The 576716-nt window shown below is 38.5% G+C and overlaps 7 protein-coding genes, 2 long non-coding RNA genes and 1 other non-coding gene across 45 annotated transcripts; 5 read left to right on the top strand and 5 right to left on the bottom strand.

The window, feature by feature from the left end:
* Positions 1–60888: 60888 nt before the first annotated feature.
* LOC146761504 (uncharacterized) lies at positions 60889–65650 on the top strand. The gene is made up of 3 exons (XR_014944880.1): positions 60889–60945; positions 63860–63982; positions 65423–65650. It is a non-coding gene; the product is annotated as an uncharacterized LOC146761504 (long non-coding RNA).
* Positions 65651–82579: 16929 nt separating this feature from the next.
* COL12A1 (collagen type XII alpha 1 chain) lies at positions 82580–176532 on the bottom strand. Of its 8 annotated transcripts, none has more exons than XM_032443437.2 (66): positions 176278–176532; positions 173152–173259; positions 165501–165617; positions 164213–164356; positions 163610–163666; positions 162653–162916; positions 162397–162561; positions 161784–161957; positions 161177–161467; positions 160365–160967; positions 158710–158982; positions 156760–157032; positions 155544–155816; positions 146054–146323; positions 143937–144203; positions 141557–141749; positions 140732–140853; positions 137895–138044; positions 137692–137811; positions 136990–137154; positions 136659–136805; positions 135881–136020; positions 134688–134817; positions 133582–133727; positions 133184–133313; positions 132199–132338; positions 131329–131458; positions 129862–130001; positions 129477–129609; positions 129349–129375; positions 128898–129040; positions 126787–126916; positions 125680–125819; positions 125083–125212; positions 124441–124583; positions 123683–123812; positions 123112–123254; positions 121361–121490; positions 121055–121174; positions 120398–120544; positions 119467–119583; positions 118889–119035; positions 118530–118604; positions 117870–118009; positions 116536–116659; positions 116214–116357; positions 114092–114256; positions 113177–113215; positions 112949–113087; positions 110730–110872; positions 110258–110367; positions 104649–104798; positions 103558–103635; positions 102888–102974; positions 101813–101866; positions 101249–101344; positions 99399–99452; positions 98148–98201; positions 96836–96889; positions 95837–95908; positions 90004–90039; positions 89827–89893; positions 88470–88658; positions 87342–87410; positions 86144–86314; positions 82580–83747 (listed from the first exon to the last, which is right to left on the bottom strand). In XM_032443437.2, exons 2-66 carry the CDS (start codon positions 173222–173224, stop codon positions 83566–83568), a joined length of 9369 nt encoding a protein of 3122 aa, XP_032299328.2. In that variant the 5' UTR covers positions 173225–173259; positions 176278–176532; the 3' UTR covers positions 82580–83565. The 8 variants fall into 8 exon arrangements, with proteins under 8 accessions (XP_032299328.2, XP_015714536.2, XP_015714537.2 ...); XM_015859050.3 differs by lacking the exon at positions 176278–176532 and adding an exon at positions 175707–176045; XM_015859051.3 differs by lacking the exon at positions 176278–176532 and adding an exon at positions 175604–175928.
* A 10635-nt stretch (positions 176533–187167) lies between these two features.
* On the bottom strand, positions 187168–189526 carry COX7A2 (cytochrome c oxidase subunit 7A2). Its single transcript, XM_015859049.3, has 4 exons — positions 189459–189526; positions 189186–189275; positions 187809–187893; positions 187168–187381 (listed from the first exon to the last, which is right to left on the bottom strand). Exons 1-4 carry the CDS (start codon positions 189474–189476, stop codon positions 187323–187325), a joined length of 252 nt encoding a protein of 83 aa, XP_015714535.1. The 5' UTR covers positions 189477–189526; the 3' UTR covers positions 187168–187322.
* A 3904-nt stretch (positions 189527–193430) lies between these two features.
* CDC50A (cell division cycle 50 P4-ATPase accessory subunit A) lies at positions 193431–206104 on the bottom strand. Its single transcript, XM_015859047.2, has 7 exons — positions 205819–206104; positions 200139–200255; positions 199384–199491; positions 198792–198879; positions 198271–198414; positions 197004–197210; positions 193431–194918 (listed from the first exon to the last, which is right to left on the bottom strand). Exons 1-7 carry the CDS (start codon positions 206080–206082, stop codon positions 194725–194727), a joined length of 1122 nt encoding a protein of 373 aa, XP_015714533.2. The 5' UTR covers positions 206083–206104; the 3' UTR covers positions 193431–194724.
* A 1799-nt stretch (positions 206105–207903) lies between these two features.
* On the top strand, positions 207904–207975 carry TRNAG-UCC (transfer RNA glycine (anticodon UCC)). Its single transcript has one exon. It is a non-coding gene; the product is annotated as a tRNA-Gly (tRNA).
* Positions 207976–210198: 2223 nt separating this feature from the next.
* On the bottom strand, positions 210199–334425 carry FILIP1 (filamin A interacting protein 1). 10 transcript variants are annotated; one of them, XM_085543732.1, is made up of 8 exons: positions 309607–309737; positions 288489–288544; positions 269969–270247; positions 253195–253368; positions 250654–250832; positions 226464–229269; positions 220364–220585; positions 211755–212566 (listed from the first exon to the last, which is right to left on the bottom strand). In XM_085543732.1, exons 3-7 carry the CDS (start codon positions 270239–270241, stop codon positions 220379–220381), a joined length of 3639 nt encoding a protein of 1212 aa, XP_085399858.1. In that variant the 5' UTR covers positions 270242–270247; positions 288489–288544; positions 309607–309737; the 3' UTR covers positions 211755–212566; positions 220364–220378. The 10 variants fall into 10 exon arrangements, with proteins under 10 accessions (XP_032299610.2, XP_085399863.1, XP_085399858.1 ...); XM_032443719.2 differs by lacking the exon at positions 288489–288544 and having other exon boundaries at positions 210199–212566; positions 220528–220585; positions 309607–310082; XM_015859040.3 differs by lacking the exons at positions 288489–288544; positions 309607–309737 and adding an exon at positions 332478–334425.
* On the top strand, positions 313614–317966 carry LOC146761503 (uncharacterized). Its single transcript, XR_014944879.1, has 2 exons — positions 313614–313715; positions 316591–317966. It is a non-coding gene; the product is annotated as an uncharacterized LOC146761503 (long non-coding RNA).
* On the top strand, positions 333230–408114 carry SENP6 (SUMO specific peptidase 6). 7 transcript variants are annotated; one of them, XM_015859044.3, is made up of 24 exons: positions 333230–333308; positions 363771–363864; positions 369315–369378; positions 371058–371200; positions 376022–376123; positions 379824–379844; positions 383342–383412; positions 384473–384615; positions 385481–385883; positions 386708–386940; positions 389408–389581; positions 390581–390623; positions 391851–392030; positions 394797–395023; positions 395383–395489; positions 395580–395696; positions 396555–396677; positions 396915–397007; positions 398419–398852; positions 401635–401738; positions 403447–403535; positions 405394–405462; positions 405540–405690; positions 406899–408114. In XM_015859044.3, exons 1-24 carry the CDS (start codon positions 333254–333256, stop codon positions 407106–407108), a joined length of 3450 nt encoding a protein of 1149 aa, XP_015714530.2. In that variant the 5' UTR covers positions 333230–333253; the 3' UTR covers positions 407109–408114. The 7 variants fall into 7 exon arrangements, with proteins under 7 accessions (XP_015714530.2, XP_015714531.2, XP_015714528.2 ...); XM_015859045.3 differs by lacking the exon at positions 333230–333308 and adding an exon at positions 346242–346399; XM_015859042.3 differs by lacking the exon at positions 333230–333308 and adding an exon at positions 346242–346471.
* Positions 408115–417710: 9596 nt separating this feature from the next.
* Positions 417711–511030, top strand: MYO6 (myosin VI). Of its 11 annotated transcripts, none has more exons than XM_085543725.1 (35): positions 417711–417979; positions 441630–441768; positions 448304–448373; positions 451876–451949; positions 453980–454109; positions 454496–454601; positions 456197–456252; positions 458059–458156; positions 458957–459121; positions 464778–464858; positions 467355–467535; positions 468564–468708; positions 473592–473749; positions 474760–474851; positions 475717–475789; positions 477134–477261; positions 478328–478423; positions 479298–479471; positions 483096–483134; positions 484129–484222; positions 485447–485577; positions 485683–485760; positions 486669–486798; positions 487607–487697; positions 488529–488679; positions 489541–489749; positions 490139–490217; positions 494112–494272; positions 497009–497038; positions 497480–497518; positions 500183–500286; positions 501619–501750; positions 503572–503598; positions 505692–505910; positions 507584–511030. In XM_085543725.1, the coding sequence occupies exons 2-35, from the start codon at positions 441652–441654 to the stop codon at positions 507781–507783; spliced, it is 3858 nt and encodes a 1285-aa protein (XP_085399851.1). In that variant the 5' UTR covers positions 417711–417979; positions 441630–441651; the 3' UTR covers positions 507784–511030. The 11 variants fall into 11 exon arrangements, 8 of the variants coding, with proteins under 8 accessions (XP_085399851.1, XP_085399854.1, XP_015714543.1 ...); XM_015859057.3 differs by lacking the exon at positions 417711–417979 and adding an exon at positions 418207–418257; XM_032443534.2 differs by lacking the exon at positions 417711–417979 and adding an exon at positions 418207–418375.
* Positions 511031–511545: 515 nt separating this feature from the next.
* Positions 511546–563587, bottom strand: IMPG1 (interphotoreceptor matrix proteoglycan 1). 4 transcript variants are annotated; one of them, XM_015859062.3, is made up of 17 exons: positions 563088–563587; positions 552432–552665; positions 547215–547381; positions 546983–547011; positions 545518–545585; positions 544658–544749; positions 542071–542217; positions 540461–540519; positions 538621–538641; positions 537504–537757; positions 535870–535946; positions 534843–535380; positions 522867–523435; positions 521755–521974; positions 517886–518096; positions 516055–516139; positions 511546–513637 (listed from the first exon to the last, which is right to left on the bottom strand). In XM_015859062.3, exons 1-16 carry the CDS (start codon positions 563152–563154, stop codon positions 516100–516102), a joined length of 2793 nt encoding a protein of 930 aa, XP_015714548.3. In that variant the 5' UTR covers positions 563155–563587; the 3' UTR covers positions 511546–513637; positions 516055–516099. The 4 variants fall into 4 exon arrangements, 3 of the variants coding, with proteins under 3 accessions (XP_015714548.3, XP_085399855.1, XP_085399856.1); XM_085543729.1 differs by lacking the exon at positions 538621–538641; XR_014944877.1 differs by lacking the exons at positions 511546–513637; positions 516055–516139; positions 517886–518096; positions 521755–521974; positions 522867–523435 and adding exons at positions 528872–528968; positions 529683–529777; positions 529874–530104.
* Between the last annotated feature and the right edge of the window lie 13129 nt (positions 563588–576716).

Here is a 576716-nt window from a genome sequence, read left to right as displayed (position 1 = left end):
CTTCTCTTGACTAATTTGATTGCAGTCTTGGATTAAGTCTACTGTAGTGGTCAAATCTGTTCAGAGTGTTGTATATATTTTCCCTCTTGTGCTTAGGCAGGCTGGAGCTTGAAAGACTGCAGCACAGCTTGCCACCATGGCAAACATTCTAGGAGCAGCTAAAAGATATCTAAATGAAAAAAGCAAACTGACTGTTCTCTAAAGCTCAAACTCATATCCTCTGACAATTTCTTCCATGCCATCAGTAGCCCAAGTCATTCTTTCATTTGTCTTAGAGTAGTTCTTTTTATTTTTTTTCCTCACCTGTATCTAACAGAAAACACAATATAGATTTTTCCTAAGAATTATCCAGTCTAGCCATTTTTGACTAAAATCTGGCTGTAATTTATTTTTTCCTCTCCCAAGGTCTCATTTCCTCCCTTTTCCCACTATTGCATTGTGCAAAAGATGATGTAACACGTCTATTCTTAACCTCAGCTATGTCTGTGACACAGTTCTTTTTTTCAGCTAAGGGGCTTAGTTACGTATGTTTGCTTTTTCCAGACAAAGGTCTATTTCTTTTCCTTCTTCTACTCATCCGTATTTTCTCAGAAATTAGGAATGTGACCTAAATGCCATTTAATTTTTTTTCTTGTATTTACTGAACAGTTGCCACATTAAACTATCTACTGTTATAGATGTTACAGTAATCCTCAGGAGCTCACTGAAAAAAAAGCAGTCTCCACACTACATTTGTTTTGTAAAACTGTCGTTTGTTCTCTAGCAACTCTGAATAGAAAGGAGAGACAAGGGACAGGACAGGCAGCGGGCTGTGCCCTGTGCAATTGGCTGCATTACCCCAGAAAGAGTCACTTCTTGTCTTCATTAACTCTGCTATGAGCAGAAGAGCACAACTCCGCTCACAGAGCCCTCACTAACACCCTTCTCAGTCACAGACATCAAGGAAAGCAGAGAAGGGCATGTGTACATTCTATCACATGATTGTTCCCATAAAAATTAGTGGTATTAAGCCAAGAATTTCTGAGTTCAAACATTTAAGCAAATATCCTCTACTTCAGTGTCTTAGGAAATGGGAAACTATTTCTCTGCAAGAAAATGATAAACCACACAAAGACAAACTAAAGTGCAGACGAGATTACAAAAAGCTAATACACAGAAGAATGTGAATTTTAGAAAGTGAAGTTCAGACAAATTGTGAACTCATCCATGAAGAGAGACACCACGTTAATTTTTTTTCTAAAGCACTAAGTGAAAAATTCACTGATATTTTCTAGAATGACTGCAAAATTTAGAGTGAAATACTACTTCTGCTATTTTAACCTTTTTGGTTCCAAAAGCCAGTTTTGTAACCAAAACAAATAGAAATCCTCTGCAACTGCTAGTAAATGAATGAATGAATAAAGCAACAAGAACAGCTAACTGAGCAAGCAGAACTGATTCCCACTCATGCAATCAGTGCCAGCAGCTCATGTGTAATGAAATATTACTGCATCATATATCAAGAAAATTTATGCACAAAAGCTTTAAAAGTTGATAATACGCAAATTGTCATCAAAGCTTTGAATTTTGTTAAGTGCAAAGAACTGAATCATGAATGATTCCAGGAGTTCTTTAATATGGATGCTGATTATGGGGACATCACTTTTCTGAAATAAGGAGCCTCAGTCAGGGAAAAATACTGTAAAGATTTTATGTTTTGTCATTTTATGGAATCAGAAGAAAAGTTTTATCCACAAGTTGAAGACGAAGAATGGCTCACAGATTTAGCATTTTTAGAGGATTTGACTCCTCACTCAAATGAGTTACATGTGTCTTCAAAGTGAAAATCAACTTATCAGTGCTATGTTTCAAATCATAACAGTGTTTGAAATGAAACAAATTATGACAAGTTCAAGTCATGGCAAGTAATTTTATGGATTTTGATACGTTGGCTAAACAAATCCTTGTGAAAAAAAAAAAACTTATTTTCCATTTTGATAAGGAATTTTAAAGTAGGTTTCAAGAATACTGAAAAAGTCATTAATTTCTTTGTATATTTAAGATTCAGCTTCCAGTCTATGTAAATATAATGGCTGCAAGTTTTCAAATAGAATGTATGGAGTTGCAGTCAGGTATTCAACTCAAAGAGAAAATTGATGGTGTTACTTTATCAGACTTCTATAAGACTTATCTTACCAGAGAAAAATATATTCCTCACTTCACAATCATGTCTTATTTGTGTCATTGAATTCTGGTAGTATGTACATTTGTGAACAACTGTTTTCAAAGAGGATGGAAATTTCAAGGAAATTTCATCAAAAATCTTTGGTAAACACCTTGAGAACTCACAAAAAATTACAACTTCTACAAATCAGACACTGATGCATTCACAAATAGAAGATGAAATAGCCCATTAATTTCGTGGTTTGTTTGCTATTTATTTTTTGAGCTTTAATAGAAAAATGTAAAAATGTATTAAGTTAATGTATATAATAGACTTAAAATGCAGCCCAAGACAGTTCTTCTTTGCTCAGTGCAGTGCTGGCAAGCCAGAAAGTTAGACAACAATGCTCTAAATAGTGCTTGGCCTATTCAGTTTTAAGAAACTGTTTTTAGTTCTCTTGAGAATAAAAAATTGTAGTTTGATATGGAAAAGCAAGAAAAAAACTTGCTTAGTGGAAAACTTCCTACAGCTGAGGTGAAAAATCATTCCCCAGAGAGGTTATAAATGTCACAGGAAATAAATCAAGTTGCTTTCTATTTTCTAACTTCCTTTACATGAACTTTACATGTTCATTGCATGTATCTGCAATATCTGTATCAAAACTGAAACTGGACAAATGACATCCCATGCAGTGTTAACACTAGACTTCCTTTTGCAGTACTCCAGCTATTTCTACCGTATGGATAACTTACTCTTTGCAAAATGGAGCCAGACTGTGAATATACTTCTGTTTGTTTCCATGATTACATCAAAACATACATCCTGAAAGAGTGACGACAGCTTACTAAAATCATTATGCAAGCCTCAAGACATTATGCCTTCTTTCTCTCTCTTCACTCTTTCACCCTTTATACACCCATTTCACCCTTTATACAAAACAAAAGCAACAACAACAAAAAAAAACAACATCAAAAAAAAACATCCATATTTCTGTGAAGTAATTTGTAAAATTAAATCAAAGTAGTTCCAAATAAAAATCACATAGTGCATTTCTGCTGAGTAAATAGGCTGCAGATAGATGCCTGAGTATAGAATCATTTTGTGGTCTTTATGTTATGTACAGTTAGGTTTAATTCCTGGCTGTAAAGAGCCAAAATTTTCCTTTCTTTACATTTGTTATGTAATGGTAAGCACTTTCCATGCCTAAAAAAGTTCATGACACGGGGTGATAAATGTAGGTTTCTTATCTCTACATGTCCAGTGAACCTGCCAAACTGCAGGGGTCATTAATATTGTGCAAAATGAGCTAATAGCCTCATGTAATTTTTATACTCAACCATGTTTTTTTATAGTATCTGTACTTATTCTGATAGGAAAAGAGATCTTGTACAAGCCTGCCTTGTAAAGGAGCACTTTATGGTAAACTTTTTATATCATCTATTTTACACCTCCCAAGTCATCTTTCAAATTTGAAAATGAACCTTTTCACCTCTTGGACTAGACACTCTCTATGAAGCTGATAGAGTAGCCTCCTGGTGTTCTCAGAAATCCCTTCTGATTTTCTTTACAGCAAAAGATAGTAAGACTTTACAGTTTACATCTAAAAAGAGCAATGCAAATAACATTGTCATTACAGAATATGCACTCAGCTATGTGCATGAAATTTTTGACCTTGTAATACTCTAAGGATAGAAGGAAGGCATCCTTCTTTATCATCTGTGTAGCAATGCTAGGAGTATGTGCAGTCACTATGAGGAATGTCACGAAGATGCCCTTATGTAAGAAGAGCGGGTAGAGCTGAAAAGTGACAAGTTGAATCCTATTGCATGAAAAGAAATCTCTTAGAAAAAGAGAATTACAAAAAGAGCTGGAAGAGGGATGGGAAAGAGGAAGTAATAGTTCATGACACTGCAGCCACAGAGAACTCCAAACATTGCACTGTGAAATTTTATGGACTGCAGGAAGTTTTTTTTTGTTACAGGCTTAATCTTACATGCGTATTGCAAACAGCTTCTTAAACTTCTGCTGAGATGGAGTAGGAAGAAATCTGTTGATGCCAAGAGTGATTTCAACTCAAGGGGTCTTTGCTGGGCATATTGAGTAGCCAAGAGCAGAGAGCATGACATAACTTGGTGTTTGGACACAATCCCTTCTGGCAGACATGTAGCAATGACTTACCTAAAAGAAAGATGTTTGTGACCTTAGTCTTGTTAGATTTCAGTTACAAGAATAGAACAGAGTATCTACCTATTATTTGCATATCTTAACACCAAAGCAGTCCATTTTACCAAATTTGAAGCAATTGATGATAACTGGTGAAGCAAATGTGACTAACGTGGAATATTTTAATAAAAGCCAGGACATATTGGGTATCCAATAAACCACAGGTCTAAGGACATTAAAAACAGGTTATTCTGGGTAGGAGGCCAACCTAGTAAAAAGAAGATGCTGAAACCCTGATGAAACAGAAGGAAAGCTAATGTTGAGAGGAATGGATTACAGGTACATGCAGATACAGATGGCTCTGGCAAAAACATGAACTGCAATGCAGAAATGGCCAAGAGTTATTTATGGGCTGTATGTGGAGAGAGGCATGAGGGTGTATGTATCCCAGATGCTGATGCTGCTGTAATAGCAAATTTACCATGTGCGGTAATAAAAGACATAAAGGAACATCTGTTGAAATTAGACATTTTCAAATCAACAGTCAAAGATAACTGAAACCCAAGTGCCCTAAGAAAGCCAACTGGGAGCTTTCAGATCATCTCATGATATTTAACAAGTCCTGGGAAACCGAAGAAATTCCAAATGATCGGATAACTACAAATATGGTTCCAACATTTAAACAGGATAAAGTGAATAATCTTGCGAAATACGAATAAGTTACCCTGACTTATAGAAAAGCAAAAGCAAGGAAGTGTAAAGACATTCATAGTCTGTGAAAATAAAGATAAAACCTGGAATTTAAATAAGTCAGCCTTGTTCACAGGCAAAAGTCTTGTAGGAAATGAACGGGAGGTCTATATGACAGCAATTCAAATCTGGTTTCCAACAGGAATGGTGCTGACATCATAGTATATTTGAAGGTTGTGCATTCTGATTTTTACTTTCTAGGTACTTCACTTATTACTATATGACATTTCTAATATTTTATTACACACTATCAATAGAACAAAAATCGACTCAAAAGCTGTTGACAGAGCTCAACATATAATTTACAGAGCTCATATATGAATGAAAAAAATATTAATAAGAAAATCTTCTGAACCAGTGCTAGCATTTTTATCTTATCAAATGCATAACAAGTATATACACAACAATGAATAAAAATAAATAATAAAAATAATAATGAATAAAAATGTAGTGACACTAAGCAAACAGGTTATTTTCTGAAATTGTTAGAAATCAACTAGATGTGTTCAGTACAAATGATCAAAAAGTATTAGTATTTTGAGGAACACATCATGTGAGCTATGCAAGGGGTTGCATTCCTTTCAGAGAGGAAACCAATGACATAAAGAAGTCAGATGCATGGGACTGCCACAGGGAATATTGCTCAGTTCACCTTGTTCAAGCAAACCAGAATGGAAGCAGTTTATTGATTTGTTAATGACACATCTGTCATCAGTGTATATTTGAGATCGGCATCGCCAAACCCTCCTATGGAGACACGGGTGCTCCAGCTACATCTGCACTCCTTCTGCTGCCTGCATCTCACTAGGGAAGGCTGTGGTGTCTCCCACAGCCCCACATGCATTACAGGTGGGTGGTTCAATGGCTGGGTGTGGACTGCTCCTTGGTTCCATGGGCTTGTCCCAGGCTGGGCTAGGGTTGTCATGGGGTGACAGAGGGCAGTGCCCAACTATTGTCACTGCTCCTTGCCCTTCTTCCCTGACTGCATAATAGGCTTTCATGCTTCTCAATCTGATTCCTACCTCATTTCCAATGCCTTTTTGTAATTTAGTGGATACTACTGAGCTGGTTTGTTTTTGTCTTATCTTTTAACATGATCAATTTAGGCCAAACAAGCTGTTTGGGTTGCCCTTTTGCACGCAGTTTCCCTTCCCTCCCTACTTCACCTGGCATTGTCACTTGGCCATTTTTTCCAGGGTTTTGCCAGAGATTTCAAAACTGCTATAAAAGTGATTTGGAATTATGGAAAACTTTTGTGAGGTAAGGAAGGACACCAGCAGGTGTGGTATTAAACACTGAGAGAGTCTGAGGGTGATAGTGGATGGGCCTTTGGTTGGGATTCTTAGGGCAAAATAAGAGTCTTGTTTTAAAAGATATGATTTGTTTTCTGCTTGCAACAGGTAAGGACAGAGCTGAGACAACTGGTTAAGATGGCCCTTTCCCACCTCAGGATTTGTGGCTTTATTATCCAATGATACTACTTAATCATTTGGTTCAGAGAGTTAGAAGTAGTTGCATAAGATGAGAATTTTGATCAGATAGGTTTATGTTTGTCTACAGCATCAGACATAGATCACAGTGTGCTACCCCTATAACTGAAGACAGCAGCGCTGTGAGAAAAACAGATTGGTCTCAGCAGTGCACACAGATGCCTCCCAGGTGCCTCGCTGAAGGATGCTGGATAAAATTGGTATTGATCACTGGTTCTTTCTTTTGGAAAGAGGGCTTTGTTTCTGTTTGGTTTTCATTTGCATGTATTTGTTTGTTTCTCTGAAAACAGGGTTTTCCTTCTTTCTGTAACCTGACTTACTTAGTAATCATTTAGATTTTCATCTCTGCCTTGCTTATACCACTTTTATAAAGCTCATCTATTTTGCCAGCAATGATTTAAGATTAATCTTTTCCGTTTTCAGTGGATGTTTACAGTTGTCCCATAGACAGTGGTGTACATTGAGTGAATTATCAAAAATAAATAAAATAAATTTAGGAAACTTTAAAGTTTATCTTTATACTAATTTTTAGGAAAAAATTCAATGAAAGCATCAGTAAGTTTAAAAATCAGAAAATAATTTAATAGCTTACATGAAAAAATAGTCAATATTACTGATGTCTGAAAATAAAAAATAAAATAGAATAAGTGTTGGGAAGCCTGGAATCTAAATCAGAAAAAGAAAGTTCTTGGTTTCACTTACATGAGCACAGATGATGGCCAAAGTAAGTGCTATTTTGTAAGGAAAACTTTGCCAGAGAAAATAGTGATGAAGCACTGTTTACACTATGATAGCACTTTTTTCTTTTTGTAGTTCTGCAAGAGCTTGTCCTTATTTGAGATTTAACCAGCATCTCATTAGAGATAACAAGTTTTTGAACAGACCTAAAATCACTGGACAGTAATGGCACTATTAGTTATTAATATTGTTCTATATATATGCAACAAGGATTGACAAGGGAAATATCTGGAAGAAGCAAGAGATCTTAGCAGGAATAGTATTATAGCAGTTTGTGTGATAGGGAGAGAATTGCCATAGACAGCAGGAAAAAAAGAACAGGATGTGCTAACTAAACAGCAGGGCAAACACAGTATCTGAAACTAGAAAAAAGAACAAAGGAAAAATAAAAATAAAAAGAATGAACAAACAAGCTTTTATAAGTCAATAAGCTAAGCTGGAATTAATTTGAATAAAAATTTGAAATTTAGTCATAAATATTTGGCTGAGTTTAAATATTTCTTATCTTACAATTTTTATTTTAACCTTTAAGTATCTCTCTGGAGAAAACAAAACAAAACAAAAAAACTTGTATGATAACAATATTAGCTAACACAATTGATGCTATTACATATGTAGTCTATGGGAGCCTTCTAATTTGAGAATATTTAATAACAAATAGAGATTCAGAGCCATTGATGAGATCTTTACTGTCAGAAATACTGTATGTTACATCCTAAAAGCTCAAATGAGTAGCCCACAGGGCACTTACAGTCGTAGAATCGCAGAATGACCAAGGTTGGAAAAGAGCTGCATGGTCATCTAATCCAATCATCCATGTCTCAGTACATCTACTTCCTATTCACATACATTTCACTGTAAACCCTGAGGTTTTTCCCTTCCACATTTGAAATTTGCATTTAAAAGCCTTCCTATTATCTTCTGCTCAGCCAATCATCAGTACGTTACCATTCTTCATTAATCATTAAATTAATTAATCATTAAACATTAAAAAAATGGATAATATCCATCCTAGGGTTCTGAAAGATGTCTGATGTGGTTGCTGAGCTGCTGTCCATCATATTTGAAAAATCTTAGCTGTCTGGTGAAGTCCTTAGAGACTGGAAGAAGGGAAATATTACTTCTGTTTTTAAGAAAGGGAGAAAGGAAGACCCGGGGAACTACAGGCTGGTGAGCTTCCCCTCTGTGCCTGGGAAGATCATGGAGCAGATCCTCCTAGGTGCTATGCTAAGGCACATATGAGACAAAGAGGTGATTCAAGACAGCCAGCATGACTTCACCAAGGGCAGATCTTGCCTGACCAATCTGCTGGCTTTCTATGATGGAGTGACAGCTTCAGTGGATGGGGAAAGGGCGATGGATGTCATCTACCTGGATTTCTGCAAAGCCTTTGACATGGTCCCTCACCACATCCTTCTCTCAAAATTGGAGAGAGGGTGGTAGCACACTGGAACAGTTTGCCCAGGGAGGTAGGTCATGAATGCCCCATCCCTGGAGGCATTCAAGGCCAGGCTGGATGTGACTCTGGGCAGCCTGGTCTGGTGGTTGGCAGCCCTGCATATGACAGGAGAGTTGAAACTGGATGATCATTATTGTCCTTTTCAATCCAGGCCATTATATGATTCTATGATTCTATAATTCTAAAAAATGTTTTTAAATGGTATGCATTATTTAAGTTTTCATAGAATCACCAAGGTTGGAAAAGACCTAAAAGGTCATCCAGTCCAACCGTTCACATATTACCAATAGCTCCCACTAAACCACGTCCGTCAACACAACATCCAGTTGTTCCTTGAACACCCTCAGGGTTGGTGACTCCATCACCTCCCCGGGCAGTCCATTCCAGTGCCTGAACATCCTTTCTGAGAAGTAATGTTTCCTAATATCCAGCCTGAATCTCCCCTGCTGCAACTTGAAACCATTCCCTCTAGTCCTATCACTAATGACACGAGAGAAGAGGCTGACCTCCAGCTCACTACAGCCTCCCTTCAGGAAGTTATAGCAATAAGGTCTTCCCTGAGCCTCCTCTTCTCCAGGCTGAACAATCCTAGCTCCCTCAGCCTCTCCTCATATGGCCAGTGCTCCAGACCCCTCACCAGCTTTGTTACCCTCCTTTGAACATGTTCCAGGGCCTCGATGTCTTTCTTGCAGTGAGGGGCCCAAAACTGGACACAGTACTCGAGATGCGGCCTCACCAGTGCTGAGTACAGGGGGACAGTCACCTCTCTGCTCCTGCTGGCAACACTGTTTCTGATGCAAGCCAAGATGCCCTTGGCCTTCTTGGCCACCTGGGCACACTGTCAGCTCATGTTCAGCCAAGCATCAGTCAATACCTGCAGGTCCATTACCTCTACACAGTCTTCCAGCCACTCTGCCCCAAGCCTGTAGCGTTGCCCAGGGTTGTTGTAGCTGAAGTGCAGGACGTGACATTTGGTCTTTCATACTCTTTCTCTCTTTTTAGAAGAATAGTTTCTTACCCAAAGTAAATTTTTACACTTGTGGTTTTGGGGTATCTTGTAGGATAAAATGCAAAACCTGATTTTCAATATTCTTCCCTATTTTAAGAACTCAGTCTGTTATGCTGTAAGCACCACTATAAAATGTGAGCAGCCCATATAACATTCTACTCTCTGTAAATCTTATTTGTTGGTGCTAGTGATAGCTTTATAGATTCTTTCTACACAATGTACAGAACAAAGAACTGCATCTACCCTGTCTTGCTGATGTGGAGTCTCCACACTAGTGGAATATTTTATTCGATAATCACATCAGTGTAACTTAGGGATGCTGGTGTTAGGATGCTGGCATCGGTTCTGACTGCCCCAATGATCTCACAGCCACTTGATAACTATTTCAGATGTTTTTCCCTCTTTAATGCACTCTGTTTCAATTTGTGTAACTACGTCTTTACAGTTCATATTAAACCAAAGTCAAACAAATTCAGCAATCCTGAATTCCTGCTCTTCATAATCTGAATAGAATTTCCATGTGTGATTTATGTTGAGGACATGGGTGTTGCTTGTACCCCAGGCTACCACTTTGGTCACTCGAAAAAGCGGAACTGGGCAATCAAGTCACTCTTGACCGAATCTCTGAAAAAAGGCAGGGTTGTATAGGCAGCAACGTTTCACCTTCCCACCCAGGTACTGGTCACAGTTCTGTGTCAGAGGGAGAAGTATTCCAGGCAGGATTACATCATCCTGTAGAAACTGGATGTACAGGAATAGGTCCAAAACATCTGGCTATCCTCAATAGTATCCCCAAGGTCATAAAAGAGTTCACTAGCTGTAGCAGGGCAATAGGCAGGATATGCATTGTCTGGCACACGGCACATGTGGCTGCATGAATCACAGTGATACTCAATCATACTGTAAGTTTCTGTTAATCATCACGAAAGATTAATTGCAGTGTAATAAGTTACACTGATGGAATACCTGACACCTGTTTCTGGAACCAGGGTGATTTCAGCACCATCAGTGCACCTTTATTTCAATATAAACCTCTCCAACTACATGTACTCCTCACTTTTAAGTGCTTAGTTAAAATATTCCTGGCAGATACCTGTTTAACCAATCCTTAATAGCCTCTAACAATGTAGACAAGTATTACACAACATTTTTAGGCAATCTATCTTGGTATTTCACTGTCTTTACAAAGTTTTTCCTAATGTCTAGCCTAAGTCTCCTTGCTGTGATTTAAGCCAACTATTTCTTAAACTACTCACTACTGATAAACTACCTTCAACTATGTGGTAGCTCTTAAATATTTGAATAGTGTAATCATGTCTCCCATCAATCTTCTCTAGACCAAATAACTGCAATATTTACGTCTTTCCTTAGCCATTGTATTTTCTAGGCTCTGACTATTTAAACTGATGCATAACTTTCTTAAAGTATAGTTCTATTACTGGAGACAGTTCTTCTGCTAATGTGGTGTTAATGCTAAATTCAGCAGAATTTTTTTGTATGTCTTACAAAAGACTCTTAACACAGTCCAGTATTTGGCTTGCCTTCTTTGCTACATGCTGTGATGCTGTGATCTATGATCTCCTTCTACCTCGGGATCCTTCTCAGGAACCAGTTGTTTTCTTTCTATCTTGTGCTTATGTAGCTGATAATTCATGTCTAAATATAGAGTTCTTTAATCGTCTTTATTGAATCACATTCTCCTTGCCTCTTATTGCCAACAACTTGTTTTCTGCAAATGTAATAAAGATATTTTTTCTTCCATCACTCGTGCCACTAATGAAAATGCTGACCAGAGCCAGAACTCTGGTCCTGGACACAGGACAAATCTTCCTTCTTTATTTAAGTGGGCTTTCAGACAGCTTCGATTACTGTCTATCTAGGTAAAGCACTTTTGTAGGTAGGAAGTATATTGTCTGAATTGACTATACTATTAGTAGTAAACCATATATACTCTCCTAAGCAGAATTTCCTTTTGTACTTGCTTAGATCGTGAGATACATCTTTTAGCATCACCACCTCTTAACTAAAACTTACAGTTCTTAGATTCATTAATAAGATTTGCAAGCCATACCAGCTGGAAAGGTTTTCCTGTGGGTGTTTTTGAGATATTCAAATTTCATATTTTCAAATTTAAAAAAAAAAAATAAAAATCCAAGACCAAATGGAATTTGGGTAGGAGCTTTAAAAAAACAAACAACTGATTTATAACTTTCTAAGAAGGCTGTAAGAAAGCTTAGGAAAAGAAAATTTGGAACTGTCCATTTCATCAGATATACAGTCTCCTTCATCTTTTGTCTAAATAATGCCCACAATATTTTTTGACTCTGTGTGTTTCCTACTTTGTCTCTGCTTTCTAGATAAATATACGTTTTCATTCCTTGAGTTATATGAAACAAAATTTCCTACACTTGTGTACTACATCACATCATGAAACCTTCCCAGTCATTCTGGTGCTTCACTGTTTCCTCTTCCAGCCTGTCAGTGAGTCAGAATTTGATCTAAATAATAATAACAGGGATCTTTTTCTCAAGATAATATTACAGATTTGCTTAGCTCATAGTAACAGAGACAACTGCACTTATGAGAACCTGGCACTCTCAAGAAGATAAATGCAGCTCTGAAGCAACCAAACAGCCAAAAAAACACATATCAAACTAGCAGAAGATAATCCTAAAGCATAATCAGCAGCTTAGACTACAACAGAAGTGAGCTTCATGATAAAACAAGATGCTAAATGCTTCAAATTCAAGTTAATATGCCTGCAGACCAGAAGTCTAAGGTTTTCATGCTACTGAAAGAAAAGTTTTACCATGATCTGATAAGAAAATAGGATATGTAGCTTGCAATTCATCAAATGGATGTCAGCCAAATAATGATAAGAAGACAAAAGAGGCTCAACAGTACATGAAAACAAAACCAGAGCTTTTCCCTGGCATATGATATTGATACTGAAAAAATTAGACAAGAAAAGAAGTTATTAAATAGCTAATGACTCTTTTCAATCTTCACAGCTTGACAAGGATTCCATAATTAGATGAACCACAGAGGAGTGCAAATTAGTTCATATACATCATACTTCATTGGTTTTTCTTTCCTTAGTATCATTTCTCAGGCTGAATACACTATGACTAGCTATATTCCTCTCTCTAAGTAATATCAGTTTCAGTAAGTGATTTATAGAAAAATTATTAAGAAAGTTTAAACTTGCACTGTTCACAACCTAGATAGAGCAACCCAAAACTATTTGACCTCTTCCATGTCAAATTCACTACATAGTTTCATACATTCACTACAAACAAATAAACAAAACAGAAGAAAATCTGTGTTTCCTATTATACTACTGTATTTCTATCCATTACTTTTAGTTGAATTCAAGGTTATCTAAGTTTGTAATGAAATTTCACTATAAACCTTGAATTTTCTTTCATATTGGCAATGGATCTCACAAACAACTGAACACTCCAACCAAACCCCCCAAGACATACAATAAAATCATGAGTTGGCAACACTCATGATCCATCCCATAAACTCTAGGTAAATACAAACAGATGTAGATATTGTAATTAAATTGACTGGGAAGTTCATTTCCCAATGAATAATTCTGGGAAACAAAATAAGACACAGACCTCTTGAAAACAAATTGATTTTTAAAACAACACAAAATACTACAAGGCTCTGATATACTACAACCCTCTGAGGTTTTTACTAATAGTACTTTCCTACACTGAAGATATTTTTCTATCCCTAGGATAGAAAAATAGGAAGTTTTCCTAAAAAAAGAAGGGAAATAAATTTGTTCCTAAGTCAGTGTCTTTTCCACAAATTTTAAATGTAACTCAGAGAAATTAATTGTTAAAAGACCATATCCTTTTAAGAAAAGGAAGTTGAAGTAACGATCAAGACCTGGAATGGAAGAGAGCCACAGGAAGACAGATATATACACTGTTGAAGCCACTGGAGCCATCTATTGAAACAGTATGTGCAATTGTGATTATCTTCACTGGGATCTGGACCCCAGACATTTTTAGGAACAGCCAATAATCCAGAGACAAGCTATTATAGAAATCTGCATCATCAAGTGATTGCAACATTCTTTTACTTAGCTTTGCCTGTAGATCAGTCATCTGAAGTCAAACTCAAAAAATGCTTTTAGCTTACTTCTTTCATACTTTTTTTTTTTTTTTCCCCTCCATGGTGCTTCTAAGGAAAGAGAAGAAATCAACATCTTAAACACCACGAAAGCATTAATTACAACATACCTAGTGGAAAGGCTTGTCTCTGTCTGATAAAGAAAATCAAAGGGTGAAAAAAAATGAAGATTTTATTTCCTCCATGGTATCTACAATTGATTAGAGAAATTGTAGCTGCCATTCAGAGTCTTCTTTTAACCAGATTTTTCATCCATTTCTCCCACACTCCGTTTTGTGCTTGCACAATGTGAGTATCTGACATTAGGAGAATTTTTTGTGCTTGTGGTTATGAGGCTGCCACACCTAAGCAAAAGAAATGTATAATAAATTTCCTGGATCCATGCTAACAGCTTATCTTTCAAGAATGCCTGGAAATAGTAATTAACAGTAGTCCAGAAAAGAACTTCTCATCAAAACAAGGCTGAATTTCACTGTTTCAAATAAAAAGCCTGCAGGAGACCACTCTCTTCCTTCCAGTAACAGTAAAAGAGCAAATGCTTAAATGTCCAAGGTTGCATGGGAAAAAAAACAACAAAAAGAGAGAGAGAGAGAGAGAGAGAGAGAGAATGAAAGCCATGGCCCAAACTGAACTGATGGAAAACACAAAGTCTGGGAATTAGTGAGGCTGTTTGTAATAATCTGTCAGAAGGAGCCAAAAGGTAGATGATGAACACAAACAAGCTGAAGAGACATCAAAACTATCTCTGAGAATGTAACCTTGAACAAATTAGGAAAAAGGAGTTTCTGGGCAGGGCCATACATAGGAATTTAGGTTATGAAAATGACAGAGAAATTTCCTTAGGTATCTTATTCCTACTGTTTTCCAGAGAATAGTTTTATGTATGGGATTTGGTAACCTATCACATCACATAAATAATCCTTTATACCATTTTCTTAATAGAAACAATAAACAAAGCCCTAGATATTTGCCAGTTTCTTGGGTGAAGTAAATACTTCAGAAGTCTGTGAAGAAAGGAAAAGGAGAAACGGCCAGAAAATGGAGCATAGGAAGTTTCACATGAATGTGTGCAAGAACTTCATTATGGTGAGGGTACTGAGTACTAGAACAGGCTGCCCAGGGGGGTTGTGGAGTCTCCTTCTCTGGAGATATGCAAAACCAGCTTGGACACCTACCTGTGCAACCTGCTGTAGGGAACCTGCTTTGGCAGGGGGTTGGACTTAATGATCTCTGGAGGTCCCTTCCATCCCCTACAATTCTGTGATTCTGTGATACTGCAATTTAATTCTCTTGGAGGTCTGCATTAGATTTCCATCTCTGATTCCACAGTGTCCAGTCTCAACTACTTTGGCTAGTTGTATGACTTCTGCTATTATCCTTCTGCCATTGTTCAAAATGGGAAGAAGTGGGGCCAGAGTGCTCTTCTCTGATTCTATGCTTCAACTGTGAGAAGGCAAGAAACAGTTCTGAAATAGGAGCTGCATACAGTGAAGTGAAAGATGACGAACTGCAACTTGTACACGGGAGGTAGTTACAGAAATGGTGTCTGCATATCTGTTGTTAAAGAAGGAAAGGACTGAAATGGAAACTTTTCCACATAATATTTTAATTTCAAGAAGTCTTTCTTTCTATTTCATATTATGAACAGTTAAGGACCTCCTGCTTCCACATACTTCATGAAGCTCTTATATTATTCGGTTGTTCAAGACAAAGTAGTCAGTGATTGACAGTACTCATAATTTGGAAACTATCAGGATGATAAGTTGCATGTAAGGGACCCAGACAAGTCTCTGCAATTCACTCTATCTAGCACATTGTCTTGTCCACGAAATAACTTCAACCTTCCCTAGTCAAGTGTTATCCGTACATAGGTGGTGGTACTTCACTATATGCTTGTATAGTGCATATCCCATGAGAAGTTCATGAAGAATCCCAGCCAATTCGAGTTTCACAGTGCACTAGTGATAATCACCTCCAGTGATTCACCAGTGCCTCCAGTGGCGCAGTGGTTAGGGATGCCACTTTGCAACACTGGAGACCCGGGTTTGAATCCCCTGTGACACAAGTGGTAGAAGTGCCACTCTGCTACACAGGAGGTTCAAATCCTGGGTGTTGGACTCAATGATCTCAAAGGTCCCTTCCAACCCACACAAGACTGTGATACTGTGATACCTTTGCCACACTATGCATACAATCTGCACTATCTCAGAAATGTGTGAGATGTCATTCTTATAAAAGGCTTCTTTATATGCTACAGAAATGTAGCATCTACGCACAGGATCATCTGTTTTGATGGCTTGCCAGCAACAGAGCTATGTGAGCTGTTTATCTCAATCTTGTTGCATGATCACCTCAGCATTCAGAAGTCAGATGCATTGAAACAAACACCTTTCAGAGTATCAATGAGACGCTCCTTGTCCTATTCCTAAAGTTTTATACTTCTCATCCTCAGTTCTCAGGACCTAGTCCATCTTCCTCCAACTCCTAATTTAAGTACTGATGTATCTTTATCCCTTGAAATTGCTTGTCCAAAATTCACACTGTCTATACTGAATGAGTGCAAGGACAGAATCCTAAGAGAATTATTACCTGTTCAAGTTATTAGCACAATTAGTGACTTATTACTTGTTCCAGTTAATTGGTCTTTGTAAATTAAACAATATAAAAATTTATTGTGGACATGTGATGGACCATCCTGTTATATGCCATTATTGTAAAAAGCATAATAATAATAATAATAATAATAATAATAATAATAATAATAATAATAATTTTGGAATTGTGAAAGTTTCATGCTATATTCATCTCAAAAGCTTGTTTTGTTTAAAGAACTGAGGCCTATTAATTATTTATTATTATTATTATAGGTATTAAAAAGTGTTTGTTAAGCTGTGGGACTCTGTAAGTAAGAATATTGTGGTGCAGCATAATAATGAAAGAAGATCTGTGGGAGGAAATAATCATTTCAACTTGTATTGAAGTTGGTAGTAATAGGCCCATGAGATGATATTTCCCACTTCAGAGGTAATTAGAAATTCCTGATCAAAGAAAAGTCTTTACCACAAAACTATGATTGCTTGTATCTCATCTAAGATGACAGTTGATTTTATTAAACTCTTTTGTGCTTTTGATCACATGACAAATTAAAATAGAATGTAATTTTAACAACTGTAGGTTCCCACAGATCTTTCATTCTGTTAGGCTGTGAAATATATCTTTTGAAAGTAAGTTAGTTAAGCTCACTGCTCGGTAAATGTTCAGGCAAAATTTTCTTCCAGCGTGTTCTTACGTGTGATCAGTGTTAAATTTGAAGATTCATGTGCTGAATATTCTTTCAAATAAATAGGTGAACTTCCTCTAAATTTTCCTTCTTTCTCTGTGCAAAAGCAACTAACTCTAATCCACTGAAACTAAGGCATATGTGAAAAGTTGACAGAAACCTTTTTGATACTGTAAATTTCAGCTGAGTCTTGTTCATAAGTAAAAATGTTTTGTTTTGTTTGGTTTTTTTTTGCTGATGAACTGAGCTGGTTATCAAAATCAGGTTAATCCACCATTTCATTGGACAAATGCCACTACTAATTCCACATAGCTCTTATGATTTTTGTCTCTGTCTATCTATCTAGTAAAATTCTAAATGACAGTATCAACCCAAAATGGAAGCCATCTTTCCTAAGACACCACTCTTTGCATATCTTCAAATGTAACTGACTAATCAGCTCTAGAATAAAGGTGAGAAATTATTTTCCATATTTTGAAAGTAAGAATCTCCTGAATTTCTTTAATAAAGATTTTCCTAATTTAATATATATTTCACTTGCATTTGAAAAACTGGATCCAAAGTGTACAACTGATGAAATAAGACAGATCTCTAGTTCTTTGATGGTGCTTTTTATTTTGGTTTTGTTTTTGGTTTTTGGTTTGTGTGTGTGTGTGCTTTTTTTTTTTTCTTCCTGCATTTCTTTCCTTGAAGAAAAGTGTCACAAAATCCTTCCTCCAGTCTCTCATAATGCTTGCATGAATCTTTTCATGATTTTGCAGAGGAAATCATTAATTACTCCATAGTCATGGGTTTCACCTGCTGCAAAAATACCTGTGAGTAAAATCCTAGGGCAGTGAGAAGTAGGCAGCATGCATTTTTCATAAACGACGTCATTATAAATAACTTCTTACAGTAAACACACCGTTTGCTTTCTGTGCCCACCAGCTTTCATAATTCTAATGGGAGAGGCTAATTAGACAAATCTTGGCAGGCCCCACCAATACTCATTAGGATGCCAGACAAAAATGTTTGTCAGGTCAATCAAATTTTCTTCTCTGACAGGATAATTGGCTTACAAGGTAGATAGGAAGCTGTAGATTGATATGATATGGTATGATGATACAATATGATATACCTAAACTTAGTAAGCTTCTGATAGTGCCTCAGGTAGCCGCATTATAACTGAGCAGGGAAATTACAGACTAGAGAAGCTGTTCCAAAACCCAAGCCACAACCCAGCTTCAGGTCATGACAATCATTAATTGGACTATAAACCTAACCCCAGTGCAATTTTTTTTGAAGCGTCTGAGATTCAAAAAATTATTAGTCTGCAATTAACTTCTTACAATCAGAGTAAGTTTGTACTTTGCTAGCCAAAATGAAATCATCATAGATTGGATGAATAAGCAGCTGAAATACCAAATCAAAATACTAGTTATCAAGGTCTCACTATCAAATCAAAAGTAATTATCCAGTATGATCTAAAAAAGGCTTCACCTAAGTAAAATCTCAATATTATAAAGTTGCTATAATCTGTTATATGAATAAAATCAGATAGTATTACACTTTATCATGTGTTATTTATTATGTGTTATGGTAAATAAGATCAATATTTACATGCACAGCTTGGCTGTGAAGAAAACTCATTTACAAATTTGGCACTTGCAAGCAAAATACCTAAGGATCGTCAGTAGGTGTCTTATATAAGACAGATAAAGTAATGTTGCTTATCTCAGCTGTGAATCTTCACATTGAAAATTTTCATTGGATCCTTTATTGCATTGCATTATCCACTGCAGAAATCTTCCAAAAAGTTGCAAACACTGCTCTAGTTTGTATAGGTAGCTCCTTACCCAAATTTGTATAAACTTTAATATCTGAATAAAACCATAATAAGGAAAGGTGAATGCTAAAATAGAAAAGCAGAAATTTAAGGTCAGGCTACAGAAGGAAAATAAATTTCCTTGGAATTTTTTCTTAGTCTGTCTTCTCTTGGGAGGAGAAAACAATACACTGGCAAACAGCCGTGGTGTAAGATGATCTTAAATTGTGCTGTGTATTATCTGTTTCACTATATGATGTGTTTGACTTTTAAAATACAGTAAATAAGTACACAAATAAGGCAGTGATTCAATTTATTAAAACTTCACCTCCCTAGACATCAATGAAATTTTCATTGGTATCCATAGTTTTAACTAAGGCACTGTTCACCTGACAGATATTTTTGAATCTTGTTTTTCCACAATTGCTATTTCATGGGAAAGTTTCAGACCTGGACTCCCTTTCCCTTCTTCCTATCAGTATTGTTCAAGCACGGGTGATTTCCTAAATCCCAGTCATTCCATCACTCTGCTTGTGAGCCAAATGCAAACAATGAGGCATTTCAACAAGAGAATGGGATTTGGACACCAGAGTGTATTAAGCATTCCCATTTACCCAGCAAGCAAGTCAAAACAACTCATTGATTAATGTACAGCTGGTTTTTCTTCAGTGATAAATGATGACCTATACTACCAGAATTCTAGCATTTCTATAGCAAAAAAGAAAAAAGAAAAAAAAAAAAGAAAAAAGAAAAAGGAAAAAAGGAAGCTCAGAATACACCTTAAATTATTAATTCTAGAAACTAGTCAGACAAAAAGAACTGTTATTCCATATCGAATACAGAAATCAATGTACTGGGAAAGGTAAACATGAGATAATCTCCCAGGTCTTAATACTCTGTGTTGTTGTTTTTTATCATATATTTCTCCACTATTGTCTTTACCACTCAGTTAGTAGTGCAGGACAAGAACTAAATCATAGAATCATAGAATCATAGAATTGCATCTCAACCACTTTGGGATATTTCAGGATCAGAAAATAGGCTGTTTGATCACTTTTGGTGAGTTAAATGGAAAACAATGACAAAGGAATCATCAGTTAAAAAAGCACCTGTGGTCACATGCCACCAGTTTCCATTGCAGATCAGGCCAGTCACAGCTGTGCATCTTATCCACGATTCCATGAGTAATACCAGTGACCAGGAAAGATACCAGGGCAGAATGGGCACACCATGAACTTTTAGCAAAGTGCTTTCAGGGATGCACAGTGTGATGCTGGTAATGGAAATCAGCCATTAGCTAACACTGTTTTGGATGGAGTTGGTCTTTTAAGAAGAGTAAGAAGGAAGAGGGCACCTGTCTAAAGAACTCTGGGTGTGTTGTGAAAAACAAAAAAATACAGGCAAGTGATTTGAAGTAATTTTTGTGACTAGCAATTAATGGATAAGTTTTCAATCAGCACATTTGCAGCACAGCAAGCATGAGTTGGCAACAGAACTCATATTTGTAGAAATTGGATGGGAATAAACTACCCCAAATCCAAATTTTCAAAAAGTAGTGTGTGAAAGTCTACAATTTCCACGAGCTGGTGTTGTCAGTCTCAGCACTCTCAGCAGCCATGCACATGAAACTACCTGCTTCAAGACTGAGAAAGAACAAGATGTTCTTTCAGAGAAAGCTGTGCCTAGCCAAAAGCAAAGAAAAGGAAAATTACATGGAAAGAAGTCAAGAAAATACAAGAAGTTAGGAATAAAAATAAAAATGTATAACTATAGAGTGAAATTACACTTGAAACTGGAAGCAATGAAAAATATTTGGAGTATGTCCTGGAGAAAACAGGCATGAAGGTTTTCAAACACATAGAGTCATCAAAGATTTCCTACACACAGCGTGGATATTTACATTCTTCTTTTCCTATTTTTTTTTTCCTTTCCAGTGTATATTTCACAATTTTTTGGACCACCAAGCAGCAGAAGAAATGGTAGTAGTGAATGAGTCATACCTAGACATTTCTGACTTATTAGTCATTATCAGTTACTGGAATAATTATTGATTCTGTGCCTGCCTGAATGAAAGATCTGGCTGATTGCTCATGGGGGAAGGATATTTGATATCCAGGGATCGTGGTTTTCTCCAGTAAAATGTCCATCTTTCCAGACTGAAAATCCCAGACTGTGCTGTATGTACTGCTAGTGGTGTTGGAAGAATTTCAGACTGGCTCTGCTCATGATGATCTCAAATCAATCAAATCCTGCTTGAGGTAGACTCAGTACAGCTTGATGGTGGCAGCCAAGGGAGAAGTTCTAACTCTGTCTATACCAAGGCTGTCTGTGGAAACACGTACACACAAGCATTTAACCAGCTAATCTTCAGTAATTTCCAGTCACAGAATTATAGGGGTTGGAAGGGAACTCAAGAGAACATCAAGCCCAACCCTCTGCTAAAGCAGGTACCCTACAGCAGGTTGCACAGAGAAATGTGGAGGTAGATGCAAAAGCCACAGACCAATTAACTCTCTGCTTGCTGATAGGTGGTATTTCCCTGTATGCAGATACTCCCATGATGATTCAGGGCCAGGGAAGAGGTGAGATACGATAAGCTCTGGTTTAGGAAAGCAGAGAGTGAGACAAGCAAGAGAAGCCTGTTGTGACAAAGGAGAGGAGGGGAAGCAGCAGAGTCAAAAGCTGTCTCTATTGGAGATGCTCAAGCAAATAAATTGAGAATCCCATTTTTGAGGCTCTAATCCCACTTTACTTTGTTCCATTTATTTCAAAGGAACCAGTCACATGCTTAGAGTTAAGCAAAGGCTAAACTGTTTTCCTGGGTCAGGATCTGAAGAGCTAAATGGTTAATAGGTGTTTATAACTTACTATACTGTGTTCTTTAATTATTGGCTCACTTACTGGCTAGCAGAATCTTGTACATTCAGTCCCATATGCTATTAACATTCCTTTCTGACTCGGATTTGTTCTTTCCATAGCTGAAAGACTTAACAGAAATTCTTGTTATAAAGGTCATAATGTCTTCTTAACCATTTGCATGTGAAGTCCTCACTGAAGTAAAGCAGCCTTCTCTTTGGACTTCTAGAGAGTTGGGAACCGCTACCATGAGAAGACAGAGTTTTTGTTGTGTTTTGTGGGGTTTTTTTTGTTTGTTTTTTGTTTGTTTCTAGCAATGTTATAAGTTTTATGTATACTTATAAGGCTTTATGTAGCTGTAGCTTCTGACATTTTTTGCTAAATGAAAAAAACAAAAAACAAAAAACAAAAAAAACAAGAAACAAACAAAAAAAAAACAACAACAAGTGTATGTTTGAACAAGATTTGGAGAGCCTGATAAAAAACACAAATTTTTATTTCAATCATAATTGTTTTCTCTTTCCGTTCAGCATTCATTATGTACTTGCTTCAGTGTCCTTTGTGAAATCAATCTGAGTTATCAGTATTTAAAACACAACTCTAACGAAACTGAAACCTAATAACAGAGAAATGGAAGTCAAGTCATGCTGTATACTACGAATCTTGTAGCACAAAGTATAAACCCATGTGTGTTCTTTGGAAGAAAGATGTTCTTCAATGTCACCCATATTAAGAACAAAGTGTGTGTGTGTGATGGCCATCTTTGCTTAGTTTCTTCAGCATTTAGAAAACAAACTGAAGGTACAGGCTTATGACAGGATCGAGTCAATGTGAGCTCAACTCTGGTTTTGGATGCTTCATACAGTTATTATGACTTCATATAAAAAATACGGTGCAATGTTACTTCCTCAGAAAATATCTTACTATATTTTAAGACAGCAATGAAAAAAGTGTATCTTCCAAACAGAATTCTGTGAAGCAGCCAAAACTTTACTTTCAGCCTAAGGATGAAAACAGCTGTCTTTCACAGAATCACTGGTTGAGGTTGAAAAGGACCTATGGAGGCCACACGGTAGAACTTCAGCTCTAGCAGATTGATCAGGACCATGTCCAGGAAGATTCTGAAGATCTTCAAAGATCTTCATAGCCTTTGGGTAACCTGTGCCATTGCTTGGTGACCCACCCAGCACAGAAGTGCTTTCTGGTTTTCAAAAGGAATCTGTATAAACAGTACTCAAGATATGATAAAAAATGGGAGCAACATTGCTTTTCTTCAGTCCTCAAGCATTTCTTCTGTTCTATTCTACTGTCTTTGGAAATAATTCAGAGTGGTCTTGCAATGTCATCAGCTTGTTCCCTCAGTACTTGTGAATGCATTTCAGTAGGATCCACAGACATGCAGATCTAGTTTGTTTAAGTATTCTCTGACCTGATCCTCTTTCTCCAAGAGTAAATCTTCACTCCAAATTTTCTCCCTGGACATTAGGACAGAAATCAGTGATTTCTGAAGGCCAGTCTTTACTAGAAAGACTGAGGTGAAAAAGGCATTCATTGAGTAACTCAAGATATTCAGTGTTCAGTAATTTGAGTTTTTTCACTGATTCCTTGCAGCATTTGGCTCTTCTGGGTACATTTGATAAGCCATTGGTGTTCCATGTTTTGAAGGATCTTGTATGCATGTATTAAGGAAACTATGGAAACCATGTTCTTACATATCAGGCAACATTTCAAGGAACATGAATTCTCACAGCCGACATCTCTCAAGATGCAAATGATGATTTAGAGTGAACAAGCCTCCCCTGATGGTTTGAAAGCTTGCTTCCAAGCCAGGCTTTGCATCTTCTGGCCAATTCACATGGCTGAATTATCTCATAGACTGTACAGTTATCCATAATGCTAAACATCATGGGGGAGTAGAATGCAGCTAACCCAGGGGATTAAATCTTACACTCTCCTTTCCTTGGGGGAAAAAAAAAAAAAAAAAAAAAAAAAGAAAAGAAAAAGAAAAAGAAAAAGAAAAAGAAAAAGAAAAAGAAAAAGAAAAAGAAAAAGAAAAAGAAAAAGAAAAAGAAAAAGAAAAAGAAAAAGAAAAAGAAAAAGAAAAAGAAAAAGAAAAAGAAAAAGAGAAAGAAAGCAGAGTACATTTCCAGGGAGGAACAAAGGACCAGAGGAGGTTACATTAAATGAATCATCAAGTCCATCCCAAGTCCACAACCAGGTAACTTACTGCTGGATCAAAGAACTTTACTCTTTCCCACACTGCAAAACCCTCAGAGTATTTCTCAACATCTCATAATAATTTTCAGACTTTTACTAGCTGAAAGCAATATTTTTGGCATCTCCCTACATTAGAGGTTTTGTACTTTCAGAAAACAAAACACAAAGATCATTCTTAATCTGACCTGGGGGAAATTCCTTCCAGAATCCATCACACTGGTCAGCATGACTCTTATTACAGGAACTAGAAAGAGCAGACAGGCAAGAGAGATGTCTTCAGCCCTTCACTGACATGTAGTCACAGAGTGAGGGAATGAGAGGCAAGGGAGATAATAGAAATTTGTCCTTCCACACACAAGGTGTGGTAGGGAGGTGAGAGAGGCACATACTTTTTGCCTCTTTGTCATTTTGGAGAGGAAAAAACCTTATATTCTCTCCCTGCTTAGACTGTTTTCTACAGTTCTCCACTATGAGTTACGTGCAGACCTCAGTAAGATGTGATGTCATATATGTTGCCCAATCTTTATCACTGCAGCTACATTTCACTGTGCTAATGAGAAAATCAAGATACTATACCTCTTGGCTACAAAAATATTAGTGCCAGGTTTAGACAAACAGCCTCGAAGTTATTCTGGAACCCCAACGAAATGGTTCATATCTGCTCCCAAACCCACTAGATGGCACTGTGTATGGCTGTTACCAGCCTTTACAAACCTGAGGAATAGCACGAGACCAGCTGCTCCAACATCAGTTTTAATTCCCAGCACAAGTCTCTCAGCTGGGAATCCTATGCAGCTGTTCTGCCCATTCAGCAATTTTTGGGTTCCCTCAGTCACTTTAAATTAATGCTCTTTCAAATGACTACCAGTACTATTTATTTTATTTTTTATTTTTTATTTTTAAGAAGCTCCAAAGTTCTATTTTTCCAGTTCCTGGGCCTTGCCCAAAACATTCCAGAGGTTTCTAGAAATATTTAGAAAGTCGGTAAGTCTGACTATCCTGTCTGGCTGTGCAGTGCGTATATGAGTGGAAGGGTACAGACTTTAACCAAGGCTCCCAAAAATACTGCAGATTACAGGAATTACAATTTGACCCTATCTTTCCATCTTGATTACACCAGTTCTGCTCTGTTGTGTCAGTTCAGATGGCAGGGAAATCGGTGATGGGTTCCATTAAGATCACTGGGGGCTGTGTAGGGGCCTCTGCCAGGTTTCTCAACACTGACAGTGAATGTGCTGACATTTGGGAAGTCTTTCCCCCTCTTCTCATCAAGGTTTCATCTCTTGCTGTGAGCAGCGTCTGCTGCTTTTTTGCTCTCATGAAAACTGATGGGACTGCTGAAAAATGGACAGGACTGCCATGCTTAGTCAGGACAGCAGGAGTTTTGCCATGTGCATTCTGCTAACTGACACAGGAATTAAAATCTCACTCTCACTTTCTCTGTCTCTCCACTTCTTGCTCTCTCTGGCTTTAAGAAGTTTGTCTTGTGTTGCAGCTTCAGCAGCAACCTGAACATAGTTTTGTGCTTTTTTTAGCCTTTGGAACACAGCTCTAAGCAAAAGTGGTATTTGAAACATCTCCTTTTTATCCTCGCACATCATTACTTTCTCTAGTAAAGTGAGGCATTTTCCAATTGTGCTATTCAAGACTAAGGTATAAGATGATCTATAAACCATATACAAAATGTGCAAGTTGAACAAACATCAACAATTCTTGTACCTCTCACATTTGAAGCTGTCCCTCACATGAAGCTTCCATGATCAGGTGGTGAAGATCAGCAAAGTGCTGTGAATAAGGTCATATGTCATCATCAAGCACATAGCTGTATGAAGGCTACTGCCTCCAGATCTGTCAGACACAGCAACTGAGTGTAGAAAGGTCTTTAGATCTCTCTCAAGTGGATGCTGTTGCCCAGGGGGAGCATGAGATAGAAGCAATGAATAGGAGATGTAAGTTGGACATCAAGCAAATGAGAGAGGCTAGAAATGGAGTTTTGTTGCCAAGTCACTGTCTGTAGCTAAAGCTTCTAAAAGGGGAGAAGATAGAAAAATGTCATTATTCTGTCTCCTGGTCTTTATAGTTTTCTGTCTGACTATCTCCAGCCCAAAACCCAACAGCATCATGAGGAACTCCAGAAATTTAGAGGTGTTTCTGTACACAGTGTGAGTTAGTACATTCTATATTGTGTCTTATAGATTGTTAGATATGGCATTTCTCTCAGCTTGACAACAAGACAATAAAATTAAAATTAAAATATAAATCAGTGTGTGTAGTCAAGTTTCCTAATGAAGAACAATTTGCTGTAGTGATTTCACCTAGTAATCACCAGATTTGTGTGTCATGATGTTTTGCAGGTCCAGATAAGCTGTATTCACTGTAGGACCTTAAGGAGGAGTTATAGGGATACTTTGATCTCCAAATGTCTTAGGGTTGCTTCAACTTATCAAATAACAAATTCTAGGGAGTATTAAACAATAGAATGTTCTGGATATTGTTGATACTACAGGATATGATTTACTGTCTCAGTACAGAAGCCAAAATCTGAACCCTGTACCTTCTATTTCATCTAAGCAATTATTTCTTCCCAATTATGTACCTATTCATTCCAAGCTTGATTGGTACATCTCACTTCTATGTCTTTCCTGAATCAGTAGTACATTATTTTTATGGTAATTTGATATTGAGCATTTGCAATTGCCAGATTGTTCCTTGCCTCTCTGAACACAAGAACTCTACAAAACAGAGTCAAAATAGTTTGCTTGAGTGTTCCTTTAAATCATGAAAACATGTATCTTGCAGCATTGTATTGTCTGCTGCAAAAGTTTGTTCCATAAAAAGACAAAACCAAAAATACAAAGAGCATTGCCATGATATCAGTAGTCCTTAAAAGAAAACTTTTCACAGATGCTGACAGCTGTGTGAGAATAGTTTATCCTCAACAATCTAGAAGTTAAATACTTATGTAAATAGAAGCTATGAAACATCAGTGCTGGTTTTCCATAAGATAACTAGTTGTACATCTGCAAATTCACATTTTGCTGTGTGACTTTTTCCTCTATAAATGACTCACATTTAAAATGTTCTAAATGTCTTCACTTCTCTTGTAAGTTCTTGTTTGGTCCTCTAAGAAAGTAATTAATGTGAGCACATGGTATTTTCAGGAAAGCTGGCAAATAAAAATCAAACAAGCTTTTGATGGTGTGCCTGCAGGAATCCTCCTGGAGCTCAATGTGTGCGTGGAGGTTTTATGAGCAATTAAACTCTATCCCTGAAAATCCTACATTTAAAGCTTTTGGATCACCTGTAGGCTTTTATGGTCTGCTGCAATTAATGAGAACATAGGCACTTGTAGGAAAAGCTCTAGTAAGGAAAAGGAACATAAACCAGATAAGCTCATATACATTTAGCCTTACTTCTGTCAGAAGGTTTCCTTTTAGGCAGCACTGACACAACTTCAAATAGGTGCTGCAAGGACTAGGAGGCAGCAGGAAAGGTGCTTGTTTCCTTTGTCACTTCCTGTGCTTCAGCAAGAGGTGAAGTTTAAGAAATATGACAAATGGCACAAAGTATCCTACAAAGCAACAGGATCTCCATTGGAACAAGAATGAACAAGAGGATATTTTTTCCTGAAAATAATACACTACAGTATTGAGGCAGTGGGTATAAGCTGTCAGCCATACTTCACTGCACATGCTGCATTGTACCACCTGATGTCCATCACTGCTTTCATCCAGGTTTAGCTGGCAGCAGTGCAGACAACCTTCAGCTTCCTCTGAATAACAGAATGACCTGGGTTGGAAGGGACCTCAAGGATCATGAAGTTCCAACCCCCCTGCCTGGCAGGGCCACCAAACTTCCTCTGCTCCTTCTCTTGTGACTGTTCAGCAGCAAATTGTTGTTCTCTGTGCTGTTCCTCCTAAAAAGATTCAAGGATTTTACTCTCTGACAGAAAGAACAGAAATGAGTTGCAACCTCCTATTGTTACTGCCCAGTACAGTGGATGTTTTGTAAAGCATGACAGGCATTGTCTGTTCTCCATTAAAACTATGACTGAATCCAGTTACGTTGGCCTTTGAACTGGGAGAGGTTGAGTACTGGGAAGATGCCTTTGCCCATTTGCCATGCCTGGACATGAGATCAAGAAGAAGCATGTAGAGAGGACAGAGTGTGCAGGCAAGGAGTGTTTTGCATCCTCATTTGCCCCACACAGGCATGGAGTCTAAGCCACGAGCTGGCCTGCTGCCCTTTAAGAAGAGTGTCCTCAATTAAACTTGAATGGACCTCATAGATCTGGCTATTATTTCCTTTACAGCAGCATAACACTGCTGAATTTAATATATCAAGTGAGAAAAAGTCACAGTCAGTTTGTCTGTGCTATCATTTTCCCATGGCTGCAAACCACAGTTACAAGGTTGCCTTTGTCAGCACTTAAACTTCATTTCAGTTTGTGTTCATCCTGGCAACATGCTTTGTTTGAAGAGTTTTGTATAACACAATTCCTGCTGAACATTTGCCTTCTCAAGGATGCTGGTTGTAATACAGGTCTGAGAGCAGCAATCGTGTTCCTTGCCTCTGGGGAGAGAACAGGGCAATGGGCTTTTCTGAGCTGTGTCTGCTTCTGTAAATGGAACAGGAGATGGTGCTGCTGAAACCATGCTTTGTGCATCCTCTCCCTGCCACAAGCAAAGCAAACACATGTTTTTCATAGTCCTACCAGCCTGCTATTCCCTTCATTCCTGAGGAGAGCCACATTCTGAGAGCACCAACAGTGATCACTGCAGAACCAGTAGGAGCACACATCACTGCTGAGCCAGCTGCCTGGAAATGTGAATGCTACTCTGTGGTTTCCTCCAGACTCTGAGCCAGCATTTACCTCACCAGATGTATCTTTCCTTTGCTGCCTCTTCCAGCCTGTGCTCTATTCACAGTGTAATCCATTTTCCACAAGTGACAAGTCTGGGGGTCCCCAAAGGTAATCAAAGCAAAGCAAGATGCAAAATGTAAAGCACAGAGTAGATGGGAAAAGGGGGGGAGGGTGAAGAAATGAAAAACACACTCACTACTGACACAAGAAATCCTGATCTGGGAGGAATAGGCACAAAGAATGGGAAAGGATCTTAACATAAGTGAGGAGGAGGTGTGTGGAGCAGAGAGGTAAGGACTGCAGTTCCAGCCAAAATTAATGAGATTGCACAGGAACTGAAGCTTAATAAATGTACAGAAACTACAGAAGCAAAAATAGAGTCCTGTAGCCTTTTTTTTCCACAGAGGCACTATTATCATCCATGTTTCACAACTGTAGAAACAAGATGCTTAAGTGATTTACCTTCAGTGGGTTTGGAGCCCAGGTTCTTCCAGCTCTCAGGCACAGACATAACCAAGGGATTTCCACTGTGTTTATTGCATTCAGGTGACTTGGTGAATGTCAATTACAACGTCTTCCACTCTGAAAGACTCAGTATTCATATATAGGACAAGGAGAGACTGTCTCAGATGCAACATTGTCTCTGACCTCCAGCTCACTTTTTCCTTTCCTAATTTTTTTTTTTTTTTTTTTTTAAAGAATATAATGCTAAAATGTGTGGAAGGAAGAAAGAAGGCTAGTCCTGGCCATTTTCCCATACATATGCAGTTTTTGGCCCAGTGATATTAGGTCAATTCCCTCAAAGGAGCAATAAATCTAGAGCTAGTTTGGATTACATGCAGATTACCTTCACTTTCTAGTTTCTGACTGATGTGCCAATCAGTTATCAAGGCGATCAACATGTATTTTGCCTTCAGCAACCAAAAATACTGGGAGAAGCTCTTAATCTGTCAGCCTGACTTGTTTTCATGTCACTGCTTGCCCCTCCATGGTAGACAATGCACTGCCTGTTCCTTTATGACAGTGCACGTGTTGGTAATAAAATTCCCATTCCTAGCCCAGCGCAACCTTATTATGTGGCTGATCATCAAACTAACCTTCTCCTTCTCTAACCTTTCAGAGTCTGTGGTGGTGGCTCCCTTTCCCACAGCAATTTCCCCTGCCTCATAAATAGCATGGGGGCAAAGAAAAAAAAGGAGATGCTGCAGACCCTTTGAAGCAACCACCATCTCATTGCCTTTGCAGTATAAACTCATGCCTTTGTGCTGCCGTGATGGTTCCTTGAAAAAGGACCTGAGTTTCATAATGATATATAGCAATATTTGCCTGACTAGCAACTACAATTGTGGTTGTTAAGCATCTATATGAAATCAGAAGAGCTAAGTAGTCCTTACAGTAATTAGGTCTCAAAGGATTTTCTCTTCCTACTGCAACTCCAAAAGAGACTCCACTTCAAGACACATATTAAATGCTTCAACTGTGGATTAGCTAAGGGTATTTCTCAGTAAAGGCTCTGAGGATTCAGAACATGAGGCTATCGATTACGTACTATTTTTGCTTTCCACAGAAGGTTTCCAAGAAGGTGGCTAACTAGAACTGAGTGCACAACCACATTTGTGCTGAATAGATAGAAAGTAAAGGAAACACATTATGTGGTTTTGAAAACTTTTGTGAATTATGGAAAAAGATACGTAATGTTTCTTCAAAATAAAAATTAAAAAAAAAAAAACAACCAACTGTCACAATTATCTATATTTTCTGTATTCAACTCCAAGAATTTTCAGTAATGAACATCTTCCTTGGGACCCTCATAAATAGAGAACCATCAACATTGCTGTCGTGGAATACATTTATAAATGAGCTTGCTGCTACAGAGCTGCTCTGAAGACTTCACGTACTGCTTATAAATGAGTTACTTTCCTCCACTGACAGGTGGGGTTATAAAAATGATTACTCTAAAATAAATAATGTTTGCTTGGGGGTTCTTTTTTCAGTTTTTGTTTTTGTCTTTTTTGATCAGGGAATTACAATGAACCATTCCACAGACACCTTTGGGCTTGCACAATGTAAGGCCCCATATGGTTTCACTTTCCAGAATTACTTCCAGACACAGAAAGGAACAGATGTGGAGCTGCCATTGCCTTGAGAGTTTGACCTGCAGCACAGGCACCTCGTTCTTATTACTCTTCACTTTCTACTGATCATGCATCAGTTCTTTTTACAGCTTCTCTTTTCTCACACATGCCTACTCATGTCAAAAGCAATTCTCTTTGATAATTACACTGCTCTTCAGATTCCCTTCATGACCAGAAAAACATTTTCTTTACTTTTGCCTTTCAGTTCACTGCCTGCTTTGGATAAAGCTGGGTATGGAAGTATTAAAATACCAAGGGAAAGCCTGCTGTCACAATGAGTTTCATCCAAAGTCCTTTGAAGTCATTCGTAAACTGTGGTTCCCAATTATTGATGTTGAGCTTTGGATCCACCCATGGCTTTCTTTCCAGCAAGAAGCATAAGTATTTAAAAATTTTCAAAAGATTCATCTGATGGGATCACCAGTTTGATTTCCGGAAAAAATACTCTCTGAAGATTGAGGTAAACATGTCACCACTTGAAAGCTCTTTGTATCACCTCAGGCCAGAATTTAAACTTTTCTGAAGCCATGGTGCCCAAAATTTCACAAACAATGGGTAATTTCCTCCTTACAAACAAGCCGCTCTTTCATCTCTCCAAACTGAGAAAGGATACGCTTACTTAATTCTTACACCAGAGCCATCTGCTTATTTTCAAATCGTAGTCTTCATGATCGGTGCAATATTACTGGAGCATTCTTGGCATTATTTTGTGCTCCAAAGAAGGTTTGTGGACAATTGCTCATTTGTTATTGCCATTCTCTTTTTCTAACCCACTGGTTAGTCAATTTATATTTTTAGGATACCATTTTAATTGTGTTCCTAAATTTTGGATCCAGTGTCATAGACAGAAGTAGCAGTTCATCTCCTATTAATAACTTACATAGAAGGTATACAAAATATATTTAAGATGTGCATATAACTGTTTACTCACAGCGTTTCTTTTCCCACAGTTTAGCCTCCCCCTAAGATACTTAACTTTGAAAACTTGAATTCCCTTTGGAATATTGCAGGAAGTACCACAGGATTCAGCACACTGTTCTTTAATGTGCCTCTGAATCTGAAACACTAGTACTACATGAGAAACTTCTTGGTTTTGTTAGTTATAATCTGATTCCCTTCGCTCATGGTTCAGTCTCTGCTATAGTCAAGTACATTGTCCTGCAGTTATGCATTCTGTACCATGTTTCCTTTTTGAACTGAATTCTAGGAAACACTGCACTGAGTCCACAGGATAAACAGGTATGGTCTGAGCAGGATATTCAGTAGTGGTATAGAAATTGCAAATATTAATCCAAGACTTGTTGTAACCAACTGGATGTAACTCCTATTCCCAGCTCTACCTGAATACCATATTTGGACTTACCTGTTCATTTTCCTTCTTTGAGAAGCTCTATTCTTTCAGAATATACAAGGTAAGCAGAACCACTGAAGGGACAGAGAAAGAAGTCAACTCGCTGGGCAGTCCTCTGAGCAACACCAAATGCACACGTGTGTATATGTTTATGAATACACATATTGTAGAACCTCCATCTACCTACTGCCGTCTTAAAAGAGAATGGACACGCAGTGGTGAGTGTGCAGGAGGCAGATGCAGCAGTGAGTGAGGAAAAAAGGAGCCCTGGAGGTGCTTGGGAAACAGCAGAAAGGGAGGACTGCCTGGAGAAATAAACCCTGAAGCCAAAATATCTTCCCATGAAAAGAATCAATTAGATTATGACCTTCCTCAACTTATTTAGAGTTTCCATGGAAGTGTTTAATGGGAACTTGAGAACAGTCGGAACACAAAATAACATTACAGGTTGATTGTAAAGATTACTTAGATGTTTTGTATTTCCTCATTCTGCTCTATTTAACCTTGTCCTAAAAATTGTGACAGTCTGGGGCTGACTTCTGACTGCTTTTGCATCTGGGAGGTTGGCCTCTATGTTTGCACGTGAGGCAATTCTCTGCTCTTGTCAAGGGCAGACAAACTGCCACAGGCATACAGGGTTTATTTGGCATTATGTAGAGGTCTGCCCTTCAAATAGCTGCTCCTCTCTTCTCCAAAAATAAATGTGTGAACATAGGAGCCTCAGACTAGAGCCAGCCAAGAGCTACTAGCCAGAATATTATCTAGTGATAAACATCTAGTCTCAAACTTTTGTTTAGTGTCAGTGATTACAAATTACAGCTATAATTCTCACATAATACCCTGAAGTAGGCAGTACATACTATTTGAGAATAAAGATTCATATAAACAATAGATATTTTAATGTTACTTGGATATTTATCAGGTCATAAACTCATAATGAATGAACTCCCAAAATATTTTGATTTTAAATGGCAGGTGGCTTTGATTGCTATACTCCTTTAATTAATAATTGAAGAGTTTCCACAAAAGAAGAAGAAAAATCATTTGACTGTCTTGTTTTGTTGTTTTGTTGGGGTTTTGTTGTTGTTGTTGTTTTGAAAAGGCAGGAACAAAGAGACACAATTTTGCATAATTAACAAGCGTTTCCTAGAAATAAATAGTTATGAAGGAACAATTAAGTTCAGGTGGGACGGTCCATTTGCCACCTTCCTACAATCATTCATATATCCCTGCTGCTCAGTGAATACAAGGAAAAAAGGATGTATTTTAGTGTCTCCAGGAAATCATATGTCACTTGGTAAAACTCAGGGTAAGCTGAGCAGCACAAGAAATCCTACTGTGTTTTTCCCACAATGTAAATATATTTTTATGATGAAATATTATTCTTAGCATTTTTACTATTTCTTCATTTAGTCACAACAAAAGAGACCGTATAATCAGCAGCTTCTTTTCCCTTCACCCTCAGTGGCATTGCTTATTGTTTTGTTGAGTTGTTCTTTTACTTGAAATCACTTTTGAAATTCTTTCCTGGTTCTTTTAACCAAGAAGACAGAAAATTATCATCCGGTACAATCAGTTACTCCAAAGAAGCAGAGCAAACAAATAGTTGTTAACTAATAACATCGAATAGCGATACTTCAAAGAAGTAAAATTTACACCCATGCCTTGTCTTGAGTAGAATGTTCAAGTTTAATTTAGCATACCACTATTTCCTGCTGGCTGTTCTTCTTAATTAGTAACAAACTCTCCTTAGAAATTGTTGATACGGAACACATGAAGCCAATTAAATCCTTAATGAAATTTACTTACTTGCAGTTTAAACACTGATGTGGTCTATGATTCATTCAGCAAAAGGTTTCCACTTACCGAATGAAATCTTTTCATTTGCAGTGGAACACTGAAGGGCAGAACCGCACACCCATTCTGCCAGAGTTACTGACATATACCATAGAGAGAACAAATTAGGTGACAAAATATCTTTTAACAGGGAGCATTATCTTGCATTTTTAGGCACTTAAATAAAATGTGATCACTAAGGTTGGAAAAGACCTCCAAAACATCTAGTCCAACCATCCACCTACCACTTATATTTCCCCACTAAACTATATCCCTTAGTACAACATCTTGATGTTTCTTGAACATCTCCAGGAACAGTGATTCCACCACCTCCACGCACAGTCTTTTCCAGCCCTGACCACTCTTTCAGAGAAGAAATTTTTCCAAACATCCACCCTGAATCTCCCCTGGTGCAACTTGAGGCCACTTACGCAGAAGAAGAGGCTGACCCCCAGCTCATCACACCTCCTTTCATGTAGTTGTAGAGAGCAACAAGGTCTCATTCAAGCCTCCTCCCTCCAGACTATACAGTCCCACTTCACTCAACTGTTCCTTATAAGACTTGTATATGGCCAGTCGTGAGTCCGGTGTTTGGATAAGAACATTCGTCAAATACTACTGCAATATACTAAATATACATATATAGACAGAATGTGTAATAGATGTAATGCCACTCCTGGTTAACTGGAGAGTTCCCAGAGGATTGGAGGCTTGCTGATGTGACTCCTATCTACAAGAAGGGACGTAAGGAGGATTTTGGGAACTACAGGCTTTGGTATGGGGAAAGTTATGGAGCAAGTCACCTTGGGTGAGATCACGTGTGTGGCATCCAGGGGATCCAGCCCAGCCAGCACAGGTTCATTAAAGTCAGGTTGTGCTTGACCAACCTCATCTCCTTCTATGACTGGGTGACCAGACTGGTAGATAAGGGAAAAGCTGTTGTTGTAGTCTACCTGGATTTCGGCAAAACCCTTGTCACTGTCTCTTACAATATTCTCCTGGGGAAACTGGCTGCCCATGGCCTGGACAGGTATACCCTCGTTTGGGTAAGGAACTGGCTAGAGGGCCATGCCCAGCAGGTAGAGTTTAGTGGAGTTAAGTCCAGCTGGTGACCTGCTAGAAGTGGTGTCCCCCAGGGTTCAGTACTAAGACCCTAAGTACAAAATTGTTGTACATATCTTCATTGATGACCTGGATGAGGGGATTGACTGTGGCCAGCAAGAGCAGGCAGGTAATCATACCCCTGTACTCAGTTCTGGTGAGGCCACACTTTAACTATTGTGTTCAGTTTTGGGCTCCTCACTACAAGAACGACATCAAGGACCTAGAATGTGTCCAGAGAAGGGCAGCAAAACTGGTGAGGGGTCTGGGGCACAAATCTTATGAGGGGCAGCTGAGGGAGCTGGAACTGTTCAGCCTGGAGAAGAGGAGGCTCAGGGGAGACCTCATTACATTCTACAACTTCCTGAAGGGAGGTTTTGATGAGGAGGGACTTGACCTCTTCTCCCAGGCAACAAACAGAACCGGAGGAAATGGCTGCAAGTTGTACCAGAAGAGGTTTAAATTAGAAAAAAGAATGGATTTTTTCTCTGAGAAGGTGGTCAGGCACTGGAATGACTGCCCAGGGAGGTGGTGGAGTTGCTGTCCCTAGCAGTATTCAAGAGGTATTTGGATGAGGAGCTCTGAGATATGGTTTAGTGGTTTGCTGTAGCTACAGTAATGGGAGGATGGCTGGACTGGGTGATCTTGTAGGTCTTTTCCAACTTTGTGATTCTCTGAGTCTATGATACACACTTTCACATCAGATGCCATTGCATCAAACTGCCTGTCCGCTGCCATCTGTCACATGGAAACAAAATGAAATGGAATATTGGTAGGAAGGTTCAGCCTCTACTGCCATATCACCAAGATCTACCTCTGGTGTAGTGGGCCAACACAATAACACAGGAGGTACTACTTTAAGAGCAGCCCTCAGACATGCTAGCACTCATGAACATTTTTATTAACAGCAAACAGATATTAAAGCAAAATTCATAACTGTCCCTATCCAGGGAACTCATGACCAAAAAGGAATCTGAAGAAAAACAATACCATATCACAAGAGTAATTAATGAAGAGAACGTGTTTCAGGTGATATCAATACTATTTCCTGTGAAAGGTCAATGACAGACCAAAGCTTTTGGAGTTTGTTATGCCTACAACTGAAGCAAGCAAAGAGGCAGCAAATGGAGCTGTATCAGGATGTGGCATGCAAAAAGACAGCATGAAATCAAAGCACCACCAGCAAGCTCCAGCAGGAAAGCAGAGCAGTTAGTTTATACTAGCGCACTGCTATTAATTACAACAAGCTGATCTCACTGATTTCTGAGACACAGCTGAACTGGCATGCATTCTACACCATTGGAAAGGGAAAGGTCTTGTGCATAGTTTATGATTATCTACACTCAAAAAGGGACACACCAGGTGGTGGTAATTGCCCATAAACTTTGGGATATGCAAGATCTTTAAAAGGTTTGATGTAGAATTTGCTTAATGAGTGGGAAGCTGAAAACTGGAAAAGTATTTGATTATTTTTCCCCTTAGATGCTTGATATTATAAGGCACTATTACTTTCCAATAGCTTATACAGCCTTGACCTAGCAGGAGACAACACAATCGTCTGTCTTTCACCCAAAGGCAAGAGCAATCATCCACTTAAAAATTAGATGAATAACAGTAAAATGCCACCCAACAAAATGAATTTTACTAAGAACACACAACAGAATGATTCCTTCCTTTTTTTTTCTTCCTGCTTTTTTCTCCACACATTTGTCTATTTTTGTATCTCAGTCCCTGAGAGAAAGCACCCTCTGTCCTAGGCTTCTGTTTTGTAGAACATCCAACTGCTGCTAAGTAAAGACAAACAAGAAAATAACCTTTCAGTTCAACTTGGAGGCCATTATCAGAGAACTAGTGGGTTTATTTTCTCCTACACTATTTATGTAGCACGCCAGCCTCTTATGGAACATTTTTTACCAATAGCCTGGCACTAAGCTTAAGCAAGTTGTTTTTCCATTATCATAAGTATCTTCTTTGCTTTCCTGAACAGAGCATTGCATTATGGGGCCACAGTGAGATTTTCTGGCTATTTATATTCTGGGTAGAAAAAAAAATCCCTCTCTTTGTTTGTTTGCCTTCATCACTGCTGTTTTGGTTTTAGAAGTATTTTTTGCTTATGTTTTTGGGTGTTTTTTTAATGGTTATACAGAATGCTTTTGCCAGTGAGTCAGGGTTGCGGTCTGTGGGGTGTCGGTAATGGATAGTCCTTACTGGTCTGCGCGCTCTTAATCTTTCATCTGAATGCCAAGTTCAGAACACAAGAAGAATACACTGGAAATGCTATTGGTCTGCAGCACAGGAATGTCTTTCTTTGCTGCAAGCAGTTTGCAAAAACATAATTGTTTATATGATACAGCTTACCTTGTTCTTTTTCTTTCCCCTTTTCTTCCATGTTCCTATCTTTAAAAGAAAAAGAAAAAGAAAAAGAAAAAGAAAAAGAAAAAGAAAAAGAAAAAGAAAAAGAAAAAGAAAAAGAAAAGGAAAAAGAAAAAGAAAAAGAAAAAGAAAAAGAAAAAGAGAAAGAAAAAGAAAAAGAAAAAGAAAAAGAAAAAGAAAAAGAAAAAGAAAAAGAAAAAGAAAAAGAAAAAGAAAAAGAAAAAGAAAAAGAAAAAGAAAAAGAAAAAGAAAAGAAAAAAAAAAAAAAGGAAAAGCTGCAAGAATCAACAAACTTATGCATTAATCTCTTTGAAAATTACCCATGATGCTAGAGAGGAAAAAATAAAAGAGAGGGAAGTAGTGCATGGAAAGACAGGTGTGCAAAAAGGTTGAAACCCAAAGTAAATTGAGCTGGCTTCATCTTCCCTGAAAACATACCCTGTCCATAATAGAGGTTTTGGCCAAAACTTGCTTTAAATAGATTTCATAAAGCCTTGCTGTGAGGTCCTAGAGAATTTACCAAAATAAGTGTCCTAATTATTTTAACAAGTACAATTTGTGGATCTCTTAGAAACAGAAGATATTTAGTGAAGTTAATTTTGCAAACAGGTGTCACCACTTACCATTTTTGAACTAGGAGAGTGAAGTGAAATTCTGAAGCTGACACTCTGTCAGCTTCACCTTGTAGGCATATCTATGCCAAAAGCACTTAAACATGAATGGCACATAAAACAGGAACACCTGTCATTATTGGGCATAATTACATGAAACTTCATGAAAATTGTATGCTTTCCTGTCCAGATCATATGGGTTTTATTGACAGTTCTGTTCAGAAGCACCCAGAAGAGCATTGTTCTACTCTCCTGGGAGGGCATTGGCAGCCCTGAAATCACACTCCTGGCCTCCTCTTAGTTGCCTTGTCACTGCCACCTCACCTCCATTCACACTTAGTAAAGCTGACTACCCTACAATGTGAGTGAGAAAGAAAATCTGTCACTAAGATCATATAACCTAGATTTTCAGCACTTACCCATCATCTTCCATCTTCAGCAGAGTACAGTAAAGCTCTGCTGAGATGCTGAAAGCAATTTTGCAAAGGTTATTCCTGCTCTGAGTTTATGCCAGTGTAGTATGAAGCTGACCCATCTTCATGCTGCTCTGTAACTAAGCAGTAGATCAGGCTTCCTTCACCTTTTTTGGATCATGTTATAATAGGATCATAGAATTGCTCAGGTTGGAAAAGACCTTAAAGGGCATCAGGTCCAACTGCAACCTGACCATACTACCCTAATTCTAACAACCTACTGCTATCATGTCCCTGAGCACCGCATCCAAATGGTTTTTAAACACAACCAGGGATGGTGAATCAACCACCTCCACAGGCAGCCTGTTCCAGGGCTTAACAACCCTTTCAGTAAAGAAGTTTTTCCTGATATCCAATCTACATCTCCCTTGGCACAACCTAAGGCCATTTTCTCTTGTCCTATCACCAGTGAGACAAGACAACCCTGCTCTCACTGTAAGCACGGTACAGGTATTTAAAGAGAGTTAATAAGGTCTCCCCTCAGCCTTCTCTTCCCCAGACTAAACAGCCCCTGTTCCTTCAGTAGCCCATTGTTGGCATATTCTTCAAACACCTTCACAAGCCTTGTTGCCTTTCTTTGGATCTGCTCCAGCACGTCAATAAGATTTGGTAAATGCCTCAAGGAAGTGCTCTCAAATTCCCTCCTGATTTGAGGTCACCTGACTCTAGGTGAGGCAATCTTTGAAATCAATATGGTGAGAGAACATACCCTTATGGAGCTCATGAACATGAATGTAGGAGGCATTGCTGTGGTAGTCCTCATTTCCCCTGCCCCCCTGTTACCCTGAGGTACAGTGACACTGTTCATTTCCTAGGCTGCTGATAGAGGATAAACTGTTTCCCTCAATAACCCTGAATTTAGCTGGTACTTGAGAACAAAGAATTCCTATCTGCAGAACACTGAAGTAAAGGTTTGCGTGGTGACACAGAGAACACAGTGGCAGAATGCAAACCAAGGGTCTAGAGAAGAAGGGGTGAATCACAATTTTAAGCTAGAGAAAGGTTATTTCTCTCAAGTTGGAGCTAGCTGCCCATACTCACAGAGAACTGTGTTTCAGAAGAAAGTGTACAAATGGAAGAAAAAATATAGTACAACAAAGAAGATGCTAATCTAAGCTCTAAGAATACCTGATGATAAGTTAGCAACGCTGAAATGAGTTCGCATTACCCATATCAACTACTGAAGTACAATCAGATTTCCCTTGCTACCCTGCAAACCTGATCTGTAGATGTTGCACGCTATACTTACTTTAATCATCTACAAAATGAACTAGTGAAGCCAGTGATCAGGGACTACTTACCACTTGGAGTGGGCTACTGAGAAATGCCATAATAGATGGTAAGGAGTGGTCTCTGTTTAATTTTGACATTTATATAGTTATACATACTGTGCTAAATTTTTATTAACAGGATATTTATTGCAATTACTCCACAGTTGTGCTTCCCCCCCTCCCCCCCCCCCCCCCGACAAAAATATGCAGCAGGAGAAGTTCATTAGGTTAATTGATTTTTAAAGTTGGTTAAAGTAAGATTCTCACTTTTTGGAGCCAATATTTCATGCTTAGTCCTAATGAATATAATAGTGGTGGTCTGGTTGTTTTTTTGTTATTAGAAATCCCTCAGAAACAAATCACTCTCTCCCTGGTGCAGGATTTTGCATTTGTTTTTGTGACCCTACTGTGAATTAACCACTTCAGATTATAAAAAAAAAGAAAAAAAATTATTGATATTACTGTAAAGATTACTTAAATAATTTCCATTTTCCCCTAAAACTAATTTAAAAAAAAAATAAAAGTACTGGATCTCAGCAGAAACATCTTGAGAGAACACTATCTCTGGGATTAAGATTAACTGAAGATTCATCTGTAAATCTTCCTCTTCTAGACATTTTCTTGTTGTTCCTTCATTGTCCAAATTGAAGAAAAAAAAGCAACAACCACATTGTATTCTGGTTTGTTAGTTCAGGAAAAACAATGAGCCAAATGAAATCTTTCCACTCTTTGTGTTTCCACAGTCAAATATTAGCCAAGTGCACAGCCAGTTTTGTGGCATGTGCTTACAGCATCCAAGGCTTCCACAGGTGGTCCCTCTGTCCAATTACCCACAAATCTGGGCTTAGTTTCTATAATAAGACAGAGGTGTCTTCAGTCTGGCACAGTAACAGGTAAAATGCAATACTATATGAAACGTATTTCATTCATTTATTAAGCAATGAATGTTCCCCAACTTCCTTTTTGGATTGCTACATAATTTCTGGAATAGAAAATTTATTAAAACTTGGTTTTAGTTTTGTCAAGATTTTTAAAGTTTTATCTTCAGACTCTGCATCTGTGATCTGCATTAGAACATATATATATAGATACACATACTCTTAGAGAAATCCATAAAACAACAGCAAAGAAGACAAACTACTCTCAGTTTCCACTGTGATGTTACTTTCATACTCACAGATGCTTCTTTCTGCATCGAAGCAGGTTTTCCCAAATTTGTTTCAAAATTTTATTTATAGTAGGAGAGAGGAAAAAAAGCATTTGGACTGGTTCATTTTATATTCATACATTTATAATATAAGTATTTCTCCAATATGTACTACCAGGAGATCCTAATCTGAAACAGTACTAAAGGATGCATGGGTGCCAACAATCATTTGTATGGATGGCCTAGGAAACTGATGTTGATTCATTACAGAAGAGCACTGCAGGCCCAAGATTCTTCTACATGCTGTTGTCACAAGTGCTGGGAGCAAGGAACTCAAATAGGATTATGTTCCTCATTTTTCCTCAAAAGAAGTTAAGGAAGGGCCTATGACTTTTATTTCACAACTGACTTACAGTAGAGGAAATTTAGCTTTTTATCTCCTCCGTTTGAGTCATAGATGACACAAAAATAGTCAGAAAATATTAATTTTATTTGCCTCTGGACTAGGATTAAAGAAAGGCCCTCTTCCTATATTTAGAACTGAAATTTGATGCCAAGACTCTTATTTAGTCTTGGTACAGCCCTGCACTTCATTATGAAGTGCTTGAAAAAGTTTTGTCTCTGCTCACAGTGCATTTTTCCCCAATAAAGCATGGCGATATATTGCAAACAAGAAGGCAAAGACTCCTCAAAACATATTCTTTACCCCACTTAGTGTCTTCACATTCTGCTCTACTCACATAGCCTTTAGACACAGTAGATTGTGTCTGAAGTACTAGCATGTGATAGCATAGCCAATGAGAAAGGACATGGTTTAAGATATTCAGATGATCACAGAACCCTAAGGGTCTTCACCAACCTAAGCGATTCTATGACAAGTACAGAAATAGGGGTGAATGCTACTTAGGTAAAAAGAACAAAGTTGTCCTTCGTTCAGAGAATAGGTAGTAACTTCAATAGAAAGAGGAGAAAACAATTTTAATTGTTCTTACTACATCTACTGTCATTAATTTTAAACTGGTTAACCATAAAAGGAACAGAAGTCTGTCCTAATGCATTACTCTCTTTGAAAGAGAGAAATTGCAAGGTCCTGCAGCTGGGTCAGGACACCCCCCCAGCACAGATAATTGCAGGGAGTGGCTTGAGAGCAGCCCTGAGGAGAAGGCTTTGGGAGCATTAGTAGACGAAAGAATTATCATAAGCAGGCAATTACACTTGCATCCCAGAAGGCCAAATATTTCATGGGTTGCATCAAACGAAACATGACTAGCAGGTCAAGGGAGGGGATTCTTCCCCTCTACTCTGCTCTCATGAATCCCAACCTGGAGTTCTTCATCCAGTTCTGGGGGCTCCGACACAAAGACATGGAGTTGTTGGAGTAGGCCAAAAAGAGGGCAGCAAAGATAATCAGAGGGCTGGAGCACCTCCCCTACAAGGACATGCTGAAAGATCTGGGGCTCTTCAGCATGGCAAAGAAACTAGGGAAACCTTACAGCAAATACCTGAAGAGATCCTACAGGGAAGTTGGGCAGGGATTTTTTTATATGGGCAGGTAGCAACAGGACAAGGGGAAACAGCTCTAAACTGGAAGATAGTAGGTTTAGGCTATATATTAAGAAGAAATTCTTTACTGTGAGGGTGGTGAGACACCGAAACAGGTTGAAGTTTTGGGTGCCCCCTTCCTGGAAGGTTGGATGGGGCTTTGAGCAACCTAGTCTTGAAAGTTTCTTTCAACCCAAACCATTCCATAAACAAATTTTCATAGGGCACAGATGCAAAAAAGGTAGGAGGAGGGTCTGAAGAAAGGAGAGGTAGAAGAAAGTTAGAAGATAGAGGGCTTCAAAGCATTCTTTGAGTTAATGAAAAACACTTCTTAAAAAAAAAAAAAAAAAAAAAAAAAAGAAATCCAGCGCCAATTCTCTGTTAAAGGGGGGGAAAAAGGAAAGAAAAGTCAACTACTTACTCACTTCTACATTCCTAACTTCTGAAAGTTCTTTTTTTGTTTTATTTTGCAACTGTTCTGGTACCACTTATCCCATGATGTGAAGGGGTTTCACCCTCTGGGCAACACTGATAATGAGACTGTGCAGATTCCAGCCTAAAATCTACAGCTTTAGTCTATTTGTCACAGTTCTTAATTGAGATGGAGGTCAGCCTCTTAAGGTCTACACCATTTTCCTTTATTATATGTTCTTCTGAAATCAGGTCATCAGACATTTCTGGATGGTTTTCTGCATACCTTGGTGCTGCAGACAGCCAGTAACATATATCCAGGTATTTATGCTATAAAAGGACCATGATGGCCTAGTTCCCAGTTTGAGCTCTGTCCAAGAAAGCTTCTTCCTTTTTTTAACTTCTAGGTAAGGGAGATTTTTTTTCTTCCCTCCCTCCCCCCATGAAATGCTCCCAGGAGCATTATAAAAGCCTGTGTTTTACATCATATTAATCCTTGAAAAAGGAATACTTTCTGAACTAGATTTCCTTGAAAAACATCATTTTCCTAAGGTTAGAGGGGAGAAGGTGTAACATGATACAGGAGAAAAAATAAAAGCAAACACTTCCCAGGCCTTTACCTCCCACTTCTCTGTAGTTCCTCCCCCCCCCCCCCCCAATAAATTGTGTGAATTTCTTTCCCATCGGTTTAAGGCTCTATGCAACCAGAACATGCAATGCATATGTGTAAAACTGTGGTTCACACACTACCACATATACCCATGCATTTTCTATTATTATTACTGGGGAGATACTGAAGTCAAGACCTGGGGATTTTAGTACAAAAATAGAAAAAAAAAATAAATCATAATTTAGTGTGAGAGTCACACAAGAAAAAAGGGAGTAATTGTTTTCTGTCTATTAGAAAACACAATGCTTTGTCAGCTCACCACTTCAACAGCATTGGCTAATGCAAAATATTTGAGCTTCCCAAATCCCTACATTACTCCCATCTAACGATATTAGTGATTGCCATTGGATTTTTGATGTAAAGTCCTTCAACTGTTTAGTTACGCTTCTCTTTGTAAAGAAAATCTTATTTGGTTTTATTACAGTCTGACATTATTTTTAATTCAAAACTGAATGCTATGTAAGTATTAAAAATTAACCTGCTCATTGGAAAAAGAAGATTAAAAGCTTTGAAAACCTACTCCTTTATGTGAGTCCAGTACACAACAGAAAAAAAAAAAAATTAAACCAGCTTATAACAGCCACCAGTTCCCTGACAAAAGATTCATTGAAATCCACGCACTTAATAAAACTTTCATCATGAGATTAAAATTGTTCTATAATGTTAGAGCTCTGAACAGGCAATTGTGCTTTCTTTTAACAACTTTAGGAGAAAGATCGATTCAGAACTTCATAATCCATTTTTCACCACAGGAGAGATAGACTGTTCACAGTTGTTGAACACATCAGGCTTCCTCTCACCACCACTCTCACCCAATCCACTTTCTTAGGCAACGTATACAAACAATGCAACCCAGATCACATCTCCACAGGGACTGAGGTGAGCCAGCAGCCAGCTGTGTTCTAGATCCTTTTTTTGCCTTTCTTGAATATGACTGTAATGTTCACTTTTTCCATTTACCACTGTTTTATTGTTTTTTTTAAACAATACACAGGAATCGTACAATCACAGCAGCTAGCAAGGCAGCTACTGCAGCCAACTCTTAGCACCTTTAGGTCAGTCCCAGAGCTGTGAATAAGTCCCGGTTAAGTAGAGTCTAACTTGTTCACCCTGTGCTGGTTCTTTTTCTATAGATTCTCTTACTGCCAGAAGTCAAGTGGAGGGTTCTTTTGTGTTGATCAAGGTAGAAAAGACCCCCTTGACAAGGGGATAGTGAACTCTCTCAGCAAGTTTGCTGATGATACGAAACTGGGAGGATTGGCTGACACACCTGAAAGCTGTGCTGCCATTCAGAGAGACCTGGACAGGCTGGAGAGCTGGGTGGTAAGAAACCAGAAGAAGTTTTAAAAAAGCAAGTGTAGAGTCTTGCACCTAGGGAGGAATAATTGCATGTACCAGTACAGGTTGGGGGATGACCTCCTGGAGAGGAGCTCTGCAGAGAGGGACCTGGGTGTTCTGGTGGACAACAGGTTAGCCAAGAGCCAGCAGTGTGCCCTTGTGGCCCAAAAGGCCAATGGCATTCTGGAGTGCATTAAAAAGAGAGTGGCCAGCAGGTTGAGGGAGATGATCCTCTCCCTCTACTCTGCCCTGGTAAGGCCTCATCAGGAATATTGTGTCCAGTTCTCGGCTCCCCAGTACAAAAAAGACAGCAATCTCTTTGAAAGAGTTTAGCAGAGGGCCACAAAGATGGTGAGGGGCCTGGAGCAACTCCCCTATGAAGAAAGGCTAAGTGAACTGGGTCTGTGTAGCCTTGAGAAAAGAAGACTGAAAGGGGACCTGATCCAAGTCTATAAATACCTGAGGAGTGGGGGGCAAAGTGGCAAGGCCAGACTCTTTTCAGCAGTGTGTGGAGACAGGACAAGGGGAAACGGGCAGAAACTGGAGCATAGGAAGTTCCACACAAATGTGTGCAAGAACTTTATAGCAAGAACTTGCTATAATTATAGCATTATAATTTCAATCAACATAAGTTTACTAATTACATCAGCCATTCATTTCAGTAGCAAAAAATTAGGTGCCACTCAATTCTATGCAAAACATTTTTAGATTTATAGAAAGGCACTAATTACGTACTTCTGCAGAAAATGAAAAGTTAGTTTCCTTCATATGACAAAACACCATTTCATTTCTTATAACCAGTAACTTATAAGCCAGTCTTCTTTAAGAGGTGGCGGATGGCAACTTCTAATAGAAGCCTTGGCATTTTACTACCATTATGAACCTCATCACACAGCTATTACCCTCATTGTGCTTTGGAACTCTTGACCACGTGTGGTTTAGAGTTAGCCTCCAGCTTTTAGACATGAAGTTGCTGTCAGAACAAATAGCGTCAGAAAGCTTTGTTCATAAAGGCCAAGATCAACAGTCTTTGCATAAGTAGATTCTAAAGAGAATTTTGTTCCTGACTCTGCCAACAATACTCCTTGTGAATGGATAGGCCATGTTCCTTACCCGTAATTTCTGTTTGACTACTTCCTCTGTATTCTCTTTGTGGCAGAGGTTGACTTTGGTGTTAGAACTGCACCTACACACCTGTTAAATTCTGGCCTTTCAAACTCCACTATGGTAACAGTGATCATTATGTAGTCTTTACTGGAATAATAATGATTTGTCCTTCATAGGAAATTGGAATTTCATCCTAGATGTGTTGCAGAAGTATCATCCTTCCTTTTTTTTTGTGAGAATTGGAGGAATAATCTTTAAAAGTCTTACTCAGTGTTCAAGTATGTCTAAGGTAAAAGGTGTTCCGTATGTTAAAGGAGCAGGGCTCATAAACTGTTTTATCTAAATCCATAATCTGTCTTCATACTAGCCCCTGAAGAGTGGAGTTAAATTTCTGTCTTTGAATCTTACACAGAAGTAATTACACTCTGCACCACCTCCAGCAACAACAGAAATTATCATATTGGCCTCCTCTTTAAAGGGTTTATATGAGCCATAAAAATATTAATAATAATAATTAATAACTTTCCAGGTACTCCAATTATATACAGAACTGTATAAAAAAGAATTGTAGAAAAAATAACTGTGATTATTTAATAAAGGATCAGCTTCAGATAGTTATTTAGCTGTCTCCTCACTCAGGTGCATGAGATCCTTGCTCTTTGCTATCTGTGTATCATGAAAAAAGGCCTGGTAATCCCCAGTCAGGCAGGAGTTTTGCAGAATAAAAATAAGTCTTCTTTCTTTCAGACCCACATCAAATACAAGGTCCAAATCATAAAAATTCAAAAAACTGCATCAATGGATACATTTAGGCCAGATCTAATTAGATATTTTCCAGCTCCTGACCCCAAACCTTTTCTTAAAACTTGAACTCTGCAAACTAAATTATTTTTAGCTTCAAAATACTTGGCTAATTTATTTTCATTTTGCTTAAGTTTTGTATGCCTTTGTGCTTCCTGTTTCTGGCAACGACCATGATAGAGAATGCCAAAGTGCTCTTTTCAAATCGTATGCTTGGCCAGATGAAAAGGGGAAAATACTCAAAATCATGCAAGGCAGTCTTTTCTCATGAGTCTTCTGTTCTCATGAACTTTGTAGGCCAATTTTGGAAATGCAAGTTTATAATTTAAGACACATCAGATAAAGAAACAAACTTCTGGAATTCACTCATTTCTCACTAATATTCCTCTTCCTTCTAGTGACAGAGAAGGACTGAAGGGAGAAGGAAACAACAAAAAAGGGAGAAAAGTTCAGAAATTTAGAAAAGAAAATGGAATAAAATGATTCCTAAGCAGACTTAAAGTCCTGGCAAATAAATAAAAAAATAAATAAATAAAATAATAAATAAAATGAAAAATGACAATAGGAGGAAGGGAGCTGTTATTCAGAATGCAAACCACAGAAGGGAAAAAGGAGATGAATTACCATTATGGACATCTAAGTGGATGGTCATTTGTACTTTGCCATTAGCAAAATACCTAAATACATAGATAGTTACCTTAGTTTGAACACCTATGTTTATATGGACAAAGCTGAGAGGAATGTTACTTAAAACAGTTACTGTTTTCCTTTTTCTTTTTTATGCCTTGGAATTTATTCTTTTCTGCAACCATATAGATAGATCTGTCTATTCCTACGCACAAATGTTTCATGGACTATTTATAATATGTCTAAATATTCTGCTCCCAGCGAATCTCTTAGTTATGATAAACAATATTATTAAAACTCCTAGATAAACACTGTAAATTCAAGTATTATACTATAACATAAAGGAACATAGTTGCAGGTAAGTCCAGGGAGGGAAAATAGAAAATGTATATATATTCAGGTTAGCGTACTTCATTTATACTCACACATTTATCTACCCATGCACTGCTGTGTCTTGCTGTGAACTCACATAATGTCCTGTGCACCTCTGTAGTTATTTCAAGTTGCTTGATATAGAGCCTTATACATTTCCACATGGTTGGAACTTGGAATTACAGACACTTCAATCACATGGTTCTTATGTCAACTGATGAAATGATCCTAATATTTTCAATTTTCACATCACTGCACAACTTTTAGCCACATGACTTTCATCATTTTTAGTGGATATCATGAAGTTAAACCTCACAGATCAGTTTCAAAATGCACTCCTTTAAAGTGCCATTGTTAATCATGTTCATGGGTACCTGCTGGGATTCTTTGCAGTGCTTTCTTAGACTCACAGATGGTTTTGATTTCTATGGATGATGCTAAGCTCTGTTCTTCTCATCAGACACTAACTTTATTTTCTTTGCTGTAGTCACAAGTCCTCAAAATCTGTATTTTTTTACTAAAAAAACCCACCTTTTTATGACTAGACTGATATTATTTTAGTTAGTGTTTGGTGCAAATACATGACATGTTTTATTCTTCTGTTCTGAAAATGATGAAAAATAGCTATTAATGAAGGAAAACACTCAATAGCAATCTAGTAAATGCACTTTAATCTGTCTATAATATATATGGTATATGATATGATATATGATGATATATTAAATATATAAAGGCCGATACAGAGACATTTGTAAATATTGCACATTTATACAATATATATCTTATATAAATATAGAAGAATAGGTTAAAAAATGTATCAGTAATATTGTAATAACTTTCTTCTGCAAACCCTGAAGACAAACAAACAAACAACTTTGCATTACTTTTTGTAATTCACAGATATGGTCCTACAGGCTTGAGGAGGAGTGGCTGGAAAGCTGCCTGATGGAAAGGGACTTTGGTGTGCTGATGGACAGTTAGCTGGATGTGAGCCAGCAGTGTGCCCAGGTGGCCAAGAAAGCCAATGGCATCTTGGCTTGTATTAGGAATGGTGTGGTGAGCAGTTCAGTTTCTATGCAGTTCTATGTTCAGTTTTGGGCACCTCAGTACAGAAAGGACATTGAGGTGCTGGAGCAGGTCCAGAGAAAAGCTGGGGAAAAGGAGGCTGAGGGGAGACCTGATTACTCTCTTCAAATACCTGAAAGGTTCTTACAGCAACAGCAGGGCAGATCTATTCTCAGTGGTGACAGGTGACAGGATAAGGGAAAATGGCCTCAAGTTGCACCAGGGTAAGTTTAGCTTGGATATTAGAAAAAACTTCTTTACAGAATGGGTTGTTAAGCACTGGAATAGGCTCCCCAGGGAGGTGGTTGAGTCACCATCCCTGAATGTGTTTAAAAACCATCTGGATGTGGTACTCAGGGACATTATTTAGTTTGGTTAGGTTGCGGTTGGGGTCAACAATCTTTAAGGTCTTTTCCAACCTGAGCAATTCTATGATTCTGTGATTTTTAGAGATACCAAAGTAGTGTTGCAGAAATAGAAGATACTGCATGAGTTCTAATCCCAACAGGGTGTTTATCTTCTTGTATCAATGTAATAAAATTCTCAGTAAGAAAAATCTTTTCTTGTGCAGATTCTCTTTTAGGCTGCCATAAATTCATGCACTTTCTTTTCCAAAAAACATTTTACTTTCTGAATACCCAAAGACAGATTCACTCCCTTAGAAGCCAGGAATGTAATCCACAGCACAGAAGGTGCTCAGGTAGTCAACAGGAGCAACAAGCCTACCCTGGTTCAGTCCTCCAACCCACTTCTCAAGTGCATGGAAAGGCATTTGTAGGAGAAGGCTTCCCTAAACATCTGTTTTTTCCATGAACTAGAGTTAGGAAAGGTTATTTCTTCCCTTAATTACTTCAGCTTTGTGCCCAATTCTGGATGGGATGAATCCAGGCCCTGCTGACTCTGAAAGGCTCATGAGCCAGCCACTGCTTTGAGGTGCATCTGTCTGTGCTTACTGGGACACTGCCAAAAATAGCAGAGTCTGGATCTCTGCAGTCTGTGTTCTAAAAACATAGACCAAAATCAGTAAGTTTTGAAGTCAGAATGAGCTGAGTCCAACAGATGAGACAGATTTAAGTAAAGGGTTAGAAAATAAAGCTGCCCTTTGGCAAGCTGGTCCTTTTTACCAGTCTTTTCTCTGGCCACTAGCCTTCTCATGGTGCCCCAGGTTGCAGCAAATTCTGGGAGGCCTTCTTGGGGTCCACTGGATAGGCTTTCTTCCAGTCACCTAAGAGACATGGTTTATCTATCTGTTCTGTAAGCCTTCTGTAAACGTTCCCACATCTAAACACAGCAGGATCATACTCTCAGGGTGGCAGACCCATCTTCTACTCCAGATGCTACTTTCAGATATGCATGTCTACGTACTCAAAAAGAAATCTCCTCCTCCCAGAAGCTTCATCTAATTAAGAGAGTGGCATAAAGGATAAAGAAAGTAGGGATCCCTATTTTTCTAGCAGCAAACAAACAAACAAAAAAAAAAAACCCCAAACAACAACAAAAAAAAAACAACACGCAGTACAACTACAGCAAGTAGAAAGAACATAAAGTGAGTGGTCTATTGCATTGCCTCTGTGAAATGCCGTATTCATTTTCATAGCTGAGGAATGCTTCTTATGAGCAAAGTAATTGTTTGAATTTCCAGAGAACCTGCAGAGTTACCTAGTACCTCATTTGCCACTTTCAACATGAACTGAAAAATTCTTCATGTTGAAGATTCTCAGCAAAGGCAAAGATTCTGGTATCACCAGCTGGAGCTCAGGATAGCCTTTCTTCTCTATTCACTTTTCATGTATTATTACTAACAAGCATTTAGAAGGAATCAAAGAACAATTTAAAAAATAAAAAGAAGGCATTAAGTATTCTACTTCCTTCTCAGTCTTTTTTTGCATCCTGTTTTCTGACAGATATTTGAAACTAGATCAACCAGAAAAAGGGAATTATTTGGGTTCAACTTGATTATTCCATGCAGAAAAAGACTGTGAGTTACCTATTGGATGTTAATATCCTGTTTTGGATTTTGTTCAGTCAAAATTCAATCTTTTTCCACACTTTTTGACTCTGGGCATAAACAGACTGTCAAATGTAGTTTATGTGTTCAAGGCTTCTAGTGAAAAGGGATAAGTCTCCTGTTGTTTGTTGTTTTTTTTGGGGGGGGGGAGGGGGTTCACAATTTTGAGTTTATATTAGTTTCATTGTAGTAAACTTTGATATTACAGACAAGTAAAAATATGAAGTCACCTAGTTGCTCAAATGTGCAAATGTTTTCTGTTTGCCTGCTTTTGATGCATGCTTACAGACACTACTCTGGCTTTTCTAAACTCAGTTGTAAAGCTCAATTATGCACTTCTATATATCTATATATACCACTATAACGTCTCTCTTTACCTTAGCATTTCTTGTCATGCATACATCTTGACTTAAATCAAGGAATGTATCTTTCTTATTTCTGATGACAAACTGCAGCTCTCCTTATGATTGTCAGCTTTAGTTTAAAGCAGATTTCTCAAATGCTCTATCTGGTCATAAATCAAAGTCAGTGGGTGTTTACAAAATGAATCAGTTCATGCTCAGGAATTCAAGAAGATCATTTTATTTTAAATATCAGAAGTGATTGAAAATGCTGCAAATAAATATGCAGAAAGAAGTGGCCAACATCCCCACAACCCTCTCTGATTTCTGCACCATTCCAAAGGCACCCTTCCTAATCAAACAGGAAGCCTTCTTCTTTCCCCTTGCTATAGAGGGAACTCCAACAATAAATCTAGACCTACCTAGAGCTTGATTCAACCCCACACATTAGGCCTTTTGGGTGTACAGTAGTACATTGTATCCACAGTGAATTAGATATAAGGACTATGAGTAGCTTTTACGAGACAGGAAAGATAGTCTATGGTATCTCCATATTGCCTAAATACAGAAAAGCTACATTCAGATGTCTTCATTCATGTGACTAAGAAATCACAAATTGAATTCCACTTCTTATTTTCTCTTCAGTTGCACAAGTTTTGATGACTATTGCTGTCTCTGACATTGTCTGATATTTACTCACCACATTTAACAAACGCTGTACCTATCAAATTTGTCAGCCTTCTGTTACAATAAAATAGCAGTGAAATGGTATTTTCATCACTCCAATGCACTTAAGACTTCTGAAGACTTCTCAATAAAGCTCCTGTGGGAGGCCTCATTATTAGAAATTCATGCTCTACTTCTAAAATGTTTACAACTGAAAAGATTTTCCAGCGGAAGCAACAACACAACAAAGTAAACTGAAGTGAAAGCTAAGAAAGCTTGCTACTGTTTCTCTTCTAGGAATCATGAAATTCATTGTCAAAAAAGAAAAGCCAGAATCCTTTCACAGCTGGATTAATGAGATCTTCAGGTTTGTGATGATCCAGTTGACTGCTCATTCATCAGCTTAATATGGTGGTTTTCTCAGCACTCCCGACTACCCCAAGACTGACCCAAGAACAAATTAACCTGAAGTGACTGTTTAATTATGCAATTAAATATGTAATTACTTTCAAGTTAGTACAGAGAGTTTCTCTTCTCAGACATAATCAAGAGGTTTTCCATCTGATTAGCTATTGCTGGCTAAAAACTGGAAGAAAATATACACAATAGCACTTGCACAGTAACTACGGAAGGCACTATGCATTCATTGCTAGTTGCTATAATTAGTCATAATAATTAATGAAGGCGTTAACGAGTAACAATTTCACATACCCCTCCTCTCTTTCCCGTGGAGAGTCTGCTTATCTGCTTTTTGTATCACACTGTTCTGCATGTCTGGTTTTCTTCTTTGATGCTGTCATGACCCATTGTTCCTCAGCCTGATTGAGGACCAAGGTCCTTCATTTCTTGTGCAAGGAACTTTGCCTCCAGTGTTTCATTTGCCTCAGCTGTTCCATGACTTGCTTCTGCAGATCTTTCCCTATGATCAACTCTGATTACAGGAAGATATTTTTTATTCCCTGTAAAGCATCATGCTGACATCTGACAATGAATTATTACTTGCTTAATCATTGCAAGTCATTCCCAGCTGACAGTGAACAGGACTACATAGCATAAATACTATTAGCAGTTGTGCAACAAGAGCAACATAGTGCATGAGACATGCTGTTGCTGAACAGAAAACCTGTGTCCTTATTCATGCTGGTGACCTGTTACTGCCTGTTTGCTCCTTAAAATTAAGAAGGTCTGGCTGGCAAGTTACATACATACAGTAAAAGAAACGCCCAGTGTCCCTAAGGGGTTTTCTCAAAAGACACCCTTCCTCTTTCTGTGTCTTGGCTCTGTGTAAGAGCTGTGTGAATAAGATTGAAATATATCCTAACAGTTTCTTGAGATTTGCTTTGTAGATCACTCAAAAGGCTGAAGAGGGATTTGAACTTGACTGCTTATATTGTCTATTCTGAATCCTTTTCGTCCCCAGATGTGATGAACATGTAAGTTAAATTCAGTCCTGTTATTAAAATGTTTATAACCATTGTGTCAGTGGAAGCTAATCACACTTCAGTATACACTGTGAAGGTCTTATTCATCTTCAAAGTCTCAGGGGGCATTAACTATTTGTACAACAGCTCACTTTGGAGACATTTAATCTTTGGAAGGTCTGACTCACCTACTGATCCATTCTTACCATAGTTTTCAAACAATTACAAGGTTTTCTTATCTAGAAACATTCTTGTTTATTTAAGTTAAACATGCAGGGTCTGTGGCAAATGGAAGGAAAAGGTAGGCCAGTCTTGCAAAGGCACTGTGCAACAGCACTTAAATCACACACTAAGGAGCCTGTGATGCGCTATTCCTGTTTTAAAATATTGAAGCTGAATCTAACTTTTATAAGCCTACTTTCTAGGCAAGTTAATAGTAGTGTGCAGTAGCAGAGCAGCATCTCTACAGAATCTTGAGTGTTCCCCTGGCTTTTCTGGCACAGACTTTGTGAAACCTAGCCACCCTTTATATAAAACTTATTTATCTGCTACAAAAGCAATAGCCCGTATTGTTGGGTCTTTCACATCTTCTTAGTTTAGAGATGTCTAAAACACATGCAGTACATCTCTGTTTCTTAAATTTCACATAAGCACCTGAAGCACATACTTGAGAAAGGCAAGAGTTGGCAGGAACTCTTCAGGAAAGAATTTTTTATGGTCCCTAAACTATGCTCTGTTGATGAAGGAATCTGAAAACAAACAAGTAAACTCATCTGGGATGAGAAACAGGAGTATTATCTGCAGAGGATATGAAAAAACACCAAAAAAACCCCACACAAACAAAACAAAACAAATAAAAAAAAACCCACATATTTACATTCTTACAATGACAAGAGTTTAGCTGGAGTACTTCATTTTAAGATGTTGCCATGCAAGAAATGTGTGGGTCAATTAGGGAGAGCCGAGATGAGAGCACTAGGAAGTCTAGAGAAGGCTAATCTACAGGAAGAAAATTTGACAGACACTTGAAAATTTGTGTGGTGTAGAAGAAAGCAGGGAGAAATAAAGCCCTTTCTTTGGCCACTAAAAGCAGACAGCCTCTTTTTAAGTGTTTCCATAAGGATTTGAGAACAAATAACCTAGAAAAAATGATAGGAAGTATGGATTTTGGCTTCCCTTATGCTATTCCTAGTAATAGATCTTGTCTAGCTGACTTTAAAAAGGACATTATTCTTCAGATTCTGCCCTGGATTAAAGGACAATGAACTCAGGAATTAATCTTCCACTTCTGTTCTGTTTCTTTGTAAATATAATAAGCTGCCAACTGCTACATTTAACTCCTTGACAAGAGAAGGAGACATCACTCTTCAAAAATGTTGTTGCTTATTGCTTGGCTTTTGATGGCTTTATTGTTATCCAGTTAGTATGTGATATTTTTTCCATTAATGTTGTTAACATCAAGCCAGTAAGGAATAGCACTAGTGCCAGAATACAATAATAATGTAATTTATGCCCGTGGAATCTTGTTGAGGGAGGACTTTGAATGTTTTTCCAAGGTCAGTAGGTCTTTGTATGTGTGTGTATTCATGTTATTGATATCCAGTGGGAAGAAAGAGGCATTTGCATTTCTAAACATAGTTTTCTAAAAATGCCTTTGAGCTAGCAGGTAACCCAAGATGTCCACATTGCTACAAGCATGGAAACTTTAATTCTAGGCTTTAAATACATTCCATGTCCCATCCCACTGAGCTTTTCAGATACTATTATTCTGGCTAAGAAGACCAATTAACTACCTCCCTTACACTCACATCCGACACTGTTCCTGTGTCTTTCCTTAAATCCTAAGTTTCAACACTACCTCTTTAAGACAGATAAGAAAAAAGTTTTCTAATTACTCAGTTCATAGAAGTACAACAATTTACATGAGCATAGGCCAAAAACTCAGAGAAGTTTAATCAAAACCTTAATGCACCTCAGTCTTTACAGATTTTTGTTTATATGGGAAAAGTAGTATTATAATGGATAGCAGTAATTTTGGCAGTGAGGAAATGATGGAAATAGTCCCAAAAGCTAAACATTTGAAAAATGCTTGTTAGTGCTCTGCTTTGATTACCTTTTCTTCCTGAAGTTCGTTTTCAGTCATTAGTCTCTGCCAATCACCTCACAAATCTTTCATGCTTTTTACTGAGCCAACTGCAAGATACTCATGCTCAGTCTGTTTCTATTAAAAAAACTTTGTACCTTTGTGTCCATGTACATATATACATGCAGTGGACTGTGGCAAGAAAGATAAAATGTATATATTTCCTCAGTTAGCGCTACACAAATTGCTAGTATAAGAAGCTTGTCTCAGTTTTCCACACAGACACATGTGATGTCCTTTGAGATCCTCTAAAGAGTTCCACCTGCCCTCCAGCAGCTGGTCTCAAAGGTCATCATCTCTTCTGTCTCAGATTTGTAAACATAAAGTAGAATTGTTGTAGCCAGACAAAGATCATTGAAACACTGCCAACAGCATGTCTACACTAGGGTAAAGAAAGCTGTTCTCTGCACACAGCTCATTGATCAGCTAGGCATATCTGAGATATCCTGAGAAAGCAAAACTTGTAAGGGAAGAAAGAAAAAAGTTTGTCTTCAATATAAAGCAACAGACCAAAAGCAAAGCCTGAAATTAGTTTTTCTCCAATAATGGATGCCTAAAAATGATGACAGGAGAAACTCTGTGCAGGTACTGAGCGGCAGCCTGTGGGAATACGAGAGAGAGTATTCAGAGCAGCAGCTGTGAAGCAAGATAAACAGCATGAGAAAGCAAAACTGAGAACTGTGCTATTTAGAGGAACCTTCAACAGACTTGAAAGTTGAGCCCAGGTGAATCTAATGAGGTTCAACATAGCAAAGTGCAAGGTTTTGCACATGGGCTGGAGGAATCCCAGGCTTTATACAGACTGTGAGGAGCAGTGCTTAAAAGCAGCCCTGCAGAGAAGGACCTGGGGAACCTGGTAGATGAAAGACTGACCACGAGCCAGCAATATGCACTTGCAGATTAGAAAGCTTCTCTGTAATAATGATTGCAATACAATTTATGGCCCTGATGTGATAGTAGCCTGTAGGGAAGAACAAGAACACAAAACAAGTAGATAAATCTGATCCATTGCAAAAGAGTCAGTGTTATTTCTGTAAAGAAAACCTATGTCATGAACCTACTAGCATTTGTAAAGGGCCTTGATAACCGTGTGAATAGTGGGAATCCACAGACATAATATAGCAGGACTTTTAAAAAGTCTTTTCAATACTTCACAGCAGGAGAAGGAGTTACATTGGTCCAGGAGAGAAGACTGAATGGGATGCTTGTGAAATTTATGAAATCATGGTACTGATGAATAAAAAGAGCATAAACTGTTTTTCACTATGATTCCCAGAATTGTAACTGCAAGCTCACTGAATTAGTAGGAGATTAGTTTAAAACAACTAAAATGAAGTACATCTTTTACACAAAGGGTAGTGAACTTCTGGAATTTGTTTTCACAGGAATTTGTGGAGGCAGACAGTATCAGCATGCTTAAACAGGGATTAAACTGATAGAAGGGCAGCAGACCCATAAACAAATACTTTTTGGCCACAGATTGTTCTAGGAGTAGAAAGTGGCTTTCTTTACTGATCTGTATGGAATTCTGATGTTTTTTGCCTCGAGGCATTGCCTTGAGGCATTGACAGGCTGAGGGAGCTGGGCTTGTCCAGAATGGAGAAAAGAAGGCTGTGGGGTGACCTCATTGCAGCCTTTCAGTACTTAAAGGGAGCATATAAACAGGAGGGGAGTCAACTCTTTACATGGGTAGATAATAGAAGGACAAGGGGAAATGAGGGAGTGGTGAGGTGCTGGAACAAGCTGCTCAGAGAGATTGTGGATATCCCCCATCCCTGTAGGTGTTCAAAGCTAGGTTGGATGGGTCCCTGGGCATCCTGGTCTAGAATCAAATGTGAATCAAAAGGAGGTTGGTGGCCTTGCCTGTGGTGGGGGGGTTGGAGCTTTATGTTCCTTGGGGTCCCTTCTATCCCAAGCCATTCTATGATTCTGTGATTGCCATTGGTCAGGCTTTTATAAACTGCAGTTTATGGTTACCTATAGAGTTTATACATTTGCTTATGATACTGTCATTAATCACAGAATCATAAAATGGCCTGGGTTGAAAAGAACTTCAGAGATCATCTAGTTTCAGTCCTCCTGCTGCGGGCAGGGTCACCAACCACCAAACTGCACTAAGACACATCCAGCCTGGCCTTGAATGCCTCCATGGATGGGGCATCCACAACCTCTCTATGCAACCTGTTCCAGCATGTCACTACCTTTTTACTGAAAAACTTTCCCCTAATAAAAAGCTAAAATCTTAACCTAAATCTCCCATGTCTTAGTTTAAAACCAGTCTCCCTTGTCCTATCACTATCTACCCATGTAAACTGTAATTCCCCCTCCTGTTTATACGTTCCCTTCCAGTACTGGAAGGCCACAATTAATGTCAGTATGAGTTGGAAGGAAAAGCTACAACCAGCTTCACAAAGCAATAAAAGATAGAAAGTTTACAAGTGAAAGAAACAACCTGCGACAGCATAGAGAACTATTGAGCAAGATGTACTTTTTCTAGGCCTCTACAATCCCCAAACTGCTGCATCAACATTGTATTTTACAAGTCTTCAGAGTATTACGTTTGAGTATTTTCTCAGGAAATTCCCTAGCCTGCACTAAGTTGGAGGCCACAAGAATACATGGGGAAAGTATCTCACATAGCTGCCCTATGGGCTTCCCTTCATGACAGCTGTTGTAAAAGAATGTTGTGCTAGCTGGAACCTTTAGTCCTACCTTGACCACTGCTCCCCCATAATTTTTATTTTGACCACAGTTGGCAGTATGTGCTAGTACTGACTTTGCAGTACAATCTACTGACTTATTGAAGCTATCCAATTGTTACTTACATTCATTTGTCCCAGACAGCTCTACCAGTTGGGATTGTTAAGAGTTTAGCCGTTTGTGGCAGTTTGTGGAAAAAGATTTTCATGTGCAAACTTCATTGGTTTTCTATCAGCAAATAAAATTCAGTTAGGTTCTGGTGGTCTGATCACTATGTGAAGGCTTTAAAAATGCAATAGTTATTCTGTTCATTGCTTTTTGATCCCCTAAAAGTCATATTCTGTGACCTAGTAATATACTTTTTTTATAGATAGCATTTTAAATTGCTCTGGTTTCCATCTGAATGTCATTGTGCTTATAGAAAGTGCTGCATATTGCATTTTTCACTGATTAAAAAACATTCAAACAACAGTTTCCTTTAAATCACACAGTTAAATATCTTACAGAACTCTCTATAATTACATGAGTTCTCTTATGTTTTGCATCAAGCCCTGCTAATTCAAACACCAGGTCTGGACAAAGTTTAAGAAAGAAGTGACTCAACATAATGACAGAGAGCCAAAGCTTGAAGATACTACGTGACTTGCTCAAAGTCACTCAAGAAGCAGTGGAGGAGCTAAATTAGTGCTAGATCTCTTGAGTCTTGAACCAAAACCTCATCTTCCTTCCTCCCACCACTTCTAGCTAACCCACAGTTTCCTACATTAATCTTCTATAACTGCATTCCTAGGGAAACCCAAGGGAATCTAATTTTCTTGGGCTTTCCTTCTGTGTGTAGGTGTGCTGGCAGATGGACAAAAGGGTTGCAGATGCTGTGTGTATGACTGGGTGAGACTGTGTGGTATCCAGAGAGCAAAACTGTCTAGCTGCTTCCCACAGATGAGGGTCTGAGTGATCACTTATCCAGAAAATATCCAAATTAGGATGTTAAGAAAGAAACTTCTACAGCAAGAGGCATGCAGCTGGGCTCTTCCTCTTCCCACATCACCAGAATGACTCTTCATGGCAAATCACACACAGAAAGAAACAGAAACACTGGACAGATATAAAAATACAGTTTTATCCACAGAAGTGTTTTCTGGACTTCCTCTGACTCGATGCAATAGCTGCTTGTTTTGAACAATACAGTTCCTAACAATTCAGATATTGTTTGAACAGTACAGATGCAGACTGAACAACTAATGCAGGCACTTAAACTGTTTGGCAGTGCACTGCTGGAGAAGAGAGCAGAGTTATTAGAAGTGAAATACACAATCATCTCAGATATTTGCTGAGAACTGAAAAGAGGTGTCAAAATCAGTATTCCCAAAAGCTAATTTTCATCCAGTAATGCCAGAATCCTTCTCTACAAGAGAGAAGTAGTTCCCAATGGCAAACTCAGCTACAACTAATGGGTCACTGAAGGAAACTGTCCCCTTTCTTTCATTATAGAGATGACCATTTAGGGAAAGCAGCTTCCCATGTGTTACATATGCCTTTGGACATAATCCCAAGGCTTCAGGGCTCTGTGGAGGAACGGAACATCAGAGCAGACCCTAGAAGAGATTTCAGAAAATGGAAGGATATGGATATGTTACTAGATTATGGATATGTTACTAGATAATGTCCTTTGGTTTGTAGGTGAAGTTGAGGTGAATTTTAGCTCAGGCAGACAAGGCTGATCTTTAAAAGTAAAGTGCTTCACCATGTAAACCGTATCTCAGATTCTAAGTACATTAAAATTCACTGCCATTTGAAAATCACACCCTGAAATAATTTTGTATTTGAAAAATTACTGTGTTAATAGGCCTTCCTTAGCTCAGCAGCTTGATAATCTGTTGCTGGTCATAAAATTAAAGGTCAATTAAGTACATATGTAAGCAAGTGTGCACAAATAGTTATGTTATATACACAACATTCAATCTACATTATGTATAGATTTATGTAAATACCATGTGCATGTGTGCTTTTGCATGTATATTTCTGTATGCAGACAGAGAGAACATAATTGCTTTTTAAAGACACAGGACTGGAAAGTGAATTTACAAAATGTCTACATAATTCTACCAACTCTCCAGAAATCTCAAGCTGCCTGTTTGCTATGTTTCTGTTAAACAGAAACACATCTTACTCAGTGGATTTACAAGTCACTTTTTATTCCAGTTTCATTTGGGATAGAGCTAATTTTGTCTTCATAGTTCCTGGTATGATACCGTATTTTTCTTTAGGAGACAATGTTGACACACACCAGTGTTTTAGTTGTTGCTGAGCAGTGTTGTATAGAGCCAAGGACACTTCAGTTTCTCAGCTTCTCACACTGGATGCGGGAGAGGATAGAACCAGGACGGCTGACCTGAGCTGGCCAAAGGGATATTGAGTTGCTTGTGACATCATGTGAAAAATGACTTGAAAAAACTGAGTTGGCTGAAGGGCAGCTGCTGCTCAGGGACTGGCTGGACACTGGTCAGCAGCTGGTAAGCAACTGCTCTGTGCATTACTTGTTTTAAGTAAATATGCATTATTAATATTACTATTAATTTTATCTTATTCTTCTTTCTACTTTATCTCAATCCAGCAATTCCACTTTGTTGGCTTTTTTACCCAATTCTCTTCCCTATGCTACTGGGAGGGGAAGTCATTTATCTCCCCTATGAGGAGAGACTTAGGGAACTGAGTCTGTTTAGCCTTGAAAAAAGAAGGCTGAGAGGGGACTTGATCCAGGTTTATAAATACCTGAGGTGTGGGAGCCATAGTGGTGAGGATGGTCTCTTTTCAGTAGTGCGTGGGGACAGGACTAGGGGTAATGGGATGAAACTACAGCATAGGATGTATGTGCGGAAGAACTTCTTTACAGTGAGGGTGACAGAGAGCTGGAACAGGCTGCCCATGGAGGTAGTGGAGTCTCCTTCTCTGGAGATATTCAAGACCCGCCTGGACACCTACCTGTGTGACATGGTATAGGGAGCCTGCTTTGGCAGGGGGGTTGGACTCAATGATCTCTAGAGGTCCCTTCCAACCCTACAATTCTGTGATTCTGTGAATCTGTGAAGTGAACAAACAACTGTGTGGTGCTGGGCTGCCCAATGCCTGAAACCACAACTCTTTCATCTCACCTTTCCCAAAGAACTTGTGCTTTCTCTGCCATAGCCTGCTTAAATCCACAGGCAATGTGATGCACCTCCTTTCCCTGTGAATGCAACCACTTCTCTTTTCTGTTTTTCTTCATCCTACCACCTATCCTGAATGGTGGAGTACATAGTATCTTCTATACACTCTCAGTTTCTGTTAAGTGAAAAATTAAGTTTACATCTCCCTTATGCCCTTTAACATGACCTCCCTGCCAGCTACATACCAAAGAGCTGACAGACCATCACTGGTGAGCAAAAAACGTGTGACCACTGTGTTTTGCTGCTCCCAAAGACAGCAATGAATTGTTCAATTGCACCTATAGTTCTTGTAGCACTTACCCTAACTGGAGAGCTGGAGGACTTCTACAGCAAATTGGACTGATGAAGACAGTGCAGAAAGCAGAGAAAAGCATGAAGCCTGGACTGAGGGCTGAGTCAAAGCTCAGCCCCCAGCAGAGAGGCAGTCTAAGAGGAACATATGACAAGGTCCATCAGACCAACACAACTAACTTCAAAGAAACCCAAGGGAAGTCACTGTCTGCAGCTGTCAGCAAAACAAAACAATATCGAATGAGCACTAGTGTCCTAACTGAACCGGAGTTTCACATTCATAAGACTAAGACTTACAGTTCCTAATTAGTGGTTCTAATTTGAAGATATATCATAAATGTGGAGGAAATAGAACACTGTGCTTTGACTTGACTCTAGCAGACTAGAAACAGCCAAAATGTTATGTTTTATGTGGCAAAAATTTGCCAAGAATAGCAGTCATATTTGTGGACTTACATTTTGATTCCTTCATTTTGAGACAGCAAAATAAGAGGTGCAGAAAATGATCAGGTTGCAAGCACCTACTCTGTGTGTACCAGTTGCCAAAACAAAAATGTGCTAACCTCAGAATTGCTGGGCTCTGTAGACTCATCCTAAGACTATGACTGTGTGGTCCTCACTATGCTTCCAGCTGCTGGCAGGATAAAGAGGCAATTGAAATCCTTAAATTACCTACAAGACAGATTAAACAGCCCAATCTTACAGTAGCATTAAGAAACTTATAGACCTTGAGATCACAAGGCTGAGCAGGAAAGTTGGACTTTGATTGCATCATATCATCATTAAATACATACAGTGGTACTGACAAAAGCCAGACATCCACAGATTGCCTACATTTCCTTCAGGCAATCCACTCCAGATGCCATCAAGTGATTTCTTACAGTGTCCTGCTTGGAAAGGATTATCTGGATGATCCCTGCAAAGGCCCCAAGTAATTCCAGCATAAAAAGAAATGTCACAGTATATAAAATTATTATAGGCAATATATAAAAATTATTTCAATTTAAAATATTTTTAAACTACATGATTACATAAATTAAGAAATACATCTAGGAAAATCCTAGAAACAATGATTTGATTAGATCAGAACACTAATATATTTTGCAGCTGGAAGGAATTACTGAGCATGCTGCCATGCACATAAAGCTTTGCTTTTGCTGACTAATGGCATCATTTTTGTTGGTACACCCCCAGAGAGCTTAAAAAATAAACTCAATTAGCTTTAAAAGGTATACAGCTTGGATTTTACTTCTGTAACTAAAAGATTAGAGAAGCGATAGGTCTAGAATAAGCAGTTCAAAATCTATCTTCAATATTAAACAGGACAGATTTTCCCAGAAATCCAGAGTCCAGATTGCTGTATTAGACGAAATATGGGAAACTTATCGGCATGTGACATGACAGGCCCTTCCCCATATTCTGGAAGAATCTTAGTGACGTGCAATTCAGTAGGCGTAGATGAAAAGGCGTAGGTTATATAAGGATGTGTATGTTTCAATAAATTGCCATTTTGTCACTCCATCACCTTGGTGTCAATTGGTAATTGGCCTAGCTGCTGCTTCAGTTGAAGGCAAGAGATCGTAAAGCCATTAACAATTGTAAAGCCTTCACCAGATTCACATGGCCACAGCTTTAGGAGCCAAATACTCTTCATTTCATGTAGGCATAGATTTAGGAGCTAAATACCCTTCACTTCAAAATGTCATTGTGATTTTTTTTAGACAATTCTGATTTCAAAAAGATAGACAATCTTGTACCTGAGCATGATAATAGAAAAACTTCCTCAAGGCTTGACTGTGATTGAAGTTAGTGACCTTGCATTCCCTTCTTTTCTGTTTTTTGCACTATTAACACCTCAAGGTCATGAATGTGTCAAAGGTAGGATAAAGATGCACATAACAAAGACAAATAATTCTTTTGTCCCACATAGCCTTCTGTCCATGGGCTCCTGTACACTGAGATCCCTTCCAACTATAACCATTATGTGATTCCATGAAGAAGTGGACAGGTCTCAGAGCAGGAAGAGGTACTGGTACCTCCAAAGAATTCATAGGTAACTCCTGGTGGAAATAAAATTGGCTGTGTGTCTTTCTTCTGTCCCATACCTGTCTCATGTATCAGTTGCACAGTGTTTTCCTTCTTCTTCCCTGCATTCAGCCATGGCTATGCCAGCACTACTCTCATAACAGCTAGACAAAAGGAATGGAAGGATCAGGTAATGCTGGAACCTTCTCTGGTTCTGTAGGCCATGGAAAAAGTCAGATTAGATCCACACAGAAAAAGGAAATCAGATGGGAGAGAGGAAAACAGAAAAGAGGAGAAATAGCCAGAGAAAGCATGTGGTAGAGAGAAGAATCATATCAAGAGGTGTACCAAGATATGTGCAAGAAAAGAATGAAGAGTTACAGACTCCTACAGCAGATCCAGTGGCAGCACATAGAGAACAGGAGCAAAAAAAGCCAGATAGAGAATGCAGGCATTTTTTTCTCCCGGGAACACCAGCATGTACCAGGCCTACCAGGTTGTCCTCTCAACCAAGGCCACAAAAACAGTGCTGCACCCTGAGTGGCCATTTCATAAAGCTGCTCTGTCTTTATGGGTTTAATGTCTACTCTAGAGAGTGCCAAAGGAGCTAGCATAATAAATCAGGATGGTACTCAACTTGTTATACCAAAAGCAAAGCCTACAACTGCAATTTGCTACTCAACCAGTTTGCCGCACATAGAGGGGCTTCCTGCCCTAAAACCACAACACAGATCACAGTAATTAATCAGAAAAGGGCAAACATACAATGAAGAGATATTAAAGTCTACTTTTAAAATCCACTGTATAATTGAAAGAAAATCCTTTCCTCAGATGTCCTGAGCATAGGTGCATAGGTCTGTCAGGGAAGCCAAGAGTCCAAAGCTGGGCAACATGGATGGGGTTTAACTTAGTGCCATTTAAAACTATGTCTTTCAAACAAGAAGATTCAAAAAAATTTTTTTTTTCTTTTCTTCCCCCCCCCCTCCCCTCCCCCCTCTCCCCTCCCCCCCCCCCCCAATTAACTTGCACAGACTTACCATTGTGCCTGCTGAGCTGGAGTCACAGGCACAGACTAGTCATGGGCTATAGCCTTTCAGATTAGAGTAAGACAACAATCACTCTGCTTTTTTTAGGACTTAGTGTCCTTAACTGGCTCTGAAAAAGGCACAAACCTCTGTATGCTGGTCTTTCTGCACTCTAAAAGGAATTCCTAGAACTCAGCCTAGTGGGTTTGTTTTGAACTATGGCTTTAAGGCTTATTTGAGATTCATGTGGTTTGGGTTTATATGTGGGAAAATGCATTTTCTCACCCCCACATTCACTCTATGCTCACGTATATTCTAAATCACCCATAAAAGGTCTGCAAAATGATCATTACACTGGTCAAATATGTAAGGCAGTCTTTCAAAATTTTATTCACCCACTCTGCTTGGTGAGTCACCTTTTTTTTTTTTTTTCTTTTTTTTAGACTAATAAGTAAAGAAGTATTTGTTTGTCATCATCATTTACGGAAGAAGGAATGAATAGAGTTTCTGTGACTGAAGCAATGTCCTTTTTCAGTCCTTCTATCTCGTGGAAAAGTCAACTCCATCCCAGCTGAAACCAGAACATTTTTTCATGACAGTTCAGCAAGCCTGAAGCCAAAGCATTTCCTTCTGGTCTTATTTTGTTTGGGTTTTTTCAACATCTAGTTGCTTGATAGAGATGAAGAGCACTCAGTGCAAATAAAAAACCTCAATTTAATTTTCTTGGAACTTTACTTTTCACGGTGTAATCAAATTATGATAATAACCAGGTATATTTCTAGGTAATTTTCATGAGTTACTAACATAATCACACTTTCAAATGGCAGAGTTTTGACCATGAACACAGGTTTCCCTTGACAGTGAATCTACTGTCAGGTAGATGTTGCCATTTCTGGTGTACCCAACCGTTGATACACTAATCTAGAACTCCTTTTAGCAGCAACAAGAACATTGGTAACAGCTAATAATTGGCAACAGTACAGGCTTGAGGAAGAGTTGCTGGAGGAATGTGGAGAAGAAGTAGACATGGGGGTGCTGGTCTATCCTCAGCTAAACACAACTCAGAAGTGTGCCCAGATAGCCAGATTGCATCCTAGTTTTTATCATAAATAGCACAGCCAGCAAGAGCAGGGAAGTAATTGCCCCCTGTACTCAACTCTAGCTGTACATCAAGTACTGTGTTTGGTTTGGGGCCCATCTCAGCAAGAAAGACATCGAGGCCCTGGAATGTGTCCAGAGAAGTGCATCAAAGCTGGTGAGGGGTCTGAAGCACAAGTCTTATGAAGACCAGCTGAGGGAACTGTGATCAAGTCTGGAGATGTTCAGGAAACGTGTAAATGTGGCACTAATTGACATAATTTAGTGGGAAAATATAGGCAGAAGGTGGACAGTTGGACTAGATGATCTTGGGGGTCTTTTCCAACCTTGGGGATTTTACTCTATACTAATCCAAGTTTAAAACTCTTATGGCACATTTGGAAAAGTGTAGTAAAGTTGAAAATAGCTTCTGTTTTTCTGAAGCTGAAATTGATAAGCCAGGTCATATTACATTACCCTTCAGAGCAAGTAGTTGTTCATAACTTTCAGGAAATCATAAGCAAAATGCAACATATTTCCCATTTTCTCAGTACTGTTCATTATGTGCTGTGGGCCCCTAGACCTTATTTCAAGTATTACCAGAAGTTGTTTTCTATTTTCTTAGCTAACCTCAGCAAGAGGTTACAGATGCTGAGTGGGGTTCACATCTGAATTAGCAGTGCCATTGAGTATGTTCACTTGGAATTGTAAACGGTGCCTCCTCACGATTACTCACAAAGAACTTGCCTTAAGTATAGCAAACTGTCCTCTGCACAACACCAAATTCATATTTTGTTTATATTTTTAATGCAGTGATTTCTACAGAACTTTTTCACCTGTACTTATAAGGATTCTTTAAAAATATTTATCAAATAGTGATGGGGTTTTTTTTAAGCTCAGAATCTCATTGCACTATTAATTTCCAGTCTAACTGTGTTTATGACCATTTTCATAATGGCTCTTCCCCTTTAATGAGATTTACCAGTTCTCCCCCAATATTCTCTTAGCCAACACTGTTTTCATTACTTTCCCCCACTCCCTTCCCACCCCCCAACCCCCAACCCTTATTTTATTTTATTTTTCTTACTTCTTCTTTCTTCTTTTTTTCCTTCTCAGGGAAACTCAGCACTCTGTAAGACTGCAGCAGATTGAATAATGACATCTCTCTTTTTGTTCGTGTGACTTGGAACTGAAAAAAAACTGTAACTTCAAACTCTGGCCCATTCCATACATTTCCTGGTAACGACAACAGACATGGACCATTTGTGAACAGCTCAGACCTTTGGACGCCACTTAAACACACAAGACATGTTCCAAAATCCAGAATAGTCAATGGAAAGACTTTTGGTTTACTTCCATACTCTATGGGCTAGGAATACTTCATTGGTCTAGAACATACATTCCATCTTTTACTGTCTTTTCTCCACGTAGTAGGAGAAAAATTGCCTCCACAAATCTTTTCCAATTAGTGCTCCAAAATAAAGACCCAAGTGGTTTAACACAAACTTTCCCTCTTCACAACAAACTTCTGAACATAGAGAGCAATTGCAGTCACCACAACAGTAAGTTGCAAATGTTAATAATGAATATAATACAGTATGTACAATGTGAAAAAACACAAACACGCACACACAAAAGCTTTGAATTAAGAATTCTGTTACAAGTATGTGAATTTTTGAAAATACTGACCCATTCATGAAACTTCATAGCAATCAGAATTGGCAGGAAAATAACATGAGAATTATGTGAGACTTCACCCTAGCCACCACAAGTGCAAAATTTCTGCTTGCATATAAAAAACCCAGTAAATTGTTTATGTCAATCTGTGGTGGGAGTCATTGATAGTTTTCATTGACAAAAATTGTTAGATTGTCAGAATTGCATAATCTCCACGGAATGTTTCATTAAGTATCAAATTAATCTGAGTCCCTGTAAGAATGGGAGAACTTGGCAGACCACTGCTTTTGCTCTCATGGCCTGTGAGGAAGAGATGTTCCCTGTGTATCTGTGTGTTTGAGAGAGAGAAGAGCATGGGAATCTCTGAGCCTGGCTAAGCTGGACAAATATGTTTTGTAGAGTGGCAGTCCTCAAGACTGTGGGCTAAACAAGCTTACCTGCATTAATAAAATTACAGAATCCCAGAGTCAGCTCAGCTGGACAAGGTCTTTGAGATCCTCGAGTTCAACCATCAACATGATTCTCATCACTAAACCATGTCCCTGAGTGCCACATCACACATCTCTTAAATACCTCCACTACTTTCTAAGGCAGCCTGTTCTGATGCTGAACATGAAGAACTTCCTAATATCCAATCTAAACTTCTCCAGACACAACGTGAGACTTTCTCAATAATACAGTATTGGTGTTGTGGACAGAAAAAATAGGCCTGCTGTGTTTACAACTCAAGTAGCCCTAGCAGTCTCAAAAGAAGTGTATCTTTGTGTGCATTAAGGGAATCCTCAGAAGTATAAGGAAAATTTAGGTGCTTTTTTTATGGTGTCTCATCAGAAAAAATAAGATGGTAAGTACGAGATTTAAAGAGATACATAGATACTGAATATTTGTTTTTCTTTTCAGTAAAATTCATTGGGGATCATACACTCTGCAAGTACAGTTTGTACTGTCACAAGCCAACAAAAGAAAGCAAGAATAAAAGTATTTTCAAACACATAAACAAAATCATCTCAAGACATGACATCGCAGCCTGTAAAATACTTCCAGTGTCTGGGCTTCATTCTTCTTTCAGAGCATCATGAGTATTATTTTTAGATATGACATCTTGAATAACACAGGGAGAATGAAAACAAGGAATCAGAGCTTTCCTATATTGATCAAAGAGCTCAAGGCATTATTTCTCACCAGCACACAAAGTATTTCAACATTTACCCTGGAGAGCAGCAAGAAACAGCTGTGGGGCATGGAAGTCCTCCTGGAAGCAATGAAAACTAATGCTTTCTCTTCTGAATGATGAGATGCATTTGTTAGTTGTCAGTGCACTGATGTAACAGAGTCAAGGAGGTGTGTTTAGACAAAGAAATGCAATTAATTCCTCCCAGAAGCTTTGTCATACGTTCAGGAAATAAACTAAACTCTTACTGAAAGGCCTGGGTCTGCTTCTCCAGAGGACAATTAAGTGACAATGTCATCTGACAATTAAGTGACAATGGCATCTGAACAGCAATCTGCCACAGAGTGACAGACCACTAAAAGATAGCAGCCAGCGATCTCCCCCAGACTGTTATCATAGAAAGGATACTTCTCAAAAAAATATCTTTTTAATGGCTGAGAACACTCAAATTAAGTGCCTGGGTCCATGTTCCAAAGCTTTCACTGAATGGCAACTAATAATTTATTTTAAAGCAGAACATTTCAGTGAGGTGACATTTTGATTTTTCCATTGCTTTTATTGCCTTACAATGAGGCAAGAAAATGATTGGAAGACATGAATTCAGTGTTGCCTTACTTTTCTCGTTTTTAAGCTCATAAGAAGGTCAACAAAAATCTTGCTTCCCTGAAGTGCACCTCCATTCTAGCTACAATTCTTTATTGTAACTCTTTATTAAGGTTCTGGGGAAAAATTAAAAGCAAGAGTTTGATGAGCACGGTCAAAATTCAACTGCTTTACCGTCTTCTCTTTCCATTGCACTTCATCAGTTCTGTGATAGTTCTTGTCCTAAAAGAGCCTCCATAGGACTGATTACCTTAATTTTTAATTCTACTCATGTACCAATAAAACCTGTTCTGGTCCAAATTCAGGACTGCCTAGACCAGCTCAGAACTGAATCTTTTCATATTATGGTGAATGTCGGACTCCGACACAAAGCTGCACTTTGTTTAGAAATATGAAATTCAGTTACCTGGGTTGAGTCATCAATTATGTCAGTCCTGAAACACTCACTGAGAACCTAGCAAAGATACTCAGAATCCACCTCTGCACACATCAGGCTTGCATCCTGTTCCAAAACCGCAGCTACTATTTAGTGCTCTGTAGTTTGCATACATAGAAACATTGCCTTCCCTAAAGGTTCACCTCTGAAAATGTTTTTCTAAATGTTTTGACAGTGACTGTACAAAATTGTGTGACTCATGTCACAATACTTGGAAACTTGCTATGCTGAACATCCATTAAGATGATGTTCAAGATTTCTTCTCAGTAAGTTTGCAGTGGGAGCTGCGGGGGAAGGCTAGACTGGAAAGGCTTCAAGATCTGAGGAGATCATAAAATAATGTTAATAATATCTTCATGCTTTATCTCAACAACTATTTAAACAGCATAAGAAAGCGTGACAGAAATTCAAATTACATCAATTGTATTATGCCTGGCCAAGTTTCCATGACAGCATGATCCACCCTGAGTAGCAGGAAATGCAAAGTGCCAACTACTGAAATCATAGAATCACAGAATAGTTGAGGCTGGAGTTTATCTTATCCTCTACTCAGCCTATCTAGACAACCTGCATTAGGTTACCCTGCTTCAGCAGGAGGTTGGACAAGATGACCACTGTAGATCACCAAAGTCAATGTCCTCCTGAAAACTATTCAATATGATCTTGCTTTCTACTGTGCTCCTTCTCACAACCATGAACTCCATCTATCTCACTGTCACAGCAGCTAAGGCTGCCTTTTGACTTTCGTATCCCCAGTGAGGCCGTCCTTGTTTGTAAGAATGAGGTCCAGTACAAGCCCTGTCCTCGATTGCTCTTCTATCACTCACAACAGGAAGTCATCATTGATGATCTGCAGGCAGCTCCTGACCTGCTTACACCCCGCTGTGCTGGCCCTCCAGCAGATATCTTAGTGGTTAATGTTCCCAAGAGAACCAGGGCCTGTGAACAAAAAACTATTTCTAGTGTATGTAGGTTTCAACTATCTGTTCTTCCCAGTCAGGCTGTCTGTAGCAGCCACCCACAACAATATCATGCATACTGATCTGCTCATTGAACCTTACCCATAAACTCTCAGTTAGCTTATCATCCATCCTCTGGCAAAGCTCTGTGGATTCCACTGCTGCCTCACACAAAGGGCAGCTCCTCCTCCATGGCCTCCTGGCCTGTCCTTCCTAAAAAGCCTCTATCTCTCCATTTCAGCACTCCAGTCATGAAAGCTATCCCATCATATCTCCATTGTTTCCACAAGATCATAGCCCTGCAACAGCACACACAACTCAAAATCCTCATGTTTACTCCCCCTCTCATGTATTAGCATAAAGGTATTTTGGAAAAACACCCCAAAACAATGATTTCCCAGAAAGGGTTTGGTAGCTTCCTTAAGGGGAACCCTAGCCTTGTTTACATGGTGATGCTTACAGTAATTAAGTTCATCAATTTATATGTACTTTGAAGACTTTGCAGTGTACGCTTACTCCAGCAAATGTGGGGGTGAGGGATTAGTGAAAAATTATTACTATCTAATAAGATGGATGAAAATTCTACTAAAATTTGACTCACTGTTCGATATCCATGAAGTCCTGACTGGATAAGTAGAAATTTATGAAGATTTAAATGCTGTTTCAATGCAAGAGAAAACAGGCTTAATTTGTTGTCTATTGCTTGTTTTTCTTTATGTAGCTATATCTACATTTCAGCTAAATATATATAATTGACAGAGAAACTTACAGGAATTAGAAAATTAATTTCTATTTGTAATACCTTAATATACTGAGGCTTTTAAACAACTTAGCTCAAATCTGTTCAGTGCAAGATATTTTTAGCAGATACGCTTTCTGTACTTCCTACCTATTAAGAAAGACGAATGGATATTTTTCACGTGAAAGAGTCAATCTCTAATTTCTTTCTCCTTGAAGCATTTTCTAGTTTCTATCTTGAAAATAACCCACAAGGAAATTACTCTGCATTTTCCCTTTATACAGTGTTAGTAGCATACATAGATAGAAGATCCAAATTCACCCATCCAAGAAAGATTTTTTCTCAGTTTCATGATTTCTGAATCCTACAGTTCCAGTGGCACAAAACACAATCTGGGCATGAGAACCAATCATGATGTAGCATTTGCTATGCAGTCTTTTCCTAAATGGCCTAGTTGGCTAACCAGGATGGAAGAAATTTTAATAAAAGGACTTCCTTCTTTGCTCTCGATTGTCTACATTTCTCTAGGCACCTACTGGTGTCCTGGAAGAAGCACTGGGGCACTTAGAGGTAGGGGATAACAATCTACAGTGAACAAGTTTACTAGATCTGTGAATAACAAAGTAAATTTCAATGACTTATCCTATCAGGTCTCCCATGATACTTTTAGACATTACAGCTGTCCCATTCTCCTGGCAATGCCATTCCCCCATATTTCTGGAGCTACCACCTTGATCCTATTCACTTGGCCTCTATGTTATGCAGTTTGAGTGCTGTAGACAAATGCTAACACTTAGTCTCCTGGAAACTCAAAGAGATATCTTCTATATTCAAATTTGGTAAAGCCAGTTTTTACATACTAAGCATTTTTGAAGATGTGACCATTCCATTCAGTGTGAGACTGCACCATCCTTTGAGAACAGACACATGTCAACCCTGCCTGCCTTGAACATGGGATGTCACAAGCTAGTCCCAAATGAGGGGTTACGTAGATACACTGTCTTAGCACTAAGCCCAGCACAAAGTGCAGTCTCAGCTAAGCTTGCCAGCTTGGACTAAGCACCACAACAAGCATGGCTAACCAGTCTCCTTCACAAAGCTGGTTCACAGCTGAACCCAAAGTGTAATTGGATGCAGTGCCTAAACAGAAGTTGAAGTTTCTAGGGAGGAAAAACAATTTTTGAAGTTGTCCAACTCTGTTTAACTCAGGGTACTGTGACCTATTGAAAATGTGACCATAATTCATGAAATGCAATACTGATCCATTTCCAAAGATTTTATTGAAGGCAAAACCATACTGGTTTGGAAGGAACTGTTTCTTCCTCCAGTGGAATTTCTACCACACTGAGATGTGGCTTTTCCAACAGTACAATACTCAATACTATAAATGTAAGAGAATGGCCATATTCCAGTGTGATGTGCCAAAAAACTAAATACTAAGAAAATGAAAAATTTTCCTTAAAAGTTTTGAATGCCAAAAATGAATTGATTCATGCACATTTAGAAATATGTATAATTTCACAGTATATTTGGCAAATTATGATTCTGGGGTAATAATAGCAAGAATAAAATCAGATTTAACAGATAAAGTTGAACGAACTTTAAATTGAAACAAAATACACACACTTCTGGTACTACAATAAAAGCCTCCCAGTTAATGTATCTGGGACCATTCTTCAGAATGGAAAATCAAAATAGGCTGAACACATAAAAGACTTATAACATCAAGACAAAGTGAGTATACATCCTATGAATCACAAAGCACATTTTATCATAGTGTACTGCATTCTCTTGACTACGTTTAGACAGAATGCAAAACACATCATTCTGTGTGGGAAATGGACATTATTTTGATCCTCCAGGATTCTGAAAGCACCATGGACTGGACCATCTTATCTGAATGTGTAATAGAGCACCTAAGTATTCCAAGGCTCTTCCTTCATACTGAACAACATTTTTATGAAACCTTTGGTGCTGTGAGTCACCAAAAGAACAATGTGCTATATGTTGACTTATACCCATTTGTGAAGCAGCACAATGCATGCAGAAGGACTGATGAAGCCTATTAACAGGTAATAAAAGATAAGAGAGCTCTATCTTCCCCAAGCCCTTCTGGGTAAGATCAATATCTAGAGCTGAAATGAAACTACCTCTACATGTGTCTGTGTAAATGCCAACATCTCTAACTTCAAATTGAACTCTTCCACATCTTACAAGCCTATCATAGAAGTACATCTAAAAAGAAACAGAACACGTTTGTCTTTGAGATACCAAAATCTCTTGAGCTACCCAAATACACAGGATGGATCTATTAAAATGTAAAATATTATTCAGAAAAAAAAGGAAAAGCTGCGTTATCTTGTGATATCTACCGATACATGGCTTTAATACTATACTTTCAACTTTAAATGAGGCAGAAATAATCCCAAATTTGAATGGGAAAATATATTTTAAGGAAGAAATTTAAATTCATAAGTTGAAAGTCTGAGTAATGCCACTAGACAGAAGTTGAGACATACTGCAGATGAACTGAGTCAGTCACATATCCAAATAAATTATTTCATGCAGGACTGTCAAATAAAACCTTTATTTCAGGAAACATCGCCTCTGACAATCAGCACTTGGCTGAAAGGTCATTGTCTATTTCTCCTTCTGGTGTCTTTCCATCTACATTCCTAGGAGAACTGCCTGGAGTATCTATTTATAAGTAGCTGCCAATAGCTCATTCACTGTCCATTTTTAGTTCCTATTTCTATATACTGCTACACAAAGCAGGGTACAGCAACCTTAGTTCATATTTATGATTGCACTCCCACTTGAAAAATTCTTGATAACCTTCTGCTTCAATAGGATACAGTCATATTCTAATAATGTGGTCCATCTGTGTATCCTCTACCAGAAATGGATGACTGGTACACTTATTTAAACTGTAGACTTGTTACCTTCTGTTTTTGTAGTCCTGTTAATCATCACCTATAGTCTTCATAATTTCTGCCCCCAGTAAATAGCACTGCTTTAAATATGCACACAAAGATCTGTGAGCAAATCTAGTAGGCTTTTTATTTATTTATTTTAATTTCACAATTGGCCTAGTGCATGAACTACAAGTTTTAAATGCCGGGTCTCTCAGTTCTTAATTTATTCTGTCTCTGTGTGCTTAGCAGAGATATCATTGCCATTTTATTTAGCTAGAGTGCTCATCTCTTGCATTCTTCCAACAAGAGAGTATTGAACTTACCATCTTTCAGAAGCAGCAGCCATTGTCCAGCAGAGACTTACAAGGGGCAGTCCTTCCAAGGACACGTTGAGCTTGGTAAATGAATAACCCAGTAATGGCCACTTCAGAATTTCCCAAGCCAAATATTGTACACACAGAAAACAGTGTTTCAAGAGACCATAAGCCTGACTCCCCCTGCCTAAACTTCACTGCCACCTTTCCACCCTGTCTATGAACCAGAGCACCTTTCCAGCCCAGCCTGGGGCCTTCAGCCCCTTCCCCAGCAGGGAATGTATTTAAATACCTGAAGGGAGGTGCAAAAAGGACAAAGCAAGGATCACTTCAGTGTTGCCTGGTACCAGGACAAGAGGCAACAGGCATGAAAAAGTATACAAGGGATTCTTCTCTGAACACCAGGAAACACTTCTGTAGGTAATAAGGCACTGGTACTGGTTACCCAGAGACTACAGAATCTCCTTGGAGATCTTCAAAAGCTACCTAGACATGGTCCAGACCACCCTGCTGGGATTAGCCCTGCTAATCCTTGGTCAGGAGTTGGACAAAATGATCTTCAGGTGGTCTTCCCAATATTAACCATTCTGTGCCCCTGTGGCAGCACAGAGCTCTTGTCCTTTTCCTCATGTTGGGCAACGTTAGAAAAGTTCAGTTACCATAATAGGTTAATCATCCAAACCAAGAAGTCACTCTTGCATATGCAGATCCCCAAGTTCATGTTTCCATACTGCACCACATGGATGCAGTCCTTGGAACATGTGTGACTACTGTGACTTCACAAGAAACTTCGATGCCTATTTTAAAGCATGTAACTAAAACCAGAAAACAAACAACAACAAAAGCTAGATATATCTTACTCATAAGATAAAGGAGGAAGTAGTTATTAAAATGGATTGGCTTTCACTAATGCTTATTGCCTGCTAGCATATAAACTAATGGACCAAGCTCTCTCCAAGAGCCAGCATGCTTAATATAACTTCTTGTGGGCATGCAGTCAAAAGAAGCATTAAATAAATAAATAAATAAATAAATAAATAAAATTAAAAATATATATATATTTTTTTAGTCAATAACAAATATAGTCCTTAGGAAAACAAACATGCTACTTTACCTTCTAGAATGACTGAAAGTAGATGGAGTTTGAATGAGCAAATGAAATCCACTATGCAAGACCTCGCTGGGCTTTTGTCTGAAAGGAAGAACTGCAGGTCATAACAACCCAGCAACAATTCAAAGACTTACCACTTCCTGACCAACATGCCCCAGCAGCAGCTACCCCCCTCCTCACAGCTTGAGAACCTTCCACATGGTATCTGGTGGTATGGAATACCTGGCACCTGCCCTAGTCCCAGATATAATCAGACCTATCCTAGTCTTGGGCATGCTCCCATCACTCAGCAGCAACCAAAGCACTGGTGTGTTATTAAAAGTATCTCAGCTGAAACTGAGACACTCATTTTCTTTCAGAAAATCAGAATAGATTAAGCTTTCTTCCACCGTTAATGGCTAACATTTCCTCCCAGTCAGCAGGAGGAAAGTATACCAGCTGATGACTGCAATTGAACATTTCTGTATGCATTTTCATCTTTATTTCTTCACTTCTGATCTTCAGTTCCTTTCTTTCTGAACACTGTTGTATGCCACCCCGGTAATCAAGACAGAGTGAGAATTTAGAAATGTGTTGGCCAGGGAAGTCAAATTCTTCCTTCTCTCTGTGATTTCATTCACCTGAGCAAGAAGTTAGGCACCTTCTCCCAACTCAGTTGGAGAAAGAGGTTGTATTTAAAATAAATAAATAAATAGATAGATAGATAAATAAATAAAGGCAAAGTTCAGGAAAGAAAGTTGTGGCCTTTAAGGATTCTGTTTTTCTTGAAGTTCCTTATCATTTTTTTTTTTTTTTTCTCACTTACAATGAATGCATTCAGTGCACCAGTGCATTTGGGCCCATGAAAATCTGATATCCCAGATTCAGGAGGAAATAGGACAAAACTCTGCCCCTGTGGTAGTGGTAGTATGCAGTTTTGCACAAGACAGTTTCTCTCTTTAATTTCCTTGACCTTTGGTTGGAATCTTATCTTGTGCCAGCATTGGTCTGAATTATGGGAACTCAAGTTTCTGCTTCTGTCTGAAGTATAAGTTTTAACTGTTGCTATAGTTTTAGAAGTATTTCTCTTCATGTTCCTGAAATCTTCACCTATTTCAGTAGCAGTTTTCTCAGTTTGTTTTTGGGGAAGCAAATACTGTAGAGGGAAGACACTATTTTAGGCGAGTGAGAAATGGGACAGATATAAGAAATGTTTGGTGCTGTTTTGACTTCTGTTGCTACTGAAAAGAGATCAGTTAGTGAGATTGAGAAATACAACCTCAGGATAAAACCTTGGAGGATGCAGTGGCTGGGGTTTGCATTCTACAGGAGTTTTCTGTCAGATGTACTGTATGCTAGGGCATTGCCAAATAGCAGCACAGAGTACTCGTGGTATTCTGAAGAACTGCCAAAGAAAACAAGTCTGCAAATTCTCCTTTATTTGTTGTTATGATGACATTTCTCATATCAACAGAGTTTCTAGAACTGAAAACTTAAGGATAAACATTTAAGGATGGATACTGGGCCAAAACTTCTTTTTGTTGCTTTTTTGTTTTGTTTTGTTTTGATTTTTAAGGACAAATCCTAAATGAGCTGAAATTAGGCAAAATTCAGTAAGTGGAATGAAAACAACCCTTTGGACTTCAAATAAAATAAAACTTTCCTTATCTCTGAATAGATGTATATACATATATGACAGTGTGCATGTGCATATACAAGAATTATATTGATAGCATGTTTAAGATAGGTTTTTTTTCTATTTGAAACCCTGGATATGGGTTCATACCTTCAGTTATTTACACTGAATGTAAATAAAGTTAAGATTCACTGAAGATAAAGAAGTATTATTTTTCACTGACTTCTGTTGGGCAAAAAAAAGGGAAATTTTTTTTTATTTATTTATTTTTTTAAAATTTTTGGACGTGTCTTGAACCATCTCACATGGTAACTGGCACCTGTAGTTACAAATAAGAAAAGCAAAATATCTAGTGAAATGACTTCCTGCTTGTCAGTGTACTGCAATAACAATATCAAAGCAGCAAGACACAAACAGTACAAAAAGATACAGGAAAAACTGAAAGAGCACTTCTAAAACAAGTATTAACAACAAAGAAGCCTTAAAACTCTGATCCTAAAATCTGACTTTGCAGTTTTAGATTCAAGCATTAGCAAAGTGCAACAGGTTATATGGGATGCGAGATCCATGAACCCAGAGAACTCCTCTGTTAATCTGGTTTAATGACATATATAGCCACCAAAATAAGATTTTGCAATTAAATTTTTTTGCAATAGCAGCAAGAGAAAAGAAGCTGAAGACTTCAGCTGGATCTCCCCTTGTCAGCCTTCCCTTTACCAAGCCAAACAGGCCTAGTTCCCACAATTCACCAGGTGCTCTGCTGGACTTCATCCAACCTGAACTTATCTTGTCCCCGGGGATCCCAGAGCTGCAGCCATGGGAGGAGGTGAATAGTGCAGGAAGGAAGGAAAGGGAGCAATGACTGTGCAGAGCATCACGTGTTGGTATAACTGATAAGGAGAGAACAGGTACTGGATGGTGTACAGTAATTTAATTTGCTCTATTGACTGTCGTCAAAGGAGCCCAAAGCTGAAAACATTTACATGTTGCAACTTTCCAGTGGTGGTTGCTATGAGACATAAACAGCACGCCATTATAACTGATAAACATCTCGCATTTGCTTCAGTTTGGCAGCCGCAAAAATAGTATTAGTCAAAGTATTAATCAGTTTTATAATTCTGCTTGTCCCAGACTGGAACGCTGTTGTCACATTCAGCACTGGAGTTCTGGTAGCTTACTAAGATCTGTATCACTACTTCAGAGACTAGTAACTCCAGTGAACTACATGGCAGAAGTCTCTGGTTAGGTGCACTCTTTGATGGAAAAACTTGTTTTTTCTTTTCCAGTGTCTCTGGAGCATCCAAAGCTTTTCTATTTTCATTATAGCTCAAGGAAAAATAACTCTCCTTAGTACTTTTAATCTGGGAACTTTGCAGGGATAACATGCTAGAAAAAGAGAGAGTGAAGACATGTCTTTTCGGTCCTTTTTCTTTTTAGTTTTGGTAATCTTGGTAGTGACTTATAAAATAACCCGAGGCAGGTTAAAGGGGTCAGGATATTAGAGGCATCGACCCTTCTGAAACTGAGACATCCACAGATGTCTCAAAGTAAGCACCCAGAAAGGTTAGCAACTTGAAAGACCAGTCAGTAGCATGCACCACTCTATAAGTATGGGTCACACAAAAGTGACCAGGAACTAAGCCTTCAGGGCACCTAAGGCTGAATATACAAGAGTGTAAGTAGAAATTGAACTGAGCAACTATTATCTATTAACTATTATCTAAGAATAGTTCAGAAACAAAGTGTTTTTCAAGGGTGAAGACTTTCAGAACAATGCTGACCCAGAAACAAAACTGAGAGCAAAATCTGGGTCACAGCTCCAAACCATCTTGTTGTGTTTCCTCATTAAAAACCAAGCATCTTATTGTTAAAAGCTTTTTTGCATCTCCAAGCTTACAGAACAGATTTTCTGACTATAAATTCAACTTCATTTATGTCAGTGGTAAAATACAGTTGATGTTACGGAACTCAGGATTAAAGTTTACTTTTCAAAATCACTTTCTCAGATACTATGTGCCAGAATTAGCTCCGCATCCTCACACATGAATCAAAAGAATAGAAATACTGGGATACAAACATATTAAATGTCACAAATGAAAAGGCAGCTGAGCATTCATTTTCAGAGGCAAACAGTATATCAGCACTCAAATACCATTCTGACTCCATTATTTTTTAACTGAATGTCAACTAAGAATTTTTATGTGGGCAGAATTCTTCAAGAACATTTCTTCTATCTCTTTTCCAGTCACATAGGAGATGACCATACACATCTTAATGAGCTGATCAAGCCAAAAAAAAGTCTTCCTAAGAACAGCTATTCCTGTTGCAGATTGAGACACATACCTGGCAACATGAATCCCTGTTCATTTGTGTTCTTTCTTTGAGAGTATTGCTGTGCAGCCAGTGCTAGAGCATTCAAAATACATTGTCACGAAACCACAACAGAAAGAAAAAAAGAAGGGAAGCGCTATTTCAAGTGAGGCACTCTACATGTTTTCCTTTGCTCCATTTTCCCCATTATTTTTGTCCAGAGATCCCAGCAATGACACACCATCATAATATTTAGCCTTCATAAAACAGTAACGTTTCCTGAGGATTTGCGCACTTTTGCTATCTGTGCAATCAGAATGCGAAGAACTCTCAAAAATACTTGTGGGAATGCAGAGAAATAATTCCTTCATTAAGATTCTCCCGGCAATGCTCAGTCCTAATTTCAGACAAGCAATGACCCATTCCCACTTTCTTGTTCACAACCACAGTTTTTGCCAAAGGATTTATGCATATAAAATTAAAAGTGAGTTTTTAAGCAATTCTTTAAAATAGCCAGACTATGCAAACTGCTTGGTTGTTCATGAGGTATTCAGGAACTCAGACTTGTTTGTATTTGCTTTGCATCTGTATTTCTCCAGGACTTGCTTGGCTCATCCTCACATCAGGTTTCCCAGAAGTGTCATCAGTACCCCCACAAAGTCATTCCCATGAGAATTCCTGGAAGTGAGTTATTCTTCCTTGTTGGCCTCCAGCAGTAAACACTCATTTATATGTTCTGTCCAAACACTTCAAGTATTTTCTCTGGACTTTGGATGAGCCACTGGAAAGTCTTTATTATTCCAAAATGGACTGCCAGCAGAACACCTATGTCGAGTACTGTAGCACAGGGGAAAGAAATGTCAGCCAGGTTTGGGGATGTTTCTTTTGTTTTGTTTCTTTGCTGTTGTCTATTGAGGTTTTATTTTGTTCTTTTTTCTCCCTAGAATAAAACTGTTCAGAGGTCATCTTGAGTCATGATTCACAGTTCCATGCCTGTACGGAAGACACATCCTAGAGCTGGTATCCATCCTGCAGATCCGGAGCAGGAACTTTGTAATTAAAATGCATGACCTGAGCTTCTACGTACTGTTTAAATACTTCAGACCAACAGATAATGAAATAGCAGCACCTCTGTTAAGACTGATACCAAAAAGAGCACAAGGAATCTGAAGATTATCTACAAGACATTGGGTATGTTTTTTTGTGGAGGAATAGGAAAATAACTTAAAATATATGCTGTAAATATGCCATTCCTTCAGTAAAACTCTCTGTTTGGAGAACAGATGGGAATCCTTCTTATGTAGATATGGGCATCTGGTTAAGCTTGTCCTGGTGACACAGTCAATGCCAGAAACAGACATATGGGAGACCAATGCATGATGTCATTATTTTAAGTACAGTTCAGAGAAACATTTTTAATCACTTCTCTAAACTCCTACCAACCTTTTATTATTTTCTGCCAGACTCATGCATTTCTTTATTGCACATCAAGCTGCAGGACATATTTCTGATACTTCAACTCTCCACAATTACATGAGAACATAAAGAACCAATGGATTTGATTAAATGTTTCCTTAGTTAAGCTGCCCAGAATTATTCCCTTTCAGTCTAAAAAACAAGCAGCTGTAATCACAGTCATGATGAAAAATGCTATTCATTTTTACTTCATTTCGTAGAATCATAGAAAGGCCTGAGTTGAAAAGGATCAAAGATCATCTAGCTTCAATCCCACAACTAGATGATTTCACTGATAATTACTCAGGCCATCTATGAAGATATTCTATAACCACCATTTGTGGACACTAACATTCATCACAGCTTCCAGTGCAGAGTAAACACTTAGTGATCAGGAAGCCAGCCTGCATATATCATTCCACGTTCACGGCTTTCCATGATCTTCAAAAATGCCACTGCAGCTTTCCCAATGAGTGTGAAAGGCTTTACTCCAGTAGTAGCGAAAGGTATTACTACATCTAAGATAGTGCTCTGTCAAGATAACAGGAGTAGGAAGGATCATCTCTAGTCCATTCTCTTCTCTTTTAGCAAGTGATTCTTCTGGTCAATTGAAAAGTAGTAGTTCTTGTTTTATTTAGCCTTGTCGCCCTGGCTATGTAAAGCTAAACTATGGCTTATGATGTTATCAAAGCTGAGGTGACCTCCTGAGCAGATATCCATGTCCTGCATGATCCCAACAGGATGAAGCTCACCAAATACCAAACACTTCCACTGAATAAATCTATCTGCTAACACTGAACTGAATGCCACCACAGCTGCTCATGGCACATGAAGAATTATGTGGCTTTAGCAACTTTGTGCAGTCCAAGTAGTTCCTGAGGTAAAGATTCTCTCTGGCTGCAACAACCATCCATTAGAAACATCAAGCAGGAAAAAACCTGGAACCGATGAGCCTCTCTTTCATTCTCTTCACCAAATGTGTCACAGACTAAATTTTGTTAAAAGCTGTATTCATACCTCAGACGGTGGAAACCTCCCCTACTTTCATCCACCAACCTCAAGATACCACAACCCAAATACTGATTTTAAGACTATTCCCATTCTGGTTGACTTTTGGCACCCGGCATCTCCAAATGGTGGAATAAATATTACTACCAAACTGAACACACAGGCATCAGACTCAGTGGGCCTTTCAAAAAAAAAATGAATAACCACATAGAAATTTTCAGTAGTTTTATTGAAAAATGCCTCTTTCATTTCAGAAATAAATAATATAAGGCAGTGAAATTCACAATTTGCAGTTAAAATATAAAAGCAGCAATTCTATATCCATAGTCTTGCAAACAATTTCCAACTGCTTTTGATAACTATGAAACACTGTATTCTGAAAATCAAATTCCATACTAAATATACAACATAAACATGCAATTCCATTTCTGCAGGATTGACTGCAATTTGGCATAAATGATGCTGTGTCTACAAACAAGGAGATTTCAGGCATTATTAAACTGTATCCAGTTGATACAAAGATTTCAGCTACTTAATGTTTGTGGTGTTTAAAGGAGATGTATAAGAGCAGTACATGCTCTGAAAAGTGTAACTAAGAATAGAAGAAAATGACAGTGATATCGGAAGGATAGAGAAGTTTGGGCTTCTTTCTTTTTCAGCTAGATAATGCAGACTTGTGACCTGACTGAACTGCAAACATGCATTTGAAAAAGAAGAAAAATGTAGAGCTAAAGCAGACAGTCCTCAAAAACCTTGCAGCAGCTCTGTGGTTATTTTTGGGTTTTTTTTCCTTTTTCTTTTTATTCCTTTTTTTCCTTTTTTTTTTTTTTTTTTTCCTCTTTTCTTTTTTTTTTTTTTTAAACATTATTTTAAGGAAAAGGCAGCCCTGGGATAACTGAATGCAGATATGAACCTGTATGCAGCCCCTGTAAGCAATAGTATTTTACAAGCATGTCCAGAGCATAATGAAATTGCTAGTTACACATATTGCTATCCCCACACAAGCGAGATACAGAACAAGGGTGCGTCTGATATGAGAAGACCAGAAAGCTACAGTTCTGCCAAACAAATGATGCACTCTCCCTGTGTGTATCTGCAAATGCAAGTATAGCAAAAACCACCAACCAACCCTCCCTCCAACCCCCCCCCCCCCCCCCCCCCCAAAAAAAAAAACCACAATACAAGACACAGATCTCTTATGGCTTTGTTTTTGCTTTTCTTGACAGCGATCTTTTCCAGCGCATGTGCTCAGGGTACTCTGGTGAATGCATTTCAACTCCATAGTCCTCATACTCGTCCTCTCTCCTTTCTGACTCCATGGGGACTATGAAGGGTTCACCTTCAGGCTGATAGGGTCCGCTTTCAGGCACGTATGGTTCTGGTTGAAAATAGTTGTCCGATTGAACATTATAGTTATCGCATGTCTTTGAATCCACAAATACCATGACAGTTAGTTTGTCTACACAATGTGAGTCCAATCTTATTTCCATATAATAAATATATAAATTAATAGCTCATGGGGGTACTTTTCAGTTTTGTTCATTTATAACTTTGGCAGCAAAATTTTAAAAATTTAAAAAATTAATTTTGAAAGGCTTTGTATTTATAATACACAAAACATTGCAGAAAGAGTCTTAAATTATGCAAGGGACCGAATATTGTTAAAAAAAACCAACAACAACACAAAACACCACACAACAAACAAACAAAGCAAAGCAAATAAAATTATTATTTTACAGCTAATTTAGGAAACCCAAGCACTGGATTTTATTTTATACTGCATAATTAATAGAACACATGGAGTACGTAAAATGGACAGGTGGGCTCAGCATGTACTATTTTTCTCTGAGACTGGGAAAATAAATGTACACGTAACTATCACCAGCGGCAATATACAGTACATGTCATTTTCTTGTGCTGTTCCTCGAAACAAAGCGAGTTACAGCTGGTGCTTCAGGAACACCAAAAACTACAGCAAAACAGAAGAAAAATAATTTTAAAACTTTTGTAGTTATAACTGTAGTTACAGAATCCAACAAGATTACATAAGAAAAAAGGCACATGCCCCGATTTCGACATGTTGGTAACAAGCAACAGACAGATAGATTTCTTACGTTGTCAAAGATGTTATTATGGCATACAGCAAGCAGCAGCAGGCTTTTATGCAAAAGCATCACATAGAGTTGTTAACAGATTTTAGCGGGTATGGTCCCATACAAATCATTTACAAGCCACAATTAGTTTACTATTTACATAAGTCATTTCTCATTTACCGGGTTAAATCTGTCTCTTCAAAAGCCATTACCTTTGTTAGTTAGTAGTTTTATAAGCCTCCTTCACCACCGAGACTTTAGATGGTCTGGGTCTTTTTTTATAAAAGAAAGACTGTCTATTTTATATTATTGAAATGCAACAGGCTGAATGAATTGACATCACTGTCCTTTATCTCATTCACAAGTCGTGTTAGTAAAAGGAATCTCCCCATACTATGAGGCCAACATGGTTCAAAAACCATATCCGTGGTGAAATATCCATACGGACTCATTTTCTAATAAGCACGTGCGCAAACATCTCAGAAACAGGATTTTCATGTATTCAAACTGTAAGCAGCACTGGCGACTTAGAAAATGTGTTAGCCGAAACCTGAAACAGGTCAAAGATGATGTTAGTCTTTTAAAAAGTCCATCTGATGTGCAAAAACATACTTTCATCCAACTAAATACATGACAGTTAATTCATAGGCATATATTTATATATGTATACGTATCTGCTCACTAGAAAGAAGAACACTGCTGAATCAAAGGCACAATTTTCTTCCTTTTTCATTTAAATAAGGATTTTGTGAGATATTCACAACCATCTGGCTCTTTGGCCAGCAGCACTGAGTCTGCAAGTGTGTACATATATATATATATATAATTTTTTTTTTTCATGAGTACATGCACAATATACTAACAGCAAACCATATTCAGTACTAGTATCACATACACTAACTTTGAGATGTTGCAATGCATACTTATTAATTTGTTAACAATAGTTTGGTCCTGCAGGATCCCCATGTTAAAACATATTGGAATCTTTCCAGTCAGAATTGGTGACCCTGTATTTGGTTCCAGGAGCAGCCTACTGTTTTATGATTCAACACAGAGCAGAAGGCTGGTATGACCCAGGGCTAGTCAGAGACTCCACGGTGTTTAACTCAGTAGAAATTGTAGGACAGTGGTGTTTTTCAGTTGTACTGTACCACCAAATGGATTTCCTTTGTGGGAAATTTTGATTTCAGGTATAAATTTGGTATAAATAATCCTGACATTGCTCAAAAAGAGACACACGGAAATTGCCAGCCACAGCATTCTTTTTATTTTTCAAGAGAAACATGGAGAATTCAACCTTGTTCTGAAGAAGATTGGAAAGGGTAGGGAGTGGGTGGGGGGAGAAAAGAAGAAGAGAAAATGGTCACTTAAATCCTATGCAAAACATTTTCAACTAACTTTCTATGCTAATAAAAAAAAAACAACAAAAAACTGAAATACTTTGTTTCTACTTCCTATTTAAAGTGAATCACACATAACATAAATTAAATCTGCATCCAAATACACATGGCTGTTCATATGTCTGCACATTACAGTGAGGCAGACCTGCTTGCTGCAGCTTTTTCCTCTACTCAGTATGTTCAGGCCAGCAGGACTGTCTCATGTAAAGCAACTCAATATGAACAGCCACATCTGTGAAGGCTATTTGCAACAAAGAGCAATTTGGTTGTTCATAACCTACCTGGGAATCCTTGGCCATTGTAAGGAATGCTAGCACACTGGGATGAATCACAATATCCTGGTGGCCCTGGAGGACCTCGAATACCCGCATTTCCAGGACGACCTGGAGGGCCGGGTGGTCCTCGTGATCCTGTAGAGCCTGGTGGACCTGTTCTGGATTCTCCCTGTGGACCTAATTTCAGAATTGGAAGGTTGGGGGTTATTTTTTTTAAGAGCCAGCTTGATAAAAACAACTAACATTATTGCTGTCTAGAGTACACAGTCTATGTCATTGGTGAGAAAACATTTGCATTTTATAGCTTTATGAGGGTCAACAGAAAGAAAAACAAAACTAGAAATATGACTCAACATTAGTTGCTTCCCTGTGTGTGGCTTACATAAGGATTTTTTTTCACATAAACTGATTCAGAAAGGTTCCAGCCAACTAAGAAACATCAATGAATTCTCTGGTTTATTTCCCCTCTGTGTAAGATTGGAAGATCTCAAGGGAAGCTACTAGATTAGGCAAACACACTGGATTTCAATTAAAATACTGGAGTACATTAATTCTGCTACCCCGCAGCCCTAGGATAGATGAGGTAATGTTTTTTTTGGAACAGGTCTTACTATAGTTAGCAGAAAAACAAAGCTTCAAGTAACCAGGATCACAATTTGCTGCAAGCATCTTATGAGTCTTGTAAAAAAAAATAAAAAAATATTAGCCTACTGAACTAAAAGCAGAAACAAATGATGCAGCTAATTTCAGCCAAGGCATCAGTGAACAAAACTGCATGATAGAAAGAGCAAAAGCAACAGTAAAATCATCAAACTCTAACATCTAGTAATTCTTTATATGGGCTTATTTTGTAGTTCTTGGACAACTTGCAGCTCTGTAATTACAAATTAAAGAAGAAAATGGATCCAGGCGCTCTGAATTTGTACAGTGTATTTTCAGGAAATTTCACACTTTCACAGAAACAAGCATGCCAGAAGATTAATTTGCAAAGGAAAGATAAATATCTACTAGCCACATCCAAAAGTTGCTAAAATAGCCCATTTCTGAAGAGGCTCCCAGTAAACTCTAATACAAACCAAAAACAAGAAGTGCACAAAGTAAAGCACATTCTTTTACCATATACAGCCTGGTTCCCTATGAAGAAATGTTGTCTTTTCTGCCACTTTTTTGTAATCTGATTTTAATTAAAATGAGAAATATTTACCAGGTGGTCCTGGCAAACCTCGTGGTCCTTGAGATCCGGTTCCTCTTTCGCCTTTCTCTCCAGGCATTCCTACAGATTTTTTTTAAAAAGCAATAAAAACCAAGGGAAGGAAACTACATCAATAAATATTTCTTCATGCTCTCTCACTAATATTAATATTTAGTTCCAATTATTTAATAGAATAGAGCTGGTCGAACCTTATTTTGTACAGATGTCCCAGTGTGTACTTAGGGAATTACTTAATTTGGATATAAATATACTAACCTAAAACCAAAGTAGGATGTAGAGGTAATTTACTGTAAGTAAACTTCTTCAAAGCATAGAAAAGTATTTTTGACACTTAAAATGTCACAGAACCTTATTATTTTAAAATGCCAACAGGAAGATGCAACCAAGCTTGCATGGTTCTGATATCAAGCATGCTTTACACTTTCTCAGAAACAAGTATGAAGAAACAACATTCAGAAACAGCAGAATTCAGAAATTCAAAATTCCTTGCTTTAATCAAAGTCTTCTTTTAAAGATAAGAGTAAAATTTATGCTAGAAAGCATAGTGCTGAGTCTATACTACAGCTGAGCAGCTCGTATAAGCAAAGGCAATGCCATAATATGGCACTGAAACTTCATGTCACTGCAGTGATCCAAGGTAGCCACAAATTAGATGTAGCCATATGCTCAAATTCACTTTAAAGTTGTGTCCCTCTCCCAGGGTAGTGCAAAGGGCCAATGACATAGAATTAATTCTTTCAACTCCTTTTTGTTCTTTTTAATGACTCACTTTCTCTCTTAATCAGATGACCATTCTGCAAAGAGTTGTGCTATTCCAAACAGCCTTTCAAGATGTAGCTGTTTAGTGCCAGAAGAGTTCTGAGAACAATATCTTTCCTGGGATATCCTGTTCATGTATGATACAGCAGCCAAAAAAGTTACACCAACTTGTGTTTTATGAAACATGAGCAAGGGAGAGGCAGAGAACAGAACTGGTGTAATTAACCTTGTCCACTAGGATCTCAAGCAATCTGACTGACCTAACTGGCTTAAGTGAGAGCTTCAGAGCCTGACATGGCAAAGGGATCAGACTTCTCTTTTGGCATCCACTGTGAAATATACAGCTGCCTTGGACATTACCTCTTTCACCAGGTGGTCCTTGGACCCCAGGAGGTCCTGGGAATCCTGGTCTTCCTCCAGGTCCAGGCTCTCCTCTTGACCCAGCAGCTCCTGGAGGACCAGGTGGTCCTGGTGGCCCTGGCTGGTTACGGTTTGAATAATAATCGTTCGGGATTTGATTCAACATTTGATTGAATCGGCTCATTTGGCCTTCAAAATGAAAGAGAATACTTCAGTAAACCATGTGAAATGCATAAAAGTCTCTTCTCAGAGTGGGAAGGCATCTCTTCATTAAATCCTCTCCATATGACCATTCCAAAAATTAGTGCTGAACTGGCCTAGATTAATTAGGAAAACTTAAGATGTATGTCTGATAAGAAGGCTCAAAATAAATGGAAGAGGGAGAGAAGGGGGGTAAGTGGAATTCGGGAAGCTGACAACATTAGCAAAATCTAATTCTAAAGCAATTAAAGTCACAAAAACATGCAGTTTACAATCTGCTTCTCCTCAGAGCTGTAGCCAGACACTGTTTCTACTCTGAAGAACAGAAATGACTTATCCCAGTTCAAAAAGGGAAGAGGATCACATTTCTGTGAAGCCTTAAAGCTCAGAAGTTTTCACAGACGTGGGATAAATTACTTGTGTAGATCAAGCAGGACACTGTGATGTGCCTAAATTTAATTTTCAAAGAAAATTCTCTTTGAACAAGACCAACAGCATTGTGTAGCTATGCAGAAAGGAGCCCATTAGGGGAGGGGCCACATCTGTCTCTCCCTGATTTGTGCTATTCATCAATCCTAGAATAACCCTTAACCACGCTTTCATGGGATGCAGAGCTGCACTCTGTAACTACTCCCTGTGTGGCAGTAGAGGACTGAAATTCCACTTGGTGTCCTTATTGAAAGCAGTATCATTTTTACTTGCATAGCACAGCTGACCTTGAGCACAGTATTTACCCGAAGCACATCAGTCATTTCCCAATAGTAAAGCACCTGATGTAAGCATGCCTTTCCTCACGGATTCCCTCCTCCCGAAGACCTGATTAATGTGAAAACTTACTTTATAACACAGATCTGTTAATTTGAGAAGAGAGTGACAACAGGAAAGTCACCTGTGTTGTACCTGCAAAGGTATTAGACTTGTATACACTTTTCCAGAGGTCACAGATTAGCTGATGATGAAGCTGGCCATTTCAATCTGGCAAGATGTAATGCTACATTTTTCCACTAAATCACTGGCATTGGACAACCATCATATCACTCAAGTTTGTTTTACTGTGTGGCCAGTATGCTTCATCTTCAGTGTGAATCACTGTTTTCTCTTTTAACAAGGAATCTGGTAGATTAGTATGAGGAACAAAGCAAGCAAGAGTGTTTACCATTTATCAATTGTTCACAAACTTGTCTTGCAACTGCTCGCATCATGTTCTGAGAAGCAATGTCACCCTAAACAATCAAAATCAAAACAAGGGTTTTATTACAAAGTGTCTGTGCTTTTGGAGAGATGGTGCTTAATTAAAATGATCTGGCAGAAAATGAGTTTAAAGCGGACTTACTCTGTCACCTTTTTCTCCCTTCATTCCAGGCGTACCCTAAAGTAAAAACATTACAGTTATTATTTAATACTGCAAAATAGATGGCAGCATACTTGCACAGGAATATAGACAAAGAAGGTCCAAAGTATTACTTAATACAAGGAAAAACAAACACTGAAAGAATACCAAGTCCTGTACCTCAGAGCTTCTACCTAGAACTACACTGAGACTGACACAGACATCTACCAGATGTACTAAGTACTCAAGCCTCTGCTGAACAAAGCTTTCTTATCTGAAAATTAGATAAAACAGACATTTATGTATGATGCATGGATGCAAATTGTGCCATGGATCTTATATTTTCAAGTGGTTTTCAGAAGATTAAATTACCTTTTCACTAAATAACATGGGGTTTTGGCCCAGGAAAGGGATTCATTAGATCAACTCATCTCAAGCCACATTCTGTCAAGTTAAAGGTTAATCACTCCAGGGTGGAAGCAGCCCTGGAGCACAGGAGACTGTAGTCTGAGACATACAGCTCCAGAAAATATTCTGACTGTGAAGAAGACAGACCTGGTCATTCTTGAACTTTATATTTCAGAGGTGCTAAAGGAGGTGCCAAGAAAGACAGGACAAGTAGTCATCTTTTGTGCATGATCAGACAAAGAAAAACTTGGAAGAAAAAATTCAAATGAGGGCCAAAGAAGCCGATACCTTCTGACAGAGGAACACACTGAAAGTTTTAAAGATGAATTTCTAGCCTCACATTTCTGTAAGTGGTCAATATCCTTGCATGATTTATATGTGACTGTTTATTTTATGTCTTAAGCCAACTCATAATTAAAGCAGAAAAGACAGGAAGAATAGTACGTGTCCAGGAAGGGGTAGCTGTCTCCTTGAACCCACACTAAAATGAGCTGTGTTAAGAGTGCTATGCACAGACAACACATAGGACAGATAAAGATGACTTGAAGTGCTTATTCTACTTATTGTGACAGCTCCCCCACTAACTTGCAAGTGTTTCTAGTCTTATAGAGCTGCTTTATGGTTGTTAACATTTGCAAAGTACTAACTGTTGCCTAAAGCTATTTCTATTTGCCTTCAAATGTTGTTTTGGTTCCTTTGATTTTCAAGAATACTGTATAAGAAACCTACCAGGAAGACTGATTCTGATTTATATACATGCATGTGTCTATTGCTGGAAAAACATCAGGTATGCCATAAAGATGTTTTTAAGTGCTGAAGTAGAGATACACATACACAATTTAATCTGCAAACACATTTGTGCATGCAACTCCCACACAGTGCTTGAGATTTTAGTGTTATGTTTGCATTCTACTGCTAGTGAAGAAAAGCATCAAGAGAGAAAGCCATATTTTCATAGGAAAATTTAATTACAATGCTTGGTGTGATGGATTTGTAATGATTTTCAAAATAAGCAGTGATGTTTTTATTTATGGTTTATTTTGGCCTATTTGGTGTGATTTAGGCCACAATAAAAACTGTAGATTTTAGATTTAAATGTAGTCCATTTAAAATAAGGAGTCAATTGCTTTAGCCACTGGGTCACAATGAGATATTTAAAAATCTGCAAAGTGTTTTAAAACTCCTCTTTCAGTTTGACATCAGAAATACAAAAGAAACTTATTATTTAAAATAAGAATAATAAAACCAACCCTGCATTTAGCACAAGTCCTGTTTAGGGAGCTGTCATATATATGGCCTTTCCAATGCTCTTCAGTACTCATGGAGGTAAATGCTACATGTGTAAAATATTCCAGAGAAACACAAATAAAACTTCACCCTAAACCATGGTTCCTGAAGTGGCCAGTGTGAGTTCTACAGGTGTCTTCAGTAGAAGCAGAATTAAGCCACAGCTGAGCCTTCCTAAATATCTGTCCTAAATTCATCTGCCCCAACATGTTTACAGCACACCTTTGCTTGTTCGTTAAGCAAAAAGGTACTACTGTGAGTTCAAATAGGTTTTCACCTGTAGTATATTTCCCATGCCCTCTGCATAGGTACACAGACACCTAAGTATTGCTGTTTTTTACATCTTAATATTTCTTTAAGGAGTCTGTTTATCACTATTAGCAAAGCAAAGGCTGTGTGGGCTGCAGCTGTTTTTCATAACATTCCTACAGTACCCACAAATACATTTCAACACAAGACAACAAAACATTCCACTGCAGTCACAGAGGATACAGTTCAAATACAGTGGCATTGTTTCATAAATTTCCATCAAGGTTTTGGACTAAGAAAATCCCATGAGCAATGTCAGGGTGTGAACACATTAGGTTGCCCAAGCTTCTCTGCAGCAGTGATATATGTTCTTACCCTCTAGCATGTCGTGGAAGAAATGAGGTGTTAATGAGTTAAGCAGTTGCTATGTAATTTATTTGTATCATATATCACAACTTGTTCATGCAAAATTAATTGTATAGACTCAAAGAAAGATTTAGAATGGTCAGACTATGAATGTGTCACTTTGCTAAAGATGAGACAATTACTAATGTGAATCCTATACGCTGATAAAATTGAAGCATATTCACTTTTTGACCTTTTTTTTTCATTTCATTTTATTTCATTTCACTTTTCATTGCTCATTCATTCTTTATTTCATTTCATCCTAATGGACTAGACATTAGGAAAAAATTATTTACTGTGAGGTTGGTGAGACACGGGAACAGGTTGCCCAGAGAGGTTGTAGATGCTCCCTCTGATAGACTGATTTAGAAACGCCTAGGCCATTCCTAACTAATCTTAAAACATAAAAATTAGAAGCTAACTGCCTAACAACAAAGTTCATTTTTCATTTGAGTATATTGGAGACATGATTTCAAAAAGATAATTACAACTGCTATTACTGAGTTGTTATTTGCATCTTCCTCCTGCTTGGCTAAATTCTGCTTAAATTTGTTTATTTTCTTTTAATAGACAAAACTGGGCAGTTTACCAAATGTTTGCCAGAATTTTGAGAAGCAGCAGCTGCTGCTGACGTTCTGCTTTCTTGATATCCTGTGCTGAGTGAGTCACTTGGGGTCAGCGCAAGAAAATGCTAGTTTGTGCTGCATGTGGGATTTTTCTGAGCTGTGGGATGAAGGCTGGGGCTGTAGCAGAATTCTACAGCTGAAGATGGACAAAGCAAAGGAAAGTTGCTATTTTCACTTTAAAAGATTATGCATTCAGTTGTTTTCTCCAGACAAATGCTTGCTTCCCACAAGATCTGCCAGTGACTTTGCTTTCAAGTCACCATCTTTTTGATACCTCATCTAGGATCTCTGCATAGCTGGATGCAAAATAAGTAAATATACTCCAGCAGAGAATGGAAAATGCTTAAAGAAAATGCATTGGACTCAGAACAACTGTCTCCTTTATGAGCTCAAGATTACCCTTTAAAACTTTTCAGTCTGTTTAGTTCTGGAACCACCAGTCCTAATAGCACCTTATATATACAACATAAATGTCTTGTAGAGTCTTTTTAGGACTTCCTAGATCAACAAAGTCAGACTTTGTTGTCACAAACACCATGTCACAGAGTCTGTTTTATTAGCAAGAAAGCTCCACCATAAGAAGGAAGTCTGCTCACTCATTCATTACCATTCTTTTTTTCTCACATCTATAAAACAACAGTACCATCACTTTACTAGTCTGGTAATCCAGGATTTTCTATTTCCTATTACACTTATACACAGAAAACATACAGCCATTTTTTCTTCATCCAATATCCTCCTCTATCTTACTAGCTCTTTCTTAGCCTTGAAGGTTTCTACCACATAGTACAAGTGTTGACTTAGTAGTACTGAACTCTGTTTCACTGACCAGACAGACAGACAACAGATATTTTAGTCATTTCTAGAAGAAACCATCTGTATAGATTACTGACTCGGTTATGTTCTTATGTTATGTTTCTCAGCCATTTTGTTAATACACTGAAAACCCAAATATGTTTCTCCTGGAAGTACATAAAAAGCAGATTATAATATCAGATTCCCATTTTCATGACAGTAGAGTTAATGCTTCAAGTTTCAGCTTGTTTTAGTGTCCGTATGTGTTGAGTCAGATAAATGGGGAATGGTTTTAAACTGAGACAGGTGAGGTTTAGCTTAGATAGGGTTGAAACTAGCTGATCATTGTGGCTCTTTTCAACCCAGGCCACTGTATGATGATTCTACAATTCTATGTTTACAGCCACATTATTGGTGTGGTCTGCCTCAGCTTAGCACCTTAGTGGCATTTCACACATAAGGAAAGAGCTTCAGTTGACCGCATTCAATCAGAATAAAATTTTCATGCAACAGTGTATCCTTGATCTGAGATGTTATGTGCTGCACTTTGTAGGGGTCTATCACCCCTCTTGTGGAACCTTGGGTAGAAGAAAAAAATTGGTATGATCTCATTGAAAATTATTTGTATGTACCAGCAGCAATGTGAAGCCTCCTTATTTTTCTCCAGGACACGAAGTTAGAAATTCAGGCAGGCATGAACTATGACTCAGGACATTACAAGTTGTATTTGGCCATGAGTATGCACCTTTGGAATTCTAATGCAGGACACAAAGGAAAGCATTGAAATTCTGTCCACCAGGAGTCTGATAAAACATCTGTGCAAGGTGCAAGCCAGAATTCCTGCTGGGATCTGTTCTAGAAACATAAGAATTGCTAAATACAATGCACAGTGTCACATTACAAGAAGCGCAATAATCGGAAAAAAAATAAATTATAACTGAAAGGAACTCAGTTTAGGAAAACCTACGTGTGGCTCTTAGATGGGCATTGACTGCCTCGCTTTGTAAAAGCACTGAAACTGGCCTTGTAGGCAGATTCCCTTCTAGTTACATTATTTCCTTCAAAATGTCTTTGCTGCTGCAATGGTGCGGCAATTCATTATCCAAGGTGAAGGAAAATTCAGATAAACCTGATATTTTGGGGCTCATTTGTTAGTAAACCACAGCACCCTGTATCCCAGCTGTGTTTGCCAACCATATGACCTAGAACAAATATCATATGAAGAAGCTTAAAATCCTTTCTAAAATAGCCAGCATCCTCTACTGCAAGGAAAATGGGATGCATAGGCTGACAAACGCAGACAATTCAGCAAGACTACGAGTAAATAACCCAGCTTCCTGATGCTCATCAAGCTGCCCAACCTACTGTATGTAGTCCTCCAAATTACCTAGCTGCCATGTACACAAAGACATTGAGGTGGCATGGAAAATTTTTGCAGCATGACAGACATTAAGATAGAAAAAATGAATGACTTCACATTTCAGTTGTTGTCTTCACTCCTGAATCAAACATAATTCCTCAGAGATTATATAAATGAATTCAGTTCAAATTTCTCCTGAAACTATTGATCTTACACCCTAATTTAAAGTGTACTTACTTTAGAGGTTTGAATAGAATCTACTCTCAAATAGTCTTAAAATAACATTGTAGAAAGCCAAAACATTTGCAAACAAAAAGTGATTATATAACATTACCAAAGATTTTCCACCTTCAGCCATGTACCACGTTTTTACTACACAAACACACACATATGACTTTCCAGCCATTTTACTGATCCCATTCTTCAAGCTTATGCAGTGTAGGAATATATGTCTTGGCACATGATAGTCTACAATCTTTTCAGTGGAAACCAGAGACCACAGTTTCCAGCCCCAGCTATTAAACTCAGCAAAAAGTCATACTATAAAAATAAGATTTTTGAAAGAAGGCTTGTGGTTTTAGGTCAGCTTCACTGTATTAACCACTGTTATAAGTGTAATACAAGCATTTAAATTAAGGGTAAGTCTTCTTATATTCATCAACAGTGTAATTTTAAAATCGATACTCCAAGTGTATCATTATCTTACTGGTGTCCCACGGTCTCCTGGTTTCCCTGGCTTTCCACTTGGACCAGCAACTCCTGGAACTCCTGGGGCACCCTAAAGCAAAATAAATATGTAAAATGAATTATAGAAACTTACTATGATGTAAGTGATAATAAGAAATGTTCTATGGTGTTAAAAAGATCAGAGCAGTACTGAAAAGGGCTCTCATCAGTTTCTTTCTGTTAAGTAAATATCAAGCTTGAAAAATTCCCTCCAGAAAATTAAAATCAAATGAACATTATTTGTGGAAATATGTTCTTCTATGTAACAGGCATTTCTGAATCTAAAGATGCAGAGATATCTAGTGAATTTTCATATCTCTCTTAGTGACAGGTTCCTGAAGGAATACAATGCACTTGTGACTTCTAGCTTGCTCTAGCAGGTGTGCAATCCATTTAAAAGTCCATTACAAAAAGTCCATAAAATTAATTACTGTTATATAAATATAAACAACATATCAGTGCTAGGTTATGTGATAAAACCTCATCTGTACATCCACAGAGGAGCAAAAAGTAGGAAAGCAGGAGCAGTCCAAATTATTACCCTGCCCTGGAAACTCCTAGGTCTATCACAGGAACAAATTGGTATCAGTAGATCTAGCAATGCTTTTAAATTTTGTGGTTAAAGAATGAGGTAAAGTGCTTATTTCCTTTTTAACACTGAAAAAAAAAATAATTTCAAAACCACTGGAAGTCAAGTGGGTAAAAGCAATGTAAACCAGACTTAAACTTTCTTGAATGTTTATGAATAGAAGCTCTATACAGCTCTCTGCTCACCTTTTACTAATAATTTATCAGATCCATTTGGGATATTAAACAAAGGATCCATTTCATATTTAAGAGGATTTGGAAATGTTAGTGTAGCTCTCTATTGGCTCAGGTCTCTCCATTCACATATATATATATATATATATATATATATATATATATGTGTATATATATATTTTCATTCTTTGTATGCCAAAGACAAAATTATACTTACTGCTGGTCCTGGTGGGCCTCTGGGACCTGTAGGACCATCTTTTCCTGTGAAACCCTATTCAAAAACAAAAGCATGATTAGAGATTAACCTAAGATTGTAGCATTCCCCTGATTAAAATGGTCCTTAGAATTATTTAATCACAATACTCCTGATTACTACTAGCATGCATTTTAAAACTTATCCACAATGATATTTACAAAAATAGCAGTAACAGCTAGAGTAGGGAAAGGCTAAATATGGAACTATGAGCTTGAGCCAATTTAGATGTTCAGCTGCTGTTGATTAACTGAGAATTGAATTAATATGTATTAAATTAATATTTTAAGAAAAGGAATTGCTGCTGTATACCAGCGGAGGTTTTCTTTTTGCTGTTCTCTCACTTACAGATTAACGGAAAACCTGAGATTTCTACTTAAACAATGAATAACAGAACATATCCCTCCCAGCTATTTTCCCTTCAAAAAAGGATGTTGAGAAATCCCATTCCCAAACTAGCAGCGATGATCCATGGCACGTTAACAACCCAACACTCGCATGGTATATTCTTTGACAAATTTCTGTCATGTGGTTCTCCATTTTGATTTCCGGCTATAAATACCCAGTAAAGCACAATTATAAATGCATATATCAGCTATTAATTTAGACTGTCAAAGTAAGTCAATGCTTCAGTCATCTCAAGAGTAATGTGGCACTGTGAAGACAAAAGAGATTTGCTCAGTTGGTTCCAAAGAAGAGAGGGGTTGCAACAACCTGTAAGCATCCCCTTGATTATGAAGACATTTCAGAATTCCCCCATCCAAAGAAAAGTTCTTAACTCCAAATAATAATGGGCTAAAGAGTAAACTTGACCTTCATGCTAAGAATATTACAGACACATTGTTTAAGGGTATAACATTTTGCAGATGTCAAGACAAGTAGACCTTTCATGAGATTGCCTACAGCAGCAACAGTATACAAAAGACAGCAGGGCTGAGTACATCAGCAGACTCCTACTCAGGAGACTCACTGCTCATCAAGTGCAGGCACCTGAGAACCTCTTCAGGTCAGTGAGTCTTGCAATTTGTAAAGAAACTCTCCAGCTACCGTATGGTTATCTGGAAAGGTTTTCACCTGCAAGTTTTTCCAGTTCTTTCAATTTACCTCTCCCAGTTGGATATAAATAAAAGGATTCTCTGAAAAAAAGTACTTGAAAACAGAAAGCCACGATAAAGAATGTAAAAAATAAAAAATAAAATTAAACAAATAAAAAAACAACAAAAAAAACACCCATAATATTACATGGTCTTTCAGAAGGTAACCGAGGAAAACTTACCCTTTCACCAGGAGGTCCCACTGGGCCAGGTGGACCAGGTAAGCCTGGGGTTCCCTATAGAGAAAAAAAGAAATGATAAACTGCATCAGAAACAGAATGAATATACCTGCTATGCTAATTACCCCAGTGTCTATGCACACATTTAAATATTAGTCTTTAATTTCACTTTTTGACATTTACTAAAATAAGTCCTCTAGGAGAAACAATGTATTTCATTTTTATGATAAGAGTCTTCACCCTCCCTTGCATTCTTTGTGCATTTTACTGCATTCTCATACACTTCAAACATAATTTTTCAGTACTGTACCAGAAGTGAGGTATATCATAATTATTGCCATTACAAGCATGTCTAACAGATGTCAGCTAATCTTTTAACACCTGGTGCTAGCCTAACTGCAGTCGCTGGTTTTAGTGCTTCTAATGAAACAAAATATTAGACTCTTCCTTTACTGTTCCTTTCTCTGATCTACAATTCTTAATACTGTGTTGCTTTATAGTGGACATTGTAAATTTTCTTCCTTGTAGCTTCTGGGTTAAGAATGAACACAAAAATAGTACATACAGGAATGATCTCACTCAACACCCTGTAGGATCAGGGCAACTATTGTAGGAATCAATACTGAACAACCTTGTATTATATGGTTCATTTCTTCCCCACTTCTGTCTCATCTCACTGTGCATTCAACTGTAGCATGTCCCTTTACAGGCCATTGCTGCCTAAGTTTATATTTCTCAAAGTTATAAGGACTGAAAACACACGTAAAGAAATCGCACAATTGATTGTGGAGATCATTAGCCTAAGAAAATCTGAATTCCAAAACTAGAAGGCAATTAGACAACTCTACTGAAGAAGAGCTCTGCAAAGGTTCTACAACCTGTAATTTAGGAAGACGCTTAATTACAAGTGGTCAGACGTTAAGAGAATTTACTGTGTAGATATAAGAGTACTTTTTCTAATCCAATGATCTTTCCTTGTACATTTACAACTGGCCATATATATATAAGCTTTGACTCAATACAGCTGTTCTTTTAATCTTGCTGTTTTGAATGGTTTAGAATTTTCTACTTTTCAGATTCCTAAGTACAACATGATAGTGTTTCCAAAATGACTGCTTTGAAACAAAAAATTTCTATGATTCTTAGCAATGTCAAAGGCAGCTGTCCAGCAGCCAATCCACATCAGGAATAGTGTATAATAGAAATGTATTTTTAAAATTATTATTATTTTTTTTAAATTAAGAAACAACTTACTGATCGTCCTGGTAGTCCAGGCTGGCCAGCATCACCTTTCATTCCTTGACGACCCTACAGTATTCATAAATGATCATTAGAGATTCTAAATTGTAGAACAGAGTATCAAAATAACTAATCCGTGTAAGCAGATACCAAAAATTACTCCAACACATCTCAATGGAGTCCATAAGTCATCTATGTACTACGGGAAAAACAAGATACATATACCTCTTGATTGAAGTAATACTCATGACATTTGCAAACACAGAACAACTGGCTGGTATTTAAAAAACAACAACAACAAAACAAACAAACAAAAAACAAAACAAAACAAAAAAAAAACACCACAGGAGACAAGGAAGGAGAACAAATTTTGATAAGGAAGCATCAGAGAAAGGAAAAGGTAATGTTTTCTCCTCCCCTGTCTTTCTCAGCTGATAAATGGAGCCACCCACACCCACAAGAAAAGGTAAAGACTGGATCCTTTTTGAGTATGACATTTTTCTGTGATCTATAGTCTAAAACTTCTAGGACACAAGCCATGGGACCATATAAAGAGGCACTGCATTGTCTTTCACAACTTGCTTGCATTCTACATATACTGCAATGCTGTAGTATAGATGCATAGTTTAAGATTACATGAGATTAATTTGAAAATACAATACTTAATGTAATACAACTTGTAAGCATAGACTGACAATGTAAATTGCAAATTGACAAGAAAAACAAAATTCCATGACTCACATGGGTCATTATAACTTCTTCTTCTTATCTAATGAGAAGTTCAAAGTATCATGTCAGTTCTGTTGCTGTTTTCATTTTCCAAAGATGTTCAAACTGAATATTGCAAGTGCTTTTGTATCATGCATATAAAAGGAATATGTTTGGCCTTTCTTGTTGTTTGTTATCTTTATGCTATCTTAACAAAGCTTTTCCTTCCTATATCTAATAACAACAACAAAATAGGCATCTACACTGGTTAACAGATTGTTTTTACTTTGTCCTACAAAAGATGCACCTAATGTCTACATAGATGCACAGACTGAGAAGGTGAACTGGCTTTAAATCACACAAGACAGTGTGTGATGCCAATTCTATTTTTCCATCAGCTTTACATTTTATTAAAAGATTTCATTTAAAAAAAGCTGCTGCCTGTACATATTTGAGATGTACCTAATCAGGAATTACATTCCTGCTTTTTAGACAATAATTTATTAAAATACAGCTAAAGCAGTCTTAATACATGCAGAATGTAGTTGAAGGGTTCCTTTGCTACCTGCTTTAAAAAGCACAATCTAGTGATGCTTCCCTGTGTTAATAGAATTAAGCCAGTAACACTTTGACTGTATATACATTAAATGAAAAGCAATCCTCTACTGAAATATACATTTTGTCACCAAGAATCCCTGAAGGAACTAAGGGCTATCTTGGATGTCTAAATCTAAACACCCATTGCTTCTGAAATTCCAAGTACTGGTTTAAGCACGGAAAATAGAATTTGGACATATGAATCTGTGAGAAAATTCAGAACAGCACTGCACACTTAAGTTTCCTGTGCTACAGTCTGACAGTGTTGATTCATAGAACTTTAAAGCCTAGAAACCATACAGAAAAGTTGTAGAAGAGAAAATGCTGTAACACAATGTGCACCACAGCAATCCAATCCCATGCCTTCATAAGCACCTTATAAGCACATGCAGCATTCAGGAGGATTCTGCTGTAATGGAAAACACTTCTTTCAGACAAAGACTTGCTTCACAGTACTGCTGTATCACAGGGAAAAATGAACATTAGTGCAAAGCTGCTACCCTCTTCTCAAGACCACTGACCGAATGACACTGTCACCCACACTCCAAATGGCCACTCACCGGTTCACCTGGGATTGAAAGCCCATTGGGACCCTGAGGACCTGGAGGACCTTGGGGACCCGGAGGACCTGTTTCACCACGAGGACCAGGTGGCCCCTGAGAAGAGAAAATTAAAACAAAATTATAAATGGCAGCAGTTTCTTATATCTGTAAATGCCAAATCCTTTGGGTTAGGCACTTAGGGTAAGTCAGCAGCCTGGAGACCCACAGATACTTCAGAACATGATATTCTCTGATTCAGGTTGGCAGTCACAGGCCAACACATGCTTCCTGGCAATGTTAAGTGGAAGTATAACCATCTACTCTGTACAGAAGAAAGGACAACAATGCTACAGAGTGTGGAGTATCATCCAAATACATATGATCCAGTCCTCTGATGTGCAGTCAATGCCTTTGAGGTATACATACTTAGGCTACATATACATAGTCTTAAATAGCTGAACTACATGTAAATAATATTACCAGTCAAATTTTTAATATCCATTCTTAGCTCAGCATGGAACATAGAGTATAAATTTTCATACAGCATACGACGTTATAGATGCATTCCAGAAAGATACTTACAGATGATCCAGTCAAACCCCTTTCACCTCTGGGACCTTTAGCACCTGGCCCACCCTAAATGAAACATTTGGAAAGAAAATGCATTTCTTAGTTCAGAAAAAGCAAGGGTACATCGCACTGGTAAGTTATTAATCTTTTTAAATGAAATTCTTACATGAAAGCTCAAAAATATGAAGTGTTCAGACCACAGTGCTGAAGAGTATAAAAGATGCATTACATAGAAATTCAGGAAAGCCATATAAGCTTCGGCCTAGCCAGTTCAACCCATTAAAATTATTGTCAATTTTGTCTTTGCAGATATAAGCTCCTTTAATTTATATTCATTCTTTTTAGATAGAGGAATTATCAGAGTCTCTGGATACCTCTCTAGTACAATGCTAGGCAACTTAAACAGGCTTCATACTACTCACACAGCATTTGGCTTCAAAGCAGGACTACTGGGCTGAACAGAGCTCCCTTATATTCTTGGTATAGGAGTATATCCATTCCAAAGATTATTAGCAAGCCACATTTAAAATAAATAAATAAATAAAGTCACTAATTTATTTGCCTGATAATGACTCTTTCCTTGGAATGAAATACTGACCTTGCAACTAAGAAAAGCATATGCACATTCCACTAAAACTTCCTGTACACAGAGCACAAGACAGCTGAAATTGAGACAGACTCTTTCAGACTATCAAACAATGAGGTACCATTCACAGTGATTTAACAGGAAGTATGGGAAAAGGCTTACAGATATAGGCAAATGCAAGTGGAAGGAGCTACCCAGTTGTTTTATAAACTAAGACAAAATGAGAACAGATTAACATGAAATTATGAACTTGTTGACCGCCAGCTGTCTCTCTGACTGATCTTAGCTTCACAAAATTTGGTGGATGTTTCCACTTAAGAAATGTGAGAACAGGATTATCAGACTTTTCACAAGTCACGCTGAAGTAAATCAGCTGGTGTTAGTTCTTTCTGCACAAACCAAAATTACCTTTTTTTCCACTTTGATTAATCTGATACTAGTTCCATAAATTAAAATATTAAAAATTATATACAAAAATCTCTATTGCAAATGGTTCCTTACGGCAGGTCCAGGGGGTCCTGGAGGTCCCACACTGTCTTGAGTACAGGTGCAAGCATTTGGAAGAGCTGGGCATTTTGCTTCATCTCTCTGAAAATTTAATCACAACTCTTACTGTCAATTTAAATGAAAGTACTTGTTGGTAGTGCACTTTGCTTCAATAACAAGATTCTCTGTTATCCTGGTTTTGAGTATGGTAGAACTCAGAGTGAAACAGTGCCTTCCAAGTATTTTTCATATTTTTAGCAAACTATTTTCTATGCAAGCAATATAAGACAGTAGCAACAGAAACACCAACAAAACCAAATTCATATGGAATTTCTGTTTTTCTAATATTTATTTCCATTAGAAAATCAGCTTGAGTTGATTATGCAGTTACTGTTTGAATACCAATCCAGCTTACTTATTAAAGCATAATGTAGCTATTTATTTCATAATAACCAGGATCTTAAATATCACTGAAGTGCAAAATATAAGCTTGACACTTTTCACTACTACCCTCAATCTAGCACACTTCAATCTTTCTCAGATGCAGAACAATGAAATACAGAGTTGCTCACTGGTTGCTCTGACAACAGAGATTTAAATGTGTTATCAGCACAGCCTATTATTGATATGGTTAAATTTGATATCATTAACGATGTTTTGATCAGTCTAGTTCATATGTACTTACCATAGAAGGAAGATCACAGCATCTGTCTCTGCTAGTCCAAACTGGACTGCACACAATGTCAAAATTCTGGATTTCTAACTGTAAAAGGAAGGAGAAACCTTGAAAGATAATGTAATTTACAAAATCTAGTGGCAGTAGCATTAAAATTGACTTCTAAAACAACTTCTAATATAATTAACATCATTCATTCACACGTTTGTTTTGGGTTTTTTGTTTCTTTGTTTTTGACAGTGACATGAAAATTATTTTAAAACATTTTTAAAAAATAACCCTACTTAGGCTGAAACTAACTACAAGATCTGATGCTTATGCATGTCCTGGAGCAGAAGATGAACAATACTTAAACTATAAGCTCTGTGGAAAGGCTTCAAATAGGGATATTAAGAACAGTTTACTCCCTCACCCTAAGACCTATAGTTCTGTAATTTCATATACAACCGCACATTTGGAGGTGAACACCAAGAATCTTCTTCTCTTAAGGTGTTAGGTTTTGCACACACAGACCAAATTGCAACCTTAGATCTTCTAATACAAATCCTGGCTAATAGCATTAAATATGCAGTAAGTATAGTGATTAATTCATCCAGATAATTGATGTGTCCTCCATTGCAGCAGCCACTTCTTCTTTATAGGTTTATAGATCATAAAGCCAGAGGGGATTACTCTGTCACAAGACAGATCACAGGACTTGCAAGAATTAAAACCATTTAATTACAGAATGTCATGTAGGAGATTAAAATAAAACAATTTGCATTTAAAAATTTCCAGCAATGGAGAATCCACAGGAATAGTTGCAATGACTAACTGCTTTCCTTATTAAAAAGAAACAAAAAAATGATATTTATTCTCATGCTTGAATTTAATTCATACTGAATTTACTTTACTTGCAACTTTCAGCTATTAGGTTTCAGTTCTTGCAGTTCTGCTAGAATAAAAAACTATCAAGCCCATATTTTTCATTTAAGTACATTCATCTTGTGATGAAACATAAGCTTTGGGTGTGGGACTACTTATTTAGCAGTTCTTAGCTTCTAACATATTTTCTCACAAAGGGGTTTGCATTAACGTATGGATTAACATTTATCACTTACTGTTGCTGATCTCCGGTCACCTTTCAGAAGTTTCCCAAGTATTTCATAGCCATCAGTTGTGATATTCCCAGCCTCCTTAATTGGCTTTTCCATTATTTCACTGCAGTCAATGTAAATCTTAATATTTGATGAAGTGACAACAATATGAACCTGAAAAAAATATGAATCAGAATATATATATATAATTCAAGGGGACAAAATAATGGAAAAAAGAAGAAATTTCCAGGATATAAATTAGACTGCAAAAATGTTTGCCAAAATAAGGCAAAAACAAAGGAGGAAGGATTAATTACTGGAAATAAATGAAGTTACGGACAGAGAAAAGAATGGCTATAACAAAGGGAGGAGGGTAATTTTTCAAGGAGAACAGTGTTTGGGTTAAACATAGTAAACTGTATTCAGAAGAATAAGAGAAACAAAAGCAAAGGTTTGCATTCTAAAAATCTGCAGTGATTGTGGTCCCGCAGTGACTGTATAGAATTAAATATCAGACAATTTATGAATAAACAAAAGGACAATCTATTGCTCAAAGTAAACAAAAGACCTAATGTGGCCACATAATGAATACAGGTGAATTTCCTCTTTATCTATAAAAACAGAAGACCTTCAGACATCTCTAATACAGAAACAGGGTTTGAGTTTTTAGTGAATGAAGTTGATAGAAGAATATCTTAAGGCAATGGAGAAGTTTTCAGTGGTTTTACATACCTTACATACCACAAGTATTTTATATACATTATAATATTAATATAATTGTTCAGATATCAACATATAAGGACCAGCTGTAAAAAAATTTTTTAATTATATTTTTCTGTTTAAAGGCTTCTGTCATCACTGCATATAACCCTTCATAAAAATACTGCTATTTGATGACTACTTTAAAAAAAAATGGCATAAAGTGGAAACAAGGATTCCCTTAAATGTCCTGAGTCAACAACTGCCTGAAAAATCTTCTGGGAAATTGCTTGGGTTGTTTTTTTTTCATATTAAATATTTTCCCATGTGGATTGTCTCCAAGGCATCGACACGACTTATCTCAGACTCTCTAAACATTATGTACTTATGCTTTATATCACTGGAATTAAGGCTTTCGAAACTGTTCTATCTAATTTTTTGTCAGCTGAAATTCAGTCGGCATCACAGTTCAGTTCTCAGCACTGTGTAAATGAGTGGTTTTTAACATTCCTAACGTTGTTCACCAATCAAATAGAAAATACAGTGGGAAGATAACAGAAAGAGTTTAAAGTATATTTTGTTTATAAAAATTAAACTTCCCACAAAATAAAATAAGTGGTATGCCAAAACTTGAAATTAATAGCTTGAAACACATAATAAACTCAGTCATTTGATTATACACATGAGTTTTATAGGTAAATGGCAGCATCAAATGACATTACAGATGCAGTTTGTTAGTTCAAAAAGGTACTAAATGTGCAAGACTTTTTACTGGAACATTAACTATTTGTCACAAATTACATAAAGCAAAATACAGCTGCACAGAGAATGCATGTTACTTCATTTTCATTTGCACACAAATCTAGAGGCAAATCTATATCATATTGCTGAACATGACCATCAGTTTGAAAATGTTCAAACATCAATGACTACTAGAGCATCATCTACCCAACCGAAGAAGCAGCAATCCAAGCAGTCAAAAATATTAAGGACTTCACCAAGTCACCAACTCAGTCCATTCATTACTGATTTAATGCCAGTTCTGAACTCCACATTAAATTTCATGGCCTAGACACAAATCTAACACAAATCTATTGTTGAGAGTAAATAAAACAGATCATAAGATAGCAATACGATGGAAGGGGCCTTAAAGTTCATTCTGTTTCAACTCCTCTACCATGGGCAGGGTTACCAACCACTAGATCAGGCTGCCCTGACCCCATCCAATCTGGCCTTGAACACTTCCAGGGATGAGGCACCCACAACCCACAGGGAAGCCTCTGCTGGTACCTCACTACTCTCAGTGAAAAATGTTCCCCTAGCATCTAACTTAAATTTCCCCCATTCTATTTTAAAGCCATTTCCCTTTGTCCTATCACTATCAGATCATGTAAAAATTTGTTCTCCCTCCTGTTTACAAGCTTCCTGGAAGTATTGGAAAGTTGTAAAGTTCCAGGTCTCCCTGGAACTTTCATTTCTACAGGTTAAACAGCCCAGCTCCTGCTGCATTTCTTTTTAGGAGAGGTGCTCCAGCCCTCTGATCATCTTTATAGCTCTCCTCTGGACCCACTCCAACAGCTCTGAGAACTCCACATCCCTGTATTCAATCCTGTATCTCTGTATTTAACACCATTTGATTTTGTTTTCAACAAAATGTTAACAGAAATGCTCACTTCAGTGTCTAGCACACTAAAATAAAGCATCACTTCTGCCCATTTACAGTGCCAGAAGGCATGAAGTTTTACAAAAGCAAACATAATTTAATCTCTCTAAGATCAAGTTTGATAGCATTCTGATTTTCTGCTAAATGAACCACATGAATAAGCTATGCAAAGTATTATCCCATATGAACATCAGCAGAAAGACATAAACCTATTATCAAATTTCCTGTGGCTAACTACTGCAAAACTGCCATCAAAAAGGAAGTCTAGTGTGGTAATAATAAGCAAGTAGAAGAAGTATGTCTCTCCAAAACAGTCAGTTATAAGTTTAATGACTGTCTGAGGCAGTCAGGATTTTTCCTATGGGACGTGCCAGATTCAACAGCTTTCACCATAGCTATGCTACACAGAGCACTCAAGTATGCCAAAGTAAATCTCTCTACACGGTTAGGTGTAGTTAGCTGTGCTTCACTGAACGAGCCAGTAAGTCATCTAGCAAAAACCACAAAAATGTTTGACATTTTGGAAAACATCTTCTCGTCTTTTAAAGACTTGTCATTTCTTTGAAACTAGATGGTAGAAGAAATTGCAAAATTACCTCGTGAAATGTGTTAATCTTACTTTCCTTCCTTCATCCAGTTGAAACTACTGCTATCCCTTATTAGGAACTAATCAACATGGTTGATACATAAGGCTTTCCCAGCACATGAGCTGGGGAGTCCCATGATACTATCATTAACCTGACTCGTGCAGCAATCTCAGTAATCATTCTGGAGAAAGCCCAGAGAAGTCTGCTCAGTTATGTGGTGTAAAATCATAAATAGAAGCTATTTAAGTCAAGGTTACTCCAGTTACATCAAACACTATCAAAATCTGAATTTTTTTTTGTTCCTTTCTGGGTAAAAAATTAGGGGGATCAGCACACTGCATGGTTCACTGTGCTTAAGATATAGTTGCATAAGCAAGAATCTGTAGTTTCAGAGTTTTAATTTAATTTGCCAATAGCTGCTACTTCTGAACATTTTTCACAATTTTCAGATTGTTTTCTTTTTTATGTATGAGTGTATGTGACAATTAATGCAAAATTCTTTAACAGTATTCATTAAAGAATGTAGTAAACAGTTATACAAGACTGCTGTTGTTGCTGGGCTTGCAGGTTGTTCCCCATTTGCACTGATTCACAAGAAGAACTTCAATATAAGTGCTATCAAAGAATTCTCCTCACTTCTATCACAACTTAGCAGCTGATACTTAAAACAGACTGCTGATGATGAAGCATGTAGAGAGCTTCATATCACTGACCTGAATAAAAGAAGTCTCATCTCTCATACTGATATGAATGAGAAACATTCAATGCTATTCTGCGTTTTCACTACTCCTTGGAGAAAAGGTGGCACAACTTTTAAATCAAAACAATACATATTCTAGCCTTTGCTAACAGTTTGTTTCTTTTCTCACCCCAGTAGATTAACACAGCTCCTGGAAATTCCAACTAGTCCAACTAAGCTACTAAAAAAAAGAGAAATGCAAAAAGACAGATGCCAAAGACAGAACAGAGGCTGTATAATGCAGGTGTGATCCAAGCCTACTCCTAAGTAGCAGTTACAAATGTCACAAGACATTTATTTACACATAGGAAAATAGTCATTAAGTAAATTATAAACACTGCAATTAGACAAGATACATAAACAGTTTGGTAATTACCCTCTCTCAAGTTCTGAAGAAAACAATAACTCTTATAGTACTGACTGATTTTATAGTGCTGTGTTTTAAACAGATCAAGTCTCAACACATTGTAATGCTGGCACCAGCCAGCTTTCCCTGCCTTCAGCTGTAGCAAAGCGTGCTTCACAACCTGGCCTCCAGTATCAGAAAGTCAACAGAGGCAACCCCTTATCAGTATCCTCAAAGGAATGCTTGTAGCGATTGGTCATGCAGGAGAGGGTATCATAAAGAAAACAAATGCTATAGTGCAGCCATATTTAGTCACCAGAGGAAAAACTAAACTAAACAGAAGGAAGATAAGGGAAAGCACCAGAATGTGCTTTTTAGCTTACTGACAATGATGCAGATTGCAAGACACTTACTTGCCTTAAACACATATGTTTAACAGGCAAATATTTCTGAAGTTGCAGTTTTAGGCATGCATGTAGCCTGAACTAAGCACTTCTCAGTGTCTAGAGGTAAGAAAGTCTGGCAGGATCAACATGTCATAATTTGATAAACAACATTTAAAAGCAAGCAAAAAATTGTCACATCTGTAGGCAAAGGCAAATTTCACTGGCCATTCTGACAACTAAAAAATGTGAGTTCCACTGTAAATTTGAATCAGATTATACAATCTATTATGTGTTCTCTCTCATTATTTTTGTTCCTTCCAGTAATATTACTATAATCATTACACGTATCATACAACTCTATAATATATATATTGAATTATTTTAAAATAACATGGAATATTTTAGGTCCAGAGAATCTAAAGCCAAAAATATTCCAACATCTTTGCATAAATAGAAAATATGTAAATATACATGTTATGATTGTTAATCATATAAAATCTCATTCATATTCTATTCAACTACCAATATTGGCTCCTTACTTTCATTTACAAGCCAGTAACTACTTAGTTTCTGTGGCTACATCTTCCTCTTCTCTCAATGAATCCAAGTCATTACAGTCTACACTCCCAGAAAAAGTTTTCTCATCACATCTTCCTTTTCCTTTTTCCTATTTTATCTTTTTTTCTTTCATGAGTCAGATAGGCTATGATGCCTTGTGGTATTTATCTCTCCACTTTCACAATGTTGACAAAGCCGTATTTTACACTGGTTCAACACAGGCCTTACATTCTATAACCAAAGAATAACTAGAACTTTGGAGATCTTGAATTATGTGATCTGTAAGCCTGTGTGTCACAGAATCACAGTGACAGATTTGTAAAGGTTGGAAGGTCACACAGATAAGCATCCAGATGTATTTTGAATACCTTCAGATGAGGAGACTTGACAAGTTGACAAGTTGAGTTGTTGTACAACTCATTTTTCTCCCTCAGTTCTGACACCCTCAAAGTGGTTTTTCCTAAAGAAGTTTCAACCGGAACAAGGAAGTTCAGATGGAGCTTCCCACATTCCAGTTTGTGGCTGTTGTTCCTTGTCCTGTCATCTACAGGATTATAAAGGAACTGGATACAACTGGCAGTAGCTTCTGCTTGCTTGTGCTCTGTTCCAAAGAACAGCATTTCAGAAAGTAACCTTCATAATTTCAATCCTTTACCTTGTGGAAGCTTCCATAAAAGATTTTCTTTACTTCATCATTATCAAAAGTTACAGTTTGAACTTCTCCCCTTGTATCCTTGTTAAAGAATGACAACACTTTGCTGCCAGCTGCAAAAAAAAAAATAATACATTTCATTTTAGATGTAAAGCTGAGATAACCATCCTAAGATATACTTGTGGATATAATGTAGTGTAGCACTCTGGTGGGTAAACACAGACTATAGCTGGTTTAATTGTCATGGCTACATAGATGTACGTTCCTTTGTTTTGAGAGGTAATACCAAAGGTAAAAGGTATATTAGTTGAAAAATTAATCTGTGTACAAAGTAAAAATGTATATATTTTAAAACTGAAATAATTTAAATCTGTTACCATGTAATAATGCTTTGGTTTTGGAAAGATTCTGGAATAATACATGCAAAGTACTGTAATGTATACATTTTCTGTTCAATAAGTATAATCATCCTTACGATCAAGCACGACTCCGACTTGTGGCTTGTAATCTCTGTCTGTAATCTGCCAAATAGCAAAAGGTTCATTGGGGGACTCAGGCAGAAGACGGAATAGCATGATGATAGTGTATGCCTGTGGCAGTCCCTCTGGGTGAATCTCCCTGTTAAGACAATATGAAGATATTATTTTCACATGGAAACATATGAGGAAAATAAACAAGCTCTTTTTCAAACAAATGGGGTAATGGGGAAATAACAGTGTTTAATAGAACTGTGCATCTTAACTGCTAGCTCTGTTAAAAAAGTACTGAGTACTTTGTGATTTTTTATAATGAACTCACAGCTTATCTTATGTTGGTTGAGGCACCATGATTATGGGGGCAGCCAGAATGTGACAAAGAACCCTGAGAGATTTATTCTTGCACCAAAATCTACATAAACTACACATATTTTGAATTCTAAAAATCTGTAATCTTATTTCACCCAGCTCATTTTAGACAAGCACTGGAAAATACTCTATTTAACTATGAATGGGTTTCAGGAACAGAGGCAATGAAAGAAACGTTTAATGTATTCCCTGCAAGGGGGGATGTATTCAGGCCCCACCTCAGCCACTGGTGGCTGCCGACGTTTAGATCTGTGATGTTTAGAGTGCTAGACATTAAAAAGTCATAAAGCTGGGAATAAACAAAAGTACATAGCTGATGGCCTCCGGCATTTTTTGAAGGAGACATGCAGAGTGCAGGAAAGAAGCTGCAAGAAGGAAGATAGATCATGTGTCTCCTTCACCAATAAACTGGAACTGAGAGAGGGATTTGGCATCATGAGCATAAACAGATAGACCTTGACATGAATATTTTAGGCAAAACTTAATTACTCACACGGTTAGGAACACTTTCCAATTACAGTCATATTAAAAAATCAACAATACACAGCACAGTGCAAGAAAGAAAAAAAATAAAGTAGATATAGCCATTCTATTTATATCTCTAATAGCAAGTAATGTCAAATATGAAATAGCTATGCTACTAGGATCAGCATGCTTTTATTGCCTTGCTGACTCAGTCTAAAGTGAGTTTTATATTCTGGCTTCTATTGAAAGCTAAGTGCCCCAGATACACTGCCAAGTCTATTCCACCTCCTACAGCAGGCAATAAACTGTATGAGAACATTCTAAATAACATGAAATAAACATAAATGTTTGTGTTTTTTTAAATTATCTTCTTATCATCCTACTTCTCCTGTTTAATGGATCATTTGTATTAATGTAACAGAATTGTAAAACAAGATGCCACTGACTGGTTTTATATGTACTTCCCTAAACTGTAAAAATCCAGGCTGTCAAGGATCACTCCCATAACTGTACTGGCACATCAATGAATTCAAAAGGTCTTTTAGTCCACTCAGCTTTTAAAGCTATGAGCTGAGAAGACCAGCAAAACAGAAATTGTTACTTCATACACTCTAGTATGAAGGCTGTACATGTGATCTGATCTTTACCAATCTGGCAGGAGATTTCAAAGACTTTTACAACAACAAAGAATAACTTTCATTACATTAAATAGGAGTAATGGTCTACCTTCAGGCATCTCCTCTGACTTAGGGGTCCCTTTCTGAAACTTAAGCTTAACTAGAAGGGTGAAGAAAAAATGTAAAAGAAAAAGATTTACTAGATTCCTCCTAGTAAAACTAACTGCTAAATTTCTGGAGTGTCTGTGATAGTTGGAAGGAATGATCACATATTACTCTTCTGTTAGAAGCTGTAAGTCTACAGGCCCTTTAAATCTCTACTCCATTGGTCAAATACAGCAATTCAGCTACAAGAGAATATACTCCAAATCAATGGTGTCAGAGTGCTGCTTTCTGCAAAAAGAGAAGTTCACCCCTCTACGCTGAAACCATTTTCCCTTGACAATGTAGAGCTCTGTACTGAGGAAGCTGTTGCTCAACTCAGCCTGTTGCCAGGCTCTATACTGTAAGTAAGTATAGCGGTTAAGAAAGACAGTGTCAAATAAAAGAACAAAAAGCAACTGGATTAACAGAAAATACACGGCAAAGGAAGAAACAGATAAGTATTTAACAAGAACAATGATGGATGTTTTTTGGAGTATTTTTCCCAGATTTCAGTAAAAAGAACATCAAATAAATACACTTTCCATGAGACACTAATGCTATTAGTTACAAACTCTGTTTATCCTTCCCCACTTGTTTGCTCCGAGTACTTCTCATTTACTCACCTTATTGGCTGGCTGACAAAGGCATTTTTGTGGAGTCTATATGCTACATAGCTTGGGAAAGAGCCTGATTCCAGTGACACACCTTGCACAGAAGCAAAATGCTTCTCTGTCAGATTATATGATTCCAACATCTTGAAACCTTTAAATCAGGAAAGAAAAAACAACAAAAATACTGTAGGGCTGTATAAGACAAAAATGAACCTATGCAAAATATAGGCAGTTTCTTACCAGGTGAAGTATATCCTTCCAAGTAAATAAGAGGACAAGCTAAAAGAGATGAAAAAAAAAAAAACATGTAAGTTCAAGAATATGACCCCTACCACAATCTGAACATGTACATACTTAGACAATTTTATTAGCAAAAATTCTGTACTAGTATAAATTGTCAGCCAATTATTGCTATAGTTGTCACACTGTGTTCTGTTCTGCATTAGATGGACTGCTAAAACCTTTACTCATTACTTTCAGTTGAATATTTCTACTATGACAAATTGTATGAGACAACAGATGAACCCCCAAAATATTTTGAGTCTAATTTCTAAGAAGAAAGGGGCACAGTGATTCAATCTTTCCAAAAATATTAGAGGCGTGAGTCAGGCTGCATATTAGTTGTCAGAATCACAGAGAAAAACTGCAGATTTATAAGGCTCATAAGGAGCCAGCGTATGAAGTTCGGGAGTCACACAGCTGCAAATGACAGGCCTGAGAATTTTTTCTTTTTTGCCATTGAAGGCTAACTCTTGAGTAAACAACTGACATTTAATTTCAATCATTTTGAAACAGCATCACACACTTCACCCACGCTCTTACAGAAGACTGGACCAAAGTTAACAGAGACCAGTTTTGTCCCCCAGTTCATATTGGGCATCATTCTACTTCCTTATAAAGAGCAGGACTTCTAACTGACTGCTGCTTGTTTTGTTCTATCTATATTTTCGAAATGTCAGACAAGATTACACTAAATACAATAGTTACTTTCAATATTAACGACAAACAATTTTGCTCTCTCAAACTACATGCAGTTATTACAAAACTTTTATAAGCAAACATGTTTTTGAAGTATCATAAATTGATTTACAAGTATAGCACTATGTAAACAAATTCATCAGTTTGGGAAAAGGGAAAATGGTATTTTCCACTCACTTGAGGTAGCTGTCTCACACACAAAGGTGACGAGGTTATCTTGAATCTTTTCAAATGCATCAAAGTCATCAACAATAAATACATGACGTTCACTGGGCTTGCTGGCAATCTTGGCCAGCTCATTGTAATCCACATCAGCAACACCAACCACAAAGACACTGAAGCCTGTAAAAATAATGTTTGTTACTTGAAACATAGTAAAAAATACATAACAATTTTTCAGGTCAATATTTCACAAACACTATCATTGTCTTGTCTATCCACTGCAGTATCCAGCCTTCATTATGCGTATACATTCTGGTCATCCTTTCACTCTAAAAACTCAGGAGGGATTAAATTGCTTTTTGCACCTTTCTTTCAAAATTTTCTCCTCTTTCCTTTACTGTCTGCTGTCAAGGACAGATTCAGGATGCAATTCAGCTCATCTCCCAAGCTTGCAAAGTTCAGGATAGGAGAAGTTGTTTTTCTGTAGATACTTACCTGTTGCTCTCATCAGTAAGTATAAAAATGCCAGCACCTTAGACTAGACAATTAGTAGATGCAAAAATAAAATTAGAAGAACCCAGTCCCTAGAATTTAATCACATCACCAGGGGTAAAAGTATAATCTTTCCCTTTGTCAGGTGATTTTCCTCTTCCAATCCTTAAAATGGAGTCTCCTTGCCTTTTATATCAAGTTTCTGTTCTATCTTATGCCCTTAACATAATTATTTTTCTGACACATCTCTTTCTTTCCCTTCTTCCACCTAATTCTCTATACGTTAACTCGACCTCTTTTTATTGTACCAGAAAACAAGAAAGAAGAAAAATTGTTCATTACACAATTTATCACTAAAAAGAAAAATTTCTCCAAAAGAAAAAAAAAAAAAAAAAAAAAAAGCAATTAACAAGAAACTGCACAAAAATGTTGGTGGGAAGCTGAAGGAAGCTGAACATTTACTCTAAATAATAAGTCCATTTTTATTTGCATATTGAATTTTTCAAAAGGAGATGGGAAATAATTGTCCCTCTGTGGTCAGCAATGATGAATCGCCGGCTGAAATTCTCTGTCCAGATTTGAACACAATATTTAAGATGTAAAGTAACTGAAGAAAATAGCAAATGAAAATAATAAGAGGTTTGGAAAACACAATCAATAGGAGATTGAAGGAAATGGATTTGTGTTTGTTTAGTCTAGAAAAAAGACAGAAAGAGGAAATGACAACAGACTTCAAGTATGAAGGCCTGTTACGGTGCACAGTTATCAATTGCTTTCCTGGTTAGCTAGGGAAATGAAGACAGCAGCTTCATTAGTCTGAAGAAACACTTAGGTAAAGTGTGAGGGAAAGCTTTCCAAATATCAGCATAAGTTAAGCACTAAATCAGGTTATCCACAGGGACTATAGAGATTTTTATGAGTAGGTTAGCCAAACATCTTTAGAAGTCATACAGATGGAGCTTATTCTTCTAGATCACAGAGGAAGACAAGATGACCACTTGTGGTTTACATGCCAGGGAAGTACATCTTATTTGGGAAACTGCATTCCTGGTGGTTCATACAATGAAACGCAAGACTGTTGGGCAAGTTCAGTAGAGAATGCTGAGAGCAGGGAAAAAGAGTACATGCTTAGCAAAACATCTGCCACACTCAGTGGCAATAGTGCAATGTTTCTCAGCTCAAAAGGCAATGAAGAAGTCAGTTCAGATCTAGCTGCAGAAAAAGCACTTCCTTTCCCTGGAGCTCCTGTAGTTTGTGTCAAGGAAAACCAAGCTCAAAAAGCCAGGCCCAGCTTAGCAAAAGCACCAGGATGGAGTACTCTACACAGTGATGCCAGGGGTCCACAGAGCAAGGAGAAAAAAGTAACCAAAAGTCAGCCTTATAAAATAGTATTCATGAGGAATTCCTTGAAAGCCCTGGGAAGCCATAGTCTCCCACAGAGGAGAGGATAGAGAAAGAAAAAGTAAGTCTGGTCCTGAAAGTCTAAATTCTTTAAATAGTTCTGAGTCATTCTAAACAATCAGAATAAATTTCTGAATCCATAAATGGTAGGTAAAGAATTCCAAGACAATTGAAGCACCACTTATAAATTGCATTGGTTAACATATTAAGGAAATACAATAGCTTGGTACTGTGAATTGCTTACCAGAGTGCTGTATGACCGTTGCTGCTTTCCTCACCTCATCCTGCGAACGACCATCTGTGACAACAACAAGTACCTTGGGAACACCTCGCCTCATGCCACTCTCCCAAGTCAAAACCTTTTCTTTGATAAATGTTAGGGCTTTGCCTGCAAAGCATACAACAGATGAGTTAGACATGTTATCCATTATCCATGAAGAAATCTTACTTTACTTTGACAGTGACAGCCACTCAACTAAAACAGAAAAACCTAATCCTTTGTCCATTAAATATCAGGATAATTAGGCAATTTATCTTACAAAAATAGTATTATTGCTCAGAATTACCTGTCCGTGTGTTTCCTCCTCTGTACTGAACATTCTGAAGAGCTCCCAGAGCTTGAGCCTTGTCATCAAATGTATTCAGTTTAAACTCAGATTTTGCTTCATCACTGTATTGCACAAAAGAAACCTGGGAGGGAATGCATCATTGTGTTCAGTCACGTATCTCCAGTTCATACTCAATTGAAATATGCATTGTGGTACACTAGTAAGCATTAAATAATTGAAAAACTGTTCCCACATACGCATAATGCACACACATACATCTTTACATAAACAGATACTGTCACAGCAATGTACACACCAATACATTTGTTTCCTTTGTGCATAAAGTGATTTTAAGTACATATGATTAAGAGATTTCTATTACTATCAAGCCAGTTTCATAATATATTCTCTCTCCTTTTGAGTAGCTATATAGTGCCTAGAAAATCTCCTCCATTTATTTTTTAGAAATGCCAAAAGAACCTGGTGACAGAATGCCAATGAACTTGGACATATACAAAACTGCATGTTCTCTTGCCTTAAGTAGTAGAATATAATCACTGTATGTTTATTCTTAAGTCCCTTCTAAATTTAAATATGTATAAATTTTATGTTCTTACTATTCATTCTGTATAATTGCAATATTATGGTATCATACTAATTTGGTGCTGAACAACTATCTCTGTATGTATACATTAATATTTATTTAAATAAATTGCTCCTCTAAAATTAATAATAACAATAAATTAATTATTAATAAATATCTCATTCAAAACCAGTGATTGCTGCAACTAATTCAAGAGGGATGTGACTTCCATAATGTGCTAAACGTTAGCAGTTACATGTCTCTGCCTTTTGTATCAGGTCTTCAGCTTTAGACTGGAGACTCGGCAATTCAGTGGAAAACGAGACCATTGCAATGTTCAAAAATTAATTTGTAAGAAACTTTGTAGCAAAAGAGTGGTATTTATTGCACCCTAGCAGCAATCTCATTCAGCTTCACATAAGTAGAAAAAGTGAGTAATGGTTAAATTAAGAAGGCTGACAGAAAATGTCTAACAATAATCAGCAAAGAAAACTTGGAGGTCTACTCCTCTTAGCTGTTCACACTTTAAGTATTCTTGAACTCAGAAATTAAAACACAATCCTCACTCAACACTCAGACTGTCCTCAGAACAGATTTTTTATAGCCAAAAGTTATTGTATAACAACTAGATTCCCTGATTATCTACAGAAAACCTCATATACTTCATATAGATTTATACATACACATGAAACTGCATAAACAACTTTAGTAATCCAGCTCCAGCCTCAGCCTCCTTCTAAAATGTACTCAATGGAAATAACCAACCTACCTGGATTCCAGCAGGATTAATCAAGTCAAAGGCTCCTACTGTATTAAAAACAAACTTTACTACTTTATTGAAGTTATCATCACCAATACTCCAGGAGGCGTCAGTCAAGAACACTATATCTGCTTTGGCACCTCTGCATACTGAAAGACCAAGAAATGGAATGCTTGAAATATACCATTCATAGCACAATGAAAAAAAGAGCAGCGCGTCAAAAATTTGAAAGGCAACTATTTAGCAAATTTCTACCATACCGTCAAATGGCAAGTGTTTCATGCTCAACATGGAAACATTTATTAAATATTCTCAAAGAAAGGTGAAAGAACCAAATCAATTCCAAATGCAAATGTTTTAAATAACATTTTTTTCTGAACAGTTTTTATAAAAAGTCCACCGAGGGCTACGCTGACAGATTTGTGATAGAGCTACAGAATATCTTGATTTTTTCCCCCCAAATCTGTGTATTCATCTTTCCATTCTAATCTAGGAAATTTCAGAATCCAGTATAGCAAATGGAGGCAACTAAGAAATTGATCACAAACTTCAGGCCCTAAATTACTGTGCTAGCTTTAAATCTATTTAAACTTATGAAAAATAGAATTAAGCCCTAAGGCAGTGCAGCAACAATGTAAAAATACTAAATAGATCTACAAATAAACCTACCATCTCGAGCTGGAGGGATTGTGGGAGGTGGAGGAGGAGTAGGTGGTGGAGTTGGTGCCTCTGTAGGTTTGAGGACTGAAATAAAATAAAAATTTTTTTTGCTCAATATAAATTATTTAATTCAAGGAAAACTCCAGATTATGTATTATATTACCATAGAAAAAATCATAACTTTTCTCACTAAATTTTCTAGTGTTACAAAACTTCCCCTCAAACTCCAGTTGACATTACACTGACAGAAAGAGGAAAAACTACTTAAAAGATGTACTGAAAGACATTTAGAAACAAGAAAAGCTCTACCATTGAAACAAGACAAGTTCTGTATTCAAAACTTAAGGTTTACATTATCTATTACCTACCCGTATGTTCCCTCACAGAGACTGGAGGACCCTCAAGGTTAGGGGTCTGAACAAAGACAGTTGCATTGTATTCTGTGTCTGGTCTGAGGCCAGTAAAACAATGGCTTGTTTCTGATCCACGTACTGTAATTTCCTGTCCTCTGGATCCTGGAAAAACAAAGGCCAATGGAATGAAAATAGGAACCCACTATTCTCCTTTCAATGTGTGTACAAGTGTAGAAAATAGAGACTTTTTGAGAGGAAATTTGGATAGGCTGGATAGCAGTCTTATTCTTGTCCCATAAAAGCCTTCTAGACTAAGATTAAGATTATAAACCCTGGAGCATTCAGGAAAGCAGCAGCATTCCAGTGTGCATGTAAAACTCCAGTAGCTAGCAAATCTCCCCTAATAAAAGCTAACTTGACAATAAGCAGTAGTTCACTTTGCAGCTTTTTTACCACCACAGCGTATGTACAGACCTTCAAAGTTCAATCAAATGCAGCATGACTGATAGTGGAGGCTTTCCTCCATCCCAAATACGTCATCCTGCCACCAAAATAAGACAGCTATGTTTTAGAAGATGCAAAAATTCACTTACCATCAGATGGGTTCAGCTTTAGTCTGTAGGAAGTTGCTGACCGGTGAGCTGACCATCTGATACAGAAAGTATCCCAGCCAATTTTATAAGTTGTTAGGTCAGTGACATTCAAGTATACTGTGAGCAGAGAAAGACAAAAATTACACTTTGGAAAGCAGTACATCAAAGATGTTAAAAGAGCTACATCACACTTGAATATATATTAGCAGTGCTGCTCCAAAACCTGTTTCTGTTTTGTTTGTTTGTTTGCTTGCTTTAAGGTTTACAGAAGGAAAGAGCAGTTCCAGTCCAGTTTCTTCATATTATCACATGCCCTACAGATACTGACCTAGTAATTTACAAAAACCCAAAGTCTGATAACCTTTCTTGGGAAATAGCCCAATTTATCATTTTTTACCCACGTAAGTGGAGTTCTTTGCACAATAAAAAATTTCAACATATCAGAATCTGACTCATATATGGCAGTATGAAAAGAATGAACTTAGTCAACAGAACTCGGGATAATTGATTCATGTTAACTGAAGAAACTTTAAGAAGCTTTTTAGCTGAGTGCATTGACAAAATTATCTCCTTTTGAAAAGGTAAAGTTTCAGTTCCTGAACTTCTCGGCATAATTATGACAGAGTAGCAAGAATTCTAAATCTGCTTAGCATGCTTACATTTTGTAGTATCTTGAATATAACTACAGACTAAACCTTTGAGGTAGAAGACTAGAAAATTTTACGTTTTCAAATCATTACTTAAAATTATATTTCCATTACTGTTCTGAAGTAGTGTTTCTAGAAGCTACATCATGGCCAAGTGCCAAGTATCCTCTATGAGAGGATATACAAATCTTCTAACAACTAGCCAAGAAATACTGTCTTAATCAACATTAACTCAGATCAGTATACATATCAAGCATGACTACAATAAAATTATTTTTACTTACATGTAGTGCCTTGATCTGTCAAAGGTATGCTCATTCCAGAGTCGTACTGGGCATAAACATTCACATCATAAGTTGTACTGGGAGACAGATTATGCAAGGTATAGGATGTCACTTCCCCCACAAAAACCTCCATGGGCTCATTTGAACCTTAAATTGAAAGGAAGCATCAAGAAAATGCAGAGAGAAAGATTCATTATAAGTGAGCTACAAAATTATCTGGCTCCTTTTACATGTCATTAAGCATTAATCATTTAGTTTTCTTGAACAAAACATGAATTTACAAAACATGAATCTTAGAACCTAATCATCTCTCCAATAATCATCTCATGTACACCAGCTCACATTCTCAAAAGTACAAGTGGTGCAAAAGAGAAAAACCAAGTCTGGTTTTTCAAGTTTCTTCATCTAGTCACTGGTTAGATTCTGTAGTAAACATCAACACAGTTCAGTCTCTTTAATTGAAACACTGTACTTGGTAGTGCTTCTTATAAAATACTGATAACAAGACCTAAGGTTCCATCAAAATGAGTCAATAAAGGAAAAGAAATAAATCTTTAAATGCAAACATTTCATGATATGTATGATTACTATTCTGATCTCCCATTATCTGCTCCCTATTTTGAAAGTGGTCTACTCAGAATGAATGAATTTTCTTACCCACAGGCTTGTATACAATTTTATAGCCAAGAACAGGGGATGGTGAAGGATCCCAAGAAACTCTGAATCGTGTATACCATTCATCAGTTATATATATATTTTGAGGAGGAAGCAGGCCAACTGAAAACAAAGGAAACCATTCCAATTTAATAGACTAGTGACTGGTTTTGAAGCTCTAGAATCTTATATTGCAAATCCATAAGGAAATAACCACATCAGAGAAACTATAAACATAACAATGTTGGAGTGCTCAAGAAATTTATACCTTACATTTTTAAAATAATATTATATATTAAAACAAATTACCAGTTCTTCCATTTCCAGTCAACTGTCCACCATCTCCATCTTCATACACAGCCACAACAGTTATTTTATATGGTGTATCTGATTGCAGTGGTTGCAATATGACATTATTTCTTATGCCAGGAACTGTTGTCTACAACATATAAAAGAAACACGCAAATGAACTCACAGTATTGTAACTAATCAGTTATAACAGTAACTGTAACTAAAAAAAATGCCTATTTTTTTTTTATGTTCACTGCAGATAAAGTTGTTCAAGATATTTTAAGAGTTATAGCCTATGAACAATTACTAACACTTTTTATTTTAAACTATGAAGCATTGTGACCAACATAAAAATATAAATCAAATTGACCCTTCAGTTCCACAGTTCCAACCCTTACATGGGATATGGCTTAGTTATGGGACTCAGTAGGTCAGGTTGATGGTTAAAGTGATGATGCTGAACATCTTTTCCAACCTAAAGGATTCTATGACTCTATAATTAGACTGAGATGCTGCATTTCCTCCCCCAGATTTCAGTACTGTTCCTTTACAGAAAGGAAATTCAGAATGATGTGTTAAGAGATGCAAAAAGAGAAGAAAATGCTCCTAAGACAAGGAGGGAAGAGAATTCAAGTCATGCTGCTCATTAGCTTCAGTTCTAACTCATTATCCTAATGGACACCATTGTCTAAGGAGGAACAACAGCTGGCCTGAGACAGAAGATCTGAATATTCAGCAACGTGAAAACTCATTGCTCATGCAATACCCAATCTCTTCAACTTTTCAGTGTAGATGTGAACTTCTACTTCATTCTAATCAAAAGGTAGGCATAATCCAAAAAGTAACTCTGCTCCATAAAATGGCCATAAAGCACTGGAACTACAGCAACTGATTTGAGATATCTCAATAGAACGTGCCAGTCAACATATTCCGTTATTACTTGAAAGAGAATTCAGTTGTTCAAGACTTACTATTTTTACAAAATCACCAATATTTTTTTTTTCAGAGAAGATGTATATTCAAAGTTATTTGCATTCTGCATAACAAGTCCAATAGTGAATTTTCTACCAGTGATTTTCAACATGCTTTGTGTAATATATAAACAGCTGGAGCACATAGATAGATTTCAGACAGCTCTTTCTATATTACCTTTTAGCTCGTGACAGTCAGAAGGAATTCCATCATTGACCCCTATGGGATCTAGGTTTGCCTTTGTTATTAACACTCAGAGAATTTTATACATGCTAGATTAACCCATGCTATCATTAAGCTGCAGGAAATTAAACAAAAACACAATTCATGTTGAACCTTACCAAAGCAAGTTAGATGCTGAATGAAAGTTAACACAGTAATCTTATTAAACCTTACCAATGCTTTTTTAATTTATAAAATACAGACTTATGTTTATTCTGTATCTTAGAACACTGACTTCATAACGAATAGAATATGAAATAACAGACGACTATTTATTGTAGAATACTACTTGAACTTGGTGTCAGGAAGCAGGCTTTGCTGAGAATCCTCTGATTAATGAGGTGACTCACATCTTCAACATTTTTTACACAAAAGTTGGTTCACTAAACTGTATATTTTTCTTCAATTTTGTGAAAAAGAAAAAAAATGTACAATCACTTTTCAGCATTATCAACAATGACCAAAGAACCCACAAAATGTCCAAAGTGCACTACAGATAAAATAGGTGTTTTTCTGTAGCCTAAACAATCAGCTGAGAACATCTTGGTGCTTTATAAAATAATTACAACACTTACATATTCATCGATAGGATCTCCCACGGTGGGTGAATAAATGATTCTGTACTGCTGGACTGGCCCATCAGCATGGTCCCATTGTACAGAAAGGCTGTTTGTTGTCTCATCAAACACTCTCAGATTCCTTGGCCCACTGCGAGGCACTAAATAAAGAAAATACAGAAGGTATAACAATGGCCTGTCACATCAACTTGTCTTTCATCAATTTTTAAGTAAAATGCAGAAGTCAAAGCACAATTTTTTCGTATTTATTTATTAGTATTTAGATTTATTAGATATTTATTAGTAATCACATTTTAGGGTACAGTTTTTAAATTCTTAAACATATATTCAAATTAGTCTTATTTTCCAAATGGAAATGAGTTTAGTGATTATGAACGCATCCCACCTTCCATGCAATATACCAAAAAACCCCCCTTCCATGGAGGCCTACAATTGCTTCAGCCGTAATTCAGATCCATTTATCTCTGAGTTGCACTGAATGGTTTACACAGTTTGTGATTGTATCCAATTTTAAAAATTCCTCACACATTAATCTTGACATAGATCTCACAAAAGTGCTGCCTCTTACATGTTCTTCCCTGTGCTTGGCTTGGATTTCCTTCTCCATCTGCATACAGAGCTATAACATTTATTGAGTAAGCAGTGTCAGGAGTTAAGCGTTCCAGCATCACATCACGAGTGTTGGCTGGTACAACAATCTGAAATGGAAACAGAAAAAACCTGGATAAAAAATGTTCAAATTATACCAGGTCTCTTAAAATGAACAATTTAAACAACATATAGAAAATTCAGGAACTGCATATTTTTTCAGAAGAAGTTTAAAATAACCAAATAAGACTGATAAAAATTCAAGAACGGGTACTGCAGGAAAAAGCAAAAAAGATAAATGCATTAGGGACACTCATTCTGCAAATGGGAGGGGAGGTTGGTAGGTACTAACAGGTACTAATTGACAGATTCCTACCCATGTGAAGATGCTGTTGCACTACACAGATGCAGACTAGTAAAACTGAGCTTCCACTTTCATTATTTTCTGGCTTTACCAAGTAAAGGTTATGTCTTAACTCATCATTACCTGCAGTAAAATAAGACTGATAATTGAGTATCTTTTAAGTGGGGGAACTTTATCTCTTATTTATTTCATTTCATCAAAGCAAGCTTTCATTTATAATACAATAAATTCTGCAGGCAGACTCATTTCAGCAGGGACCCTCCTAAGCCAGTAGTTGTCCTTAATTCAATAGCCTGTTGTTTTTCTACACTCATTGAAGGAAGCAATATCTTCTGCACACTTTTAAAGCATAGTATAAAAAGTAGATTACTTACAGATTCTGATGGTCTTGGGCCAGTCAGTGGAGAGTAATTAACTCTGTACTGCTGTACTGGACCTGGAGCAGGTTCCCATCGAACATTCATGCTGTTTGGTGTGGGATTGTAAACTTGAATGTTTCTTGGTGTTCCTCTCTCCACTAGATCGGGAAAAATTAAAATTAGGTTTTACAAACTTACTTAAACACATTTCAGTTCTACTCCAATTTTCAATCATGCTCAAAATAAGCTTAGAAATGTATCAAGATAAAGACATTATTTGTTTTACCCTAATATCTGTGGACATAAGAATCTTAGTTATTATTAGTCTTTACAAGCATCTCTGCCAGGCAGCAGGGCACCTACTGTCACTAGAATTAAAATGTTCCTGTTGTATATAAGTAAACTATAGGTTAACTTCACAATATAAGAGCTGAGGTTGCCAGAGATAAATGAAAGCCTCCATTCAAATAAGCAAAGAAAACAAAGCAGAACTAAAACCATAAATCACGCATGCAAACCAAATTTTAACTTAGGAAAATTAAACTTCTATAATTTATATAACTTAATTAGAACTATTCAATTTCTAATGATTTGAATCACTCTCACGCACACACACATAAAATCCAACATTTTATTTAAAAGGACTATTTTACTTACAAGTTCTACCAGTATCAGATGTACGTCCACCATCCCCTTCTGGGAAAACCGGAATCACAGTTACAGTGTAAGGTGTGTTGGGTTCAAGAGATCTGAGGATAACATAGTTTGTGTTTCCTGGTACTGTGGTCTACAAATTTAAAAAGAAAGGTAGAGGTATAACATATACATGAAAATGGAAAAAGTTCAGTTTTCTGTATCTCCCTTACTGTTAATACTTATTTTTGGAATAATGCCTGCCTACTGTCACAGCAGTAAAAACGGGTAGAAACAATGCCTGTTCACTTAACAGCTTTTTGTATATCTTTAAACCAGGTTTATGGTCATGCACACTGCCCTAAGAATAAAAAAACAAATAAAAAATTGTGTAGTATTAAATCTATGTGCTAAGAACTTATCACTGGAGGTCAACAATATAAAATCAGTATTAGAGATTGGAATAAATGTCTTTTACAGAGATGCTCTGCATTTTCTGCTTGTAGATACAGCCAGAAAAGCCAGTGTGTAGACAAACAAGACCAACTTCATTCTATAGAATTTCCCTCACCAGCACCATGGATTGCTGTTTATTTGAGACAGTTAACAAGAAGGATTTACCATTTCTTCTGCACCTCCAGCTGTAGGTCCATAAAACACTTTGTACTGGCGAGGATTTCCTTCTGCATGATCCCATCGAACATTCAGAGTACTGGTGGTTGGGTCATAAACTAGCATGTTCTTCACAGTAGTGAGAGGTTCTAAAACAGGGCAATAAACTGTCAGGGATTTGGGACCACATCCTCTCACCCTATGCTATCAGACCATGTCCATGCAATGTCTCAATAGGACATTAAAAAACAGCAGGCTTAATAGTTCATGTCAAATGTTGTATTCATTAATCATAATACATGCAACTCAAAAAAAAAAAAAAAAAAAAAAAAAAAAAAAAAAAAAGAGATCATAGAATCAAGGAATGGCTTGGGTTGGAAGGAACCTCAAGGATCATCAAGTTGCCAACCACTAGATCATACACTGGATCAGATTGCCTAGAACTCCATCCAGCCTGGCCTTAAACACTTCCAGGGATGAGGCATCTACAACCTCTCTCTAAATCTCCCTTCCTTTAGTTTAATAGCATCCCACCTTGTCCTATCACTATCTACCTGTGTGGAAAGTTGATTTCCCTTACTATAAACTCCCTTTAAGTATTGCAAGATCTCCCCACTGTCTTCCCCTTTCTAGGATAACCATTTAAATATATATATATTTATTAATATTAAATATATATTAATATATTAATATATATATTACATATATATATATATATATATTATTAAGTTTATTTCTGTATATTATTTAAGAAATTCATGGTAAGTTCACTAGGATTGTTTTCCTCATTTTTCCCCAAACATTGCTGTTAGACCTTCCACAACAAGTACAAATATATGCTAGGTAAAAGCTAATAATTAACTTCATTAATAAATATACTGTTACTTATACAATTAAGTAACTTAAAAAATAGCTACTTGTTTTTTACATATGAAGTGCTAGTAGAAGATCACTCAATGCTTTCTATAGAAGGACAAAAACAGTATCACAGAAATCTACCAAAGTGCAAATAACAAATAATCACATTAAATTTCACCACAGAAACACTTCCTCTGCTGATTTGAAAAGCAGTACATCAAATTTGTTTCATATCTAACAAGATCACATGCTACTTACTGGTTCTGCCTCGACCTGTCATTCGACCCCCCTCACCATCCGCATACATTGATGACACAGTAATAGCATAAGGTGTGTCAGGCTGCAACTTCTGTATTACTACACTGTTCTGCCGCCCACCAACCATGGTCTGAAGTAAAACAGAAGGAAAGATTAAAATGCTTTTTTATGCTGCCTTTTTTATGCTTACCATCATAGCTAAGAAAGTAAAAATTTGAGGCTGAGTGGAAAACACTGTGGTATACTATACAGTCCAATCCCATGTGACTAAAGCCGACAATAAGCATTGAAAAACATTTTCAAACATTTTCATATTTATCTTAGCAAGTAGAAACTGAGCCTGGAGGTATATTACCCTGTTCCAACAATGTCCTCCAAGGGAAAGATTTTCAACACATCAAGAGTAATATTCTGATATTTGGCATTTGAGAATATTGAGAATTCTTTTTTGTTTAAAATGTTTGAAAACTGCACCTGCTCTGGAGCATCCTTTTTAAGACAATCTACCTATTTTTAATCAACTAATTGGTGTTTATCATAAAACTTAATATCTTTCAATGATGAACCAATAATGAGTAGGCATTTTTCATCTTCATATTTCATTTATTTATTTCATTTATTTCATTTATTTCATTTACAAAGAAACTTTTTTATTTCTACTCAAGTGTCCAAAACTCTTTTCAAACCATAAATTCTTTCAGCCTCCTACTGCGGCTGACTTCATATTTTTGCATCTATTTGCCTTTCAAAATCTGGCCCTAAGCAATTGTGATGGTCTCTGCAGTTTGGTACGTAGTTTACATTTGTAGAGCTGTATTCCAATCACCTGTGGTCTCCCCTGATGCCAAGAACATCAGACGTCAGACCGGTCTTAAAAAAAACAATAAAGAACTTCTAGAAATTCAATTTTGAATATGTCAGTGGAGACACTGCTACAGTAACAGCAGTTTAATCAAATATCACAATGACCAAAAAAAGCAGACAAGTAATTACTATCATATGACTGACAATTACTTGCAGACAGGCACTAACATGCTATGAAGAGAGCAAGAAAATACTCAGAAAGAGGTATTTTCTCCAGCTGCCACTGCTGGACTCTACCCAGTTGTGAATAATTAAGTCAATAAAATTCTTTGTCACGGCTTAAATTTCCATAGAATGATCCTTTTTTTCCAATTTAGTAGCAGTAAGTATAGATATTAATTAACCGTGCTGCCATTCCTTATTCTTTTAATGATTTCTCACCAAACTTGCATTCAAATCCTCATTTCATTTATTGTTCAATTACTTCAACTGAAACATATTTTTCAGCAGAGGATAGAAATGGGTACACAGGCATGTAAGTATCCAACTGATTTATAACGTTCCTAGATGTGCTTCCGAACGTGGCGATCTCCAATTGCAGGAACAAGATAAATGCATGTGGTTTTCATCTGAGATTCTGAGTCATGTGGCAGTAACCACAATAGTCTCCCAGCACAGGATAGGGCATCTTTAAGTAGCACTTGATTCTGATAAACAGGTTGGATGAATTAACATTCCCGGGCTGTTTTTCTTGGACCACAGGTAATCAGTACAGTTCTTGATGATTCAGGATAAGTTGGCTGACTTCCTGGCTTTCCCTTTCATTTCAGCTGCTTGATTATATTAGAAGACAGTAAAATACTTTAAAGTCTTCTTTATCATGTTTCCCATGGATTTGTTTTTGCAGTTACAATTTCTCAGAGCTTATTCTGTTCCCAGCATGGTAAGTGAGATTACCAAACAATTCTCTGATTTTCAATAGCACATGAAAGGCAAGATTATGCAGGTAGTCATGGTAGTTTATATTGTTGATTGAGATATCTATCTGCAACTTGTATGTGCTGATTGTATTTTTGAAAGTAGTGCCTGCTATTTTATTATGTTGACCCATGATGTCAGAGGCAGATATTCGGTAGCAGTAGAGGTTGAACCTTCCTACCAATATTCCATTATATGCTTAATTACTATAATTAAGTTTTCACCTAAAATATGATTAAAACACAGCAGTGTTTTGTAAATAAATTACTCTAAGTGATCAATTTGCAGAACTACCTTTAAGATAACTACAGGACTTCAAAAGTAATTACCGACTGTTCTGGGCTGTCTCCATTGATAGGCTGGTAAACAATCCTGTATCTCTGCACTCGACCACTGGCAGGATCCCACTTTACAGTTAAACTGTGTGAAGTTGCATTGTACACTTGAAGGTTTCGTGGACCACTCTTCGGGGCTGAGAAAGGTAGCAAAGTAAAGAATCAGTATATAATTCAAGCTAAAAGCAAGGACGAACACTTCATACTTCTAAGTTCTGCATGACTGCCAGACCAAGAGTAGAATATATTAAGTCCAAAACAACTTAAATTGCATTGTTTGTAAAATAATAAACATGTGGTAAGCTAGTGTTTAGTAGTCTTCCAAATACACAATGCTGCTCATTAAATGATCTCAGCTTTTTAATGCCAACATTCTTCTCAGCTTAGAAAAAGGTAGCTATGAGATTTCTTTAATAATATCATACCTGGAAATTCAGATTCTTACCTGGTGTTGTAATAGGTACCAAGGGTACTAGAAAAAAAATAGAAAGAATGTTCAATATTCTTGTATATGTATGCTTTCTGATTTAATAACTATGAATAACAACATGTAAAAACCCTTTAATTACTTACATGTTCGTTCACTGCCAATCAAGTCATCGCTTTCTGATTCATCAGGATAGATTGCAGTAACTGAGACTTCATACAGTGTATCTGGGTTCAGATTTTCAAAGAGCAGACTGTTGACATCTCCATTTACAATACTCTTGTGTAGGAATAAAAAAAAATACAAGAAATAAAATTGAGAAAAAAAGTCAGAGAAGAATCCAAGTAATTTTTTACATGGTAACATTACTACAGATGGCTTTGAATGTGTTTTCTAAATCTTCACAATGAATTTCAATTGGGCACAAGAGGAGAGCTTGCAAGATACAGGAGATTCATTATTTACATTTCTGATTCTTAAAATATGCCCTCTAAGAGACTGCCCTCAAAATCTTACTGTGATTACTCTTACCTCCTCTTTTTCTGATCTACCATATGGTCCCCAGGTTATTCTATAGAGAGAAACATCTGGAGCTCCATGATCCCAAGTTCCTCTGAAACTATTCTTGGTTATCTCTGTGATTCTCAGATTGACTGGTGATGGCACAGGCTCTATTGCAAGAAAAAGAAAAACGTAACTAAAAAATAAGGTTAAATCAAGGAATTATACAAAGAATTAGGAAAATTGTACACAAGATTCAGATCTTACTTGCCAGGATCACAACAAAATGCTTTAGTATAACCCAGCCCACCTACACTAAGTAAATTGCCCTTCATAATTTCACAACACCAGGTCATCACCTGGTAAAACAAACAGTTCTACTGACCTCAGAACAACTCGCACGCCTACTCACAACAGTTGAAGTTCCAACTCTTAAGCTTTGTAGTTAGAATGAGTAATTATGAACTCCCACATACAGAAGAGAAGCTCCTGCATGAATCCCTCCTAGATCTTAAAATTCCTTATTTAAGCCAAACGAGTAATGACTGAATTACAAAATTGCATTAGACAGAATTCACAGAGGTTAACCGTAGGTTAAGGAGGCAAAAAGTTACAGCTACTGGAAAGAAATCAGTAAAAAAGTAAAACCAGAGAATTAAACTAAAAATAACTTTTGGCTGATTTTTCCTCTTTTTCTTTATGCATTCAGATAAAACAGTAACTACAGACTACAGGCTCACACAAAAGCTAACAAACAAAACACACCAAACTTCAAAAAATAAGGGAAAAAGAGAGACAAAAAAAGGAGATAGGACATATATTTTTTTCTTTTTTCACATCAGAGTAATGGTGCATGTTAAGCTAACACTGCTCATTTCTATGTATTCCTAAAACACAAGACTACATCAAGGTGAAAGCTTCCCTGATATCAGCTTGCTCTTTTCAGTTTGTCAACTCTCTTGCAATAATACCTGGTCTGTGCAACACCATTTTCTTGTGTCTATCTCTTGTTATTACTTTAGCATTACCTTTATGATTCCCTGAATAGCATCTCTAAAATTACAGGCTGATTCATTATTCCACGTACAAAAACTCTGGTATCAGAAGCAAGATCACACCTATTTGAACCTCTAGTATGTCCCAGTTTCCCACTGACTTTCCAAAATTTAAAATAACTGCACAGACTGAGAAAACCTTTCCTCTGCACTCTTAGTCTCACTAATTCTAGCCCTACTGTTCTTCAGTGTCTTAACATGAAAAATTTAGCTTCAGCTGCTGCTCTGTCCCCTCTTTGATGATTGCAGCTTCAGTGTTCGCTGCAGTAAAATACAGTTCACCTGAGATTTCCAGGGACTATTATCCCATTAATAATGCTAAAATCAAAATATTTCTCAGATAGATGAAATTATGTCTCCACCTTAACATAATAATACATTGCAACACATGTAAATAGAATATAACATAAAAACTGAAAGAAGGGTAATAAGGAAAACTTACGGGTGACAGCTTCTGCAGCTACTGGTAGAGATTCCCCTTCATCATACACAGCAACAACCTTCACATTATACAGTCTTTGGGAAGAAAGGTCGGTAAGAGTAGTGCTTGTTTTGAGTCTGTCAATTTCCACCTAGGATAAAAATAGTGACTTAAGAATTTCTGACTCTGAATTTGATTTCATAGTAGGAATCCTTGTACTGAAAAAAACTGAAAAGTATTTTCCACTGAATGTTGTCATTTGTCCCCTATATTTAGATCTAAATATTGAATGCAATCTACTAACTGCACTTGTGAAGCATAGTCTCTCAGATATTACTAAACTACTTGTAATTCTTTCCCTGCTTTCATTGTTTTGGAAATGAGAATACAGATTGCATCTCCAGAAAGTTCTTACTCACTTACAAAAACATATTTAACTCTCAAAGATTTGATTCATCTCTAGCAGTGAAATTACAGTAATCTTGGACATAACTGTAAGAAATATATCCCTACAAGTGAGCTGCCAGTGGGCAGAGGGGCTAACATACCTTTAATCTACAATCATTTTCTCCTTATTGTAAGCTATTCTTAGGGCTTGGCAAGATAACACTGAAGCAGAGAGCAGAAATAGTCATTTATCAAAGCACAGAAGAATCTTCAGTCAGTTTTTTCTTCTCTTTAAGAGAAGGTGGTGGAATACATAAAGAAATTAATCCCATGCTAATTCAGATTCAGAGATATCAATACACATTCCTAACAGCAGTCACCAAGAACTGATGTTCTCTGCTCTTAATGGAGGCTTGTAATATTGTCCTTATTACTATTTTAAAGACCCAGCTCCTCAAAATAAAAAAGATGGTTTTATTTTGCAAAAATATTCCTTTTGGTTACCTCCTTTATGTCAGTTTCATCAGCTATTTTGTATCTTATGATGTATTTTCTGACTTTCCCTGGGGCAGGATCCCAAAGGACATTCATGCTGCTGTGAGTAACGTCCCTTATAGTCACACCTCTTGGTCCAGGCAAAGGCACTGTAAAAATAATGACAGTAGTGAGTGAAAATGCTATTCACAGCAGAAGTGTAGGTCCCCAGAAGGAATTAAATTATTTTTCATACACTGCATCGAAATTAAAGCACTTTATTTTTTTTTTAACTATAAGTTAATTGCCCTGACCATTAGATGAGATAGCTGTAGAACATCCTGCCCCAACAATAAGCAAAAAAGCTAGAAATAAGTAGCTTCATGTTTGTAAACTATAAGCACAATACAGAAGTATCAGAACTATCAGAGATTAAAAGCATAACCTCAGATGTTCAGTTAGGTGCTTAACATTTTTAAGAACCTAAGAATAATAGTACTAAGAGCATCACATCCAGAACCATGCATGCCTCTTGCAATAGAAAATCTTTAAGAAAAGATGTTTAAGAAAAGGCAAGCTATGTCTAAGCCATTTTTAGATCATTTTTTGCTTTGTAAGGCATGTTTTCTTATCCTTGGCTAATATTTCCAATTTTATTAACATTTGGGAAATCCTTGTGTTTTTTGCATCTCAGAGAATGTCTCTAAAATTGTGTTTTACTGCTGTTCTAAATGCAAGCAAAAATGCATTTTACTAAAAACACTACAAAGCTACAATCTCATTCTTGAAAGAAAAAAACAAAAACCTCTTTTTAATAGAAGGAACCATTTTCACTGAAATTGCCCTTTAAGATCTTTTGGAAATGTAAGAGCAGCGTAAAATGCATGAAATACAGAAAACATGGTCTTCTAAATGAAACAGAATATATAAAAACTGCTGCATGGAATAAAATCAAAGTTCACTACACAAAGCTTCTGAAGTAATAACAACAAAGCAAAAATCAAGATGTCCATACGTGTGACTTCCTGGGAGGTGAGTGGGTCACTGGTGATATCACCAAACAATACATAAGCTGTTAAAGTGTATTCAGTATTGGGGATGAGGTCTACCAGCTGAACCTCATTCACTGATGGTCCAACTCGCATCTGCACATGAAAAATAACAAATCATGTTTAAAAACTGAAGACAGCAAAACGGAAAAGCAAGCAATGATTTAACTTCAAGGGAATTTTGTTTGTGAGATTCACAGTATATTTACAGCTTCCTGACTGATGTCATTGTATACGATACCCCAGTAAGTTCACTACTCTTTGAGTACAACTTATCAGCCTCTTTTTTGCTATTATGATGTAACAAGGAAAGCTTTTTTAGTTTATATTGGTAGAGAACAGGAAGCAAGACGAATTCTCTTACCTCTTTCTCTGCAGTTGGGACTGTGGCATTCACAGGCTCATATGTTAACAAATAACCAGTAGCTCCTTTGACAGGTTCCCATCTCACTCTCATGGAAGTTGATCCAATGTCAAAAACATTCAGGTTTCTAACTGAAGACAGTGGGTCTGTTGTAAAATATATACATACATATATTAATTTTTTTTTGACCTTTTTCACTTTTCATGTTTCACATCACTGGTAGTACCACTAAAAAGACTGCACTAGGGCACTGGGGTACATTATTTGTATCAGAAAATTGATCTACAAGTCATAGTAATTTAAGTGGTGAATGAAAAAATAGCCATTGATTGTGCTAGAGATTTGCTACACACACAGCTAAAATTATCTTACAAGTCTGTTCTGGAATACTTGAATATTTTAGAATAAAGCAACATTAACTCACAATGATCTAATAGGAAGTAGTACGTGACTGTAATCTATACTTTTAAAAGGATTTTATGTGCTTTCTTTACTTCTGTATTTCTCAGAATTACCACAGTCTTTATAAAAATCATTTATCTACTTTCAGGATTTATGACAAGACCAATGCAAAACAGTACAAGAAGTAAAATGTAACCCTAACATATTATATTCTTGAACAAACAGCAAAGTCATCCTATGTTGCATTCAGCATTAACCTACTAAAATTAATCATACAATTAACAATAAAAACATAATGATTGTGTCTCTTAAAAGTGATTTGTTTTGAATGGATTTTTAGTTAATCTGATAAAAATAGAACAAATTTTGTATAGCATTCCATCAGCTAACTACAGGAATTAATTATCTAGTATGGAAATATACGGAATATAGACTTGTATATGATCAGATTTATAAACTCTGCCTTTTAATTCATCAATGTTGCAGTCATCTAAGAAGATGTTATACCTGTGCTTTATGAATCAAGAAGGAAGTTGAGATAAACATTTTTTACCACCCCACTGTTTCTCTTTGCTACAGCTTTCCAGACAAAATCTCAACAACTAATATAATACAACACAATTAGTGCTCCAAGTTCTATTGGACAGTTCTCCACCTATCATTTTGTTCTTAACATGTTATTCATAATTACACTTCTTACTTACAAGTTGTTTCCCTGCCAATTAGAGGTTCACTGCTTTCGTCTTCTACCACAGAAAACACATTTACAACGTACTCTGTTTCAGGTGTCAGATCTTTCAAAACCGTTGTAGTTTCCATCCTACTTACATAAAACTACATAAAAGAGAAGGAATGTTAACAACAGTATAGAAGACATGTTTGTAAACTCGTCTCTAAAAATAAAATAATAATTCCATGTGAAACTTCAGAAATCAGATACTTGTTTTCAGTGGGGGTGTATATATCTGGCATGTATTCTGCACACTGCTTTCACTCATGGCATTCACTTTCATACTACTCAGCAACATAAAATGCCATTGACAGATGCTCCCACTTTGGAAAAGTATTTTAAACATTGAGTATAATCTAGGCGGTCACAGCACATGCCATTAACACCACCTTGCAGGAAAAAAACTGTATACTGGAATGGCTGCTCCAAACCAAATCACAGTCCAAGTTCTAAGGTCATGTTTTACAAAGCCCAAACTCTCCACAAGTCAAATTAGTTAAGATTTAAAAGCTACATACACATTCAGAGCTAGACAAGTGGTGATGTCTAACTTCATTCTCCTAAATACTATTCTGACTGGTTGAAGAAAATGAAAACCAGTTCTGCATCAAGGCTTGCCTCTTACTGGCTATTTGTATAGAGAAATAATAATCATAGGATAAGTTTGGTCCCATACATTAAACAGTTGAATCTATGCTTAAACAGATCCTCCAAAGTACCATCAACAGTGTTAGCTAAACACTACATGCCACAACTTATATCATCATCTTTTTTTATCTATTACCAAGAAAATGGATTAAAAGAACAATAAGCAAACCTGAGAGCATGCTCAAAAAAATCTACAATAGACTTACTTAAACCTATATATTATAATGGAATATGAACAGAAAATAATTACTGGAAATATCAATAAACTTTTATTAATAAATATATTTGACTTCTAGATTAATGATTAATAAAGTCACCTTTACGTTCCTACTTTATATAATTTTATTAATCATTTATTGAAGCATGACATTCTTCACCTTGAAGTCTTTTTTAATTTACAGCTATACCACACAGAGACCCTAATAAGCAAAGAGTTCAGAATGACATTCTAAATGACTTCCACGTGATGTGGAAGGCCCATGTTATTATGGACATCAGAGACGAACATTTGGTACTAACCTGTTTAGGGGAACCTCCAGTGGTAGGGTAATATTCAACTCGATATCTATCAACACTTTCTGGAGGTGGACTCCATCTCAGTCTGAAAGAACGTGGTGTTACCTCTGAAATAACTAGGTTAGAAGGAGGTGGCAAATCACCTACAAGTGGATACAAGTTTAAAAATGTATTAATTTATCTTATGTCATCAGGAATTGAAACACAAGGTATAATAAGACCTAAAAAATATCGCTTATGAAACAACAACAACAAACAACCCGAAACGCTTTGGACATTTGCTTACTTCTTTTTTTCCTCAGGAACACTTAGTAACAACTGAGTAAAGAAATGGCTCATCATCATGCTCTCAGCAAACCAAACAAGCTCTCTGTCCTTACCCCACCTTCAACACCAGCATTTCACTGAAGAACCATCAGCCATCATTACCATTCTTCCATGCTAGCTTTTGCTTTTGAGCTGTCATACACTAATACTTAAAAAAGAGTTGCTGGAATTTTTGTTATTGGATGACTGTCTTCAAAGGCTTTGCCACACTTAGCAATGTAATTCCTTACTATGGGAAAAAGCAGGCATTTCCAGTCATGTTATGCTGTGTTAGGTTTGACAGACATTGTTAAAAGAACCCCTGCAGGGTAGACTAGGTGGTCTGAACAAATTCCCAATGCTAGCAGCTGAAAAAACAACTCAGGGCTATGCAGTGTTCCATGTAATATAAAAGAATTAATAGCTCAAGCACATAAATGGAAAAAGGACAAAATAGATTGAAAATGGGATGTACCTGGACCTTTCACACTATTACACAGATTTGTGGTTACATCCTCAACAATGCCAGCCAGAAAGGAGAAATCTGCAACGTTGTAGGCATGGATATCATCTGGATCTGTTGCAATCTGCTTCAATTCATTTTCGTCTGCGTTTTTAATACCTTACAGAGAAGACATGAAAACAAAACTTGTTAGAAACGACATGAAATGTAACACCATAAACATGAATTCCTAAACACATTCATTGAATTCCCTTCTAAATACTTACGTGTTTCCATTTCCCTATACATTTAGCAGAGGCGTGAAAAGGAGCTGGAACAGGCCACCTCTTCATATAATACTTACCAATTGCATAAAGTTCCACTCCCTCATCTCTGAGTCTTCTTGAAGGGGTGACTACGTCATCTTGTGATTTACCATCAGTAATGAGAACACCAATTTTGCGAGCTCTGGGCCTCAAGCCTGCTTCTTGTTTAAAGTTATTTTTTAAGATGAAATCCAAGGCCATTCCTAGCATGATACAAAGAGCATAACTATCACCATAAACTGTTTCAACATACTGGTTAAGGCCAGTAATTCATTCCAGTGACTTCACACTGACAACATCATTTCACAGCTTAATTCTTCAAGGACTCAATCTAGTTATAGTTCATCATCTACATGTAGCAAATGACGTTATTTCAGCCCTCTGAATGTCTTTAACATCATATCTTTTATGCATTACCTTTCTATATCACTCCCTTTAGCCTCCCTTCTAGGTCCTCGCCTTGTCTTCATATGGAACTACCTTTTGTTCTTTTTATATGCTCAACATAAACCCAAACTCATCTGATTCTTCAGCACTTACAATCTTCCATCCTTCTCTCTTTATCCATATCTACACAGATAATGCATGCCCATGTGCTATGAACACTCAATTCCAAATGTACTGAAGTTAACCGTGAGGCCCTTTCATCATGGATGAATTTGAGCTCACTGAACAATACTAGGGTCAGTTACTGGAACTTTTTTATGAAGCTTAAAGAAAACCCTCACAGCATGACATACCTGTTAGAGTATTGCCTCCTTTGTATGGTAAGTTGGTTACTGCCTCTAACAAAGCCTCTTTCGTTCGGTAAGCATTGAGATTCCATTCTGTCCTGGGATCTCCACTATACTGTGCAAGACCTGGAAAAAGCCATTATAATTCAGATATTACGTGGCCATGCAGCAGATATGCATAATTTTCCCTCCTACATGTGATGACTTACCAATCTGTACTTTGTCAGGGCCAATATCAAAAACTTCAACAATACGGGAAATGAAGTTCCTGACGGTTTTAAAATTTGGCCTCCCAATACTCCATGAGCCATCCACCAGTAGCACGATATCAGCTTCTGCTCTGGTTCTACATTCTAAACCTGTCGTGTCAACCAGAAGAGTACAGCCTTAGTATGAGAGTTTCCAACCAAGAAGAAAAAAAATACAGCCTTAGCATGATAACGTTCTTTCCCCATCCTCTTTTATATGACATATGTCACGAATTAGTTTCCAAAATAGCTCTAGTTTTATTCACTGGCACTTTGCCAAGTATGACCTATTTGTGAATGTTATTCACGCTAGTCACTGGTTCCATGGCAAAACTACATAAATTTCTTCATGTATGTTTTCTCTTAGAAGTAAGTCTTCTAAAATACCAAGGCCAGCACTCTTCCCTATTGTCATTTCAGTATCTATTTTGGTCTTGTAAATGGCTGACAACCATCTTTCAGAGCTTCAGAGGATATGTAAAGCAGTACAGAGCTAGCCACTGGCATAGCAGTAAGCATTATCAGATTACACAAATAATAATGATTTTAGTCTACTGTGGATGGCTATACTATTGCTCAATTTTTCAACTATGTAGTAGGGAATTAACAGCATATATTACAAGCATTTTCAAATAAACAGCATTTTTGAATCTGGGGGGCAAAAGACATAGTAATACAGATGGTACAGGAGTTTGCACGTATAGGAAAGAAAGATTACAATTTAGAAGACATGTATACATAAACAGAGACAAGAGATAGAGTGGGGACAAGACCACACACTTATATAAAGGCACAGTGTTCTGAAAAGGTAAGAAGTTATTTCAGATATCTTCAATTTACAAATAACAGAATAAAATATGCATCATAATCTTTTTATCACAAGGAAAATCATAAAATATTTATACATAGCAGAAAAACACAACAATTTTATCCACAGCCATTTCACCATTTCAAAAATAATAATAATAATAAAAATATAATAAAAAATCCTCGCTCTCTCTCTTTTCTTGTAGATTGTGTTACCAGCTGCACATTTTCTGGCTTCCTGCCATCAGAGCTTCTGGTCTTTATATGGAAGAAATCCCATTGAGAAAAATCAGCCACACTCATCACAGTTGAAAGATATTGTGATTTCATATATGTTCCACATAATTGATCCAACACTGCAGACTCATGAATATAACTATTCCATGTACCTGGGGGTTAAAAGCATGATCCTCTTCTGCATAGAAAATATAGATCTAGTCTTTAGTCATGACAATAAATTGGGAGTAGAGTTTAAGTAAGACAATGTTAGGTCAAAAAATTGCATGCATAACTTTTATATAGAAATTAAGCTTTATATACAGTATTAAAGTTAAATTATTCTGAATTTTATTCTTCTTCCAACTATCAGAGTTCCCTAGATGGAAAATTCTAGCAAAGGCACTTAGGCTGATTTTTTTTCTCTCTCTACTAATAAATAATGTGCTATTACATTTGCAGTCACAGATATAAAATTCATTTTTCACATTTACCATGACTAAAATCCATGCATTACTAAAACTAATTAGCTTAAAGAATATAACACTCGGGACAGAAATGACAGCTGGCATAATAAAAAATAATGAACCACTCCATGTAATTATTTTTCTGCCAGACTTATTACTGCTTTACTGTAATGTCACTGATGGCCTATTATGTAGTTTTTCTTAGTTTTACCCTCTTGCATTAGACCAAGTGGGACAGCAGTAACTTCAGAAGTTTCTAAATGTGTTGTCAATAAAAATGCTAAAAGGGTAGTATTTTCACATAACTCATGAAAAGAGGTTAAGTGAGAAGAATTCTGAGTCAGACAGATTTTTGTTAAAAAAAACCAAAAAAAACAAAAAAAAACCCTCTGAGGGGCCTTTGCAGTTAGCTTCTTTTTCCTCATAAAATTATCTGTTCTCCCTGATGGTTATACAAATCTTAAAACAGTACAGGAGAAGTCTTCAATTCTGCAGGTATTCTTGGCTATTAAGAAGCAAAGACCAGCTGCAGACAAGCACTTCACGGTCTCCATGAAGAGGGACTGAACCCTGAAATTTTCTTCACTCAGTATTAATTGAAAGTGTAGTGGCCATACCTATTCAGTGGACATACAGAGGCCCATTAACCACATCAAGGGAGCTGCTGTCGTACCAAACACTAAAATTTTCATTGGGAGTTTACCTACACAGGAAGATAATCCCAAGAAGATACTATAGAACACCCAGCAATTGCATTACTGTACTAACTCTCCTCTTTCTGTAGTAAAAGTGATGAAAGTTGTGTTGCATATAAACTTAAGCATTACACAATAATGCTGGGACATCCCCAACTACGTGATCTTCTTTCATTACACCACCTTAGTTTTTATATGGTCGAGACAAGAAAATGGCTAAAGATCAGCTTAAAATGCTTTGTTCTACTCCTGTGAACACCCTTGTAGATGAGCAATGATTTCTGTTCAAGAATTTGACCTTACATAATTCAACACAGATGTGGATGGCTTGAAAATGTGATGCAGATGGCTTTCAGTAATCAGCAAAACATGGGTTGCCTGAATTACCATTTTTGTAAGATCATCTAAAGGGTGCAGAGGACTAGAAAGATGAACTGGGGCATATTTAGAGGTAATTTCAGATCAGAGGTTATGTCACCAGGTCAGGGAGTATACTGAATCCTGTGAATAAATATTTATGTGCATCATAAAAACAATAGGAAATGCTGGAAAACTTTCAGTCTCTTTTATCCAAAAGCCAAGATGCAATTTTATTCGATTCGGTCATGTTTACCTCTAGATAAAAATGGCTCCGTAGTAGTGTCTGAAAGAGTGGTCATCTCTTGTCCAACCAGAGGGTTGCTTTCTCCTCCATCAAACATTCCAAAAACATTTACCTTGTAGGTAGTTCCTGCCCTGCAAAAATTAAGTGTACTGTAACTGAAGATACTTGCCTGGCTAAATATTGATACTTCATTCAAAAAATCTTTACCAGTTTACTACGCAGAAAAGAAAGTGCTAAAGTGTGAAGCCTAAATACTAGTTCTTTAACAAGACAGGCAATTTGTCACTATTTCAGAGTTGGTTGAAGATTCTATACTTACATTAATAGCTTTCTTTGTTCAAGTAATTTAAGATTCTTTTAATATTTTAACATGTACACAAGTATAACATGTAAAAAGGTCATAACAGACTTTGATATTCTCTGAAGCCTACTTCATAAATTCTGGCCTTTGATAAAAGAAACAAGAACTAAACTAGGCTCTTTTTAACATGAGGTAAGGGCCTTTTGGAGAAACTTTAGAAATCCCAGCTGTCTTCTCCAGCATCCCATTAACACTCATATCTGAAAATAATAATAACACTTCTGCCCACATCTTTGCCTTTTTCAGTTACTGTGAGAACACCAGAAGTGATGTGATTAATCTCAGAACCTGTCCTTGTCAGATTCTCTTCAAAAACTGCACCATGAAATCCTGATAACACATGGACAGAAATACTTCCTAGTTTACAGTAGATTTTAACAGGTATTACAATCCCAGATGACAATTAAGCAAAACCCTAAGCTATTATTTATTATTATTATTATTATTATCATCATCATCATCATCATCCATACCTAAGTTCCTCCAAAACCACAGTGCTGTCATAGGGCCCCACAATTAATTCTCCAAGATTCCTGTCATCTTCAGTAGGGTGGAAAGTTACTTTGTACCCCTTCACTCGCCCTGGGGCCGGCTCCCAGGTTACTCGGAAGCTGGACATAGTTGAATCAGAAGTTCTCAGATTTCTAGGAGGCTTAAAAGGAGAGGCTGTAAGGATGGAAGAAATGGATTTAAATCAGACCAGCTTCTGAAAAAAACTCCATAATCTATGCTTTTATTAAAAAATGCAGCAAATCCAGCATTAGTGGCATTTCTATGCTCTTTGTGCCTTTCCTTTGACATAGAGACAAGAATCAAGATATTAGATATGAGATTCTCTTCAGCTCATTTTAGCTACCTAAACAACAGATGTGTAGGCCAAGTTTGTTAACAAGGCTCCCTGTCCAGACAACAGATTGAAGGTTAAACACCAATTTCTTTCACCCATCTTAAATATCCATCCAGTCTTGCAATGAATGCTGACAGTAACTGGACTAACCACCTTCTCTCTTCTCTCAATGATAAAGATCAGATGATCAGATTAAACTACTACTTTGACGTGGCAAAGAGTAGGCAGAACACATTGACTGAAAAAGAGAAATGTAAACAGCTTCTTCAAACCAACACCAGAAAAGCAGAGTTTGCTGCACGCAAAAGTCACACTCCTCCAGCACTCCACCACCAGTATCTCAAGCTTCTCAAACTGCTTCATCCTCAAGAGTTCCAGGTCCCAGAGGACAGGGCCCTGGGCAAGGGCCTTTTCATAGAAAAGGTTCTGCACTCAGGGCTTGGCAACTCAAATAACTTCACCAACCACAGGGATGGCAGTATGTCAAAAAATAATTCCTCAAAAGAGTGACAGCCAAACAGATTAAGGTTTTGAAGTCAAGACCTACTTCACCTAATAGCTACGCAGCACAGGTCAGTACACACAGGCAGAATGGTTAACAAGCCTACCGTTAGCTTCTGCCTCACTTTTGGTTCTGTGTAAACATAAAGTGCATTCCAACATCAGAAATAGCACAGTAATATAATCTCAAAATAGCAAAAACAGGAATCAGATTAACCAGGAAGTATCTTTGGAATGAAAAAGCTAAAACAAAACAAAAATGGTTGGGGTGGGGCCAGCTTTCTTACACCTATTGCATACGCCTATGCAATTGTCTGCCTACAGCTGAAAGATAATAGATGCCCACAGAGTGAAAAATACATATAGAGAAACAGTAGATACAATACCCCTTGTAATGAAAAATGCAGCCTCTTTGTATCATTGCTCATGATATCACAAGAGCTTCAAACAACCAGATCATTCAGGCTCCCCTTGCTTTCAGTCTGATTGCCATCACAGTTATTTACACTTAAAGCACCACATCATATCCATATTAAGATGAACATGTAAAAAGTCAAAAGAAGATGGATGATCTGAAATTTAATTCAACATAATTTTGAAGATGGAAAAAGTAGGAATTAGTCGAGAGCGGATCAAGTTTTTTGAACTGCTTTACATCAGTCGCATTCTAATTAAATATGACTTCCTGCAGTAAATGTGGTGCTGTTATCTCCAATGCTAGGAGACTTGTTTCTTGCTTCCCATCTCTATTCAGTATGTTGTATGTCCAAAGATTAGAGAATGGCATGGAGTATTTACAGTGTACCTCAGCCTACCTCTGCGCAGAAAAGGCAGAAACATCTTGGATTTTTTTCTCTTTTGGTAATAGCTTTAGATCTGGAGAGCAAGAGACCATTTCCATACAAAACAAAAGACCAACATCAGAAGCAAACTAAATGTGGGGTAGAAAATTCTTTTTGTTTTGAACTCAAAAAATCCCCTCACCAGGAATTAAAGAACATTTTAGAGTTCCTGGTTCTGAGAAAGAAGACTGCTTGTCCAAAATTTTGTGGTCAATGAGGTCAGAATTCCACTGAAGACTCTTTAAAATCAGCTACTGATTTTTTTTTAATAACTTCAGGTTTCCCACAGAAAATACATAAGGTAGCTATTTAATTGATATTCCAGACCAAAAATGTAAATAATAATTTAAAAAAAACACCTGACAACATTTGATTAAACACCGCCTTCCTCTCAAAACACTTTAACTTCTGATGACAGCATTTCAAACAAGTCTAGTATTTTAATACAAAATATACACATTTATATACTCAATACAATAGCAGGCAGCTGTAATAAAACTTTAAATAAACCAAATGGTCCTTTCTACCTGTAATATTTTTTTCAATTTGTCTATTTATTCATGATCTTGGCAGTCCCCAACACAGGTTCTCTATATATCGTGATTGCAAGTTTACAGCAAGAACCTCTGATTATCAAACCTTGTGTAGACACGTACTACATACCTGTTGTTCCTACTGCTTTTCTTGATTTTCCTTGTCCAAAATCATAAATTGGAACAACACTGAGGTCATACGTAGTTCGAGGCTTAAGTCTCTTCAACACTATGCTTGTGGCAGGAGCATTTACTCTTCCAAACATCTGCCTTCCTCCGCTGCGTGGTCGGTAGTACACACGATAAGACAAGACCTTCCCAGGTGAGGGCTGCCATGAAACTCTCATTGTATTCTCTGTCTCGTTGTCTACTGTCACAGTCCTGGCACTTTGTGACACTTTTCAATGTAAAAATATGGATAAATGTTTACTTTTTCCACATAAAGATAATTTCAAATGCATTCCTACAAAATGCATGCAGCTTTACTCAAATTATTTTTTACTTTCATTAAAATTATGGTATTTCATTGGGAGAAAAAGAGGTAACTCACTTAGGACATTGATAATTTCTTTTATAATTGTAACGGACTAAAAAAATGTAAGTTCATTTTCCATTACAAACAAAAGTATAGATAACACAGTGACACAGCATAACTGGGAGTTCTATTCAGTAACACTTTGTGGTAATCTGTTAAATAATGGATTCAGGACTATCAAGTGAAACTGATTATTTATATGGCCCTTATTTTAACAAACAAAATGATCTACAAAGTTAAAATTGTCTAAGTTTTTGAGTTTACAGACCTGATGTGGTTCTGGTATATGCCTAAACTCCTGAGTGTTGGGAACCATACTAACAGATTTTCCAGGTATATGGAAAGTTACTCACCACTAACGGTAGGACAATATTAGAGCTGAAATAAGGACAAAGACTAATTTGGTATTTTCTCTGCAGATTGCACCATTCAGCTTTTAAGAGATTGTACAGACAGTACAAACATTAGGAAAGAACTGAAGTAAAATGAAAGGTATGTAATACTGCCTGCCAGTCTGCACAACCTATCTAGACTCTGGCAAAATAGAATCTTCTTGGCATGCCAGAGACAGTCAGCATCTCATCACACAGTAAGGTAGGCTTTGCAGACTACAGTATCCTGTCCTGGCTGTTTTTGCACCAGAAAGATGAAATGTTAGACTATGGTCTGATTCTGTTGATAGTCCAGGTAGTTCATTCCTTCAGGCAAAAACTTATAATACAAAACCACAAATCATATGGCTAAACTGCCTTCTTAGGAAAGAGAGGGTGCTGCTGGTCTTGGAGAATGAAGGAATATGTGTGTCAGCAGACTGCTTTGAGTCTGGGGCACCATCTTTTAGCAATGGCAACAAAGACTGCTCTTGTGAGACCTTAAGAGCAGATACTGGGTTAAATGCTGACCTAGCTCAGCAGCCTGCCTCCTACAGTTTTCAAAACATGCCTAGGAAAGAATTTTAAAATGGTTAAGCATACATGATGCTTCCCCAGAGCACTGGCTCAGACTTTGCCTTCACGTGAACCCCTCAGGCAACAAGAGAAACATCAAAGCTGATCCTCTCTGGGCATCTGTTCATTCACTCTGACTTCTCTAATGGTTCTATTCCTGATCTCTGAAGACTTTTCAGTTTGCCTATACTGCAAGGGAAGCTTCAGCTGCACAATGTTTTGCAATTAAGTAAAAAGAAGAGCCTTGGGAAAGGTCTAGCTAAGTATCTAGCTGACTAAGGTAAGCCATTTTATATAACATTTTTATATCTCAGCAAAGCTTTCAATACTATTTCTCATAGCATTCCTCTGGACAAAATGTCCAGTATACAGCTAGACAAATACTTTGGGTTCTGCAGGATTCTGCAGGAGTTTACCTTGCCTTCCCTACTTACTCTATCTATACTGTTTATTCCAGCTGATTTCCAGTAGTCACAGTAAGATTCAAGCACATGAAAAGTTGTCCTCAGCGTAATTAATGGACAAAACCACTTCTCAGATTGGAGGTAATCCTTGCTAAACTGAAGCCTATATGTTATAGAAGAGACTTTCCTTCTTTAACAGTCAAACAGAAAGCTAGAGTTGATTGATTTGGTGTGGAATTTTGTTTTGGGCAACTGCTCAGTAAACAAAACTGAAGACAAATACGGTTCATTTTCATTAAATTGTGATAATTTCATCAAGAGCAGAATGCTACAAATGGTAGTAATGCTGTAGTATGCTCACCATCAGTAAAGGCCTCTCCTTCTACAGGATCTCCTTCTCCACTGTTGTAGGCTGCATATACTGAAATCCTGTACTTAGTCTCTGGCTCCAAGCCGTCCAGCACTGCATTAACCGTATTTCCAGGGACAGTCTTCTCTCCCATTGTATCATCATAGAGTGATTTCCACACTATCCTATAATTATTAACTGCTCCTGGAGCTGGTGTCCACGATAACCCAACTGTAGTGTCAGTTATGTCTGTGGTAATCAAATTGCGAGGTGAACCACGTTCTGCAAGAAAGGCCACAACAAAGTGTCACTAAAATACAAAAAAGCTGATGTTTACAAAGTACAAATGGAAAACTAGAATGATCGTAAGAGCAGAATCAAACTTTTTTTCCCCATCTACACTAGTTCAACTAATGCACATTTGTTGTTCCAGGAGAAAACTGACAGTTTTATTCAACAAAATGCTGAAAGTTAACTTTAAGATGGAAATAATCGATCCCACACTATGCAGTTGTGCTTTAGAACTTGCAAAATGAAAACTATCCTAAACAAAAACTTGAAATGAAGCCAGTGCTTATATGTGCTGCAGTTCATTTGAGCAAGTTTTAACTGTCAGATAATTTTACTTCAGTCATTCTTTTTTTGTTGTTGTTTTTTTATTTTTTTCCTTTTGGTGTACAAGGGTAAATGAAGAAGACTTTTAACAGTTAAACAGTTCATTCAAATTCTCTGACAACCTCATTTTTTATTTAGTATTACTATCCTTGTCTCTATGAGTACTGCGATAGATCTATCACCTATTTCATTTTATCTGTTTACAACTAATTTGCAGTGCATTTACATCAGAGAAGAAAATAGTCACCATCTTTCCATTCATACCTCTTTTTCCCCTCACCATAGTTTGTTCAGCCAGCTTGGAATGAAGGAAACAGCTCGTTAGTCTAAGAAATCCAGTTGTCAGCTTGATGACTGAATCGTGCTTAAAAATGGAGTTCATTGGTCTGAAGTGGTGCAGTAAAAGGAGTACCTCTGCTTAATGTTTAACATACGTTTATAACATATGTTCAATTTTCCTATTGCTGGCTTTTGAGGCAGGAAAGGAGTCCTGACTGTTGGTTTTAATGCAGTGGCCTCACTGTAGCAAAATCTGCAAAAGGAATCTACAAAACCAGATCCATATACACACAGAAGGAGTTGGCGCTTCAGTAGATGTTCTATGTGACTTCTCTCACTGTAGAGGACATTTCTGAGAGACTGCTTAGTGAGAGGACCTAAACACTTGAGGTGGCCTCACAGCATCATAGCTAAGTATAACCTGCAGTGATAAAATTATATCCCTAAATTATACCAAAGTAACTAAAGGACCAGGTTCAAAATTCTTTGAACACAGAGAAATTCAATACCTTTCCACTGCTTAATCTCATTGCAAGCACAGACCTCACTGTTTTCAGAAGTCTGAAGCAGTTTTGGTCCAAGATAAAGCAACAAGTTGCTCACATAGCCATAGTCTGCATTTTCAGTTTTCATACTCATATGTCCTTCACTTCCACTACAAATCTGCAATGTTTCCAAACATAAACCCACAAGAACAAAACAGGGGTACTGTACAAAGTCTTCGTTTTGGAATTACTGTGTTGTCAGCACAACCTCATTAACACTGAAACCAGTGAATCCCACGTGGCTTAACAATGAATGGAAATTAATATCAACTTTTCTGAAGGCAACGATGATGGTACAGTAACAGTTATCAGTTATATAGATTACAGAAACAGTGGGTATCATTCCAATCACCCAGCTGACTCTTTCAAACATAGTTAACTGAGTATGTTAAATAATTCCTTTGTGCTGCAAGGTTTCTTTTTTTCCATCTTAATTCACAGCCATGGAACATCCCATCAAGTTTTTTTCTGAAGTTAATTCTTTTTCCATCCTAACACGGTATTACAGTTTTATTCTTCAAGTCACATTTTAGCTTCACGATATAAATTACCACTCTTTATGGTATCTTCTCTTGAAAAACAAGTTAAGATACAGAGATTTTGGTAAAGTTCAATAGTTTACAACTTTACAAAAATAGCAGTTGTGTATAATGAAAAAGTTACAGTGAGAAGACCCAATTCAGCTCATGCTTTGTGCTGTTTCAATGAATTCAGTGACTGTGTTAAATTAAAGCCAGGACAGAATCTAAACTCCAAAGGCCAATTTTCCTGGAAGCCTGAAAAAGGATTTGCCTTCAGAAGTAAATTACACCAATTTTTCTGTCTGCTCTTAAGCTTCTACTCCCGAATCTTGGCTTTTTTTCATATAATAATAATGAAAAAAAATATATATTAAGGCAATCCAAATGGAAAAAATATGGAAAACTTAACTTGGTAGAATGCACAGATGGCTCACAATAAAAACCTTTCTTTCCATATTTTAATGTAATATAAATATACAAGTTACTTTATTTTGGCTACTTTAAAACAAGGCTCTGCCACAACATGATTTCAATATTAAAGTATCTGCTACCACAGCACAATTTTTTCTAAGTCTACTCTTGGACACTGCAGTTAATGATATACATTGGAAACACTGCAAAAAATAACCACATTTTTAAAACTGTTATTGATTAAGTCATTATTGAGGTCATTAAACAACAGGGGAAAATAATATGTTTGGAATGGTCTGTAATGAACACCAGTTACTGTAATGTGTTAGTTTTGAAGAAAATATCCTTTGGAACTAAATGCCTTTTTTTATAAGGCAAGGTAAGAGAGGGAAAAGGGATTGGGATTCCTACCAAACCACCAGACCTAAATGGAAAATTCTGACTTCAAATACTTGGAAACTGCTGACAAGACAACTTACCTACTAAGGGAAATTAGACTTTTTATATGTTACACTGCAACTGAGAACATTTATTTAACATAACACGCTAACTTGATTTGCACCTCGTGTGTGTTCACAGACAGCTTTGTTCTGTTTCAATAGAATCTCCTACAAGTGTTTTTGTATGACAGGAGCAGCTGTGTTTGAGATGGAGTTTAACTGTAAGTCCAAAATTATTATCCACCAAGTATTATCTAGGCTGTTATGCTAAGACTCAAGAAATGCATTCACACTCCACAATAACACTAGTATAATTTAGTGACCAGAAAACATACGAGCAGACCTATGAAGCATTTTTCCATTGGATTAAAATAAAATATCTAGATACCTCATGGGTTTTTTTTCTTTTTTAAAATCTACTGCTGTAATACTGAAGCAGTCATTCTGTTCTTTGCACATGTTCAGAAATGCTTGTTTTACATCTGCTTCTCACCTAAGTCTTTAAACAGGGTGGAAAAAGAGTCCATCTAGTTCCAACTCCTGTACCATGGGCAAACACACTGCCCTCTAGACCATGTTGCTCATATGCATCCAGGGACGGGGTACCCGCAACTTCTTTGGGCAACCTGTTCCAGTGTCTCACCGTCCATCCTCACAGTGAATAATTTCTTCCTTGTATCTAGTCTAAATCTACCCTCTTCCAATGTAAGGCCATTTCCTCATCCTGTCACTACCTGCCTTTGTAAAATGTCCTTCACCAGCTTTACTGTAGGCTCCCTTCAGGTACTGAAAGGCTGCTATGGGGACCCCTTTTCTCCAGGCTGAATAACCCCAGCTCTCTCAGCCTGAAACTTAAAACCCCTGACTAAGGAAGCAAGACAGTCACTTACTTAAGGCCATACAGATTCTCCTCAGTGGTACTTAGCTGAGAGCTACCATCTTTTTTCAGTAACTGTTTATTCCTACCATCACTCCAGGCGGGTACACTCCCAAAAATTAAGTTGGTAACTTTCAGACAGGTGCTTTTACACCCAGTTCTGGACCTTCGCAATGTCCAGTTTCCATACTAAGTTTTTCCACTGCAGTATGCCAGAGACACAATATAATATTTAAGTAGTTTCCCTGTGTCTGCTTGGCTTGCTTCCCACAGCTCTCTAGCAATCACTGTTGTTGCTGAATACAAGGCCGTGTGAATCAGCTAATATTAAAATGTTAGCATTCATAAAAATCCAGCGGCTTTATTCAAATGCCCTTTCCCTTCAGAAACATTTATACAACTCCAGTTGATTTCAGTAGAAACTGTACAGGCAGTTTGGGCCCAAAGTTTAAACAATTTTCTGTACATATTCTTAACACTAATGTTCAAAATTAAGTTATAAATGTCACACAAATCACCGTATCATTTAAGTTAAACAGAGAACTGATCTATGTCAACACCCTAAAAAGTCAGATCAGCTAAATAAAGGAGAATTCTTCTACTGAGACATATACCAGTTTTTTACGGCATACAGTGGGATACATCAGGAGAATCCCAGGAAGTCAGCAGGATAGGGCACTGCAGCAGAGCACCCAAGCACACACACCAGATGAGATGGCACCAGAATCATGTTCAGGTTTACTCCGGTGGCCAAATTCTCCTCAGCACTGGAGGAGGCACTTCAATTGGTTGATATTCTTCCCTCGAAGCCACAAGGAGGTTGCTTACTCCAAGAGTATCAACCTTCCAGCACACTGGCAATGTGAGACAGGATGTGCATGGGGCACAGAGGAAAGTCATGAAGGACTTGCTACACAAAACAAGCGTGACATTGTTGGAGCAAATCTCTTTCCCTTCTGTTACTGGGAATGTAAAAGTTTGAGAAGGTGAAACCAAGAGGACCCTGACTCAAATGAGAGACTCTTTTTGTTCAGAGTACTGAAGTCCATACTCTAGGAAAAAGCCAGCAGGAAATCACAGTCAGTCCTTTTAATATTTTACCTATTTTTCCAACAGTTAGTGAGATCATGCTAGTCTCAAATGTGTAGGAACAATTTTTGGTAATTCTTTCAGCCTTCCCATGTTGATTTTTTCTTCTGGTAAATATTAGATTTGCTACATAAACCTACATTAATTTTCCAAAGATTAGCAAATGTCACTTTCAAATGTCAGACTCAGAAATCTTGGAATGTATAATTGTAAAAAATGCATGATGCAGCATTGTATCTCCTGGAGACACTAAGTTCTTGTTTCTGTCAGGATGGAAGAACTACGCAGTTTGAACTTTACGCAAAGTCCCTGTGATACGCTAAGAACCTCATTGTAAGAAAATGTCACTTGAATTTGTACTATTCTGCCTGTAGGAGGTCATTCATTTCTAAAGCATTTTTATGTTACTATAGAAACAGCAAAAGCAAATCATTTATTTACCAAAGAGCCACTATTCATTTTCTGAACAACAACAACAAAAAATGGAGCCCTCTTCTCTCACCAAAACCCTCAAACCTAGTCTCTAAGAAATGTACATAGCAGAAAATAACTTATAACTAAAAGCTATGCACTGACAACTTTTGTGTCTAGTGCATTGTTTCAGTTAAGCCCAATTCTCACAGCACAAAGAGCCACTCATCAAACAAGATGGCTGGAGTGGGCCCTACACCACTCAAACACAAACATTCTGAAGGGTTACAGACTGTGACATACCTGTATGAAATTTGGCATCCAAATATAATAAACTATGCTGTGTTTCATTAATTCTGAAGTGCACAGATGGAACAAAGAAAACACAATGATATCTCTGCTAATGTAGACTAACAGTCTCACTTATTTTAAAAGAGCCACCAGAATTATTACCAGGCTAGATGGTGATACAGGTGGAAATGGTTTGAAATATCAGTGTCAGCAAGGTGTGATTCTAACCACTCAGTCTTTTCCTCAAAAAAATCATGTTTAAAATGCTTCAGATTTCTATTGCATTTCTGCTTAGAGTCAGCAACTTTCTTAAAACTGTTCTGGAAAATATATAACTGCCAGCAAGAGGACACTCATAAAAAATTTGATCAACAAATGTCAAACTTTTCAGTCATTTATGATGTTTAAACATTTTTGTGTAGGCTGCTTAATCTAACAGTGACTTTGTTTTTCTTTAAAATAACTGCAAATAATTTAAGTTGATGTATTTAGCAGCTAATGTACAGTATGTTCTTTTCATCTGACAGAAAGCCTTTGGGCTGAAAATAAAATTCTTGTCAGACTCGCAACTGCCTCTCCCAGATTAAGGAAAAAAAAAGATTAGAAAAACAGTAGCTCTCACAATGTGCTCAGTGACTGCTGCAGCACTTGCACGCACTGCCGTCACCGTGTTTGTCATTCCATTTTACTTCTGGTTTAAGACAATTTGGATAAGGTCACACATCCCCAAAAACCTGAAAACCAAATGGATTTTTGGGGGTCAGCAATAAGAGGGCGAGTTTTCCCTAAGGCTTTCTTGTGGGTATTTCTTGCTTGTTCTTCATTATCTATCAATTACCATCAAATATAATGATTTCTGCTAATTTATTTAGCTCCCCTTGTCACAAGCCTTGCTCCATCAGATGGCAAATGGCAGCCTGCACTTTAGCAATTTCAACATCTTTGTGAGCTGGAGGGAATGTCAGCCAACAAAATGTGTCTGAGGAAAATTTTTCCATGGCACCATTAAAGAAGGGCTCCAACCACAGCTGTCCAGTGATGGATCACCATTGCAATTTTGAAAGAGCAGGTATAAAAGTGGAGCTTTCTGCAGTACATTTTTTGCACGTGCAGTTATGTTTACTGCAGTATGAAATATAAAGCTCCAGAATTATCACCTCTGGGTGGTTACTTCATAACTGCAGACAAAACCAGCCAGTGATTCAAAGAGGCTGTTGGAAAGATCAGGGCACTCTAAGTTTCCTGAAGTCTGGATTACTGAAGGAAAGCATAGTGTTTTTTACCTTTAACAGAGGGGGAAATAAATGTTTTCTTTTCCCACTACCCTAATACTTATTTGCTGAATTGTCAATATTGTGTTGTCTATGAACAGGTGAAAAAAATTCTGATCCTCTCGCATATCTTTGTGCTGGAACAGACAGCAAACAGTTTACAGAGAACATTAGCTGCAGTTTTTTGGGAGAATACTTGCCCTCTCGCTTTTATGTGCAGAAACAGTAAGGGCAAGCATACACGTAGTACAAAGAAAAAATGGAAAGAGGAATAGAGAACACGGCTGATAAATGACATAAAGTGCAAACAATGCTAGGTTTGTATGGATTGACTTGGCTGGGTATCCTGAAGAAAAACCACCTGAAAGCACTGACAAATTGCCATGTAGGGCAAAGAAGAGGAAGAGGAGGACCTTCCAAAAGCAACTAATAACTGCTCCAAAACACTTTGGAGATAGCATACATAACTGAAGGACCTTCACCAAATCCCTAGGCAGACATGTTCTTGCAAATCACGTTAGAGCAGTTTAAGAAATTATCAGCTGTAAGAGTTAGGTTCTCTCTCTGCTGAAGGCTACTCTTGCAACTGAGATAAAGTCACTGCCCACGTAAGTTCTCTTACTACATGCAGTGCAAAATAAATCATTACTGAAGGCAGTAAGAATGTTTGTCTACATACTTAATCACAGGGGACCATTTAGTGATTCAGTAAAATTCCACAAACATCTGAGAGTTTGGATTTTTCATTTCCTGTCACTTTACTATACACTAGCTGGAGAAGCTACTGTATTCTCTATTCTCACTTTGCTGTTAGTGCTGAAATGTTCACTGCGCCCAAATTGACTTCTCTCAGATCACGTATCAATACCAGAGGTTCACAATCGTCCCAGTTTGAAAAGCAATCTTAGCCCTAGCTCCTGCTATGATGACAGACTGAAGTGGCCAGCAACTATGGCGTCTGACTGAATGGCTTTGGAGAGCATTCATATGGTGAAGACATTAAGTAAGCCCCATTGGGATTCCTGATACAGGAAAATACTCAAGTACTCAGTACTTCAGTGTTGGCAATGAAAAACACCTCACTATTTTGTTTTTTAAATGCTATGGCTCGTGGAAAAACTAACCAAAATACTAAACACTTTTTTTATGCTTCCTTTCACAGCTTTTTTGTCATTACTGTTGATAAGTTTATTTCTCCAGGAGTTAAGACCTGTCCAATTCCCAACCTCAGTCAGACAAGTTATTTCGGTGAATGACTATTCAAGTACTCAGTGTAACATTTTCTGGATCAGCAATGGCAAGGTTTTCCAGTTTCCAATTTCCAGTGTTCAAACAGTATTTGTTTGAGACATACCTTTTTAAATGGTATGCATAATTTTTTATTTGATTTTCCCTCAGCTGAGAAACTGGTAGAAAATAATGCAATTAAGTTGCATGTAGCAAGGCACATGTCCTTCTAAGGTGCAACATCCATTTCAAACTCCACCTGAATGCATAAAAAACATTACTGAACTACAAGCAGTTATCCTCTTAACTTCCTTGACTCTTTAACCAGCTTTCAAATTGTTTTTCTTCTTATCAGCAATTTATTGCAGCAGGGTGTAGGAAGTCTACATGAGAATCAGAGCCCTCCTGCAGGAGGGAGAACTGAAAGGACACCACAGCCTTCATCTCAGACAGTTCTGTTTTTCTGATGACACTTTTTTTTCAATTCAGCTGTATTTCACCCACTGCTTTCTTCTTCTTTTTTAAGAATAGATTTTAACTGAAGCCTTACAGCAGATTAAAAAGCTAAGTTTATTTCATGAACTCAAAACACCGGGGTACTGGGGGGCTGGAGCCTAACTCACTGCTCCTTTTATAGTCAATGGACAGAGAAATGTTCCTTTGAAGGGAAAACAAGATCTTAGATGGACTACCTGCCTACTGAACACATCTGTCTTTTTTCATTAATCACAGAAGAATCCTAGAGATTCCATGCCGCAAACTTCAGCATTCAAATAAGTGCCCAAATTGGAACCGATTTTTTTTTTAAAGTAGGTTTCCTGATTTGTTTTTAAACTTGTGCCATAAAGAAGAAGAGAAACTGAGAGTCGAGTATATTGTTGCTATAAATTCATTAGTGTCAGTGAAGGAATTTTAATTCCATGTAAATCATCTGTAAGATGTTTTCAAGTACCATGCCTAGAGAGCTGGAATACCAGGCTCTAGCAATACATACTGGCCAGCATAGAGCACAGTCCCACTTCCTTTCATGGCCTAGGAGGCAGCTTTCCCTATCCCCTGACAATTAACAGATGACACTGAGAATGCTCACAAGCACTAAGTCTGGGAAATTCTCCACTCAAAAGTATAATGAGAGCAGTCTCCCCTCCTTATAAGTCTTTGGTTGTGATTTAGGCACTTGCCAGCATCCTGTTAAAGCTCAGCACCAGGTTCTTACTCCTCAGTTGAAAGCAAGTTCTATTTCTTAATTCCTCTACATAGACGAGAAGTTGTTTCTCTAATACAAAAATTGTTTCCTGCACATCTTTCAGTCTCAGAACAGAAGAAACCCTACAGATTTTCAATAGGATGGAACATATTAACCATAGTTCTGGAAAGTCCCTGTAAGGAAATCCCTGTAGAATGTATTTTTACCTACTTTTCATTCACATACTTACTTTTGCAGAAATCTCAGAAAGACAATACATTTTAAGACATCTCAAACAGTAACCATACAAATAAATAACTGTACAAAACCTATAATTACCTTCAAGTGTTTCTCCCTCTCCAGAAAGGGCTTCTCCTGCTCCAGAGGCATACAAGGCAGACACAGTCAATGCATACCTAGTGGCTTCATCTAAACCTTTCAGCACTTTAGAGGTAGTGTCACCTTTCACAGTCACTTCCTTAGTTTCACCTCCTGCAACTGGTGTGTAAGTTATAAAGTACTGTTGCACTTTGCCAGGAGCAGCACTCCAAGACAGCTTCATTGTTGATGTTGTAGCATCAGAAACTCTCAGATTTCTTGGATTTCCCCGGACTGCTCAACAAAAGACATTGAAAACAAATTGAAGCAAACTTCGTTTCTTGGTTTAGTTTTCAAGTTACCACAACATAGATTTTAATGCTGAAGAAAATCATTCCTGATTAGCCTGCACTAACACTGCTATATTATAATTTTATTGTAATCAAGAATGTACAATTCCATCCCCACTTTCCCCTCTGCAAAAATGCTCAGTAAAACTATTTTGATTCTTAGTGTTTTTTCTTGATAATTACACACTCAATCCCAGAGCACTTATACATACTAGCACTTGAACACATGCTCAACTTCAACACACCAAGATCCATACAGAGGTTACTGACTGCAGAATCAAGTCAAAGACAAGCAATGACATGTGAAATTAATACCTTACAATTATCTACAGATTTCTTTTCTACTTTAGTTTTTTTGGCATCTACTAAATTAAAATCTCGATGAAGCTTCATGAATGATCAGGACATTCATGTCTCTGTACTCTTTGGATTTTGTTTAATAAAGCGTGACACTTGCTAAAAGACCATAAATGTTACGTCTAAGTCAAAGTTAGGGGTACAGTGATAACTTTAGGAAATTAAGTGCTTCAATCATTCTTTGCTTCCCATTCAGAAGCACAGAGTGGGCACGAAAATAAACATAGTTTGTATTGCTGACTACACAATCAGGTGGACAACTAAGTAAACATACATGTAGACTCTTCACCCAAACTACCTTGCCATAGTTGGTTCTGGAGATTCAATATACTATGCTTGAAAAGCTAATATTGGTTTTGATAAATTCTATTGGCACTGAACATCTAACAACTCTCAATGAGATTTCAGTAATTTTATAATTCTTTGCTCATATTTATAGTCAATATGGATTATTCTCTTTTCAATGTGAATATGTCAGCACACAGTGAATTTTTCTCAAGCACACTATGCTCATAATATTGATCATATACCTTCATCAGTTTTTGCATATCCATTCAGTGCATTGCCAGGCCCAGACTGATACTCAGCAATAACAGACACTTCATATCTTGTATCTGGAATCAAGTTCTGCAGAGTAGTCGATCTTTCGTTTGCTGAGACAGTCAATTGTCTCCTTTCTCCTCCAGTAAGTGGTCTGTATACAAGCCTGTACCTTAGAACATTTCCTGGAGCTGGAGTCCAGCCAACTATAAAGCTGTCAGTGGTTTCATCTGTTATCCTTAAATTTCGAGGAGCACCTTTAACTGAAAAGGAAAAGCACATATAATTAGTAAGATGCAATCTCAGAGACAATAATTGTCTTGTTACACATGAAGATGTTAAAAACCATAGTGTGACCCATTTAACTTAGTCCAGTCCTTGGCAAAAGTTAAGTCTATAACTCATATGTCATTTCATATCAATGAGGTGGACATATAAATGCAGAACTTGGGTATTGGCTATTCTGACATACATTAACAACTAGTGCGATGCAAGTTGTATAGTAGTAGTTATCATTTTCCTTCAGACAAGTTTTAATGTTTTAGTTTTTATCATGTGCTACCTAAAGTATAATTCAGCTAACATGGTGTACTAAAGCACTGTTCTTCCTTGTTCAGTTACAAACCTATTAAGAGTGGAGCAATTAACACTCCTGGTTTTAAAGAGACAAATTCATTTTTTTTCTGATCAGAAACACAACGTTCTATTTTAAATTATTTAGAGGACTTAAATCAATGTTAGTTGTCAAGAGAGCTATCAAAACCAACTTGCTGCGTGGAGCAGATCTGCATGGAGAGCTGCTGACCTTTACGTGATTACGGAACTTGGTCTTTTTGGACATGTTAAGGTTTCATCAGATTAAAATGTATCAATTGTAACATGAGAACACTGATTATTTTTATTCAAGTTATTCCACCTCCTGTCCCTTACACCCACATATTCTATCAGTGAAGAATTTGCCTTGGAAAAAGAAAGAGTTCTGTGTGGCAAAAACATTCATACTGGTACAGTCATGGAAATATGCACACCAACAGCGAAACCTGTATCTTCCAAATTTGCCATCCAAACTAAGCAATTTTATAAATGTGTTTTTATATCAATCCTAAGAGGAAAGTGCAATTAAAAAATTTCCATGCTGTTTCTTTTGCTCATCAAAGGTCACTAATGACAGCATGGAATATGGAAACAGAGTGGATTAATATTAAAAGAAAAAACAAAAAACAAACAAAAAAAAACAACACATGGTTTAGGCTAGACTGAGTATCTAACTACTGGAATAGAAAACAGAAATGACCTTAATATTTCTCCTTTAAATCAGTGGAGATGCATCTTAGTAACTCCGTCAAGAAAACAGAAGTACAGCTACCATGCTTAAATTCACAGCCATTGATCACAAAGTCATGCTAACATCAATGGAATTTTTGAATCAATAAGAATTATTGGATCAGATCCACTGGGTTGTGATGAAAAACAGCTGGACATAAACCCTTTAAATCTACTGTATATAGAATGGAATTTCTGTTAATGGAAGTTAAACATGTAGACACAGCAAAGTACATAGGTACATACTTGACTTAAATGTATTAAAGTCAATGCACGCACACTCCTGCATCAGTCATACTAAGACTGTGACTACTAAGACTAATATATGCCAGTGAATTTATTATTTACAGCACAATACTTTATTCAAAAATAGGTCACTGCAGAGAAACAAAGCATCCATCAAATTATCAATCAAATCTTAACAACCCAACATTGGTGTTCTGTTGGCATTTTGTATCTTTACCAAACACACTCAGAGACAACAGTATGTACTCTCATCTCATGTAATGGTACAGTTCAACCCTAGCTGGCTGTTTTGCATAAACAAATTCTCTTAGTGAAGCACATTTTTATTGGAACATATGACATTTTTACATCAAAGAACAAAGGAAGCCTACCTTCTAAGGTGGTTTCTTCTCCATCTAAAGGAGGACCATCACCATCTTCATATTCAGCAATCACACTGACTGCATAAGTAGTCTCAGGCAGCAAGTTGGTGAGAACTGAGCTAGTACTTGAAGATGGTACTGAAACAATGAATTCATCTCCACCGATTGCTACTTTATATTTAATGAGATACGACAAAACCTCAGATCCGGCTGCAGACCAGCTCACTTTGAAACTGTCAGACGTTACGTCAGAAAAGACCATGTTCTTTGCAGGTACGTAAGCTGTGTGGAAGTGAAATCATGCAGTTAAGACATACTTGCTAGAATATATATTTTTAACACAAAATCTCTAAAATCAGTGAAAAAAATGACCCTTGGTCATTCAACTTCTTCTAATTGACAAGATATTTTGTTGTACATGCAACAGTATTTTTTCATATTTGCTTATGGTTATCAGATTATATGAAGATGATATCTAGTATCTCTGAAATTATACAAGAATGAGAAGAAGTGCCAGTTCAGTGATTTCTAGATCAAATGAGAGCAGCTTACCTAAAATAAAGGTAGTTTGGAAAATTTAAGCAAGAATACAATAATCAAGCTGGGTTCTCTCTTCTACATGTCTCACAAGCAGTGATAACACTTTGCCCTCGGTGGGAACTAAGAATCCTAGGGTTGTTTGTTTTTTAATGTAGATTAGAAATAGGACAAAATAAATCCCAATATTTTTTCAGGAATGGAGTCAAAGTGGTAACAAGGAACTTGACATGAGGCACAAACACAAACCTGACATCCTGGGCTTGTTTTGGTAGGCCTAGTCAGCCTAACAGTGGGGATGTTAAGACTGCTTGAGCCCTCTAAAACAAAGGCTGCTTTGCTGGTTTGTTCCTCAAAGCTATCCTGAAACAAAATGCTTATTTTTAAAGAAAGTGGAGTTTTCAATGCTAGGGACTATTCAACATTAGTGTTCTAATAAACATAAGCTGGGACACTGCAGGTGAAACTAATCCTACGTAATTTTAATTGAAAAAAAAAGCTAGAATTCAGAATTTTTTTGAATAGCAAGCAGTATGCAAGCACAGATACATCTGAAGACTTTCATGTCCTGCTTTATTTCAGGCTTTATAGTCAGAATGAGATTAATGTCACCTAGCATTAGCTGACATATCATCTTACTTTAAGCCCATCTTCCTTACAGCTTGGGAATACAGAAGGCCAGTTTCCAATGAATGTTCAATCGTAAAAATTGATCAAATCACCTTCTGGAGATGCCTACATCATTCCATTGCCTTTAAAATTCTGTAACACAAGGTCTGATTCACAACTTCACTTTGAACAGCTAAGGAATGAACTTTACTAAGTAACTGTTTCACTCGAGACTTAACTGAAGCTACTTTGTGACAGGGTAAAAGCAAAGCACAACCATACTGAGGTCATTCCAGATCAACATACGCTAAGAAGTTTCTAGGCGCTTAGGGAGGGAGGAAATATTTCCTCCTGTTGCTTTCAATATACCTCAAAATAACAACCAAACCCCAGCTATTAACATTTTTATTTGCTGATGGTCAATTTTGACATTAATTCTTTTATGTATCTACAACAAGACATTGTTTCACTCTTTTTTCATTGCATTTTCTATATTTCTCTAAGAAGTCTTTACTTACATTTTTTCCTAATTGCAGCCAGTTCCTGCTCAATCCGTAAGCAGACAGACTGTGTAAGTTCAAATGATATTCTTTGGAAAGCATCAAAATCTTCCACTGTGTAAACATGGGTTTCAGCAGGAGGTGATGCAATTGCTTCTAACTCTGTACGCACTGCATCCTTCACACCAACTGCAAATATTTCTACATCTGCATCCCTCAGCTTTATTGCAGGTTCTTTAAACGCATCTGATGATTTTCCATCAGTGATAAGAATCATGACTCTTGGCACATTTGGTCTTGATCCTTTGCTGGTAACAAATACTTTTTCCCTCACATATGTCATCGCTTTGCCTGTATTGGTAGATCCACCTCTGTAGGGGAAGGTGTTAATAGCTTGAATTATGTCTTCCACTCTGTTGTATCTGTTCAAAGAAAACTCCATATGGGGATCTCTGCTGTACTGGACAAGACTTATCTGTACTTTTCGAGGTGATATCTCAAAGCTTTTAACTAACACTTCCAAAAAGGCTCTTACTTTAACAAAATTGGCGATACCAATGCTGTAGGAGCCATCCACTAAAAACACAACATCAGCTTTTACATCCACACCACGTGAGCATTCTGTAAAGAAAAAGAATCACTGCTATAAACGATTCAGTAATGATGGTATTTCAATTGTATCTGCAGTCCATGCAATATATCCAATTGCTTATAAAGGAAATAAACCAAGTAAAGCTCTTATAAACAATACACATATGGTATTAAAGCAAATATCAGAGATTCAGACAAAAAGTTACTGCCTGGAAATAATGCAGTAGTTCCTAACTCACCCACTTGAACTTTGACTTGTTGTGTTTTTTCCATTATAGTTATCGGCTCGCTGGGGGTCAGTCCTTTCATTGCATAAACATTAATTTGATACTCTGTGTCTGGAGAGAGATCTTTAACATTCAGAGCAGTAGTCTGAGGACCCACACTCAACACATGTTGTTTTCCACCAGCTATCATTGGGATGAACTGTACCCGATAGCCTGTTACTTGGCTTGTGGATGGATCCCAAGTGATCCTAACAGATTTTGAGGAGATCTGAGTGGCTACTAGATTTGAAGCAGGCTCCACCGCTGAAAAAAATTGAAAGTAAACCCAAAATATTAATAGCAATTATAAACATACTCATTTGCACATTTTTATTTCTTAAATAAATTCAGTCATCCTTACTTAAAAATCAAGCCTATTTTTAGCATAAATAAACATAACTGAATTACAGGAAATCTCACAAGGGGCATCAGAGAGAGGGTAAAAATACAAACAGTGCATTTGTGGAACCCCAAGTTTAGTGAAGTTCCAGGAGAAATGTTCTTTTCCTCTAATCCTAGTCTCCTTACACGTGAATCAGAATGAACTGACAAAAGTAACTGCATTTATAAAATAGCTCACCTTCTTCTCCACTAACCAGTTCACCCAGCTGTTCATCCACTCCAGAGCACACTTGCAATATAATTTCATTCTGTATATCTACAATTCCATCAAAGTTAGCCACATTGAACACATGTTTCAGTGAAGGCTGAGATGCAATTAGCTTGAGTTCTTTTGCATCCGCTGCTTTGATTCCTAGAAGTCACAATAGACAGGACCATGTTAAGAGGCTGTAAAATACAAACAACACCTGTGAATGTACTGATAAAGTATCAGAGTATACTGAGGTAAAGCTGACTTAAATTCAGTTCTCTCTAACATCATTATCAGTAACCATACCAATAAATATCTAAATGCAATGGAGTAATACACTCCATTTTCAACTTAAGAAAATAATATGGTAAGGCCAAGGGTCAAACTTTATTTGTCAGCCTTCTTAGCCTCCATGAACGAGCTACAAAACTACTAGTAAGTTAACACAACTAATATGTTCCATTCTGAAGGTTACAAATACCCGTTTCAAGGCTAACATATATGAAAAGATTGGTATAGCAAAACTTCAAAACCAGAATCTGAAAATTGTATAACTTATTGCTTTAGGAATGCTAATCTCTCAATCATCAAAAAAACATACCTAAAGAAAAAACTTCAACTCCTATGTTGCGAAGCTCTCTTGCAGGAATTTCAACTTCATCTTGAGCTTTTCCATCTGTAATGACAATTGCTACTTTGGGAAAGCCTTTTCTTGCTCCAGCTGACTCAGTGAAAGTGTTTTTAACCAGGTAATCAATAGCTTCACCTGAAAAAAAGACAAGTTTTATTAGGCATGAATGAACTAAGATTTAAAGAAAATTTAAGAATTACATGCTGCATATAAGGGAAATCTGTACCTGTCATTGTGTTGCCACCTTTATAAGGTATCCTTTTAATTGCATCAAGAAGATCACTTCTTCTGAAATACTGATTTAAATTGAACTCTGTTCTTGTATCTGAACTGTACTGAACAACTCCAACTCTTGTCTTTTCTTCCCCGATGTCAAAAGCTGATACAAGGGCGACCATGAAGTCCAGAATATATCTGAAGTTATTTCTCCCTACACTCCATGAACCATCTACCAGGAAAACTAAATCTGTCATTGCACTTATGGAGCATTCTGGAACACACACATACACAAAAAACAAACAAACAAACAAACAAAACCTGTTAGTAGATGTGCAGTTGTATTCTTAGAAATCAAACAGAAACATCAGAGAGAAATAGTGAATAAAAGATAAAATGAACAGATTTTGAATAGACTCATTATTCTCTGGAATTATCTTACTTAGGGAAGCATTATTCACCTAGGTGAACACAGACAAGGGACTTTTAGTTGCCATTACAACAAGGGAACTGGCAGCTACAAAATCAGTTTTGAGATACCTCTCACTCTATTTCACAAGATTTGTTATCCCACAGAAGGTGGTAACTTACACATAAAATTTTTTGAAACAGTTCAGTGTTAAGGTAATGCCATTTTGTTACCACTTCTGCTTTCCGTTCTAATCGTAATTCATAATAGCTCCACAGCATCTTCTGCAGTGCCTTGAAAAGATAATGTATTTTCTTGATAGAATAGGATCTTTATAGAATCAAAGAATTTCTCGGGTTGGAAAAGATCTTAAAGATCACCAAGTCCAACCTCAGCCTAACAATACTACCATAACTCTAATCCTAGACAGCTTTAAAATTTAACTTTATTGCAAAGGAACACAGCTTAACTTTGTAGGGCCCTGAAACTTAATCTCACTTATCTCTAAAACATCTGATAGACAAAACACAAGACACACTGATGGACAAAACATCTTACTCTGTATTTGAGCTTCAACCTTCTTTTCCTCTGGTATGCCTGGACCACCTGTCTGAACTGCATAAAATACAACATAGGTAGGATTAATAAAGGAAATCAGGTTAACTTGTTAAAATCAAAGAAAAGTATGTAAGGAATTAGGGGCACAAATCTGACAAGCCTCAGAAACTGAATACAGAAAGGCAAATTATAGCTACATCACATGTAATTGAAGAATTGACAACACAGCGTTCAGGACAACAAAAAATACAAAAAAACGTAATAATTAGAACTCAAATATTTCTAAATAATATCCCCCAAATCAACCACAGTATCACAGAATTCACTGCAACATCTACATCTGAGTAGGTTCAGACTGTACATTAGGAAAAAATTATTCACTGTTTTCAGACACTGAAATAGGCTTCCTTGCAAGGTAGCTGACGCCCCATACCTGTCAAATATCAATAAGCATTTGGACAATGCCCTCAGTAATATGCTTTAACTTTTGTCTAGCCCTGAAGTGATCAGGTAGTTGCACTCAATTATCTTCAAAAGTCCCTTCTGATCGAACTACTCTATACTACTCCATTCTCTTCCATAAGCTGTATTACATGTACTTACTTGTTAGTTGGCCAAAAACAGGTAGACTCTCCTCTACCTCATCATATGAAGCTATTGATACAACATATTCTATATCAGGTATAAGATCTGATAAGACAGTTTGGGTTGTGCTAGGTGAAAGAGTAAATTCTTTAGTTGGTCCATCTGCAATAAACACATAAAACAGTTAATGCAGTAATTATATCCAGTGATATCAGTGACAAGTTGATTAAAAAAAATGCAACAGAGAATAACCTATCTAAATATCCAATGACAATTTTACAATGATACAATCCTATTTTCCTGAAATATTTTGAAATATGAAACTTCAAACTAAGCTGTTTTCAGTACTGAAATTACTGAATTTACTACACAGGTGGCTCAGCATCACACAGCTGATCCCAGTGGGATGAGTAAGAGAACTGGGATAAAACAAAGTAGAACTTGTAAGGTGAGAAAAAATTATTTATTAAGATAGATAAAAGGAAAAAGATAGTAATTTTGACAAATATAAACGTACATAATGAGTGATGCACCAGCAATTGATCACCAACACCCAACCAATGCTGAGCTAGCCCCCTGAGCAGTAAAAGCAAGTCAGATGTACTCTCACCCTCTTCAAAACTCTTTCCACATGATGTCATATGGTATGGAATACCCCTTTGGTCAGTTTAAGTCAGCTATCCTAATTCTGTTCCCTCCCAGCTCCCTGGGCCTTTCTGTGGATAGCCCTGGCTGTGTACAACACAGCTTATAGCATCAGATCCGATACCCAGAAGAAAACAATTCCATCTCAGCTGAAACTAAGAAAAAAATACACATACAAAATATAATTTAACAAATTATTGCCCGGTTCCAATCCAGATTCAAACTGATTGTATCTCCAAGTAAAACAATAATTCATGTCTTATACAACCATTATTATGGCTGCATTATGGAATTTACATGACATCACTGCATCATTATCTGACACATGTAATATTTCTTTTAGGAGATGTTCTTGAAAGAAGACCAATACAATTCCCTAACTTTAAGGTAAAGGCATAGAAGAGCACAGTGAGGACTTTACCTTCTTGTTCCTTGCAAAGGAAAAGAAACTAAAACTTATTACTTGCAGTCTCCAAATGGTAAATGCTAAGGAAAGAAAAACTCTAATTTGGAACAGTCACTGCTCCTTTGTGTATGCCCTTTGCTGTTACCTGAGCTTCAGAAAGATGTCACTTGCTGTTCTCATAACTAACTTGGATACAAGTAAAATTGTACTCAAGATTGCAAAAACAAACAAATAACAAAATGTTACTGAACTCACCATTTGTAGGAACCACAGTTATCCTGTAACCCACTATTGCATCTGGTGGCCTTTTCCATGACATATGAACATTATGTTCATCTATAATTGTAAAATTCAAGTCTGACGGTGGATTAACTGCAAAAGATTTATACCAGGTGGGTGTTTAAAAGTTTGAACAAGCTTTGGCAAATGAAAAAAAAAAAATAATAACAATAATAATAATGTTCAGCAAAGCTTACTAAAATTGTCTTTGCATAAATTTGTTTCCAACAAATATAAAGATATGTTGTTGGAAAAAGAGTAAAATAAAAGCTGACAAAATATGACACAACATCAAAGAGTATACACGTTACAGAGGACAGCACAGAACATATGTTTCTTGAGTTGCCAAGACATTCAAGAATGGCCAGCAAAATCAAGCACAATAGAAAACACATTTGGATACATGTACAACAAGTTCACAGATAATCACCACATATGCAAACATTTCACATAACAATTAAAAGGAATTTCTGTACATGCTGGGTGCAATCCGTACAAGCATGCCAAATCACAACCTGCTCACAATACCAAGAGATCATTTAGAACACTGAGAGAACTTAATTAGACTCTTCTTAATTGGACTTGAAAGAATTGGTCCGCTTTTGAGTATAGTCTCTGCACAGCCATATTTCTTATCAGATTCACTGAATCTAGAATTTGGCAGAGAAAAAAAATTTTTGAAGAATACAGGGAATATAAATTGGCCATTTATTGCTCAGTAAAATAATTTCTGATAGGGTCTAGATAAGAATATGCATGTTAAATGTATATCAGTCATAATGATATACTGATGTATCATTTTATTTCAGAATAGGGAGAGCTCCACCCCTTGGATCCCAGAAGCCTCTAAAGTGACATACTTTGCATTTGGCTGCAAAGAATGGAGGAACTAAGAGGTGGATAAATGGGGTTAGGAATGGTTGGAATTTGCTGACGTATCTGAGCTGATGTGAGAGCTCATAAAAATAGGATTCTGTATGTTTACACCACATTACTGTAAAAATGCAACGGTGTAAACTACTGTTTTCATGTTCCCCTTGCAGCAGGTGCACCCATACTACTAATGGCATTTTAACATAAAATGCCAGTATGGTTCCATACAACACAATGGTTAATTATGAAAAGACAACATCAAAGTATATTTATGGACATTCATTTTATGGAATCCATAGAGAACAGCAAAGAGGGCACCAGTGATCCAAACAAATGACTGCAAATAAACCTTATAGGAGCTGATGACAGAAGTAACTGAACAGTACAGAAAGAAATAGTTCACGTATGCTATTTTGCAGCATCATGCATATGTAAATGAAATGTTGATTATTATTTTTTTAGCTTCCCACGATGGACAAAAGCCTCCATGTACAAGGTTCATTACACAAAGACATTTCATAAATATTTTATAATGATATTCTCTTTGTAAAACTGTCATGCTTACTCATGCAATATTTTACTGACTCACTGTCAGTGCATGGTAGGTGTATTATATATTATTGTTTAAATAGGTCTACAAAATAAGATGAGATTCAGCCATACTTTCCTTTACTACTGCAGACCATTTTGCAGGCATTCTTAATAGGCAGATCTCCTCCAATTCACAGAAGATCTCCATCATGACTCAACTAAGACTTTTGCCTAGCTTTGGAGCATAATTTAAAGAGCTGATCAAGAGATAAATGCTAAAACACATACTTATGAAAAGACACCATCCAATTGCAGTAAGTAATGTTGAGATTAAAAAAAAAAAAAAAAGAAAAACAACTTTGTATGCCATCTTTTTTCGTTTAATTTACTGTTATTTCCAACCATAGGATAATATGGCTTTGTAATGCTGATAAAATAGATAACTAGTATTGAAGTAATTGTTATTTTTCCTATTGTCCATACACAGGCAGTGAGATTAGACCATTAAAATGTGCATGCACATTTTATCCACCATTCATTTTATGAGTATCACAATGCTAGAGATTGCAGGCTAGTTTCTTAGTATCAAAACCATGCAACACATGTTAAGAGTACAATACATTCAGGTTATAAATAAGAATATCATTATAAAATATTGTTTCAGTAGCAATGGCTCAGGACAAATTTAATGCAAAGGCAGAGACAACTGACCTGAGCATGCTTTTAAAAAATATTCAGTACATGGAAAAAATAGCACCACCAACCTTGCAAGTAAAATGGTATGTTGCAGCAGAGACTTTAGGCTTTAGCTGCTGAAGGACAGCAGCAGCCCAACTTGTTGATATCCAAATGACCGGATTCCAGATAAACTGAAAAACTGACTGTGAGGAAAAGTCTTCAACATTTTAAAGGATTTTAATCCATTTTATGAAAATTCAGATGTGGATCTTGGCAGTTGAAAAGAACAGTACATCAGTATTTAATTAACATGTCCATTCATTCAGCTATTCACAGCTTTTTAGAACAGCAGTTTTGCAGGGGACATCAGAAAGTCCCCTAGTCTTTCCCATGATCAAGACACAATCAGCCATCCCATGTCATTCCTGACATGGTTGCTCAGATCACATTTTGAGACCTTCGCCATCGGCAAAACTGCCTGCTTCCCACAGAAATTACTTCAGTGCCTTAATTCCTCTGTCCCCATTAAGTTGTTCCCAACACCTAAGCCCAATCTCTGTTGTTGCATTTTATATCTGTTCATCCTCAGCATATGGCTGGCTCAAAAGATTTAATCGTGGTGTGCTTCTTCCATGGAAATCCAAAAAGGAAATTAGTCTGAGTGAAGAAAAGTGAGTTTGGATCCAGTGTTGTCAAAATGTCTTCTGGATGGCCTTAAAGTTTTGATACTCACGCAGAACCTATACAACATCCACTGTCCTTCACACGGACTGAATTTAATCCATGTGAAAATGGCTGTGGGATCAAGACCAACGCGCGGTCATATGACTCAGAGATGAAAGTTGATCTGAAGTACATCAGAATAGTTACATGGTAAAAATCTTACTGTCATCATCAAACAGGGCAACTCCACCAGCCCTCCACAAAATTCTTCCATGCCAGAACTCACCTCTAGAGAAACAGGACAGGTGCAATATGAAATCAGACCAGGAACTAAATGGCCCATGGTCTGGTGGGAGTTTGCCCCATTGCAGGAACAGCCCTTAAAACTCCATTTCACAAAGGCTTAAGCTTTATTTGAGCAAACAGTCTTGATATAGGACTACTTGTTCAAATGAAGCTGCGCACATGTGTAAAGTGTAGTGACAGTGCCAGTCTATCCAGCCCTGCTATATCAAAATGTAGGACAAACCTCTCTCTGACATATCAAGGTGCAAGACTGTGATTGTAACATGTGACAGTTATTGTTCATACAGCAATTCCATTGGTGCTGCACAGAAATGTAGAGCTCCCCTACAGCATTCCTGTTCAGTAAAATCTTAATTTGCTCTATGACAGTGTAAATTTGTAATGTTTACAGTGTTAACTCTCACCACTCTTAGAACTATGAGATGACAGCTTCCTTGATTGCATATCCTATCTTACAGACCACAAAAGAAAAAAACATTAGATACACTTTCATTCATTCCTTCCATTATAATTGCAATAATAACTGCATATAGTACAGCAGTATATTTTCTGGAAAAAAAAAGAGAGCAAAGCATTTCCTCGTGTTATTCATGTCTTAGACTAGCTTGTATTACTCAACAGATAACACATAGCTGTTTATCAACAGACATGCTGATAAACATGTGACTGCTAGAGTATCCTAACAAACATCTTAATAAGATAGAAGAAAAATGTAATCAGCAGATCAAGCAATTCAAATTGATAACCAGTCTTAAAAGTAATATAAATTGGAAGTAGCTGCACTCCACAACCCTTACGTGACACAAAAACTGTAATTCCAACACTGAAAAAGACTGATGTAAATTAGCATGAAAAATAACATATTAGTTCTTGTTAAAATAGCATACAGGCCATGGTAGCAGAAGAATAAGGCCACTTGTGGTCTCACTGAGATAAGCCCTGCTGAGGCTGGAAGAGGCCCAAACTCCTCATGTAATGTTTTCTTCATATTTGGCATGAGTTTGACACAGCTAACTAGATCACAACCCCAGTCAAGGTCCTTTGAAGTTCATCTTGCTAATATGAATAGGAAAAGGACTGAGTTACAGCTTATCAGTGTAGAAGAGAACAGCTTCTCAGCCTTGCAAGATATTCACTGCCAACAGTACATAAACTTTGTCACCCATAGGTCTGCATTTTTTCTTTTTAATTTTACACTATATGTGAAATTTATTCAAAATACAATACATGCAGCTCATGTAAGTGTATTTTGAAAGAAAATCATTTTAAATGTGTATCCTTTTTTTTTTTTGAACATGTAAGTATACACACTTAAATGCAACATAACAAATAACTGTGTATATATATACACACACTACATGCATTAATATTTCCCAAATTTTGGCATGTTTGTTCACATGTATGTGTGCACATGGGTGTATATACATAAACTCACATGCACACTTTGCTTCTAATTCTAATTAGAAGTGGGAAAAAAACAAGAATTTGCAGTCAGTGTCATCCATATACAAAACACACTTCCACACTTCAGTCTAAATGGTTCTCTCTTCAGGGATTTGAAAATCAACAGCTGATTTCTCAAAAGATAGAAATCACAGTTCAAAAGGGAATGCACTAATGGTCCCACCAACCAATTCCAAAGCTGATTAGGTGGTTAACCTTAGGAGTTTCAGCTATCCTGGGCTCAGTGATGCCCTCCTTCCCTGTTCTCTAGAAAACAGACCTTTCAAGTCTGAACCATTCCCAAAACACTGGAAAGTCAGAACCATCACATGCTCAATGGTTATGCAGAGCCAATTATTTCCTCATTCATCTTCTGTGCCTTTGAAAATCCCTCTACATTAGCAAATGTCACACACTACAGAAGCCAGGACACCATAATAGCACTACCTTCTGATTACAACAAACAGGTTATTTATAAGGAATCAGCTTGGCTCAATTATGACTATAACAATGAAAACATAATCTTTTAATAGAAGGACGCACATTTCCCCCAGCTGTATGCAATAACAGATGGAAAATACATTGTGTCAGAAAGAATTCTTGACGCAAGGACATACACCAAATACACTGCAGTTGGGCAGTGCTGGACTGAAATGGCAAGAAACAAATAAAGCATAAAATAAGGCATTGTACACAAGATGCTTAAGGCCATAGACAGAGACCAGAAGGACTGCAAATTACAACAGGCAGAATGTCATTGTAAAAGTAAAAACACAGAGCTTGAAAACATATTCGCTGACTTGTCCAAGGTAAACAAGTAACTTTCACAATGAAATGCTATGAATGCATTCAGACTATATGTTGGTTTTACCCATTCTACTGTCACAGTAAATATCCAAAGAGAAACCCTTGCTTTTCCATAGCAAAGCTCTAACACCATTACTGCACCTCTCTGCTTTGCCAACAGCAACAGAGCACTGCTCTTGTGAAGAGCTCACAGAGCAGCTGTGATGAAGAACCAGCTTCATCCTGGAGTATTTAGGAATCAGAACAGCAGTTCCAGAGAAAAATACCAGATCTACTGCCAGGATAGACTGAAAAATGGAAGCTGGAGGAAGGCAGAAGAAAAGGAGAATGTTGTTCTTCCTTCCCTTTGCTTTCACACCAGGTTCCCATCATAGATCAACAACCCTGACCACATCAAGTGTTCTTCTCCCTTAACCCTCTCTCACTTTTTCACTCTATCAAGTGCCAAGGGAATAAAAGAAGAAATCTAAAAACAAAACAAAATGCAGGAAAGTACAGTCAAGGAACTGTACTTAGCACTAGCAGCCTGAGACAGGACTGGAAAGAAGAGGATTTTGGCACAGCGTGGTGTGGAAGTTGAAGGAACAGACTAAAGAGACAAATAGCCAGCTTGACTGATAATATAGCTAGCTTCATCCCTACAAAACAGTTGCATGCTTCTCCAACACGTATTTCTAGCTTTCATTAGCACTCCTCAAACTGTGGCTGTTTCAGTCCACACCACAGCTAAATGAAATGCCATCACCCATTTTGAAATAGCTCACTCCTTAAACATAACCAGTGGTGCAGCACAACAGCAACATCACTCAAGCACTGAACGAGCTCATTCCTAGAAGTGGGAAGCATGCACAAATACATCCACTCCCTTCTTCCATCAAAACTGTACACTTCTGCTTTCTCTGGCACAGTGGTCACGCATTTGAAATGCAGTTCTGAAAAGACTTTAAATGACCTTTCTGGTTGTTCAGCCAACAACAACGTAGCTTGAGAAGGAGGCAGTGAGCTGATCCCCTCCTAGGGTGACCAGATGTATTACTGACAATAGAAATGCCATACTTCCCAGAAAATTGTCTCTTTTATGCCTCTGTGCCCCATGACGGCAGCACAGCTGTGGGAAGAGACATCTCAGAGGCCTCTCTCATACACTGTACTTTAAGTAGCCATCATCCAGGGCAACCAGGTCCAGACACAGGCAATTGTGATAGGCCACAATCAAAGAATTTTTTTCAGCTCAGTATGGAAATAGAAAGAGGGGAAAAACTGAATTACCAGACACTGGCTTCTGTTTTTCCCAGTTCAAATACAGGGCACACTCTATTGATGGAGCTGAGTCCCAGAGGTCAGACCAAGTCACTTCAGCATCCAGTAGGACCTTGAGTCTTTGTATTTCTCTTGGCAGACACTGCTAACAGAAATGCTGTTACTACTGCCTGGCTCACACAGAAGAGGTTACCCCACACTTACATCCCAGGGTGGCAGAGACATCACAGCAAGCATTGCATCTCCTTGCAGCTGTAGGCAGGGAGCTGCCAAGGACTAATAGGAACCTCCAGCAAGACCAGGGGCCCATTAGGAGGAGAAGGAGGATGAGGAGGAAAAGAGAAGGTCACTCTGGGGACAATGGTGCAATAGGTATGCCAGAGCCTCAGAGCCCAGCAGCCACAGCAGGATCTGGCTCAAGCCCGGCCACCCTTTGGCTGCATAAGGGATGCATGATACAATGACATCTGCCCAGATCTGTCCCCCTGATAGGCCAAAGAAGCTGGGGAAGGGTAGAGCCACCCCAAGGGCTCAGTCAGGGGTCGCCCCACTGAGCATGGGGGGCCAGAAGACCAGTGGGGTGAAGGCGAAGGGGCCAGCCCAAACAAAACACAACAGGCGCAGAGAGCCAGACTCTGTTGGAGCATTTTATTTCAGAGCTGCAGGTGGTCGGGTGGTGGATTTTTCCTTTCCTTGCTCAGCGTGACTAACCATGACTGCATGGCCCAGCGGCTCCAGCAGGCGCAGGACAGTGGTGTGGACCCCAGCAGTGCCCGGGGCTCCTCGGGACACTGCGTTCCCCTGGGGCCGGCCTGCATCTCTGCTGCAGAGTGGTGTGGACAGCACACCAGAGAGACAGAGAGAGAGAGCTACATTCTGACTGACCAGCCGGGAGAAACAGAGCACAGAAGGAGCTGGGCAAGGAAGGAGAGGCGTTCCTCTGAAGGAGAGAAAGAGAGAAGGTGAAGGAGTGACATTCAAAAAGAGAGAGGGGAGGCGGCAGCTTGGGGCTGGTGGGTTGTCTCATGGGGCACCCGCGCAAAGGGGCAGAGTGGAGGAAGGTTACCTTCAGCCTCGATGGAGGAGAGGAGAGCGGCGGCACACAGCGCAGCCACCGCCGAGCACAGCGCTGTCCTCATGTCTGCCCTTTCGACTCACAACAACATGAATGAATCTGCAGCAGTAGGGGCAAAAAGAGGAAGAAAGGAAATCATATGCATGGATTAGAGGGTTGCGTGGGTGTATTCATGAGACATAAGAAAGATGAACGGGGATTTCACTTTGTTCCCTTATCCCCAGCACCCACCCACGGGACCAGGTTAAATCCTCTGGACTTGAAAGCGGTCCAAAACTGTAACAGATCTGCATGACTAACTCAAGTCCAGCCTCGCAATAATGTGCCTTTTGTCACCGAACCCTTTTCTGATCACGGTAGCACATGCAGCTCTAAACTCGCCAGGGTTAACGCAATGGGGGCAGCGCAGTGAAGCTGTGCGCCTCCGCACGGCAGGAGCCAGGAGGGAGCTCCATGACTTCATCGCGAGTGCGATGATAGCTAATTCAGAGGTCACTGCTGCCTTCAATCAACCAAATGTCTCTTTCAGCTGGGGATTTTATTCGGCTCCTTTTTCATAGCTGCTGAAGCACTTAGTTAGCTGGGTTTTAGTGGTCTCGAGGCAGTTTGGAAACCGTAATAAAACTTTTTTTGAGGTGTTCTGCCTACAAATGTGCTATTCTTCATCTCTGAGAGGTCTGAAATAGATTATACAGAAGTGTATGTAACACAGCTGAAACCTGACACGTCTGTCTAGCCATGATGTTTCAACATCTGATAATTCATTTACGCACTCTAAGAGAAAACAGATTTAAAATACACCATAACGAGCAGGCAGGCCAAAGAGTCCAGCGATCCCTGCAAGCTGTCTAGCAAAATAGGTGGGTCTGGGACAGGTTAGCAGCTCTTAGATGCAAGCAGCTCTGCCTGGGTTAAACTAACCTAATAACCTCTACTTGAGGGTTCAAATAACTCTTTCTCTGCTAGAGTCATGTCAAACAGCTCCTACTTCCTCCAGCAAAGCTTACAAATGAATTTTCTTCTAAGTAAGGGCTAGTATGCATGCCCCTCCTTGCATGTGCATATAAGTGGTTTTTTAGCTCAGGAAATAGGGAGGGGTAATTTGGTTGAACAAAACCATAAACGCATCGCATATCATCCATCATAATTAGGCTGGAGGAAGGAGAACTCCACAAGCAATTAGGCAACAGATTTTATCGGAAAGGTGCTAAGAGCAAAACAAAAGAAAAATACATAACTCGTTAGCCCACAGAAACAGCCGAAGGGGAAAATATTCTTCTGCCATCTAGGGAACTAGCCAGCAACGCACATTCACAGGGCAGATCCAGGAAACGCTACCGAGATCCAGGCATGCCTTTCCCGGTTATTGACACCGAGCCTGACGGGCTTCTGCCGGCCGTCTGCAGGGCAGCTGGGTGCACTGCCTCAGCCAACTACACATAGCATTAGAGCGAGCTCAAAGCAAAACCAAGCGATCATTTCAGTCCAGCGACACCTCCAGTGCGTAAGCAGAAGAGCAAAACTGACCGCGTCGAGTCCCTCACACTAACACGAGCACCAAGGCTGGCATTAAACAGCCCTGAGCTCCGCGATCCTGCCACGGCTCTGCGTGGGAAGCGGCTGTCCCCTCGTGCAGCTAACACCTTGTGCAGCGAGTTAAGGATCGCCTAAGCCCAGCGTTTAAAAGGACTTTAGTCCTGGGGAGCTTGCGTGGGCTTGGAGTGCCATCTTTTGATCCTTGAGAAGAGCAACAGAAGTCAGTCATCTCGCAGCGGCATCTCGGAGCGCACTACTGCTGCAAGTCTACTGCTCCCGGTCTACATATTTCCTTTGTGCAATAAAACTTCTCAGCCAAACACCCATCGCCTGCCTCGAAAAACTCCGTTTCCTTCTCTCAAACCTGGACGCGTGAAAGCAAGCCTGCAGGCTGCAGGGAGAGCTCCCTGTGCGGGCTCAGCACGATCAAAAGCCGCCTTCGCAGCACGATCACAGCTTTTATCTTGAAACCACTCTAAGAAAACACCGGGTTTTCACCAGTAGCAGTCTGATCTCACGCTAACTCAAACCCACAAAGGTCAGCCATAGCATTTCCAAACGGTGCAGCGAGCGAAATTTACTATTTTCAAGCTGTATATATGTATATAAATATATATATATATATAGACGCACCCTCCAAGAAACAAAGAAAACCAACAGGAGAACCCAGTAGATGGGTCAAAAGACATAAAAACTGGGAGGAGAAAGAATTCTGTGGAGCTGCAAACAGCACGGGAGAGGCAGAGAGCGATCCCCGGCAGCCACTGCCCGGGCATCCCCCGAGGGGACGGAGCTCCCGGCGCCGGGCAGCCCCGGCAGACACGCTCCCAGTCTCTGCTGCCGCCGGGCTCAGAGCACCGTGCGGGGCGCGGGAGGAGAGCAGAGCCCCGCCGCCGGCAGCACCGACCTCCGGGGGGCCTGTGGGGCTCCGTGCCGGTGGCGGTGCCCGTAGCAGCGGCCGTCGGAACCGGAGAGAGGGAGTAGGAGAAAGGATGAAGCTCCGGGGGCACCTGGTGGAGGGAGCGGCGCGTAGCAGCGGCGGCGAAGGAGGAGCGGAGGCAGCAGCCGGGCGCGGGGGAGACGCCTCGATGACCGTAGCTCCCGACGCGAGGGGTCCGTCGGGGAAGACTCGCCTTCTCCAAGTGGGAAGAGTCTCTCTTCAATCTGCTACTTAATAGAGGGCTGTTCCCAACTCTCAATTTACCCTCGTAAGCGGTTACGAAACTGCAGGGAAGGTGGACTGCTGCCACCGGATGATATATGCGCCGCTCCGCTCCAGCAGGGAAGGGGATCCGCTTCTGGAAACTGGCGCATACCTCCGCGCATTCCTGCGGCATGAGGCGGGCGGCAGCGCGCCCGGGGGCAGGGGCCGCCCCGCCGCCCCCTCCCGCCTGCCCCGCCGCCGCGCCCGGGGGGGAGACGGGATGAGAGGCGGAAAATCTGAGTCCCCGGGCGCGTGGGGTGTCCCCGCGGGGAACCTCGGGGCGGCACGGCGCGCAGCCACCAAATAAGCCATTAATAGTCATCTTCACGCAACCAGTCGCGTTCGCCATCCAGCCTAAGCATCCTACGTACACATACCGTGCGTTAGCCCACCTCCTCCCACGTATGTTTGGGGCCCTGGGGGCGAACCCCTCGTACTGCCCGACAGCGGAAACCTTCGGCACCAGCCGCGCCTCCCGAGCCGGGAGCCCGCCGTGCCGAGGGGCTCCCCGGGGCTTCCCCGTTCTCGGCCGTCTGCCCAGGCTCGGAGCCGGGCAGAGCTGCGAGCAACCGAGGGGGCCTTGTTCCCACCCCTGCGAAAGAGGCTCCTCGGGCACTCCCGCAGCTAAAACCACAGGGTAAGAGGCACAAGGGGAGGCTGCGGCGAGAAACCGGGGCACGCAGCCCGCCTTGCCCCCTGCCTCCCATGCCGCGCGGCTCCATCCGCGGAGCGGCGGCGACCCCTGGCGGTGGCGTCGGGGTGGAGCGGCCCGGCTCTGAGCGCAGGTGTGGGGTGGCAGGGGGTCGGGAAGGGGCAGGATGAGAAGTACAAAATAAATGTAGAGAGAGAGAAAGAGAGAAAGAGAGAGAGAGAAAGAGAGAGAAAGAGAGAGAAAGAGAGAGAAAGAGAGAAAGAGAGAAAGAGAGAAAGAGAGAAAGAGAGAAAGAGAGAAAGAAAGAAAGAGAGAAAGAAAGAGAAAGAAAGAAAGAAAGAAAGAAAGAAAGAAAGAAAGAAAGAAAGAAAGAAAGAAAGAAAGAAAGAAAGAAAGAAAGAAAGAAAGAAAGAAAGAGAGAAAGAGAGAAAGAGAGAAAGAAAGAAAGAAAGAAAGAAAGAAAGAAAGAAAGAAAGAAAGAAAGAAAGAAAGAAAGAAAGAAAGAAAGAAAGAAAGAAAGAAAGAAAATTAAAAAGAAAGGATTAACGAAGGCCATGGGAAAAAAAAAAAAAAAGAAAAAAGAAAAAAAAGATAAAGGGGAAAAAAGAAAATGTCAATGCAAAATTGAGGAGCAGGCCGACACTTCCCCACAGCCTGTTTGGAAGAGGTCTGGGAGATTTCAGCGGTGTGTTGGCCCCAAGTCAGCTTTCTGCATGGACGTGAGCTTCCGAGGGATCGGGACGGAGCCCATATGGGTGGAAGTGGCCGATAGCGGGGGCTGATAGCGAGTGGGAGGACGGCTCCTGGGCGCTTTCCTCAGGATTGGGAGATCAAGGACGTGTCGACAGGAGGACGTGTCCCTCCCAAGCTCAATCCAGCCGCCTTCACCCCTGCAATAGTCCAGGAGTCAGCAACAGAGTCTGAATGCTGAAAAGGAGGTGATAACCAGAAGACGTGCACTGACATTTCCAGCCACTTTGGAAGTGAGTCAGCTGCTCTCAGGGACATGCCGTGGCTTCGGCTGTCTGGTGTTGATAACGCATGCTTCCCAAAAGCAACATCTCTGCTGATAAACCCTCAGATACTCTTGACCTGTTCACCCTTTGCCCAGCTGTCTGCTTGGATTTTCTCCTTTGGTGTTTTGTCTCGGGGAATTTCATTTCTTCCTATCCAGAGCTGATACATAAAAAGATGGGCTTTCTAAGAAATTAATGTCCAGGTTCTAATTTTCATCTAATTTCCTGAGCAAACACACCAAGAACATTGGTGTCATGGGAACAGCACCTCCAGGAGAACGCACATGGGGTTCACAATGAAACGGCCTTCCACAGGAGATGCAATAACACCATAGAGGTGCTTTTATCTCTTGTGCACCAAGGCCGTTTTTCACAATGTGCTGTGGGTTTCTCCGTCATGGGATGACCAAGATTTTACATTTAATTGTTGAAATCGATTAACTCAAATGATGAGAATGGAAGATGGTATGTAATACTCTATTAAAATTTGAGTCACTTGGAGAGATTGTTTTAAAATGCTTAAATTCTTTGCTGTTGGTTTGACACCTGGATTTACATGAGCAAAGGCACTGGAATCAGCAGACCTCACTGACACCATATGGATGAGTGATATAGGAGTGACGAGGGCACTCTCCCCCTTTTCCTCAAGTTGAACAGATTTGCTTCACTTTTTGGAGCAAAATAAGGCTCAGAGATGGCAAGAGCATGTAACTCATTGACTCCAGTGGCAGCAGGATTTCATCCTTCCATGATTTTTTCCAGCCGTACTGACCGTGTTCCCACTAAGATCGTTCACGTGCAAAACACACCAACCAACTGCATTTTGGGTTCGTGTGGCCATATATCACAGCAATTAAAAGGCAAAACGGGTTGTTTTTAATCAGCTCTGTTGCTATGTACATTCATAGGCTGAGTGCATAATATGTGATGCAGAAGGCATGTCTGAAATGCATAAACATTTACTAACACTCTCCTGCCTGCTTGCTTCTTAGACAAGTGTTAAACACATTAAGACCATGCACTCCAGCCCTGTCATTTTGTTTGCTATTTAAACTGAAGAAAATGAAACTTTGGGACAAATCTCAATGTAAAAATCGAGACTTGAATGTGTATTTATACCTTTAATAATGTTTCCCGTCTCTTTTTTTGTTTATCCAATAGCAATTTTGCAGGAATCCAGGAATTCCTTAGAAAATTTGGACTGGTTTGGGGTCTAGACTGAATTGGGCTACTCTGTGCTTCTGGCACCTCTCCTTGTTTCCTCAGGCTGTGTTGCCAGGGCAAAAGAAAACAGGACGTCCCACATTTCAGGACCTTGAATATCGTTTTCCATGTGGATATCACACTAGATTTGGCCTCTGTGGCTTCCTGACAGTTGCAGCTGATCTTATGCATGAATGTGATAGAAGCTTTATTCATATGTATGCATACAGCCATGTAAGCGTTGCACAGAGGAAGAATCTAGAAAGGTGTAAGCTCCTTGAATATCAAAGACTGCACAGACACAGCATTCAGTGCTGCCCTGCAGGCTGAGCTCTTACCGGTGCCCTCTGGAACATCTCTGCATCTGTCCCACCTGCAGCTCTGCCTCTGTCACTGCATCCATCACTACAGCGTATTGAAATCAGACATTGCTGTAGTGCAGTCACTGAGGAGGCTCATTCTTCCCTTACAACACAAAGGTGGACCTTTCCAGTGTATTGGTTATTCCTTCTTAAACTAGCCATCAAGTTAATATTGCACAGTATTATATCTGCATCCATCAGATGCTGAAAGCAAAACACAGCAGCCAGCTCCCTACAGGCCCGGCCTTCCCTGAGAGATTTCCAGTCAGTGGCATGAGAGGAACTCAGCCTGGTGTTTATTTATTGGGATAATTTCACTTCAGAGTGGTATTCAGAGAGCAACCCTCATCTGACCTCTCGTAATGAGGAATGGCTTCTTACACAAACAGTGTTGGGAGAAAACTCGGCTCTGCCTGAAATCCACTCATTTACTGAAGCAATGCCCCTGGGGAGTGCCACAGCTATGGAATTGTTCTCTGCCACTCCAGGTGTGTTTTCCTCAGCGACTGTTTATTTCTTTGATTTCTGCAGCTGATTTTTTTCCCATCATGTGATGCTCTGAAGGAAAGAACGTGGCTCCAAATAAGCAGAACTGGAAGAGCAAATAAATCATTCAAAAGCAGAGGTATAAATAGAAGGGAATGGGGCTTCTTAATGTGATCTGGGAGTATTATGAAGGCCAGATAATCTTTAGGCGGACCTTTTTTTCAATATTAAAATTCAAGTACAAAAATCAATAAAAAAAAACAGATGCAATAATTGTATAATCCCTCCCATATATATTGAAATGCATTTCATATTAAAACATCCTTAAATTAAGATGCTTCATTTCAAAGAAGCTGATTCATTGGTTCACAACAGGATCCTGATCTTCCTGTCTAAGAGGCACTCCCCAGTGACTGCACTACAGCAATGTCTGATTTCAATACGCTGTAGTGATGGATGCAGTGAGAAAGGCAGAGTTGCAGGTGGGACAGATGCAGAGAGGTTCCAGAGGGCACTGGTTGGAGCTTGGCCTGCATGGCAGCACTGAATGCTGTGTCTGTGCAGTCTTTGATATTCAAGGAGCTTACACCTTTCTGGATTCTTCCTCTGTGCAACGCTTACATGGCTGTATGCATACATATGAATAAAGCTTCTATCACATTCATGCATAAGAGCAGCTGCAACTCTCTTTGTCTGGGGCAAAACAGGGGGCCAGGACATGGCCAGGGAGCACCCCATGCACCTGGATAGTCCAGGTTATAGGTTCATCCATAAGGCCTATGGATCTTCTGTATCTGTCACCTGCCACAGGAGACTCCCATTGATGAGCATGGAAATTTTGAGTTTTTGTGGAATAAAAGAAGGGTGAAGCAAGAGCTCAGGTCACAGACTTTAAAAGCACTGCTTAGGAATAGCATATCTGGGTATCTATTAACTCCACACGAGCTAACATTTAAAAAGAAATTTGTTTCTCCTGCACAAGACATAATTGTATAGAAACTATAGGGGGAAACACACTGAGTAGAGCAATGCAGATTTAAATTGCTATTTTTTAATGCAGCTTTGTGGCTGCTGCTTCCCAATATGTTGAATGCTGACAGTTCCAAATACCAGAACATAAGATTTATTTGGATTATAAATAGATGTTGCCCTGTGCTTCAGTATCAGAAGCACTCTGTTGTGTAAACAGAAAACAATTGGGTTTGGATTCTGCTATTAAAGGATACTTGAGAGCTGCTACTCACCCTTTGCTGGCAGCCTGTTTCACCTGTTGGTGTTCAGCATCTCTCACATGTATCAACACCTCTACTGTTTGCAGAGAGACTTCACAGGAAGCTGTTAAAATGTCTACTCTCATATGCCCTTTCCTCCACTCTCCTGGACGCGTTCCATCTGGCCTCACTACTCTGTTAGTCACTCCCATTTATTGAGCATGCCTTTCTGTTATGGTGTATTCTTGGTCTGCAAAAACGTGCTTGCTGCTAGATGCAGGGTCTTCTTCTGTTTTAACAGCTATGAAAAACAACAACTACTACAACAAAATGCATAGTATTTTTAAACAAACAGTTCCTCAGGCACAAATCACATTCTGAAATGCTACTCAGCTTTATTCCATCGTTCCAATCCTCCCTGGTTAAAAACAGCACCAGTTACAAGATGAAATCCCCTTTAATTTTTGTGCTAGTAGTAGTTCTTAGGACATCATCTTCTAATAAAACCAGCAGAACACCCTCTCTAACCCCAACAGAAACCAAGAAGGTAGACGAGAGGTTGTGCTCCACAGCGTGTGTCTTACCATCACAGCTTTGCTTCTCAAGTCTGTTGGCTGTATCCATTGCTCTGTCCTGCATGGTCACTTCAGGTATCATTCAGTTCTGGTTTAAGATATCCACATTCAGGACCCCAGCATCTAAACTCTTCCAATGGCTAATAAAGACCAAGTTAAGGAAATCAGCAGTGCCTGAGCAGATTGGATGTGATGTTGATCGAGAGCTGCTTGGACGGAAGTGATTTCTAGTCCCAGCCCTTCTGCTTTTGGATCTCAGACTCTAACAGAAAGGTAAGGGTTGTGAAAGAAGTTCCAGTCCAACTGTAAAATAGATCAATTGCTACTCTTACTGCCTGGTCATATAGTTGATGCCCCTCTTGCGCTGTTCCTGAGTCTTGTGACTTCCATTTAGAAACTGCTGGGGTAACCAAAGTTGCCATTCCTTTCTTTTTTTTTAAAGAAATATGGCAACTTAGTTTGAGTACTAGTTCCCAAAATAACAACATCCATCAGTGTAATTATTTCAAGCTTGTTTCTATTATTTCTATTATTTTAATAGAAGAGATTCTTGGTACTGCTCTTCTAAAAACTCAAGCTATTTATGTAAAAGCCTGAATGTAAGTTTAAGAGTCTAACTTTAGGCATCTGCTTCTGAAAACCTCCGCCAAAGGGAGGAGGTGTACCCACCTCCCGGCACACTGCACTCCAGCACCATGACACAGTGGCCCCAGGCAGTTGCTCCACACGTACCGCATATTAGCACAACAGATTATATTTAGCAAAATGTGCTCTACTGCTCCTAAGAGATCACTGAATAAACTTTGATAACACAGTTGGCCTGGCTCCTTTGGGTCTTGTAGCTCCCTACTGGGCAATGGAGATCATTATAATGTTTAATCATATAATTCCCTTTTGCATAGTGTTACGATAGATAAGACTGCATGTGCATGTGTCAGCCTTTCCATTATTAACTTCAGGTCCTGTGGCATTAGTCATCCAGAGTAAGTGCATGCTCATGTTGAGATGAAAAATTGTGGAACCATTTTGATACTACATGAACACAGATAATTCAGTTAATGAAAGAGCACATCTAAAGGTCTTGCAGGAACCCCAACCTCCTCTTCACACCCCACTGGGAACAAGACCTGCTCACAGGCATTGGGTTAATTTGGTTAATTATGGAGAGATCACGTGCTTAGTTCCCGCACAACCCAGCTTTCATGGGAAAATTGGGAAAATCCTGTGGAAAATGAAAGACAGCCATCCACAACCATGTCTTTTTTTGTTGCTGTTTTGGATGTTGATAACACTGAGCAAACAACCACACACCCCTTTCAGCCCTCAGAAGTGCCATGCAAAAATTTTAATCCAAAGAAATAAGGTCAGATGGTTCAAGTTGTCTCTGGATCTTTGTGACAGCTGAAGCACGTGAAAAGCATTTCAGCTGAACACCTTCAGCAGCTCTTCTGCTGCTCCTGGTGAAATCACAGGGAGCTGCATCTGCAGGTGAGCTTCACAGACAGCCTCAAGAAGACTAAGATATCTTATTATTAGACTGACATACCCTCCTGCTTCCCCCTACTTTACATATCCATTAGCAATCAAACAAGTATTGATTGAAGTGATTGCTTATTGTTATTATTTTACCTTCTTTTTTCTGTCCTATTGTACTGTCTTTTATCTCAACTCACATGTTTTACCTTTACCCAGTTCTCTCCTGCATCCCTATGGGGGCAGAGTATGCAAACGGCTGCGAGGTGTTCAGCTCACTACCAGGCTAAACCACAATATTTGGTCATCCCATTTATGGTCTGTAACAACTACATTTAGAAAGACTAATTTCAGGTAATTCTAAGCCTCCTTGACTCCTGTTGTCTTGTCTACTGCAGCATCTTCTAAGTTCTGCTGCATGTAAAGATTATATATTATTTGATCTTCACTGATTTAACCTTTTCAGTTTATTTTCACCATCATCAGAAAGCCCCTTCTCTTTTCTGCACCCAGAAAAGCCTTGACAATACAGGGAACAGATGGTTTCTCCAGGGAAAAGAGCAAACTGGTTGTAACAATAAAATACCAGGATGGGAGAGGAAAGATAATTACAAGCACTGCATACGGCAATCAGGAAAGGAAAGATCCTTTCACCTTTCTGAAAGTTCAGATTGCTGGCCTGGAAACTCAAAGAAGGAAACACATCAGGAAAGGACAGACTCATCCCTCTTCAGGAGTGTTCTCTACCGCAGGCTACAAGAAGTGGGAGGGAATGTTTTATGAACAGAGTGCACTGTGCACAGGTAGTGGCACTCCCCACAGAGCTGAGCTCAGGACAGCCGGGTTGGGACTGTGTGGGGTAACAAACTTCTTTCAAATCCTTTAGCAGTCCTTCAAGTGAATTCAGCTCACCACAACACTAACAAGCAGGAATCCTGGCCAAGTAGCTTTTAGGGGATGATGTGCCTTATGGAGAAAACAGATAGGAGCGTGTTCTCGCTTACCAAGTTTGGCAGGGAAGTCTGTGACCAGCCAGTCTTAGAGAAAACCTGAGACCAGGAAGAACAAATGTGGAGGAATGTTGAGACAAGACCAAAATGCATCTCACAGCTCTTTGGTGCTGCCTGCTGAGGTTGAAGTCTTGTATTCAGACAAACAGAAGAGTACAGCCAAAGGATCCTTCTCAGATTGCGTTTCTGGACAAGCCATTATTTTTACAGCAGCTTTGGCTGAATTATGAAAAAAAGAAAAAAAAAAAAATTAAAAAAAAAGAAAAAGAAAAAAAGTGAAAAGACTCAGGCAAGCTACAACAAAAAGGGGTTATTATTAAAAGAAATCTCCTTTGACAAAAAACCAATTTCACAAGTACGCGCATGAAAGATATGTTGGTTCTGAGTTACTCATCACATACACACCTCACTTGAGGTCAAGTCAGGTTGATCAGATTAGATTTTGTGTGCCTTTGAAGGTCTGACTCATAGTAGTAGTTATGAAGATAAACCTCCAGCTCCTTCATATAATAACAAAGATGGAGAAAATGGAAGATAAAGGAAGGGTGGCTTAATGTGAGAGATGCTAAAACAAACTCAGCCTTCTCCTTGTTCAGAGCAGTGACACCAAGGCTCCAGGAGGTTTTTCTCCTTCCCCTGGAACATAATATGACAAAAATCACAGCTGCTGTTTCTAACTAACGGTTAAAGTGAAAATTAATTAAATAATAAATAAATAAATAAAGTTTACCTGAACCAGAGCTTCTCTTTGGAAAAGAGAAAATACTGCATACACAAATCAATAAGAAGGCCTGCAGTAAGGTTGCAATATTGTGCATCAGCATAATATCTAGCTCCAGAAAGATCTGATGGAAGGGCAGTAATTAAGCATGATGGTAATAGAAACAGGCAAGGAAAGCACATAATTTGAGTGTGTTTACTGGTTAGCGAGCTGTGACTTATTAGTTTTTTTAATCAAGTTAGCAAGGAATAGTACAAGCTGCTCATTTTAATTTCTTCTGCTCATAAAAAACCCACAGGGACCCCAAAGGCGTTCAAATAATTCTGATCATTTTCCATTAATTTTAGCCCTAAATTAGACAGGGCTGTACCCTGCAGCTGCTCCCAATAACCCAGGCATTCTGTGGAGACACGGGGCCACCCCTTCCCTTCTGATTTTGTTGAAGTAATGCTACCAGGCTCTGTCTGTAAGGTCAGGTAACATTCTGGCATGGGGATCCTTCTGCTAGCTCACTTTGTGCTGCTCCACAGGCCTCTCAGCTGCTGCTCTCAGCACTGTTTACAGGAGCTAGAATCACCACAGCAGCATTTTGGCTATTGCTGAACTGCATTGGTGCAGCTTCAACACTCCCTCTAAACCGCCCAAAAACCTCTTTGGGACAATGTCCCCTCTAATCCTGCCAGGACAGCTGACCCACACAGACCAAAGCGATACTCCATACTGCATAATATCATGCTCAGTAATAAAAGTGCATAGAACCACAGAATACCCCCAGTTGGAAGGGACCCACATCACTGAGTCCAACTCCTGGCTCCACGTAGCAACACCCCAATTCAAACCCTATGTCAGAGAACACTGTCCAAACCCTCCTTGAACTCTGTCAGCTCGGGGCTGTGCCCACCACACTCTAGTGAAGAACATTTTCCTCATTCCCAATCCTAATCTGAGCACCCTGGCCCTTCCCATTTGCCTCGGGTTTAACTATCATATTCTGGTTATTTAGAATAGCAGTGAAAACTTTTAAACCTACATAATCCAGAAGAGGCTTAAAATAGCACTGTGATGGGAAGTTAAATTTCTGCACTCACTGACACATTTTGGAAAACCCACTGTGTCCTTAAGAGGAGAAACAATGGATTATTTTGATGAATTCTGGTGGTTTTTTTGTTTAGAAGTTCTGTTTGTTACACAGCCAACACCAGACTAACAAGGACATAAAGGGAAACAGAGGATTGTTTTGTTACTGTAGATGTCAGTACCAGAGGGAGAGACAGATGGGAATCATGAGATCCCACCCCAGCAGATGCCTCTCACCTCCCTGAACCACTAACAAACTTTCCACATACAGAACTGCACAGTGGGAATATCCCACATATGAGAATGGTGTTTCCAAAATACACCCTTCTAGGATACGACCCTACGTTCCACTTCCGTCTTTGATTGTGGGAGCTGAAAACGCTTCTGAAAGCCACTGCAGCATTGTCTGGATGGTCTGAAGTAAAACAAGTTGAACCACACAATGAAGCCCAGGGACTGACTTGACACCAAGACCAAAAAGCCCAAACCATGTTTAGGAACATAAAAGCTAACTGGTTTTACAATGCATAGCTAACAGTTTCTCAGAACTACACTACCTCAACAACTGCAATAGTCAGCCCAGTACGAGGCACGAGGGGAGCTTGAGTTAAATGATTCTCATGTCATCTACCAACTTAAAAGATGCTTCCTAGAGGCAGCTTCTATATAGCAGGCATTCTCAGTAACACCATTACCTACCTCAGATACAAGTAGTTCCTAAGAACATGACAGCAAGTAGTAATTACTACAGGGTATCCTCAGGCGATCTTCCAACAACTGAATCTGTCAGCAACAATGCAGAATTACCAAATTCTCAACATACAAAACCTACATGGAAGCGAGATTTTGACTAATTCTGCTTATTTATCTCAAGATACATTTGCTCAGCTAAAGCAAGACGAGGTTTCTGTAACAAAGAGAAAATATCACTTTCTTAAAAGGATTTGGGGTATTTGACTCATCTCTGAAGTACCAACATACTGTATGTATGTATGTATGTATGTATGTATGTATGTAAGGTACATGTAAGGTGCTTACAATGAGAGCGGGGCAAGTCTCTTCTCACTGGTGACAAGTGACAGGATGAGGGGAAATGGCCTCAAGTTGCACCAAGGTAAGTTTAGGTTGGACATTAGGAAACACTTCTTTACAGAAAGGGTAGTTAAACACTGGAATAGGCTCCCCAGGGAGGTGGTTGAATCGCCATCCCTGGATGTGTTTAAGAGCCGTTTGGATGTGGTGCTCAGGGATATGATTTAGTGTAGGGTTGTTAGAGTTAGGGTACTATGGTTAGGCTGTGGTTGGACTTGATGATCTTCAAGGTCTTTTCCAACCTGGGTAATTCTATGATAAACCACAACAGAAAACAAACAAACATCCACACAATTAAGAGAATCTGCATATTGATAACTCACTGTACACACACCAAAAGTAAAACAGACTCTAATGGAGAACAAATGATAATAGTCCAAACCACCACAGAGCAATATCAGAACTGCTTTATTGATTGCAGTTAACATGTTATGGTTAAATTAGGATTTCAAGCATTAAACCAGATGCTTATAGTAACTATAAGCTGCCACCATGGTCACATGGAATTGGACGAAGAGATGCTAGTTACTAGGGCATCCTGGAGTCATTTCTGCTTCTTGGGCATTGAAGCTTTCATCAGTTCATAAACAACATAGATTGTTCCTGAGAAAAAAGAAAGGAAGCAATTTCAGAGTTAGTCTCTTAGCAGCCAGCTTTCCTTTCCCAGAATGCAGACAATAAGCAACTGCAGCTCAGACGCAGCACATTTCCATCCATAACCGTAACTCGACAATTATTATTTTGCAATTTGTATTTTATAAAAACATACAATTAAAAACAAAAATTATTTAAAAAAAAAACCTCCACGATCTGCATAAAAGGACCTAAAAGCAAAAAAAATGAAGAAAAAAAAGTGGTGTGTTATAACTACATTTTATTCCTCTTCAATAGATTCGTCACATGGATTCTGAAGGAGTATCAGGTACATAGTACTGTGTTGGTCAAGTTGAAGATTACACCAAAGAAAGTATTTTAATCTTAGCAGGTTGGAAAGTGTACTAAAGCATAAATGTTTTAGTACGAGCCTTACCAAAAACTGATAAACCCATGGTGACTCGGTACAACAGACTATCCAGGATTCCACCTTTAAGATACACAGGGAGGCCATTATCCTCCTAATGGAAACAAAGAGACAAAAATACATCAATTATATGCAGTTTCTACAACATTAGGTTAACGTAACCGGAACTACATGGAAGATTTCTTTCCCCAAGCTATCTTCATTACTTCCAGAAGATGCTGAAAATCTTGAAAACCTCATTTACATTGAGCTCTGTGTTTCAAGTTTTTGCTCTGGTATCAAGTGAGCACCTACTATCAAAGTGTAGGTAACAGGGTGCGTTTTCATTTCTAAAACAGCAATTAATACACGCTTGAACATTGCTGGCACCATTTGCCAGACCCCTCAGGCCCACAGTAAGTGATCACCATCCCTAGAAACTTCCCATAAGTCTCCAACTCATTCAAACTCTACTATAGGGAATAGGAGCCGCTTCTCTCTACCATTACTTGTTCTTAAACAGGAGACTGTTTTGCTCCACCTGAAGCAACACTCCCTGAACACTGGATCCACAGGATCTTTATCCTTGCTGGCAAGTTTATGCTGCTTTGGAGTTCAAGCCTGCCCCTAGCTGCTGATAGCTTAACCTGCTGTCACGTAAGAAAGGAATTCAAAAAAGAAACAGTATTTGGCAAGCCATATAATATGTAGAGATTGACTGGCTGTCAGCAGAAACAGAATCTCTGACCACCCTCCTTATCAATATCCCTCTTCTCATAGCATTCAGTGAGTACTGCCCTCCTCAGGTAGTGTCTCAGCAAGACTGACCTTCTCAGTTAGCAGAAAGGAAAGCGGTAAGACACAAAAACTACTTCATTGTTAAACTATTAACACTTTGCCCATTTCACATTGCTAAAGCTCAGTCTCACCTACCCTCTGTAAGAAATTACTGCTGAGGCACATAGCTGGGAGTACACTCCTAAGCACCCGCTGCTTTGGCACCTGCAAAACCACTATTCCTCACTAGGTGGCATAGCAACCAGAAGAGATGTATTCAGTCTCTCAGTACCTAAAAGGAAGCTACAGGAAATAAGGGGACAGACTCTTAAAAGGAAGGCCTGGGGTGACAGCACAAGGGGAAGTGGTTTCGATCTTAAAGGGGGTAGATTTACATTAGTAGTAAGAAAAAGTCTTTTACAGTGAGGGTGGTGAGGCACTGGAACAGGTTGCCTAGTGATGTGGTGGATGCCCTGTCCCTGGAGACTTTCAAAGTGAGGCTGGATCAAGCCCTGGGCAACCTGATATAGCTGTGACGACCCTGTTTATTGCAGGGGAGTTGGACTAGATGGCCTTCAGAGGTCCCTTTCAAGTCTAAATCTGACAATATTGCCAGTGTTCTCTCAATACCTGGAAGAGCTTTTGTTTCTCAGGAACTCTATTCTCCAGCGGCCTGCGCGTAGCAGTGCTTATGGTCCTCTGGGAAACTTGACGAAGACTCTAAAATAAAGGAAAAAAACAGTATTTTTAACTTTAAGTTATATCCACAGCAGTACAGAGTCTCAGAGTCCCCCGCCCACAGCCCCAGCGCCCAGCCTGGCTCTGCACTCAGCAGGGCTCCCCCCACCCGGCCCCGCTGCCCTCGCCGCCCCTCAGGCCATCCCGTGGGCCCGGGCAGCTCACCAGCAGATTCCGCCACATCTCGGCTCTTGGTCCCTTCACCTCCTGCCGGCAGCAAGGGCAGAGGAAGCGGAAACGGCACGAAGCACCGCCCCGCAACAGTGGGCGGCGAGGAAATGGCGGCCGGCAGCGCTGAGGGTGTAGGGGGGTCAGGGCCGAGGGGGCGGGGATAAGAGCGGCAGGCTTAGGTGGGCTGCGGCGCTGAGGGTGTCAATATATCTATATATTTATATAGATATACACACAAATATATTTATATTTGCATATATACATGCAAATAGAACTCAAAAGTCAGTTAAGTGATTCACGGTGTATAATTGCAGAAAGGGAAGGAACACTAGAAGTGTATGAACACGAACCTATTTGAATCCGAAGGAAGAATCTTCTTGCCCTTTAGGAAAATACTCTGCTAGCCTCTGGTTTCTGCACTGCAGATCTTACCTCTGCCTGACCCTGCAGTACAGCGCTGCCAGAACACCACTTCCCAGCTCACTGCAGTAGCAGGGCACTCAAGTCCTGGTATTAAAGTGCTTGTGCTGGTGCCAGAGCTGCTGACAAATAATCTGTGTCAAAGACAGAAAATCAGTGTTTGGCACAGTACAGAAATAATAAACTACATCCCAAAGCACAGCACTTCCCAGGCCGATGGGCTGCCTCAGAAAGGTGCAATGAAAAAACACAAAGATGGAAAACCATCTGAACTGAGCTGAGTTCAGTATTAAAAATACCACTCATAAAGCACAGTCGTAGAGAAAAAGAAGAGAAATGGCATCTTGCAGCCACAGAGCAAAGGTATTTCATTAGAAGCAAAGTGAAACACATTTTTCCTAACAGATTAATTTTAACATACATTGCATTGAAAAATAATGAAACTCGTAATCAAAACTCACTGCTAGGCTGTTTTGTTTAAGCCTGACTGAACAGGGCTGTTCTTCTGTTTCTGATTAATAGTTTAATCTTTTTTTAACAGGGTTTAAAATGATACACAAACACCTGAGTTCACTTTCAGCCTACCAGTCAAAGTAGAAAGCCCTGGAGCAGTGGGATAGGTGGACGTGACATTTAAGCTTCTCCTAGATTCTCATATTCTCATTTCTTCCAAAAATATCACGTCTCAATCTTTCATATTTTCCCAAGAGAATCATTGAAGTCATCAATGATCTTCCTGGCCCTCCAACATTACTTAAAACATCTCACCATTTCATCCTGTGACATCCAAGCACTATCAGTTAGTCTCGCACGTAACTCTAGTATTAAGTTTGCTTCTTTGAGGTCACATTTACCTGAAATCAGGGTTTAGGAAGAAGAAATCCTATCCATTTTCTTTCAAATTAATTGCTATAATAATAATAATAAAAACCCCTTAGCTTCATTAGTTACGAGTCATGCTTTTATTTCTGCTTACTTATTTCCAACATAAAATGAGAACAACTATTTCCAACAGCAGAAATTGGCATAAGCTCAAGCAACAGACATTATTACTATAATTCATGTGCTGGTTGAGCAGAAGAAAAGAGTTTCTTATTTGCGACCCAGGTCATATAAGGATATGGATTCTTATCAGGCTTATGATCACAGTCCATCTAAATCAAAACCATCAAGAGCTCCCATTTAAGGCATACTATGTTAATTAAATCATATTCTGTGAGCTAAAATGCATGGAACTGTAACATGAAAGTACTTCTGCTGATCCAAGGAAGATATGTAACTGGGGCCTTCTATCTTAGGAGTCCATACATTGACCACATTGCTAAAAAGAGAGCTGGAATAAAAGTAGCTTGACCATTCACTTCCTCCCCCTACCAAGCAAGAGTTTTCTTTTGGCGGGCTGTTCAAAACAGACACAAGCACTCAAAAATGTCATTTTATTTATTTATAAGTAACTGATTGTAACTAGGCTGATACAGCCCCTCATAGGACTACCTTGGTATGTATTTGTTGTTATTATTGTTGGGACATTGATGAAGGCTTTTGCACTGTTGCCCTCTTCCTTTCTAACTCTTCAAAATTAGTTGAGTTGCAGAGAGCAACACACAGTAACAAATATAGAATTTCTATAAAGCAAATACAAAAGATATTGGTCTTATGTAGGACCAAGGTAGGATCAGATTTTCAGGCATTTTCTGCTACTTGGCAGACTCAAGCAGATGTTACCTGACATTAGATTGTCAAAGATTTCTATAAAAAGACAAACCTTGTGTTCTTCAAGGTTTAACATTCATAATTAAAGCAAAACCAGGCTGCTGACAATGAAGTTTCAGTACCAATGTGACCTTCAGAGGCAAAGGCTACAAAGGATTCTTCACATTCAAGTTTTAAGGTGATAACTCTTCCCTCTGACTCAGCTAATCACAACCAACAGCTCTCCAAATAGCCCAAAGCAATTTAAAAGTACCCAAGGGGCCCTCTGCTTTGCTACAGCTGTGCAGATTTTAACAAGGCTGGAAGGAAGATGGACACACACAAAGGATTTTGTTTTAAAAGCTCCTGCGTAAGACAGAGACACATCCTAGTTTCCCACATTAATTTCTCCAGGAAAGATTCATTCACAAGTAGGATGTCCTAACACCGCCTGCTTCCAGGAAGCCTATAATCTCATGCTTTGGGCACCGCCTCAACAGGGTGGGATTTGGAAAGTGCCTGGCTGGCACTTGGAAAGGAGAGGCATTGCTTTCCAGATCTGAACACTAGCAGTTGTGCGGAATGGACATCACTGAAGGACCAGGGCACAGGTGGTCAGCACCAACACACGGCACACAGCACTGGGACAGCAACACCACTCTGACAAGTGTCAGACAGGGACACTGTGGCTTTGTCTTTGAACACGTGACACATTGGCAGCTTCCAGGAAACACAAAGTCTAAGAATCCCAATAGTTATCTATGTGCTACCAAGGCAAACAAAGAAGAGTAAAGTAAGAGATTACAAGTTGGACCTAATATTTTGACTTCCTTGGGCATAATGTTCATATTCATAGTATCATAGTATCACAGTCTTGTGTGGGTTGGAAGGGACCTTAGAGATCATCGAGTCCAACCCCCGGGATTCGAGCCTCCTGTGTAGCAGAGCAGCACTTCTACCACTTGCACCACAGGGGGGATTCGAACCCAGGCCTCAGTGTTGCAAAGCGGCATTCCTACCACTGCGCCACTGCATACTGACAAGTATTTTGTGCTACAGGCTTTCAGAAAAAAGGCTTTATTTGTAGCAAGAACAAACATTCAGCAATTCTTCTTGGTGCACTTCATTAAGAAGATCCAAACAGCAGTGACAGCTGTGCTCAACAGGAAAAGAAAAAAGCAATGAAAAACATTTCTAGGTAGAGATAGAGAAATATTCTTTTCCATTTTGAACGCAGCCCAAAAACCAGCATTCCCTGCTCAGAAAAGGGGTCATGAATAAAACAAAACATTTACCTTTCAAGTGACAAATGGTTTAAAAATCAAAATATTTTAGTAAGCAGTAAGTGGGAAATATCTTACTTGTCTACTTTGTTTTGGACTAAACTGTTCTCCAGAGGAATTCCAGCTTAACATCTTGTGCAACCTTCCAACCTTGCAATATACAGCTCTATATCTTTATCCTATATTTCCAGCAACAGATACAGCACTGCAAAAAAATCTAGAAGACCTGAATGTTTAAAAGCCCTGCGCTACCACAATATACTGTGTAAGCAAATTATGAGCTTATACAGAAAGCCAGCACCATGGAAACACTGCTTCATCCTGCAGTGTATGCAGACCTAAACACGTAAACCGCAAGCTGAAAAACATTACACAAGTAATTGACTAAATATAGTTTTGCATTTATGTGCTAGGTTAATACAGTGTTGTATAAAGATGGCTGTAGATGTTACATTGATTTTTTTGTAACTGAGAAATACAACTTGCTTAAAACGCATTCATTCTTCATGAGAATGGCTTTTCACCCAGATGAAAATAAATGCACGTTCAAGAAGAAAGTAAAATCTCTTAATAAATGGTTTGCAGAATTTATTAGGTCTTTTTAATACACTCAGTACTTACGAAGCTAGTTGCATATAGAGTGATCTCCACCATATACATTACAATTTCTGTGCATCATCTAAAAAGAAGTCAGATAGTATTTTATAGATTAGCTAGCTTCAAATTAACCTAGAAGTGAACCCTTCTGCTGTTTATGACACTAAACCTCACTGCTTCTAACTGCAATATTTCAATTAGGTTTCACTGCAAACATAAGCTGCACTGGAATAACAAAGATCACTGTCATCTCAGCTTCTCAATTTCTACAGTTCAGTATCTCAACACTGCAAGAATTTATTGTGGCATCTACTCCATATAAGGAAACAGAACGTGAGATTTCCTTTACAACAAAGCCTGCTCAGCAGAATACATGTTTCAAGAAACTCTTAGTGAAAGGAATTCACTCAAGTCTGTGACTTGAACAGACATTTTAGATTCATCTTGCTTACTGCATGGAGGTACTCTTTAAAAAGCAAAACCAGCAAAGCACATCAGGAAAACTGGATATAACTTAAAGCAAAGAGAACAACAAAACAGCAGGTTCTACCTGCAACAAACATCTCTCAGTTTAGAACAAAATTTAAGAGGAACTCATAGAGATAATGAACAAATAGGTTTCCCGATGCCTTTATAGAATGCCGTTTTACTGGCCAGGCACATTTGTTGCAACTATTAACAGGAATTCCATGTGTTGCAATTTGCACTGCACTTAAAGAATCTAACGTAACAAAGGTGGGTAGGACACAGGAAAGAACATTTAACTGCTAATATAAATATATTAAAATCTCATCCAGAAATGTAAGAGTCCATGCACACAAGACAATAAATTGAAAAAAACACTTAAGACTTGCCTTTTCCTTTCAAAAGCACTGACACTCAAATTCTGCTAAATGAACAATTTACATGGTATCTTACAACAGTCTTCTCCACAATCTGTATGTACTGAATCATACTGACGTTACACAGCACATGACAAGCAGCAGATGCATCAAGGGAACCGGAGCTACATGCATCAAATGGCCTGCCCAGCCAGAGGCAAACATCAGAAAACTGTTTCTGACAAATGCAGAGATACAATCAATACAGCTAATTGTATACCCGTCATTCTGAGAGTTAATCCAGAGCAAGGGGGAAAGGAGATCTTTAGATAAAATTATATACCCAGCCCCAGAAGTGACATTAGCAGAGATTTATCTTCCAACAGCTGGGTCCGTTCTGGACTGGCCTTGATGCACATGCAGCATAGTTGCTTTCAAAACGCGACTTTAATTGGGAATGTCTGCACTGGTGTTTCTATTTCCATATTTGTGATGGATGATCAGCAATACAACTCCTAAGAAGAAGCATATGGACCCAACAGTGATGTACGCAATGCCCAGGAAGGGGTTTTTGCCTCCCATCCATGAGATTGTGCTTAGGATCATTCTTTTTCGTCCATCAAAACTGTGCACGGGGTAATCTGAGAGAAAACAAGGAATATAGGAAAACAAGAAACATGAAGTGCATTTCCAAACCTAACTTAATCAGTCACACTAACATGTTGGATTATCTGACTCAGGCTCCCGACACAACCATCTTTGAATATTCAAAGTAGCTTCAAAGTAGCTGTTCTTTTAAGCAAAGATTAACTTGGGCACAGTCAACTACTCCAAGAAAAATGCCACAGGGGTTATTCACTTTGTAAATGGAATGTAAATGCAGTTTCATGGGCCTTTGAAAGGAACTTCAATAAAATGAAGAAAATACACTGAGGAATTGAAATCTGTATTTTAGTTTTTCCTAGTGAATAAATAGATAAATAATAAATAGACTCTTTTTTACACGCACTCTCTGTTTTGCAGGGAAGAAAAATACTGCAGTGAGTACTTTAATGATCTTCAGGAGCTTTCGAGTTTTAAGAATTCAGTAACTATGACAACCTGCCTCCTCTAGTCTCCTACATAACTACCTCATCTTTTGTGTGCCCAAAAAGGAATGACAGATGTGCACCTGATCCACAGCTCTGGCCTCTAAATTCTGAGCTCTTCACCTCTAAATTAACAGCTCAAGCAAAGCATCACCTGAACTATGCCTACACATCTTCCTGTTAGACTGCAGTCTGTCTGCTTCTGTATCTACCCAAAAAAATTATCACATGAAAATGCTCCCATGCAAAGACTGCAGCCTCAATCCCTTGAAGCAGGCAGCAGGGACTGCAAGAAGCCACATATGTGAACAAGCTGTGTGAGACTAAGGGTGAATGAGGCTGACCATACCCCTCTAAGCACTCAAGCATACTGAGAAGACACTAGTGTCTAGACTAGTGTCCTTTGTTTGCTTGCTGGCAAATTTTGCACTGAAATCTTCCCTGAGATTAATTTATAATCTCACAAAGGCCTCTTTAGAAGACTGGGGTGCCGTTGTTTTTTTTTTTGTCCCCCCATTTTGTGATCTCTGAAAACAGAAACAAAAAAAAAATCCAAATAATATTTTCATCCTCATTAAATACATAATGCAGTTCTATGAGAGCTACACAATAGTTTAAGAAAATTATGATTAAAACTGTATTTACATTAAAGAATATGAGCCTAAGTGAAAAAACTTGCAATAAGGCTACAAATTTACAAGTCATTCCTGTATTAGATTGTATCTGAAGATCCAGCTGACTCCGCAGCATTGTGTTTTTCTCCCTCCACCCTCGTCATCAGGCAAGTGTGATGTGCTTTAAGTTAAAAATGAAACACAAGAGGTAAAATCCTACATTTCTAAAGAATAATATTCTCAAAAAGATACTTGATCTCCCTGGTGACGGGATGAGGGGAAATGGCCTCAAGTTGCACCAAATAAGTTTAGGTTGGATATCAGGGAAAACTTCTTTAAAGAAAGGGTTGTTAAGTACTGGAATAGGCTCCCCAGGGAGATGGTTGAGTGACCATCCCTGGATGTGTTTCAAAACCATTTGGATGTGGTGCTCAGGGTCATGACTTAGCAGAGGGCTGTTAGTTAGGGTAGCATGGTTAGGTCATGGTTGGACTTGATGATCTTCAAGGTCCTTCCCAACCTGAGTGACTCTATGATTCTAAGAAAGTCACCTTGGCAAAACCTTCACCATAAAGTCAACTTCTATAATATAGTAAATTCGTTGTGACTTTCTATATGGTATAGCCAACAGACATACCACAAGTCTGAGTGATTGCATGAGACAGGAACATGGTTTTTGCAGACTGTCACATCCCTCCTATGCATCAAAGAAAGCTTTCTCTCTTTCCTAGAACAATGGATTTTGGTTTTTAATTAGAGCTACTTCTTATTTTAGCATAACTAGCTCAGACAACTCCATGCTTCAGGTGGCCATTCTGAAGTCAAGATGACCCAGTCATTTCCGTTTATGAAGCTACGGAACTGAATTTCATGATCTTAACAGAACAAACATAAGTTAGTTCTATAAACTATACGCAGAAGACAGTAATTATAAAGTCTCATTTGAATTAACCTTCCTTAAAAGTCCACCCACGTAACCCAGACAGTGTTCTAAGGAGTTTTTAAGGGCATTTTCAAAGGATACTGTACGTGATATCCAAAGAATATTTTCCAGCCTGTAAGGTAGGCTGTAAGTTACTCTTCCTCTCAATGAGACGATACAGCTTACGAAATGTTGGCAGAGCAGCAGTACGCATCCACACGATAAAGTCTTCATTGATAAAGCCATTGTTGTCAGGCTCAGAGTCCAGCATATACACTGGTTTGGGCCAGTTGACTGGTTTTGTTGTACCTAAGATTAAACAAAAACAACAATAAAGCATTTCAAACACAGGGCTAAATGAAGCACTGGATCACCAAAATTCATTCTAGTATCATAAAAAACATGCAGTGAATCCTGAGCAGTACAAAGAGCCAGGCTGGCTCATTGCTACTGCAAGATTACTGAACTGCTCAGGAACGTTAGAGTATGGCATCTGCCTTTGCAAGGGTAACATCACTTTGGTAAGGTCACTTGGCTGTGACTAAGCAAGCAAGACATATCAGGCTAAACCTAGAGCTATTTTCTATCTTACATATACACACAGACCCAAAAGCCCAGAAGGAAAACTGCTTTTAGACTTTGTCAAAGAAACTCCGACTTACCAGACTGTACTTAACTACATTTAACCTTATAACTGAGAGAAATCAGTTAATCTGATCACAAATAATCAGATTTTAAAAAGCACTGCAAGATCTACCAGTAGAAACATTAAAAAAGAAAATTTCACACAGTTTGGTTAAATAATCACAGGATTTCTTCTGAAGTTAAAACCACGCATTATAGCACTGCACTTAACGAAGATTTTCTCAGTATTCAAGGCATAAAAAGTTATCAAGAGCTATTTAATACATATATAAATGTAAATATATTTATTTATCAGAATTTGATTTGATATTTCAAGATCCCAAACGGCAACAAGTAATTGAAATATCACTTAAGCCAGGAATCTTTTCACCATCTTAACAAATTGGATTAGTTGCTAAGGCAAAACTAATCTGATGCCAAGCAACTGACAGAAAGAGCTTTCATGAAACTTCAGAAAGATTAAACAGGAAATAAGCCCAGGTTCTATTTTTACATGTTACATAACTACAGTGAATTTAGAAAAAAATTATATTAGTTCTGCATTAAATTTGCAGCATCCACTGTTAACAGACAACTCTTCCAGAAAGCAGAGTAGTCCTTAGCTTGGACTTCTTCATAGAACAATATATTTAACATGTTCACTACAGTGTCACCATTGAGGTGAAGTCCATGGCAATCAATGTGTTTGAAATCTTTTGTTCTTAAAATTTCACACATTTCTTACCTTGGAAGAGCGCAGTTAAATTCTTTCCATCTCCCGTAGGATTCCTGAACTTCACATTTTTATCTGTCCACCACGCAATGCCTTTTTTAATCAAAGTAATAGCGGTCCTTGTGTCATTTTCGATGTGGTACAATTCCAATGTATCTATGGGGAAAATCAAATTGGAAGACCAGATAAGAGTGGCTTTTATTAGATGAATGATCCCGATAGGCAGTAAAATAATTATCTACAGGAAAAACAAACTGCCACAATCAAGAACTGTTCAGTAATAATCCACACACATACAGAGCAGTGCGTTATACATGTATAGCATCTTTATTCCACAGCCATAACAGCCACTCACAACAGATGTTTCAATCCCTTGTGTGCTATTAATGGTATTTTAATCTCAACATTCCAAACAATTAAGGTGTGTTAATTCAAAACAAAACAATCCACAATAATACCCAGAATAAAGCATCAGCACAAAGAATACACAATGCAAAAACACCTCAGTGCTAAACTCAGAAGTGTTACCGTACCATTAAACATACTGTTGGCGATAGCCCCACAGGGAGCAATGGGTTTATCCTCATTGGTGCGGTAAGGCTCACATTCCTTACTTGGATTCTGACAGTTAGAAAGAAAAAAAGGCAGATCAGTCTGTGCTAGTTTATACTTTAGTACTTCACACACGTACACAGCTCACACTTACTACAAAATATTCTCAGGAGTGAGTTTATTTACATATACTTCAGCATTCATTGCTAATCGATATGATTGATTTTTTTCTTTACAAGCAGGAAAATATTCTTGATAAAATATGAATAAAGTCAAAAAACCCATGATGGTCATTGTAAAATTAAGACCGTGCTTGGAAACTGTTAAGAGGGGAAAAAAAATGTTCTAACTGGAACGTTATTTATTTTTAATAAATAAAAGAATTAATAATTTAATAAATAAAAGAACGTTTATTATTTTTAATAAAAAATATGAATACCTTATTGTTTGTTGAATACAAAAATTCTACAGCTACATTATTATTAAACTAGTTATTCTGCCCTGTGATAACTTATGCAAGTCAGCTGTTCATTGCCTATTAGTATCTGTAAATATCAAAGCTCGAATACCTACAAGTAATGAGCTGTTGTCTCCGTTGAGTTGGCTGTCATCTCGAGATTTCACATAGCGACGGTGGTTTTGATAGAAGTTGGAAAGTCCGTAATACATGAAGACGTTACTCTACAAGAGGGGTTTTGATTTACACAACAGGTCAATAAAACACACAAACATGCTGGTTAACTGAAACCTGGAAATCCAACCTCTTAAATTGTATTTACTTTATAGTAACACTCACAGTAGTGATGCTCAAAGACTCTCTTTGTACTGAATACACACAATACTATCCCAACAAAAGCTGGCATCCTGAAGTCAAACAATATCAACATGCCATAAACCAGCAGCAGGATATTCATCAGTACTATCCCAATACTTACCTTGTCCAACACCAAGCACATAAGCCTCATTATGTGCCTCAAAGCTTGCATCTAGTGCTGCTGCTTCCTGCTGAACTCAGTTTAAGTTGTGCAGGAATAGCTTATCTACATGTCAAGTATATGACGCCCACCTAGGACACAGACAGTAAATCCAGATGTGTAAAAGACACGTGTCCCACTTAATACTGCAATTCCAGATAGAGAGGCACTAAAAACCATCTAATCTCTGCTAATGAAAAGACACACAGCCATCAAATCCAAGTTCATAGGAATACTAGAAATAATCCTTCAAGGCAGACACAAAGTAAGGCTGTGAGAATGCAATTTTCCTATCACTTACAAAATAAACCACATCAGCACATCTCATTTCACTTTGCATGCAAGGTTACGTACCTCAAATGAATGTTCCAGTGTGAAATTGATTGTGCAGGTACAAGGCGGTGTGCTATCCCAGGACACATTTAAACACTTGTTGCAGGGACTGGAAGGCTCTATTCCTGTATAATCAATCTATAAGAGAAAAAAAAAATATCCACATTAATTTAGAGTGGGAAAGCAAAGAAAATTGATTAATAAGTCAGAGAAATCGGTGTGGCATTTATTTTGCAGTATTACTACATCTCAGTTCCAAAAGCTCTGTTTGATGATCTCATGGTCCCTTCTAACCCAAACTATTTTGTGATTCTGACTACATGTTCTGTTCCAGCCTCAGACAAATCCGGCACCAGTGTGGGCCATTTAATGCTGCAGAAGGAGAGAAAAAGCAAACAAAACAACCCAACAAAACATACTGAGCAGATACTCAAGGCACCACCAAACACGCTCAGTATATAACAAGCAGATCTAAGCTGCTACATGCTTTCCAGAGAAGTCTCATTTTTAAAAGCCTACATAGATATTAAAAAAGAAAAAAAGCTTTGCCTAAGAAAACTTTATTTACTGCCTGTGTTTAGGCACTCCGTCAATTTTTCAAAGACTGCTTAATGAATCACAGAATGACCCGGGTTGGAAGGGACCTCAAGGATCATGTAGTTCCAACCCCCCTGCCTGGCAGGGCCACCAAACATACACATTTACTAGATCAGGTTGCCCAGGGCCCCGTCCAACCTGGTCTTGAACACCTCCAAGGACGGGGCATCCACAACCTCCCTGGGCACTCGAGAGCTCTCCTAAAACAGGGAAGGTGAAGACACAAATGCCAAAAACAGTAAAATACCAGATGAAAAAGAAAGACAATCACTGTTTATGTAGCTTATCAAGGATCTGTCTTTAATAGTTCAGCAACAAAAACAAAAAAAATTACCTGAAATCTGCACATTTGGGCCACCTTTACGATACACAATGTATCCTGAGCACCTGGGGCTCTCATCCTATAGCCTTTGCCAACAGAAGTCACTTGATTGACTCTCTCCTGCGTAGCTGCAGGATACAAGCGGAAGGAAATAACTGCTTTGGGTTCGGCAGGTTAGCTCCGTATGTAGGAGAAAGATTCCATCTGTTTATGAACTATTATTTCTGCACTTAAAAGGAGCTTCCTACTTAGTAACAGAACTCAGATCAGGGCAACACGCGACAAGTTACCAAAACAAAGTGCTCTGAGCTACAAATCCTGCTCAGCTTTATGAAAGACTGCTGCAATGGTATCTTCTGATTTACAGCTGTGGTCAAACATTATAAATCATTCTGATTCTCAGTAATCTGCCCAAAAATCCACATTAAGGGTAAATTAAACAAGCGGTTTCAAGGTTCAAGGAACAATTGAAGCCTGTTTCTTTCTGGATCTTCTTCAAGGTCTCCCTCCCATAGGTTCTTTGATATCTGTTAAGAGCTGCAGCTCTTTTTTCAGCAAAGGCATTTCAGAGATCTGTGATCTGCTGCCAGACTGCTGACAGATGAAACCTTCCTCTGACAAGCCCAGCTAAAATAAGTCGGATTCAAGAGCTGTTTGGTGAGGGAAAGCTTTGCCTCTCACTAAATGAGATACTGCATTTATGCTGAAGTAAATATTTGACTTTCAGTACTTGAAAGAAGCTTATAAGCAGGAGGGCAAATGGCTGTTTATGAGGGTGGACAGTGATAGGACAAGGGGGAATTAGTTTAAAGTAAGACAGAGGAGGTTTAGGTTGGATATCAGGAAGAGGTTTTACAGAGGGTGGTGACGCACTGGAACAGGTTGCCCAAGGAGGTTGTGGATGCCCCATTCCTGGAGGCATTCAAGGCCAGGCTGGATGTGGCTCTGGGCAGCCTGGTCTGATGGTTGGCAACCCTGCACATAGCAGGGGGTTGGAACTAGATGGTCATTGTGGTCTTTTTCAACCCAGGCCATTCTACGATTCTTTATTAAGTAGCTCTGCCTCAGCACTCCTTCAGGGCTTGGTCCAGCTGCAGAACAGGGACCAGCAAGATATAAAAATTTCACTTACATGAAGAACACATTACTTGTTATGTTCCATTGACAACTGAGTGAAAGTGATACAGGTATGTCTTCATCACTTGACAAATAATGAAACCACTGCTTCAAGAACACAAGAACTGATGCATGGAGCCAGGGCAGAAACCCAGCACCAGGGCTTCAGAAAGCAACAGCAACAAGAGGCTACAGACTCAAAGGGAGCTGGTAACTCCTGGCCCAATGGCCGTTCAGTTTGTTGATGTCCTTCTCAGCTCACTTGTTTCTGTTGCGCAGAAATAACACAGCTATTGTGCATACACATTCTCCAAACCACCTGTGGTCTTTGTAGGCTTCACAGCTGTTACAACTGGATGCTACTAACGAATCAGACTATCCTGAGTTGGAGAGACCCATAAGAATCACCAAGTCCAACTCCTAGCTCCACACAGCACCCACGAACTGTGACAGCTCAGGGCTGTGCCCACTGCCTCGGGCAACCTGTTCCATGCCCACCACCCTATGGTGCAGCCCCTGTCCCTCACCCCCAGCTGCCCCTCCCTCACAGCTCCATGCCGTTCCCTTGGGCCCTGTCGCTGTCACACAGAGCAGAGCTCAGCGCTGCCCTTCTGCTCCCTGTGAGGAGCTGCAGCCGCCATCAGGCCTCCCCTCAGCTCCTCTGCTCTGGACCTGCAATTACTATCCTTGGCCACTTCCTGTAATAAAAGGCATCCAATCAGTCTGTTTTTCTTTTTTTTTTTTTTTTTAATCCCTCTATATCCATCTCTGCAGATTTCACTATGTTTCCCATCATTTTGATGATTGGGCAACTAGAACCACACACGGCACTGAAGATGCACACGACAGTCACGCACCTCATCTCAGTTCCTCATTCCTAGCAGTGCCTTTGGGTCTGGTCTTAATTACTGTTAAACAATTCACAGCAGCAATCACAGCACTGGGATGTGCTTCCTGTTCACTCAGTATCCCAGACATTGCTCAATGTATATCACATCTTAACGTGCTGTCAACAGTTCTTATGAATTCTAAAAACAAACCAGAAAAAACAGGCCCACATTGGCCTTCTTCAACAATATAAAGCAGAAAATAGACACTTCTGAAGCTTTTTCCTCATATTTCACTCAAATGAACCATTTCCCGCTTTGAAACAGTGAGAAAAGGATAGAGAACAACCAGTGCACACACAAAAACCAACCCATAATCTTCAGACACTTTCAGATTTTGGACATCTTCCACATTTAAATTCAAGAGAGCTTCTAAAGGAAATCAATGGAAAGGCCACATCTCACTGCTTGCGCTCACATAATAACAGTGCAGTTCTCAGAGGCTGCAGCATCAAGTTCCGGTACAGGAATAGGGATAATATGAACCGTACACAAATATGTATTTGGGGACATCAATTATACACCCGATTCAGTTACAATACACCAGGCTTTCAGGCTGCTATACACAGAGGCAGCTCACGAGCAGGCTATTGTCTGAGGTGGGTGTAAATAAGTAGCTCTGCTTCCTCCCCCAGCTACAATTTTAAATGAGCTTAGTCACCGCACCTCGCTTTTAGAAGCCTCGTCTCCCAGTTACATCAATGGCTCTCTGGGAATAACATCTGGAGGTTACTAAGAAAAGCCAGAGCACCAGGCCAGGATCTGAGGTAGATGTGCACACACACACTATCCCCCCCTCCACTATTTCTGTATTAAAACGCTTCACAGAAAAGCATTAGGATCAAAGAACAGAACACAAGCTTCCTCCTTTTACTTGTATACCTGAACTGTTTGATCACAGCATCAGACTCACAGAACTCACAAACCCTATTCCCAGAACAATAAAATCCAACCAAGGGGAGATGGATAACACAAGCGACAAACACACTTGACAAAAAACAAAGTACAATTTTTCCTATACCTTGAAACCAGAAGAGACAGAAGACCTGCTATTACATTTCCAAATGTAAGTGGCCAACGCTGCTTCACGGATGCAGTTTATCTGTGTAGGGCAGTGTTAGTCGCACTAACTGTACACTTTAGGATGGAGCAGATGCCTTGTGGCTCCTGCTTGAGCTTTACAGCAGTATGTAAGTGAGCTGCTAAGCAGACACAGTGTTTAACGCTTCACAGAACCACAGAATAGGCTGGGTTGAGAAGTACCACAATGATCATCTGGTTTCAACCCCATTGCTATGTGCAGGGTCACCAACCACCAGACCAGGCTGCCCACAGCCACATCCAGCCTGGCCTTGAATAACTCCAGGCATGGGGCATCCACAGCCTCCTTGGGCAACCTGTTCCAGTGAATATACATACAGCAATGACAGGGCCACAAGGAGTCATGGAACCATTAAGGTTAGAAAAGATCCCTACGATCATGTAGTCCAATCATGCACCTAACCACCACCATTTCCCCACTAAACTACATCCCTTAGTACTGCATCTAAACATTTCTTGAACTGCTCCAAGGACGGTAACTCTGCCAGCTCCCTGTGCAGCCCATTCCAGCCCCTGACCACCCGCCCAGAGAAGTTCTTCCTAACATCCAACCTGAACTTCATTTACAGCTCTGGACTCAGAGGAAACTCTGATCAAGTTGCGCCAGGGCAAGTTTATGTTGGATATTAGGAAGAACTTCTTTATGGAAAGAATAGTTAAGCACTGGAATAGGCTCCCCAGGGAGGTGGTTGAATCGCCATCCCTGGATGAGTTTAAGAGCCGTTTGGATGTGGTGCTCAGGGTTATGATTTAGTGTAGGGTTTTAGAGTTACGGTTCTGGTTAGGCTGCGGTTGGACTTGATGATCTTCAAGGTCTTTTCCAACCTGGGTAGTTCTATGATTCTATGAAGTTGTCATCCTTAAGGATCAACCCAGATCCAATCAGAATGAAAAGATACGGTAAATATATTTGGATAAATACACATTGCTCGTAATATCAGCATAAGACCGCATGTTACTTTAATAGACAAATGACTGTCTTAAACATAACCATTAAAAAAAGCATTAGCCCACTTTTTCTTTTAACGCTTATCAATCTAGTATCCTGTTGAAAACAGGCATCTGAACCACCTTCAAGAGGGCTGTAAGGTGGCACAGACAGCCGGCGTGTTGCAAACAGAGCAGTGTGCTCTGAAGTGCCAGTGCCAATGTCCAGACGTGCAAATCCCTGCAGCTTCCAGGTGAGAAGCTTAAACGCAGCATCCAGACATGGCACAACATGCTTCAGTCTTCTATTTCCCCCTCCACTTCGGCATTTCCTTGACAGGAATTTTAGTTCCTGGGACTCTTCCACTGATAATAGCAGGACACGGGGAAATGGTTTTAAGTTGAAAGAGGGAAGATTTAGGTTGGATGTTAGGGGGAAGTTCTTCACTAGGAGAGTGGTTAGGCCCTGGAACAGGCTGCCCAGGGAGGTTGTGGATGCCCCGTCCTTGGAGGTGTTCAAGACCAGGTTGGACGGGGCCCTGGGCAACCTGATCTAGTAAAGGTGTATGTTTGGTGGCCCTGCCAGGCAGGGGGGTTGGAACTACATGATCCTTGAGGTCCCTTCCAACCCGGGTCATTCTGTGATTCTATGACTCTGTTTCCCAACCTCCTCCCGACACAGCTGTCCCCTCCCGCTTCCTCCCTCCCTTCCCAATGCCCCACACTGCGGGTAGACCCGTTCCCCGCTCACCTCGAACTCGCGGATGTTGTTGGAGGTGACGAAGATGCCGATACCGATGGGGATGAAGATGAGGCCGATGATGAAGAAGGCCGGCAGCACCGTGCCCGCCGTCAGGATGGGCTGCCAGGCGGGCAGGCGCTGCTGTTTGAACGCCGTGTTATCCGGCTTGCGGGTCTTCACCGCTCCGCCGCCTCCCGCCGCGGCCACGCCGCCCGTCCCTCCGCCCGCGGGGTGCCCGTCCGCTTCCTCCTTGGCGCTGTAGTTGACCGCCATGGCGCCGCCCGCCCACACCGCCGGCAGCCCCGCCCGCCCACACAACACGTGACCCACGGACGCCGCGCCTGCGCTCTCGGGGGAGGGCGCGCTGTTGAAAGGCGCGCTGTTGATGACGTAACAGTGGCGTCCGGTGGACAGGAAACGGCTGTGACGGAGCTGCGCATGCTCAGGGGAAGAGCGGCGGCTGGGCCTCATTGTATCCTTCCGCCTGGCCGGAGCGCACAGCGCATGCGCATTGTCTACTCAGGGGAAAGCGTCATAGAATCATAGAATTCCCCAGGTTGGAAAGGACCTTGAAGATCATCGAGTCCAACCGCAGCCTAACCAGTACCCTAACTCTAAGAACCCTACACTAAATCATATCCCTGAGCACCACATCCAAACGGCTCTTACACACATCCAGGGATGGCGATTCAACCACCTCCCTGGGGAGCCTATTCCAGTACCTGACTACCCTTTCTGTAAAGAAGTTCTCTCTAATATCCAACCTAAACTTGCCCAGGCGCAACTTGAGGCCATTTCCCCTCGTCCTGTCACTTGTCACCAGTGAGAAGAGACCTGCCCCACTCTCACTGTAAGCACCTTTCAGGTACTGGAAGAAAGCAATAAGGTTTCCCCTCAGCCTCCTTTTCCCCAGACTAAACAGCCCCAGCTCCCTCAGCCTCTCCTTGTAGGGCTGATTCTCCAAACCCTTCACAAGCCTCATTGCCCTTCTCTGGACCTGCTCCAGTACCTAGAGGGAATCACATGCCCTCTATGCCACCCTGTCACCTCCTGGACAGCCAGCATCTTCATAGCCTCCATCAATGAAAGATCAGCTCAGTGCAGCCACCACAGAAGCCTGATGGAAAGGCATCCCTCCATCTGTGCAAAGACACCACAGGGCACCACGTTTTGCAGTCCCCATTGGACTGGTGCTGGGAACTTTGGCACAGAGTTCATCAGATGGATCCTGCTGTCTTGTGGTGTGAGAACTAAATACACCTTCTGCTTCTGTCAGCAGGTGGTTACAGTGGGTACAAGCTGTCAGCCCTTGGGGAAACTTACTTCTGTTCTTTAGAGAAATAAAGAATATTAGCTTTAATACTTCATTATTTAAGGGCAACTAAACTGGAGATGAATCTTGAGCACAGGGAGCAGCTGAGGGAGCTGAGATTTTTCCATCTGAAGAAAAGGAGGCTTGGGGAAGACCTTATTGCTTTCTAGAGTCACCTGGATGGATGTTGTGGCAAGGTGTTTGGCAGTCTCTTCTCCCAGGCAGTAGCAATAAGATGGAGGGAATGACCTCAAGTTGCAGCAGGGAAGGTTCACATTGCCTGTTAGGAAGAATTTCTGTTCAGAAAGAGTGGATTGAACTGCATTGGAACAGGCTGCCCAGGGAAGTGGTGGAGTCACTGTTCCTGGAGGTGTTGAAGGAAAGGATAAATGTGGTACTAGGGGACTCAGCTTAGTGGGTGATATTGGTGGTAGGTGGGTGGTTGCACTAGATGATCATAGAGGTGTTTTCCAACATCAGTAATTCTGTGCTTCTGTTATCTCTCTGTTTTACCTTATTGCCTGCTCTCAGTTGAATGTTATTGCACAGGTTTATATTAAGGCAATTCATTTATATCCAAGCAACTACTACCTACGAAGTTCACAGTAATGAAGTTTTACACTGAGATGCTGTGCAGTATAGTGCACTTCAGATTGATTTGTGTGCAGTCGTAAGAAAAACAGATACAGAACAAGAACTCCTAATAAAAATACACATTTGTAATGTTCCTTTTTAATGTGTGGGAAGGTGAACAGATTTATTAGGCCTTCATTCTGGCAGCTGCGTTGGTGGTATAGTGGTGAGCATAGCTGCCTTCCAAGCAGTTGACCCGGGTTCGATTCCCGGCCAACGCATCCCAGGTTTTTTTTTAGGCAGTGTTCTCTCCGGTCCTTTTGGTTGGAGAACTGGGATCCAGGCAGGAGGACAAGAACAGACTGGTTGAATGAATGGAATGGGTGCGTGATTGATGTCGTGCCCAGGGCTTTGGGTGGTGTGATCTAAGACAGACCTTAAACTGGGAAAGCTGATGTAGGATAGGACACAACTGAGCAGGAGGGGTTGAAATATGCTTGGCAGTGAGCTGGTATGGCTCATCACCAGGATTTTAAGCTAGATTTAATGGTGGAAGGGCCTGAATGTACTGCTGAGCAACAGAGAAGACTCAGGGAACGCTGTCACTTCAGGAGGCAATGGTGGGGAAAATCACAGATTTATCCCAGGAGGTTTTGAGAGGGCTCTGCCCAGAAGGTAACGTGGCCAAAAATCCAGCTGAAGTGCCTCGGTAGTAATGCACTCAACATGGGAAATAAGCAAGAGGAATTGGACACTATGGAGCAATTGGAAATCTGCTGTCTTATTGCAGTCATGGAAACGTGGTGGGATGACTCACATAACTGGAATGCCATGTTTGAGGGCTATGAGCTCTTTAGAAGGGATAGGTGAGGTAGGAGGGGTGGGGGAGTTGCCTTCTGTGTTAAGAAGTGGATAGACTGCAAGGAGCTGTCTCTGAGAAACAGTCAAAAACAGGATGAGAGCTTGTGGGTTAAAACTAGAGACTGGGTATCTGGTGGTCGAGATCTACTACAGGCCACCTGATCGAGGCCTCCTTCTTGCTTCAGCTGCAAGAGATATCATGCTCACAGGCTCTCATCCTGGTGGGGAAGTTTGCTGATGACACCAAGCTGAGTGGTGCAGTTTATGCAATAGAAGGGTGGGACGTGGGCAAGCTCTAAAAGCAGGTACATGAGAACCTAATGAGGTTCAGCAAGGCCAAGTGCATGGCATTGCACTCGGGTTGAGGCAATACCAGGTACGAGTACAGACTCAGTGAGAGCAGCCCTGCAGAGAAGGACTAGCGGGTCCTGATGGACAATAAGCTGATTCCAGTCTTATTAAATCTGCACAGATATTACAAAAATGACCGTACTGTAGTTAATCTAAAAGACCATCAATTGGTATTTACTTTTAATCATATTTCATCACGTCTCCCTAAACCATCTTCTGGCACTTACTCTATCACATCATCTTCTTATTTCTAGAAAAAAAAAAAAAAAAATTGATGCTCTTTAAAGTAAAATTGAATGGAATAAAACTTCATGCTGTTATAACCTCTTATACAGAGAATAGTCAATTAAGGCTAATAAAACTGCCAAACAGATCAATTCAGTTAGCAAATCTACATAGGAAAAAAAAAAGCATTAAGTGTAAAGCCTTCAACATCAAACTAAATGTTACTGTTCAGAGGAAGAGCTAAAATGGAGCATTTCACAGTAGAAAGTGGAGTATTCAGGGCAGTAACCTCCATTTTCTATTTCTGTCATCTTTCCTACGTCACAGATTGTTCTACAAAACAGCAAGTTTTATCTCCTCTTTGTGTCCAACTGGTTTTCACAATGAGGCAAATGGAAAGCGCAGTGTAATAGAGTCTTTTATAGAAGTCAAAATATGCCAGATTTTCTAATAGATGTCATTTTTTATCACCTGTAGTTATACTAAAATAGGGTTTTCAAACCTTTGTAGGCAATAATAGTATTTTATAGGAAACGCAGATCATTCACTGATTTTTCCATTGTTTAAAAGTTACTGCTATCCATAGTCCAAAGTGGCCTCTGCTTTGTCTTAATATGAAAGCACTTCATGATCACTTCTTTTGTAACAGCAATAACTGTAGAAATGAATCCCATTTTTAATCTACATTATTACCTTTCTTCCTGAGTGTCCCCTGAGTATCGGCCAATTATGTGGCTAATGCACTTTCTTAATTTGTTTTAGATTCAAATCCAGATTTGGTAATGTGCAAAATGGGCAGGAACATAACTGCATAAGATGAAATACACCTGTCAGAGCACCCTTTGCATGTGTGAACTTGACTGACTGGATGCCTTAATGAAACACTTTGCTTCCTGCAAAGTGTCAGAAGAAGAATTATTATTCTATCTGCATAAACTAGTATCGTTGATGCAATAGTGTATGTCAGCAATAATCTTTTGTGATCAGGGTTGCTATTCTCCTTTAGAGCGCTGCAGTTCATTACCACACATTAAAATCTAAATGACTTCAAGTACAACACGACTGTATTAATGCTTTAAACAAATCTTTATTTTTTAAAACCTTAAAAACTTAATGCATTTGCAAAGCCGTAAATGTCTGTGTATTTGCTTAGGAATCATAAAACAACAGGGGACAGCTTATGCATACACTCATACTGAATCAGCTTTAAATGAAAATCTAGACAAGGAAAAATAGTTTATCCCTTGATTGGAATTCCTTCTCTAATCAGACTCAGACCTAATCAAACCTAATATCCAACCAATCAGACTCAACTTTGAAGTATGATTGTACTTAAATTTTACCCATAAGTAAAAGTTCACTTCAGGCCTGTCAGTGTCACTTTCAAACCGCTGGCACTTTCATTCCTGGTGAACTCATGGATAGTTCTTAATTCACAAGCAATGCTTGGAAAATAGGAGGTTTTGGTCAGTACTACATTCGTTCTACTGCACAGTAAGTTGAAATGTGGCACACAGTAAACGTGCTTTACCTGAATTTTTTACTCTATGAAAGCTGGAATATTGAACTCACTCTAAAATACTGCTTACAGACACTGCTGTGTTTATTGGCACATATTATCAGCTGTGAAAACAAAACAAAACAAACAAAAAGCCACCACAAGCCTCCTTAACAAGCACGGTGTACCAGCTGAAGCTCTGGTGTAGTCAAAAGCTATACCAGGAAATGAATTTTGCAAGCAGAAACAGCATTTGTTTTGTTTAGAGTATCCAGTAGCTCCCTGGCATATCAGCTAACTCCTCACAGTGCAGATCAGCTCCACAAAAGTACATCCAGATTACAGAATATCCTGGCTCTCTAGAATTTCAGTACTTGATACGGAGCTCATATCAAGAAGAGCCAACAGCTCCCATGATTGGCAAGCAAACCAAACCATGAAGATCAAACTGACTACATACCACTGTGCTATTCCAGCTTCAAAGGTAGCCGGCCTACTCTTCTCAGTGGGACCCTGAGTTAACGCACTTTTTCTGGCATCCACTTTGCATCTCCTGAAAGCAATATTGTTTTCTCTTCTAAAAACCAGTTTATCCCGGTAGCTTCTACAATGTAAATAGCTGTAGTGTTTTAAATATGTGCCAACGACTTAGATTAAAAATAATTAATTATGAACCACGTAAGAAAAAAAACACCACCACCTCAACCTGCAGGGGTTGTATCCAGCTTTATGTGTCGTTCCTTCAAACATCATTTTAAGTATAGCTGCCACAGAGCTCTCTGGGTGCTATTTGAAAAGCTGCCAGTGTAAAATGCACAGTTCACCACATGGCATCTCATTCATTCAGTTCTATTAGTCTTACACTGAATAGTCTGATCACGTCAAGCAAACGTATCTGCCAAAGCAGTGAGAGCACCAGGTTAGAAACAATGATGTCATTAAGCACGCAGCGATAGATCCCTCTTTGTATCACAAACAATATTAGAACCAGTTTGACTGTGCACATCACTGTGATACCACAGTGGAAAGCAGTCAGAAAAATTAACTTCCAAAGCTTCCCTGCAAGCAAAGACATAAGCAAATACTGCCAACTTCAGGAAATCAATTTCAAATGGAAACACTTGATTACATTTGCATAGTTGTGAAGATTTATTAGTTACAGTGTAATGAAAATCAACTTTTTTTTTTTTTGGTACAGGCATAAGTAAAAACATACACTATATAGAAAAACATCACAGCTTTAAAAACTGGCTTACGTTGTCTAAAATGAGTAAATCTAGTTGTATTTCAAGGCATTGGCCTTTATACTTAATTTGATGCCAAACCATCACACAGTGCAAGAAATATAATGCAATAGTACGAATTCCATACAGCAGTCATCGGAGTATTTAGTCTCACAGAATGATACGCTGGCAAAAAAAATTGCGCTGAGTATTTTTTCCTTTTAAACAGAAAATCCCGTTGAATTTATTTTTTCCTTTCTTTACATTCACTCTACTACAAAAATATCAGATGGCAGATTTAACAGTGTATTCTACAAAGAAACGCACCACGGACAACAGGAATTGCAACTTTGGGACAAGTACTTTACAAAGTATATTAAAAAAATAAATTATATGGCAAACAAAATCAAGCACGTGCCTTAGGCTTTGCAAATAAAAGTGAGATTCAGCTGGCAGAAAGACTGCTTCTCTCCCTCTGGCTGTATCAAAACAGTTTCTTAGTTCTTAAAGCTCTATCAAGACAGAATACATCAAATCTAATGGAAGCAATAAATACTCCCATGAATAATCAGTAGCACAAGTGACCCTGGTGTTGATGGCAGAGGGCTTCTACAGTGATCCATCCAACTGGTTAGGAGGGTAGTGCACACAGAGAGTATATTGGGGTGGTAACTCATCTAGAGCTCATGCGTAACTGGTGAATGATGACACTCTCTAAAAGAAAAGAGAGCAAAACATTTGGTTTTATGAAACTGGAAACAAATTACAAGTTACTATCATGAAGAACAATGACATTAGCGAAGAATTTTTCTTCTGGAAATACCTTGCAGACAATCTCTAACATCACTGTTTGGTAAATACTGCCCTGTTTAATGCTGCAGTGGGAAACCTAACTAGTACCATGCTAGGGCTCTTGGCTCCCTCTTCACTGTCAAATCCATCCCTTGGAAAGGAAGAATAACATGGCTGAATAAATTGAACCACAGGAACACTAAGGCTCAGCCCCACACCTGAGTCCTGCGGAGGACAATTTGAAGTTGGGTATCTTGAATCCTATCTATCTGAGCAAAACCATCGAAAACCTGCTGGCAATTCTAAAGCAGGGATGAGAAAGAGGTATGTGGTCATTTGTTTTTAATTGCATTTTCCTTAGAAACTGATGCTGCTTTTATTCAGCAAGTCTGCTGAATTTTGCTATTGCCTGGAAGATAAATTCCAGCCACAGTATGAAAAAGGAAGTATTATTTGCCTTCTCTTTGAAAGGCACAGTTTAGTTTTGCTCTGAGTGTAACACGAGAGCTCTCTGATTAATTTCTAGGTCCTTTTGAAAGGCTGGCTCACAGCTTGGTCTTCAGTTTTTCTATTTAATATACTGCTCTGACAGGCAATTTCTAACAGAAGAATTTAGCTATCTAAATACCTCTATTAAAAGAGGTATTTTACCCATTTCAAATAATATAACAGCACCGATGCTAACAAGAAGTACAGTAATATGCTTTCATAAATGCTCATTTTCTGAATTGAAATGCTGTTGGTTTTGTTAAAGATTCTTTCCTCTCTTAGTAGCCTGAAGATTTTTCAACAAGTCTGCAGCACTAGAAATTGCACTAACCGCTCCATTATCCTCTTGGGCATTTCTGTTGACTCTTCGCCTTTGATTGCTTTGATATTTGAAAGGAGTTTAAGCAAGTTACATTAGAATATCACTGCATTTTGTGTACTCGTTATGCCAGAATGTTGCCACTAGATGGCAGATTCCAGTTAGGTTTTTCTTACGTGTGTTGACCCAGAAAAGCCCGGCTGAGGCAACACCCAAGGAAGTACGGTGTGGCAAATGAAGTCATAGATTTTCCCGCATTAAAGCGTTTCATTTTTATATCATTTACGTTCACAAATGATTTTCAGGAATATACATGCGCTTATTCTCAGAAATTCAAGCAACGAAGACTGAAGAACAGCAAATGACAGCAAGAAGAATTACAAGCAGAGCTGTTCTCTAACTTCAAGTTCTTAAGGAATGCTACGCAAAAAGCTGCATTTAATATCAGATTATAAAATCGAATGAAATCTCCCATTCATGTCAATGGGAGCCACGTGAATTCTATAAGAAACACTTTTCCTTAATAATCAATTTGGACATGATCTATTTATTCATACTTTAATAACAAAATTCTAAAAATTGAATGGGCTGTAGAAAATAGCACCTTCCTTGTGAAGGCTCGATACTGAATGAACAGCAAAAATACAGTGGGTTTCCAAATCAGCTGTCCTCCTACAGACTAAATATAATGATTTGTAAAGAAAGTCGGAAAAATATTAAATAATTTCCAGTTCTTGTATTTATTTGTTCGTTATTTTCTCACACTTGTTTCTATGCATGGACTAAGTTGTTGTTTGTTTTTGTTTCCCTAACAATTTAGTTTGCATTACATTGTTATGTATAATATGTATATATATGCATTATGTACATAAAATCACAGAATAGTTTGGGTTGGAAGGGATCTTTAAGATCATTTAGTTCCAATCACCTGCTATAGGCAGGAACACCTCCCTTAAGGCCAGGTTGCTCAAACATACTGTAGTTACTAGAAGAGGTATTCAAACAGTTATTAAACTGAAACTACAGTAGGACAGATTTTGTCACAGTTCTGTAGGAATATGATATTCATAGGATATCATTATATACATTTTTCTAGGCTTTTAGGTCTGAACATTTCAAGGAGCTATCAATTCACTTAAACGCAACTGAATTTATTCTAATGGCAGGAAAAGAGAACAAAGGTAACAGAAAATGATCATTCTGGTTTCAGTCTCTCAGTGTAAGCTGGAATATCTCAGGCAAACACATCATTAGCGACTGGCCTATCAAAAATACCAATTCTCATAATGAAGCACATTGACTGACATTTTAATATATGTTTAATGTACGTATGTAAAGTTTAATTTCTTTGTACAATATATACAAATAATAACATCAAATGATACATAGAGTTGCACATCCAAGTGAAGAGAAGCGAATCATCTATTGGTATCTCTATTTTTATAAGCCTGTTGCAAAAGAGTTCTTAAAGTGAGGAACCATTCATACCTGAATGATCTGTACCTGAATGATTTTGTACCTGATATCAGAGCTGACAGCTCTCAATTTGAGAGTAGTTAATCCTCGTTGCATCCTCGAAAAAGCTTTGCAAGGGCAGTGTAGGTAATAATGGAGATTAAAAGTGAAGTTAACATCTTCAGTGAGAAAAGTTGGATAGAGGTATGTCAGAGTGCACTCAGTCAGAATTAAGGGAAAGAGGGTAACTCACACTGACGCAGGGGAGAAAAACATCCCCCTAAATGAAAACAAGTTCAAAAGATGAGCTCACAGAAACTGCTGCCAGAAAACTACAGGTTTCAAACAGATTCAATGAAGTCGGCCACTGATGTGTGATAGGAACATATAATTGGTCTGAAAATTGTCCCAACTGCTGCAGATTATGCCAAGCACCTGAAACACCTCAGGATGGTAGATTGCTTCTTTAAAGACGTGACTTTCAGCTTCTGATCAGAATCAGAAAATGTTTGGGTAAATATTGAACACGTTTTAGAACACATGTAGCACATTTCAAGCAGTAACGTGATTTGGCATCTAATTGGCATGAATCAACATATTCACGTGACTTCAGAGATTACTCACATGCGACTAATTGCTATGGTGATGTATATTCTGTGGGCACATGAAAAAGAGTCACGAAGTGTTTTGTGCTTTTTGAAATCACATTAATGGGTGCCATAAAAGAAAAAAAAAAAAAAAAAAAAAAAAAAAAGATGCCCAAAATAAATAAGAATCTCTGTTTTCCTTCTACTGTTTACTTAGTCTGTTTAACAATATGAGAGAGCTCCTATAGACATTAGAGATGAAGTTCTGTTCTCCCTCATTTTCAGTCATATTTATGCAAACATTGCTCTGCTAGTGACCACATTAGCAATATCCATGTAACAGCATTCAGGTGACAGGTTCTAATCTCGAGAATGCAGCAGAAAACTTTGTTACGGGTCTACAACCAAAATCTCACACATCACTGTATGCTGATCTGTATCTTCTCATGAGTAGGTTGACACCTTTCCTGTTCTCCTGCCGCTCTACCTGAGCCATATGGGCTGGAATTATCACTATGGCTTGTATGGCTATGCAGTCAGCCACAACAAGGCATTCTCCATTTGACACTGAAGTGTTTAAAAGAAATGGAAATTTTCACTTCTTACACGGATAGTCCTTGTTAAGAGTAGTATTTCATAATACTACTATAGGTTCAGATTTTGCTTGTGTCTGATGGGATTCAAATCTGTACCTCCTTGCTTTCAAAGACCACTGTATTTATCACTGTTATTCTGAGTTGAGTGCATTTTGCTATTGAATCTGTTCCACTTCATTGAAAAAGTCAAGACAGGGAAGAAGGGAAGGGAGAGAAGGAATGAACAAGAGTAATTCCCGATGATCACCTGGGCAGAGGAAGCTGGTTTTCTGCACTTTAACTCACTCATGGTAAAATACACATAAAGAAGCCCTGTAAGTAAAGGCTTGATTAATTTCCTATGCATTTATGTCTGACAGCTTGATCCTTTGGTGCCTAGTAAAATCTGAGGTCTGAACAAGTCTTGCCCTTGTGGCATTTGTGACATCACTCTCTTGTGTTTGTTCTTTGATGCTGCTTGAAGGTGAGCTCATGTTGCATTCTTTCACACGGTGGGGTTCTGCTAAGGTCTTGCTCCTCTTCTCAGTCACCCTTTTCATTAAACTTGAAGAACTTCTTATTCTGGGGACCTCTGTTGTTTTGTCAGGTTTGGCTGAAACTGGTGGATGTGTTCAATGTTATTCATCAACAGAGGTCGGATGGATGAACACAGACATTTCATCTTAGTAGCCTTCTTTTCACAGAAGACCAGACTTAAAAGCAGCCTTTGGAACAGGGACCAGAATCTGGGAGGACTTCCCCCCTACTTCAATATCCTGATCACTCAACCATTCTCCTGTTTCTGCTCAATGAATACTGAACTCCCCCATGCAGAACAGCACAGCCTTTACAGAAAGGAACAAGAATGCCGTTGTCAGTCCCTCAGCTGTCATTGCTTGCTGAATTTGGTGGAGCTGATTGGAATTACCTCAAGAACTGCTGAGAAGAGGGTCCTGAGTCATGTCTTTGAAGAACAGGTTCAATCAAAAGCTTGTTAAAATAAGTAGCACTATTATGTATCCCTGTGATATGTGATCTATTAGGAGACGTTAATGATTCTACAACCACTTTAAAACAGCTACTGGTTTCCCACACCTTCTCCCTTTCTTTTTCTTGCCCAAGAACTTGCACCTTGGCTAGGTTAAAATTAGACTTTTTGTCTGTTGCCAGATTCTTTTCAGTTCAGATCAGTTGTCCAGGTAAGTTCTAACACTTGTGCCAACTCTTGGGCCAACCAGATGGAAGTCAGTATTATCTTGGGTTGGAATTGCCAAAGACAAGACTACAACTTCTGATTCCGTTGGCTGGTTATTGTCCTGACTTTAAGTGACTGTGAAATTGTGGCTTTATTGTTGATTTGATGTCTTGAGGAGACATGAATACCTAGAGTATGGATTTCAGATAGGTTCAGAGCTTGCACTGCTAGTTGGGCTACAACACCAGTAGGCCAGTGCAGTGGCAGAACTTCAGGTGGATCTTCAGGGCGTCTCTGGTGCTCAAACAATACCAGGAAAGCTGGGAGCTGAGCTGGAGCATTATGGACTGTACTTAGACTCGGTTGTCTAAATCACCCTTTGGGGCTGACCTACTGAACAGAGAACTCTACAGCAGTCACTAAAAATACAGTCTTCAGATTCAGAAGAAATTCCAGTAAGATAAAGACAGTTACGCCTCAACTTTGAAGACTTCTAAACTACAGGCTTTCCTTTTTTAAAATAACAATAATAATATTTAAAAGTATAATTATCTTACATTCTTTCTGCCTTTACAAATCAAAAATCTCAGCTCAATCAGAACATGTTAGAAGTGCTAAGTACAACTAAGTACATATCTGTAGCTAACAGTCAAACTAGCTGCCTGATTCCAACCCTCTGGAATTCTGCTGGGTTGACTATGGAGCAAAAGCTCTTTTTTTGTGTGTGCTGTCCCCAGGAAAAATAACAGCATCCTTGGTCTGACCTGTCTGGAATTTCTCAAATCTGTCTCATATAATCCTTCTGACTCTATAGAGCAGTTCCTAGCTTGTGTCTGCAGTCCTGGTTCAGCTGTGCTAATTTGCGTGTCTTGGATTTCAGGTACTGTAAGTCTGGCTTATTTCTGAATTAGTTTCTCAGACCTTAGGCAAAACAAGCCATTTTTTCAACCACAGGCACTCTTAGAACATTGCCCTGTGTAAGGCAACAGTTAACTAAGGAATAGCTCTTTTCTTTGGAAAAAAAAAAAAAAAAAAAAAAAAAGGATATGAAAAGGAAGGCTTAAGGCAGCTGTAGTTCATCACTGTATCCACATTAGCTTGGGGCTCATGTTTGCAGTATTATTTAAATGATTGTTTTGAACTAAAGATTTGTTTGAGTGCCAGTATTTAGAGGGTCTATCCAGCTAAAAGCTCTTAATAAGTTTTCTTCAAACATCTTTTTAAAAGTCCATGTTACAATCAGAACGGTAAGATCTCAGTAACCATTTATTGTCAAACTGAGGCTTTTAGCTTACAACAATTTGTTTAGAGGGTCCGATGCACTTCTGGAATGGTAACTTATATCGCTTGATAATTCCAGTTTCCAAGTTTTATCTGAAATAGTGGGAATTGAGTGCTATAAAAATTTGAATCTGATTTTCAGGTGCCATAGGAACCAGAAACATAAAACTAGCAGGTACCGCAGGTGCTGTACAGATGGAAAAAAGGGAGCCTATTTCTTTTTGTATGTGACAGCAGCTTTTGTATCACAGAGAAAATGTCCTTCATGTTAATCATAAAATGCCAGCTGTATTCTGGGATAATGGCCATATCTGGATCTTAAATTGGAGAGCACTGCAAAGTGCACACTGAAGATTAAACATTGTTTGGATTGAATATAATTTTGTCGACCTTCTGTGGCAGATTCTTCCATCAAATTTCTTCTCCCAGACAGAAAAGCTATTTAATATTTCACACACTGATGCATTTTTCTTTCCGTGAATTGTATTTATTATTTATTGGTTGTCTTCCTGCTTTTCCTTCTGAAAGCTATTCCTAACCAGTCCTTTACAGCTTTCTGTGGTGGTTGAGGTATACAAGCTTTAAAACCTAATTTATCAGCCTGCTCAGCTCAGTTTCTTTTTTTGCAACTTTCTTCTTAAAGGAAATGCCCTTTAATAACTTTAGTGTTATTAAATAAATCATTGTAACAATCATCAGTATCCACACCATTTCCATGCTGGAACAATTCCTTAAAACATGCTTAAAAATGCAAACATATAAATGAAGAAAACAAAAAGAGAGAAGAAGAATCTCCATGGTACTCTGAGGCAGTCTGTACTTAACACAGAATACTTCAAACAAATGAGAACTGACCATAACTTAGCTATCAGACACTTTCTCTTTCCCTGACCATACCTGAACTGTGTCTTTACGTAGCAAGTGCTGGCACCAGCAATCTGTGTTGACACTCCCTCTAACACATAAGGATGCTTGACAGCTCAAGTTTATCTATAGAGCACAAGTCCATCCAAAAGAAAAACTGCAAGCCCACTGAAGTCAACTTAAGGACTTGCTTCATAGACTTTCATGGTTTTTGGAACAGGCACAAAGGGACTTCATTGATTGTAGTCAGATCAATGTTTCTCTGAGGCTTTTTTTAAAGAGTAAACACCTTTTGGCCCACTTCCTTCAACTAACCCCAGAGATGGCAGTAACCCAGTCTAAGCCACAGAAGAGAGACTCAGTTGTAAGCACTAACTAACCTCCTATATCCCTGAATTTTGTCACTGCCTTGAGAAAGCAGCTCACAGAGAGAAGAGATTCCTAGAGAGAAGACTGGTCACAGCCTGTGGTCCTTTCTCTCTTCCTCTGCTGTATGTGAGGCACTAGCTTTTACTGAAATAAAAGCTCAGGTCCCTAGGTACCACAGCATCTCAAAAATGTGGTTACACGCAGGTGCTCCACAGAGAAGCCAGGACAGAAAGTGATCTGTTATGCTGGAAGATAGTTGTTTAAAAGTGACTGATCTTCCTTCAGTCTATTAAAAAGTCACCAAGTCAAGCATTAAATATTCCTAGGCTGGATTAATAACTTGGTGAAGTTGCCCATTCTCATTTCCCAGGCTGAATGTATTCCTGATGTACACTGCCTTTCTGATGGTTCTTTTCCTCCTTCAATAAGAAAACAAAAGGATGTTGTTACTCAAGTAGTCATCACACACACTCATTAGTTGGTTGTGAGTGACAGGTGAAGGGCTTCGTTAGTATGGAAAATCATGAGCAACTCCACAGACAGGGGGCTGTAGATCATGGTAGCAGTAACAGCTGCAGAACATACCCCCTGAACCTGCCATCAGCCCTGACCCCCGCCCAGGGAGCCAGAGCCACTGGCTGAAGATTTCTTCAGTTCTATTTTCATTGACTGAGTCTCGGCACGAGGCTCGAATTTTGTCACATTTCCTGCTCCCGAGGCTGCCACTACTGGCTTTCCTGCTTTCATACCTTTTGACACGGGAATACGGGTGGGTGTAGGTCTCAGGGATGACCCATCCTGTGCTGTCTGCAAAAGAGACACACAGAGAAAGAAATGACATGAACTGAAGAGTTTTTCTTCTCACATATTCTTATATATTACACTTTTTACAGTTTCTTCATTTACCACTCAAGCAACAATGTCCTAAATCCTGCCTATCAGCAAATAAATGTTCACGTTTGAAATGTGTCTGTAGCAAATACTACTAGAGTAGGGCCAAAGGCACAATATCAGAGTGAAACTAGTCTTCCAGAGCCAGGGACAAGCGTTTTAGATCATCATATGGATGGGAATCCCAGCAGATCTCTGACATTGCCACACACCACAATGCAGGGCTCACTCAGAGGCTGTTGAGCCAAGGCCAAGCTGTCAGACAGGTACAATATTAGCATCACATGTGCACACTGATGAGCACAGGCCCTCAAAATAGAATAGCCACATGAGGCTAATTTACTAATTGATGTATTTTCAGAGCTGGGACAAGCTCTCTCAGTCACATAAATAAAACTGAACTTTGCTTCCTCTAGTTCAGTGGGCAATGGCTGGGGCTGGTTATTTCTTCACTGGGAAGTACAGGGGTAGGAGGAAGCAAATAGGTCCAAAATAGAGAGACTGGGCCAAGATTTGGATTTCCTTTTCCTGTTGCTGCAGGAAAAACGATGTGGGAAAGAATTCTCTTCCAGGAGTCAGAGCCACAGCTTGCTGACCTCTGGGTCAGACCTTGCCAGGTCTACCTCAAGGCAGGGCAGACAGCCATTCTACCAACTCTGTCTTGGCAACAAATTCCCTAGCACTCTTATCCTCAAGTTTGTGGACTTCAGAAGAATAAACTAAAGCCTAGAACAATCTTTAATGTTTCTTTATTCTGGAGGGAAGCCAGCTGAGGACCCAACCCCCCCTGCCTGGAGCTGGCAACAGCCACAGATCTGCGCCCAGCTAGAGTGCCAGTCACAGGCCAGGCAGGCCTCCCACAGCTCTGGGAATGGCAATCCACATCCACGTTTAGGCAACTGAATTATTGTGTAAAGATACAAGGACTACTAGGATGGGACAAAAAGATTCAAAGACAACACATCTTTTCTGCCCAGATAATGTTGGCCAAAACTGGAAGTTAACCCCTTACAGACCATGACCTAAAAGAAATACTCGCAATCATGACAGTTCTGAGATACAAATGTCTCCTACCTTCTGCAGCATGCAATATAGAGACACATGTTAGCAATGACAACTTGTGCATCTCTGTTGCAAGTCAAGTTTGGCTTTCTTTATTTTCAGGTAATCAGTGAAGACGTTGTTCTCACAAAACACCTTTCTTGAGATTCAGAAATCCCAGCTACAACTGTCTGCTAAATGACTAAATATTGCAACTTAAGGTATATGAACAAAATAAAAGTAAACTTCTGAAGAACACTGGATTAGAGGATTGCATCAATTCTAACACATATTAATTTACTTTAGAGTGTTTTTTTAAAGTGCTCCATGAAGGAACATTTTTCTCTCCTGAAGGATTTCCAGCCAGGAGCATCAGAGCCGTCTGTCTGCACCCCGAGTATTGAAAGGAAAACCATTCCTTAATCTTCTAAGACCAGTTCAAACCTCTATGTGTACACACACACACACACACACACACACAAAAAAAAAAAAAAATAAAAAAAAATCACAATTGGAAAACTTGAATGCTGTCTGCCTGGCAGGAAGGAAGCCATTTTCAATAACTAAAAGCAACATTTACAATAGTAGTCTAAAGGCTAATATGGAACTCACATGTAGATGTCAAAACAAGTTAGGCCCATACAATTCTGTAGGGCAAAACATGCAAATGCATTCCATCAGCCTTGGAAAATATGTCAACATCCCAGGGAACCCAAATGACAAACATCTTGTGTTCCCTGAAAGAGCTCCACAGTCTGTAAACATGAGGCAATCAAATGAAGTAGCTGGAATCCCAGGCATTTCTTTAGCTTTATTCGCATGTAAATTATTAACGAAGGATTTGGGTGCTTTCAAGTTACTCATTTCAAGCCTAAATCGCTGGAAATCAGTGTGAAAAGAACTCTAACTGGCTTTACTTTTTTTTTTTTTTTTTTTTTTTTTTTTAGCTTCCTTCGTTGTGGCACACAAACATGTTGATTCTATGGAAGCTAATGCCCACTTCTCAGACAGCTGCAAGAGCATTTTGTGTTTGTTAAGCCAAGGAAAACAGCATAAATGTAGCCCTTCAGCAAGCCGTCCCCTTTGGCAGGGTAGCACTGGAAGCAGGCAAGGGACACGGTACACTTCAGCAATGTCTGAGGCAGAAAACACAAACATCTGCCTCTTGGTAATTCCTTCCAAGCAATCCCCTCCAGACCCGTGTGTTCATAGGCTGTATCTTTTCTTCAGGTTGATGCAAGAATGCTCTCAATTTTGATGCAGTCCGCAGAGAGGCTTTACAGGAAGGCAGGGTGAAGTTACAGTGGCTCAGACCTGGCCATATGTGCTACTGGAACACTACGGTCAACTTTATTGTATTTGATGGATGTGCAGAAGGAGTGAGAGTATTCATGTGTATGATCGCTTTTGGAATATTTTAATAACAAAGATGTGTTTTCAGTATTTGCTCTTGATCAGATCAGAGACCAGCTCGCCCTAGACAGAAACGGTTCAGTTCCCTGGCTGACATAAAAGCATCTATTGCAATTTGAGATGCTGTGGGCTATTCAAGCTATATCAAGCACAAGGCCAGTTGATAAAAGGGGATCTAAAGAGACCTGCAACCTCCGATAAAGCAGCTGGAAGCTAGGTAGGGTACTTGAGAGTGCTTAAAATGGCACAAAGGAAGTATGTTCAGGTGACTAAATCCTGGAAGGCAGTTACCATCAAGAAGAAGTTTAAGGGTGGGTTTGGGTATAGAAATCAGAATGGCTATGGTTATATGTTAAACACTGAATTCAGTCTAACTGGGATAGCCTCCATCGTATCAGTATGGGGCTGAGGGATGCAACAGAACCTTGGAAGTCCAGGGAATCTAAACAGAGTTTGTAAGAAGGGGCAGATTCTTTAGTGGGGACTGTTGTGATAGGAAAAAGGGAAGTGGATTCAAACTAAAAGAGAGGAGACTGCATTAAGGAAAAGGTTTTTTACAATAAAGGTAATGAGGTGCTAGAACAAGTTGCCCCAAGATGTGGTGAGTCCCTATCCTTGAAGACATTTAAGGTCAGGCAGGACCAGCCTCTGAGCAATCTGATTTAGCTGTAGATATCTCTGTTTATTGCAGGGGAGTTGGACTAGATGAAATTCTATGAAGTACCCCCAAAACATTGAGGCCCTGCTCAGAGAAGCCAGCGAGTTCAGGTGCCAGGGGAGATAGTCACAGAGAGATACCTCTTTTGATTGATCTTTTTGGTTAACTGCTCAAAAACTTCCCAACTCTCCTGCAGGTGCCTGATATTTCTTTAGACCAATGCCCCCTTTTCTCTATGTCAAAACCATCACAGACTCAGAAAAAGGCTTTACTAAGAGAGACAGATAACTGCAGCTACTCTACCATACAGGTTGTTGCCAATCAACAGTAGTACCCCTCAACTCTCCATCTGATCCACCATGAAGCCACTGTAACTGGTTTTGGTCTCTTGAGCAGGCAGACACCACAAGCTGAACCTTGAACAGTACCACACGTCCACTCTAGAATTACCTTCACCTGCAGTACTAAAGATTGGTCAACAAAATTGGAAAATGTGTTAAATGTTTTCAAATATAAAAACAGTAACTGCAAACTTGTTGTAGTGGCAGAAAAGAGCTAGAAATTTCAGATTTTCCCCTTTGCACTGCATTAGGATTTTGTAAAAAATACCTTGTACGAGGAGAGCTAAGAAAAACAAGCAAAACCAGTGAGCAAAGAAAGTGGCGTTGTTGTAGTTTGTCTTTCTTGATTTTATGAGCTCATACCCTCAAAACATTACCCAGGTTGGTTTCTTCAAAGGTTAGTAAATGATTACACCTTATTTTTCCTATCTAGGGGTATTGAATGTGTTTATAAACCAGCCACTTGCAAAACACATGGTGAATATACAACTTCTATTTTTTTCAGAGTGTTAGGGAGGAAAAAGCACAGTTGGGCTTGTTATAAGTTCCCTGCTAATCTGACATGGGCCTTAAAACACAAAAGAAAGCAAAAGATAAAGTAAATCCTATGGTTGAGCTATTTCCTTACATTCCAAATCAGCGATGAAGTGATGAGAGAAACTACATTTTAGCCAGATGAAAACAAAAGAAAAAACGTTTTGTCTGCCGCAGTTCAGTGCATCGCCACAGAAGAGTCAGACATGCAGTAAAAAAGAATGGTGAATTCTCAAAAATAGGTTTTCCAAGCTTCTGAGAGACAAAGGAGTGAATAAATGAATTAACTTGAGACTTTAAAAAATGAACAGTTGCTTTTAGTATACAGGAGTCCCTGTGAAACATCTCCAATGCATTATACATGTGAGGAGAGATTGTACATGCAATCCCAAATAGATCAGCATGGCAAATGCAAATTTCAGGGCACGCTTGTTTAGTATATGTTAAAATAGAGACTGTAACCAACTAAGGTATTGCAGTGAAAGGTAATAAAAATCCCCAGCATTTTTCTGCAGCCCACAAATGAATTAACTGGCCTATGATGTTGTGGGAACAACAGAATAAACAAGTTCAAAACACAGAACAGATAGAAGAAGACACCACCACAGTCTGTTAAATACAAAGATGTGGCTACAGGCTCTGGTTCAGAAAGAAATACTTACCTACTGCCAAAAATTGGGAACAGACATTGATGAAAACATGACTCTCTGTTTATCCACTTAAAATAGTCTTACCCTAAGTAACTGCTACAGGCTAAATAAGCTTTTGGATTAATACAGTACTGCTGCTTTTGTGTGTTGGTCAAATTCTTCTTTCCCAACTAAAACATTGCAAAATGATGTTCAAGGCCTAGTAAATCTTTAGGGAGGGAGAGCACTAACAAAAAAAGGAACCAAAGACAGAAAGCAGCAAAAAATGTGGAAGAGAGAGCACTTTGAAAAGTTGATAACATTAGTGGGACAGAAAGAACCCTCATACTCACTGGCTAAAGGAGAGTTGGAGCACAAAACAATGGTACCAAGTCTGGTTATTCATTCCTTCAGTGTCCAGTATTACAGCAGATATTAATTAATAATAAATATAATGAGATTCTACCAAAGAAATATCAGCCTGCACTATCAGATGCTAAGGACTATCCAGCTGGGCCAAAAACCACTACAAGTATTATCAGAAGTCAGAATTTGTACTTAGTAAAAATTGCTGTTATCTCCATCATTCTTTGTCTCTTTCTCACTTAGAATTTTACAGGACTGCCATTATATTCAGTAGTTTTGCATCGAGTTCCTTTCAAAGTTACTCCTTTGGGAGATAATGCCAAAGGTATACTAAAGGGCGCTTATAAACAGGAGAAAGCCCGACTTTTTACATGAGCAGATAGTGATAGGAAAGTGGTAAGATTTAGATTAGATATTAGGGAGAAATTCTCTACACAGAGGGTAGCAAGGTGCTGGAGCTGATTGCCAGAGATGTACTGAAAGCCAGGTTGGATGGTGGAGCCTTAGGCAACCTGATCTGGTGGGGGCAGCCCTACCCGTGGCATGGGGTTGGGACTGGGTGGTCTTTAAAGTCCCTTCCAAACCAAGTCATTCTATGATTCTGTATCACTGTCCAACACTGGCATAAAGTTACTCATTTCCATCACAAGCAAATTCAAATCTTATAGCTAAGCCTATATCTGAAACACATGTAGGGCAGCCTGGAGTTTCTCCTCTTCTCACTTATTCTTTCCCTTTTGGCATCTCAAACCCAAACTATGCTCTCCATTCTCCTGACCATAAAGGTTACAAAATGGGACTGTGCTGCTTACCACTGACTGCGTTCCTCGTGTGGAGGACGTAGTCACAGGTGTTATAGTGATAGTACTTGTCACCTTGCTTGCTGCAGGTCGTGAGGACAGGTTGTTCCTGGGTGACCGTAGGACAGTACCAGTGACAACTTCTTTTTCAGCTGCTATGTTCACTGGTCGGACTGTTATCACAGGACTTGCACTGTCTGGTGCAGCACCAGGAGAGCGCTTAAACTGGGAACCCAAATGGATGTGGATTTTGTTGTCTTCTGTTGTAATAATATTAGCGTTGGAGTTGTATTTACGGATTGGAGATGGGACGGTTTGTTTTTCTGGCGTTACTTTGAAAACAGCCCTTCCCATGGTCATATCTTGTGACTGCGGAGAAACAGAGATTTCTGCTGGTGCTGCGGATGTTGATACTGTCATAATCTGAATTGGTGATGCAGGTCTGTCAGCGAAAGGTACTCTGCCTCCCTCTGGAGACTTTTCTCTGGAGAATGTTGTTATAGTGACTGGAGACATGGAACGGTCTGGGCCCAGTGGACTTTCACTGCCTTTTCCTTTCGAGGGCATAATGTTTGGAGAGGGAATGATGGTTATCCGTGGCTTCTGATTTCCCAAAGTAGGAATGACAGTTGTACTTGAAAAAAATTCCTCTGAGGTTGGGCTGGTTATCTCCAAAGTAGCTGTGCTGTTCTCGTGGTCTGGTGTCACCCGAATATGAAGAGGCTGACCCTGCTTTGGTGAAAGGACAACCTCCCCAGGATGTGCTGTGCCACTGTGGGTTCGGACTCCTTTATCTGGAGTTGTCTGAGCACCAGGTTCCCTCTTTTTCATCCATGGTATCCAGGATTTCCTCATTGCAAGTTCATTTGCTGCTGGGGGGTATCTCTCAAGCACTGAAGAACGCTCCATGGGCTTTTTCAGACCTACCTGTCGCAGATTGCTCATGATGTGGTTCTCCTCCTGGAAGGATTTCCGTATAAACACAGCTGGAGTTTCTTCTTCTGCTGCTTCACTGCTCACAGCATCTGTTTGCACACCTGTGGATGTCACAGGAACATCAACCATTCTTCGTCCATTTATGCTGGGCCTCAGAGCACGGCTGTAACGCTTAGAAAGTTCTAACTCTCTCGTTAGATTCAGAACTTCCTGCCCCATGCTCTTGTTTTTATTTTCTTCTTCTATAAACCTTTGCTGCAGAACTGAATAATCAACTTGGAGCTGAGAAAGCTGGTCTTCTTTGTTCATCAGCTCATGGATTTTTTCTTTAAGAGCTTGAACTTCTGCTTTCAGATCTCTGCTTTTAGCCTCTTCCAGACGAAACCTGTGCCTCAGTTCTGCCTCCTGGCTCACTGCTTCACCTTTTTCTATTGCTTTGTTTTTGGCAATCTGGAGCTTCATCTCCTCCAGCTGTTGAGAAAGTAAGTTAGCTTTATCCTGCTCAGTCCTAAATTTCTGCTCTAACTGATCATATTCATCTTCTGTCTTCATCAAATCTCCTTCAACCACTTCCAGTTGTTTGAGCCGTTTTTTCAGTCTTTCAATTTCAATAGTAAGTTCCTTAATCTTGTTGTCCTCCTGGCAGCCATGCTCTGGTCCTTTTCTGGCTCGACCTCTTGTAATTTCTCTCTCCACTTCCTCCATACCATCAATTCTTTTCTTTAACAGGTCAAATCGACAGCTTAGTTCTGAGGATTTTTCTTCTTCACTTTTAAGTTTAACAATTAACTCATCCCTTTCTTTTGTCAAAACAGACACCTTTTCCTCCATTTCTGATTTCAGTTTCAAGAATTTCTTACTTTCTTCTATCAGTTTCTCTGTTACATCCATAACTTTCCCTTGTTCAACTTTAAAATTCTTGTTTAGACCCTCAACCCTTTTTTCCTCCTGTTTTATTTTTTCCATCATATTTTTCCGTTCATCAACCAACATTACAGTAAATGACTTCAGCTTCGTTAAGTCATCTTTTAAGCTTATTTCGGCTTTTTCCAACTTACTTTCTGATGCCTCGAGGTCTTTCACTCGAGTCTTCACCAGTTCCAACTCATTTATCAAATCCTTAGTTAAATTCTTCTCTTTCTCCAAGTTTAAGTGTAGCTGAGTGCATTCAGACTTACTTTTACTGAAAGCCTCTTCCAGCTTCTCTAGTTCTGACATTCTCTTCTGCAACTTTTCCACTTCAAGTTTCAGCTCTTTGTTGTGGTGCTCTTCCTCCTGCAGTTTATTTTTCAGCTCTTTACACTGGGATTCAGTTTTTGTGATCTCTTCATCTTTTCCCTCCATTTCAAGTATGCGCTTGCGGAGGTTTTCGACTTCTGCCATTAAACTAGAGTTCCCACATTCCCCTTTTGCTATTTTATCTCTTAGTTCCTGAAGTTCCTCCTCAGCTTTTTGAAGACTTCTGTTTGTTTCCTCTAGCTCCTCTATTCTGCGAGTCAACCCAACCAACTTGAGCCTTAGCTGTCTATTATGTGACTCTTGATTAGCCAGTTTAGCAGTCATCTCTTCATGTTCTTGAGAAAATGATGATGTTTTGTGTTCAAGTTCTGTTTCTAACCGCATCAGTTTTTGTCCATCTTCTTTTGTTTTTGCAGTAACAATTTTAAGCTTTTCTTCTTCTTCCTTTAGTTTTTGATTTAAATCTTGTATTTTCTGGCTTTGTTGATCAAGTTGTTCAATATGCATTTGTCTTTCATCCACCAGCATGAGTGCAAATGATTTGAGCTTGACTAGTTCTTCTCTTAGTTTACTGAGTCTCTTTGTGTGTTCTTTCTCCTTCCGGGCTTGATAGATCTTCTCCTGCTCCAGAAGTTTCTTTAACCTGAAACAAGTTAGAACAAAGGCATTAAACTACAATATATGCATATTTGGTGCATTTCTCAATTTGGTGTAATTCTCTCTTTTTAATTCACTTTCAGCAAGTTTCTGTATGTAGATATTATGTACTCACCAATCCATTTAATACTGACTTTTTTTGCATTATGGTTTCCCCATAAATGTCTTACACATATAAAAGTGTGTAAAATAAGATAAAAAAGGAAAACCAATTGCTACATGCAATAACACATGAACATTTACAAATGCTAATTATAAATATACCAGCGGGACAGAATATTATGTTAGCACATGACTGATAACCATCTGGGCACCACAGGCATAAGAAATTAGGAGTGAGAGAAATTTGCCAGCACAGTGATAATGGATGTTAAAAGGTTTGTTCTTGTCACATTGCCATCTACGGGAGCAGATGTTGACTACAAGAGTCGTCAAACCTTTGGCTACAGCGTAGCTTAAATGTATTTTCAAGAAATACAAAAGCACAAATCAGATCTATCCTTAGAAAAGTAATGCAGGCCTATATTTTCCACCATGGCAAACTGCATTAACCATTACCCATGCAACATTTCAACAGGGAAATGAAGCACACTCCCTGTTTTATATCTATTTATATTGAGAATACACTGACATAAAAAATAAATAGTTGCGAGTAACAGAGGGATATATTCCTTACTAGTGCATTAATGCAAAAGCAGCAGTATGGTTCAAACAAGACGACAGATAGGTATAGTGAATTTACTGTGAAATGGCACATTTTTCAAACCACTGTCAAAGCGCCAGCTTCTGTACAAGGAAGTGTAATGTAATGATTCAGATACACTTTCTTTGCTCACCTGTTCAGGAAACAAATTTCTTTGTAACTGCAACGCAAAGTGCAGTGCTAACAGCAAAGCAATTCACCACCACAGTTTCAGTTGTAGCAACTGAAACCCCCAAGTTTCAGCAAAGATCAGCTTTATCAGGAGGACTGTCTGAACTCCTGCACTGTAAGTGGTAGTGGGTGAAGTATGGGTACATATTCCCCTCTGCTGCCCCAGAAATGAAGTGCTCCAGAGAACTCTGGGGCACAATATGGTGCACCAGGGATGTCTCCTGAGCCCTCACCTGAACTCTAAGCTCATAAACCAGCCAGCTATTAATGTTTCACTCCTCATCCCTCAGGGACCAGAAGGAACAGGAACTGGAATAAAAAGCTATGAGAAAAAAGAAGGAAGCCAGAAAGCAGAACAGGATACAGTAGGTAGGGAAGGAGAGGGCTGAAGAATGCGTTCGAAAACAAATCAGATAGGATGTGGGAATAAGAGAATAGTAGGAACCAGCAGGAGAGAGAAAAACAAACAAACCTTGCAGCCAACCTTACTGGATCACAAAAAAATCTCTTTAGTTTTGGCAGCTCTTTGGAAAGGACTGAAAAGACAAGCTGGTCTATGTACGCCTCATTATGGGTCACATTGGAGTATCAAAAGCTAAAAAAAAGCCTGCTGCTATTCACAAGGCACTCACTTTTCACACTCAAGGACAAACTTTATTAGCATGCAATCTATTCCCCAGCTACTTTATCACACTGCTTTATGCTAAAGACTCTGCCAAGAACTCTCCCTATCTCCCCCAGGCTACATTTTTAAAGTAGGACATATCCTCTCACAAAATATTTTTTGCCACAACAGAACAGTGGTAGCCAGCCTGGTGGGGCTCTGAGCAACCCATCTCCCAGTCATTAACTTATGTACGAGAATACAAGATCTAATAGAAAGAGAAAATTTGAAGGTGGCCCCTATCAATTAAAAGAAGAAAACAAACCAACAAAACAACAGAAGACAGCTTTGTTATTTTTTAGGATTTTTCCATTTGAACGCTTATCTGCAGACTCTCAGATCATTGCTTATGATTCTGAATTGCTAGGCTGTTCATAGAGGATGTGTGTGATTTTACATAGCAGTACAGGTAGCCAGGATGCTACGCAAAGCAATTCACTGCCCCACAGTTATCTGAGAGCCTATCAGTCTGAGAAAGTCCCTCCCTGAAAAACAAAAGGAATACCTGTTTGTTAATGTGAGACAAAGAAATGCCAGGGATGAGGCTGAGCAACACAAGAAGAAAGCACAACAACACTGTCACCACTCTGTGCCTATCAGGAGGCTCAAAAGTGTGGAATAACTGGTTCTGCAGCACTGGGAAAGGCAAAAATAAACAACCATAGCTGTGATAATACAAGCTGGTGACGTAGCTTACACGTGCATATTGAACAGGGTAGGAAGCACCATGGAGTATTTTATCTGCCTCAGCTTTCAGAAGGTGGAACCAGACTGCCCAGTGTCTGACAAGTGAGCTTTCACAGAAGGCTGCTGCTTGATGACACTTTTCCACATCCAGGAAAACTGCTTCTTTAAGGGATGGATGGAGCACATCCAGATCTGTGCAGGTGCCAAATGAATCAACAAAATCTGTGCCTTTTCAGTGTTATTTCTAACCATTAAAATAATTCTGAGTTTAAGCCTGCTCCTGCTTTTCTGTCTCCTAACTCCTATACCTCAGCAGCTAAACCGGAATTTCAGCAGGACTGCAAAGTGGTATTGCTTCATCCTGACCCTCACCAAGGGTTTGTTATCAGGCTTCTCATCTGACTGCTGCTGCTGTTTGCTAAGTGACGCCAGTCTGCATGGGCTCTGCTAAAGGCGAGAGCACTGCAGAGACTCACAGCACGCATCCTTAATTTGTCATCTAGAGCATTAACTGCATTCCAGGTTGTCAGGAGGTTGAAAGCACCTGCATTTACGGTCAAAAGAAGCAAAAAGGAAAAGAGGGGGGGAAAAAAGAACAAAAAACCTCATAGCACTTTAATAATGAAATGTGAGCTAGTGACAACAATGACAAGGCCATAGTTTGGAACTCTGAGCCCCGTCCCTGCATTTGCTGTCTTGTTTTGCTTATCTCCTTTTAGAGATGAGGAGAACTATTTGGATAAACTTATATAACCCGCAGCCATCAGTAAGAGTCTTATGGGCTGAGTATCCAGCCCACAGGGGGGATGAAAGCAGGTCTGCTCAGTGCCTTGTGATAGCAGATCCTAACAAACAGATGCTTGTCAGTGGAAAGCACTAATGAGATCAGCACAGCACCTTCCTTTCCCCACAAGTTTCTCAACTCTTTACAAGGGTAGATAATGGCAGGACAAGGAGAAATTATTTTAAGTTGAGGGAGGGAAGATTTAGGTTGGATGTCAGGGGGAAGTTCTTTACTGTGAGTGGTTAGGCCCTGGAACAGGCTGCCCAGAGAGGTTGTGGATGCCCTGTCCCTGGAGGTGTTCAAGGCCAGGTTGGACGGGGCCCTGGGCAGCCTGATCCAGTATTAAATGCGGAGGTTTGTGGCCCTGCCTGTGGCGGGGAGGTTGGAGCTTCTTGATCCTTGAGGTCCCTTCCAACCCAGGCCATTCTGTGATTCCCTACATATTATATCAAAACAAACAGTTCAAGTCATGCGTTTAATGCAAGGCCTCCTGCTGCTGTGAGGATCCAGATGCTCCTCTCTCTCCTTTTGGTGTCAGCAGAAGGAAAGCTGGTAGGTGCGATGCAGTGGGGTTAAGGACATGGAGACATCTGTAGATCAGCCTCAGCTTGCAGAACAGGAAGACACAGTAGTAATGGGAGAGCAGCTAAGGACTCAGCTTTAACCTTCTTCATAAGCAGCGTGCTGGAAACTGCTGACAAGAGTGAAGGGATGGGGGGAAAGGCACCAGCCCTCCCTGTCCCTGTTCCTGAGAGTTTGAGGCTGAAGGGCATTTTTGCTTCCCCTTCTCTCCTAGAAGCTTCAAATGGGCTGGGATGCCAACAGCTGCTGAACACTCCAGGGAAGTGGCCCTGCTACTTCTGTCAATGCTATGTGCCTAAGTTCTGTCCTACCAGTCCTGAATGACTTGCTTAGGCTGGGGCTGATCACTCTGTCAGGTCTAGAAGGCATTTTTTCCGTGAAGGAAACCTGGCCAAAACCATACAGTTTCCCCCCTCAGCTACATGCCTGCTGCCAGCAAGTCTGGCTATTGTGTCAGTGTGTTTGTAAGACAGTGCCGGATTACAGCACAGACTTGGTTTGTAAGACCAGCACACAGGGTGTGCTGGGGAGGTGCCCAATGCCTATTCTATGGTTACAGACTCAGTTTAACCACATGTATGTTTTTTCCTGCATTATTTCAGCACATGGAAAGTTCATTCACTGAGACATATAGGAGGAACCTCACAGTATCATCTTCACAGTACCTGTCCTCAGACAAGAATGAGACTTCACCACAAACTAGAGCTGGAGAATGATGCTTTGGTGGATCATAAAAGCAACAGCTTCATACTAGAAGAGCTTTGGTGGGTGTTAGTGAATTTTAGATGGGACTTAGTTCATCTGTAAACAGTAAAAGAAGTTGCAGCAGCAAGAGCTGAACCAAAATCAAGCATTAGGTGTTGCCTACATTTGCAAAAGAAATTACAAAGAGTGATCAGTAAGCACTGCCTTGCTTTCTAATAAACTGCATGGAAACATTTGAAATACAACAAGCATAGGAAACCGGGAAGTGCTGCCTGGTACTGCTGGCTGGTAAGAGCTCCTCTCCAATGTGGCACACAGTATTTTAAGAAAATGTAGAAAAGTTTCTAATTATCCAGGGTAAGATGCACAGTGATTTCCAAAAGACCTGGCACAGGAGCATTTAGACCCTGCTGTGAGAGAAGGCTGAGGTGAGCTTCCAAGAGATCCCCAGGTGTTCAGCAGAGAACCCATGAGAGATGTAGAGTGCTCCAGAGTGGTGTGAAGAGCTGTTCTCCTGCCATCGAGATAGGGACAGCAGAGTGGGAAGAGGGTGGAAAGCAGGTGAGGTCTCTGGGGCACCTTTTAACTGAACTCATACACAGCCCCAAGGTCCACAGAGCTCCAGCACAAAGCCACCTCAGAGATACTACTCCCATAGCACCCTCTTCTACCATTACAACTCACACACATTTCTTCTGTTGGGATGCAATGACTTCCACCCTGCTTTGTGGGCTGTTGAGATGGCAAGAGAAGCATCCTGATGAGGATAGGATGTGCTGGCTGGCAGCTGGTGGGGGTGGCAACACATCACCTGAGCCAGTCTGCAGTCACTCACATGGCTGTTGCAGGGGAGCCCTGGGAGGACTTCCCTCAGACCCACCCCATAGCTACACACCCAACTTCATGCCCACCTCATATCCAATAGCAGAGAGAAGATGGGTGACATCAGGTCCTTGGGCAGGGAAAGTCGTGAGCTACATTTATTTTGCTTTTTCCTTCCTATCCACCAAAACTGAAAGACGTCTAGCAAAGAGACATGCACTTGAATTGCTACGGAACTTCTCAAGCTGTTTGTCAATTGATCTGACCTCAGAATCTATCAACGTTGAAAACAAATAAAACTTGTAAAAAGAACAGTTATTATTTCTGGTGAACATAGGGAGAAATTTTTGTGGCTATTCTCTATGAAAAACTAAAGTGCAAAACAAAAGCATGCACTCTTCACTGCTGAATTAACTTCTGAGAAGTGTCTGCATCAAAGCATATCCAAAGCAAATCAACACTTGCTGCATCAGAACTACATGACAGTTTCCAAGTGATAACATGGGAAACATTTTCTCCATCTAAGAGGACACACAGCTTGTCTTTGTAATTTCTTCCCCTCTGACAATTTCTGGCGCTGACTTTGTACAAACACAAACATTTCCACCTTCCCGACCTCCCCACCCCGCTCCAAATCAAGCCATCCACACTGATGCCCGCATTGCCCAACCTGCGGCTCTCGGAGCCCGAAAACCCCCGGTGCACCTGCGGGCTCCAAAGTCACCTCGGCACCGGATCTGCAGCTCCCCCGACCCGGCCCGGCCCCCGTTCCCCGCTGCTGCCCGCATCCCGCAGGCGGGCGGAGCGCGCAGGTACGAGAGCGCCCGGCACCGCTCAAGGTAAACACAGCCAAACAACAGCAAAGATAGTAACAGTAATGGAAAGGAAAAGTAAGAAAGCAAAAAAAAAAAAAAAACAAAAAATGAAAAAGAAAAAAAAAATAATAAAAAATGAAAATGATGGAAAACGAGAATTAAAAAAAAATAAAATAAAGAAAGTAAAAAGTAAAGATAAAACCAATGCAATAAATCGCCAAGATCTTACCTTATAATTAGACTGGTTTTGTTTTTTATTTAAAGCTACCAAAATAAATCACCTGCAGCCACCGCGCTGCCCCCGACGGCGGGACGGAGCCGTGGCTCAGGTCTCTCCGCGTCCCCGCCGCGCCGCTCGCGAAGGGCCGCGCCGCCGGCCGGGGCAGACAAGGGGTGGAGCGGGGAGGCGGCGGCCGTGCCGCGGGGCCGGGGCGGCGGCCGCGGGGCGACGGCGGGAGCAGGGGGGCTGCGAGGGAAGGGGGCCGGCCTGCCCGCCCCCCATGGTGGGCTCCGGGCGGGCTGCGGGCGGCACGGCGGCTGAGCCCGTCTCGGGCCGGGGCTGAGCTCGGGGCTGCCCGTAGCAACGCGGGCCGCTCTCCAGGCCCCCCTGCCAGTAGCCAGCGCCGGAGAAGCTCGCAGCCCCGCCAGGCGGGCAGGTCGTAGGCGAGCGATGAAAACGCGCTCATTTGATGTCGGAGGGTGCTACTTGCCCTGAGCCGAGCTACTACGCATAGGAGAGGTTCCTCGATTCAGCCCCCGCGTTCCATTGGTACGGGGCGGCAGAGCCGGTGCTGGAGGCACGGAGAGATGAAGAAACACTCTGGGGGTCTGATGCACGTGTATATTTGGTTTGGGATATTCATACACAGCAGCAAGGCTAACTGAGGTTGTGTATGAGGTCTGAAAGCACCATTCTGACAGATCCCTGTGATTAAATGTCTTCAATCGGCCTTTTTGTTCCCAAAGTACCACAAAGGGATTTGGGGATTCCCTCACTTTTTCTGACAGCTCCTTCCATTGGCCATGGTCACCTTTCCAGCCTCAGCAGAACTGGAAACCACTCTGCTCTCCCCCTTTTCACTCCCCTTCTCCTTCCCTCTTTGCTCTTCCCCGTCTCACTGCCCACCCCCCTATTCTCAGGAAGCCTCTCCTACCCCAAACCACTGAAAGCATATCACATCAAATGCAATTATCCACAGAAATGGGCAAGCGTGCATTTACATTCTGTGGAAACCATTCAGTTCCTTTCACTACTTTTCCTTAGGACCCTTGCCCCTCTCAGTATGCTGGCTGAGCGGCGCTCATTTGCAAAGCAGGTGCTTGACAATTGATTCTATGCTCACAGTTCGAGGCCTTATTTTCCGCATGCCCATCAGAGTGCTGAGCATAGATGCAGGTTTCTGAGTAGGAAACAGAAAATCTATGGTGTGGGGACTGGTGAGGACAGTGGCTTCAGGGTGCTTAGGACATGACAATTGGGTCCCAGCCCCGTCTGCCTTCGAGCCCTGGCACATCCAAGCCCCGGCCCCAACAAGCTGCCCAAAATGGGAGTTATGCTCAGTGTAAAAACATCATAACGCATGTAAATCAGCTTCATGTGACTTTACAAGTGCCATGGAGGAAATGTGTCACATGAGCTCAATAAGGGTCAAGTCACACTTTCCAGGGAAACACACATTAGCCTGAATAATGCTCTCCCTTTCCATTCTCCCCTAATTTCATGAACTAAACACTTTATGGAATGAAGCTACTTTCTAGAATCTCTGCTACAGACAAATTGATGCCTCCTGTATGCAAAGCTGACGCATCCCAAAATATTTCTGTTGCTTTAGTGTCGGAGGAGAAGTTTGTGCACAAAACCCTCATTTGATTACACAATTAGAAATGATCACAACCCACATGCCTCGAGCAGACAAATGTTCTGCTTCATCTACTTACCCTGTCCTTATGTGTTTCCTTTTGCAGACCTACTAACTGTTCTGGTAGAGCTACGCATTCTTTAACAAGGGAAAACTACACATACATACTGGAAACTACTGAAATAAATATTCACTATTGAGATAGAACAGTGTGGCATGTAGAGGGATCACAGTTTTTAGATCCTTTAGATCACCTCCATAAAAATCTGCTGCACGAGTTTCAAAATAATTGACAGCAGTAGCAGGAGGGCAGCCTCAAGGCAACCTGCTCCTGGAAGCACAGAGCACTCTGCAAGCAGGTTTCAGAGCTAGCTACCTGCTGGCAGAGGGTTTGCTCCACTGCTGCTGCTCCTGGCTCAGACCCAGACCTGGCTGGCTGCAGACTCTGCACTCCTGGCACAGCCTGTCCCAGTCCTGCAGCAACTACTGCTCAGTCCTGGCCTCCTCCTCACCACTCTGCTCCATTTCCAGCTCTCACCTCTCCCAAATCCACAGCCTTCTTAGATGTCCCTTCCTGTTGGCCCTAGCTCTTATTTCTTCCATTCTAGGGATGTCAATGGGATCCTTACTTGATATTTGTATTAGGAAAGGATCTGTGTGTCTTCAGCAGCCAGTTTTGCATTGATATGATTTAAAGAAGGGAAAACCACTGCAGGTTCAGACCCATCTTATCAAATCTGAGCACTCACAGCAGCCATGTGACTCCTGTCCGCACCACACACCTCAAGGTGTTACCCCTACTTGTCACCATTTTGGCAGCAAAAAATCAGTAGTCAGAACTAATAATAAAAATAATAAACTATAATAATAAACTAAGAAATAATAAACTAAAAATATGCCATGAGAAGACCAGAGGTTGTTTGAGGGCCCTACCAATGTCCCTGCCTAGTAAGGGACACATAAAAGGCCATACCCAGAGGATGGCTCAAAGCCTGCCCCAGTCTAAGCCACCAACCTAGTGCAAGCAGAGTCACAAGGACACCAATGACGTCCTCTGCAGGGTGCCAAATCACAAAACCACAGACCGACCGAGGTCAGAAAGGACCCTAAAGACATCTAATCCAGGTGTGGGCTGAAAGCAGGCCCCATTGGAGCAGCTGGCACACAGCCAGCTCCACCTGAGTCTTAGGGACCTCTATGGATGGAGACATCAAAGACTCTGCACAATCTGTTCAGAGCCTGACCGGCTTCATGCTGAAAGATATTGATTAGATCATATCACAGATACAAGGCAACATATACCATACATGTTGCCTCAAGGTAGTCACCAGTGGTACCTGTGACCACCAGCTGATAGGTCACTTAGGACTCATCAGCTCCTCCGGCTTGCTTTGTAACTCAGAAATAAAAGCACATGAAATGAGATGCAGACACAGAAGTTGTCTGGATGTGAGCCGACTGTGCAAGACTTGTTAAGAGAAAGCAGAGCACGGTAGTGGCATACCTACAGACTGCACTAGCTATGTTTGGACCACCACCAGGCCAACCCCTCCAGGTACCCAATGCAACAGCAGCACCTGAGGTACAGAAGACATCTTGTAGGATGTCACAGAGAAGGTCAGCTACAGCTTCAACCTCCACAGCTTTTCTTTCACTGGGAAGATATTGTCCAAGAACCGCTATCCTGAATAAAGCAGTACTCGCAACACTGTGAGACCAGATAAGAAAATCACAAAAAAGAAAAGCAGGAGAGTGAATAGATAGGAATTCCAAATTCCTGCTCACCTCTGAAAGTCAGAAATTGCCCTGTGCATCTGGCACAGTCTCTGCCATAGAGGAGAGTAACTGGGAAGCAAAAGATGGAATTGGTTTAATTGTTTAATGGTGTGCTAAAAGACTACACATTTCTTTGACATGTTGCTCTCTTTACAATGCACTGAACTGGGCACAGCAGTGGATTTTTCTTGTCGATTGTAGAGCCTTGTAACCAGTGATAGACTTAATATAAAATATTCTGTAAGCAGCGCTTTGTAATCTTTCCAGGGACTCCTCTACTCTCTGTTGGCTCTTTATCTTCAGTGTAGCAACATATGTAACATTTATGAGGAATGCAGCCCTTGCAACTCTCTCCAAGTTTTCTAACATGTTGCAAAAAGCCCAAATATTTCTGTTTGTTCAAAGCAAAACACTTAGTTTGTGCTTACATACATAGAGAAGTACCCTGTGCCTCTTTCCAGACTGAATATTTTGTTCATAAAACCCCACACTAAAAGCTTTCCATCATTACTTTTCCTTTTTTTCTTTTCCATTTTAGTAAGTCAAATTCATCTGGTTAAGTCAAACCTGTCCTTCACTTTCTGTTTATCCAGTTGCCTGCTCTGAGCTTAAGAGATACAAGTTCAGTGCCATTTTGAGAAAACGTGAAAATTTCAGATACCGAGGGAGGGCGGAGGCTGATATTAATTTGCTGTTAAAGATGATACCTTGGGCCTTCCGAATGCAAATAAATAATGAAGATAGAGGTAATAAATTCTTGAAACATGACTTTGTAGGAAAAGCCTGAGAAAAAGGATTTCAAGTTGGACTCTGTGCTGTTATATCTCAAGCAATATATTTTATACGGCTTACGTCATGCACACTAAAAACTTAATTTGGTGAGCTACACCGACAACTGGCTTTGTTCACCTTTGTTCTTATTTAAAACAGGTTGTTCCATGCAGCTGTTAAAAAAGCCATGCACGCACACACACGCACACACATTCACACACGGGCTTTTTTATTACTCCCCAGATCTTCCTAAATATGTAATGCTGCTGCTTAGATTTAAAATTCTTTTTCTCTTTGCAGCACGAGCATTGCCCTACACCAGGATTTGCTGCCTTTTATGGAAGTGTGATCCAAAAGGTTAACAAAAGCAATTCTGGCTTTGTTTTTCTTTTTCACTTTTTTTTTTTTTTTTTTTTTTTTTTGTCTTCTATTTTTCTACTGTCATCATATTTGTGTGTATCATGTTGGTATCTGGGAAAGATCAGTATCTTCAGTATTGCTTATGCCACTCAGATGTTTTACTAAATAAATAGTTAATTAATTACTTTAACTACTGTATCATCATTTAGTGCAAACCAGTCCTGGGAAGATCAGATGCTTATGTTATACTGTGCCAAACAATGATTGATGTGATGACTTCTGCTTTATTTTTGCTACATCTTTAGATATCCTTTCCTTGCAGTTTTGTGTCTTCTCCATCTTTACCTTTTCACCATCTTTCTTCCCTCTGCTCTCCACCTAACAATCCACCCGACTACACCTTCCCCAACACCTGGTAGTGGTATCTGGAGTCACTTTGACAGGGGCTCAGAAATGGGAGGATCTTTTACAAGTAAATGAGTGGATAGGCTTAAAAATCTATATTTAGGCAGCATCATCATCCATGTAATTGCATGCACTCTGCTTGCAGGCTTTGTCACAGGCTGCTCTGTACAGCAGCCAGGCGGCCTGAGAACAAGAGCTTGCTTAAGTGGAATCAGTAGAAAGAATCTCTCCCTCAGTGCAGGGTCTCACATTTTCTTAGAAATGCAGGCTTTGCTAGCAATAATTTGTATTATATTTTGCCGCCTTAATGACAGTTTGACATAAGGATAAAACAACATGCACCTATAATAACAGAGAAAAATAAATCATCGCATAGAGATTCCTTTCTGACTTTTAAATATGGTCTCCTGTGAGCTCCGTAATCACTGAATTATCAAATAATGAGTCCTCAGTAGAAATTTCAGATGCTGTGCAAGAGTAGTTGGCTGCTGCTCTTATGACTTAAACTGAGACTGATAGATTTTAACATCAGCACTGAGTAATCCTAGCTGTCACCACATCTTAATATGCCATGTCCCAACCATCAGTCTAAAGAACTATGAAGGTATTTCTGTTACCATTCATGTCAGGACCCTCAGCTTTTGCCCTGAACACAAAGGAGCACACACCTGCCCCCCATATCCGTCTCACAGCCACAGTTTTATTCATATTTTTTACCCATATTCTGAAGTTGCATCATAAATGGGGAGGCAGGGGATTAAATTCCTTAATCTATACAAAACTTCTCTAGTGTCTCATAGCTAAATCATACAGCTTATGCGTTTGTTCTGATTGCTGCTTGCATTCTGTCTACTGAGAGGCAATTATAGCAGAGAAGGAAAGATGAAAAATTCTACATACAAATCTGATTTAGGGACAAATCTATATTTTGGTCACCCAGATTTGCTGTTTCACATCATTGGAAGTTCTGTCATCTTATCTGAGTTCTACATCTCCTTTAGAGGCTATCTGGGATGCCAGAAAACATGCATTTTACTCAGACAACAGTGTGGGGGGGCTCATTCTGAGAACCAAGGAGACAGGCTGATCACAGTGTTTAATTAGGGATGGGAGCCATAGGTGCTTCCACTGGAAGGAAGAGTTGCAAGGGTCTGCCTCTATAACCAGCACCTGCTAGGTGCCCAGGAAGGCACCTGTTTTTATTCTTTTCTACACTGCTTTCCTTGCTGCTTTAAAGTGTTACTGGATGCACCTCCCATGACTCTAGCTAGACCCATCGGCTGTGTGCTCACAGTGATGTTAGAAATTTATGTTCATGGCGGCATATTAGTCCAGTGACAAAAAGGGGCAAGATGTTTTCCCTCAACTTCTGTACAGCCCACATGCCCTTCCCAGGCCCTTCTTCACACCTCAGGGCAGTTGAATGATACCTGGCAGGGAAGGGAAGGTGGAACTGCAAGGTAGGAGGCGAATCTCACCCAATAAGCCCGGAATAGAAGCTGCTGCTTCTCACAGAATCACAAAATTGCAGGGGTCAGAAGAGACCTTAAGAGATCATCCAGTCCAATCCCTCTTCTAAAGCAGGTACCCTACAGTAGGTTACATAGGCAGGCATCCAGATGGGTCTTGAATATCTCCATAAAAGGAGACTCCACAAACTCTCCAAGCAACCTGCTCCACTGTTCTGTCACCCTTACAATAAAGAAGTTCTTCCACATATTAGTACAGAACTTCCTATGTTCAAGTTTTAGCCCATTACTCCTTGTCCTATCACTATACACCCCAGAGAAAAACCTGGACTCATCCATTTGCTTCCCACCTCCCTTCAGGCATTTATAAATATTTATCAGATCCCCCTCAGACTTCTTTTCCCCAGGCTGGACAGACCCAGGTTACTCAGCCTTTCCTTGTACAGAAGATGCTCCAGGCCCTTCATCATCCTGCCTCTGCTTGCCTTACAACTTCTTTTCCATCACCTCTGCATCACCCTCTGAATAACTGTACCACTGATGTGTCCTGGTCTCACTGAATGCTGTGTGTTTATTGACTTTTGACTTCCACTGAGCATCCTTGCTTACAAATTGGTGGTATTTTTCAATATGTTGCAGTGGTGCAAGTACAAATGATGCCTTACACAACAGGAGAGGCAGCGGTTTGGAAAAGCTTACAGCCTTCTTGTCAGAATCAGTAGTCAACACTGACTGAAAAATAATTCAAAATAGTTCAAAATACGTATAAAGACATTACTAGTCTATAGAAATTGTTTTAATATAAGATTGTCGTGAATGCTTATTATCATAAACAAATGGAGATAGGAGTTACATAAAAAAATAAAGGAAGTAAATATTGTTGATTATTTATTTTGCCTAAAAGCAAACTCTTATTCAGAAGCCATAATTCCTCTGAAGAAATTATAGCGTGTAATATATTCACATATACATAATATTACATATTTCTAAATGCATGTTTTTGTGGGCATGTGCAGACATGCACCACACTTCTAGAGTTCTTACTCAGAGTCTCATTTAACCCACTGATCAAGAAGAGCTCTACTGACTTCAAAGGAATTGTGCCACTCCCACCATTGTGCTTGTGGAATCCAGACAGAGGTTGGTGCTTTTATGGATTAGTTATTTTCTAAGAGCCAAAGAAGCTGGATGGAGGGAGTTCAGTGTGCTAATGATGGGCACAACACAATAGCGCCTGCCAGCAACAGCAAGTTGTACCATCAAGACTTGGGCTGCCAGATGAGGATATGAGCCAGGCACACCAGGACATGGGCTTCTCTATTGAAGGATTAGCACAAAGCATGAGCTCTGCAACAACTGCAAGCAGTAGCACTTTGTTCCCCCCTCCACCAGTACAGACAATGTTTTGCCCCAAATATTTTTGGAAACCAAGGTTGTATCCCATCCAACCATTTGCAAAATGAAAAATTGCTGAAAGCTATGCATCATTCTAAAATGAATTAAGTCATCCAGGAAAAGCCTGATATTGAAACGATGAAAAAAGAATACTTCTATCCATTTCTAATTCCTCTGAAAATAAACATTCTAAATGGAACTGTAAAGGATCTTTCATCTGTGATATATACACTTATCATCAAGAGATACTTTTTCACCTATGACATAATTGCTATCATCAGAGAAGCACTGCTGTCACTCTGCCATAATTTAGCTTCATTTTCTGCTAATTTCTTTCCCTTTCCTCATTAAGGCATTACATACGTAGCTATGTTACTATCAATCATTCCCTGGCATAAGCAACTGGATAATAGAACTGTGTGAATAATTGATTTTTCAATCCCATAGCTAAACCAAAAATTCAACAAGTAATTATCAAAGAAAAAGAAGGGGAGAAAATCTTTATTTTTCTCTCTAATTCAAGTGAAAAAAATGTTTCATGTGGATGTCAGTGAAACGTTTGCTCATCTTGAATGAGACTTTTCCTTCCGGCTTTGTCATTTTAAGAAAAGCAGCAGACTAAGAGAAAATTGCCACCACTCACCAAACCAAGTGAGAAATCTTCCCTTCCCATGCAGATTCCTGGCTCTGTGACTTCCTGTGTGTGGGGAACGTGAATGCCCAGGCACTGACCCGCAAGGACGCTCTCACCCCTTGTGTGGAAAGAACTCAAAAGTATGTAAGTGATTTGTAAAAGGAGAACATTATTACCTGGGAAGACTGGGAACACATCTCCCTAGGAGTGTGTGACTGGGATGGCAGCCTGCGATGGGTGAGTTCAGATTCCATCAGGATTTGGATCCCCCAGTTCAAGTGAACTGCACAATCACAGCATCATTTGACACGCTCTTTGAATAGCCACCAGATTTCCTTTGGCACTGTTTGTAACAATATTCTAAAAGGGCCTTTGTAGAATATATATATTTTTAATAGTCTGAATACAAACCATGGCAACACAGTATTATCATCATAGGTGCTTTATGAATATGAGCAGAATTATACATTTTGTGTTCCACATTCCTTTTTCCTTGCATTTGCTTTGGAAGTTTCACAAGAAGTTTTAGTTTGGATTTTTGCATCCCCTTGTTTATTTTTCATTTATTTATTTATTTATTTATTTATTTTTCAATTCTGCATTAAGGTTTTTCAACGTATAAGCTTTAAAAGGAGATGAAATTGAAAAGATGCGAGTATAAAACTAATTACTGCTAACCTTCACTGTTGTTGCTGTGCCTATAATCTACCAGCTATTACTTGTCAGTGTTTTCCAGAGGTCTTAAATAATGTTATTGCCTCATGGCACTTGGCACTTAAACTCACAAGTAGAAAGGACTTCTGCCAAAAATCTCATATGGGTGGCTTACATAGATATGAGAACATAACAGGAGCTATGCTACGTCAGACTGGGCTTGTTCATTCCCAATATTGTGTAATTATGTCTGGGGAGATGAGACCACAGACATGACAAAGACAGGGTCCTGCCTGTGGCTTCAGCTCACCCTAGCAGCCCCAGCTTCCTTCCAAGTAATTGGGATTAACTCAAAGCCATGGAGGTAGCCTTTATTGATTATTATCTCCACCGTTCAGAGTCCACACTTCTGTGTGAAAGGAAGACAAATATGACATGAAGAGGAGAAATCACTTGTTCAGGTACCCAACAGCAGCGCTATCATTAAGAGTTCAGTTTTAATTAAACCTTTTTTTGATCTTAGGAACTGCTCAGGTGAGACCTTGAGTCAGTTTTTGTTTCCATGAATATCTCTGTAAGTAACCCTGTCAATCATACCAAATTCACAGAGATTCAGTTAAATCCATTTCTCTCCTAGTTCTCTTCTTTCTTCCTCCTCTTCACCACTGCTCTTGACTATGTTCTACTATTTCAGCAAAATTCTCATAACTGCAAGGAAAAGGTACTTGAGACCCTGCCTTTGAATGACAGAGAAAGATATAAAAAGCATTACATCTGTTTAGGGATAGGAAAGCTCCTATATAGGCCAACTGAGTCGGAACAGCCTGCAAAATCAAGTGAAAACTTAAGGTTCTTCATGTGAGTTAATGACAGTTATTTAACTGTGAGCAAGTCTTGGATGTCTGTAGGACATTAATTTACACAGTATGTCATATTCTTTGCTAGTCATTCTGCATATCTCTGCTCAGGGAAACTTCCATTTAAACACAAAGCAAATGTTCAACATGTTCAAGCCCAAATACCTTTCTAGCATATATTCATCCTTGCAAATAAGTGGTATCTGTATAAAAAGTTTTAAATTTCAGTGAAACCTAGCATGTCCACTGAAATCTGTTTCTAATATTTCTGAATGAGGAAGCAATTTTCCCAACATGACCCCAATTCAGATTTTGTTTTCTTTGCCTAAAAAAACAACAACCTAAAAAGATGGCCTCAATGGATCTTTGAGCTGATATTTATTTCAGTAGTACAACTCTGAAAAATGCCAAAGGCCCTTTAAATGTTAAAATTGTTGCCTATTGCACCCTGGACAGCTTTTGGGTCCATAAGCAGATTTTGATTGAAGTAATTTCCAACCCCCCCCCCCCACACACACACGTCTGACCCTGAGAGCATTTCAATCAATGATTTTAGCAAACAAACTTGCTAGGAATAATGACCTACATATAGTTTTGTATAATAGTTCTCTCTCAAGGGCTGTGAAGCTGATGGCTACTTAGAAATAATTTTGGAAGAATAGTGAAACAACACATGATGTTTTTTTTATATATTTCCAGAAGTGACTGAAAGTCTGGACAGTTTTGAGGACTATCCAAGTGTGAAGAGATGGATTTGGACTAGCCCCAGCTCATGGCAAGCCTCGCATTGTGTAAGACTCAAAATACTTTCCCATTGTTTCTTCACAGTTGAATGTGGCTGTTTGTTCTCTCACTTTTAAATTACCTTCGGAGCCATTTTGTTGGAGCCTGGGACAAAATTCACTGGTCGAAACATAAACTTTGAGTAAGTCTCAAGGAACAACAGCTGCTGCCTTGCAGTCATCTAGAGCTGTAAAATAGGACCTGTAAAATGGATGACCTTCAAATTTACTTAACTGTGCAGAAACTGTATTTGTCACTGCCAGGCTTTTTTAATTCACTTCTGGTAGACTACCACAGAATCTGTAATCTGTGATCCTAAGAGTATATTGCAAGGAAAAGAATAAGAAGTGTTTATATTTGTTATTAAACTGCTGTCCCTATATTATAAGATTAGAAGTTTAGAAATGCAATTACTGAAAAGTAGACAGAGAGTGACTCAGTGCTTTACCACAGCCAGCACTGTGCGGTAAGATGAGTAACTACTGTAGGCAGTGGTGAATTCCCACAGTCCCATTGGTCTGGCTTTCCCTTTTTTTGGGTCACAATTTGGAAACCAGGACAGAGAAATAACCAACAGATGAGAAAATCTAGTCAGAGTATGAACATTGCTAAGAACTGTTGGAAGAAAAAAAAGTAGCACATAAAATACATACATAAATTAATATATATATATATTTGTAAATAAACTTAATTTCCAGGCTATAAAGGAACAAATGACACAGCTGCAGGTTACTGTCTGTGCTGTCTATTTGCACCATGCACCTCGCCCTAATATCTTTGTATCTCTTATCACAGAATTTGGCCTTAAACTGATAAACCATAGAGATTTATTAGCCTTGATGACTTCATACCTTTGACTTGATTTTTCTTTAAACAAGTAATTGACTGATGGATGTTCTGTTCTGTTGTTTTTCTGCCAGCTTTATTATTTTACAGTCTCAATAAAAATCAAGAGAAAATGCGAACTGGAAAGGTAATACACAAAAATCTCCAAGTGATCCCACAGCCCAGCCTCTCTATTTGCCTGGGTTAAGTAAATAAAGGGAAGCAAAAATGCCCAAGTGCTCCATGGAGAAAGGCTTGGTGCTGCCGTCTCGTGGGAAAAGGGAGAAGGGAAGCTTGGGCAATAAAAGCAGAAATGTAAAAAAGGTAAACAAAAAGAGGATTTTCTAAAACTTGCTAACATCAACAGTCCCATTTTTTGTTTAAAGATGGCTGTGTGCTTTATTGCTTGCGGATTGCTTTCCTTTGCAGGTGATGCGGGCCCAGAATTACATCACCAGTGGAGCAGCCAAGAGCATCCTGGTGCCAGGATGACTGAAGCTGAGAGGAATGTATTATCACAGACCGCAGAGGGACTCGCCAGTGCATTCCTTGCTGGGGGTGCTGCGATGGGGGAGGCAGAGAGGAGATGATTTTACGCAAAGGCTGAAAGGAAACTTTGTAGAGGAAAGATCTGGGGTCACAGTCCTGCTGTCTCCTCTAAGCAGATCTAATTATGGCTACGTACTTCAAAAAGAGGGTTTGACTAAAACCAGATTCAGCAGGGCACTGCTTAGGGAGCACAGAACGAGTCTTCTCAGCTCTGACTTTGAGGAAAATGTGAAATGCCTCAGTGCTCTGGGAGTGCAGACACTTTGGTCATAAAGAAATACTTGACACCACAGCAGGAGAAGCAAAAACCAACTTAAAATCATCGCTGCTTATGTGAACAAGAAGTGACCATACATAATATCAATGGATTCATACAAATAATGCTAATGTTAGATAGTGGGTGTGCATTTACTGACAGATTGTGTGATGCAGAAGTCTCAGCAGTTTCAAGGACAATGCAGGAAATTATCAAATCATAGAATCACAGAATGGCTTGAGTTGGAAGGCGTCTTAAAGACCACCCAGTTCCAACATTCTCCCTTGGGTAGGGCTGACCCCCACCAGCTCAGGCTGCCCAGGGTCCAATCCAACCTGGCCTTGAGTGCCTCTAGGGAGGGAGCACCACAGCTTCTCTGGGCAGTTGTGCCAGGGCCTCATCACTCTATGAGTAAAACATTTCTTCCTAACACCTAACCTAAATTTCTCCTCTTTCAGTTTTAAACCATTCTCCCTTGTTCTATCACCACTGGACTGTAAAAATTTGGTGCCCCTTCCACTTATAAGGTCCCCTCATGTACAATGAGCTGTTGCACACAGCACCCTCAGTAAGCTCCAGCAAGGCGTTGCTGCCACATCTCACCATGGCTGTGACAATCAATGTCCCATGCCTCCAAAGGAAACTCCCTCCTTGCTGGTGTCAGAAAGCTTGCAGACTTTCTGCTGTTCCATAGTACTGCTGAGGCCATCCTGACCTCAGGCCTCTTTCTGTGCCACTAAAATCAAGAGGAGCTTTCCAGTGCTTTTAGTAGGAGCAAAACAAGCTGTCTACAAACTAGATTTAAAAGAAGACTACAAGACAAATTACTCAGAGATAGGCACCTGACTCTCCTAGAGTACAGCCTTAGAGCCACACTATTTCATTTTTCAGTACCTACAAAGATGCAGAGGAATCCTGAACTCTATGTGCACTTAGCAAGCAAAGGTAAGGAGAAGAGGTGGTTCAAAACTATACATTAGTGAGTAACTTCCAGCCTTTCCTGGCTTTTCTGTCCTGGTCTGGACATGGGACAGAGGGAGGAAGACATGGGAGGAGGACCCTAAGGAGAGGAATGCACATGCTTGGCTTTCCACATTTTTTCACATGCCATGTTCTTTTTCCTTGGTCACTACTAAACTTAATGTGATCTTTCCCAATTACTGCATTGAAAAACATGGATTAAGGAGCAAACATCAGATTTCTATTGTTACTCAGCATAAAAAGCACTGCAACTCTTCACCTGCAGTACAGAGGGAATAGCAACTAAAGCTGGGGGACGTGGATGCTCTTTAAGATCTGCTTTCAATACAAGTTCTAACTCAAATTCTCCTTTTCATTCCTGTTTTTCCATGAAGAAAAGTGGAGTGTGGGAAAACTGGAGTTTAAAAGACACAAAAGAGCAGTAAGAGTATGAAAAAATGCTCCTGGGGATAGGACTTGATATCTTTGCAGTAGTAATGTGAGACAGAAAAGTTCTAAATGAGTTCATTAGAGGATATTGGTTCAAAGCAAACAGTCTATAAACTTAGGCTGCTTAATGGTCTTCAGGAGCTGGAATAATAAGAAGGCAACAACTGATAAATTAAAGTGAATTTTAAATGTAAAGAGAAACACAGCTTTTACTTTTGTATCAATTTAGTTGCCTGTATCTCCACACATACAAAGATATTCACCACAGTGAAAAAAAATGTCACAAAAGAGAATTAGATTTGAATATCTCCTTATTTGGAAATACAGCAGATTTTAAATTTTATCCTATGGGAATAAAATTGTTAAGATACAGACACATTTTTGTCCTTTAAAGTTTGCCAATCAACACAGGAAAACAAAGAATCAGAAAAAGAACAGCCACTAAACCAGGAAATATGGTCACTTTAGCTCATGTGCCACCTACACATAGCTGGCATTGAACAGAGCTCAGGAAATTCACTAAACAGTTCAGCTCCTGGCTTATTGCAATAGCCTGCCACCAGACTGTGGTTTCCTCAAAAGCATTTCTTCTTTCAACTTTCTCTAAGTATTCTTCTCGGAGCTTTTTGGTTTTTTCTTTTTCTTCCAATCTTTGTGGTTTGATTTTAAGCAGTTTGGTATGTGCATGAAATTTCATATTGAAAAACTCAGGCTGTTACTGAGTACTCATTCTTCACCTTAGTTAGGTGCAGTTTCTTTTCTGTGACTTAGAGAACAAATTACTCCTAAAATGACAAACACTTGAAGGAAAAAAAAACTGGAGCATACACGCATGCTAGATATACAACTATAGGCAGTCCATCACAGGCTGGGCATGTTTTATAAAATACAAACATATTTACTTCCAGGGGAATGTAGAACTTGCCTGAGGCACGTTCCTTCAAAAACATGAAAAATAATGCAAATTGTTTGTGACTCTATAAGCCTCAATGTGAAAGGCATGGCAAATTCCCACACCATAAGTGTGCCAATATCCGAATATGTGGTTTTCCTTACCCAGACCTCCTGCTGTGACACTGTGCCCTGTCATTCACAAACTGTGCTGCCCAGCTGAACAAGCCAGCCCAAACCTTATCCAACACAAACAACATCCGATCTCTCAAAAGCTACCAGGAGATGAACTCAAAATGGGAATGAATAATACAACACAAATTAACTTACAAATTCAAGTGCACACTGCAAGAATGTTCAGTGGTATACTTCCAGCTCTAGACTTCCAAAATAATGCATCATTAGCATGAACAAAGTGACATTTACAAATGGGTTACATGAATTTAGCACCATTTAAACACAGAAAAGACCAGCCCATGTCAGTGCTGAACTTAAAAGTGTTGTGATATTGAGGGCATACTTTGCATTGTCTTGGATACTCACCTCTCTCGCTCCTGCTCCAAGAGGTTGGTAAAGTCATCGCTCTTGTTCATATAATCTGTATGTTTATGCTTCTCATTTTCAAGCTCATAAACTGTGCGGCGATGGCATTTTTCTGCCAAAAGGAGCTGTTCCAGCATGCGTCGATATGTCTCCTTCTGCTTTTCTTCAAGCCTGTCCAGCTGGATTGCAGAAAAGGAGAATAGGCTGTTTCAGAGGTCTCCTGCTTACTTCATCTGATTTATTAACAAACAATGTCATGTTTGCTAAATGTGAGTCCCATATGTCATGTTTGCTAAATGTGAGTCCCATAATTTTATCTCTTGTGCTTTACATAAAGCAGTGCCCAAAAATAGGAGTAATTGTCCCATAAAAATAATTATATTTTTTTTGACAGGGTGTTTGCAATAAACATTTGCATAGCTCTTGGGTACACAAAGAACAGGGCTTTGTGTAGTTATAGGGCAACAAACAATACTGTTGCAGTGCAGAATGCCTCCTATGATGAGGTGCTGCTCAACATTTCCTAATTTCACATGGGAACAGCAGCAGCAAATCTCTAGGAGGGATTTGAACCCTGAGTTCAAGTGCATCTATGGGGACAGACACCCAAGTGAGTAGCATAAGGTATAAGCTCAAAGCAGAAATTTGAACTGTGCATCTTGAACACAGCTATACCTGTATGGCTACTCAGATAAAAAGTGTGAACAGGCCCTGTCCACCTCCTGTATGATTCTCATCCCCCTCTGCCCCAGCTTCACCAGGCAGCAGCTGTTTCACAGGGTGCCTCTGCAAACTGGGGGAAATAAGAGAGCAGGAGGACTGCACTGAAGCGGCTCTTCAGAAACTGAATATGACAGTCAAAAAAAGTCATTACATTTTTTGCCAGGATATCTTTTGTGCACTTAGGAATTTTTGATACCATCCTTTTTTAGCCCTCATGTAAGCTCTGTAGACCTACACGTGACAGAGATCGATGTACACCGAGGTGCCCTAGCCAGCATTTCATGCATGGTCTCAAACACTAATGTTTGCTTTCCTTACTAACTATCACCCCTTCAGATCCCAGAAGATACCATGATGAAAGTGAACAGTATAAAAGTACCCAGTGATAGACAATTCCTGGGGAAAAATTCTGTATGTTCTGAACAGAACTATGAAGAATTGGACAGATGCTGCAGTGCATTGTGTGGCATGTTGCTGCATTCTCTTTTTTTATGCTGTGGACTGCTACAAAACTATGACCATGAGCAGTGGTTGTTTATTTTGGCACTCACAGTGGCCTCAAACATTCCCAGATCTATTATAGGTTTATTTATTATATATTTATATAGTTTATTATATTTATATAATTTATATATACTAGATTAGATTAGGTTTTAAGCCAAGAGTTTAAATTCTTGGCTTAAAGTCTCACAGATCTCCTCTGGGGGCTGAGCTAACTTCATAGCCCTGGTGGTGAAGAAACAAGATATGATCAGGGATTTGTGATCCTGGAACTATCGTCAAAATCTATCTGTCTCTGATGGTATTCTTTTCTGAACTACTCCTATGCTACTGCTCTAGTATGTAGAAGAAAAGGAATTGGGGATACAGCTGGATTGATGGCAACATGGACATAAGTCACCAGTGTGCCCTTGCAGCCTAGAAAGCCAACAGTATTCTGAGCTGCATCAAAAGAAGCGTGGCCAGCAGATTGAGGGGGGTGATCCTGCTCCACTACTCTGCACTGGTGAGACCTCACCTGGAGTACTGCATCCAGATATGGAGTCCTCAGTACAGGAGGGACATGGACCTGTTGGAGCACATCCACAGGAGGGCCACAAAAATGATCCAAGGGACAGAACACCTCTGCTATGAGGACAGGCTGGGAGAGCTGAGGCTGTTCAGCCTGGAGAAGAGAAGGCTCTGGGAAGACCTGAGAGCAGCCTTTCAATATCTGAAGGGGGCTATAAGAAAGAAGGGGACAGATACTTCAGCAGGGTCTGTTGTGATAGGACAAGGGGAAATGGCTTCAAACTAAAAAAGGGGAGATTTAAATTGGATATAAGAAAGACTTTTTACAGTAAGGGCAGTGAAGTACTGGAACAGATTGCCCAGAGACATGGTGGATGCCCCGTCCCCAGGGACATTCAAGGCCAGGCTGGACAGGGCTCTGAGCAACCTGATGTAGCTGTAGATATGCCTGTCATCTGTGGGGAGTTGGACTAGATGAGCTTTAATGGTCCCTTCCAACTCAAATGTTTCTGTAATTCTGCATTTCTAAAAACAGAAATGCAACACATGAAGATTTTACTCTCACTTACCCGCACCAGCCCTAAGGAGCACACAAGCTCTAGATTTTGTTTAAACCCTGTGATTTTAGTTACCCTTATTCAGCAGGTTAAGTTAACAGTATTCATTTTTTCTTTGATCTCTTGTAATTTCTACCATCATTATAGTATCCTCTGTTATGTTTTGCCTACACACAAAATGCATGCAATTTCCCTTCTGGTAAGGAATCCACCTGCACAGACTTGAAGACGTAAGCTGAGAAGTTTTTACCTCTGAAATTGGTTTCTCATAGACATCTTCTCCTATAGATTTTTCTTGGGCAAGGATGGCATCCCTGTGTAGCACTCGCAGTACACTCTCTGGAGCTGCAGAACCATAGTGAGCCTCTAAAACTTCAGGTTTGGTTTTCTCTGTCTTCAGCATGTGGATCACATCCTCCCTTGCCTGTAACATAGTACCATAAGCCAATCTGTTAACCAATGGGGCACTTCATACATAGAGACTGCATACAGAGAAACAGTATAAATGAGAAGAATGCTGGGCTGCCAATGCAAATACAAAACTTGTGGAGATATCAGAGTAAACACAATCTGTGTAAGCCAAAAGCAGTCCCTGTAGGCATTATTTATTCTAATTCTTCTTGTCATTACATTTGAATGCCATGGATTTTTATCTGGCTTGAAACTAAAGCCAAGGAACATCATTAATCTTCACGTATTTTTTTCTCTTATTTTGTGCTCTCGCTGTTCTCTGACTGCATTTGGGGGATGAGTAAAACAGTAAAGCAGCACAAATAGGCTGAACCACTATTTTTCAGACAGTCTCACATCAAATATTTCCAAGTAACACCCTACCTGACTTTGTGACTATGGGTTTTATTCAGATACTTATAAAAATAGTTTCCTAATTTTTGCTTGCTTAAACAAAACCCCTGGAAAGAAAATCTGTAAGGGATGTCCCAGGTTTCCTCAGAGCATGTACCTCCCACAAGCCCACAGCAATGGAAAGCAGAAAGGTGTGGCACCATTTTTTCTCTTCCCTGCCCTGTTCAACCCATGTGAGCCTGGGAAATGAGTTAAGAGCTAAGGAAAAGTTCAGATATTTTAGGAAAAACATCTTACAAATGCAGCCCCAATGTGAGCAATGACTATTTGGGATTTATGAACTGGCCAAGGCTTCATGTTTTTCCAGTGTTCATAATGGCACTCAGTGTTATCGCTGTAGCAAATCCTAAATCTTTACCAAATACCACAGAGACATCACAGCTCTACAAAAACACCTGCTTTTAAAATGAGCAAGGAAATAATTTCAGAAAATGGCAAAGACCACTTCATCTTTCCTTAATAAAATTATGTGAAAATAAACAAAACAAAACAATAACAAAAGAAGAGATTTTGAGGCAAAGTTATGCTACTCAGTTGAGAACTAGGTGAACTGTAAACATTTATCTGTAAGGGGTTACCCTGTATAACACTTTGTAGCCATAAGTAAAAGCCATACATGCAGTTCTGCCTACAAGATACAGCTAACAGACTGGAATGGTAACTAATGTTTTTTCAGCATGAGTGCGGAAGGGTGTATTGCTGAAGGATGTCAGAACTATAAATTAATTATGTGGACTAGTCCCAGTGAATGCCAAGAGAGCCTGTACACCTCCCTGCATCATGTCCTGGGAATATGCCACTCTCAGAACTGCAAAAAAAAGAGTTATTTTAGGAAAGCTTGAGACAGTTTCAGGAACATATCATATATTTTTTTACATGTCTGTAGAAATAACAGTTATTTTAACGTCTTTGTTACTAAAAGGTTAGCACTTCTAATCTGAGTGTTTTTTTCTCCATGGTGAATGAATGTAATAATCATCATCATACACTCTGGCGAGGCAGAGAATAGGAAACCTCTCCCTCCCCAGTCACCTGGCTATGACTGTCAGACAGTGACTAAATTGGTTTCCTAAAACAAATGGTCCAATATTCTTGGCTCCTGCATCTTCTGGTTAGCATCTCCCACTCTGTCCATTAAATGGCACCTGGGGACCCTGGCCTCTGTTTTTGGGCCAACTGTGTCCTGTCCCAAGGCACACTCAAGTCTCACCGTGAGCACCATGTGGTGCTCAGGGCCATCTCTCTGCAAAGGGAGCACTGAAAATATGGGGACAAATGGAGCAGTAATCTTCTGCCCTGTGCACCAATGCCAAAGACACACCGTGCTGAAACCTCGACTCATTTTGGTCTTAAGCACAGGAAGCTTCAATCCCCATTGACCTACTGAACCTAATGCTGCCCTTCCAATCAATGCCCTAGCTCCTGTCCAGGCTGTGCATACTTTCCTTCCAGCCTCATTACTCTTTAATCATCATCAACTGAAACAGAACTTCAGCAAGAGAGAATATGAGTGTCCCTGAAACAAATCTGCCAGTTAAGAGATGTTTTGGGATGCTGCAGTTTTTGGTCCCCAGGAGCCTGTGTTAAAGGAGCTGGGAAGTAGGTGATGCTAGACAGAGGAACTAAACCCCCAAACAAGAAAGAAGAGGGTGTCCAAGCTCTGTCAGAGCTTTAAAGGATGCTCTTTTCCACAGCATCATAGAACAATGGGATGGCTGAAGTTGGCAGGGACCTCTACTATGAAGAAAGGCTGAGTGAACAGTGTTTGTTCAGTCTGGAGAAGAGAAAGCTCTGGGAAGAGCATTCCCAGAGGCATTGTGGTATTCTAGTACTTGAAAGGAGTTTATAATTAGGATGAAGAAAGAGGGGAGATGTTAGATATTAGGAGAAAAATTTTTCACACAGAGTGTGAAGATGATGCCCAGAGAGTGTGTGGATACTCCATCCCCAGAGGCGTTCAAGGCCAGATTGGATGGGGCCTTGGACAACCTGATCTAGTGGTTGGCAACTCTTCCCATAGCAGGGAGTGTTGGAACTAGGTGATCTCTTAAGGTCCCTGCCAACCCAAACTATTCTATGATTTATGATTCTATGGAAACCATTTGGTCCTAACACTCTGCTCAGGGAGTAAAACTCAGAGCAGGTTACCCAGAACCATGTCCAGTTATTCATTTCATCATCTTTAAGAGCTCCAGAGCACAGGGCAGAGCCTTGGAGACCCCCAGCAGAGGCCCCTTGCTGCAGCCCAAGGGAAGAATTTCCAAACCATGGGAAATGTCAGGTGGCTCTCACCCACTCATGTCCTCCTTTGTGGACAGTCAGGACTTGAATCCCTCTTCCTAGCTAGGAAGAGCTATACTGGCAAGCGGCTTCTACTTCCATGTCTATTTATGTCACTTCCTTGCTCAAAAGCACAATACTGTTCAGCACAAATCGTAAGCAAGGAGACAAATGCAAGGAAGAGATTTCATATTGGCAGTAAACTTGTATATACAGACTAAAGGTCTTCTCTGTTTTGGTAGCAGAAACATGGTGCTTGACAGAAAGTCCATTTTTATTTTATGGATGTGTGCTGATGAAAGAGAATATTCAGGCATCAGGCAGTCACACACTACAACAGCTTTCAACACAATGAAAATTATTTGAGTAAGCCCAGAAAACTGCAAATATCCAAAAAATCTCTTTAAAGTCTAGTCACAGAATTTAGAAAATAAATGCATTTTACCTTACAGTTTTTCATTACTTAAATTGTCCTCTTGAAAACTTGAAAATAAGCTTTTATTTGTACTGTAGATATTGTGGTTACTCAGAAAACAAAGACATTATTTTCTGTTAACAAAGTGCCATCAAACAGTTGATCCACTGAACTATAGAACTGATTGAGACAGATGAATGAACCAGTCATCTTAGAAATACTCTCAAGTTGGGAAGCACAAGAGGCCATACAGGTTGAGAAGTGTTTTTCCACTTCACTTTTCATTTTCTCCGGGAGCAAAGTCTGCTGAGAGTTCATCAAACTCTTTCTAAAGGCCCTGCTGAGAGGAACTACATCAAAATGTATCATCTAAGCTTTATTCTGTCCTTATTGCAGGTGCCAAAATCTAAAGGACTCTCAAATTTCCAGTACGTTCACTGAGGGGCTAAAATTCAATGAAGTGCTGCTGTTCCACACAACTCCTCCTTCTCTGCTCTACTGCTCAGTTGCTGTTGTGCCTACTTAAGTTGTGAGTCTGTGTTTCTACCTGTGAACTTTGGGTTCTGTGACCATGGGGCAGTTCACTCAGTCCTTGGCCTGCTGTCCATTCATGGAACCTGCCTATCTCAAAGGGGCCATGAATCCTAGTGCAGGAGCTAGTGGGGCTTATTGAAAGAGCTTTAAACTAGCTATGATGGGGAAAGGGGACAAAACGGAGCTTAAAAGAGATGAGCCTGGGGGAACAGAGCTTGAGCTGAGGGTGAGGCAGATGACTTGGCTGAAGTGCACCTATATCAATGTATGCAGCTTGGGCAACAAGCAGGAGGAGCTGGAAGCAACTGTATGTCATTGCACTCTATAACTTCCTGAAGGGAAGCTGTGATGAGGAGAGGTTTGGCCTCTTCTGCCAAGCAACAAACAGGACCCAAGGAAATGGCCACAATTTGTACCAGAAGAGGTTTAGATTAGACATAAGAAGGAACTTTTTACCTCGGAGAGTGGTCAAGCACTGGAATAACTGCCCAGGGAGATGGTGGAGCCACCATCCCTGGCAGTGTTCAAGAGGCATCTGGATGAGGAGCCACGAGATATGGTTTAGTGGTTTGCTGTAGCTACAGTAATGGGAGGATGGCTGGACTGGGTGATCTTGTAGGTCCTTTCCAACCTTGCAATTCTATGATTCTATGAACTCTCTCTGTACACAGCTCTCCTCTCCTAGGAGTGCATGCTGTCTGCTCTGCTGGAAGGCTGATGTGGGACCACTCTTCACATGGTTCCCTTGAAATACTCACTTTTTGGCAGAATAAAAGAGAAAGGCTTTCTTCGGTTTACTGGCTTGAGTGAAGAAGGGATCTGAGTTCCAAACCTCACTTTAATATGTGTCTAGTAAAATACTTAGATAATATAGAAAGGATGTAAAGAGGTCCCTGCATAAAATTGAAACCATTTAGGAAACAATAGCATGACTCTGCTGCTTGTAAAAAGGGACTGGCAGCCTAGCAACCAAATTCTTGGTCAATGGAAAGACTGTTACACAAGCACAGCATTCGGACGTGCTTCCTCCTCCTGCCCTGCCCTGCCAATTTACCACAGGCCTCTCTCCCCATTCCCACAGTCTTTGGCCTCTCCCATGAGACCGCCAACAAAACTTAGCACCCACTAAACGGGGAATTTTTGCAATAGCCCATTTATCACCTGGGAAATGGGACTGAGCTGCTCAGACTTGTTTCATGTAAGGCAGCTAGTAAATTGGGGAAAAAAATCAGTTGCATTCGAGATGTGCTGAATGGACTTAAAGTAATCACTGTCAGATGAGAATAAAATCCAACTCAGAATCCTTCGCCAGGCCGTTTCCTAAAGTCTTCTCCAAATTTTGTTTGTTCATAAACTGCATTCCTGCAAATCTACAGTGTTACCACTGTCTAAATCACCTACCAGTACTATTTTCCCTCATTGCTCAGTGCTCCATCTAAGGTACACCTAATGACTTTAGAGAGATCTAAATACTTTAATAGTATGATAAGAATCCTCTCCACTTATTTAAAGAAGTTTAGAAAATTCAGGGCCAGAAACAATTTTTACAGGGAATACACTCACAGAATATTTGGAAGTTTTACACCTTTTTTTTGCACATTTTTTTCTCAGTTACCACAGCATTCTGTTCTGCCTGTACAAGTGAAAGCACCAAGTAACAGAGGTTTAACGCAGGTTTTTCTTGCCAGTGATTAATGGCAAGAAATATTGATCAAACCACAGACAGCTTAACTTGTTACTTGTGGTGCTGGTACTTGTATTTCACACAGCTCAGGTTATTAATAGTGCAGCAGCTGCCCTGTATTACATCAGAAACTAGATAAGGTCACAGGTTCTCCCTGCAAAGTTGTAATCTTGCCAGTGGCTGGTTTCCTAAATTCCAGTAGACTTTAACAACTTTTCACCTAGAGCTAACAAACATCACGACCAAGGCATACTCCTAAAGGAAACAGGGAGGATGAGCTCACACTGATTTCTGCACTAACCAGGACACACGCATGCTGTGTCACAGCCAGGGCAGGAATAGTCTTGTGACAGAAAATTCCCATTAGAGACCTCAGAGAGTAAATACAGTATGTTTATTTACTCTGATTTAGTGAAGACAGCATCTTCAGGCAACTGTAGTTGAAAAACTGTATCTGCAAAAGTTCCTAACACAACTCCTGTTTAAACTCAGTCACTTCCCTTCTTACTTTAAAATGAAATTCAAACAATTAAAAAGAAAGCAAATTTTCTGCATTTTTGTTTCATGATACTATGAGCATGAATAAAGTAATTAAAATTATCCTGCCTACTGGAAGGACATTTCTGCTTAAGATTTGCTTTCCTAAGCAACCCCTGCATTCTGCTATAGTGTCTGGGTAGAAACTTGTTTTCAGGAACATAAGTATTTAGTGTACAAAGAATGCTTCAAAGCTGTTAGATGTTCTACTGTATGTTGCATCATGCAAAGCTCCTTTTTGCTAAAAACTCAAGGAATACTGTTTCTCTCCTGTATGTCTGAAGTAGCCGTGTTTACAACATTCACCTAAGAGTTGAAAATGATGGATTAATGATGTCATCTAATACTGTTAGGACAGGGGGGAGTGGCTTTAAACTAAAAGGGGAAATTTCAGTTAGACTTTAGGAAGAAATTATTTGCTTGGAGAGGGTCAAGGTGCTGGCACAGCTGCCCAGAGAGCTGTGGGTGCCCATCCCTGGAGGTACTCAAGGCCAGCTTCAGTGTGGCCCTGGGCAGCCTGAACTGGTGGAGGGCAGCCCTGCCCACAGCAGGGGATTGGAACTGCCTTGCCTTTAAGGTCCCTTCCAACCAAAGCAATTCTATGATTACTTCTGTGATTTTATGACATTAATGCATTGATTTTCTTGCAAGGAAGGCACTTGCCTTTCATTTAGCTAAATTTCCCAATACTTGAAACTTCACAGTTCACTTGCACTAATTCCTTTTAACATTTCTGGACTCATATTTGTGTGATTTGCACTGGGAGTAAAGAGTGAGTTCAGTACTGAGAAGTAATGTTTTGTGTGTGCAGTGGTTTAGTGTAATACATCAGGAAATGCAAATGATTTCTTGTGACTGTGGGGATATGAAACAAAGTTAGCCTGTCTTGGGCACACTGCATAGAACTTTCTGGCCTTGTACGAAGCCCTCAGTATCATCGTACCCAGAGTACCTCCATGGTCTGGATTATCATACAGTGATAACACAGAAAGTCCTTCTAAAATAAATACTGAAGAAAAGGTACATGACAGACCAGCTCATCTGCTGAATAAATTCTCTGAAGTGAATCCAAAAGAATTACATCAGAGATTAATTTGGTGTCTTATATTTAAAAACATCCTTGCTAAAGATAGCAGAGCTGGGGAGAAGCAGCACTGAGCAGTATTGTACTTCTTGCAGCAAGCTTCGAAACAGATCAAATGAGCACTAGAAGACATCTGTCTGTTATTTCCTGCCCACACAGCTTTGTTCTGCTTTATTACCAGAGAGCTCCATGGATGATGTCACTTTTTTTTCTGAAGAAAACAGGCCACCAGAGCCTTTCACTGACATAATTAATTATCTGTAGTCTGGGTCACAGCCAGAAAATTCCAATGGCAAGGCCCTGACAAGTATTAACTTCACACTGCTTAATGTTCTCAGAATTATTGGGGTTTGGGATATCCTACCTTTTCTCCCTGAAAGAGATTTTTGCTCAGTAGTATCAAATCATGAGATGGTTACTGCAGCATGCAGAATTATTGTGCCATGATCCCATCAGCGCAGAGAGATGGGTGCAAGAGGTCACTGTCAATTATGCATACAAATCTGCACGTTGGGATGTACTTTACATGCTTCAGGAATGAATCGCAGAAGCTAAACCCACTGGTTTGGGTTTACCATATCCAGTCATACATCTCAGCCAACATTAAGCGTATAATAACATTTTGCACATGATCTGAAGCCCTGTAGTAAGCAGAGGCCCCAAACTGATGCAACCAGTCAACAGGGAAATGGAGGAACATCTGTTAAAGCACCTTTTTGGACACTTGAGCAGGGAGAATTGTTCATGACAGCACAAGAAGAGCTGCATTCACATTTCAGGGCTAGTCTGTGGCTGCTGTGTTGCAGTGCACAACCTAACAAATGAGGTAATTAACAAAGCAGCTTTAGATCTCTGGGCAGCTGTGAGAGCACTGCACACCACGATGCTTGCACAGGCAGAGAGCTCCCTGGTTGCAGTACTTCAAATCAGGCATGGAAAGCTCCAGTGGTTCCAGTCCCTGTTCTGCTTTATTCATGTCAAGGAAATGATCTGCAGCTTTCCATATCCCAGATGAATGGCAGATCATGAGCCACTGTAGCAATATAGAAAATTACTAAAATCGTAGCACTTTTCACATGCATTAAGGCAACCTTTATAGCTGGTTTTGTGTAGTAAGGCTGCATTCCTTCAGTGACCACAATTTATTTTGTGATCAGTGAGCACATCTTTAAGAGGAAAAAAAAGATGAGTTGTGAAAGGATAATAGAAAAAGCATTAGATTTCCTCTTTCCTGTGTTAACATCTTCACATTTATCTTATGGCAACCAGCCTGGACCAAAACTAAAGAGATCTACTTTCTGTTCATGGACCTCTTTCCAGTGGCTACCATACACGACTTGTGATTCACTGTCTCTATAAGGACTTACTTATCCTTTCTCCAAGATAACAAATCCACCCATGTATTTTTTTCTACAGTGCTCTGGCTATCCTCTGGCAGGAATGATCATGTGTGGAGTAGGACAGGATGAGAGACAAGCTGGTGCCACTGGGGACACAGCCGTCAGGATGATAAAGTTCAGAGGAAATCCTTCTGCCTCTCCCAGAGACTGAAGCATAACCCAGAGCAAGCTACCAGCAGACATAAGCGTGTATACATGTGTAATAAACTGTATACACAACTTTCTCTTGTCCAAGCATTTTGTTGGCTTCAACAAGCTGTTTTTCAGTGCTCTGTGCATTCAAGTTACTGATGACTGATGAATGGGCAAGTATAGTAGGATTGCATTACAGTGAGCACTTACCAGCATAGCCACTTATTTAAATAGAGGAATCATCAAAGGAGGGGGGAGGATGAGAGTGCACTCTCTGAAAAAAGTCAGGGTAGACAAGGAAAGGCACAGAATAAGGGCCCTTGCCCATTCCCTCAATGTCTTCACAGCCTCCTGCTGCCTCTGAAGTCCCTGGATCTTGCTGTGTCTGTCCTTCCTCATGCCCTTCCCACACCTCATTTAGGTGTCCACTACCTTTTCCATTGCTCTACTGCATTCCCAGGAACAATAATGGAGTTTCTCAAAATGCCATTTTGTCTGAAATGCTGAGGCTGCCTAAACCAAGGGAAATGAGTTTTCACTATAAGGCTAACTCCATCAACACTTCTGTTTGTTCTGTGAACACTTTGTGTTTTCAAAGGCCACAAATGTTTGGAAGTTTCCGTGTAACTGTACTTAGGTCAGTTGGTTCCACTAATTTTGCTGGTATGGAAGAATTGATTTCTTTTTTTTCCTGGTGTTTTTGCTTGCTTGTTTGTTTGTTTGTTTTTGTGTGTAGTTTAGTTTTGATTTGGTTTGTTTCCCCAAAGAAAAACAATCATTTCCAGAATAAGAAACACCTGCAAAATACAAACCATTCCCTTTTTGGAGAAGGACTTCCTTTAATAGTTTTTCAGCAGTGCATCAGTTTGGGTGCCACGTGTGCACAGCCCTGAGACATAAGTCACTGAGCTCGTTTTACTTTGGACTTAGGCAAAATTTTACACTGAAGCCAACAATTTCACAAAGATGTGGCAAGACACAGGATGCTCAGTATAGCCAGCTGTGTTCTATGTGAAAATGTTGCATTTCTCTTGTTTTAGTCAACCAATAGGTGGAGCCTTTAACCCTAGAAACAAAACACTTTCTCAAGATATGTTCCCACAATTGTTATATAAAAGCTTATGTTTATTTTTATTAAGGATACTTTGGATGGAAAATAATCAGTTTTGCTCTCAAGAGCTTATCTGATCCTCAGCTGGAGAACAGGAGACTCAAACTCAATAAACACACAATTGGGGCAGCAAAGTTAATAAAACTCAGCTACAACAGAAACATTAAATTAACAACTGATGACTCAGAGAATTGGACAGCAGCATGACACATAAGCCATATGCTCATTGCAAGCTTTCCCAAGAATCCCAGATATTTTAAAGCCATGCATCTAGAATTTATTGTAAATGGATTGGCCATGTTCTCTCCCACAGAGTGAGCCTTCTCCCAAGAAAGTGAGAAAAGATGATATAAAAACTCTCATTAATGTTGCAGCAAGCGTACAATTTATATTGAGTAAATGAAAACAAACAAACAAACAAAAACACAACACAAGCAGCAAAACAACCCCAAAACAGTTAAATGATGTTAGCTGATTAAAATGATTTGAAAAAGATCAGATAGGAGGATCAGTTAAGGACATTGATCCCAGCAGAAACAAGACCAAAACTTAGAGCTGGTCTGGAGCAGGACTTTCTGTATGGTTTTGGAAAGAAGATTAGTAATTAAAAAAACCACAACCACACGCTAAAAAAACCCCACCAACAGCAACAAACCAATCTGCTCTTCCCTCCACTCTAGATGAGATATTCAATGGAAAAGAGACACCTGCTAGCTATTCTTCCCTCTTCTGGTTCTCTATGCCTAAGCAACATCTAGCTCCAGTGAGTGCAGCTCAGGTATTAGCAGAGAAGAATGTTAAAGCATCTTTGTGGAAGAGGTTTTTGGCTTACAGTTGTTCAGTGAGAATGACATTTTAGTAAGAATAATGATTTCAAAAACATAATTCCAAAGAACTTTTATGACCAAAGAGATCATTATCATCACTATGGTTGATAGCACCCCTGCCCTTAATTTCAGAGGGAGCAGGAAGTTGCCTGAATAGTACAATTTAACTCCTTCAGTATTTTGCCTTATCTTTTTTTCTCTCATAACACAGCAGGATTTTATTTTTTTACTTTTTTAATTTGTAATGATTGTTACTGGCTGGACAAGATCAGTATCTTTTGCATTTTTAACATAAATGATTGCAAACTACAGGAAAACACGCTGCTCTAGGGTAACAAAACATATCTGGCTACAAATTATTCAATGAAAATAAAAGAGCATTTGTGGTCTGAAGTTTACCCTAAAGTGATTTTTTGTCCTGCAATAGCCTGCTTCACTGGGAAAACACAAACAAACAAGGAATCAGACAGATGGGAGAGAGTTTTTTATTTCCTTGTGGTGATACTCTTATGCCAGACATTTTTAGGATGCAATATGGGTACCATCTTAATTCTTGCTTTCTCTGTGTTTTATTTCCAGGTCTCTAGCTTGGATCCATTTATCGTTGTTGCATCCCCCTTTTATCACACTCATTTTCTTCTTGTCTAACCACTTTCTTCTCATTACATTCTCCTTAAATTACTTCTCTCTCCTCACATTAACCCTACCTTCATTTTTTCCACTGTAGCTCTGTGCATGCCAAGGATCCTCTCTAGGGGGATTTGAATTTCATCTGTATGATATGCTCAGAAAATCCTAAACTCTTCCAAATCCAATTAACAAGACTTCACAGTTACAAACAATTAAGTTGCTCCACATACACTTTGGTGTGGCTGTATATATAATTTTCACTCAGGCTTCTCTTCAGATAACTATAGCTGTTCAGACTGTGAGATATGGCTAATGACCATGCGGAAGCTCTTACCTCTTCACTCTGCTATGTACTCTTTCCCCTAGATCAGTGCTGTGGCATCTTTTCCAACTTTCTTTTGCAATTTTAATATTATCCAAAAGAAACATTCCTGACTTCCACACATCTAATGAACATCCATTGCTCAAATCTTCAGGCAATTCAATATTCAAACATATCAATTCAAGAGTAACAAGAAAGGCAATGAAGAAAAATATAGGAGTTTGTACAGTGTTTTTAACCAAGTAATATTGAGGGGGCTGTCACAATGGTGCTTCAGCTTCTCAGGAAACCCTTCTTTCCTTGACAAAGAATTGCAACAAACAAAACAAGTTCAAGGCACTGTGTGAAAGTTTACACACAGTAGCAAGAGGAAGAAGAAACAGAGAAAAATAATACAACTATGATTATAGAGTCAAATTCTTTCACTACCAAGTGATAGAAGGGTCAAGTAAAGCCATTTTGGCATAGAAAAGGAAATATCAAAATCAGTGTGCAAGGCATTGCACACAAAGTTCTAGATGCAGTAATTTAAGAAAGACAAAGTCAGGAACTAATCAAGGGATGGCCAAAAATGTAGGAAGCCTTTTCTGCTAGAGGAGACTAAAAGAAGGTGACACAGCTATCATAGCGAAGTGAAGGCTCAGAGTGTGTGTGCCTGCCATATATAAACACAGCAGACCTTAAACCATAGGGAAGCAGACAGGCTATTTAAAAAGCAATTGGTGGCACAGATTTCTTAAAGTTTCATTGGACACAATTAAAACATTGCCCAGAAATTAAAAGGACAAAAAAAGTGCTAAGCATTAAAGCTTTTCAGTTCAATAGAAGTAGCCAAGGTAAACAACCTGCTTAGTCTTAAAACACATCCTGATAAATCCACAATGAAGGCTAAGTGAACTAATTGTCTAAAGAGGGACTTGATATGCAGCAGATGAATGGTTTTTGCTTGTCAAGGACTTTAAGGAAAATGGGTCAATGAAAGCACAATATGGGAATGAAGAAAATCTTGCATTAGGAAGTGGCAGAAAAATAGAATTAGGAAAAAGGTCAAAACTGGAGAAATAAAAAAAGGGAAAGAAAACAAAAGAAGGGGGAGAAACTTTTCTTAGGAAAGAGAACAGAGCATAATTATCATAGAATAAAATATATTAATAAAATGTGTATATGTACAGAGAGGAAAGAAAGCAGAAAACAGGAAATGGAATGAGCTATGCTTCAAAGCTTAGTTTTATGATAGAAAGCTGGTAAGTGCTAAAAGATCTTATAAAATATTAGCATGCTATAGTTAGTGTATTAGCAAACTCATCCTGCTGTTTGAGTTTGTTATGAGAGAGGATTTATCTTACAACAGGACATAGCCACCAGTACCTAAGTATTTCCCAAAGGCCTTCCCTGGGAGAACAAGACAGAGCCCTCACCCACCTCTGCAAATCCTTCCCTGAAATGCCCAGGGCAAGGAGAAATCTCACAGCAGTCTGATGCAAGCACCTTCTGGCTCAGCCAGGTAAAACTCCTCCCCTACATGGTTACTTTACTTCAGGCAGCAGCAACCAGACTTGTAACTGCCCCTCAACAACCCCTCCAGCAGCCAACAAAGCTGCCAGTGCAATGCGCAGTTTGATAATCAGCAGCTCAAATGCAATTAACCTACTAAGGCAAAGGTCCTCCAATGCTGTCAGGCCCATGAGAGACCAGCAAGGTTGGCCAGGGACTACAGCAGACAAGTCCCAGTGTAATTCTTGGGCTTCATCCCAAGAACCCAGCCAAAAGACATGTCTACTAGGTCTCCCTGTTCTGATTCTTTCCTTTGGCTTGAGGCTTGCAGACAAGCCCTGACTGCCACAGAAATGAGCTTTCCTTCACATGTGGAAGGTCCAAACCTTAAAACTGATTCCAGCCTCTCAGTATTTGGCAGTCTTAATTAACATCCGGGATGATGTTTTGACTAGCGACCTCTGCAGAAAGACCAAATCAGACTGGCCATGATAAGAAGGGCTGGTTACCAAACCAGGGACAGGGATACAGGTGGAGTACACTTTGCAGTACAGTGGATTCTGCTCCCCAGAAAATGGGAGACATTCTCTCCTGGTTACTGTTGCTCTGAAACTTTGGGTTCAAAGGAACCATTAAATGAAGTCTTAAATAAGTACAAACCGAATGAAAGAGTTTCTTTAACACCAGAGTCATTTGGGCTTGAAGGAGGGAAGTCAAGCAAATGGGTTTACCTCTGAACATCTGCTACACAGTATTTCCTCTCAAAAGTAAGTGTGAAACCAATCTCACATTAAACTATTTGGAGCTCTGAAGAGTTCTCAGGTACCGTGTCCTGTGGTTTATCTATGTTTAACCTGTATCTTTTACAGTCACATTTCCAAGATGTCACTTTTCAGATACTGCCCATACAGCAGATACCTTACCACATATTTCATGCACACCCCATTCTACTGACACCTCTGAGGAGCACATCTCTGCTCTTCCACAGCAGCTACCAGAGGGAGTGTGTCCATCTGTCCTTACACATGCAAGGGACCTCAGTGGGAATGGGTAGCTGAGCTGCAGGGGATGAATGCCAGTTCTGCACTGAAGAAACAGAATAAAGCATGGACTATAACAAAGGCCTCAAGTGGATTAGTTGCTCATATTTTAGTTGGTGTGAAATATAGAAACCATCTCCCAAGCTAATCATCTGTCTGCAAAGGCACAGAATCTAGCTAAGAAATTACTATTTTTTTTTCTTGAAAAACTCAACAAACTGCAGTGGATGCTGCATTTGTAAATGAGATTTTATAATTGTCCTTTTAGTGAACATGCAATAAAAGAGCAAATCATAAAAATGTATGAACACTGTTGCTCATTTCCTCTCAGGACCCTAACCAAGTCATGTTGAAAATCAGTTTTGATATTGACAGAGATAAGCGGCCTCTGCTCAGCATACAGGAAATATATGCATGACAAACACATGGGCCATTGAACAAAAATCAGTGAGCCACAGGTAGGAGGATATCATCACTGTAGAGATTCATGCTGTCTGTGCTACTCCATAATTAGTAACATTTAGATGTTGGTTTGACTGAAAGCCTGAAACAATTATACAAGTTAACTCTGTGCCTTCATGGCCCAATTGATTCTACTGATACTTGAAATTTTCTGTTCAAATCAGTGTTACAGCCTTTAAAAACTGTTTTTTTCCCCTTCGTACAGGAGGAAAATACCTTTATGGAATTTTGCTTCTGTGTATTCAATACTCAACATGTGTTTAGAGACCATGTAAACACTTTTTTTTTAATAGAAGCGGTAGGATCCTACAAGAGAAAAGATACTTGACTGAGCTAAAATGGCTTTAAAAACAGTTTCTGTCATCAGTCCATTTGCTTCTCCCTCTCATTCTGAGACTTGCACTTAAGAACTCTCCTGTCAAGCACACTGGGACACATTTTCATCACTGCAGCTTCTGTATGCTTTTTTCCCCCTTTCATTTTCTTACAAAATAAGGCCTAAGCTACAGTGACCTCAGCTGTTGATGAAAACTTTGTCTCCTCTACATGCAGTGGGAGCATAGGGCCCAGCCAGGAAATCTGACAACAGGCAAAGCTGAGTCCAACTTGGCACTGGAGGCTAAAACAAAGGCAAGCTACCTGAGGTCATTATAATAAAGGAAAAAAAGAGAAGAGACATAAACATCACTGCTGGGGCATGCTTACACTGTTTACTGGCACATTCACCTTACAAATTACAATGGAAAAATGAGGTCCCACAGTAAGGATTCAGAACTGATACCAGCCATATGACTTGTGCCTGTGTTGGCTGTGATGTCAGACAGTGTGCACAGTGAGCTAAGCATATGAAGTGCATGCATACATTAGCAGTTTATGTTCCTGAAACCCATAGATGCCATGACCATTACTCCCCTAGCTGAGATCACTGTTTGGAGTGTGCAAGGCAATGTCATTCTGCACTACATTGGCTAGTGAAGATCATGGCTGCTGAGCAAACAGTCGTGGTATTTAATGCCATTCTTTCTACAGAAATAATTGGATGACCTTACTAGTACAGCCTGCTGTTATTCTCAAAACAAAATCTTCTCATGTATGCTTATACATTGTTTGCTTTGCCAATATTGAAGTGTCTTCAAAATAAACCACAGCCTGATCTACCACCCCAACAAAATGCCAGCCAGCCACCAGCAATGTCTGTACAGATCTGAAAACGAAAAGCCACAAAATGACTCAGTGTATTAGGTCACTGTGACAGCCAGGAGGTAATACCAGAGGATTTACTTTGGCTGGAGCCTTCCTTGGCTCATCTCCTCTTGCAGTGTCAAAGCCAGGCTCTCATCTAAAGCCAAAGAACTATAGCTTGCCCACTTCAGCAACAGTTCAACAGGTATGATGTAAATAACTAATTCAAACAGGGTTTTTTGAAATGAAATTAAAAACTCATGAATATAACAAAATGATTCCTGTCCCTGACTGTAGGGAAGCAGAAAAACAGATACACTTTACAGTTATCGGCGTCTTTGTCCTCACAGCTCTCCTGTGACACCAGGATACATTAACAGCGCCTAACATGTCTATGGGTCTTGTAATTTAGGGGAACATCCTTAAAAGTATTGTGCAGGACAATGGATTTACAAGCTTGCTGAGAATTTTTAGCCCATATTACAGAGTAGATGGCAGCTATCCCTATCTTCCTCATGGAGATAATGAGGAGATGGGCAGTCCTTTAAGGTTTGCATAACTTGACTCTGAAGTGTAAATTGATGGTGAAGATCTAAATTTCCATGTACTGAATAGAAGAGTTACTCAGGGATAAAACTACAGACCATATTAATTGCAAACCAGGAAACATTAGTGACTTCTTTGGAATTCCCTTTCAAAATCAAAATGAGGGCTTCAGGGTAAATGTTTCTGAACCACATAAACATCATACATTTCTAATCAGGTCTGGCTTTATTCTACCTGCATGATAGCAGGTATCTTTTAGGAACTAATACATACAAGCTTTTGTATAAAGTAAAATTAAACACTATAAATGTGGGTACTGCCCTGCAATGATACAAGTTGTTGTTGTTTTTTTCCTCCCAAAATTGCATTCAACAGATTTTCTTGCTTTTTCCCAGCTTTTCACTGTAAAATGACGGACAACCTAAAATGCATGGATAAATAGAAAATATAGTAGGAAAAAAAAAAAAAAGTTTAATTTACCTGCAGTTCTCCTTCCATTATACTGAGAAGTTTTATCAAGTCCTCTTTAGAAAACTCTATGGACTTCTTGTTCTTTCGTTCACTAGGTCCAGGTGATTTTGAGTGCCGTTTGACAGTTGCTGAAACCATGACCTCATCTTCCTTCCGATGAGGTTTGTTCTTTTTCTTGGCATCATCCTGGAGTTTTTCGTTCTCTGCATGGCTGATGACAGGCTTGGAACTGGAGAAGTGCCCATTAGACGAGCTTTCTCCGCCTTGGTTTCGGGATCTCATCCCTACCTAGAAAGAAATAAGCATTTTATAAACAAAATCACTCACAAAAAAGCCACGGCAGAAATGCTGTCTCTTGGAAGAACAACAATCTTATAAATACTAAAATACACTGTTATACTCAAGGGAAGGGCACAGAACACTTCGACATTTCAACAATTTTGTGTGTGGCAAACACTGAATCCAGAGCACTGGTTATAAATTTAAGACAGTCCTAAAGAGAGTAACTATGTTTATCAGTATGTCAAGACATTGATATGAGTTACAGTCTATGGAGCTTTAAGTGTTGCAGGAAAACGATAAAGAACATTTTCTAGGGTCTTTCACCACAAGTCAACATTTCGATCATTCACAATCTATCACTATAAAATAAACATTTGGTGAAGTAAGGCTTATTTTAGCATGAGGTTTACTTGAGAGAGATGAACACAATTAAATTTTTTTAAATGCATATTTATTGAGTATAAATTCTCTATGAGAGAGTGAAGTGACTACTTGATAAACAATGGTTACTCTAATGTTCCCCTCAGCAAAGCATTGATTTTATTGATTATTAGAGGCAGCTAAGAAAACTTGGGAAGGCAAACTCCATCTTCGTCTAAGTACTGTCTGAGATTGTTAGTCTGTGAGCGCCATGAAGGAAACCTGAAAAGAAGTTTGGATTAAGAGCACATGAGGGCATTAAAACATTAAGAGGTAAATGGGCAGGATCAGAGCAGTCCTTCCAGAAGATTAGGTTTTCCCCAAAAAGTCAGGTCTTGGTTATTGAAAACTCACAGCTCTATTCTTTTAAGCATCTACACTGCATACTGGGGCTATTTCTATTCTAGGACATCAGAAAGTGACAGTAAATGTTGCTGTCTGTTCCTGTGCTCTGTTACTGAACCTTCTGTATCACCAAATTGTTGGCAGCTCCTTGGTACACTTTTGGTCCAGGAAAATCACCACTGTTCAAATCAGCTTCAAGGACTGGTCCCAAAGACCATCTAGCTGCACCCACCCTGTCCCAAAATAGAAGTGGTTAGTAGTGTGAGAACAGACAGATTGCGCAAATTGACCCCATGGATAGAATGGGAGCTTTGGGATCATTTAGTTTGCAAGTAATGTAGCTTTGGTGTCAAATAAAACATGGCTGATAAAATCATCTTCATCAAACAGTAGTCTTCTTGAATTCCATCAGCAACATCAAATTAAGCCACTTGCCCTTATCTTCAGATCTTTTCACATTTCTCTTTCTTACCAGTAAGTCCTTTTCAAGTTAAAATATATGCAACACATTCGACTGAAACTAGCCTATTCTGCCTCTTTTCTACTCCAATAAAAATGTCTTCTTTTTCTTCTCCCTTGACAATGCAGACTGGGCCAAGGAGGTTGACATTCCCTAAAGACCCACTTACGCTGCAAGGTTTCATCCTGTACCACTGATTATAAATGGCACAGAAGACAGTAGAGATTCATCAGTGTGTATTTTAATAATTATCAGTATTAAGAAGATGTACAAAACATACTCAGACATGGTTGTATATGGACCTATATTTCAATTCTGTCACCTTCCTATAATGTAGTTATAGTCCATCTAGGACTGTAATTGACCTGTTATTATTGTCCACTAGGCAGTCTTGATCATTGTTTGGGATCAAGATATTACTGCCATACAAAATAAAAGGCAAAAGTGAGTTTAGACTTGGTTCAGAATCAAAGTAAAAGGTAAAATGTACGGCAGGGTAAAGTTAAATTAAGCTGGTTTCCTAAAAAGTGCCTTATTTGAAATGGCTTATATAACAGTCAAGGGAGACTGTTCAAAAGTTCACGTTGCCTTTCTCTGATCTAGTTTTGAATACGGTCATATCTTCTGCAACCTTTTAATTTTTGTTTTTTAAAGCCAGATGACCCAAGATAATCTAAGAACACTAGGAAGGCAAGATTTGTGAAGAAAGGTATCTTGGTTTAGATCAACTACAATCTGAGTTGCCTGAGCAAAAAAAAAAAAAAAAAAAAAAAAAAAGCTGAGGAAGGGCCTGTATGCCTGAAACTTGCCTAGTTTTCATATCAGTAGATCTAATGAATAATATTCCTTTGCTTCCAAATCTTTCATTTAAATTCACCTCTGGATTTAGTTTGCAGCTTGTACGTTAGTCAAACAGATGCTTCTCAACATTGTTAACATCAGACACTTTGCTGATAAGGATCTCAGGGCAGCAGATTGGTAGTAATGGAGCAAACCCTAAAATAAATTGACTAATCAGCTTGGCTAATGTCATGTTGGGCTTTTTGTGGCTTGCTACTTACTTGACTCAGGCCAGTGTTATAAATCTCTTGCTCAGATTAGCTTTGTATTTTGGTAGTTTCACACTCAGCAGGAAGATAGGATTTTTATTATCATTGGTTACTCATGCCTTTACTTCATTAACTTAGTGGAACTCAGCCAGCAGCCTAAGCAAGGAGCGAATCAGACACAAAGTTTTAGAGTACAAGAGTTTCATGATGAGATTCCTTGCACTGTAGGTCTGCTCCTATCCAAACAATGGGTGATACAGGTATACAATAGCCTTTCACTTCCTGAATGCTTGTGCAGTGTGTTTTTCATCAAATAGCTTGGATTAAACACATAAATTACGCTTTCTAAAAACAGTTCTCCATTATAGCCACAAACAATACCTGAGAACCACAGGAAATCTTTTAGGTCTCAGGTTTGTAATAGAAAAATAAACATTGTACTATGTTTCCTCTCAGATAGGGACTTTCAATTTGTTTAACTTTAATGGGTTTTTAACTTTCCAGCCATACTTCCTCTCAGGAGAGAGCACTTGGGATTCAATCTGTCTGTATTTTCTGAGTATTTCCTTCTGAGTCCCTGTGGGCCACAGCCTCCAGCTACTTTCATCTCTTAACCATGGCTTATTTTTCATGGCTTACGGTGAATAGCCTCATGGCTCTAGAACATACTACATGTTTTAAGAATGAATACTGCAAGTCTGTCTTACACGTGTTTTCCACTGGAAAACAGATTATTTCGTTACACTGCTTAGTAACATGTTGCATTAATGTTCCCTCTGTAGAAAGATGACTCAACCTGAATGGGCACTAATGAATTTAAACTTAACTCATGACTAGTTAAGACACATCATTCACCTCAAGCACAGCAAAATCAACTACATGCACTGAGCTGCGTATACCAAACTTCATGAAAACCAGAGAGTCATCCTTTCACACCATAACTCGGGACTGCCACTTTAATCCACCTGTCCCCGTGGGAGCAGAGATAGCAATTCTTGAAGCTTCGTAAAGAATGAATAGTAGACTATAGCTTTGTAAGTATGCTAATGAAGAAATGACAAATACATATTTAAAGCGTGCTTTAACACAGTGTAAACCAAGATAAGTCCACAAGGACAGATGACAATTTGTGTTTTTTTTCAGAAGTCATTAATAGAGAGGCAGAGTAGCTTAACCAACTGTATGGAGTTTTGCATCAACTAGTTGATTAGACTACGATTGTCACCAAAGAATTAAAACCTTTGTAATTAATAATATTTAGTTGGAACCTGTAGATTTATTTTACAGCATGCGTTAAATCACAGTAAGTGTGACAGTCTCCTACTCAGCAACATTGCCCTTAATAGCATTACTTTGTATAAAAGCTTGTCAAAATCAGTTCAATAATAACACGTGCTCTTGTCTTCAGTTAACATTGTTGACACTTTTCCAATCTTATCCAAACACAAAGGTGTTGTATGCTGAAGCTGGAGGTGCAGGTGAACTCAGACCTAAACAATGACAGGAAGGGCTGGAATTTTGATGTTCACATAGTAATTTCCAAGGAGCTTGAGGGCCATAGTCAATGGCATGATCCAGCTGTTCCGCTGTGCTCTACAACTACAAAGCAGCTGTAAGACTGATTTCTAATTAGAGCAGAGTGAAGCAGCCAGAGCATACCAGTGATCTTGGCTGAAATACAGTGTTTGGGAATGAGGGCCTAATATTATCATTCTGGATATCCATCTGCATTTCTGAAAGCATCATGGTAAACAAGAAAAGTTTCTGACCAGTTGCACAATGTTATTTCAGTCTTCCAAACTTAGCATGCTTGTTGTTTCATCTGTGTTCCTAACTTGGTACTAGGGATGTAGCCTGTCTAGCAATGTTAGCAAATATTCTCCTGCTCTCTACCCTGATCACAACTCTGTGTCTTACAGCATTCCTGATTTGCTAAAGCTATTGTGATCCCTGAAGAAATAGCTGGTATGATTTATAAAGACTTCAGCATTTAATATTTGGTTCTGCTGTGGGTTTTTTGCGCCTTTTTTTTTCTTTTTTTTTTCTCATCCTTCATCATACTGCACATTAAACTGGAAATCTTTCCTAATAGTCTCCGATCAAACAAGAAGACTTCATATGATCAGTCACCTTAATTTCAACATTTATTGACTACTCATTTCAATATGTTCTCACAGCATCGGTACTTGGCAGGGGAACTCTTCAGTCTCTCTCCTGCTTCCTTCGTCTGTTAAGCTTTAAGCATTAAAGACAAATACTATGATTATTTACTTGAGTCTGTATTGTTGCTTTGGGCACAAGTCCTTCAGTTTTCACAAGTTAGCAATCCACACAAAATTTTATGAAATAACCTTTCTGTTAGTTTTACTGACACTGGGAGGAAATCTGCAAGGAATTTGCTGAGTAGGATGTCAAGAGAGGGCAGGCTGCTTGCTGTTCCAGACTTTTCTCCCGTCGACAGCAGTTTATTCTCCCCACAGCTCTTTAAACGATGGGTAAGATTAGACTCCATTATTTGTGCTATTAGAATCAGAAAAAGTAAAAAGGCTCTTTGAGCTTAACCTGTAGTCCATCCTGCTAAATGGACAAGCTGAATTTGGCTTGGTAGTGCTTTCTCCTAGAATAATAATAACAATAAACAACAACAACAATAATAATAATGTTGTAATAAATAAATGATGTTGATTTACAGCCATTATATGGTTGTTGCCTTTGGCTGAAAATTTGTAGTCTGGAGTTTAGCTGAAGATCTAACTAACTGATATCACATGAAAGTGTTGGGTTTCTGACAGACTAACAATGAATTGCAGGGTCAGAACAATTGGGTTATTACCAAGCCAAATCTGGAATTGTTTCTCAGCTGTTGCTTTCAGAGCTGTATGATGGGGAACTGCATCCTTCAGGAGCAGGACAGACTGCAGGAGTGAAGCCGAGCATGGTGCAGAAGGGCTTGGTATATGGCAGAGAGCTCTGTCAGGCATGAAAGATAAATTAAAATATGCTCCAAGTGGAAATCAAAGCAAATAACTCCCTGATAAATCTGAAACTTCCCATAAATGAGAAAGAGAACTCAGTCCATATCTGCAAGCAATAGGTACCAACAAAACAAAACAAAAAATGATGACACCCTCTCAGACTTCAGGAAGAGAGGAAGATAAGGACGTCAAAATTGACCTTGTTGTCTTAAAAGCCTTCAGGAAGGTCCATCCCATGTGAGGATGGATGGCTTTATCCCCAGGGGATCTGGGTAGCCAGAACAAAGCTGTGTGGACTCAGCAGTGTGGTCATTGCAGGACAAACATTTAGAGACATAACTATTCATGCCACCTCAGAGACTGGCTAAAATTACTAGCAGGTAGGCACTTTTCCTGAACTCTGTTTTTGTTACTGCTGTCTTGACTGACTTGAAGAAACCAAGGGGAACCAAAGTACCAATGGGTTCCCACAGGGGAGTGGGGACTGATGGCTGAGCAGTGCTGTCCCATTGGGCTTGGGTACTGTACAAAGTAGACGTGTGTCAGACTGCAAACTGTCAGCAGCTAAACAACAATGTGCCAAGGGAACACAGACCTCATTCTTGGTTTGCTCTCACAGATGACTCCAGTGTTTGTTTCAGTCATGCTGGTCAGAAGAGATCTTTAAACCAAGTGACTAATACAATGAAAAACAGAACAAGTATCTACCCTTAGCAGATATAGAGTTTCCTGAATTTCTAAACATTGGTATATGGAGCACTAATTATTTTTCTCTTGATCCTCCCATGGTCTGTTGTCCTCAAACAAACCATGACATCTGCAAAAGCAAATAATGAGAGGTTTCTGCTCCTTCTGGCAGTATTATGCATTCATTATATACGTAGTTTTGTGAGAGCTTGCACTAGTTGCTTACCCTCAGTGTTGGAGTTTGGTACAGAAGTACAGGTACACTGTGAATCAGAACAGTCCTCTAGTCAATGAACAGCACAAATAACCAAGCTCTAATTATTATGCAGACTAGGAGAGGACTTGTGGCTACTACACAACACCACTGCTGCCTTCATCCCATCACCTGGTCTGCCTCTGGAGCAGGAAAACCACATTGATTCTTAGAACACTGGAGCATAATGGCACATGGATTATATTCACCGAAGAGTATATTCATAATAGGCATTTCACTTGAAAAAATAAATGAGAGGGGTAAGCATGAGTGTTTGAAAGAAGAAAAGAAAAAGGTGTCTGAAAATTCCATATTCAGATGCTATTCTGAATGGTTACAATCTACTTGAAAGCGGAAAATAATTTCACAAAGCTAAGAGGAAACCCAGTCATCACTAAGACAGATTTAAACTGCTTTAACATCATTTTCTTAATTCCAAGATAAACTCTTCTCTGGCTAAACTATGGTACAGCTTTACAAATAACAGAGTTTATGCTGGTATAATTCCATTAATTTTGTCATTTTCAGACAAACTTGTGGTTTCAGCTGGAATACTTTTGCTTGAGTAACACATGCTGACCAAACTAAATAGTAACATAGTCTTGTTTCACAGAAATTCATGTCTCCCAGGCTTCATCTGGAAAAACATCTTGGATACATGAGGTGTGAGGAATGATAAGGTATTAGTTCATCACAGTCAAAGAAAATCCTCCACTTTTACATATCACTCTATTTGTGTTTTGATCACTATGCTTCCCAGATGCCAGAAGGTACAAACAGGAGTTATAGAGAAGATGCCTCAAGCAACTGACAGCACTAGATAAACATGCCATTGGGACCAGTGGGGGTTTAGATATTTATTCACCAGACTGGCTGAAAGAGACTGGCCAGGAGCAAGCTAGGTGGCAAAAGTGCTTAGTGTTTGTGGTGCAGACTTTCTAGCGTATTTCAGATGAGCTGGAAGAGATGGAAAGCTGGCTCCCACTCGTTCCTCTTCCCAGGCTGTTTACATCCTTTTGGAGTAGCTCATGCCCAGGACTACTCCTGATATGAAGGAAAAGGATAGATTTCTGTAGGAGAAAAATACCCCTGCTTGCTGGGACTGCAAAGCTCACACGCAGGTCATGGGGTCTGTGGCTGCTCAGCATCAATCAAGACATGGCCACCCCTCAAGGGCTGGATTAGCACTGAGTCCTGGTTAATTATTGCACCCTTCACAGCTCTCAGCCATTTTGGTTATTTCATTTTGATTGAAAAACCTAACTGTGAATGTCAGATGAAGATAAAAATTGCAGTGTCACATCAGTTTCGGTTTGAACCTACTAAACATTTGTTTTACCACCTGACAGCCAGAACATGCCTGGAAAATGGTAAGGGAGGTGATACAGATTAGCTGGCCTACCAAAGATTCTTCACGCCTGCAAATGGGTAGACTTCGGTGTTAAGTAAACATTAGTCATTTCTGTTTTATTGACAGTACGCAATCAAGCTTACAATCTCTAGGATCAAACATGAGCATTGTTATACCTCTTTTAAGTAGTTTTTAGAAGATCACTGCCATTATAGCAATGCATTTTCTGCAGCCAGAGTGGCAGAAATCTGCTGAAAGCAGCACTGGATAGGAGCTAGCTGATAATCATCCTGGCTTGTGTCCCCACAACCCTTGTCCCTGTCCTTACAGTGACCAAGCAAAATACCTAAAACCGGTTTACCACTGAGGGAACACAGAATGGAAAGTAAAGTCAGTCTGTGATCCTTGCAGTTCCACTTAAACTAGAAATGTATTTTGACAAAATGACATGGCAAATAGGGAATACTCTTAGAAAATAAGAAAACTACCATTAGCTTTCTACAAAATCTATTTCAACTTTTCACTACAAAATTATACCTTATTTCAAAATTACCTTGGATTTTACCAAGTGTGAGACAGAACAAAAAGCTAAATGTCCCAAAAGCCAACTTCAAGGTTTGGGACCAGAATAGCATTTTGCTGTTTCTTGCTGACCAGACATGAATCTGTTTTCTTTACAGTAACTGATTCACAGATTTCCAGAGCTCTGGTTTTACAGAAGCTGGTAAACAACTATAGCTATACTTTGCACTTGAACTATTTTTATTTCTCTTGTTTTATAAAAATAAAAATTAAAAAAAAAAAAAAGAAAAACGATTAAAAAAAACAATAATAATGTAGATATGCTCTCAGATTTTACAGCAAAGAAACAAATTATACACAGGACCTCCATCTTCTACAGATTTTGTCTCCAAGAGACAACGGTGAAAAAACACATCTGCAGCATCTCAAATTTCAGCTGTCAACTAAAGCAGGGAGTAAGTTCCAAAACTCTCTCAGTGACTCCTTTGTGGGAAGTTTCAGTTGTTGATAGACATGGAGTACCAGCTTGCACATGAATGCCTGGACTATTGGTGAGAGGTGAATTTAACTCCTTTCATTAAACAGAGCTGTGATCTACCTCCCAAGAGGTTATCCTCTGTCAAGGCTAACTGGTTTCAAAACAAAGAGTTAAAAATTCCCCCTGACACTAAACCTGCCAGTGGGTTTCACTATCAATTTTGGTGAGTTTACAATAAAATCTCTCCTGTTGAAAAACAAAACAGAACAAACAAACAAATTCTCTGGCTACATGTATACTAGAGATTAACCATGGCCAGGGCTGCTCTCTGCCTGTGAGGCCAGCTGTCCTGGAAAATCCTTCAGGCTCTTAAGCCCTCTTAGCATCCATAACATGCTGGCTGCATCCACACTGCTCACTGGGAATAGCTCCTACCCCCTCCTGACTCCTAAAACATGCTTTAAGATGGTTTGGGAGGGTGTTAAGCGGCCTGTCCAAAAGTGTGCCAAGGACTACTCCAATTGTTTAAGAGCATATTCACTTCTCACTATCTGTGCTCATGCTCTGGCACCACATAATTTCTAGCCTGTCCTTTTTTCTCCTCCACAGCCTGCTCCTTTACAAACAAAGGAAATGGAAAACTACACAAAAAGAAAGTGCAACTCCACATAAATACTGAGAGAAACAGAGAGAAAATAAGCTGAGCATGGTGGGAAAATAGAAAAGAAAACATTTTATGTAAGTTAGGTCAAAGCGCACAGAAGGGTACTACTTATCCTGGAGGTGTATTTTTAAGCTAGTACTGATGGATGGTGCAGCAGTTCGCTGCAGGTGAAGGAGAAAAGTTGCACAACTTCCTCACTTCTTATCAGGCCATTCTTTGCTTTTGCTGATCTTGGTGACACAGAAATTGAGATCTTCTGCTACATGAACATGACAATAATAAAAGGACTAGCTTTTCAAGGCTTCAGTGGCTCTTGCATTATTGAATAATAGAATGGCCAGGGTTGAAAAGGCCCACAATGATCACCTAGTTTCACCCCTCCACTATATGCATGGTCACCAGCCACCAGACCAGGCTGCCCAGAGCCACATCCAGACTGGCCTTGAGTGCCACCAGGGATAGGGCAAAATTGAATTGAAGGCCCTGGCCTTCAGTTGTGATTACCATTTTTGTAAAGAAGTGAAATGAAAGGAGAGTCTTACTTCATTCCTGGCAGTGCCAGCTCCACTGACTGTCATTATTTCCCTGTATTCCTGCGAGCTTTCCACTGACTTAACATGTGGTGGGAAAAAAAAAAAAAAAGTAAAGAAGCACATGTCGGTCTAAATGATTTAAAGAACGCCAATGCTGACAGGGAGAGGCACAAAAACCCTGAGATACTTCACCTGGGCACTGATAGCGGTCACATTTATTTCAACAGTTTTCCTGTATGGAAACTGTTTTTAGGTGGCTCTTCCTAATGCATTGGCTTCAGAATCCACAGACAATTATTCTATTTTATTTTTTCACTTGAACAGAATGAAGTTGAACAGTTACACTGCATCTACAGTTTAAGCTGGCTTTGATCTTTTTTGACGATCTTCTCAGTGTTAATCTGCTCAGATTTTCATCTGGCCTTTTAATTCACCATAAAAAGTCAGGCTTAACTGGAAACACAGCAGAGCTGCCTTCAGTAGCAGAGGAAAAGTGAGGAAGAGGCAAATAAATATCTGAGTCTGGTCTCACAAATCAAAACTAAAATTTCTTGCCTGCCAGAACATCTGAACTTCTTAAAATCCAATTTCAACAGGGATAAAATTAAGTGAATTGCATTTACCTCACTGTAACTAGGGAAAAAAAAAAAAAAAAAAAAAAAGAAAAAAGAAAAAATAATTTCCTATCTTTTCCACTATGTTAGAATAAAAATGTCGTAGCTGCTTTTCTTAGAAAGTAATTTCAGTTCAGAGCCATGAAACTATATTAGAAGGAGCTCCTCCGAACAGAGTGGTTGTTTTACAGGTCTGCCTGAAGATAAAATCATTTGCAGTGGCACAAATTCACACTGTTCAGCTTTAAGTATCTCACTTGTGTGTCAGGAACAAGTTCAGGTTTCATCTGCAGTGTCACTGAAATGGAGTCTGCGCTCTCTGGGGTTTTGTTAAGAAGTCAGGACTGGTCTCAGGCTCAGTCACACACCCTCAGTGAGCACTGCATCCCCTGGCTTTCTTTCCCTAGAAAAAAATGTGCTCTGCAGAGTGCAGTGGAACTCCAGCCTCCTTGTGAGAAGACCTGGCTGTAGGACAGCACCACACCTGAAAAGATCTGGGATATCTCCACTTTGCCCCTTAGAGAGATGACTGACTCTTTAAAAAGTCTGTACCCCTAATTTGGGCACTGCAGTTAACTGGCCGATAGACCAGAGCTGGATATATAAATGCAGTATCACTCAGGCTGGTTTTGCTGTTGGGTGGAGAGGCAGGTGCCTGGGACCTAATTATCTGCATCTGGCAAAGGTACTGCTTGGTAGCAAGAGTTAGAACGGAATGGAGGCCATGGGATGTGCTCCCCTATTCCCTTACAATCACTGTCATAAGCATCCCTGCCAATCTCATGGTGATAACGTTACAGTCATCTCAGTCTCAGCAGCTTGTGCTTATTTCCATCAAGTAACAAGTAATTTCATAAACAGCAATAAACAATGGATCTATGTTAGATACTGCTGGGGTTTTTGTTTGTTTGGTTGTTTTTTTTTAGTTAGAGCAAGTGAAATAGATCAGACTCGTTTTTGTTAATGATGGTAAGTGTAGAAAAACAACACAACAGAAAACATAAAATTTTCAAATACCTGTTTCCTATGAAGTGTCTGACAGAAGAGCAATTTGGCTCTCAGCATTACTGAAGGGAGCTGGTGGGTGCCTCTAAATATTACAGCCTCACAATGCAAATTGAAAGATTGATTTGACCATTTATAAAAAGAATGAAGTCTTTTTCATAACAAAAAAAGGGGAGGCATATACAGATCTAATTTGTAAATGAGGCAAGAAGCCACATAAGGAAGTATCATATAGAGTAATCACTGTCTCTTTTCAGTTACTGAAAAACTGTCTGAGAAAATATTTTCCTCAGCACTTATGTAATGTCTCAGCATTACTTATTTGTTTACTTAAATATTTTTCATCTGCCTTCAAGGAAGCATAGGTGACTGAGAAATTACTTTGGGCTATTTCTCCCCTGTGCTGTGTGGTGGACCTGTGGCCTTGGCAAGGAAGTGCTACAGGGGATGCTGGCAGTGGCTGCTGGCTTATGGGGAGGGAGCCAGCCCCCAGCCCAGGCTGCGTGTGGGATGCTTGGAGAGACAGAGATTTGCAACAGCCAGAGGGTGAGTGAACCAGGACAACAAGCCAACAGCACATGAGGAAGGCTGACACTGCCGGGCACTCTCAAATGCCTTGGGAGAACTTTGAATAAAATATTCTCTCTTTCCTAAACTGTTGGTATGGATGGGGATAGATCTTAAAAAGCAATAAGGATACTAGATGAAATTTGATATGCTATTGATCATGTGGAGAATGACTGTGGCTTAAGCAAGAGCTAAATGTCAGTTTTCCTAAGTGTAAATGATGGTTATGATCAAAAGCTTAACCCTTCCTTCTCGGTCTGAACTACTCAAATTGATATTATTAACGCTTTTAAGTTTCTCACGTATGGTTTGGGAAGAGGAAGATTAACTTGTTTTCCTCCTGTGAGGATGGAAATTCACTTTCTGCCATGCTTTTTATGTTCTTGTTCTTTCAGCTATATTAAGAAACAAGACGTAACAAAGTAGCCGCGTATGCATTTTTTTTTGCCACTCCCCAATTTATTCCCAGCAGAATAAACTTTACTCAGGTTTCTGTCCCTCATGCAAATACCAGGATGAGCTTTGAGTACAACCTCTTTCCCCGCACAGCCTACTGATAAGAGTTTATCCTTATCTGCATGAGTTCACATGCTTTCAGAAAAGACAGATCTTTTTTTCAGACCTGCCCAGCTGAGTTAGACCATAGCACAGGGAGATGAGTGGTGAGCTCAGCCCTCCAGGAGAGCATGCTCTGAGCAGCTGAGCCTCTGCTGAATGTGTGCTGCTGGGAGTACTGCAAAAGGATTTCAGAAAAGTCAGGACAAAGTCTTTGAGTTAAAGTATATATATATATTTCTTGACTGTATAATTGAGGATATTGTATACCTTAAACCTGAAAGACTGCTAAACAAAATGCAATTTGAGGAATACATTTTCTTATCATTAAAATATTTATCAGCTGGGAAGCCAAATTAAATCTACCAATTCATGTTCTATTCAGTTATACTTACTTTTATCCGCAGTCTTTTAGCATTTGTACACTACTTGCTTAGAGAAACCATTAAACTTAGCCAAAACCCCAAAATATTATTGCCCACCACATTAAATTCTATCATTCATTAAATCAAGGTTAATTTCAAAATCTGATATACTACTATGTATTTTAAATTCATCTCATACAACAACACTGAGTGTATGTCAAAGAGCATAAATACTAAAAACAATCAACCGTCAATTTTCCACATGGCTCTGGGACTATAAAACCGATCTGGGATGAAATTGCCCTATTTAGGAAGTCTCAGTATATCTGGGAGCTTGTTGCATGATTGTCCTGAGATGGCTAAAGGATTATAGTTAGAGCAATGGAAAGACTGTAAAGTAATATTGTCAGAAAAATATTGTTGGCTTCTACAGGTAGCCAACTACATGGCATTATCCCTGTGCAGTACACGACAACAAAGCTGGAGAGGTCTATATGCACACCTGTCACTTAATCATGTCTTGTACCTTGAAAAGGTATTTCTAAAAAGGAAAAAAAGAACAACCCCAAACAACCCACAAGAGAATTGTTCTTCCCACTGAATCTTCCAAAAAGCTGAAAAGTAGCATTTTATTTGGCTTTCCCAAACCTCACAGAAATTTTTCCAAGTTCCTAAAAAGATGGAGGATTAGGTGGTTTGTTTAAGTAATGGAATAGTTATTGGACATTATCATACATGCACATTTTCAAATAAAAAAGATGATACTGTGAACTTTTAATCTGCTTTATATATATATATATGTATGTTAACTAGAAAGCCATCATTTACTGTGTTCACATCAACTTTGTACCAGAGAAAAATAAACTTTTCTTTGCGTAATGTTATTAGGTAAAACAGTCCCCATCTAGATTTAAGAAATAAACTTATTTATGTCAAGTTAATGAAAGTTAGCACTATGAATGATAGTATAAGGAGAACTGTATGATTTGCTGCAGGTTTCAACCAACTAAAAATAGAAAGGCTATACAAACTATGAAAATTGCACAATGAACAATTTTCAGTTCCAGGAAGATCATGTGTGCAATCCTTGACTACAAATGGAGTTGCTTTCAGCCTGTTAAGACAGATCTTCTTGGGCCATTATTAACATAGACAATCCTCTGCTTTCCAAATGAGTCAGATATTTCATAATATGAAATGATGTTGGGCTTAAAGTTGTGAGAGTTTTACAGAACTATTTTTTTGAACTGAGTTCAAAATTTCAAGGTACAGTCCAGCACCATGAAACATTTTAAAACTGGAAATAAAGATCACTGTATTACTAATGTGGTTCTAGCAACAGGGCTTTTGTAAGAGAGGTGAAATACCAAACAATATGTGACACCCAATATAGTCATTGGAGTCTGCGGTGCCTGCTGAAGAGGTCATCTTCATAATAACTCCTGAACGCAAAATGCTCATCATTGACTCATAACACCTGGAAGTTTCAGGGAAAATAACTCAAATTAGGGATGTCCTCAGTAATTCCTGAGGGCTCTGGCAGCCCTGAAATTCAGATGAGCCTTTGATAGGCAGCAAGTCATTTTCTTCACCTCCTGAAGCTGACACCTGCAGGAAACTCAAGAGGTGAGTTTCCAGCCATGCTATTGCAACAGCAACTCTTAAATGTTACTAGTTTAGGAATGGGTCTCCAGGTGTCAGCTGGACAGCACCTGGTGTACAGCAGTACCTATGATGAGGGACGCTTCCAGAGCAAGGGCTTGACTAGAATTTAGGTCCTCATGGGGGAAGAGGGGGTCAAGGATGGAGCTGTCCCTATGCCATTGCTCTGCTGCTCCCACCTGGGGCTGACTGGAGTCAGTCCTAACACAGGACTACTGCAGTGTCTAAGCTTAAAGCACACAGAACAGTGCATGGCACATTTCCTCATTATTTACAAACAAACAGCATGTGAATTCTTGCAAAGTAGTAAATACCAGCTTGGCATTTGCAAATGACTTTTGTCCTCATTCTGTACTGCAAAGAACAATTAAGTGGATTATGAAGGATGCAAGGACAGACACAATAAATAAGTCTCAACTGGCTGCAGTCACAGTTACAGCAGTGTAGAACCCTTAAGTTAAACTTGGCTACAGAGATTATTTCACTGATAAACATTTTTCTTGAAAAAAACTTCAGTCTTGAACAGCCAGTTCAAGGAGAAAGTTGAAACTTTCTTCTAGTTGAAATTACTTATCACAGAAAACTTTCCTTCAGGTTATCTCACTATCATAATCACAAGCTCTGACACAGATAAAAGTTTAACATGACTGTTTCTAAGAGGTAATTTGCATGAGGCACATGAACAATACAGATAAAATTATACTTTGTCTATCAGAAGAGTCAGTGAAAATTTTCTAATTAATTGAAAAAGAGGAAGTAGCAAGATACAGCATACAATGATCTAGAGAAGATAAAAGAAAGTGAGCCATGTTCTCATAATGAAGACCTTAATTTTAAGTGCAATTCGCAAATTATAAGAAATAAAGAACAGTTTTCTGTCAATCAGCTCATACTAATTATTAAAAGTGCAGTAAGGGCAAGCCAAAGTGTGATGGGTCAAATTCTGACTTCACACAACTTGACTCTTTTGAGTTTACAGAATCACTCTGAATTTTTATCAACCAAAATGAGATTTAAAAAATAAAATAAAATAAATTAAAAAAAAAAAGTCAGATGTACTTAATAATAATAAAAAAAAAGTGGCTTGGTTCATGGTTTTCAAAATCACTGTTCACAGGAGACAGTCTAAAAATAGACCTGTCAGAGTACTTTGCCTCCATAATATATAAAGCCATCTTATGCATGTAGTAGCTACTCCTAAATCTTCCCAAGGAGTGGCAGAACAGTTAAAACTTAAATCATTCAGATCCTCTCAGGTTTTACCAAGCACCAGGATAAGGTAGAAGTTTAAAATTACTCTGGAAAATGTTTTTTTTTCATTAAATTTTAAAATATCATGTGATAATATTTATGACTGTACATGACTTATTCTCCATTTTAAGTAAGTGATGCCAATTAATACAGTGAGTAAAACAAATCGGCTAAGCATCACCATCTTTCAGTGAAAATACTCTATGTTACACAAAATTGCTTTAATGAAGTCTCTGGGATTCTGCCACAGACTTGAATAAATCTGGTATTTCACAGTGGTGGAGGTCAGCAGGAACCTCTGGAAATCACATGGCCCAACCTGTGCTCGAGCAAAAATGCCCAGAGCAGGGTGCCCAGGGCCATGGTCAGGCAGCTTTTGAGGATCTCCAAGAAGAAACTCCATAGCCTCTCTAAGCAGCATGTGCCAGTGCTTTGTCACCTACACATAGTTCACCTGCTGCTTAGGAAAGATTTCACTCACAGTGATAACACAAACACACCAAAACTCCTTCTAACTACCCTCTGAACTAACCAATGCAGATGCTTTCTTGCTCTACTGGCACCTTTCACTTAAAAGGGCTGCAAAACATCCCACCTCTTGCACAGCAGGATGCCTCTTGGACTACTCTGTCCCTTCTCTGATTTCACATGCCAGACATGTAGGGTGCTAATCGCATGCACTAAGTGCATTAGTGTATGACATCAGCAGATGAGGTCTGTAAAAATTACAATTTAAATGAATAAATGTAAATAAGTTAATTTTAGTTTATTGCTCTCAGTGTGGTACTGTGGAGCTATTGATTCTCTGTAGATCTGTTCTGGAGAAACTCTTTCACTCAGCTCTGCGCTTTCATTTATGGTATTCCTTTCTCCCTGGTGGAGCACATTACACTGATCTGAGAACCAAATTTAGCATGAAGAAAGCTGAAATCCTTTTTGGTATGCTAGCTAATATATTCTAACAAGATCTTTGATGACATTTCCCTTCTTACCAATGACTACTTGATCATACTGGTGATGTTTTGTCTCATATGTGGACACTTGTATGAATTCTATGTCTTTATTTTACCCAATTACCCTCAATATTTTTTCTCCACAATTTCAGTTCCATTCAATTTTTTGCCAGGTTCCTAAGAGCCCAGGATGCCATGTCAACCCTGGGGCTGTCAGCCCCTATGCCAACAAGGCCACAGCAGGGCTGGATCCAGCTCCCCGCACCCAGCCCTGCTTGGCCATTGGCCCTGCCCAGCCTGGCCTCAGTCTGTCCAAGATCCCAAGATACTCATTGCCATCACTTCCAGCCCTTGGGCATCAGGGAGAAACCACCCATGCTGTACCCAACACACATTAATTGTGTACTGAATTAGCTTCTAGCTGTGGTTGGTAATCTTCTTTGCACCCGATTAAGAAATTGCTTGTGATTTCAAGAGCATTTCATTTTACTGATCTTTGCATATATGTACAGCTTAAACTGAGTTTCCCTACAGTGTATTGTGAAAGCACTTTTTTCCCTTATTCTACAGGACAGGGAAAAGCTAGAAGGAAATTACTGTGTTAATTCCTGTGTGAGAAAAAAAAAAAAGAAAAGAAAATCTTGAGGATGAAATGCCTCTCCTTCAAACTAACAGTAGCATCCTACACAACAGTGACTGTGTCTCCAAGCTCTATCACAGCCAGTTCAGCAGTTTTAGTATTAAGTTTGTCATCAGACTTCATGAAACCATTGATTGGGTACAGATTTAATGCAGAACAAACAAAAAAGATAGCTGTCACAGCTTTAGCAGATGAGAGTTGGGAATTTCCTGAAGATTTCCAAGAAGCAACAGAACAAAACACCAAGGGATACTGGATGTGATTATATATCTTTTCCTATACCATCTTTGCAGGTGGTAGGTTCAGTTCTCCCCATACTCTCTTTGCATTCCAGTACCTCATGTCAACAAGGACTACAGTCCACAGCACTCCCTCCAAGGGACCTCCTGAATTCTGGCTCTGAAATTTCTTAAATACAACGTGTGAATGCAACTGTGGCTTCTCTGGCACAGATCTATCATGTTCTAGATAATATTCACAGGATTTTTCTCAGTTATTACTGACAAATAAGCCTTCAACATCTCAAGTTTCTTCAGTGATTACTGTCAAAAATTTAATCAATGGTATATTGAGCTGGCTGAAACTCTGATACAAATCACAATTTTCATTGATTTTCAAGCTTTCAACTAAAGTGCTAAAACCTTTGATACTATAATTTCAATCAACTGCCCAGGAAAAAAAAAAAAAAAAAAGAAGAAGAAAAAAAAGAGAGAAAAAGCATTCTTTCTAATAAAGATCCACTTAAAAGATTTCAAAACCTTTACTTAATCTCCTAAATATTTGGCACTGCACACCCTTGCAAGCCTGAAATTATTACTCTGTTTGCTATTGGCTCTTTTATTATGCTATTATACAAGTCTGCAATACTGTTGTACTTAAGTCATTTGTAGCAAATTACCTCAGTCTTGTTCAGGTATAAAGATGGACTTCTCTGGTGGTCAGGGAATAGGGAACCTATGATATGAGAAGAGAGGATGAAGAGCTTGGCTTGTTTAGCCTAGCAGTTGCTGTCTATAAATATATCGGAGAGAGAAACATCAGGGAGATAGAAGATCCATTTAAACTAGATGATAGTGTTCACAAGGGAAGCCATGAGCACAGCTTGGCAACATTTAGTCTATGCCAAGGTTCTCACATTGAGCAGAGAGTTAGTAAAAATTTTCTAGTAGGCGTAACAACAGCAAAAGTTCTAACCATAATTACAATGAAACTTGATAACTTATGAAGGGGATTTGAAAACTGTGATTATTGCAATAGTAGGAGAATAAGTCTGATGGCCCTTTAGAGCCTTTTCAGTCTTGAATTCCTGTACAAGGTACACATTGTCAATTTTGTGACCTTATACCATGCACATTCCAGAACAAGATATTATAGCATATCTTATGTGCTTCATACTATTTAAAACAAAAGCAAATCTGTGCAACCTGGTATAGGGAGCCTGCTTTGGCAAGGGGGTTGGACTAGAAGATCTCTAGAGGTTCCTTCCAACCCCTACAGTTCTATGATTCTGTGAAAGCAAAACAAAAAAGCCCCCCAAATAGATCATAGTAAATGTGTTTATTCAGGATAGTGGTAAAGCTTAAGTTATTTTGTCTCCCATGACAACAATAAATTCAATCCAAAACAAATGTTTTACAAAATAAACATGTTTTACATTCATTTCCCCATCAGTGAAATTCCTCAGATTATTGATCATTAGTCTTACTTGCCCTTCAGCATTATTTAAGATTTATTACAAATTTCATACAATATTTTATCCATGACTTTGCATCTGACGTTCAACTGTTATTTCTGGTATTCTGCTCTAAGCTATAAATTAATTAAGGACAAGCACTTTTCTGTACTAATGCATTTTGTGTTGGAGGGTATCCAAAAGATATAGCCAAAGGAACAGAATTACGATTGTTTCTCATTTACTTGGGTCATAGTACGAGTTGTACATTTTGTTAAAAAGAGAGTTTTCTGTTTATGAAGAAACTGTACATAACTTTAGTCTTGTCGTGTTTAAATGAGAACTCATGTTGAACTTGAAGCAAAAAAACAGCAAAAGAGCAGAAAACTACTTTAAAAAAAAAGAAAAAAAGTGTGAAAAAAAATCTACTTTCACCAAAGACAGTAGCATTTTTACAGAAAGTCAAATTCTTGCTCAGCACAAACACACACACCTCATTTTGCAATGGAACAAAACAATAGCCACAATGGAGTCATGCATATTTTGAATTTTCCATTGCTCCTACATGAAATTTTGAGGAATCACCAACATGCTATCTGCATACCAAATTTATAAGTACAGCAAAAGCAAATTTAACTATAAAGATGCCCAAAACATTACCATACGATTTTTTTTTCATCTTAATTTCACTGATCCTACTTCCACCTAAGTTTGTTTCATAAACCTAGAAACAGTTTTACTAGTTTTGTTACTACATTACCAGTTAACACAGAAACTGCAATTAAGAATCTTTCACCGTTTTCTTGTGAAAGAATGCTAATTTCAGCTCTTCAGATTCAGTATGACACGCTCAGAAAGAAAGGATCCAAGAGAATGGAAAACATCTTTTCATTATCGTCAGTTAATGCATGGCACAGGACTTGAATCATTGACCTTCAGTATCTATCTTGATAAAAGTATCTTTTAAAGCATACTAAGCTTCTGATGTAATTGAGGATGCAGAAAAGTAAGCAGCCACTTATGTATGTGTTTGTCCACATATGTTTATATGCATTTTTAATTATAATTCTGTTGTCTTTTGCTTTTACCATGTGTATGTTCACTTATGTGCTATAAAGTAGCATCTATTCATCTTCCCCAGCCTCCTGTTATTCACCATCCCCCCTTCCACACTTCCTTCATACCTTTTTCTCTCAACCACGCAATCAGTTTCACTTTTCACTCTTACAGTGCTAGTGATCTTCATCATATCAACAGTTTCTATACTCTATATACTTTTAAGGATAGAGTAAGAAGGGATATACATTTTCCAAGTTCCCCATTTACCTCAGCACTGCACGTGTCACACATACATCTCAACAACCTTGTTTCCTCTTTATGCTGCTACTTATATGTCAACGAGCAGTACTCCTTGATTTGAATTGAAACTGCCCATGCGCTCCAAATTCTTTCAGGAACAAACTGGCCATCCATAGATGGAGACTGATGAATTTTCAGAAGGCTGAAGTTCTGAAACGTATTTTGATGCATAGCTGAATTTATATTTTCTGATAGTAATTTCTGAATTTATAGATCTATAATTCAAAAATTCTTGTTGAGATCTGTTTGCCATCAGATTGTTAGTTTGTGATTTCCTCCTCTCACGATATAAGTCAGTGTTACCTTTCAGTTTAGAGCATAATGTCCAATCACTCTTCCACTTTTCTATATTAAATACACTATTGTTGTTCTAAAAGAGTAATGTGTTGGATTATACTTATCTTTATTATTCTTAAATATTAAATAATAATAAAGTAATAAAAAATCTCAGGGAAAAAAAGAGATGGTTGGGTATTTTCTACTTTTCTTTCTCAAAGCTTAATATTTATTTTACTGTGTAAATAGACTGATTTCACTAAAAATCATTTTCACATCCAACTAAGGTGAACTGATTGAAGCAAGATGAATTAAACAAGGCTGATACACTCATCAGGATAAGTCTATGAAGAGATAGGAAAAATATCTAAGAAAATCCTAGCAGGCCACATTATTTTATTGAGCTTTGTTTCTCAAATACAAGAGATGGCTTCACTAAGGAATCTTCAGCACTATGAGCTTTAATTCTACCTTATGACTGGTATGAGTGCAGTAAAAGCTCCCTAAGGACAGCTGCTTTCTCCAACCCTCTGAAATACTAGAGCTAAACAGTCTAGAGATGATCAGAAGGACTATGGTACTAATTCTAGAACTTGATCCCATGGCAAGAATTCACATGCAGAATTTTTGTTTACTAGCTGTGAGAGGCAACCCTGTTATCAACACACTCACAGACTGATCTGATCATTTCTGTGCATTGTGCAGGTCAGCAGACATTTGCCTTCACCCTTACTTGTCCATCACTCCACAAACTGTGTCTGGGTAGGAAATCAGGAAGGTGGATAAATTTGTCTCTTTTCAATTGATAGAGCTCTGTTAGAAAATCAGTCTATGCTCCTGTAGCATCCTACCTAGCACCTGCTCCTTTTGGTTTGTACAGGCCTTCAAACAGTCTCCACAGACCAACAAAGTGAGGTGGTTCTTTGTGTGCTGAACAGCAGATCTGTAGAGCTCCTTGTCTCTGGATTCAGAAGCTTACACAGCTCAGGAGAAGGAAAAATACATGAGAGAAACACTCACTGATGCTATCAGATAAATCACATCAGCTTCAAGCATCTCTAAAGCTGAAAATAGCTGGACCTAAGGAGAGTGCTCAGAGGAAGATTCACATCCCTGTCCTATACTTGCTTTCCCTGGCTATCTGCTTTAGGCCACTTTTTTATTTGGGTGGTTTTTTTGTTTTTCCAGGTCAGAACTCCAGCAGATTATGTAGTGGGGTTTCCTGCACTTCACTGAATTGCAGAGGTTGGCCAAGAGAGAGTGCAGGGCTTGGGAAGACTAGTCAGTAGCTTACTGTGAACTTAGTAAACTTCATTGTTTTCATCTGACTGCCTATGACAGAACATGTAGCCAAAGCTGAAGGACATGATGCTCAGCTATTTTAAATGACTATCGGTTAGCTGAGATTTTTCAAAGTAGGCTTAGTAACTCTGACTTGAAAAACATGCTAACTCACCAAGGATGTTTTCATCAAATTGTTTCAAATGTAAATGTTACATTTATTTTATTGTCTGAATGCAAAATTCTTCTACTTTTAGAATAAAAAGCTGTAATTCATATTCTGCAGAAACACAATATTTTCCTCAGCTGAGGTACATGAAATCAATATCTCCTGGCAGGTGCTCTGGAACTGGTTCATGTCAGCCTTAAACCACAAACATTTCTTGTCATTACTGGGCAGTTCAGATGACAAAGCTGTTCTTGCAAATCAGTATTTAATGGGTCTGAAAATAAGAACAGAGCAGCAGGGAACTGCAAAATGTTATCTCAAAAGCACTTGCCTCACCCCTAAATTAAATCCAAAGTCAACTGTTCCCACAGACAGAGAGGAGGGCAGAGAACATTGTTTGTCACTGCAAATGAGTTACATGCCACACCTCAGATGTCACAGCACCCTTTTCCACAACATCTTTTAAGTTTCAGCAGTGCCTCAATACAACCAAAATTAAAGCTGAATAACTTGAACAACGAGGAACTTAATCTTATGTATATTTAAAGAGTAATGCTTATTTATATAGCAATTGCTCCTCAGAAACATTTCAGACCAATTACTGCTGGAGTTGTAACTGTACAAAAAACAACTGTATCCAAATCTTTGTTAAGCCAGAAAGACTATTTAAGATGTAAGTACCAGAAACATTAGCCACATTTTCCAAGCTGAAATTTAACAGTGTATTGAATTGCTTAATTGCAGAATGGACCTGAAATCATTAGCGATGCTCACAGTGTATGTCACAGCTAAAATTCCACAGAAGTATATTTTAAATATTATCTCTTCTTTCACTTAGCCATTTTGCTCAAGAATCCCTTTCTCATGTCAGAGTTGGTGAAACATACATCACTCAAAGCACAAGGAATACAGGCTGTGCTCTGCTTTATGTCAGATGATTTCATCAGCTCCTGGAGAAGGACCTTGAATAAGTATGTTGGCAGATACAAGTCCTTTTGGCTTGATTTAAAATAGCAATAAATTAATTTTTAATTGTAAGGAAATGTACATTGTACGTGGGGCACTGGAAATGTGCAAGAAAAGAGGTGGTCTTTTGGAGGCTCTAAAGGCACTGTCACTGCCCTTTCATAGTGGAGGAAGGGCAAGGGATTCAGACAGCTTCAAATTCTTATGAGTTCCTGCACAACCTAATGTAATCCTAATGTTACTCCTGCATATAATAATATGGAAAGCTTCATATTAATCACATAAAGCTTTATTACTGGAGCCAAAGGTACAAACTGGTCATTTGAGTTTCTGGTTGGTTTATTGGCTGTTTCCAGTTCAGCCTTTGATGTATCATTGAATTATTATTATTATCTCCTCTCACAGAGCCTGTGTGAGATTTTTATGGTACTCGTTGAACTGCAGTTCAATAAAAGTCAGTCCTTCAAAACCACATATGGTTAAAATAAGCATTTTTTGCTTGCATTTTTTCTTTGATTACATGTTTCTTGTCGAAAAGGAGATAAAGCCAGTCCTGTAAAATTCTGCGCGCTGTAGCTAACACTAAGCTCTATTTGTCCACGAGGAACTTAGAGGAACCAACGGAATGTTATTAGCTTCATCTAATCAGATCAAATATCATCTGCTATGCTCATCAACAACAACAGTTCAGGAGGAAGCATCTGCCCCCAAGCTTTATTAAAATTGTGTGGGCGTTTTTTTTAGTTGTTTTTTGTTGTTCTTTTTACTCATCTAATGAAAGGAAGCAGACACTTGAACAGTAAAAAGCAAAGGTTCACTCAAAGGAGATACTAAAATAATGTGTAAACCAACTTAAAAAGAAAAAGAAAAAGAAAAAGAAAAGAAAAGAAAAGAAAAGAAAAGAAAAGAAAAGAAAAGAAAAGAAAAGAAAAGAAAAGAAAAGAAAAGAAAAGAAAAGAAAAGAAAAGAAAAGAAAAGAAAAGAAAAGAAAAGAAAAGAAAAGAAAAGTTTAAACATCATAAATTTTTTTCCAATGTTAGAATTTTCCACTGTTGGAAGTTCAAAATATTCTTGGAAAGCAGTCATCCTATCTGTGATCTCAGAGAAGTCTGATTCAATAGTAATAAAATTGCCTATAATGCAGAGGTTTCATGTGTTTGTTCAGACAATCCCAGGCACCCGATGCCTTCAAATGAATACAACGAGAGGATTAGGTCTATTAAACAGGGCTAGGGCAAAATTCTGGCACAGGCATCTAGCAGTCTTCCTGGAATGGCCCTGGAACTACCTGTGGACCTGCTTGTCCAAGCGCTGGCAGACTGGACACAGCCAACCTGCTGGTAAGGCCAGGCAGGTTTAATAATGTAGGCCTGAGCAGGCAGCTATAATTGCACTCAGGGCTAGAGAATTGGCACTGGCAGTATCTAATTTCCTGATAACAAACATAACCAAAGTGCCACTCAAAAATTCTTAACACTTTCTGCATGGCCATTACCACACTGTTTTCAAACAAGAACACAGTTGTGAGAAACTGAAATGCACATTGTTGCTCTACAAAACCACAGCAGAAGTGCAAAGCCCTGTTTTCTTTTGAGAGGGGGACAAGCAGATGAGAAGTACTTAGATGGCGTAGTCATATACAATGAATTCCTGAGGAGGATCTCAGCAGAAAGAACAGGAACAGTGAGCATGGCAAAAATACGTGAATAGCAGCTGCCATAGCTGCTCCTACAAAGTAAAACAAGTTGAGCAAATCGCACGAGGAGCGATCCCAGATCCAGAGGGGAGAGCTGAGAATACAGCCTTGCAGGGAAGCATGGTGCCACACAGATGGGAGGTGTAGGGCAGCTGCTGGAGAGGGAAAGACGATTTCAAAAGCTCACAGATGGAGTCAGCCACAGTATATGTTGAGACCCAGAGGACTGTCCAGCTCAGCAGGCAATGATGAATGCCAAAGAGAGCAATGACAAAGCTCAGACCACAGAGAAATCCAAGCTGAGATAATGTTGATTCTGAATGAGTCAGCTGGAGATCCAGATAAATTGCAAGTAAAAGCCTATTTGCAATGGCAAAGTGCCAACAGCTGATGGCCACCCTCTGCCTTCCCAAGGATCATTCCCTTCCCATAGCAAAGGTGATAGATGATGCTTATCAATAACAGAGCGATTTCAGCTAACAGGAAAACAATGTTACATGATGGCATGTCATTGTGCTATTCCTCTCCACTCTCTCCCTTCCCAGAGGCAAGGATAATCATGGCGTACACACATTCTTCCCCACTGTACCACAGGATGCTGAGAAAGACTAGCTAAAACAAGAGAAGATCTATGACCTCAGTTTTTGCAATGTGGTATCAAACAAAGAAGCAATGGCGGGAAGGGCATGGCTTAACCCTGCAGCCCTGAGATGGGGGTGTTTGCTGGGAATGGGGTATGTGTAGGGCAGCTGCAGCAGGTGAGATGTGAGGTGAGACAGTGTGAGTATACATAGACACCTTTGAGAATTTAGCTACCGATCCCCATCATGTAACCTTACTGAAATATTTTTTCCATGGATCTTGGCCTGGCATAATTTTCTCAGGGATGGCAAACGTCAGTTTTCTGCCACTGAGCAGTTTCCCAGCTGAACTTCAGTAGATCTCCCTGGAATACGGCAACATTAAAACTCTTCAGCAAAATGGTTACAGCATTACTTTTCATGGGCAAACAATCTTTTTTTTTCTTTTTTTTTTTTTTTTCTCTCCTAATTCTTGGAAATGCTTGAAGCATTTTAGTTGGAACTTCCAAAAAACAATTCAGATTCAGCCAGAAGTCCAGCTTGAACAACTGAAGTCTGGCAAAGCTGTAAGCAACTGCATTCATACAATATTCAGTTTTAAATGAAAATTGTCAGGCAAACTTACTGCAGACCAAGCAGATAACAAGACTGTTATCTATGTTTTCTCTTGTATGCCACAGATTAATGTTAGCAAGTCAACTGTCACACCTGGCTTTCAAAGCAGCATAATATTTGCTCACATTCTTACTTCCAGATTTTATCTACTGCTACTTCACAGTTGATTAGCTATATTTGTCAACATGATTTCAAAGCATGATAACGGAAATCTTTTAAGCAGATCTCTTAGCAGAGTTTCAGATTATTTTCCAGGTCAGAGAAATCTGTGTAAGCCTCACAGAAATATTTGGATGAAACATTCTGTTTTTTCCCAGTTTTCCCATGAACTCAAAAAGAAAATTTAAGAGAAAGTATCGGAAGCAATTGACTTTTATTAGCTAGTTCTCTTGTTACAACTAAAAAGACTGAGAACATACCCTTGTTCATAAGACAATCTATCCATCCCATTCCTTTTGTCTTAAAAAAAACCCACACACCTGTTTTAAAAGATGCTAAAAATAAAGACACAGCTTTTATTGCTATAATTCATATATTCAGTACATTTTTGTTAGTATCCAAAACAACAGAAGTAGTAGCTGTTTAGCTGTTCTCACATTCACTACCATATTCCCTGCAGATTTATAGTTTCTTAGAGAGGACATGAAGAAAGAAGCTTGGAGATTGGTGAGCTGACATACACAGTACATTCCCAAAGATGCCCTTAGAACTGTCTAAGTATCCCTTATAAGAATTTCAGCCAGACTTACTAAGTCATATTCTTTACTTGATCTGCAAATGACCAATTCTGGCAACACTCTGAAAGTATATTAAAAACAACATAACATCTGCAATTCGTGTGTTCCCGACTGTAATGCTCTATGACAGCATTTTTAAGACAAACCTGACATTCTGCCAGACTTCTCTGCAATGTCCTTGGGAATTCTGACCTATTACACTACAATGAAGTTTTGATGCAAGCTGTTTAACGCAATGTTTCTTTCCATAAAGAAACAGTTTTGATTATACAGCTTGCAGAGATGCAATGCTACTCTTCAGTTAGAGTCTAAAAGATTCTGCTGCACTGGCAGAACCACATAACAACATGTGTCTGCCACCCTTGAGAAACCTATGGAAAAAAGAATTGCAGCAAAGAAGAGATTTATCATTAACCAAAAGTAAAATCCACAAAATACATACAGTAGGTATTTCTTAAAACTGTCAGTGTCTACATAACCAAATAACTCCACTGGATTCACAGTAGCTCAAACTCAAGAAACCTTGTTTTTTTACTTTTACTGGCAGATTTATTTTTTTTTCAGTGATAGCTTTGTGCTTAACTCTCTCTATATATATGAAGAGAAAGGGGAATATGATATCCATCCCCAAAGTACTGAGTCAGTTCTTATGGCCTAGAGAAAAGTAGGGAATTCCCACTACCAATGGACTGGAAGTAGACAGCCTAGTTGGACCTTGCTGCTGTAATGATGCAGGGTGATATCTTCTAAAAAACAATTTATTCCACCTAAAAGGACAGTTTTGATTACTCTGAAGCAGATTTGGATCAAATTCAGATACGAAAATGGGCTGTAGGAACTTTGCTATTTTTGCTTTATTATTTTTCCCATACTAAAATCACAGGATGCCAGAGGTAATATGAGAGTGAGGCAGAAATCTAAGAAAACTGTTTCTTTGATATCTTTTTTCACTAGCCTTTCAAGACCAAATATGGTTTAAAGTTCTTACTATACAACAAAAAGCGATTGAAAGTGCCTACAAAGGAGCAAAGCATTTACATGGTTTTAGGATTGGTTATCTATCTAAAAAATATAGGTATGTGTACTGTCTTAACCAGAATTAAATTTCCTGGTAATCCTTTCAAGGACTAACTGAGCAATGTCTCCCTCCCACAGTTATTTTTGTGGCTGGCTGCTTCTCAAACCTACCCTGTACTTCCCTTCTCTTACATTTTTGGAGGTTCAGGGGCAAAACTGGGAGCTCTGGAACAAGTAGAAAGAAAGAACATTTCAACATTTATATCTTGGAGGAGAAGTGTTGCATTTGTGAAAATTCTCTTTTGTGCACAAACCATTATGGTATCACTGAGTGATAGAATACCACACAAAAGCTTTTGTGAACCAAGAAATCAAAGCCGTATTTATTAACCATGGTAACAGGTACAACAACTACTACAATACATGTAAGGTAACAACTAATGTAATGGTAACAGCTAGCAGCTGATACTGCATAGCAATATATGCATTATTATTTTTTATTCACAGATTCAAAAGCATAGATATTTACTTAGAATGTGGGAGGGGATAAGAAGCAAGGGAAAGGAGCTGTTGCACCATTAGCAATTGCTGCACGGCTCATGGCCCAGAACATGACATGACTGCAGCCATGGTGGGCTTCTGCCCACTACCCTCATTCTAGTTGGAGCTGCCTCAAGGCTGGGAAATCCTCCAGCGCTTTGACTCTGTCAGCTCTCCCTTGGCTAGCAAATACTACTCTAGTATTACATAAAACTCATACCTGCAGCCTTTAAGAGATTGGCTGCATCAATTACGTTATTCCTGCATCCCCCTCTCACTGACCCCACTCAGGCACTCTGGTGTTTGCACTTTGCTGTAAAACTATTTTTTAAATGTGTATGTTGTTCATTACAAATACCCACTATGACTAATCTCATAGTTACACAGTTGTGCTGTGATGCAGGTAAAGGCGTGAGGAAGCCAGCATTTTCAGCCTAAGTAAGGGAGCCTTGAGACAGGGTTGATGTTGGGGTGAACTGAAATGCTATCTGTCAGCTGTAGCTGTCAGCAAAAATATTAAAGAAAGAGCAGCTGCATCATGCCATGAGCCAGGGAGTAGGGCAATCACTGCTCCAAATAGATTTTAGAGTCAGATGGAGTTTTCTTTTAATGAACCCTGTTAATAGTCATGAACTGTTTATTTTCAAACATCATTTGAGCCAGTTGTTAACACTACTGCTTTTAAAATGTTCAAAACAACAACAAAAAAAGCTTGAAATGCAAGCAAAGTTGAGGTGTTTAGAATGGGACTTACTGAAAGATATGTTAATATACAACACATTTTGTCCTAATTATTCTCAGCTTCTGTGTCCATAAATTTGCCCCCACTGTTTTAGAATGTAAGTGCTAATATGGCAATAATAATGATACACCTATAGAAAAACACAGCCTTACTTCTCTGTTGGAAGAAAAATTCTTATCTTACTGTAGCTTCTGTAGAATTTTTTCTTCCTTCTCAGAACACTTCATTAATAAGATACTTAACCATCCTAGAAATATTTATTGAAAAATAACATCTTGCAGACTTTTTGGGTAGTGATTAAAGAAAATAATAAGCTACAGCTTCTTCTGGATCTTGAATTCCAAGATAAATGTAATAACACTTGTGGCAAAGTGTTATTGTTTACTGCTTGGAAAAATTTATGCAAGAACATAATACTAGTTCTGATTGCTGCTGCAATGAAATACAACCAGACAGGGTATATTGCCATGAGTCAGGAAATCTGGATGTTCCTGGACAGAGGCCAAGGGAGCTCAGACACATCAGAAATGTGATGTATATGCGTCATCCGGGGGAGACACACAGAATTGTTCTGAGCATCCAAAGCTGCCTGATTCAAGCAGCAACCAAATGACTACCCTGAGATGTAATTACTGGCTGTCTATTTTCAGATTCCTTTGTTTTAATGTCGGGAAAACAAAAATGAAGTAGGCTTTCCAGGGCAGATTAAAGAATAGTTATTAGGCTCATCCTTGAGACAGCAAGACCAAGCCCTCAGGTGAATATAACCAACACAGACTTTTCACTGCTCCTACCCTTTCTCAGTAGCTGTTTTCCTTCTCTTCCCTCAACCCTTCCCCATATCTCATCACAGAGGAGAACTACAGCTTTCACTGCTGCCCTGCCTGTCCTTTCAGACATGAGGGTTGCTTTTTGGACTTCACCATTTTGCACTTCTTATTTCTGTCAGAGTAAGTTCTCACAATAAAGAGCTGATCTTCCCTTCATTAAATACACATAAAGCCAATTTATTACCCAATTCTCTCCATCCACAGGAAGGCTCCCAAGTAAACAAATAACCCTCAGTTCTCCTACATTGCTCTGGACTAGATTTGGGCCCCTTGTCACAGTTACCCCTGCCCTTAAACTGAAGCAGGACATACGACATGGAAGGCTTGGGCTACTCTGTGCTGTGTTTAAGCAGCTGTGCCTGCCAACCTTGGCCAGTCTTGTATGTGCTGTGGCAAATATGTGAGTGTTGTCCTTCCTGCTGCCAGCCTCACTGTCTCCCCTGTGTAATGGTATCAGGGGTCATGCCCATTTAAGATCTTGAGTTAAGCTTGAGAAGTCATGGGTTCAAGAGATTTTAAAGTCATACATCCTGGAGTCCTGTGGGAGCCCTTCTGGTGTCAAATCATCTAGAGCTTGTAACATTCAAATGCTGAAGCTCTGAGGGCTGTACATTTTTAATTGTTTTTTTTTTTTGTTTGTTTGTTTGTTTGTTCTGCTTTTAATCAAAGCTGACAGTCATATAATGGCAATTTCTAGAGCAAGTCCTTAATGAAATGCCAGTTGCTGAGAGAGCCATCTGAGCAGCTACCATTGCTCTAAACAACTGGACTGGCCTGAAGCCTCAAGCTGCTCACTGGTCCTGTAGGTGTCAGGCAGCATAGCTGGCCATTACTTTTCACCTGGAGCTCTCTCCTACTCCAGCTGGTGCAAAGGGTTGGTGAGCATCCCTTCAGGCCAGCAGCACTACTGGGATGCCCATTTTCATTTATTATGGGGTCCTTTTCACTCTTCAATACCAGATGACATGGGACAGCAACATGCCAGCTGGTCTTTCCCCATCAGGCTTCCCTCAAAGGTCTATTTCCTGCTATACAGCTTTTTTCTCAGTGTCCTCCTTCAAAAAAATCAAATAGACCCCTGCCAATATCACTAGAAATCATGGGAATTTCTGGTATCTTTAACTTCATAGATTTTTTTAGCAAAATAACAACACTCCCAGAGCTGACAACATCTTCTTTGCCCTGTGTACAACTGCACCTGATTTTTTTATTTTCTTTTTTAAAACCTCTACAAAGTTTCACTAGTTTGCTTTCTATTTTGGCATGCTTTTGCTCTTGTAGCCTTCTAGTCACAACTCTAATCCTCCTTTTTCTGCTGTATATAGCTAATTTCTTGCTGCCCACAACTCAGGGTACAGCTAAGCTTCCCTCTGGAAAGCTCCTCTAAAAATATGTATTCTTGTCACTCAGATAAATTCAATTGCTATTCCAACTTCTCCCAGTAGAATCTGGTTTCCAAGGAAGGCTATTTAAATCTCCTTATTCAAAGCTGTTGACATGATGTTCAACACTGCAACATCTCAGGGTGTCATAGTCACTGCTATATTTATCCTTGTAACATCCCAGGTGTTATTAAGAGTGTAGAAGTAAATAACTTGCCAAGAGTCACACAAGGAGCCACTGATACGAAAGCTAGACATTTAACCAGCCTCTCTCTGTCCATGGTGTAGCACCTGCCATTTTACAGTAAAAGTATCTGAAAACTATAAACAACAACATTCAAACACAGTACGAATATTTTGGTGAGGAAACCTGAAATTAGCAAAGCATTTCCCATTAATAAGCAATCTATCAAGTGTCACGTCACTCTTACACTCTATTCCCTGCAGTGCAATTTAGTCTTTGTTTATATAACTAATGATGGATATATCTAAATTAACTCTCCTTGTGCGTAGTCATGCTTGCCACAAGCTTAAATACTCACTGCTGCCTTGGAATTTTTGAGCTGACAGCACTAGTCCACAGAATTGGTGTCCTTGCTCTGCTTATTTCTTATGAAACTATGACAAAACTTGATGTTACATCCAGGGTATTTAATTAATACTTAAATAGGTTATTTGATTTATTCCTGATATGTTACTTCATGCATTTTATTTGTGCTAAAGGAGAAATTTATTTTTCTGTCCATACTTAGCTCCATGTATTTTTCTAGAGTTTCTTATTCCTTTTCACCCCAGCGGCCAGGGTGAAATTCCAGCTTGAATTCAGCAATTCATTTCCATTGGAATGGACTGCTCAGGGAGGTGGTGGAGTCACCGACCCTGGAGGTGCTCAAGGAAAGACTGGATGTTGTGTTGAGGGACATGGTTTAGTGGGAGCTATTAGTAATAGGTGAACGGTTCGATTGGATGATCTTTTAGGACTTTTCCAACCTTGGTGATTCTATGATTCTATGATTCTAGCACTTCATCAGTTGCCAAAGAACTGTGGAGGTACAGGTTGCGTGGCTCATACATATGTTGAGCAATGACTAGAAACTGGTGTCACTACAGGGAATTCATATTTCTACAACTATGGAAGTTAAACTATCACAAGGGAGGTTCCAAAGAGGTCCTCCAAGGCTCTCTTGTATCACAACAATATCACTGTACATTTCTATTAACAAGTAGACCATATTCTGACTCACTTTCATGTAACTCCCTTTTCTCATGAAAGGAAGTTTCAAACTAATACTGTGGTTAAGAAAATATTTTCTGAAAGTGGGAAAGTCAGTTCAGTGAATTTTTTTCCAACCCATTGTGTGGGAAAAGAAGGCAACGACAGTACCTTCTGCTGGGATACAAGCACAATGGAGCAATAGAAGATAACGAAGAAGAAAAGTTAGCTCACCCTTTCCAACAACCAGCAACAGCCCAAGAGAAGTGCAACCACTGTCCAGAGTGATAGTGCTCCCTCAGCTGCTAAGCATTAAGTGAGGCTGAGGAGGAGAGGATCCAGGCTCCAACCCTTACGATCATTCAAGTGCATTGCTTGCACCTGAGATCCCTGGGTTATCTACTCCTCACCTGGTGCTCAACCACTGGTTCAGGCCACGACCTGGCAATTCCACTGCACCTATAAACTACCTGTGAAATCATTGGCCATATGGATTTATCTGATTAACATGTGACTTAGATACCCTGACATTTAAAACACTAAGTTTCCTGGTCCCGTGTTGAAGTACCTCTCATCGGTCTTTGTACATTCCAGTGTTTTTCAGAGCATGGTCCCTTCTTCCTAAATCTCAGTAGCTTTCTTGCTATCTTGACTACCACTGTAGCATATAGACAACCTGTATTCAAGAAGGGTAACATGTATGACCTATGTGCAGGTGATATTAGCTTAAGTTCTTCCCTTATGAAATAAGTATTGAGTTTGCCCTAGCTCTAGTTTTTTTCTATTCAAAACATTTGGCTTCCAAACAGAATGTGTCATGGAAGCTGTTGTAAGCTAGGATAGCAAAATAAAAACAACATTATTGGTTCTTCTTATTTTAGGACAGAACAGCAAATGTTAAAAAAATAAGTCCCAATATTACTTCACTTGAAATTTTCAACTTGTTGACCAAAGGACTGCGACTTTTGTTATTTCCAAATACACTTTATTATAGCTTATGGATGGAATACATTGATGATCATCACCAGCAAAATATTCCTCAGCTAGACATGCTCAGAACTTTGTGAGTCAAACAGGATGTAAGACCTGAAAGAACTTACAATAACTGAAAATAATCAAAGACCCAAGCAACTGATCAAACTGCAGTTAGCCCCACTTTGAGTGAGACTGAACAGCTTGTGGCAGTTCCATACATCTGAATTCTGGTGCTGGAATTCCATGGCAGCTTCCATTCAGAGGACACTCAACTATGACTCTGCCTTTTACTATTTGTAATGCGATCTTTTGTGACTTGGATTCCAGTTTCTGGCTTCTGCCACTCAAAGCATTAATGGTTCTCATTGCCAACTGCCTCCTCTGGCACTCAGCAGCTATGTTGCCATGTGTGTCCCTCTGCACAGAAGGGACATCTTGTTCTGTGCTGTTTGACATGCTTGAGGACATCATGCATGGCATGGTTCCCTTTTATCTTTCTACTGCCCAGTGTCAAAAATCACAACGTTAATTTTTCTTCTAAGAATTCTACCAGACTGAAGAATTGAAATCCTTATCCATTGAAATACAATTCAGGATTCTGTTATTAAAGATGTCCTTGTGAAAGAATAAAAGGTGGAAAACTAAGACATGGCAGAAAACTGTATTCTTTACCTTAAAATGTAGATCCAATAAAGGTTTTTGCTCCCCGTTCATGTACGTTCTTGCAAACAGTTTTTAAATGAGTACTTTATCAAGAATCTGAATTATGTATTTTAAAAGTAAGAATGTCCTTTGAGTCACTTAACCAGATGGGATATTCGTAAAACCTCGTACTATCTACTATGTTCACAAATTTGAACTTGGGGATAAATTGCGTATGTTTTCTTTAGTGTGTATTTGTTGTCACAGTAACTGCAATTTTCCTAATAAATGGAAATTGCATCGTTTCCTTAAGTATTTAGGTTATTGCACTGAAATAGCATCATGAACTCACCGCCACTTCTCCTTCCTGTTGTCAGGCTAGATCTCATTTAGTTACAGGAACAGGCACTAAAACAGGTTAGTTTAGATGTGTGCATTATTATTAGATATGTGTGCATTAGAAAGCTGAAGCGGGTCTGCTTAGCCCCATTACATTCTATGACTCATGCATGTGTGGGAAAACCTTATTTTCACAGAGATCTCTTAGATAAACAAGGCAAGTTGGCAGCAATTCGATTGCACTGATGTTAAGCATCTTCTGCTTTCTGTTGCATTCATTTGGTTTATATTTTCTGAAAAATGCAAGCAGTCTGATAAACTCTAATGAAAATTCTTGTACCGAGGACACATGACCTTTCATTTCAGTTACATTTTTTCAGTAGGAGCAGCCTTAGAACCAGTTCCTAAAAAATCCAGTTCTGTTATTGCAGTAAAATCTACTTTTAAAATAATTAATTAAATAAATAAAAATACCATGTTAGTGAAGCTGTAGCTCTTGTTAACCATGGCCATAACACACTAGCCAAATATCCTCCCCTACCTCTTTAACTTATAAGATCCTAAACGCTGTGGACTTCAAAAAGAAAACTGATTTGGCTTCCAGAATATTGGAATAAATTTTTGAACAGGATAAATTACAAAACACAATACACTTTTGCACCATTTCCCCCCCCTTAAAAAAAGCAAAGAAAGCATACCTTACTCTATTAAAGAACCATGAAAGTATAAAAATCAAAGCAATCCTTACTGTATTAAAGAGCTGTCAGAGCACACAAATGAAACTCAGAAAGTTTTTTGTAAATCTATTGAGGTGTTTGCTCATGTTCTGAAAACCCACTGTTTTATACCAAAGTGAGTTTGTTCACACATCACAGATAATTAATATTTTAATTGAAGTTTTATCATCTTTGAAATGAAACTTACTCAGATAATGTTCAGCAATCTTAGATTCACACACCCCTTGGCTTGTGTCAGCTAACAGCAACTGGATGAGTTGCCCATTTAAGGGAAAAACTACAGGCTCCAGCCTATTTCCCTGCACTTCACATGTGTCTGTCCCACTCCTTTAGCAATGCAATCTGTAATGCCAAAAAGCATTTCTTCTTTTACATATAGTTGTGCCTTTAGGATATATACTTTTAATGGTAGGAATTCTTTCATTCTCTGTATTTGTAAAGTGTGTAAATCATTTTTGGAGGCAGCCACAATCTATGTGATTTCACATATCAACTTTGCATGCTTTACTCTGGAAAAGATTTATAGTCCAGTCAAAGCAGAATGACTGTGATAAGGCAAAACCATCTTGAATGTAAAAACAAACAACAACAAACAATTTGTGCCAAGCTGTTTGCACTGATTTTAGTATTTGTTCTGTTATGATACTAAGGATAAAAAGTAATGCAGAAAATGCAGATCATCTGCAGAAGCTGAAGGAATGGACAAAAAGATTAAAACAAAAACAAAAACCCCAAACTCTAAGAAATATTAAACATCACCAGAGATCTTCACAAATCCATTAGGCATTACACAATCTGCAATGCTAGAGACTCCCACTGCCTCTCCTGAACAGGAAATCAGTACAATTTTTCTTCCCCTTTGGACACCAGTGCCTCAAAGAATAATTACAGGATTACATTATAAATGTTAGTTTGTTTCCAGTATCACTAACTCGGTACAAATACTAAGCAAATAGAAGAGAGATTAAGAAATATTCATTATTTATAAAGCCAGCATGAAAATAATGTGTATTCCCCAGGTAATTCTAAGTTCTCATGAGTTTAATGCAACAAGTGACTTCTGAAATTTGCTGGTATAATGCATAAAATTAGGAAACAACTTTCAGCAGAAAACACTGGCAACAATGAAAAGAGAAAAAGCAAATGATGAAAAACACCAGAATAAGACGACAAAGCTGAAAACTACAGGTATTTGTGCTTCTTGTAAAGAAGTGCTCAAATGTTAGCAAGTAACAACACTGTCTTGTCAAATACATGTTCTTCTAGGTTTCAGTTCTTATCTCAGGCTTTAAATATTAAATATTGTTGTTAAAATACGAAATATGAATAGCTGAAGTTCCCTCTACTTTGTCTTTTTGTTTCATCTGGTGTATTCGCAGACGTTATAGCTCTATCCTCCAAGTGGCACTTTAGATATGTAGAAGGGCAAATCTCTGCCCCAGAATTCAAATTAAGTATTAAAATAGTAAGGCAAGCTGCAACAATCAGTCTTGAGAAAGGAACAAAAGATACAGAAAATGAGAGAAAAAAGCAAAATGTTTCTTGAGAGAAAAAAAAAACAACAACAAAACAGTAATATAGATGATATATTTTGTTAAATTCTCTTGACAAAGCAGAAAATGTACATATTAATTATTGAACACCAAGTCCTGCTCTTATTATACTTTAAGGAAAAAGCATGACAGAATAGTGGTGAGCTTTGAAGATGAACTTCAAGTCTCAGAAATTGGTGTTAAAAAGAACCAGACGTTCTATAAAGAGACTGAATAACTGAGGTGATGACAAATTACTCAGCTTAGATGCTGACTGCGACTAGATTGGTGAAAAGAGGCCATAAATTGGAATATTCTTATTATGAAGGTGAAAGAAGGAGCCACAGGCTGAGCTTGGAAAAGGATTCTGAATGGGAGGGAAACACAGTCTTTAGCACCATGAACGGCATCATTCATTTTGCACAGCTATGGGAATATAAACAGAATCAAAATAATATAATGGGAAAAATAAATGAGTGTGCTTGTCTTCCAAGAAAATCTCTGCAAAGGCGAATATTGCCAAAACCGTAATGACTTTTTGATTTGATATAAAATGGAGCTTGGTTTCACAGTAATCATTAGTAGAATTGGCTATTCTTCAAAAATGAAGCCATCTGTTGAATAGCCACATTGCATATTCCACAGATTTGATTGGAAAATCTCAGAGCCTCTTTGTGGACACCTGTTGAGAAGGGTAATTTTAGCCTCCTTCTCCATTTTGAAATGGGAGGGAAGACAGATGTACATAGAATCACAACTCCATGTGTTAGAATTAGAAGTTGCTATCAGATGGTTCAAAAGTCTTTTCATGTGATACAATGTTGTGGCTAATAAATTTGCTGTTAGTAGTTAAGAACTTGGCTGAACGTAAATTGGGCAAGAAAATTAAAATTGTAACACCATACGTTATATTGAGCAACAACTGAAAACTGTCAGTAACTAATACATTTTCCCACATTTTGTCATTCAAATGTATTCAGAAGGTCAAATTTGCCATTTCTCTGCAGTTTTTAACATTTGCCAATTAATTCATTGAAAATAAGAAACAGTAACTTTACTCGAAGTCAAGATTACAAGAACTGTACAAATTATATCGTCTCAGCTTTATTTCTCATTGTACAGCACTTTTTTTTAATGAAAAGCAGAACTTTCTCACGATACGTCTTTATTAAAAAGTAATACCGAAGTTTCCTTCTCAGATTCAGACTTAGGATACCATAGAGCTGTAGTAATTCCACAGTAATCATTATCACATTAAATCATGGCCACCAAAATGCATTCCTATTTAGTGCTTAAGTACCATGCCCCTTGCTTTGAAATGAAATGCAAACTACATGACTTTTGCTTTTAAGAATTTTTCTCTGTTCTAATTTATCTTTTTTTTTTTTTTTTTTTTCCCCCATAGGCAGTTACATTCCCAAACACTAAGTCAAAGTTGCTTCAGAGCATTTTATATTCATTCAGTCTGTAAGCATGTCACTGCCTCGATGTGGTACTGATGTGATACTGTGATACTGTGTATGCAGGCATGAACCTAGAATTATTTAGCTGAAGCAAGAACTTCTCTGCTACCTGAGGCAGCCCATGTCCACAGACTGCATGTCAAAGTACACAGACAGTCAGTACAAACTCAGTCCATTCCTTAGGACAAATATATTTCAATTGAGACAATTCCACATAAATCTGCAAACAGGGTTTTTGCATGGGCTAAGTGCATTCTTGAAATATTTGCCTTTGTAACTAAATTTGTAATACATTAATAACCCTTGAGTCTTTTAAGAATTCATGGATACTAAATGTATTTTGTTTGGAGAAAATGGCTTTAAAAGATGGGGGGGAAATCTTTCTTCAATTGACCAAACAGCTTTTGTTAGTTTAGTCGAAGCAGTCATAGGGAGCAATTCCTCCCCTAAATTACACAACCATTATGTGACCATAGGATATTCAAACAGATAAACAGGCTTCTATTGTGCTGTTGGGGTAAAAGATCTGAAAATGGTTTCTTATTTATTTTCCTAAACAAAACAAACACCTAAACATCAATACCCCAGCTCAAGCATACTGGGTTATAATAAATGTAAGGTCATTTTTTAGGAAGGGAGCCTTATGCTACTCAATCAAACATAAATAAATATAAGCTGATATAAATAAATGCAAGAGGAAGAACCAAGAGCTATTGTCACAGAGTAGTATGAAAAGTTGCAGGTATGCCTGCATGCTTAGAGCTGTTAAGGAAATGAAAAGAATAAATGTCCTAGGTCACAAAGTATTCACTTAATTTAGTTACTGAACTGCTATTTCCTCTTATTTGTCACATGCTGTCACTGTTTTTTAATAGCTGCTAAACTGTCACAGGTAAGGGGTGATATGTAATTCTATTCTTAAAGCTTGGTTTGCCTTCTGTCAGCACATGAGCAGATATAAAAAAGATACAAGTGAAAATCTATGCATATTATTTTCATATTACTATTAGTTACTGGATTCTGCTTGCTATAACTGCAAAAGTTATTTGAGCAAAGTTTTTCTGTGACAAAAACATAAAAGTAAACATCCAAAATGTTAATTCCAGCTTCTATCTACTGAAGTTTCCAAATCATGCAGAAGATTGTCCGTAGAAGGAAGCAGACAATCACTAGGAAAAAAAAAAAAAAAAAAAAAAAAAGACACCAAAAAAACTTGTAAAAGAATGCCTGAGAATGGTTAGCTCAGTCTTACCTGTCAGCAAGAACTTAGGATATATCCTTTACACTGCAAGATTGCAGTAGCCTGTCCCACAGCAGTAGCCTGATCCAGCCCAAGAGAACACAAAGAGAGGAACTTTTCCCACTTCTTTGGGTCTACCAGCAGCTGAAGTAAAGAAGGAAACAGGGCAGAGCACAGAGGACCGGAGTTGCTTCTCGGAGAAATCCCAGGCAGAAGAAGTAGGAGGTATATACTCTGTCTGTGTCTCACCCAGACTTTTGTTTAAAAGTTTTTTCAACTGTTGCTAGGTGGTGTTAGGCTTTGGCAGTTTAGTTCTCAGATTGTATTTCCCCTCTTCTGGTCTCTTCACACAGTGTTACAGCAATGACTTTGTTGAGCTCAGCTCGCTTGTGCTATATTTAACCAGTGTTCTCAGCAAGTCAAGCCTGTCAACAGCTGAGAAGTTTGGAGCAGGCTTTGCTGAGTTCCTCAGCTGCTGAATTATCAGTGGATGTAGCACTACACAGCCCAGCTACTACTACATTCACCGAAAGATTGTGGGGAAACTGTCAAATCCTTTTATGGGCTTCCAGTGACTTCATGGGGGTAATTACTATTTAAAGCACTAAGTACAAGATGTGTATTTAGGCATACATTTTAGACTGGTAGAGAAAGAATACTTGTGTTCGCAGCAGATGAGTTCAATTATTTATACAGTGAGGATTTTCCTAGGACATGTAGGAAGTTTATAATTTGAAAGGTATGCACTTCACTTGAGGAAAAATTACACGCGGGGAGAACTTTTTGCAGCATAATTTTTACAGAGTTTAAATATGTTAAGATGACATAGAGAGAAATTAATGAAAGGCTTAGGCTGGAAAGTTTTCAGTGTGATGTTTATTCCAAAGACAACCTTCTTCTAGACTAAGAACTTCCCATAGAAACTTGTATTCTGAAGAAAAGGAAAGCCGCACAAGCCCTCATTTGATTGATATGAAGCAGGTAAGAAAGGATATTAGGAATATGTAACTCTAGCACTGTGTACATTTTGGTGTATTCACACTTGCTTCTGGATCTAATTACTGATGCTAACTCCAAGCCATAAGTCTCTTAATCAAATGATCAGCAGGAACATCAGACAGCTTTTCAACCCACAAATAACCATATATTAATGTTCTCCAAAGAATTTTAAGTCTTAGAATCCAGAGTAAAGTTGTAAGGAGGCATACCAAAACAGTCCCTGTAAATATTCCTGGCAAGGAAAACCGGTGACCCTAACAACTCTTCTGACCTGAATTGTTCTTCAGGGCAAAATGCAAAAAGGGGCTCATCTAGAATGATCTACCCTAGTGACAATTTGCCATGTTCATCTAGGGTTAAATGAAGAGGCAGGAAAGAAAGAAAGGTAGGAAGGAAAAAGCAGAAAGATGCTAAAAATTATTTAATTGTTTTCATGCTTTTGCCTGGAAACATGCTGCCCTTTTCAGTGCAAAAGTAAGACATAGAAGCAAATCACGACTCTCTTTGGTTACACTGGGCCACTGTGTAGATAACAGGATGGACAGCAGAATTGGATCATGCTTTTTCCAGTGCTTTCAACATGCAGGAACCTAATTGGCCACAACTACATGAGATGACAAGGGTTGAGTACAAGCCCTTATAGGAAGCAGCTGTAGCTTGGTTCTGTCTGTCTCTGAAATGAGACAGGTTTGTATTTTGCTTGATTTGTGTTATTTTCTAGACAAGAAAGGAAGAGTGAAGGAACATTTTCATTCCCAATGAGCTTATAAGAAAAACATGTAGTAAATATTAGGTATTATGCCCAGTAACTGATATTTAGACATGGATGGTACATTTATAAATGTCCCAAATGCTTCCATTGTATGAAATATATTTTATTTTGGAGACCAAGTAATAAACACTAATTTCATGTTGTCCATTTAAATATTTAACTTGGACAGAATATCCAGAATGTACAAAAATATAAACTCTTCTATTTTACAGAAAGGGCTTATTTGGAGGATTACTGTAAGAACAGATAATATATTGGCACAAAGCTTGGTGCTGCATGCTTCCACTTCAACCTGAAGTGAGTTACATATATCCGCATTCTAAAAGATTATCTAAATTTGTTCCCACTTATAAAATGAGTGTATTGCAATCAGATGAGTAACTTTTCAATGACTTTGGCCTTAACTTCTTGTTCAAAGTGCAATATTAATAGTACTTCATTCACCTACAAAAAAATTAAGAAACAAAACAATTAACTTGGCTCATAAAACTCACAGAAACCAAATAATTCTTAGCATTTCTCTCCCATTAGCTAGTGACATATTCTCTGAATGAAAAACAATACAACTTCTTAGGAGGCAATCTCTGCTGCCAGCCCTTGTGGGTGGGTTTCAACAGTGACCTTGCTGATGCAAGCCTGCTCCTTCTGGTACACTTGCAATCTTAGTCCTTGGCTGTGCATCAAAAACATTAGTCCTATAAGTGGGAATAAAAATTTGGAGAAAACAAAAGATTTTGCATGTGAATTGAAGAAAATACAAGGACTACGAGGACATTTGCATAGGAAATAATGCAATTAATCTACATTAGTGAAGCTTTTAATTTAGTGTGGTAAAAAATGTTTCACAGTTGCATATGTATGTATGTAAATGTTTTCCTTCCTGCCTTGAGAGAAGAAGATAATTATAAAACATTGGTTATGGAGGATGGAGAATAAGAAGATAAACTGAACCACAGAAGACATTTTTGAGCTTGGCATCCTACATGAGATCTCATTGTCAACACACATCATCCTAAGTCCTAGTGACATCCTACAACTAAATCTAGAAAGTACGACATCTCTGAATTAAGCAATCAGTACAAGAATGCAATGTAAATACTTCCTCGGAAGACAATGAAAGCCAAAGCTCTCAGCATTATTTCAAACAAAACCCCAAAGTCAAGTAAAACAAACAGGATGGAATGTGGCCTGAGTGAGTGAACAAGATCAGGACCAGTTCCCACCTTTAGAGATAACATTAGGCAGATCTGGAAGACAGACTATCATTGTTCACAGAATACTTAACCATAAAATGGAAGGGGTTTTTATTATTGTTATTATTTTTAACCTTAGCTACTCTAGAGGAATTTATGGCTTGAGGCAGAAATAGCTGGCAGAAAATCGATTCCTTATTTTTAATGACAAGATCAAAACTTCTTCTGACCTTATTGGTCCCTCTTGACCTTAAAATGCATATCTGTAAATACGCTTTTTCTGAAACGCATACAACAGTATTACTATTCAATTTTTATTTTAACTGTACATCATTTAGTACATGACTATCATTCTCTTAAGCCCTAGGGCATGATATCATCTTCCTTTTCAAATATTTTACATGATAATTAACTAACTAGCCCAATATATTAGAAACAGTCTAAACAAATGGGCTTATTGTTTCCTGAAAAACTCTACTGTGAGTAGAATTTGGTGAAAGCAGCCACAGTCAGTATTTTATTACGTTGTTCCTTAAAACATCTTGAAGGCTAAGGAGTCATCAGTGCTTTAGTTTCTGAATAATTATTTTTTCATTTGCTTGAAGGGTAGTGTGCCAGGGTCTTCTGATACCCCGCTTTCCTAAGACTTATTGTTCACTTCCATAAGTGTATTTTAGGTTGCACTGATGCTTTTCGCTTTGTAATGGCTTTACAGTATACCTGGCAGGGAGGGTGGTGGATCATGTTTGGATTGCCCCAGTCTTGGCTGCATCTCCTCAGTCTTTATTATGAGAAGGGAAGGTATTTTTTTTTAACTTTTGCTGATGCTCTTGTCACTTCATAAAACTGATACTGCTTTTTAGACTGCAAACCACTGTAAACATAAGATTAAGCATCTGCTTTTTCAGAACCAAAAGATAAAACATTTCTGTCACTTAGTTGATAGATTTCATTCAGCTATCTCTTTTTATAATCTTGCCAAATTAATGAAACTAAGAAAACTTTGTGATGTCCCACAATCCAAGTATCTTCCCAGATACATATATTCTTTTCACAGAATCACAGAATCACAGAATTGTAGGGGTTGGAAGGAACCTCTAGAGATCATCGAGTCCAACTCCCCTGCCAAAGCAGGCTCCCTACACCACGTCACACAGGTAGGTATCCAGGCAAGTCTTGAATACAATTAATTTTGCTAGTTGTAAACATTTCAGATAGATATGTCAAAAAATAAATAAATCAGCACTTCAAGATCTTTGCCGCAGCCACAAACTTCCAGGAATGCTTACTTGAGCTGTATAATTTTACCTGTAATATCCTGCTTTATCAGTGATACAGAGTGTCTTTCATTTTGATTTATCATTAGTTACCTTGCTTGCTATTCTCTCTTCACAAATAATTTGTCTTTTTGTGTCTGTGTGTGTGATTTTAATGAAGGAAATGCTTGGATATTTCAGTTATTTTAAATGTTCTTCCATTCTGCCAACAAAACTATCACCGTTTCATATGTCTTTTCCAAATGAAATAAACATAATTCAAAGATTATTACAGATTACATAATTCAAGATTATTATACAGTCACATCAAGACTGTCAGATGCCATATCAGACTTCAAGGTGCACAACATTGTTTATGACAAAGGACAGTAAAAATAGCAATAACATTATTATCATGTTTGGACACTTAAGTCTGAAGCCCCAAAACCTGGCACTCACTCCCAACTAGGTCAAATGGAGTGTCTGAAGCCTGAGGGAAAGTGCCAGCTCAGGTCTCTGGAAATGGAACAGATTTGCTCATTTGCTCTGCTGCCACACCCCAGGAGTGGTATGCAACTTGCTCAAAGACTATGATAAAAATGAGCTGAAGATAGATTGTTTTTAAGGCCAGAATAGACTATTTTGATAATCTAGTATAGTATCCTTCACAGAAATGCAGGGGAATTTTCCTCAAGAAAAGCAGCAAATTGTAGTGAATTAAAGCACAGCTTTCAGAAAGATTATATAAATCAAATAGGGGTAATGTAAAACATCAACATACAATGTAGACGAAAAGACAATTGCTCTTACTATTTTAAACTTATCGTAACTTTACAATTTATTTCCAGTTTGTTGTTGGCTGACTACAGCTTCCAGCCCATTCAATGGGTAGTCAGCAATACACAGCTTCTCTGTGGAATTCTAAACATTTTTCTGCAGAGATTAACACCCCTGTGGAGAAAATCTAAGTCTACAGAAGCTAGCTAGCTTTGTTTTTCCTGTTTTGCTGTGCCACCTTGGAAACAGCACAGAGATGTCCTTGGATCAAAAATGAAAAAATTCTTAACCACTTCTCCTTGTCTAAGTAACTGAAAACAAAATTGGTTCTGAGGCTTCTCTTTTCTAGACTAAATTCAGTGAGCTTCCTTCTATCCCTTAGCACCTACTTGCATATTATGAAATAATCCACTCATGTTGCTTACGGTTGTGAAAGAAATAAGCAAGTACCCTACTTGTGTAAGTCAATGATCCCAATAAGGACTTTTGGGTATTGTTGGATGACAAGCTGGACACGAGCCAGTAATGTGCCCTGGCAACCCAGAAAGCCAACCATATCCTGGGCTGTATCAAAAGAAGCATGGCCAGCAGGTTTAAGGAGGTGATCCTGCTCCTCTATTCTTCACTGGTGAAACCTCACCTGGAGTACTGTATCCAGATGAGGGTCTCCTCAGTAAAGAAGAGACACAGACCTGTTGGAGCATATCCAGAGGAAGGACACAAAAATGATCCAAGGGATGGAACACCTACCCTATGAGGACAGGCTGAGAGAGATGGAGTTCTTCAGCCTGGAAAACAGAAGGCTCTGGCGAGACATGAGAGCAGCCTTTCAGTACCTAAATGGAGGGGTATAAGAAAGAAGAGGACAGACTTTTTTTCTGGGTCTGTTGTGTTAGGACAAGAGGAAATGGTTTCAAACTAAAAGAAGGGAGATTTACAGTGGATATAAGAAAAAAGTTTTCTACAGTGTTGGTAGTGAAGCACTGAAGTAGGCTGCCCAGAGAGGTGGTAGATGCCCCCTCCCTGGAGACATCCAAGGCCAGGCTGGATGGGGCTCTGATGAGCCTGGTGTAGCTGTAGGTGTCCCCATTCATTGCAGAGGAGTTGGACTAGATGAGCTTTAAGGATTCATTCCTACTCAAATAATTTTATGATTCTATGATAAAGTTAACTATCAGACAAATATGGAAAAATACAGATGAGTTTAGATAAAAAATAGTGTACTATTTTGAGAATTAAATATTTCATTGAAAAAACACCTACAGTATGTTTCATGAATAATCCCACTGAGTGACAGTAATCCTGTACCTTCTCAAGATTTGTTTGTGTGTTCTTCACACCTGAAAGGACTCCAGAAGAATTGTTACCAGTTACTGTTATGTAATTTGAGTATCACTTTTCATTTAATATTAGTATGAAGCTTTTCTAAAGATCTATGAGAAAAAAAAAAGGAAAAAGAAAAAAAAAAACATTTGGAAAGGAAAGTGGAGGCAATTATCAGTAGCACAAATGAAAATATCTTATAAATGCTTACTCTTAATGAAACAAACACAAATTTCACTTATACTTTTAATGGAATATGACCAAACAAAACATTATTCTTCTTGTAGTTCAGCTTAATTGTGCTCAACCCACTTAGCACTACACTCCTTTCAAAAAAACTAACAAGCTGTGAGCCAGAAAACTGTAGCTAAATTACAGTCTGTAGATCTATAGCTGATTTATACAAGTGTCTGGCCAATTAGCTTTAAGATGCCTTCCATTCTTTCTACTGTATTGCCTTTGTTAGTTCGTCAGCTCCTAGGGCACTGACATTATCAAATAGATGTAATTTCATTCTTGTAATTACAGGTATCACCAGAACTTTTCAAGATCTTTTTGTTGTATATGTCCTTTCTACCAGTTCTTTCTTCTCCATATGAATTTGTTGTCTTCGAATGAATTGTTGCAGTAGCAAATCTGGCCTTACAAACTGTCACGCTCTCTTGGATTTTAACAGGTGAAGCTCTGCTTTGGACATCCCCAAGTGCACAGTGCCACCTATCAGTACCTCAGGGTTAATTCATGGTAAGAGATGACCTGAAGGGCTTTTTGGTAGCAACCACTTTAGCAGGATGGTTCCACAGCTTGGCTTCATGTGCATTGGAGAAGGCTCCAGACACCAGCTGCTTCTCCAAAAAGATACTGGTTTCTGTCATCAGCTCAGTTCCATGGATGTGTTTCAGGTCAAGCGCTGACTGCTCATACCTCACCTCACTTCAGACATTTTAAGCTAAGCCACTTACATCATTAGTTCTGCAGATTTCATTGACAGAAGCCTATATTTATTGTTACATTATTTCTGGAGATGTAGAAATGAATATTTCTGAGGAGAAAGAAGTTTTAACATATGTAGGGAGCCCAACAGCTTCAAAACATATAGCTTATGTACAACTCCTATGTAGGAATGGGTGGACTGAACATGAGTAGTTGTTTTCCTGGTTACCTCAGGACAAGATACTCAGAGATGAGCCGAAGTTATGTTCCAGATGTAAGTGCCCAACTATCCTTTTCATGAAGAGCTGTCTCTAGTCCCATTACTGAATTGTGCGCACACACCTCTCAAAGACAGTCACAGCATTTGCAAAAGAATTTGTGCACACCGGACTGGAGAACAAGAGGCAAGGGATAAAATAGAGTCAAATCCATGACAGAAGAACATCTCTGCAAGGGGATCAAAGCAAGGTTTCAAAATCCAAGATTACATTCTTCATGAAGAATCAAGGACCTGAAGCTTAAAATGTAAAGAAAACGAAGATATGTGCAAAATAGCTTATTACTGTCAAACTGGTCAGCAAAAAAATGGGCCCTGTTCTCCATGTCCATCTTAACATTTGCCATATACTACACTTTGTGGTCTTACTTTCACAACTGTGGAGAGGAGGGATCTGCCAAAGCACTTATTTCTACTTTCTATTATTTAAGAATTTGGTGAACAATAATGAGGAGTTAAATTGCTATAACATTCATTTACATGAAGACACATTGCTTGCTAGTGATACTTAAAAATGAAATGGTCTTTCAAAATGCTTTATGTTAAGCAGCAATGTTGAAAACAGTTCTCTAACCACACAGTTCACTGGGAGCATTAGGGGAGAATTGCTCTGCCTTATTTGTTGACTGCTGGAAGAGGAAGAAAGTTTAAATAACAGAATTTTGACAGTAACAAGTAAGGATGACAAGAAGATTATTTATCTATTTATTTATTTATTAAAAGTTTTATTGCTTTAGGACCAATTTTGCCAGTACTACTGTTATTAATAATCAGCAAACTGTTGGAATAATAGAAAACCGTAACATATCTGGACTCATTATTAAATCTTTAAGTTAAAATAAGTTCCTACGGTTTCCTTGTAAATAAAAACACAGTTTTTAGAGAAACCAAAGTTATGTGAATGCAGATGAGATAGGGAATTCCTGGTCAAAAGGGTAATGTGCAACTGCATGGTGAAGAAATCATGAGAAGGGATACACAAAAGAACCAGAATCAGTGCTATAGCAAGAGCACTGCAGAAAGCAATGCAAGGCATATCTACCTCGAAATAGACAGAGAGAAAAACAGAAAATATACCCACTGAACTTTTGGTTTTCAAGGTATAAGCGACCTCAACAGAAGGAGTTACATACCAGCTCAAACAGAACCAACAACCACAACTGATAACCATGTTGCTTTTCTTCCTTTCCATTTGTAGACTACTTTCAGTAGATCTATGTTTAACTAACTCCTGAGTATTCCATCTTTCAGTACTCAAAAAGCACACCAGAACAAATAAGGTTGAGCAGAGAAGCTAGAGCTAGTACTGGCTTAAGAAATTTGTAAGAGAGTCATAGAATCGTAGAATCACAAGGTTGGAAGGGACCTAAAAGATCATCTAGTCCAACCACCCTCCCATTACTGTAGTGACAGCAAACCACTAAACCATATCTTGGAGTTCTGCATTCAGATGCCTCTTGAACACTGCCAGGGACGGTGACTTCACCACCTCTCTGGGCAGGCTGTTCCAGTACCTGACCACTCTCTGAGAAAAAAGTTCCTTCTTATGTCCAAATCTAAACCTCTTCTGGTACAATTTGTGGCCATTTCCTCAGGTCCTGTTTATTGCTGGGAAGAAGAGGCCAAGACCCTCCTCATCACAACCTCCCTTCAGGCACCATATTGAGACAGCTCTGAATACTTCCAAGGATGGAGTCAATGCACAAAATGAATAGTACATCAGAGAAGATTTTATTTCACCTAAATCAGTCATGAAACTAGGTGTACAGTCAGAGCTGATTCACAGTGAATTATTTTATCTTGAAGATATGATTAGACACTCATTTGTGATGGTCTGAGTAACATGAGAAGAATCTGCTCTGCTTCTGTTTCTAAATCATTTTCCCAAAGTAACAATCTATATTAATTTAATGAGTATACCTAGTAGTATTTTTCATGTGCTACCTTATGCCGTACTTTTTAAAAGGAAATAAGGTTTAGTTGAAACTAGAAAGTAAATAAAAAGATAACTCTTTCTTTTTCCCTCAGAATTCCTGCAATTGTATTAATTTTTATGCTTTCAAGACTTCTAGTGTGCCAAGACCTAAGTCTTCATAGTCAGTACATTTCTAAATAAGAGAATCAGGGAGCAATGTGCACTGCTGGTTGCTCAAATTGGAAGCACTTTCACCAAAGTGAAGTATGTCTTCCAACAGCGAAGAGCACTGTATCTGTCTTTGAAAGTTGGTATTTAACTGTCCAAGAAAAGTCCAAAGAATTTTTTGAAGTGCATATTTAAATGATACTGAGAAAACAGATGATTCAATTATATAATTAGAGCTGATACATTCTGCACTACCTCTGTCATATTATCCTAGAAAGTGTATTAAGCCTAAGATAGCCTTAACAAGAAACAGATCTCTTTTTGGCAAATATTACCCTCACATTCCTCCTTTTACAGAAAGCAAGAGGCCAAGATTTGTGTTTTGTGTTTCCTCTTCACATATAAACCTTTAAAATTTTAAGTTTATTTTATCCTGTTTTTCCCCACAACTCCTTCATGCTAAGTAAGTTTTCTTTCTCCTCCACATGTACATAAATCTTTCTAGAAAGTCAGGATGGTCCTCCTAAATCTCAAATTATTCTTCTCTATTTCTCTCAAAAGGTTGCCATCCAGATCACCCATTAAGTGCTTGTACACTGCTTGCTTTTTAGTGTTGCATATGTGATAGGCTGGGATATAAACATTTTTCAACAGATAACAAATCTTCAGTGCACCACCACAAAGAATCTTCTAGGGGTATTTTAGCCTTCAAGAAAACAAGCAGTAGATAAAAAAAGCTAATACTCACCAGACCACAGTGACATATCTGGGAACCAACTCAAGCAGAATAGAACTGCACAACCACTTAAAGTTAAAAATAAGACAAATCAGAAAAACATTGCAAAACAAGTAAAATAAATCATTCTCAAAAGAGAGCTGAGAATGTGCTGAAGCAGAACCTGAACACTTAATGACAATATTAATTTTGCTGTTGCTGGAGGATACGGCTGGCTTGTCATATAAAGCTGTAGCAGCTGAAGTCTATAAAACAGTGAAACCAAAAAAGTAGCTTGCTTGTCAAAGAGAGGAAAAAGAGACCTCTGCATCCTTCACCTTAAATATCATTAGGAATTGTATCTTCTCTGTTGATCAAAAGCAAAGGCCTGGAAGGGAAGTAGGCAAATCAACCAACCAAACAGGACAGGGATGAAAACAGAAATTTTGTCTTAGCACTGACAAAAACAGAAATGAATGAAGATATAGGCCAGGCAGTTAATGGCTGAATGTATTTTAATGCAGGAATGCAGAAATTTCAGTGATATGGGCAGTCCTCATCTAACCTTCCTAGACAAAAATGACTGTCTTGTGCTATCAGTTTGGCTTACAGTGTTAGCTGACAGACACTGTTAAACGCATCTCTTCAGATCCAAGAAAAATACTCTTCAGTAGGCATGAGAGTTCCAAGCTATCACCTGCACTGAGGTCAATTTCTGCCATTTGTAAGAAAACGAGAGATTTTAACATAAAGTGAGAGGAAGTCAATAAGACAGGTCTTAAGCTAAAAACACACTGAATCATTTCTTATAAATACAGGAAATTATATAAATACATACAAGAAACCAGTTTGCTTCCAAACATGTAATTGAACTCCAAAATCCATTAAAACTAAAGACTTTGATTACTGTAATATGGGAAGAGAAACATGATGGGAAATAATAAAATAGGGGGATTTTTAATAGCTTTCTTTACTGATAATTGAAGCCAGTTAACTACTCTAGTTAAGTATAAAGTAGCTTTTTGTGAACACAGATGACCATAAGCATTCCTGAGAATGCTTGAGAGAGATCAGAGAGAGGGGAGGTAACACTAATTTCAAAAAGGCCAAAACATTACACGAATGTTGTGTTTTCAAAGCATTTTTGTTTTTGGAAGAGAAGAAGATGCAGCATATCTGGTTGTAGTAAAGGTGCTGGGTGGGCGATTTGTTTTCTTTCCATCTGTTTCTGCACATCCAATTGTATTGTCACTCAGGCTTTGTAAGCCCTCACGAAGTACAGTGGAAAAAAAAATGGAGAAAAGTAAATTATTGTTTTGTATTTGCTATGTTTTGTATTTGCTATGTTTTGTATTTGCTAAACACCATGTTTGGAGCAGGCCTCAGGAATATCAGTGTACAAGGCCAAAGCACAGAGTCACTGAAGCTGAATGCACTGCATGGTGCAGCAGTTTATCCCAGCCCTCTCACGTCATTTGAAGGCCTAGAACTGACAGATGTTTGGGATCAACTGACAATTTGTGTGACACACCTGGGCTAGCAAACTATAAGTCTCAAGTTTTCAGGATGCAAGAGTTGAAAACAAGGTGGGTGAAGAGTGAGAGCTACATGTGAGAAACTCTATTAGAACAGTCAGAAACAATACAGCTCTTGACCAGCTGCCTGTTACACTTTATCTTCTTGATAATAAGGGATTTAGTGGAAGTTGAGTGTTGTCGACTTACATAATAGCATAGGATTGCCAGGATCTGAAGTTACAAGCATAACTCTACTGCACAGAGAGAACTTCCATTGGACTGGAAAGAAGGGTATGGGCAGGACAACCTCGCACCCTAGAAAAAGGGAGTCACTTCCCAATGAAAAGCCGAATCTACTTTGAGATCTTTCTCCATTATATCAAGTGAAGCCTTTACAAGGGCACTGTGGGAAGGCATCTTTCCATTATTGTCTACAAGAAATGGACAGAAGCAGGAGGGTTTTAGCAAATACCCACTGACTGTTTAGTCACTTTTTTTATACCACTCATCTCATTTATTTATTTAAGTCCTCACTAGTGCATGCCCTTTTATTCTAGCCCAGATTTTTTCTAGGATACATTATAAGAATGAATATTTTTGGAGTAGCCTATTTTTCCATTAAAATCTGTACTTTCAGAAGATTCCACAAAGAACAAAGTTCCATCCTTACATATATGGGTCAAATAAACTTTAAATCCATTTATAGAACTGAATATGAACATCTCTCTGTCCTTTCTGTAAATATTTCCCACATCTCAGATCTTGCCTCAGGTTTCTTCAGTGAATATTTAAATAAAAGAGTAGGTAGCACAAGAATTTCTTCATAGTTCTCCAATATGATTATTTTCACAAATTAGAACTTTATATATATTACAAAATTACCTGTTTGTTACAAGCAAATAAACAAAACTATAACAATTACTTTCATGTTCATAGTGTTATTATAGAGTTAGTATTCATAGAGAACAACTTCAAAAAGAAAGACAACAGATTTTTTAATACTGTTCAAATAGAATAAAAATAAACAAATTAAAGCATAAAGGGAAAAGGAGAAGCACCAAAACATTTGTCTGAAAAATCTCTGATGAACAAATCCTCCCAAATTCCTCTTCTTTGACTTCATGACAATCATTAAATTAATTCCTCTGAATGTAAACAGGTTTTTTTTCTGTTCATCTGCCAACAAAATTACATCAACCTTCACCTCACCTTCACATAATAAAGAATCACAGTGATATATATTTCCCTGGACTGCCCAAACTTCTAACGCTTCTCATTTTTCCTGTAGTATGCCTCATGGTAAATATTTAATGCACTATTTGTTAAAAACAAAAACAAAAAAACAACCCTCATCTTTTTATATTATATGAAGATATCAACAAATTACATATAGAAACATTCCCTGGTTTATTCAATAGGGAACCAAACTCCTATTACTTTGAGAGTTCTGTATCCTAGAGGAAGGAGGAGGAAATAGAGTGGAGCCTCTTTAACCCAAGATCTCATTTAAGCAGTAAGAGACTCCATCACCATGATATCCATACTGTGGACCACATACATTATGATCAGCTTGGGATACAGCTGTACTAATACAGAAATCTATATTGTTGATGAATACTTTTTGGCCAGCTATCCAGACTCCCTGGGCATCAAGAGAAATAAGCAGTTCTAAAGTGTAGCTCCTCCTTTACTAACACAGCCAGTGAAATAACTCCCTACAAGTATTTCTCTCCACTGATAAGATGCTGAGGCTAAATCAGACTTCCCTGATGTCTGAAATTACCTCATATAACACTCACCCTTGCTTTCTAAGTTGGTTTGTGATCCCAGGTATTGGTCTCTACCCTGAAAACAGAAGAATTATATTTCCTTCACAAACTTTTCAATTTTCAATTAACCATCTATTTCAAACAGCTAATTTCGTATTTCTAGACATTTTTTTCATTATTTCTTCAGCTCTTCTGTCTAGTCAAAAGATTATGACACAAGTAGACATGCAACAAGACTGCTGAGGATTATTAAGAGTCAATAGAGAGTTGTCCCTATGAACAAATGCTTTTAGCTAAATAATTATGCTTTTCTCTGAGTTTCAACCCAATTTTTCTACTTGACCTTGAAGTAAACTATCTCTGTGGTCCTGCTTACAACAGCTGAAGCCAGTATAAACAAGGAAGGGCCAAGCACAAAAACAAACTTCTTGAAAGCATCCTGGTTATATCTCAGGAAAGATTTATTAATTAGATCTGAGTCTTATTTACTCCAGGTCTTCAAAAAGAACATTTAAATTATGATAGTCAGCCTGTACCAAACAAATAAACAAAACAAAAATCAGCCAAAAAGACACCAGAAACACCAGAAAAAAAAAAAAATCAACTGCCTCAAAGATACTTTTGTCAGTAGCAGAGATGGTGAAAGAATAGATTGTTTATTTTAACTGTGTTTGAAAGAGACTTTATAAGGTTAAATTAAAGTAATGTATACTTTCAGACCTTCTGTTCGCTATCCTAATGACAAACATATGGGATGGAAAGCCACTTCCTGTAGCAATCAGCTGAAGTGCCTACTCAGGCACCAAAAAGGCCACCTGCAGATTTTGGCAGTGTCCTGGTTCTGACAGAGACTGCTACAAACCATATTGGATTTCCACCCTGAACATCTTTTATGAGTTGCATCTCTCCACTTCTTGCCAGTTACCAACAGAATGTATGTATCACCAAACTCTGGCTGCTAGAAGACTCATTCTATCAGGAAAGCCTATGCCATAGAATCACAGAATGGTTTGGGTTGGAAGGGACCTTTAAGATCATCTACTTCTAATCCCGCGCTATAGACAGGGATACCTCCCACTAGACCAAGCTGCTCAAAGCCCCATCCAGCCTGGCTTGAATGCTTCCAGGGAGGGGGCATCCACAACCTCACTGGGCAACCTATTCCGTTGTCTCACCATGAAGCAGAAACTGTGAGGAGCATTAAAAGGAACAGCTCCCTTTCTGATTTCATAGGTGCTACTTGGTAACTTCTCTTTCCTGTTGGCAGACCTGTTTCATGGTGAATTATGCTCATTCAGTATCAGTTTCAGGTTCTCCCACTGCTGCACCTACATCACAGGGACCAACAGCTGCCTGTTGCTGTCACTCTTCTGTCCTAGTTCTGAGAACATCCTGTGCAGGTGGCGGGTCTGTCCCAACTGTACTTTCTTACGGTGTAACATACTGATGGGGAAACGCATCAGGCACATCACTTAGTGCAGTCCTGGGCTTAGAGCAGCTGCACCAAGAGGAACAATCCTGATCTAAAACTTTATACTTGAAGCCTTTTCAACTTATTACAAGATGTGCACTTCTTGCATGTGATAGGTAAGCTTTCCCTTAAGCTGGAAATGTAGCATCCAAAGTCTGATCTACTGGGACTACAAAGAACTGAGCCAGAGCTTTAGCCTTTTCTCACTGTAACTAGGGTCTGAACTCATTCACCTAGTAAGTGGAAAAGGGCTAAAGACTGTTTTGTCTGTATAATACATTTTAGAAATATGAAAATTTTAAGGAACCTAAACTAACATTATCTTTAAATGAGATTTATGAGTAAGCTCATTTTTTCATCAATATCTTGAGAAATTTAAATATTGAATTTGCCCTTATTTAGAAAGGTGAATCAACAAGAGGTATAGAATCATAGAATCACCAAGGTTGGAAAAGACCTAAAAGATCATCCATTCCAACCATTCACCTATTACTAATAGCTCCCACTAAACCATGTCCCTCAGCACAACATCCAGTCTTTCCTTGAACACCCTCAGGGTCAGTGACTCCACCACCTCCCTGGGCAGTCCATTCCAGTGCCTTACCACCCTTTCTGAGAAGTAATACCTCCTAATGACCAGCCTGAATCTCCCCTGCCATAGCTTGAAACCATTCCCTCTGGTCCTATCACTAATGACACAAGAGAAGAGGCCAACCCCCAGCTCACTACAACCTCCCTTCAAGAAGTTATAGAGAGCAATAAGGTCTCCCCTGAGCCTCCTCTTCTCCAGGCTGAAAGGTCGATGCTTGGATAGAAGTGATCAGCACTGGGACTATTAAGACAAGCCTTTGGGCTATAGGTATTGCTTGTAGAACACAGGAAATTGAAAAACAATTTTTCATGGATATTTTCTATCATTATGAAGCCATCATAGCAACTAGTAAACTGAATTGCCTTTGTTAAAGAAGTTCCAGGGGCTGCAGTACTCTTGGTGGAGATACACTAAGGGTGCAGATTTTGGATCTGAGCCTGGATTTCAAGCACAACAAAGATCAAGAGTAACGTGTTCCATGAGCTTGTCCCATTCTAAACATGGGGAACATTTGCAAAATTCCTAACTGGAAATCTGTCTTAAATATCATCAGGGTTTGGACTTATTAATCTCCTGGGTTTTAACTGAAACCCATCTGTAGCTCAAAGTCAAGGCTGGATAAAAACAGAGAAACTTCATAAAAAAACCTTACATCATATGTGTTCACTGCACTCACACTGCCTTGTCACTTGTTCCCATTTATAATATAACTACATTTTCTACAGAGATCATTTAAAATATGTATTTGCTGCTAGTCTGAATGAATAAGCTATTAAACACCACCATGCTGTTACATTAACAGTACTCAAATTTTGCATCCTATGTCCAGCTCTTGCAGTGATACCATTCTAAGCTCTATGATATATTTTTATTACTATTTAAAAACAAAAAGATTTATTTTGGTGCAGAATTACTCTGAGCCTTTCATATTATCTGTATGGGTTATTAGCATTCTGTGCTTCTCCGTGGGTCTTAAATGATTACATAATGCCATCTAGAGGTGTGGGGCTTCTAGTCTTCTGAAAACAACTAAGTTTTAAATTAACTTCGTCACATCCTTTCTAACGCAAATGTATTTTGTCTATCAGAAAGAAAACATGAGGCATATAACAAAAATAATAATGATGCAATTATTTTTTAACTCTTTACATTTTACATATATCCTCTCTCTGTGCAGTTCACAGCTCAGAGCCAGTGCAGAACATGCCACTTGGTACATAGCAACCACAGCACAGTCATGTGCCCTGTATATCAAGATAAACCCACAGGAGCTCTTGTTCTACTGGATGTGTTATACAACTTCTTTGGACATACATCCCTTCAGACAAGCCTTCACATGTCTCCATTTTGCCAGTTTCCTTAACCCAAGTCTTGGTTTCTGGCTTCACCATCCCTGCCTACGTCTGTGCCAGTAAATAATACCTTGGCCACATGGCATTCCTTTAGCTGCTGCCAGATTGCCTACTAGAAGTAGTCCCTGTACTGTACTAACCAGAACCCTTCCCAGACACTACCCTGGAAAGTGTTTAGTTGGTACAAGAAAAATTGTCTCAAAGTCCGCTCCAATAACTTAACTGTATCATCATGTGGCAATGCTCAGAATACTATTGTGAACCAGTTAAATTTACCAGTGAAGAAGTATCTTCCAGTTTTTCATAGCTGTTCTTTCAGCTACATTCATAAAGCTCAATTTTCTACTTGGAGAGCTCACCACCAACTCCCAGGTGTTCTGAAAGATGACGTGGCCTATTTAGAAATAGTTAGGTGGAGCAGTAAATGGTATTTCAGAGTACTTAGACTACAATGGAAAGAAAGGATTTCTGAATATTTCAGCAGTCCTACATTAACTTTCTCAGGCCTATAGCACAATCAGTGTCACTGCACAGCAAAGTTCCTGTTTTAGAAACTCAACTCAGAATTGATATTTAGGCACGTGAAGCTGCGCATAAAACTACTTTCAAGTGGACATTACTCTCACAGTTCATGTATACTAATACATTCTTGAGCCATCTCTCATTGCCCTTTCTTAAGAAGCTGTCAACAATTTTGGCTTTAGATTGCCATAGAAATGGTGGATAAAGTTAACCATATATATTTCCTATAAAAATATTTCACAGACTCTTTCCCGTTCTCCATTTGCACCTCCTCTTCTCTACAGAGAACACAGAGGGAGAATTTCTGATGTCCTATTACATGATGTTTCCTGAACAGCTGTTGCAGCCTAATCTTTCATTTTCACATGGTGTGCTCCATAGACATTTTCACTGCAGTACTGGATAACACTAAAATTGCATGGTACCCTTTTCATTTTTTTCAGTGACTTTTCCTAAACTCTCTAATTCCCATTCAGTTGAACACCCTCTTCCTTCCTCTGGAAATGTATAACCTTTTGTCATGAGATTAGTAAAAGTGACAAAAAAAAAAAAAATCCTAAAAAATGACAAATTACTACTTTTCTGAATGTAATAAACTTACTAAATATCTCACTAGTATACATTTCATGTATATACATACACTACAAATGCAAGTATCAGTATATATCACCAAAAAAAGTCCAAGCTAATTAGCATAAGCATTATCTACAGAATATATGACAGCAGGTCTCAATTCATACTACATCATGGAGACTGTAATTGAAAACAACATAATAAGTTTATCCACTGAATTAAAATATAAATTAATTTTCCAACTTTTTTTTTTTTCTTTTTTTTTTTTTCCTAGAAGTGTTATGTTATAAATCTGAAGTTTAAAAAAAACAACAAAACATACTTTCTTACCATAGCCTTTGTCACTGCTTTCCAAAAGGTTCTGGACATAATATTTTGTTACCAAATTCAAAACTGAAGAACAAAAATCCTGAATGGTAATTTCAAGTGTATTGAGAGTAGAAGGTCCATTCACACCCAGAAAGATTTCTTAGAGGGTTCAGCTGAAATTTGCAAACACAGTATGCTAAATGTCTGCCATCTGGTCTGTATCACTGCGTAGATTCTAGAAAATGTCTTAAAGAGTACTTTGATTCTGTGTAAGTGTGGGATGTACTGTCCACAACAACATTATGCATACTTTTCCCTTACATAATGTCCTGGATACAATGAATAAGGTCAGTACACACTAGATTTACCAGTAGGAGTAATGGCAGCATGGAATAAGTATTTGGCATAATTAACACATTCCTGTTTTTCCCATTAACTATTACCAAGGGACGCCTTAAAGCAAGAGAACTTTACATAATAAATATGTAAGTTTTGATGTAGAAAACGGCGAAGGCTAGTTGACATCTCGTTCTTTTAAAAACAGAGCACAAATTTCAACAATAAGGTTCTTTAATGCCTTTCTTTTGATCTTAGAACAATCACCACTCTGTCCTTCATCCCACGTATCTCTGACATGCAATCTGAGACCAGATATCTAAAGCATTTGCTTTTTGGTAACAAAGCCTGTCATCTGAATATACATGAATGTATATATACAAAGACACAAAGAGATATAACCTCATTTAAATAATTTGGGTTAGATTTTAGGATCAGAATGTAATGTTTCATATGTATTACTCAAATGTAAATTCCTTTGAAAGAACTTTTATAACTACATATATTTATAAAGAGAGATGGTGAGAGAACGGGAAGAGTGGAGGGGAACTGACACTACTAGCTAGATTCTGTCTTTGTTTTCTTATGATTGTCTTATACCTTAAACATCTAAGCTGAAATTTTCTACATACAATGTCAGTTTCTGACTCAGTTTTTTTTTTATTCTATTCGAGAAAATTTATTTCAACAAAAAAATCTTGCTGCCTTGCAGTAAAGACTGATTGCAAATTCTGCTAAAACTAAGGTTCATTTTTCCTCGATTGCTTTTGTCTTACATAAGAGGCCTGATACTTCTCAAGGTGGGTCATATCTATGCTTCTAAACCACTATTTGCAGCCTCCTGAATTGTATAATCTATGCTGAAGGGGCAAGTGCTTAAAACTTTATCTATCTGTTAGAGTTTGGCAGGCAGAAGACTCATTCTGTATAATGTTCCATGCTGGAATAAAGAAAACTTTATTTTGGTGAAATCAATCCCTGAAATACAGGTAGGTTTCCTTATATATCATTATCTCTTTCTTTTATTTTCCCTTTGCCAGGTGTTCACATTTCTGTTATGCGTAGTCAGAACTGCAAGATATTTTTATCTTCTGGTAACAGCCCCTTCATATATTGATGTATTGTTTATATATTTATTTTGCTACAATCATATGTACTAAAAATGAGACATTCCTCAGTTCTAAAATTCATTCTAGAAATACTTACTCAAAATACTACAATGGGCATTCAGTACAAAACACATTTAATTTCCTACATCAAAGTTTAGGGGATCTTTTGTGCTTGAGTTAGATACTAGCCTGTGCTAAGTGTTTAAGGTCTTGAGCAGTCTTACCTTGAAAAATCTGTAAGTGGCAGTTCTCTTCCTCTTTCAGTATGTGTGTATATATGTGCGTGTGTGTGTGTGTATATATATATATATTGTGGAACTATATTTCTACTTTTTAAATTACCTTCAGAAATAAATTTTACTTGTCACAGAATCATGAAATCCTTAGAGTTGGAAGGGTCCTCTGAAGGTCATCCAGTCCAACTGCTCTGCAACGTACAGGAACACCACAGCTACATCAAGTTGCCCAGGGCCTGATCAAGCCTCACCTTGGAAGTCTTGTGGTGTAGTCTCATGCTCTAGAAAGAGACGTGGTGTAGGGAGCCTGCTTTGGCAGGGGGGTTGGACTTGATGATCTCTAGAGGTCCCTTCCAATCCCTACAATTCTGTGATTCTGTGATTCTCCAGGAATGGGGTATCCACCACATCTCAGGGCAACCTGTTCCAGTGCCTCACCACCCTCACTGTAAAAGACTTTTTCCTTATATCTAACCTAATTCTACCCTCTTTAAGCTTGAAGCCATTTACCCTTGTGCTATCATTACAGACCCTGCTAAAAAAATCTATTTCTTTCCTGTAGCTTGCCTTTATGAACTGAAAGGCAGCTATCAGGTAATCTCTGAACCTTCATAGCATTTTTAAGCAGTAGTACACGCAACTATCATGTAAGTGTGAGATAGAAGTTTTGGAATCAAGCTTTAATTAATCAAGTATTTCTCATTCACATTTATAAGTTATAAAAATTACAAAAGTGAGAATATCTAACCATTTTTAATGAGTGACTGAACACTACAAAGTAGGGAGATAAGTAGAGTGGAAAATTCATTACACTATGTTGTTTCATCTGATTTCTTGAATGAAAAGACTACAAATAGAATATCCCTGATCAAACATTCAATCTGTAATTAAAATGCCCCCACAAAACTCTAATCACACAAAAGTCATATTAAAATCAAACTGTATGCAACAGCATACCTCAAGATTTCTCAAATGAAAAGCCTGCGCACACATCTTTTGCAGACTGTTACGGCTGATAGGGGAAAAAAAAAAAAAAAAAAGAAAAATAGATGAGCCAGAACAGTACTAATCTGCCCCCTGGTGACAAACTATGAAAAACCACTCCATCAGGGAAGACAACTTGCCCAGAAACGTCAACGAGGACAGGGATAAGCAATTGATATTTGAGACACTTAGATGTGGCACAGAAAACGAAATTCATCCAGTATTCTCCTTTTCAAGACTAGGGATGTTTCAGTGCTACCTTGGAACTCAGATTGCAAGTTTATAGGATTCATCTAATCCAATAGAAACTCATATGCTATAGAAATCTATGTCTGAACTAGGCACCTAAATTCTCTTTATAGTAAATAGAAAGAAATGGGAGATTTGATGGAGCAATTTAAACTCAGGTATTTATCTAAAAATATCTCCAATAATTCATACCTTAAAAGCGCCTATTCCTCTCTATTAAACAGAAAAGAAGGGCAGACCTCTTGCTCAAAACTAGACCAGCTCTGTAGTCATCTAAAGGCAAGTGATGAATCACACTGTCTGTATTTCTGCAACAGAGGATAACTGCAGTTCTGACTTCGACAGAAGAATTTTAAGGCATTAGAGGCTGTGAATAGCTCAAAGATCAGCTTTTTATGGGGCAGGTAGCAGTAACAATTTTATCTTGATGATAATATTTATAGAAAAACCTTATCTCTCAGGGTCAGTAATTTGAGATTTTATATATATATATGTGTGTGTGTGTGTATACATATATATATATGTATATATATACTGTTTTTAACAGTACCTCACTTCATCCATATATTTTACAAAAGTTTGTCTGTATTATAAGTACTATTACAGCTGTTTCCTAAAATACAAAGAAAGGCAAAGTGCTACTTTTCTAACTTCATATTAAATTGCCTAAATAAATTGCCTAATTTTACAAAACATTCACCAGTTGGTCCTGATGATGGACTAAAGACTTTGATTTGTACCTTCTCCTCTTCCCGTAGCCTTATCTCAAGTATTTTTCTCTTCTCAGCTTGAAATACACTGTTTTCAGTTCTTCAGATTCTTTGCTTTCATAACTGAAAGAGTTGCTGTATTCAACATCTCCTGTCTGAGACCTGAATGAACTACCTTCATCGCCTTCTTTCAAGATCGTGTATTAGTGCTTAATTTAAAATAGAACAAAGGAGAAAAACAGGGTTTTTCTCTTACAGCTGACTGCTCATTCTCAACCTTCTTAATGGTACAGTAAAGCAAAAACGTAGTAATCTAAGGGTTAATTTATCTCATGCTGACAAATGCTAATAACACAGGTAGTTGTTTATTATGTTTTTGGACCTACAAAACAACATATTCAAAAGCTGCACGATTGCTGCAAATTATAAGAACTTGCACCAGAAGCTCCAGTAAAGAATTAAATATCTTTCCCCGCTTGCTGTGTTTCAAACAAGGACAGATGGTAGATCTCTAGTAAACTAACTTAAACTCTGCTGCAGCAATATAACCACAACATTTTACCTCTTGAAACATAAACTGCTGATTCCTGAGTTCATTCACCACAGTCACAAATTGTGGCTATTTCTTAAAACAGAGCTCAATATCAGAACACTGTTACAGTGTTCCAAAACAGTTCTATTTCATATGTACACACCTACCGTGGTATTATGGTTTGCAAACATCCTGCAAACAACACTTATGGAGTATAAGAACATCAAAAAAATCCTTGTGATCAGAAAAAGGCAAACACTGATGATAATGCTACCTTGATTTCCTTGTGCTTACCTGTGAAGGCAGGATATTTTTACAAGGGCTGCTCCATAAGTAGTGCCTCCTGTTTCATAACATTGGCCCATGGAATCAGAGGTGGATGTTGGTGCTATGGTGGTAGAGGCTAAACCTTCCCATCAATCCATTCCACGTAACAGATGGCAGCAATGGGGCAGTCTGACAACATGGCATCTGACATGGGAGTGTGTGCAAAGCAAAGGTGTGCAATTGAATTCCTCCATGTGGAAAGAAAACGGCACCCATTGACACAGTGCCATATTTCAGCAGTGCCAATAGCATCCACTCAGCTGGGGCAGATTTTTTATGAAGGCAGTTCATAGCTTTTAAAAATATACAGGTAATGCTGGAGGCTAAGTTGAAAAATAGCACTTTGTAGTTGAGAATTTACTGTATCCAATAGTATAATTGTGCTGTTTGTATCTCTTGTAGTTTCCGTGGAAATAAATAGGAAGCATTACTTCCAGTGCAAGCTACAGACCCCTGCACAGCCACAGGCTCTCACCCGTACATCGCCCACCTCAGGGGGCTCGAGGCGGCTGCGTGCCCAGCGCCGCCCAACGGTCGCTCCCTAACGGCCTTTGGGCAGCTCCGAGCCGGCAGCTCGTCCCCGCAGGCAGGAGGGGGTCAGGACGCCTCAGTGTTGGTGTCTCCTGCCAGGTGAAAACTAGTCTTTCTGAGCTAGACACGTCGCTTTGAGTTTTTTCCCCACACATCAAGGCTTTTTTGTCCTCTCTGGGCTCGTAAGCCTCCCCCGTGGCAACGCTGGGAAGATGTTTTGCAGTCCTGTTTCCAAATCTGCTTCCTTCAGAAAGTTGCTTCCGACATGTAAGTAATCACTTGTGATGGTGTTTTCAAAAGGAAAAACAACCAAACCTGAGCGTGTGACCTAATGTCCATCAAGGGAAGAGTGCTTTCACCTGTAGACCCTCAGTGCTGATGATGAGTATGATGGAATAAATTCTAAATTTTTAAAAAAATCGAAAACCTATAAAATATTAAATAATACATGATATGGTAATGACCACAACATTAATATGTGCTTTGATAAAACAAATCTTACAAATTCAGTAAAACAAAAAAGATCAGCAGCATAATAGTAAAGCAAATATGCAGATTTCAAACAGCACTTTATGATTAATTCTATGATTATTTTTGAAAAAACACTCGGAAATACCACCAAATTTTAAAGGTGCCCTATTAATGACTAAAAGGAACCCCCTCCCACCCCCCAAAAGACCAAGTAGTCATCTACAGCAACCCAGAGGTCCAGCTGAGGTTTCTAGACTGCTGTCTGTATCAGAGGCCACTGATGGAGTCACACTGCAGTTAGTTGAAGCACTTGGCTCTCCTTGGGTAGGCTGCTATGTGCCCTCTGGGTGAGGAGCTGCAGTTCCTTCTTGTTTAGGAAGGCAAATTATACGTTCTTATCTCTGAACTTTGCAACGTAGGCTAAAGGCGTATTGACCCATTATAGGGAATGTTTTCAACTTCTTTTTTTTGTTAGCTTAGAAGGCAAATTGTTAAGGAGGTCAAATAGCCCTGCTTACTGTTCTGATTGCTTGGGAAAATTTGAATGACTTAACTTCCCTGGGCGTAAGAGGGAGTCAGGTAACTTCATACCCCTGTTCACAGTATGGAAAGCTGTTCCAGCCTATGCTCTGCCCCACTGGCACTTCTGAGCCATTCTTCAATCTCTCCTTTATTCATCATGATGCTTTTCCTTTCTTTGTTTGTTTTTCATGTTTTGTTTTTGTATTTTCAGTCTGTGCTACTTCCCTGCGCCTACCTTAACCATTATCTAGAAGAAAGCTCATTATTCAGACCTCAAGATTCCATGCATTTTCTTTCTTTTCACCCCCCAAAAAAATCTTATCTTCCTCTCTTTCCTATTTTAAATGCAGATTTACAAGTAGATGTGTGCCTTCTAAGAAAGTTGAATCCAGCCCAGCAAAGTATGATTACTATCTTGTAATGTCCTTGAGAGCCAGATAGAGGGTATTGGTTGAATAGTTCCTCATTATTATTTCTCTGGGGATCTATTCAGTATTTCAGACTGCTACCGGCTTTTAGTTGGACAAACTGTCTGTTATTGTCCACATATTGTAATGAAAAAGCAGATTCTTCAGGGATTTGCCAGTCATCTCATTGTCCAGCATCAGGTTTCTTTAGAGCTAACAGCGCTTGAATACCAAGAGTATCCACCTGCTTTGATGCTAACAACTGTCAGGACACTGACCAGGACTTCATTGTAGATTTTACAAAGAAACTGAATGAGGATAATGAATGCTAGAGCCCAGCTGAGCAAATGGATGCTATTTCTCTGATTTGTTTCAGGAGTATTTCTTGCAATGATATTCCTTGTTTTTCTTCATTGTGTTAGGATTTTAAAATCCTCTCCAAATTAACTGATAACCATGTGATTGGCCACAGTTTTACATTAATGGAGTATAAAATGTTTCCAATTCTAAAAACACAATTTAAAGTTATGCTAAATTACTGGGGGTATCAAATTAATCCTCTTAATCTATAGCCAGGGAGGGGAAAAAAAAAGGAAAAAGAGGGTTTCATTCTGTTCTTCACTAGGAGAGTGGTTAGGCCCTGGAACAGGCTGCCCAGGGAGGTTGTGGATGCCCCGTCCTTGGAGGTGTTCAAGGCCAGGTTGGGCAGGGCCCTGGGCAACCTGATCTAGTCAATGTGTATGTTTGGTGGCCCTGCCAGGCAGGGGGGTTGGAACTACATGATCCTTGAGGTCCCTTCCAACCCAGGTCATTCTGTGATTCTGTGTTGAACCACACTGCCTAAACCAGCATCCAGAATGAGAAATTAAAGCCCATGAGTTGGATGCTGAGGTGCTTTCTGCTGTGCCTGTAATGAGATGTTCTAGGTTCTCCAAAATGGTTCTGTATCAAGAATGTCTTCAATGTAAAGTGCAAAATCCATGTTAAGGTGGCCCTAAAGTTTGACTGCCTGTTTTGAGTTCCTTGGTACTTCCATGTAGCTGCCTTCTGTGGAAAGTAATCCCTTATAAGTTGAAGAGTATTCTTATATAGTGAGGTATATTCTTTCTTCTCGGAAAGAGTAGTCAGGCATTGGAATGCACTGCCCAGGGAGGTGGTGGAGTCACCAACCATGGGAGTGTTCAAGAAACGTTTGGATGTTGTGTTGATGAATATGATTTAGCCGGGAAGTATTGGTAATGGTTGGACTAGATGATCTTCTAGGTCTTTTCCAACCTTGATAATTCTGTGATTCTGTGAAATATTTTATAAGAAATATGAAACGTTTCCTTCTCTAATTAACTACCTTTTATATTTTCTACATAGCTGGGGAAATAGATAATTGGTGTAACTATAAGCATGCAAAAAAATTACTCGTGGCCTGAATTTGTGCTAATGATGGATGATGTTGAAACAGCAGCTTGCGTGAAAATTTCCGCTGGTATTTATATACATGCAGTACTTCTATGTGCCACATTGAATTGCCTTTGAAGGCACATATACAATTTTCTAAGTTTTTGTGTAGTTAACTTACCTATTAAAGTGAGGTTCTATTTATGGAATAATATAGCACACTCTCTAGCAATATGTCGTCAAAAAAAAAATAAGACCCTATCACACAGACACAGGAGGAGACAGTAAGGTTGCTATGGGAACCTTAGCTCTAAATGGTCTGGCTTTTGTTGGCTTAAAATCTCAAACACTGTGCTGCATTAATTATGTTTTTGTTGAGGTTCTTTGCGCTGAACATGAAATCTGTTGGATCGCCGTTTCATTTTACATATACGCGTGTGACATTTTTAAAAACAAAACGACTTGTGTTAGCTAATGGAAGAAGGGCAGAACGTGGCTTTTTATCCAACTGAATTACAGCACTAAAGAAAATAGGCTCAACGGGGACTAGGTTTTATTCATCGAGCTAAATTTCAGCTATTGCTACCCTCAGTTATTGAATATGGCTCATGGATAGCAACAAACAAATATAGAATAAACAGCAGTGGGAGAGAGCTGTAATAAAAGGCAGGAATGGAGTAGCAATTGTCAAAGGAAAGAGCTGGAGAAATTTCTTTTGGAAGCATGGGAGGAATTTTGGTGCTTGTTTTGGTAAGGGGAAAGAAGCTGAAAATGGAAACTAAATATAAAGAGCCACAGAGAAACATTTGGGAATATTGGGAAGAGAGCTTGAACAATGACAGACAAGAAGCTGGAGGATTGATTTTAGTGCAGGAGCCACAGGGAGAAGTGAGACAAATGGATATAGAGACTCTGAAAACAAGGTGAGTCTGTGTGGTGAAGGGGAGATGGCAGCAGATGGGCTGCTGCTACATAGAGTGATGAGGGCAATAATGAGACTCAAAATGAATGACCCCAATTTGTGAAAATATTGTTAATCATATCCTGTTAATTATAAACCATAAAAACATATTAATATCTTTTGACATTTTTAGCATATACGCATATCTCTCCAGAAGTAATGCCTCCTATTTCTTTCCATGGAAACCAGAGCAGATACGAAGAGCACAATAATACTATTTGATAGAGCAAACTCTCAGTTAGAAAACACTATTTTTTAGTGTAGAAACATCGTATAGTATTAAATATCTTCCCAATAATTTTCTAGAATTGCTATTTGATAATTTTCTTCTTAGAAAGCAGCTCGAGAGTAATGAATGTGGCTTAATTGTCCTTTCTTAAGGATTTTCTTATTTCTTACTCTTAAAAATATTCTATTTTATTTGTTGAAATTTCCCGAGAACAATTACGATCATTATCCATCCTTATGGGTGGTACAGTGTCTGGAATTTTTACGATGAAAACTGATACAGCACTTTAAAACTTTTAGGTGCTTTAAGCTTCTATACCACAAGACAGCAAATAGAACAGATGTTAGTAGTAGGTATGCTCCACTTTAAATGTCACCATATCAGATGGTAAGTAGTTTAAACAGTCTGCTGAAATTTCACATTGTTTTAGCAACCATAAATCCTCAGTCGGAGTATGTACATGTTGAAACTGATAAATGACTGTAGTTTTTATCTCTATTTTGTTTAAAAATGAAGCCAGTCCTCACAATCTCAGTCCCCTTTATAGAAATGTACAGAATTCTGCATATTAAAATAAGCAAATTTAATTTACTTACTGTAATTGTTAAAGAGTTTTATAGAAAAGAAATAGACATAATTGCTTAATTAATCTTAAAAGCAACAGCCATTTTCTTCTGTCTCTAAATAGACTAAGTAACATGCCTATGTATGTTCACAATATACTTACTGACTGCTGTGGACTTCATGCTCCTAGAGAAGATGAATCACAGAATTATCAAGGTTGGAAAAGACCTAGAAGATCATCTAGTCCAACCATTACCAATACTTCCCAGCTAAATCATATTCATCAACACAACATCCAGACGTTTCTTGAACACTCCCATGGTCGGTGACTCCACCACCTCCCTGGGCAGTGCATTCCAATGCCTGACTACCCTTTCTGAGAAGTAATACTTCCTAATGTCCAGCCTGAATCTCCCCTGACGCAGCTTAAAACCATTTACCAAAGTAATTCTCATGAAGTTTTAACAGAAAAAGGAGTGAAACATCTAAACCAGTCTAATCCACTGGAGGCAAATCACACACCTATTACGCTTAGAGTACTTAACATCTCCTTCATTCTTGACAAATCAAAAATGATACTAATGACATATTTATGTGACATGGGTGTGTCAAATAAAGGGGTCTCTAGGAATTTCCAGAATGGTAGCAGCCTGACCCAGTGCATTCCAGCCTCTTGGCCTCCTAGCAGCTACATGTGACTGCTTGAAAAACGTAATCCATAATGGTACTCATTATGAAAAATACACCAGTGACAATCAGAGTACTTTAAATTTCATGCATGTAGCTACTGTGATAAGGGATGACATGTACCTGGAATGAATAAATCAGATGGTCCCACAGTGAGGACACTGTTATTTATCAAGGTACGTAAAGGCTTGGAGAATCTTAAAAGTTAAAATAACAAGCAAAGAAAACCAAACCATCCTTTAAATCAGAGATTTCATGAACTGGGACAGCATGCTAGCAAATACTTCAGTACTCACTATGAGTTAGCACATCTCCTCCCACTGAGATGCATTTGTGTAATGTAAAAATCTATTCTCTTTAACGTGTCCTGTGTCAAGACCCATATAACTTCCATCAGTCAAAATTCTCTACTCTCTCATGGCCAAGGCTTTACTCCATGAACGTATCTTACCTCTAATTTCTCAGTGATTGTACAGGGGCTAATTTGGTTATCGATTCATCTCTGGAGAAAACTTTACTTTGCTTAGAGCCTTTCAAATATACATCCCATCATTGGACAATTACAGATCACAAATCAAGGGGGTTGGAAGGAACCTCAGATCACCGACTCCAACCCCTCTGCTAAAGCAGTTCCGTACAGCAGGTTGTACAGGTGGGCATCCAGATGGGTCTTGAGTGTCTCCATAGAAGAAGACTATTCCAGCAGACTCTCCAGGCAGCCTGTTCCTGTGTTCTGTCATCCTTACCATAAAGAAATCTATCCACATGTTAATACCAAGCTTCATATGTTCAGGTTTTAACCCATCACTCTTAAATTGCTATGTGTATGACAGTAATTCATACTTCAAATAAAGAATGTAAATAATGACTTCAGAAATAACAATAAACATTCACAACTTTCTGACAGTGGAAATGATGCCACAGAATGACATCCTTCCTCTTGTGAGTGAGATGAAGAAGACTGAGAAGAACAAGAGCTTAAGCTCTGACACAGATGTCAAGGTCTTATGCATCTCTTGGATGTGTATTCCAATTTCCTGTTCTTGAGAATAAATGGAAAATTCTGATGTCAAGCTACAGTTTTGTTCATCTTCAAGGGAACAGCTGGCATACAGGATATCTAGGGAGAAAATGCAAGTGATAATGACTCTAGTAAGGCTTTATCCATTGTCCTGCATGGTATCTTAAAATTGAACTAGAAAAAGCAGGCTGAAAATACAGCAGTTTTTTCAGAGGGCCTGAGAAAGGCATTTGATTTAGTGCTGTTTTGTGCTAGCCATATTTCTGCTTGTACTTTCACTGTTAGTCCACAAGTGTTATAAGCCCCTAATGTAACAGGACTGAGTTCGTAGTGATCTGGAGAGATTAAGAGAAATAGTCTAAAACCAGCAAGATATTATGTAGTGATGGCAAGTAATCGTAGACTTCAGAAGGAGAATTCAAACAAACTACTCCAAAATGAGATAAAACTGGCTAGAGAACAACAGAAAAGGGAGAACAACAGAAAAGGAACAAGAAGTCATGCTGGATTACAAACTGATGATGATCTAACTGTGATTTTGTTGAAAATATTTCAGGCTATGTTAAGGGGAATTGCAGTATGTCAGAAGCAGGTGGCAGTCATTCTGCTTTACTTGACTTCAGAGAGACCTACATTAGTACTGTGTCCTGTTTGAATGTCCCACTTTAAAATGCAGGCAAGTTAAATGAATTCCAGAGAGAAGATTAAAAATAATAAATGGAAGGAAGGCTGAAGGAATTGGAGAAGAGGCTGAAAAAATGCAGCTGTTTTCCCCCAGTATCTAGAAGTTGCTCAGTGACCTCCAGTTAAAGTAGAAGAAGAAATTTCCTTGCAGAAAAGGTAATTCAGGTTAATACTAGGAAAAACCATCATTTGTGGATACTGAAGATCGATCACAGATGTACACCAGAGACGACATAAGCCTTTTTAACTTAGCTGTCTGCAGGAGGACAGACTGAATGGTCCTTTACATCTTTCAAATCCTTACTGTGTGGATTCTGTTCTTTGCAGTGTAGTTATTGCCATGTATAATTTTACTGATTCCACTCCATGGATGAGACTGAGTGCAGTGCAACCACTGAAGTACATAGACATAAACATCCATCATCATAGTTCAGATCTCTCATCAATTTTGTGCAGTGTGGAACAGATTTTGGAGGTTCTTCTGATGAGAGGGAAATTTGTTGGAAACAAACTCAGTGTCTTTGCAAGCACCATATGAACACATACACTGACCATTGGTAGGATGTAGTGATTTTTTTTGGTTCTGCTTTTATTCTGGTTATGACACAACCTGCTTTTTTGTTGCTTTTAATTATGCATTTCTGCTTGCATGCATGCAGGTTAATATTTGATGTTTTACAGGTCCTGGATGTATTTAATTTTAGAACCACAATTAAGATACATACAGAAATTACCTACATATAATACAGTATTGTTTGGGGAAAGATTGCCTTCATTGCTCTGAAACATAAGTATTCTTAAAACCTTATGGAAATGGAAATCTCATGAAACAGGCAGAGGAAAGGTGATCTTCCCCCAACATGTGTGATCCTGCTGAAAGAGTTTCAATTACGTATTTTCTGTTTATAGCACACATTTGTTTAAATTGGACAGCTCTACCAGCTTCAAAATCTCGAGGTAATGATGTGCTTAAAACTATTTTAAAGTTGACTTGGGTATATACCTTTGATCTGAAAAGCAAAAGATTAGAGATAGGATTCAATGCTGTATGTGCATACATAACATGTTTTGGATGTGGGATGTTTTTGGATGCCTTAAGGAAACAGTTTTAAGTTGAAAGACGGAGGATTTAGGTTGGATGTCAGGGGGAAGTTCTTTACTAGGAGAGTGGTGAGGTCCTGGAACAGGCTGCCCAGGGAGGTTGTGGATGCCCCGTCCTTGGAGGTGTTCAAGGCCAGGTTGGACGGGGCCCTGGGCAACCTGATCTAGTAAACGTGGAAGTTTGGTGGTCCTGCCAGGCAGGGGGGTTGGAAATACATGATCCTTGAGGTCCCTTCCAACCCGGGTCATTCTGTGATTCTGTGAAGTAGCAGTTTGTGCTTTCATTTTTATTATGGAATAATTTTGTTTTCCTGATTACGGTGTCTTTGAGTTTTATTTTTCATTATATAGTTGCATTCCTTATTTTCTTGTTGTGCTTATCCCATGCTAATGTTTTACATTTTACTCCCTTTACATCAATTAGAACTTCTGTTCTTTTAGTCAGATCAGGATATAGTTCAGCTCAAAGACCGGTGAGAACACATGTATGATGTTGGCTAATCATAAAGCTTGGATTGCAACCAATAGATATATTTGATCAGTTTGTATGCAGAAACATATTAAAATATTACAGCAAAAAATATTAGAGAAAGGAAAAAGATTATTTAAGATTAAAAACAAAGTTGCTACAGGAAACATACAGCAAGTAAGTGAATTAAAATATACAGAAATATATTTTATACCGACAGTTTGAATATACCTGTGAAGTATATGCCACCCTTTTACCATCCCCACAATTATTATCAAGTTTTATCATTAATGATCAATCACACCAAAATAAGCTGTAAAGTAATTGAAGAATGGAATTACTGAAGAAAAATGAAAAATACAGAAAATTATCCCTAGTATTTCAGATGGGATATTTTACATTCAAGTTAGAAATCATCATTCCTTCTTTTGTATGGCTCCATGTCTAAGTTTGAAATCATCGTCTTCCATAAAGTTTCACTTTAGCTCTCAATCACAGCTCTAACTTAGGAGAGGTGCAGTTTCCCAGTAGCTGTGCACGGTTCTGGGCTGTGCACCACAGTCTCTCCTGTTTTCCTCTAGAAAAATGTGGCCATCCAGACGTAACCCTGACCCTCCAGAAAGAAAGGTTAATTAAAGCACTTTACTGAGGCTGACGAAGCTGCGCATAACTTTTCCATCAGTCTTTTATATCAATAACTCTCACTTTGATGCTGAATGAGTCATAACTTTTTTTGGTCCAATGCAACTGCTTGATGTCAGTGTCCGACAAGAGAACGCACAGATTTAATGCAAAATTGTTTCTGAATGATTCTGATGCAGTAATGACTAAGAAGGTACAGCAGATATTTAAGCAAAAGCCACAGCAGTGAATAGCAAGATTTTTATTTTCAAAATACTCATGACACTAACAGAAGATCTAATAGATGTCTGTTTATTATGTTCATTCTGCAAGAACACAGCCTTGCATTTGGAGAGGCTGGACAGATTTGAAAGATGTGGTTCCTTCAAAAGAAAGATGTAAGAAGACATTTCAGATGAGGTCCCGATGATCTTTCACAGGTTATAATTACTTACTGTGTACTCAACAAACTATCTATGGTGTCAAAATTTCACAGAATCACAGAATTACCAAGGTTGGAAAAGACCTAGAAGATCATCTAGTCCAACCATCACCAATACTTCCCAGCTAAATCATATTCCTCAACACAACATCCAAACGTTTCTTGAACACTCCCATGGTCGGTGACTCCACCACCTCCCTGGGCAGTGCATTCCAATGCCTGACTACCCTTTCTGAGAAGTAATACTTCCTAATGTCCAGCCTGAATCTCCCCTGGCGCAGCTTAAAACCATTCCCTTTAGTTCTATCACTGATTACACGAGAGAAGAGGCCAACCCCAGCTCACTACAACCTCCCTTCAGGAAGTTATAGAGAGCTATAAGGTCTCCCCTGAGCCTCCTCCAGGCTGAACAATCACAACTCCCTCAGCCGCTCCTCATAAGGTCTGTGCTCCAGACCCCTCACAAGCTTCGTAGCCCGAAGTTTTAACAAAAAACATCCAAATCTTGATGCATTGTCATAGACAATGGGTACTTTTCCACCTGGGAATATTCTGGAAGAGTAAATACATCTGATTTTGCTTTCAAAATGCATAGAGGAAAAACAGGCTCATAAAGATAGAAGAAAAATATACATATATATTTAATAGAGGATATAGATGGTGCATCAATAATACATTCAAAGAACTGTTCCAAAAGCAGCAGTGGAAAAAACTGAAACATAATTCAGTCCGTAATCATTATTTTCTAAATGGCATTACTGCTAAACAGCTTAAATTTGTAGTCTGCCAAATGGGTTCGTGGACTGTAAATTACAAAGATTTGATTCAGAGTACCTATAAATTCCCTAAAACATCTATATTTGTTTTATGTAACAGTAAAACAAAATAAATGATGTATACAGCCAGAACTATAGAAGTTGCAAAAATGTGACCCCAATTCTATTGTATTTCTAAAGTAAGGAAATAGGATTTTGAGGAGTAATGTTCCCTGTTTTATTGGCTAACCTTACAAAACTACAGCTAAGAGAAGAACTAACTGGGAGAGAATCAGAAATATAAAGAAGAAAGACTTTTTTTTGCCATTTCAGTACTAAAAGTCATTTGTATTTATTAATAATGAGTTTTAATGCGGGAAGAGAAGGAAAAATGAGATTTGTAAGACGAAATAAGAATTTCTCTTCATCTGAGGCGCTAATCAGCTTTTCATTCTATGCAGTGCCTTGACAACACAGCAATGCAGATGTAAATGGTTGTAAATTCAGGATCTTAGATTACATCCTGGGGTTGTCAAACGTCCATACTGAAAATGGTCAACTTGTAGGGGTTGCTAAAGGTCAGGAAGTCATGGGTTGCTCTAATTTGTTCCTGGGTTCTTACTCAGAGAACTCAACTAACATTTGGACTGGGAAAAAAAATCCCACACTGTAAATTCTGTATGATTTTCTTCAGCATGGGTAGGGAATGCTCATTTTCTCATTGCTCACTCAGTTCTTACACATGACAAAATCCTGTGGTGCTAAGCAGAGTTAGGAGGCTGCTGGAAAGACTTGGCTCAATTCCCCTTGCACTCCCCCCTGATACTTTGCAAGCAAGCAAAAAAAAAAAACAAAAAAACAAACAACAAAACAAACAAGAAAGCTGAGCATAATAGAATAACAATAAAAAGCTTCATGGAAATAAAGGAGAGAAAGATTTTCTTACATACTAACTGTATGTAACTAAGTTCTTCACTAGGAGAGTGGTTAGGCCCTGGAACAGGCTGCCCAGGGAGGTTGTGGATGCCCCGTCCTTGGAGGTGTTCAAGGCCAGGTTGGACGGGGCCCTGGGCAACCTGATCTAGTAAATGTGTATGTTTGGTGGCCCTGCCAGGCAGGGGGGTTGGAACTACATGATCCTTGAGGTCCCTTCCAACCCGGGTCATTCTGTGATTCTGTAACTGCTTGTATCCTATGAAAAGAATGAGGAAAAAAAAACCCAACACGCAGCACACAACCAACAGAACATTGCAGTCAGATGTAATTTGAGGGCAGCTCTTCTGAAATCAACTGTGCAGCCAGATTAATACTGATCACTTCTTCCAGTGCTATTTATACTTGGATCTTTTCATGTTAGCTTTCTATTAAGCACATATGGTCTGCTGTTTTTTTAATATATAATTAGCTTGCGGAGAATTTTCCTAATTCATTTCCATTTATTATGAATGAAAGAGGAATATTTCATGATACTTCTTGCATGAAAATACATATTTTTTTTCCTACGAAGATTTTGAGAATGGATTAATGTAAATGTGGCAGCACTGATCCAGCTTTTGGAATTCTTATTATTTTTATTTTCATTATCTTATTTATCAGTTCTGGCAGGGCAGCACTCAGGGAGCAGTCTGACATCTTTCATGTCTTACAGGGCACCTCTGTGCTTTTAGTTGTTCTTCTGCATTTCTTTCTCGTGTCCAAACTAAGCACAGTCCCTTACGTGTCTTTAAGCACATTGCCTGATGGTCGGTATCTGCACAGAAACCTCAGGAATGAGAATCATTGAGAAATCTCACAGTTTTTCTGTGTCTAACTTTTATTCTTCATACGCACTAAACACTTCAACTCAACCTAGTTTAGGACTTTATTGGCCATACAGATTCTTTAATTTTCATCAGTTGTGGAAGCTTGCTTTTCAGTAATTGGTCATTAAAAATCCTCATTTCTGCAGTAAAAGCAGCATTAATGGAATACCAGCTTTAGGAACCTGTGAAATGAAGCTCTTTCTGGTTTCTGACAGTTCTAAATGGTCCAAATTTACCTTCCGGTTTTTAATAGATGTGCATTTGGTAGCTAAGTGTCCTGGGAAGCCTTTTTAAAATACAAATCCCTACATGCTAGAAAATAAGTATATTTTTATCTTAAAAATCACATCCATCTCGGGCCATGACTTGCAATTTCCGTGTAGTTGCCTTGCCAACGCTGTGCTTTCTGCAGAATCCCAGTTTTGCATTTAAACGTACCTCGGCCACGGAGAAAGTTGATTGACAACGGGCCGTGAGACCTTTGTGGCCCGAGCAGGGGAGGCCAGCAGGCCCCGTCCTGCGCGCTGTTCTCCCTGCCCCTTCGAAGTTCATTCATTTTTACGCAGTCCGATCCACCTCCTCACCTCCAAAAAGCTGCCGCCTCCGATCTGATCGGGGGGGAGTGCGGACCCGACACGTTCCCGGGCGCAGCCCTTACTGCGGCCATTTTATCGCCTGGGGGCCGGGGGACGCCGGCGGCCCCGCTCCGCCCGGGGACGGGCGAGCCAGGGTTCCGGGGAGGCCCCGCCGCGCCGTTCATGGAGGAGAGGGGCGGCAGCGCAGCCCGCACCGCTTCCTCGTCCTCCCCTTCGGCTCGGAGGCGCCTCCGGCGGAGCCCCGGCCAGGCCCGTCTCCCTCGCCGCGCGCCATCGGAGGCTGCAGGGCCGGGCCCGGCCGGCATCGGCGCGGGGGGCTGCGGCGGGCGGGCAGGGTGAGGGAGGAGCGGGCGCGCCGCCGCCGCCGCTTTCTCCTGCGCGAGGCCGGAAGGCAGCGCGGCCGGGCAGCCGTGCGCGCCGTGCGGGAGGAGGGCCGGGCCTCGGCACCGCCGCCGCTGCGGGTCGGGCAGCCTTCCGCAGTGGGGGTGGGTGAGCAGCGGAGCGCGCAGGCCGGGGGAAGGGCCGGGCCCCGCCGCCTCGCTGGGCGATGGAGTGAGGCAGCGCGGCTCGAGGAAGATGGCCGGTGGCGGCGGCGGCGGCGGCGGCGGCTGCAGAGACAGCTTGTTTCTGGAAGGTGCGTGCGCGGCTGGCAGGGGGAGAGCGGCCCGCGGGCTGCCTTTCCTTCTGGCGACCGGCGAGGGGCACGGTACGGACCGGGGGACGGGGGGAGGCGAGCGAGCGAGCGGCGTGTGCACCGGGGGGAGGAACGGGTCCCCTTGGGGGGACGACGACAATGAGAGGTGCCTCGGTGGCGTGGGGGAAGGGTGGGTGCCGTAAAGGGTGGCTTCGTTTGGTAAAAGGAGACCCGCTCTGGGGGAGGGCTTAGCGAGGGGAATTTCATTTCTGGTTCTTTCTTTCTTTCTGTAATTCTCGGGGCGGTGGGAGCGTGGCGCTCTGCCGGTCGGGGCCGGGCACAACGCGGCCGGGAGGGCGGCGGGAGCGGCCGCGGGAGGGCGGGGGCTGCCGGGCCGGCAAGGTTAGCGCGAGGTGAGGCATTGCCTGCCCTGCGCTGTGCCGGGCCCCGGCCTGGGCTGTGCCCGTTCCCCCCACCGAGCGGCCGGTCCGCTTGTGAAACGCTCGCGTAAAGGCCCACGTGGGGCTGAGGTTAATCTGGGGAGGGGGTCGCTTTATTCTTACGTTTTACAAGCCCCGTGATGAATCTGGCAGCTGCAAATGAAAGGAACCTTTAGCGGTTGTAAAGCCTTGAGTATTTATTTATTTTTTTAATTTGCAAGGTTTGGGTTTTTTTTTTTGTTTTTTTTTTTTTCTTAGCTCTTAATTGTAGAGCAAAAACTCTACTGAAATTCGAATATGTTTAACTGTTGAATCTATATAGTTTAACACATGGTAAAACAAATATTGCAGTCTCTCAGAATCGCTGTAAGCACAGAGCTAGATGGCACATGCTGATAGCTGCTCAATTTGTACCATGGTGGTAGGTTAAAAAAAATACATGGATGAAATAGATTGCTTCTCATGAGTGTATTTTAAGTCAGATCTAAGTTTAGCAGTTGAGATTTTGCGTGTCTGTACTGATAGGAATTGTCTTTTGCAGCTTTTATCTTCCTATACCTTATTAATTCCATGTTGCATTTTGTTCTTTTATTGCTGGAGGTTCTAGATTGGAATTTCTGCATAAACAAAATAGTATTTGTTCTTCTGAATAATTGTCTGAATTTCCAGTGTCCGGAAACTCCTTGGTCAGTAACTACTGTCCCATTACCTTCTTTCTGCCTTTAAAGCGTCTGATGGTGAAGCACAGATGCTCCATTGCAGGCACTGCGTTTTTCTCCCGAACTCTCTCCATTGAATACAGTGAGGATTGTGTGCTACTAAAGTGTCACAAGGATGTTCAGTTGCTGTCTTCTTCTGTGCACCTTGAGTGCAGACTGGTTGGGCAGTGGCTCACAGAGGATAAGCTTCATACGTAATATCCACGTTTCTTATTTTTGAGGTCTCATTTCAGTAGCAGTTACCAGCATGACACTGGGTAGCATCCTTGCAAGTTTCAGTATTGCATGACTGATGGACAGGGTAATCAATCAGTTTTGTGTTTCTCTGTTATTTGGGGTCACATTAATTTTAGCACTAAAGACATGATTGGGTACAAACCCTGAGAGTGTATGGGTGTATTTGCATGCATGGGTTAGGAATCTTGTGTGAAGAGAACTTAATGTGGGCAGAGGTAGCAAAAATATAAGAGGGTGGACTGAGCCCAGATAGGATAATCATACTGTAGCAGATCTACTAAGAGCAGTTTAACTTTGTACTCATTTGAAGGAGAGAAAAAAGAGGGTTTAAGATGTTACTTAGGAGGCTCTTAGAAGGGAGGGTTGACTTCATAGGGAAAAATAAAGGTATCTAAGATATATGTATGTAGATTTTCTAGCAGTCTTTAATCTAGACAAACATGACAGCATGTTAGATTAACCTGATGTTGTAGAACAACCATTATTTAAAGCCTGAATTTTAGACAAGCACGAGAGTGCCAGATTTGTGAGACAAGTCCAACATGGACAAGAGCAGGGATAAAAGTGTGTTGAGTAGGGGGCATGACTACAACTACTGCAAGGCTGTCATTACTGTGTGAGCCTAGAATTCTAACTATACTTAGTCTGAGCGTGTATGTTTCACAGTCTCCAGTGTCTGCAAGAACAGCATGCAGCTATTGTTTATGAGATGTATTTTGGAAGCTTGGAAGAGGGAAAACTGAGAATTCCACTGTCCATCCCTTCCATTAATGTATGAAAAATGCAGTTGTGTCACTGTAATTGCACTCAGTCTAATAGAAATGTGTGTCTGTGTGTGTGTGTGTATAAAATTCAGATGCTGTCAAACTTGTGTTGACTATCAGTCTGACTTAAAATAATCATGCAGTTAAAAGAAATTAGTCAGAATTTTGGTTTGGATAACAAATGTCCAGTAAGATACTGCTTTATTTTTCTTCTTATTTAGTGTAATAGATACTACTATGAAGAAATGCGGTTCTCATTCTGTTATCAAAGTGTTTCCTTTTAATATTTTTATTATTTCATTCTCCAGTAAAAACAAAGTATTCTTTCTGGAAGGGTGATCCTTGACTGATTTATCTCCTGTCTTACTGGTAATGCTGTTGTTCTACAGTGTGATTCATACAGATATTCATTTTGGCCAGTTTTTCCATATTATTGTGCTGTATGTTGGGCAGACTGTCTTATGGAAGATGTGAAAAAGGTCATTAGAATGATAATGTCTGGCTCTTTAAAGCCGTATTCATTATCCTTCTGCTCCTAGTTTTTAGTATCGATAAGATATTGTATATAGTGGTATACATGACCTGCATGCTTACTTTCTTTGTAATGTTGGGACACTTAAAATTCAAAAGAACTGAGAGTACCATATTATTTGTTATTTAAGCTGGCTTGGAATTAGAATTACTAGAACTTTTTCCTTGTTTTCTGGATTTAGTTTCCTACAGTAAGTTTTAGTCATGGGAAGAAAGTGAAGAAGTCTATGCTAACAAAGTAGGCCCCATGATCAGGAGTTCTTTCCTGTTTTGGAGGACCAGAAATTTGATGAGCAGAGATTGACATCTGTGGGAATTCATGTGCTTTTCACCTGGTAGTCAGACATGAAACGTAAAGCAAGGACTGACGTGTCTGTTCAGATTTAGGACAGGGCAATGTTAAGTGCTCGCTGTGGGAGCGGAGAGAACTATTGATCATTTCCCCTGTGGAAAAATTTGGGGAACTCTTTTATTCTGCCACTTTGAATGTTATTGAGCTGCGAGGAAATTGCCTGTTACCTATTACAGAAACATAGAGAAGCTTCATATTTAAGGCTGGAGAACAGAAATGATGAACTTTAAGGTATTCCTAAACACATTTATTTTGCAGAAGAGAATGCTTTTATTCCTTCCTGATTTCTTTTTTCAGCCTCCCAGTAGTTACAATAGTGATACTGAGAGCTAAGTTTGAAGTTTCTGTTGGAGGGCCTCCTCTCTAAGGAATGTGGCCAGTCGCTACCTTCAGAGCTGCTGAGAGACTCTGCTGCAGTCATGACAGGAATTTGCACAATTTTCATTCCATTTTCTTGGCTACAAGTTTCCTAATGGCAATAGAGAAAACGACTTGGATTACCCATTAGTAGCAGCAGCAGGAGAAGCTTCAGTTGTCAGAAGACTCCAGAAAGCTGCTTGGTTTTTCGTTCAGCTCACATGTAAAGAATGATCTTCGTATAATTAGAGGTTGAGGGCTGGTGTGTTTTCTTAAGGAAAGGTGAAATTCTGAAGCAGCACAGAAACACATAGTCTGTGTGTATGACTGTATAGACGGATGGTGCCATTTGAAGTGGTCAGCCTTTCCTGCTTGTTCATTATTTTTATCTTTGTGTGAAATACCTGATGAGAATAATACAAATTAGGAAGGCACAGCAGAGTTTGTACTTAGGTAGAATACTTGAAGATTTTCTACCTGTTATGACTCTTATTTATTTTTTCTTAGCAGTGAAATTACTGTCTTAAGTGTCTCCACTGCCATCTCTGATGCTTTTTTATGACTTCATGGAGATAGGTATTAGCTTGGAACTGAAGAAATATCATTCATTTTCTTCCATGTCTTTTTCAGAATCTGAACTGCTTTATGCTGTTGGACCTCTGGTCTCCATCAGTATCTGGATATGTTCTGTTTCTTAGGTTTGGTTGTGTTTTTTTGGTTTTTTTGGAGGGGGGGGGGGGGAATGATTTTCTACCTGAAATTCATGATACTAAGGTTCATGATAGGCTGGTCTCTTTTCAGTAGTGCGTGGGGACAGGACTAGGGGTAATGGGATGAAATTTCAGCATGGGAAGTTCCACACGAATGTGCACAAGAACTTCTTTACAGTGAGGGTGACGGAGCACTGGAACAGGCTGCCCACGGAGGTGGTGGAGTCTCCTTCTCTGGAGATATTCAAGACCCGCCTGGACGCCTACCTGTGTGACATGGTGTAGGGAGCCTGCTTTGGCAGGGGGGTTGGACTTGATGATCTCTAGAGGTCCCTTCCAACCCCTACAATTCTGTGGTTCTGTGATACTGATGCCTTTCTTATCTCTCTAAGTCTCATTCACAGTTTCTTCATGGCATCATGTCTGTCCTCAGACTGTTGTTTCACTGTTTCTTGCAAGGCTTTTAAGAACAGGAAACCTCATTCACTTAAGTAGTGTTGGCTGCTAGTAATGAGTGGGGTGATCTTCAACCCACTGGTTGAGAATTCTCTCGCAGCAAAATTAAATTGAAGCTGTCTCCATACTGTCCTATTTTTTGTATGTATCAATCTAACTTGAGTGGCAAGTGGCACAAAATGTTAATAAAATGACAAACTGTTTCTTAAAGCATTTAAAAGGATAGTTTAAAAAAAACCATTTATCTATTAATGCTCTATAAACACATGCTGTAACGCATTTGGTAGCACATTCTAAAATAATATCCTGTGCCTAGCTCTGCTTCCACATCGCATCTTTCCTTTAATTTTGAGGTGGGATTTTAGAAGCCCAGACTTCTCAGCTTTCTGAATTGGAAGGCACCTCTGTGTGATTTTCTTTTTTCTTTCTTTCTTTACTACTTTTTTGTGATGGGAACATCTGTTATTTGGTATAAGAGTAACTGCCTTGTGCAGGAGGTTTCATCTACTTTTGTTGGGGTTTTTTGGCACTTGGGTTTGCTAGGAAAGCATTAGTCTGCCCTCAGAGAAAGTACTTGATGGGTAGGTTGATGTGAATGGCAGCAGTTAGGTATTGGAGCGGGCTGCCCAAGGAAGTACATTTTTCTTCAGCATTTTTCTTCATTTAACTTCAGCATAGGAAGTTCCACATGAATGTGCACAAGAACTTTACAGTGAGGGTGACGGAGCACTGGAACAGGCTCCCCAGGGAGGTGGTGGAGTCTCCTTCTCTGGAGATACTCAAGACCCGCCTGGACGCCTTCCTGTGTGACATGGTATAGGGAGCCTGCTTTGGCAGGGGGGTTGGACTCCATGATCTCTAGAGGTCCCTTCTAACCCCTACAATTCTGTGGTTCTTGGACTTTTTCAAGAAGAGACTAGGTGTGGCACTGAGGTATGTGGGTTAGTGGACGAGGTGGTGATGGGTTGATGGTTGGACTGTGTGATCTTAGTGGTTTCTTCCAACCTGAATGACTCTGTGAAGGATAAATCAAATGTTTTGCACATATCTTACTTGCACGAATACTTTTATAAAAAGTCTACATGGATATTTTAATGCTTTGCTTCCTGTTTTTGTGCAAGGACAAAAAACATAGTGAATTGTTAATGTCGTGATTTCAACAGCTACTTTGTTGGATTTCAATACAGCATCAGACTTCTTTTTTTTTATAGAGCTTTAGTTGTGTCTATAATTGAGATAACTGAGGGATGTCCGAGCACCTTGTGGTCCTATGAAGTGAAACTAATCGCCAAACTCAACTTGTTGCTTTTAAATATTGCTTTATAATTGAGGGGTTGTTGGTGTTTTTGGTTTTCTTTTCAGTCATCTTTCATCATTTTGTCTCCTTCCTTTCCGCTAATATCTTTGGAATCCTTTTGTTTGCAGAGGAGTAGAGGTAAATAGCAGGAAACTTTGTGAAGCGTGCACACCTTCCTATAAGTGAGAAATCAGAAATCAATATCTTTGAAGCAAAAGTTTCCAGTGCTTCCTCAGTATGGCTCATTTTGCTACTAAGTGATGTTGGACGCTGGCTGAGAAGTCAGGGTTAGAGTGGCTGGACAGCTCGGTGCACAGGTCAGGGTGTGCACATGTGTGTGTATGTGCACTGCAGAAAGGAGCAAAAGAATGTGCATGAAAGCTGAAGATACAGCAGGAGGCTGAGAAAACAAGATGAAAAATGGAGATGCTGTAGAGGAGGAGGCTGTAGGGGTATAGGGGCAACTAGAGGGCAAATATAATTATTCTCCTATTTATTCTAGAAGATACTTCCATTGGGAGAAAAATAGGATTGGAATATTTCTTGACCTCACTTTCATTGCCTATAGGGTTTAAAGTTTGAGGTTTTTTTAAGGTAGGGTTGTGTTTCATAGCTTGAAATCTTCCCTGATGCTCTCTGTTGGTTCTTGCTGAAAGTAAAAAAATACATTTTTATTATCTTATTACACAGGAATGAATACTGCAATAATTTTTTTTCTCATTTATTTTTTTAAAAGCATGTCTTAGGCTTTCTGTTATTGTTTTCAGAGCAGCAGCAGAGAATGCATAGTGCTTTTAGGTGATACTGTTCTTAAGCTGTGAAGTCAAAGCTGGTGTCTTGTGTTGGCCAAATTGAGTGCTTGAAAATGCTGTGGTCAGAGGAGTAAATGGCACCTGCCTTCCTAGGTACAGTGTAGCCCGTGTTGATAGACAAATAATTAGCAGGTAGTATATATATATATATTTTTATATATATATATATATATATATATATATATATATATATATATATATATATATATACAAAACAAAGATTTCTTTGTCTTTTCACAAATATAGGCTCAAAGATGGTTTTGATTCTGCTTCTGAGGCCAATACAGTTCTTGGCTTTTAGGAAATGTGGCAAAGATAATGAGGTGTTACCCGGTGACTTAAAATCAAGTGATACGTTTTTACTTATTAAATCATTGCTTGATTTGGTCACACAAATTAGGCGATCTCTTCTATGAGAACAGGCTGAGAGAGTTGGAGCTCTTCAGCATGGAGAAGAGGAGGCTCTGGGAAGCCCTTAGAGCAACTTTGCAGTACCTGAAGGGAGTCTATAGGAAAGCTGAGAAGGGACTTTTATAAATGAAGGTATTAACAGGATGAGGGGGCTTTAAACTGGAAGCTATATACTAGATGTTAGGAAGAAATTCTTTACTGTGAAGGTGGTGAGACACTGGAATAGGTTGCTCAGAGAGGTTATGAATGCTCCTTCCATAGAGGTGTTCAGGCCAGGCTGAATGGGGCTTTGAGCAACCTAGTCTAGATGGAGGTGTCCCTGCCTATAGCAGGGGGGTTGGAACTAGGTGTCATTACAGATCTTTTCCAGCCCAAACCATTCTGTGACTGTAGGATGGAAGCTTTGTAACTAGAATTTAGTTTATTAGAGTGTACATTAGTTTGTGAGATATCTTTTGAATGCTTTAAACAGAAGGGAGTAAAAATGCTGCACACTTATTTAATTTTCTTGTACTGTGTTGTCTCCTTGAATCAAACTGGGGGTTTTGCCAAATGGGATTCAATCTCTGAGTAAGAGTGTAGTATAAATCAGAACACAGAACAGCTAATGGTTATTTGGGTAGTGTAACTAGCAGGAATGATTAAGAGCAAATAACTTAAAAAGTTGTTTTTTACTCTTATTTATGACATAATATCTGATGGATTTTAAATAACACTTTGGCAATGCTGTTATTTGAATAGCTTTTCTTTACAAGTAATCTGTGGAAAGCATTATGTTCTAGTAATATATGGGGATAGTTGGTTATTAAAATGATGGTCATAAAAGCATGAATACTGGTGTCTCATGGTTAATGTAAACTAGCAATCTGCAGCTCACAGATATCAAATGTGTAAATAATTCTTTCAGAATAAACTGTCCAGAGAATAGCGAGGTGATTGCGGTGTGATGCCGTTGTCTCGTACACAGTAATGATAAATTGTGTGTGTGGATTTCCTGAAGCAGTGAACCATGACATTGCTGCTTTTATCTTATCGTACTGCAACTCCATTTTGAATGTAAAGCTGCATGCCAACTATTTATTGGTTCTCTTTGCAAGGCTTAACGTTATTAACTGGTTTAGGCACAGGGACTAACAGAATGTTTTAAACTGATTACAGAACATACTACAGCTGTGCTGCTCTGAGGGCTCCCTGCCACAGGTGGGGGAGATTGGCTGCTCCTTCCCCTCTGACCTTGTCCGAATTCCAGCCTTGTGCTGCATCTCAAACTGCCCACCACCTCTGGGACTCACCACTCTATTGCCAAAGAGGTGGAACTTGCTGCTGGGTGCTGTATTGCCAGACTGTGCTTTGCCAAACCTCTGAGTTTGCTCTCTGAAGGGGGATGTATGGGGTAGGACAGTGGGTGGGCTTGGGGAGGGCAGACAGCCTCTGGGTGTGAGAGGTGTGGGATGTTCCCCCTTTGGTCTCTAGTGAGCTGTAAATTCAACTTAAGATGAAGTACGTAAGTTCAGCTTCAGAGTAAATTCTCTTGGGCAACATCAGCTTTACTCTGCCCAGGAAAACTCAATTCTTTTGAATAACAGGTTCTGCGTAGAACTAGTTTATGGTGAAGGCAGGAGACTAGAAGGAATAATTTATCAGGGTCAGGAGGCTGTGGTTATTCTCCTCTCATGGGTCAGCTGGCCTTAAAAAATATAATGGGCAAGTGCTGCGTAAGGTAATGACACTTTCCTGAATTGCTATCCAAGTAATTCCTATAAAAGAACCATTTGGGGCAAAAGGCACCGAGTGTAGGATATCTTTTCCTGGTTAAATCTTGAATGATTATAAATAAAGAACGGTAATCATTCAGAAACTGTGCGAGCCTTCCTGTTTTGTTTGTTTTCAAACCACTGGAGGTGGAGCAAACTCCCTGGTGTGTGTGTGTGTATAGACACATATTGAATCTAACTCGCCACAAAGATTTTTGGGAATGATAAATACCAATAGTGTTTGGCTGCTGCAGTAAAACATCATGCTGTGTGATGTGATTAATATTATTTAATCTGAAAAATTTATGTCTGTGAGAAACAGCTGCAAAAATATTTATTTTCATGAGATTGTTATTGTCTGGTGCCATCCAGCTATTTCTTTTACACCAACATTTAGCCTACTGCTGTACTTTGATTCAAGTTGTACGATATAATGTTGTGCTTGTTTGGCATATCCCATTTTTATGTCTCACATAACAAAATATGAATATCTCGGTGATGGTAGAATTTAATACAACAGTCTAACAGAAAGATTATTCAGGAGCCCATTAGATGAGAATTCAAACTATGCAGGGGATGGAAGGTTTCATATTTGCAATTGCCTTTGTGAATTCTGAGGCACACGTCTTCTAAAAACACTGCTGTCCATTGTAAGGGCAGGGCTCACTGCTCAAAACACAGTTATAAGATCCTTTACAATTAAGAATAAGCTTTTGAAAATGGACTTACAGGTTACTCTGGTCTGACTGCATTTACCTAACGTGGTGGGCTAATAAACTTCTAAACAAGATTGCTGGATACTTCTGTAAAGCAAGTATGTGACCTCTGAATCTTTACCTGCTGGGTAGCAGAGAAAAATATCTGCCATGAATGCTGTCAGAAAGTTCTTTCTCATCAAGCAAAGTGTTAGTTGGAGAAGACACTGCTCCTTGTTTGGAAGAATGACTTGTAGTGGAAGGGCAACGAAGCTTGTGAAGAGCTTGGGGAACATGCCCTATGAGGAGAGGCTAAGGAAGCTGGGGCTGTTTAGTCTGAGAAAAAGAAGGCTGAGGGGAGACCTTATCGCCCTCTTCCAGTACCTGAAATGTTCTTACAGTGAGAGTGGGACAGGTCTCTTCTCACTAGTGACAAGTGACAGGACAAGGGGAAATGGCCTCAAGTTGTGCCAGGGCAAGTTTAGGTTGGATATTAGGAAGCAGTTCTTTACAGAAAGGGTAGTTAGGTACTGGAATAGGCTCCCCAGGGAGGTGGTTGGATCTCCATCCCTGGTTGTGTTCAAGAGCCGTTTGGATGTGGTGCTCAGGGATATGATTTAAGTGTAGGGTTTTTAGAGTTAGGGTACTATAGTTAGGCTGCAGTTGGACTTGATGGCCTCCAAGGTCTTTTCCAACCTGGGTAATTCTATGCTTCTATGGAAGGAGTGATAGGAACTCGGAGCAGTTTCATAGGTCTCGGGAGGTTTTTGATGGAGACAAAGGTGCGTTTTGTGTTTAGTTGAAGATGGCCTCAGCCCATCTCCATCTGCAGGATAGTAGTTTGAAAGCTGAGTGTTTTGCTTCATCAGGCTATTGAGTGATATTTCTTGAAAAGCAAGTTCAGAACTGGATGCAGTTAGCAAGCTGGCAAGTGTTACTTTGTTTTTCATTCTCTCCCCCCCCACCCCTCCCCCTCTTTTTTTTTTTTAATTAATCAGTGGTTTTCAATTGTGTTCATGGCCTTTAGAAGTAACTATTGAGAAAAGGTTTGTTTTTCCAGGAATATTAAAGGTAGGGCTTGTTTCACTTTTTTATCTGTTTAAAAAAGAAGTCCATGTAGTAAATTCTAGCATGCTGTGGTTTTGTTAACTCTTTCCAGTGCTCCTGAAATTTAGCGCAGTTAGAATCACAGAATGACTTGGGTTGGAAGGGACCTCAAGGATCATGTAGTTCCAACCCCCTGCCTGGCAGGGCCACCAAACATACACCTTTACTAGATCAGGTTGCCCAGGACCCATCCAACCTGGCCTTGAACACCTCCAAGGATGGATTACGTCTGGAATTTTAATACTTCTATTACAAGAATAATTGAAGTCAAACATATTTACAAACATACTACTGTTTGCTTCAAATTTTATTTTAACTTTGTGGGATGGGATTATATAAAGATACTGGAGATAAAGGAGTGTAATATCTGGTCTTAGAGTGTAGCCAGTGGAGCCTGCCAAACAATTCAGTTGACCAGCCAGCTGCTGAACTCCTGTCTGATTCCCTTCAGCTCTGATTATCTCTGATTGCAAAGGGAGTTTTAACTCTTAGCAGTTATTGTGCTATGTGGCCTGCAAGTCTTTGTTGTAGCTTTTCAGTGTAGGCCCAGGCCTGCCCAGCTGCTGGGTGCTGCTCACAGCGACAGTCCTGCTGCCCCTCCCACTGACAGTGTTTTGCAGCTTTCCTTGTGTCAACACTGGCACTTCTAGCTCTTCACCACAAGCTGAGCTAAATGGGCAGAAAACTAATTTTAGATGGATAGAAAAGTGTTGGTAGAGCTAGTCTGCATTACCTTTCAGCTGTTTCAGCAATCCAGACCAGCTCACTGCCCTCACAAAGAGGTGGGGCGGAAAGGATGATCTTTGACCTGTACAGAAAGGCAAGTGCAAATTGTTCTCACAGCTTAGAGTTTATAACTCTTTCATCCTCCTTTCATGCTTTCCTTACTCACATTTTTTAAGGTGCACCCTTTTCATTTGAATAAATTACTGAGGTTTTCTTTATTGTTGAGCATTCTTTGTATGCTTTCATTGTTGTTATTTGAGGGAATTTTGGAGAATTGACAGCATCAAAGAAGTGTCTAGTTTTGTTTTTTTATTTCTCCTTTAATTACATTATTGAGTTCCTTTCATACCCTTGTTATTTTTTTTTCTTATGGAAGCATTCTGGATTTATTTATTTTTAATATAGGGGAAAATATTCCAGAGACTCTGGAAAAGTAATATAAGGTTTCTTACCCTTCACATTGCTTATCTTAAAAAACTCTTCCAGTGTTAACATCTTAAGATCATGTGTGATTGGTATCACATACATTCTGAAAGTGCTTTATGCACTCCAATATCTTTTAGAATAAGTTGACAGTTCAGAAATCATCAAGGTTAGCCCATCCTAACCTTTTAGCCTCTGAATTTCCCTGTGTATCAGTAGAATATCTTTTCTGCATCTATCTTTCATGTGAAAGGAGTCTTCTTTCTTTCTGTATTTTAACATGTCTCCAGTGTAGCAGCATAGCTCTGTACTTCTGGAGATGAAAATATTGCTTGTTTTCTCTTTTTTCTTTTCTTTTTCAACCTTACCTGTTGATGGATCCCACTTTTGATGTTTTTTAAATTCTTTAGAAAGACTGTGTAGGTGGCAGAATTACTGGGAGAAAGGAATGAAAGTGATTGAGGTGTGTAATTCTGGGGGTGTTTGTGGCAGTGGTGCATTTGCTTTAACTGAATGTTTGTACCTACATCTAATCACTGTTTCTTAGTTTTGTCTTAGAATCCATGTAGATCAGAAACCACTTGACTGCTGGTTGGAATCATGTAGATTGGAACCTCCTGCCCAGAGAGAGCAGATTGCTCAGGGCCTTGTTCCATGGCCATGAATTGTCAGACTGACCTGGTTCATTGCTTGGCCCCTTACAGTAATAAATAGAAACAAATCAATCCTTATAATGGGTTTGGATTTATTTTGTTCCAGCTTGTGTGTGGTTCTTCACATCTTTCTGCTGTGCATCTTTGAGGAGTTCAGCTTCGTGTTTTCCTTCCAATTAGGAATTGGAAGTCTAATCTTTCCTCCCTGCCTTTCTTATTTATTTATTTATTTATCTGTTGCTCTTTCAGCCTCTCCTTGTATGATAACAATGTACATCCCCCTGGCCATCTTCACAGCATTCTTCCAGACTTGCTGCAGTGTGTCAATGTCTTTGATATATTGGAGAATACGAAACTGCCTGCAGTACCCTAGATACAGTTTTGCAAGGGTCATACAGAGAGGAGGAATCACTTCCTCCACACTGAGGGAACTCTTGCAGTTGTGTCCATTGGCTGGCCTTCCTTGCTGTGGGTTGATCCTACTGACCCATGTTCAGCTTGTCAGTTGAAACCCCCCAGATCCTCTTGAAGAGCGAAGCTCCAAGCTAGTTGCCTTCAGTCTGCGCTGCTGAATGGGCTTATGCCATCCCTGTTGCAGGACTTACATCTGGGATCCCAGATGCATTTGCTTTTGTGGCACTTAGTTTCATGTAAGCCAATTTCTCTAGCCTGCCAGGCCTCTCTGAGTAGCAGCCCTTGCTTCTAGTGTATGAACTGCTTCCCTTAATGTAGTATCGTCTTCAAACCTGCAGAGTATGCTTGGTCTTATCATCTAGAGTATTAGCAAATAAGCTAAAAGGTATTGGTTCTGGTACTGAGGTGTGCTGTCAGCTGATTTGTACTTCTAGTCATCATTTTGACTCTTAGTTTCCATTTGGTCCAACTTGTTTTTCACTCCCCTTATCATTCATTTATTCCACATCTCTCCAGTGTGGATATAAGTTCCCCATGAGAGCCCATGTCAAAAGGCGTGTTGCGGTCAAGGAATGCAACATCCATTGCTCTTCCCTAAACCAAAGAACCAGTAGTTTTGCTAGAGAATGCATAGAGTGCAGTCAGATAGTTGGACATAGTTGGTCCTTAGTGCATCCATGTTTTGTCTTACGGAGCTTTTTCCCTGCAGAATATGATCCATAATATTTGCCAGAGTAGAAGTAGACTGTAGTACCCCAGCTCATCATTGTTTTCTTACCAGAAAAGCCGTCAAAGAGATTGTAAAGAAAACATTTTATGTATTCCTAAGCTTTTGTGCTTTGTTAGTCCTTGTGAGTGCTCAGAAAATGTCAGGCTGTTTATTTATTTTTAACTGGGAGTAGATTCTGTTTATCATTGGTTTTCTGTTGAAATACAATTCTTAGAACTTTGTGATTATTTTTTAACTGAGAAGTTAAATTACCTTCAAGTGAAACAAAATGTCCATGCTTGTGTCCTTCATGTATGTATCACACAGCTCTGCCATTGAGGTCTGTACTAAATGGAACTTCTCACTATCAATTTATAATCACCGTCTACTACTAGAAGTGATTTTTTTTGTTCTGTTTTGTTTTTTGTTTTTCCCATCTGCAGGTAATTTACGGAGAGGAAAGGTGAAGCATCTTTTAAACAATAGATCTCTGAATGCCTAGCTATAAATTCATAGAATTGTGGGATCATAGAATCACTCAGGTTGGAAAAGGTGTTAAAGATCATACAGTCCAACCACAGTCTAACTGTACTGCCCTAACTCTAACAGCCCTCCGCTAAATCATGTCCCTGAGCACCACATCCAAATGGTTTTTAAACACATCCAGGAATGGTGACTTAGCCACCTCCCTGGGGAGCCTATTCCAGTGCTTTACAACCCTTTTTGTAAAGAAGTGTTTCCTGATATCCAACCTAAACTTACCTTGGTGCAACTTGAGGCCATTTCCCCTCATCCTGTCACCTGACATCAGTGAGAAGAGACCAAACCTACTCTCACTGTAAGCACCTTTCAGATACTGGAAGAGAGCAATAAGGTCTCCCCTCAGCGTCCTCTTCCCCAAACTAAACAGCCCTAGCTCCCTCAGTCTCTCCTTGTAGGGCCTATTCTCCAAGCCCCTCACAAGCCTTGCTGCCCTTCTTTGGACCTGCTCCAGGACCTCAATGTCCTTTCTGTAACGAGTTGCCCAAAAATGAGCACAGTACTCGAGGTGAGGCTTCACCAATGCCAAGGGGCAGGATGACTTCCCTATTGCTGCTCACCACACCATTCCCGATACAAGCCAGGATGCCATTGGCCTTCTTGGCCACCTGGACACACTGCTGTCTTGTATTTAGCCAACTGCCCATCAGTACACCAGAGTCCCTTTCCATCAGGCAGCTGTCCCATTCAGGCCAGACTGTGGTTCCATGCAGATTTTTTTGTTTATTTCATTGGTGCCCAAAAGAGTGTCTGGTTCTGGATGTTTCTTTCTTCTGCTGTGCAGTTACAGCTCTGCTGTGATAGTGTTGTTGAACAGGTGGGAACTGTGCTGCCATATGCAGGGTGCGGGACAGGAGCAAGGATACCCAGCTTCTAGGAAGTGAGGGTGTACTTAAAGCTGTTCATGCAGTGCTTACTACAGAGTATGAAAATGCACCCTTGATGTGGTTAAATAATTAATCTGTTACAGCTGATCATATTGAACCTGGAAGTTAAAAAGCTAGTTTGCATAGAAACCTGAAGAGGACTATCTGATAGAATAATGAAACAACGGGGAAAGAAACACAACTGTAAATGGTTCTTGCATCAGATTTTTATGACTACATGTACCTTCCTATCAATATATGCAGAGAATATGTGAATAACGAATTAAAAAGCTCAGAAGTAGTCTTTTTAATTTACTTAAATATGATTCTAGATGAAGAGAATGAGTCTGAGTGCATTGAAGTTAAATCATGTATTTTTTTCTTTTGTTGAATGTTACAGTGTGTGCTGTTTGCAGCTGTGATGGTCTGAGCATTTGTAAGATAAGGCTTGCAGTATTTAGACCTGTGTAACTGGGAGAAAGTATGGAAATATTGGGTTATTCTGGAATGCGTCCTTTGTCCTGAATGAAACGTTTGTTTGGTTTAGGTTTCTGTTTTGGGTTTTTCTTGGACACACAAAAATAGATGCGATCTCAGCAGATTAAAGACCTGTAAAGTGCCTCTATGTGCTGTAGTAGAAATGTTCAGTTTCTATTGACACATTCAGGAGGTGGTGGGAAGTTTTTTGGGCAGTCTGTTGATACGTAGGAAAAAGTTACTTTATGAGAAAAGTTAAAGTTATTCTTCGTGTGACCAATAAGTGCACGACATCACATTTAGAACAATAGAAAATAAAAAGGTGCATTGTTCTGGTAAGCCATGATACAGATTCATATGGGATGATTGGTCCTAGAGCACAGAGCACAAGACTTAAAAATGAATCTTACCAGATGCCATCTTCTGTTGCACCTCACTAAATATTTCTCACTTTACTGTTGTAGATGGGCAGTTCTGTATTAATTTTTATTATGATGATTTTATTTACTCTTTATTTATTTATTTGCATAATGAATAACTCTGTCATAGAGATCCATTGTGAATGTTTTTCTCACTCAAGTTCAGGAATAACTTTAATAATAATTTTAGGAGGAGATTATTCACACAGAGGGTGGTGACGCACTGGAACAGGTTGCCCAAGGAGGTTATGGGTGCCCCATCCCTGGAGGCATTCAAGGCCAGGCTGGATGTGGCTCTGGGCAGCCTGGTCTGGTGGTTGGAAACCCTGCACATGGGAGTTCTCCATAGCAGTGAAAATAGCAATTCCAGGCATATTATTTATTACAAAAAGAATAAATAGCAAAACAAAAATGCCACATTGCTTCTGTGGAAATTCATGATACACTTGAATGTATGATATCTTGAATGTTACCTGCAATAGCATGGGTTTCCATACTTCACCATCTCAAAAAGGAGCTCAAAAAGCTGTTGCACTCAAAAGTATCATAAATGGCTCAGGAAGTTCTTGGCACATGCAAATAGCTGGAAGCTGAGATTAAATGTGCTAAATCTTGCCTTTTGCAGTGTTCCTTCTTTCCTCTATAGGTCTTTTGTTGGTTACAATACTTCTCCTTTCCTTGCAAAGCATGAGGCTGCATTCATTATTTCTAAATGTACTGTAGAAAATGTAAAAACAGTAAGAAAAGGCGTCTTTAAACTGCACTCTAATCAATTCTGCTATAAAATTAGTCATACAGAATTTGTGCATGGCAGCTCTTAGTTGCAGTAATTGGGATCTGGGTGAATGGTGCCTTACCTTAATGAGTTGCTGCCTGCACGTTCTGAATCTCCTTCCCTTAGATAGCCACATGCTGTCTTATTAAAAAACTCCACACTTTTGGATATTGGAGGAGATAAATTTGAGGTCCGATGTAGTGTGACTATTCTCAGGAAGTCCAGGTTTTCACTCGTTTGTTTGATGGTAACCCTGAAACTTCAGTTTGTGGCAAACATGAATTAATGTCATTGTCATGTGGTGGATTAAAAAAACATAATATGTTGAAGTTGTGCTTAGAGTAGTTCAAAACTGTTGCTTATGTCTGGAGAAAAGAAGCTTATCTGGACATTAGACCTGTAAGTAATTAATGTAAGGAGTCTTCATATCACAAAAGGAACCCTTAAATTTACAGGTATCAGTAAAACAATAAAACCCTCACTTCGTAACCTTAACTTGTTACATTACTAATCAAAATGTTGACTGATAATTATTTGTATTTTTTTAAGAAAATTATTTGCCACTGCATTACCACTTTTATTTGCTCAAACGATAGTTAAACATTGACATCAACAAAATAAAATGAATATATGGGGAAAATACATTCACCTGGTTTACTCCTCTAGATTGTATTAATTAATAACTCAACCTGAAACCAAGACTTACCTTAACTTGTTCTCATTTCAGCTTTGGATAGATCACAGTCCAAGAGAGATGGAGGTTTTAAAAATAATTGGAGCTTTGATCATGCAGAAGAAAGTGAAGGAGATGCAGAGAAAGAGTAAGGATGCTTTTATTTAGGCTATTGAAAGTATAATTGTATATTTACAAATAAATATTTTTTTTATAATTTATTAATAAGAAACATTATATAACATCTTAAAAATTCCAGTGATGAAGAGAAAATTATCCTGGTAGGAATGCTTATTTTAACTAGAGTTATGGTATAGAAAGTGCATTATATTGTACACTTAATTGTTGAAGTGGGATTCACATTTTGGAAGTGTTGGGACTGTCTTCAGAGCTACTGTAGAAGTCTGAAGAATGCAGGCAGGAAACGTGTTACATGCAAACTGAGGAAACAGTCATTTGAGCTTATAGTGCTGATATCACTCAGTACTTCACAGTTATGATTAAGGTATTTAAAAAACTAAGCTTAAAAGATTCTTTTTTCACCCTTGTGTTTATCTCACAATGTAAACTTAAGGCTATTTTTGTTCCCTTATCATTTGTTTCTTTACTTAATACGTTTTCATTTTTCCTATAAGTTAAATGCTATCTGTGTAGTTAGAATAAATCCCGTGCCCTGAACATTTTGTTGTAACTGGTATGTTTTCTCATTCAATAAGTATTCATTTCTAAAAAAGAATCTAATAATTTGTTAAAAGAACAGCAAGTTTCACGTATGAAGAATGTATTAATTTTCTTGGATATTTGAAGTTTAAATCTGTGAGTTTAAAAAGCTGTCATTCTGTCATAAGGAAGAACTGTATCCAGTGGTTAAGTAGAGAAATATTTCTTACGTGGGTCTGCAGGTTGACCTGTTTAATAATCTCAAGAGACTACTCTACTCATAGAGCGGTATTTTAGTAGGGAACACTCTGCCGAGTATTATGTGCAGAAAGGAGATAGGAAGGTAGTCACGTAACCACTTAGGCAGCAGCAGCAAGCTATACTGTAGACTTAACAAGATATTAAGAAATGTAGTGTTTCTGTCATTAGAATGAATACAGACATTCATTAATTGTGAGTTGAAACATTAAGATATGTCAGGAGAACTGCATCAGAAGTTAAAAAGAATTTTTGAAAGGTTTTCAAACTAAGGACATTTTAGTTATTTTAAATGAAACATGATTTCAAGTGCACAGTAATACGTTTCAAGTGCGATGGCAGCACAGGCAGTAGAGTTAGTATTTGCATTTTACTCGTCTTCAAAAATAGCTCTCATTTGTAAGCATCCCAGTTTTTTCTTGTAATCATTTACTGCTATTTTCCATCTCCAGTTGATGTTGACTTAACACAAAATGAGACGTGCGTGGAGTAATAATGCTTTTTATTTTAAAAAATGACATTTGAAAAACTGATTATTGAACATATGTTTTATATGGCGGCATTCCTGAATGATTTCTCACTCCTTCAAAATATTCTGTATGATAAAGCAGTTTTCCTCTAGCCAGTATTGAAGTGCTGGCTAGAAACACTAACAACATTAGTAGCTCTTTTCTGTATCTGAATTTTGCAAAACCTCATCTGGTAGTGAAGGTAAAAGAGGAGCTGAACATTGATTTCAACTGCAGATCCTACCTTTTTTGCTCAGTCATCCTCTTATAAACCATCTCCAGGCAACTGTATTTTTAAGCTGCCCAAGTATTTATTTTTGTTTAAAAACAAAGAAATTGTTTGTTTTCTGCTTCTTTTTGTTTGTTTGTTTGTTTGTTTTATGATTGGCATTGTTTTTAAATTTTGCTTTTCTGGTATGTTTTTCCTTTATGTAACTTCTGTCAATGTTTGATCACAATCTGTTGGAAGCATCAGTTTGACAATAATTTGTCGGTTCTTTCTAAGCAACCTTTCACACTTAGACCATTTCCAAGGTTGGCAACTTCAGTTCTTACAATAGTTCTAGAGTGAAGCTTTGTTGTTCTCCCCAGCCCCTGTTTTGACCATGCTAAGCATGGAATCTTTGGATTCTTTTAATGTTATGTGTATTGGTTATGCTGATATTTACTGGCAATGCTTTTAGCTTACTGCATATCTGTAAGGAAAAAGCTGTAAATCTGAAACGAGCACCTAGACGTTTTTCTTGCTTGTTGAGACCCTGGTGTTTCAGTGTCTGATCTCGTCACAGCTTTTTGCACTAGTAATGATAGTCTGTTTTGGACTAGCCCAAGAGTAGCATTCCAACACTTAGAACACAGATGTGATTTAAGAATACAGCGGATGGGATCTGTGCTGATATTGTTGGTTAATACTCAGTGTCGGCTTTGATTCTTTCATCAGTGAGATAACACAAAATATGTGGCTAAGGGCTTTATACCAAAGCAATTTTTAGTATACATGGAGTACTTTAAAAGTGTACCATTTAACTTACTGGGAGAGTTACATGGGTTGTGTCATCATGGTAAGATGCCAAGTAATGATCTCATATTCAGGAATACAGAGCCTCTATAAACTGAAGAGGATTTGGAAAAATAGCGTTATTGGCCCAGCATAGTGCATGCATTTTTAAAACGCTGCTAGAGGTAATATTTTGTTTGGAGCTGTAGTTAGAGAGCATGCAAATGGAGTTTGACAAGTTTCTTCTCCCCAAGTAAATGCCTGCAGAACACCTTCACCCAACTGAAACAATAAATCTGTGATAATGTACTAGATTTGATCTAGTTAGAGTGTTAGGACGATAGCAGATGACTTGAAACTTCTCTTGATTTATATTTGGAGATCACACAGAAGCAGAGGAACCCTGATGTGGAATAATCAGGGGAAAAAGACCTGTTGGTCAGTTTAACACAGTGAAACCTGTGTAGACCTTCCAAGAATAAATGGTGAGAATTGTATTTATTTTATGTAGCAGAAGACATTTTGTTTGCTCTATGGTATCCATTCTGAAGTACTATATTGATATTCTTTGCTATTGTTGTGACTGTTATAAAGTATTTAATCCTTAATAATAAGTTGATAAAGAATTTTTAGTTCAGAGCTACCATTCTTAAGTTCAGAGGTTTTATTTTTAATGCTGTTCTTAGTAGGATGTCATTGTGAATATACTGTTGCTTCTCTTATGCCTTTGATTATCATGGCTTTTTTAGTGAGTCTGCTACCATGACATAATTCTAAAGAGTGTCTGTATGCAGTGTGCTGTGAGGGAGAATATGCCAATCTTTTGTTCTTGTATGGGAGAGTTTTCAAAAAGAAATTCTGGTTACATTTGAAACAGGTCAGTTGATGGTTTTGTCAAACAAAACCAAAGAGTGGCTGTTAGGCCAGATGCTTGTGTGGCCATCTAGGCTGGATAAATGGCTTGGTAGAAACCTAATGTAGACCTATAAGGTGAAAGCAAAGAGGAATAGCCCAAGGTACCTGTATGTGCTGGGGGCTGCACAGCTGGAGAGCATCCTTGCAGAAACAGACCTGGGAATCCTGATAGACCCCCAGTTGTGCACTGGCCACCATTGAAAGCTAATGCATCCTGGGCTGTGTTAGGCAAATTGTTGTCAGCAGGTGTAGGGTGGTGATTCTTTCCTTTTACTCAGCACTGCTGGCATCTCATCAGTGTCTAGAAATACCTGAAGTGCAAAGAGGATGGAGCCAGGATCTTTTCAGTGATGCTCAGGGACAGGCCTAAAGACAGCAGACAGAAACTGGAACACAGGAGGTTCTGAATAAAGCACTTAGGAAGCACTTTTGTGCTGTGCGAATGATAAAATGCTGGCCCACTTTTTCCAGAGTCTGTCTAGTCTCCTCCTTGGTAATCTTCAGACGCCTTCTGGATTTGTTCCTGGGCACCCTGTTCTGGTTGTCCCTGCGTGGGCAGGGATTGGGCCAGGTGGATCCAGAGATCTCTGCCATCCTTAGCCATTTTAGGATTTTACAGTTGATGAAAATATTCTTGTAGCTTATTGGCACAACATCAGAAATCAACTTGTGAGGCTTGGAAGTATAAATATGTTCTATTAAACTGAGCTGCCTAATTGGCTATTGCATGATTCTTAATGGTTTTAAACAGTAAACAAATGGGAAGTGATTAAAGAGGAGTAGAACGTCTTTTTTTCTTGTTCAGTGCCTGAATATTAGTGCATAATTTTGAATGACTTCTTGGAGTTTGCTCTGCTTACCTAAATTACATAGTTCTGTTTTTTCTTAATTTTTATTTATTATAAAGTATAATGTAGTTAGAAGCGATTGTTCTAATGTGAAAATATTCATCTGTTTCCCTTTTTAAAAAGAGGCAAAGTGTGAAGGCATAACCTCACAGTAGGACCACTGAGATTTCATTTTAGTAGCATTTAAATGTTGTCTGATATGTGAGAGTGCTGTGTATTTCTTTTCCTCTGTCTATATAAATTACACTTTTTAAGCAAGCAAGTGCAAGCATGTGATACATGCGCAAATAGACATTAGTCAGTTGCTGTGTGTTCTGCTCTCTGAAGAAACAGCCTTTCTTTCTGTTACTGTTGCTTATACTTTGCATTCCTTAAAATCTAAAAATATTGGTTCTTTGAAAACATCCAATTCCAAATATTTTTGTAGTCATGTCATCTTAGTTGCATCAGAAGAGTTAGACTTGCTCAGTCTGATTTAAGGATTTTTTTTTTTCAATGTTACGTTCTTTTTGCAGTTTGTTACCTTCTTTTAACATGAAGGGTAGACATAGTCACTATGTACATGATAGTCAGTACGTCATAACTGCAGCCAAGAATATTTCCCCCTTCTCCATCGCTGTTTTTCATCCCCATGACAAGCTGTAGATGTTCTTTGAGCCTTTCGAAATATCTGCATCTATTCTTATGTGATTTCTGCCTGAATGTTCTTAATTAAGAACCACCCAAACTATGAAATTATAACTTGGATAAAAGTTGTTTTTTCTTGCAGCTGAGAGAGGAATAAATTTACCAGGGATGCTGTTGAACAGGTTGCTTCTTCTGGAGGCAAGAAATGTAGCCTAATCTAGCTGCTCTCCATTACAGCTTTTGAAGGCTATGGATGCTGAATTACTAAAGAAACATTTTAATGAATGGATGAGTCAAGCCGAATGTACTATTTTTAGGAGGACATAATTTGATAGTAGTTGCTGTGTGATAATATTTTGTTATACAAGTTGTTCTCCTGAAGCACTGTGAAGTTTGCCATTTTAAACCATTCTGTTAAGGAACAAAACAATGGTATGTTTTCTAGTTTAATACTTGACTCAGGATTTATATAGAATGATTCATGATGTCAGTAAAATTACGATGACAGTAGTAAAGTTTCTCTGTTTTGAATTAATAATGTCCTTTAAGTTTGTTTTTCCAGGATTAGTTCAATGTACACTTCAAGTCTGAGTAGCCATAACATATTCTGATCATTATATTGCTGACTTTAACTTTCCTGTTGTTTTGGGCATGCATTTGCATTTGTATTTAAGGATAAGGGGGAAAAATAATCTTTATATGGTTAAAATGTTTTGCTTATACTCTGCTGCTTTACAATGTTTGGTGTTTTTTTGTTTTTTTCTCCTACGCCTATCATCACTAGTGAGGCAAATCTGCTCAGCATAGATGACAGTGATGGGCCCTTCAGCCCAAATGAAGAAAGGAAGGTAAGTGCTCTGTTTATCTTACAGTGAAAAGGTATCTTCAAAGCTTGCTAGTTTTTGAAACAGTGTTGCGTAGTCATTTGTCCTGTGTTACAAAATGAAAGTTTGAGTCGATTTGGCAGCCTGTGTGCTGAACTTGTTTATCCGCATGCTCTTAATGTTTCCTCTTCAGCCTAGAGATCCTTAGTTGGAGAGTGTTCTCAAAACGTTAGCATAACTAATCTTATGTTTAAATGGTTTGCATTAATGAGCCCATTTTAATTTGGAAATATTCATCATTATATCCCATAATCACTTAATGTCAAATTCCCAGTTTTATATGTGTACATGTGTATATAGGCAGAACTCTGTTGTTTTTTTTTTTTGATATAGCTTATTACTGCAGAGATGCTTCAAGATGCTTTGAAAGTATGGCTGCTTTATTTAGCAAGGAATCCCACTAATTAAGAGTGTTTTACTACATTTACAGAAAATAAACTATTTCAGGAATTAGAGTTTATTTTACATTTATTGGTTCTGTGTGACAGATGCAAATTTAAAGTGCACACTTGCAGCCCAAAAGGTCAACTGTGTTCTGGGCTTCATTAAAAGAGCAGCAGGGAGAGGGAGGTGATTGTTCCCCCTCTACTTATCTTTTGTGAGGCCCCATCTGGTGTACTGTGTCCAGGCTTTGGAACCCCCAGTACAAGAATGATGCAGAACTCTTGGAATGAGTCTAGTAGAGGGCCACTGAGATGATCAGAGGGCTGGAGCATCTCTCCTATGAAGAACGGTTGAGGGAACTGGGCTTTCATTTAGCTTGGAGAAGAGAAGGATCTGGGAAGACCTCACTGGGGCCTTCCAGTACTTGAAGAGGTCGTATAAACAGGAGGGCAAATGGCTGTTTTTGAGGGTAGACAGTGATAAGACAAGGGGAAATGGTCAGACAGGAGAGGTTTAGGTCAGGTACTAGGAGGAAGTTTTTCACACAGAGGGTGGTGACACACTGGAACAGGTTGCCCAAGGAGGTTGTGGATGCCCCATCCCTGAAGGCATTCAAGGCCAGGCTGGATGTGGCTCTGGGCAGCCTGGTCTGGTGTCTGGAGACCCTGCACATAGCAGGGGGTTTGAAACTAGGTGATCATTGTGGTCCATTTCAACACAGGCCATTCTGTGTTTCTGTGAAATTTGAAGGTGATTGAACCCAATGACTTCCCTTGTCCTTGGAATGGCAAACTGTCTGGAGAAGTAATTTTGTTCTGTTTATTCCATTGAATTTCAGTTTTCTCAAAACATGCCTTTCCCATTATTGTGCATCTAAAAGGTATCTAAAATGTGGGTACAACTTTGGTACCAGCATTCTAGTTATAGAGCAGGTTAGTTTTGTTATGTATATGTTTTTAATATTTATCTGAGAGGCATAAAGCTGTTTCACATATAAAATATTTAATAGACTGTCTGGAAAGGAAAAATAAGAGGGTTTTTGGTAGAATTCTGTTCCCTAGTACATGGAGGAGAACTCTGCTATCAGTCTTGTTTGTACAGTGAACTTTAGAAGGATTTCTAGGCTTCTGGGTAGATTATACATAAAATTTTGTGTCAAAGCAATCTGAAAATGAAGCCAAAGTAGTACTTCTATAAATATATTTTTGTTTTTACTTGTTATAGAAGTATTGTAATGCACATGAATTCTATTGTTACAGTCCTTTCGTTGTCGGCCTGGAGCTGTCGGCATCGGTGGTGATTCCATAAAAACATACGCAAGGCGTGGCAAAGCTGCAAGCTTGAGACCTTTTAAAGGGAATGCAATTGGCCTCAACATGATGGGAAATAGCAAGAAACTGAGGTACTGCTTTGAGTTTTCTGTGTACTTAACTACTTAATAATTATTAAAAAATCAGTGATAAATGAAGACAATATTACGATTATCTGCTGTGCATATAAGGAAACTGCACTGTTCTGCACTTCTGAGCAAAGACAGAAGAGTAGATTGTTAGGGTCTATGTTATTCCAAAATCTTAGTAAAGCATACTAGTAAAATAGTGAAAAAATAGTAAAATAAAGTGAGAGCTTTTGCATTTGTTGGTGCTTTGCTGGTGTTGTCTGTGAGAGCTACTGTTTTCTTCTATACAGTGCTGACAGAAGAGTATTTCTAATGTCTCATAAGACTGATCTCTTAATTTAGTGTGTAACAGAAAGTTATACATTCATATAATTTATCTAGGAAAATTTCATATTGCTGGATTACTCCTGGTTTAGTTACTTCTGCAGGAATGATTAGATCTTTATCTAGCTATAACTTGGCAGTCATCAGATAGTTATTGCATATCATGTAAGGAGTAGCATCATTGGTTGGTGGGGCTTATGACAGAATCACTTCAGAAAGTAAATCCTAGATTTGTAGTGTGATGTGTGTCCTCTCCTGTTCTTCAGTCTTTGAACCTGATGTATGGGGAACAAATCCTGAATTTCCACTCCGAACTGATCCTTCAGATTCTTATTGAATTATACATGAATACATGAATTGTAGATAACTTTTGGAAAAATAAAGGCTTTTTGTTTTAACATTGTAATTGTAACCTATTCATGTATGTTGATCTATCTTGTTGAAGTTCAACTAGATGGTGACAGTTTACACAGTATCTTAACCGGTTGTTGTGCAACTCCCTAATTTAGTTCTTCTGTGGCATGTGTATGGTTTTAAATTCATTTATTATTTTTTTATCAAAGAAAATACTAATTAAGAAAAAAACAATTCCTGGAGATCCTGAAGTTTCTTCTATAACTGAAATAAAAAATAAAAAATGCATGTGGGTAAATAGTTGCAGAGGTGCTAAGCATTTAATTCCGATGTTCTGTTGCTTGTGTTGGATCTGCCTTCCATTGACAAATACTAAAACCAGAAAATTCAGAAAACTCAACTAAAAAGAAGTTAAATCTGTTGGATTTCTGTCACCTTAGTGAAAGATCCCATCTTCCACTTTGAAAGCAGGCAACCACCTTTTGTCTACTGCTGAGCTGCAGGCTGAAGTTACGTGGAAAGTATAAATATACACCTTAATAAACTGTCATTAATAGACAAATTCATTAGGAAAGAATGGAGAGGAGTAGACCATTGTGACTGATATAAATAATCGGCTTTTGATTAGAACGGGTACTACTGACCATTATCTACTGCCTCCTATTTGGATTTTGCAAAATCAATTTGCATGGAAACATGATCAGTCTGCAAGCCATTGCCTTGATTTAATACTTCAGCGTTGGTAGTGTTACATCTTTTGTAATCCATGTTCTTAACAAAGTTCTTAAATAACCAAAGGCTTGTGATCCAGCCACTGTAGTGATGATCGTGGTGTTTTAACTTTGAGGTGTAACATGACAGGTACTTACTAGTGATCAAGTCTGTGTTTGAATTATGGGACTAAAGAAAATTCCAAGGGTTGGTAATGTAGTTAAGCTGCTAGATGAAGGTCAGGAAGATCAAATATGTGAGATCCTTGCTCATCTGCGCATAGTGATTTTTTTTTATTACAAAGCTGAAGTTTTTTTCAACCTTGTCTGCAGAATAAGAATCGAAAACTTCATATTGGTGGTTTTCATTAAAATTTCTGAGAGCGTGACTCAGTAATATTGTTGTCCTTCAGTATTTCCTAAAGTTCAGGAAACGAGGGACAGGGAAGTGGTAAAGATAGAAGGATTCAGGGGCAATGAGAAGAATTTTTACTTATGCAGCTCTTCTTGCAGGCAGAATATTTTAAACCAACCCATAGTTTCTATCTGTTGTTTGGTGTTGTACAATGAGGCGTGTGCTTAAAGTAAATTTAATATCAAACTCTAATTTAACTGATTTTGTTGGGTTATTTGATTGTTTTGTTTTAATTTAATATCTTATTTTGAATCGCTTGTTTCTTTGCTGGTTTTGGATGACTTCTATCAAAGGTTCTCATGATATAAGACCCTTAGATTTTCTTTTTGGTAATGTTTAGTTAAAGTAGTTATTCAGTGACCGGCAGAATTAATGTAGTCTGTAATTGCGTTCTGTGTTTCTGAAATGCTGTGCTCGATTACTTCCACATCTGTCCCTTTTTGTCAGTGCAAGATTTCTCTGTGCCTTACCTTTTTAATCTGGGGTGTGCCCAAGTTAGCAGGATGGACTGATGCAGTGAGACAGTGTAACCTTGTTTTCTTCAGAGCCTTGACTCTTAAGTGATGCAGTGTTGTCGTTACATTCTAACTTCTTGGACATACTTTCTGATGAGACTTAATGTTCTATCATTCTCTTGAATAATAGAATCACTCAGGTTGAAAAAGACGTTAAAGATCATGGAGTTCAACTATGACCCAACCATACTACCCTAACTAACAGCCCTCAGCTTAATCATGTCCCTGAGCACCACAACCAAACGGTTTTTAAACACATCCAGGGATGGTGACTCAACCACCTCCCTGGGGAGCCTATTCCAGTGCTTAACAACCCTTTCAGAAAAGAAGCTTTTCCTGATATCCAACCTAAACTTACCATGGAGTAATTTTAGGCCATTTCCCCTCTTCCTGTCACCAGTGAGAGCTGTGCTGAAGCTTGCAAAGCCAATTTCTGTTTGCATGTAGTTATATTGCAACTTGCTGCAGTTTCTGATGAAATTCTCTGGTGATTCTGTCTGTACTGATTACATTCTATTCTAAGACTAAGATCATAAGGCAGATTGTATTTTACAGCTGTCCTACTTGGAAGGATATCTGACTCCATACGAAATGTATACCATCTAGAACAGTCTGCTTTGACTCAAATCTGATCACCCAGCAGACTGTGATGTTCTCTTCCAGCACCTACAGGAGCGTCTCACTACTTCAGTGTGAGGCGGCAGAAAGCAGAAGCACTGCTAAACAGTTTTATCTGCTGTGGAGGCATAAGACTTGAAGTTTCCAAATCATGATAGTTTGGCAAAGCTCAGACACAACAAATAAAATCATGAAACATGATGAATATATTTCAAGATTTACTTGCTTGTTTTAAACTGTGCAACTCTTAAGTATCTGAGAAGAGATTCCTGCACTTTCCCTGTGTTTTCTCATCTAGTATTTCTTCATAGAGAAATTCTGGAGAGAAACTGGAAGTCAGAGAGGAACTAATAGATGGTTGAGTATTTAGAACAGGTTGCTGTCAGGATTTTATTTCTCAGGTGAACTTAGAAGAAGGTTGGCTGTAAATTGGTCTAGACAATGTGCAGTCTTGGCTTAGAGGTTTGTGGGATAAGTGTTCATGCTTACTTCCATGATGTTGATGATTGAATGTGATGTTCTGCCAATTGGCTGGTTTAGGTAGGTCTTGTTCTGTTATATGCATAGTTATGTTATGATCAGTGAGATTCTAAGAGTCACGTTATGCTACAGTCATTCAGAAATGCTCTAAAAGCATCTAATTTTTCTTATGCTATTTCATATACATTTTTAAAAAGCTATAAATAAATATAAAAAAATCAACACAGAAAGATTCTCATCTTCATCTTTTGGGAGATATAAAGGAAAGATAAAGAACTGATATGCAATTTTGTTCAAAATTTTGGGCCTTATGATTTTCTGATTTTTCATCAAATGATGAATAGAGGAAATGAATATTTAGCTGAATAATACTTATACTGATAAATATTTTGAATCAATTGGGTTGCTTTTTCATGTTCCTTTATTTAATGCAATTAAAAATTTCCAAGTAGATTTACAACATAAATCTAAGTGTTTTGTTTCCATAATTTGAAGCAATTAGTGTTATCAGCATGCTACCTATTAAAAATTTCATGACTTCTTGAACATTTTAATGCAATATTGTGTGTTCTGTAATATAAGTGTAGAAGAGGTTAATAATTGTCTTGATTATTGCATTACTGATGTATGAGACAAAATTGTTTCTTTGTATCAGCTTTTAAGAAATGATGAGGGAGGTGTCCCTTCAGAATTACATTGTTTATGTAATAATGAGATTGAAGCCTTGAAAAGCTTTTAATAAATGAGGAAAACGAGGAAATACTAAAGAATATTGGTAAATATACTACTTCTGTGCAGAGCCCTGTTAAGGTAGTGTAGCAATGTCTAACCTTTTTGGGCTGTGGTGCATTGTTTCAGCTACCAGTCATCTTACATACAGCCACGCATTTGCTGCATTTGCTTTCCCTTAGGAGTAACAGTATCCAAGAACTTCCCAAAAATACGGTTCAGTCTGTTTGTATGTTATGCAGTATCAATCTTCTTGATTACATTAAATACTTTGTCTTAGGAAAATGTGTAGGTGGAAAAATGAAGTGAATTATAAATGATTATATTTCATTTCAAAAAAACAGTGTCGTGTTGGAGTGAGGAGATTGAACAAAGGAAAACTGGTTCACAGGAGTTTTCAATAGTGATAAAATTTGATAAAAAATATTAACCTTTTCTTTTTTGGAGGGAAAGGAGAACATTCTTATCTGTTTTATTCTGCAATCTAATGCTTTTATGCCTATTAAGTATAATGTAACAAGTGACATTATTGATTTAGAAGTAATTCGTTGATTGTTTTTATGTGACTATTACTGTAAAAGTAAGGCATCACAATTTTTAGCTAAGACACTGTAAAAACAAAAACAAACAAACAAACCCAACAGTCTTTTCTTAAACCATTTTTTCTATACTTTTGCAGTGAAAATGCTCAGAATGTGTCTTGTCCTGTAACTGTGGTACATGGTAGACGCTTTCACCATGCGCATGCACAGACAACAGTAGTAAAAACAGCAGCCCAAAGGTAGGACTAAGTGGATTTGTTTATCCAGGTGTTCCTGTTGCAGGAAGTTGTTTCTGGTTTTGTACATAATTGTTTTCCTTATACTGTGAAGTCTTTTAAGGAAACATAATTACGTGGTGCATACTTGATCATGATCCTTGATCTCAATTACTGAAGCTTATCATTTAGAACTCATTGTATAACTTCTTAGAGATTACTAATGTTAAAGCATGCTGACATACATTCTGTAGGAGAATACCTGATGGAAATATGTTGAGAAATTGGCATAGCATGCAGTAGAACGTAACATATCTGGCTATGTGATCATCAAATACCATTTCAAAGGAACTCCTGTTAAGGCCCGTTTAAAGACTAAGCAATAGATGTGATGATCATGTCTTTAAATGTAGAGTAAAATGTATAAACTCGTACATCTCACAGAAGTGAGAATTTATGCTGATGTTAATCTGTTGGAATAGGTTATAGGAAACTAGGGAATTTTACTCAACCATACTGATTTAAACACTGTTATTTTGGAAACTCAAAGCGTATTGGTTTTCTAACAATAGAAGTGTTTCAGACTTCTTGTATAGAAACGTTTTCACAAACATATGAACTAACCATTTCAGTTAGAAATTTTCTATTAGAATTTCTCCATTCAGAGCCCCTTTTATGGATTTTATGAATCTCCACTGACCTGTCAGCATTCTGTAGCTTCATTTTTCTGCCCTTAGTTTTTTCTTTGTGAGTGTGTGTGTGTGTAAATATTTGGGCTCATGAATCATGTATATGCATCCTCCTGTTTTTTCTTTACCATTTCCCTCATTTTCACGTCTGTCTTCAGAATAACAAAGACCACGTACAAATGTGAATGAGTGATATGACTCAGTGAATTTTACATTTCGGTCTCTGAGAACATATACTGCTGTTGCATCCTTCCATTTCTATGTGCACTGTGGTCTGTAAAGGGCAAACAGCACTAACACTTCCCTTTACTTTTCAGTAATAGTGAATGCAGCAGTAATTTCGTCATTTCAACTTTGAGGCAAGGGTTTCTGAAGAGGATTGGTAGAGTTTTTCCCAAGAATTAAAACTAGAAGACAGTGTTTATGTTGACAGTATGATTTAGACTGCACCAGCTATGTTCTCCTTATATACATTCTTTTTTAGAACAGTTTTATTCAACATCTTTCTGAGAAAAAGCGTGAGGCATCTTCAAACATTTGTGCTGTTACCTTTCATTTTTCCTTTTCTTCCTTTAAAAAAAATAATTCTAAGGGTTAAAAATTAACCAGAATTACTTAAAGTGGACAGAAAACCACATGAGAGAGCTCTTGCCCCTAACAATATTAGTGTACTGATTAAATTTCTGTTATGAGATCAGCCTGTCAGCTTCAGAGTGTAGATTTGAGTAGGGCCTCTTTTTTTTTTCTTTCCTCTTTTTGTAGCTGAAAGATGTTTGATGGCTTATTTGTTTGGGCAGCTGAATTCATTGCTTAAATTTAGAAGGGCTGAATCTGTCCATAGTGCCTAGATCTTAATTGTGAGGGGACACTTGTCTTGCTTACTTTAAGCACCAATGAGAGATGTGCAGTTTTTTTTAATAAGCCTTTAACATAATGTGGGAGGAAAAGAAGGTAGTGACCTTGTATGTGTGACATATAGGAAGAAAATTAATACGTAATATAAGCAAGTTGAATATTGCATGAAGTAATTGGGTAATAGTAATTTTGAATGTTTCTAAATAAATTGACTTCTGGGATTGTTATTTTACTTCATTTACATTAATTCCACATAGTTAACACTTGTTGTCAGAATGTATTTGTACTCTTTGGGTGGAAAACGGTCATAAAAATTCTACGTATTGTTTTGCTACTGGGAGATTGCAAGTCAGTGTTATTTGACTGACTAGTATTTGGAATTTAAGGGTGAGCTTTTCAGAGGATTTTTAATCTCAGTAGCTTTTGCCAGTTGACACAGCTCTTTGAATGCTTCTAAATCCATTAACAAGTTAGCAGATAGAAGATGGGCTCACGCCATACTTTTTTCCTCCTAAAGCAAGGAGTTCTCAATACTGTTTAATCTCGAAAATCCATATTTATGAGTTAGAAAACAGTAGTTATTAGTGCAGAATATATAGCTGATAATAAAATTCCAGGTAGATCATGACAAAGCTGATAACATGGGGACAGCTGTAAGCTGTTATTTTCTTTCTTGTGTAAATTTACAGGCATTAACAAAGTTATGTTCTGTGACATTGTTTTTGTCTCTAGATATTTTTTTTTTCTTTTGTGTTAGTCAATTGCATTACAGAGAAAATAATTTTAACAAACATAACATATTGTTCTTAAATTGGTATTGAGTTAAGGAAAGGATAAAACAAAAGTAAAACTAAATTACTTAATTACTTCTGAGTAGGTTGTATCTCTGGCACTGACATTGCTGAATCTTACAGTTCCTTGAGTGGTATCACATAGAACATTCTAATTGTGAAACCCAGCTGAGCTGAATTTGGAGCTTTTGTGATATGTGCTGTGTTTCTCATCTTTTTCTCTGATTTCATTGCACATGCATGTTAATTTAAATTCTAGCTGAATATCTGTTGCGCTGGTATTTCAAATATGTGATTTCAATACCAAAAAACAATTTAAAAAAAGAATTTCAAAATAATATTTTGATAAATATTATTCATATTTTTTCCAGTGGAATCTTGGGATGAAATTGAACTTTATTCACTTCTGATGCAAGAGATTTTCAGATATAGCCTGGTGTTGTGGTTGGTTCAAACAGATGTTGCTTCATTTAATGGACTCTAGCTCTGTCTTGTGCTGTTGACTGAAGGTTCTCTAAGACTTGGCATTGGAAGAGCATGCTATATACAGCATGTCTAACCAATCTTAATGCACGACTTGCATGAAGCAATTTGTGGGGACACTGCTTGTTATAACTCTGGGCTCTACTGGGGATTCCCACCTATTAATCCTTCTAAGATGCAAAATTGAGATTTTCACTTTTTTTTTCCCAGTGTGTTATATTAATAGGGGATTTTAAAACAAGCGGGTGAGGCAGTTAGTGTAATGACAGTGTGCAGTATATATATATATTGTGTAATCTTTCAGTTTCTTTATCACCATTCATAACAGTGTGCCTGTACTGTACTTGCAAACAGTCAGAGCTACAGGTTAACTGTGCCAAGAATGTAAAGATATTGGAAAACGGCTACATTTGGAGGTGGGTTGGATCTAACTGGATTCATAAACTGAGACGTGATCTACCCAAAAGTTTGCAAAGTCAACCTCCAATTATGATTTTTTTAAACTACTTTCCTGCAGCATTTACAGATCATCCCATCCTCTCATAGGTGAAGTGCTCAAATTGTTTTTTAATCCCTTTTACTCTCTTCCCAGAATACCAGGCATTGCACAGGTTGAATGAGGCTTTTTCTGTTCAGAATTAAGTTTTGCATACTGAAAAGGGGGCAAGTAACGTTTACCCTACTGACCTTTGCTTTCTGTGAAGTAATTCTTGTTTGTGCATTTATAGCTACTGTTGCAAAAATGCTGTGAATAATAATAATAATGCTCGTTTGAAAGCTGGGGCAGTGAGTACAGTAGGCAGTGAAACAACTACAGCTTATGTCTAATAACTTTTTAATTTAGTGATGTGCAACACATGTGGGGCTTTGCATCTTATGTGTTTTTTTCTTTTTTCATATTTTAAGCAATCTGGACCGAAAGGAAAGGTAAGCTTACTGTTGATGAAATCAGCATGGCAATGAGCACTAAGAAAATCAACTGAATAAATGTTGTGTCAATGCTAATTAAAAAATAATTTAAAAAATAAATAAATTTTTAAGGTTTCTTCCTTCAGTGCAAGGAGGCTAGCAGGAGGAGCTTCAAGCTGCAGTGTTTCTGTTGGAGGACTGTAAACCGTCTCCAAGAAAACATCTTCCTCAGATTATATTTACAGTTAAATTGTGTTTAAAATTGTTATAACTTTTGTTGCCAACTCAAGGCAACTTCAAGCCTGACCTTGAATTGCTGAATGACTTAATCTGTTTTGGGTAGCCTCAGCTGTTAAGTTCAGCTGATGGTTTTATAAAAGGTATATATGGATGTGGCACTCAGAGATGTGGTTTAGTGATGGACTCAGTAGGTCCAAGTTAATGGTTGGTGTTGATAGTCGTAACGTTCTTCTTCAACCTAGATGGTTCTATGATTTTATTTTATTTTTTTTTTAATTTGTGCTGTTACTTGAGCTGAGACGGTTATGCGCTGTTACTATGTAAGGATGCGTTGAAGTGACATAGTGGATCTGGCCAGAACTGAGCATTACACAATGAGCTTATCAAACATTTACCCTAAACTAATAATTGCAAGACTTTTTGTTCCCCTCCTCTTTCTCACTTTTAAATTTAATAGATAATCAGAAAGTGTTGAAAAAACAGGGATACCATCATCAATTGCTTTTGAGATTGAGAAACATGAACTACGGACTTGTTGTGTTGAAGTGGTAAATTACACCGTGCCTTATGTGTGGAGTGAAGTGTTGGTTACATCAGCAGTAATAAATTTAGCTGATGTTGTTAACTGGGCTTTAGCTTCTGTGGTTATGGTCTGTCTTTAAAGAGATGGATCTGTAGGGAGCTGATAAAATTCACATAAGTGGGGCAAGAGTGTATTTGCTAACAAGTTGGCTAAACTTGTAAGGAGAGCTAAGTCTACACGGACTTGTGCAAAGCATTTGAGACTATCATGCATGACATGCTGGTCACCAGATTGGGGAGAAATGGATTTGATGGATGGACCACTTGCTGCATAAGGAATTGGGTGGATGGCCCCACTCAGACTTGTGGTCAATGGCTTAATGTCCAAGTGGAAAGCAGTGATGAGTGACATTCCTCAGGGATCACGTTGGGACTGATTTTGTTTAACATCTGCATTTTGGTCACAATAGCCTCATGCAACCCTACAGGCTGGAGAGGAGTGGCTGGAAAGCTGCCTCGTGGAAAGGGACCTTGGTGTACTGATGAGCAGTCAGCTGAATATGAACCAGCAAGTGTGGCCAAGAAGGCCAATGGCATCCTGGCTTGTATCAGGAATGGTGTGGTGAGCAGGACTAGGGAAGTCATCCTGCCCTTGTACTTGGTATTGGTGAGGCCTCACCTCAAGCACCGTGTTCAGTTTTGGGCACCTCAGTACGGAAAGGACATTGAGATGCTGGAGCAGGTCCAAAGAAGGGCATGAAGGCTTGTGAGGTGTTTGCCCTGTGAGTAGAGACTGAGGGAACTGGTGCTGTTTAGTCTGGAGAAGAAGAGGCTGATGGGAGACCTTATTGCTCTGAAAAGTTCTTACAAAGAGAATGGGGTTGATCTCTTCACACTGGTGTCAGGTGACAGGATGAGGGGAAATGGATATCAGGAAACATTTCTTTACAGAAAGGGTTGTAAAGCACTGGAATAGGCTGCCCAGGGAGGTGGTTGAGTCACCGCCCCTGGATGTGTTTAAAAACCATTTGGATGTGATGCTCAGGGACGTGATTTAGTGGAGGCTTGTTAGAGTTATTGTCTTATGGTTAGTTTGCAGTTGGTCTTGACGATTTTTCCAGACTGAGCAATTCTATGATTCTGTGATCTTCATAGGCAACTTTATGCAATGAGATTGAGTGCATCCTCAGTAAGTTTGCAGATGATACCAAGCTAAAGTTTTTCTATGTCCTATGCAGGTAGCTTGAGTAACAAATAGGATGAGTTGGAAGCCACTGTGCACCTAGAATACTATGGTCTAAACACTGTTAATGAAACTTGGTGAGATGAATCACACAACTGAAGCTTCACAGGCAGTCAGTAGCTATACACTGTTTGGGAGACAGGCAAGGAAAGAAGATTGGGGCAGTTGCCCTCTGTGCCAGTAAATGGATAGGCAGAGAAAATGAGGAACAGGTTGAGAGCTTATGAATAAAACCAAAGGTCCAAGCCAACAAAGGAAGCTTAATGTTTCACATTTACTGTGTGCTCCCTAAATAAGGCAAACTTGTTGACAAAGTGTTCTTTCTTCAACTGCAGCAGTTATGTCCAAGCTGTGGGCTGCATACTGCCCTGGACAGCTAGTAATACGGCCTCACAAGGATGTACAATTTTAACATTATTTTGTGTTTTTTAACTATTTTTCATGAGTCAATTACACATAGCTTGAGTGTGGACTGCGCAAGTGACATCAGAAAGCTGAGAAGGGGAGGATGCAGCAGGGCTATCTTCAATTCTCATGCCCACCATACAAGTATAGTTGTGGTCCTGCTAATTTGGTGCTTCAGGAAATTATGTACTGAAACAAATTAAGATTTATTCCTAGTTCTGTTTAAACCATAGATTTCTTTTTTCAGGAGAATGCTCAAGATTTGATTTATCTGTGTTTGTTTAAGATGTTACTGCCTACAGCTCTTCTACCTTTGCCTCCTTCACTGTTGATTTTTGTCCTTGCAATCACAGGAAGAAGTGTTATGTGATGCATGTGACCCATTTGCACAGCAGTGAATTAGGCAGTTAGTGGGCAGTAAACAAGGGCTACTGTACTTCATGTGTATGATATCTTATGTTGTAACACTAACAATAATCTACAGCTGTGGATCAGTGTATGAGCAGGGAAAGAGCTGTTTAAGTAGTAACCAAGATGCTGTATTTGGAATCTTAATTTGACAGTAGTCTTATATGACTGTGAATAAAAATGTGGTAGTATGCAAATTATACTGTCTAAAGTTCTTTTGTCAAATAGTTTGTCTACAAAGTATTGTTTTCTTAGGGATGTACAAATTATTACTTTTTCTATGCTATTTCTATTTTTGGCCACAAATTTTGACATTGCTCATTTCTCCTCTGTTTAAGTTTTTTCTGTTTTATGCTGCGGAATCTAATACTAAAATAATAGTTGTTTTCCATTTTTTGGCCTTTAAATATCAGTGTTAATAGTTCTTGAATGTGGGGGAGATCTTTGCATCAGTTCTTGAAGGCTTTGGTCTGAAAGTGGGACTTTAACTATTGTTTATTATCAGAAAGAATTTAGATCAGAAACACTTAAGACCTTTACCTGTTCCTAGCACTCTGATGATATGTATTTTATAAGTTCTCTTCTAAGCGTTATTTATTCATAACTTTCAAATGAAGTTCTGATTTTTCTTTTTTTCATGAGTAATTGTGGCAGAATTGTAATGGTGCCTCTCAAAAGTGTTTAATTTATTTTCCAGAAAAGAATATCCTCCTCAGCTTCAGAAAGTAGAAGCAGACCACATTAGATTACCGCGGCCTCAAGGACTAGGTCAGTTAACTAAAGTTCTTACTTATTTTAAGCAGAATTATTTTTTTAATCAGTATTTTTATGCAGATGTATTGCCAGACTGTGAGTAATCTTTAGTGTATCTTCTTGTATCATGCTATTTACGTCATTTTGTGCAAGTATGAAAAATGTTGTTCTTTTTGACAGATTTCTACAACCTGTTCAGTGTTTTAATAAACTTCAAAATAACTGCATTCTAATTGAAATGCAAATGAAGTTGTATTTAGAACCAGACAGTTGTTGGGTTTGGAACAGATGTCTGGAGATTATATAGTCTTAACACCAAGCCCCCACCTTGTTCTTGAGTTACTGATGAGGAATTTCTGTAATACTTTTAGTATAAGCAAAACGTAGCATGCTGAATCACACTTGCTAAGAAGTATATTTATGCACTGAGAGAGTAGAGCAGCCCAGCATCAGCACTGCCCTGTAGGTCACCTAATATATGCTCTTATCTCATTGGTAGAGACCATCTATGGAGATAATCTGATGCAAGAGGGAAAATTTAATTTGGTTTGAAGGGTGGAAATTGTGGAATGGGAAAAACAAAAAAATAACTATCACCATGTTCTTTTCAGCTTTGTCTGTACTGACACAGATAATTTGTGAGCTAGCTCAACTCAGTATATGAATGGAGAAAGCACTCATATATTATATTAAAATTACGGCCTTTAAAAAACTTCAGGATGGAAACAGGAATTAAACTAGTGAATCAGAATAGCTTTTTCACATTGCACTGAAATAAGGCCCTCTTATAAACAAAATCTCATTCCATGAGACATGATGCTATAAATTGTCACCAAGAGGCATGGGAATAATAGTAATAAAGCAACATTCTCAATATTATTTGGGGGGAATTTTTCTTATCTGCTCAACTTATCACGAGACCCTTATTTACATGAGTTAAATAACTGTAGTTTTTGAATGTTCTACAAAAAGAAAATTGTTGTTAACATCAGAGTTTGTGAAGAAATAAGACCATAATGGAAACAGATCTGAACAGATGTTTCTTGTTAACACATTTGCATTTTTTTCCTCCTAGACAATGTAATGGAAAACACAGAAGAGTCAGAATCTGAATCTGAATCTGAAATTAAGAGAAAAGTGCAACAAAAACGTCACTGCAACTCATTTCAATCTGATTTGTCACTATCTTCTGCAAAAAAAGGCTTGACCCAGTTGAAGGTGGGCTAGATTTAAAAAACAGAATCACATAAACTTTGGTTTAATTTTTAACGATTATGCATATTTTAAAAACTAATTTGGAAATAAGTTGGTGCTCTAAAAATCCTTAAGATTTAGGAGAATGATTTAAACATTATTTAAAAAAAATATGTATGTATACAGTGACTAAGATATTAAATTGTTGATGCTAATTATGAAATACATATTTTCTGAGTTAGACAGATGCTGGAAATCAAAGAATCTGTGTTTAAGTTGTTTGGCTGTTTCTTGTTTATTTTTATAAGCCAGAAATGGACAACTTTGGTTTGCTTTCTGTGAAGTGGAGGATTAATATTTTATTATTGGACAGAATTCATTAAAAAATGAAAAAAATAATAATCCAGTACTCAATAAGTACAGCTGTATTACAGAGTTTCTAGAACTTAAGATGATTTCTTTCTCACTGAAACCAGCAGATATCCAATGGCATTTTCTTTCCTAAATGCAGGTAACAAGAATCTTTTCTGCACGTCAGATGTAAGATGTCTTAGAAACTCTTCTTTCCATGTTTTTTATTAGATAACTATGCAAGATTTGTAATGCTCACGTACAGATCTTGCTGTCTATTGAAATGGAACAATATGAGAGGGGATCATGGTAAAAATTAAGTAGTTCTATGATTACTATATATAATCAGCTATATCTTTTCCTATGTATTATTAAGTTAGTCAAACTGTACTTCTTCATTAGAGTAATGAAACACTTGACACTACTATTAGATATTTCAATTATATTTCTGCTTTATTAACTAAATATGTAATGTTACTGGATGTTTTAATTGGTGACTTTTTAATCTACAGATGTATTTTTTATTTTTCTCTTCTAGCTTTTGGAACCAATTGAGTACTCTACTGATTGCCCAAATTGTGGGCGGGCAAATGAAAACCAGACCAAATGTCGACATTGTGAAAATGTTTCTCTTAAGGATTTGCACAGAGTCTCCAGACAAGCTGGAACATTAAGTGAATCTGTGGGACCTTTATCACGTTCTTCAATACATCAGAACTCAGTGGGGCAAAAATCTTCAGGTACAGGGTTCAACACAAAGAAGTTTTATAGTTCTGCTGTTGGAAAAGGTCCAGCAGATATTCTGCTGGGTAATGAAGTTGTAGGACATTCTCTGTTGCGGCAGAATGGAAAAGTTGGTCTTCTAACTGGGACAAAAAATGCTAAAATTACTGGAAACTTGAGACAGAGAAATACAAGACCATCAGAACTAAATGATCCAAGTAAGTACTATTTCATGAATACAGGGTATTATATACAGGATAATGAAGGAACTTTCCATACAAGGTTACTTCTGACTTTGCATGGAATACTTTTAGTGGGAATGTTCTTGGGGAACAGGGGCATAACATACTTTTTAATGTCCTTTTTGTACTCTCTGTGAAAGGTGAACACTGGGGGAAATGAATGTGTTTTAAAGACATAAGTTTTGCCTTTCTTAAAACCTATTAGCAGTACTGTCATCTGTTCTCACAAAGGAAGCACTTCTGAATTTTTTCCCCTCCTATTTTTTTTATTTATAAAAACATAAAATAAATTAATAAAAATTAAAAAATATATATTTATAAAAACATATTTTTGTTATTTCCACTGTGTGAACTCAGAATTGTGGCTCTTGTTCTATGCTTAGTGTACTAGATTGTGTTATGTTACTGATTTGGGCAACTTAAACTGACCAAAGAAGTTATGACTTTTCTTTACCTGTGTTATATAACCTTTTCAAAACTAAGTTTCCCAGCAAGAGGGGCTTAATGTTCACGGTTAGTTCCTTGTTGGCACATGACACAGATGACTTCATTCCTATGTCTAGAAGGGGGCTGGTGGTATCTCTTGCTTGTATAGTTAACTGTGGGAAATAAAAAGTGAGGAAGAGAGCATCTGTGAGCAGATTCTGAAATAGTAAAAGCCTAATATAAATAATGGGCAATCTGGACTGCTTTTTGGTACTGCAGGACAATTGTATAAGTAACTTTTTAAGCTATTGCTTGTAAAGAAATTTCTGTTACAGAAAAATGTAGTGGTTGAGAATTTAATGTTTTCTGTTTAGTTGTTTTATCTAGTGATGATGATGAGGAGGAGGATAGTGGCAGCACTAGGAGAATGGAAAGCATTTCACCTCGTCCTGCAGATTCAGCCCGCTCCTCCCCAGCTCCTTCTACAGGAAAGGTGGAAGCAGCGTTAAAGGAAAACAGTTGTGGAATAGAACAGAGAATAGGTAGTATTACAACAGATACAGAAATTGCAGTCACACTACCAAGAAAAGCAAGAATGAAAGATCAGGTACTATTTCATGCTTTGTTTAAAGAAAACAAAAATCAAATAATAAATGAGAAATGTGAAGGTTTGTCTTGCATTGTTGGAAGTCGGCTATGTTTCACTGCTTTTGTTTTTCACCAGCTTATCTAGTGGTATCTCTACTTATATCACAAACAGAAGAAAATGTTTTAAATGTGTTTCTTTTTTCATGAATTCGTAGTGATTTGAATGCTGTTAACATGGGTGCTTCTGTACTAAATGCATACTTTTTGACAGTGGACAGGTTTTCTCTGAAAGCCTGCAAGCCTTCTCAGCTTGCAGAGAGTGTCAGTACTATTTCCTGGTGAGACTTAGAACGTGTAAAGTTAAACTTGAAAAGGAGAGGAAGCATTCAGACCAATATTGGCCCTTTATAAATAAAATACTTTGACAACTGTCCCAATTAATAGCACTTACTTTAAGGATTTCCTGGTGGGGCTTTTGTTTTTTAGTTGAGCACCACTGCAAGAATTGGATAAACAAAGACAAAAAATGCACCATGAGCAGACTCCTTAAGTGCTGTCAAAGGGGACAGCTTTCACGGTATGTCTAAAAAACAACAACTTACCTACCTCAGTAGTGAGCCAGGAGGGAGAATAAATTCCCAGTGATGATTGTTGAGTTAATTCTCGTGATTAAAATTTTTCTTGGTTCACTTGTCCAGTTTCACTGTTGTGAGTTTGGTCCTACAAGAGTATCTGATTGGAATTGCGACTAAGATTTGAAATCTGTACTTCGTTTTCCTGAACTAGAATGCCAGTAATGTTGAAACCTTCATACAAGGTTGAGATTCAGAAGCCAGTATTCTAGTATCTTAACTGATGAAATGATGCACGCTTATCATGAGGTGAATAATCACAGTGCTAATCTCTGAGCCTAGTGAGGCTTAAAGCTTGGACAGTAAATAGTTCTGAACTTCTATTACTCCAGCATTATATGCTGGATTAAGTGCATGCACTTCACTGTGAAGGCATGGTTGTCTCCCAGATGTTTTCCTTCATATATTCATGATCCTGTCCACTGCCCTTAAGCAACCACTTGTTACATTAGAAATGTCCTGCATACTTAAGGGAATAGTAGGAAAGAGCATTATTTTTGTGAAACTTAACACAGACTTTACTCAAGGAAACGAACAAGATTTACCGATACCAGAACATTCACCAGAGTGATTGAAAAATAAAAACAACCTCCACCAACAAAAAATCCTTTAAGGTGCTTTATTTTTTGTAAACATTCATTCTGTGTGGAAGAGAGTACTTGAATGTAGTGCCACTTGGAACATTGACTGTGCTACTGTTAATCTTTGAGTACAAAGCTTGTACAGTATTTAGGTAGTCCAGTGGAAAAAAAAAAAAATGGACAGCAGTCTTCAATAGGAGTCCTTGGAAAATATTTAATTACAGGGATGTAGATCCTCTCCTCTCTGTCTTCTCACCTGTACTTAAACGAAGTATTAAAAAGTATAATGTGAATTATGACCAATGTAGGTTAGTGATTAGGAACTTTCAATTCTCAAGATCTGATCTTAATGGTAGTATTAAGTCCCTTAATATGTTTTTCTGTGGCATTTGAATTGTGTCTTTTATCTTATGTTTATTAATGGGCAGTTTTATGAAATAAGGAGTTACCCATTAACAAAACTGTGGTACTGAAAATTCTTTAACAAAACGTAGCAATTTAAGCAATACAACAAATAAATATATTCTCTTCTGATGGTTCTCAGCCAGCTTTCTTAGCTTTCTTATTTTTCTTTTTTCTTTTTCTCTATTAGTTTCTCATATTGCTCTTTTGGTAGTAAGTCAGCTTCTGGAGATCTTGATCTGGAGCCAAACTCCACATGGCCTTGTTTCAATGTTTAGTCTTCTGACCCAAGAGTCTGCCCTAAACACACATTAGTAGTTCTTCAGAGTTCCTTTATGGTTTTTTGATTATGTTTATTTATATTTCTTGAAAATTCTGCTGCTGATGTTTTATTGCACTGTACTTCAGTAATAAATCAAATGTTTTCAGTTGCCAAAAGCCTATACTAATAAAAAAGTGAAACAGATCTTCAGCATTTGAAGTGCTTATCCAGCATTAATGTACTTGTTTAAATAAATTAAAATACATTTAACCTTATTCTGCTGAGCTGTTCAGTATTTGAATATGTCAGCCTAAATTATTCTTTGGCAGTTCTGTCAAATATTTGTGACTTTGAAATGTTAACAAAATATCCATAAGTGTAAACTTTTTTTTCCTTAAGTCTTAGAATACTGACATCTTTGGATGTTGCAAAAAGATACATTTTTTAGGAGATTTCAAGCTTTTATATGTAGCTTTGGTGGATTTATAGTAAACAGTCTTGTTGACAACAGACAAGTAGCAAAAAAATAATCAGTCACTACTTTTTAATAGCTTGTTTTAGTGATAAATCTTGCAGAAAAATTCTGAAACCTTGGAAATTGTTTTTCAGTTTGGAAACATTGTGTCTAACACTCCAATAAAACGTCGTAAACTGATTTCTCAAGAAATTGTGACCGAGGCTGTGCCACCTCTACATTATCAAAATTCATGTGAAAGTGTCATTCTGAACTGCCGAAGTATACGAATAGGAACCCTACGAAGAATGGTAGTGGAACCAGTCATTGTGAGTAAACTTGTTATTCAACAAACTTCCTATCTGGGTTCGGGCATGTGTATTTTCATACTTTAACAACATATTGTTTTGCCCGTGTTTATGTAACAGCAAGTCTGTCTCTACTTTCAAAGACTAAGATTCCCACAGCCATTAGATAGATACAATTGAGTAGTAATGTATACTTTCCTGTTCTGGTATTGGATAGAAGCCTCATGTTTTCCCTTCCTTTTCGCTGATTTTATGTATCTGGGGGAAGGCACTGTGTCAATTAGGGAACGTTTGTTAAGAAAATAGAAGGCAATGGTTATTAAAAAAAAAAAAAAAAAAGTTTATAGGTTGGTGGAAGAATCTTTTTCTGCCTGTGTTTAATTTTGCTTCTGTAGCAAAATATATTTTGCTAACTTGCATTCAGGTTTCAAGGAGTCTTTGGATGTCAAAGGCATGTAGTAAGCCGCATGAAATGCATGTTTCTTACCAAGGTACCTACTTAAATAATAGATAATTTTACTTCTTTTCACCTCTTTATGAATTCACAGAATCACCAAGGTTGGAAAAGACCTTAAAGATCGTCCAGTCCAACCTTTCACCTATTACCAATAGCTCCCACTAAACCATGTCCCTCAACACAACATCCAAATGTTCCTTGAAATTCCTGTTGGTTGATTCACTTACATACAGATAGATGATTTTGTCTTTAGATTTTCTTTCTCCTTGCAGTTCATAGCATTTTTTCAGATACTTTGCTATTTCAATGCTTTAAACCTTTTGGAAAATTATGTCAGAGATGTTGTAAATTTCAAAAGTCAGTATGACTGAAAGAGACACCAAGTAGTAAAGAATATGCTTGATTCATTGGGTTGTGATAAAATGTATGCCTTGGAATTGTATTACATTTTACATTTGTATTTGAAAAATTTATTGAAATCTCTGCAGTAACAGTCAAAAGGCATTAACTCAGTTTTATTATGGAGAAGATATGAGATTTTACTGTTGTCTTGTCTTCCACAGTTTTGCCTGGACTATATCAAAATACGCTTAGAAAGTCAAGAAGGTGAGTTCTTTCATTATGTTGATGTTCAATACATATTTTTAATTGACTTTATCAAGGGATTAACAGGTGGATCCTAATGAAATGTCAATTCTGTTTTTACTGTATATGTAATAAGTTGCACTGAGTGTTGGTAGTCAGCAGAAGAATCAAGAGTATAAATTTGGTCTGGAGTGCATAGGGAAGAAGAAACAGAATGATTTTGCATTCTCTTCTTCTTACTGACAGAAATAAAATTCACAGATAGGAATTAGCAACTTGTGGTGTGTGTGCAAATTGGTCATTAGCTCTTTCCCCTCAGCTTAGTTGAAGAGATTCAGTCTTACTGGTGCTAATGAGCGCAGAGGTCTTCATTAAAACGATTAACAAAATCCACAGGCAAGAAAATCCTCCCTTCTGTAAAACATTGTATTTCAAATGCATAAAAAGAAAGCAAAAGGTGCATAGGTGCCTAAGATCTTTCCTATGTACATCTCCCTTTAAACATTCTTCTTCTCTAGCCTGTATGTTGTATGTTTCACATTACTGAAAGAAATGCAGTGGTGTAGTTTAGGAGATGAGCTAACAATTATTCCTCTGTTCCCTTTGTTTGAAAATGCAGTCCTACCTAAAATTGACGTTTGTTTTTGTTGTTTGTAAGGTAACCATCACTTTTTGTAGCTATTATGTCTCACAGGGCTTGCGAAGGTAAGTGTAGACTCTTGTCAGTCAGGTGTTTGTTGCATATGAAAACAGATGCATAGGTACTATTTTTTTTTCAGATGTGAACAATTTACTGCATTGATGGCATTTCTCTCTATTTAATAAAAGTTGAATGCAGGACATTATTTTCCATAGGCAGTCAGATTTTTTTATCTGCATGCATTTATTAAAGATAAACACAAAGATAGACAAAGATAAATTTACAAAGCATGTTTTACAAACCTGTCATAAAATAGCAACAGTCACAGATTAAGATGGTAACTGCTTTTCTCTGTTACTCTATGGAATAAGAACTAGATTAAAGTTGGTGAGAAGAAAGCAGTTTTTTAAGTTACTTTCCTGCCAGGTGACATCGAAATTAAGTTTGTCTTTTAACAGACATCGCTTGTGTTTCTTTCAGTTTATTAAAAACTTTCTTTAATGGTTAATGAACACATACTGATCTCTTGTTAAAATCAAGGGGAAAATTATCAAGGACATCTATGTATTTTGACTGGGTTGTGATGCAGTTTCATTATTGTCTTCTAGAATCAGACAGTGACGTCCGAGAGATAAACCTGAAAACTTCAGAACTTACCAAATGTGAATGGTGTAGTGTCAGAAAATTACCAGTAGTTTTTCTACAAACAGTACCATCAACCTGTAGTAGCCTGAGAGAACAGCTGAAAATGAGTAAAGATAATGTCTGGTACGAATGTAAAGGAGACAGTAAGTAAATTGATTTTAATTCACTGTTTCACTTTAAATTGTCTTTTAATGTTTGGGTCATGATTGAGTGCACTAAGGAGTAAAACTGGCATCACTGGCTGGGGAAGATGTAGAGTTTTTCCTGATGGTATTGCCTTCCCCAGCTAATGGGGAGAACAGATCAGAACGACTTGGCAAAATTATGCTTTTCTCATTGTCCATATACATGCTGGTTTAGTTTAGTACCTTTTTCATTAGTAGTTCTACTGAACCAAAGTGAATTTACTTTATTTAGTGTTTTTCTAGGGGCCTTCCTATCTTTATTGCTGATTTTGCTATGCGTACCTCTGTTTTCTGTTCTGTTCTGCTTCCAAGCCACTGTTTGAGTAGAAAGCTTTGTATGCATTTACTTGTGGTGTTGTTGTTTTGTCTTTTTTTTTTGTTCTTTTTCAAATGAAGACAAATACTTGTTTGTAGAATAAGCCTGTTGTCTTCACACATCTTAAAATTAACTTCAGCATAGTTTTCCTTGAGGATCTCAAGAGTTAATGTACAGCCCATTTTTTAATAGGCGTGGAGTCATTTTTCCCTCAAGTAAATAGACTTTTCTTAAGGTTATTTTTGTAGTTATTAATACTTGTGTGCAGATGTACATATGCATGATGTATTCCTACACAAATGGAAGAAGGCCTTCAAGAATCTCAGAACTGTGTGCTTCCAACACAAAATGCTGTATAATAAGCTCATCTACCTCATATGAAAATTATAAGCTGTAAAGAGTGTTAAAATTACTGAAGTAATTGAAAAGCATGCAGGGGGTGATGAACGCAGTCCTGGTAGTATGCATTTGACCCCAGGCAATCACAGGTGTCCACCGGTGAACAAAGGCAAAACTTCCTGATTTGCCTGGGGAAGAAATCTTTTCCGTTTCAGCCTTTTTTTCTTGACCACCCCAAGCTTTTTCCTCTGAGACTATGGCTCTGAGCTATTTTCTCACACAACAGCTTCATAGTAGTTGGTACTTATGAATACCTTGTGAAAACACAGTTGCTACAGCACACTTGCAGTAGCAAGTAGTTCACAAAATAAGACTTAGCAAAACCCAGTTAGACACTTAAATTCTTATAGAGTGAATTTGGAGGCAAGCCACTGAGTAACATTTTCACAATGGTTTGCATGCTGAGTTAAGAATAGGAAATGGTTATGGAAGTGCCTGAAACTCCTCTGATATGGAAAAATAGGTCCCTGCAGTTAGCCAGATGCATGAGGCAGGAATTTGCAGCTGGAATACTGGGTGCCGAATTCATTCTTCTTAGGGGCTTACTGCCTTTTAAGTTGTCAGACAATGTCAACAGTTGGGGATCTAGACAGTGGCTAACTGATCTCATTGCCCAGCTTCTGGTAAAGGGGTAGGCCAAGCTGACCTGTTGAAGCTAAGCCATGGTAGCAAAAGTAATCGTGAGAGAGTGTTGGTATTTTGTTCCCACAGTGTTCACCTGGGGTGGATAAGTTTTGGCTTGGCTATGTTACAGGGCCTGAAAACCAGGGCTTTTCTGGTTCTAGGTGCTAAGATCCTTTCTCCTGTGGAAAGACATGAAGATTTTGATCAATGGCAGTTTAAATTTCTCTAATTCCTCTCCTTGTTCACTTGTGTACTTTCTTCTCTTTTTTTTTTTCTCCTCATGCCAGCGAATCAAAGAACCTTAAGAGATTTCTGTTTCTATAGTAACCAAAATCTGATCAGGGAAAAATAAGCGTTTCTTTTGTGAAATTGCCATTACAGGCTTTTGTGCATTTTACATACTCAAATCATATGTGCCTGGAATCAGCAAGAGTAATTTTGTTAGAACTTTGTGCTTGTAGTGTATGGTGTACAGTTCTGTATCCACTGCTTGAGAAAACGCCACGCTTTCTTTCTAATTTACATCTGGAAAAAGCCATCTCAAAAATGTTGTTTGTTTTGTTCTCAGTGTAGTTTCTAAGCAGTGGTTTTTCAGTCTGCATTCTACTTGTTTGCTACCTCCAGTTAAAGTAGGATTTTCTTTTCCCCCAACTTGTCAATATTGAGTAGACATGCAGATGTCAGTGCTTTGTACCCTTGTAAGTATGGTTCTTATGATGTAATTAACTGAAAGACTGGAATGCTCTGGGCTCGAATATTTTACTTTAATGATAGTATATGAAAAAATACTTCAGACTAACAAAGAAGAAAATCCTGTAAGTTACTGTGTTTCAGTTCACAGTTAGATGTGTGTTTCATGTTCAGCTTGTATGTTTCTTTTCTGTAATAGTATTGAGAACACAAAAGCCTGTCTACCTTCCTAAATTAGTTCCATATTTCCACAGATGGATGAATGTATGTACTCCTGTTGAGAAGTGAATGCATGCTGCTTCCTATATGGGGAGGGGATTATGCTGAATATGTAGTTTCTGTAATTGTATTGAAACATTATTGTAGGATTCATAATAAGAAAATATTGTTCTCAGAATTTATTCTCTATTAGTAGGTAACTTCTTGTTTTGAAATAGGTTTTGGCTTTGCATTCAGTGTGTCTTCTATGTGTAAGGCGTAATGCTTAATGTTCCTAAAGGCATGGGTTGAATATACTCATTTCAAGCGTAACTAGTAGGGATTGCTGTCTGTCTGCAAACCTGTTTACTTCTGCATGTGTGCATTGTCATCAGAGAAGCATATGTGCATTACCTCGTGGTTCTTTGAAATCTGTTTATAAATGTGACGTTTTACTTTGTTCCCAAATGAATAATTTTTTCTCTGCTTTTTCTTAGGTCAAGAAGAACAGTATATCATTTTAATTTTTGAAACTGGCCTTGATCCTCACGCAAACTCAATATTTGAAAAAATAATCACTGACATTGGTATTAGAAATAATATTTCTGACTTCTTTGTGAAAATCTCCTTTGAAGAAGCCAATGGCAGACTTGTCGCATTTACTAAATGCTTGGAAGACAATTCTAAAGGAAGCCCTTCTCACAGAGAAAACAAATTTAAAAATGTAATTACGTTTTCATTTTAGAACAAAGCTGTTTGAAATCTGTAGTATAATTAGACAACGTAGTTGTCTCCAAGTTCACTTACTGGTGAAAAATGATGTTATAATGAGAATTATAGTTAAATTTTATTAATGCTTCATTTAAACAAAGCTATGTATAAAGGGAATTTGAGAGCTTGGTGGTTTTGCAAGGAATGTGTACAGAAATAGCTGTAATATGGTGTCCCAGGGAAGGGGGGAAAAAAGCTGAAGTCCTTCTCAAAAGCAGTGGGTCTTATACCTCTGCACTTCTCAAGGCTTTCCTGTTTGTTTGATATATTTGAGCCTGATTTGCAAATTAATATTGGCTTTATCCCTGTAAGGTTGCTCCTGACTCCAAAGTGCAGCCGCGAAATAAACAGTTACCGTATTTTGATGATGAAGAAGAAATTGGAGAACCACATACAGTATTTATTGGTCCCATAGAAAAGTAAGATATGTTTGTTTCCTTTGTGACTGTTTTTCTGGCTTTATTTTCTGATCTTTAACATTAATTATTGAATGTATTTTTTCATTTCAGGCTGATAGTTTATCCACCTCCTCCAGCTAAAGGTGGTATTTCTGTGACCAATGAAGACCTCCACTGTCTAAATGAAGGAGAATTTTTAAATGATGTTATTATCGATTTTTATTTAAAGTAAGTTTTATTTCAAACCAGTACTTAGTATTCTTTTCCTTAGAAAACTGAACAGTTCTGACATCAAAACTTCATAATTCATTTGGTAACACTTGGTCGCTAACTGGTTGTAACTGATTTTAAACATCATTTTGTATTTTCAGAAGAAATTTCAGTTTGTTTCCTGTCATTCTTTTGACACCACTTGGAATAATGGTTCCTTAAAATCTCTTTGCAGCTGAAGTGGAATTTTAACTACCTTTTAAAGTGCACTTGTGGAGTTTTGTTTGTTTGTTTGTTTTTCTCCTCCTCCCCCAAGCGTTTGTTTTCCTTAGAACTTCATTTCTATTGATTAACTTAATACATAAATTAATCTTCTGGTGTTATTGATGTCACAGATATACAGATGTTAGAAGCATATTGAATTCATACATACCTGCCATGTTTATGTTGCGCGTAAGTAGAGTGTGTAAAATTTTCGGTGTATTAAAATTCACTGAAAGATAAAAGATGGAAAGAAAAGCAGTGCGCCAGTCTGGGCTGTGTTTGGAAATTCAGTGGCTCAATTACGGAACACAGATCTTTTCTAGATACGTATGTAAGAAATTAATTGCAGATTTGTTTTTCTGTCATAATATAAATAAAGCAAGAACAGAACATTCTTTTTAATTTGTTTTATTTTATTTTTAGCAGAGCACTTAATGTCTTGAAATGCTGACATAGATAGGACCTCGTTAATGTCCTATGGTTAGTTAGCCCTGATACTGTTAGAACTTTTTCACTTCTGTCAGAGGCTGCAGCAGTTTTGTGGGTGTTGTACTCTTGGCAGTTCTTCTTCATTACGTTAACACCTCTGTAACTTCTTTTTTAATTAATTAGGTATTTGGTACTTGAGAAACTGAAGAAAGAAGATGCTGATAGAATACATGTGTTCAGTTCATTCTTCTATAAACGCCTTAATCAGAGAGAAAGAAGAAGTATTCATGAAACTTCAAACCTCTCGTAAGTCTTTTGATAAGTCTGTATTACAAAGAGCTGAACACAATGAAGATTACAGGAGATGAACTCCTTACAGGCAGTACTGTGATACAGACAGAACTAGGAAACATCCAAACCTATAACAAATAGAGAATGTATTTTGAAAATCCTTAAAAACTGTTAATGTAAAAATACAAGGAAAGGTATTCTTTTGATGCAAATAAATCATCCCACAAATCACATTTCTGCTGCTTCTTGCAGAATACAACAAAAACGACATGGGCGAGTAAAAACGTGGACACGTCACGTTGACATTTTTGAGAAGGATTTCATTTTTGTTCCTCTTAATGAAGCGTAAGTAAATATTACTGAATATATGTGCAAAAAGCTTAGGCTTTGCATTCTAAAATAGAAAGCTGTATTATAGTGTGACATGAAATGAAAAATGAAAAGAATAAGCTTCTCTTTCCAGTGGTCTCACACAAAGAACTGCAATAACTGGAGGTGTGAAGGATGAGTCTATGGAAGAATTAGTTTAAGAATGAAATGTGTGACTTGGCCACGAGTGAATGACATCACTGCCCTTTGTTGAACACTTCTTGTTTAAATCTCCAGTAGGAATAATTAGTTCTTAAAGTTCCAAGCTATCTTCTTTTTAAAACTAGGTTAATAGCTAGTTTGTTTACATAACTGGTACCGAAAGTATATATTAATAGGATTTGCCCATATTCCAGGGTTTTGTAATAAATTCCTTTATTAGGTGTCGTGAATCATTAAAACTAAAATGCATTCGTACTTATTGCTTTTGAAGGCCATTTACTTTAGCTGCTGTCGATAGAATTTGGGTTTCGTAGTCGTCTAACTTTTTAATGTCAGACATGCATTTTAGCTACTGCTTTTTTTTCTAAAGCACAGTGAAGTATGATTTCATCTGCATAGAAGATGTATAATATGATTTGTTAATTGGTGTAGGAAATCAGAAAGCCTTCAGAAAATTTCTGAATAGGGTCAGTGTAGATGTATTTTAATGCCACAGTCCCTGAATTTCATGCTGCTCCATTTCTGTTTGAGAGGCAGGTCAGTCAAGCCTAAAATGGCAAGATGAGGATGAAAGGGGGACAAAACTTGTTTCCTATCTTATTGTGAGTTGGAGAATGTTACTGTATTTGACCCTGAAAGTGTTACAATGTCAGTTCTCTTTCTTGTAGTTCCCTGAAGGGTGAGTAGGACAACAGAGTTGAGGTGATAGCATTACCATCTCTTTTTTCTTCGCTGGTGACGTGATTGTTTTTAACAATGGAAAGTGTCACATGCAACAGGAACGTGTCACTGTTGAGTTACCAGGAATGATGAAATTCTTAAAACCTTTTTACAACCATAAAGTATGAACTCTGCAGTTTAATTGTTACTGTGATAAATAGTCAAAAAGAAAGAAGTTTTTATTCAAAGGAGGAAAAGATGGATATAAACGGTGATCAAATGGAAATGATACTTAGCACCTGTTCTCCGCTAACTGCATTGTATTAATGCATTTTTTAGTGACTACTTGGAATGATCCTACCTTAACAGAAAACTCTGAAGGCTTGAGTAAAACCTGCTCAGAAAAGTGAACAGCTATTACAGTCTGTCTTTGATGAGTGTGGGAAGCAGGATTCAGTTTTGTGTGTGCATTCCTATGCACAGCATTTTGTTTTCTTTTTACCAGCTCTAAGGTTTAACAGCATCAATGTAATAGCTAGTTAATGAAGTATTTTTTCCTTTGCAGTGCCCACTGGTTTTTGGCTGTAATCTGTTTTCCTGGCTTAGAGAAACCCAAATATGAACCAAATCCGCACTACCATGAAAATGCTGCAACACAGATAAAATCTTCCTCTTCTGATGGAGAGAGCAACACACCGTCTCCTTTGCCAAATGAGTTGGATGCACAAAACTCGCCTTCTAAATCCACAGCAAAGAAGACATTGACCAAAAAATATAATACAGCTTTAACTGATTCAAACACTGAAACGCAGGACAGTGAGTCTTCATGTTGTAGAAGAAGTCCTTGTAGGGTAAAAAGTGGTTTCAAAAAACTAAATCAAATAGACAGTGATGTGGAAGAACCTAATACTGCTGAATCAGCAAGCCATAGACTGGACCATAGGACTCCAGATGAAAATGGTATACAGGGTGAATTCACAACCGCTAACCAATCTATGGGTATGTTATCATAATAATGTGCATATTTTAATTTCTATTTCTACTATATTTGCAGTTGCATAAACATTGGAAGTTTATGTGACTCAACTTGGAATGCTTGCAACATAACTAATTTACAATCATTGTGTATAAAGAGTTTTGTGGCTGTTTCAGTTCTTGCCCTGCATAAGACTGGAGAGAAGACAGATGATTTTGTCAGTTATGTGGCATTTTTTCATGCAAAATATTTTCTAAATGTCACTTAATTTGAATCAGGTGAACCTGGAATTGTTAAGGAAAAATTGCTGGTATTTGACCATTAACCCTCATAATGTATCTATAAGGGGCAGCTGAATTAAGATGAACCTTAATTTCCAGTGTCTTTTAGCATTCGATGTATTGTTTCAACAGTTAAGTTCTTTAATGGCCTGATAGAAGGAATGTAGGAAGATTGAGAAGAAAATTTTAAGGAAAAAAAAGAAGCAAAAAACAGCAAAAAAAAAACAACAAGCGCATGCCTTCCTTGTTGCATGTAGAGAGACTTCCTCCATGCATCACTTCTGTAGAGGCTGTTAGCAGTAGTTCACAGAATCATAGGGGTTGGAAGGCACCTCCAGGGATTATGGAGTCCAACCCCCCTTCCAAAGGAGGTTCCCTACACCACATCACACAGGTAGGCGTCCAGGCGGGCCGTGAATATCTCCAGAGAAGGAGGCTCCACAACCCCCCTGGGCAGCCTGTTCCAGTGCTCCGTCACCCTCACTGTAATGAAGTTCTTTTGCACATTCATGCAGAACTTCCTATGCTCCAGTTTCTGCCCATTTGCCCTTGTCCTGTCTCCACACACTGCTGTAAAGAGTCTGACCTTGCCACTTTGTCCCCCACACCTCACATATTTACAGACTTGGATCAGGTCCCCTCTCAGTCATCTTTTCTCAAGGCTAAACAGACCCAGTTCACTTAGCCTTTCTTCATAGGGGAGATGCTTCAGGCCCTTCACCATCTTTTTGGCCCTCCATTGATCTCTTTAAGTTGCAGTTATCTAGAACAGCATTTGTACCAAAGCAGATGAAGTAACTTTGGTTTAAGAGCAGGTTTGCATCCCCTTGAGACATGAAATACAGAATATCTGGTGGTGAGAAAACTTGTATGTCAGGCATCAATATTGCTCCTACTGACTTAATTTGTGCATAGTAAGTAGTTGTATAGCTTATAGTACAAAGTCCAGAAAGACTGTATCAATCATACGTTCTACTCCGTACACTGCAGACCATTGGGACTTCTGTATCTTTGGGTATAAACCCTTTCCTATTGATTTTTTTTTCATTATGTGCACTTTTTACAGTATATTATATCACTATTGTACGTGAACTTTTCTATCTTAGATGCTGCTATTGTTACTTGACTGTAATGAGTGAGTATGTTCTCCATGAAACACAGTTTTTCTAGGGTTATGGGGTGGTTTTTTTTTTTTCCCCTTTTTTATGCCTACGTTGCTTTGCATTCATTGTGTCAAAGATTAAAACACCTGGATTTCCTTTCCCAGCTAGGACAGGTGTTATACCCTGGGATTAATGCAGACATTCTTACTGGTCACTGCCCTGGTTTAAGAGTGAGATTCAGTTTGAGATTGACACTAAGCGTATGCTTAAGTAGCTAAATTTAGTTGCACTATGAACTTAAGACTCCCATTACAGTCAGATAGAAGATGGGGATGTAGACCCTGGATATTCTGTCCAGCCTTCAGCTGTTGCTCCAGAAGGGCCCAAGTCTTAACTCTACTCTGTCAAACCCATATCTGTGTGCTGGATAACCTAGGGTATCTCAGAAGGCAGCAGCTGCATCTTTGATAATATACGCAGTGAAACCAAGAGGGCTCTTTGTCTCACCCTTAAAAACAGACACAGAGAAGATGTTCAGTTGAGTAGCTGCTCTGTTTATGGTCTTTGCCCTAGTTGCCTACTATAGGTGGCCAAAACATAGAAGTCTTGGTCTCAAACTGCATTCTGGTGTTGGACTTGTAAATCAGTAGACATGAATGCCAAAATAATTCTGAAGAGACCATCCAAAATATAAGTATTTTATTACTTAACTAACCCCCTTTTTATTGATCAACGTAGAAAGGTCATCCAGTTTTTCTCATGTGATCTGTGATTATTCTTGATACCAATTCTTATTTCTCAGGACTGTCAGCAGTATGTCACTCCACTATATATGGCCCATTTTCTGTGCTAAGGTCTTTTCAAAGATAGCGAGCAAGATTAATTTCCAAGTTTGTCCCTATGGAAATCCTCTAGTAACCTCATTCCAAACTTCAACAAATGCAGATCTTCTGTGATTTTCTGTTAGCTCCTTCATTGTCCTATTTACTCTTCTTACAGAAATCTAATTCTCTTTTGTAACTGATAGGATGCCATTACTTCTGTACCAAAAGAAACAAGTTTTTAGTTTGAGATTGCTTAGATATGTAATGTGGATGCTTTCTAGGAAAAGTTTTATTCTGACAATAGGAAGTTTTGCTGACGCATTTATCTCCATTTAGTTCATTAGTTTTCCCTTCAACATTTGTTCTGGAGACTTAAAAGGTGATGTAGGAAGACAGTGAACACCTTTGCTGTGTTACTTTAGAGATACCTCTCACTTTTGACTTATAAACATGAGTAAAAAGCTGTTAGCCAGATGTGTCACAGTCATTGTGAGCAACTCCTAAATAATTTGAGGTCTTTAAAATTAGCTTGGCAGCCATTGATGATGTAGCATTTGATGTTTAAATATACAACTGTACTGTCTGTGATTTGTACAGATGGATTGCACAAAATCAGGCTAAACTACAGTGAAGACTCAGCTGATGGTGGTAAACTAAATGAAGATGAGCTTATAGATTTTTCTGAAGACCAAGATAACCAGGTAAAATATTCAGCAATTTTATTTAGGAAATGCAAAATAATGTGTTGTGTTTTGAATGGACAGTATATAGATTGTAACTATATATACTGTTCTGTTGTCTAAAGCTAGGTATCTTTACAAACGTCAAATTCAAAATACTGATTACGTTACAAAAAACAATTATGAATTAACTGACAGAATATATGTACATTCATATATACTGTATATTCATTTTTTAAACTATCAGGAAACTGCTGAACTGATCCTGCTTTTAATGCTGTGAGTCTTGTGCATAGCGACAATATTGCACAGTGGTTTTAGTGGAAATTCCGAAAATGAAAAACTTTCTCATCTCCCAGGCTCCCATGTTTAGCAGAACCAAGAACAAGTTACTCTTATTTCGGCTGCATTTTATGGATGTAAACAGATGTATTTATAAGTGGATGTTACTCTGCTGTTCAGTTTAGTTGGTGCTTTTCTGAATCATGCTTAAAGAAATGGTTTTATGATCATGCAGTGCTCTTGTTCACATTGGAAGACTTAGAGATGTGTAAAATCCCTGATCATTCAGTGTCCTTTATTGATTCACTTGGGGGTGTGACTCCACCTATTTCTTATACAGTGTAAGTTCAGTGTGGAGAATGATGAGTGGGATTCTTTGAAGCTGAAATAAATAGTGTGTAGGTAGTGAAGAAAGCAGTTCTTCTTGATATCAGTTCTTATTTTTTAGGACTGTCAGCTGTGTCCCTTGAGAGGATGGTAAGATGCCAACTTCCCAGGTTTCAGCGTAGCTTAGAACTTAGCTCAGGCTGAAGCTGTCACTGATACTTTCCCGAATGCACAAAGCAAGTATAGAAATGTTAAACCGTGACAGGTTGAATGCACCTTCATATCTGCCAAAAATAATGTTGAAGCTGCAACAGAAACAGGTGGATTAGGAACTAGGCAGCTGTTGTCTAACGTGATAAAATCTTAATGGTGTAACATGAGGATTTCGGTCATAGGATCCTGCTTGTTAGTAAAGAAGCAAGTTCACCAGCTGTGCTGATGTGGTAGTTTGTGGTTTTGGAAAACAACTCTGTCCCTGAATGCAGTGGTCTGTGGTAGTAATAGTGTACTCTAGTGCACGAAATCAGCAATCAGTATTGAAATGAGAAGTATAAAGAACGTTGTTTGTGACATGTTGGTTTTGCAGCATGCAGTTACATTGTTTTCCCTTCAGATTTCCCTTGCCCAGAGGACCAAGTTGGTGGATTCTGGAGCAGGAGCCAAACTTTCTGAGTTTATTGCAGATTTTGACTCGTTTCCTGTAGAAGATAATGTACATAAAATTACGAGAAAAAAATTTCATAGTAATCATTAGGAAAGTACTGAAAATATGGATTATAATCTGCAGGGAATTGCACTGCTTTTAGCTCAGCGATGCTTGGAAAATGTCAGTTGCTGTTGGTTGTTGTTGCTGTGGGTTTGGTTTTTTTTTTTCCTAGTTTCAGTGGGCCTTATATAATCATCACCATGCACACTGTGTCTTTCCATCATGGATTTGAGAGAGACAAAAAGATCTTTAATACAAATAATAGATGGTTTTCATTGAGAGCTACCGCTCCTTTATTAAACTAGATTTTATTTCTCTTGATTAAAAATGGGAAGAACAACAATACTCCCTTTTTGAATCTGTTTGAAAAAGAGTTTGAACTTCAAAACACCTGTAAACATGTTGCTTTTGTAGGAAGACAGTAGTGATGATGGTGGCCTTCTTGATGACAGCTGTAATTCAGACATGGGACAGTGGCACCTCAAGCCTACAATCTGCAAACAGTAAGTAGTGAAACAGTTAAAATGGATATTAAGATAGCTTGGAAAGATAAGATTTTGTAAGTTTATGAAATTTAAGACCATAATTATGGGAGATGGTCATATGTAGTTCTTCAGGCAGTTTAGCCTGCATGTATTTATCTTTGAGGGAATCTTCTGTTCTTTGTAGTATCATCATCTGTACTGTTTCATGCAAGTGAAGGTTGTTTCTTCAAATGAGGCTGTTCTTTCATATCTTACTATTAAATTCCTGCAGAAGGAAAGTTGCAGAATCATGTTTAGATTTATATATAGAAAGAGAGAGAGAGAAATTCCTTTAAAATAAAGCTGTACTTAAGTTAAAACTGAATCAAACTTTTGTGGCCACTCAGTACACAAAAGTGGGGATAATTTTTAGCATATGAAATGTGTAGGTGTTATACTTGATGCATTGTAACAAAGGACTAAAAATCCACCTGTGTTGCAAGGTTTAAGAATATTTGATAGTGCTATGAACTTCCATTTATAGTTTAACTAAATTTTCCTATGCTGATGATGGATTATCAGTACATAATGCTTCCCACCCAACCACTGTTTTAATCCAAATGTGAACCTTCTGAAGATCTCTGACACTCAGATACTGCAGATCATTAAGGCACTTCAATACTTCCCTGTTACCATAGTTTTAAATTTCTTTTATATGAAAAAGAAAATCCCTTTGACAAGGATTTCAACTTCACTCCCTGTATGTGTCCCCATCCAGAATAAATATATAATATATATATATATATATATATATATATATATATATATATATATATAAAAATTGGATCATGTGTTCTAAGAGAACACTGCTTACATAAATAGCTTTCTTTTATCAGAAATATAAACAAGTATAAACAGGAACAGTCATTCTTCAAGTGACTGTATGGTTGTGCATCAGAAGCTGTGCAAGTCTAAAATAATTTACAAGTACAAACAAACCTATCCATAAATACATATAATTAGCCTGAATGTCTAGTTTTCTAGACTGACTAGAATGACTAGAAAACTAGTCTCCAGTTTTCATAAAGAACATATTCTGTGAGTGCATATGTATATTATTGTTTAAAAAAATAAAAAAAGCAGAGCTTTTGGAAAGTAAATCTTTATCCCTTAAAATATGCTTTTCGTCTGATGCTGAGAATCTGAGTTCTGGACTGAGTTTGCTCTGATGCATAAATCCTGTATGTAAGGTGTCTGACACAGCTTAAGTGTTACGTGTCTACTGTCAAGACAGTATCTTTTAGACCAAGTGGTGCCCATCTACAAGAAAACATTCAAACAGATGAAGTTCTAGAGAGACTGTTTGGTTAGCTGCCTTATTTTTCTGAAGTCCTTCAAATACGGTACATGTGCTTCATACGTAACTATCCAGTATGCATTTCAGGGTCAGTAATTGGAATCGCTTCTTGAACATATAAATTTAAGTGTTTGTAGGTGTTGTACACTGCTCTCAGTCCTCCTGCTGCTACTCCAGAAGGATGTCTGTGGGTACTTTGCCTTTTGCAGATGTCCTAGATACCTTGTACGTCTAAAATAGCGCTAGACACCTGAGGCACTTCTAGGTAAATAGATTTTGTGTGTAACCAATAGCTTCAGTCTCACAGTGCTAGAATTCTCTGAGTGAGTTCTTAAGTTCTCTGCACTTTGTGTATAGTTAAATCTAAAGATAACTCAGCTTTACATTTAGCTATCCATTAGGGGATTATAGCAGCACAGGCAAAACTTGAATATTTATAATAGAACTAGATTGTTCAAGGTCATCCCACAAAGAATTTTATAGCTAGCTGTTCAACGCGGTGTTTTCTGAGCTGCTGTAAAATACTGTGTTCTCTCATAGGCCCTGCATTTTGCTTATGGACTCACTGAGAGGCCCTTCCCGGTCAAATGTCGTGAAAACACTAAGGGAGTAAGTTTCATGTCTGTGATTTCCGCAAAATTCCGCAAATAAAACAAAGTTTTAATTGATATCATCTTTTGTCGTAGGTATTTAGAGGTAGAGTGGGAGGTCAGGAAAGGCAATAAAAGAAGCTTTTCCAAAGACGTCGTAAAAGGTTCCAACCCAAAAGTGCCGCAACAAAACAACTTCAGTGATTGTGGAGTGTACATCCTGCAGTATGTAGAGAGCTTTTTTGAGGTATGTGTATTTGTGTAGTTGCTTGTTGCAGCCATCAAGTATGTCATGATGAACTTTCTGTCATTTTAAAAGCATGAAAGTAGAGTCATTACAGCCAGAAGTGAAATCTTAATTTTCTTGAAGGAAGTAGTTGAACTTTTATTTACCTTAACTATCTCAGCCTTCAGGTTGAAGCTCCTCTCAGAAGAGGAGGGCGGAGCTCCTCAGGTGTGGGATGGCAGGAGAAACAGAGTGGCATGTTGCCTGAATGGGGCTTTAAGCCCACTTACAGTTCACGGTGCTCTTTCCTGAGAAAGCCGATTATTTTTAGTCCTCAAACTCTCCCTTTGTTAATGAGAAAGCAGCAGCGCTTTAAGTATGTGTGCAAAATGAAGCCCAGTAATTTAATACAGTTTTGCCGTTCTCCAGCACTTAGAATCGCTGTAGGAGAGCTTTCTGTTCTGTACAGAGGGGTTATGTGGAGCAGCCACGTTTGGAGAATCTTGTGCCCTTCCTTCTTGCAAGCCAGGGGCAGAAGTAGGGCAGCTGTCTGTGTCTCACGTGCTCTTGCAGGGTGCGGCAGCTGCGTGTGCCCAGAGATGTGTCAGATATCAAGGAGCAGGACGTTCTCAGATGTGACCTGAGCAGGGACGTAAAACCTACACCAGCTCTGAACAGTGCTTGGCTATCGTATGCTTACTGAATTAATAATTTCAGCTTGTATTTGAAAAGTCTCACATTTTCAGCAACTCTGCAGGCTGAATTGGAAAGTGTGTAAAATGGGTTGTTTGTGGGTTGATTTCAAACTTCGTTTTAATAGTAAGCATTGCATTCATGATGCATAGGGTTTTCTGAACGTAGGGCTGGTTTGAGGCGGTGGTTGGTGTAACCAGGTTCCGTGCCTCCTGCCCTCAGCACCGCTCAGGTCCGACTACGGCCGCCAGGGGGCGCTGTAGTGCCGTGGCGGTGCGGGCGCCATTGTGGCGGGGCTGCGGGGGGGCGGTGCTTCTCCTTCCAGTGTTGGTGCCTTACAGTGAGCACTGTGCTGTTACGTGATGAAACTTGGTTTGTTTGACTGTACGTGTATAAAGCACACTAACCGTATATGCTTTTGTTTCATGCTGAGGGAATGAAGTGGGGAAGGGTGCGCATTTTCCCCACTCTGGTTCTTTCCATTCTTTTTAAGATATAACTCCTCGCTTTAATATCCAAACTAACTTTCTTTTCAGAATCCTATTCTGAGTTTTGAGCTACCAATGAACTTAACAGACTGGTTTCCACGCCCGCGAATGAAAACCAAAAGAGAAGAAATACGAAATATCATCCTGAAGCTGCAGGAACAGCAGAACAAAGACAAGAAGGGACAGAAGGACCCAGCTTCGGCAGAAAGGTCTTTGCAGGATAAAACAGAGCAACTTCTCAACAGCGGCTCAGACTGAATGTTGTATCTGTTGCATGTTAGCTCCGCAATCAGAACTGAGATATGCGTTTTGTCTGCCCAGACTAAATAAAGATTTGGCGTATTCTCTGCTCAAAGTTACTTGGGAATGTTTAATGCCTGTATAAATGTGTGTCATAAAATGATTTAATTTCCACAAAGATGTGTATTAAGTAAGCGAGTCTGTACATATGTTAATGAGGCCAACTTTTTCAGCATTTGTAATTACTTTTTTTCCACTTGTTAGGGAGCTTTTGTTATGTATTTCTGTTAATAGAACTTAAATAGCGACTTCTAAACATAAAGCAAATAAAGAAAATATTTATAGGATGAAATGGTTAACTTTTTCTTTTTCAGTAAAGCTGTAATGTTACAGGCTTACGTAACGCGTAGCGAATGATTTGGTAGGAAGATAATTCATATTTTGACCCTGTTTAGTTGCCCTTTACGAGATTATTCTGCTTGCGCTACAAACAATAATATGGGTAAGTGTCTCAGTGTACCATGGCCTCAGAGAGGGTGATTCCCATCCTCGCAGTATCTTAAGTGTAGGCAGTGTAATAGTTAATAGGACTGCTTCAGATTTGGGATTTTAAAAGATACGCCTTGCAATTAAAATTCCACACTTGCTTTAGTGGGACGGGCTGTGGGAAGGGGGAGAATGCTCTTTGACCAGAGATTACTATTCAAACAGTATTATAAAAGTGGTTTCAATGAAGTGATCTTGAGTGATACTATTAAATCATATTTTGTGGATCCCAATTGTTGTACAGGTGTATTTTGAGACTTTCTTCATTATAAAATTGTATTTTGGTAAGTGTACTTGGAATAGCAGATTGCCCACATTACATTTTCTATGTTACAATTCTGAATGTTACATTCATATGTGCTTTATCTAAGTAATGAACATTTAAAAAAAAAAAAAAAAAAAAGTAAAAAAAAAAAAGTGTATGATTACTATTTTTTGTAATATCCACACCAAAAAAAAAAAAAAATCCAAACCAAAATACCAGTGTTCATCGCTTGCTTGTTTGTTCTTGGCTTTTAGGTAGCATCAGACTTAATGCTGGGATTCGCTTGGATATTTCCAGAGTGTTTTGGTTTTCAGATAGTTTAAGATGCCGTTGTTGCTTACAGCGCAAACGGCCTTTCATCCTTGTTAAAAAGTCTTTGGTTTTCAAATGAGTAAAATAAGAAGTGGCTTTCACAAGGAGATGGGTATCGAGTCTGCTGCTAGTTTGGATGGCTTTGAAGCAAGCTGGAAGCTGGTCCCTTTCTGGGGTGGAGTTTCACAGGTGGAGAGGGGCCTTCCATTCTTTCTTGGACACAGTGCTTTCTCTTCTGGTTCTTCTAATGGGAGTGTAATTTGTAATTCCCTTCTCCCCAACAGATGCAGCAGACTCCCGTAGCTGAACTGTGTAACCCAAAACCAGTTTTTATACGTGAGATCAAATGTACTTGAAGCCCAGTTACTTGAGGTGTCTCCATGGCATTCCATTCTCCCTGAACCCTGGAAACATGGCTGCTAATGACATGACCACCAGGGCATTTCTGAAACAGAGTTTGCTCACTGAGGCAGTAATTGTGCATAGAGCAATACAGCCAGGGGCTGTTAACCTTTTGCACAGGTGCCCCATAGGATCTGGGGAGGACTTGTTCATTCCTCATCTCTTTTTACGCAGACTCTGGGTCCCCATACATATGTAAGCACCGTGTGTCTCTTATAGATGACTCCTACATGGGTTTCTTGTTCAAATTGTGTGGGGGCAATCTTCTGGTTTGCAAGTTACATGTGTAAGGGACGTGTAGGAGTTACTTCCTCCATGGAATTAGTCTACTATTCTTGACGTAAAAACTAAATAAAGGAAACAAGTACTACAATAAGTTCAGATTGTTTCCCTGCAGTGTCTTGTATGCTTTCCAACTGATGTATTGGAATAGTTTTTTACAAACACATGTGCATCAGTGACGGTGTGCAGAGAGGAAAGTCATTTCCTGGAAATACAGAGACAATTCCAAGTGGAATGTATGCTCAGTTAAGAGTTCCCCTGTGTTATATGTGCTCACAGTATGCAGTATATCCAAATTTGGTCAGTATAACAGTCTGCCTTTTTCTGCCGTTTGTGATGCAGATTCATAATTCAATGTGGAACTGTTTGGTTCTCTTGCCAGGAATGGCCTGGTGCTTCTTCCTCTTCCTCCTTCCTCCTTCCTGTCATCCCCATCTTCCACCCTCCCCATTTTCAAAGCTGTGAAGAGAGTGTTTGATTTATTATATTTTAATGTTAAGGGTCTCGAGATCCTTGGTCATATACAGTAAGCTAATATACATGTTAAATATAGGAAACTTATTTTTTTAATAAAATGTGATTTTAATAGAAAAAAAAATTAATGAGTTATTTAAAAACATTGTTGACTTGATTTAAATAGTTCACTGCTATGTGTGCTTCTGGTAGGAGTTTGTTCATTCCGTAGGGATTAGCTACAGTGCTTTTCTTCAATCATAGGAGGAGTTTTACTATCGGCTTACCTGAATCAGATCTATTCAGAGAGGAGTGGGGAGGGGATGAGGAGTTTTTGTATCAACAGATACGCTTCGAGGAAAGCGTTGTTTATTTCCTTGCGGGACTTGAAGATCGCAAATGCATTGAGTAGTACGGCTGTGTCCTGCAGCGCAGGGTATCAGCTTCCTACCTAATTAAATGTATCTCTTCGTATTGTGTTTCATGTTGGATAGAATAACAGTTAAGAGTTCCTTGAAAAGTCTTAGATTACTCAGCATGAAAAATGAATGTGCTTCTGGTGCACGTTTGCAGGTTGGCTGCAAAAGTAGAAGAGCCATCTCAGCAGCCCCTTGAGATGTTGTGTTGTCTTGCTGAAAATAACCGAGCACAGCATCTGAAGAGCAGAGGCTCCAACAGGGACTGTGGGTGCATTGCACTCCTGTCTTGGAAGAACGTATTGTCTGATGTGCTTGGCAGAGGAGTTGAAAAATCAAACAAATTTTATCATGATGAGGAAACCACACAATTGATCTGTACACGTATATACGTATTCATTGATGTGCTGTGTGGTAAACTCCTAAAGTAGTACTGGAGGACTGGAAGCTTTTGCTTTTGATTCCTGTTAACGTAGCTCCTCTGGAAACTTGAGTGACCTTCTCTGGTGAGCAAACAGCAGCAGCTCCCATAGTTTGTAGGTTCGCTATATTTTATTTCTCAGATATTTTTTTTTCATTATTATTATTGTTTTCAAATGAAAACATTTCCAGTCATTGCTTAAAGCCTTGCCTTGTCATCCTTCAGCTCCACATACTCAGTACCCCTAGAGGACCTCTCTGCTGTGTGCTTGGATTCACAGAGGCTCGCAGCCCCCAAAGTCTTTCAACTCTTCTATTTCTGGCAGTCACAGTGGAAGGGCTGTTAGGAACTGTGACTTTGTAACAGTAACAATGAGATATCAGCCATTTTCCCCTTTGCCACCTTATCTTAAAACTAAATCATTTGTGCCTATCCCAGCTATGTGTGCTCAAAGAAAGATACGATGAAAGGCGTCTGTTCTGTCAGATCCAGTCTGGTGACTGAGGATATAATCTGCAGGAGGAATGCTTTCTCTGTTGTGGTTTGTTGCGGTTTTCTGACAGGCGAGATTTTGCTTCGCTTCTGACAAGTCTGCATGCGAACTCATGCGGCCTTGTGGTTACAAAGGGAGACTCGGTAGCGTACACCATGCCTTCAGGATTCACTTCTGCGACTAGTTGCTAACGGTAACCTACACCCAAGCAGCCAAGATGTTTCTTTCTCCCCATCCCCCATTTGGGCTCTCAGCTGATGTTCCCCAGAGGAAAGTAAACAGCACTTGTTGTGATAGGCGGTGCTTAAAGCAGATATGAACTGTGTTGCGTATGAAGCCAGGCTCTCTTGTTGCAAGCTGACCAAATACTTGCAAGGTTGAGAGGAGCCCTATTGGTGCAGCTGTGTATCTGTTCCCATGTGAGGAGAGAGCTGCCATCCATTGCACTCATGGTCATGTTGTGTCCAGAGGCTACTGAGCCATTCAACACTTAGAATCTGACCTTTAACTCAGGGTTTAAACGGTGTTAAGACTTCCCCAGTAGCCTAAATTAGGGAAATTTATTACATATTGATACATCACCATCTCTCTTTAACCATATTTCTGAGTTCGGAAAATTGGTTTAGTTCTGCACCTGTACTGACATCACTGAAATGTACGTACTAAGTGTAACTACGTATTACTAAATGTACTGATGGTGACATGCATCAGTAGTTTGCAAACAAGCCTATAATCCCCACTCTCTTCAAACAGCCTTAAGTCAGACTCTGAGCATCAGAGTTTGTCCTTCCTAGCTCATATTTACATGCATGGAAATGGTGTAGTGGTAATCTTGATAGAAACATCAGTGTATGTCGGGTGAAAAACAGTATTAATCATAGGAGTTCTTGGGAATTAATTAGTTGGATTTTAAAGGGTGAAATTGCTGTTTGTGAGAAAGGCTGAAAGGGAGCAGGATACTTGTTTTAGTTCTGGAGAAGTTCATGTTCTATCACTTGGCTCCTGGAAGTGTATTTCATAGTGTGCAATAGGAGAACACTGTGTGGAGCGTGGGTTCTGCAGTACAGGAAAGTGAGATAAGCTGACCCCATAAAATTGACATTAGAACCACGCTGAGTTTCTAGTAGAAAATGAAACCGTGTGAAACATAATTGGTGCTAGGAATGCAAGCAAACAGAGTATGTTTCTTATTTAAATGTTATTTGGTTCTGAAAGCTGAACTGATTGGTAAACAATCCTGTAATAATATCTGTCAGTGTTACAAAAGGGCAATAAAAGGCCGTGAGAAGTTGTTCGGCTCCATCCCATCCTACAAGGCCACTGAAATTTCTGGGCTTCAAACAGAATTGGTGCTGGCTTCTGCTGCTGCAGGTAACATTCAGGTTCCAAAATGTCTGAATTGATTTGTTGTGTGCGTTTGTACAGACAGCGGCCAGTGATGTTGTTTAATCAGAAAGAGATCTGTTCTTTCTTTCCCCCCCTCCCCCCCCTGCTCCCCCCTAGACACCCTTACATTTTAGTAAGGAGATTCTTTTTTTCCTTATCACAGCTTCCCATGGGAGAACAGGAATTACTCGGCTCTTGGTTGCCTTTACCGTGAAATTTTGAGCTCCCTGAACACTCGACTGCATCCACTGAGAGAGGCGCTATCTGGAGAAAACATTACTTGTATGCAGAAATTTCCATACGATCACTAGTGGGACAAATTAAGGCTCCTTGTACGATTTCATTGTTTAATATTACCCAAATTTGAGTATTTATGTTTGTAAGCATCTTTATTGTGTATTTTGTATGAGTTTTTCTGACTTTCATCGTCGTGGTGATGGTCCCTAGGAGGAACTGGGCTTGTTCTGCCTAGAGAAGGCTGCAGGGTGACCTCATTGCAGCCTTCCAGTACCTAAAGAGAGCCTACAAATAGGAGGGAAAGCAACTCTTTACAAGGGTAGACAACAGCAGGACAAGGGGAATTGGTTTTAAGTTTAATGAGGGAAGATTTATGTTGGATATCAAGGGGAAGTTCTTTGCTATGAGAGTGGTGAAGTGCTGGAACAGGCTGCCCAGGGAGGTTGTGGATGGAGGTGTTCAAGACCAGGTTGGATGGGGCCCTGGGCAGCCTAGTCTAGTATTACATGTGGCAGGGAGGCTGGAGCTTCATGATCCCTGAGGTCCCTTCCAGACCAATCCATTCTATGACTAACTCCACAGTACTACTTTTTGCATCTCCGTCAGCAGCTGTAGTGTGCTGCCATTTTCTTGCTCCCCTTGACGAAGACACGATGCACACATCCCAGCAACTTTCCCATTTGGTTACAGAAAGCAGAGGAACACTGGTGTGCATCGGTCAGTGCTCTTCCAGAGAGAACTTGTTCTGGATGTTACAGATTTTGTCCACTTGTCCCTTCCTTCCAAACCCCAGGGGGCTGCCTTTCTGCTCTGCTTTCTCTCCTGGTCTCTCATGGAAGAAACTACATCTGATAATCTTTTACCGTATCTTGAAGCCCAGTTCTTCAGCCTATACTTTAGGAAAATAACCACTGATACCGTCTTCCAATGTTCCAAGTAGCCTTGACAGCAGAGAAGGTGATGAAATACAGGTTGGATGAGCAGACAGCAGCAAAATTGAGAACTGGCAGTTGGTTGGGGCCTGGAGGCGAGTGATCAGTGGAACAAAGCCAGGTTGGAGTGCAGAGTGCACCAGGGTCACTGCTGGGCCTGGTCTCATTGAACATCTTCATTAAAGATCTGGCTGATGGAGTAGTGTTCCCTCGGCAAACATGCGGGTGCTACTCTACTAAACTGGGAGGAGTGGTTGATATGCCTGAGGGTTGTGGTTCTGTCCAAGGGGACTTGGAGAGGCTAGAAACACCTGAAGGGAGGGTGGAAAGAAGACAAAGCCAGGCTTATGGCAGCGGTTACAGCACCCTGAATCCATGTGATTTTGCTGCTTCTGAAGAAACAACAACGTGCTTACTAGTACATGCATTGAATGTACACACTTCAGATGTTGTTCTGCATCTGTTTCGTATCCGTGGATTCTTAAGGAATCCATGAGGACCAACGTGGGGTTGAAGTGCTAGTGTGTAGTTGTGAAACGCAACTCAATGGCTGTTCAGCAGCAGGCAATCACTCAGGGCAAGATTGAGGTGACCTCACTAGTGTGTGGATGTTAAGGGTGTGAGGAGGCAGTTTAAGCACACCCAGGGTTTTGATGGCATTTGAGTGCATGTGTAACTGTGCTGTAAAGGAATACAGGGAGGTGCTGAAGCAACGGGCTGCATCAGCTTTTCTTTTGGTGAGGTGTTATTCTTACTTCGTGAAGCACCCCAACTGCAAAGAACAAGGCAAGGTTTGTTCAGATAGATATCAAGGATGGAATCTACATCCTTAAGAATGGCCTGCAGTTATTTCATTGACCATAGCTGGTCACCACTGAAAAGTGAATCCTTGTGAGTGATCACAATGTAGATGTGGAAAAAAACCAATACTAATAAAAAGCTAAAATTGGAAAACATTTATGATAATTGCTAATGTGTGGCTTTTACGGTGTTCTTATTCCTACATTATGGATGCTTCCATGTCTCCAGATGAAATATGTGAGACAGTGAGTCCCGTGCTACTTTTATAGCCTTGGGAACAGGCCTCTGGTCTCTTTGCTAGAGGAGATTTTGCCAAAACAAAAGCAAATACTTCCCCTTGGGACATGGACGTGTTGCACTAAGACTGGAATCCACGCCTCCTGAAACACTGGGAGAGCTCCAAGAATATCTTCCCACTACTCTGGGATACTGCAATCTTATTTTCTTGCCCTCACCATCTGGGTTTATAGAATGAATCTGCTCATGCAAGTCAAATGAAAAGCAATGGACATCAGGAACAAGCGGCCCAGAGTGGAGCCTCCTTCTCTAGAGATGTTCAAAACTCACCTGGGCGCTTTCCTGTGTGATCTACTGTTGGAACACTTTTCTAGCAGAAGGTTAGACCAGATGACCTCCAGCAGCCCCTTCCAACCCCTATGACTGTGTGTTTTTGTGTGGTTCTGTGACCTGATAAGTTAGGGATTCCTCTTATGTAGTCTCATTGCTATTATTTATGCAAGCCTATCCTGTGTTCCTTTGCTTCGAGCTACTCACAGTGAGGAACAATTTCTTTAGTTGATTTAATTACCCTTTAAGTTGAGGAAACAAAAATATGGGGTTGGTTTGGAAGACTTATTCCCAACTGAGAGCTTCAGAAACTGGTTGTACATTGCAAAGAGTGAAAATGCAAAACAATCATCCTTCCTTGAGTAACACATTTCTGATAACGTGAGAGAAGAAACTGTTATGAACTGAAATGAAGCATTTCAAATAGAAGCTGTTGCCTTAAGCTGTAATATCTGATTTATTTGCAACCAGAATGGAGTGGCTGGAATACAAAAGGCCTGTGGAAAAGTCAGGCTATTGAAATACCCCGCTGTAGTCACGAGGGTTGTTCGTGCAAAGTCTACTGGGAAGAAAGAGGAGGGGGAAAAAAAAGATCTTTGCTCAGCTGTCAAAATCGAGAGATTTGTGTATACACATGTAATGCTAAGGGAAACTGAGTGGATAACAGAAGGTTTACACACCAATTTCCAGTAAATAATTCACATGATATGGGACCGAATGCCTCTTATCTAAAGAAAACTTCCTGGGAAAGAAAGCAGAGCTTGATTTTGAAAGGAGAGACCTCCTGGAATTGGGAAGTGTAAATCCCAGAAAATGTTCTTTCTTAAACTGTCTCTCAACATCCGCTGCTAAACCTCCATCCAGTTAGAGGTGTTCATTTGCAAGTATCTGAGCAAGCTATTCTTTATCCAGATAAATTACAGATAAATTCTGCTGGCGGAACTAAGTTGGCAGCTACATTAAGAAACTCCTCTTAGGTAAATCCGAAATACACTGGAAAGCAATGAGGTGATGACTTCCATTCCATGTGTTTAGGGTTTGTTTTCTTCAGAAATCAATTGCAAAATTATAGAATGATTCTAGGGAGTATCAAGGCATTAAACTGAGACACAGGCAGGCAGGAAATGCCAACAGCTGACACTGACAGGCTGCGAGGCATTTCAGCATGACCACGTTACACAGCCACGCTGTAATAACATTTCATTCATATACATTTAGCGTATGTCAACAAAGCTCTGTAAGGTAAATGAACTCCTGGCCTCATTAAGTTGTTGGCTGTGACTTAAGTCAGTGCCCATAGACATTTCTGCAGGCAGAATTCTACTCACTATGTGCAATGTGTTAAACTGTTGAAGCTACATATGACCCACAACAAGACCCAGCTAATTACAGCACAGTTTAAGCACAAGCTTTTCTGTCTAAAGTGGCACCTACAGCAAAGGGTTGTAGTCAGTGTGAGACATGATTTTTGTGTTTAATCTTCCATGATAAAGCCTGGAGAGAGAAACTTAACACAATCCTGTTCCTGAAGTTCCAAAAAGCCTCATCTTGTCATTTCTATCTCAACCTTCCTACAATGGACAACTGAAGCTCTTCCGCCCGCCTCCTTACCCTGACAACATAGGAACACTGAAATACATTGTACCCACTTTCTCTTTCATCTTCTTTTCCCTTTGCTGAGGTCCAGTTCCTGTGCTCACATTTCACTGGTGTGTGAATCTTCCTCTCTTTTCCCAGGAGAACTACAGAACAGATGCTGCTGTGTCCTGGGATATTTTTAGGTTTCCCAGGGAGAAGGAAGGGAAAGCAGCAATGCCTCCTCCTCATCAGGGAGGGGCAGCCAGGCCGTGGCACAGCCCCTGGCTGCAGCCTTCCAGGTCACAAACAATCACAGGCCTGTTGGCACCAACAATATTTAGTTGGCCATTTCCTTTCTCAAAACTGTTGTACATTCTTCAGCCATGTCAGATAAATAAGCCATGATCAAATTTAACTTACCACTTGCAGGTGTGTTTAAAAGCCCTGCAAGCTCCTGGTATATGCTGTGAGTGGCAGGAATGTTAATCTGGACATGGGATTTACGCCCACCCACACTTTGCCTGAGCTGCAGGATTACTTGTGTGCTGAGTCCTCCAGTGCCACTTTCACACGCACATCCCTGCTGGTCTGACAGAGCCCTTCCCTAGGAGGCTGCTGAGGCCCTGGCAAGGTGAAGGAAACCAGGAGGGGCTTTGAGGAAAACAAAGGTTTGGGTTTGCTCCATTAGCAAAATGCACAGGGCTTTCAGGGTCTGCAGGGGAATGATGTGAAGTCAGGACAATGGTGCCACTTGTGAAACACTGCACAGAGAGAAGTGAAGTGTTTATGGCCAGCTGGCCAAGAAGCAGGTGGTGCCAGGCGTGCCCATAAAACCCAGGGTGGGGGAGGTGACACAGAGCTCACATGTGGGTGCTTAAGAAGGGGTGGCTATACGTGTCCTGGGCTGCATGACACACGTCACAGGTATGATGCAGTGCTGCCCATCTCTGTTGTGAACACAAACAGTGGAGCGTGGGTGACAAGATAAGTGGTCTCATTTATGGAGAGATCCAGGACACGAGCCTAACCAGGTAATGCAAATGGCAAGAAGGGCATGGCTGGTTACAGACTGAAGTGCGTTTGTTGACACTTGCAGGGCTCATTAGATATAGTATGAGGTGTTTTGAGTGTCCCTTGCCTTTGAGGGTAGAGTGGGCACTCAGCACCAGACAGGACAGGGTGAAGACTGATCCCACTCAAAGGATGCAGAGGCTGGGGGACACTCGGTACATATGCTACACAGCCATGGCCCTTGCCCCTCCATGTCGTGAGCTGAAGTGTGTCTGTGGGTTCCCAGAAAATAGCAGTGATGGCAGTGAGCACAGCAGGGTGCACACAAGGGGAGCTCCTGTGGAAGGAACGGAGTGATCTCCAGTTTTGAAGGTTTCCCACAGCAGAATAGAAACCATCTGTGTTATACCCTTCTGTCTTGTAGCCCCCCTTAAGATGCTGAAATGTCGCCCTCAGGTCTCCCTGGAGCCTTCTCCTCTCTAGGCTGCACAGCCCCAGCTTCTCAGCCTGTCCTCCTCATAAGGAGGTGCTCCATCCCTTGGATCACTGTGGCCCTCCTCTGGCCGCGCTTCAACAGGTCCGTGTCTCTGTTGTACTGAGGGCTCCTCAAAAAAAGACAGACGAAAAAAGCTTGAAACATCACTCCTAGCAAATACAACGGGAACCCCCATCGAACAACAGCTATTGGGGCAGGCCCAGGAGCCCCCAGCACATCCCTCCCTCACGGCAGCGCCGCCTCCAGCCGTGAGGGCTCGGTGTTGTCCGCAGGTGAGGCGGCCCCACGCAGGTGAGCGGCCCAGGGGAGCGGGGCGGCTTCGACCCTCGGCGTCCTGCGGCTTCGTAGGCCATTGACCTCCGCTGCGGCCGCGGAGCAGGCCGGCAGCCGGGCACGGCTTCCCATCCACCTCCTCCTCCTCCTCCTCCCCCGCCGCCGAGCTCCCGCCCCCGGCCGGCCCCTGTGGCGCTGACGTGCGGGCGGGTGGCCGGGCCGGACCAGGCTGCGGGGGGCGGCGCAGAGCGGCGCGGCGGTGGCAGCGGGGAGCGGAGCGGCGGCCACAGCAGCAGGTAACGCCGCGGAGCCGGGGCCGTGCTGCAGGCCGGGATCCCCTGCCCGACCCGGCGGCGGGTGGAGGCGGCGGAGGGGCCTCTCCTCGCCGGAGCGTCCCGGGCGGCCACGGGGCAGGTGCGGGCGGCTCCCGCGGGGCCCGGCAGCGGGGCTTCGGGTGGGGGTGTGTGCGAGAGGGGCTGGCGGAGTTTTGCGGCAGCAAAGGTTGGCAGAGCGCGGAGCGGGAGTTGGCGGAGCCGGGAGTGGCCGGGCGAGGCCGCCGTGCGGTACCGGGAGCCGGGCACGGCCTGTCCCGGGGAACGCGCGGAGGTGCCGGCAGCCCGCGGGGGGCGGCGGCTCGGGCGGTTCCCCGGCACGGCCGAGCGGAGCCGGAGTCTGACGGGCGCCTTCCTGAGCGCTCCCCGTAGGAGGAATTCATCCCAGAGCTGCCTTATCAGGTGCTGCTGGGGCTAAAGTGCTTTCTCCTTACTTCCTTAACTGAAAAGTTATTCAACATCCCTCCTCCCTCCCGCCGCCGTCCTCTCTAAGTGTAGCTCTGTATAATGCCGTGCATTCCAGCTAACGCTGAGTTTTATCCACACTCCCTTCAAAAGCAATTCTGTGCTCCTGGGATTGTCCCCGTAAAGGAAAGAAACTCTTTGCGGTCTTGTCCGGACAAAACTGGGCATGGTGTGAACTGCAGTGAAGTGCATCTCCTCTCTTCTGCCCGAGTGCTGTGGCAGGCTGCCTATGGAAAGCAGTGTGTGCCTATGGCTGATATGCTACAGAAACCCATCTCTGACTTCTTCTATTTACATTTGTTACTAAATAGGAAGAATTAAAAGTGTCTTCTTCGTTAGCTGTTACTTGAAGACGGCTCACAGTGTTACTGTAGGTTCTGCTGATGCTTGCCTGATACTGGGCGATCACATTCCTGGCTAAGAAAACCTGATGCTACCAGAGACCTATAAAATTGAAATACCTGAATTAAAAGCTTATAGATTGCAAGAATGCGTGGTTGTTACCTATTATTTCATTTAAACATTGCTGCTTGTCAGCCCTTTTCTACAGCATGTCATGTCTCCAGCCTTGGTATCCCACTGTATTCCTGAAGGAAATCAAGCCATGGAGCCATCCCGTAGCTTGCTGGCACTGCAGGCTCAGCATGGCCTATGGACTGGGTGAGCAGGTGCTGGGGGACAAAGGTTGGCCACTGTGATCAACCTTCCTTTATTCCAAGTGTGGCATATTAACCAAGGGCAGGGATGGACTCCTGAGTTAACATTAACCTGCAGCCTTTCTTCTGCTGTCTTTTCAAGACAAAATACAATGTTAGGGTAAAGGCTGAGGGACAATAGAAGGTATTAAATGATAAAAATCTCCTTGTGGAAATGTATAAGCATAAGCAAATGTCACCTTATGATGCTTGCTCAAGTCCCATAAAGCTGTACTAATGTGCAGGTTAGATTTGAAGTATATGTTTTATAAAGTAACTGCAAGGAATAAAAGTGTAAGAGTTTATTGCTGGGGTGGGATGGTAAACATCAGAATTGTTGGAGCACTGGTTAGTAAATACAACATAGGAGAGGTTTCAAAAGTAGAAGTTAGGATTTAGTTTGTCTATGTTTTTAGTGGCTGTGCTTTTAATTTGTGTAAGTTACTAAATGATTCTGTGGCAATACAGTTGTGTCCTTCTGAAGCTATAAAGCCCGCAGAGTGAATGTAAAGGTAGAGAAGTTTGCTGCAAGGCTCACTGACATCATGAAGTAAGAAGAGCTTCAGTAGTAGCTTGTAGAAACTGCAAATTGAGCTTGTTTCCCTCACCTTGTATTTCTAGTTGGGTGGGTGTCTGAGTGTAACCTGTCCTGAACTCTGAGTCTGGGATTGCTACCTGCTGGTATTTGATGGACACAGTAACCATAATGATCCTGTGGATGTGCCATCGGTGTTTGGACACAGTAACCATAAAGGTCCCATAAGGAAGGTCAACTCCTGGCTCCCCACGCCTGTTCTGCAAAGGCAGCCTTGTGACTCCCTCTAACCTTCATGCTCTCTTGGTGTTTAATAATGCTGATCTGAGGAAGACCTTGAAATGTTTTGGCAGAGGAATTACAGTGTATGGTGATGTGAGCGATGTGGCCAAGGTGAGAAGGGAATAATTCTTTACTGTCGCTTTCAGTACGAAATGCCAAAGCAGGAGATTAAGCTGGCAAGTTCAAAGCAAACAAAAGGGTGTTTTTTACTTACCCAATGTGTAGCTACTTAAGCTTTGGAAATCCTTTCTGAAGCATGTGGATACCGAAAGCTCAAAGGGACAAAAAAAGCAACCGGATGAATTCATGGAAGAAAACTCCCCTGAGGCCCATCCTGTAAAGCTGCTGTGGCTCAGGGGTTGGCCACAGGTGGAGCTGGGATGGGATGCAGGCACAGCACTGTCATGTGTTTACCAAGCTTTTGTATTCATTCTAGGTGTGCAGGGCTGCGTGCAGTGCTACAGGCAGCAGCCAGGAGCAGCAGATCTGCTCTTTGACCCAGAACAGGTGATTTGGGGGAAATTATTTTTCATATGAAGAATTTGTTAGCAGCTGAACCTGAGGGACCGTGTCTGGATATATTAAGTGTGGTGACTGATCTCAAGGAGCTGTTATGTGTTGCCATTGTCAAATGGAAACAAGTAGTTCAAGCAGTACTATAGGGCAGTTCTGGCACCTGTGGATCTGATGTTGTCATCGTCTTTGTGTTCTGGGCTAGCACAGAATTTGAAGGAGACAGAGGAGGCTTTCTGAGCCTTGGTTTTGATGCTGCCTTTTGGAGGATGGGGGTTTCTGATATATTTAGTGGCTGTGCTCAAGTATAAAATGCTGTGTTTAGAGGAAAGAGTTCCCATCACATAGATTGGCAGCAGTGCTGTGGGGATTAGTCTGCAGGGGATTGTAGGAAAAGACAGGATGCAGTAATGTGAAAGTTTGTTAACATTTGGCATGAAGTCCAAGCTAATAGAGTAATGTGTGCAGGTTTTTTTTGCTGCCCTTTAGGAAAGATAAATGCGAGCTATACTCTGGCAATGGTCATCAAGGCTCAAGAAGGGTTTGGAAAGCGTGATCTGTAAAGGGCAGATGTATTTGCAAATCACAGCCTACAAAGGGCAAGCAAACTATGTTTGATGGAAGGATGTTGAGACCAGGGGACAAAATGATGTTGTCTTAAATGTGGTGAGACTTTGTTCTTCTGACAGTAAGTACCAAAAAAAGAGGAAGCCAATTCGTACTGAGGGTTTGATTTAGTACCAGTGGTTGTGCTTTGGGAAATCACAGAATTGTAGGGGTTGGAAGGGACCTCTAGAGATCATCGAGTCCAACCCCCCTGCCAAAGCAGGCTCCCTACACCACGTCACACAGGAAGGTGTCCAGGCAGGTCTTGAATATCTCCAGAGAAGGAGACTCCACCACCTCCCTGGGCAGCCTGTTCCAGTGCTCCGTCACCCTCACTGTAAAGAAGTTCTGCACATTCGTGCAGAACTTTCTATGCTGTAGTTTCATCCCATTACCCCTAGTCCTATCCCCACGCACACTATACTAAAATATTGGAACAAGCGGAGGTTGTGGAATCTGCTGCTTGAAAAAGTTATTGAGAGAAGGATGGAGCCTCTATGAGGAACACTCTGACTACTTCTTGTGCAGGGGTTTGAGCCTGATGAGTTCTTCACTTCTTGAGGCAGATTATTGCAGCGTGCGTTCTACAGCAAAGTGCTCTGGTTTAGGAGTACAGCCTGTAATCCTGCAGGAAATGTAGTTCTGCAACCACATGGTGATTTAAACTGGAGAAGTCAGAGGGATAATAACTGAGTTATTTGTCACTAGCTGTAGCACATACTGTATGTTACTGTGTCCAGTATATTTAGATTTGTTTGGAATGGCTGTGTTACATTTGTGGTACATAGTGGGGACTAAGACTTAAAGATGTATTTCTGATCAGTGCTAATACTGCAAATAATACATGAAGTAAATGAATGTGTTGAGTTGATATCTACAGATGAGGTCTCAACTTCCCTGTTGCTGAATAGCATACAAAAATGGGGCAGACCACAGTGGAGCTAGTTCAGGCTGGTGCTGCTATTGCTGTGTGTGTCATAGGTCAAGATGGAAGCCTGCTGTCACCCGTGGGTATGGAAGGTGGTTTGGGAGCCCCTGAATCATTTTTTCCCAGTGATTGAGTGTAATGTGAGCAAGTTGCAGCCAGGCTGTGCATGCCCAACAGTCCTAATGTGGATCTCAGCTCCTATAGGCACGCTCAAGCTGTGCAGGCCACATCACAGCTAGAGCTATAACATGGTACGGACAAACCATAGGTTGGAATGGGGCGGTATATGGAGGGTTGCCAGGGCAGTATGTTCAAGTGTGAGGGCCCAGTCTGCTCTTAAGAACAACAGCAAGAAAATTCCCAGTCATCAGCTGGACATCTGAGTGTACCCCAGATTCGTAAGTAATCCTACTAAAAGCCTTTTAACATCGAATAAAACAAAACTTCTCTTTGCTTTTTGGAGCAATGCAATGCGTTTGCAGAGTTGATTTTGTGTGAGAAGTTAGTTATATTTTCATTAAATACATTTTCATAGTGGGTAGACTTTTACCATCTTGAATGAATTTGCTTCTTTGTAACTGGCACGACTTAGTCTGACCTGAAATTTGGGGGAGAAAAAACAGAAGTAGAGAGTGTGACAATTCAGTGCTTGATGAACATCTCTCTCACATCACCTTCACGCGTGGCTGGAGTGACAGCAGCAACTTCCTTAGCTAAATTGGAACTGTTCTTATGGATTCTTCTGAGAATCCTCGTTATCACTTGGCAAAGCTTTGGTCACGCCAGGTTTGTTCCTAATTGCCCAGAAAGCCGACTGAGAGGCAACGCTGGAATGACCGCATTGCTACAGAATTGGTCGTGGAAGGGCTGCGGCCTGCTCAGGTGCCAGGCCAGGCCGGAATGTGGCTGGGCAACGGTGTGGGGGCACACAGTTCTTTGAGCTCCCATCTGAAACATTCCCATATTTATTCCAGTGCACCACATTGCAGCCACTCTCCGGGAGAGGTGATAGCGATGAGAATCTTCTAGAAAAGGTGGAGGTGAAGAGGGGCTGCTTTGCTGCATCTTCCATTTCCTCAGCAGGCATCTGCCTGTTGGTACACTGAGGAAGGGACACTGAAGTGTTCTGCAAAGGGAACGTTCCGTAGCTGGTCTGAGAGGTCAGGGCTTCATGTATGCATTGACCTCGTCTGGTGTAGACACCAGAGCTTACACACTGCATTTTCCAGGACAAAGATCAAAGCATTAGGGGAATGAAAAGGCTAACAAATATTTTAATGACTTCAATTCTAATGATTGTCTAGGGCTGTAATGCTGTGCATAGCTGGGCAGATGTAATTGCTTGCATTTCCCCCAGCAGCTTGGGTGCTTGTGCACCTGTCTTTGCAGACTGCAGGGGGTAACAGAAAGTCCCCCTCTACATCTCCCTGCTGCAGGGGACACAGTGAGTGCTGGAGCTGAGAGAGTGGGGCAGTGGGAGCAACACAGTGGCACAAATGCAGAGAGGAGGAGGAGAGGTTACTACTTCAGCTGACCCCACCTCATGAAACTACAGCATTTTTGCAGTCCTCTAAACCCATGTAACCCTTTGCCTAATTTTTAAGTTGTTATTTTTATAGTGTTTTCTGATCACTTCGATCATTTCTGATCATTTCCCCAGCTCATCTTCAGCAGGTGTTCAGGCCGTGAATGGCATTCTGTGTTGTGGCGCATGGAGTGTTACTTGTGTGGGTGCTACAGAGTGATGCTGTTTCTCCAACACTTACTCACTGCCTTCCCTTTTGATGAGCAATCTGCCAGGCCCATTTTCTCCTCCTCTTTTAATTTTTCTTTCCTAAAAATAGACCTACCAGCTGTGTATTCATTTGTGGGCATACACGTGTGTGTTGCGCCATTGCTTTATTTTCCTTATTTGCTCTTAGCTGCAAACAAGCTATTTCATTGAGGCTTTAATGTTTTTACAAGTGTCAATAACTGATTTTCTTGTAGTTATGGCATTAAAGTTGTTTTAAATTTCTCAGCTCCCAGAAGACAGGATAGAAATGGGCTCATTTATCATAGCTTCATTAAAACAGAATTGTTAGGAACAAAGCATTTAAATTTGGGTTGGAACTACATGATCCTTGAGGTCCCTTCCAAGCCGGGTCATTCTGTGATTCTATGTTTCTGTAAATGTGTGTATATAGAAAGATAGTAGTTCCAGAGGTGATGTAGTGATGTTGGTCTTTAAAGAGCAATCCAATTAGAGCTCTCCTGTGTCTTCACAAGCATTGTAAATCAGTCACTGTCAGGCACACAATCTCAGATTATATGGACTTTGAGCAAGTGTTTGGTTCACTGTACCAGTGTCATTAATTACTTTAACTTTTTTTCTTCAGCTGTTTGCTGACTTGTTATGGGCATCTGAAAAGTAGTGCAACATCTCAGTATTTTTTCAGTCATTTACACAAGTCAGAATTCTAAACTTCACTTGGGGAAAGGATGCTTTTTCAAATACATTTCCCATCATGTTCTGATTGTAATCTGAAACAAATTTTACCTGCTGTTCTATGCTTGATTTTGAAGTTCTGCATCTTTTCAAGGAAAAAGAATTAACACAACTAACCTAGGGAGAGAAATCCTGAACATGTTTTTTCTTAGTGTGTGCTATCATGCCGTGCAATTCATGTCTTACTCAAAAGGTCAACACCCACAAAATGTGATTTTTGCAGTGCAGTCATCTAAATAGATGCTCTTCTTCGGCTGTAACATTCTTTTCCCATGGTAAATAAATACAGTCTTGAAATGGCATCTGATGAGTCGGAGATTTCTGTGCTGTGTGCTGATTACATGTGGATATGTTCACCAACAAAGCAATGATGAAAAATATAGAACATATTTTGATCATATACCATTTCAGTTTAAATCCTCACCACTTTTCCCATTTTTTAAATGCATGTACTTATTCTTAAAATACTGTATTGAATTTCTTTTAAATTGGAACCGATGTTTTTGTTTTCTTTTATGGGTGTGGGAAACCAGCTTCTTTTATTATATTATAAGGAGTTGTGCATCCGTTTGGGTTGTCATCATTTAATCGGTGGTTTTAAGAGACTGAGCTGATTCCTAGACTTGTTTTTTAAAGCCTTTTGCAGCTTCTGTTGCAAACTCTTCTGTTACAGTCGTGGATCGGTTACTGAGCTCTGTAAAAGGAGAATGTATTTATGCCCTAAAAGAATGCAGTTCTATTGTTCCCTGATTTTCATTCTTTTCAGTAATAAATTGGTAGTTCACATATACTTTGAGCGCATCAAATAACCTTGGAAATCTATTTAATTTCACACAAAAACAGCTGTTAGAGATTGGTTGTTTTCTGTATTAATCTTGGTTTCTTCATGAATCCCTGTGGGAGGGACAAAAGGGAACAAAGGACACTTTATGTTGTTGGCGTGTTTGCTCACTGATTGTGCTGGGTTGGTTCTAGGCAGGAGCAGGAGAGAAGGCGACCAGCAGGAAGAGGAGAAGCTGCTTCTGGGCAAGCATTTGGGAGCTGAGGGACGATGTCAAGGCAGGAGAGGCCTGTGAGCTGAGCAGGTCAGAGTGATTCAGGAAGTTTCAGAAGGGAATGGTTGAAGAGTCACATTGAGGCAAAATGTTGTTTTGACAGGTAGATGTTTTGGAGCAACATAGGAAGATGGGGATGAGATGCAGTCTCTGAGAGCTAATTGGCTTATGTTTACCTATTATTTAACATCCAGGACCTACCACTTCAAGCACTGCATGAATGTTATGGTGAAATTACAGCTGACAAGATACAGCTGTGCACCAAGGTTGTATGGATGCTTCCTTTTTAATTCATGCCCGGCTTTTGTCATTGAAAATCTTCTCCTGGGCAGGCATACCCACAGAACCCTAACTAGTAGTGTCAGATCTGATCTTGAGGAGGGCATATCTTTGTGATAAACAGAGGATTTTCATTTATTTATTTATTTATTTATTTATTTTCCCCTGTGAGGGCTCCTGCTTTTTTGAGTTCCGGCTGAACTAAGGAACTAGGCAATTTAGAAAAACACACAGCCTTCAGTTTCACTGTGCTCTGTTGAGGTCTTCAGTTATTGTTCGATACTTACAGGAAGAGAGAGTGGAAGAAGAACATGGAAGGGTTTTTAATGATCCTTCTCCAGCTGAGGGAGGTACCCAGTGTCTTCCATAAGGGCACCCACCCAACTGGAATGGGAATGACTTGGTGCGAGGCTCCAGGCTGCAGTGAGTCATAATTGGGTCTGTGATAGCTGATACCACATCTCTGCACTGCTGGGTGTAATGGCAGTCAAATTTTGACCCAGATGCATGTGATAGATCTTATTTGGATTTCACTCAATATAAAACATAGCAAACACTCCAGGATATGTTACTGGCATATCACCTGGATTGGGCTGCATTATTTTAGCCATTACCTACCTGGATCTTTACAGGCTACAACAAAGGTGTTATCTTGATCCATGTTAGGTGGGAGGCTTCACCTAGTGGCTCCCTGTGAATAGAATACTTCTACTTTCAGGGTCAGCTGATGTCCTTAAAGAAGCTCAGTTTAAAGGCTGTTCCCAGGACATCTTTCTTTCTGTTTTTTTCTTTTTTTTCTTCTTTTATTTATTTATTTATTTATTTGCTTTACCTTTCTAGTTCCAGGATGTCCTGTTCTGCCTTTTGTTTTTCACAGCTTCCTGGAAATGAAAAGCATTTACATGGCAGCAGTGCTACAAATGTGAATGCAGCTTAACAATCTCCCTGCTCATCATGGACTGTGTAAACAGGGATACATTGCATATGGAGTTTGTACAACAGCATGTAAAACTGGCTGCAGCATTACAGTTTTCAAAGAGTGAAAGAGATGCTGATTCTTGATTTCCCTGGCAAACAGACTTTATGGCTAATGAGAAGTTTAGTGGAGAGGCAGTGCAGGACAGCTGGTGGAAGAGGAATTTAAGAATTAGAAAGAGAGTTTTTATCAAAATCCATTTCTTTCTCTACTCTGCCTTCCGTGTTGAAGATGACCACTGTGTAAGCCCTGAATTGGCAATGGCTGTAATTACTAGGAAGCTATCAACCTGCAATTTCCCCTGCTCATCATCCTGAGGTTGAGTGACGTGGAGATGACACTTACTGTGTGCAATGCTTCTATCCCAGAAGGTTTAGCTCACATGCACTGGGCACAGCTTTGCAAGACCAGCAATGAGAAGTTCTCACACATGTCTAAGTCCATAGGATGGAGTATTTTCTGTTGTTGCACATCGTTGAGGATTGCTGCTCTTCTTCCTTTGAGCATGCCTAGGAGTCCTTGCACTGGATGGTATTGTAATGATCTTGTTCTAGGTCAACAGAAGCAATTTTTCAGTGTGTAAAGAGTGTCCTAGCAAAGAAAGCCCTGTGCCTTTTGGTGTGTGACATGCTCAGGAATTCCTAGACTAAAACAGCAGTATCTTCCTGTTTTGGGAAAAATGAAAGAAACTGAGAGTGGAAGTACTGTGATGTTGAACTAAAGATCTACTTTTAAAGTTAATTTCCACTGCATCTTAATGTTTAAGTGGGAAGGCATTTTTAGAGATAGGCTTGAGAAGGGGAGTGCCAGAAGCTCCTCAAAACCAAGAGCAGTCTGGAGCATTTCATGGAGAATTTCTTAGCATGAATAGTGTCACTCCATATTCTAGGATGTGGCCCTTTCTGCTCTCATGTTTCCTCTCAGATACACAGCCATACAGCCTTTTCCATGTTTGTTGACTTGATTATAGCTAACATTTTAACTATAAATGTGATTTGCTCTTTCTTTAGACAGCAGGAATGATTCTGAGGCTGTGAGATGGAGTACCTAGAAGGAAGGGGAGATGAGTGCAAGGCAAGACTAGAATCATTCACAGTAATGAAGGTCTGTCTTTTAGTGTATTCTTGTTCAAGGGTGTAGGTCAGGTGAAACATTAACCCTCTGTCCCATGCTTCCCTGCCATTATGTTGCTCAGTAAAAAGCTGGTTTGAGAGTGTAACAGCAATAAGTTACAGGGAGGCTCTCATAGTTATTACAGCACTTCCTGGGTGGCTCAGTATTCCTTCTTGAAGCCACGCCTGGCTTACTGTGGCTTGCTGTGCTGTTATTAACAGGACAGTGTATGCATTTCCAGAATGCTGGCAAAATACTAAAAGCTTCCATATCAGAAGATCATCATGTCACACAGCATGGTGGGTGTATGTATTAATTGCTACAGCGTCTAATAAAAGTTGAATGAATTTTACAGAGTAGAAATGGGGGGGGGGGGGGGGGGGGAGGGGGAGGAGGGGGGACACAAAAGCAGCTTATTTTTGCATAAACTTTGAAATATACTTTCTCTTCTCAGTTTGAACTTAGGAAATTTTGCTAACCCTTCACTTTCACATAGTTGTAGTAAGTTAACAGATAACAGACCAGAGGCAGTGGCATTTTTCTTCTAGCAAAATCAGGTTACTATCCTTCACAGGTCATGCGACTGAGAGGTTAGCCAGTGTGAGTCATCATTCTCACTCTTGTCTGTGAAAGGACTATAGGAAAGGACCTACAGATTTGCAGGTATTTGGGAAGGGATTTGATGATTTTCTTGTTTTCTTTGTTGTTTCCAAGAAATTGGATTTGATTAAGAAGCCTTAAATTGTATATTTATTTATTTAAGTTTGTCAATGTAAGCAATTATAGCTTAGTGAATCCTGTTTCTAAGTTACCCAAATGAGACAGAAACTCTGAAAGATGGTATTTTCCTTTTAACAGAGCATTTATACTGAAATACAAAGGCAGGTTGATGATTAATATTATTAATTTTATTTCTGTCTAATAAGAAAGAGATACCAGCTGCTTTTATTCTTTATAGGACACTTTGGGAAAAAATATACTGCAGGCTTAAATATAGTTTTTTGAACTACAGTTTAGTGTGTCCTTTAAATATTGTTGTTTATTTAAATAGAAATAATAAGATAATTCTTCAGACCTTGGGTCTTTCCTTCAGTCAGCAAAAGGAAGCATGCGTGTAATTGAAGACAGGTATGCTATTGTGGAGGGTGGAACATGAGTCTTTGTAAAGAGAGGTGGAGTCTCCAGTAACATGGTGTGATGGGGATGCTGATTCATTTGTTATTTGATGATGCATTTTCCAAAATGGGTCCATGGGATGTGTGTGTTGTGTTTGGTTTTGCCTGTTTGTTTGCTTTTTATTATTATTATTATTTTTATTATTTTAATTCAGTGAGTTCTGGGTTTTGATGATTGGTCTGATTTTTTCCTGTTATCTTTACTTACTTTTAGAACTCAATTATTCTTGAGGTTTTGCCTCAAGATGCCCTAAGCTTTTTGCATAGGTCTCTGGAATCTGCCTGAACCTTCTGTTTCCACTGTATTGTCTATCTCAATACCAAACAAAGGGATTGAGCTTTCAGAGTTCCTCAGGAAGTGTCTGACTTCATTTAACTGTCTGAGTTCTTCATGGTACTGAATTTCTATTCTGTATGTGATTTCTTTCACATTGTGTTTTGAATGTTTTCTAAGATGATCTTAGATTTCTAAATATGTAGTGCTGTAAGACAACTGTATGTAAAAGCTTGTAGTGTACCAATTCCCATGAAAAATTCAAAAACAAGAGCTTTACTCTGATGAAAACTTCTGCTCCAAAGAGGAAACAGCTTCAGTGACTTCAGGAAACCTATGAGGGGTTTGGTACTTTCCCGCCCCCCCAGAAGCATGTTTAGATCCTGTAGCAGTGTGAAGAAATGTCCATTGTGAAAGGAGACTTGAAATACTTCTGTTCTCAAGAAAAGAGTTTGAATCAATCACGTTTGCCTTCTCTGTAGAATTTTGTGATGGCTCCAATTTAAGCTCTTGTGGAATTCAAGTTTTGGATGAATATACAAAGAAGTTTTATTGACTTTAGACTACCACATTGCTGTCCCAGATAGTGTGCATCAGTGAACTTCAGTTGGAGTGTTATAGGGGTTGCCAACCACCAGACCAGGCTGCTCAGAGCCACATCCAGCCTGGCCTTGAATGCCTCCAGTGATGGGGCATCCACAGCCTCCTTGGGCAACCTGTTCCAGTGCGTCACTATCCTCTGAGTGAAAAACTGATATCTAAACTAAATCTCCCCTGTCTCAATTTAAGACCATTTCCCCTTGTTCTATCACTGTCCACACTCATAAGCAGACATTTGCCTTCCTGTTCATACACTCCCTCCAAGTAGTGGAAGACCACAATGAAGTCTTCCTGAAGTCTTTTCCAAGATAAACAAGCCCAGCTCCCTCAATATTTCCTCTTCGGAGAGATGCTCCAGCCCTCTGATCATCTTAGTGGCCCTCCTCTGGACCCAATCCAGGAGCTTCATGTCCTTTCTGTACTGAAAAGTCCATAAAGCTGAAGAAGATGCTGTAGAAAGCAAGGAAATAGTCAGGTTGTTTTTTTGTGAGTTCATTGAGATAAGTTCCAAAAGATCATGTGGTCTTCAGTAACCATACAGCTGCTTCTATGACTGCTTGCTTTAGGACAATGTTTCTCATTCTTTAGCTGGGAAAAAAAAAATATCAGTAACTGTTTCATGTTAAACTGTGGCAGTCAGCAGTGAGCGTCTTGCTGGTAATTACAAATGCATTGATTGAATGCTTCTGTCACCAGAAGGTCACGTGTGAGACTTCTGACAGTCCCCATGAAGTTTTGATTGCTACTGTTAGTGTTTCTGAGTACTTGCAATATCTGCAAAAGCTGGGACTAGTCAGAAATTCTCTCAAGTCATCATACTGTTAAAAGGCCCTAACACGTATCTGTTGGCCACATCTGTGTTTGTGTTTAAAGTAAAAAAAGGCAGCTGCTTTGCAGACTGGGTGTGAAGTCTTGTGAGTCACTGACTGAGACATGTTGAACTAGGAAGAAGGAAAGAAATAGTTCTGCTTCAGGATCTGTGTTGGAAGTAATTCTAGAAGAGAATTTTCCAAATGATTCATTGCCATTGTATTTAAAATACTGTCTATTTCTGGTCTCTCTGTGGTTTCCAGTGATTGCATTTCCAGTGATAAAGATTTTTCTGCTTTCCATGTTGTGTGTGTATTTAATATGTGATCATGTGATCATTATCCTATTTGGTCAGGCAACAGGTTTGTTTAAAACTTCATGGAATTTCTATTTCAGTTGAGCTGGAGGTGTATCAGAAAGTTGTGAAAATGTGCAGGAAGAAAATACACTGCCTTTGCCTTGGAAGAATGAAGGGGATGTGCCTTAAAACTTAGAAATTAATAAAAATAAATATTTAAATGAAGGATTTTGAAACACATCAGTTAATAGATAGGGCTGGACTTGGAGGAAGGCTTTAAAGGTGCTCTTCTTGATTAGCGAAGATGTTTGAATTAAGCAAAAAAAGTATAAGAAGATTTAAGTTTCATTGAAGTGTGCTTAAGAATTATTTCACGTTATCCTCTTCTCTAATTGATTAACTGGATAATAGGTTTAAATGTGCCAAATGACAAAACCCACGGATTTTATAGCAACTGATCTGAACTGATCTAATTATGTCTGTTTTTTTTTCCTCTTGTGACACCTGTGTGAATCCTGATGATGTACAGCAAGTTGAATTAGATGGAGTTACGCCTGTTTCTTGGGAGTGCTGATGAGAAAATTAGAAATTTCTTTAAGAATGTTAATTAAATAAAGTGCTGTGTGAGAATGGCTGTTTGGTGCATTAGTGCTCCACCTACACCTGGTCCTTCTCGCAAATATAGGCAGTTCCATTTGATTGCCTTTTCAGTTTTCTCAGCTTCACTTTGTATGTGTAGGCATTGTTTAAACCTGTGAAGTCAGCTGCTAAATTTCTGTCTTCACTCTATAAGAACAACTTAGTCTTTCTGGTTTTTGTACTCCCCTGATATTTCTGTTGGGTGGCTGGATTCTGTCAAACTTCACGTTTGTAGGTTCTTTGGAATACTACATTTCTTGATATCTCTCTTGGGGACTTCTGAACCAGCAGGTAAAAGCAGCTGGTCTAGAAGAGTGTTATTTAAATCCCAGAGGTCATATTGATCAAATCTTTCTCTGATCTGCATTAGGTACCCTGCTTTTATATTTGTAGAATACAGTTTCAACTATCCTTAGTTAATGCTGAGCAAGCATTACACAGCGAGTAAGCAGACTGAATCTTCCTAAGGGGATGAAAAGTGGTGTTTTTTGGGGGAGCATTTAGAATATACTTTTGTGTAGGTGTCTGTAGTTTGTGGAGAAGAGCCTCTCACTACAAGAAAGACATTGAGGCCCTGGAAAGTGTCCAGAGAAGGGCAACAAAACTGGTGAGGGGTCGGGAGCACAGTCTTATGAGGAGCAGCTCAGGTTTAGCCTGGAAAAGAGGAGGCTCAGGGGAGACCTCATTGCACTCTACAACTTCCTGAAGTGTGGCTGTGATGAGGAGGGTCTTGGCCTCTTCTGCCAGGCAACAAACAGAACCCAAAGAAATGGCCGCAAGTTGTACCAGATTAGACATAGGGAGAAACTTTTTCTTTCAGAGTGGTCAGGCACTGGAACAGCCTGCCCGGGGAGGTCATGAAGTCACCATCCCTGGCAGTGTTCAAGATGCATCTGGATGAGGAGCTACGAGATATGGTTTAGTGGCTTGTGGTAGCAATGGTTATGAGAGGACGGTTAATCTAGATGATCTTGTAGGTCCTTTCCAACCTTGTGATTCTATGATTCTATAACATTTTGCTGATCTTGTATGTGGAAATTGGAAGTTTCCATGCGTGAGCCTTGTACACGGTTTTCAAGGATAGTTATTTTTAATAATGTTTCTAAAATTATGTCTTCCAATGTGTTTTAAAAACTATTTAGATTTACCTTTTATTATGTATTGCCTATACTTGAAAGAGAAGTTTACTTTGTATAACGTAGCTGAAAGACACGATTGGAAATTTTGACGCTGGAATCAAACTGCACAACTGCAGCGCTGGCTGTGCTTTGGCATGTCGGGCCCCATTTTATATCTCATCCATCCAACAAGCAGAGGAATTTGCTTAGACATAGCATGAAGATTAAAGCTCCGTGCAGGCTGAATAAGCACCAGCTTTGTTCAGAAAAACTGAACAATGTTATGTCTGGACATGAAGGAACAGAGCTTCCCGGCACTTCAGATGCTGCCGCTGTTAAGTTTCCACTTCATGTCATCGTCTGCAGGGAGTGAGCAGGTAGGCTGTTTTACCTGGAGGCCTGTTGTCCCAAGTAGTTTGATGCCTTTCTGGGCTATGGGGCATTCTCCCAACACAGTGGTTTCCCCCTGCAGCTGGGGCTGTGGGGTCAGGGCAGCACCCTGCTGACGGGTTGGGCTTGTGAGAGCTGCTTGGTGGCTGCTCATGGCTTAAAGCCCATCTGAGTGAGAGCTGCTGGATCCACTTGTGGCAACTGAGAGAAAGCTGAAGGTAGTTTTAATCTTCTGTTGTTTTTATAGGTCAAGATCATGATTTCTGTATAAGGTCTGAAGGGGAGTCTCACTGTGAGCTCAGTTTTTTTTTTTTTCTAACATAAGTATGCATTTGAAGTCCTGAACTTTGTGAGTCCAAGACAAAATATATTGTAGAAGGGATAGTGCTTCCTCAAGGAGGGGGAAAACAAGAATGACTTGGCCTTTTGGATTTATTTTTTCCTTTGTAAGTGTAAGCTATCTTCCCTTTTTTTTTGTTGATGAAGTAATGTAATGTGATTGGTAGCTATATATATATATGAACCCTAATGCACTGTATTCAGAAATAGAGATTAGATTAAAATTATGATCAAGTTGAAGATAACATGCAAATAAGTGAAGGGCAAAAGAAAAAAGAAGCCCTAACCCTGCCCTGATTATTGTAGAGCAACAGTCTACAACTTCTTTCCTTTCCCGTACCAGGAACTATTAGCACCTGGATGAAGGCTGATCAGAGATATGTGTGTTAGTTATCTCAGGAGCTTGCTCACAAGTTGAGCCTTTTGCTTGCCTGTGTTTACTGCATTCTGGCTCCAGGCACACCAATAGGATTCCTTTTGGATGAAAATAAAGTGGAGGATGCAGGTCACCTGATATTCCCCAGCTGTTTGTTCATGTTTTCTCTAGGAGACCAGACTGGATCTGGTAAAGCTATTTGGTACAGAGTAAAGCTAGTAAACCCCTCAAAATGCACGTAGTATGGATGCTAATCCATCAGTATTTCTTAAAGGAAGGAAAGCAAAATGAAGACTATACTCTTGTAATTGAAGGAAGAGAAGGAAAAGTGATCATGAATGTTACAGCAACTTTTATTTAGCAGAGGCTCAGTTTCATTCAGAATTTAGATATTATATCCTTGAAAGTATCTAGCCATCAAGCTGTCATGGGATGGATGTGTTTTAGGCATTTGAATTGATGCTACTCCACTTAGTCTGAATGAAGGTTATGTGAGGCAGGACTTGGTGACTCATTTCTTAGAGGAGTTTCCCAATCTTTTAAGGTTAGTCTACATTTCAGATTACAAAAGATATCTTATTCAAAGAGCACAAGTGTCATAGATCAATGCTTTCTCTAATCTTGGAGTTACAAACTCAAATTGGGAAGTAGCATTGACAGCACTACAGTCACTATTCTTGATTTATTCTTTTTCTCAGCTGTAATTGCTTGGGAAGTTTTGAATTTAAAAACACCTGAACCACATTTTGTGGCTGAACTTACAACCTGACAGAAAGCTTTCCTTAACTCTACTTTCGGCTTTCCTGCCAAAACAAATAGGGTGTTCAGAGCATGTGACCACAGTGGTTTGACTTCTGCATAAGCTTCTGTAGGGAATCTGTAATTATGCTTGAGGGCCAATCCTGCTAGTCATGATTCTGCATGCGTTATTTTCAGATTACTTTAACATCAGATTTCCTGTGATCCTGTGTGTCTTTGGTTGCTTCAGTACAATCTCCAGCCATAGGGATGCCTCCTGACTCTGAAGAGGCAGTGCTTGTGCTGTAGTGCCTGCAGCCGTAACCTTACTGCTACCGCAAGTTCCCTCTAAAAGATGACTTTGACCAGACCCGGTCCCTTTTATGAATTCTATAACGCTGAAACAGAAAACTGATCTTGATTTCTGTGATGATGTTGTTTGGTAATTTTTAGTTAGTGCTGACTTGAACAGAACCTTTTGAGCAGAGAGGCATTTTTTTTTTTTGTGGTGTCACTGTTAAATGGTTGGGAGTAATGTTCTGATTTGAGGTTTTAAAATCAGTAGAATACTCTTGGACTTCTACCTCAGCCTGGCTAACCATTTTGTGAAGAAGGGCTAGATTTCTTAGAATTTGCTCTCTGTAAAAGTGATGAGCAGTGGAGCTGCATTGGCCACCTGTTGCAAGGCCCAAGACACTGAGCCCATGATGCAAAAAATAGCCTTGCTAGCAGGAGTACGTTTGTCTTGCACTGTGGCAAAACCTCACCCAAGATTAGCTGTGGTCTGGGAACCATAATCTGCATGGCACTCTGTCAAAGTTTAGGGAAGCCCTTGAAGAAAATGAATATATTACCAAAAATAAAAGAGTTGTGCTGTGTGCAAGGGAAGGGAAGGGAGAAAACAAGAAAGTTCAGCTGTGGTCAGGATGTGGCTAATGTGGAAATTGTTCTGGTCTGCAGTTCTTAGTGCTGCCAAATTCCTTTTGGTACCAATAACAGATTTTGTCTGATTTGTTGCTGCTCAGATGCCCGAGTCTTTACTGCACTGTGACTTCTTTGAAAATGTGAGCTCTTCTAGATCAGTAGGTGTCTTGTTTGGTTGCTGTTTACATGCATAAGCATATGCATAAGCGTTTATCAAACTGCTAAAACAGTTTGGGTTGCCGTTTTGCTTTTCTTCAGATTTACTTATTTACTGTGTTTTGTGTTATTCCACTGCAGAGAGAGGGTTGGGGACCTGGAGTTCAAAGCTTGAGAAGACAAGTGGGTTTAGTCAAGAGTGAGAGCTGTGTTCTGGCGTGTGACGGGTCACCCACCCCCCTGCCCCTGGAGGTGTTTCTGAACTGTTCTCCAGTGCAGCCAAGGAGAACAACATTGTTATTAATAAAACAGGGACTTCAGCCTTGACTTTCTCTGTTGAAATTGTTGGGTTGCTTGAAGTTCAAGGACTGAGGATGACTCATCTAAAAGAATAAAACATGCAATAGTGTCACTGGTTGTTGTACTGTTTCTACTTCAAGTATTTTTCTGGGAAACAAACAAACAAAAAACCCCAAAAAAACAACCAACAAACCAAAGAACTCAAAACATAAGAACTGGCAAGTTATGAAAAATTCAAAAACAATCAAAAGTGTTTTTAAAAATTTTAAAAATATCATTATTATTATTATTATTATTATTATTATTATTATTATTATTATTATTATTATTATTATTATTATTATATCTGTGTCTGGAAATATGCCTCTGACTTCCTTGATGAATTTGTTTGGTTTATCTTCATGTGAGCTACTGGGATTCGGTCTAGCTCAGCCACTTTCTGGATCAGCTCGGTAAAAGCTGAAGTAAAATCTGATGGGAATGTATTCTTAAAGGGGACTGAACAAGTGAGTTCTTGCCTTAGGTCACCTGAAAATGAGCTATAGCCCAGCATCAGAGTGTACTGGGTAGGGAGAGCTGGCTGGGCATGCTGGTGAGTTCAGGCCTAGCAGACAGGCAGCTTGGTGCCTCAGCCACAGCACCACAAACTGATGAGTTCACACTTAGCTTCACTAGCTGCTACTGGTAAACCTGCAAGTGTGTGCCTCTCTGCATTCATGGTCCTTCTACTTTGTTGTGATATGGCTTGATTTTACTTTGAGGTCTTCACCTGAATGATGAAACCTGCGTGCTCTGTGCCCTTCTCCTAGTTTAACCCAGGCTGACGTTTGCAGCCTTCAGGAGTGTGGTTTGAGCTACCCATTTCCAACTTGTTTTTCTGCCTTGGTTAGTAGTTCAGGTTCACTGTTTCTCCCCACTGTTTAGTGGGTCTGAAGTGGTGTCCAGGACATAACTGAGGAGTTCTTCCTTTAATTTTGACTTTAGCTTTATTTTTAACTGCATTTTCAGTGTTACTGAAATTTGACTTTGTGTTTTGGGTTTTGCTACTTCTATTTGTTGCTATCACTTGGTTTGAGTTGAAAATACTCTTGTAGATTCTATGTACTTCTTTTTTTGATCTATTAGGCAGTTCCACTTGGTTTATTTTAATTAAGGAGATTTGGGATAGAAACCAGTGTATGTTGTTAGTAAAAACTAAAGTAGGAGCAGTATTCTTGACAGATGTGTAGCTTGAGAAGCTGACAAGTACAAGAATCACCGAGGTAATCAGCAAATGTTTGTCCTCATGTGAATCAATCTTAGTTTCTCAATATCGTAGTCAAAAGACCACAGGCTTGGAGTTTCATAAGCTTAGAGTTGTACAGAATTCATTCTTCCTCTTGTATATTGAGAATATATTCTTCTGTAAAGGAAATTTGTTATTTAATTAGTAAATTTGTCTGCTCTTCAGAGCTTTTATTTATGCAGCAGCCATTTAAATATGTGCAGATGAAGTGGATATGTGTTTTTGCAATGCTCTGATTCTTACTCAGGACCCTCTTGTAACAAATACCGGTGCTTCTCAAGGTGGACAGGAAGGAAACGAAACAAGGGATGCAGATGTGCTGACCTGACCAGAGCAGCAATTCAGAAACAAGGAGAGTGAGACGGTATAGGATAGACTGCACAGGTCTGTAGGCTGTACCACATCACATCTTCTACTCTACTCCATAGCATTTGTTCTTCCAGGATATTTTTCTGGGTTCACTTGCTATTTTAACTTCTGGTTTCAGAACCTCTTTTATTTTTTCTCATAAGAAATTGGAAAGAGAGCTGTGAATGTTCAAATGATGCAGAGCACTGCATGCTTTCTTTACTGAGATCCAGGATTGTTCTTTAATTGTGAACTGCCACTTTTACTGCAGAGAAAATAAAACTATATTTCTATTCTGCTTTAAGCATAAGGTATTGGCTTTCTTTTAAAAAATGTTTTGAGTAATAAAGACTACAGCAGAGTAGGTATTTGTTATGTGAATGGTAAATGCAATGCAAATACAACTAGATAAGTGTGTCAGAGAAAATTAAATGAAGGCACCTGCTTGTGAGAAGCTGTAAGCACTAGGCAGTGAAATGAAAGAACTGGGTCTGCATTTCTAAGGTGTTCAGCCTGCTGTGATTAGCAGAAATGCTGCTACTAGTTTGCATTCTCTGATCTGTGTGTTTTAATCAATAAAGCATTTTCTTTCATTTTCGTTTTTCTTTCAGTTTCAATAAAATGGTGTTGCCTTTTCCTAAAGGACTTGTCTCAGGTAGTTGAACTTGTACTTCCATGCTTCAGCTTATCTCAGGATGCCAAGCTGGAAACTGGCTGTGCAAGAGCTGGTTCTGAAACAGACTTCATGCATCAGTCTCAAGGGCAGAGGCATCTGCATCAGATGGGAAGGTAGATAGTGGAGCAGGTACAGCCTGGTAGGTTTCAACAGCTCATTTTGTGCTGCCAGAAGTCAGTCAGGGTCTCAGCTAATAGAGATGCTCAGCAGTGCTGACTGCAAAATGTTACAGTCACTAGTTTTGTGACACTTCTCAGGCAGAAGACTGTATTTCTTAAAAGTAATTAGCTATCCCACGAATTACTACTACACTTTAATTTCGATGCAGTCAGCTACTGGATTCTTACATGCTTGTAAAACCTCTATTAGTTCTTCTCAAATGTGCATTTTGCATTCTGGTGGCTGAATTCACTTATTTCTCTGTCATTTAAGAGGAGTTTTTAGTTCATGACATTACCCTGTCATCATTTGTTAATAAAACATGAAGTAGGCTTCGGACTGTGCAAGGATGCAGAAGTCTCTGTAGGTGAACAAAGCAGAAGCCTCCAGATACCAACTGGAACGAATGGATTCATGTTGAAGCAGAAATTTTGGCAGTGCTGTTGTTTTTTTTTTTTCCTTTTGCAAGGTTGTTACATCTGGAGAGTTGGCCATACACTGAATGCAGAGGAGAGTCTTGTTTTTAGTGGTTTGTGACACATGGCTGAAGTGCCAGTTTGAAGTAGCATTTTAAAAGAAGATGATAGGCTTGTGAAGAAATGAAGGCCTGGTTATACCCAGAAAAAAACTCAGATGTTTAGCAGCTGCACCCACTGTGGCAGTGATACTCAGAGGTCAGGTCTGACTGGAAGAAATAACACATAGAGCAATGATGTATCTTGGGTCTGATTTACAATATCCTACAGTAAAGAGAATATGGCCAGCAGCCAGCTGTGAGTGTTTGCAGATGTTGTTATACAGGATATATCCCATGTTGCTGGCAACATGCTAATGATGGTCCTGGTATGCAGAGTTCACGGCATATGGCAAGTTGCTGGAAGTAATAAGAGGCAAATGCAATGCTTGATGTTTTAGCACATAAACATTAGGAGTAGCTAGAAGTTAATGCGCTCCAACCACAGGGGAAAATAAACTGTAAGGCTTCCTGTATTACATAAATTCTTTTAAATAGCATGAGTCGTGCAAATGAAATATGCTATAAACTTTCATGTGTTAAAATTCTTGTTATCTTTATGCATCCTGAACTGCATGCTAGGGGGAAAAAATAGCTAATTAGTTCAGTATATTTAAACATAAAAGAGAGATCTGCTCTAAATGAAGTATGCTACAATGATTTTTTGCAAAGTCTCTTATGGACATGATTTTAAAAAGTATTTGACTTTGCATTCTGACGTCTTTGCTTTGGAATTACTTTAAATCCTCTGTCCTTGAAGGTAATGACAGATTGCTTTATGTGTTGACAATGAAGATGTTAAGATCTACAGCATTCCCAAAGCAATCTCAGCAAGGCTTTGCTGTCTCTTCAGGCCTTTTTAAGTTCCTTGGAGGCAGCAAAATGCAGGTCATGTGAAGCGTGTCCTGGCACATTCTCAGCGAGATGAGGATGTCCTTTCCGGCTTGTGGTTGTACAACTTCCTTGGGGGGACGATGACTTTTGTCCTTGCCTCTGCTTGTGATCAGGGGATCTGCAGCCTCTTCACTAACAATGAGAAATTTTGAAGCTCCTTTTTCATTCAGATGGGAAAAGACAGGCATGGGGTTTGTTTCCTAGCATATAACTTTGCTGCCGGTGTTTTCTTCCTGGCTTGCGGGCTCATTTGATTCTTACTGGGAGGGGCAAGTTCCACCTTAGTGATGTGGCAAATGTTTTTACAAGTTTTGGGATTCTGAAAGCACGTCACTTTGGTAAGTGAATCTGTTTTGGAGGAGAAATTGAGAAAGCCAGGAGGAGTGAGCCTGTCAAGCTGTGAAGAATCCCTATTCTCATTAGGGTAAGGACTCTAAAGTAGGTTTCAAAAAAAGGACTTATTCAGCATATTTAAAATGGCACCATTAGCCATTCAGATTGTGCCAATGCTGGCAGCTTTCCTGGTTAGTTCAATGAGATTTGCATGCAATCAAATACTTCTTTTAAGTGGGAACTTATTTAGCTCTATAACTTGAGGAGTCTAAGGTTTGAATGTCTTGGCCTTAGTACCAATTTTGCCTGGCTAGTGCAGATTCCGTATAATCTAAAACTATTTTCACACCATATTTTTATAGAAAATAAGGTCGAAGTTCAGAGAGAGTTTTGGTGTTTCCATATTGGATGTTAGCATCTCAAATGAATAGTATGATAAATCAGTATATTTGTAAGAAATACATAAAAGGGTTATTTAGGAGCCATATGCCCAGCTGTGTGAGAAGCGTGTACATTCATTTGTCTCAAATGAGAAGGGATTGCATTGCTGCCCAGCTCGTGCCTGGATGTGTGCCCATGACAGAAATTAAGGTATTTGCACCCTAGGTCAGGTAAAGACAAGCCTCTTAGTTGTATGACTCACTGCATGCGTATATATTTGTGTGTGTGTTTATACATATGTATAAAGGTGCACAGTTATAGTATAGACTTAGCCTCAAACCTGTCCTGTACTTCACACTTTGCTGAGCTAGGCTCCTGTTTTTATTCATACCTTGATAGTAGTAGCTGCAGTTAGCAATAGTCTGTGGACCACCCAGAAAATTGTTCAGTCCTTAAATCATCTCCTTACACAAACTTAAGTGAGTCCTCTGTAAGTAAAGTATCACAGAATGGAAAAGGGCTGGAAGGTTGTGTCTTGACAAGCTGGCTCCAGTCTGTTGTCTGGCTGCTTCCATGCTGAGTAACAGGAATAAATCTAATAAATTAATGCCTGTGTACTAAATCCTGACAGCTTACTAGATTTGTATACAGTTGTTTTTTTCCTTTTGTTACAGGAAATACTGGATAGTTCCCACAATGGAGGACGGGAAGCCCGTTTGGGCTCCACACCCAACTGATGGATTTCAGATGGGCATGATTGTGGACATTGGTACTGACTACTTAACTATTGAACCTTTGAATCAGAAAGGCAAGGTAAGTGTCTGATAAGTGAAGGAACAGAGAAAAAACTTACATATATATATGTTTAGCCTGTGGGCCAATTCTTTTCCAACAGCCACCATTACATGCAGCCTGAATGAGTGGGGAAAAGGTTTTCTATTCTGCTGTGTTTGACTAAGGAACTTCGTTCTGCTTTGGCTTGTAGGGCAAGTGAAATATCCCACTGATAAGAAATGCATGCTTTCTGTCAATTATATGAATGTGCATGTGTGCTTAAGCTGGATGGGGGGACTGAATCTCTGTGGTTATTTGATTCAGTACTGTATACTTGATGTTTCTAAATTTGAGGTTGGTTCAGAGTCTGTTGTTGATATTAACTTCTCTCTTTTCTGGTAGATACATATATAGAGAGTCCTGAAGGAGTATGCTAGTTTCTGTCTTAGACTAGACAATTTTCTGTTACTCTGCTAAAGACTGAGTGATGAATCCTCTTACCCTGACTACTATAAAGTGTTATATAATGTCAATCAAAGGTCCTATGGAATTGCTACATTAAATTAAAGGTAAAAGAAATATAATTTCTAAACTGAATTCCTAATTAAAGTGTCCAAGCTGCATCATTTATCATGACATCTTTCAGATTCAGTACAGTGTAATTAAATGTCAGTTTTTACAGGAAGTCCCTTGTTACCATTAATTATCCTAATTCAGATGGCCAGCATCCTGGTTTTTACTAGCTTGAATAAGGTTACGCACTGTTTTACAAGTTGTAATTTGGTCTTTCAATATGTCATGTATGCTGTTTCTAACAATTTTGTCTGTTTTGCAACTGCAGGTATGGAAAAGCAGGGCTTTTTGTAGCTTTTTTTACCCCGATGTCTGCAGTAATAGAGAGTGCTTTGTCATAGATCAAAAGGTTACACAGCAGTTCTTCCTTTGAGCTGAATGTTTTCAGATTTTCTTTAAAACAAATTATTTTACAGGAAGTAGACTTTTCTTTCCTTAAATGTAAGACGTGTAACATCTGATATCTTTGTGTGTGAGATAAGATCTGTAGGTTTGGTAATAGTATGTGTTCTTCCATCTGGGAAAGGGCAAAATTATTCAGATAAGAGTATATTAAATATTCCAGAGCTGTGATTAAGTAGGCTTTTACTGATTTAAATGGTGTTGACCCCTAGCCCTGTTTGTGTTTATATCCCCAGAAGGTTCTGATGTGAGCAAAAGTTCACATATTGAAAACAAAAACAGTCAATAAAGCTATTCTTGAATCTCTGTTTATTTCTAATATGTGTGCTGTCTTGGGAGCTCCCTTTTGCCTCCTTCCTTTTTTCCTCCTTTATTATTTCTTTTTTTTTTTTTTTTTTTTTTTTTCTTTATTTACTTAAAATGGATCCTAAAATAGTTATTTTTGCTTCATGGCTCACAGTGAACAATCTGTATTCATTCATGTAAGGGCCCAAACATTTCACAATTAGGCATTTAAATTCAGTAGAGATTATGGTCCTATACTTCTGAGTTATCACGCTTATATTCATAGAGGTGGAGCAAAGCATTATCTTAATTACCTTCTCAGTCTTTCCAAAGTGACATCAGTTTCCTTTTATAGTGAAATATTTCTGACTGCTTTTTGTCTTTTGAAGAAGTCACTGCTTTTGTGCATTGGGGCTGCTGGTTTGAAGCAGTCAGCATTTGTACCCACGCTTATCAACTTTGTTTACTCAAAATGACAGCTCAAAAGTGCTCTTCAGTAAGAAGTGATCCAGCAGCTCCAGAGCTGCCTGTGATAATTACAGGGAGGAGATAAGTAACCCAATCATGTAAACGTACCCGGGCAGTGCAACTTATTATTATTTTTTAATCTGGGTCATTATCATGTCGTACGTATTCTCTGGAGACACTGGTATCTTACCCAGTATAAATGACTGAAAAGGAAACGTGCATGTGTTCTTTTCTTGATTGTTGCCTTTTATACCATTAATGGTTAATTAAAATACATTGTTAATAACTGCAGTAAATGCTGTGAGGCAGCAGTTTCCTGTTGTCCTTCCCTCCCTCCCCTGTCCACAGCGAGCCACGGCGTTACAGTGGCACCCTCAGCCATGTCAGTGGAGCTGTGTAACGCAAAACTAGGTCAGAGAAGGGATCCGCCTGAGCAGCGAGAAGTGGAAAATTTCCAGGATGGCAGCAAGCAGCAGCAGGAAGGAGGACCTAGGGTATGTGCGGCCACAGGCTGCTTTGTGTTGTGAAGCTGAGTTGCCCAGCCCAGACTGGTGGAAGTAGCTGGCAAACATGCTGATTTACTTATGAACCAGCAACTAGATACCACAGCTCATGTAGAGTTAGCAACAGTATTTACTTATCGCCATCAAGGCGTCTAAGAAGGCATGGGGATCTGAGTAACCAAGGCTGTGTTGTGTAGGAGTAATGCAAATGGTTGAGAGCTTGTTATCCGAAGAGAGGGTGCATGAGCTATGTGATGGGAGTTGCTCCTCAAAGCTATATCATGGGTTTTCAAGGCTGAAAAAAGTGGAAAGAAGAGAGGGAATCTAGAGAGCAGTTTGTGAATGAGTGGGGTCCCATCAGGCTAGGAGCCTGCCTGCTGTCACACATTGGGATGCTAGGAGGGAGGCAGTGGGAAGACAGCCTGTTGTTACACTTGGCTGATGCTGCACATACACATTTTGTACTCAGAATGTACTTTTCAAACTTATCGGAAATTCTGACCTTAGGAACTGCCGAAAATAGCTTCTGTTGGATTGCTTGATTCTGTAATAGGGCAAAGGCAGATCCTAGTGTAATGGCCAAACGGGGAGTTTAATATTTTCCTAGAGGTAGCAAATCTGAATTAAGTGATTAGGGAGATGCCTCAGAGGGGCTTGCACCTTGAGAGACCTTAATAGGATGCACATGGTACTGTAGTAATGAGTTTCTGGCAGAGCTGGGGAGGCACGTATTGCTGCAGACACCAGCTTACACCCCTGTTGTGTTCACCTGAGAGCCACCTGATGTCTCTTGAGAAAGTCTCTGAAGGGTTCTGGAAGGCTTTGTGGGGCCCCTATCCTGGTATGATCTGAATAACCAGAAAGGCATTTTACTAGGTTAAGTATAAATGAATAAATGTGCTCTGAAAGTAAGGATCAGAATGTCCAAAGTTCAGTGTTTTCAAGCAAAGGCATTATTTTAGCCCTGAGTGCAGCTTGTGTGAGTGAATAAAGCAGGCTCTTATCCACCATATGAATGGTTTGTGTTGCTTTAAGTTGTTCTGTGAGATGCAGCTGAGAGCAGGGATGTCTCCCTTTCTGTATCTGGAAGGTATAAAGGAAGGCATGGTTACATGTATTGGGTTACATGGCGGAAAGAAGATCCTGCTTGAATGGAAAGATATCTTTTTTCACTCATCTAGTTTCTGGAAGAATTGTTAAGACTGCCATTGGATTTCAAGGGCTGCCTCATTACAAAGGGGGAAAAAAAAAACCTACACTAAAACACACAAATCCTCTGCTTTGCCTTCTGAGACCACTTTAGAGTTTATAAGAGTAATATCCTCTCAATGTTTAGAAAGTTTGTCCTAGACTATGCTCTAACATGTTTTTGACCTAAAGCATTTTCCACTTAAAGTCAATTTATTTCAAAATACAACAAATCAAAATTCAATGAATATATATTTTTTAAATGATAAGTGTGCAATAGCTTCCCTGTTCTGTTTAATAGATTAGATTGTAATGGTATTTGGCAATATTTAGGGCTTTACACCTTTAAATAATGTACTTTTATCTACACACGAAATAATCACCTTAAGCATAAAGCATTGGAGGACTGTGACAGGAGTAAAATTCTTAGTTCACGTAGTTTAAACTATTCTGATCTAAAAAAAAAAAAAAATCCAGCAGGAGAGCAATTGTCTTTATATTGCTTATTACTTTTGACATTCATTAAATATTTATATATGATTCTACACTAAATTAGAGATGATGGGAAGGGCTTGGGGAAGGACATCTGGTTTGTCACAAGCTATCCCTGCACAATATCTAATAATGTAATTTCTAGCAATTATTTCACAATTCCCATTGCGTGAAACAATGAAGGAGGACGGTCAGTATGAAATCTCATTAATTGCTCATGGAGATTTATCTTTGCTCAGAAAGCTGAGACTGAAAAAGCTCTTCCTTCCTCTTCTGAGGTAGATGTGGTATAACTGGGTTGAGATCTATCAAATCTTTACCCAACGTAGTATACCTTTATTGTCAACAAACTTGCAGAAAAAATGATGGTAATATATTCCAACTTCAGTGTGCTAATGTCTCGCTCCAATTTGTAGGAGGGAGGCAAGGTTCTTTGATATGTGTATACCTGGCGTGAGATTAAGAAGCAACGGTTCAAATGTTGGTCCAACCAGTTTATTAGAGTCCTAGCTATTTTTAGGGAGATGGGGAAGGGAAGGTAGGCGATAGAAAAAGTAGGAAATGTAAGCAAGGAGTCTTTGCAGAGAGCGAAAGAGATAGTCACCACCGTGGGTCCAGCGAGGTACACAGTAGGTCCGACGATCTCAGGAACTCGTCTGATCGCCGCAGGGGATGGGAGACAGCCAGGGAGCTCTGCAGCAAGCCGGTCCCGGGGGTTCTTCCGACGAAGTTTCCCCCTTAGGGAATTCTCCGTCAAAGGTGTCTTTGGGAGTTTGTCTCCAAAGTCCCCAGTTTAGCGAGGGCCTTTTATCCCCCATTTCGGTGGGGGTTTTTTCTTCTTCTTAACAAACACTTCTTTGTAAAATGATTTAAAACTAACTTTTCTGACATTCCTGTCCCACAGATAAGCCAGCAAGGGTTGGAGGTCTCTGTTGCCAGACACAAGATTTACCACCTTCTGCAGGGGTCTGCTCCTCCCAGCAGCACCCCTGGAAAAGTCTGCTTGTCTTGTTCCTGCTTATCTTTGCAGTCCTAAGCAGGGATGGCACGATAACACCCACCATTTACCCTCCTGGATAGTTAGCAGTTGCCTGTCAGAGTCTTATCATCAGAAAGGCCTCACAAAAGCAAACTTTGAGACAATAAAAGAAAAACAGTTCTGTCTTTCACAGCTAAGAGGGAGGGAAGGGCTCACTGCACTGCTAGAACCAAACTGCTGAGGTAGGTGACATTCAGATCCATCATAGCTTCACCATGTTTAGAAGGAAAGTGGTCTGGTGGACATCCAAGTGTTCCAAAGTCACTGTGCAGCTTCTTTTCCCTTACAGAGGTATTTTATGCTTTTTTTTTTTTCCCCCTGCAATGAATCCTGATAAGGAGATGGCAAAACATAATTAATTCTGACTATAATTTGCATACAGCATGATAACTTTGTAGGGGAGGGATATTGCAGAGTGAATGTTTTACAGCTGTCAGAAATGACTTTCACTCAGTGATATTATTAGTCTGTGCCTCTTCAGAGAGGGCTGAAATGTGTGGATGTTTGTGATGGTATAAGTTACAAGATCATATTGTATTTTTTGTAGTGAAGCAAAGATCAGCTAATTGCTGTATTTCTCCTAAACATTCACATGAGATGCTTCTCATGGTACTGCCTTGCCGGATACAACGCTAAACAAGCACATTTCTCATTTATTAAGATCATTCTTTTTTATCTGGTTGGTTGTCTTTTGAAATATTAGAGAGAGTAAACTAAACCTCTTATCTGCGTTTCCACAGGGAAGAGGCCTGTAGTAGCATGGCGGCTGTCATGTTTAATTGGTACAACAGGGTTTTTGTTCATTCCTTAGGTGGCTCAAACAAGTTATTAAAACTGTAAACAAGAAATATAATTGAAGCCCTACCTCTTATCCTATGCTATCCTGCTTTTTCATGCAGATTCTGTAATACAAGCATTCTGGGATGGTTTTCCTTCATTTTAACAAGAATGTGAATTATAATTTCTGGAGAATAAAGGAGAAATGAAGTTGTTTTTTAATATGAATTTTTCCACTTGGACATGAATATTTGGTAACTGGCTGGTTTTATATCTTTGGAGTACAGAGGCTGAAGAAAAGTCTTTGTTTTACTTGAATACCAATTTGCTGCAGAAAATAGTTACAGCCTGGAGTTACAACAGAATTTGGGGATATAGAGAATATTGTTTACTGAATACTTATGTTTTAAGTGAGAGTGTTTTAAAACACTATGTGAAAATGACAACGCAGCCCTTCAACTGAACTAAATTTCATTTTTCTTCTTTCTGCTTTATTGCAAAGCTAAGGGAGTTGTTCTCTAGAATTCTCTTCCCTTTGCAGTATTATTGGTTTTCTCAACCTTATTTTTAGTGTTGTCTCTTGTGTGCTAATGATTATATGCAACTTTCAAAAAGGATCAAATATTTTTGTGGTAAGAATTTACATTACAGCAATTTTTGTAGTGTAATGCAACAGGGCAAATGCTGCTCTTGTTGTCTGCACTTAGTAGGTCAGTATAATTTCCAAACCTGTTATAAAGGTAGAAATTTTAGTTGTGGTATGTTTACTTGCAACATGACATAAGACATCTTTGAAGTCCTTATTTTGAAGGAATTTTGACAATGTTAATATTTTTTCATCTAACAGACTTTCCAGGCTGCTATCAATCAAGTGTTTCCTGCCGAAGAAGACAGCAAAAAAGATGTGGAAGATAATTGTAAGTTATGGATTTAAAAATAAATTAAGCGTTTGGGGGCTGTGGGGGAAGTGTAAGCATGTTCACTTCATAGTTGGCCAAAGTACTGGTCACTTCATGAATGGTGGGGAAAAGTAGCTTCTGTTGTTCATTTAAAATAAATAAAAATTTGTTTAGATGATTTAGATGATTTGAGATCCACAGTTTCTATTGTGGAATAGTATTTATATCCCATGGCAGGAAGTACAGCTGTAACAACTACTCAGTAGTAACACAAAAAGGAGACTTGAGGCTTCTGACTGGACTTAGATGATGCAGTGTTTTTACAGGTGGAACCAAACTGGCAACTTTGCTTCCATTTGTTTGTATTTTCGTGAATGTTGTGTGGGTAGGAACTTTTCAAAGTTGGTATCTGTCTTTTGTGCCCATGATGGTTGTTAAAGAAATGCATTGAATGTGTTCATCTGTCTCAGTGATGGTACTGAGATGTCCTGGCATCTGAGTGTCCTCATCAGGGAATTGAAAATTGGAATGAGATAATAGGTATAATTTGAGATTTTAACAAACTACTATTAAATTAAGTTAGAATAGTCTTCAGACTGAAGAAAATATCTTCTGCGGTTTAGTGAATAAAATATAAAACTTAAAAATATTTTGTACCAAATATTTTCAGATTTCCAATGTATTTCTACCTTTTGCTCAGCAGCTAGGGTTTATTTGCAGCATATATGAATCCCAAGTTTAGCCTTTTTCTGTCTCAGAGAAGACTGGATAAGTTGTGGATATTCCATCTCTGGAGGCATTCAAGACCACGTTGGATGTGGCCCTGGGCAAACTGATCTAGTGGTTGGCAACTATGCCTGCGGTAGGGATTTTGAAACTAGATGGTCTTTAATGTCCCTTCTAGCCAAAGCCATTCTGTGATTTGTGTTGAGTGTTGTTAATCTGTAGGAAGAGCATGTTAAATATAAATCACCGTCAAACCTGTCAAACTACTAGGTGCTTTCTGTCTCTCCTTATAATAGTTTTGAAAAATCCTGAAGAACTAGTTAATAATACATTTACCATTCAAACTTATCCTTAGTGATTAACTCCCTTCCAGGGAGTAGCCTGCTGAAGTATTTTTTTTTCCCCACCCTTAGTCTTCCGTATCTCTAAAATGCTGGCTGCAAGAGAGAACCTTTTTGTGAACCTAGCCCTTCCTCAAATGTTAACACTGCAAATGGTACAGAGACAAATAATTTACATTTTCTTGTGATTAACGTTCTTCTTCCACTCCCCAACAGCCTCAAGCATTCTCAGAATTAGAAGGCTATCACCACATGTGGAACTTCTATTTTTTTATGACAAAAGAAAGCCATAAAAGGAAGGAATGGGGAGGGCAGGATATCAGATAAAAATTATTTTTAAAAAGTGTCCAATAGACACAGAGCCTTGCAATTACAGGATTAAAAATAATCTTCCATATAAACCCTGCTTTATTGTATGCACAGGAGAGCCAGCATGTATGGATTTGACATTGGTATTTCCTGGCATTAAGTGCCTGACTTGTGTGTACTTTGTATATGCAAATATATGTGACTGTGCACATACACTCCTTATGTTTAGGAACAAGCAATACGGATAACAGTAATTCTCTGGTTACTGTCTTTGACTCTGGATGTGGTTGCTTCTTTTATGGAGTTTATTCTGAAGAATGTGTGATTTTGAAATTGCTGACATAAGCTTTATTTCGCACATCTCACATTGAGGTGACAGTGTTTCTCTTGGAGACAAGCTCCCATTACATGGTGAATCTTCAGGTACAGTGCCTTTAGTGAGGACTGGCATCCTTTTGCTAAGAGAATAGTTGGGACTAAGAATATTGAAATCTGGGGTCCTGTGTTGTTTGGATAATTACCAACTATTGGGGGATGCCTAACTATTTTCTTGAAAATATAATGCAAGCCACATGAGGTTCATCTGAGGATGCAGTCAAGAGAGAAGGTTGTTTCTCTTGAATTTTAAGTGTACAAAGACAATTACAGTACAGCGGTTCCTTAACTCAGTATTGAGAATTGAAATGATTAAACATAACCAACAGTGTTCAAAATTTAATCCCCACCACCACCACCAACACCTACAGGGAGAAGGAGATTTCAACATTCATTGGAGCAAGCAAAAGTTTCTGGTTCATTTCCTTCAATAATGTCTCTCACTTGTGTTGACCTCATTCAAAGAGGTGACTGCAGAAATAGGTCTGCTAGGGCAGCTGTGCAATTTGTGGTCTAGGAGCCTCTGACATAGCAGGTTTGTATGTACAAGAGATTTTTCAGAGGAAGATGGTTTCTTCTAGACAACCCCGAAGCTGCACGGTCCTTTGAAAAATATGAATGCCTCCAGTCATTTGAAGTAAGGCTATATTTTAGTTAGGGAAGGAAGCACTGTTATTCAGTGCAGCTACACAAGCCAGAGGGAGGCTGCAAACCACTGCTAAAGTGACCTTTGCTTCAAACTGGTTTTGGTATATGTGATGGGAGGTGCAGCCACTCCCTATTCTACTGCCAGTATCTTTTGAGTCATAGAAGGAACATTGTGGGAGAAGTTAGGAGCTGCTTGCTGAGCTTCAAGCTTCCTTTCTGGGTGAGGTGTCTGAGCAGATGGACTACAGGCAATGTGAATTTGCAGTCTGTCTTGCACATCCACAGAAATAAGCTGGAATTTAAGGTCTTTTCCTACCTGATCAATTCTGCGGTTCTATGATTTGTTTTTCTCTGCTGGGGCCCTTGAGGCCCTGGAAGCATTGGTTCAACTTGGCTCAAATTCAGAAATGACACTATCTCTCTGTACGTTGTTGGTCACTGTCTACTGATAATGCATATATAGGCATCATGTGAAGTAGGGGGTTGCAGTTATCACACAGTGCATATTCTATAAACAGTAGTCAAATGTATACAAGTTTTCAAGTGCCACTAATACATTAAGGAATAATAAATATGGTAGTCAATCAGTTGTAACAAGACAAAATGGCCCTCGAATTTTAGACAAATAGGAAAAGATTACCAGACCTATTTGAAAATTGAGGCGGCATAACAAGTAGTGCTCTCTGTAATTTCAGACTGCCAAACATGTTCCAGAGTTTTATATCTGAAAACAAGGCCTAGCTTTGCCAGTGTGTTGAAACTGTGTGTGTGCCTGCACTCTGCTTTGCTTTGCCTTTTTCTGATGCACTGGTGTAATTTGCAGCTATTCTGTATTAACCTTAGAGCTGACAGTTTTCAGTAGCAGGATCTGTGTTGGGGATCCTGTAGTCTAATACTGGGTTCAGCAACTTTAATGATGAAGAGTAGGTCTACAATTTTTAAAGTGTTTGTTGATTGAGGCAATGTTCTGCCTCAGCGAAGTACAGTAATAGGAATGATAGGATTAAACTGTAGTCAAAGAGAGAGGAAGTAAAATGTTCCTTAATCCTAGGACTTAGTTGCTTGGCTGTACACAAAGGTGGCCCTGTTCCCTTAATGCTATATGACTCTTTTACTTTCAGGTTCCCTTATGTATTTAAATGAAGCCACTCTCCTTCACAATATCAAAGTTCGGTACAGTAAGGACAGAATTTACGTAAGTATTACCTGTCATGTCAATCAGTCTAATGATAAATATCCTTTCAAAAGAACATGAATCCACAAAAAAAAAAAAAAAATAATATTTTTCTCCAATCACAGAACATTAAAAGAAATTGTACCATTGTAAATTTAGGAGGTTTTAGGCATTTTTTGCTACCTTGCTTAAAAGCTGCATCAGACTGACAGTAGCTAAATGTACCAGGCAGAGCAATAGATTTTTCTCGACATGGCTGTTCATTTGCACAGTGTTGTGTCACAGATGTCTATTCCTGTAGGGAACTTACTTCACCATTACAGTAGCTATTAACAAAGATGGTTCTTTCTTCATTATTTTTGAACGAAGCAAACAGGTGCCATCTCCAACACCTCCTAGCTCAGATGTCCATCTTAATCTTTTATATTGCTATCAGATTGCCTAATTGTACTTAATGAATTCTGACTGAATTACATTTTGTCCTTGCCATCTGCCCTGACACTGACAGCTGTGAAACAGAAGAAAGATAAGAATTTGCTTTCTTTTTTTTTTCTAAGAGAAAGCTGGCTTGTGATAATGCAAAATGCCTACACAATTTCTAAGTGTCAGTGTTTATAAAAGAAAAAAAAAACACAGCTTTTTTGTTAGTCTGCTGCTCTAAAATGAATTGATTAAGAGTGATACCCTCTTATATATGCATAAAGAAAGTACAGTTGTTTTCCTTTGTTGCAGTTAACTTTACAGAGCTATAAATTTTTTATGGATTCAAGATAAAGCCCTAGCTTTAAGATAAATGAATTAAAATGGTGATTTGAAAGCTGTACTGGAAAAATAATAATGAGACAGACACAGGAAACCAATGGAATAAACTCTAAAACTGAACTTATCATGAAGGAGGATAGTATTTAGGTTCATCATACTTTTCTTCCCTTTAAACAAGTGCTTCTAATATGTTGTCCCATGTACACATACTTTCTGGAAAAATATCAAATCATCTTAATTACCATCCTATTGTAACTTTTTGATACAGTTGGAATTGTATATAAATATAAATATATATATATATATATATTTGTTTGTTTGTTTAGTTCTGATTAACAGTACTTGCCTTGTTACTGAAAAGAAAATGAATTTTAGTACTTGCAGCTCTTGAAGAACTCTGTGCTTGTGTCTTACATCATTGAAATCATGGAGAAAATAGAAACATATGAAAAAATTGGTGTGTTGTCTGTGATCCAGACTTCTATCAGCATTTCATGATAGTGTTTAAAACTCAGTCCGGGAATTCTCAGACCTGGGATGTGCTCACTAACAATAAACCAAATAAGTTATTCAGTCTGAGGGTTTCTCTGATATTCTTTATACCCTTTCTCACTAATCTGCTTTTTTCTGTGCTTCAGATGTTAGGGCATCCTTGTATGTGATCTGGTCATTAAAACAAAAGTATTAAAATATTTTTCAGATGGAAAAGTAAAAAGCAGCCTTTTTTTCTTCCTCCCCACCCCCCTCAAATTCTTTGTCAATTACAGAGCATTTGTATTCTGCATTTCTCACTTTGGAAGCGGCCGGAGCTAATTTCTCTCAGCTGAGTGCTTTTATTGCCTTGCTTGAGCGTGTTCCCAGGCAGTATTCTGTCAGTCCTTCCTGCCGAGTTGCTTCCATTTGATATTGAAAAATTATTGTCCTCATTGGAGGAGACTGCATTATGCTAGCCAAGAGCTTACTTTTTTGCTTTAGAGGAGGAAGTAGTGATGCCTTATCCCTGATCCAGCAATTCATACAGTAGGAAATCATTTAAAAGAAGACAGACAAAGGTCAAATTTGGGACATGCTCCACAGCTCAGCAGTTAGGAAGTTCTCCTGAGAAGTGCTTTTTCACACAAGTCCTGGAAAGATAATTAGAAGAACTCTGAAAACATATCCCTTCTGGGGAAAACTGCAAATATAATTGCTATACTTTGACTATACTCTTCAATAATAATAGAAAATTGCTGTTAACCACTTTGGTTGGATACTAGCTAATAGTTTGTATAATATTCTTCTCTTCACAGACGTATGTAGCCAACATTCTTATTGCAGTGAATCCATATTTTGACATACCTAAGTTCTATTCTTCAGATGCTATTAAAAAGTACCAGGGTAGATCTCTTGGGACATTGCCACCACATGTCTTTGCTATTGGTATGTATTGAGTCTGATTTTGTCTTTTACAAAATGAGCATTAAATTGTAGCTGTGTGTAAACTGCACCTTTGATTCAATTACTATAAGCTGTTACGAATGAAACATGGTGGCTAAAATTGCAAATTTTTACCTCCTTGATATGCAGTCTGAAGATTTTTGGCAACCGTTTATGATTGTTCTGTTCCTCTGCTGTTTTATGTCTGAGCAGTTTTAATATAATTTACAATCATAAAAAATAATCAGATTTAATAAATGAAGAACGACATAAACAAAACTGGCAAAATATAGAGTTTGCATGTTTGTATTGTGGTTAGTTCTTATTTTAATTTTCAGGAGAGGTGCAAGCATAATTTTTGTCATGTTTCATGTATTCTTTCATTTAAGCTGATAAAGCATATCGTGATATGAAAGTTCTCAAGATGAGTCAATCCATCATAGTATCTGGAGAATCCGGAGCTGGCAAGACAGAAAACACTAAATTTGTTTTGAGGTTTGTACTTTTGAACCAAAGTTGTTCAGTGAATCTCTTGTTATGATGTGTTTGTTTGAAATACGGACAGAGCTAATTATAAGGTACTCAGTAGCACAGCATTAACTCTTGATTCAGAAGGTTATGTATATGCTTCTACGTGCACTTTAGTTCATGGCATTCATAGAGTTAAACTTAGGTGCTGACATGATGGCATATGAAACATATGGCAATGGCTATACATTTACAGAAGCCTTAGCTCACTTGTAGTGACATCATATAGTTATTATGGTTTATGATGCAGTTGTTTTGGTATCGTGTGTCTGCTATTGTTGTTGTTAAAATGAAAGCTAGGCATTTTAACTGTGTCTTACGAGACACACTCGTTTCTGTCATAAGTGTGCAATTATTCGTTTTCCAAGTCTTTGTTTCTTCAGTTTGCTTGATCTGTATTTTTTAACTCTTAATTTCTGAACCAATTACAATTGTAATATACTTCAACCCTAATCTGCTGAATAAATACTGAGTAATGGGATGCATTTATTTATTTATTGATGTTCATATATGCAAGATACAGAATCAAGCATATTAAACTATGTGGAGGTCATATTGCTGATCAGCCTTCCTCTTAGATGTTTTTAATAACCTTGACCATATTTGTGTCATGCTTAAACTGCTTTATATCAATCTGGAACACTATAACTGGAAAGTAATGCTCCATTAAATTAAATAAGTCAATATGAGTGGCCTGACTATCTAAGAAAGCACAGAGCAGGCAGTTCAAATGCATTCTGTCTCCTCCTTACCTTGTTTCCCTGTGTAAATCTTTAATTGCCTTTTCCCTGGCATCATATTCATAGTAGTGGTATTATCTTCTGTGTCCCAGGAAGAATCATCATGGCTGGCCATCTCTTCGTCACGCTGTTCTCTGCCCCTCTGTAACCTTTAGTGGAGAGCTGTAGGAGTTGCAGCAAGCTTCTAACAGAATACAGCTCATAACTTTTGTCCTGCTTAAAAAACCCACAAAACACAGCATGCACTGGGAGAACATCCCCTGAGAAATGTCCTCAAAGGATGTTATTTTTCTGCTTTTCAACAGAGGAAGTTCTGATTACGTGGCAGGCAAATGTCAACACTGCCACATCTCTCTGCCACTGCCCCCACATAGCATGTGTACAAAACGTTATTGAGTTCTTAAAACAGGAAGCCTTTTTCCTTGTGTACTCATCAGGAGGCAGAAGGTAGTAATACAGCTCTGTTAATGTTCCTGAACTTTTTTGGAAGGTTCTATTTCAAGACCGGCTTAAAATGTGTCCCAGATTTAGTTGTAAATTTCCAGAAGATTTGCCTTGTACTTGGGAGCTGGGAGTGGGGGAGCAGAAAAAAAGGTGCAACTGAAAAGCATGTTTTGGATTTGTGTTCAATTTTTTCTTCAATTGCTAAATTGATTCTTATCTTGCGTATGCACAGCAATTTCCTATATTACCATCTACACTTCGGCATTTTATTAACATTGATGGCTCTGAATGCAGAACCTGTATGCATGGAACTTGTGTTTAATTTAGGAAATTTATGAGAAAATAATGTCATTTACTTGTATTTATCTTGCTTTACAGATATTTGACCGAGTCCTATGGTACTGGACAAGATATTGATGATAGAATTGTAGAAGGTATTGAAATAAGCCTTATTTAATTTAAGGTTCAATTAAAATATGTTATAAAATTCTTTTCTAATTTGAAGTATCAGTAAGTAACAGCTAGAATGAAATCACTGTCAAACTTCCTGTGGAGCAATTTAGGTAGTTTACTTTGATCTTAAGTTCTTAAAATATGTTTTTTTATTTATGATTTGCCTTACTTTTATTTAACATTGTGTCACACAGTCCTTGATGTGGAGTTTGAGTTGTTGTGTAGCCAACACTGGTTTTTATGTTGTATTAGACTACAAGGCTAAGATTACATTCTCATTAATATCTGTTAGGATGATATAATTCCTTCTTCTCACCATGAAAAGTCAGATAAAGGAGGGAGGTCTATTATATAGTTCAGAGTTCGTGTTTTTTTGCCATAAGACATACCGTTTGGATTAACACTTTTATCTCTTCATTATTGTGTCTGTCTTTATAATAGGCTCCCGAACAAGGTCAAAAGAGATTTTTTTTCTTTATAGTTATTTGGTTGACCCTTTTCAATGTTGCATGGAATTCCTGATTAACCAGGAAATAAGTCTGAGAACACATCTCAAAAACCAACCGCTCTGAAAAAGCTTCAGTCTTCTATAGTTTCATGTAGATTCATTTCAGAATTTCATTACTCTTAGTGTCTTTTTCTTAAGCTTTAAGTATTTCTGTTTATGTAATTTGAGTCACTGGATTACTCCAGAGATGTACTACAATCTTTAGTAGGGCCTCTTAGTAAGATTGTTATGAAAGTGAGACTTGGATTTTCTTGCTTATGCTTAAATCTTATGCTTTAAAAACAGAATAAAAAACCCAAACCAGAGCAGTTAATGCTGGTGTCCCACCAAATAATGAATTATCTTCCCTAATTTATCCAACCACTGTAGTTGTTCCCTCAGAGTTCGATTGTTGTAGGAATAGATTTGTAGTTGGTTGTCAGTTTTAGATCTGAGTTTCCGCTCATATAGTTTCCAATGCATGGTTTTTAGTTAAAAGCCTTAAAATGTCCTGCAGATATTTTATTTGGTTTGCTGTTAGTGCAGTTCAGTAAATTGATTTTCTTTCATCTTCAGAGTTAGTGAAGTACAGTCAGTAGCCTTGTGCTTCATAACTACTAAGCATTTTCAAACTGCTTAAACCATGCATGACTTGTATAAACATAAACCAAACGTTAGATAGCTGCTGCTCTTTCTGTATGGGTTTTTTCTTTAAGGTGCTTGAAACCTGCAGCCAGTAAAAACCAAAAATCTCTCATACATTCAATCCAGCTAATCTGAAAGGGCATTTTTAAGGTGGTTTTGAAAACAACTTTTGTAATACATCCTCTTCCCTCCCCCCAGTCAATCTAATATGTAATGTGCATGGCATTTCAGTGGCATTTTTGTCCATGGGATAAATGGTTAGTTTAGATTTTATGAGCAGCAACTCACTGGGAAATGTCAAATTGTGTATTCTGTCTTATAGTTTGTGTATCATTTATTTATCTGCTTGCTGTTAGAAGAACACAACTGAATTATTTTTGGTGATGGTCTCTGAATTTCTTACAGTATTAAGTTATGTTGCAATGTGATGTGACATTTAAACACTTTATTGTAAATTCCACCACTGTAAATCCAGTACCATTTGTACTGATTTGATACGAAATCAGTTATTTATAACAGGTAATGTTTTTCCTTTAACTTTCACACCTTATTCTCAATAAGCTCACTGAATGTATGAATTTATTTTTCCCTTTCCTACTAGTACTTCATTGATCACATTCTAACACTTCTTTAAATATTTATTTTTTATTAACAGCGAATCCATTACTGGAAGCCTTTGGAAATGCAAAAACTATTCGTAACAACAATAGCAGTCGTTTTGGGAAATTTGTGGAAATTCACTTCAATGAAAAGGTACTGGAGTTTTGATACAGATAATAGCGATGATTTTTGCAATATAATGGAAATGCTAGTTTAGAAGTAGGTAAAATAGACTTATCTTATATCATGTACTTACTGTCCTTGCTTTCCCTATTTGATTTGTATTTATCACCATGAAAGGAAAGCCACTGTACTGTGTCACTGCTGGAAAACAGTGTGTCAAGTCAGTGGGAAAATTGCTTCCATCCAAACATCACATGAAGGCAACCTGAAGAATAACTTAATTGCTCTTTAGCATTTATGCATTCCTTTAATTCACAGGCATGAGCTGTGTATATATATCAACTGCTATAAATTTATTTTAATACTTCAATATTTTATATGAATTTCTGAGTTTTATGTATTTGTATGAAACGTTGAGACCGCATTAATATTATATATATGAAAAAAAGTCTTGAAATTGATCTGTTGTTTTTTGGTTTTCTTTTTGGTCAGAAGTACTACTCACTGTGTATGTAGCCTATGGAGATTTTTCTTTGAACGTAGTTTAGCTAGGGTAACTTAAGCATATGCATGTCGAATTTCCTCTTGTGGTTACGAAGTAGAGCCTTCTGGTAAGAGTAATGTACATAGGTGCAGTACATGCACTGAGAAGTTATGGTACAAGAAACTTTCTTATTTTAAGCTTGGTACCTATTAGTTAAAATTATATTTTAAGCTTTGGGGCAGTGTCAGTTGAAATAGACACGATCAGACAATTGTACATTGAAAAGCTCTCAGTCAAATTGTCAAAAAACATTCAAATAATTAGAAAAAATATTTCTTCCTCCTAGAACTCAGTGGTTGGTGGATTCGTATCACATTATCTTCTGGAGAAATCTCGGATCTGTGTGCAAGGCAAAGAAGAGAGGAATTATCATATCTTTTACAGGCTTTGTGCTGGTGCTCCAGAAGACATTAGAGAAAAACTGTATCTAAGCTCTCCTGACAGCTTCAGGGTAAGTATCGGAGTCAGCAGTTGTAAAGCTTTACATTGCTGCCATTCATGGACTTACAGATCTTATCTTAAGATCTTATAGATCTTATTAAAGTATCTGTTTATTATATTTGAGAAACTCTTTTCTGCAACAAAATTCAGAAAATAGCTTTTTTATTTTTTTATTTTTAATCTATTTGATCTGGGCATAAGACCGTGTGCTGATTTGTTCTTATGGACATCTTCCTATAGTTTTCCTCTGTGTTTTAAAACTGAGGAATCTTTGCTTTTTCCAGTAAGGTATCACTGCATGCATACTCAATTGCTCTCAATTTTGCTGTTGTCTTTTCCTGAAGTGGAAAGTGAACATTTTTTTTTATTGTGATCCAACTGTTCTCTGGGATCTTTGATAAAAACCGCTTTTATTTCTTCCTCTTCCAACCATGCATTAAGGAAGGTGTGATATTTCTCTTCTGAGATTCTGTCCTTTAAATTATTATCTCATACTTCATTCCAAGGTTCAAATCATGGTGGTTGTACTTCCCTGTTGAAATCCATATACTTTCATATCACTTGTTTTTCCTACTTCGCTGTGTTCTGTTTCTGTCTTTCTCCACTGTCTAGATTTGTCATTAGCATTTCCCCAGTTTCCCTGTTTTTCTCTTCATACTCCTCTGTCATTCTTGTTCACTCCAGGTTATATGATAAGACATGCTCATCCCTTACACTGAAAATTATCTCCATTTAACCTGAAGGTTGTGCTCACCTCTTCTGCCCAGGATTACTTCTCTTCATTAAGCATGCTTTTCCCTATGTTTTTCATCTGCTAATTTATTCTTTCCTGAGAACTGCTTATTTTTTCTGGGTTTTTGCTTTCTTTCAACAATTTACTGGTTCAGTCACTCAGCCGTGGAACAGAAAATAAAATACAAATACAGTCAGTACTGAATGTAGTGTTCTTAGCAATACCTACATGAAAATTAACTTAAAATAAACAGGAAGGAAATAAGATACAAATAATTCTGTGTACTTCTCTAAAAATGTTAGCTTAATGTTCAGTGGCTGAGAAAAAGCAAGAGTAGAATTTCAGGAATGTAAAAGAGAGTGAAATGGTGTGTAATGTTGCCATATTTGTAAATTCTGAGCTGTTTTGTCATCCCAGCTCAAAAAGGAAAAGTAAAATCCTTGGGTGAAATACAGGTCATGGTTGAAGATGAGATATTGGATAGTATGTATTGACCTTTTAATTCAAATCAGCATGGCCATTCTTTTAATTTGTTTACTCTCTTTGCTTCTTCTCCCCATGCTTTATTTTTGACATTTTTTCCCTTTCCTGAAATCATGTGGCTTTTTCTGCCTAACCCTGATTTTGAGTTATGTTTCCAGCAGAAATTCCACAAACAGGCTGGTTTTCTGTGCTATCATTACATTTTGGCATAGTTTTCCTCCACCCGTCTTTCCACTAAATAGCAATATTACCTCATTTCAACTTTTTATTCCAGCTTTCCTTCTTTCCACTCAGCTTCATTTTCTGCAGATGTCACTGAATTATATTCAAAAGCAATTGACAAATTATATGATTTCCTTTGCTTTCCTTTCCTTCTTCCCAGTCAAAAATCTTTGTTCCTTTTTTTTTTTTGTGTGATTCCAGCCCTGCTTCCTTTATTTTTAAATTCTCATTAATTTTTCAGTGTTTTACTCTTTGATTATTACATTCTTTTATTTGATGAACTAATAAAGTTGTATCCACATGCAACCAGCACAACTATAGAACTGTTTCTCATTGTTTTCTTGATTTTTTTTTTTTTTCTTCCCTTTTGTTTCCCATCGAAGCAAGCTGCTGTCTTCCCTTTTGGGCTACTTCTAAGCCTTTCCTCATTGTAGACTGCCATCACTGATTTGACTTGTAAGGTGACGACTTCTGTCACTCACTCTTGCAATTTTATTATTGATTTATAAATACATTAGTTTGTTTGTTTTTTTTTTTACTTTTGACAAACACACTTGAACTCTAATATATACAAACGTCATCATGTAGTTTGTTGGCTTGTGTTGAAAAGATAAATATTGACAAAGCAAATCATACTGCTAGACATCAGGTAGCTGTTTGCTCAAGTTCTGTCACTTGTCTCCATCTTTCCATTGTCTCTTGGGGTATGCTTGACTTGAAATCTCACTGGAACAGAACTGTGCATTTCTATTTGTCCAGAGCAAATAGCTGCACAGGGCTTGTATGGTCTGTGCAACACAAACCTGGAGAGCATGTAGAATTACAAGGACATAAATTAGTTGACTGTCATCTTTATTAGATTAAGTGGGGCGAAGAGTACTGCTAACAAAGCATTACGCTACTACATTGATAGTTTTTTTTTTGTTTATATAGCTTCATTTTTCTAAATAAAGTTTGTTGAATTGTGCTTATCTGTTGCTTCACCTGATGTCCTCTGCACTTAGTAAAATTCAGTGTGAAGCCAGGAGCCTTAAGGATGCAAAGTTCCTGATGCTTTTGAACTAAGTAGCGGTTATGTAGGTGAGACCTAAGATAGTTCCATATAATCCATTTTGTACTAGACAATCTTACTTCCTAAAATCCAGAACTTTGTCCAATTGTTGCATTCAATATTCTATTTTTTTAAAATGTTTTTAAGCAAAATCCTTCAGCAACTTATTAAATGAATATTTTTGAGTAGTCTCTTTTTCATTAATGCATATTTCTTGTAGTTAATAGATTTTTAATTCTGTAACTGAATATGCTACATGTTCTCTCTTGGGAATGTTTTAATCAAAAGCTCTGCTCATGAGAGTGCATGATATTATAGATATCAAGGTCGCACTTATTACCTGCTTAAAATCAGGCTGGTGCGGTACAGTACTGAACAACATGGATGCCTGTACAGAAGGCAGAACTGCGCTTGTTCCATCTCTAAAGAGCTTACAGTGACACCTGCCTTATCAGACTTGAATATCATTTTTTGGGCTTGTACTAAATTTGCAGCAGGTACTCTCATTTCAGCTGGGAATATTTGTTAGTATATGAGTCCCTGTGCTTCTTGCTGCATGTGAAAGGCCCACTCTGCTTTTTTTTCACCTTCTGAAGTTGATTAGTTAAGAGGAAATTTATGATCCCTTTCTCAGTATTCACACATCTTTGTATGCAAATTAATATGAATATACTTAAAAATTATTGGCCATATTGTACTATATATGCATGAAATATCACTTTATAGGAGATATTTAGAAAAAGAATATAAAAGATAATTTTTCTTCCTAAATCTCTACTGCTTTTGTAAGGATTATTCTTTCAGTGTTCTTCACTCATTTGCTGTTCCAGACTTTTGTCATAAAATGTGGCTCTGAATCATAACGCCTCAGTTACTTTTTTACATCATTTTTTGCTGACTGTATGTCTGTCTTGTTGAAATTACTGAGGAAATATCATCTATCAAACTTCTAAGCATAGACAGAGATACTATGCTAACCAGCATTTGGTGTTTGATTATTGTTTAGATATTAACGTTAATCTTCTGGAAGCTTGGCAAAACAAGCAAACAAAAAAGCAATGCCAAAACTTCATGACAAAGATTATATTCTTAAATAGCTTGCTTAGAATATTGCATCCTTAATGACATATTTTTTCACTGTCTTTATTTTGCACATGGCTTGTAGATTATCAAAGTCGAGGTCTGAATTAGGTCCAGTGAGGGCCCTATGACACAAGCATGTTTTACTCAATTGTATTAACCTGAAAATAGGACCATCTCAAATCTAAGGTGATTCCTACTTTACAAAGAAGTGAAGCAGTATTAAAAGACAAAGGATGATTCTGTTCTCTTTTGTTCCCTCAGCTACCATGCCTCCCCTTGACTTAAGTGATCTGTTGTCATCTCCCTGTGCAGCTGGCTGTCTTGGTGCTAGTGCTTGCTTTCTCTGGGGATATGAACCAAGACAACTGCATTTGGCTTACCAGCCTGAACTATTACCTGGATTTCAGCAATGCTCATGGGGGCTGCCTCTCCATAAGATCGTCTTTCCCCTGAATTAATTTACTATGCAAAGGACTATAAAGAGTTGTAGGTTACTCTCTTTGCTCTTACCTGCCTCTTCTCTGAACAACATATGTGCACAAAAGTGTGCCATCCTTGTTGCTCATATTCTGGGTTTCCCTGCAGAAGTCTTCAGAGATTCAAAGTCACTAGGTGCGGAACGTTGCTGGTTCAGATGACTTTGCACCACGTGGCTTTGAAAGTAAAGCTCTGTAGTAAATCTGTACCTAGAGCATAGGTGATGAATATGAGAAACTGTTGGTTTTTTTTCAGATCCTGATAGCCAAAAGAGAATTGAAGTTGCATTATGTTTGGGTCGCTGAAGTTATAGTGGAGTGTTAAACTTCAGAGGTGTGGGTGTGGGGTTCTTTTTTTTCCTTTTTTTTTTAATAGAACATAAATCTAAATGATATTTAGTTGTTACATGTTATATTCTCAAAATATGTATTTGCATGCCTTAAAAATACAGTTTCTCTTAGATTTAAATTTTCACAAAGTTTTAGCTTTCAAATGAAAGCCGTTATCTTGCGATTAAATATCTCTGACACAGGGAATTATTGGATGTCATGCTGGTTCATTTTTTCAGTCTGTTGAGCATGACCTTTTTTTTACATCCCACCCTCAGTTTCTAGGATCTCTTTACTAATACTAAATACTAAATACTAAATACTAAATGTTGTATTTAAATTACACCATGCTTTGCATTATTTGCTGATGTACAGAACTTTTCAGTATTTCAAGAGTAAGCCAACTTGAAACAGTGTCAATTTTTTGTTAAAATATCAAATTTGTCATTTAGTTTTCTTCTGCTCTTTTTTTTTTTTTTAGATTTTTGTATATAAGTTTTAATCACAACATAAAATTATCTGTGTTCATGAAGTTGAAAACTTATTTGTCTGTGGGCAGACCAAGAAATCATTTCAGTTCCCTTAAACAAAGTGCTCCCACCGAGATTTTGGACAGAGTTCAAGTTTTCAGTTGAACCAATCAGGAGAAAAAAGCTGATGATTCCTTTTTTCTAGAAGTGCCACTCATCTGAATGATTGCCCTGTTCCCTTTACTGTACAATGTGAGATGGAAAGCAGAAGCCAGATTCCGATTTAGACTTCTATTTATATTGGGTTAACACTATTCATGGTTTTTATTATGCCATATCTTTGACTATCTGTAGAAATACATCTCTGGTGAGAAAAAATGACCATAAAAGTACTCTATAGCCACTATCAAAGCTTCCTTGATCCTTCTTCTCTCACCACCTCACTGTAATATATAAAACTTATATGTTGCTGAAAACAAAGATTATTGTGAATTTTATCTGATGTTACATATGAGTTTTGCTGAAGTAAAATTAGATATTACAAATGGGCCAGAAAATGTATTTTCTTGGTTCCTGGTTTTTGGCCTTCTCTTAAGTAATACCAGAGTCCATTGCATTATAGAAATAGTTTGTTACTGTTGCATTTCTCTGATTCTGTAGATATAATAAATAGAATTAATTCCTTGAAAACGTTTTTGAATAGCTATAGTATTATTGCTATATGATAGAAACAAGTTATGTAAAGCAAGCCATAGATAATAGCATGTTTTCCTCACTACTATCTTTAAGTATGGATTTCTTCTTTTTTATCGTTACAGTATTTAAATCGAGGCTGTACGAGGTACTTTGCTACCAAAGAAACAGACAAGCAGATTTTGCAGAATCGCAAGAGTCCTGAGGTAAGTTTTTTGTCTTCAATGAATTTATGTTAACCAATGCACATAGAGTTGAAAATCATCGCACTTTTACAATGTGGAATGAAACGTTCATTTTACACATCTTTATAGGTAATAATGGGTACTGATAAAGTTTTTGGAATTTAGTATTGAAAGTATACGTTAATGTGTAACTTAATATTCCAAATGGAACAGTACATAAAATCATTTGCTTTTCTTTATTACAGTAATATAACACTTAATGATGCAGCACGTCTTCCGTAGAAAACAAAAGAATGACCCATGACTTTTTCACATTTTCTTTCAAAGTCTATATACTTTTAGGAATGGTTCAGAAATTATAATTTTCTTCTGAAGCCGTTTTTACTGTCCGGATTTTTAAGTAAATACCCCTTCCTCGTACACTGCTTTTATTTGTTGTCCTTTGCTATGGACTGTGACATACAGAAAGCGGCATTTCATGGAGGAGGGGGTGGAACTTGGAGCAGGAGGAAAAAGGTGTTCTCATCTCCTGTTACGTTCTTAAAAATGGAGTAAACCATTTTGGGCTTGTTTGCCTGAGAACACTTTTATGATTAAATCAGATTAATTTCTTAATGTGAATTGGAGGTGGTTTAAATGCTTCATTATAATTTTACCCTAATACACTTTTCATCCGTTCATACCTAAAATAAGAAATTTTCATTTGTATAGCTGGAAGATAACAGTTTGCTTAAAGAAACCAATCCTTGTGATTCAGTAACAGAGGAAGAAGTTACATGTGGAAGCTGACTAAAGAGTTTCTCTCCCCATGTGACCATACAGTCTCTCTTACTGTTGAGAACTTCAATTTCAGCTTGTACATAGCTTGTGCATAGCTGTGAAAAAGGCCGTATAGATACTTCCCTTGCTTAAGTCAACATTGTGAAGTCTGCTTCTGCGTTTCTAGTGTTTATATGTTGCAACGTTGTGCACGTAATGCCAATTTCTTTTTCTTCAGTGCAGGCTATTTTCTGTAATCAGGGATGATGGAGAGTGAGATACAGAAGTATTGATTTGATAAAAGTGTGAGGCACAAAGCTGGTAGATATTTAGCTGTTCAAGTGTGTAGTCTAAGAGGTGGTTGGGAGATTTTGCCACAGTTTGCCTAATTTGTCTTAAAAGAAGATTTGTAGCGAAGTTGGCAATTTATGGAGGCATAAAATAATACCATTCAGCTACTATTGCTGCTCAAAGATGGACTTGCATAGCTTCTGTTCCAGATGAGATGTACAATTTGGTGTTCTGTCATTAATTATGTCTCCAAAGTACTTAATTTGGTAGAAATGTTTGTTTTAAAACTATAACAACCTGATAGGGTAATTCTGGAAATAGGTATTGGCCATTAAATAGTGGAACATTATGCTATAATACCTGTATCTTACAACGATGTCAATTAGAAGGAGCAATATAGATTCAAATTTCAGTTATATAAAAACTTAATCTAGCCACTTAAACAGGAAATGCATTGTATTGTTTATTTTTTTGAAATCAGATATTTATATTTGCTGTCATTTAATGAAAAATATTGCTTATTTTAACAAAAGTAGTTGGAATAATTGATTAATACTTAAATTATTTTTGTGTTTTCCTTATCAGGAAGATGAGGTGATCATTTTACATAATTAAAACATGTAGATTAATTTTATCAATGTGTCTAAATGTTGTGTGAAGTGAATTTTTCAGATGCATGTGGTGTTTTGGTTTTCACATGTTAGCTTATTTGACATTAACAAAGCTTCTACTTTATTCATTCTTCTTAGTTGAAAACATTTTCAAGTGATTGTGAAAACTCAAATGAGTTAATGCATGTTCAGTTAGCTTCTTGATTGCATGCGGATGTTTCACTATCGTTTAAAACAAATATTAAGATCAGGTCTGATGTATTTAAAATAGGAAGTACTGCCAGCATAATGTGAAACTGACACTTTTAGTCATTAGGATACTTCTAACAACTTTACTGTTTCTCATTCATCAGCAAACATTAACAAATATATTTCTCTAAATGAATCTGTTCAGATACTCCCAGGGGATACACTTCCAATTCTTTTTTGCCCTGTACCCCTTTCTCATGGCCTGTCAAAACCACGCTGACCTCCATTGTCTTTTGGTTGCTACGGGCTAGAAATACTCCTCAATAGAAGTACTTTGAAAGCTCCTTTAGTCAAACGTTTCCCTTTCTGCCAATGACTGTCCTCTATTTTCCTGTCCTGCATTATTAAAAATCTCAAGAATCTGCTTTCTGAAGACAGACTATAGTTTTAAGGCTCATGCTCTTGAAGTATCAACAAGTGAAAATAAATCGGGGTTCTCCTAAATTACATGCTGTATGAAGAGCTCTAATCTCTATTTAGTTTGGGTTTTGCATGCTTTTTATTGCTTTTTGTTATGATTTATTCTTGCCTGGAAATAATTGTTTACATATATTTTAAAATCTCATGCTGATTTTTGTTGTTGTTACTCTATATTGTTTCTTTATAGTATCTGAAGGCAGGGTCCTTGAAGGATCCACTCTTAGATGATCATGGAGACTTCAACAGAATGTGCACGGCAATGAAAAAGATTGGACTGGATGATGCAGAGAAACTTGACCTTTTTCGAGTGGTGGCTGGTGTCCTTCACCTTGGAAATATTGATTTTGAGGAAGCTGGGAGCACTTCAGGTTAGAAGAAACACAAATTGTTTTCTGTAAAGAAAATAGTGAAAATAGCTCTTGATTATAGATGATTCCTTTTCATGTGAATTATTGCTTTAGAATGCTGCCTTCTATTAAAGGGTAATTCAGCCTTAAATCATCCCATTTGGACGTCAAGTTTTATAGCTGTACTTCAGACGCTCTCACTGAAATGGTTCAAAGAACTGTTTGTGCAAAGTTTGCTATAAAGAAGAGACATTTTGTGTCTCAAAACTGTTATTTAATTTTAGTAATAATATATAAAATAAATCCAGCTTCTTGCTGATGTCATGAAAAATCTTTAAGTTAGCTGTTCCATCTCCAGTGAAAGCTGCTAAGTCCTTTGGCTTCCAAAAATGCTGGGTTAATATTTTTGAGAGATGAAGAAAAGTTGCAGTAAAATTTTTGGTAAATGTAAACTAAATCATTTTAAGATGTTAACTCAGAAGACAAGTTGCTATGAGTGTTGCTGGTACTTACTAGTGAACAACTCAAGAAGGCTGAGGAAGGCTAAACTTCTATTTTGGGAATGGCCATTCTTGCCATACTACTGAAATTGGCTTTTGTAACGGAGATGTGAAAACCTCCAAGGAGAAAGTTGTACAACCTTTGTAGGAAACCTTTTCTCACTGATTTATGATTGTAGTTGTGAGGCTTCCTTATCAGAACCTTCTCAGTTTCTATTTGTGATCTTGCCATCTTTGTGAAGATGAGAGGATGTGGGGATAGAGAAGGATAAGTGGCTTCATGGGCTCTCTTATACACCAGCTTCTATATTTGGGCTTTCTGTGAGATTGGAATTTGGGACCGGCAAGATGGGACAGAGTGAAAGAGATGAAAATGTGAATGGAGAAGCAATTTCAGGAAACCCACAAACAAGGAGAAGGGAAGGTGTGGAAAGTCAGAGCACAGAGGAAGCAAGGAGGGCACCAGAATAGTTCTTTTCTCTGCGTGTGGAAAGTCAAGCTCACATTTTCTGGAGTAAATTCTTATATAGCTGTGGTGGTTGCTGCCAGGGGGCTGCACGCTGAAGGCGAGGAGCCAGCCGGCGCTGGAGTGCTGCGCGGCGCTGCTGGGGCTGGACGAGGAGGACCTGCGCGTCAGCCTGACCACGCGTGTCATGCTCACCACGGCAGGGGGCACCAAAGGAACGGTCATCAAGTGAGTGCCGGGCGGGCGAGCGGGCGTGGGGCGCCGCCGTGAGGCTCTGGGGGGCTGAAAAGCAATGCGAAGCAAGCTGTGAGCCGAGCTGCAGCTCGCTGCGGGGGGGATGCTGTGAGCAACTGCACTGTGTGCTTCAACGTTTGGTTTTATGACCATGTCATCTCAGTACACACTGCTTTTTTTCTTTTTTTTTTTCCTTTTTTTTTTTTTCTTTTCTTTTCTTTTTTTTTTTTTTTTTTCTGGAGTTGAGGAAATCTGTCAACCTGAATCTGGGCTAAGCACTTTTGAGCAAATTGAAAGCCCGCCCTATGTTTAGCTGAATGCATTGATGTTATAATTAGGAAACTAATTAACATTCACTCATCGGAAGAGTGCACAAGAGCTTTGTATTGATGCAGGGGGACAATCAAATTGCTTTCCTTTCACTGAGTCAGAAATACCTCCTTATGTATGTTATACCAGAAGGTTTAATCTATGAAAGCTGTTTTTATTGTGTCAGTGTGCCTTATAGAATTACAGAATCATAGAATGGCTTGGGTTGGAAGGGGCTCCAAGGGCCATAAAGTTCCAGGCCACCAGCCTCCAGATCTGGTACTAGATCAGATTGCCCAGGGCCCCATCCAACCTCATTTTGAACACTTCCAGGGATGGAGCATGCACAGCCTCTCTGAGCTGCCTGTTCCAGCACCTCACCACCCTCTGTATAAAGAACATCGCCCTGTCATCTTCCCTCCTTGAGCTTAAAACTCAAAATTCCCCCTTGTCTACCATTGTAAAAACCATTGTAAAAAGTTGATTACCCTCATTTTTCTGAAACCCTTTTAAATACTGAAAGGCTGCAGTGAGGTCTTTCTCTTCTCCAGGCTGAATAAGCCTAGCTCCCTCAGCCTGTCTTCATAGCAGAGGTGCTTCAGCCCTCTGATCATCTTATTCTCCATCTTACATTTGTATTTTTCATTTTTCCTAAGTATACTACTACACGTTTCTTTTTAGCAAGATAAGTCTTGTGGAATTTTTGACCGTGTCTTCTGTTGGTAAAAATAGTTTTCTTTCTAATCTTATTTCCTACTTTCTTACTTAATTCAGTATTACCTGACTGTTTTAATGAAAATACTCCCTCATAGTTTGACATTCTGGATTAGTGAAAGTGTTAAGCAGAGAGATTTGAACAAAACACAGCCATGATAGATTCTGATGGCACCTCACTGGAAGTGCTTTTTGCGAGCGGTTGACTCAGTCTGAGGATGGATTGCTTTTAGATTTTCTACACAAAGCAAATAGATAAACTGTGCTTTTTATTTTTCATTTTGAGAATGTTTGGTGGAATGTATAAAGCAAATCACAAATATTGCTTTTCCTTCACCACTTCTCAAGTGACCCTGTCAAGCAAGGTTTCTTTATCAAGGCATCTCAAACAGATGTTTTTACTGTCTGATTGTATTTGAAGTGTTTATGCATAATTCTGACTTACTCTGATACATTTAAAAAGTTTTTGCTACCACTTCAAATTCACCTTGAATTTATGCTGGTAAAGATTTTCTGTTCAGTTTATTTATTCTGATTAGCCTGGGGCACGGTTAGCAGTGCACTGTTTCAAAAGCCTGCAAGCACAAGTAGCTGTGTTTTTGTGCTAGCGGATTTTGGTTTTCCCCAGTGTTTTGTTTTGTGGAAGGCAAAGAAAGACTTGAGGGCTCCTTCAACAGTCTCGAAGGATGAATGCCCTAAGCCTCTGTCTCTAACCCTTTTTTGAACTTGTGCAACTAAAAGCAAATATATGCTAATAAATGCACAATGGTGTCTTCTTCACATATGACTTACTGCGTGTACAAGGAGAGTTAAGTGGACTGTTTCATATATTTACTAAGTAGCCACCAGGTTTTGCTATGGCAGTGTGATTTAGAAACAATTTGATTGCTATCAGTATTAGAAATTTGACAAGCACATTGTTGTGTTTTGTTCAGCAACCCAAAGAGCTACTCACTGCTTGCTTTCTTGGGGACTTTTTGTGTGAGAGCAGATCATGTGAGTCCTTGTAGGTCACAGTGAATAAATGGCTCAGCTGAAATTGCTGAGCTCAGAGTATAACAAAGGCTTTGTTCTGCTGGGCACAATGGAGCCAGAAAGGAACAGTAGGAGAGTGATGCTAAATGCTATCTCTGTGGTTTTATTAAATACTACTCTGCAGTGGCCTGCCAGGGAGCTTTGACTGTTGCACTAGATTTGCGTCCTTTTTAGTCTCCCCCAAAAAGCTTAATAATCACCTTGTTGGCTGTTATCTTTGTTATCCACACAAAGTATATTTGCAGAGAGAAATAATGTGTTTGTATTCAAAGTCCAGTATACCTCATAAGCTGTAAATGCATTGTTCTGCTCTGTTCTTCAGTTTCACTCTTTCCATCATCATAAAGTGCATTATTTGCAGCATTAATTGTTTTACAGACATCGTTTCAAGTCTTCATGCTCCTTTTGGAGTAAGATATTTCTACCAAAGTGCATCTGTAGCGACAGTATTGAAGTATTCTTTAATTAAGTAAACTTTTTATTAGGTAGTGTTTATTTCATTTTGTTTGTGAACTGGTAATCTGATTGAATAGCAGCAGCTCCTGTGTATTGCTTCACCTGCTCTTTCTGTCCCCTAACTTGCAACTACTGTGGGCAAACGACATATATTTACTTGCAGATCATTTGGTCTGGATAAGTAAATTGGATCATATTAAGTATTGAAAAATGTTTGAATACTGCATGAAATTGTCCAGAGCATAAATCTAGCCCGTGAGAGAGCTTTCCCCTAGGCCTCAGTCTCTGTGAATCCCTGGGAATACTATAAATTAGTTTGAACAGGGCTTGAACAAGGGTTTTTCTTACTGACTTTGCAGATGACTAAGCAATTGGAAGAATTTCTTCCACGTTCTTTGCAAGTAGATGATGGATAGAGGAGAAGGGAGAAGGAGAAATGGAAGAAAGGAAATACATCTTTTTTCTGTTCAGACAAGAAATAGGAGAAGAGAGACTTTTGCCTGTGAACAGACCAGGGGGAGGAGGAACTCAAGGAGGGAATGTTCACCAGAGGAAAGTCTCTCATTCTGAGCATCAGTTATGTTAGAGTACTCTTCTGTACCTATGGATTCAGTGAAATTGCAGCATTATTTTGTGGTTCTGTCATGCTCTGACTGTGCAAAAAACCCCATCATTGCAGGGTTGCATTTTTCTTTCCAGAAGTTTCTGCTGCATACTATGATAATTTCAGATAGCAATAGGCTTTTGTGCAGTCTTTGGAATTGTACTTAAAGATGGTAGAGTGTGATATTTTTGAAGAATAGGGCTATTTTATTAAGTACGTTTTCTAGGAGTATAACAGCTATTTGTTATGTTGTTTAACACACTTGACAAAATTGTTAAAAGAATTGGAAGTGTGAATGCTTTTAGTCTATTGTATGTATTGTATTATGCAATAGGCTGCTGCTGACACGTGGGAATTAACATTCTGATCTCTTAAATGTATCAGAATGGAATGTAAAGGTATCTTCCTTCTATTTATAGGGTAGGATTTCTGTCACTACTTGTTACCCTAAGATAAGTCAGGAGATCCTTAGTGGAAGACAAGATTGTGTGTTAAAGCTAATTACTATCTAATGTAATCTAGCTTCAGGTGTCCTTAGTGAACAGAGTATCTGGTTCCCTGTCTTATCGGTCACAAAAGAAAGTGATCTCCACCAGTCCCATGTTTCTGCATCAGGTGTGTCATCTTTCAAATATACAGAAATAGTGATTATGAATTAACTTAGTTCTTGTGAATCCTGGGAATTAAAGGAAATGGTGCAACATGGGTAAGCTATATAGTGTTTTCCTTCTCTGATTTACTTTTCTGTATTCTTGTGTAAAGAAAACTGCCTGGGGAGGGCGACAGAGCAGTTCTGTGTGTATCACATCTCAAGCCTCAAACCTTGAACCATTGACTGAATAGTTCAGATGAGTTATTTCTTAAATATGTAGATTCTTGCATATTTGTAAAGTTGCAGAGTTTGCTATTTCCTGAGCTGTGTAGAGTGTAACTGTATTTAGCTTTGGTACTCCAGTCTGTTATTTGGAATCCTACTTAAAGGAAAAAAAAGTCCCGTGGAATATATTTGTCCAAGAAGTAAGGTAGCTAAATGTTCTTATAAAAACATGCAGGTCTCTGTCATATTAACTTAATGAGATAGATATTATATGAATGGGTAGAATATGTATTTACCTGATATTCCCATGGTACTTTGTCACACGTTTCATAGACTATGAACTTGTGACTTTCTTTCTGAACTCCAGATTTCATTAAGTACTTAATTACTGTGTAAACTTGTAAGAAATAGTCGCAATATAGAATGAATTTATAACAAGAGATGGAAGTTGTTTTTCTGGTGTTTGAAGAAAATCCTCCTTACATTGGAATTGCATCTAAATTTCACCATGAGATCTTTGTGGATGTTTGTTTCATTTTGTTATCAGTTCATTTACAGTGCCGTAATTTCAATTATTGTATTTATGAAACATGGAGTCAAAGATTTCAGAGTAAAACTGAACAATCTTCATTGTAATTAGGCAGCTCCTAAATGTATGTTTTTTAGATGTCTTTCTCTGGCTACTAACAGTCTAGTCTCAGATTATTGTATGAATGAGAATGAAATCATCTGTATATTGTTGCTACTGGAATAATGAAACATTATTTATTCTTTTTACATAGAAGATACCTAGTCTTACTGGCAAGATTGTGTCCTGGTACTTGGATTTAGGTTCTGACTTTTTGTATCCCAACTTAAAAAGATGGGAAAGGTTCAAGGCCTGATTTGAGTATTTTAAAGTGAGAATTTCTGGAATATAAGATCTCTGTTTTTATTTTATAGGGTACCCTTGAAGGTGGAACAAGCAAACAATGCTCGCGATGCCTTGGCTAAAACAGTGTATAGTCATCTCTTTGACCATGTGGTGAACAGAGTGAACCAGTGTTTTCCATTTGAGACTTCTTCTTTCTTCATTGGAGTTCTAGATATTGCTGGTTTTGGTAAGTATTCATAAAGTGTGAATTAATGTTGTAGTAGTCCATTATTGACACCAAATATTCAATGATAAGATCTGTAATGAAGAGTCTGATGATTTTGGTGGTTGTGTATGGGATGGTTTACAAGGTCCTAAGAGAGTACTGAGAATCATGAAAGTCATGATTTCCTGATATACAAGAACATAGAGTTTCTCCTGATGGAAATAGTAATGAGTGTTGTTGTTAAACAGGGCAGCTTTTTAATGCTTTCTGATTCTTGTGGTGTCTATATATAAACTGCTTTTGGAAAGACTGAAAATTTGAAATGGAACTGAACTGTGTCTGCCCAGTAAAACTAGAGAAGGTGCTGAACAAGCGTGCTGTGTTTCCATTGAGTCCTGAGATCACTGCATGCTGACAGACAGGCAAATAAAGCCTTTGAATTAAAATAATAGGTTCCTGGAAGATGGACAGAATTGGTGTTTGATTGGATGGGGTGTTGAGCAACCTAGTCTAGTGGGAAGTAATATTAAAAATCCCTTCCAGCCAAAGCCATTCTATGTACTCTCAAGATGCTTCCTGGCAGTGGTGGGTATTGATGGTTCCTGTAAAGCTTTTGCCATCTTTGGATTGCTGAGATTCAAATCAGGGCATATTTTCTCCAGTGCAAAAGCCCTGCTAAGGTTATCTAAGAACAGGGTAAAATGAAACCTTTGTTTTTGAGTCTTCTGAGTTATGCTGTCCTGTGCCAGACATAGATGCATGGAGTTGTATTTGTACATCATCATTGTAAGGCACATTGCTTTGGAGTGCGGACAGATATAACTGTCAGAAGTTCATATAATCTGTTGCAGTGTTCTTATCTCTGTCTTGCTTGCAACTTGAAGATCTGTAAAACCTTTTGCTTTATTGAAGGAAGCACTTATATATCAGAACACCTCTTTACATATTAGTGCTATGGAACTTTTCTGGTTTACTCCACATAAATTTTTGGAATGCTGGTTTATCTCAGGGGTTTAACTTATGTTTTTCAGAATACTTTGAACACAACAGTTTTGAGCAATTTTGTATCAACTACTGTAATGAAAAACTGCAGCAATTTTTTAATGAAAGGATTCTGAAAGAGGTATGTAATATTGTTATATGTAGGGAGGTTTTTTTCCTCTCAGTAAGAAGATATACAGGCCTTATGAGGAGAGGCTGAGAGAGCTGGGATTGTTCAGTCTGGAGAAGAGGAGGCTCAGGGGAGACCTTATAGCTCTCTATAGCTTCCTGAAGGGAGGTTGTTGTGAGCTGGGGGTTGGCCTCTTCTCTCGTGTAATCAGTGATAGAACTAGAGGGAATGGATTTAAGCTGCACCAGGGGAGATTCAGGCTGGACATTAAGAAGTATGACTTCTCGGAAAGGGTAGTCAGGCATTGGAATGCACTGCCCAGAGAGGTGGTGGAGTCACCAACCATGGGAGTGTTCAAGAAACGTTTGGATGTTGTGTTGATGAATATGATTTAGCTGGGAAGTATCGGTAATGGTTGGACTAGATGATCTTCTAGGTCTTTTCCAACCTTGATAATTCTGTGATTCTGTGATATTTGAACTAATGCTGTTTTTCATGAGATTGCTCACTTTGTTCAGATTAAAAGAAGTCCGTCAACAAATGGTCTTCTTACTATATGATGTGTGGTTGTGCTAGGAGAGAATATGGCTTCTTAAGTGCAACATCTTCCTTTCTTCTTCTCCTTAAAAAAGATATCATATTCAATGAAGGATTCATTATCTTACATTCATTAAAATGGGGCTTGCAAATACTGTACAGAATCCTGTATTTGGTGGGAGTATCTATCATTAAGAACACAAAGTTGAAATATAGTAAGCAGTACAAGGAAATTCTAAAATGTGTGTTCAGTCATGCTCTGTTTTTATGGGTAGTAAAATAAAACGTGTCACGTGTGATGTTTTCTCTTTTACTGTTATTGCTTTTTTTCTTCATAAAGGAACAAGAACTTTACCAAAAAGAAGGCCTGGGAGTTAATGAAGTACGCTATGTAGATAATCAGGACTGTATAGGTATGTATTTCTTGAAATATCAAGCTATTCATTAGTATCATGTAGAAAAGAAGCTTACAGTAGAGGAGGCATGCTTTAGGCTACAAGGTTATGCTAGCACTGTCATGCTCTTAATGACTGTTGAAATGTTGTAATTTCTTTTAACTTTTTCTGATGTTGCATTTCCATTGGATCTATGTTGTCCTACAGTGTGTAGTAACTGCAAGTGGGGCTCGTTAATTTCTTGGGCATTTTCTTATAAAGCTATTCAGAATGCCCAAAATATAAAATAGAATGAGGGTGTGAAGAAAAAGTTCAATGAATTAAAAAACAGAACCCAAACAACTCTCCCCACCCTACAACCCTTGTGTTTTTTTTCTTTCCTATCCTTTCCTTTCTCTTTCTTTCCTTTCTCTCTTCTTGCTTTTGAATTTATAGCAGTTTGTGGTAGCTAGTTGGTCCCGACTGAGCAGAGGATTCAGTGGCAGAACTCAAGATCTTGTTGCAAAATGTTGGCTTTTCTAAGTTTCTGTAGCTCTGCTGAAGAAGTTTTCACTTTGTAGGATAGGACTGTATAGATGGTAGCCCTGATTTAACTAAACATAGCTCTTGTCAAGTGAACCCTCTTAGCCATCCTGGGAAGAAGAAATAGAGAAATAACTGGAGGAGAGAATAATAACGTAGCAACAGGACGTATGTGGCTTTCATGAATGCAAACCAGGTCTCTCATAGTGATTTAGTAATGCATGTATAAGCATGCTCCTAAAAATGTTATTATCATGTTGTAACCCCTTTTACTATTACATGTGACCCTACCACAGTTTTTATATGTTTCTTCATTGTATGAAGTAAAGGTAAATTAATAAAATTATGAAAAGGTTAAACCATGTCAATTATGCTTTATTTCTGTTGCTGTATAGTCAGGAGAAAAGGGTTTTCTACTGCCTTTTGAAGTGAGTGAGAAAAATAATTGTGGTTTCAGTAAAACTACAATTTTGTTTAAGGTATTGGGCCAATCCAGTGGTAGCAGTTATCTGCTATAAGCAATTACCTGATAAAGACCTATGCTCGTATTACTTTTTCACATTCATGGGAATAGAGGACAATATTCAGCTTAAAATCTATAGTGAAAGTCAAACAGTCATTGCCTTACCTTTTAGCTCTCTGTTTCTTGTGGTATAGTTAGAACTTGCTATAGAATCTTGATTAAATCAACAAATCAAATTTATAGAATTAAATTAGTGACTTTTTGTATTAACAGCTTTTCCAGTATAGTTATAAAGAAGATCAGTAGCATGTTACATTTGCATTGTTTAGTTCTGGTATGTGTTATTCCATTTTAAACATACTTTGTTTTATTAACAGATTTGATTGAAGCAAAATTAATAGGTGTGCTGGATATTTTGGATGAAGAAAATCGCCTTCCTCAACCAAGTGACCAACATTTCACTTCAGTTGTGCACCAAAAACACAAGGACCATTTCAGACTCTCTGTAGGTTTATTTGTGCTGGCTGTCTTCTTTTAATAAAACAGTTCTTGAAACAGTTGATAGTAACATGCGATTTAATGAAAACCTTTCCTTAGAAATTCCATGCCATACCACATACAGATCCTATGCTTTTGTTAAGGACAAGTTTGGTAATTGTGTTTGTTGAAAAGTTCATAAAAGGCTTGTTAAATCTTCTAGGAATTCTAATATCCTGTTGGAAGTAAAGCCATATTCTTCGCTTATATTTCAGGATTGTTAGTATGTAATGCACGACAAAGAAACAAAAATACATTTTAATTTAGATTTTTTAATATCAGGTTATCTGCTTTGTTGTTCCTTTCCAAAATTGCTTGCTCTAATGAATGTTTGATTTGCAAAAAATATCCATCTTGCATTTAAGTCATGAAAATGAGTAACAAACAAGGAGAAATTTGTTGTTGTTTATTCTTTAATGTACAACACTCTGTGGGAGGTTTATTTAAATCTTTGCAACTTTTGTACATAACTTCTGTTGAAATGCCAAAAACGAAAATGTGGAGGTGGGGAATTGGGAATTCCTGCTGAAAAAAATGCAAGCAAAGAGAGCCAAAGAAAATTGCCAACCCTTTACTTTTCTTAAATTTTATTCTTTAGTTTGTTTAATTAGGTTCCCATGTAATGATAAGTTCTTGTCAGTATGCATATATACCTTCTAAAAGCATTTTAAGCTTTAGTCTAATCTTATTCATACAACAAGGCTGTTCATCAACTTGTCACCAGCTGCAAAATAAGTAAAATAGAAATTGCTGGGGAAAGACAAAAAGAGAGTAGACAAGGTCCTCTTAGGAATCCTGATCACTTCTGTTTTGAACTTGACGTCTCTAAGTGTGTGAATGAGAATGAAAGTAGGTTTATTTCAGATATTTTTGTTTCAACAGAAATTGTAGTTGTCCTCACAACTGTGCTGCAAGAAGTATTACTTTCAACATTTAGTGCTTCTGGCCAAATCATGATGATGTCTTAGTCATAAATTTTTCTCACTTTCTGGTGCAATTCAGTTCTTCTTTGTAATTCAGATTCTTAATTCCAGATCCCTAGGAAGTCTAAACTGGCTGTTCACAGAAATATCAGAGATGATGAAGGCTTTATTATCCGGCATTTTGCAGGAGCAGTATGCTACGAGACGGTAATTTTTCTTAAGCAAAATAAAGTCAGCTATTTCTGTTTTGGTTTCTAATACTTTCTGGTGTTTATTGGTTAAAAAAATAAAAAAATAAAAAAAGAAAGAAAAAGCAGTGAAATTTCATCACAAAGCAATTCACAAGTAGTGTGTTTTAACATGCGTTTTAATTTCTCAGATGAAAGGCTTCTGTTGACATATTTTGTATAGGAGCTACTTGTAAATCTATAGGTAACAGTGTCAACATTAAATATGTTGATCTTTGAACTACTACAGATCTTATGTCAACAGAAGTTTGCATCTGGAGGAGGGGAATGTACTATGTAACGTAGAAGTGTTTCACTGAAGTGTAGCTTTTTAGTGCCTTGTCCTTGTATTCAGTGCCTGTTTATTCTACATTAAAAATCATGTGTTATACTTTTTCCTTTCCATTTCTTCTGGCAGTAGAATTATTTATGTAAGAATATGAAATGTGTGAAGTTGTAACCCTCAAATTCAGTATAGATGGTTGTATGTTTTTTTGATTAATCATCATACAAAAACATTGAAATATTCAATGCCGAATTCTGATATGTAACGTCAGGAAAAACAAGGGCTTAGGATAATGATTTGTGTTTCATGATTCCAGTAATATCCTTCAAATTTGAAAATACCTTTTCTGCCTGTTATTATTTTGTGTAAGCAGTTAAAAAGTTTGAAATAACATGAAAGTACTTACCTGAATTATTCTTCTTGTCTTTTGAATGAATCGTATTACTTCGTGTTTTGTTAATTTCCCTTAAGACTTCAGTTGTTGGGGCAGCTAGAATTAATTGCTATTATTTCTTGGCTTTTATTTTTTTTAATTTTTAATTTATTTATTTATTTATTTTTTCCCCAGACACAATTTGTGGAAAAAAATAACGATGCTTTGCACATGTCACTTGAATCTCTTATATGTGAATCCAAGGACAAGTTTGTTCGGCAGCTGTTTGAATCTAACACTAATAACAACAAGGATCCCAAACAAAAAGCTGGGAAACTTAGTTTCATCAGTGTGGGAAATAAATTCAAGGTAATATAAGATAGCATATAATCTATTTTCTTGTAATACGAGCCATTTCTAAATTACCTGAAACAAGTAGTACCTAAGGATGGGAGAACTAGTGGTTACCTGAGATTCATATAAGAATTTTGTTGGATATGCATTTTATTTTCCCCTACTGAAACAAAAGAAAACAGTACATTAAAGTTAAGTGCTATCTGTTTCTGTCAAAAGTATCTTTTATAATAGCTCTTACAGAGCTTTTGCAGTAATTCATAAGTCAGGATTTTGCCAAGCTGTGGACTTCCAGGACTTCTATAAAAGTGGCAGAAGATGTTCTTCCATCCTGTCTTAATTGTGTACTGTGTAAGAAGAATTGGCTGCAGTTTATCATGCTCAAAATTCAGTGCCTAACCTAACCCTGTTTTTCCTTGTAAAATATGAGTAGTCGTGGTTTTCACAGAAATATGTTCATTGTGCTGAATGTTTCCTTTCTCAATACCTGAATCTGATGCTTCTCCTCATTTTCTCCTTTCTTCTGCTTGTTGTAAAGCTGACCTTCATACCTTGTCTTCTCCAAATGTTTTCTGCATCCTTTTCTCATTCAGCAATTTTATTTTAGCTGGACTATTCCAGCTCAGGATGGCTAGAAAGAGAACTATAGGGGAATTAAGAGAGGAAAAGCAGGCACAACTATGGGCCACAGGTAACTTTTTCAATCTCATGGTTTTACTGTTGACAGAGCTGCTGCAATTTCAGCAAGAGCTCTGCTCAACATAACTGGGCCAGATCCAATGAAGGATTTACATGCCTTCAAATGAAGTGTTGCAACATTTTCTGTATGCTACCTAATGTAAGGCACTTAAAACCCCAACCTACATGCCTAGAGTCCCCCTGGTAAATGCAGATATCTTAGACAATCCAAAAACCTACAAGTAGAGTGGGATCTTGCCAATAACAAAAGAGAGTTTCTGCATTTCTGTTCCATGTTAAGGTTATGTATTGAATTGGGACTGTGAGATAAATTCCTTCTTGCTTTATTTATCCCGTGGCTTAGTTCTTAGAACTGTTCTCGAAAAATGCAGGAGCTGGAAGAAAAGGAAGGATATGGTACCAGCACTCACTTTTTGTATGGCAACCATATTCTGCTTCAGATCTGTGTTTGGTGTATTATCTCTTAATACGTTTTTTCTCCTTCACCAAGTTATTGGTCAGTCTAGCAGAGGGAATTCTTCTGAGATCCTTCTGGAGACGGGCTGTTACATAGACAAAAGTAAAATTTTGGTGGAGCCAGTAAGCATAGGAGGAGAGAGCTGGTTTATAAGGTAGTGGTTTTGGTATTAAACTTTAATATTGGACATCCTGCTCTCTTGAATTTTGCTTTGATTATGTTCTTCTCCTTCTTATTACACTGCAATAGTAGAATTAAACTACAGCAATTGATTTAATGTAAAATGTGTGAGCAGAAGAGAAAATGAAAAGCAGATATGCTACCTCCTAAGCAAGCCCTGCAACCACACAGCTGTTTGATGTGAAGCTGGATTCATTGTAGTTTTGGGTTTTTTTTTTTTGTTTGTTTGTTTTGTAATTGCATTTTCTTAATTAAAGCAACTGGGATCTTTGAGATAATTTCCACTTTCTTCCATCTGAGTTTTCAGTTCCTCTTGGATTGAGCATCCCACTTGCAGTAAATGTGGAAATGTGAAAGATACAGTTGTCCAAGAAAGGCTGAAATAAAATGGAGGCATTTTATAAGTTAGGCAACAGTTGTGTAGGAACTTATTGCTTTTTGGACTTTCTTGTTCACTTCTGCACGTAGAATGTGACTAAAAGTCCTTTTTGGATCTGGCCCATCAATCTATAGTTCTTTCGGTGTTTCCAACTTCCATGGCATTTTGAATGTATGTGTTAATTTCAGTAATTTGTTTACTGTTACCTTCCCAGACACAACATGTACTATTGATGAACACTAATAGCCTGAATAATTTCACTTTAGGTGTCAACAAAATAAATTCTGTTATCTGAATAGAAATTGCATATTTGTAAGAATAAGAATTCATAGACTTGTCAGTATGTCAGCAAGTTTTGAATTCTTCTAAATACAGCAATTTATAGCTGATGGAGGTACTTGTTTTTTTTTTATAAAACACTTTAAACATCCCTTCCTTATAACTAAGCAATTTTAATTCACAGAAACCAGTTGATGAAATGATGATGAATTAGTTCATAAGACATGCAGTCTTTGGGATGGTCTTATCCTAACTCATTAATGATGGATTAAATTGTTATAATTCAAAGAGCAGTAGTTTTAGCAATATACCTTATTAATGTGGTCATCAGTGAAATTTACCTGAAAGAGGCTGTGGCTTATTTCTTGTGAAGTCATGTACTATAAGGAAGGGGTATTTTTCTTCAAACAGAACCATACTTCTCAATGAAAATAAATTTCCTTTCCAAAATCAAGCATTTCCAACTTAAGAAAACATAAAGATTGTATCCAGAGTAGATATAAAGAGTATGTGAGCAATGAACAGGAGGTTATTGGTGTTTGTCATACCTCTTGTGAAACTCCTTGTCTATCTAACTTTATCCATGAAACATAAAAATATAATTGTATCCACTGGAAGGAAGTCTAACAGCTGTAGGTGATGAATGTTGCTAAGACAAATGTGATTTCCTGGACTCAAGGTATTTGAAAGACCTGGTTTAAATAAATCAGTCAAAAATCAGATCCTTTCCACTTTTTTGTGCCAGTATGGAAAATGAGGAATCTGTTAGGACAGTTAGAATTTTATCTTACTTTAGTCTATATACTTAATGTTTGCTAGTAAGCTAGAAAGGCTGACACAACAGTAATCTGTGTGGTAGAAGAGACACACCTATATAATGAAAGTGTAACTGCTTTTGTGACATAGTTCTGGAATACTTAAGTCCCTACTAAGTTGTATTCAATAGTGACTGTTTCCCTTGGTTTCCTAAGTACTTGGTGGTCCTGTACTTTTGCCCTGTTAATCCTGCTAATTACAGGATCATAGTATTAATACTGTATGTTTAAATACAGCTTAAGTAAGTGTAGTTTAGAACTATTGATGACTACATTGTTGTCATCACTACAGAATTAAAAATGTGTAAGTTTTGAATTAAACTACATTATGCAGGTTCATGAGCTGACATAACTTTTGACTTAAATTCTCAAGCCAAAATACCTTTGAAGAGAAGAAGAAAAAAAAATCTGTTTTCCGTGTTATTTAACTGCAAGTACACTTGTTAAAGATGAAATCTGGACTTTCACAAATTTTATTTTTTTAGTTGCTGCTTTCAGTCTCATTTCCTCTATTACTTCATTACAGAGACATTATTTCCTTTATTTTCCAACAAAAACTTGCACTTGTTTATGACAATTGCGTTACAGTAAATAACTGATGGTATAAATAACATGGTGGTGTTGTTCAGTTAAACACAAGAAGTTTCTTCAGAACCATTCATGCACTCTTGCACGATTTTGTCTGTTAAAAAATGTGAATGTTTGATTTATCAGTTCTGTTTGATTTACTAACAGTACACATGCATGCAGTAATACTGTACCACTGTTTTGTGTGTATCTTTCTGTGGTTGTCATGGCAAGATAATTGAAATACCTGTTTTCTTTTACAGACTCAGTTAAATTTGCTTCTTGAGAAGCTTCACAGTACTGTAAGTATATACAGAGATGCAGGTCCATCATTTTCTGAAACAAATGATTGTCCATTATCTCATGTAAATAGGGTAGTAGCTGTCCAGTGATATATAATGCTTTGTAGTTTGCAGTTGCAGTTATATGGCAGTTCTAAAGTATCCTGCTCTGCAGGTGATGAGTATTAATTTGCTTTCTTTAAAAAGCAAAACCTAAAAGTCATTTAAAAAAAAAGAAAAAGATATGTAGAATGGAAATTACACAACATAGGTAAAAAACAAATAAATAAAACATTAAAACTGTTTGAGCTGCAGTCTGTTTTTTTTTCAGTTTAATTTCCCTCCATTCACTGTTAATCGCTGATGAATAATTTGCAAAATATTTAGAGATTTTTGTTTAGAAGATAAGGCAATTACTCTGTCTTCAGTCTACATTAAAGCAATTATAACTAGAATGTTTTATTTCACTCCTCCTTAAAGAGAGAATGACTATGAACAATCAAAGAAAGCAGCAGTTAATATTATGGAAGTAGTACATGTGGTGATTAGAGCAAATGGGAACGATGTGCGGGAAGGGAGAGCAAAGGCATGAGCCAAAAGAAATTGTAAGGTCTAAAAGATACAAGAAAGGAAGGTTAGGTTCACGTGGCATGATTCCAGTGTCAGCAGACTGGTAGCACATGATCTCTGGAGAACTGAGGTGTTTAGATGATATCAACGTGGAGAATACAATGAGCGCAGCAGGATCTGGGTTGCTACATCCTAAATTGTACTAGTGGTAAGAAAAACAGTTAATTGAAAACTCAAAGTTGATGTCTGTTTTGTTAAGACTAAGGCTAGACTGTTAAAAAAAGATATGTGAGAGCAAAAGAATGCCAAAGTTTCTTTTTAGAAGATTGTTATTTCATTTCTTCCCTTTCCGCCACCTCCCACCCCCCCATAATTCTTAAATGACTGACTAATTTCAGGAGGTTACAAAATGTTAGATTTTGCTAACTTGTTGTTTTAATAACAGGGATCTAGCTTTATTCGCTGCATCAAACCTAATTTAAAGATGACAAGTCACCATTTTGAAGGAGGACAGATCCTCTCCCAGCTTCAGTGTTCAGGTAGCGTATGCCTCTGATATTATTTCCTCTGTTTATTAATTTGGACATTATAGATTGACCTAAGTTTGAAATGTATGAGGTGGAAGCTCTGTTTCCTCGTTTGAATTGTTGATCTCTAGAAGGCTATTTAGGTGTGCTGCAATTTGTTCTTATTTTAGTCAATAACACTGAGAAGCAATTGATCATAACAGCCATAACATCTGATCTTTGTAAGAGTCACTCTAATTTCCACCAACTGTTTTTTTCCATTGATTTTAATTAGCTTTCCCAAAGATTATTAAGGAATTGAAAGTGCTGGTATTGTTGTTCTCCATTGAGTGTTTTTTCACAGAAGTACTTCAATATTTATTTTTTCTCTTTTCCATATTTTTGTATGTTTAGTGGCTTGTGTTTAATTTTTTTCTCTTTTTGAAGTTGAAATATTTCCAGTTTCTGCAGCTGGTGTTTTGACTAGCCCATGTGTGTTTATCCTGCTGTGTTACTGGCACAAAAGCTTAACAGTTTTTCAGCAGCTATAATTCCATGTACAGTATTCATCAGTGGATTTCTTCACATAAATAACACTTAATTTGTCAGAAAAAAACCCAAAGAACCCTTTTCTCCTACCATGACAATTGCAATGTTTCACAACAGTTTTACAAGCCTGCTTTTCCATGTATGTGTCCATGTAAAATCCATTGTTAGCATTAGTAAGCAGTGGACAAAACCTGGCATGGCCTGTGCAGCTTGAAGTGATTTGAACCTTTTCTTGACTTTGTGTCTGTGCTTTACTGATGCGCTAGCTAGGCACAACTAAAATGTAGTCACGGGATTTGGAACATTAAAATTACATCTTACCAGCTGATATCAAGTAATGCAAGAACACAAAATGTTATTGCACGGCATTTGCATTTTTATTTGTACTGCATCTCAAAAACATCATTTATGTGCTAAAAATAAAAGCCTGCTTGGGTGTCATTTCTTTCTTTCTTCAAAAATGAATTATAAAATACCAAATCTGCTAAAAAGGAAGAACGACCAGGAAAAAAAAAAGTGGATGTTACTTTCATCTCAGGTAGGGAGAGACTTTCAGACTCTATTCATGTGTTCAGTATCAACTTCTTGTGAATGATTGCATAGTAGAGGCTAAATCAAGTCCCAGCTGAAATTTTTGTTTAGGTCTTTGAGCAAAGTCTTTTAGTTTCACTGTTGCTCACTTTTGTGCATGTGTTTCTATGTATTTAGGAATGGTGTCTGTTCTGGATTTGATGCAAGGTGGTTTCCCATCACGAGCTTCATTTCATGAACTATATAATATGTACAAGAAATATTTGCCTGAAAAATTGGCACGACTGGATCCCAGACTCTTTTGCAAGGTGAGAAAAATTAATTCTTCTTTGCTATTACTTAGGATTGAAAATATATTCTTGTGTTATCTTGAAGGTGGCAAAATATCAACCTAACTGCTTGCTGTTTTTCAGGCACTATTTAAAGCTCTGGGACTAAATGAAATTGATTACAAATTTGGGTTAACCAAGGTGTTTTTTAGGCCTGGCAAGGTAAGGCTTCTCTTTTTGAACTTGGATATGAATTGTAGAATAAACTGGATTGGAAGGGAGAAAGTTCTGAAGGTGGTGTTTTTCAGTGTGCTGCTGAAAGTATAACCAACTAAAATAAATTTGCCCAGGGTTTTTCATAAACAATATTCATAATCTGTTGAAAAAAATCAATGTTAACATGACTAGAAATTGATTTCATAGTGTTGTTGCTAATGCTGCTGTATTCCTGAAGCAATGCTAATATACTACAGGTTGCCCAGATGGTGTAACAGTCACTTAAGACTATTTTGTTGAATGTTAATAGAGCAAATCAGAGCAAATGAATACATATTTTTTACTAAAATTGTTATGGATGAAATATGATTCTAAGCATTGCTGCTTCTGCCCAGGGAAAAAAAGTAGAAAGTTATTGTGAATAGACAGGAAAAAGCTACTGTAGTCCCAGAAGAATGTCCTTAATGTCTGATAAATGTCATAAAGAAGAAGAGCAGGATTTTCAGAAAAAAATTGACTAAAAATTGGACTTCTATACAAAAATTAAAAACTGGGAAGTGTTCTCCCCTATATTACAGAGTTAGAGGCATCTTGTAGATATGGAAGGTCAGAGTGAGTATTCAGGAAGTGAGTAAACTAATTATTTTTTAAAAAATTAAGCAATATATATTTTTAATGATGATGAATTGATAAATGAGGCAACATGCAGTGTTGTACATGAATTAAAAACAAAACAGCATTTATTCCTGTTGTCATTAAAGTTGGCAGACATTCATACTCACTTGAATTAATTGATAGCCAATATAATGGTGATATTTAAAAAAATATATTACCTCTTGAACTTAATGTACTCTTTAGTAATAATATCTAACACTCTCTGTTCTTCTCATTTGTAAAACTGGTTTTGTATTTAGTTTGCAGAGTTTGATCAAATAATGAAGTCTGATCCGGATCACTTAGCAGAGCTAGTTAAAAGGGTCAATCACTGGCTCATCTGCAGTCGCTGGAAAAAAGTTCAATGGTGTTCTCTCTCAGTGATTAAATGTATGTATTTTATGTTTATTAAACTAAAGTATTTGTTTAAAATACAACAAAGCAATTATAACCTCTTTTAAATGTGGCCAAGAGCATGTATGGCATGTGCTTCTGTACTGAGTAAATTGCATTCAAGGCTGGTGAGATTTTGTATTGGGGACCTATATAAAGGCTTCAAGCAAAGGTTTGGAAAAGTAGTGGTGGGCCGCATCTTCTAATCATTGGCATCTGATATCCTTGGATGTTCACTGATGTATGGGTAAACATCTGCTCAGAAGTACTTAGCAGTCACAGGACTTGCGGAGGGAGAGACTTTTACATCAGCAGGAAAGAGCAATAGCTATAATCTCATCTGAAAACCTAGAAAGCACCTGCATAAAGGTTACCTCTAGACAAAAACTTCAGGCTTGGGAGCACTGACATGCATAATGGGGGAAACATCTCCACTCCTGCAACTACTGCCAATAAGCAAGTAAGTGCCCAGCACTGCTGATAGACAGTTTTTAATTGCTTGGCCTGCTCAGTTTCTGGTGAGGAGTAGAAATAAAGCAATGAGAAATAAAGATTGGTGGTGGTAGTGATTTTTACTTGGGGATTTTTTTCTTTTTGTTTTTATGCTGAATTATTACTGGGGAAGCCCTTATGGATCTCCTCACTCAGGATTATGAATTCTGTTGTCTGCTGTGTTTTATGAATTTGACCTGGATCTCGAAGTGCACATAGTACACATAGTGTAGCCTACAGGTATATGAGGAATATCGGAGTTGTGTTAAATTGTTTAAACCACTGAGACTCAGTACTTCTTGTGTGTTTACAGTGAAAAATAAGATAAAATACCGAGCTAGTGCCTGCATCAAAATACAAAAGACTATTCGTATGTGGCTTTGCAAGAGAAAACACAAACCACGGTAAGAGGATATTCCTTGGTTGAAGAAAATGGATGCCATAGTAATACTTTTTTATGAATGTGGAAAAAAAAATGTTGTTGTGGTTTAACCCAGCAGGTAGTTAAGCGCCACACTTTCATTTGCCTACTCCACAATCCCAGGGGAATGGGGGAGAGAAGTGGGAACAAAGAGGAACTTATGAGTTGAGATAAAAACTATTTACTGAGATAGAAAATGAAGGAGGAAAAAAAACAGTAATGATTTATATAGAGATATACATATACATTTGTATGTATATAAAAATGTATGTGTGTGTGTATATATATATATATATACACACACACACATACACACAAATATATATATTTATACACATATACACACATAATATATGTATGTATACACACACACATATATTTTTTTACAAAGAAGTTATGCACCATGCAATTGCTCACCACCTTTGATTGATGTCCAGCCAGCTCCTGAGCAGCAGCTGGTCCTCCAGGTCAACTCCTCCCAGTTTTCAAGTGGTGATGATTCTAATGGTTTATTACTGGAAAACAAACAAACAAACAATCAACCCAACCACTGATTCTCGAAGTAAAAATCAGTTTTCCCATGTGCTTAAAGACCTGGTCACTGATAATTAGTATTATTGATGATCGTTGGTAAAAGGCTCCTCTGCTTTTTAGTTAGTTCATGTTGATAATGTTTGAATTTCAGGAAGGCGGTGGACTCTATCTGAAAGCATAACTTGTCTCCCTGTTTACCTCTTTAATGTTGAATGGTAGTGGTAGTTTTAAAAATACAGACTTGCGAAAACATCTCATATAAACTGCCTTACGTTTACAGCATTGATGGTCTGATAAAGGTCCGTACCCTGAAAAAGAGACTTGATAAGTTTAATGAAGTAGTAAGCGCTCTGAAGGAGGGGAAGGCAGAGACAAGCAAGCAGATCAAGGAGCTGGAGCATTCAATCGATGCTTCAATGACCAAAATTAAGGTATGATATTAATCAGAAAAATAGAAATCTTCTGAGAACTTAATTTAAAATGTCAAAGTACTTAATTTTTTTATAGGAAAGACATTTAAATGTAGAAATATAATTTGTTTTCAGAGTGAGTGAACACTACTACATCTTGTTTAAATTGTTTGTGAATATTACTGAAGTAAACCTGTCAACTTATACTTCTTTTTCCTAATAAAATTTAGACAACTTGGTTATCGTCATGATATAGCCTTAAAATGGTCAGAAAACATCCCATGTTACAGCTTTATTAGTATGCATCCGTGTGTAAGGTGAAATTGGACTGTAGCTGTCAGTGAAATTTGAAAACATGTAGTGAAGGCAACAGCTTTAATTTTATTTATTTATTTATGACACATTGATTATCAGTAACTTTTTTTCTTAAATCCATTAGTCAGAATGTGGTCCATAGTAAGAGTTATTAAATTTATTTTATAGTGTGACATAAAAGGCAGTGGTAAATATCCACTAAGAACACATCAAAAAAGTATGAGGTTATTAGTTTTCATCTCAGGATAGTAAAAATTAATTTCTGATACGGAATGGCAAGGCTTCAGAAATTAATTCATGTTTCAAAGAAAATTCATGACTGTTTTCAGTGATAAAATGGAGAGTGTTTTTTCTGCCGTTTTGTATGAGGAGAGCAGCGCAACTGCAATATTTTAGGATGGAAGGAGGGATCTGTTTAAGTTCACTGACCATGCAGTATATGTATAACTTAATTGCAACACTCAAAGCTTTTCATTTTTCAAATGTATTTTTTAAAATACACATCTTTTAAAGTGAATTACAAATGCAAAGGAATATTATCCCTCTCTTGTTATTATAATTTTGCAGACCACAATGATGACTAGAGAACAGATAATGAAAGAATATGATGCTTTAGTTAGAAGTTCAGAGCAGCTTCTGAGTGCACTGCAAAAGAAAAAACAGCAAGAGGAAGAAGCAGAGAGGTTACGACGCATCCAGGAGGAAATGGAAAAAGAAAGAAAGAGACGTGAGGAGGAAGAGCAACGGCGAAGGAAGGAAGAAGAAGAAAGGCGTCTGTGAGTCTCGAATAAGTTGCTAGCTTTAGAATAAGAAGAAAATAGGAAAAGCCCTCAATTAGGTTATTTTTATTATTACTGTGCTTAAAGAGAGTTGCTTGAATTGTGCTTGTGGTGTCCTATTCATTGTTAAAATATTTCTTCTCTTTTCCAAACAATTTTAATGTTAAGTGTAGTCAGGATAGAGTATTTAAAAGATTTTATGATGCAGCTCATGATACAGACAGACTTTCAAAAGTCCTTGACTTTAAATACGGCTTATGTCATAACTCTACAGTCCCTTGGATTGTCATTTAATTTTATGGAGAATGCTTTGGTATTACTTGTTTGCTTGCATTATTTTAGTAACTTATTAAAAGTTTTGATTTCCTCTTTCTCTTGTCTGATAGAAAATCTGAGATTGAGGCAAAGAGAAAACAGGAAGAAGAAGAAAGGAAAAAGAGGGAAGATGAAGAAAAGCGTATTCAGGTAATGTTTTAGCTATGGTTTTGTAGATTCATTTTTGTTTCTTTTTTGTTTTTAAATCTTTTTACGGCTTACAATTTCCACTGAGTCTAATGGCATTATTTTGTGAGTAGGTTTCCAAATTATACAGCAGTGTTGCATTTGGTTCACCTAATACAATCTGTGTAGAAGTAGTGCTATAACTGAATTATAACTACAAGAGGAAGAATGCATAATCTAAATTCAGTTTTCAGATAAGAAAGAATATACATGTGAATGAAACCCATCAAGAAGATTCTGCTGGGGAATTGTTTGTATTAAGCACTTCCATTTTCCTTGAGACATAAGAGAGGGTTAAAAGGATAATATTTAAAAGTTTACTAAAATTCTTTTGGTAGTGTTTGCTGACATGGTTGAATGGGAATAGAGAGCAGAATAAGATGTGTGAAAAATTTGTTTGGCATCTTACAACCAGTGTCACTTCAGAGCTACTTTTGATGATCTTTGAAGGGTCATGGCAGTCAGGGAAGGCGCTGAGTTCTGGAAGATGGCACGTGCTACTCCAGTCTTAAGAAGAGCAACGACGAGAATTTGGGAAACCATCAGCCTTACCTCAATTGCTGGGAAGGCATGGGAGCAAATAATTCTGGAAGCCTTTCTGAAATAGTGAAGGTCGAGAAAGTGGTTGAGAGTAGTCAGTGTGGATTTATGAAGGGGAAGTCCTGCCTGACTGATCCAATAGCCTCATCTGATGAGGTGATTGGCTTGGTGAATAATGGGAGAGCAGCAAATGTTACTTAACTCAAATTTAGCAGGGCTTTTAACACTGTTCTTACAAATGTCTTCATAGAAAAAACAGATGGTGTATGAGCTAGGTAAGTGGACAATGAGGTGGATTGAAAAATGGCTCAAAGGTCATGATGGCCAGCTGGCGGCCAGTCATTTAAGCTGTACTCTAAGGATAAATGCTGGGGCCAATACTGTGTAATGTTTTTATTAATGATCTGGATGATGAAACTGGCTGCACTATTAGCAAGTTTGCAGATGATAAAAAACTGTTCTGTAGGCCAGATGGATGTGCTACTATTCAGAGAGATTATGATAAAGAGGCTAGAGAAATTAGTTGACCAGAATATCATAAAGTTCAACAAAGGGATATTAAAAAGAAAAAAAAGTCCCTATCTCTGGGGAAGGAATAACCCTATTCATAGACTTATGCTGGGGGAACCTGGTTAAGCATCTCTGCAGAGGAGGCCTTGTGGTTATGGTGAACATAGGGGCTTTTTCAACAAACAAGGCCAATGGCATCCTGGGCTGTGTGAGGGGGAAAGAGCATTGCCAGCACGTCACAGAATGTGAGTGCAGTGTTAGAGAGCCCAGAGCTGAAAATAAGAGAGCTGTGGATGTACTGCATAACTTCAGTTAAGTTTGTCAAGCAGGATAGTGGATTCATCGTCAAGAAGACAATATATGAAGGAGAATGTTTGTGGACTGGGAACATGCTAGATTCCTGATGGAAGTAAAGTAGCTATAATGAGTTGATTTGGTAGATAGAGGGAGAAATTTCAGGAAGAAGAGGTGTTAGCAACGTTCTTTAACCTCACCATTTAGAGATCACTCTTTGATTTCTATTTTGGGTAGTTAGTGCTAAAACTGAATTTGTTTTGTTTGCCACTTGTTATTCATTTGTTTTCTGTCCACAATGGCATTGTGTAGTGACATGCATTAAGCTGTTGGTTGTGGTACATCATATGCTACATTCTTGTTACTTAGGACAGGAGTAATCATCAATACCTTAAAAAATAGGGATATTTTTTTTAAATTGAAAGCCTTCAAGCAGCTTAATACTGCTCAGTTTCTAGTGCAGACTTTTCAAGAGAGGAAGCCTGTGCTTATTGTAGAAGAGTAACCTTTTAACTAGGCCTTAGCTGCAGTGAGCTTGTGGTAAACGGGAGAAGAAATGTGAGCATTTATCATGACTGTCAGGTCAGCTCTTTGTATTCCAGAGCTGAAACTAGCAACGTATTCTGGTTGCTGTTGTGGAGTAAGACAAGATGTCTGCCTAAATCAGTGAAAACGGAAACCAAAGAAAATGTTATGAATAGAAAGACTGGGGTTATTTATTTTGTGGTACTCAAAGGCACTGCCCAAAACTGCATGGAATTCTTTCGTGATAACATAACAGCAAAGTAGAGGAATTTGGATTTAATAGCATGTTGCTAAACTCGTCCTAGTGGTTCTTGTAATTTTATCTGTATGAGAGAAATTTTGTAAGCAGTTAAAACTTTGACAGTCTGGTCATTTACTTTGGTAGTAAACATAAGAGAATATAATGATTAAGTACATCCCTAAAAAAACCCACCTGTTCCTAGTCCACATGCAAGGTCAGGTGTACTGGACTGGAGATGTACTTGTTTTTAAATGACTTGAAAAATTATTTTACTTTTAAGTTAACGGTATATAGCACTTCAGAATCAGAGTTTAGAGTTAGGAGTTTTTTGCTGATACTGCATGCCAGGTGAGTTTACTCTTTTTTTCTTTTTATTATTATTCATATTATTATTTTTAATTAGAAGTCACATGTAGACTGAGACTGTGTTTGGTGTCAACTTATCTGTAAACATCTTCATAATATTGCTAGTAGTGAGAGGATACAAGTAGCCTTTCAGCCACTTTCGTGTAAGATATGTGCAGTTTTTACCACCAGCACTGCAGCCTAACTAATGAAAAATGGATCTTTGCTGTGTGGCTGTGGCTGTTGCCAGTATTAGAAGAGTAGGCAAATCTGGCTTTTAGAAGTTAAACATGAAAAGGCAGTAAGCTGCTATTTGGCTAATCTTAAAACATAAAGGATGGGTTCACACAGGAGGCAAACAGGACTCTTGGCAGAAAGTTTAAAAGCCTGGTCTGCCAGCACTATAAGCATCTCTAGGCATAATCTTTATTTGTGTTTCTGTTTCTGAGATGTTGATATTTGCAGAATATAATTTACACTTTAAAATGTTGCATTTGGATACTAAGCAGACATACTATCCAGTAGGGCATTTATTTCTTCTACGTAGTTAATTATTCATTATCTTTCCTTCTTGTGGTAGTTACTATCAGATAATCCGAAATGGGATTCATAGCGGAAAGGTACTGGTGTTTCTGTACTCCCTTTCTGGTGCAGACTTGTGATGCTGAGTGGGAAGTGACTTTGTTTCCTGTGTTGACTTGGACACCAAGGAAGGCACAACTAACAGTTGGCATATGTGACTTCTAGAACTTGGAATTGAATAGCCTTACTATGTGTGCAAGACCCTTTGTTAAATAAAGATGATAAGCTGCAATTACAGCTTTGTGCTGCAGAGGTGTTATATTTGAGTTATTTTTCCACTGCAGTAAGTTGAAATTTGGCAGTTCATTTAAATTCAAACCCAGATCAAGTCCACAGAAGATTCCAGTGTTCATCTCTTTTCAAAATGAACCCCCAGACTGATGTGCAAGGCAGTACCTGTTGCAAAGTCTTACAGTGTTAACTGCAGGATATCAAGGGAATATGGTGTTAGTGATGTGGAGAATAAACATAGGGATCTGTATCATCAGAGTTTTATTGATAATAGGCAAATTTTAAGTATATTTTTTAATTATATATGTATATGAAAGGCTGTAATGTTTGTTAAAGAATGTTTTTTGCACTACAGTATCAATAGATTATTAATGATTTGACAGATTTTATGAGAATCTAGAGATAGCAGTCTGTAGCTGTTGTTTTTCTTGAGCAAAAATACTAGTACTGTTAACACCATTAATTCACTAAATGTAGTGTCTTTTAAAGCTGTAAATATACTAGGTGTATTTTTGCTATTCGTTTGCTTATGTTGTGTTTTGATTGGATAAGATTCAATTTATGTTTTTATATATGCTTTCATAATACAGGCTGAAATTGAGGCTCAGCTAGCTAGAGAACGAGAAGAGGAAACCCAGCACCAGGCAATTCTTGAACAGGAACGTCGTGATCGTGAACTTGCAATGAGAATTGCCCAAACTGGGGCAGAACTCAGCACTGAAGAGACAAAGCTTGATGTAGGATTGTGCAGGTATGGAGTTTAAGACTTAAATTTCTTCTCACTGTCCTCATCCTTCTGAGAATACTAAACTATTTTTGTATTAAAGAGTTTCTCTGCTTTCCTTACTGCTGTCACTAATATAGTAGGTATTTCTAAATAGAAACACAGTTTTCACTTATTTCTTGAATTTCGGCAAGGATGGCAACCATTTTAAGTTATGATTTTTATGAGTCATTTAAAGCAGAGAATGGAATTTCTTCGGAGGTAAGTAGTAATAATGTACTCTTTTTAGTACTTCATGGTTCCAATAGTATATTATGAATCTGTGTGTTTTATTTTGCTTCATTTTGATGTTTTTAATTTATTTTAACAAGAAGACCTCTTTGAAGGCAGAAATAATAGTTATTCCTGTGTCTTGTTGATTGGTTGTTTCTTTAAAGCAGAATGAATATATGTAATGTGGGTGGCTTTGAAAATTGTCTTCTGTTTGGATTTTTGGGCATGTCATAGGAATTGCTTGTTTTTGGTGTAAAGAACCACACTGCCTGCAAAGCAAGGTATCTCTTGCCTTCTAAAGAAGCTTTGTAACCAAAAAATGTACGTGAGAATTTGGCATAAAGATCCAGTAAAAATGATAAGGGTTGGTCAAATTGTATGTAGAACCTACCAATATGATCGTGTCACTGGCTTAGTGATGTGACCACCTTTATTGGTTTGCTGCAGTTGAAAGGAGGTTGTGTAAGAAATTTAAAGCTCCTAGGTGTGTTCTCTTTGCTAATCAAATTTCCTTTAGATGTGTACTTTTAATGGTTGTATGCCTACGTGTCATACCTAGGTAGGGTTTTTTTGTTTTTTTTTTTATTTTTTTTGTCATGTACAGTATTATTTTGTAGATGCCTTGACTCAAATTACTGTGGTTTTGCCCTCAGATGTTTTACAGCTGCTATAGTATTGACTCAGACATGACTTTAATATGCTCAATTGAATATCCAAATTAAGTGCTTCACAGACAGCATTCTGGATATTTTCATGCTTTCCCTGTGAAGGTAAAACCAAAGTCATGTAGTGTTATAACTTGGCAGATTTCTCTCAAAGGTGGAAGAAGGGAGGGATTGGTAAAGAAAATTTTCAAGTTCAGTGAAGCTCCATTTGCCACAGTATTTCCTACTGCTCACAGGTGATGCTAACATTTGTTTTGTGAAATCCAGGAACGGATGGTAGACTAATCATACTGATAGCTGAAACTGCTGCTTTCTTTCTGTTGTGTACTGGTCAGAGACTCTTTGAAATGATGAGAAAGTACAGGGTGGTCTGAGCAAATTTACTTAGTGTAAATTCTTTCTTGAACAAGATTAGGCATAAATCTATTAAAAAAAAAAAAAAAAAAAAAAGTAGTAGACACTATTCTACCCATGCAAGTTTTCCCTTTATCTGTGTGGTCATGCATTTCTGAAATCAAATCTCTGCTTTGAGCCAGACATGCAATTTAATCATTTAAACTTAAATTCTTAGGACTTATTTTAACTGATGTCACTTAATGTTTTACTGGAGTCTAAGAGGCTTGTGTTTAGGCATCTTCTGGATTGGAGACCTATGTACTACTGCAGGATACATTGAAGTCATGGTGACTTTTATGCATGTGTATTTCCTTTATCTTTTAAATCTCAGGAGAGTTGCAGAGTGTGTTTCTGCATACTGAATTCACACAGTGTACTGGCTCTACAGTGGCTTTGAACTGTTTTTTAAACAAAAAATAAAATTAGAAGAGTCATTCCAGCTTTACACGTTGGCATGAGGAAAAGACTATCTCCTTCAGTGTTGTGCTACTGATAGTGTGAAATTAATAAGAGCAGGGTGACATCTCTGTACTAGTTAAAAGGTACATCTGTGCTTTGCTCATTTTTTAAGGCACCTGTGGCAATTAGTTGTTGGCATGTTTGAAAACAGGTAGCCCCTGCCTTACTTCTTTTTTTCTCCTCAACATCTTTCTTTCATGGATATTTACAGGTTCAAAAATATTAGCAGATTCTTTTAGAAATATACTGATTGATTCCTCTCAAAGAATTTTTGTTTGTTAAGGCAGCAGACTCAGCTTATTATTCTGTATTGAGTGTGCAGAGATTCTCCTAGCTTCACCCATTTTTGTTATTCATCCACAATTTGCAAATATGTCTACAAGAGGTTTACTGCACATAAATGGGACTTACTTGAAGAGATTAGCATTTGGATAAAAATCAATTAGGGACCTGATTTCACGTGTGCAGAATGCTTTAATTTATATGGCTTAGTGAAACATGTATAATACAAAGCACCAAAAAAAGTTTCTGTCATGGAAGATCATATAAATGTATCTATTCTGTGTGGATGGCCCAACGATCCAAGTAGATGTTGATTTGTAGCATATCTAATGCTATCACTTTTCTGTAAGTATGGGGAGGACATCTTCACTGTGGTAGTTAGGTGCAGTGCTTTTCACAACTTGCATGAAGAAACCGTCTGTCTTCTTTTCAGGACAGCTAATAAGGATTGTGGTTATTTCTTGTGGTGTGTTTATCCAGACATAAAATGTACAAGTATTTTGTCTCTTTTTTTTTTTTTTTTTTTTTTGTTAAATTATCTTAATCTAACCTCATAGAAAAAATTCTAAAGAAAAAAAGAAGAAAAGATGAATTATGGGAGTGGCTACCATGGCTCACCTTTTCCTGCTTCAGATTCTTAGAAAGATAACTAAGCAAATAGGCTAACAAAAGTATCTTCTGTTTGCAGAGACAATGGAACAAAGCTGCAAATGACTGCGTATGGCATTTTTTTTCCATTTGAATACTTTAATAGAAAAAAAGTAACAATAATTAATTCAAAGGAAATTGATCTAGTCTTACTATTTACTAATACCTTGTAATAATCTTCATTGGAACGCATCTGTAAACTTTAAATCAACATATCCCCTAATTGTCTAATAAACATGTTAATAACCTAACATCTATTTAAAGATCATAATTATTGTGATTTTTTTCCCCATACAGCCATTTATTTCACAGCCTTGTATGATTAATGTGCTCCTAACAAAGAATTGTGTGTGTATTATGCATTAGAATGGATGTTGTAAAATAAATTGTTCTTTATCTTCTGCATTTGAATTAGCTTTGGCATGGCTGGCAAGAGACTATCACTGTTAATAAGGGCTTTTTTTAAGTTTTGATATATGTGGTTTATGCTTATATGTAAATTTCTTTATAGGGAACAAATGGCCAAAGAAATGTCAGAAATGTTGTCTAGGTAGGTGAAAAGAAAATATTGAATGAATAAAACACTTGATGGAAAGAAATCACGCATGAAATGTGTTTAAAAAATAATGAATATGTTTTTTAAGTCTTAAGCAGATAAGTGAACAGTTTGTTTCAGATAAGTTTCCTTAATCAACGTCTTTTTAATTAACAATCATTACCTGATTTTTCAGTAATTTTTAGATGCTAAATTATATAAACAACAATTAAAAAGAAGTTACAGTACCCTGGTATTTTGTTAGACTACAAATTTAGAGGGTCAGATTGTATTGTGTATATATGGCCGTAATTCCAATGATGATGACCAAACCTTAATATGTAAAACAATCACAAAATCAGAGGCTTTGTGTTATGGTTGAACTAAAATTGTATGTTTTCTGCATGCTTGTTTGACTAATTTTATTTTATTTTTTATATTCACATACTCTAAACTTTTGACTATGATGAAATCTACAAATGCTGTTTATGATACGTAATGTCAGATTGAGTGGTGAAGAATGACTGTCAAGCATGATTCTCTTCTTACTGCTAGACTGTTACATGTAAAGTCATGTAGAAAAACACTGGCTGATCTGCAGAGTGCAGAGCAGTACTGTAAAGGGGAAGCTAAGCCCTTCAATTGGATTAGCATTCTTAAAGATTGCTGCTTTAACCAGAGATCTTACGGCCTAGTTCTGCTGCTCTAAATTATGTTGCAAACACTTAAGAGTGGTGGGTAGTGTTGCTAAATAAGGAAAATCCTCAGGATTTGTCAAATCCTTTGTTCAACAAGGTTAGACGACAGGTAATGGAAATTGCATTTAGTAGCAATCCTTTAATGTTTTGGCATACGAACGATAACAAAATATTAACACAGAGATTTTTTGAAAGGACTTGTCTGTTTAGCATTTTCTTTGACGTTAATCATGAATAGTGCTAAGGATGAGGAATTGTTATTGCCCCTTAGCTCTGTACTGATAAAAGGATGAGGTAGTTTTTCAGTCAAACTTCTTGTGTAAACTGGGAGCTGCGTGTCTCCTCAGATTAATTGTCTGAGTAGGCATAATTAAACTGATGCTGCAACAAACACTAAGGTTCTGTAGTTTTAATTACATTTCAAGAGATGGTTCAGTTGCTATTAAGAAATACATTTGGCTAAGCAGATGTTTTATTCTATAAGACTTAAGTGTTTTTAATATCCACATTCAGAACTGCTATATCTATACAGAGAAAACTTTCACAGAAAATATATTTATATCCTCTTCACTAAAAAGGAAAAATATGGTATAAATACGTAGCACATGTGCACTGTAGTTTCTCATGAGACACCTTTAGATTTTGCAGAAAAGTAAACTTGAAATGATATGCATTGGTTTGTAAATGATATAATATTAAAATAGCCCTGCAAAGATTCTGCATCACAAACAGAATTTTACTAAAGAGTTGTGGCTTCCACTGTTTCTTGTGAATTTGTAATGTGAAATGGGGGTTTTCCTGCTCCATTAAAGAATTAATAACATCTTATGAGTGAGTCCTCTCAGAGGCAGAAAGACAATTATGTTGTGTCATGTTATTATTCACTGGCATTGGTAGAAGTTGGTAAAATCACATTAAACACCAAAGAATTCAACAACAGACACAAGTGTTCTGATCTTCACCGAATGCTGTAGTGTTTTCATCTTGGTTTGTATTGTTCCAGTCCATTGGGCTGTTTCTACAGGAGTGTCCTTCCACTCCTTATCTATATAATTTCTAAGGTAAAATGAAATTTATTTTTTTTTTGAGGCTTATTTTTATATGTATGAAACATTTGCTTATTAAACGGTTGATTTATTTGTACTGCTAAGAAGTTGGAAATGTTAGTAATGATCTCTCACATGCTGTTAACTTCCTTGTGCAGTACTTACATGACAGATACCATTTGCCTTTGAAAGACACTGTTTCTGGTTGGACATTTTAATACTGGCCAGAAGTTCTTCCAAGAGGGGTTTTTATTCCTCATTGTCTCCACAAATAATGATGTTTGGGTTTTTTTTGGTTTTGTTTTTTTTTTGTTTTTTTTTTTCTTTCCTCTGCAGCCTAATAAAATAAGTAGAGAATTAAATAGATTTCTCAAATTAAACTTCTGTCAGAAGCATGGTGTATTTTTACGGTTTTTGAACAAAGATTTACTTCAACTCTTAAACAGCAGCACAAATGTCTTTTATGCCTTCTTGTCTACTTCAGAAGCATTTTTCCTTCCTTGTCTGTTTTTGTAATGGAAATGAAAATGTGTATGGGTAATGTGTATCTGTGTTCTGCATCTTGACTAGTACCAAGGAAAATGAGGGGGGACATGCAGACATAGTGATGCATAGAATGTGTCTTCTTACACATAACCACTAGATACTTATTGCAGTTTCCCTTGATTTCTGGGCAGCTGACCAGATTATTCTTACAGAAAGATTTTATACATAAAAAATACCTCTTTTTTTTTTCTTCATACTTGGAGTGTCATGAAAGTATAACTTCCATCTGAATCAGTCCTGTGATTGTAAGAATGCTGCAGTGTTGCTCATAGAATCTGTTCCAACTGTCATAGCAGCTCCTGTTCTATACTTACCTGTCCCTTAAAAATTACATTTATATTTAAATTTGCTTGTTTGGTTTTTTATTTCTATTTTTTTAATAATTGTAGAGGTCCTGCAGTTCAAGCTACAAAAGCTGCTGCTGGTGCAAAGAAGCACGATCTGAGTAAATGGAAATATGCAGAGCTTCGTGATACCATCAACACATCTTGTGGTAGGTTTTTTCTTTTCATTTGAGAGGAAAAGTAGTCAGATTGTACTTGTATGAAAAGTGTTACAGCCTATAATAAAGATAAAAACATGGTCATGAAGTTACGTAGGTTTGACTTAACATCAAGTAAATTTAAAAATATCTTATTTCTCTAAAGAAATTTAGCTTGCTGCTCTATATACTGCGGAAACAGAAATAGCTTTGTTATCTTTTTTACTGATTATATGCTAAGTGTATTAAGCTGTTTGAGCCATAAAATATGTCATAATTCTTATAATTTCTCTTTTATGCAGTTCAAAAAAGGAATACTTACTAGGCTCTATCTAGAATTTATGGGCTCTAACAGCTCTTCTTTTATATTTTCTTGCTGTTAGCAAAAAGTGTGTGTAAAGCACAGTTTAAAATGCTACTTGTCTTGAATGTTCAAATTATTATTTATTTTTGAAAAGATGCAACAATTTCTGAAGCCCATAACTGTAACATTAATTACCTTTTTTTTTTTCTCTGATTTTATGACTATAGAAACAGTTATGAGCTATTTCTTGATTAAATTTTAAAGTTTTTCTTACTTCTGATTGGAAGAGTTGGCTAATTTCTGAGATTTATGATTACTGAGAATTAATCCCTGTATGTAGAAAGAAATCCATCCTCTGTATTTAAACCTGCAAAGTTAGCTCCAATTTTTGTGTCCCAGTATTTACATATGCAGTATTGCAATGCTGTGTTTCAACCGAATAGTAGGTTCAATAATACATGGTGCTAATGTGTATTTATCTTTAATGGATGCAGTCCAGATCATCCTAGATTACTAATGAAGAACTCTTGTGATTGTTCAGTCTTTAGCATCATGAAATTCAATACAATTAAAATATCTTTAATAAAGCAGACAAAGAATTCAGGTGTCAAAGTGAAAGAGGCATCTACATCCAATCTAAAAAATTATTGGTTTTAATTTCAGAAATAAAGTTCATGGGTGAAATTTTACTTGCCTCTACTACTTTGTTTGCAATAATGTCAACGTAGCATTTCACTGCTACTAATCTCGCAGTAAAACAGCTACTTTGAGCACTGCCATATCTCTAATGACAAAAGTATATGTAGCACTGCAAGTGATTTTCTAAGCCATAAGGTTAGATCCCTGTTTCTGTAAAGAACAAGGTACATATGTTTAATACCATATCAGTAATCAAAAGCTGGGCTAGAAAGTATTTGAAGAAATTGTCCTTAGTTGTGGAAACACTGTGCTTTTAGCTATGTTTATAGAGTTAGAGCTCACAAAATCATTCTTCTAATTTTTTTACTTACTCCTCTCTTCCTTTCTTGCTTTTGAGACAGATATTGAACTACTGGCGGCTTGCAGAGAAGAGTTTCACAGAAGGCTAAAGGTGTATCATGCTTGGAAATCCAAGAACAAGAAACGCAATGCAGAAACAGAACAGCGTGCTCCCAAATCAGTCACAGACTACGGTGAGAAGAGATTATTGTGTGTTTACAATAACTTATCAGAGAGTATTCCAGAGAAAATGTTTCTAGGAAAATTTTCTTTTGTTATGTTGAAGGTGATTTTTTTCCAAGAGTATTTTCTTATTGAATTAGGGTGAATATTTTGAGAAGTTTGAAACTGGTAAATACTTTGCAGAAGATAGAATGCTTTCTGAAGATGAAAATACATACGTACTCAATAACAACTCACATTTGTTAAAAATTAAAAACAATTCTTGATTTGGTAATGCATTTGCTGGCATTTTTATGAAACATTCATTGCTGTGCTGTACAATACTAAAGTAGATTTTCCATTTATGAAGTTCCAGTTTGCATTTAGAGACTTCTGAGACTTTGTTTTGAAGATTGTTCATACTAATTCTGACCTTTGTAGATAAAATACTGCTTTCAAGGAGAGTTCTGATAGGTATAATTCTGAACTATCTCTAACAGTAAATTAGAGATTCTAAACACAATAGTACAGTTTGTCATAAGTAGTCTAATAGTCTGTATGGCTTATAGGGGCTAGAAAAAAACAAACAAACAACAACAACAAAAAAAACCACAAGGTAGAAAGGAATCATGTTCTGTGTAGTTGTACTATTACACTTAGGGTCCAGACAAAACCAGATACCTTGGTGGTTTCTTGTGCTTTTATCATTTCTTAAGTTATGGATAAATACGTGGGAGTTTTTAAGAGGAGCTAATTATTTCCTCATCTAAGTTGTTTTAAAACTTCCACACTTAATATTACATTTTCCTTTCATGAATTCTACAAATACTGCATTTTTTGATTAGAGGATGACAAATATTGCATGGTTTCTGCTTTTTTATTAGGCTGTCATTCTGCTTTTTACACAGAGAGGTTCTTATTTGCCAGAGCAAAGTGCTAATGACTGGTTTTTAAATTCGATGAGCATGTGTGGGAGTTACCATGTGTGAAACTGCCAAACCTGAAAATTAGGTGTCAAGTTTATGGAGTGGTTTAAATTTGGTAGTGGTGATTTGGTTTTGTTTTTCCAACAATCATCTGTTATAATAGGAACCTAAGAAATAACACAAATGCAACAAAGTGATAGAATAATTCAGCCAGACCTTTCCTCTCATTTTTTGATCTTGGCTGCACTGGGAGTAGAAGAGAAAAGAGCAGATGAGGAAGTGATGTTTTTTGAGTCCCATTAGCCTGGGTACAAGGCTTGGTCTTGGAACATGGGCAAGGTAGATCCCAGGTGTTTTTCTTATTGCCAGTGTCAGTCATTATACAAAAACATTTCCTTTCTTTTGATTCATTTCCTGAGTTAGGCATTACTTGAGCATTACCTGAGAATGGGCTTTTCAGAGAACTTTGGTTCCCTGAAGAGAGAGGAGGGGAGATCTGGACTGGACTCCAGGAAAAGACCTAATCAAAGATCATATCAATAACAGAGGTTTGGGAATTAATCTTTTTTTTTTTTTTTTTTTTTTCTTTTTTTCATAACAGAAATACAAAAAATTAGAAGCACTTTGTTAATTTTGAGGACATTTGTTGCAGGCTGTACTGATGTATTCATACAGTATTGAGAAGTAATCAATTTCTATATTAAATCCTGATGAAACTAGCAGCAATTAGGTATCTATGAAACCTGACCGACGGAGACATTTTATTTATGCCAGTGAGCAGAAAATAAATAGAAATACCTCCACGCGTACTTTTTAAGTTAGAATTTGTTTGTCTAATATCATAATTGGTGAAAAATAAGGTAACAAAACTGTAACTTAAAGGTCAGCACTACTGCATTTTGTTCAACATGTAATATTTGTTTACAGATTTTGCACCCTTTTTGAACAACACAAGTAAGTGGGGAGATGGTTACTTTAGCTAACTTTGAAGATTAGGAACACTCAAGAGCTCTGTACTAACATTATTTACTCCAGTGTTTTGCTACACATCTACATGGAATTCAATTGTTCAAGTAAAATGCTATTTTACTATTTTGCAATTCTATTCAACTGCTGGTTATTATGTGATATTGTTATATCTTACTAGTGTACTTTACTGTTTATTTCATGCGATCCTTTCCTATTTCAACTGTTGTAAGAAGGGAGAGTGAAATCTTTTGATGTTCATTACTTCAGGATCTAATAATTTTTTGTTTTATTACAAAATAAGTCTTGGTTTTTAATAGCATTTTTTACTGCCTGCACATTTTTATTATTATTATTACTATTTTGTAGCAAAACTCTGGAATCAATTTAATATAACAGCTATTTTCCTAGCACACTAACTATCAGGTGGTGGTTTCGTTTGAGTAAAGATCTACTTTCCATAGTGCTGAAAGTTAGTCTTTACTGGCTGCGTTCCAGCCTCTAGATTTCCTTGTGAATTTAAGTATTCAAAGGGTTAGAAGTAAGTCTTAGCTACTACTGTTACACTACAAAAAGTATTTGACAATACTAAAGCACTGATCTTTAGTATGATGTTCAAATGATATTGTTAGATGTTCAGACAATTTGCTGTGTACTGCAGCCTGTATCCCCATATAAAACATGCTTTTTCAAATGTTATGTATAAAAGTAGTGTTCTTCTACTAAATACATTTAGTAAAAACACTTGTTTTGTTTATGTAGACATGGGCAAAAAAAATGGGGGTATAATTTGTGTGATATATTTCTGTTCAAAATTCCTCTCTTCACCTTTAGAAATACTCAGATTAAAGCAAAAGTAATATAACTAATTTCAAGGTACACTTGTCAGTCCTGGTCATAAGTGTAAAAATACATTATTAGAAATCATCATCGATTTCATGTATTAAATTCTAACTCAAAAATCAGATTTGCTTCTTCATATACAGAGGAAATATACACATACAGAAAAAGGAATTCACTTTTAATTATTCTGTTTATGCTAAAGCACTAAGCTGTTAATATTGATGTCTATTTGTATTTTGTATTCTGTAATATTGATGTCTTTTTTGTTCAGATGGCATAGATTCACATTCAGAATTTCTTAATCAGAGTACTTATTGTAAGCCATTAAAGCCAAATGAATAAAATTTTGCAGGAGGCAGTTACTAAAGGAAAGAATCTTGTTTATAAGTGCATCTACTATTTAAAACTGATTTGTATTGTATACATAACTTTAAGAAGGTTGAACCATTGATGTGTTAACAGAGGGTATTTGCTTTTGTTCAAAAGAAAGTTTTTCTCCTGAGTTTTTCTCCTGAGTCCTGATACAAGTGAATGTGTGGGATTCCAAAAACACACGTGATAAACATTTTTCTGAAACTTATTTCACAGAGAAATTCAATCAATTGTCTTTAATGGTCAGATATAATCATTTCCTTTGAAAAAGAAAGCAATTGGAGAGTAGTTCTAATGCCAGAGTTTAGTATGCAGCAGTCTAGGCAGTTGTTTTTGAAGACTGTTTGGTGTAGTAAGTGGTTATTTATCAAATTTCTATTAACAAACTAGTGATTTCTAACAGTGTTAATCGCCCTTATTTGTCAAAAGAAAAGTCTTTGAGTGGTGCATTGTATTTTTGTAACTGAAAGTGCTAATTTGCACAGTGACCTTATTTTACAAAGAAGTAGACTGATCTGGAATAGCTACTGATTAACGTTTCTGGTTAGTAAGAAATTTTACATAGAGATTTATACTTCAAATACTAATTTAGAGCACAATGTGGTATTCTATTTGCTTTCTTCTAAACTTACCTGAGGCCATTGACCAATTGTTTTACATGTAGGTATAGTAGGTAAAATGGACCTTTCTCCACCAATGCTGTAGTCAGAGTAGCTGGAAGAACACACATTATATAAGATGGCAAGGGATAAGGTTTGTATTCAGAGAGATTCTCAGATTTGTTGTTGTTTTTGCTAATTAATTTAGCAAATCGTAGTATTTGTTTGGTTTTCTTGCTTATTTTTGGCTTTTGTTTTGTGCAATAGCTCAACAGAACCCAACAGCTCAGCTACCAATGAGGCAGCAGGAGATTGAAATAAATAGACAACAGCGTTACTTCCGCATTCCTTTCATCCGTCCCATGGACCAATATAAAGATCCCCAGAACAAGAAGAAGGGTTGGTGGTATGCACATTTTGATGGGCCATGGATTGCTCGACAGATGGAACTTCATCCTGACAAGGCACCCATTCTCCTTGTAGCTGGTTGGTATCAAAAGCAGAGTTTAGTTGAAAAGGTCTGAAAAAGTCACGTAATTAAAGTTTTCTTAGTTGCATCTTCATTTTGTCAGCAGCAGTTCCTGTCTGGGCAGAATTTGAAGATCTGTGACGTCTGTCAATGGTGGCCAAATGTCACAGAATACTATTTGGGTGGTGCTAGTAGCAAACTAATGCTTTTACAATGTTTGTGTTCCCTGCTATGGAAAAGTGGGATTTTAATCTTAAATATTTGAAATAAAAACTAGATGTGGCAATGGATGGTTAATTATAGAACTGTTGGAAGGGATCTTAAAGACCATCCAGTTTTCACTGCTGCATTCAACCTGGCCTTGAACTCCTTGAGGGATGGGGCATCCACAGCTTTTCTTAAGCAACCATTCCAGTGCCCTCATAGTGAAGATTTTCTTCCTTATATCTAATCTAAATCTACCCTCTTCCAGTTTAAAGCCATTAACCCTTTTCCTATTGCTATGCTCCCTGACAAAGAGTCCATCTCCACCTTTCCTGTAGGTCCCTTTAAGTACTGGAAGGCTGATATAAGGTCTCCCCACAGCCTTCTTCTGGCTGAACCAACCCAAAGTCTCATCCTGTCTTTGTAGGAGAAGTGCTTCAACCCTCTGGTCATCCTCACAGCCTTCCTCTGGACCTGCTTTAGAAGGTCCATGTCTTTCTTATACTGGAGCCCCAGTGCCGGATGCAGTACTGAAGGAGTCTTTATATGAGCAGAGAAGCAAGGGAGAATCACCTTCCTGAAGCTTCCAGTTATGCTTTTTTTTGATGCAGCCAGTGATACTGTTGGCTTTCTTATGTTGTCTTTTTCTGGTGGATAATGAAAAGGGCAAAAAGCTACTGGTTTACAGTTCAGTGTTTTGAGTTCTTGTCTTTGACTTCAGAACTGATGAGAAGGCTGTAATACATTTGTTTAGTTTTACGAAGTGATGCTTTACTAGCAACCAAACTTCCTTAGTTTTCTATAATTTTTTTCTACTAATTTTTAATATAATTAATTATACCAGCTTTGTCTGCTCAGTTTCAAAGCCGTTATCTAAAAGTAGCAGTGCTGTCATGAATACTACATTTGGTGGATCACCTATGAAACGTAAGATCAAAATACAGCCAGTGAACTGCATTCATCATTTTATTGGATTCCACATGGACAATACCATCTAGTACTTCCAGTTTGTTTAGCATGGGAGACTGACAGATTAAGGGTACAGGCAATTTGATCAAGTCTTAAGTCCCAAGTCACTTTGCTTTGTTTAAAAAAACGAAACAACAAAAACTATAGCAACAGTTGACTGGTAAAACTGTATGTGTGTACAAAACAAATTCATCCTGTAGTGGATTTCAGGAGAGTATATCAAGATACTGATTTCTCTTGGTGTCTTGATTTTATTCCTTTTTTTGCTTGATTTTATTATTTTTAACCATGATTTTGACAATTTAAGCATCTCAAAGTAGTTTATTCTGACATTGCTTTTCCATCCGGTGAGTAGAAATCTGTTTGAAGATTGGTTCCTTTATAAGCTATGAAGTCTATTAACAAACCAGAGCAGACTGAGGAAATAAATTTAATGAAAATATGAATTTTGCCAATGTGACCTTTGAATGATGTAAATGTTTTACAAAGATTCTTCTTTTTCCCTTTACATCTACAGGTAAGGATGATATGGATATGTGTGAGCTTAATCTTGAAGAGACTGGTTTAACTCGAAAGCGAGGTGCTGAAATTTTGCCGAGACAGTTTGAAGAAATTTGGGAGCGCTGTGGAGGTATCCAGTACCTTCAAAGTGCAATTGAAAGCAGACAAGCTCGTCCTACATATGCTACGGCTATGCTGCAGAACCTATTGAAATAAATAAATGGTCATTTTGCACAGTAGCATTCAAGATGAGAACCCTTGCCCACGATACAAAGGGAAGAGCTCTTCTGTGCAACAGAGGGCGTAAATGTTCTATAATCATATTAGAGATGTTTAATATAAAGTGAACAGATTTTATTAATCAAGTGGTTTGTTAATTTGTACCCTATTATATTTAATTTGTGTAGTCAGCTTTACTAGCTATGAGAACTCTGAAGAATTTTCAGTCAGTGTAGGTTGTAGCACTATGTTTATACACTGCATTTTTCTTAGCAGTTTCTGTTACTGCAACTTTAAATGATCTATCAGTAGTTGGGTACATAGTACAAAGAATGGCATCACAACCATCTTTTTATAAAATTGCCTCTTCAAAATACTAAATAATGGGCTTTAAGTGGTGGCCTAGTCAAGAGTTTATGCTGTATCTCATAACTGGAATTGTGGGGCCTTAGCTTTGACTTCTGTTCTGGAGAAGTTGGAGTGTACTTTTATATAATCTGAGATATTTTATGTCCTGATTTGAAAATTGGTTAGTGTCTATATTTGCTAACTTTCTCTGTAAGTGATGGGAAATCCTTCTATACTTCAGACTCATAACTTCTGACTGTTTCTGTTACTGTTCTGTTACTGTTCCTACTGCATTCTCTGTTTTGGTTTAAGAGAAACATTTTCTTTTTTTTTCTTTCTGTGCATTCAGAGAAGAGAGTTCATGTATGTTGATACTGAGTAATATTGTACACAAATAATATATTGCTCATTACAGCTTATACCACTTATTTCTGTTTCTTTTCCTTATTTTTTCTTTAAATACAAAGCTTTTTTATTTTTTTATTTTTATTTTTTTTTCTTGGGACCAAATTTCTTTTAAGAAAATATGTCCATTCTTGGGCAGCTCACTTATCCATGTAGTGTAATTTAAATATAGCATGCAAAATTGTCCAAGACTTGTATCTGGAGGCAGATAAGGATAGCATAAGGGAAATCTGGTCACCTTCTGGATGGAAATGTAACATAACACTGAGACCTGTTTATTTTAATTGTAATGAGATGCACAAAGTCTGTACCTTTGGTTAGATATTTTAAAAATTTGGCCATCAACATAAAGCATCATCTACATGTTAAAGAATTAGCTACAAATTTTACTATACTAGAATATTATAGTCATTCAGACACTGATCTTTATCTTAATGTCTTTGTCAGTGTCCTAGCTTGTAACAGTTCCTTAACTAAGCAGTGAGAGATTTTGTGGATAAAAATTACTAATTTCATTCAGTTTTAAGATGGATCCCATTTACTTATGTGATTGTTTCACCACACTGGCCATTATTTCAACAAAGTAGGCTTCATTATATATTATTTTTCTGTTAAGAACTGGAAATAATAAGTAACTTGATATTCTATTACTTATTCAACCTGATTCAAAAATGAAATCTTGCTCTACAAATTGAGAGCTTGCTCACAGTACAAAATAATTTCCTTTCAGTTTACAATGTTTGAAACCTTTTGAACCTTTATAAACTTTATAACTACATAAATGTATCATTAATGACTTCCAGGAGGTACAGTTTTGTAGCACAGATGAAGCTCATGATGTGTATGTCCTCGCTGACCGTAAATTATGCTTGCATGCATATGTCTAAATATTATTACAAATGCACTCCTTACTGCAATACATGTGAAGGTATTTGAGTAATACATTAACTCTGTATGAATTTGCCATGACAGGGAACTTCAACTTCCATTGCATACCCATTCTGCTTTTTGATCTTGTGATTGCAAACTGGCAAATGTGTTTTCATTTTGCTGAAAATGCCCCCTTCACTGAAGCAGTAAGTTTTGGCCGGATGATAAAAGGAGAATTGAATCATACTGTTGACTGCAACTTGTGTGCAGATCTATACAATATTACATGACTTTAAATGTACTTCTTATGAAGCATTATTGAATTTGGAATGAAGGTTTAAGAACTTCAGTCTCCAGAAACTTAAAACTGCAAAAACTTTGACCTTATATTTGACACAAGGAGAAGAAAATCGCTGAATTGATAGGGCTGAGAAGCCCTGTCTTATATTTATTTCTCTCTGGATTTGAATTCTTGACTTATCATGTTCAGGCTCAGCTTATATTTATAAAACAGATCGTAATGAGACTGAACACTAAGTAAAGAACCTCAGTACTTAAGTGTGTGTGCATATGTTTGTGTGTATGTATATATACATATACATACTTAAATGCTTAAGTATGTACGTGTGTGTATATATAAACGTCTGTAAACGTAACTGTGGGGAACTCTAAATGAAATTGTTAACGTAATTTTTCCAGTCTGTTCCTTTCACTATGCCAGTATTTCCTTGGCTGAAGCTGTTTCTTGACAGTAAGTTGTCTACAGACTGGTATTGGAAGGAAACTATTTGCCTGAATTGTTTGTGTTAATTATATGATAAATGAATATTAAGTGTGAGGGAAATAAAATGGACTGTAATATTGTGGAAGAGGAACTGGTGGCTGGATGTTTTCAGTTTACGCATTCCCCATCTCTGCATTGGTTGAGCAGTGTGCTTGAGAAATACATTCCATAAATCAGGGTATTCTAGTTCGCACAGTAGCATGCCTTTGTTCATTCTGTATCAAAACAATACAACTTTAGTTTTTGTCAGTCTTTTTGTGCAACAATTTTTATTTTTTTTTTTTCCAAATGAAAAATATTCATCTATTTCTCCAGCTTTTCTCTGTTGTCTATCTACTGTGTCAGAGAGTGATGCTGTCAGATGATTTGGAACCAGTCTCTGGTCTTAGGGATTGTGCTGTTATCTAATGCCCTTTTGATCTATTGCTCTGTGGAATAGAAAAGAGTTGTTTTTGAAGGAAAATGAGATTCTGTATGCCTCATTTGTATAACCATTTTCTCCTGCCTGTCAGTGCAGCTGCCCATTATAGTTGAGAGCTTCATGAAACACTCCAGAAAATAAGGAGAGGAAGAGAATCACTGGGCTACGTTCCTGACTAGTAACCAGTCTAGAGAGTGCTACTTAAGGATCATAAGGTCATTACATACTTGCCTATTACCCACTGTTGAGATTGGTTTTTTTTTTTGTCATTGAAGCCCTTGTTTAGTTGGGTTTTTTTTTGTTTGTTTTTTGATTTTTTTCCCCCTGAAATATTTTTAAGGTATTTAAATGACCTCCTAATACTGTACTGAAAATCTAAACAAAGAAAATAAAATACATTCCATGTTGAAACCTCACTTGTATCTCTCTTGCTGCTTTAAAAAAGTTAAGTGGAGGAAGTAAGAGTAAATTAAGGTATAAGAAGGGTAGAAAGTCTTCTGTGCTAAAACCTGTATCCTTGTATTGCAATATTTTTTTTTAAAACTTTGCTGCTGTACTGTGAGAGTTTTATTGTAATCAGTGCAAACATTGTTTTCTAAGCTAATTACCATTTGCATCTACTTCATTTTCTTAACAGCGACTAGTGAAATTAGTTAGGATATGCTGTGTATATATGTGCGAGAGTTTTGGAGTTAAAGAAAAAAGAAGAAAAGGCTATTAATCTTGCCTCTTTCGTGGGCTGAATCAGAGTATTATATTTCAGTTCAATACAGTTGAAGAAATTCAGGCTTTGATAGTTTTTAGGTGTAATTTTGTGTCAGTACCTTTATGCTGTGGTTGGAACTACAGTTAAAGTACAGTTTAATATCATGTTTCAGATAATGTGATGCACCTTAGTGTGAGATTAAATACCAGTTCAATCCCAGAAAAATTTTCAAGGAGATGGTTTTATTATAATTTATTGAAATACAAAAGGCTTACATCCAGCAAATATATTTGGTAATTAATAGTTAAGAGTGATAAATGCAGTTATGAACAATCATTATTAAAGTACACAAGTTAAAATTACTTATTTTTTAAACTAATAATAATGGGCATGGAAAGAGAGATGCTAAACACATACAAAAATACATTTGTAATGAAAAAAAAAAAAAAAAAGAAGAAGGAAAGAATGCCTTTAGCATTCTTAATGCATCTTAACTTACATGAGCAATTGTAAAAAGCTAACACTGCTGGCGTGGGACATCACCCCCGCCATGTAAGAAGTATTTTTGAAGTGAGCTTCATATTGAAGTTACTGTGTAAAATGGTGTCTTTAGTGGTTTGTTTTGAAGTGTTTCCTAGTTAAATAGAGGAAGGAAAAATACAATTTCAGCTGTGGGATCATCTTCATCATAGTATCATAGTCTCGTGTGGGTTGGAAGGAACCTTAGAGTTCATCGAGTCCGACCCCCCAGGATTCAAGCCTCTGTGTAGCAGAGCGGCACTTCTACCACTTGCGCCACAAGGGGGATTCGAACCCAGGGCCTCCGGTGTTGCATCGCGGCATTCCTACCACTTGCGCCACCGGGGCACACTTAAACATCCTAAAATTGTTTTCTTGGTGCGTTGCTTTCATTTGTACATAATCACCAGTTCTGTTGGTTTTGTAAGGAGACCTGTTTTTGCTGTCATTTGGAATTTATAAACACTGTCAAGGACATATAAGAAGGTAAGGTTCATTCTTTGTTGTGGTAACTGTGTGGTACTGAGAGCTAGAAAGAATTGCAACTGAAATCAGCTATGTCCTGAATACATGAAAGTTTCACATCTGAATGAGGAGCTGTCATGCAGTATAGCCATGAACTTTGCAGAAGCTCACTTTGAGCTGTAAGTACAACTTCTGATTTGTGCCAAGCAGCAAACAGCGCCTAAACGTTAAACAGCACTGGCATGGCACACATCTATGAATATACTCAAGACAAAGATATTCCAGGTAAAGTAATGCTCCTATTTGAATCAGGATTATGGATTCATAGAGCATGAGTTGTTAAGCCTATTAAATAATTAATGGGCACTCGTTGTCTGCCAAGGATTCTTCTAGAGAAACTAACAGTAACCTGATATGATTGGTATGTACTGAGTTTAAAGTATGTTTGTGCGTGACTGTAATTTATTTCCTAGGTAGTTGGGAATGTAAATCCCGTGATCTTAAAGGATGAAGAAAACTACAAGCATTTCACCTATTCAGAAAGTCTGAAGTGCTTGGATTAGACAGTTGGCCTGAGCTCTTCCGAAGCCGCCTGGATGTGGCGCTGGGCACCCTGCTCTAGGTCCCTGCTTGTGTGGGGGTTGGGCCGGGTGAACCAAAGGTCCCTGCCAACCTCAGCCGTGATGGGAATCTGTCACCAGGAATTAACTGGTGAAGTATGTACATACATATGTATACATATATTAACAGAGACACAAGAACCTTAAATTCAGGGAAGCCATTAAGCACAACTACAACTTCTGTGTAATTTCTGGTCTGAGTATTGCAAGGAGAGGATGGAAACATTCCCAAATGCTTTTAACGTAGCCTTTGGTAAGAGTTGAGAACGTTACTTTTGACAGCTCTTACTTCCATGTTTGCCACTTGCTTTGCTGTAGTGTGTGTAAGCAAGGTTAATAAAATGGCGTGGGTCTGCTTTACAGTTTTGTCTGCATTTTTACCAGGCTGGTTGTAATAATACAGTATTGCAAAAAATGTCACTTCTGAGAAAAAGCTGTTTCTAGCACTAGGCTCTTACAGGTAGGATTAAGATATATACATACTGTATGCTGAGTGCATGCACCTTAACACAGGTTACTTCTTACCAGGCAAATTTTAGACATGGTCGAATAGTTGATCAACGAGGTCGAGCTGTTTTCTGTAATGACACGACGTGTTTAATGTGTACTGATATGAAAGTGATGCATCATTAGGAATCCTCAGATTTTTTTTGTTACATGTTATCCACCTGAATTCCAGTCTTGATTAATGCAGACCTCCTTATTCTGAATACCTGCAAAAGAAATTCTCATAAGGTATTTAAGAAGCATTTTGAATTTCAAAATACGTAATTTAACTACTGCTCATAGTGAGGAACTCACTTAAATCTTATGTGAGATCATCTCCACTTCCTTCTAAGGAGAATTAAGTTGGTCCTACACCTGAAGTTATTTTACATACTAAATCATAGAGAAGAATTATGATTTTGTTGTCCTTGGTGTGACAATGCTGTGTTTGTGTGTGAATAACAAATATGGACTATACTGACTATGCTGACTGTTTATAAGGGCGTACTTGTGAGCATTTTTTCAGCATAGTATTCTGCAAAAGAAGCCTTAGCTAAAGGGTCCACGGGATTCACAATCACAGCACACTTGGAATAAATTACAATTTGGGATGTTTAGTTCGTCAGCATTGGTTTGGTGTAAGAGCAGCTGCAGTGCTAAGCAAACTCACGTGTTTCTGAAACCTAATGTCTGGTACTCGTGAACTGAGTCCAGCTCATCCATCTCTGGTACTTCAGGTCTCACGATTGCGATAATGAAACACTGACCTGTGAAACTGATGGGGTGCTCAAACTTGCAGTGCTGTCTTATCATTTTAATCCAGAATACTGTCTGCTTGATCATCAAAGTGACTGACATGAGAATAAAATAAATGGCAGTCTTTGTTTTCTACTCAAATATGATTTCAGTCATCTTGGTGGCTGAGAGTCGCTCTTGCAGAGGATGATGCTTCATGACAGTCAGCGGTTTTGATGAGCAAAGAATGACATTTTGTATATTTCTGAGGGGGAATCTATAATGACTATCAAGCTTGATCTGCACTGCATCAAAATAAGTCGTCTGTATCCCTGTGAATTGGATTTAGTACCATCTCTTTTTCTTTTTTGTCTTTGGGGTTAGATCCATTACTGAGTTTTGCCAGATAACACATTGAAATTGAAGCTTATTCATCCCCAAGTGCCGTGTATGAGCACAAATAAATGTTACGTTGGTAGAATAGCATTTGACAGATCAACTGCAAAACAATAGATGTTACAGACAGCTGGAGGGTAATACTCTTTCAGCTGAAAGCAGTGTCTTACTTTTCTGCACCCTTTTGGCTGAACAAAGGAGATGCAGCAGTGTCCCTGATAGGGACAGGAGGTATTACAAGAGAAATGTTGCATTTTGAATGAACTCATGTTTTCACCTTCCATCTCTAAGGAACAAAGAGCACATGCCACACTGAAGTAGGCAGCAGAGAAATCAGGTCGACAGGATTGCTTTCTCAGGACGTTTGCTGTTTCATTCTGAAGGGACCCATATTCTTGAATGCACGCATTCTAGCTTGTTATCACACTCTGCTTTGACTCACAGTTGTTTTATTTTTTTCATATCGCTGCTTGCTGAGCAAGACAGGCAGTGTTCCCAGTGCGCTAACCATGCACAGTGCTGTCTGCCATTGTCACCCTCTTGCAAGCATTTCTTCTCTTCTGAGCTCAGAAAAGGAAGAGCCAGGTCTTCATAGAGACACAAAACATGTTTCTTACACATTGCAGTGCAAAGCAAAACAAAATTATAAAATTGCCGTTTTCAGTTTGGCTTAAAAATTGTAGATATCCACCTCTTCCTGAAAATTTGATTGGAGTGCCATATTCTGTTCTAAAATCGTACCCCCAAAAGGAGCTCGGAAGTGATCTTGAAGTGTTGCTCTTAGTTTCAGCTCACAAAAGCTGTGTTCTACATCTGTTTTTCCTCCCCCTTGTCTGTCATCTTTTTCCCAATCATTAAAAGCTTATCTTGCCAAAAGCTTTGGAAGTGGATACTCATATTGAACTTATGGTGAAAAAAATGGCCAAATACTTCTAATTTTTTGTTTATTCCATGTAGTTGCCTCATTTCTCAACTGAATTCATTTCTGTGACCAGATCTTGGGGAGAGTTGTGTCAGTACAATTCTAACAGTTTGCACTGCACTAAGCAGTGTTTTTAAACAAACTGTCATTCCTATTAAAACTTCCCCTTTGGTTTGCGTTTCTGTTGAACTTTCAAATTCATTTCAGGTGTTCCTTCCTTCTTCGTATTTAAATGACTGCTGCTGTTGTCCTGTTAAGCTTCCAAAGAAAAATGAGCTTTTCTCTGTATAGAAATCAGGTTGGATATTAGGAAATTTTCTCAGGAAGAGTTGTGATGCATTGGCACAGGCTGCCTGGAATGCTGGTGGAGTCACCATCCCCGGAGATGCTCGAGAACCTATGGATGTGGTACTGAGTGATGTGGTCAGTGGGCGCAGTAGGGACGGGCTGGTGATTGGACTAGTGGATCTTAGAGATCTTTTTCAACCTTAATAATTCTGTGATTTTTTGAACTAGTTAAGAGAGGCTTCCTGGTAACACTTGCCAAGAGGAAACAGTAGAAGTTTAAAGCTCTTGAAAATAATCACAAACCTTGGTTTTTGTCTGTGGGATGCTGGAAATGCAGAATTTCACAGACTAACTTGTCAGTCCTGGCTTTGTAAACTGGTCTGGTGACCTAAAACATGACATTGGAGAGGGGAAGAAAGAAAAGGTTATTTTACTCAATAATTTACAGAAGGCACTTGGACAGACTGGAGCACCAAAGCCATGCAAAAGAAGAGAAAAGCAGTTCTGTGCTCTATTAGGAAAGATGGCAGAAAATGTGAAAAGTAAATACACAAATTAGTATTTTTAGTTCTGAAATTGCTGAGCAAGAGCTTAAAATCAGATTTAATTTAGTTGTAGAGCTAAGACATACAGGTGGACCCGTTATTTGAGTGGTGCTATGTGCTGAGGAGCAAGGAGAGAAGTTCCATGCATTTTACCTCCGTACTGAATTGTGTTTTCAAGTCTGTGTAATGCTTCTCGGTCAGTGGTCTCTGAGGAGCTACTGGCACAAGCACTTACACTACAAACCGTGTGGCAAAAGCTAGTTATGGCTTCATCGTGTTCAAAAGCGGAGTTAATCCTTGCAGCATGTTCTGAATTGCGGCTGCTGCGAGTGGGCCTTCTACAACGCAGAACATTTTTGTTTAGGTAAGTTTCAAATTGCATAATTAAAAAAAAGAGGAATATTTTTTTTGAAACGTGAGGAAAAAGATCATGAGCCGCTTACTCCAAATTAGAGTTTCTTTTGCTTTTTCTTCTTAACTTAATTATTAACATGATGAAAAGAAAAGCAAGGCTCAGTGAGCCGAGAACGAGAAGTTTAAAAGTGAAGGGTTGTGTGGGTTCTGGAGCAAATTTTGCACAGCGCTGTTCTTGGTAAAACTTGTGTCTGCGTACAGGACATCTAAAATGGGGAGAGGAAGAGACAAATATACAGAACTTGAGGGCAGAAAATGCAGAATACCTCAAATGAAAACAAAGGAGAACATGCAATTAAATACAAGTATAATATTCACAATACAGTTAGCTGCTATGTATCTGTCTGAAATAATGTGATTCATAACAGAGGAAGGAAAATACTCTTTAGGTTCATGACAGTGAGCATTAAGCAAAAAGCCGCAGATTGGTTCTTTGCTGACTTAATGAAGGTCAAATAACATTCATGTTCTGGCACCTTAGTAGTTCAGGTGTGTTTCAGAATTATTCTTGAACATCCCTCTAAAGCCTATATTGTGTTTACTGGTGGCTTTAATCTGACTAGCAGGGTCTGAAGTAAAAGTTCCACCATAAAGAGCTTCCTTCAAGGCAGGGCAGAAGATTATTCTATTTCATGAGAACAGAGGGTTTCCAGTTGCTGGAAAAACTAGTGTGGTTTGGGTGAATTCACAAGCAGATGCTTCCACATAGGTCAGAACTTACTATACAGACTGCATAAATAGGCAGAAGCTGCTGGTCTATGTACTTTGCAAAATTTTTGTGTATTACTTTTAATACTTCTACTACTCCAACCACTGCTTTGGTAATTTCTGCACCTGGACCTTTCTGAAGTGGGAAGCCATTATTTTCTGCAGTGGGATTGTGCTTTGCTACTGCAGTAGAGCTTTTAGGAGGATCCCATTAGATGAAGGGCTCCCAGCTGTAATAGTGCTGCTGCGCTAAGGCCTGTCTTGCAAGACACTGTGCTGAACTCTCTTTTCTGTGACTCCTACTGCAGAAAATGAATGCCAGCAGTGTTAGCTGAAGTGTCTGAATATTGAGCTCTTGGCTTATCACTACAGTTTATGCTGTTGAAAGTACATACTCAACTCCATTTGTTCATGGAATAGAACCAGGGGTCCATTAACAGAGTTCCAGTCAAGCATCATTTATTTACCTGCAGACAGCTCCTCTTCCTGGAACTAACTCACACTTCCCACCATTGTCACAAAGATGTGGTTCCATTTCGCACAAGCTCCGGCAGGGCAATCCGTCCTGGCTTGCATAACCAGGTTTACAAAGGCAGTCAGCCTCTTTTGTCCACTCATTCATTATGCATTTGGAAAATTCGTCACATGCCATGAATTTGCATGGGTCTGCCTGATCAGCTGTAAAGGATGGGTAAATCATTAATGGGAGCATTGAGATGTCACCCTCCAAGTTATTTGGCAAGCTGGGTGGCAGCCAGAGAAAACAGTGCATGCCTGTGCATATTAGTGGGGTATAGTATGGCATAAGGGGACACATTTTTGTTCTCTGGGTGGCACAACAAGCATGCAAGCTTATGTTTGCTTGAACAGTTGTTTACCCCATCCTGTGATTTTTGTCTCGCTGACAAAATATTCATACTTGAATATTTTGATCAATTCTTGTTTTTTACTTTAAAGCACTTGTTTTGTACTCAAAGATGCTGTGCTACCATCTTATATATGTGTCAGAACTAGTTTCTGCTGTAATCATCTGAAACAGATACTTTGTTTACATAATGAGGGGAAGGAATCAGCTTAGTGAGTATTGCACAACACTATGTAGACTGCAAGCTAGAAATAACAGCACTGTCCACAGAAAATACGTGCATTAGCATAGGGAAACCTTGCTGCGTGTTTATTTATATATATATATATAGTATTAGTAAGAGAAGCCTCTTTGAGATTAAACACTGGGCCTTGGGCAGGCCCAGATCAGAGGCAGTGCAGAGCCCTGACTTCAGCTGTCACAGAAGTCTTGTTCTCCTTCCCCATTCTCTGCTTCTTCCTGGAAACGTATAAAGGACCCATTAAAGGCTGAGCTCAGCCCAGCTGTGTGCTGATGGAGTTGTAAGAAGGACCTCGTCTCCTGGAGGTGGTTTCGTGCGTGTCATAAGGTGAAACCCATAAATAGAAATCAGAAGATGAGAAGTGGCACAAGGGATACAGACTCTATTTTTATCAGCACACTGTTTCAATAAGATGTGTGAATCCAGTAAGGCAAAAAAATAATGATCGTGTGAAGAAGAGCGAGAATAGAGAAGGAAATGAGATCAGGTGGACAGGCAGGAGCAGGGCTACAAGCACAGCAGGTCCTGAGTTACCTGGACTCTCCAAAGGAGGTTTATGCACCTTGTTTTAGCTGTGGTGAAGAATCTGGTTTAACAACTGGTCTGTAGAAATCAGAATCACTCAAAAATCTGCTCTATCCCTGTAGGTGTTCAGGGCCGGGTTGGATGGGACCCTGGGCAGCTGAGCTGATAGGGGGCAGCTCAGCCCATTTCAAGGGGTTGGGCCTTGAGGTCCCTTCCAATCCAAGCCATTCTGTGATTCTGTGGTCAGCATGTGGTCATCAGAGGGCTGAAGCTCCTTTCCTATGAGGAAAGGTTGAGGGAACTGGGCTTGTTTAGCTTAGAGAAGAGAAGGCTCCGGGGAGACCTCATTGCGGTCTTTCAGTACTTGGAATGGCTGTTTACAAGGGTGGATAGTGATAAGACAAGGGAGAATGGTTTTAAACTAAGACAGGGGAGGTTTAGGTTAGAGATTAGGAGAAAGGTTTTCACGTAGAGGGTGGTGACACACTGGAACAGGTTGCCCAAGGAGGCTGTGGACGCCCCATCCCTGGAGGCATTCAAGGCCAAGCTGGATGTGGCTCTGGGCAGACTGGTCTGGTGGTTTGTGAGCCTACATGTAGCAGGGGTTTGAAACTAGGTGATCATTATTGTCCTTTTCAACCTAGGCCATTCTATAATTCTATGTGCTCCAGTCCTGCAGTGCTAAGAAGCTGGAAGGTATCAGTGTTTCTTTACAACTGGATGATTTAGGCACAAACAGACTGCTGTGTTAGAGGGTCATTTTTGGTGCTGGTGTTTCATTTCCCTTTTATAAAGTTTTGGGCTTTGTACCTGCCATGCTCTGTAACTTTCTCTGTGTTTTCACTTTCTTTATCTGACAAAAACCAAAATGAGTGCAGATATTTTTAAAAGCCTGCTACATCGCAGTTTATTATTACTTATTTATGACTGATGTAGTTAGTCTTTTTACAGCTGTAAAAGCTGTCGAGTGTGGTTGTGTGTTTTGGGCTGTCAGTTCCTATCAGCATTTCATTGTGATGTAACACTCTTACCGCTAGATGGCTCTTATTTTCACAATAAATAGGAATCTGCTGGCATTACCTTCATTTACTATACTTCCCTGCCCTTTCACAAAGTAAAAATACAGTGGGGCTATCAAACACCCATATGGAAATATGCTGAATTTCTAGAAGTGATTTAATCCATATTTACTACCAAAGCAGAAAACCTACAGTAGCCCAGAGTTCAGACTTATGTGTGTATTTGTATAGAGGTAACAAGATGGGTGTAGATGACATCAAATTGGTGGGAGCATCGATCTGCTTGAGGGAAAGGAAGGTTCTGCAGGGGGACTTGGATAGTCTGGTTTGATGGGCTTAGTCCAGTCACAGGATATTCAGCCAGGCCAAGTGCAGGTCTTGCACCTGGGTCATAACAACCCTATGCAGCTCTATGGGCTTGGAGCAGAGTGGCTTGAAAGCTGCATGGAGAAAAAGAACCTGAGGGTGTTAGCTTACAGCCAGCTGAACACAAGCCAGAAGCATGCCTAGTTGACCAAGAAAGCCAATGACATTCTGGCTTCTACAAGAAATAGTGTTGCCAGCAGGAGCAGAGAGGTGATTGTTCTCCTGTACTTGGCACCTTGAGTGTTGTGTTCAGTGTTGGCCCCCACTACAAGAAGGATACTGCGTATCTTGAATATCTGCAGAAAGCAGCAAGAAAGCTGGTGAAGGTACTAGAAAGAAAGTTATGAGAAGCAGCTGAGGAAATTGGGCTGTTTGTTCTAAAGAAGAAGTGGCTGATGGGAGAACTCATTGCTCCAACTACTTGAAAGGAGACTGCAGCGAGGAGGGGTCAGTCTATTTTCTCCGGTGAAAAGGAAATAGTCTCAAGTTTCACTCGGGGAGATTTAGATTGGGTATCAAGGAGAATTCTTTCATGGCGTGGGTGGTCAATCAATGGAACAGTCTGCCCAGGGAAGTGGTGGAGTCCTCATCCCTGGAGGTATTTAAGGCACTTGTGCACATGGCACTAATGGACATGATTTAGAGATAGGAACTTGGTTGGTCAGGTAGATGGCTGGATTTTATGATCTTGAAGGTCTTTTCCAACTCAGACTATTTTATGACAATGGAAGGTTTTAAGTCAGGAGAGATTCTGGAATCACAAACCCACAGATAGCTATCTATTAGTAATATTTAGGACAGTATCTGTAGAATCCTAGTATTCCTAGAAATTTTCATTCTGCCCTGAAATCTATGGCCCTCTAAAGATAGATTTAATGATGTCCTAAGCAATGGTTTTCTTACATTGAAAAAATCATCAGAAATGATGTTTTACCTACTCAGATAAAAGATTTGGATGAATCATTCCTGTGAACTGCACTTGAACTTCTTTTTTTCCATTCCTGTCTTCACCCAGGCATAGCCCTAATTTTTGTTTCCCTGTACTTGGCTCTTGATCTGAAAAGCAGCTGGTGTATGTACAAAGACCAACATCTCTGCTCAGCATTTCACTATAGTATGGAAGTGCATCTATAGATAGCTGAATCTGCAAGATTATATATATATTTATATATTGTATTACTCCTGATAGCTCACTAGTAGGTTATTCATAATGTAATTATTTCCAAAAATTGAATCTTTCTAAAGCTGTAGAATTTTTTTGGGGAAAAAACAAACCCACTTAGTTTTGATTTAGCATAAATCTTAGTATCATAGTCTTACCTGGCTCAATATCCAGGGAGTAGCTGTCAATCTCCAAATTGAGGCGTTGGGCGGCAGCGTCGCAAAAGTCTTCCAAAACACAATGTACTGCTTCTGTGATATTATATGGCACTGTTCTGGCAAATTTCATTTTACTGTTGACAATCACACTTCCATTCCTGAAATTAAGTATTTCCAGTTGCTTAAAACCTGTAAGGTTGGACTGAAGGTATGGAAGTAGCTGCAAAACAAAAAGGAGGTTTTTATTTTACCTTACTGTCAATGTCTAGATGCTGACATTTCTCTTCTAATTGCTTTTAGTTACCAAGTACACGCACGGCATGCTTATTTCTCCAATTTTAATATAGTTGCTAAACTTCACCACTAAATTCATTTTTTTATGTTTTGATATTTTTGGGACTCTTGCATCTTTCTTAATAATGTATTGAGTTGGGCAGCTGTAATTTTCCCTGTACTGAAATGCATGGCAGCTGGGGTACTTATTCATCTGAAGGAAAAAATATCACTGTGCTCAAAAGCCAACGGTAATTATTTTCAAATGTTCAATCTGGGCAGGTTAGGACATAGCAAAACAGGTGTGCTACTGAGCTGACCTGTTGCCCTATTGTACCCATAAAGAAAATCCATATTTAATCACCAGCTTAGCTTCTGCTAAGCTATGATATCTTTTATAAGGCTATTTTTAAATTCGGCATAGAGACACAAGTCTTAGATGTATTCAGAACTGTTGAAGTAATCTAAGCTAAAGCCAAATAATAACATGCAAGGCATATATCTGGAGTCCTTTGAACAAGTAAATACTTAAATAACTGAGTTCATAGAGTGCTTTTTCACACCCAGGGAACATCTCAGGGTTATGAGTCCCTTAATAGTGCTGCTTATCAGACTGAACTGCAGCAGGGTCCAAAATACTGTGCCCTCCAGGGCTGACTGAGCCAACTGGCAGAATTTCCTTGCCAGAACCCCTTGGTACAACTCTGGCATAAAGCTAGTTGCTGTTCTTCCTGAGTTATAGAGCAATAATTAATGTAATTTAGTGATGACAGATGTGCATTTGTTTTCAAACTGTATCTGACTATTGCCATGTGTTGTTCAGGTTGCTCTTCACCCACCAATTGCATGAACTGTTGTTCTAGAGCTTTGTATTCCTGTGAGCTCCGGTTGAAGAGATCGTCGGAGAAGTGCATGTTTGTTACCCTCAGGCTGAAGAAAACCACAAGCTCTTTGCCTTTGGCTGCTGTTGTCATGGAGCTGGTGGTCACATACTTCAGCGTGGGAGCCTGGGTGGCTTCTGCAGGCTCATCTGTCTGCACTGAGATGTAGCCACTGCCATGCTCTGCCTCATCCAGCACTGCTGTGCTCTTTGCACCAACGCCATCCAACTCAGCAGCAATGTCCTGCACTCCTGTACTTGCATGGTCAGGAGGAGTGCTGGCAGCTGCTGGCATTGTGGTGTCTGGTACTTCGGGGGACTGGTCAATGACAACAGAGTGGCTGTAGAATGGGCTGGTCACTGTGGGTGGCAGAGTTTGGTCTGATGGCAGCACTGCTGCAAAAGTGACCTCTGGCTGCGTGGCAAAGAGATCGCTTGAACCAATAAGGAAAGGCAACGTTTTGTAAGTGCTGGTTGTAACCAGAATGTCATCACCTGATGATTCTAGTTCATCCATGGTCTTCACTGCTGCAGAAAAACAGGGGAAAGACAAAGAGTTTGTTTCAAAAATGAGCATAGCAAACCCTGAGCATGGAGCCAACATTATGCGGTATTTCCATTGAAGCATTTTTAAAAGGAAGATTTAATGCTACTTAAACATGAAAATGCTATTTCCATCAGCAAAGAAGAACTACAGGAATGAAACACCTTATCCACATGTTTGTGTGATGAGATTTCTGTAGGTGATGTGTTTAAGTAATAATTACACCCCGTAAGTATTTCCAGAGCAATTCCTAATGCAGTCTTGTTTTGAAGGCGTATAATTGTGCTGTCAGTTTATATTGACAGAAAGAGTAGATTGCAGCTTTGAGTTGTCTGCTTGGATCAGTTCTATGCCAGAGTCATTCTGTTGCTCCCCTCTCTGCTAGAGGTTATTACTAGTTGCTAGTAATCATAAAATGTTTCCAAGCAAAATGGTGAAGTAATCTCCTTTGATTTACCTGGAAGACAACAGCAGCAGTGAAAACAAATTCAAACCCTAAGAAATCATTTGCCACCCACCGTCTGACCCTGATGCTAAACTTTCATGAGGTTCCCAGTAAGGCTTGGCATGGAGCTAGGCTTTGTGATGGATGTACCTGAAATCCAAATCTGAAGTGTGATGAAACTCTTAAACTGGCTTTCAGCTACCTGCCTGCCATAATCTTACAGAAAATGATGGCTTTTATCCCACAGACATCTACTATAGCTGTGTCCTTTTCCTGATAGGACATTTTTCCTCCAATTAATGAATTATTCTGTTATTTTCTTCCTCTCAGGGGCCAATGAAGGAACTGAACAATTGCTTGCACTGGGAATAACCCTCACCAAGAGAGATGACAAATATTCCACAAATAGTTGCCCATGGAAGGTCTTTGTGTCCCTTTCGGCTTCTTTGCTTCTGAATGAATGAGGACTGAACTGCTGCTGTATTGCTGTTTTTAGGGGAAAAAAAGTTTATTTTCAGTAAAGAAAACCTTAAGGTAAGATTGCTGCCTATATTGTTTACAGTAGTATTTTGACGTGCTCTTTGCTTCCTCCCTGCAGACAGAATGACTTGGTCAAACATTAATCTGCCTAATATGTTTGGTTTTTTCTTCTATAGAGCCACTATTGAAACACTGCTTCCTTTTCATCATTCTTTCCTCTATTGATATAGCATACATTTTTGTACTCTGGGTGAGGCTAGCATGCTTTATTAGGAATCTGTAGCCTCATTCTGCTAAGTTGGCCATGCAACTAACTAGTGCTTGTGAAAGAGCCAGACTTAATTTTTGGTTCTGCCTTACACTCTTTGGGAATCTTGCGAATACATCTTTTGTGTTACTGATTGCACTTCTAAGGAACATCTAACAGTTAAGTGCATCCTCTAAGCCAGTCAGTCATCTTTTCTCCATTTTAGACTCCAGAGAAGCACTTATCTCAAATAAAGGACCGTGCAAATGTATGTTGGATCTTTTGATCATCAGATGCTCAGTTTTTCTCTTTACACAGTTTTTGTTGTCTAAATCAATTCCTTCAGCTCCTCTTAGCATTACTGAGGTTCACTGGCATCTTTGAGTGTTGAGAGTGATAAGAACTAAGAATTTTTTTGGAAAGGAAAACAGTTCTCATGGTGTTATAGTTAGACTCTACCAGTAGACAAGCATAGTTCTAACACTGGTGAATGTCCCAAGCATTTTACTGTAGAACACCAGAATTGTGATCAAATATGAAGTGCTCCTCTTAATTCTTCGTTTTTACATCTGTTGTACATTTTTAATATGCTCTGAATAGGAAAGATCTAGCTTTCTACTTTTTTTTGTTTATTTGTTTTTGTTTTCTGAAGGAAAATTAACTCTTAAGAGATCGTTTCAGAAATAACCCAAATAGGCTGAACCAGAAGTTTTCAGATAAGAGATTCTGGAAAGACCATGACAGCAGCTGTTTCCATTTGTGCAGTCATGGTATCTGTAAGTAGTGCAAATTTTATTCCATTATAAAAATATCTGGCTGACAGCACAATGTATTTTAAGGCTGTTTTTAACAAGTAATGAGTAATAATGGATGCAAACATAATAAGAGGGCCACAGCCTTCATCCTTGCAATCCTAGAGACTATCCAGAAGAGAAGAGCAAAGTGCTGTGCAGGTCCAGGGTTCTGCATGGATCATGAAACACTAAACGCTACACTACAGCTCAAGGCCCCAGTGCTTAATCGGGATCTTGAGATGCTTTTCTCTTATGTCCTTATGTTTCTTGTGTAATCAAAGATACAGACAGATTAGGTAAACAAATCCAAAACAAACCAGGTGATGTTCTCCATTTACAAAGCTCTTGTCATTACTTGTGATGCTGATAAGAAGTGAGAGTCCCTTATTAGTTAAGGGAACCCAGAAAAGATCTCTTAGCATTAGTGCTTGTGGCATTAATGCAGGATTATCTACTGATGGGATGAACCAGTGGCTCCACAGAGCAAGGAAAACATGCGAACATATACCTGAGCATACGGCTGTGATGGAGTTATTGGGTTATATTTGAGGAAGATGTAACTTCAGGAGAAATAGGTACTGAAACAGCTGCAAAGCTGCAGCAAGTGTGAAAAAGTATAACCACACATATACTACAGATTTGGAATACAGCTCTATATGAGTAGTAGACACGCACGTATGTATATATATTATATATGTATACACACACATACACACACACACATATATATAAGCTATACATAGACTATAAATATCTTCAGATTACAAACAAGGTAACTTAAGAGGTCTTGAGGGCACAACAAGTTGACCCCTGGGGCATGAATCACCAGTTCTCATATGCTGCCAGTTCCTGCCTCCTAGTCACTCTCTCTCCAGATGAGAGAGTGATAAAGCATGGAGATGACGGAAGTCTGTTGCAACATGACTGGAAATGGGTTCATGTAAAATCCTGCTGAGCACTCACTGCAACACAGCACGAGTCGCAGGGTCTCTGACCTTTCGTTTTTTTGCACTGTGTACTATACTACTGCTCACACAGAGACGTATTGAAAACAGCAGTAAAATGATTTGCAACAGGTTTTGCCAAGCTCTTCCTCTGTCTGCATGAGACTGAGATGAGATCAGTATTAGTTAAAAATATTCTTGAAACATAAAGATGACCCAAATATTTGGAATCCAGAAGACTCTTTTGCATATAAAATATTGTTTTTTATATATATACACATATATATTGCCTGGACGCCTACCTGTGTGACATGGTGTGGGGAGCCTGCTTTGCCAGGGGGGTTGGACTCGATGATCTCTAGAGGTCCCTTCCAACCCCTACAATTCTGTGATTCTGTGATATATGTATCTGTTATTTTGAAATAGAACTCAAAGCACACTTAAACTACTTCTTCACAGAGCAATTAGTGGTAACTCGTTATCCAGTTTGCCTTTTTAAAGTGAGATTATTACAACAAAAAGACAGAAAATATACAGGCAATTATTTTATGAGTCGTTTAAAAGCATGAACACTGAAGGTTCAGGTATTCTTCATCTCAGCAGACTTCATTTCAGTGCACAGTTTGCTCTACAACCATATCATTCTGGTGTATGAAACCCACAGAGAACATGAAATAAGGTGCTGAACTCAAACATATCTCCTAGAGTAACCACACTGAGGGTTAAACAATGCCATGGAATTAAATACTACCATCAGTAATAAAAAACTCAACTCTAGGTCTCAGCTACTACTTACAGTCTTGTAAAGCTATTCAATGGAAACTGTAGGTGTTTTATGTATTATATGGACAAGGCAGGGCCATTGTGTACTGAGGATAGTTTTATATATGAAATTAGAGTGCTGTTGGCAAAGACACGTAAACAGTAAACGAAGAGTGCACTGTTGTACTAAATCTTTGTAAGAGGAGCTATATGCAGAGGGATTTTTCCCCCGCTGGAGGATTAAAATGCATAGGCTCAACTTACTTATCAGAAAAAAAAAATCAATTGCCATTTCAACAACTTTGTCTAATTAGTTTGTTCTCTTATATATTTTAAATGAGGAAGAGCCTCCAAATTGACCATGAATAAAGAACTGCTGTTTGCAAAAGTTCAAATTGTAATTGAAAGGTTTTCTAGTGGCTTTGCATTAATAAGTATGCCCAGAAGGTTGTACATCAGGAGAACCTGGCATTTCATTTCATTCATGAGCTTAATAAGCACTGACATTTCATATTGGAAATGGACACTTTTTACAAGTCCACTGACATGTAGTTTTGTATATAAAAGTTAGAGTGCAACACTTTTTATGGAGATATTTGTAACCAAGCTAACTGAAGAAAATAACTAACAAAGAAAAAAGTATGCAGTTAAAACATTCCACAATCAGAGTAAGAAATCTCCATATGGACAGCTCTGCTGATGCACATATTAAGTGAAACAGTACAGCAAGGAGCTGAATTCAAATTTACATATTTTATGCATATTGAAATGCCACAAATTCCCTGGATGCAGGAATGTTTTATACAAACAAACAGGTAAAGTGTTGAATTTGAGTTCAAGGTCTTCCATTTTTAACTGAGGCTCAAATAAGATGAGGATTAAGAGAACAACAGGGGAAGAGGATCATTAACCTAATAGGTCACAGCAAATATCTTGAGGTACATAATTAATGACTAATTTTGTCTTTTTACTTTTTAGAGCTGTCATTCTGTCTGTATGAAGCCTCCAGAAGCCAGGTCTGCTGTTAAATGAAAACAGAATTCCCTTTCCTCTCTCTTAAGTGAATCCCATTTTTTTATTTTTTTAATTTTTTTACAGTGAAGACATACAAAAATTGCCCAAGGCTGCTGTGGCTACCGTTTCTTGTAAGCTAAACTGTATTAAAATGCTAGCCTTTAACATCACAAAAAATATATCTTATGTAAGATACCATGCTAGACTGAGATGTCTGATCTCGTATGGTATTTGCATTAATGAATTAAACAGAGAAACAACTAAGAAGCAGTGAATTTGCAAATATGAATATGCTTTTACAAAGAAACAGAGTCAAATCTGGATAAAAAGCATCTTGCTTAAAACCATAGATTCAGGTGGATTAACAGTTCTTATTCCAGTTGTTGATGGCTCTACAGTTAAACTGGCAAAAATACACAGTGAATTTTAAATAAGAGACTGTGTGAAAACAACCTAAAGCTTTAGAAAGCAGGAATGGTATAGAAGCAGCCATCTAAATGCCACCCATACTCTTCCTTGCCACTGACTTGATTTTGGAACTCCTTAAATTGAGACCCCAAAGCTGGAAATACTATTTTTTAAATTTATTTTACTTTATAATTATTAGAAACATGTTCCGAAAAGTTATGCCACCAGTCCTTCAGAACTGAAAGGATCCTCCAAATTCCTCCTCAATTCCTGCATTTTCCACTACCGTGCGATAAAAAAAAAAGCAGGAGAACAAATTTTTGTAGGTCACGGGACCATCAGACAAGTTTATTAGTTTGCAAAATGGTAAAATAGCACAGAAGGCGCATGATCTGTGTTCGAGTAGTGTGTTGACCCAAAGACCTAAAAACAGAGAAGAAGAAAAACAAAATTAGAAAGTTTAATCTTTAACTATCTTAACTATCTTAAAATTTTGTCATCAATTGAGCACTTTCAGACTTGCAAAGAAAAATTTAAACACTGAATACATTTATTTTTTCATGTCATAGTTTGAAAAGTGTAGAATTAATGGAATGAAGGTCGCAGTTCGGACTATTTTATTCTTCTGGTGCATCTTGGATTTACGCAATTTGATTTTATCATAGTTTTGCTATGAAACAAGTAAGAGAGAGATGGAAGGAATCTCACTGAGAAGACCCTGCTGGTTTTATTTTAAGTATGTGCTTCATTTTTAGTGATATGGATAATGATTTTGGACCAGATGCTTTAGGGATGATTGTGCCCATTAAAAGGTCACTGTGGTCGGTGCAGCCCAAAATAACCAGAGCACTGTTCTTTGGGAGTTTCAGTGTCTAGAAACAATAACTAGCTGTTACCAGTTGCCATGTTATGCTATCCTATACTCCCTCAGACTCTTCAGGATATCTGTAGTAATCTGAGTATGTAATTTATGTGATTTAATTGTGAATATATGATGAATTTTATTTTTTTTTTTAAGCCTGTCATATCTTAACATTGGCCCGCTGAAACTTTTGCATTCAACCTCATCTTCAATTTAAAGATAACTTTTTTTGCTATTGTATATATTGCTTGAGAGGATTACACAGCTAGGCCTACCTGTTCACTCTTTCAAGCATCAGTCTAAAGCAGCATCTTCACAAAAAGCATTCTTGGCACATCCAAAGTTACAAGCAAAATGGCACCAAAATAATCTGATGAGGCAGAATGTGGAAAAAAGTCTGTCAGTTTAACATTTAAGAAAACACACAGGGAAGAACAGAAAAACATGCAAGGAAAAGAGTTCTTACCTTGTATAAGATGCCATGTGAATTCCTGGCACAAAGTAGAGGTGAATTCCAGTACCCCGAACACCTGGAGATATTCTTGCAAGATGTAATGGCGTTTTCATTTCCATGACAATGTTGACTATGCCAAATAGAGAGCTGTGCTAACCATAGATGGCCCACAGGCAGCTGGGTGTGAACCAGAGGCAGGAAGAATCCCCAGACATCCAGAAAACTGAGTTTTTCTAGAGATTGCTATGAAATAGTAGTGAGAGAGAAGGAGCGTGTGACTGAATTAACTGCTGGGCAGGACTAGGAAGTCAAAGGATGCCTCACAACAAGGCTGCATAAAATATGATAGCAGTTACTAAAAGGAACATGTCTTTTATCTCATTGCAACAATTTACACATCAGTATGGGCTTTTTTGCTTGCAGGAAAAACACTGTGATGCACTCTGCAGAATGGTCTTCACTGAAAGTGTTTCTTGAGGGTGGTTTGTGTTCATGAGATCAAGATGTATGAGAATGACAAAATAGCTGAAGTATTTTAGCACTACTTTCATTTTCTCCAGTATTTCTGTAACAAAATCTCTAGAAATAACGTTTCCTGCATGATAGTCAGAGCTTGTGGATAACCATTTGTCTTGATTATACAAACTGTAAGTGGCTATCGTCAAAACAATTGCAATTTAAAATTCTCCATGTTGTTTAAGAATAAAAGTATTTCACTACTGTTATTGCAGACTTCATGAACACCTGTTTTTATATTTAGTTGCATTGTTTTACTCCTGGAATTTTCTTGGATTTTGAAATAACAACATGTCTAACACTCCTTTCTGAATAATTGCATTGTTTTAGGTAGGCTCATGGGAAGACGGGAAAGAAAGGGAGAAGAAATTTAACCATGGAGAAAGAGAGATGAGTTGATTCCAGAGGAAGAATGCTAGAGGACATTGAACAGGTATCTTAGTAGAAAAGAGCAGTTTTGTTTGCACTACCCATAAATAGAGAATGACAGCCCAGATTTTGAAGGTTCTACAGCAAAGAAAATCCTTTTTATAATTACTTAAAGTTTAAACCCCATAACCAGGCAATAAGAAGACTGGAAGGTTTTTCTCTTAGTGTTACTAGGAAATCTCAAAACGTAATTTGAAATTCACACTTTAGGCTTACTTGAAAAGTAGCTTTGCATCTTCCTAGTAGTTCTAGGCTGCTTCAGGGGTTGCAGTAATTACTATCCTGTCTGGTCAAAAAGTCTCTCTAATTCTCACTGGCCTGTCTTTTACTGTCTATGGACATCATCACCACCTTGAATGAGTACAGTATGACACAAAAGAAGCCTCACATCTGCTCCTAGGTCATTCTTCCCACTGCCTATTCACACCTCACTAATCCCATCCTTCATGTCTTAAAGCACCTCTCATTGATTTAACTCCTTCCTGCTTTTATTCTTCTTTCCCTGGATCCTGTATGGAGAACTTTGTATATGTGGGCTTGCAGATTTTCCTGCAGGCTATGAAATATTTTGTTTACATTCCTGTGCACAGTGACTTCAGGTGGACACAGTTAAAGTGGCTGGAGTAGATTTCAGCTACTCAGTACTGAAGACTCTGTAGTGATGCATAGTATTTAGTTATGCACAGTTGATAACTAAGGCAAGTAAGTCCACCTGTGAAACATAAAGCTGATAGGGACACAAAAAAAGAAGAATGGACTAAGCTGTTTTTGCAAGCCACCTCTTCCTTCATTATGAATGTGAGTGAATTTAAAGTTTTATTAAGTTCTAAATGTCTGTCATTTGTATTGTAGCCCAGGGAAATTGCTGGGAATAAATGCAGTAGAATTGCGGGCTGTCCAGCCCTGTACAGAGTGATCCAAGTAGTTTTTTGCTATTTCGCACCAGCAGTAATTAAAAGTTTAAAGGTTGATAATAAATGTAACTCTCAAATGAGGAAGCCAGGCACAAAACGGCAAAAAGTCTATACCTGCTAGTCAGAATTTTACTTGCCGTACTGCAGTTAATATTATCAGTACTGCTGACTTTCATAAAAATTATGTGATAAATTTTGTTAAGTTCTGAGTTTCTTTATCTATTTTTCCTATAAAATATGCAAAAATATGGGAAAATAAAAGAATAGAGAGGTTGTTGCAGAAGTGCCAAAAAGCTATAGAAAATGTTTTAAAGCGTATGCACTACTTAGTCTTTTAAGAACTCGGTAAATGTTCAGTGTCTTTGTTCTGATGTTGTTTTGTGTACCAGAAGATTTAAAGCAAATATAATACAGCTACGTGTCATTGCTAATGTGGCATCCCACTTTTTTGGATCAAGAAGACTTCTTTTTCTCCTGCTATTCGTTGTAGAAATGATTATAAAGCTTGGATATGCCAGTGCTCGTTTTAGGCAGAACTTGGGCTTAAAGTGGAGGAGCAAGATGGCGGCCTTCTCTGGCAGAAGCTTTCTTTTTTTTTAATACTGCTCTATGCAGTTTATTCTGCTTTGCAGATCAATAGGTTGCAAACCAAACGCACAACCAATAATTTCTGAAAGTAGTGATTAAAAGATTCATTCCAAAAGATCAAACCTGCATTCACAGGACTCATGCAACTCTAAATTTTAAGTGAAAAATTGAGTGCTGTGTGAGCACAGACAATAATGGCTTTAGGAGGCAGCACAAGCCTTTTCCTTTCTCTCTTTTTTGCTTTTTTTCTTTCTTTTTTTCTTTCCGATGAATTTAAAGCTATATGAGAAAAACTTGTAAACAAAATCTGGATCTCTTCTAATAGTGAATTTTCTATTTACACTCTACTTCCTAAAATTCCCTGATGTTTGCCTCATGGGATTGATAGTCACTAAATTATGCAATGCAGTGTGTCTGAGGATGGTTTAGAAGCACAGCATCTACCTTTGACCTTAAACCTTTATGAGAGCCAAGTGAAGGGTGCTCCTGCACTGCCACTGGGGAACAGCCAAACAAGCCCTAACCTTGGGGCCAGAGGGAAGTTTGTCTCTTCTTCCCATCCAGTGAAAAGCACTCAGGCAGTAACCAGAAAACATTTCAGTAAGCAAGCTCTTCAATATTTTTGAAAGAAAATAAAAGATCTAGAATCCTCAGCATGTGCTGCTCTGTATTTCTAGTAGGTGAAATAGTTTTAACTGCTTTTCTCCAGTCACTTGGAGATGTTAGGCTACAATGCTTTTCAGCTATTTAGCAAAATGCAGAACAGACATGCTTTATTACATGTCCCTGATCCCATGAGTGAATAGAATGAAAGTTCATAGGTCTTCTCCCTGCTGTACTGTTAGCAGCAGCATTGTGAGACTTGTCAGTGCACATGGGAAATTGTTGCTTTCAAAATTTTTCATCACAAACTTTCATTTCAGGAACATTTCACAGTTAATTCTTAAAAGAAATGTTTTTCTAGTCTTTAAGTTGCTCTGCTAATCATGAAGTATTTGCTTTTCTTTCACTTCAAAATTTCTTGTATACAGGCAAATCTTTTACTCAGTGCTGTAATAAACCTGCACATGCAGTGAGGAAGAGTTGTGTTTGCTCATGGCATGTGATATGTCTGCTAGGGAAAAAATGCAAAAGGATGCATCCATTGTTCTGTGTGTGTGAGAATATGCTTTTCCAGTAGACAGTAACCCTGTGCATCTTGTGCAACAGAACTATAATGATTAAAAAGGTAACAGCAGCTAACTCCTGCTATCAGAGAAGCTATCCGGTACAGTAACATGACCATGCACAATGCTGGGCTCTTGCCTTCCTCAAGTGGCAGCTTTTATATTCTTTATTCCTTAGGTGCTCATCTAGGTACTTACTGTATCAGTCCTACTGATATTACACTAAATGGCCATTCCACACCTCTTATATTTCTGCTGTGCGTGTCCCAGTGAATCATGCTACCACTATGCAGCTGGGTTTTTCTGGTCAGTGGTGCAATCACTGCTTCTTTGGCTGATGCTGGACAGGAGGGATGAAGGAGCCCCCCTGCAATTTCTGGGCATGCAGAATTGGTGAGACCAGGCTGGGGAACAGGAGAGGGAGCATATTGGTGAAGCTGGAGGGCAGCAGCATAAGCTGTAGCTCAGATTGCTTTGCCAATAGAGGCTACTGCTACACCACAGTACCCTGCAGTGTCTCTCTTGTCTTTCCATGCCATGGTGGTGATGGAGACTTTGGGATTACTGCTATTTTGTGGTTCTAGGGAAAATTCTAATATACTCGTGTGCCTGATCTGATCCTGGTGTCTCTGTCCTAACTTCTTTCATCTTCAGGGTCAGCACTTTCCTCATAGCTGTGGGAAACATATATATGTTATATATAATAAAAATATATGCCAAACATACATTTTTCATTTGAAGGGCCAGATTATACAGACTTTTCTCCACCCAGATATAAGTATACATACATTTTCTGATTCATTATCTGGTTTTTCCTCATGATTCTGAGTGCAATTTAAAACCCTACTGAATGGAAAAGACTGAATAAACAAACATAGAAAATATTAATTTTTAAGAAGTATTTGTGTTCTTCAGATCTCCAGAAATGCAGTCTTTTCTGATACACAGGATCCCTTGCTCGAAATGTATTGTTTTATGATACTCTTGTGGCTATCATCCAGATCTGATATGCCTATAGAATCCACAGTAATTTACCTTCTGTGTTTTAAATGCTGTAATAGTTCTTGTTTGTGTTACCTGGGATTGCCTTTACGTATTTATTTGTTTTTCCCGTATGTCTTTTGTCAGTTTGAAATTCTACCACAATACACAACACAAATCCTGCCTTATTTCCTTATACTTTAGCATTAGTGGTTTGTTTTTGTTTCTTTGTTTCAGAAACACAATGTACAGTTTTGATGGTGTAGAAATATTTGTGTCACAACTAAAAGTGAAAAGTTAAAGAATATTTCCTGTACCATGTGACTGTATGTTTAATAACAACATTTTTCCTACTCCTTCTTGCAGAAAGGTCTATTTCATTCTTACCTTGTCCAGACAGGCTGTCTCTATCAGCTTCCTTGAAAGGCGGTTCTGTTACTCCAACCAGTTCTTTCTTCATCTCGGCTTCAGTATCTTCATCTGTGGCTTGCAGGAAAGTAGGCAGGGTAAAGCTGCCTGTGGTGTAAACTGCCAGTGTGACAACCTGCTCAGTTGGAGACTTGTCATCATCGGTGATTAAGTCATTGCTTTCTGACTCATCTGCTGGAGGAGGCAGGTAGGAATCCTCTGGTTTTGTAGAACTGTCTGTGCTAACCAGAGCACTGAAAGGCACTGTGAATCTTTGGTAGTCAGTAGTGATATCTTCTGTGTCTGGAGATATGTCATGAGGTGGTTCTCTGGAAGGTTTGGTGGGGAATGCAGGTTCAGATGTAATAAAATTACTATCAAAGTCTTCAGGTCCACCAATCTCTCTGCTTAGATCAGGGATTCCAGTTGTAAATTCATCAACGAAGATGTCTCTGGTTTGGTCCACCGTTGCTGGGCTGGGATAAACCAGTGGGAGTTCCTCACTTACAGTGTCATCCTAAGAGAGGATTTCAGAGGGAAGCAGATTTTAAAGGTAGTTTTCATTATTATGTTTAACTTTCACTGCTAAAACAGCCAATAATCTTTAGTGATGGAAATTGAATTCTGCATGAAGCCATAGTATACACCAAAGGTCTGACGTATGCATGTGCATTGCCTGGTATTTCAAATACAGTCAAAGAAAGATAACCTTTACCAACTCTGTCAATTGTTCTTCTCTCACTGAGATGTACATCTGAATTGATGAGCAGTTGTTTATTTTTAATTAAAACTGGAAAATGCAATCAAGGGGTAATATTCACCTGTGAATGTTTTAAATCTCTCCTTTCACTATATCACAACAGCACTCATTATTATAGCATATATAAAATGCAGATATACATTTTTGCAAAAGAGTTTTTTGCTGTATATTTTCAAGCACCTTCTTGGTGCTTAAGGTCATTTCTCAAGAAGAAATAGATAAATAAAAGAGGTGGAATTAACTCACCAAATCAGGGCTTGCCAGAGGAATAGTGACTATGCCTTGGATGTCATTATCAAAATCACTTGATGGTTTAATAGGTTCTGGGAAAAAAACAAACAAACAAACAACAGTATTTCAGCAATAGCACACTGAAAACTTTTCACACACAAAGAAAAAAATGCACTAAAACTATTCCCCATTAAAAAGATGATTTTTAAAAGTCCATGTTAAGAACAGAGGGGCATACATTTTAAATTACAATGGTAATTATGAAGAAAGCAGGAGATTTATATGCAATATTCTTTGTATTCTTTATTTAGTATGAATGGGATAGGGCTGCAGGGAGCTGAACTGGGCATAGCTGGATGAATGATTAAAATCAGCTGAACCACTCAGTTAAACTCACATGGGTTATGATGATTTATCACACCCCACTGTTGATTAAGCCTAAATTATATTCAATTTTTCCAGGAGTCCATACTACTTCTAGTGTTTTGCCATTTTGCTTTTCTAAAACTGCTTCTTAGACATAACTAGAGGGAAAAAATTGATTAAAAGTAGACACTATTTAAGTGTTCTATATTCATGAAAATTTGGCTTGGCACTTTAATCTATATTAAAAGATGATATTTTAATACTACAGAAAGTATTAATTCATCTATATATATCTTTAAAGGGGAGAAAATACTCCTGCCCATAGATGAAACAGTATAGCTATGATATGGTCTGTGTTTTAATGTCTTTTTGACAAGCATACATATGAGGAAGACTACAGAATCATAGAAACACAGAATCATAGGGCTTGGGAAGGACCTGCAGAGATCATCAAGTCCAACCCCCCTGCCAAAGCAGGTTCACTACACCAGGTTGCACAGGTAGGCATCCAGGTGGGTCTTGAATATCTCCACAGAAGGAGACTCCACAACCCCCCTGGGCAGCCTGTTCAGTGCCCCGTCACCCTCACCATTAAGAAATTCTTGCGCACATTTGTGCGGAACTTCCTATGCTCCAGTTTCTGGCCGTTTCCCCTTGTCCTGTCTCTACTGTTGAAAAGAGTCTGGCCTCGACACTTTGCCCCCCACACTTTAGGGTATTTATTAGCTGTAGTACTGTGTTAGATGCAGCCCTTCAGTTAGGGCTATTCTCATAATATTTTATATTAATATCCTAAATTTATATTCTGCTCCTTTTAAATCTTAAACTTGCATTAATCTCTGCCCTTTAAGGTGCCTGTCCCTTTCTATTTCTCCATCAGGAGGCTACAGGGCTTACTTACAATAGAGTTTTAGCTGTTAGAAAGCGACATTCAGGTTAAAGAAACCCCTTACTTCTTATTAAAGAAAGGTGATTGTCCATACTGAGAATTCAAAATGAATTAGTGAATATTCAGACTTTTTAATTTTCTTCTCTGGTTTGCCCTGGTGTGTAAAATATCCAGATTTTCTAAACAAATTAAAATTGATCCTCTACTATGATTGGAAGTCCAACTATTTAAACACAGAGGTGTATTTTGTTACAAACTAACTTTTAACTGTTTTGCAACACTTACAAGATGTAGATACATCAAATGAGAATGACCTTGAACAAAGCTATGGACACTGCATAAATTTGCAAGGATAATGTTCAGACTTTTGCCCAGTATTGGCCTGCCTACTGACCATCAGTAAACCGAAGTGTCCCGAGGTCCACTGGTAGGGACCTGTCTTCATGGAGTGCTGTGGCAACCAGCTGCTGAAGGTCCGTTACTGTGAGTCTGGTTGCTGATATTTCCCTCTCTTCCTTTGCAGATAGTGGTTCTTTTTCATTTTCAACCTTGTTTGATCCAATAGTTGAGATGTCAGCGGCAGTGCTTTTGATATCTGAGCCGTCTCTCTCAAAGTTTACCATGTATCGTGCTATAGTGCTACTTGACCTGCAAAGGGAAGATGCAAGAGTGACCAGTGCAGCAAAATCAGTTACTACCTGAAGGCTGATCTTACAAAGATTCATGCAACACAACTTATCCTCTACTGTAAAAATAACACAGATGCACTGCTTTCTAATGCCACTGTAATCTTTAAATTACTTTTACTCTGCCTAAGCCTTTTCTCCTTCTGTTCATATTTTTAAATTAAACTTCATATATTGAATAAAATTATAAAAATATTCTAGCATAATCCTGTTTAAGATGACTATTCAGAGACCTGTAGATCTGGTAATATTGGTTGACAGTTAATTATTGATTTAAACAATCAAAATGCATGCTGGCAGTTACAAGAAGCAATAATCACCTACTAATTATACAGGAACATACCAAAAGGGTTATATTACAAGTCAATAGCTCCCTGCATTTTATTAAGCTAGTAACTACTCTCTTTGCCACTCTATTCACCATGATAACAGAGGTAACCAAGCAAATCCTGCATACTTACTGAAGATAACATTTGTGTGGAAACACAGCTAGGAAAGTGATGATTAAAACTGAAAGTTTAATGTGCATTTTTTTCTTTTTAACTTTAAGTTTATGACTGATAGAGATGTTTTACCATCTGAATGTAAATTTTCTTATGTCAGGCAATTTCCTTTCCTTGAAAGACATCCTGACAGGCTTCATTGTATGAACCTTGCAGATAAAAATGAAAGCTGTCCCTGCCGCTTTATGTCACAAATTCTGTGCTTGAACAGAACACAAATCAATTCACTTAGTCACATCAAAATAAATACTATTTCTTGATTTGTCTTAATTTCTTAGTCAATAAAATGATCTAACTTCATTATGAATTAGAGACAAATTACCCATCTTTCTCCTTCTTCTGTCTTCATTTCATTGCAGAAAAAGATTAAAAAAGAGTACCATAGTGGATTGCAAAAGAAAAAGAAACAAAGAGTTATATATACTGGTAAATCAATCAGTTGTACATCAAAAAGATCTGCTGACAATTTATCTTCTATGCATTACCTATGATTTTTATTTCTGTGTGAAAATGACAGCCTGCTCTCCATCATAGCTCTTTTTCCCATCAGAGTAGTGGAAATCATGATGTTTTGAGTGGAAAAACAGGAATTTTACTTTACCTTGATAGTCTGAAATATTTGAAAAAGCTTTTCTATTTGTCACTTCCAATGGTGCAATTTGAGCACTGCTGATCATTTCTTTACAGTGGTAATGAACACCTTTGTCGGTAGAAGCAACTTTTACTGTGACTGCTCATTGTACCTGCTCTCTAGTCACAGGGGTAATGATCTATTACTCACTTTGAAGGACATGCCTATGTTGACCTTCTTGTCATTATCTCCCTTAATGAATTCTATGACACATCTCTAATGCTGTCTTTTCATATTTCCTTGTGGAAAATGCTGTAAATAACTGTGGTGATACTGTCAAAGGAGAATGGACAGCAACATATCTAAGGCCTGTTTTTGTGGACCTAGCTAGCTAAATCACTAGATGATGGGCAGCTGTGGTCATTCACATTGATGAATGTACTTTCTTATCAGCTACAGAGAGCTAATAATGTGATACTAAGCAGAAATAGATTATGGGTCTCTTAGAGTCACAACTGAAAGCGGTTACTTCGTGTAAGTTGTATCTTTGAGGTGCTACTGCAGGTATTTGCTTGTTATGCTGTAGCCAGCTTTTTCTTTTCTTACTTTAATTATCATAACGTTATGTAAGCAATTTTACGAACAAAAAGCTGGAATCATATGATCATAGAATGGCTTGAGTTGAAAAGGACCGTAAAGATAATCTAGTTTCATTTCCACTGACATGCTTAGGGTCTGCAACTACTAGGCCAGGCTGCCCAGAGCCACATCCAGCCTGGAAAAAGAATGCTTTTCTAACATTTTATTTTGATACAATTGTTTTTCAACATCTATTAAATATTACAAGAAGAGTTGAATTTTCCTAATGCTGTGCCATAAGCCCACATATTTCTGTCTCTTTCTTCTCTTTCTTTGCTTTCAATTTTATGTTATTTATTGCTGTTAGTAATTTGGTTTTCCCTTGACTCTTTATATAATGTACATATGTCTACTGAAGCACAACAATTGAAGTTTTTGAAAGGAACTATATATTCTCTATTAGAAAAAAAAAAAACCACTGCAATTTGTATCAGTGGTAAACACGTAAAGAAGCTAACACTAACTGAACTGGCAAGACAGAACAGGAATTTAATCCAAAGAATTGTTTGAGATACCTAGTTGAAACCTACATGAAAATTCTGTGTGTGAACATGTCTTCCTGCAACTTTCTCTTTCCAAAAGCCTTCACTTTGATTGTGAAGAGCACAAGATCCACTCACAAAAGTGTAGCCATCTAAATGATTCTGCCTTTAACGCTCCTTGTCATTTAAGAAATTCCTTAATGTGATAATTTCAAAGCATTTATTTTACTTCACCTAGAGTAGGATTTCTCAGAGAATTAAAGCTACTTCTTAATAATTTGAAAGCTCAGATTCTCACTTGGGATGTATTTGCATTTCTCTCCATATTGTTGCTGTATTGCTCCCAGAAAACTATTTTCTATTTATAGCAACACATATTCCACTATGAATAAGTCTCTTTATGTGAAGGAAAGAAGGGAGAGTAGAATTCTAGTAGCCAAAAGAAAAAATAACCCCATTTTCTTACTTACTTAAATCCTAATACGTGGATTTCTTTAAATCCTGGAAGTTTCTCAAATATTTTTTGCATCTACAGAAAAACACAAACTCATTAATTCAGTGTAACTCTTACTGCTAAAAAGCAAAACCACAGGTTGAATACCTAGACTATATTTTTCATGTTTCAGAGAGGGCTTTAGGAAACAATCTTAAGCACCCTTTTTGTGCTATTGTCATTGCTCAAATGAAACAAAATCTTTGCCATCAGCTTTAGATGTTAATAGGCAAGTGAAACTGAAAATAAATGTGATCTCTGCATACATTTTTTCAGATTAGAACAAATTTTTCTCAGTAATTGACAGTATTTTGAACTACAGGTAACTGATAAATACAAATTGGTCTTTTCCTGTTGTAGCTGAGCCAAATTAAGTATTTTATGTACATCTTTTTTTTGGAAGAGGAGGAGGATTCTTTCTGTTCCTTTCTGATTCAATTTCTGGTCATGCTATGAAACTGGCAGCACATTACCTAGGCATTAGGCTGCTAAGCAAAGAAATGAAGGTAACTATTTGATCTAACAGTAAAAATAGTGTAGAAGTAACAATTATATAATTATGTAAGTAAGAATGTCTCATTTATGAAATTCTTTAGAGAAAAGTGCATCAGCTATGTTTCATGCTACTGGTCTACAAATCATTATCTTGTCAACATTTCATGTCAAGGACAGCTATAGACACTACAAAGTGATCAGACAACAATTGATAACAATTGTAAATAGCTTCAATCAAGACTTTGTATTTTTCCTTCCTGTATGCACTTCCTCAAATGCTACTTATTCTATGCTATAGAATTAAATGAAAGTCATATTGCTGACTTGCACCATTACATGTGTAACAAGCAAAGTATGCAGGCAGTTCTGTTTGAGGATAATACTGGAGAATCCAGTTTTTATTGGTTCTGCCAACAGTTTCTTCTCTATTTTTTCTATGCATATCTGAAACTGAACCAGGATAGTGAAATAGTTTATACTGAGGAGCACTCCTGAAACTGATGAGAAGGCTCATTTAATTTTACTAAGAAAAGATTTTGGGAACATCATCATTAACTGCTATCTCTAAAAATGATAGTTGAACATTACATTATCATTATTAATTATATGAAGACACTGCAGATGTTCCATTTCTTAGAGAAATTATGGTAATGCACAACAAAAATGACTGAAAGTCCTTTGAAAAATAGTTCAGACCACAGTAGCTAATTACTTCTAACATTTATATTACATTTTTCATTACATTTATTGCAGAAATTAAATTATGACAAAGTAATATTGTCCATGAATTCCCAATTAATCCCAAATGATATCCTTAAATTTACAGATGGAATAACATTCTCCTCTTTAGTTATGAGGTTCCACTGATAACCAAGGTGACTGCTTGTTAGCTTGGCAGCTGGACAAATGGCTTATACACTGGGAAAAGTTGGCTATACCTGAAGGAAAACTGAAGGTCTTGAGACAGTAGGAATTGTCTCCTTTAAACAAGAATGGTTTATTCTAGTTCTTCTTCATGGTGAAGTTAGCTCCATGTTATGAATCTATACAATGTATAAGATCAAGATTTCAGTATTCACTAAGCCTCCTTACCTGTAGTTGAAATTTGGCAGCTAGCTGTTGATACTGCGGGGAACTGGGATCACTAAGTTCAGCTGTGTACTCCTGATCAGTGAGAGTGACACTGAATTCTACCATTTGCTCTGAAGGAAGTTCTGGGACTGTATTTGTTCCTAGCTCCTGAAAAAGGAGAGGGAAAAAAAAAAAAAAAGAGATATAAAGGTAAGTAATTGTTTTCCCCATACATTTCAATGTCTAATAGATAGATGAGTTCCTTTTTAAAACCATACACCAAAAACCTTTCTGAACCAGATCCTACAAATGGTGACAGTTCACAGCCATTTGATTTTATTTTTCTGCTTTTGCAAATGATATTTTTGTTTTGTTTGTTTTTTGTTTTTACTGTGACTTGAGAGCTACCTTTTATATTCTCTTCTATTCATAAAAGAAGATGATGAAGCAAATCAAACCACTTTTTTTGCAGTTACCAACTCTTGTTTCCAGAGTCATTAAAATGGTATAGCTTTACTTGCCACTTTGGAGGACAGTTCTTGACCTCAAGGAGAGGAACAACTGAATGTTAAAAGCTGGTTGGTATCTTACCCTCAGAGTAAGTTGGTTAATAAGAGAAAAACTGCCAATATGTCTCCTATAGTTTCATGTTCAGACACTTATATTTGTTTTCTCAATGATATAGTAGAATTGGCCCTACCCATGTTACATCTTTCCTGTACATATGACTTTACTGCTATTAAAAGCACCCTTATTATGTTTATTAATTCCCAATGCTGTTAACAGCATTTTGATCTCTGCTTAGTAATTTTTCCCTTCCATAACATTACTTTCCAAAAGCTAATTAATTTTCAGGCTGGCTTGTTGGCCACTGTGAGTGCATTGAGAAAGATTTCCTAACTTATCTTAAAAACAGTATAATTTTGCTAATTTCAAGATCAAAGGATATGTCTTGTTCCTTATTCACAAACTAGAACTTCAAATTCAAATTGGGACTGGGTATTAGGGAAAAAAAATTCTCCAAAAGAGTGGTCAGATGCTGGAACTAGCTTCCCAGGGAGGTGGTTGAGTCACTGTCCCTGGAAATGTTCAAGACGTGTAGATGTTGTACTATGGGACGTGGTTTAGTGGGAAAATATTGGTGGTAGGTGAATGATTGGACTAAATGATCTTGGAGATCTTTTGCAGTCTTCATGATTCTATGATTCAAAGTCATGGACCACAAGTGCATAAGGAAATGATACAGAGATGTCATTCAGGAAACTTTACTGCACTGACTGCATATACATGGCTTATTTATACTTATTAGTAACTTATATTTTGTAGTCTTTTTTTTTTTTTTTTTTTTTTTTTTAATATTTGAATTTGCTATGGGATAATTCTACTCCCAGACAAGCTTTTTACACTTTGGGTTAAAATCACAATAAGAGCAAGATGATTACTTAGGTGAAGCTGGTCCAAAAGAACAGAAAACATAGCCCACACAGAGATGAGATTTCCATTTCTGCTGTAGGATGGTCTGGCATAAGGCTACTGGAGACATCTGGACCATAACATGTATCTGGGTTTTGATAGTTTTCAAAAATAAGCAGTAGAGGAAACATATAATTACAATATTTTCTTCATTGGAAAGAATCTTTTCTGCCCCAGTGAATTCTCCATACTTAATTCTTCTAAGCCATCACCTGGTATGCCTCAGTTTTGAAGTAAAATATGTTTTTCACTGTATATAAAGGTATGGCTCACATGTTAAAGATCATTCTATGGTATAAACACAAGATTAAGGCAAACTTACTTTCTATAAATATATTGCTGCCTTGTAACTTTTTTCACCAGCTCTTAGGGAACTGGCTATCAAGGAATAGGCAGAGAAAGAATGAGAGGACCTATAACTAGTTTATACCTGTATCCCTGTACATCTCAAACTTGTTTAAAAAGAAGACAATTTTAAAAGCATTTCTTCATTTTTGTATCTGCTCTTTCCATTCAATAGCTGTTGCAAGTTGGTTGGTGAAACTTTTAAGATGATTTTATTCCCCTAGGACCTGAGGATATAATTATTCTGGATAGTACCAAAAAAAAAAAAAAAAAAAAGTGCTTATCTGTGATTACACTGGTATAACTACTGTGCCAGGGCAGAGGAGCTTGACCTGTGGTGTGATGGATAAGGTTCTTGACAGAATTTCCATCCTGATGTCAAGACTGTGATTTCACTAAAGTAGGAATGGGGTGGCATGAATCTCTGTTCACATTCAGAACATGCCAACAGAAATACAGAGGAGCTTACTAAGTTGCTGCTGTAGAAGGGTAAAGTCTTTAGAAAGAAAAGGAATCCTGAGAGCAAAAGTGAAAAGGAAAGTTTTGTTTCCTACCCAAGACTCCTCCACAGCAAAGCCCAAACAGTGCCCTTGGGCCTTGGAGAGGCCTCTATCTGACTCCAGAGAGCTTCCAGAAAGTTTAAAAAGTAAAGCAAGTTTGCAAAATGTGTATATGCAGGAAACATCATTCATGATGTAGAACAGATGCTGATAAAACCAAACAGCAGTAACAGTGGGGAAGAAGTGAATGAAAAGACTGAATAGGGAGAGTCTGTGAGCCTTCATCTCACCTTCACAGGAGTCTTGGTCTCATTGACAATTTCATTGAGTAGTGTTCCATTAGGTACCAGTGTGAACGTAGAAAGGGATGCGCTGGGGGGACCTGGCAGGGTTGCAAATAAAATCATGTGAGAATAGTTTGTGCATTAAGATGGAAAAATCTTCCCCTCTGTTGATCATCTTGCTTAGAGATCTTTGTCTGTGTTATGGTGATTTTCCTTTCTGATCAATTTAAAGTAACAAGAGGTTTTGATAGTTTTCCATTTGGAGGCGAAGCTACCATGCTAGAATTTACAATCAGTGATTCTATCCTATTCAACCCTCCTAGAGTAAATGTGTGCAGGATGTTTCCTCCTTGAATCAAATGCTTGTATTTACAGATTTTTTTATAATAACAGAAATTTCTAGCATTTTAAAGAACTGTGGTATGCAGCAGTGTTGGTATCTCTAAATAGAGCAATTATTCAAATTAGTGTCCAGGCTTCACTGTGACTTTCTATCAGAAACAATATTACTTTTCTTCTGTTTGATTATTTTGGCTGAAAAAAATGAAGCAGTGGATGCTCTTAATGCTACTTTATAACTGAAGAAAAATATGCTCCACTCACTACATATGAAACTAGCAAAATGTAATTTATAAGGTGCATTTAAAGACATTGAAAGAGATGTGGAATGCTGCACTTCAACAGCAGACATTTTGTAGAAAAAACAAGAACTGCTTATTATAGTCTATTTTGCTAAGCTGCTTTTGTTGTACTTTACTGAACTTGCCATGTTTCTACAGCATTTCTTCAGTTACAGACTTCTAAGATCACTGGTTTTAGTAATTATATTTGATGGGCAGGTACAGAGCAAGCAGATATGACTTTACCTGTAGAAACAGAAGGAATGTCTTCCAGCTTTTTGCCACCTGTTTTGTCTGTGGATATTTCATCTTTCCTATTAATCAGGTAGAAATGGATTTAATTATCAGCATGCTTACAAGAAAATGTGAAGATGTAACAAACAGTAGAAATGACTTTTACATTAAATGTAATTAAATTATTTTTAGTGAAATATTTGATGAAATGATTAAACAGGGCATGATGGTGGTGCTGCATTTTTACACAGGACCAGCCTAGGTGTTGAATAACATAAACAGACAACATGGACAGCTCCTAACTTAGCACGTTCTCTGGTAATCCTATGTGGTCAGAAACAAAATTTGTTTCTGTTGTTTTCATAATGTCAAATGATTTGAGACTTATCCCTCTATGTGATATCTTACAGATACGGAACTTTTCCAAAAACTACACATTAGTAAAGATGAAGTTCAACAATATGTAAACACAGCTACCTGCTTTTCCAGCTAAAATATGAGTAATTTCATAGATTTTACCTCATCTTCTGAATTGTGCCTAGAGAAAACCACACTGTTTACACAGAGCATAAGAACTCTGAAATCAGTCACTTCACTTACAGCCTTCCTGCTGCTGTTTGCATTAGACTGAGTGAGAAGATCTCCCTTTGGACTTCTGGCAAAGTTTAATTAAGTCCTACATTATTAAAAATACATTTAATAGAAAGAAGAATACTCAAAGCTCCCATGTCATAATCAGTAAAGATACATAAGAGCTCTGTATTCTTGAGACAGTACAATGTATGAATGGAAAATATTATTTGCTACCTCTGAAAATCTAAGAATATTTGAAGGTAAAACAATATATTCATCAGAAACGGTGAACAATGATATTTTTTCATCTGTACGATAGAATATTTATGTAGGAGAGAATTCAATATCATAACTTCAATCCTGCCATCTTTGACTTGTGATTGTTGCCAGGAGCATTATCCCCTTCCAATTGAGTTATTGGAGTAAAGCACTATATTTGTTTATAATAGCAGGCCACATAAAAATACAGACAAAAATTAAAGTGAAAGCACAGAATTTTTAAACTATTTATCATGTAGCCTCCTAGATAAACTTCTTTCACCTCCCTGACTTTCCTTTTAAAAATTGTCGGAATTGTTTAATTGAATAATCTTTTGTCATGTTGCCCATCAATGCTATTATAACGTATGGCTGTGGCTTTAACACGGATTCGTGCTTATACTAGCCTAAGAAGACATTCTTTGGTGTTTCTAAATTGAACAGGCAATGTGGGTATTCTCCTGCCTTAATTATTTGTGATCTAATTACTGTGTTCTATAACATAGAACAAACACATATTTCATAGCACACACTAAATACAACACAGTGCTATCCATATATATATGCTCATATCCACACACAGCGATGCATCTTTTTCAAAAAAGGCAGTAACATTAAGTGGTGAGGTTTTACTTGTGCTACTTACTTTTCCTGGAAGGTTCTGTGTTTTACTCGCTGTGGAAAGAGTAAGAAAAACAGCATTTTACTGGTGGGTGTAACCAAACATCACTAAGAAGCCTGCTAGCTCCTTTGTTTACTCTACTTGTACTATTTTCTTGTAGTACATGCCCACTCCTTTTCCTGAGCAATACTTTGCCCTTCTATAAGCAGATGGGGAAGTCTCCCTCGGTTTTTAAATAAATGTCAATAATCCTTACCCGTTGGATTATTTCCAAGTGCTCTTGGGAATTGCTGAAGTTTTTGCCAATGTCGAATATGCAGAAGGTTTCCCTCTGGCAGGCAGTAACCCAGTTCTGATATTCAGAAGTATCGGGAATCCGATCCAGAAAAATACGAAAGGCTTCCCACACAGCTTCCTGGCAGACTGAGTAAGAAGAAAGGGAATAGGGATAGATGTTTTGTACCAAAAAATAAAGTTGAAAGTCTTTTTAAAGTGATTTGGGATTTACACATTTTACTGTGCTTAGTAAATAAGTCCATCTTCTTGGTATTTCTAAGTCTTTTAAGTATTTCTAAATTGTCAGTCATTTGCCCTGTTGCTGAGGGATTCATTTTCTCTCAGTTAAGGACTGTTATTTTTCTCATTTTAAATAACAGATTAATTTGGCCCAATATCATCACCATGAATACAGGGCAAACACAAAGCACACTTTGTTCATCTCAAAGATACATGCACTGGAAGTTCCAGCAAAAAGGGAAGTAGATTAATAATACCCAGCAGTCTTCATACTGGAATAATACAAATTTAAACCGCATACAAAGGTTTCATACACAATTAGGCTTAGAATAGGTTAAATCAAAAATATATAAGATTTCAATATTGCTCAGATATGTAAGAAAACATTAAATTGTGTCTTTATTTATTTGTTATTATTATTATTTTTTTAATGCAGCATGCTGAAATGATTTTCTAATGTTCTAAATTTCAAATGCAGTCAGCCTTTTTGTCAGAAGTGATAGGGATTTTCTGTAGCATAAACATGCTTTTATGTTTCTTTAAGCACCTCTGGGAAAATAAAATTACTTAGTATAGGTAAAATTCATTTGGAAAGAACTCCATTTTCTTTTTTTCTTCATGACAGTATTCGCTCATGTTCAATATCAAAAAATCTCCTCTGTGGTGGTGAATAACCCAGTTAAATGCCACGCTACCTCAAAGGATATTAACAGGGATTGTGGCTGTGGGGAGAACAGTAGCATTCTGCATCATCTGGAGAAATGAAAGTGAACACAAAGGAAATGTAACAGCAGAGGAGGTTTGGAAAAGAGGGTATTCATGGCTTTAAAGAAGTTTCATTTATTGGATGCTAGCTGATCTAATTATATGAGAGTGTATAGAACATAATAGAGGAAGCTGATTCTATAATTATTCTGTTGGATCACTGCTCATGTGTTACAAATGTACTAGATATATTTAGTCTTGGTCTTGGTTGTTGCCTTTTTTTTAAACTGTTTTCTGGAAGTCAGAACTCTGTCAGTTATTTCAAGGAAAACTTGTAAAAGATATGCTCTTGCTGCAGAGACCTTGCTCTCTTAACATTTTGAGTGGAGATCATGACATGCATGAGTAGGAAAGGAAGGGATGAAAGCACCAGCATCTAAAATATAAAATATCTGCTCAGAAATACTTCATAGGGTCTTTCTTTCTTTTCCTAGCATAGAGGCCCTAAGTATCTCTACAGTGAGTTTTTGTGAGTCAGAGAGGACCAGGTGGGGCTAAGCTTCTGAGTGCATTTGCCAGCAACTTGCTGAAGCCCCCTCCTTGCTGTAACTTGAAACCATTTATAATTTCAAAATATTCTGAAAGACGAACTGATTTCTCCTCCAGACAGCTACTGCCTGTTTAGCTAACAGTAATGTTTTTTGGATTTCATTAAACTTTGCACAGGATGGGGCTAGGCCTTGAACAAATTCTGTCTGTACTGAGGTAATGTTTAAAATCACTGACTGGTGCAAAGGGATCCTCAGGCTAGCACAGACCTGGCCAGAATGTGCTGTTCTGTGTGAATGTCCCCGATCATCTGCAGAAATGTTCATTTCTACAGGTTGTCCCCTGCAGGCATTTTGGACACAGTTGTTGAAAATAGCCGTCATAGCCTGGTGGCAGCTAGATGCAATGTGTTTTGAGTAGACTTATTTCAGTTTATTTCAGATGTCACTCTGCCTTCCAATTAATGGGTGACTGAGTCTGTTTCTTCTTGATGAAATCTGGTATTCCAAGAGTCAACAAAGCCAGCTCTATATTCACTTTGTGGAAGGATAGTGTTCACTCACTGAGATGAAGAAATAGACTTCTTCAGAATGTTGCTTGAAATTAAATGCTTTTAGAGAATGGCAATTTCCAGCATGTTAGAAAAATCATTTTTATAAAGCTTTGCTAGCAATTTAAGAGTTGTTGCCTTTAGCACTTTATTTTGCACGGTTCATTACTGTGAGATGGGACATTTATCTTTAGTACTTGATACCTGCTTTGACTTATTGTGAGATAATTATCTTCATTATCTAATATACCAATGTCTGCAATTAGTACTAGAAATGGTTATTATCCAAACTTGCTGTAGGGATGTACTCACATTTCTTTGTTAGGACATCATAATAATAACTCAGGAACAACTTGCCCTCCAAACAAGACAGCTGTATGGGAAGCATAGGTGGCCAGATTATTAAAAAGCAACAACTGTCTTTTGAAAACATTTATTCATAATGACTTAGAGGTTAAGGTTACGTTCTGTTATCTTTTTCTCACAAATCTCATTTTTTCGTGTGTGTTAACTGCTGAATAAAATTAAATATATGTTGATAAGCAATCCAGTTTTCAGGGTTTAGATATAAATGACACATGACCAGATGAAGAGATTTTTTAGCTGATTCCATGCATGTTTCATAGAGTCGTAGCATGGCTTAGGTTGGAAGGAACCTGAAAGATTATCAAGTTCCAGTCTCTTTGGCTGTAGATCAGATTGCCCAGAGATACACCCATCTTGGCCTTGAACCCCTCCAGGGATGGGGCATCTACAGCTCTACTGGGAAGCCTGTGCTGGTGCCTCACCACACTCTGAGTAGAGTTTCCATCTAACATCTAATCTAGATCTCCCTTCTTTTAGTTTAAAGTCATTCCCCATTGTGTTATCCCTCTCAGACTAAGAAGTCAGTTTTCTTCCTGTTTATAAGCTCTCATGTACTGGAAGGTCACAGTGAGGTTTCCCCAGAGCCTTCTTTTTTTCAGACTGAACAAGCCAAACTCCCTCAAACATTCTTCATAGGAGAGGTGCTCCAGCCCTTTGATCGTCTTTGTAGTCCTTGTCTGGACAAACACTTCCATGTCTTTCTTGTGCTTGGGGCCTCAGGCATGGATGAACATGTGCATTTTTGCATGCAGTTGAGAGTCTGTCTTCAAGATGATGAAGATTATCCAATAGTTACTGTTTGAGCACATATATTTGAGCAGCTTTGTATTGTGTGCTCAGTCCTGAAAGAGTTTTAGCATGAATTAGAATATTAAGAAAAAAAAGAAGTAATTTTCTTAAGGAAGCAGTAAAATTCTCTAGAGAACAGATGTAATCTACAAGGTTATTACATTTCTAAATGTGTTATGGGACTTGGAGGGATGGAGATAGTCTTCCAGACTTTATATAAGGCAAAGAACAGACCTCTGAAAAACAAAATGAATACAAGGTTCTCCCACAGTGTAGTCTCCAGCATGGCTACACAGATACATCTTCTTCTGTAGGCTTGTACTGCTGTTACTGGCTGCTACTTCAGGAATAATGTTTGCATCACCAAATATTCACTTCTACTTTTATTTCTCTTCATTAATCACACTCATCAGATATGTTAGCATGCTCAGCTGGGAGGACAAATATCTTGGTTTCTGATCTTTTCCTTGAAGGAAAGATTTGTTGAAGTTTTAAAAAAGGACATTGTAATAGAGAACATGCAGCTCTCCAAGTAGTAGCTTTTTACTGAATGTGTATACAAACGTGCAGACTTCTGTTCTCTTGTGTGCTTTTTGGTAAATGTTCCAGCTGAAGAACTGAGAGGTATCTACTCAGAGGAGTTTCTGAGTGTAGGATGATCTGCTGAGAAAGAAGATCTGTAATTTTAAACCTGCTTAAGCTACAAGGTTTACAGAATTCAATCTTTCACTCTAAACTGATGTGCTGCTTTCCAGAAAGATGTTACTGGCAACATCATCAGTTTTTAAAGGAGAATGTCAGAGTCACGGTACTTGATTTTATGCTAATGATGCAAGCGTGTTCTGTGAGACTGTGTTTTCAGATTGAGATTTTCAGGATTAATTCATGTTTAAGAAAGGCTTTGAGGATCAGCCTCTGACATAGGTTTCAGAATTCTCTCTAATGCCCACTGGCTTGGAATTCAATCCCACAAAATTTTCTGGATATCTTTGTATCCATAGGAATGACTACAGATGCTGCTGTAGCTTGTTCGTGCTGCATGTGGGAAGTGGCAGCTGGAATAAGATTTTCACAGCTCCATGTACAGGTTTCACATAAAAGAGAACTAGGTGTTTCCCTGAAACAGAGCTGACAAGCAGCTCTGGGAGTGGCTGAAGATCAATAATGAGGAACAGGTGCATGTGTGAAGCTGATTTCAAAGATCATGCGAGGGCTGATTTAAGATGTCACCCTAGGTACTTGCATCCCTGAAGGGCTGACTTGGTTTCAAAGTTAGCTTTGGAAAGTCCAGTTGCAGCCTCAAATTCTGCTTGTTTTTGTTGTTGTTTTTAATACAAATTGGAACGGTCATTGAATGGGAGTGAGAGGGAGGAAGATGAAAAAAAAAATAGGGCTGTTTTCCCTATGGTTTCTGGGGACCTAAAACCAAAGAGATAATTCTGTAAGTTCTCTAAAGATATGAGAGGAAAAGAAATAGAAGGAAAAAGAGAGGGAGGGAGTTGGAAAAGAACAGAAAAAAACACCTTCTGTGTTTTTACGAATGAGATTAAAGTCTTGTCGTGTTGCTGGCATCTTGGTATTGTGACAGCAGTACCACACTGTTAATAAAGCTGCAGATTCACCAATGTATTTGTGAAATGAAATACTATTCATTTCATCACCTGTCTTGAAGGCATGGGATTAATTCTGAGTATCAAAGATAGTATCTGCTATACTTTTAGAAAAATGGTACATCTTCATACAGTAGTGCAAGCGTGATTTAGTCGTCATGTTCTGCCATGGTAAAATAACTGTAAAATTCACTGAGATCATTAGTCTTTTGAGTGAATTGTTTTATTCTGTTCTGGTAGTTACCTGTCTTGAGCTGTACTGATGTGCATGTATTATTTAATCATAAAATAAATATCAGATACATTGTCTAGAGCTAAAGATCAAGATTCTACAACATCTTTGTCAATATTTGCAGGGAAAAAGTACAATCTACAATTATTATCTTACCTCTTAATCTATAGTAAGCTTGGTGACTGGCTAAAATCTGCTTCACTGATTCTTGTGGGCAAATTTTCACACCAGTAGAAAAAAAAGGTGATCTCTTTGTTCGGTGTTTTGCCATGTCAAATATCCTTCTTATAGTTGACACTCTGGACCTCTTTGTTGTTCTTTCTGTTTTGTCTGACCCTGAGGCATCTGCAAGTTGTTTGGCTTCACCACGATTTGTTTTACTGGGGATTTCTGAAAAAGATAAAAGGTAAACATGCACATAAACATACATTGCTTAGGTAGTATGCAAGGTCATGTTCGAAAAATTCATTCTAATGTAAGGGTTCTTTATGTTATTGTCAGTATGCTGAATTAATTGTCCAGTGTCATATTGGACCACTGGGACTGAAAAACCTTTTAAGTAATTTAGTTATAGCTCCTCATATAACTTACAGGTAAAACAAAACAAAAGTTTCAGAAGCCCTAAATCTTGTTTTCAAAAGTGATTTTGTGTTAGAACCACAGAAGATGCTAAGGCACTTAAACTTCGTGCTAATGCATCTCATTTGTATAGAAGTCTATAATTAAATGTAAAGCACTTTAATAAATACATATTTGGAGCCTGGAGAAGGTGAAGCACATCTGTATTAGCTTACTCTATAAAAATAAGTCTATGCTAACGGATATGAGAAATAGCTGTACTCTTTTGATGTTCTTATCTACACTTTGGGCTTCTGGGCACATCTCCCTTCAGTGGGTTCAGGCTTGAACCCACTTTCAGAACTGAACAGTGGAAAATGTTTTTTCAAAAGCTGAACAGGAGTTTTATTGTCTTTGGGGACAGAAATATCTTTTTTCCAGTCTTTCTCTGTCACTTCACAGTGCACTGCTCTTTCCATCCCTCACCAAAACTGAAATATTAATCAGAACAGACTGCAATTATGCATCTTTGCCACTTGATAATAGTGACCTGAGTGCTCTCAATAGATCTTTAATTATTCCCAGCAAAGTGGAACAACTACATTAGAAAAAGAGTGAGACCAGTGAGTGTTAGAAACAGTGAGAAAAATAGTCTCCAAAAATGAAGAGTAAAGAATTGTCGGTTTGGTAGAGAAAGACTAAATATTATGCAGTTTTTAACAAACATTAATTATCATGTTCTTACATAAATCAAGAGAAACTAAGGATGTTAAAATCACATTATCTTAACAATTGGCAACTTTGTTATTTAAATGTTTAAAGACAAGTTGGCAGATAAATGATAAGAGAAAAATAAAATCATACTATTGCAAAAAGAAAAGTACTTCAGCCACAGAATGGGAGAAATTCTACCATCTTTGTGAGTTTGTATATGTATGTGTACATATATCTCAGTTAATATTTAATATTTTTAATGTTCAATGCATAATAACGATATATGTCATGAAGTAGATGGTAGTCTGAGATGGAAATATATTGATTGCTTGATTATGAGGGTATTTTACAAATGTAGTACTAGATACAGTTACACACAGTTGACTGTTATGGCCTTGCAAAACATGACAGAAGTAGCAGCCTGCAGGCCTAGAAGTCTCTAATTGTTGTAAAATAAGGAAAAACGATGATGCAGTAATATAGTATTATAAAATGCAATGAAAGTAATTATTTTTCTCAATAATGTCGGATCAGTAACATTAAAGGAACCTTACAGTAATAAGGAATAAAAGGAACTTGCTCTGTGAAAACATGGCCAGGGATTCACCAGTAAACAAAAGGGGCCAAACAATGGATCATTTGAGACACTGAATTATTTTAATGAAATATGAGGAGAGAGTGATAGATTTACCATCAAGGAAAAGACAATGCCAGTAAAATCTTAAAGCTGCCCTCTCTAATCCTCTTGAAGAAAATACCAAAAATCTACATGGAAAGGAGCCAGCTGTAAGTCTATTACCTGTTACAAGCTCTATTAACTGCTATAGCCCAGCTGCCCAGGCAGTCTGACCAACTGGGGCAGAGGATTTTTCCATTAAGCTCTTTGATAGCTTTTGCATGGAGCAGAGGCCTTCCTTCGAGGATTTGCTTCTTTCCTAGGATTTGCCCCTAAGTCATTAACTTGAATTAAGAATTATACTATTCATAAGACTGACAAAGGACATTCTTCACAAATGATTGATGTAACAACCTTGAATTCTTAAATTAGGGTTGCTATTTGGGATTTTCTGTCTGAAAAGTGGCCGTACTTTATCTGCATTCAAATATCACTATTCTGCTGGCCTACTCAGGGTAGGTGTCATGTTTTTTTGGTTCTTTTTTTTCCTTCTGTTTTTATATTTAATTTCCTTTCTATTATTTATTTATTTATTTTTAAATGGGGGGGTTATGTTGCTTAAGCATACCTACTCTAATAGGTTTAATTCCATTTATATCTTTCAGTTAGTTCCTTCATTAATCTTTATTATCATCAGCTCTAGAAATGACTTTTTTGCTAAACTTAAACTCAGTTTGAATTGGAGAAACATCAACCATCCTCTCTCCAAATTATTTGTCAATACCTATTTCCTAATATTCACTAAGTATGAATGGAAGAAGACTGATTATCTGGTGCAAACATTATTTGTTCATAAGTCTTCGAGCTGTGCTTTCTTCCATGTCTTTGGAAATCCTGAAGGGATAAACTTTTTCCTAATAAGATAATTTCAACAAAGATGTTTCATCCATGTGCTTGACTATAATATGACTCCATCTACAGCTTAAAAAATGATTTTCTCTCAGTGTCCTAGGTTGAGCAAAATTATAAAAGGCTTGTTTTATTACAAGATTGAAGCCTTTTCTTTTTGCTGCTTAACACAGTAATTAGGTGAACTGGCAAGGTGTAAATTTTATGGGGTACATAGTTTGATTGTGGAAAAGAAATTCAAATAATACAAAGGTGTTTTACTATTCTTAAAAACTAAGTTCCCTTTCAAATATTTTTTTATCATAACTGTCTTTTCTTAAATATATGGAGTTCTTATATTTAATGCTTAACCTGCCCAATTTAACTTTGGTGACTATCTCAGCTTTACTTTCAAAAGATAAATCTATGATTTTTAGGTTTTTTTAATGGTTTTAGGTCAGAAGAATAGATAATTGTCAAAGTCTGTTAATATTTGACTCTAAGCTTAATCTCTAGAGGTGCCTTATGTGGAGCTGTAACTCTCCTTCCTTATGCTCACGTGAAATAATCTGCATAATTTTCCCATTTACTGAATTGTTGATTTGAGGAAAAAAAACGATGTAGTTTTACTAAGGATCAATGTCAGTCGATGTTTGTCCCGAATTTAGACAAATATGGCAAAGACTTTTAAAAATGTGATAAAGCACTTTTCAAAACACGATAAAACAATCTTAATCATATTGGAATCTAATCAAAAGTGCTTTAATGTTCATGGAGGTCTGTCAAGCCCGTAGTGCTGCTGGTTCTTCAGATTTTGTTTTCAGAAAGATAAACAGTAAGAATTCCTCAAATAAAAAACTTGAAATCCTCATTTACCTTCTGTACAGATTTCTTCACACCTAACTGTTCATAGTAATAGTTTTGGGAGGCCTCTGATTTTGTCACTGGTTTTTTGTTTGCTTTATTGTTTTAACAGCAGCAACAATTTGTGTAGGAACATTCATCAACAACGTACACTCAGAAGTAACTTTTTGGTTTCACTTGATCTTAGACAATGAAGATACCATTCTATACTGCAAAGATTATTAAATATGGTAACAAGGTTTTTGTAGCAAAATTCAGGGTGATATGAGGACAAAGCTTTTGAAGTCTGAATAATTCATCATTAAAATCATCACAAGATTTGACATGTGTGACGAACATGGTTAATCTGAAAAATAAATTGATATTCTTAGAAAAGAGAGGAATGCTTGATTGATAAATGAAACATATAGCCTTCACCGGGAAATAATGATTAATTAAAAGGCAAATTTTATTTAAGAGGAACTATTGAAATAAAACATGAGAAGGGCTTATCAAAGAAGGTGAATTAAAGAAGTATGCCGTAATTGTGCTTATGTGACCTCATAAAATATACAGCAGAATTAACATGGTCAGGAACTCCCATGTTGATAATGCACGTAGTTAACAAAAACAAGGATGACTAGTCATGGAAAAAGCAAGGATGACTAGTCATAGTTGATACTAAGATCTGTGAAAGGGCTGATTACAGTAGATACAGATGGAGCATAGAAAGCATAAACAGAGGATATTTGTTTCTCTCTGAATCGGTCTTCTCCTGTCATGGGAGTAGCAAGGACCCCAAATTCAAATGGCACATGCCAGTGACAGACAAGGTGTCTGTGATGTGTTCTCTCCTTGTCTTCATTTTAATATCCCTTTAATGCCACATTGTCTCAATCACAGTCAATTGGGAATGGTCTGACCAGACTGAAGGGGCTTAGATGAAAAGAGAAATTAAAATATGGCACAACCTTATGACTAAATGCAGCCTAGGTCCTGCATATGTTTGCAAGACTATATGGTTTACTTGTATTTATATTTGATACATTATATACTTCAACTATTGTTAATGCAGACAGTGAAATATTTCCTTAAAATTAATATTGGCAAAAATGAGTTAGCTATTTGATATGTTGTCTTGTGTGAATGTCATTCTTACGTGTCACTGTACAACAACATTACTTGTAGAATGAAGCCTTGGTATCTGGATGTGGCAAAGAGCTGTGAGGGACATGCCTACAGAAAGAAAGACCCTGTGTTGACTGATGTCCACTAGAAAACTTCCTATTAACTATTGTGAACCAGATGTCTCATCCCCAGCAGTACAAAAGCTCCAATATACCTATTGGGTAGTTTGTGTTGTACTACATTTAGCATCACCTTACAAGCCAAAGAATTGCTAGGCCCTGACCGTGCAGTAAGGAATCTGTATAGAAGATGCAACAAATCTAGTCCCTATATCACTCAGTTGCATTCCACATGACAAAATGATACCTACACATGTTAACAGGTGTCCTGGTTTCAGCTGGGACAAAGTTGATTTTCTTTTTGGTGTTTGGTATGATTACATGTTTTGGTTTTGGGAGAAAAACAATGTTGATAAGACACTGATGTTTCTAGTTGTTGATAAGCAGAGCTAGACAGAGCCAAGGATGTTTTAGCTTCCCATACTGCCCCACTAGCAAGGAGGGGCACAAGGAGCTGAAAAAGAGACATAACCAGGACAGCTGACCTATGATGGCCAAATGGTATTCCATATGATATAATATCATGAGAAAAAAATGAAAACTGAAGATGAGTTGGCTAGGTGGGTAGCCACTGCTTTGAGATTGGCTGGGCATCAGTCAGTAGGTGGTGAGCAATTGTTTTGTGTATCACTTGTTTTGTAAGTATGCATACTTATCATTAATTATTTATCAATAATTATCTTTTTTTTTTTTTCTTTCTCTGTTTTGCTTTGAAGTAACCTAGATTTATATTATGGTACAAAAACTCTCATCAACCAATGTGCTCTAGATGTCTGTCAGTAAATGAGAAGAATTTCATATCTGCAAGTTGTTAATGCTGAGAAACTAAATTAGACATCACAGTCCCCCAGTTGATCCCAATTACTTGCAGAAATCTGTGTGATTCTGTATGCCAGGAGGAGAAATGCAGTTCTTAAATCAATCAGCATCAGAAAGAAGGCGAAGAAGATGGTCATTTGAAACACAGTATTTATGAAATGTGATTTTAGATCTTTTTACAGACCAACAAAATAATTTCTTCCTTTCTAAATAGACAATCTGGTAGCATCCTTGAATTATTCTAACTAAAAAACTCATAATGTAAGAACTCTGGTGAATTGTCTGGCTATTACAGATGAGAACAGAAAATATAATATGCCACTGGGAAGATTCTACTGCTTTTGTGAATAGTGTTGTCATATACTAACCAGCAACGAATTCACATTTGCTGTAATGCAGCATCCACAAATACTGAACATATTAAAACCTTTAGAGTCAAAACATGATTCTGATGTTTCTTTCCTAACTGAAATTCATGTTTTCCTTGGCATCTTATGTCTCACCTAGAGCAGAAATACATCTCTTCACTTTCAGACAGATAAGTGCGAGTTCTGATGAAACATCTTCATCGTTGTTTCTTATCTTTACTGACTGGTGCTGCTGGGATTCATAGAGAAAATATCAAATGCTATCCAAGGTTTCATTGCTGCCATTTGAGTTCTGTAACAGTCTGGCTAAGATGCATCATTCAGGCTAGAAACAATATTGAAGAATGAATGCATTTAATGTTGATGTATGCAATCTATACATATCTGTATTAATTTGTCCATCCAGAAAACATTTGATCTGAAGTTATCTGATTTGTTTCCATCAAAGCATTTAAGAAAATGCTTTAAATATTTTAGTAGCTCCTGGGGGAATACATCCAATCTTCAGTGGTGAAACACTCACTTGAGCACCTCTGTTATTTGTTTTTCTAGCCAGCCATACTCAAAATGTACAGCCAGCCTCTGAGAATTCAGGGAAACGGCATAAGTGAAAATTACAGTAATATTTTGCCATATAAATCAACATTTCAACAATTGTGATAGCACAGGTCAAAGAGCTGCTGTGCAGAATAAGCTTACTGAAGTAGCTCTGTTCAAATATGACAACAATAGGATGGTTGATTCCTTCTTATTTTGACAGAGAGTGATTTGGTCTCAACTATACTGAACCAAGATGAATCGCTGAAAAGCATTAAGTGTCAAGCTGCACAGAGCAAAGTTAGGTTGGAAGGACAGCTGGAGATCAACATGTCCATTTGATCTAGATCAAATTTATCCACTTTTATGGGAGAAGAAAAAAGGGAAGAGAACTTGATTAGAAGTGTCACCATTAGAGTTTTAACAATGTAATTAAGTCAAATATGAGTACATTACTACCTCCTTCCTGAAATATCTGGGACTTCTGTGTTGATTAATGCGTGGGAAGGGAGCATGCCTTCTAAGACTGGCATTACAGGTAACTTAGGTTCAGGGATCCTAAGACTGTTAATACATGATTGGATAATGCCTGAGAAAGCTAGTGAAAGATTCAGAGAGGTAAACAAGCAGATATTCTTGGCTCTGCACTGAAGTAGAAATTTTAGAGCCAGTATAACTTCACTGCTGAAAAGACAAGCACGGTGGCCTGAGTTCAGTCAGTTATGTAGGCTCCCAGTTTTCCTAATTATTAAATAGAATAAGGGTCCTACCGACTCGCAGATGTCTTTGTGATTAGACAGTTGCTTTAAGACTCAGTTTGCTAAACTGCTGTTGACATGCTTAATGACTCTAGAGCCTCTTACAGGGGAGTTTCTCTGAGATACCTCTGGTAGTCATGCTCTTGTGACATGAGGATAGTGATGTTGCTCTGTTGGGTTGTATGCTTGCATATTGTGGTAAGTCATGCTGAAATTACTTAAGAGAATATAAGCACACCTATAGTGTGGCAGGTGTGTTTGAAAACTTTTTGCTTTGATCCCAAAGGGACAGAAAATAGAACAGAAGTACCAAAGTAAAGGGTAAAGCACTGAAGCCACTGGACTTCAGTTAACAGTTAACTCTGCTGTTAACTGAAGAGTAAAGATTCACATAAACTGTAATTTGGATTTCTAGCAGGTTAAGACTCCAAGTAGAATCCTAGAACATCCTGAGTTGAGAGATCCATAAGCATCATGAAATCCAACTTCTAAAATCGAGACCAATTCATAAAACTATTTTGTTGTTACCTACAAATTATTTATAAAGAGGCTAAGCATTTTATTATTAAGAATATTTGTCTTATCCATGGTTGTATTCAGAGAAAAAATACTCACACAGCTAATGGTTCAGTCATTTATAATTCACTAATTGGTATTAAATGAGTGCTATGACACCTAGAATTAATCGTTAAGATTCCATATCAATATTTTGTATTTTTATTCAAGTTTTTTTGGCTCTTTTTCAAATAGATAGGAGTAAATAAGAATAATCCCCATACATATATTTTTAATGTTTTGCTTCTTGTCTGTTTATAAGCACAGCCAGGACAGCAAGCTTTAACTTGTTAATCCGTTTATTACGTGTGAATGTAAAGAATAATCTTAGTGCAGGAAGCTGATGTCCTCCCTTTCTTTCTTTGAGGCCTTATATGCTCTTTGACTTGCACTGTGCTTGGCAGAGAATTGCTTAACCCTTTTTTCAAGGGCAATTATAGTAATGAAGATCTGCAATGGCTGTTGTTGAATTAGAACAGTTGAGAGGGAAGGAGTAAGTCAGAATGAATTAAAATGATTTCATAGAGAACACAGAAAGCTTTTGTGTCTTGGAGAATGACTGAGTAGACAGAGAATATTTGCTTGCTGATTAAAAGCTAACACTAAGCAGCCATTTGTGTTCTGTCTCCTTCACATTCTCAGTATCAAGTGCTAGGATTTACTCAGAATCAAGGCATTGTTTTGGGAGTTTAAATCTTTTCTAAATTTTGTTGGTTAGTCTGACTGCTCAATGTTTAAAAGTTCAACAGTTAATAATTATTGTCCTATTTTTCTTGTATATTTTTTGCCATATCACAATTTTTGCCATATCACAATTTTTGCCATATCACAATTTTTGTTTCCCTCACTTTCTCTTCCTATTATTAGTGACAGTTTGTATCAGGACAGTGGCAAAGTTCTAAGTTCAAGTCCTGAGGTCATTTCCTGGATTTTGGCACTAGCCATGACCAAAGATAAACACTCCATCTCTGAAGGCTTTATGTTGCTCCCCACAGTTTCCTGTTTGTTAGCTGTGGAACTGCAGGTTGCTCCAATTAGCAAGGTGGATGAGTCCTGAAATAGGGGTAGGAAGGAAAGGATCTAAAGACATTTCTAAGTCCCATTTTTACTTACCCTAAAATATCAATGTGAAAATAAAGTGAAAAGTGAACTTGAATTTCGGATAATTTCTTTCACGATGAAAATGGCAACCAACCCTACAAATATTTGGAGATATTAAACTTATTTTTTTTTGTTAAGATGAAGGTATATTTTATCTTAATCTTTTATTTTCTAGTTTCTTGAAGTTGAAATATACTTTAAACTGGAATAACCCTATGTTAATATGTTAATGTTAACCCTAATAATAACCCTAATTATAACTAATAAATAACTAATTATTAAACCCTAATAATAACCCTATGTTAATGTTATATTAGGGTCATCTATGTTAGGATTATTAACAAGTGATCAAAATAAGTATTCACACTACTGGGAGAATCTGCATGCTTTTGAAAATGTATTCCCAAAATATCTGACCCAAGTTCTAAGTCACAAAATAGCAGTTCTGGATGCAACTCTGCTCTGGTAAAGAAGATTCATAAAACAAGAATTAAGTTTGTTGAAATTTGTATGCATGTATTTGAGATAACACGGTTTAGAGATATTAAATATGGCATAATTGAATGATAATAAAAATAAATTATTATAGGTTTGTTCGTATCAAATTGAATTAAAAATATTATTGGAAAAGCATTTTTCCATTACATGTTAGAAAAAAAATATTTTTTCTCTTTAATGCCATCAGTAACTAAAAAATTAAAAGACCACCTATCTATACACACATGTGAATGTATAAATTTTGTTATATTGCTGCTATTGCAATTAGTTCGCATATTTGAAAAGACAATAATATATTATGTAAAAAAGACTTTTCATGGACATAATTTCCTTCACTTGAGTGGAGTGCAAAGCAGTTGTGATGTTGGGTTTTAATTCAATTATGTAAATGTCAAAGTGTAGATGGGAAAGTTAGTAAGAAAACTCCTCGGAATTAAAAACTTCCCCCAAACTTCTAAATCTATTGAATATGTAATTGAACAGGGAAAAATCTCATCATCAACATTTACTTTCTGTTTTGAGGAAACTTTGAAATTGCTTTGAACTTTTTGATGTTTTGGAAAGGTGTAGTAATTATCTGTTGTACCAAGCACACTGAAGTTGTCTATATTTCTGTTGACTTGGAAATAATTTTACAAATCAATACTTCATTTTATCTCATTGAGCTCTGTTTATCAAAATGCATTTAAAAAAAATCATACTGTGTATCACAAAAGGAGCATATTCTGTCCTGTTACTGTGATTATAGGATGTTTTCTTTCTGTTTTATCTTTCCTGAAGTTGTACAGATGCATCCATTTTATTTTCCTATTGTAATATCTATATTTTCCTGCTTATTCTGTTCTGTACAGAGCAATTTCTTGTTTATTTGTTTTCTTCCTAAAGAATGTATTTATCTAAAAGTTTTTGAAATTTCTAAAACTGACTAATAAATACAAAACTATAATTTACTACTTTCTCTTCATTTCAAGGATAATGGATAACCTCTAGCAATGTCAGCACTTTCTTAGGTGTTCTTTTGGTTATTTTAGCCCTTCCACATAATTGTTTTTGAAATTAAATATATTTTTTTCATAACAGAACATATGCAGGTAAAACAAAGTGAACACACATGAGAAATGTTGTCAACCTTTCTCTTTTCAACTTTATAACAGTCTCACAAATTGTGGTGCCTCTTTCAGAATTGTCATGACACCAAATTCTAAAGAAGTAATAATGTAATAAATTCTGCGATAAAATGGCCTGATCTTTCCATTTCCTTTCAACCAGTGCAGTGCAAATTAGTATAATCCGTTTATATATGAACTTACCTCTGCTTCCCTGAACTTGGAGAGCAAGGCAAATGGCCAGGAATATTAATCCAGTTTTCAAATGCATGCTGTCTGTTGATCATTCACGGTTTTCAAAAGAACCATGCAAGAAATTACAATATTGAGGTCAAGTAGAAGATTTTTTTAAGAGCTAAAATTCCCAAGTAACTTCCTTCTTCTTTGTTTGATGTTTGGTTTTTTGTTAGTTATTTTTCAGGTGTCTTCAGCTGCGGACTGCTTTGAATCACAACAAATTGAAGAGTACAACAGGTTTCGGGACGCAAGAGCTGGACAAACCCCTCCAAAGCAAACACTTCTAGCCTGGGGGACTGGAGTGGTAAGACAAGAGTGACGATGTTTTAAAAAAAAGCAGTGTCTGTTTCTGGAATAATCTTTTTATCTGCTGCTCAGACATAATCCCTCTTACGGTCCAGCTGGAAGAGCTTTCTTCATCTTATTAACCTTCTGGAGCAGCATCTGTCAACTCCAGTAGACTTCAGTAGCACGATGATAAGCAACGGAAGTGTCTTCTGCTGCCTGTTGCCTTCAAACATTGATCATTTGGGCATTGCAGAGGTATGGCCCATGAGCAGAAGTAAAATAATGCGGAGAGATGATTGTACTACTTCCAAACCTGAGATCACAAAAAACAGAGAACTTCCTTTAAAGAGGTAGACAGCTTTTTCAGAAAGCATATACTATATTCAACTTACTGAATTTGACTTGGGAGTGTATCTCTGTCCTCATGCCAGAAGGTTGCTGTTGAGATATTCCTATCACGGTGGTAGTGATGCTGTTCTGTGACAGCAGGGAAATTACGTGACTCAGCAGTTAATTGCAGCAGTGTTCAGGGCACAAGCCAATTCCAAATTAGTTGTGGGGGAGGGAAGATACTGCATGGAAGGAAAATAAGAAACAGACTGTGGGAAATGCTGTTTCAAGCATCTAACCAAGCCGTGAACTGTCAGTGAGTGAATATTTTTAAACAGCTCTGTTCCACTTTCCCAAATAACTGTTGTTACATATTTGGAATGTGAAAGAGTATCATACTTACTGTTTTAAAGAATGTTTTACAGTGTTTCATTACATCTAAAAAAATACCAGATGGGTATTTGTAAAGACCCATTCAACTTCAGAGATTTCTGTGCACCTGTACTTTATCATAGGGAATATCTAGTTTGGCAGCAGGAATCTCTGTTTCCTTGCACTGGAAGTACAGGTTTCTTTAAGAATAACCTTCATCTGAACCCTATTTTTACTTGAATTCTATTTTTACTTGGGATTTTAAAAATGGCAGCTTCCCTTTCATCCTGAGGTTGTCTAATTGTAGCTATTTTGAAAAGATAGTAAAGAGACTATGGGACAAAACCAAGTCTACTTCTTATTTTTCAAATATTTATCTGATTTTTAGTGCTCATTCTATTGCTTTATGTATTTCATTTCATGTAAATTGCTTTACAACAGGAAAACTGGAAGACCATTTCAGCAGCCCAATGCAAGGCAATAATGGACATGGTCAAGATTTCTACCATAAAAAAATTTGAATATTAGAGGAGGATCATTCTTTAGTAGGACCAATAATTGACTTTACTTATTTCATATTTCTTAATCATATAGTATAAGTTATAGAGGTATAAGGAATACCTCCATAGTCCAGGCAAGTTTTAGCACACATTTATAGACACGTTGAAGTTGAATGGAGATGTTCCCCCCTTACGTTATCTTATTTGTGGCTTCTTTAGCTGTGGATCTGCACTTTTTGGAAACAGATATTTTCTCATAGCAATAAAATCTTTTTTTCTGATGTTACCATTTTGTGTTCATGGTTGATATTTCTGAACATCGCAGCCTGTTTCTTCACAGCAACTCAGGTACCAAACTTCCTGTGGAATGTAGTAGGAATATAATCCTTTAATTCCATTTTGAATCTAAATTAAGCATCAGAATGCATTTTGAAAATATGTGATAAAAAGATTTTCTTAATTACTGTGCAAGGCTGTTAATGAAACCTGAACCAAGAGTCAGAAAACTTTTACCAAAGCTATAAGTTAAAATATTAAGTGAGACGTTCACATGTTGGAGAAACTATGCAAACAGGAAAACATGCTTTTATCTTTCAGACCATTTAAAATGAACATATGCAGGAATAATCCTAGAAGACTCCACAGTGCTATTTAGCATCAGGGTATGATTTCAGGAAAATATAGAACTCCATGGGTAAACTGACTAAAAAACTTTAGGGCTGGAGTCTGCATAAATTGGTTTGGTGTTTAACTCATGAATATTTCAGGCTTTTTTTTTTTTTTTTTTTTTCTGTTAAGGCAGTATATTCTAGGTATTTCCATTTAATTAAGAAATTTTGTAACTAGGCTTGATGTCTGCCACAGTGAAAGCAAACAAAAATGACAAACATTCATTACAGCTAAAGTAGTATTGTCTAGGGACCACTCCATCTCTAAGTACTGTAGCATTTAATTATAGGTCACTGTTAATTAATCTAGAAGTGCTTCTTTTAGTTGGTTTGCTGACGACAATGATTATATATTCTTAAAGAAGCAATTTAAAAAATTCTACTGAAATTCAACAGTGCATTACAAATATGCTACCAAGATGTGGGAAGGGCAAAAGCATATACTAAAATATCCATTCATCCATGGTAAGTGCTCGTAAATGGTTTAAATTAGACCTGTTAATGGTCAATTCAGTGAATCACTGCACATATCTAAAATAATATGCTGACATGCTGTTTAAATACAACAAAAGCCATTTCCTTTGTTTGCAGAAAAATGACAATTAGGGCCATCAAGGACCTTGTTTTGAAGACTTTTTATGCAAATGGTGGGCAAAACTGGTGCCATATAAGGATGACCTGAAATTAGTTATGCATAGTACTGCATGTTGGGTACCCTACTTAGGTTTGAAAAACAATGCGTCAGCTAACTCATGTTCCCAAAGCAAATGAAATAGACTGTCTCCTCCAAACAGAAGTTGGTATCATCTCAGTTTGAGTTCTGTTTTTATACCATAGAATCATAGAATGGCTTGGGTTGGAAGGTCATCAAACAGTATCTAGTTTCAGCCCACAGGCAGGGTTTCCAACCACTAAATCAGGCACTAGATCAGTCTGTGCAGCGCCATCCAGCTTGGTCATGAATATTTGTAGGAACCGGGTATCCACAGATACTCCTGGTAGCCTGTGCTGGCATCTCACTACCCTATCATTGAAAAATTGCCCTCTGACATCTAAACTCTCTTTCCTCTTTTAGGTTAAGACTCAGATGTCCTTAGTAATTTCTCCTACTGGTCTAGCCAACTTTTTCCTTATGAATTCCAGGCTACATTTGCCTGAGAGACCTGCCCCACTCCAAGCAAGGATGACACTTGTTAATTAAAAAGTATCTATTAAATAACCCTAAGTCTTTCTCTGACTCTGCAGGAGACGGTGAATAAAAAAAGCCCCCTCAGCCTCTGTATCTGCAAATGGAAGAGATGAATTTAAGAGTTAGAAAAAATTCTGAAGGAACAAACAAGATAGTAAGTATAAGAAAGAAAGAATGTCTTTTTATTCCCCTTTCTCATGCAACTAAAACATTGATAAAATATTTCCCGAACAAAAGTGTTATTTTAAACTCCCAAAATTGAGTTGAATTATTTTTTTATTTGTAGATGTTCTGATTTGCATATTAAAACTAGTCATCAGCACTAAGCCTGTATTAATGACCTTGTCATGAAGAAAATCAATTGTCTTCTTATTAAGCTTTTCCAGTTGAGCAGTGTTTGCATTTTGTCCACGGCCACCTTCCAGCCATCAGGTTCTCATTTTCTTACTGACCTAAAGTAAGACTTCTATTTAGCGAATAAATAAAATTAAATTAAAGGAAAAAAAAAAAAAAAGGAAACATAGGCCCATAACTCTCAGGACAGTAAAAAATTCCCAAGTGTTTTTTGTTGTTGTTGTTTTTTGTTGTTGTTGTGTTTCGTGTTTGATTGTTTTTTTTACTATTTTTCCTTATATTTCATAGACAATTTGTCCTTCTCATTTCTCTCCTTAGTAGCAAGGAGCAAAGAACATTCATCACATAAACCCAAATAATAATGATAAAACATTTTCTCTCTGAAAGAACTGATATGGCTTGAAATAATACACCTTATTACACATTATTGCTGAGTCTAATTCTTTTCAGTTTTTTCTTCTACAGTCTATAAGCTTATCCTCACCATGTAGAATGACTGCATTCATTCATTAGTATTTGACTTCTTAAATTTACCAGGTGAGAGTGAAAAGGGTACAAGCACACAGAACACTTTTCTCTTCCTGGATTCTCACTCACAACTAAACACCTCCCAGTTATCATGGAAAGAAAGTGAATTTCTTCCATGTTAGCTGCTTCTGTTTAGATAATGTATTTTAAAAGACCACATCTCTCCATGCCCTGCTTCACGTGCAGAAACACATTTGGTAGTTTTATTATTTTTTTTTTTATAACTCGTCATTACGATGTTCAACTTAATTTGCTACACTACCTAGGGCTATTTTGTGAATAGAGTCTATCAACTAACTCCAGACTTAGTTCTTAGCTAAAAGAAAGATTCTTTATGAGCACCAAGAGAAAAATAACTTGGAAGAACCTTTGTTCAGCTGAATATAATTCTCTATGTTCTAAGCTTAAGAAGTTCCAGGAATACCAGGTAGTTTTGTATGGGTATGAAAGCAAGTACATGATAATCTGCTTGAGCAGATGTACCGTAGTCTTTATCTCCACTGACAGGAAGCTAACGGTCAACTTGCTGTATATCTCTGCCCACTAGGAAAAGAAAAAAGTCCTATTTAGAAGCTTAATGACATCAAAGAAATATTATATAACTATCAACAAGTGCATAATTTATCAGGCTGGGTTTTTTTTCTCAGAATTACTATGAATTACTCAGTTAATACCATGCTTTTTCCATGCCCTTATCTCCATTATCACACTAAAAACATCTACATTAATTGCTTCTTTTAACAGAAGAGCTTCAGAAGAAAGCACTGGTGATAGTGTAGTGTCCAGCAGTTGTAACTCCTCATGAAAACATATGTGCAAAAGTTTTATTCCCATTCTAAACAATAAGAGGTGCTAGCACTATCTAACTGTGTTGATAGTGGCAAACAAGCCATCAAAGATCACAGAGAAAAGTACAGATTCCAGAAGAGGTGTTTGTGAAAGGAGAAACAGAATTACATTAGTGATTGCTTCCACTTAATATTCAGGGCACGTTCCCATAATGTTTGCATGAGACTGCAGAACAAAACATCAGACTCCTTGTGCTGGAGGAGAGACACCACAGAAAATGACAAGGTTGCCAGACCATTCTGTATGAGCAGGAGCTGTCACAGCTATTGAGTAAGTTTGATGTTAACAGCAGGGCAGACCAAGTTAGGGCCCACATCTTGTCCCCTAAGCTTGTAGCTCAGTGCCTAGCAATAGCCATGTTGGATCAGATCAAAGGCTCAGTCCCATCTCAGCTTTGTTTATGGCAGATGGACAGGGAAAGAAGATAAGAAATAAGCAAACATGAAGTGATCTAGTTCCTATCATGCCCTCAGTGTCTGATAATCAGTGATTGATTGTGCAAGAGAGTGTAATAGGAAAAGCATCTATACTACATTCCACGAGGACCATTCAATTTACATCTTATTCTTATATATATAAAGGAAGTAAATTTCCTTAAAACAAATTGGAAATGTTATTGTCCTAGTAAGCTGCAGAGACCAACAATACAAAAGGCTCAGGAATAATACAGAAAATAGCTGTCTGAAAATTAAACTGAAAATCAAAATTTAACAACAACAACAACAACAAAAAAAACCCCAGAATATTATACCCTGCTTCTCATTTTTATCATGTTTAAACAAGAGTTACCATTATCAGAAAACTGGTCTCTCCTTGCCAAATGATAATTTTTAGATTAGATAGTTATCTGTTCATTAATGGACTTTTGTTCCCCATGTATCTATTTTTATGTTTAGCTTTGTTACATATAGTCAGCAGTGGAACTCAGGTTTGCGTCTTTTTCCCAGCATCGTATATCATAACAATCCTGAAAAATTCTGTACTGCCAGCAAATTTTGTCATCATATTAGTTGCCCTCTATTCCAATTTAAACCCTTATTGTAACACCTACCTTCTGAAATGCTTATTTCTTTCCCTTAGTTCTCATCTTATGACAAGCTATTAATACAGAGTATTTTTTTTCTTTTTTTACTGTGACAGCTATGTTTTTTTTTGTTGTTGTTTTTTTTTGTTTTTTGTTTTTTGTTTTTTTCTGAGGACAGACAGCACCAAAACTTGCTGGATAACCAAGGACATGGTATCAACCAGCTCATTCTTAATATCATGCTTATTTATTTCATTATGATTTCAATCAATTTGCCTTGCTGTGGAGTTAGACTTTCTGAACTGCTGTTCTCCAGGTTTGCACAGAAACACTTTCCTTTGGTGTATAGGCTGCTTTAGATAGTCAGTTGCAAACTCAGCAATCCAGAATCCTCATCTCTGGTTTTCTTTTGATCTCCTGGATTATTCATACCTTCCTTGGTTATTTTTCACAAGATAAAAATAATAAATAAATGAATTAAAATTAAAATGACTTTAATCAAAACAGAATTATTTCTCCACTATCAACATTTACTCAAACTAACAACTAAGTTCATTTTCACAGAATTTAATGCATTACTATTGCATTAATGACACCATGATAAGGTAGGTAAGACTTCCAGTGCATTATACCAGTGTTATTGCTGTCTATGACCACCAGTAAAGCACATCATATAGCACTATTCCAGAATCTATACTGGCTGAGTTCAGTTTTGTGGGGAGAATGGAAAAGCTTCTCTCCTTTTTCAGGAGAGGTGAGTGTTACTTTTTTCTTGGTGAACCTTGTGCCAGCACCAAAAGTCAATAGAACTCCTGTCCTTTTCGAGCCACTGAACTTCCCTATCTACATATGTTGATAACTGTCATTAGCTATGTTAACTAGCAAGAGTAAACATCCAAACTAAACTCAACTCCAAGATTTTCTTAACACAGCATGGGAAAACTGGAAGTAGTTTGGAGGCAAGATTGAAATCCACCTGGCAAGTCTTTGAGATGTATTTGAGTAATTTAAACTATTGTTACCTGCATTATTGGTCTTTTTTTGCTTAATTTACTTTCAGTAATAAAGCAAGTGTGTTTGGACTCAGTAATTCTGTGAAAAATCTGTTATTTTTGAGAGTTAAGTTGCATGCTGACTTTTCAAGTACTGGCCAGCCATCTAAACAGTCTTGTCTTATGCTTTTGATACATTCCTGTCTCTTTTCTGCAGCTGACAGTATTGTACGTGTGTCACGGTTTGAACTAAAAATCCACCTGCGTCCGTGACAGGGGGCCGTAGGCCCCGGAGGGGCCCTAGGCCGAAAGGAAAAAGTTAATTAGGAAAAGAAAACAGCGGCAACGATCTAAGGAGGCACACTTATTTACTAAATACTATATCGAAATACAGGATAACACAATATAATACAATATAATTGAAATTGAGCTAACGAATCAAGCAAAATAGGAGAGAGAATGAGTCCCGTAACCGAGAGGCCTACTGTGAATCTAGGCGAACGGCTGAAGGCTCCCACACACTCCCCTGAACGCCAGAACTCGAAAGACGTCAGTCTGTTCTGCGACAGAGTTAATATAGAGTCCAGGTCCCGTGACCTATCGTGTTGTTCCCTGGGAGATGTAGTCTTCTTCTGATAAGTTGCAGATTCAGTAAAATTATTCATGCTTTATATGATGTTATGATGTGGAATACTGATAGCAAAAATTACAAAATTATTAAACCATGACATTCCACCCCTTATTCTACATCATTACATTATATTTATACATACATACACACTCATATGTATAATTGTGAATAATCAGCAACCTTATTTTTTCTCAACAATCTATATTTATTCCATACAAATCCCTAAGTTGAGAACAAAACTCTATAACCTAATTTACTATTTATTAATTTTGAGAAAATGGCAAAACTGCCAGAAAAAGGAAAACATGTCAGCGGTAGAGGGGAAAGGCAGCGCTGGTAGGGCGTCCCCCACATCAAGGTGCACTCATCCTTTCCCAGCCACCACAGCAGATTTCCTTTTGACTTATACTTCTTTCCATGTGTGCTCTACACATGCATGGCCAGTGCAGGATATAGAGTCCAGATGGAAAACTTGCTTACAGAATGCCTAATTAAGGTATATAGAGAAAAGTGTTTCCTTAACATTGATCCACTCTATCTTAAGTCCTATACCTAATTGAACTATTCTGTAACCAATTGAAATATTTTCTGAGACTCTACCTATATATCTACAGGAAAATCATTGGCTGCACTCCCCCAACATCAAATTCCCTTGTGGTACACATTGAACATTCCCATTTTTGTCCATCACCCACCATGTGCACCCAGGTCCCTGGGCAAAGACAGTACCCCGGAGAGGTTTGCCCTTTCCAGACGCTGGAAGGACCCAAACTGTTTTTCCCAACACACTCTTTATGTGTACTACAGGAACCTTATCTCCCTCCACGGTACGTAGGGAGCTGGATTGGTTAGGACCATTACGATTACTAGATCCTCGAGTGTTGACCAACCAGGTGGCTTCTGCTAAATGGTTCTCCCAATTTTTATACGTTCCGCCACCCATTGCTTTCAACATAGTTTTCAATAACCCATTGAATCGTTCAATCTTACCAGAAGCTGGTGCATGATAGGGAATATGGTATATCCACTCAATGCCATGATTTTTGGCCCAAGTGGTTACAAGGGAATTTTTAAAATGGGTCCCATTATCTGATTCAATTCTTTCCGGAGTGCCATGCCGCCACAGGATTTGCTTTTCCAACCCTAATATGGTGTTTCGGGCGGTAGCATGGGGTACTGCGTATGTTTCGAGCCACCCAGTGGTTGCCTCCACCATGGTGAGTACATAACGCTTACCATTGCGAGATCGTGGCAAGGTGATATAATCAACCTGCCATGCCTCTCCATATTTATACTTTTGCCATCGCCCTTCCCCCCAAATAGGTTTCATCCTCTTGGCTTGTTTAATTATGGCGCATGTTTCACAATCATGAATAACTTGAGCAATAGCGTCCATAGTTAAGTCCACCCCTCGGTCTCTGGCCCACTTATATGTTGCATCCCTTCCTTGATGACCTGAAGTCTCATGGGCCCACCGAGCTAGGAATAATTCACCCTTGTTCTGCCAGTCCAAGTCTATTTGAGCCACCTCAATTTTGGCAGCTCGATCAACCTGATGGTTATTTTTATGTTCTTCAGTAGCCTTACTTTTAGGCACATGAGCATCTACATGGCGCACCTTTACAACAATGTTCCTTATTCGGGCAGCAATGTCTTTCCACAGTTCAGCAGCCCAAACAGGTTTACCCTTTCGTTGCCAATTATCATTTTCCCACTGTTGCAACCACCCCCATAAGGCATTTGCCACCATCCATGAATCAGTATAAAGATGAAGCATTGGCCACCTCTCCCGTTCAGCCACATCTAAAGCCAGCTGAACAGCCTTTACCTCTGCGAATTGACTTGATTCTCCTTTACCTTCGGTGGCTTCTGCAACTTGTCGTGTGGGGCTCCATACAGCAGCTTTCCATCTGCGATGCTTCCCTACAATACGACATGATCCGTCTGTGAACAGGGCAAATTTCTTTTCGTTTTCTGGTAGCTCATTGTATGGTGGTGCCTCTTTAGCACGTGATACCTCTTCTGTAGGTGGTGTTTCAATTTTTTTACTCTCAGGCCAGTCCATGATCACTTCTAGAATTCCAGGACGGCTGAGTTTTCCCATTCGAGCTCGTTGAGTAATTAATGAAATCCACTTACTCCAAGTGGCATCAGTAGCATGATGGGTGGAGGGAACCTGTCCTTTAAACATCCAGTTTATTACTGGCAAGCGAGGTGCTAGAAGAAGTTGAACCTCTGTCCCAACTACTTCAGAAGCAGCCCGAACCCCCTCATACACGGCTAAGATCTCCTTCTCAGTTGGAGTGTAGCGCTCCTCAGACCCTTTATATGCTCGACTCCAAAATCCTAGGGGTCGGCCTCGGGTCTCTCCTGAGGCTCTTTGCCACAAACTCCAGGTGGGACCTTTCTCTCCAGCAGCAGTGTAGAGGATGTTCTTCACATCCTGTCCCGTCCGTACTGGCCCCAAGGCCACGGCACGGGCTATTTCTTGTTTTATCTGCTCAAAAGCCTGCTGCTGCTCAGGACCCCATGAGAAATTATTCTTCTTCCGTGTTACCTGATAGAGAGGGCTCACTATGTGGCTGTAGTTTGGGACATGCATTCTCCAAAAGCCCACTACTCCCAGAAAAGATTGGGTCTCTGTTTTATTTGTGGGCGGAGACATAGCAGTGATTTTGTCAATCACATCTGCTGGGATGTGACGACGTCCATCTTGCCATTTTATGCCTAAGAACTGGATTTCCTGGGCAGGCCCCTTCACCTTGCTGCTCTTAATGGCAAAACCAGCTTTCAAAAGAATTTGGATTATCTGTTTCCCTTTCTTGAAAACCTCTGCTGCTGTATGGCCCCACACCACAATGTCATCAATATACTGCAAGTGCTCAGGAGCATTACCCTGTTCCAAAACAGCTTGGATCAATCCATGGCAAATTGTTGGGCTGTGCTTCCACCCCTGGGGTAAACGGTTCCAGGTATACTGAATACCTCTCCAGGTAAAAGCAAACTGTGGCCTACATTTTGCAGCCAATGGGATGGAAAAGAAGGCATTAGCAATATCAATGGTGGCATACCACCTAGCTTCTTTTGACTCCAGTTCATACTGGAGTTCTAGCATGTCTGGTACAGCAGCACTTAATGGAGGTGTAACTTCATTCAGGCCACGGTAATCTACCGTCAGCCTCCATTCCCCACTGGTTTTACGCACTGGCCATATGGGGCTGTTAAAAGGCGAGTGCGTTTTGCTAATCACTCCCTGATTTTCTAATTGGCGAATTAGCTTGTGAATGGGGAGCAATGAGTCCCTATTGGTGCGGTACTGCCGTCTGTGAACCACTTTGGTGGCAATTGGTACCTCTTGGTCTTTTACCTGGAGCAACCCCACAACAGAAGGATCATCTGACAGACCAGGTAAAGTTGACAGCTGCTTAACACCATTTGTGTTTACAGCAGCTATCCCAAAGGCCCATCGATACCCCTTGGGATCCTTGAAATATCCCATCCTAAGGTAATCGATTCCCAGTATACATGGAGCCTCTGGACCAGTCACAATAGGGTGTCTCTGCCAGTTTTTACCAGTGAGGCTTATTTCGGCCTCCAACATAGTCAATTCTTGGGAACCCCCAGTCACTCCATGGATATATATTGGTTGTGTCCCTTGGTGACTTGAGGGCATTAGGGTGCATTGTGCACCAGTGTCCACCAAGGCTTTATATTTCTGTGGTCGAGATGTGCCAGGCCACTTAATCCACACAGTCCAGTATACTCTATTGTCCCTTTCCCCCCCCTGGCTGGGGGCAGGGCCCCTCTATTGTTTACCTCGGCGGCTTGCAGCAACTGGAACTTTCCCCCGTTTGGAAGAGTTCACCTTGGTGGTTGTTTTGGATTGTAAGTCTTTCACTCGTGCCTGAAGTGCAGAAGTGGATGAGTTATACCACTTCTTTATATCCTCCCCATGATTACTCAAGAAATACAACAAAGCAAAACGTATGGTCTTATCATTGTCGTTTGCTTGAATACGAGGTGTCTTATCGTTGTCATTTGCTTGAATACGAGGACGTCTCTTTTTTATGGTTGAGATTTTCGATGATACAGGTCGAGAGGAACTCATGTTGTTTAGCTCTCTCAATAGGCGATCGTGGAAATCCTGGTTTCCATCATCTGGTACCACCGTGGATTCATCTACATCAGGCACATTAGCCAATTTGTCAATAATATCATTTTGTGTTTCCTCCACTTTGTCTAACCTTTCCACTATTTTTTTTCCCATTTGGACAATGGCTGAAGTATAAAGCTTAACTTCTGTAGCGCTTATAAATAATTCAAGCTCCTGAAGTCTGCTAATTAGCTCATTTACAAGGGGCTTTCTTTCCCCTTTGCCATATACCAATGCAAGTGCACTGGCATGCTTTTCTGGAGCTGCCTTTGTAAAGTCACGCCACATTTGTCGTGGAACGTGGACTGCTTCAGGATCATGTAATTGGTTTGGATTGTTACGATTGAACTGGGGGCTGTAGAGCATTTCCACCAGAGCCCTTTCTCTCAAAAATTGGATACCTTTCTCCATATCAGTCCATTTCTTTTTCTCAGGCTCCAAGTCCCGTTTAAAGGGGAATCTATCTCTTACCGCTATCAACATCCGCTTCCAGAGGGTGTAGGACCGATTTTGGCATGTGCCTATACCTCTGTCCACACGTGAGTCCCTGGAAATGCTACCCAGTTGGCGAGCTTCACTGCCATCGAGCCACGCACTGTTGGCACCATTGTCCCAGCAGCGAAGTAACCAAGTGACCATATTTTCTTTTGGCTGACGTGTGAAATCCTTTCTCAGATCTCGAATTTCACTCAGTTTAAAAGATCGATCAATAATGGTCGTAATACTTTGCTCACCTTTTGCTCTATCAAGAGTCCCAGGTGTTGATGTTGGCAGCTGTGTTGATGAGGCTGCCCCATCTATAAGTTTGGACTCGAGAAATTCTCGTAAAGAAAATTTAGCTTTTGGCTCCTCGTCTGACTCTGACCCTGACTCTGACGCTTGTGTTATTTCCTCCAGGCGACCTTCCTCCTTCTTCCTCTCTCCTAACTTTCTCTCTCCTAACTTTCTCTGCTCCTCTGACTTCTTCTCCTCCTCTAACATCTTCTTATACTGCTCTAACAACCTCTGCTCCGCCGACTTCCTCTGGTCTTCTGACTCCTCCTGCTCTCCTGAGTCCCCCTGACCTCCTGAGTCCCCCTGCTCTCCTGAGTCCCCCTGCTCTCCTGAGTCCTGCTCTCCTAACTCCCTCCGCTCTTCTAACTCCTTCTGCATTTTCTCTATCTGAGTTGAAACTCGTTTTGTTTTTCGCCCTCTTACAGGGGCAACCAACATTGTATCTGGTGCCCCCGGTGGTTGGTTAAGTTGGAGTACATACGGTTCAGACTTGAGGGTGTCGCATTCTGCCCTGAGGACGTTATAACTAGACTGGAGGGCGTCGTGCTCAGACTGGAGAGCGTTGTGCTTACACAGGAGGGCGCTGCGCGCTGTCCGGAGATTGTCGTACCTGGACTGGAGGTCTTTGTGTTTGGACTGGAGAGTGTCATACTCGGACCGGAGGGCGCTGTGCTCGGACTGGAGAGTGTCGTGCTCGGACCGGAGGGCATCGCGCTCAGTCTGGAGAGTGTCATGCTCGGACCGGAGGGCGCTGTACTCGGACTGGAGAGTGTCGTGCTCGGACCGGAGGGCATCGCGCTCAGTCTGGAGAGTGTCATGCTCGGACCGGAGGGCATCGCGCTCAGTCTGGAGAGTGTCATGCTCGGACCGGAGGGCGCCGTGCTCGGACTGGAGAGCGTCGTGCTCGGACCGGAGGGCGCTGTGCTCGGACTGGAGAGCGTCGT

This window comes from Coturnix japonica, chromosome 3, assembly GCF_054131305.1.
Source record: "Coturnix japonica strain WE chromosome 3, WE-NBRP24, whole genome shotgun sequence".
NCBI lineage: Eukaryota > Metazoa > Chordata > Aves > Galliformes > Phasianidae > Coturnix > Coturnix japonica.
This window is presented reverse-complemented; position numbering and strand designations above follow the sequence as displayed.

What these genes read in the sequence shown, in the direction of transcription:
- IMPG1 (XM_015859062.3), bottom strand. Translation starts at nt 563,154, where the DNA reads ATGCATTTGAAAACTGGATTAATATTCCTGGCCATTTGCCTTGCTCTC. An exon ending in CCAAGTTCAGGGAAGCAGAG is followed by an intron (nt 552,666 to 563,087) that starts GTAAGTTCATAT and finishes TATCTTTTTCAG; the next exon opens with AAATCCCCAGTAAAACAAAT. An exon ending in GGAAGAGGAGCTGTCTGCAG is followed by an intron (nt 516,140 to 517,885) that starts GTAAATAAATGA and finishes GTCATGTTTTAG; the next exon opens with GTCACCAGACCAGTTTACAA.
- SENP6 (XM_015859042.3), top strand. Translation starts at nt 346,342, where the DNA reads ATGGCCGGTGGCGGCGGCGGCGGCGGCGGCGGCTGCAGAGACAGCTTG. An exon ending in GTAAAAACAGCAGCCCAAAG is followed by an intron (nt 376,124 to 379,823) that starts GTAGGACTAAGT and finishes TCATATTTTAAG; the next exon opens with CAATCTGGACCGAAAGGAAA. An exon ending in CTGAAGACCAAGATAACCAG is followed by an intron (nt 401,739 to 403,446) that starts GTAAAATATTCA and finishes TTGCTTTTGTAG; the next exon opens with GAAGACAGTAGTGATGATGG.
- FILIP1 (XM_015859040.3), bottom strand. Translation starts at nt 270,241, where the DNA reads ATGAGATCCCGAAACCAAGGCGGAGAAAGCTCGTCTAATGGGCACTTC. An exon ending in TAATGGAAGGAGAACTGCAG is followed by an intron (nt 253,369 to 269,968) that starts GTAAATTAAACT and finishes ACTATGTTACAG; the next exon opens with GCAAGGGAGGATGTGATCCA. An exon ending in TTGGAGCAGGAGCGAGAGAG is followed by an intron (nt 229,270 to 250,653) that starts GTGAGTATCCAA and finishes AACTTGTTTCAG; the next exon opens with GTTAAAGAAACTTCTGGAGC.
- MYO6 (XM_085543725.1), top strand. Translation starts at nt 441,652, where the DNA reads ATGGAGGACGGGAAGCCCGTTTGGGCTCCACACCCAACTGATGGATTT. An exon ending in AGGACCATTTCAGACTCTCT is followed by an intron (nt 477,262 to 478,327) that starts GTAGGTTTATTT and finishes TCTTAATTCCAG; the next exon opens with ATCCCTAGGAAGTCTAAACT. An exon ending in CAAATCAGTCACAGACTACG is followed by an intron (nt 501,751 to 503,571) that starts GTGAGAAGAGAT and finishes ATTTGTTTACAG; the next exon opens with ATTTTGCACCCTTTTTGAAC.
- COL12A1 (XM_032443437.2), bottom strand. Translation starts at nt 173,224, where the DNA reads ATGAGGACAGCGCTGTGCTCGGCGGTGGCTGCGCTGTGTGCCGCCGCT. An exon ending in ATCTGATACTGGTAGAACTT is followed by an intron (nt 124,584 to 125,082) that starts GTAAGTAAAATA and finishes TTCCCGATCTAG; the next exon opens with TGGAGAGAGGAACACCAAGA. An exon ending in CAATGGCCAAGGATTCCCAG is followed by an intron (nt 83,748 to 86,143) that starts GTAGGTTATGAA and finishes ATTTTCAACCAG; the next exon opens with AACCATACGTGCCTGAAAGC.
- CDC50A (XM_015859047.2), bottom strand. Translation starts at nt 206,082, where the DNA reads ATGGCGGTCAACTACAGCGCCAAGGAGGAAGCGGACGGGCACCCCGCG. An exon ending in GAGACAACAGCTCATTACTT is followed by an intron (nt 198,880 to 199,383) that starts GTAGGTATTCGA and finishes TCTAACTGTCAG; the next exon opens with AATCCAAGTAAGGAATGTGA. An exon ending in TTCTTTGGATATCACGTACA is followed by an intron (nt 194,919 to 197,003) that starts GTATCCTTTGAA and finishes GTTTTCTCTCAG; the next exon opens with ATTACCCCGTGCACAGTTTT.
- COX7A2 (XM_015859049.3), bottom strand. An exon ending in AGAAACAAAAGCTCTTCCAG is followed by an intron (nt 187,894 to 189,185) that starts GTATTGAGAGAA and finishes TGTTTCCATTAG; the next exon opens with GAGGATAATGGCCTCCCTGT. An exon ending in CATGGGTTTATCAGTTTTTG is followed by an intron (nt 187,382 to 187,808) that starts GTAAGGCTCGTA and finishes CTTTTTTCTCAG; the next exon opens with GAACAATCTATGTTGTTTAT.